This window comes from Phalacrocorax carbo, chromosome 2 (assembly GCF_963921805.1).
Source record: "Phalacrocorax carbo chromosome 2, bPhaCar2.1, whole genome shotgun sequence".
Taxonomy (NCBI): domain Eukaryota; kingdom Metazoa; phylum Chordata; class Aves; order Suliformes; family Phalacrocoracidae; genus Phalacrocorax; species Phalacrocorax carbo.
Genome location: NC_087514.1, coordinates 22194501 through 22730213, shown reverse-complemented (window position 1 = coordinate 22730213; position 535713 = coordinate 22194501). Strand labels below are relative to the sequence as shown.

Below are 535713 nucleotides of genomic sequence, written 5' to 3'. Positions count from 1 at the left end.
AGGTACAGGCCTGTTGATCCACAAATTCAATATTAGTTTCATTTCATATAGTAGAATCTATTTTTTAATAGATATTTTCATAATTTCTTCTCAAATTGTAGCTTGCCCTTAATGGTTGTTACACAGTCAAGGAAGATCGTTGCCTAATCCAAGGACTGGGGATGTATGGGGAGTGCTCAAGGGATGTGACACAGTTATATAATAATGGAAGCTGTTGTCCTCATGTAACTGCAGTGTTGCAAAGTGTATAGCGATGAGACACAGAACTGTGGGAGGAGAAAAGACTATTTCACAGGAGATATATTTTGAACTGTGGGGTCAAATTATATCCTGACTTAGAACACAGCATTCCTATAAAATGCTGGGAAAATAATCTTAAATGCAGGTTTTGAAAGTGTCCTCTAATGGGCAATGTTTTTTATTTAATGTTGCTAAACTAAAAATCTGATTGTAAGATTTTCAAAAATACCAACGGTTTGCAGCTGTGGCTGAAGTCACCAAACATATACTGTTATGTTAAGATACTAGGTCCTCTGAGAAAAAACATACCAAAGATTTCAAACAACACACTCAGAATGGGCTCTTAATGTTGGGGGATCAGAATTAAACGTCCTGAGCTGCCTAGTGTAAAAGGAATGGATATGCTTCGATTCCCTGCCCCTCCTACCCCTCCCCCTTGGAATTTCCTGTGTCTAAAAACTACTATGGCATTTCTTGGTTAAAGATCATATGATTGAGATGCATGGTAAAGTGGAATTGTGACTGCATGAGAAACTTTTATTTTTATATTTCTTAATTTTGGAGTATATCTGCTTTTTTTTTTTTTTTTTGGTACTGGAACATTTCTTTGTATACAAATTTCTAAAGTACTGAAGAGGCAAAACCGTGCTGCTTGTTCAGTTTCTTGTTCCTTTCTGCAGTCAATTTTGGAAAATTTTAGTGTGTCTTAGTATCCACTTATTTAGTTCTTGTGTAGTCACTGAGCCCTGTTTATAGAGGTATTCACTGTGATATCATATGGAGGAGGAGATGTGGATCTATTTTGGTGAGCTTTACTTTTCTGTCCAATGTTAAGCATGTGGTTAAATTGGGAGCCTGCACTCCCTGTTAAGTTAGTTAAGAGAGTATTCTCCATAGAGACATTCAGAACACCTATTTAGGAACCTTTTTGGGGTTTTTTTTTGAACGAATAGGGAAGCTAGATTCTAGCTTGATTTTTAAGGCACGTCTGCAATTAGAGGATGTAAATATTCCTCTAGTACATGTCTCCATTGTTGGGTTTGGTGGAGAGGAGTTGCACAGAATATCGCCTTGCTCACTCAAATTAAAGCATGTACTTCAGATAGAATATTTTCCTAAAGACAATGAGCAAATATTAATCAGTACTATACAGACATAGTGTATGTATGATCTAATAGTTTTTTTAGCAAGTCCTAGTAAATTTTACTCAGAGTAAAATTCCTTATCTTTCCTTCCTTAGTTTTTAGAGTTATGTTGTCTGCAGACCCTGACATCACTGTAGTGTAATAAATATAGTGCAGATTTTCCTTTAATCTGTTAGTTCAGGTTATTGAATTTTAAATGGCATGTTACATATAATAAATTCACCTTGAATTATGATAGGTAATTTGGTTGTAAATAAAAGTTAAAAAGTAGATTATAGTTAACATAATCAAAGTGTCTTCCTTTGCATTTATAGCTGTATGTATTGCTGGAAATGTTTTAATGTGATATTCTTTCCAAAGAATTGGAAGCCAGTTACAGAACATTACCTATTTCACTTTAAAAGTTTTAGATACCTGGCATTCCTCATTTTTAATCCTAAATGGAAATAAGCACAGAATACAACTTAATATAAATATACAACAAATATTAAATTACTTCCTTTTAATTTAAAGTAAGAACTTTCTCCTGCCCATGTGATACAGATTATAGAACTTCAGGGTAGTTGTTTTACAACATGTTGCACTCAGTTGTGCAAACTTATCTTTTTAGGGTCAAAGAGGAGCAAAAACCACAGCTGACACAGTAAGTAAAATATCTTAAAAATGCAGTAGGCTTAACTTTTCTACCTTTGCCATGTTCTGCTTTCTGCACCTTTGATGGTATTAGCTTTCACTAATACCTGATAGGCTGCAGGTAGTTTGCCATCTGCTTCCCAACTGGCTTGTAAGAGAGCTGCCTGCAGCTTCTTACTTCATCCACATGTTAGCTGGATGTAGGTTCTTGCTGCCTGCTTGTGAACTGGTGAACTGTAGAACTTTATTTCCCTTACATCCTTAGTGGCTGACTTAGTATTGCAGCTAACATTCCCATTGGCTCTAGCTTTTCTGCCTGTATATTTCTATTAACATTGGATAAGAAAACATTTAAACTAGTGTGGTTTTATTGGTTATTCAGTCACATTATTTGCTTATTTAAACAGGTGGTTTCCCTTTAGTGGGATCACTGAGCTGGTAAATAACGTTCTTCAACCACAGCAAAAACAGCAAAATGAAAAGGAGCCCCAGACGTAAGTAAGCTGCTCTCTGTAGACTAAGTAATGTCTGTATAGCATTAAAACGTACTGGAGAGTATGTTTAAAATAATTGCCTATTTAGAACATCCTGCTGAGGTCAGTTTATGGGCTGACATCGTTTGCTTTCTGAGCTCTCATTTGCAAAGGGAAAACTGAAAAGGAGGTTGTACTTTCCTTATCAGTAACTTAAGTGATTACGTTAGAATACACTTTGAGGAGTTACTGCTGCTCCATTTGCCTTTTCTGCAAATGCTCCTTATGTGAAACTCCCAGTGAAATGATGAGTTTTCTGTGCATGAGGAGCTGGAATGATAAGACATGTAGTATTGTATATAGCATGTCTATGCACATGCATGGTATTTGTGGTATTGGTCATGCATAGAATGCTATACAAATCTACATAATATATATGAAGAGCTTTTTAAGGACTAGGAAAATGTAATTTCATTTTTTTTAATGCTTCTAAAATATCTGCAAAGTTTCAAAACTTTAGCAGATATAGGTGGAATCTCGGTTCTGTCAAAGCTGAGGGAATTTTGCCTTTGATGGGGCCAGTATTTCATCCATGGACCTTTTACAGTGCTAAGCCAGTATGAGAGCCATATGAAAAATTTTACTTTTCTTGCTAACTAAAAATTTTAAGATTTAACAGAAACTGGCAAAGCTAGGACATTCAGTCTGTGTGGAATGTAAAGCATGGAGCTGACAAGATTATTTTCATAATGAGAAACTAAAATATATATTATTTCAAATTTCTAGATTGTGACTTCAGATATTATTTAAGCTTTAAACAGTTAAGATGCTGTCTTTTCTTTCATCTAAAAGGGAATGCCTTGTAAGTTCACGTGATAGAAGAAATGTTTGCTTTTGAATCCATGCATAACTGATTTAGAACATGCATATTATTTGTTGTTGACTATTTTCCAGGCAGAATCAGTTTTAATTTATTTTTAAATATGTATATTTGAGTGGAGTTTCATACTTGCATACTTGCAGGCTGTGAAAACTGTGAATTATTTTTTGAAAATACCCAGTGAGAAATTTTCACAAAATTAAATGGAGAAATAGGCCATAAAATTGATATTCTGTAAAGCAATGTATTATTCTGACCTCTGTTTCTTATATCCTCACTTAAGTTCTTATGAACCGTCCTGTAATATTAAAAGTGGAGTTTTTCTTCATTGGTTATTGTTAGATATTGGCAATATTACATTTTGGTCACAACACCGCAGTACCTCCTCTGTATTCCTGGTTTCCTTAGTGCAGCAAAGTTTGTTCTGCTTACCAGTGTTGTACACATGAAGCATATGGCTTTGGAGAAACTGAAAATACTATATACTTAGTGTAAACAGTTGAGTTATACTTGCCAAAAAGTATTTATAAATGGTTACTGTTATAATGGAAGGATTTTTTTGAACAACGATCTCTTTGGAAAGCAGCTTTGTTCAGTGTTTTTATTAAATAATTAAGAAATAAATTAAGTTGTATACTTATGGAATTTACAGATGCGAGAAGTGTAACAGCTAATAGTAGGATTATATTACAAAATTATCCTGAAAAATCCAAGCTACGCCATGATGCCATTCAACAGGATAAATGCAAGGTGGTGTAGTTAGGTAGGGAGTTTATGTGGTTGACATAGGATAGAGAAAAATGGTGTAGGTAGGAGTTCTTTGGCAGAGAATCTGGGAGCCATAATAGTCTGTAAGTTGAGCAGGAGCCAGTGTTATGAAAGAGGTAAATATCATACTGGAATATATACACATTAGCCTGGAAGTGCTGTGATGTTTTCAATCTGCTAAGCTTTGGTAAGCTCTCACCTGGAATAATGTGCCTTTTTTTGGACACCATCCTTCAAAAATGATGTGGAGCAGTTGGAATTCAGTGGAAAGTAATATGAATGAATAATCAGATATCTAAGAAATGTGGCACATGTAAGGTAAGGTTGAAACATATAAGATGATCTAGCCTCCTGGAGAGAAAATCCCCGGAGGTGTAGGAGATGGACAAATCTTCATTTATGCAGAAAGTTGCTGAAAAATGGAAGGAAATAATCTCTTCTCCATGCCTCTGGTGGTAATGCAGAAAGGAGTAAACTTAAGTTGCATCAGGGAGGATTCAGCATGGTACAGAAAACTTTTTAACAGACAGAAAACTTAAAATGCTTGCATAGTTTGCCTAGGGCTTGTGTGGAAGCTTTGCCACTGAAAATCCTAAGGACTAGGTTTGGCAAATATTTACTAGCAGAGACACAGTGTAGCTGGTCCTGCGCTGGGACAAGAGAATGGTCTAACTGACTTTTTCAGGTGTCTTCCAGTACTGTTTATTTGTGATAATTTCATTAATTTGTTAATGAACATGATTTATTTTTGTTTTTATGGTAAACTTTCAGGGAGAAACTAGAACAGAAATAATAACGGTGCAATTCTTTATTGAATTTCCTTTTCTGATTTTAATGGCTTGCAGAGGACTGTTGTACCTTGAAACTTTGTGGGATGCTGGGGAGTTGCATGGAACTCTGTATGTCTGAAGAAATTTTTACCACTGCCCATACACATCAGGGCTTTTTCCACTTGAAATGACTGTCAGTATCTGAGTCTGTAATGGATCAAGACACGTCTGGCTGTCCAATTTTGCTGATGAAAAAAATTGTTTACAGTTAATCTGGGGAGAATAAAATGAAAAAGGAGAAAGCAGAAAAGGAATCATAGTAGTGGCTGAAAACATAAGGTATCATGTTACACAATTTCAGTTTTGCTATGGTGAAAGTACTTTTGAAGAATGGTTAACCGTGTGTCCTTATGGGCAGAGGCAGGATTAATCTGACACCCTTGGACATGAACTCTGTACCACAGAATCACAGAATGGTTGAGGTTGGAAGGAACCTCTGGAGGACAACTTGTCCAGTCCTCCCTGCTCAAGCCAGGTCACCTAAAGCCAGTTGTCCAGGACCATGTCCAGAGGGCTTTTGAATATCTCCAGGGATGAAGACTCTAGAACCTCTCTGAGCTAAAGATACTTGTGCTAGTGCTCAGTCACCCCTACAGTGAAAAGCATTTCCTGATGTTCAGATGGAATCTCCTGTGTTTCAGTGTGTGTCCATTGCTTCTGGGCACCACTGAACAAAGCCTGTCTCTGTCCTCTTTGCACAGGACAAAGATAAGCTAAGAGTCCCCCCTGAACTTTTTCTTCTCTAGGCTAACTGTCCCAGCTCTCTCAGCCTGTCCTCATATGAGAGATGCTTCAGTCCCTTAATCATCTTTGTGGCTTTTTGATGGACTCTCTCCAGTATATCCATGTCTCTCTTGAACCGGGGAGACAAGAACTAGACACAGGACCCCAGGTGTGGCCTCACCAGTGCTGAACAGAGGAGAAGGATCAGCTCCTTTGACCTGCTGGCAACACTCCTCCTAATGCATCCCAGATACCATTCATGTTCTTTGTTGCAAGAGCACCTTTCTGGCTCACATTCAACTACCAGGACCTGCAGGCCCTTTCCTGCCAAACTGCTTTCCGGCTGGGCAGCCCCCAGCATATACTGGCACACGGGGGTTTTCCTCCCCAGGTGCAGGACTTTGCATTTCCCCTTGCTGAACTTTGTGAGATTCCTGTCAGCCCATTCCTCCAGCCTGTTGAGGTTCATCTGGATGGCAGCACAACCTTCTGGTATGTCAACCACTCCTCCCAGTTTGGTGTCATCTGCAAACTTGCTGACAGTACACACTGCCCCATCATCCAGATTGTTAATGAAGATATTTAACAGGACTGGACCTGGTATTGACCCCTGGGGTATGGTACACTGCTATTCACTGGCCTCCAACCAGACCTTGTGCTGCTGATCACCACCTTCTGGGCCCAGCTATTCAGCTGGTTTTCAATCTACTTCATTTTCTACTCATCCAGCCTGTACATCATCAGCTTCTCTGTGTGGATCATATGGGAGACAGTGTGGAAAGCCTTACTGGAGACAAGGTAGACAATATTCACTGCTTTCTCCTCATCTGGTCCTGTCACTGTAGAAGGCTATCAGGTTGGTCAAGCATGACTTCCCCTTGGTGAAAGCCTGCTGACTACTCCTGGTCACCTTTTTATCCATCATGTGCTTGGAAATCGTTCCCAGGATTAGTTGCCTTCCTAGGGATTGATGTGAGGCTTACCAGCCTGTGGTTCCCTGGTCCTCCTCTGGCCCTTCTTGAAGGTAGGAGGGACATCTGCTTTCCTCCAGTCATCAGGCACCCCTCCCAATCACCATGATCATGCAAAGATTATTGAGAGTGGTCTTGCATAACTGGTCTGAAGAATACTTTTATCTCTAGCTCAGGTGTCCTTCATCATGAGTTTTATCTGCAGTGCCTAAGATATTTCCATGTTGTCATCCTTACAGAGTAGAAATCCTTAGCTGCTCCCTGAGGCAGCTGCTTTTGATACTCAGCAATTAGCCTGTCAATTTTTTTTTCTTCAGATTCATATGGCATGTATTTTGTAACAGGTATATTCAGATTGTTCCTCACTGTGATTTGGTGGTGATCTTTGTGCCTAAGGGTTTGACCTGGAGTTTATATTTTAATTTCGTATGAATCTTGGAACATTATGTAATGGTATTAAGCTCCAATTAAAATAGAGGAATTCCCATGCTAGGAGGCACTAGAAATTCATCTAGTCTAATAGTGTATTGGCAGTACCCAGCAATGGATATTTAAGAATGCACGTAAGGAGGAGGACATGCATAGACTAATTCTGATACAGCCACTTGAGTTCAGGTGTTTCAGTGGCTTCCTGAGGCAAAGGCTGCATGCATATTGCTGTATTTATTTCATGGCCATTAGGAATCTATCTGCCAGAAGCATTTGCAGTCCCATTTTAAACCTATTTATATTTTTTCTTCTGAACTTGGCGAAAATGAATACTGCAATTTAATTATGTGCTGGGTAGAAGAGTTGTTACCCTTTGTTTTCCTTAAACCTGCTGCCTATTCATTTCATTGGGGAGTCCTAGTCTTGTGTTATGTAATTCTGTAAGTATTTTGTCTATACTATGCATAATATTTACACATATCTATTCTATTCCATGCAGTATTTTATATTCTGTACAGACATCCTTTTAAGCTGAAGAGTCTGAGTTTCTCCTACGAGAGGCACTCTGTGCTTCTGATCATCCCTGTTGCATTGTCTCCGTTTAAAGATTCTGTTAGATCTTGTTGAGTTAAGGGTAACCAGCATCACTCATGGTATTCAAGCTACGGCGAACTCTGATTTTATACAGTGGCTTAGGAAAGAAAGTGTCTGATGTTTGCTGCTTAAAGATATCCAAATATTGAAAAGATGGTGGGTTTTATTCCCTTTTCCCATGAACACTTTTTTTTATTCTCAGGCTGGAAGGGAGTCTCTGGTTGGTTTGGTTGCTTCCTAGGAGCTGTAAAAGGACTATCATTGACTTTGGCTGCAGGAATGGATTCTTTCTTCTTGCTTTGATAATTATGAGTACATTATTAATAAGCAGTAGACAAAATACAGTCAGCATCAAGAACCATTAATCATAATGCCTTTTGTATGTAAAATATTTCAAAGTAAATATATTAAAATATTTAATTGCCTTTTCCTACATTCACTAGACTAATTCTGGGGGAGATAAATAATGTACATTGTTTAGCACAACATGGGGGAGTTTTTTCTGCTAAAGATGTCTGATAATAAATAGATATTTTCATGTTTTTCTAGGAGTTATGTTGTCATTATAGGGAAATGAAGATTGAACATTACTGTAAGATGATACTTAGTAAAACCTTTTTCTACATATTTTTCTGTAAACTAAATTAATTTTTCTATCGGTGGAGCACTCCAGCAAATGTAAAATTTTCGGTAAAATACCTTCTCCTGGAGTCTTGAGGGTATAGATTTTTTTTTTAAATTGAGTTCCATGAACAACTGTATATGAGACAAATTATCCATTGAGAATTCTTGATTTTTACATTTTAATTCCTTTGCTAGTTGAAATGTCAAGTAATACTGAATTTTCATTGTATATACTCACTTTCTGTGATCATGCACATAGTTTTGTTAACATGCCCTGTCCTGTTTATATAAAATAGAATATTTTCAGTTGGAAGGGACTTAGAACAATCATCCAGTCCAACTGCCTGACCATTTCAGGGCTCACCAAGAGCCAAAGCATGTTATTAAGGGCATTGTCCAAATGCCTCTTAAACACTGACAGGCTTGGGGCACCAACCACCTCTCTGGGGAGCCTGTTCCAGTGTGTGACCACCCTCTTGGGAAAGAGATGCTTCCTCATGTCCAATCTAAACTTCCCCTGGCAGAGTTTTGAACCATTCACATGCATCCGATCACTGGACACCAGGGAGAAGAGATCAGCACCTCAGTGATTCCAGACGTAATGGAAAAGTTTTCATTATATGAATATGTGTACTGTAAAGAACAGATACTGTATTTATAAAGAAGACAGTAGCATTATTCCACATCTCCTTTAAGGCACTTTTGCATAAAGGTGTGCAAAAGAGCAGAATAAATTGTAAGATGCAATACATACCACATTTTTTTGGTTTATGATGCAAATTCAGTCTTACTAGTTCCCAAACTCAGCATTTGACAAGTAGACTTTCTTAGGTTAGATATATTATTTTCCTAATACAATTAGAAATGTCTGGTAAGGAAATATTACTGGATATTTTAGTGTCTGAATGGAAACAATCTTTGAAATAGATTGCTCTGTTTATAATAATCTTTAATGAATTATAGTTAAAATGCTTAACATAAATCAATGGATCATTATTTTTTAATTCTAAATTTACTGTGTAAGCAATATGTTTGCAAACCACTACGTAGCTTTGAATTTCTTCAGATTATCTACCCCAGGTGTGACAGCAAGCCCACATAAACAGCTATTTAATAAAATTTACACTATATCTAGTCAGTGGGTATTATTTGCAGTCTGTGTAGTTCTTGTTCAGTTTGGTTTTTAATAGAATCTGTTGAAAATAACATACTCCACTTGAAGGAATATTTTTCTTAAAGAGAAAAATATATCTCTGCAGCCAATACACTTGTGAAATCGGAGTCATGAGAAGTCTAGCACTCTGCTGTGTTTATTTTCTTAGGCAGTGAGATAGAAAGAAAATGGAGAGTAAAGCAGCTAAAAATAAAATTATAATTTTCAGTATAAAAAAAAAGGAACAGGGAGATTGCAGATATCTCAAAGGCAAATATAAATCCACAAAATACCTCACTACCTATAAAACTCGTTTTGTCTCCATAAGAAATATGAGGTACCTAAACAACTTTGGTTGTGTGATTCTTATCAATGATCATGACTTTTACTGTTATGAGACTGTTAAATTTACCATTTGCAGCATAAGATTATGGTTGCCTGACTTGTAAAGACGCCGTAGACTTTTTAGGATTTTTTCCTCATAGTATTTTATAGAAGAAAGACTTATTTGTGTTGGTTGGATTGTTCACAATGTTAGTGAGGCTAAGATAGTAGTCACGAATATGGTGGATGTCAGTTTTATCAGAAGGCAAAGGTAAACATGCTGGGGAAAGGTAGATATAGTGATCATAAGAAATATATTTCTATATTTAACTTGGAATCCAACTGATCTAATCCAATCCTAAAATATACACAGATTTGTAATTCTGCAGATGAACCCACAGAATGTGGTTGTTCAAAGATAATAGATTTCACATTAAAAAGTACTCAGGGACAATGTGAGTAACCCATTGTTTAAGGAAATTTCTATTTGTGAAAGAAAAAGTAATCTTTAATGAAAATTGGGTACTGTGGTATAATGAGTAATTCCTTGAGGATCTGGGGTTAAAAAATCGACTTGCAAGTAGAAAGATAAGAACACAACCAAAAATACTTAGCTGTCCAGCAGTTCATGTTATGGGCAAGGAAAAGGTGAAAAAATCTCCACAGACTGAGATAATCCAGGTGTATATACTTTACTCAAATAATAAATTGGTTAGAATAGTGATAAAGGAAAACAATTCCATGTATTTGTAAGGTAGGGCTGAAATTGAGCTATATATGAATTATTTAGTGTACTAAAAGCTCTAGATATTTTGTTGTGCAACATAATAAGAAGTAAAAAAAATTAGTGTGACTGAAGAACAGAATGTCTCTATATGTATATACTTCAGGTGTAAATAAACACATTGCTATCTAGACAATACAGACTTCAATATGTTGTAACATAATTAAAGCAGCTCCTAAAAGCTTTGTGTAAGAGTATTTTCTCTCTGTTATAGCTTTTTGAAATTTCTCAGAGTTTGTGGATGTCACAGGCTGTGGTGCTACTAATATGCTGACAACATCCTGCTTTGAACTGCTTTCCAAAAGAAACGGACAGTACCCCTAGAGAGATGACAGGTTGTCAGAATGAGATAAGCAAATAGATTTAGAAAATGCTGGCTTAAGCTTAACTTAAACAGGACAGAAGTGATACTCTTACTATAATAAGAGGAAAGCATGTTAAGCATGCAGCTGAATCAGTGACCTCAGTCTCCGACAGAACCTGCCTTCATGTCAGTGGCTAGGGGGGTTCTTGCAAGACATAGAGGGTGTCCACTCATTTTGGCATTGACCATGACCACAATGGGTATTTTCTGGTTTTTGGGGTTGTTTTTTCTTTTTTTTTTTCCAAAGAAGAGATGAGCATTTCATTCTGCAAAGAACTGATGATAAAGGTCATACAGCAAGTTCAATTGGCATGATGTTTATCAAATCTTGTCTTAGGAAGGTCAAAACTTCTAGAGAGGATCACAGCACAGCTGCTGCACTCTACTGGCTGTGCATTATTCTTAATCATTTAAAGTCTTTCTCCTTTAAATGACAGGACAAACTGTATTTTGTGAGTAACAGTGATGTGAACCTTATTTTATTTGCAACATTACTAGTTCCAAGACTTCTACTTTTATCAGAAATTATTCCAGAAAATGGAACAAGATGTTTTTGACTTGTGAAATAAAATTGGAACCTTGCTCTCCCTGTTGATCGTGATCATTTTAAACTGCAAATGTTCATTTAAATGTGTAACAACATGTGGCTATTCAGTATAGCTCCTGTCCCATCTCTGGTGCTAAGTGAGCAACTTCCCTCATGCTCCTGTGCCTGAAGGGTATGAATATGCATTAGTACATTTTTGTGTCCTTCCTCTAACATGCTTCTACTTTCCCATGCAATTTCAGTCCATTACCGATAGCTGCTCCTTTATTTCCTTTTTGTATCTGTCAGGGACTAAGCTGATAAAGGAATGGCTGTTTTTGCTAAGGCAATTTGACCAAACCTTGCTCAAAATATTTTAAAAAAGCTTCAATTTTTACAAAAGGCAGGCTCACTTTCAGGGTCGAACATATATGGAAATGTAGGTAATTAATAATTGTTGAAAATACAGATTTATGCTGTAGAGACATCTGGATTTTTATTTAGAGGTGACTCTTCAGTGCACCATAGCTGCTGCTATGTATAGAGTATTTTTCTATGGGTTATGTCTCAATTTTTAACCATTCATGATGTATATCTTGTTTTTATTAACGTCAGTTTTGAGAAGAACCCAAGATGTCAGAAGTAACTTTTAATAACTGGGTTTTTTTAATCAATGAAATATTGTCATAAGCAACGTATTCTTAGCTTTCTTATAGAGCTTCTATTTTGTTAAAATAATCTTGTAGTCAAATTCATGGAGATTACTTAGCAGAGCCTAAGCAAAAGAAAAGAAAAAGAGAATACTTTCTGGTTCTTATGTTTTGTTTGCAGGTTGATACAAACTATTGTCAGCTTTCTGCTACTTTTGTCTCTCTTTAAGTGGGGAGCATTTGTTATCTCATACTTGGGTAGCAAATAAAGAATACAGGAAGTGGTATCACATGGATCAATAGTGGCCAGGTTCGTGATTCTCATTGCGACCATAATGAATACCAAAGTCTGAATTTCCATGGGCTTTATATTATCTAGGTCACTTGCTTTAAAACATTCTTCCCCCTCTAGTAAAATTTTCCTCCTGATTCAATATTCCTGTTGGGAATATAGGCTTAGTACGAAAACTTTATCATATGGAAATACAGTTAATGTGCTTGAAACCGAAGGGAAGCTTGGGAGGTCAGCAGTCCTACAGCATTCCTGCATAGTCAGAATCCTAGTCTGAAACCGAAAGGAGAAAACCATATGATACAGCCAGACTGTGCTTGGTGTATGATCTGAAGGTGTAATGATGTAATTCAGTGTCATGGTTTAACCCCAGCTGGCAACTGAGCACCACACAGTTGCTCTCTCACTCTCCCCACAGTGGCATGGGGGAGAGAATTAGACAGGTGACTACATTATGTTAACAGCTTTTGATCCTGCTACAATTTGTAGACTAGCTAGTAACGGTGATACTACTTTCAATAACAACTTAAATCAGAACAAGATATGGCAATTAATGAGGTAACAAATATAACAAATCTCTATAAGGAAATGTGGGGTTTTTCTTCTTGCATGGTAGAACAAAATTAACAAAGCTTTCTAAGTTTTTGAGTGCATGAAAAAAGTGTCTTAAATGTCCTTGTAAATAAAAAATATAGCCATGTAAGAGGAAGGATCTGAAGTCAGCAACAGACTATCAAGTTATATGTTTGTTTTATTTGTGACTCTGAAAGCTGAAACAGCATATAAGGAAGCAAACAACTGACCTCTGACAGAAATATTCAGTGTGCACAGATTTATGTCCTGTAGAGTAAACATGCAGATAGGACCCATGAGTGTGTGGAGAATTGAGATCTGTAGCATGAAATTGTCATCACTAACTGGGCTTTGGTTAGAAAAAACATTTTTGTAGACCATCTTTTTCAAACTCAAGATTTTCCCTTTTTCTAGTTAAAAGATTTCTGTGTCCATCTCTCTCTGGCAAGATTTATCTCCCAGTGTATTTTCTTTTGGCTCTCTGAGCTTGTCCACTCTATTACAGTCTTCTTCCCCATGGAGATCAGTTATTGTTGTCAGTATTTTCTAGGATGCATATATGTGAACCTCATGCATCATGAGGTTGAACTGTCAAAAACACTAATTACACAACATTCAAGTCTCTCAAATATTCTAGTGGCTCTCACTTGTATCATCAGGGACATTAATGTTCATGAACTTTTGAAAGCAATTAACCCATAGAATTTCCAATAGTGGTTTTTTCAAATGTTTTCAGCCCATGATGTTTGCCTTAGTGAGGTATTCAGCACTTTTGTGATGTTCTAAACATTTTAAATTTCAGTTGATGCTAGTGGATTTGAAGAACAGCTCAATACATTATTGTGTTTTCTGTATTACCTAGTTTAAAAATGTGTCAAAACAGATTCTTATTGGTTGGTGTTCTTTTTGGTTGAGGTTTCCAGGAGAAAATAAGCTTAGCAGACAGAATTACAAAATCAAAGGATGTTAGAACTTGTTAGTGGCTTCAGTGGAACTGAGATAGATGCACACACACACATATGTATACATATAGTATGTTTAAAGTGTCTTCCCTAAAAAGATGCTTCTGAGAGTCATGTTGCTACCCTAGTAGCACTGTAAATGTAAAGAAAGCACTTACGAGATAGCAGAGATATGGGTGTCTATCCTCATCACTTGGGAAATATTTTTATGGCACGGTTAACTTGGACTCATTTTGGCATTACAGCTTCTGTTTTCACATGAAAACTGCTGACATGAGCTCCCTGTTGTGTTCAACTGTTGTAAATAGGCTGGTATTATAGGTTTTATAGGCTAAGAGCTACTTTCTTCTGGGATGGTTCTCTAGACATTTGCATGAGGCTATAGATTAAAATGGTCCTTTAGTACCTCTCCTTAATTTATTCCTCCTCACCTTCTTTCATCTTCTTTCATCCTCTTAATATTTCACCTGGAAAAACGCAGAATGGCTTTTACCAAAGTGGAATAAAACCCCAGAATATTGAGTATCACACATGAGTAAGGGTAGGACAAATGCAGAGGTAGTGACTTGTTTGGTTTTTGCAGAGCAGTAGCTTTCTCCCAGAGCAATCACTGGATTTTTTCCACAAACACTGATACTAAGAAAGCATGAACAAAAGATACCTTCATTTTAATCATGCGTGATTGAAAAAAGTTTGTGAGAATAACTGTGAGACATTTTTTAATTATTAGATGAATTGGGAAGAAAGTTGACCAAGAATTTGAAGTGGGAAATGTATAAAAGGTTATTTAGAAGTCAGAATAACATTTTCTGAAACAATCAGAATGCTTTACTGAAGACTTCTAATGATCTTTATCAAGTACATCAGACTTCTTAAATCAGTAGTGATTGGTGTAATAAAAAAGGCTTTCAAAAGGGTAGTTTTAATGAATGGTAATTTGAGATATAAAAGATTCTAAATATTTTTATTTTGCACCAAGAGTAGAGATTATTCTTAAAGCAAATAAATGCTAGCAGCCCTTTCTATCAAGTATGATTGATATTAAGACATGAAAAGAGCATAATGAACAATGCTGAATAAATATTCAGGAGAGAGGAGGGATTTAGTGATCATGGTTAAATCAATTATAACATTGTAACTGCATAACTACCCTCAAGAAGTCTGATCAAATTCTAAAAGGAAAAAATCAGGTTCATGAATTAATAACCAAGTTCAGAACCAAGAAGTAGGTTCTAAAACAGTTAGTGACAGTAACTCTAGAAATGCTGGCGGGTACGTTTTAACTCCATTCAGTTTCTTTGGTACTGAAAGAAGTTTGCCACTTCACAAAGGCCACCTGTGTGGCTTAAGCCCTACATCTTAATGTTTGCTATTGAATGCAAGTATTGAGAGTAGTTTGTACCTGTGCAAACGACTTCTGCAAATGACCCAGTTGAGGGTACTGCTGAATACTGCTATGAAGTATTGAGCACTTCCAGCTGCTAATGACAGCAGTGGAAACAGTGCTTCGTTTTCATGCTAAGTTTCACATAGCAGTGGGTATTTTTGCTTACTTGCAGATTGAAAGCAGAATCAGACCTGTCAGTCATCAGTATCTGGGGAATTTCCAGTCAGGAAACGTAATTAGGCTTGCTGGAAATACAATTAGGCTTCCCAGCTGCAGAGCTTTTTGAAAGGAAGTGCAAATGTTGGTTACATGCTTTTAAACACACAACTCCTTTCAATAGCATTCCCGTTTAATTGATAGCTATGGATCATGTTGTGTTTGTCTTTTGGAAGAGTTTATTCTCTCAGTTATGTGCTTTTATTTTTATGTCTTTGTGGTGCTTGATTGTATTACATGTTTCAGAGTGAGCGAGGTTGAGTGAAGTGTTCTTTTCACTGTTTTGCTTTATTCCTTTGATAAGGAATAGTTGGAGTATTTGGTCAATTCATTAGGTAAAAATAAAATGAAGTATTCATGTCTTAATTGAAGAGGTGTGGAGGGGCAGCAAGTGTCTATTTATCCTCCTGTATTTAAGACAGGAAAGGACTAGACTGATTCAGAAGGGCTGACTACAGGATGTGGAGCAATGTCGTGCTTACCTTGTTGTCCTTTATCACCGGGTGCAGATTTTGGTGATGTGGTTGTAGTCCTTGCTTTAGAGATTTGAGGGTGACTTAACAGATATCCAAAACATTTCAGGTATGTTCCAAAAGGAGCATGGTCCTCGAAATATTTATATCATGAAACCCTCTGTCAGGTCTTCTATTTTATAGATCAGTGTATCTTTTAAATTTTTCAGTGTAATCACTCCCATTTGCTTTTACATGTGTGATCATGGGTGGCTTTCAGTGATCATAGTAGAAGTAATATTGATTTTACAGAAGAAGGAAATTCACTTATCTCTTCCTAAAGATGTTTTTCTGATTCTGTCCTGTATAAAGAGAAAGTTGAAGTAAATTCATAGTGATGTGGCTTCTGGAGTATCTTGGACTCAGAACAAACATAGACAGATGGTACCAGGGTGAGTTGATCAGAAGCCTGGGGTGAGGATGAGTACTACTGGGTACAAAGTCTCATCTATGAATAACATTAACAGACGGTGAAGATTGTCACAGAGAGAAAAAAAAAAAAAAAAAAAGAAAAAAGCAGTCTCACAGAAACAAAAATCCAGTTTTTATTGTGGCCTACTGGAAAATTTGGTCTCACAAACATGATTCAATGATTCCAAAATCTGAAAGCTTGTCAGTAATTCCAGTTTTTCATTCACCTTTTTCTCATCCTTTAGGAAGCTTTACATCCATTTGTATATCCACTGCTTCCACACCTGATTACTAAGGATAGCTTTGTTTTAGGAAAGGGATGCTCTTTGTTCAGTGCAAGGATATTCAGCAGAGAGAATGTGGGTTCTGTCAACAGGAACACAGTGAGCCTTCTCATCTCAGGTGTTCTTTGTCCATGGATAGAGACTGTCTCAGAAAACACTTCTGGAACAGTTATGGACCCCCCCATCTCCCAGATACGTACCTAAGAGCAGAACATGCTTTACTGTTTCTAGTGCGGTGTTCACCAAGATGGTGAAAAACACTAACATTTGTATCACAAAAATCTGATTAACAGGTGACATCTGAAACAGGAGAATGATGTCTGTTTCAAGATTAAATATGTATTTAATGTAACAAGGGTATTCCAGCCATGTTTCGTCATATGCAGTAATGACCTGCATTCTCCTCTTTACAGTATCCATATTGAATCTCTTAAGAAAATGTTATGCTGTCTGTTCCATTGGAAACTATTCTCTAAAAGATTTAGTATTGAATTTGTGACTCCATTGCATATTTTTCTTAGCTATTACAATATTAATGACCTATGTACACTAAAAAAATATTCTTTCTTTTGTTAAACATTTAACAGTGATGAGTCATAATAATCCTAGGATCACAACTTTATCTCCTCTGGTGATCTGTTCAAGTATTGGCTATTATGTCCTAGCCAATGCCTTTGCCTGTCTTCTGAATCTAACTTCAGAGGCCAGGGAAAGATGAGAGAGAGGTATATATAATCAGCTTCTCTTTTGGGTGTCCCTTTTTAAAGAAAGATCCTACTTCCAGTGCTGAAAACCTGCTGTTACAAAGATTCTATTGTAATAGCTTCGTTAAGTTAGCAGAAATAAGAATTGGAAATTTATCAGTAACGATATTGTGTCTTCATTGAATAGTAATGTCTTGTCATTCCTGGATACAAAAGACTTACATAAAATAAGAATGGCAATTTAGTTTGGACATCTGGCTTTATTTTCTTTACATGGAATTGATCATATTCTGCAGTAGGAATGATAACAGATATTTTTTTCCATCAAATTATATTCCACAATGTCTTTAATTTAGGATAGTAGATTTGTTGAAAGGCCATGGCAGTTGAAGATTCCTCAGTGAGAAGGGGCAAAAGGAGAGCAACACTATGAAGTAAGGTTTTCCTTCTGCCATAGACTGCCAACTCTGATTTGCAGTGACCATCTGAGCTGGGCCGAACCCACTCAGGAGTTAGGTCTCTAGATCTTATTGAAACAAAAAGACTTCTCAGCAATTTATATGGTCACATAACAATATAGTAATCCATGACTGTCATGGTTTAACCCTAGCCAGCAACTAAGCACCACACAGCCACTTGCTCACTCCCCCCCTAAGGGGATGGGGGAGAGAATCAGAAGGAGAAAAATAAGAAAACTCATGGGTTGAGATAAAGACAATTTAATAGGTAAAGCAAAAGCCGTGAATGCAAGCAAAGCAAAACAAGGAATTCAGTCACTACTTCCCATGGGCAGGCAGGTGTTCAGCCATCTCCAGGAAAGCAGGGCTCCATCACACATAACAGTTGCTTGGGAAGACAAACGCCATCACTCCAAATGTTGCCCCCCTTCCTTCTTCCCCCAGCTTTATAGGCTGGGCATGACGTCTTATGGTATGGGATATCCCTTAAGTTAATTTTCTTCATGGTAGCTAGGATGGGGCTGTGTTTTGCATTTGTGCTGAGAACAGTGTTGATAATACAGGGATATTTTAGCTACTGCTGAGCAGGGCTTACACAGAGTCAAGGCCTTTTCTGCTTCTTACCCCACCTCACCAGCAAGTGGGCTCAGGGCGCACAAGGAGCTGGGAGGGGACACAGCTGGGACAGCTGACCCCAACTGACCAAAGGGATATTCCACACCATATGTCATGGCTTAGTCCCAGTCAGCAACTAAGCACCACGAAGCCGCTTGCTCACTCCCCCCACCCCTGTGGGGGATGGGGGAAACAATGGGAAGGGCCACAGTAAGAAAACTTGTGAGTTGAGATAGGAACAGTTTAATAATTAAAACAAAACTAATAGTAACACTAATAATAATAATATAATGAAAAGGAAAATAATGAGAACAAGAGAGAGGTAAAACCCAGGGTCAGGGGGAAACAAAGAAACAAGTGATGCAACCGCTCACCACCTGCTGACTGATGTTGCCAGTCCCCGCGCCGTGATCGCTGCTTCCCCTGGCCAACTACCCCCAGTTAATATACTAGGCATGATGTCATATGATATGGAATATCCCTTTGGCCAGTTTGGATCAGCTGCCTTGGCTGTGCCCCCTCCCCTGCCAGGTTCTTACGCGCCTGGCAGAGCATGGGGAGCTGGAAAAGTCCTTGACTAGTGTAAGAACTACCTAGCAACAACTATATAATAACATCAGTGTGTTATCAACTTTATTTTCATACTAAGTCCAAAACACAGCACTATACGAGTTACGGTGAAGAAAATTAACTCTATCCCAGCCCAAACCATGACACCATATGACATCATGTTCAGCATATAAAGCTGGGGAAAGAAGGAAAGGTGGGGACTTTTGGAGTGATGGCGTTTGTCTTCCCAAGCAACTGTTATGTGTGATGGAGCCCTGCTTTCCTGGAGATGGCTGAACACCTGCCTGCCCATGGGAAGTAGTGACTGAATTCCTTGCTTTGCTTTGCTTGCATTCACGGCTTTTGCTTTACCTATTAAATTGTCTTTATCTCAACCCATGAGTTTTCTTATTTTTCTCCTTCTGATTCTCTCCCCCATCCCCTTAGGGGGGGAGTGAGCAAGTGGCTGTGTGGTGCTTAGTTGCCGGCTGGGGTTAAACCATGACAATGAACCCTGCTCAACAATATGAAAAAATGGAATGCATGAACATAAGAACTATTATACCTGAAAAAAAATGGTTGATGAAAAGCAGGACTAAAACTTGTTCTACTTGTTTAAGTGCAGTGACGCTGAAATAAAAGGGAGTAGAATCTGTTTATATTTACTGTTTTCCCAAACAGAAGTGCTCCAAGAGAAGGCTTTAATAAACTGGTACAAAAATCTGGGCAGAGAGAACTGTTCAAGCTTCTAGGAAAGCAAATTTCACAGAGCTGTCTCCGGGATAGTTCCTGACCTTTGAAGGTCACCATGTCCTTACTCCCTCTGCTAGTCTGCAGGGCCTGCTGTTACCATGTACTTCCACTCTGTGGCGTTATGAACAGCAGAGCATGATCGGCAGACCTAGTGATGGCCCAATGTTGTTCTCATCCATCCCTCATTTATACCCAGTAGCTCTGAGCTCTTAATGCCTAAGAGCTAATTGGTTATTTAATAAGCTTTAATTGAGAGGTTAAAGGATTTAAATATATGATTGAATTCTGAGTTTCTCTCTGGCATTGATTTTTTGGGGTCATTTTGCACAACTCCAATTATTTGGAGAACCTGAGCATTATCTCTCAGAAACAGTATTAGATTAATGACTGTGCAGTTTTTGAGATGCAAATCTCTTATCTTTTCAATCATTATCAAATATTGTTTATCTAAAATGGAGAAATACTGCTGCAACCTAAACTGACATTATATTTTACTTCTAAGAAGTAAAGCTTGAGTTCAGTGTACTTTTTGTGGTAAGTTAAAGTATGGAGGTATGGGTTTAGGTATAATTTATATGGGGAAAATAATTACACACTTTGTTCATGCACTTATGAAAAGTCTCTCTTACAGGTGAGAGCATCTCTCTTGTGAGCTCGTTCTTCATAAAAATAATAACTCTTTTTAATATTTGAATTTTCATTTCAAGACCCATTTCTTTTTTTTTTTTTTTTTCCTAGAAGAGGTTACATTAGCATGATGAAAATAATTTGTGTTTTGGCCCTACTTCCTGTGACTTTAAAAATATGAACAGCATGGAAAATTACAGTCTTCTGAGAATTGGGAAACTGTTTCAAGACACTTTCCTCCTATAGTGCTGCTAGCAATATGGCTCCACTGGTGGTACTTTTGCAGTAAGGATGCTAATATAGTCAAAACCAAGGTGCACCACAACTAATTACTATCACCAGTTGTGGAGGTGATAATTCAGCATCAAGCAAGTTGATGTAGTTTGCTTAGATGAAGTTGAGACAACCATATAGTGAGCACAACTGAGACTTGCTTACACTAGCTTTCCTAGCATTGCTCAAATTTATTTCCTGTTCATTAAAAAGGGAAAATCATCAAGACGGGAACAGTCCTGTCATGGAAGTAAAAAGATAGGGGCTAATTAATAATTGAAAATGCTCATGAAAGTTGTAAACAATGTGGAATGAAGTCACTCTAATCATGATACTGTAATGTCAGGAGGTGTTACATTTCAGAGCCAAGACAGTCTGACCTATTATTTAGCATGTATTTATTTTGGGTGTGCGTGTAATTGTCTAATGAAAAAGTAATTTTGCCTTTCATAGTAAGGATAAAAAGGTTTAACACAGTAACTTAGTTATTTTGGGCATTTCTAAAACAACAGGTGTGAAGTTAATGGCTTCCTTTTGTAAGTTAACCGATGATGCAAATAAAGTAACCCGAGTGACTGTGAGAAATATTATCTCTGCTGGACATGCCCTTTATAAATGTAATAATGTTGCAATGTGCTTAATTGCCAGCAACTGAATTAGCCTCTTTTTTTAAGGTACGTTCAATAAATATTGCATGCCTTTAAAATGAAATTCAGTACAAAGTAAATAAAAGTTTGATTTATGAAAACAAGTCAAATACAAGATAGACTGTGAAACTTTTTTGTGTGTGAATTATTTGGATAGATTAGTAATTTGTGTACTTTTTAATAATTAGGCTGTTTAAAAAAAATAAAGGTCTGTTAATTAAAAAGTATATAGGTGTAGCCCAGCATTTTAAAAACTAATATTCCTAACACAAACAGTATCAGAAAAAAATGTAGAAATAGCCAAATGCAACCATATTTGTAATGTTTTTAGACTAATATAACATTTCTGTTACAAGATATTTCAATCAAGCAAGTGACTCAGAAGACACATGTAACACTAGCTATAAAAATCAGCATGGTTTTTAAATATAAAAAGTGGAATAATAGGATACAAATAGACTGTAAAAGGAAATTTTTGAGAGCCTCAGTCAAGTGTATTCCTCAGTGATTTAGATTTCAGGTGAGAATTTTTGCATAGGGGATGAAAGTCTGTGTGTCTGTGTCAACTGTGCATGAAAAATACCCAAACAGGAGTCTTAATTTTTGCATAAAGCTCAAAACTTAACAAAGGTGCTGCAGTAACTGCAAAAGAATCCTAATTCTAGCTTACAAAGTAATTTTCTGTTACAAAATAAATCATGAGATGTCATTTCCTTTCTGTTTAGCAAGGAGCTCTGACTCTTCTTTCTACCTTTTTACCTGGGGGTCTATTGTGGCTGATTGACTTAGAGGTCTAAGGAATGTTGGCCTCTGGTTGGAGTTTTCCAGTGCCTAGACTATTGCAAGTTGTGATAGTTGAGAGTGTTGTAATTCTAAATGTATATGATGCTGTATCACACCAAAACTCTGATGTGTGTATTTTACAGCAATATACACGCTATAGACTTTTCCCATCCTTTGTCCCTTCTCTCATAGAAATTAAGGACAGATGCTGGTCATCAGCAATAAGAGACTGAATGCTCCTATGCACAGTCTCTGAAAACTCCACTACCACTTGTCCAAGCTGCTTAGAAGCAGCAATACGTGATGGTATTATGGTATCAGTACAGCTGAAGATTCAAATAGTATCACCTATTGTAAGGTGGCTCTCTGTGTATTTTCTAATATTCACTAAAGGTTGAGCTCACGATGCATCTTTACCCTTAGATGAGACAGTTCCAAAATTTCCCTTTTGCCGCTATGGCTCTTTTTCCAAACTTGAAACGCAATTATCTTTGAGACAATTGTTCTCTCCCATCAGAACTGGCAGAAATTGTTCAGGTGAAGTAGGAACTATCTGGATATGTAAGGCACATAAACTGACTGCTTACATCTTGTTAACGCGTTAGTATAAAAGGGTAACCGTAATTATCTGTTATTTTTAATCTGTAATCGTATAATATCTTTTACTTAACTATAACAGGGATGAAATATAAATGAAAAGATAGTACAAATGCCCACCTTTAAAGATCCTATCCTTGTTCTCTGCCACATACATTTCCTGGCAGCTTACTTTTACTGGAAGTCCAACTGCTTGCTCCTGATCTTCATTGTCAGCTGAGGATTAGTACTTACAGCTTCAGCACTTTACGAAGCAGCTCCTTTGGGATAGTGTGGATTGCAAACACAGGGACAAGGCCCATGGAACTGGAGATAAAATATTTTTAATTGAGGGAATGCAGCTGTGGAATCAACTTGGAGAGTTTCCGTGGAGAGTCAGGCACTGGAAGTTTCCCTTTTTCAATTACAACTGGCATGGTTAATCTTACTTTGCAAGAGACCTAAAATTACCTGGGAAGTGTTGGCCTTGTCACAAGGATAAAGGCCAGAAGAAAAACCACCACTAGTGTGTATAACAGTATGGATTTAATTTACTGGCTTGATGCTTAAACATTAAAAAAGGAGTCCTACTGATATTTCCAGTATAGGTGGAGAAGGTAAAGAAGTAGGTGGCAAAATTTATTAGAAGAATAATAAAGGCTCTTTATGGAAAAAGAATGAAAAGATTAGCTAAGGATGTTTATTTTAGAAACAAATGAGAAAACCATGATGGGAATCTATAGACTCATGGTTTAAAGCAGCTCTTTTACAGCATTTTGTTTTCTTTTTTTTTCTTTTTCTAATGCAAAACCAGCTAGTGAGAATGAGGAAAAAATACTCTAGTATAATCATGGCAATATTTTTATGACAGTTGTGGAAATTTCTGTTGTAAGTTAGTATTTTAAATAAGATTCAGAAAAGGATAATTAGACCTTCTTAGTTACACAGAAATAAAACACAGAGGGGTATGAAGATATTCAAAGGTGTAAAGTAATTTCTATCTGGAGTTATGAAGGAACCTCCTTATACACGACTAGCCTCATAACCATCAGTTATGGAGAAATTAGATAGCTTTGTCTGAATGATTTGGCCATTGTTAAACTATTGGATGAATGTGGTATTCTCGTTATTTTTAAATGCACATCTTATTTATTATAGCTAAAAAAGGGTGTTGAAAAGTTCTAGATGGATTGGATGTGTTACTATATTCTGCCTGTTGAAACCTTAATTGGGACATTATATCTTTATGTATATTACAGAAATAATATAAAATACAATAACCAATTCAGTTAAAGATTAATTTTAACAAACAAGAAGAAACATTTAGTCACAAAGATACCACTTCTCAGTTTAATTTTGCAATTAGTTTGAACTGCTACAGAAACGGTAGAAGCAAGTACCTGTTGTTCTGAGGAAACCTGGAATTAGCAAGTACAGCCAGGAGTTACCTACTTCTTTTTTCCTTTAGATACATATTGTCTAGCTTTATCTTGGTATTATTAAAACCACACAGAAATATGGTAACATTAATTGGGCCAGCCTTTAATTGGCCATATGTTCATCTTCTCCATGTTCACTTTTTCTTGTAGCCTTGCACAGGACCATTGTACTTAGCTGTTGTTCACTGCTACCTTGCCACCAAGAAGCAGCCTCGCTGCTGCTAATAAACAAGGTTAATAAACAAAGGCTGCAGTTTCATTCAATACCAAGCATTAGAAACAGAAAAAAATAGACAGGTAAGGTAATCCCGCCAGTTTCAGCTAGACTTTTTGTCTAGCTGTAATCCGTTGATTCATTCACAGAGTCATATCCTACTTGGTTATTAAAATGGGGGGGATTTCCCCCCCATCCTTTCTTGTCTTTTTTTACTGAGTTTCTGGGTGTATTAAAATAAACTGGATTCAGTGACGTGACTTCATCTGTAGTTGCAAACTTATTTAGGGTCATACCAGATTAATTAGTTAATTCATTATGATATTGGAAATGTGCAATGAGAAGAATACTTGGTATTTTGTGAGGGAGGTCAAATAAGCTAAGAACAAAATGTGATAAAGTGTGAACAGGAAGGCTTTCCAGAAAGCCCTAGTAAATGGGGATAAAAGAGAATGGAGCCTGGGCAGCTTGAAGACCTCATCTTGGCCATGTCTTTTACTTCTGAGACTGGCTTATATGAAGTTCCCACCAGCAGAGAATTTTCGTTCCATTCCTCAGCATGAGGCAAATGCTGTTAGGGCATAATAGGATGTCTTTAGCCTGCTCCCTTGCATGACAAGGAGAGACTGAAACAGAGATCTTAGTTTTGGATGCTGATTAGCTTTGCTGTCGTTTGCTTTTCCCACTTGGGTTATAAATGAGCAGCAGCACTGGTATAAACCAAGGGCAAGATAATTTAGCAACCACACTATTTCCATTTCTTAGCTCTTTTTCTTCTCTTCAGTGTTTCACGCGGAGTAGTGTAGTTCACTTAGATTTCTGATATATATACTCACTTAGAATATATGTTTTCTACAATAGTTCTTTCAGTGAAATTATCAGAAAACAAAATGTCCCATATATGTGAACTGCAGTAACTTATTTTAACTGCATCTGTGTCTTTAACCTGGGAATCAGATTTTGCCCACCTTGTGTTTTTCATGTGAACTCAGTAAGAGTATTGTATTGATCAAGAAATACTGCTGTGATTTCAGAAAGAGGTTGTATTTTTCTTAGTGTGAACAAGGTTATTTCTTTTGTAAGTCAGTCAGTCTTACCGTATTTAGGGCCTCCATGAAGTCCTTATTCTGTGGCTACTCTGTTTCGTAGGCTCTTTGACCATGTTCTTGTATTTAGTTTCATCAGTGTTGATCTGTTCCTATTTCAGGTTAATGAATCTCACAGGATAATTGAAGTACATATTCCTTAATAAGTTAGAGGATGGGAAACTTGAAAACAATGTTTCTTCCAGTTAGCTCCATCTATAAAACAACTCAAACCATAGGTGAAAAAGCTAAAAATTTCAGAGATTTATTTCTACTGACAGTTTCAGGAGGATTCACTCTACGTTTAGGAAAAAACCTTACAGTGGAATATCTTACTGTTTGACACTGCTGAACATGGCTGTTATTGTAATTATATGACTTATATTTAACCTCCTTTATCTAAACAAAATAGTTTAAAAAAATCTCCGTATCTGTTAACTTTTGTTTTAGAAGTGAGAAAAAAAATGCATTTCCCACCTGAAAAAAATAGCATGGAGTTAATTTTTCCCTACGTTCTTCACCTGAACAGATTAAAAATTTTCACAGAATTTATACAAAGTGCAACAACTCCCATAGGAGAGGCTATGCTCAGTTTTGAGATAAGCTTGGGAGTTACTGTTCCTGCCTACACTGTGGAAGACTGGGATTCAGGGTAAGTAGAAACTAAACTCTAGGTCTCTTACATTTCAAGGAAATACCCAAACAAATTGGATTTTATGGTATCTTCTGTTTCTGGACATTATATCTGAGATTAAAAAAACCCAAAAATGTTAGTGAAAGTTTAGCTAAAACTGGTACTTTCAGCAGGAAATAAAAGTAAGTTCCTCAAATGAAGAACCATTTAATTAGGAAATTCTGACTAGCTCTTTTCAATATCTTGGATTTCTCCCAGTTATTGTAAATTCCAGGGCACAGATTAAATGGTAGCATTTTACTCTACAGTTGTTGTTTTTAGCCCTTTTCAGTATGCATTCTCTAAATATTTTGGGGTAGAATTTTTTTAACTAAAGATTAAGCTTAGACATTTCACTTAGGTAGGTGGCTCTGAAGTTAAACCTACTGACAGTAGAAAATAGTTAATTATTGTTTATTTGAGGAAACCAGACAGTTAAAATAGAAAGTCAAGTCTAACGAGACAGTAGAGGTTTCATTTTGCCAGCAAGAAAGTTGAAGTGCTGTGGATTAAGTGAAAGTTGTAGAGATCTCTGCTGACATCTAGTTTCTGTCAATATTTCATTTTCATGGATATGAAAGCTGAAAACTCTGAATTGTGAATGGCATCAAGACTAGAGATGTGATATGTGCCTGGGTACGATAATCCATTATTTTTAAACAGAATTGGATGTGAGGTTCTTATTCAAAGTTAGGCTTGAGTCTTTAATTGCTTAATAAATTTTCTTTGTCTGCTAGACTTAAAGTAGAATCATGGTCTTCTGAAGAGGAGTTTTATATGGTGCCCTTTCTCATTTCAGTCAAATACTGGCAAAACTGTCATTTGATGATTCAGAAAAGTTTGGTTTTGCATTGATGAACATAGTGAGTTTTTTAAAAAACGGCTTTTTTATAGCCTCCACACATCAGTATGAAAGCATAAACTCAAGGTTTTTTTGCCCGTTGCATTACATGGAGCTGAAAATACCTGTGAGGTCATTGATCAAACTTTGAGAAAGTTAACTGTTTTCACAGGTGTTTATAAAAAGCATGAAGAATTTTGGTTTGTGGTTTTTTTTTTCTTCCTATTGGTAAAAGTTAAGTCACTTCTCTTTTTTCAGCACTGTTGAGCCAAATTGTTGTTGTTGAATACTTTTTCTTGTATTTCTACTTGAGTTTAGACTTCATATTTCTTGTCTTATTCCACGAAGCCATTGTCAAGTACATAATCACAGAAATGCTCTTTGAAGGGGATCTCTGAACCAGCCTCCCATTCAAAGCATGGCTATTTCCAACACTAGATCAGGGCAGCTTGATCTTAGTCTAGGCGAGTTTTGAAAACCTCCAGGACTGGAGATCCCACAGCCTCTTGGGACAAGCTGTTCTAGTGCTGCACTGTCATCCTAGTGAAAAAACTTCTCCTAATGTCCAACCTGAACCTCCCAATGTGCCATTACAGTCCCTTTTGCCCCTTGTTTTGGATTTGCGACTACCAGGAAGAATTTGGCTCTGCAATTTTTTCAGGTAACTTTTGGATTGGCTAGTTTCAGGCAGGTGTTAGATTACTCCTTAGTCCATTCCTCTTCACTGGATTGAACAAATGCAGCTCTTGTATTCCCACCTTGCAAATTATGTGCTCTAGGACCCTGACCATTGGAGTTTTTTTTTTTGACAAACTGGACTTGTTGTCATGAGGCATCCCTCATGAACTGGCTGACCCCAGCCTGGACACAGTATTCCAGGTGCAGCCTTGCCAGTGCCAACTAAACGGGAAAAATAACTTCCCATTATCTGTTGCTCTTACGCTTGCTAATGTAGCCCAATACATAATTTGTCCAATTTGTAATGAGAACACACACACCATTGGCTCATAGCCTGGTTTCCACCCTATTTTCCAGAGCTTCTTATCAGCAGAACTGACATTCAGCCAGTTGTTTCCTAATCTCTACTAACACTTGGGGTCAGATGTGTAAGGATAGTATCTATTCAGAAGAGAAGTGGGTGTACTTGGTGACAGGTTGGCTAGCACTACTGTAAAAGTAGAAAGCATTAAGTGTTTAATACAGTACAGGGAATAATGTCATATGTTACCAGATAGTCATTGCCACCAGGCAGAAAAATCATTGAATGAATGGACTTGGCAGAACCGAAAGTGAACAACTCTTTTTGAAGCCTGGATTCCAGCCACATCCGTGCTCTGTGCTTGGGAATAGGAAATGAGGCATGGGTTACAATCAGTAATAAAACTTTGAGAGACGTGTAGCCAGGAAATCAGAAGTGGCTGCTACGCTTACATCTGGCTTCAACATCCTGGGTACTTGCTTAATAGTCGCCCTTCTAATGGTAGATTTCAAGCAGCTTTGGAAATTTCAGGAACATTTAAGTGAACTTCTGGAAGGCAGCACTGGCTTTGGAACTTCTCGTCAGTATTAGGGAGTTTTTTGGTAAAATGCTGAAAGTTTTGTGAGCATTTCTGGAGGACAGGAGAAAATACAAACTTCTGCATAATAATGAGACATCAGACTACTGAATTTGCCTCTCTTGTCTTTGGCAGTAGCTCATGGATCATGAGACACCCACGGATTGCTGCCTTTTGATTCTGAAATTCTCATTTCCAGAAGGGTGTGGGGAACAAAGAATAAGCAGAATTAAATTAACTCCGTTCCAGAACAAAACAACTATTCCAATAGAAACTGTTTCTTGACCTTGACAGAGCAATCCAAGCTCTTACAGTTGTTTTTGACACTGAAAAGTCCTCCACATAGCTGTCTTGGATATGATGTTTTACAGTACAGAAAGGTGTTGACTAGTCATACAAGCCTAATGAACTTCACCATTTTAATGCCCAGCAGACATGAGTGTGGCTCAGGGAACTAATTCTCCCAAGAGGTGAAAATGAACAGAACTTAGATATCAACCTTCTAGCCTAACTTTTCATTAGGTCTTTGCATAAACTAATACCAATTTCTCCTTTTCCTCCAAAATTTATGGCAGTTATTAAAGTGGATACTTGTATTTTCCGAAACAATGTGGAAAAGAAGAGAGATTTTGCATCAGTACAGATAGATGGCATGTGCTATTAAGGCCGTTGTCAAAATACACATATATAAGGGTTACCGATATGCATTGTTGAGTTTTCTACTTAAACATTCTGTTACTGTATGGTTTGATGTAGTTATCTGGGTTTACAACCAAAAGAACCCTATCATGCCTAAGTCTAAGATTTGTGTTATGGTGAAGCATTTTGGCCTAAAATGCAGCTCATCTGCAGAGCCTGTTTTTTCACTCTCCCAGCCTGGATGTTGGCCACTTGCATTGCAGCATAACTTGCTGGGGTATAGGGACTGGAAATTGTAGTCTTGGGATACCCGAGTTCAGCTCCAGGCTCTGACGTTTGCCTTGGTACTAGTTACTTTCAGTTCACTGGAAACTGAACTCCTGGGCCCTCTCAGGCAACAATGTTCTGAGTAGAGACATGAGTGCAGACAACTTGAACAAAATGGAATTTCATTTGCATTGCGTGTTCTGAAAAATATGTTATACAATTTTTACTAAATGTGTTTCAAATATTGTGCTATTCCATACACCTAATTACTGCTGCACATTATTAGTTTAATTTTTGGCTTAAACCTTTGCAGGCTAGATGATAAAAACCTAATTATTAATCTATAAAATAGTTTGGAAAGGTTTTTTTATGGACTTCCTAAAATGAATACTTAGTAATTTTTTTCAAGTATGCATTTTCATCTCATGTGGTTCTGCCCAGCAAATAGAACACATATTGTGTGTAACTGATTATTTAACAGATTTTTGTCTTCTGTGTTTAATTTTCTGTGACAGCTGTCAATACACCCAATATTTTTCTTGGAACAGAAAAAGATGTAATAATGAACTATTTTAGCAGATGATAAGGATTTTAGAAAACTACTCTGTGTAACCTTGGGAAGTTTATACTTTGAGGGAAAAGTCGTGACCTTTACATAGATTCTTGTGCCCAAGAGGAAACAAAAGTGAAATTATTTCAGTACATGAGGCTTAAGAATTGGCAAACAGCTTGTGCTTTTTATGCATCAGTGAGACTGGTAAGCAAATAATCATACAGACAAAGGCTGCAGATTATAAGGAAGCCACAAAACTGAATGTAACCTAAAATAAACTTGAAGTTCAGCATAGATAATATGCTTTAAATGAAGAATGCAACGTTTGGCAAAATTAAAAGGCAAGTATGGTCTCAGAGATTACATGTGTTATTGATGGAAACAGGCCAGACTACCAACTACCAATTATATACTGTTGTCAGTGTGAAATGTTGAAATGTGCCAGGTTTCCAGATTTCCAAATTTTCTACTCAACTTCATTCAGCTCTTTTTTTATTAGTAACTCGTGTCCTGCCCCGTTCAACAAAGAACAGTCAACAGTGGCAGTTGAGAGCTCCAGGCAGCATTTTGGTACACAGAAGAGGAGGCATGCCTTCGGCCTTCTGTCTTGCCTGATGGGGAGAGGGAGCTGCCTGTTTCTTCCTACAACTCCTCTATTCTGTAATGCAAAGTGCATTCTTTGGGGAGTTTTCCTGAGAAAGCAAAGCAAATCCCAACAATTCTTTGCCATATGTGTGAATATCCATGGTAAATAATTGTTTGAAAGAATTTCTAACTGGCTCAGTGTAATATTTGTTTTGCTAAGAGCCTCTGACACTCCTGATGAAATAATTTTGTATCATTAATTTATATCGGAACTATATAAAGTATATATTTCTGCATTCAGGAAGTTGGTCTCCCTGATTTAGTTTTTTTTTCCAGGAGGATATTCTTTCTTCTATCTTAGTCTTCATGTGTGTGGTTTTTTTTAATAACCTCATTTCAAGAACCTCTGGATGGGTAATTCTAAAGAAAAATAAATCTCTCTCACACTTTTAATTTTTTGGCTTAGTATACCATTTTAATGCTTCATAGAAAATGCTTCATTCTGGGGGTTTTGCTTGTCTGTTCAGTGAGCTAAAAAAGCTGTTTAAATTAGATTAATAATTATTAGATTGCTAAAATTTACAGTCTCTGTTAGCAAAATTAGGTGAGTTGAATTCCATGCTAGGAATTTAAAGATTGCTGTTCAAACCCTTTAAATCACAAGGTTAAAAACAAAAGAGAAGTCAAAGTTCTTTTTGTTTTCTCTTCATATTTGAATATCTTACGATATGCTATGTCACATTTTCCAGCTATTTTCAGCAACTACAGAAGCTAAAAGATTATAACTTTACAGTGAAAATTAAATTTCCCGTGACATCAGAAATAGGGGCTTTGAGAAAGAACTGCCTTTACAGAACGTGAAATGAGTCTGTCACTTCAGTCATAGTGAGACAGTTTTAACTATCATGTATGGAGATTTGATTATTGCGGGCTCAGAAATACGAATGAAATAGCATGCCTCAAAGAATCATTGCACTTCTCTATGCACATGGCAGCTGACTATGAATGTGCTCTTAGTCCACTGGAAATGGAAGGTAAAATGTGTGTGTGTATCTTAAACTACTGTCCCTGCGTTTTACACATAAGGTATTCTTCTACCTTAATATTCAGCAAGAGATATCAGTACCTATATGGTGGTATGAGTGGCTTAAATGATTTATAATAACTTGTTAAGCTGAGGCTACTTGTTACGGGCTTGCACCCAGGGCTTGAAAAGTCATTGAAAAAGCATTTTAGAATCATTATTCACAGAATCACAGAATGGCAGGGGTTGGAAGGGACCTCTGGAAATCATCTTATCCAACCCCCCTGCTGGAGCAGGCACACCCAGAGCAGGGGGCACAGGAACACGTCCAGCTGGGGTTTGAACGTCTCCATGGAAGGAGACTCCACAACCCCCCTGGGCAGCCTGTGCCACTGCTCTGGCACCCACACAGGAAAGGGTTTTTTTCTCATATTGAGGTGGAATTTCCTGTGTTCCAACTTGTGCCCGTTGCCCCTTGTCCTGTCGTTGGGCACCACTGAAAAGAGTCTAGTCTTATTGTCCTGACACCCCCCTTCAGATATTTATAAGTATTGACAATATCCCCCCTCAGTCTTCTCTTCTCCAGGCTGAACAGACCCAGGTCTCTCGGCCTTTCCTCACAAGGGAGGTGCTCTAGTCCCCTGATCATCTTCATAACACTCCTCTGGACTTGCTCCTTCTTAAACTGGGGGGTCCAAAACTGGACACAGGACTCCAAATGTGGTCTCACCAGGGCAGAACAGAGGGGGAGGATAACCTCCCTCGACCTGCTGGCCACACTCCTTTTAATGCAGCCCAGGATATGTTGGCCTTCTTGGCCACAAGGGCACACTGCTGGCTCAGGGTCACCTCGCTGCCCACCAGCACTCCCAGTTCCTTCTCAGCAGAGCTGCTTTCCAGCTTTTCAGCCCCAACCTGTACTGGTGCATGGGGTTGTTCCTCCCCTTGTGCAGTATTGTTGGATAAATGAAGATTAGCTATATCAGGAGAAGATACTTGCCTGTGTCTGGTGGAATTAGGTAAAAGTACACTTGGAAGAATAATTTTTTTTTCTGCTATTAAACCAGTTTATTGTCTAGTGCCATGGGCTCTTGGATCACTCAGCGCATGTTTCCTACTGTTGTATTTGCAGCTAACAGCTGATCACATCCAAAAGCAAAGTTATTTCTCTTTGTAACAGTTGAACTCTGTGCTGCATGCTATCAGTTTTGGTCCTCCTCCTAGAGTTTAGTTCTAACGAAAAAGAAGTAATTATTGAATGTTACACTTCTGGAGCATCATAAATTAAATGTATTTGCTATACTAGAGTATTTGTGTCTGATTTTTATTTTGAAATTGATTGCAATTTAGTGATTGCAAAGGATTTGTGGGCTTAAATAAAACAACTGTTAATGATCTCTTCTCTTCTGCAGAAAATTACATCAGCAGTTTGAAATGTATAAGGAGCAAGTGAAGAAGATGGGTGAAGAATCACAGCAGCAGCAGGAGCAGAAGGGTGATGCCCCAACATGTGGCATCTGCCACAAAACAAAATTTGCTGATGGCTGTGGCCATAACTGTTCATATTGCCAAACTAAATTCTGTGCGCGCTGTGGAGGAAGAGTGTCTTTACGGTCAAATAAGGTACGGAGTTATGAAAGTTCAGTAACAAGCTTGTCTTAAACTCAGTATCTCTTATTCATTGCTTATGTGTCCAAATCACAATGCTATTGAAACAGTTTTCCTTTAAGGAGGTAATGATATCTGCTTTAGGGGCTTTTAAGACATTGTCCTCATTTCAAATAATTTCCATTTGCATATGGATTTGTGACTATGGCTTTTAGTTTAATACGTGCCACATATCTACTGACAGACTCATGAAAGTACGATTCATTGATCAGAGGACTGAGTCTCTGTTGGAGACAGGGAGGAATATCTAGTGATCTAGTGATGCTAAAATTGAGACACTGATTAATACAAATTAGAGGAAGCATTTTTTTTATTTTCTGCTTGCCTGGGCTTTTCTGTAAAAGACTATTGTAAAATTAGTGTTAGAACAGTATATACAATATATTAGGGAGCTTTTAAATCTTTATTATCTATTATACATATGCATGTATATTATGTTTATGTGCATATAACTATGCATACAAATGTCAAAATATTTGAAGGAAAAATTAAATGCACTAACAATATAGAGTTGCAGCTAATATACTGGTGTTTATTGTATAACAACAGGTAAAACAGCAATCTGAATTTTTAAAAAGTTGGATCATAGAGTAAAAAATTCAGCAAAACATGTAATCACAGAAAACAGTTCCAAGATCAGATTATTCAGCATTTTAGATAAAATGTTCACATCTGGTACACTTGTCTTTGTCAGATTCTGACAGATATGTGTAGAATATTAATGGCAATACTCAAGATGTTTTATGCTGGTCTTTTGTGGAAACACAGCTTTTGTAAACCAATATAATAATTTAATAGTTTAATATTTATTAATATACTATTTTTCAGTATAATTTATTTCCCTAAATATATTTTTCTGTAACATGTTCATTGCAAATACTATGCAATCTGAAAATATTGTCTTAATCTTTTGGAAGGTAGGAGACAATGGTATAAATGTTATGTATTTCTTTGTCCAAGACTGAAAGGTAGGCTTAAATAATGGACTCAAGTTTTTGACTGACAAAGTATAAAATAATCTGCTATTTCCTATGATTAAAGTAACTAAGATTATATGTAAATATCTCAAATGGCCTTGGGTTTTGTTAAGGTAATTTTAAAACTTTGTCTTCAGTAAGCTCACATTTTTTTTTTTTTTTAATAACTAACTAAGCCATGTTGCCGGTAATAAGAGATATATTAATTTCTGTATTAATTTCACCTGATAATAAAAGGCAATCAGGACAGATATTTGAGTCATTATGCCTATATACTTAGGAACATAGAAAAAAATGCATTAGGAGGAAGGCTTCATCTCCTATTGAAATATTCTGAAACATCATTTAGACTGTCCTCGGGATGGATGATGTGAACCTGGCGGATATTTGTCTGACTTCTCTTGACAGATTTCCAATGAGATTTTTCCACACCCTCTTAGGTGGTGTGTTCCACTGCTTCACCGTCCTGAACACAGAAAGCTTTTCTTACTGTCTAACCTAAATCTGTCTTTCTGTAAGCTGACTTCTCTATTCACTATTATGAGTCTCTTCTGCAACTCTTTTTGGCTGGCTTTTTAGTGCGATAAATCAGCTTTTCTGTCTCTCATTCATTTTTACTCTAGATAATTTATGATTATGTTGGACAGGGCATCCTTAGACAGTTCCCCTGTGATGCTTCACTGGTGATACCTCTTCCTTAAAAGACCCTGACCATTAATTCCTGGTCTTCTTGTCTTTTCATCAGTTAAGTTTTCTCCTGGATGGAATTTATTCCTATTGCATGGCCGCTGAGATTCTTTAAAAGCCTGGAAGCCCAACTCAGCAGTATGAATAAATCCTATTTACTCACTTCTTCTGTGACACCTTGAAGGAATTCTAATATATGTAACAGACATGAATTCCCTTTACTAAAACCCCTCTGACTTTTCCACACTTAATAATAATGTATTCATATGCTTGCTAATTTTATTCTCTGTTTTGGTTTCTACAAATCTGTCCAATGTCGATGTCAGACTCACTTTTCTATTATTCAGTTGATCTAACATTGAAATTCCTTAAAAATGAATAAATTGGCATCATATTTGCCACCTTTTATTCTTCTTGTCAGTGGAAGACTGTATTACAGTTAATAGATATTTTAGACTTGAGATGTTTTACACTATCATCTGATTTAAAAAAATTGTTACTATTTTCTTTTGTTAACTCACTTTATAGCTTCTCTTTCTGAAATACCAGTTCCAAATATATCCTCTGGTTCATTCTGCATAAAATAATATTTTAGAGTAAGTATCTGTCTAATAACTATCAACGTGAATACAAAAGATTTAATTCAGACAGACTGTGGCAGTCTCCTGTTAAAGATCTCGTTTACGCCTATGCACATTATTCCATGAAAATTATTTTTGTTCTACCAGAATTTACCAGAATTTGTTCTTTTCTGTTTTCCTTAATGGATACTTAATGGATATTAGAAGGATGACTTCTAATAACTTCCTGGAAACTTTGCTAGATTTTCTTCGGTCTTTTTAGACATTATTTGATAAGCTATATATGTCTGCTTTGGACCTTATATAAGGTGATTCTTAAAATGTCTGAAATGTTCTTTGATGGAGCTGTTTGATCTGGTTGCGATCTGTTTCATAATATCAAGTTCCAAGACGAATTCATGCCATTTACATCAGATTCTGCTACTAAATAGTTCAGTACAGACCAGTGTTAGCCGCATGCATCTCAGAAGATGTAGAATTGCAAAGAACACTTCTTTTTCAAAGGTCACAGGGAGGACTGCTGCTTACAAGGTTCATGGTCGTGAGTAGGAGCACAGCACGGAAATGTTTGACTGTTGTTAGACCATTAGATTAGGATTCTCAGAGTGACTGGAGTTATTGCTTTTTCAGTTTAGTTAGAGTGCCTGAAATAGAGGCATTAACATTCAGTTCTGGTTGTACAAAAATTTTCATTATGTGGGAGTTCCTTCTAGATCAAACAAATAAACCTGGTAATGGAGGTACTGCAGCTTCTGTACTGCTTATTATTTTAGTGAATGGAGTATTCAGCCAGCATGGGGGCTTAAATTTCATGGGAGTAAGGGACCTTGAACTGTCTTTTTTTATGTTTATGAACAATTTCAGATTGATTAAAACTGAAATAATAAATCACATGACAGCAAGCAGTAATTATTCTTAGTAAAAAGGGTATCACTGATATACAAAATATACTACTGTTCTTTTTTAAATTATATACTCATTTATATAGGGAAATGCATACTGAATGAGGCAGTAGACAGCAGAATGAGGTTTATGCAGCTGAGAAATTTACATGCTAAAATATTGGACAAATACAGTTTCCAGATAGCTACAACTTCATGTGCAGTGAACATAAATTTCAACAGCTCAGAATGCCAGTTCAGTAAACCAACACTTCACTTGTAGAGGAAGAAAACAATATGTGTCGGAAAACTTAATTTGATGCATACTGAATACATTCTTTCAGTGAGTTTGGCAACCTGCTATTGCTTGCAGCCACTGAAAAATCCTTCCCTCTTTGCCTTTGAACATCAAAAGTAAGAGATTTTCAGTTGTTTTATAGGACCCAGCAACCGTGTGCAAAACACGTAAGGTATTAGTAGGGAACTTCTGTCAGGTCCCTCTGGTTCTGTGAAAGCTCTGTGTTCTGATTATTTCTCTGGGGCCACGTTTGATTTTCAGAAAACCATCAAGTTCTTTGTTGAATGATTTCAGCTGCAGGACTTGCAGTGCGAACATCTGTGTGGAGTCACAACCCAGAATTTTAGCATTCTTGTGCTAATACATACTCCTTTTCATTCTGTTGACAATTGACAAGCACCAAAGAATTAGTCTGTGACTGATTTCTCAGTCACTAGGATTTGGGATAAACTCAGTGATTTCCTAATGCATACAACCAAGTCTGGCAGACATAGTTTGATTCTGCATTTCTCTAGAAAAGACATGTGACATTGCAAACTTGAGGAAAAGGTTTCTCTAAACCAAGTGTGGAGGTTTCTTTTTGTCCTGGCTTCAGCTGGGTTTTTTCTTTTCAGTTTAGTCCATGTAACACCTGTAAAGTCTGATAGCCTACACCTGTGTTCATCTTTCTAGAGAATCTCAGTACAAGTACTTTTGAAAGAAAGTCAGCTGCTAAATTATTCTGAAGACAATCACTTATTTAGATGTCGTAAATTCACAGCCAGTATTTCACATCTCAGTCTCTCCACGAATAGAATAGAGTTTGTATTATCAAATATGTCAAAGACTTCCAATCTGAAATCGGGTCCTGATTTTATGAGAACAATGTTAATGCCATAGTGAACATGTATGATTGTTAAGACATCTCTAAACAATGATCAGCTCCATTCTGTTTGAGATGATCAGCCTCTCTATTCTTTTGAAACTTAAACTTATCAGGACTACAGTTCAGTTAGTACATATCATGGTCCTTAGTACCATTCCCCACTCCTTCCCCAGGTGGGGTTTGGCTACCTGTGCTCACAGGCAGCTCTGATGTGGTGCAGCTGTAACCTGGGATCAGCCTTGGGGAAAGAGCTGCATAATGGATGGCAATGAGTGCTTTTGGGTCCTGCACCCCCTCGCCTGGGAGCTGCTTTTCAGCTGAGGCACTCAGCCTTGGTCCCTTCCTGAGCCATGCCGCTGCCTGTCTGGGTCCCTCGCTGACCTGAACTTGTAGGCTCAGCTTCCTGGCTGGCCTTAGCTCTGCCTCATCACTGTGGACCTGCTGGTGACCTGGATTCTTTGCTGACCTTAATTAAATCCCTGGGCCCTGCCCCGCTCCCCTTGCATGCCTGCTGTGGGACACAACCCTGCAGGTAGGGGCATGGCCTGCCTCATGTCACCCTTTGTACCCTGCTCCTGGCCCTGGCCCTGCTTGTGCCTGGACAGTACAGAAGTAGCACACTGTCCCAGCAAAACACTTCTTCAAATTGCTGCATTTAATACTAAGAGTAACAACCTTACCACAACTATAATTTTGAACCAGGAGGTGTTGCTCGTTTCCAGCCTGTAAATGTTTCTTGCAAACTGATGCCTAGCAGAAACGATATTCAGAATCTGCATTTCTGTACTGACACCTCGAGTTCTTTTGATTCTTGAAAAGAACCCTGTGGTTTTAATACAAACTTGTGGATACCATCATTCCCTTCAAATCAAAACTGCACAAACTATTTGTTTTATGTATTTTATTCTGTTTTATTTATTTTACTTGTTAGTTTTATTTATTTGAATCTATTTTCATTTGGTAGCTCTTTTGAATCTCATCAAACAGCAGATGAAAGGCTAGGCATGTTTGAACTCTTTACTCTAGTTCTAAACTTTAAAAACCTTAAAGGTTATTATGATCCTGACACAATGAAGAACTGATAATTATAGGCAAACTGATAATTTTAGGCACCTGAGGTGAAAAAAAATACTGTTATGAAGAGTGGCTTTGGCTCATGCAGTCAGATGCCAGATTGACCCTCTGACAGTTTTTTTTTAAAGGATAAAGTGTAGATATTGACTCATTCTAGATTTATTTTGAGTACGGGATGGAATTCCAGTAATCTTGCTAACATTTCTGGTGTGTCTGAATATTCATGGAGTTAAGGCCTCTCCCCATAAAACTGATATTAAAATATACTTGCATTTTCACATGGAACAAAACAAATACCACAGAAGTCTGACCCATTTGTTGCTTTTTTAGCATTGGTTCTTAAAGAACTGAATTGAATAATTTCTTGAATGTCTTTGCTATTGAAATGACTGACTAGACTGTCTCTCATATGGTCAGTCACGCCACTACTTGCATTGTACTGCTATGAACACAAGAATGTCTGACAGCAATGTGGGGGAGGCAGCTGAGAGGCTGGAGGTGGTCTTAGGTGTTCAGTAAAGTGTGATGGCTTGTCTTAAACTACACATATCTTTATATTCAATAGTGTGTTTCTGAAAAAAGACTCTTCATCCTGGAGGTTATTCGACATAGGTAGATTTTGTGAACCAAGCCTTGATTACTGTTGTGATCACAGTGTGAATGACAGGATCTGGAGTCTTAATGGCCCTTTCAAAGGCACCAGTTTTTGGGATTGCTGCTTTGTGTTGGAAAGCTTACACCTATATGGTGAAGTGTTTGAGACTCTTCATTAAGCCATTAATTTCTGAGAAAAATCTTTCATCTTTTAATATATAGTTTATAAATATGTACACATATATATTATCTAATTGTTGCCGAAGTGGTGCTTGTACTTTGGGATATCATTTGAGCTAACAGAGAGTGAGACTTCTCTACTGATATCTTTGATACCTGAGAATTACTGATCAGCCATGATTTTCACTAATATAGTCTGAGGTATTAGGAAATGTGAGTTGGTATGTTCCCTTGCTTACAGTGTTAGGATGCATTTAGTATGGGTTTTAGCTTCTCTGTAATTAAAGCTAAGTTTGGTTTTTGGAAACTCTTTGAAGACAAATTAAGTTTTGGCAAAATGAGACAATGGTGGAATGGAAGAGTGTTACCAGATAAATATTTATGAGCCAATAGTTTCTAACATTTGTACCTCGTGGTACAAAAGGTGTTAGAAAAAGCATCTCAAAACTCTTAAACTCTCCTTTCTAAAATATATATCAGTGTTGTAGTGCGAGTTTGTTTCTGTCTTATAAATTTTTTATTTCTGAGTAATCTCTATTACTGGTTTCTGTGTATACTCCATGATGTTTTCATCTGAATTTACTTTTCTTGTATGAATTTACATTTCTTCTTGTGTATCATGGTTTTACTCCTCATAAGTGTTTTAAAAATCCTTGCAACTTAGGTAGAAACTACTGAGTGAAAAAATAGATTAAAACATATTTCATAGGATGAAGAGGTGCAGATCATCTGTGTGTTTGCAGAAGAGTATTAGAATAATGAATAGGTAAAATTTTATATATATAGTTATCACAATTTGGCTAGACTGGAATACAATGTTAGAACAGCATAAAAGTAGTCAGGACAATGGAAAAATTGTATTAGTCATTAGCTTTGGAATACAGATAAAATTGAGAAAGAAATCCATATGAATGACAAACAGAATGTTTAAATATATGTAGGTGTATTGTATGTAGGAGAAAGTTATTTAAAAAGGGTAATATAGTAACATTTTCTTCATGAGTGAGGAAAAAATATCATAGAATAATTGGGTTGGAAAGGACCTCTGGAGGTCATTTCATCCAACCTCTTGCTCAGTGAATGTTGAATTGCATGAGTTTTCAGAATCTTCAAGGATGGAGATTTCAGCAACCACTCTGAGCAACCTGTTTCAGTGCTTGACCACTCTCACGATTAGAAAATAGAAGACAAATTTCCTTATATCTCGTCTGAATTTCCCATGTTCCAGTTTGTATTTGTTGCCTTTTGTCGCATGCCTCAGTGTGTATCTTTGAGGAGAATGCTACACATAATGCTACTTGTCATCAAATAACCGAACTATGAGTCTCGTGCGGTGAAAGTTATAAGGAAATGACACAACTTCTAAGGATTTTCTTGAAATATTATAGACCTTGTTTATAGTCTGTTTTAACATTTCAGGGATAGTGGTGCAGTGCAGAATACGAAAAATAGAAGTTAAAACTGAAGACGTTAAAAGTTATTGAGACACTAAGGACTGTGCTAGAAACAGGCAATCCTGCTCTAAAGAGTTGACAGCATAGGCAACCAGAACAGTAAACTAAGCTATATAATTAAAAAATCAAGCAGTAAAGATACTTTTAATCTCAAAATTTGTTTTCTTAAGGATCCTGCCCCTTTTAAAACTTTGTGTAAGTTTAACCTCTTCTACTTGATATTTACATTTCTCATTCATTATTGATTGTTATAAAGATGTTCCTATTTTCCAGTTTGAAATATCACTCCCATTTATTTTTGTTAAACCTGCTACCTTTACTTTTTTTTCTTCAGTTTAATGTATTTAAAATCTTTATCTTTGTCATGTGCTATTTTATCTACTGTGTCTTATTGGAGTTTATTTAATTTTCTCAAGTTCTTTTGTTTTAAAATTTTATTTTTAATTGCTCTCTGCATCCTTAAAGTGGGCAGCTGGACTATTGTGACTTAATTGCTCTTCTGTGCTGTTACTTACCTCTTGCTGCAGCTGCAAGACATTCACTGAGGAAGCAACTTAATAGAGGCATTTACAATTTTAATAATTTCTTAGCCTCTGTGCTAAAAATACCTCCTTATGGATTATGCTCCTTTTGCATAGTAGAGTATATTTCTACAGAGGTGAGGATGAGAAATTGAGGCACTAGATGTTTGCATTCAAAATATGTATGAGCACTACTGCCACGCTTACTGCAGTGGGACAGGAAGCCCTGCTAGGAAAGGAGCTGAGCACCTGGTGCAGTGCAGATAAATATGTCTCTACACACAGAGTGATAATGCTTAGAAGCCCTGTGACTTAGATACCTTTCAATGATATTTGCTATTTGTATAACTGAGAATGGCACTAAAACCTGTAGCATCTTTGAAAACAGTTTAATTTAAAGCGCTATATATAGGATCATAGAATAAGTTGGGCCAGATGGGATCTGTGGAGGTTATCTAGACTAACCTCCTGTTCCAAGCGGGATCAACTTCAAAGTCAGACCAAGTTTTCAGGATCTTGTCCAACTGAGTTGTAAAAACCTCCAAGGATGGAGAATCTGTAACCTCTTTGAGCAATGTCTTTCAGTGCCTAACCACTCTTGTGATTTTATTTTTTTTTCTAATATCCAGTTCCTTGATTGTTGTATTTTGTCTATTTGCTGTGCATCTTCAAGAAAATTCTGTCTTTGTCTTCCCTGTAGCTCACCTTTAAGTAGTTGAGGAATGCAAGTACTTCCCCTCTTCCCGCACCCTTCCCTACCCCAGCCTTCTTTTGGCTAAACAAGCATATGTCCCTCAGCTTCTCCTTGTACTTTGTATGCTTTAGTGCCCTGATTGTCTTGGTTGGCGTCTGTTGTAGTCTTTCCTGTTTTTGTGTATCTCTAGTATTGGGGGGAACCTAAAACTTCTATAAGAGCACAGGAGCACCAAGTTACATGTCATATAGGTATCCGAACAATACAGTTATAAAGTGAGTTGTCACCCTTTCTTGGTGAGCAGTTGTATTGCCAGCATGGCTAAGTGCTTAATTGCATGCCTAGATTTAGCCTCTGTATTGGCATGTGAAATTAAGGTACAGAAAAAAGCATCATTCACCATCCACAAAAGGGGGCATAGTTTTGATTGAAAGCATTTCGATTTTTGTTTTTCCTAAAGTATTATTCCATGTACAATTTTAGACAGCAGAAGGACAATTCCTTCAAGGAAAATAATAATCAATGGGGATGTCTGTATTTAATATTTATGGGTATGAAAAAGAAAGTATAAGCGATATAGATCTGACATGACATGCAGTAAACACTTGTGACAGACTCTGTCTCCTTATGCTTTAAAACTCTAGTATTTTAAACATCTACTGAGTGACTAACATGCAGTTATGCCATTATGCATACCCTGTATCTGGCTGTAGTAAACAAACATTCCTCGTTTCACTGGACTCTTTGCAAGTGCAAAGGGTTGATGCATGCTAATCATTTGCAATACTGGGGTCCGAGGCATGTAGAGCTAAATTCTGCATCCTTTTTATGACATGCCCCATTTGTTTTATCAAGATAATTCAGACATGATCCCCAAATTATTTTTATGAAAATAATTTTATTTGCGCAATTTCATTGATATATAAAATAACTTCAATTTCACCCATGAAAGGATTAAGAAAATTATTAAAATGACATATTTTTCACTAGATCTTAATCACCACTAGGGGAAATAAGAAAGATAGATATTAATTCCTTTGATATTTGTTTGTTTATTTTACTAACAAATACTACTGCTTGCTTTCAAAATGAAAGTGACTCTTTCCTTCTTTGTCTTTTTCTGTCCTTTCTTTCTTGCTTTCGTGGATATGAACTCCAGGAGGACAAAGTGGTTAGAGCCTTTTTACTGTCTAAAGTCCTTTTCTTTTATAGGTAGACTTATTTCCTAGCCTACATTTGCTTTCATTTACACAGGTGTAATTCCTGCTGAAGGCAAGGGGACCTACTGTCATTAAAATGAAAGCAATGTTTGGCATGAAAGGCTTACCTGTTTTTCAGATAACTTACTAATAATCTGTGAGTTGTTGTGAACATTATGCATGATATTCCTCTCTGTTTGCAGCTTTTGTGAGCATGCCCCTACTTTTCCTTCAGTTTTGCAATATGATATGTGCACAGTTTAAAAAAATGAAATAGGTAATTGTCTTGTAGGTGTTTCTCTTACAAAAATACAAATTAATTTTATCAAAGTGGCATAAAGTTATCAAAATAATTCTTGCACCCTGTGGTAGTCATGTTTGTATCATTGATATGTATGCACTCAACATTTTAGCCTTATTTTTTTTTTTTAGCATGGTAGTTCAGTTCTGATTTTTAATTGCAATACAGTTAGGTACCAGTAAACATTAAGAAAACGTATTTATTCTAAACATATAGGAACATGCCAACAATGTAATAGAGTCATCCACTAATACAGAAATTATTTTCTAAATTAAATGGTATGTAGGCATTTCTAAAATGTAGTGCACATATTGTATTGAGCATAATGTTGAAATAATGTTGACGTTATGCATGTCACTGACACTGTGTTTGTCTTGCTAATATTACACCTACAGTAAATATTTTAATCTGATTTTATTTTAGCTATGTCTAGTAAAGGTAGTATAAATCTGAATTTGAGAATAAGCCTGGATATATTTCAATATTTTACCACAATAAATGTGATTTATTTTTTTAAATAACAGAGTTGAGAAAACTACCTGAACTAGTGTAAACCTGCTCTTCCATGAAAATCTCTAACGTATTCTAAAGAATTGCAATTGCAAAAGCAACTTGCCCTGTAGTACTTGGCAAGTAAGTTCCTATATTATACAGAGTAAAAAATTCTTTAGAGTTCATATGCGTTTAGTGAATGTATACACAGCAAAATCTTTTGCTACAATAAATGTATTTTTTCTTACGATAGCAGTGTCAAGGCTCATATTTAGCTTACACGTACAGATCGGAAATAGTTTGCTTCATGCAGAAGTTATAAGTCATCTGATGTTGTTACCATTTAGGATATGTTTTTACTACTGAACCAGCAATCTTTGTGGTGGGCCACATACTGGTCCCCCAGTCTGTTAGGGGGCTACGTAGTTTTCTTTTGGACTACATCGTTCGAGATTTTTGCAATTAAAAGGCTGTGAACTCATAGAAGCCATGAAGTAAACCAATTCCTAGAATACAGAGGTAGCTGTAGAGTACAAATGGTAAATGAATAAAATGAAAAATTTTCTCCTTGAAGAATTTACCCTTTCAGTATAATTCTCTAAGTAATTGATGCGTGCTAACAGCATTCCCACAGTCAATCCAACAATTAATGTCTGTGAGGTACTTATCTATATTGTAGCAGTATCAAATCCTAAATTCACTTGGAAAATAAAAAACAAGAGTGAAGGAGGGCACAATAGTAAGGTCATATGATTATCTAGTTTTACCATGTACATGTGTTAAGGAGGGAAGGGACAGGAATTTCTCCAGCTAATCGACTAGTTAGATTTTTCCATAAATAAATAATGATGGTGACAGTGCCTCAAGCTGCTTTAGGTAATATCTGTTTCTGCTGATGTTGAAATAGAAGTTTTATAATTATGAAGGCAGAAAGAAAAGTAAGTATTTTAGGTCAACTTTTTCTTGACTAGAAACATCATGAAGTAGGCACAGCAGTAGTATTCATCTTGTTATTTTAGTGCTAACAGTAAAGTTAAAACCCCTGCTGTATTGTATACAGATACCATCAAAACAGATACTTCAATATAAACAAGATTTTTTTGATTTTGTGTGATACAGCATTTACCAGTAGGTTAATCCACTTAGAGAATCCTTAATGTTACTGGTTATCCTTCATTTTCCACTGTTAGCATATCAGAGAAGGTGTGAATTCCAGTATTTCTTAAGCGGTCTATTCTGTATTTTGTAACCATAGAATGGCAAGTTCAATCTATGGTGCTCTTAGATAAAGCTACAGATACTTGGTGACTGTTGATGGTATGTTGACCCAATTAAACAACACAGATTTGGAAAATGAGGTGTATTGAAAGCATCAGGTCTGTGAGGAGTTAGTAGGAAGACACTTTAGTATGTCTCCTGTAGAAATCTTGTCACATCTTTCGATAAAGATTAAGATTTTAGGGGAAAGTTGGGACAGAACGTGGTGTTGAATGATTAGGACATTCATACACCAGTCTACTGGTGCTATTTATGGTGGTGGGAAATGGAGTTGGACATGAATTCTAACTGTGTTGTAATGTTGTAGTTATACTGTTAAACGTGCACAGAAGGGAACTTACATTAGATACTAATACCACTTCAGAGTATAAAGCTCATTGTGCCTTTTCCACACAGAATGCGGGAATGACTAATGAATGTCCCAGTCCTTCATTAGTCTGGTATCACAGTATATAAAGAAGTACCTTTGCAAAATTGAGACCCAAATGTGCCAGAAAGGAATAACTATGTTATGAAAGAGTAAGTTAATCTCTGAGATGGAAACATTTGATTTTTTAATTGAAAAATAGTGTGATAAGTGAATTTTTTTCCATATTTTTTTTAAGTAACAAAGGTACATTTTAAATTATTTTCTGCATTTGTGTCAAAATTATTCAATCAAAATCTGACCATGAGGTAGAGGAATGCTCTTTGAGAAACCAGAGTCAATTAAGGCTGATTGAAATGAAGTTTATTTGAAAAAATGAAGATTCACAGGAAGATCTTCCTTTTACATAGATTTTTGACAACTCTATTCCTAACCAAATAACTTAATTGAAACGAGCAACATCATTAGCTGAAGTAGTGAAATTTTATGGCTATATCACTGAAAATCATGGAAGGTGTGATTAAAAAGATGAGGAACCAAGAAGTGCAATACAGTTTGTGCAAAAACATATCTTCGTTGCAAATAGTAGGAAATTAAGAAGTAGTAGAATATTTTAATTTTGGCTGAATATTATCCTGAATTTAAATGAAATTATATGTTACACACTGTTGCTTGGAGGCAGTGGCTTTAAAGTAATCACTGGTATTTCTGGAGAAAACAAGTAAGCAACTTGATACAGGAAGTTTTTGGAAACAATTGGCAGGAGAAAACATGTTTCCTTCTGATCTAGGCTGCTTCACTTGCTGGTCATGATCTGGCTTTTTAAAACTTTGATAAAATCCCGATAGTATTTACTTATTGACATTTGAGGTTTAGATACATCAATTCATGTTTTGTTTTTTCAAATGTTCATTTTCTAATTCTTTGCTTAATTGTCTTGGGTACAGAGATAAAAAAACCAGTTTTATGGTTCAAGTTAGATGCAACTTAATTAAATTACATGGAAACATTATTTGCAACAAATGTTGTTCAGGTCAGTGCTGCCCTCTCTGAAAGAGGGAGAATCTCTTTCTGGATTAGACAATATGACAATTTCTGGATTAGCCAGTAGTGAAATATGTTTTGTTTTCTCCATCCCCGAAGTTAGGATGCAGTTGCTGATTGCCTGTCATAAAAACAGTGTCAGCTGAAGTAAAAAGGTGATACCTGTATGTTTGTGGTATAGAGAAAAACCGTTTTTTAAAAGCTGAAGGAGAAAGGGGACTTCAGAGAAACTGCAATTCCTTTATTTTCATGCTAGTCAGAGGAAGCCTTCTTAATTTTCTTGCATCCCTTTCATTCAGTGCCAGGAAATATAGTTTCCTGAAGGAGAACTGATGGCACTAGAACCTGATCTGGAGTCCATCAGAGAAAGTGGAAAGACTGAACTACTCATTATTAATCTCTCAGATTCTAACACAGAACTGTAACTCAAACTGGAAGAATAGATTTTCCTTTCATAGGTGTATTTCTGCATAATCAGTTAAACACTTCCCTTGCTGGTCAAGATCTGGCTTTTAAAATCTTTGATAAAATCCACGTACAGTGTTTAGTTACGGATATGTGAGGTTTAGATACACCAATTCATGTTTTTCAAGTGTCTATTTTCAAGTGGCTAGTTTTAAAGTGACATGAAATGGGCAATTCAGTGGCCTGGCCTTCAGAAGTTCTGATACTTTGTCTGTTCTTTCATCTCTTTTAGTGGGTTCAGGAAGCTGTTTTTAGGGAATGTGTTTTAAACTGCAAGAGGTAAATCAAAGCCTTCCGTAGAACTGTTTATAATTCTGTAGGGGATAAACCTAATAAGCAACACTATGGAAATTCCTCCTTGTTCTGTCTTTATTTCCTGTGCAAATGGATAAAACATTTGACACTTTCCTTGAATTAAGTCTTCTGCCTTTGTATTGTTATACATTTTGAAATATGTAAGACAGAGACAAATAGCTTGTCTTTAAAAATTGAGACTTCAACCTTCACCAGTCTTAGGAACCTGCAGAATCTCTTTTTGATAAAGTAATCTCAAAGACTGCTCTAAGCAAAATCAGAATTGAATGTATTTACTGAATAGTTTCCTAGGTTAATTCCCCTAATAACTTGGACTACTTTGGAATTTCATTTGAACTTTAATCATTAAATGAAAGTTTAATAATTTTTGAGATTCCTAGACAGAGTTCAGACAATGGCAGTTATTTTTAGCAAATTAGTGTCATAAAACAATTCTATATAGAATTACATTGGAAAAGATCAAAAGCAATTACCATAGGGCATTAATCTCCCTCCCTTTTTCTTACTGCAGTTAAAACTTCCTATTAACCGTGTTCCAGAGTAATGAATATTACTATTGCAGTCAGGAGAGACCAAGGTGGTGGCGAGAATGCTTCCTGTCATTTGGTGGAAATTTCACTGTTAAAGAAGAGACAAAGTTTTTCTCATTTTACTTCTGCTAGTCTGAACAGGTCCTGGGCCCTACCAAGAATCCTACTGTTTCTAAACCCTCTGTGTTGCAGGTCTGTACTTCCACAGTGCCCTACAGCTTTCTCACCTGGAATTGGACAAATGTGACAAGTATTTGTAGAAACCATAAGTTGCTCCTCCTACTGCTGCCTTCTTGCTTTTGAAAAATATCTGTTTGGATAAACTCTTACCCGGTTCTTGACACTTGGCTTAGACTGACTTTATGTTGTATAAAGAGACACAGTTTGAGTTTTATCAAGGTTTTCATGGGCTGTATAAGCTCTAAAGGATATGTTTTATTTGACAAAGAAATATGTTAATTTCCAGATTACTGAAATTTTGAAAAAAATTTTTTTACAAAAAGACTCACAGAAACACAGAATATTTCCTAGACTTAGAATACCTCTGACAAAAGCTTTCTGTACTAGCTGTTATTTAGGATTGTTTTCTGAGATATCTCTCTTACAGGAAGCTTAATGATTTTCCTCAGCTCTTGAGTATTGTCTTTCAGACTGGGATCTCTAAAAGTAATTCAGAGAGTTGGCAACTTAGACCTTCCTGTCTTGGGCCACTTGCCCTAGGCTGTTCTGTGATCCTATTTGTCATGTATCCATTTGTCTAAGCTGCTCTCCTTTATCTTACTGTGTTCAGAGCTCGTTCTTCCTTCATCACTACAGAATGTATCTCCAGTAGCAGAATGTGCTTTTAACGAACATGGCACTGAAAGCCCATGGTTATTCTGTCTTCTGTTTCTTGGAGTTGGATTGCAAAACGTAAATAAAATGGACTCTCTGTAGATATGTTTAAATACTAAGTTGCTTCTTTTCTTTCTGTCAAAATTACTCTGATTGCACCATCAAATCACGTTCCCTACTCAAAATTGTTAGCTAGCTTTTTGTTTCGCCATTTGCAAGGCTGTCACGATGTGATGTGTAATAAAATGTAGTCAGTATACATACATCTTAGTAAAGTTCCAGATTTAGATTTGCCTGAAATCCTGATGAAGACAACACACAGTAAGTGCATCATACTAATGGTTAAATTAACATACAAATGTTTTACCTACATTAGACCTCTTCTCATGTGTTGTTAACTTTGAATACCTTACTGTCATATTAAGTTGCACTCTGTGCTGTCCATCATCAAGGAACAGGGAGATTGCACTACATGGTAGTCCAACATCGTCCTAAGTTCTGTGAGCTGCTGGAGAAGTTGGAGGGAAGGAACAAGGGTTCTTTCTTTTCTTTCTTTTTCTTTACCTTTCCCCTTTCCCCTTTCCTTACTGCAAACCCCTTCCCCTTTCCCCTTTTCCTCTTCCTCACCACAATGCCCTTTGGCCCATTTCCTCATGCACAGATCAATAACATACCCTCCACAGTGCTCAAGGACAGGCTGATGCGGTCCTCGAAACTGCCAGTCTTCTTTTCTAGCTTCTCTTGTATTTGAAAGTTAATTAGAAAATAAAAATAAAATTACTTCTTGACATGATGTAGCTTCAGAATTGTCTTAACTAGTTCAATCTAATGACTACATGGGGTTTTATATATCTGTGTAGTGAGACTTTGCTTTTGTTAGCAAGCTCCATGCTTGAAAAACATGCTTTGATATGTTTCTTGCTTAAGAATGGACAGAAAACTAGCTAGAAGAATAAATCTGAAAACCTTTTTACAGTCATATATGTACTTTGATATTAAATGAGCAAGTGTTTATGTGCCCAAAAACTTGTATAATATTTTCACATACAACAGTCAGTGTAAAAAGGTACTAGTTCCTCCTATAAACCTTGTCCTGTACATGTACACTATGGTATTGTAATTTTGTAGTACAGAAATTAGAAGTAGTTGGTTTGCTTTTCAATGGTACTGAATTTCTGAAAAGCATCAGAGTTGATTTAGACAGAGCCTGGTGGAATTAGAGCACCTGGCTTTCATTTTCTGAACTATTTCTCCTACCCTGTTAGCACTAGCAATTTCTTTTTTAATTTTAAAATGTGCAAAGTAGATCCATTTCCCATTTAATTTCTTCTTCAAAAGATCCTAAAATAATCTTATCTTAAAATGTGTATGGAAACAGTGTAATAACAGTATATACTTTATCACATCAATAAATTGTCACATTCATTTTTGTTCAAATTAATAAAGCTATTTGTAATTCTGGAACCAGAAGACAAAGCAGTTCTTGAGCAGTAAGTTGTATTTGCCACCTGTTGCAATATTCAGAAACCATACCATGTGCTATTAAGTTCCCGGTGTAGACCTTTATCAAAGGTAGCTCAGCAATTTCCTTGTTTCAGTCGCAGGTGTGTAACAGCACACCTGGGACTCTTTGGACACAGTTAGACATTATGGCACAGCAGGGGATGGTATAAATGTTTAATTATCTAGATTCAGCTTCACTGGCTGGAAACCAGTGCCTATATATATAAATAATGAAGACATTGCTACTAATAGAGTAAAGCGGCAAACCTCCCAAGGTGGTGTGTTGTTTTTTTTTTTTTTAATGCAACTGTTTACTTAGAGCTTTATTTAGCTAGTGTCTTCAGGGACCAGTTTATTGAGAACTTGAGGAATTAAATGAAAAAGGCCTTGCACCTGGGTTAATATTGTCTGTCTGCTGTTTAGACCTGCTGTGTGAAAAAAATAATTTGTATGGCAAATATATCAAATATTGGATGCACAGGCAGGACAATTATTCAGCATAGTATGAGTGACTTTATGTAGACAACTTCAGCAGATATTGGACTTCAGTGCAGCCATGGAGAAATTTAAATAAATGTGAAAAATACTGTGTTTAAGCGAGACGTCATCTGTGAAGTAGAAGTAGGAGGGTATTTGAAAATTAAAAATTCCTTGGGTTGAATCATTGTAAAGATGTCTTCATTTAGCATCAAGGAGATCTACGGAAAAGCCTGGATTTCAGGTAGTTCAATTTCAGTCAACTGATGTGTGCTAACATTTGTAGTCTTTGAGAATTTGTTTTGTGTAGTTTACAAGTCTTACCATTTTAGATCTGCAAGAAATAAAATAACTATGCTTTGTAAACCAAATACATTAAAAATCGAACAGTTCTGTTTGATGTTGTGGATAATATATATATATTATAAAATTTCACAAAACAAATCCCTAGAATGTTTTTATACTGATAGAATTGTAGATGTATCTTTATTAACGGAAGTTAGAATCTTAGTCATTTAGTTTACTATGCATATGAGTACACTTCCCATTTATCTTTAAATGTGTAAACTTCTTGGGCAGTGTTAATCACTAGTGTTCGTTTAACCTGTTCATCTTTCAGTTTCAGTGTAACTGCTACATAACTTCAGAGTCATGACCTGGTTAATTAAGGTGTTCTTGCTCTCGGATACTTGGTCATGTGATTATGAAAGATGATATTTATTGTTGTTAACAATTTGGATTTCTTACAGTTCTAGGTGGGGAATGTGTGGTATCTTTCCAAGAGATTAGAACAGTTTTACCTCTACACCGAAGACAGGTAGAAATGCTGTTTCCTCCTGTTGTGTACTGTTATCTAGTTGTCTGTTTGCTTTCAGTATTAGTTCAATTTTAGACTATAACACCATGATGTTTATATATATTTTTTAACAAATTGGTTTTGCTTTGTATGTGGGAAGGTAATTCCTCTTAATCTGCCTTAAATTCTTGTTTAGTTTTATCTAATTCTGGTTTTGCTTCTTTTTGTCATGGACATCACTGGGAGAGGCCAAAGAAAACTTTCACTTTAACGGATGTCTGGCATCAATCATTTGGGAAGAGCAAAATTGTTTGCATTGTTATTAACATATTTGTTTGGTTAAAAAAAAAAAAAAAGTGAAAATTGGCTCACAATTTAGCCTATAGAACCAGACACCAATCTCAAGTGCTCATTAAAAATGTCGGAAAAAGTTATTTTTCATTCAAGAGAAAATGATTTATTACTATGGACAATGTGGCAAATGCTTTTTTTATTTGTGGTAATCTATGTTTCTGGACTCTTTCTAGATTAATATGATTATTTTTGTTTTATAGCTTCTTCATGTATTTATCTTAACTGGCTATTTGTAAGAGACTTTGAAATAAAATAGCTGTGATCCTGCAATATTAGACTTCTGTAATTTTGTTGTGCCAAAAGATTAATAAAATACCATAGATCCATTTTTTGTTGTGAGTAGGATTCTGATACTTCTATTGTAGTTGTGTCACAAATTTTAAATTCAGTTTTAAGTAATAACAAATTCAAGCCTATTAATCTTTTCCTTTTCATATAACTTTTAGTTTTTATTAACATTATATATTAATCTTTCCTTCTCATGTTTAGTAAAACACTACCAACACCGATTATCTGGGATTTATTTAAGGAAAACCTGGTGTAAATGAAACTCGTTAACCATTTTAGTAAAGATAAGAAGACGTGATCCTTGTTTTCAGAGATTTTTAAATAGATATACTTTTATTTACCTGTTACCATTTAGATCAGCATGGGTTCTGTTGATTGAAGCCTCCTCTAGAGCATAAGTAACATGCTGAGCAAAGAAGGCTGTGAACTAACTGTGACCTTTAGTGATAAAGATCCAGGCCCTAACATGAATGTATTGTTTTGGCTCTGTGGAGCACAGCTGGGAAGTGTATGTCCTTCATAAATTATCTACTGCAAGATATTCTAAATTAGAAGTTTCATAAAACTTCTGTGATCAGTCACTCTTTCAGATCTTTGTGATACCTTTGTCAAAAAATGTTCCTAAATAAATAGATAAAAAAGATAACTGGAGAAGTATGTATTTGGTTTGAAAGCATACAATGTTTAAGCCAACTGAGAATAATACTACCATAAATCTGGATGTACTCTGCAGTGATGAAATTAATAAGCATAGGAAACACAGCATTACTTCCTTCAAGGATGGTGAAGACACGACTGTTCCAAACCTGGTGCCCCTAATGTGCAACCTTGTTCCTGTCACTGTGATAATGCTCTCAGTAAATGAGATGTTGTAGTGACCTACTTTTCTCAAGCCTCTAATTAGGCTGGGAAAGTTTTCTTCACATCTGTTGATGTGGAAAGACAGAGCTAGATGACATGCACATATTGTAAATTTATAATTTACATTGTAAATATGCATGCATGCTCTCTCCTCTTTTTCCCTCAAGCCTGTAGTAGTTCTCACAGCTGATGCTGAACTGGAAAGAGTGTGTCTCTAGGCCAGAAGGAGGAGAGTTGTATATAAATCTGTGAGTTTCCTCTTATTAACCTCTCCAAAGCCAGTATGTCTCACTTCATTAGCAGCAGTCCTGGCACATGAGAAGGAATCCAACACTGAATTTTGGCCATTAATGGAAGTCAAACACATTTTGGTTTTAGATAGCCCTGATGTAATTTGGATAGTTTTTTAAAACTACTAGCCATGAAGCATTGTTTTTTACTCAAAGTTGAAGTAACAGCTCCTTCCATGTACACCGAAATTGTTTGGTCCATATCCAGTTATATGCATCTTTTTGTTACAATAAACATTAAAGCTGTCCTTTAGGAAGTTCATGATGTCGTATAAAATGTAAAAAGCCAAGTCAGGTTCTTCCCCTGTCATATGAAAAATCTGCAATGAGATCTTTGTTATGCCTCTGCAGTTGAGGTTGTGCAGTGAGGGAGCTGTGACTATAGTTTATCCTCAGGCTTTAAGAATAAAAGTTACTGAGATTTGCCCCATATATCCCAGCATTTACTAGATTCTGTACAGTTAATTAGAAAACAATTGCAATGGTGCTACTTAGACAAGGATCTTAGTTTTTACTATTGTTAGAGTTCATAAAAAGTAATTTTACTGTGGAATAGAAGCTTTGTTTTCCTGTGGCTTTAATCCTTGCAGTTGTGTGTGATCATGTTCAAACTCTGGTTGTAGTTAAATACATGGTGATGCTAATTTTGATGCGAGCAGTTCTTCCTGTCTTATCTGCCCTATGCTTATAGGAAAACAACTTGTCAAATAGGTGTGAAGCCATAACTGATCCCAAGAAATTCTGCAAATAAATCTTTAGTGGAGGAAATATATTTGTGTTTCCAATCACTTCAGTCCAGCTACCAAGCAAACCTTTAAATTACTGAAGTTCGATTTCATCTTTATCCAGTTTTTCTTTAACAATCAGTGAAATTGCATGAATGTGGATTTTCTGCCTGTATTTCATAATTTTAGTATTATGAACTTCTACGTTTTGGAAGAAATCATCCCTTAGAACTATGAACTTAATGCTATGTCTATGTGAGGACTCTGATCTGAAGGGATGAAAATGATCACAGAATCACAGGTTGGAAGGGACCTCAGGGATCATCTAATCCAACCTTTCTAGGAAGAGCGCAATCTAGACAAGATGGCCCAGCACCCTGTCCAGACGACTCTTGAAGGTGTCCAAAGTGGCTGAGTCAACCACTTCCCTGGGGAGACTATTCCAATGGTTGACTGTCCTCACTGTGAAAATTTTCCCTCTTGTGTCCAATCAGAATCTCCCCAAGTGCAACTTATCTTCTTTCCCCCTTGTCCTCTCCATGTGACTCCTTGTAAAAAGGGAGTATCCGTCTTTTTTGTAACTACCCCTTAAGTACTGGTACATGGTGATGAGATCCCCTCTAAGCCTCCTTTTCTCAAGGCTGAACAAACCCAGTTCTCCCAGCCTATCCTTGTACGGCAGACTTCCCCATCCTGTGATCATCTTGGTGGCCCTTCTCTGGACACCTCCCAGCCTGTCCACATCCTTCTTGTATAGCGGGGACCAGAACTGTACACAGTATTCCAGGTGTGGCTTGACAAGTGCTGAGTAGAGTGGGATAATGACTTCTTTCTCTCTGCTGGTGATGCCCTTTTTGATGCAACCCAGCATCCTGTTGGCCTTCTTGGCTGCAGCAGCACACTGATCGCTCATGTTGAGCTTCCTGTCCACCAGGACCCCCAGGTCCCTTTCCACAGAGCTGCTCTCCAGCCAAGTGCACCCCAGTCTGTGCTGCACTCCCGGGTTATGTTTTCCCAGGTGCAAGACCTTACACTTGTCCTTGTTGAACTCCATAAGGTTCTTGTTGGCCCACTCTTCCAGCCTATCCAGATCTTCCTGCAGAGCGGCTCTCCCTTCTGGAGCATCTACTTCCCCGCTCAATTTGGTGTCATCCTCAAACTTCATCAGGCTACACTTGATGCTGTTATCCAGATCACTTATGAAGTTGTTGAATAACATTGGGCCCAATATCAGTCCCTGGGGGACCTCACTTGTGACAGGTTGCCAGTTTGAAAAAGAGCTATTTACCACCACCTTTTGGATGCAGCCTGTCAGCCAATTGCCCACCCACTGCACAGACCACTTGTCTAGGCCATAGCACATTAATTTCTCCAGGAGGAGGCTGTGGGGGACCGTATCAAAAGCCTTGGAGAAGTCCAGGCAGATAATGTCCACCACCCGCTCCATGTCAACCAGGCAAGTCACTTTGTCGTATAAGGCCACCAGATTTGTCAAGCACGATCTGCCCTTAGTGAAGCCATGTTGGCTTTTCCCAATCAAGTGCATCATTTGTCTAGTGATGGCCCCCAGGAGGATTCGTTCTGTAACTTTCCCAGGGGTTGAAGTAAGAATGATGAAAGTAGCTAGTTTTATTGGCTTGGTTTTTTGAGTAGGATGACTTGAGTGAACTTAGAAAAAGTCATAGAAAGCATAGAAAAATGCATATTCTTACTCTATAGGCTTTATTGAATGCACACTCCTCTAGTCATCAATTTGAATATCTTACCACTTTCTGACCTGTAAAGAAAGACGGCAGTTTCTGATTTTGGGCAGAAGTATACATACTGTTTGCTTTCAGAAGTTGGGGCAGGTGTGCATTTACTACAGTGAGGTTAGCTATCTGTGGGTTACTCTCATTTTTCAGGCAACATGTAATTCTGAACCAGATACAAGAAGAATTCAGTACTATCATATTGCTTCCAAAACTGAGGCCAGAGTTTCCATTGTTCAATAGTATTAGCTGAATTAGAGTCATAGTGGGATACGGTAGGCTATAAATTGTATATTACCTGCGTCATGGGAATATGGTTTTCAGATTAAATACATCAAAGACCAGAATAACATGTCCCTTTCTTTTATTATATCAAGTGTTCTGTGTTGTGTATTGGTAGATTTATTGACTGATATAAAATTAATCTTCTTTTTCCTGAAAGAGTGCTTCCTTTCCTTCATTTGAAAATCTTGACTCACATAGAATCAGTCTTTGAGAGTTTTTTCTCTGTGGCAGTTTAATTGAATCTGGAACAATTTTGCCTGTGCAAACACTAGTTGTAGTGGGGGGAACCCTCAATCTTCCAGAATTTCTTTTTTACAATTTATAATTTTAAAAATTCTTTTGAAATACGATCAATGTAATATAAGTGTATTTCGAAGAATGGGCTGGAATTTCAGTCTGAGAAGCTGTGATGGTAAGCTGATCTTCATAAGTTCAGCTGTGGCCATCCATTACATAAATGAGGAGGCAGTTTATTGTCATATTCATCATCTGTCATCCACTTTGATTTAAACATATTGCTGCAACTAGTGTCCTAATAGTAAAAAACAAAGAACAAAACCAACCAAAAGACTATACGAAACTTTGTCAGTGCTTCTATGACATTTAAATTAGGATTTCAAGCCTTTGATTTCTTTACACTGGCAGATACAGGAAAAAGAGACAGAGCTTTCAAATTTGGGAATAAAATTAAATTCCCTAAGCCTATTTTTAGTCAATTGCAAAAAAAACCCCACTTCATTGGTTCTAATTTAGAGCTTGAAAGTTCCTGTGACTGAATGCTCTGATAATATGAGCTGTGCAACAAAAATGAAAGGAAATCTTTAATTTTTTTTGTCACTGTAATATATTTAAATGAGTCTCTTATTTGGAACCAGCTGTTTTAAGGAGAGCCTGCATCCTACTGAGGTGCAAAAATATTTTAAAAAAAACCCTTACAAACCAGTGGTGAAATAAAACCAAAACTGTTCTAAGAATAAAAGTAGTTAAAGCATCTTGATCTGTGGCTGATGTTCCCTGTTGACACAGGGGATTTTGGAAATTCAGAAAGATTCAAGGATTTTCCCTGTGAAAATGTATACTTCACAGGTTTGAAGAAATCCTAAAGTACCTAAGCTTAGTTTTTATAGAAAAGCTGACACTATAGCATGAGCAGTTTCATCAGAGAATACTGTAACAGGGGGAGACTATTCAAATACTTACATAGGTATTATATCAATACAGGGCCTTTAAGCCTTTCAAGTATCTAGATTTGAACTCTAAAAGAAAAGAAAAACAAAATGAAACAGCAGCCTCTAAAGAAATCTGGCTAACTTTAGGAGTTCTTTACAGAAATGCCAGAAGTATTGAGGGAAAACTTGAAAGTTTTTGTTGCAACTTTCCTGTTGGTAGGTTGCTGTGACATTGCTAACATGACACACGACTAAAGCCCACTAGAGGGAGCCAGAAATATTTTATTATGATATTGCCAAGTCAGTGTTTCAGCTGATTTCCATTTCTACTTTTTATCTACCTCTGGGAAAGTGTAGCATAATTCTGTGTCCTTTACAGCACATTATAATCTACATGTCATGTAGCTGTTGTAGGTAAGGATTTGTTCATCCCCCAGATCCACAAATTAGGAGCTGTCTGCTGTGTAAGGCCATTATTTGAGGTGGAGCATGCCACCAGTTCCAAACTTACACATAACAACTAGGAAAAAAGGGATGGCTTTATCAGAGGGAAATAGACTGCTGTCTTCACCTTCAATGGAGTTAAATGTGGGTTAGGTCTAGTCCAGAATTGGGAATGAAAACACATGCAACCACATCCTGAGAAGATAAAAAATTCTTTCATAAAGAAACCATTTTGTCAGGATTTAATGTCAATGAAAGTGCCTTTTTAACCACTTTTCTTTCTGAAGCCTTGAACATTTAACACAGCCCATTTATATAGGCTGCATGCAGTGTCTCCACAGACCTTGTTTCACTCAACATTGTCTGTAGTGTATGCTGAAAAAATGAAGGGAGAAGCAGAAGCCACATGGAGGTGACACTATTAAGATATGCTGGTTTATCAAGGTAAATTGGTAGAAGCTTCTAGCTGTGGGCTGAAATGTAATAACTGCACAGCCTATTTAAAAAGATTTTCTGACAAACTACCTGCTCTTTGTTAGGCAAACTGCATGTCATTTTTAAGGCACAGACATGGTTTCCAGGACATACTTCTAAAAAGCCTTTTATTCCGATGAGAGCTTCAAATCATGATGCAAAGTTTTTCAGGCCTAAATTATCTTTATAATTAGGTAATATTCTTTGAAAATTCCATTAGTTGTTAGCTGCTAACTGAAATCGTAGTGTGGAGTCTTTTTTGAAGGGAGATTACTAGCCTATTCACCTATTAGTATTCGTCAAGACACTTAGTCCATGACATTTTTCCTGTTCTTACTTACTTCATCTGTATTCTCATATCTTGAGTTTTGAAGGACACAAAGGACTTAAAGCATGAGACTTTGCATTGTTCTGCTTTATGCTGTCCATTCACATTATGTGTGGGTGGAGAGTTTTACCACCTTCTATCTCTTTTTCCCCACAAGAGGGAAGGATGCAAAAGAGCAATAAAGCAGAAAGTGGTTGTTAAACTGTAGACAGAATTATCTGAGTGAAATACTGAGTAGTATTTATTTTAGGGAAGGCAATAAGTCTCACTAATAACTTTCAAAGCCTGCTGTTTTATGCTAGCAGTGAAGGAGAAGCATTCACCTAGCTACCTCAACAGGCTGCTGAAGTAAATGTGGAATTTGTAGATATTTTAAAGGAAGAAAAAATTATGGAAGTACAGAGAGTTGTCAATATATATAAAGCAGAAAGGTAGGTAATTAACCAGATGTGTTTCTTAACAAAAGGGATTATTTGAAACTGGAATAAAAAAAACCCTAAAAGCTTTATTTCATTGTACATAACTTCCTTTTCCTTTCATAAAATATGGTTGTTCTCTTCAGGATATTGATAAATAATATGTACCTGATGGTGTTAGCTGCCAATAAGTCTGTTGCTTTTCTACTCTTATTATTTTTTGTTTTGAAATTAATTACACTGACATTCATATAAAGTATTTTTTTAATCTTAGATTTTCTCACTGTTCTGTCAGGGTTAACTGTGGCTTCATCTCATGTATGCATAAAAGGTGTAGCTGTTGTACATGCAACTCAGTGTAGGTTTCCAGCCTGGATAGCACAGCATAGCTAGCCGGTCAAGGGAGGTGTGTCCCCCACTCTGCACTCACTGGTGCAGCCCCACCTCAAGTACTGTCTGCAGTTTTGGGTGCCTCAGTGTTTGAAGGACATCAGACTGTTAGAGTGTGTCCAGAGGAGGGCAACCAAGACAGTGAGAGGTCCCAAGGGCAAGACTTATAAGGAGTAGCTGAGGTTGCTTGGCTTGTTCCGCTTGGAGAAGACTGAGAGGTGACCCCATTGCAGTCTACAATGTCCTCACTGGAGGCAGCAGAGGGGGAGGTGCTGATCTCCTCTCTCTGGTGACCAGTGATAGGACATGAGGAAATGGAATGAAGCTGCGTCAGGGGAAGTTCAGGTTGGACATTAGGAAAAGGTTCTTCACTGAGAGGGTCATCGGTCACTGGAACAGGCTGTCCGGGGAAGTGATCATGGCATCAAGCCTGTCAGAGTACAAGGGACTTCTGAACAATGCTCTTAGTCATATGATTTAGTTTTGGGTAGTCCTGTGAGGAGCAGGGAGCTGGACTCGATGATCCCCATGGGTCCCCTCCAACTTGAGATATTCTATGATTCTGTGATTCTATGTGTTTTATTTTTTGGCTGAGCTTTGCAGCCTGCACTGAGAGCTGTGCTGCTCTGACTACATTGTTAGAGTCTAGACAGCAAGTTTATGTTAAGGTGAAGAATGTTTATGTGGGATTCAATGCAGCAGTAACTGCATGATAAGCATCTAAATTTTTCTATTACTGTTCTGTTATATTTCATTACAGTTAGATCTTTTATTTTTCTCAGAGAACTTCAGTAATGAGTGATGACACAGATGATGTAAGTGGTCTAGTTCTGTTGACTTCGATTTAATGCCATCTGCATACAAAGCCCAGGCTTATTGTGGTCCTGTCACATTTTCTCCCTTTTTGGCCTCTTGTCGATGTTGATATCGTGTCTTGCAGTGGTAAATAACCTGTGAACACTTAGTGCCATTCATCTTCAGACAGTTTACAAGTGTTAACTAATGAATATGTTCAGCACCTCTGTGCTGTATATCATTTGTTATTTTTATTAGCTGGTTCCTTAATGAAGCTGTGACATTAGTACAGAGCTTTGAACACACAGCAGCATAAATAACATCTCATTGAGACTTTCAGGCTACATAAGTCTCAAAATCAAATCTCTGTAAGATATTTGAATATTTTTGCCGTGCCTTTGAGAGTAGAATCCTTTGTGGAATAAAACAACTTGGAACTGTCATTGGGATGATTTCTATTGTCTATCAGATCTGGTAGAACACAGTACTTATTTTGCCTGAATTAACTATTATAAAAATGTTTAAGAATATAAGAAAGTGTTGTAATAATATTTTCTTAAATAAAACTATGTTTTCAGACATCCTGGATTTGTGTTATAAACTGTTAGCAACAATCACTTTGCTATAAAATTGTGGAAAATTAGTAATTTTAATGTCTATTTATGTTACCTTACTCCAGCTGTAACTACCTGTTTGTATTTTTCTACCAAAAATTTAACTGTCATTCCTCCATCACAAATTTTTAATCCGTCAGCAAGGTTGCTCTAACAACAGCCTCTGCAGAGAGAATTATTTTTTGAGGAATTAAGGGAACAAATAAGCAAAGACAGTTGGACTAAGGAGTTCAAGGAACTCATTTGTGTGCAGAGATGGCTAGGGATTAGAGTGTAACAATTAACTGTAACTTCTTTGCAGAAGATTAAATGATATAAAACCACCTAGGAATTACTGGTTAAACTGAAACAATGAGGATTAACTGAATAATGACATGGGGGGTGGAAGCTATAAGCAATGTCCTAGCTGAGTTCCTCAGGCGTTAGTACTGGGAAGGATCTTTATATTTTCACCAGTGGCCTTGGTGTACAGAACAAGAATGCCATAATTAAATACATTGGTGACACAAAGTTGGGTGCTTATGAGTACAGGGGGAAATGGGATACCATATAATAAAGAACCAGATGACCTTGTGAACTCCAGTAGTAAAAATGAGTGAGGTTAAGTAGCACTAACTGTAAAATCAGTGTGCTGGTTTTGGCTGGGATAGAGTTAATTCTCTTCACTGTAGCTGGTGCAGTGCCGATGGCACATTGATGCTTTAGTTGCTGTTAAGTAGCGGCTCAGTGTCGCTAAGTAGCGCCTGTAGTAGCCAGGGACCTTCCCAGCTTCCCGAGCTCTGCCGCGTGGGCGGGAGGCCGGGAGGGGCGGGGCCACAGCCGAGGCAGCTGACCCCGGCTGGCCAATGGGGTGTTCCTTCCGTACCATGTGACGCCACGGCCAGCACATTAACGGGGGCAGTTGGCGCATGGGTGGTTGCAGCTCAGCAGGGACTGGCAGCATTGGGTCAGCAGGCAGTTAGCGGCTGCATCGCGTACGGGTTAATTTGGTTGTTCATTCCCCCTTCCCCTCCCACCCTGGGTTTCGCCTCTTTTGTTATTCTCCTTTTCATTGCATTAGTATTGTTGTTGTTATTGTTTTATTTTAATTATTAAACTGTTCTTATCTCAAACCATGAGCTTTCTCACTTTCACCCTTCTGATTCTCTCCCCCATCCCACTGGTGGGGGAGTGAGCGAGCGGCTGTGCAGGGCTGAGTTGCCAGCTGAGGCTAAACCACAACAGTCAGGAATTTAAGGACTAATAGGAAAAATTTCTTTACAAAAAGAGTGATGAGGCATTGGAACAGGCTGCCCAGAGAGGTGGTGGAGTCACCATCCCTGGAGGTGTTCAAAAACCTGTAGACGTGGCACTTCAGGATGTGGTTTAAGAGGCATGGTGGTATGGGGTTAACAGTTGGACTTGATGGTCTTAGAGGTCTTGTTGAATCTTAATGAGTCTATGATTTTATTATCATAAGAAGAATTTCTGCTCTGAACTATAGCCCAAGGGCTCCTGCATGGCTCAGTCCTGCTCAACAACCCTGAATTCTGCTTTCCCTAGCAGGGTAGCTGTGTCCAAGCTGCTTGTTAGGAGCAGTTCTTGCTCCATGCTGTTCTCCTACACTTTATGCTGGCATTGTCTGGGAGATGCTAGTTAGCAAAGGCCTAATTGTGCCAGGCAGCATAAGAATTAACAGGCAGTCATGGGCCAACACCTGGCCCTATGACAAGGTTATGTCTTACTAGTATAGGCATAGACTGAAAGAGAAAAATCTTTCTGGTCTTGAAAAATGAAAGCAGAGAGTATGTAGTTGTTCTCTCTGAAAACATCAGGCAGCAAACACTGAGGAGAGAAAAGAGCTATTTAAACTAAATGACAACACTGCTACAAGAATAAATAGCAATAAACTAGCTTGCAGTAAGTGAGCACTGGAAATTAAAAGGCATTCTTTCCATTGTAGCTGTAGGACTCGGAAAAGCATTTTGACAGATTTTGGCTTCATTATTTCTAGCTAATTTTAAGATGGAACTTTATTAAATTATGAAGTTGTTAAAAAATGCTGTTGCCTGAAGCAGCAGGCAACTGGGATCAATACATGAGGTCTCTTTCTATCCAGTATTCTCATTAAGTGAGTGAGCTTAAACTTTCTGAGAGAAGTGACCACAATTGTATGCTCTGTTCTCTTGCTTTCTTAAGATTGTTACAAATCTGAAAGATGTATCTTGGTCAAGTGTACATATTCCATATATTACATAATTATGCAAGTTTCCAAGGTTAAAGAAAGACTTTGTGGAGTTGTGTTGAAGATTCTGTTCACTTAGAGCAGGTTTATTTCATACCAAAACCCACCACACTTATTTAATGAGCCTTCATGGCCCTGTGGAGTACTGTGTGGGCTTATAAACTCCATTTTGGAAGCAGTGCAGCTGTATTTGCCAAGACGTAACACTCACTGGTGTGTACTATGTTCACATCACACCAGTATTAGCTATTTCCTCACTGGAAGTCTTTACACCCTCTAGTTCTTCATGAAATCATGAAAGCTCATGCAAGAGCTGTGCATAGTCAATATGGCACCATGGAGGAATTATGCACTAGTTCCATTGGCATTGATTAGAAACACTTTGGACTGGAAAGTGTTGAGTTGTGTCTGTGCCATAATGAAAAAAGTGAATCAGTGCCTTTACAGATCTGGAAGAATGCCAGTTCGTCATGTGTGAACTACTTCTTTTTATACAGTATACTTCAGGAATGATGTGCTCTGGCTTATATTAACCCTCCTAGATTAGTGTACCAACTAACAGTTGGTTGTTTATGACCATCACAACTTTTCCTATATAGGATACCTGTTCAGCACAAACTCAGGAGCAAATGTGTGGTATGGTCACCCTCTTAGTGTTCAGAATTTTTGTGTGCAAATACAGGTATCCTTTAAAATACATGTAATGATGTTAGCCTCATACCTGTATTGTAAGCTTCCCCACTTTTATTAAGTGATATTGGAATCCATGTGGTATTTAACACAATCTGGGAGGATGGGTGTCCATGTGTCATTACAGATGTAGGGCCAATAAACATTATAGCAGTTCTGGCAGTTGGTCAAACTGATTCTAACTTTATTACTTGCATGAAAGTGAAAGTCAGTACCATAGCAGACTAGTAGCACAGCAAAATATTGAAAAAATAGGTAAGCTTTACCTATCCTTACAACAGTCACAAACTCAGAGATTTTCTTTGCTCCTGTAATATACTTCATTGACTAAATGCATTAATTTCACAGAAAGAAATGGTGTGACACAAAGGGTGAAGGTATCCCATGGATATAGTTGAAAGAATAAGGCAGAGTTGAATGGATAAATACCAGGATATGACCTCTGTTTGCTGTAGTGAATTATCAGAAGCTACCCAATGATGTTATTAGTTTCTTTTTAGAGGGTATGAAAACTTGCAGATTCATTTTGCTTTGAAAGAGAAGTAGTAAAATTGACTGATATAAAATAAAAACTAAGCGGTCTTTAAGGAATATTTCACAGTGTACTGTAACCACTGCAAGGAGCTTTTGTTCTCAGTTACAGTCAAATAAATCCAGAGTAATTCTGTTGACCTTAAAACAGTTACTTGGATTTATTTTTATGTAGAAAAACAGTTACCGAAATGCAGTTGCAAATGGTTATAGAATCATTCAGTGTGGATGGGACCTGGGATTTATCTAGTCCAACCTCCTGCTCAAAGTAGGATAGACACTGGAAAAGAAAAGAGAAAAACTATTACGTTTCAAAAAATAATAGATGCTTGGAAAGAAAACAGCAGGAAATGAAAAACAAGATTTCTTTGGAAAAAAGCAGAAATCAATGATGGGCAGGCCCTCATGTTTACATGATAATGACTTGTCTGTACAGTCAGAATAGTAAAATGAATTGGAAAAGTTTGTTTCATTAAAGATATACCCAGACTCTGCTGTTTAGAATGTATGGGCATAAAGTAGGCATGATTTATTCTATTCACTTCAAAATAATGAATCTGTGTCTTTACAATACATCTTTGTAACTACAAAAGATGCATCAGTAATCTGGACCTGAACCTCTAGACTGATGTCCCTGTAGATGAGCCCTAAATCCTCCAGCTGTTGTAAAAGCCTCTGAGTTTTCCAGAAATACAGATGTTGGCTATTGATAGCACATGCTATGTTTAAGTCTTACACAGTCGTAGGCAGTTGCTTCCATTAAAAGGGAATATGAAAATTAAAAATTTTAAATTAAGCACCTCATAGAAATGAACATAAAGTTTCCCTCACCAATAATGGAAAGCAGTACTCTTAGCTGTAAGAGACAATACAGATTTCAGAATGGGAGGGAGGCGTGGGAAGCAAATTTCTGTTTTTTAGAGCAAACATTAGCTTTTATGTTTTGCAGTGTATAGAACCAAATAGATTTTATATTTTAGCTAACTTCCAGAAGTCTTGTATTCTAATTAAAAAAGCTTTGAATTCTAACTAGTATGCAGAGTACTAAAAAGTTTTACGTCTGTCAGGGACAATTAAGAGTGCTGTTGCTATTTATCTCAAAAACTTTGGGGGATTTTAATGTATTCAGTACCTGTTACCAATAACCAGAAAAGCAGATCAATCTAATTTTCTGGGGAGACAATGTTCAAAGTGACCCTTAGAGTCCCAGCACCAGGAGACCCACTGATTAAACTTCTAGTTATCTGGAAACACTGTCAATATTCAAATAGGCAAAATGGGGAAAGATCACCAGAAACTGGGACTAGAGGTAAGGAAGCTACCATTGGGCCCTACTTATACTAGGGCCACATTAGCCCAAGACACATAGATTTGCTCTATAATTGTGATTTCTGTGACTGCACCGAGGAAGCTGACTCAAGTTACTGGGTGCCAATGCTGATTTAGCAGTGTCTATTCCAAGTCAACGCAGTGACTAATGGAAACCTGAAGTAGTCCTTCCTCGAAAAAACGTCCTTGGTACAGGGTGGCTTCAAACACTGCACTGCTCCATGATATAACAGAGTTGTTTTGCATCTGTGGCAGACTGAAGAAAAAAAATAGAAAAAGGAAGGGATTAACTTTATATGTTAGTAAACATGGTTAGTTACCTTGACTCTGGACCTAAGAAAAGAGTTTTCCTACTCTTCCATTTTTCATAGAATCACAAAATCATAGACTCATAGAATCACGGAATGGTTTAGGTTGGAAGGGACCTTTAGAGGTCATGTAGTCCAACCCCCCTGCAGTGAGCAGGGACATCTTCAGCTAGATCAGGTTGCTCAGAGCCCCGTCCAACCTGACCTTGTATGTTTCTAGGGATGGGGCCACCTTCCTTTCAATGCTGTATCCTTGTACGTTGTTGTTTGAGGAATTGCATCTTACATAAAATACAGAAACCCCCCCCCCCAATATATATTTAAACCAAGTGAAATTTTCTGAAGAACACTAGAAGCCATCACAACACTTAATATAATGTTTCTGCCAAGCAGATGAACTCTAAGAGATTTTTGTAAAACCACAGTAATAAACCCTACTGTCCTATGGAAGCCTTCTAGTCTGATTTTGCACCTCTGCACACCTGTGATTCAAAAGACTGTTCGAAGGCTGATGAGCTTTTCTTGTAATTATTTCTGAGATTATAATGTCTAAACTATCAAAATCAAGCTGATATGTAATCAAATATACTGTGCTTTTAAATCTAATCTTAAATAAAGTAAGATTCCCATTTTGTTCTTAGAAGTTAGTTTTAGGACATCTATAATTATACTCAGGAACAATTAATCGTATTTTGTAAGGTAGCTGTCTTTTCACATAATTTATCTGAAAATGTTAAAATGATTGTCATACTATATCCTTTTTACTGAATTACATTATTTTTGATTTAAAATGTCTGCAGATGTAATTTCTTTATGAATATCTTTTCCATTTTATTGACTTTAAAGTGGTGTGTGAAAAGTGTTTTGAAGAATTTAATCTAACAGAGAAGTTTGTAATTCTTATTTAGGATGAAACAAAGGAGTGATTTTTTTTTTGTGCATTGATTATGCCTGATGTGTAGGTGTGAAATGGCTGATTATTGAGATATTTTAGGTTTTGCAGAATTTGTTTTCATGGGTTTATATAATAAAAAGTGCTAATATTATGTGATGAAAGCTTTTGGGCAGTGCTAGCCGAAGGGAGAGCATATTATGAATAATCTTGTAAAAAATGGTGAAGAAATCTGAAACGAGTTAGAACTTGTTGGTTCTGTGTATGGTATTAATCTTTGCAAATGGAAAACACATGAAAGGTCTGAGGTAAATCCATCTAATCCAAATTTGGAATACTTCTTTTCAGTGTTGCCTAAAAAAATGTGTTTTAAAAAACCAAATCAAATTATCAGTTAATGTGAAAGTGTCAGGTGTGGTTATTTTCACATGTTAGAGGAGAAATTTATTTGAAAAGAACTTCGGCAATTCTTCACCTAGGCACTAGGTGGTGTTTCAGCCTTTTGTACTGAAATGCACATCTCGATGCAGTACCACTAGCACTTTAGATTCTAGTTTAACAAGTAAATAATAATTAGAGATGTAGGAAAGCAGGTTTTTGTCCATTCTTTCTTTTTCAAATTCTCAGTGTTCCCATGTTGAGAAGAACTGACACCCACAAATTGCAACACTGATGTTTGTGTACAAAGTGTATTGAACTCTTCAGAGTGGTGTTTATGAAATGAAAATGGGTGTGGTAGGTCGTGTGCCTACTTTAGAGTGCAGATTTCTGATGTAAGGGATTACCCCTTTTTAAATTACTGTTTTAGAAGGAGAAGGGAAACTTCTGTTGTTGTTCTTTGCAGATATGTCAAAATGCATGTATTAAGGGTGTGATCCACTCGCGCGTCTCCCCTTCCCTTCTCTGCTGTGCTGCTGTCACAGTCACATCAAATGCTCTGTCCTGGTGGGGACTTGGCGGGGACAGAGCTGCTCTACGGGTCTGTGAGCTGCTGAGCCCTCTGTCGTGGGCCCCTGGGGGCAGAAGGAGAAATCCTGCCCAGGAATATGCCACCTTCCTGTCTGTGCCCTTATGACGCTATTTTACATGTGTGTCTGTCATTTAATTGACAGTAAATTACCAGTATTTTTTAAATTACAAGAATGCTTCTACATGCTATGATAAGATAGAGAAGTCAGTTTAGCCCTGTACTAATTGAGGGTTTGAATTTCTTGCTGCTCACTGAAAGCACATAAATTTCTGTGTCTGTGTGACAGTTGCTGTTCTGCTCATTGTGTGTGATTATCTGAAGCTAAAATTATAACTGCTTGGGTCACCATTATGGAAGTCTGCATGTTGAAAATATATTGCAAATAAGGCTTTATCAGAAGTGTTAGCTATAAATATTACAAAACGCTCTTAAAAGGCAGAAAAAAATCTGCAAAATACATAAATATGTGCATTTTTCATGCAGTGTGTTTGAATTTTTTTCAACATAAAATACTTCAAGTAAATTTTTCTTTTTTTAAAATTTTCTTTGTTTCATGAGGTGCTTTCAGTTTAAGTGCTGATATTGTTTCCTGCAGGTCTGACCCAATTACTTTGGTAGTCTGTAAGAAACATTGCACAATGGCGACAGCTGGAACCAACTTGACTTCAGTAGGGCCTGGGAGATAATATGTCGTCTTCCTTAAAATGTCACTGACAGTGAAAAACAGCTTCCAAGATGTAAAGGTGGAAATAAAATACCAGGTGATACAGTAGGTAGCAAAAACAAAGATAGGCATAGCATCTTTAATCAGGGGCTAGGTTTGATCAAACTTTTGCCATAAAATATTTGCTTGTTTCAAATGGGTCTCACAGCACTGACAATTGCATTGCTCTGTTCTGCTACACATCGTTGTCTACCTAGTTTGGCAGGAGCCAAGATTTATGTTGAAACAGATCACTACATTTGGTGTGTCATGGGGAAGAGGCTAGGTCAGAAGTACTCTTCCTGATTCTACTTTTAGAGGAGATATTATATCATATTCATTCAGAAGGACCTCTCATTCTGTTGTGTACAAGAGAATAATACTGGTCATCCTGCAGTGTATTGTCCTGGGACAAAATGTGACGGTCAGCCAAGGGCGTAGTTGCTCAAGTATTTAGACTGTGATATCTAGTTTTTGTGCATTTCAATATCTACTAATAGAAGGAGAAATAGCACACAAAAACTTTGGGGGATTATGTCTTGTAGTAATTCAACTTGTTATATATTTGTATACTTAAAGAGCTGTTTCAGATCTGGTTCTTTCATTGTGCTGGCACACATATGGAAAGTTTAGAACTTCTCTCAGCTGTGTACAAATGAAGCAGAAGTATTAAAGGCTTTTAAATTGCTATTGATTAAAGAGGGCAAAATTACTTCTGTCTTTGGTGCTGAAATTTCAGTTTGGAGCTTTTGTGTACTTTCTACCTTAATTAGCAAAGGTAAAACAGACCTGTTCTTACATTTGTATTTGAATGATGGCCAGGCCTGAAGCATACACAGTATTCACCTTTGTTCTCAGGACATCTAACTTACTTCAGACAGCCAGCTGGTACTCAGGGAGTCTCTCTTTTTTACCCTCAGTGCTTTGGCATCTTGTTCTATCTTGTTGAAATAAGCAGACATGAGTTCTCAAAAGATGGAGTATCAGCACTATAAAAAGAAGGAAATTCACCAGGATGGAGCATGTTGCCGCCATTAAATGGGCAAGTGATGCCTCCTTTTCCTGCCCCAGCCTGGCACTTTGTGAATGAGGCAGTCAGTGAGTTTTATCTGAGTATGAACCTTGCATCCAAATAGCTTTCTCTATGAAGCTTTCATCAAAACATTTTTGGTGAGAGTTGAATAGACAGCATGGCCCAAATTTTCTGTTAGATAACTGCCTGGGGAATAAAAATAAGATACAGATTGCAGCTTCTGAAACCTTTTCTGGTGGACTGAGCTAGATGTATTGTGGAGGTAGAAAGTACATTTTCCATGTGATTCAACCGTTGAGCTAGCTGCATTTAAAAGAATAATGAAGAGCATTAATGCAAGCCTTTGAATTTTCTGTACTGTAAACACTTGAAAAAGAAACAGTTCGGTGCAGGATTAGAACTGGAGGCATGATAACTGGATTGAAGGCTGAGTGTAGACATTCAAGGAACATGTAGTAAAAATGATACAATTTTGTCTGTGAACTAAGACAAAAATATATAAAGAATGGGAGAGCTGAGTTAAAGCTAAGGAATAATGAAGATTAAGGAGTGAAGGACTAAATTTGTGGTGAATGATTGCTATCTACAATCCAAATTTCAAGGTAACGCAACAACCAGTTTGAATGTGCCGTTGTATTAATAACTGGCCTGTTGTATTTGATTCATTACATCATGATTTATTGTCGTATAATGTAAGAACTGAATGTGAAATTAACTTACAGATAATTGGCACTGGCAATTTCCTGCACTGCCATGTGACTAAGGTGATAGGATACAAAAGGTTTGCAAGCAACTACATTTTAGAATGTCATTACTACACACAGGATCTCACAACTGTGAAGCTGTAATTTAATTTGTAAGCATACAATGAAAGCTAAATCTTGGCTATGAAGTGGAAAGACTCACCACCTTATATATTGTCTTACTTTATTCATAAAATGGCTTTAATTTACAATAGCTATCAAAATCAAGTCACTTCTTGAAGTCAGCTTCTTCATGTAGATATAAGATAGAGACCACTGCTGAAGTAAATCAGCAGAGCATCTTGGAGAATTATAAAATTACTTGTTTGCAACAGCAGAGGATCTATTCCAAAATTCCTTACTCTGAATTAGTACAAGAATGGATAAAATATTTAATAAGTTTTTATTTCTTTTTTTTTTTTTCTGTCATCCTCAACCTGTAGTCTTCAAATCTTACATTTAGAGCCATTGTAATGTCAATAGGTAGACCCTTTTCATTTATATCGCTACTATCTGTGGTTTTCACTTGATTATAAAAGATGAAGCACAAGTAGAATAAAAGTATTTTTGTGCTTATATTGTTTTGAAAACCATTTCCTCTAAGGTTGTACAGACATATTTTATTGTGCTGTGGCTAAACTATTGTAATTTTAATAAAAAGAATGAAAATAGTATTCTTTCTACCTTTGGAAATGGCAACAATCAAAGTTGATGTATGCTTGATGAAAGCTTTGTATACAGAGTTTACAAGCTGACAGATTTTCCATTTAAATATGTCTGAACAGGTAATGTGGGTATGTAACTTGTGCCGAAAACAACAAGAAATCCTCACAAAATCAGGAGCCTGGTTCTATAACAGTGGATCAAATGCACCACAGCAGCCTGACCAAGAAGGTATTAGAGGTCTGCGGAACGAGGAAGCCCCTCAAGAGAAAAAAGCAAAGCTGCAGGAGCATTCGCAGTTCCAAGGACCACCAGGGGACATATCCACACAAGTTTTGGACAAAAACAGATCTCAAGGGCTCACAAGACAAGACTCAATTAAGAATGGTTCAGGAGTAAAGCATCAAGTAACAAGTGACACAACATCAGACAGGTAAGAAAGTATTTAGTTTTTATACTGATAAGATCTGCTGAATTTATGCTATGAATTAAAATTTTCTCTTTAAGTTTTATATTATTTTTATTCCATAGCCTATAAAATACATACTGGGCTTTTTGAAACAATAATAAGAAGCAGCAGCTGAGGAGTTTCTTATTGTTTTCAGGTGGTCATGGACAGCGTATGTTCTTCATTCTTCCTCATTAAAAAAAACCACATGGAAAATGACGGTTGCAGTGTGACAGAGCTTGTCAGTATGCTTGCAACTTTGTTGAATCATAGTCATTGTGCTGTACAGAATGTTACCGTGTTTCTTTTGTGGCCACTAACTTTATAGCAGAATTTTAGTAATCCAAAACAGGTCTCAAAAAGCACGTTAATGGCAGGTGGTGGCTGTTCAGACTACCGAATTAAAACATTTGGTGGTACTTGCAGTATATAGTACTGGAGATGGTGAAGTCTTTGTGTGATGACCTGAGTCTTTTCATGGTTTCTTAGTTTCTTGGTGTTATTGTCATTAATATGAAAATTTTTTCTTCACTGGTTTATCTCAGTGTACTTGGCATTGGTTGAAACTGGCGTTTCAGCTCTGATGTAGTAGGACCCAGTTTAGCCACAGGCTGGAGCTGGAACTTCCCTCCCTTTTTCTTGATGTGATTGTACCGAAAGGCACCAGAAGGCCCTCAACCTCTGCAGCTATGCTTTAGTGGAACACAAAAGTAAAACCTGCATAATTGAATGAATTTAATTTCTTTCTGAGCAAGAACAAAATAGAATGTTAAATATGGTGGGAATGGAAAGAACAGAGTGAGCTTTCTCACGTGTTTCCCTGGAAGTGATACCCTCTCTCTCCAGAGACCTCCACCTGCCTTGGAATTAGTCAGCCAGATCAGTATAATCTGGCAGCCTTCTTCTGTTGGCCATCTATGACCTCATTATAATATTATTCCGCAAGCTTGAAACAAGTTAGACAACTATAATATCTTTTACAGCTAATATAATTAAAATTGTTTTCCTTTTCCCCCACCTCTTGTATTCTACCGTATTTTATTTCCTATTTTTGGTCTTATTTGGGAACAAATTGAATATAATTAATCTAACCTTTTTTGTATCACTTATTCTGCCAGCTGCCCATTGCTCTGATTTCAGCTGATGGGTTCAGTACTTAGTTGCTCTGAATGCTCCTCAGTTATGTGCATGGTCTCTGAGAAATACAGCTGGCAGCTTAACTGGATGCTAAGGAGAGAGAGAGACTGATTTGTTTGTGGTTCTTTTGTTTCCTTCCTTAATTTTGCCAGGAAAGTGGAATGATACATAATGTGATGACAAAAAAACCCCTTCTTGTTTGCAGCAATAATTTAACTCTGAAAGTGTTTTTATATTATATGCATACAGAAAAGAAAGGGAAAGGGGATATACAAATGAATATATAATGCAGGTATGTAATATGCATTTACCCTAAGCAGAGTTATATTATAAACATGGACAGTAAAAAGTAATATTTACCAACAGGAAGAATGTAGACTATGCCTGAAATCAGAGCCATTCTGCTGATTGTGATCACTTCTACTCAACATATTGCTTAAATCCAGGTTGTCTTTTCAGTGATTATCCCCTTTGTGTTTTATCTGGATACTAATACTAGTGTTCCCTAATTAACATATACAGGAATATATTTATGATATATATTACATGCTACTGAAGGTTAGAGTGTCTTCTGAATAATTTTCTTCCATAATGTTCCTCACATTAATTGTCTTTCCTTTGCTGGAAATAATGAAAAAAGTCTCCTCCTTGATGTCCAATCAATGTCTGACTGGTCAAATGGGCTTTTAGAGGAGAATATCAGCATTTCTGAGAGTGACTATCTCAGAATTCAAGGAGGGGGATAGGCCTCAAATTCAGACCTGTATATGCTGCACTGCCATTGCTCTTCTCGACAATAATACTGGGAAGGCTTACAATTTTATTACATTCAACCACTATTAAAAGGGGAAGGTCATATATTTTATCTTTATACTGAAGTCATGCATATGTATCATAGTTTAATATATTTTTAATATTAAAATTTATAAATCCATATATGTTCTGCTTATTATTATTGATCAAGTTAGGAAAACTCATCCATCCTAAACTTGAAGCTGTGGTCAAGCAATTGTATATAACTTTTCCTAAAGGCTTCTGGTCTTCTGTCTTCTTTTCTGAATGCTTCGTGTTATGGTTTTGTTTTCCTTTTAACATTAACTGAAACAAGCAGCCAGTAGAGAAACATGTTATATGGGGGATCATCGTGACAGGTTTTTTTTCCTATTCTTAAATTAATTCTATGCAGAAATTGAGCTACTCTAGTATGGCAGACCATTTGTCTAGATAAGCTAATTCTAGGATAAAAACATGGCAGTTTAAAATGTCCAAAATAATAGGAAAATAGCCCAAAAAGTCTGAAATGTTTAGAAGTGGTTGTTTATCTTGCACAACGTCAATAATAGAAGTAAGCAGGAAGTGAGAACTGTATTGTCTATTTTATTTTTCACCCCAATGCATTAGTTATAACACAAAAAACAATTTAAAAAGTTAAAGACCGTAAAACACTTGTGAAAAAAAGTATTGCTAAGACTCTGTACTTGGGTTCTTATGATTCAAATAGAAAGGTAAAATGTCATTTCTTATAAAAGTTTTTTAAAAGCTTGCAGCAGTCATTACATAGTAGTTCTTTGTATCAAGTATCATGTATGTTGTCTTGGTCATCTGGAGTGAAGTTGTTCACAGAATAAAGGGCAACATTCACTCCTTGAAACTCAAGGCCATTTTTGTCTCATTCCTTACTAGGTCTTTTTTGTCTGTGCTTTTTCTTTTTTCCATTCCTGAGTAGTACTTGCCAGATTTTTTTCCTGTTTCCTTTACTAGTATTATTCTTCATTAAAATAATATTGTTTCAACGATAAGACTAGTATTCTGTTCCTTTGATGTCTGCAACTGTCCCATTTGCAATCAATTGATCCTAAACTGTTCAGACAGACAGAGGGATACCTGACTGTAGATCTTCTTTGACTGATCTGAAATTTGTTGCCTTAAAGAAGTCTGGGATGATTTTGAATTGCACATTCTCCAAGGACGTTTTTCTTATATTGGATCCACTACAAAAGAGAAGTCAAATACTATTCAGGAGCAAGTTGTACTTAACACCAGCAGAACAGTTCTCCATTATTAAATTTTTCCTAGTAATAGCCAATATTTATTATCTGCCTTACAGTGCTTTTACTGCTTTCTATGTAGTAAACCCATGGAGAAGGCAGAGGCAGCAGGCACACTATAGGATCCAGTGTTAGATTACTTTCAGTAATTGACCATCCTATATTTGACATTGTTTGAGGTGAGACTAGCATAATTTGTATCGCATGGAGATTTTATGCTAAGGGCAGTTGAGAATTAACCATATGTAGTGGTTTTCACAGACTTAACCCTGTGAGCAGAGTATGGATGCTGATGTAGTATAATGCTAGACTCCCTGAAAACTGCCAAATGATGTGAATCAAAGAAGTGCAAAATATTACTCTATGTAATCCATAGACTCAGAAGGTCCATTCTGAGGTCTGCTGTGCACAGATGGTAGATTTCTGGCTGCATGCACTGCAGTTCTTTGATTTGTACTCTCCAATTTCATATTAGTTCTGGGTTATACAAAAGGGTCCTTTTTATTTTATTTTGATCAAAAACATTCATGTACTCTATTGTTCCCAAGACCTATGCTACTCATCATTCAATATATTGTGTTTTCTTTCTAGCAGCAAAATTATTTGAATAGACGTAATCTTTTTTTAGTCATTTTGTAGCAGGCAATCAGCTTGTGAAATGGCTGATTTCTTCATTCCAAAGCCTAAGTCAAAGCAAATGTTTATAATGTCCTATTAAAATGTGCACAATATCCTAATAATAAAAGCTGGGGAACAGGGAACCTTAATGCTGATACAAAGCTTTTTAATGTGTCATTCTGCCTGAATTTTTCAATCTTTAGGTGGTGTTGCTATGCTTGAATTGTAAAATAATTCTGCTTCTTGCTCTTGGTAGGATCCATTGTAAAGCCATTTCAGTCATTTTCCACATATGAATTCAGCGTTTTAAATTATAAATCTTTTGTGACATTCCAACGGTGTTGCTTCACAAGCCTCTTTTCTATATATGTGGCATTTCGCAATCCTTTTTAACTAATAGCTCTCTTGAAGTAGGAAGCAACCTGTATGTCTTCCCAGTGCAAAGGTGTGATGATGTAGCTATTTTTAATCTAATGCCTGTCTGAAATTATGTTATGTAGTTCAGGTAGATGTAAATGATTAAGCGTTTTGGGTTGTTTTATTTTTTCTTTTTTTTTTTTCCCCCTAATCCATCCTGTATGAATCCAAAATGCTTTCCAAAATTTGAAAAATCTAACTTTGAATTTACAATCTATATTTGTCATGCTTTCTATTAGTGTAAGAAAAGCTCTCCTCAAGGATATTTTTCATGAGATTCAATGCAAAAAAAAAAAAGTGAAAATATTGTGAGAAAGTTTGTTTTCATGTTTCATGAGTCAATTTATTATTGCTGCATTTATCAGAGGGTAAGCCATGTCAAAAAAAGAGAGCTGGTTCTTGGTGTCTGTAAAGATCATGATCTGCAAGATAATGATTTGAAGCAAGGCTAGTTAATAAAGCTGCCTGAACCCTTTCCAGATTAACTCTAAGGATATGAGGTTAAATCATAAAAACCAGAATGAAAACAATAAATTGAGAGAGTGAGCAGCTGCAGAGTTGCACAGCAGCAGTATTTATTTCCAGGCCAGCAGACACAGATAAAATACATCCTCCTTCCCCCTTCCTTCCCTTCTCCTTTCAAACATACGTATGTATTTTGGGGGTTCATCTTCTATCATCCCTTTTATCTCAGGAAAAAAGAGGATTTTATGGTGGTTTCCCTACACTATAGTGGGTTTTGAGGATTTATTTTACTCTGAGTAAGAACTGCAAACAAGACCGAGGCTACTTGGGTCTGAAGATGCAGGGTTTGTGCATATATTCTTTATGGAATGTATACATGTGTTTCCTACATATAAAGTTTTTATTCTATTGCGTTACCAATGGCAGTGGAATGAAAGCAGTCCCCTGTGTCCCTTCTCTTCCGTTCTTGGAAGGAGTGCCAGTATGAGTTGGCAGCGTAGGCTCTGTCTTTTGGGACTGCAGTTGGGGATGTCAGGGTGTGAACAGAGAGAAAAAAGAAACCAAAATAAGAGAGAAGAGGAGGAGAGAGGAAAAAGCAGGCATAAGCTAGCTGAGAAACATCAAAGAGCAGCATGAATTAAATAAATGAAAATGTGTGTCCATCTGTTTCATGTTATATCTTTTTCAAATGGCTCTTCTTTAATTGCTGGATTAGAAACAACTGATATTGAGAAAATCACTGACGGTAGTTTACTGCAATTTAAAATATGAGAATGTAACGTTAAAGAATCAGTCAGTTACATTTCTTTCTGAAAGGCTAAAAACTGGCCATTTCGCAAGATTATAACTATTTTTCTTCTGCAATACTTATGACACAGCACTGTAGTGCAGCAGCCTCTGGTTTTGATTGTTTCTGAGTACCTGAGCTGATAGATCTTTAGCCCAGGTGTCTTAAAAAAGCATACAATCTTTACTTGGACTTGTGGAAACTAAGCTTATTTGAAAGCAATCTCAAGTAAAATAGAGGCATTTAACTTTTTTTAACCTATATTTTTCTACCTATCTTTTAAACACAGTGAGAAATATTAAAGGAGTTGTATAGAGCCAGTGTTTAAAATAAGGGAGTTGGTAACCAAGAGTCAGACTGACAATGCTATGTGCAGGTTGGTTTGTGTTCAGGAGTATCCATTAAGGACAACAGTGTCTCCAAACTTTTTAGAACTCTTTATGTAAGAATTAAATGACATGAATTTTTTGTTTTTAACACTCTTGACCACTGCAGTAGAAAAAGCCCACCACTGTTGAGAAAGCATAATGATATTCTTTCACTTCATGAATAAATCTAATACTTTGTACAAGTATTTTGCAGGTTTAAAATTGAATCAATATTCTTTCCATGCATGACTGCAAAGAGCTGTCACTGACTTTCCCTGGTGCTAGAACAGGATGCAAAATTTGGGCATTAGAGGTACCCTACTGTATTTTTAACATATTAAATTTTTAAGTTTTATGGGATTTGAACTGCATCCAAATAAGGTTTTATCTTTATCTTCCTGCTCCTGTTCCAGCATTTTTCACCACTTTGATAGTCAGTCCTTGGAGCTGTAAAGTGAAACCAATGTCAATCTGAAAACTGTCATCTCAGTAGTTTTGCTTTTGGTTTTTGTCCTATCTTCCATTTCAGCGTATGCTTTGTATGATTCTTGAGGTAATAACTTAGAACAAACAAGTTAGTTTCTTCTTCACAGAACTCTTCTTAATTATTTCATTCCTGTACATACAGGTTTAGGGGTATGGATCAATATTTCATGTCTATTCCAGTTTTCAGGTAGAAACTAGAGCTACGTTTATCTGCTGTCTCAATCTGGAATGGCATAGAAAGGAAATTAATAATAACTATGGCCAGAGGAAGCAATAGGAATTTATGGGAAGGGAGCAGTATTTAATTATTGAAAAGAAGTACCTTGGGTCCAAGAAAGTCAGAAATCCTTCAGTGCAGAAGTTTTAATGAAATAATTAGACACTTATGACAAGGATTAAGCTACACCTACTTATATGGATGAGTAAGGAGCTTGGTACCATCTGTAATGCCTACATGCAGAACATGCAGTCTCTGTGAGAAGATCCTGAATGGTACTGACATTGTCTATTAACAGCCTAGACTACCTATAATGGGTATACTCTGTTTCTCCCTGTTATCAATAGGCTGTGATGGGTTGCAGCATCTCCATTCTATTCTAACTTCTGGAAAAGAGGGGGAGCCTTGTACAATTCTGTTTCTCTCCTAATGTTGGTTTTGTGGGTCTCCTGCTCACGTGAATACTGATGATGCTAACACAACATTCAGGACACGTGCAGCCACACTGTGACTTCAGCGTAGTTTTTCCTGAGATGTGCATTGCTTCCCTCCCTCCACTTCTATTTCCCCCAAGTAGCAGAAGAACCAATGACGTCGCTGTCCATATTTTTTTTTTCTGATGGTGCTTTATTAAAAGAAATACTTTTTTTTTTCTTTTAAAGCCAGCCTTTTTCTAGCTGTAGAATCTGTACTTAGTGTTGAGCCTCTGACTGATTCTAGATATAATTTGGGATACTTTTTTTAGAGAAAGCTAGTCTGTTTGGAGAGAAAGAGAAAGAAAGGAGGAAACTTCCCCAACTGTAGCAGAACTAACCTACCTTAATAAACAGTCTAAAACTGCTGTGTTTCTTTTCAAACATTTAAAGAGTGTTTTAATTAAAAACATAACACAGAGATTGAATTCCAGCTTTAAGTGATAATCTGAACGCAGCTACAATCATTCTCTGCAGTGCGCAAATCTCATGTTGGTTTTAGAGAATTTCATTTTCACAATTTACTGTAGAGGCTCTTTTCAAAAACAATTCCATTGCAACATGATTTTGCTTACTGTTACTTATTACTTTTTTTTTTCCTTAATTATAAATATTTGTTGCATGCTGCTTACGGAATACTAGGACTTATGATTTGACTTTTCTTACTTTTATGCAGAATGAGCTCAGCAAAATCTTGAGATTCAGTGTTGATATTTGGTATCTTTGAAGGGGAATTTGGCCTTCCATTGCAGTGTTATGCTTCTGTGTATCACAGCTATGTCTTTAACTATCCTAAAAGAGCATTAATAATTTAAATCTGTAAACACAGATCCCAGGTTTATCAGAATATTGAATCTTTTTTATTACTAACTGCAGCTAACATGTATGGAGTTAAATCTAGTTTTTCTTTTAGCTAAATTGTCCCTGAAAGAAAGCAATACTAGAAAAATATTGAGTGTAGTAGCATTTTTAATTTTAATTTTTAAATTAATGAGGCCAGTACCTTTCTGGGTTGAGCATGTCTTCGTAAAGTGCTGTTTTGTTGACTTTGCACAAACATGACGGTTACAGTGCACTGTGTGTTCATCATCCTTAGTTGTACTGTGCTCTGTTCTTTGGAGGCTAATTTTTCTTCAGCAGTATAAATAACAGATTTTATTTGAATTTCATATTTACAAAATTGGTGTGTAAAGGTGAATAAGTTACAACTGTGGAGTGCAGCCAAGGGAAATGGCTAACATTTAATAAAGGACTCTGCTAACTCAAGTTTGTAGTTTCTGGCAGCAAAGTGGTTCTGGAATCTGCAGGAGGCAATTCAATGAATGGCCTTTTATTTTCATACCTTTTACCATAGCTATATAGACTGAATTAAAATAATAAATGAGGATGAATAATGGTTACTGGTACAAATTCTTTCTTTGGTTCTTTCTTTGTGCCTCTAAAAGTCACAAATGATAAAGCAATCACTTCTGTAGTGCAATTTAGTTATCATTTATCTTTTACATAGCAAGTTTAATAATTTTAGTAAATGTCAATCTATTTTATTAAGTCAGATTTAAGGAAAAATATAACTAAAAAATGAATGTAAGAGGACGAGGATGATCATATTTGCGTAATTAAAAATTGCATTATTAAGCAATACCATTTTGTTTTCTACCTTGTCTTTAGCATGATTATTCTATTTCTTTTTTTCTGCTCCTTTTTCAAGCCAAATACTTGTTTGTCCCTTTGTCTACTCTGCAATGTCTTTACCTGTTTATTTATTTTATTAGCTCATTTTCTTTTGTGTATCATCATCTCTTTCTCACTGGTGCGAGTTCTTACCAAACTCTGGCTAGACATTGGAAGTATTTTCAAAGATATGGTATTCCTTCACTTAAAGACAGGCATTCTTTTTTTCCTCTAACCCAGTTCTTTTTCTTTCCTGCAGCTCTAGCTCACCTCTATTCCTCAATTTCCAACAATTCTGCAACCATTCATAAGTGTCCTTTCAGATTTGTGGTAAAGTAAGTGGATATTTATCTCCCAGGCTGTGAGAAATCTTAATTTTCTGCCTTTCAGTGAAAATGAGCCTAACTGCATTCTTTACCAACCAAACGGAAGATAGTCACAGACATTTTAAGGGAATAGTTACCTGTCCCAGCAAAGTAGTGCAGTACAATTTCATTTCAAGTTAAGCAGAAAATGTAGGTGACCTGAAGTCAGTGACTCTTAACTTAAAGTGGAGTTTTTAAATCCAGGGTAATACCTATGTATGATATGCAGTGAGTTGTGTATATGCAACTTGTTCTGACATCTCTGCACTGTGCACCACTGTGCCCTGTAATCATGCCCTGGTGTTTCAGAAAATGACATCAGAAAGTGCCCATTTCTGCAACACTGGGATTTCTGGAAATGCTGTTCGGTTAGGGACCTCAGTAAGTATATCATCTTCAGGAGGTTAAGTTGCTCCAAATATAGTTTTCCTGATTTCTGGTCCAGTGTTTTCTCAGCTGATATTTTGGCTTGAATAGGTCCCTAGATGTAGTTTACCTGCCAAAGTAAGTTTTTTATTACACAGCTTGTAATAGGATGACCCATGAACTTTGCTGCAGAAAACCTGTTTTCTTTGGCAAAAAGGAAACAGCAAGGGCAACAGTTCTTATGGTGATATCTTGATAGAAAGCAGTGCATTTTAGCTGCAAGAGGTTTTATTCTGTGATGACTTTGTGAAAATCCTAGACTTTGAATTATAGACTTCCTTGATGCTTATTTAAAAAAAAAAATAGCCATCAAGGCAGATAAGATTAAAGCAGAAAGCATCTGATTTTTTTGTAATTCCAAATAACCTGGGAAACTTCAGAGGGACATTGCATTCTAAATTTCCAAATCAGTGCACAAACCCAATTTTTTTTCCAAGAGGTAGATTAATTTTAATTAAATCTTGTTGACTCTGGCACGAGGTGCTGGGCTGACAAAAATGGACCTGCCTCAGTTGTATCTTTATGCTCCAGTTAGAACTGTGAAAAATATTGAAGCTAGAAGAGGAATCACAATTAGTTCAACAATCTCATCTCTTGTATATAAAAAATTCAACAACTCAACAGTTAGTTCAGCAATTTCACCTCCTCATGATGCTGAGATAACTGCATTTTATTTCTAAAATGGACATGTAATGATTCATCTTCCTATACCATTCATTAACAGGAATTGGAACAAAAAGGAATTCTGAAAGAAACCAAATTTACCTTGGGTTTGCATTTCTTAAAAAACAATGTATATTTTGGGTGCTTCCCGTGTCTCATAGCTGAAGTAAATACAATGATTGGAGAATCTATTTTCATTTTGAAGATATGTATCAGTATTTGAAGGAAGAAATTGGATCTTTGAATAAAGTTGAAAGCAAAAATAATTTAATTGCTACTTAGCAGATTTTTTTTTGAGGCAAAAATTCTTCCCTAAATGAGAACATCAATTATAAAGACCCTGAGAATCAGAGTGAGGAGGAAAAGATGAAGTTATGTCACTTAAACAATGGAAAAGGGAGGAATATTTTGTAGATGTGACTCACTTAAACTCTGGAGCATTGGATATGAAGGCCAATAGCAGTAGTGTCTCAGCTTCTCCCCCTCAACAAACTTGTTTTGGATGATGATGAACTACACTGTGGTAATGACTGATACACTGGTGTAAATCAGGACTATGAATTCTCACCTATGTTACTTCTTCACTTCTCCTTCAGGTAATCAAAAGCATTTATAAGAATGGTTGTGTCCCATTTGTAGGGATTCACAAAAGCTGTCAGTTGTTTTCAGAGTTAAACCCAGTGAAGCTAACTAAAAGAGATTTCCCTCAAGACAAGCATGTTATATTTCACGGTCTGCGTGGCATATGGGTACTTCTTTCAGGAGCATTTTTTTCTCTCTGAAAATGAGATTTATTTGGAAGTTTATACTGTGGTGTATCACCAAGTATCATGAAGCCTTATAGTTATGATAACAGTTAAATATGAAATTAACCCTACCCTCCTCCCCAAACTTTTAACATAATGGCCAGCATTGCCTTTACTCTGCTAACATAAAACTCCAATATTAAACAGAAATCTTTTCAAAGTAAAATATTTACATTGCCTTAATGCTTATAAAACCCAGGCTCCATGACACTGTCAACAGAAATTAATTCCAGAGGTGTACAATCATCAGGAAAATATTCTTCTGGTATTCCAATCAGCTGAAGATAGGAGCAACCCAGGAGATCGTAAATCTTATAATGACATGAAAGGAAGATAAATTAGTCTCTTTGAACTCATTCCCAAGATATGGAAGGCTCCAACTTTTATCCAGTGTACTGAACAACAGAGGTTAATAAACAGTCCAGTGCACAGAAGTGTTCTCTTAGCTCCTGTTTCACAAAATGGAAAGTTTAATCTTAATCTTACTGCCATTTGGAGAATGATGTATCTTCTAGTTTACACATATATTAGGCTTTGTTTCCATCACAAATCATCTGGACACACTGACACCCAACACAAGTTTGGTAGGCCTTTTAAGGTCCAAATCAGTCATCTGAAAGTAGAAATACTGCAATAAAACTCTTAAGATATTTTCCAGGTGACTAAAAGGAATTTCTAAAATGAATTAAACTCCCAAGTTCACAGGGAATGAGAACCAATTTGTGCAATGTATAATCACCGTGGTCTTCAAGATCAATGTAGCTGTTACTTTACATCGTAAGGAGCTTTATGATCAGCCTGCTCACCCAAAGAAGTCTTTGCATAAAGGATCTCGTGCAAAGAGGATGGTAACTGTGTATTTCACAAAAAGAACATTATATCTGTACCTGAGTGTGCATATTGAAATCAATACTGTGCTGGGTGCATTCAAGTTGTTGATAATCATCAGTGGACTGTTGTAGAGTTCAATTTTTGCTGTCTGCTTTGTGCTAATCGTTTCCTCCCTTAAACTCGTATAATTTGGAGAATAAGGGATATAAGTATGAACTGCCTGTGAGCACTGAGGAAATCAACTTTCAACTTGAATGCATCACCCCGAGGAGGACAGGAAAGGCAGATGTCTGAAAACTGTTAGTGTGTGCATTTTCAGCTTCTGTTTTTAGTATTTTACATTATTAATCATGCATAATACTTGGTTAGTAATATCTTAAATCACTTTTTGCTTTTTTGAAAGGTGACAAATGATAACTTTTGATGAAAGTGAAGAACAGAAATCTCTTTTGTAGCAGATAAAATTTTCAAGGCATTGTTTCAAAAATCAATCAAATCTCTTTCTAGGCCAGCACTTCTTGACTAGTGAGACACATCTCATTGGTGAACCATCCAGAACTGCAAATGAGGCATAAAGTAGGATTCATGTACTGTAATGAGGTGCAAAGAAATATCAATTGATTGTGAGTCAGCTTAAGGTAAAATTGGTTGAAATATACTACTTTAAACCATGCATTCTGCAAGGTGCAGCATCTACTGCATACTGAGCCTGCTGTATTGACGTGTGTTACATGTACTCTGCTTATTCAACCAGAGTATAACAGCTTTCTGTTCCTGTCAGGTAATGCAACTATTCCTTTAGTCAGGGAAATGAAGTCTCAGTTAGACTTTTTCTAACTCTGATTGCCTGATTCTTCCATCTTAATAGCATTACTTTCATACTTTTAAAAATATTATTTATATATTTTATACCACATGTATGAACATGCACAAATGTATATATTCATGCTAAAAGCTTGAATGTATAGCCTTTTCAGTAAACCGTCAGACACTCTGAGGAAAGTAGAGAACTGATTATAAGGTCATTCTATGACCCAGAATTTGCAGACATTATTTTGTGGAAAAAAGAGAGGCATTTCTCCTGTAGGAAGCCCAGCAGTCCTGCAGGCATGAAACAAAATTAGCAATATGTATGAATTATTTTAGTGCAAACTAGAATCATGGTCTTGCAGGGTGAAGGAGTAATTCCTACGTTTGTTAGACAAATAGGTTGGTTTTTGTTTGCTAAATGCAATTTCTGCCCCACCAGCTTTTGAGATAAATTATGTCTTAGGTCAGGGGAGTGAGTTAAAAAACCCGTGTCTCTAGATTTTAGGGCTTCCTTTTTAATATGGGAGATCTACCATCAATAAGAATTTTGCTAGAAAACATGCAGATCCATAAAATGCCTGGATTATATGCTGGGACAATGCATGGGTAGGAAAAAAGGAGAGAATGTGCACACCCAGGTGTTTTTCTGACATGGTGTTAGAACACAGCCGAGGCAGGAGTTGGAAAGTGTTCTCAGATCCAGCAATAAAATGCAACCACAGAGTGATACTCATACCTCCTAAATAAGGTACTTAGGGAAGCGTAAGAGCACTTCATTAAACCTATTTTTGGGCTGTCATGCAATTTTTGGTCACATGAATTTTTTTTTACATGCTCCTCTTTCTCTCTATTGATTACACAGGAAGAAAAATATGGCTAGGCTGCTAAACTGTGCACCTTAGCCATCTATATTTAAGTGGATCAAACCTGTGTGTCTGTGTTAATAACTTCAGACAATGATCCAGACTATCTAAATTCAACCTCTGAATTTGCCTAAAATCAATAACTTCTTCATTTTTAAGCAAAGGTATACTTAGAATTGCCCTGATCTGGCAAGTGGGGCAGAAACTAGTCACTGCAGCTTTGTTGCAGACCAGAGGTAGTCAAAATGTACTTAAAACTTTGTTCAGAGTTGTTTTTCTGAACATGTCACGTAGCATATAATATAATTATCAAAACAGCAAAATCCAAAGTGCCTTGTTCCACTTGTGCTGGGAAAAAACCTCAAACTCAACACTACATCATTTCATGTTTTTAAGTCACAATATGCAACTTAGGCTTTTTCTCTGTTTTCTGGTCTGCCCTAGCAATAGAAGCTTTTTGTTTTACCATGCAAGTTGTATATATTGTGTATTATTCAGAAGGGTGAGAAGGACAGAGGTCAGAGAAATAATTAACATTAAACATATGTAATTATTTTTAACTATTCTATTCCTTGTCATATTTTAATAAAATTTACCATATTGCCTTTCAACTAATGTATTAAAGAGAATTCCACAGGGAGGTTTGAGAAGCCATAATTTATATTGAACTAAGTAAATTAACCAATAAGTCAAGGTGATTCATATCTGTGTTGGTTTTGGCTGGGATAGAGTTAATTTTCTTCCTGGTAGCTAGGATGGGGCTGTGTTTTGGATTTGTGCTGGAAACAGTGTTGATAACACAGGGATGTTTTAGCTACTGCTGAGCAGGGCTTACACGGAGTCAAGGGCTTCTCATCTCACACCGCCCCACCAGCAAGTGGGCTGGGGGTGCACAAGGAGCTGGGAGGGGACACAGCTGGGACAGCTGACCCCAGCTGACCAAAGGGATATCCCATACTGTATGATGTCCTGCTCAGAATATAAAGGTGGGAATGCCTGGTTCTGAGGCATTCCTACTGATTAATTTCAAGAAGTAGTACTCTTGTGGTATATTTTATCATCATTAATAACAAAAGGATTTTAAATAATACTTTTCATATTTCCCTTGTCCAATTTGTTCATTTTTTGTTCCCTCTATCTTACTCATCCTGGAATGTGCAATTTGTATGGTCAATGCCAGTTTTTGTATGTGTCCATACCAGGCCTAACAGCAGGATTTCCCAAGTGAACATATGGCACATTTCCTAGTATCGGCATAAAAAGCAAAATCAGACCTATCATTGTGTTATGAGTTTTAAAAATGTAGATTTTCTTAAACACTGAAACTATTTACACTAAACAAGTCATCTAGCATTTGTTTCACAAGTCTTCATTTTGTCCTTTTGTAGAATTAGAATTCAATTAAGACATAACTGTTCAAAATAAGAAGAAATCTCAGCTTCCAAATACTTTATTTGTAAGATGTATTCTTTCCAAACTAGTAAGGATGCAAGTAAAATCTCATGTTTAATTTGCTTGCCACCTTTTAGAAAGTCTTAAAGCCATACTGACCAGTGGATCATGATTATTTCTGTCATTTATTTAAAGCGTGATGAGACACAGGGGAATTAATTTTTTGGTGTCATCACAAAACTTCAGCACACCCAGTTAGGGACAGGTGGCATTATCCTGCTTAGGAAGGCCAAAGCTGATCTGGAATCTCCCATCAAGTCTGTGCCTTTTGGGCTGATATAGTCTATGCTCCTTGACTTTCCTGGGGATCTATACATGTCAAAGTTAATTATGTCTTTCATTAAAAAATAGACAATTTCTTGCCATTTCCCCCACTGTGTTGATGACATAAGTTCTGAGGATTTTCAGAGAGGGAATATCCAGATTCCACTAAAGGTGCAGAATGTAAACTGACAGCTTATCTTTGTGTTTTGTCTTCAATGTAAGTAGATTCATCAGGCCATCCTCTTAACCATTCAGAGTGATGTGCTACTTGCTGGGTGAGTTCATGACTGAGGAACAGTGCACAGACTGTTTCCACTGGCACTAGAGCAGTCCCAGTATTTGGAAACGTGCTAGAGGCATAGTGCTGAACTGTGCTTTTGGGCCTTGATCCAAAGACTACTGGCATGCAGTTTTATCTCGGATTTCACTGGAATTAGGCTACTAAACAGTTGCTGCTACAGGGAACAGTAGCTCAACAGACTTTGGAACAACAAAGTTTTAGTACCCTAAACACAGCAAGTAAGAGAATGGATTGGGGTTCACACATTTCCTAGTGTTTGATAGATAATATACTTACAAGGTTTGTGATGATTAACTATTTTTGTAAAGCTCATTCTATGGATAAATTATTGTTTCATTATTTGGTATTACTGCTGGTGAAATGGGAGATAAAATTTGGTGAGTCCTTTGTGCATTAGCAGCAAGTCCAATGGAAACAGAGGAATGAGGGTGTTAAACACAACAGAGACAGGTGGTTCCATGAGCACCAGAATCAATGCAGCCTGTAATAGTGTCTCATGTTTTTCTATCCAATTTCCTCTGTGAGGTGGTGGAGGATCACAATAACTTAAGCACCTTTTGCTATCACGATAACTTTGTCAAAATTAAGATGGCAATGATGTGGCTATTTACTGACCATATTCTGACTGTCTTTCTCCTGCCGAAGTCAATGGGTAATGGTTCTTCCCACCCCTCCTCTACATGCACTGACTTGGGTCTTTCTCCTGCTGTGATGATGCTGATTTTCACACAGCTTGTTGGAAATTTGTGCCCCTATGAAGTTGACCAGTCTCCTCAAGCATATTAATTACGGTGATAGATGGTGATAAGGATAGAGAAATGGATAAACAGACTGTCCAGGTTTCTAAGTCTCATATCCTTGATTTAAAATCTGTTACTTTGGTTAAAAAGAGAGTATAGATTACTACTAAAAGGATAAATGGGAGGAAGATGGAGAACTATTTTTCAAAAGAAGGACATTAAAAAGAATTATATGAATATGGATGCAATGCCTCAAAAATGAAAGTAAGGAAACAGGGAAATGTGGAAGATATTGAGATAAACATGCAAGTGAGAAAAACCCACAATATTTGATGGTTGAATGTTAGGATGAATTTACTTTCTTTTACATTACTATGCTTTGTTAGTGGATATTTTTGGTAGCAAGGTTTGGTCTCTTAGCTGGAATTTCAGTATCTTTCATTGTAGATCTCTGACCTGACTACGAGGGAATAAAATCAGTATCACTTTTCCATTCTCAATGAATGTTTAACTCAGTGAATTAAATAGTTCTTTCAATATTTAATTATTTTACGGGAAGGAGAACAGCCTCAACAGCAAAGACAAATTCCCTTTGGGATAACCAAAAGGGTCCTGATGAGGACTCTGTGAGCATATCTGAGGAAGCCAGAAGGGAAAACTGGGACTCAGTTTTCCATGTTCCCAGACACTGTTCTAACCACCAGACTTCCTGTAATAAAAAGAAGGGTGCGTTTTGAATGATTGTTCAGGTACCAGCTCAAGGAGAGCATTCATTATTACACTTCTTGAGCAGAGACTGACGCTTCCCTGCAGCGTGGACTTAGGTATTTTTATTCTTTTGGGGTTGGGGCTTTATCTGCATCTTTTTATTATTTGCTATTCTAGATACTCATGATACTGGCTTGTATGACTCCTGTTCTTATGTGATTAAGTTTACAGTTGTAGATTTTGCCTTAGTTCTTGCTAAACTTCTCTTGTGAAGCTGAACCTTTGAACATCAATGTGATGAAATACAAATTAATGTGTGCTTTACCCCAAAAGAAAGTCTGGTTGCATTCTACTTGCAGTAGCAAAGTGAAATGTCCATCCTTGAATTTAATTTAAGTAAGTTAGTCTTTTAAAATCATGTCCCACTTGGAGCATGAGTTTGCTAATCTGACCCAAAATGAGTAGTCTTACAAACTGTAATAATATAAGAGCAGCCAATGTGCAAGGCTACTCTTGTTAACTCACCTGTCTGAAAAGCATTTTTTCAGACATTTTTGCTTTTCATAATTTTTTAGTCAACATTTTTTAGTCTTAAATATTTAGCCAAATGTTTTGGTAAGGGCATATTGGAGAGCAATGGTAGCTGCATTACAGACATTTATGTGCTATTAAATACTCAATTTTATTTAATGTCTAGATGAAAAAAATAGAGCTTTGTCTTTCTGTACATTTAAAAAATCCCACTCTTACCCCGAAATTCTAAGTGACTTATCTCTACCATTTTCTTTTGTGATTCCATCAAACTACACTTAATGTAATATCCAGTAAGTTAGAATGGAAAAGAACCAAAAATTGTAGTTGATAGTTTCTTTTATCACAGAACAATCTTTGCCTTATGAGCTGTAATGTATAGCTTTAATGAGGTTGCATGACTTTACCTTGTTTGAGCTGCAACTTTCTGTGAAATGTATTTTCTGTGTGGCTATAACAAAGAAGTGATGCCTAGAAGTATTGTTTGAGATAACGCATTTGTACATATTGTCAACTTTCTTTGTATAATAGGTTTATCTTAAAAGCTTTCTGAATTCTAGAATCAAAGTCAAAGAAATGTGATCTTACATTTGAAATAGAAATGCTTTATATAAGTTGAAAAATATCCATACATACTCAGAAGCTTCCTAGAAAAACTTTTCTTCCAAACTATTTGTAGCTGTAGGGTGTTTATTGAGATTCAGCTTGGCTAGAGAAATAAGTATCTGTATGGATCTCAGTGTAGCCTGGCTTAATGGATCCAGTGATGCTTTCCCAGGCTTGTCTTTTCATTTTGAAATAGGCTGTCAGCCATGTCAGGTAGTTGCTTAGACTATCTAGTACTTGTTTTTCTCATTCTGTGCAATCTTTAGAGCCCTTTGTGTTCATGTCTATGAAATCCATTGTATAACTGGTGTAGAAATGAAGTTTATTATTATTAAAACATAATTAGCAAGAGTGTGTATGTATACGTACAGGTATAAATACACAAAATGCTATAGTAAGCGTTGCTATAAAAATTAGCTGAATCAGGCCCTCAGATGTTAGGAAATGCCCGAATCACAAGTACTTGAGTAGTACTTGACTTACCTGCTGTGTGTTAAAGTACACAAGTAGGGGTGTTCTTAAAAAAGAAGCTTGTGCATATAGGGCCTCTTTTTCTTTTAATATGGGTATTTGAGGGTGTAGAGTGAGTGAACTGAAAAAGAGAAAAGGAGATCTCAAGTTTAAAGAAGTTAAATATCAAATAGGGAAAAAAAATTAATTCCTGTCTTTTCCAGAATTCTTATGTAAGGCTTTTAATCTGGGAATGCTGAGTATATAACTGTGTATTTGCACAACCCCTCTGTCATTATAGTTGAATTTTCTGTTAGTAACAACTATGGAGTATTTGCCTTTAAAAGTATCCCTTTATTTTTATCTTTTCTGTGTTAAAGGTTTTACTTGCATGAATATCTGCAGAGTACTTTTCATTCCTTACTCCAGAATTAAACGAAAAAATGAGACGTTTTAAATATGTATCCCATTTTGTCAGTAGTTTTAGAACAATTTTACAAAAAAAAGGAATGCATGTCATAACTTCCATTTTAAATATCTGAAAATGAAGACATAGAAAGGTGAATGCCAAATGTCCAGACCTTGGTTGCAACTACAGGAGCATTTAGCTTTGATGACTATTCATAAGGCACACAACAAAATGGTCATATAATTGAAACATATGATAAAATGTTGGTCTTGTACCTACTCCATAGTCTACGTTGTCTCTGAACTTTTAAGTGCTATATATAACTAATAATTTTTTTAATAACTGGAATAATTTGTAACAGGATGATTCAGTTTCTTGCAACAGATACAAAAAATCTCGTCTTTTTGGTGGAATGAATGTAAAGGCAAATTTTCTTGTATTACAAACATGAATCCCCTATAAGGTAGGCAAACTGGTTACCAAGTATTAAGTTTTCTTTTTATTATAGCAAGATCGCCATAAATACTCATTAGCTCCTTCTCAAGGATCTCAACATTTACCAGCTTTGCCATACATACAGCCTAGTACTTTTTACAACACATTGTTATACATTTCTCCAATACAGATCTTTCCATAATGCACAGTATGTTATAGGCATAAATACAGATATTAATAACTATTTTGTATAGTACTTTGAAGGCTTTCACATGAGTTTTGGGAACAGTTTTATTAGCGAGTATTTTTTCAATTCTTTTTTAAAATTATCTAACATGGGTGCTAGTAGGGAGTCTTCTATATCCCTCTTAGAGGGGCCTGGAGATGAATTGGTTCCTATTTTTTCCTTTGAAAATCTGAGTTGTAGCTGCCATCCTTCTGGCGAAAGAAGCCTGGATGGGTACTCCCTTCTGAGCACATCAATACAACACTTTAATTAGCTGGAAGGTTGCTTATTCCCACATCTTCTGGGATTAAAATAGCTTTCAGGGGAAAAGCTTTAATAATGGCCCTCATTTTATGTTGGTTTATTTGGAGATTTTGTAATTAGTACTAAGATGTTAAAAGCTGTGGATAGAAAATGAGATATTCTAAGGAAAATCTTTTTAATAGTTATTTTTCAATTTGACAACGATAGAATATATTCTGTAATATTATGTAATGTCATCCCCTGGCACAAGCATTGAAGGAAAAGAGGAGAAATACGTTTTGTAGTCAGGGATACTTATTTTCTGTACATTTAATGCTATTCACCGTGCATATTGTGCTGCAGAATCTCACTGTGTTCTGTCAGATGACCGATTCTGCTTCTTATTTTTTCATTTCCTATACTGTATGGGTACCGGAGATGTAGGCTCCTAAGACATTGGGTTTTCCTGGAAGTAGGCAGGTATGGAGCACCCAAAGAAGTGATCGATTTTGCTTTGTTCCGTTCTGGCTGATTCTGTGCAATAAACTTTTAAAAGAGGCTGAAGACTTATTTTGAGATTAGTATTTATACAATGCAGTCATTCCTTTTAGTGATTTTTCAAGTTTGTGTGATAAATCATTGCCTTGATGCTGCATGTACAGTACCTAACGGAACAGTTATGTATAGAACGTATACTGTTTGCTTCAGCCATGAATTGATATTACATTTAAATATTTGCAATTAAAAACCTGTTATCTCATGTAAGGTACGGTATAGCTTTTCAGATATAAGACAAAAGGTCTGTTGTTACAGTCTCAGTGCTACATGGTGTTTATTAGATGAAGAATATTTGTAGAGTGGTCTTTCTGTCCTGTAGAGCTGCCTTTACATTAAAAAAAAGAAAAAGCCCTACATACACGGTCACCGATGTTAGTCATTTTTACAGGGGAGGGAAGGAGGAGGGGAAGATGCAGAAATCCTCCTCCTCTTAGACAGTAGTAACAGTGTGAGGATGCCTTGTCCTCATTTTTTTTACTTCTGAGATTTTATTGCTGGCAGCCAGATGTGCTGAAACTCCTGACGACAGCATCTATTCACTGCGTGTTTTTAATAGGCTTAGAGAAATATGAGTAGAGTACATGAAAGCAGCTCAGCTTCACACTTCAGCTGGGAATGCCCAAAAAGCTTACTGCTGTTTAGAATTCTTGCTACAGTCAGGAGAAAGCCGCACGGGTGCTAAATCTTCTACGACTGAATTAGAAGAATAATGACTGTACAATTAACTATCAGCCCCTGCTCATTTAGGCACAGTTTTTACAGAGATCAGGAGAAATATGGAACTTGATTGGCATGTTTGCATTTGATGGTGTGTACAAAATAGATGACTTTTAAGACAGGTGGTGAAGAAAAATAGAAGGGAAGGAAAGAGAGAAAATGCAATTTGAGACACTGCGCCAGGTCTGCAATTCTGTTTTATCTCATTTCCATGGGGTTTTCTCATCCCCTCCAAATATTTTACAAAATGATCTTTTTGGACAAACGCTGAACAACACTAGGTGAGTAGAAAAGAAACATTTTGGCTTACCATTTCTATGCTTATGCTGATAGTAATCTATTTGCATGTTTTTCAGTGGGGTACTCTTATAATTGCACTCTTAGATATTAATGTTTTTATGGTAGCAGTGAGTCCCTTCTGTTGGTGATTTTATGTTTTATGTTTTATGTAAGGATTTAAATGAGAACTCGGTCTGCAAACATAAAGCCAGCAAAGGCAGAATAAAATATTTAAGATGGTTATGTGTCTTTCAAATACATTAGCTGCCATTAGAAGCTGGCATTATTAACTGTAGTCCTTAAAGCTTATTAAATATTCATAAACAAATTTGTCTGAGAAAATGATTTCTGTGTGGATGTGGCAGTGAAAGGATTAAATGCTCAAGAAATGTGTCTGTTTAACCATGCATAATTTGTTGGGAGATGTAAATTAGTAGTCCTGCATACCATTTGCAAAATAGGCAGAAAGCAGTTTCTTATTTTTAGAAGACTTAGATTCTCTGTGCGATGTTTTTCAATAATCTTTTAACTGGCCAAATGATAGCTGATCAGTGGATGCTTTGCACGTCAGTGAGCTCTGTAGGCTATCCTTTTATGAATAGGTGGTTTTTTGTGGGAAATAGAAATGACAGGGAGAAGTTGTTGTTTATTGTTGTAAGGTGGTTATTAAATTGGTTTCTTAGGATTTTTTTTTGGGGGTAGACTGAATAATGACTCATTTTTGTGACATTATTCAGTAAACATGCTATAACACTGATGTTTAGAACTTTTTCATACTTCTATTAATAATTAACAGTGAAAATTATTAAGAATTTCATCTAGAAGGGCATAAGTGCAGATCAGGGAGAAAAAGAATCCTGTAGTTCTTTATAAAGATAGTGCACCGATGGAAACATTCTGGAAAAAGGGTGGAAGTAATATTGCAGAGACTATATCCAGCACTTTAATTTTCTTCTCTGTATCTGTGGGAGAAATCCCCTTTAAATAGGATATTATTTCTTAAATACAGTGATATTTGCACTTAATGCTTCAGAAAACTGTTTTAGTTTTATTTCCCAGAATATTGTTGTAAGGATTCCCTCCCTTACTGCTGGTGTTTCCTTTATAAATATTTTAATATTTATTTAATGTTGTTACTGTTTTCAAGTTTTGATATCTTAGTTGTGAATTTCTAATTAGGCATGTAAAATTATGGAGGTAGCTTTAGTAATCCTAATCACTTTAGTGAATTAAGATTTTTTTAAGATATATAAGAAATCTGTAGTCAATGAGATTTTTCTTACATCTTTGGTGTACTGTGAAATCTTTGAAGCTCTGCAAAATGGAGCAATAATTTATGTCTTATGTGATAGTAAAACAGTGCATATTTTCAAGTGCATAGTTTCAGGCCTGCAGCAAGCAACAAAGCCCTTAGCAACTGTTCTAATCAGCTACAAACCGAGTCCTGTATCCCTGGATCTGTTTTTGCAGATCAAAGTGCATGCTTCTTGCAGATCAACGTGCATGGTGTTTGTTCATTTTTCTCGCAGATACATGTGCATGGTGCTTTTAGGTGTGTATTTGGCTTGTAAGTCTCTGGCAAAAGCCGCATATTTTATCAGTTTCAAATCAAAAGATATCAGAGAATTATTTTATTGCATTTGCTGTGCCCGAGGTTTTGAATTACATTTATTCTAGAAGACTGGCAAACAAGAAAGGATTGTTAGGAAATGCAGCCTCATACCTAGTATGGGCTGTCTTTTTTAGGATGAGAATATTTCTATATTTATAAGAAGCGATGTCATGTTTTTCTAGGTACCAATCCTTTTGGCCTCAAGAAAACTGTGTGATTTTTCAACAGTATGCAGCAGTAATCATGAAAGACCAAGTCATGGTTTCTGTGTCTTCTGAAGTTAAAGTTAGTTGAAAGTTATTTAAGGTTATTGAGTAAAAATATTCTGTCTTCTGAACAATTATCAGTATTTTAAATTTGATCCTGATAAAAGGGCTTTGAAGAAGCCATCTATTGAATAGATGCTAAAAAATCTTGCTGACATTTACTTTGAAGGCCAGTCCTTTTTCTTTTCTCACTGATTAAAAAAATTCTATTTTATCTTTTCCAAGTAAATCAATGTAGTGTATATTTTAGGTGTATTTTTCACTTAAAGGTTTGCACAATTGATGTAATGCGCTTGCTAAAACTGATTGTTCGTGCATTAAGAGTTAATGTTTCAGAACTGTGGTAAGGAAAACAAAAATACATCTAGCATATAAAAGATTCTGCTTTGATGGGTATAATGTGGTCTGTCTCTTTGGACTTTGAACTTAAGTGTTTTGTCAGACTAAAAGGAGATGATCCTTTTTAAGTTTTTTCTTTCTGCTTTTACATCTAAAAACTAAAAGTCAGAGTCCAGAAAGGTAACAGCTGACACTAAGCACAGAATGATTAACTGCTGGTTACACAAAGTAATAATATGAAGAAAAACAGGTTAATGCATACTAATAGTATAGTAGGTAATGGAGTATAAACCAAAAAATCATAGGGAACTAAATATTATGCATGTACTGAAAATACTTTCCTATTAATTTTTACAGGATCTGTTCTTGGAGTTCTTCCATTCTTCTGAAAGTTTAGATACGCTGTGATTTTGTTGCAAGAAAGCCAGTTATATCAGCCTTTGCTTTCTAATGTTATACCAAACATTGGCAGAAACATATATTAAACTGGTTTTTATCATTTCACATAGAAACCCTACATGAGTTGGGTTTTTATTTGCATATTTTTTGTGTTTCAGTAGCTGATGTGAGAGGACCCAAATGGTGTTAAACTCCTCGTGAGTCAGATTTATTTCACCATTTAAATAGGTTTAGTTATCCTCTGCTAACAGCTTCTGTTGGAGGAATACTGCAGTTTAGTTCTCTAGTGCCAGCTACACGGCAACACTTTTCCGTAAGCTGTTATTGTGAGTGTAAAAGAGAGAGCTGGTTTGCCGGGCCTTCCTCCTGGTCCTGCATGTCTCTATCTGACATTACCAACTCCAGCCAGTTGAAGCAGTAAGAGCTATGACTTTACTTCAAAATTGTTTCACCTACATTGGGGACTGTAGTGCTATTTCCTGTGTAATATGTTACTTTTTATTGAAAAATGATTAGAATTACCTCCTGTCAGGGAGTCACAAGAATTGTTTTGCATTCTTAGCATTTGGCAAATAGCTAATTTGTGGAATAAAGTCTTCCTGTGTCTGGGAAAAGAAAGAATGGGAAAAGAAATCGGGAGACCTTTTCTGAAAACGTACTAAGTGCTTACCTTAGATCCAAATTCTAAAGCAACATCTAAAAGAGCTTCAGGTTTTTTAAGTCTAAAAATTTTGATGACTTTCAGTGACGTACTTTTAGTTCAAATGATTGAAGACAATGAAATAAAGTTTTAAAATGTCTTTTAAAATGTTTAGTTATCAGGTAAGCTGGATTTTCTGATTGCCATTCTTCATTTTGAGTTTAGTAGACAAATACTGTGCTGTCAGATGCTCTATTTGTAGCAGCATGCTTTGTGAAGTCACAGTTGCTCTGGGCAATATTCAGATTAACACATCACTGCATAATGGCGAGTATCCTTTGTGGCTAAAATTGATACAAACTCTACAGAACAGTATCAGTCCAATTTCACCATTGCAGTATATATTAACAGCTTTTCTCTGAGACTGGAAAGCCAAGGATTTCCCTAAACCTGGTTTCTCCCACGATACGTTGTTATTTCTTTGTTATAGCTATATGAAAGTGAATTTGTTGTCTAGGTTGGCCACAGAGGGGCATAAGATAACTAATATATTCATCCCAAAAATAGTACAGAGGTTGTTCACAAATTCTATGTACAGCAGGGATTTAGGAATGGTCCGTGTTTTGAAATTAGACACAGTTTAAAAAAGTAAACTGTATTTTCTTTCATTAAATTAAACCCCAATATTTTTAAAGAATCTTAAGAGTTCGCACTTTTTCAATCCCTTGGTAAGCATCTTTTACATAATTACGGTGATTTTAAAAAGGTTATTAAAATACCTAATATATTAGCCTGTTCATGAAACTAGATACTTACACAGAAAATATAATTTTAGCAGAAAAATATTATTTATTTTCATTATTTAATTTTTTGTTTTGTTTCCTAATTATACCTATGAGCTATTTACCAATGCTCCTTTTTATGATGAACCCATCACATGATGTCAAGAATTACTGGCATAGACAATTGTTATTTGTCATGGTGCAATTAATGCTTGCTTTGACATTGAAGGAAAAAGATTATTTTCTTTTCCTTGTTGGGAAACGATTGTGTAGAGATGTTTCTGTAGAATAGAGCTGAGGTTTTTTTCAGACTCTGTATCAGTTCAACAAAGCAAGGGGTTTGCTATAGTAAGTATGTTGCATTTTCAAATATTATTAGTCCAAGAGCCAAGGACATAAACACACTGATGGCGTTAGAACTGAGAGTATATTGTCCATAGTCTGATATGCAATGGTGAATAATAACTAAAACTGCATCCGCTCACTGTCAAAAACTAGCTTGTCTATAACTACCTGTAAAAATTTAGTTTGGGATTTTCACATCTGCACCTTTTTTACCACCGTACTAGATTCATATAATCCTGTCTTAAATAATTTCCTGAAATTTGCAGCCGATGTGCTTTCTCAATTAAAAAACCATGCAATGTTGGGAAAAAAATCCAGAGCTTCTATTTGTATTCCTTCTACATATTTTTTCCTTAATGACTTAAAGGCATAGCAAAGCTGTTTCTCCCCTGCTTCTTAACTGTTTGTGTCTTGCATCAGACACAATCAGAATTCCAAAACTAAGCTAACACCAACCCTAGATGTCTATATTACTTCAGAAAGGTTATCCATGTGAAATGATCCTCTATCTTTTTTTCTTCCTAAAATTAGAGGCATAAGCTGTATCCAGGTGAATCCCTATGCATATATACACACACATAAACTTTTGTAAACACAAGAAGACGACTGCCTGGGACAGCAAGTTGTATATGAAAGGCACAGAGAGAGTCTGACGGCTGTCCTTCCTAATATTCCATGAAAGACAGCTCTTGAAACAAGGAGAGGAAAGAAACCTTTTTACTTCCTCTTCTTTCTGTAATTCCAAAAATTCCAGATTTTTTGGCTACAAAAATAACCCCAAACCAATACAGAAGCACTGGCAGACAGTGAGCATGAGGGAGATCAGTGATGAATTTAGTGACCGCATTTGATCTTTTTTGCACCTTTGCCACTCATCCCTCTCACAGAGCAATGTATGTTCTCTTTGAGCTGTGAATAAGTGTATCTAGCACCATCCATCCTTTGCCCCTTAATTTGCTACAGTGGGAGAAAGTGGGACAAGTAGCATGAGTTTTTTAATCACCTTCTCCTCTTTCCACTTCCCTTGGAGGAAGTAACTGAATGTACTAACTTGCCCCAGAGCTATTTCTTTCTGGAAAGAAATTCTGTAATCCATCCTGTCTTGGCAGCTCTTGAGTTTTGGTTTTGTTTCTAAAATCCCTATTTCTAGGAAGAACCATCCCTGTAACATCCTGTTACAGATATTTTCAGAGAGAGAAATGTAAGAGATTTCCTTACAGAACTGTTTCTCTTCCCATCTCTTCCAGCTCTGGAGAGAGATACCTTCTGTTACTTCCACCTCAGTTGCTACAGATTTAATAAGGTGACATATGCTTCCTCCATGAGTCTCACAGAGCTGTGGATATTTGCAGCCATAACAGGTTTCTCTCTATTCTTATTGTGCATCAGCTGCTGTTATCTGATGATGGTAATAAAATCCTAGCTGGCATATGATCTTAACCTCCCACCAGGAAGAAAGATGAGGATGGGTTAGAGGTGGATAATTTATCTCAGTTCAGATAGTATGTTAAAGTAACAAATTTAAATAATCCTAAATTTGGAAATTATTAAACATGCCTTAAATGTTGATTTTTTTGTTCCTCACCTGGGAGGAATCACCTGGGTGAGAGTAACAGAAATCTAAGCTACATTTGAGTTACCAAGTACAACATTTTTGATCAGAACATATAAAAATAATCTCTTTTCATTCTTGAATAACTCACATAATTCCTGTCATTCTTCAGAGCATCCACATAAGATGTGGGTATTATCTTCTTTTTTTGGAATAAGAAAAGGCAGAGGCCACAATATTAAAAAATGACTAGTGATTTTGTGTACTCAACTTGAAACATTTTAGAGAGACCTGTTCAATGACAAGAGCCCCCTAGTTTATGAAAACTTCATGTTCCAACACGGACATCCAGTTGCCAGTCATGACCCTTGATTAGGTAATAGATACATTTGGGGATAGATGAAGCTGTGGTGGCTGAAACAATAACTAGCCCCAGCTGTCCATTTTATTCTTCTTCAGGGTGTTGCCACTCTGGTAAAACCAGCATGAATGCTGTGCGAATCTGCTCCATACTGCCCCAGTTTACAGATTAGTATATTGGTATGAGGCGAAGACAATAAGCCAGACTGTTTGCTGTAGCTGGTCAGCTGCATATTTATAAATATTTAAGTTTTCCCACCTGTATGGTAAAAAACTCCTGGTGCGAGTCTTCAGCAGTCCTGCTTTGTTCAGTACCAAGTATGTAAAAAAATGGTAAGCAGCACTCAAGTCCCTCACCTTGTTTTCACCCCTTTCTTTACACTTTTTAATTCTTTTTATTTTGGGCCAGTAAGTTCAACCACATGCATGTTTATGGCACAATGTGCCTACTAATGGCACTATTCATTTACCAGGTCAGTAACAGTAATTATAATGCATTGCAGAAACATGGGGCTTTGAACTCCTTATCAGAACTAAAAGAGATCTTTGCGTTCCTTGATAAAGAAGTTTTGCCAGCTATTCCTGCCACCATTACTGACTCACTGAAGCAGTGGAACAGAGGAAGACCACTTCTGTTGGTGTGGTCCCTGCCATTTCTTGATGTATTTTTTTCTCTTTTTCATCTTTTTGGCATAGTGTGATTCTGGATAGGAAGAGAATTAGAAAGGAAACCAAAACTACTCAGCGCTTGTCAGGCCACAACTGGAGTACTGTGTACAGTTCTGGTCCCCGCTATACAAAAAGGATGTGGACAGGCTGGAAGGGGTCCAGAGAAGGGCCACCAAGATGACCCAAGGACTGGGAAGCTGCCATATGAGGATAGGCTGGGAGAGCTGAGTTTGTTCAGCCTTGAGAAAAGGAGGCTCAGAGGGGATCTCATCACCATGTACCAGTACTTCAGGGGTAGCTACAAAGAAGATGGAGACTCCTTTTTTACAAGGAGTCCCATGGAGAGGACAAGGGGGAATGGACACAAGTTGCTCTTGGGGAGTTTCCGATTGGACATGAGAGGGAAATTTTTCACAGTGAGGACAGTCAACCATTGGAATAATCTCCCCAGGGAAGTGGTTGACTCGGCCACGTTAGACACTTTTAAGATTTGGCTGTACAGGGTGCTGGGTCATCCTGTCTAGATTGTGCCCTTCCTAGAAAGGTTGGACTAGATGATCCCTGAGGACCCTTCCAACGTGTGATTTTGTGATTCTGTGTGTGACTCTAATATCACAACTTGCAGGTGGACAGAATAGCACAAAAAAAATTGGGAAGTTTGACTGTGTTGGTCTGGTTAAACTGCGGAGGAAGGAAGATAACAGTCTTGCAGCTGCACTGCTGCTGTCCTTTCACATGAGGCAGGGCTGTCCTACCAGTTGCTAACTATGGACCTAGTGTTCCTTTAGATTTCTCAGGAATATACTCTTGATTTTGCACTATAAAGGTAGAATGAAGGTTTACTCCTAGAAAACACTGTGTTTCAAAACAGTTCAAGATAGATTGGTATCTGGGCCTCAGGTCATTTACAAGGTTCTGAGAAAGGAATAAAAATATACAATATCGGCCCCTGAAAAACTGTGAAATCCAAGAGGAGTACTGGAGGTAACAGTATCATTTTAGCTTTACCCTGAGATAAAAGGTTTGAAGCAGAAGTTGGAAGTATTTCAAGTCCTTGGCTTCCCTTCAGCATGTGCTTTGCAATAAGGAGGCAAGGGAAACTTTCTGGTAGCTGCTTTTTAGTTTCTGGTTTTGGTGTGGGTTTGGTGTTTTTTTTTCTTTTATATTTCTTAACCTAACACAAGATAATTTTAAGAATGAGAAATGAAATACAAATGTGGTGTATTGGAGAATTTTGTCCCAAAATTGTATGACAGGGATTACAGACTGAATTAATGAAAAATAACTTCTATTGGTTTTAGAATAAGAATTGGGTTGGATTTATCTTACAGAAGGCAGAGTGAATTTGTGTTATGTCTTTATTTCAAAGATTGAAATTTATTTTGATTAATACACTTTATCCTTCCTGCAACTTTTGACATATCTTTCTTATTAAGATACAGTTCATTCCTATCTTCTGGTACTCAAGATATTTTTTTATCATGAAATTTCATCAACATTGTCAATAAATTAGTTTTAAATACATATCTCTTAGTAATATCCATATATATTATAATAAGAACAATAGCCTTTACTTGTGCAGAAAATTAAGCTGACAAGCAAGGAAATGCAATAATCATAATTGCTTACATTATTTATTTTTAACCTATAAAGTAATATATAAAGTCACAGAGAAATACTCGAAACAAAGAAGTTTAGTATGTGGTTAAACCATTGTGCACCAAAGATGGAGCCTTTTGGCATGTATTATGTATGTATTTTTGTAAGTAGAAAATAACTCACTTCAGTATTAAATAAGTAGTAGAATAATGAAATATTTGTTGCAAATGTTAGTATTTTTTCCTCTGTATAACACGTTCAAAATGTTATTTTTAAAGTGACTTAAGACAATGAATAAAATGTTACTACAAGATGGAACCTCAGAATTTCAAGACTTTACACTTCAATTATTGATTTATTATCTCTAGTCCTACAAAATTTATTTGCAAGCCTATATATACCAATATAATTAAAAAAAATCTAACATAACATTAAAAACTTTGGCTGAAACAGCAAGCATAAAATCTCTCCTCCCCTCCTACCTGCTCCTCTTCTTTATCCCAATGTGTCTCTTTAGATTTTTTGATTTCCCTAGTATCATTTTTTATGTTGCTGCTTTGTTTTCAGACCGCACTCACAGCAAGTGCATTTTGCGGGGATGTTAGGACCCCAGGGGGAGTCAGTGTTTCATTCACTTGAGAACTTCTGTTTTTCACTACTAATGGTGACATTGTTCTGCTGTAAAATTACAAGAACTATGTGGTTTTAAGAGAAGACCCAAATTTTATAGCTCTTCTGTATCACAGTGACTCTAACACTGTTTGATCATTATTCAAATAACCTACAGTAAAAGCTTCTAAGTGCCCTGTTTTCAAGAACTTTTCCAGTTGAACCTGCTTCATCTAACTGTCATACTTTTGGAAGTTGTGGTAAAGTGTCAGGGAGGACAGAAAAGATTTTAAAATGCAACAAGAATTTCAATTTTTAAAAGTCCAGCAATTCAAATAATTTCTGTGCACAAAAGCTTGCTTGCGCTTAGTGTGGATCTTTAATCTTAAAGTATGCTTATTTGTAGGACACAGAATAATCATGGTGTACAAGGAGTGCCTGTAAGATTAATTCAAATCACTTATTTATAGTAAAGCATGAGAGGAAGGTATTATGTCGTTCAGTCAAAGAACTGGGGGGTGCAGGAGTCTGAATTCTGCACCTGCCATTGTCAACATCTCCTTTGTAGTGCCATGAAAATCATGTAAACTTTACTGCTGGAGTTTTCTGGGATATATTTAATATTTAATACTTCATGGGAGTCTCTGATGTTTAATTTATAAATATTTGCAAAGGTCTTACTGACCCTGGGTTTGTAATAATATGCAAGTGAAAGATCAAATTAAGTTTTCATTCTATTTTCTGGGAATTTAGGTTCATCTTTACATTTTAGGCCATGTGGCAGAGATGCACAAGGATTCTGTGCTATACCCTTCACTTGACCAAGGATGCCCTCCACCATACCAGCTGCAAATTGCATCATTTAACTAACTACATTATTTCCTTACATACTGTTAGCTATACAGCTGATCAGTCCTCACTACAGTGATTTTTTTTTTGTCTTGGGATAGGTCTTTCAGAAATGTTTTCATTAATTTAAGAATTGAACATAATTTCTCAATTCTGTATTCAAATACAAATAAGGAAAATTCATTGGTATTTGCAAAGAAATTCTTAACAAGTGTGAGGATGTTGTGCAGTAAGCATGTTTGATAATATTTGCCAAGTGAAATACAGACACTAAAAAATTGGGTAAGTGTACAAGATACTCAGATTCTACACTCACAAGATTAGCCCTAGTGTACAGAAGTACCTTATTGTCCTGTTAAGCACAGAAGAAAAAAATCATTAATTCTGCAGGGGGTCTTGTGTGGCCTCCTGATGGTAAACTGGGGAAAAAAATGCAGATCTGCATTTTTTTGCATTTTATTTTTGCAGTACTTCCATGCAACTAAAGCAAAAGTATCTTTCCTGGATTCTGGTCTGTTGGTGTATCCACTATGAATAAGTCTGCATTTTAGAGTTTACAGCTAAATATAGAAATAAACACAGCTGGGAAATCTGAACATTTCCTTCTTACCTTTAGTTGGGAAACATTTTGAATAATCACTGGTATCTAAATGCTATCTCAATAATCACTTTTCTACTGAAGTTATGCAAAGTACATTAATCAGTATTTCATTTTGATCACATGTGGGTGATATCTGAACTGTTCTTGTGTCATATAGAAAAAAGTCTGTTGCATTTATTCAACTTTATTGGAGCAAGTGGATATTGAAACAGGAGTTTATGTCAGATTGAGAACTAATCTCAAATCTACTGCTGCTGCAGCTGAAGTGGGATGAGCTAAATAAAAAGAAGGAAAAAAAATTTTAATAGATCTTTGGCAATACATCAGCTTTACTTGAATTCTGGGAGTTCCGCTGTAACAACTTCAAATTTGGAGTGATGTGTAAGTGATGTGAAATGGCTTTTTCTCCATAAAATAATGTTAGCTCATTGTAATTGCTACAAAAATGTGTGGGAAAAGTACACTGAAACCTAGGGAGTGCAACAGTGTGGAGATAAGATAGGAAACAGTGTATCTTATAGACCTACTCATTGAGTTGCAGTGTGTTATTTCTGTCTAACTGTATTTTTTTCCTTCTCCTGCTTCAGTTCTTTCCCCTGACAAAAAAAAATGCTTCAAAATAATAGAATATCCTCATTAAATCATGTGTCATGCATCCCTCATGTAATGCAAAATTTGAAGTACGGCAATAGGGTGGAATATTTCATTATCTCCATGTACTTAAATAACACATTTCAGAAACTTTCTTTCCTAGTTACTTTATATGGGGATGAATCTCATTCTACTGCATAACAAAGACACTTCATTCAAACTTCAACATCTTTCCCTGCTCATATCACTAGCTAAAAACAAATCACTTATCTTTGTTGCAGTTGTTTCAGTTTTAGTTTTGCACTGACGGCCATTGGCGGCTTTTTTTATTTTCCAGAAAAGAATGCACTACTTTAAGTTACATAATCAAAACCACGAGACGGTAACATGTTCTCAGGCCAATATATTAATTTCAGGTTTTTATCAGCACTGGACTGGATTAGTCTATGTACTAAGCAGATCTAGGAAGAAAATTTTGTTTTCTATTATTTTGACAGATTTTTACTTAATCGCTTCTGTGCAGTGTATTTTTAGATTGTGCTTTAGCAAAGGCTGAACTGGGTATGCTGAAAAAATATAAGAAAATGCTACAATGATAATTTTTAATGTACTTTATATTGTTTGCAAAATGACTAATGCCAGTGTGAAACTGATCAGTCGTAGTAGGGACCTTTGGTTATAGACCATATACCTGGACTTTGCCTGTACTCAAAACGAGTCAGACGGTCCAATTTAGAAGCATTACCGAACTGGAAGAAGAGGTTTATGAGAGCAGCTGTGAGGAAGGATACTGCCACTATCACAGCAGAAGTCTGTATTAACTCTGCAGTGAAAGCATAGCCTCCATTTCGCCCGATTATATTTTCTGTCTATGATATACTTTGTGCTGATTAGCTGCACTTTTTGCTGCAGGGATGCTGCGTTTTATTTGTGGTATATAATAATGTATAATAAATAAGGCAGTTTGAATATTTAACCAGGAATGATGCTACATTTATACAGGTATCCATGTATTATCATAAATTAATTCTGGTTCCATAGTTAATGTTATATCTCGGGGGATTTTTTCCTTTGAAGCAGAAAATTTAACTTTGTTGCTTGTATGAAGGAAAACGAAAATCTCAGGTATTCCTGGATTTCTCTCAGGAAAGCTAGATTTGTCCGAGTATCTAGAAGCATCTCTAATAATGTAAAATAATATTTTAAATATGTACCTACTTTGTCTTATTTTTTTCCAACTCTGTACAAACAGTACAAGGAATAAAGTACCAGTATAGTCTGCATCAGTTTCTTTGCAGGTATATGATCTGCTAACTAAAAAGACTAAAACTGGTTAACTAAAGATTGCTTTCCATGAATCTTTATTGATCTTGATTAGTCAATAGAGATTGTTTTTACTGTGGTGGTTTAGTTATTTTCAGTTGTATATACAGAAATAATTTATTTGTTAAAAGAGGATTACATCATCTACTGTTGTCCTCAGTGAATCTAATACAATAAAATAGGTATACGTTTTGCCATGAAAAGCTCTTACAGTATTCTTCTCAAGCATCCTTATACTCCTTCTCTAAACTATCTTTCTATATGGTGATGAGAATTTTGGCTTCTAGTGAACTAGTTGGAAAAAGGAGCTTTATGTTTGAACTCTTAGTGATGAACATATGTTTATTGTATATCACTCAGGAACTGAGACTGAGATAATACAGAGTTTTAGAAAATAGCAGTCAACTTTAGATAAATATCAGTTGTAGAATGGAAATTTAAAGCCCACAGACGCCTTTTGGGGCTGACCATGACTGCCAGGTTATCACCTAAATTAAAAGTTTTGAACACCATCTTAGGTTTTGAGTAGTATTTCAAACTGTTAAATATTAGGCGGAACATGCCACCCTAAACAACTCTGAGACACTGGCACAGGGACCACTGTGCATAATTCTGGACATACATTTTTAGCCAGTCTAGATTTCAGGAAAGTAATGGAAGGAAGTAAAAAATTCCAGAAGAGAATAGTGAAGAGAAATGGAAATATGTCGAGGCTGGCTTAGTTAAGAGTTGAAAGGAGACAGATTAGCAGCATATATATGCATCAATTACTTAAACAACAAGAATGAAAGAGATTTATTTAGGAGACACTTAAAAAATCCTGAAGTGTGAAGCAATCAATAGAAGGTTTTGACTGAATGCTCATGCAAATTTCTTAATCTACCACATTATAGAATGAATCGCACAGGAAGTGGTATAAGCCTTAAACAAACAAACAAACAAAAACAAACCCCAAAACCACAAAACCCCCCCTCAAAGTTCTGAAATTATATTGAGAAAACTCTAGAAAATGTACTGTGGGGAAAGATCCTTCATTGTCATGGAAACAAACTAGATGATCTAATAAGCATTTTCCATCTCTAGCTATATTTGTTTCTGCCATTTATTTCCAGGTGAAGTTAGAAAAGGGAGGCACTTTTGAGTATTTTTACTGCCTGGCAGTACAGTATAGTATACTAATAGCTGAGATTTCAGTAGTATCTCTGAAGTTTATCTTTCATTAGGATTAAGTAGGATTTATTGTTTACAGTATACGAATGCCTAATTAAAATGCATGGACTAAATAGCATTATTAACAGAGTAAATATTGCTACTATTTTTGTTGTTTTCTGCATCGTGCCAACATCACTGCTAATTCTGCTGTCTTTGAGTCCAGTGCAAGGCAAGTCAAAGAACTGCAACTAAAATGAATTAATTTTACTTATCCTTTATCTAAATCATCCCTTTGACAAGAAAGGCCTGCTTTCAGAAAAATGTTTGGACCGTGTTTGTATGTTACCTTTTACAAAAGTTTTTATACAGTGAATTATTTGCTTGGAAGATTCTCTGAAGAGTAATATCACAGATAAAACATGTGCTTCTTCCCATAATGTTAAAACTGAATTTGACCTAGCACCAAGCTAGCAGCCTTTTTTTCCAGAGAAGTAACTCTCACCTGATGACATGAGAAGTTTGTAGTTAAAGCATCATCAGAAGTTGTGTTTCCTTGAATTCCAATTCTATATTTAGTCTTTCTTTACAAGGCTTAATTCAGGAGTCAATTATCTATATAAAGAAACAGCAAAAAACCCCAGGGCCAGAATATATAGATTCTGAAGGTATTTTTAATGCTTGCTGCACTTATCTGCAGTTTCTAAGTTTTCGGCAGAAATGTTTTACCCTTTGCATTGCTAAAATAGTTTTCAGTTATATAAAATTTTGAGTCAGACAGTATATTTACAAACACATGAAATTGAGCTTGTATAAAAAAATCAAAATCTAGAAAGGCTATTTCAAAAGCTAACATAACTTAAGAGGCTGGTATAAGGCGCCAGAAACATTTTAGGCTGCAGAAGGAAATGAGACCTTTGCCCAGCTCTGTCTCGCCTAACTTCAGATATTGATTAAAGCACCATAGACTTCCTGTGAAATCAGTGGAGAGTCATAGATATTTTAGGGTAGAAACCAGCTGACATGTTTGAGACAGCTGCATTAATTTGAGTGAATAGCTGACCAGAAAAGGCGAGGTAGGAGTGGCTTCATCTTTTTGGGGAGCTAGCATTTACAGAGAGATGCTACTGTAAAGGCTATAATTATGATTATACCCTGAAAATTTCCTTGCTGTCTAGATTTCACCTTAATGTCCCTGGCTCACACTGCATGCTTAGCATTTTACATGCTGAAGATAATTAACCAGTTAATGGTAATGATAATGAAACTCAGAGTATTCTGAGAAAAGGAGTGTGAGGCAAATATTAATTACCTCATATGAATATGACTATTAGATGCACCCAGATTTTGAATCAGTTGTCTAAATGAGGTTGGTGTGTCCTTGTTACAGTGACTTGTGTGGTTATTTTGGCAGTATAATGTGTGGAAATATTTAATGATGATATAATTTCTAAAGAAAAGAGAAGTTGCTAAAGAATAAATATTTGTTCATAGCATTAATTGTTTCTTTATTTTTCCTTAGATAAAGGCAGTTCCTTCTATCTAGATTGTAAGAAGACTCATATATATAAAAGAAATAGTTTCTTAAATAGTGTGATAGAGAAATGCTATCCTTTTCTTTCCCTTAGTAGTTGAGATGTAGTGTCTATACACTTCATATAGTGTTCTTTCATCTAGCTACTATGGTTGTTGATAGGAGGAACAGTGCTGCTCAGAGAATAAACACAGTTTTTCAGTGTAAAAATTAAATAAGTAATATAAGATTAATGGAATTCAACTTACCACAGCCTGAGTCTGTGAAAACTAACACTTTGAGGCTAATCAAATAAATTTATTGAAATACAAAAATTCTTTGAACCCTTTTTTTAAGTGGGGGTCCAAGCCCATAGCAATATTTGCTTATCCTTGTGTGCTTTGGCAGCAGTGGAACTTTTCAGAGGATAAATTTGTCACTGGGACGATTCACTGCAGCACAATTTAATGTGGTTTGCCAAAAAAGAGCTCTGTATCATTTTCCATACAAGCAGCTTATTTCCAGCTATACTAATTACCAATATACTGCTCTCAGACTTATTTTTTCAAACGCCTTCACTGTTTAATTTAACACCATTCAAGTCCCCACACTTTACAAAGGTAATATGATTTCTGGAGTAAAAAGAAAATATAAAATCCCATCTTACACAAAAAATTATCAGAAAATATTACAGACTCATTAAAAAATCATCGTACTTCCAAAGAGGGTACATTTTAACATAACGTGTTTCAACATATACAAATTTCACTTAAATCTGTTCTACATTCATGTTAGTCTAATGATAGCTACACTGCTGCCTACCTTTTCTTCGCTTGTGACTGTCAACAGCAGCTGTTGCAGCCAAATCACTGAAATGAAAAAGAACCAGTACAAAATATAGCCACATTTTCAAGAATATTAATTTAAGCTTTGTGCACAAAAGATAAATAAGAATACTAATTCATTAAAAGTCATAAGCAATGCTTGTCAGATATTTACTCGACTAAGATGGTTACATTGATTCTGACTGTGTTTAAAGAATAGCCACAGAATAAAAATTTAATACAAAAGTTTAAAATTAAAATTAGATTTATCATTAGCTCTTTATTCCTCTTCTTTGTCTCTTGTGCTACAGTCTCCAGAACTTGCTTGTTTTGTAACTTGTTTTTGTAAAGTAGAAGCCACATAAAATTTAATTGAATAGCTCTGAAATACAGTACAGAGACAATAACAATTAATTCATTGAAGTAAAGAACATACTTTGCCAAATGCTTCACGACACATATCCAACTGCACTGGCAGTCTGACTGGTTCCAGATAAGTTTCCTGTTCAGTCATCCACAGATGCAATGTTAGACTATAAATTATTGTAACGATCCATCAATGATATTTTCCAGTGTGTGTATATATATATGTGAGTGTATATATACACACACACTTGAAAATACATTTAATCACAACTTTATGACTGTCCTGAAGAAGTACTTTTTTTGTTTATTTGGCTTACATTGTCAAAAATAAATCTGTGTGCATCTTTTAAATGTAACCATTCATAGAAATCTGTGGGTAAGTACTTAGATCATGGACACCCACATTTTTGTCACTAAATTTACATACTGCTTGCAGTTCTGAGAAGGCCCTACCAGTTTTGCGGAGCTGATCGTCTTGTCATGTAACAAACATATAGTACTGTCTGGGATTCCCAAGTGAGGTGCTCTTTGATGCAGTAGGCATGCTCAGAGGCACACAGCACAAGAGAGCCCTGAGGCCAGAACACAACACAGTGACTCTGGACGTGCTCACTCAGAAACACAGCTTAGTTATGAGAATACACAGCTGTGGCCTGGGATCTTTTGTCCTCTTGTTAGTAGAAGCATAAGGACCTCCTAGAAGGTGACCTGAGTGAAAGATGCATAGGAAAAAAGGGAAGTATTGTGAGGGTCAAAGGCTCAAAATTGGATCACAGAGACCCCAAGCAGAGCACTCCAGGTAGTGGTCCCTACTCCCTGGAGGCACCCAGGAGGTGAGGGATGTGCCAGTCAGAGATGCAGTTGAGTGAGTGGAAGCAGGAGATGAGGGACCAAGAGTAGATCCCCAAAATGCCAAAATCTACAACGGATTTTCTTTGCTGGTGACATGGATGGCCTGCTTCACCAGGGCCGGAACCTTGGTGGAATATTGGAGGAGGGCCACCTATTTGTTGAATTAGGTATCCCATACACTACTTAGAAAAGCAGTGAGTCAAACTCTCAGATTCCTAAACCTTCTCATCTGCAGGGTAAGAACTGTTAATGATTAACTTAGTGTTTTCTTTCCTACTTCATGAACTACATACTTACGAGGCAACTGTCATTGTTCCCATACCTAAGGTCTTGTAAGGGAGCAAGATTATCTTGCCTTCTCACCTTCAGCTCTGCACCACTAGCATAGCCAGCTCCTATTTTCTGATTTTAAGATTGATTAGAAGGTGAGGCAAAGAGTTACACCTTTTTTTATCTTATATGTGTTATGGATATTTATTTATGCACATATGTGATAAAATCTGGCAGCAGGACTTTTAAAAATATATATTCATTATATTTTTAAGATATATTTAACATATTCATTACCTCTTAGAGTAAGAAACAAAGAAACATTTCAGTTTCTGTCCATTTCCTGTAAATGTGTAACGCTTCCAAAATTTCAAGTATTAAAAGCTGATCCTGTAGAAATATACTATAAAATTGGAGAAATAAAGGGATCTTTATAGATTAATTGAAAGTGTATATAATTAATAATTTATCCACTATTTTGCTTTACTTGATACCTTGGTTATATTCCCTGGCTTTTACATGAAAGCTGAGATTTGATAACTGTAGTTAAATACCTTCTTAGCTGTTGAAAAGTACTGCTTAAAATTTACTTGCTAGGCACATTACGCAACATGGTGTAAATATTTTTTTGTGGAAAGATACAGTAATACAAAACTGATGGAGACATCAAAGAAATGGAAAACAAAATTATTATATAGCAGAGATAAGTATCGTACAGATTTTTTAGCAAATGGGCTGAGTGTTCTATCTTAAAAATGTCAACAGATCACAGTCATAACTTGAGGGAAATTTTTTCTACTCTTGCTCCATCTCTGCTATTCAAAGGAGCTCAAAGGAATCCTAAACTACCAGTGGAGTCTCCTTCTAGGGATTCTCACAGTTAGTGATGTTACCAGGGCAGATTAAAGATACATGTTAGACTTAATTCTACAATACTAATACTTTCTGTGTTGTCAGCATCTTTCTTCCTGGTTTTCAGCTCTAGATGGTAGCGTAAGTTAAGGCTCTGGCAAGAGATACTGAGAAATATGGAGTTATCTTGCTTCTGTTTTCCTCTGTTTAGTGGGTTAGCAGCCAAGGCTGAGAGGGATGGTAGGATGGAGGAAGGAATATTGATCAGAGTGCTTTGACATCCCATAGCATGAGATTGGTCTTAAAAATATGAAAAGCAGGGTTTGTTGTCAGAGGCAGTATGAGAGATGCATTTAAAGGAACCTGTGTATCTGAAATGCATTCTCAGACTGTAATAAAACATATTTTTGTTTTTTGATGCAGTAATCTCTGAGATTTTTTCTGTACACCAGAAAGTAGAGCAAGAGTACATGCTGTTATTATCAGTTATGTATTAATTAGCCATTTGTCCACAGATTACAGGTGACAAGGTAAGCATCGGCAACAACAAAGACATATCATGCAACTTTTCCTTTTATTTAAAAAAAAATCTATGTGTTCTACTTTCACTATTAGGGGCTTAATTTCTAAATTAGAAAAAAACTATGTCTTGACATTTTGTCTAAACCTTTCTGTGAAGATTTAATTGTAAACATAAGTGAAAAATTTCCATGCAGCTTTCTATTTTAAATTATTTATGACCCAAAGTAAAAACTTATTTTACTACTACTTTGTAATCCATACATAGATTATTAATTATGAATTACTTAATGCATAAGTAGATTATTACTATATAAGCTTGCAAAGCACTACTGTTTTTACTGTAGTCTTGTGTAGTACTGTAGCTTGAGGTGATCAAACCCTGACAGAAATAATTGCTTACAGTCATGGAGGAGAATAATAAAGTAGATCTTCTTCTGACACTGTAGGAAGTGGTTAAATGGTGTCCAGCTGGCCTCAGAACAGTACAGTCAGTATAGTCAGCCTGGTGGATGGGAAAGGATGGCTTAATGAAACGGGGTAGAAGAGACAGGGAAGAATCAGGAGGCTCTTCCCTGTGGCTTTGGCTTGGAATGAACCCTATCTCGGATACCATGAGTGAAGGGCAAAAATTCTGTTGCCTTCTCAGCAGTGTGTGACTTATTATCGTTATTATGGTTGTTATGTTATCTTGTTATGGTTATTGTGATTAAATCTTATATGTGAGAAAAGAGAAAGAACTGAGAATGCTCAAGCAGGACTGGAGGTGAAATATACTTTGGAGCAAGAACACAAGTATCTGAAAAATTGAACGGACTGCTAACATTTCATGACCTGCTCATGTGAGTGTTACAGTCTCAGAGTTGACTCATGATGAGCAAAAATTGTAGCACAATGAGTTGGGTAGAAAAGTAATAAAGGAACACTGAGGGTTTCAAATAGATGAGTTCCTTATGGTTTGACAAGTCAGTACCGTTTTTTTTGTTGACTGTAGGACTGTGTTTCATTACTGTAGTTTTTAACTCAGACAAAATTTTGTCTTTCAGAGAGGTGTGAACATAAATCAAGTATGACCAGATTTGCCCATGTGGGAGTTAAGTGTGAAAAACATTAGTAAGATCATTAACTGTATCCAATTTTAGGTTCGCGTCTTCCAAAGGGAGTTACACTCCTGGGAAGGGCTTAAGAAGCTCTACAGGGGGGCTTCAAAGTCTGGAAAACCTGCCTTAAACTTTAAGAGGCTAAAGATGCAGTGTTTTTAAAGGTGAAATGTTTTCTTGATAATGGCTGATAGGTGCCTGCTCCCTGAAAAGTTTTCGTAGATGCAGTATCCATTAGCTGAAAGGAAAGCAACATTGCAGACTAGAAGAGGGTAGAAATTTTGTTTTAGGATTGGGGGACTTTACATTGAAAGATTCTAAATCACAACTGAATGTTTCTCAGAAGCTTATTTTTCAACTCAAATGCAATTTATGGTCTTGATGTAAGAAATCTGGTCTTCGTAATCTGTGAGATGATATGGGTTGATAAGCATAATTCCTTTAGAATTTAATTTATGAACTAACTAAAGGCCACGTGGAGGATAAAATCTATAAAGAAAGCCATACCCTCCAAGATTTGAGACAAAGGGAGGTAAGGAAGGCTGTAGTATAAGCAAGGGGGTGATACCTTTCCAGGTAAAGATAAAATTACCTTACGTAGGAAGAGAGTAAGTAAAGTGGTCTGCCTATGGACACACAGCAGGTCAAAGCCATGAATATATCAGGCATCAGGGTTATTTGATAGATCTTTTTTTTTCCTCAGATATTCCCATGTGAAACAACCTTTTTGCTTAGTTCTTGCGAACATAATATTATTCCAATTTTATTATTTTATCTATATAGAATTGATACGTATTTATCAAAATGAAAAAGCAGCAATATTAATTGTGCACAAGCGAGTGAACATTATTTCACCTTTGAAGCAGGCTTTTTGAACAAATTTTAACCATTCATCTTGCTAATAAAATATTATACAGAATTATGTGATTTAATTTTTTTCCTTAGATGTTTGTTTTGTATTATGGTCTTCTTTCCCAATGAACCAGATTACTGAGTTTCAGAGAATTTGGCTTTTTTTTTTTGACATCCATTAATAATGCATTTTGCAGCTTCGGTCAATCAAGAAGAGATATTTCAATTCAAGCAAATTTTCCATAGCAGGCATTTCAAGTAATATTGATGTTAGCATTAATTTTGTTTCAAAGCAAGCCTTAAAGGCTTAGCTGTCTTACCTGAGAATGTAAATCTAGTTTATTATTTAAATCTGTACTGCTGTATGTTTTGTATGCATTTCATGCCCTATGTTCAATTTTAGCAGTCCAAATAAGTGGAGAGTGGATATGATTTCTGTGCATTTTAAGAAGCTTGCCCAGATGGTTGGTATTGCTGATTCACCACTCCAGCCACAGGTAGCTGTTTTCTATGGTCCTCATAAAAATATTTACGATGATTCTCAACAATTTATCTGTATGCTTATCAATTACTTTGATAAATACTGAGACTAAATGGACTCATGGCTTAAATAGTATATGTTGTTGAGAAAATATTAATATTTCAATCAACAGTTTTCACTACAGTCCATTGTAATCTTTCAAAATCATTCCAGTTCTACGAGCTTTGTTGTTAATGAACAATGAGCACACCCCATCGTTTAGTTTCCATTTCCAGGTATTAGACTTGTTACACTTTTTCCTAAATCAAGAAGGTGCCTATTAGGAAATTTATTTACCATTTGATAAGTTAAATAAACCACATTAATTGAGTCTTTGTTAAGTGACATGATCCCAGTGGTTGAACCACACCTATCTGTACTTTCTGGAGTTCAATCACTAGACCTGGACATGAGCTTCAGAGGCAATTGCAATATAACTTTATAGCAATAATGGAGGTATTACAACTTCTGTTAGGAATTCAGTTTCCTCAGTTCCTTATTTATACATTCAAGGATTATATTAGCCTTTCTGTTCAGATTCTTTCTTGAAAATTGAAGCGAACACTTTTCAAGTGTGGGGTCTTTCATCCTAATGATATGGCTTATCTGGTTTTACATAGCCTTTAAGATTTACATTTAGCCGTGCTCTGACATGATTTTTGAAGTTATCCCTTTCCTTCAGTCATTCAGTCAGTCTCATCGTGACAAGTTCATGCTTACCTAGAGATATGTAAATATCAATATGTAAATTTGAATCATGGGACAGTTTGGGCCAGTAGGGACCTTTAAAGATCATCTAGTCCAACCCCCCTGCAATGAGCAGGGACATCTTCAACTAGATCAGGTTGCTCAGAGCCCCGTCCAACCTGACCTAGAGTGTTTCCAGGGATGGGGCATCTACCATCTCTGTGGGCAACCTCTTCCTGTGTTTCACCACCCTTGTTGTAAAAAATTTCTTCCTTATACCTAGTCTAAATCTACCTCTTTTACTTTAAAACCATTGCCCCTTTCCTATCACAGCAGGCCTTGCTAAAGTGTTTGTCCCCATCTTTCTTATAAGCCCCTTGTAAATACTGAAAGGCTGCATTAAGGTCTTCCCCGGAGCCTTCTCTTCTCTGGATTGAAGAACCTGAACTGTCTCAACCTTTCCTCATAGGAGAGGTGTTCCATCCCTCTGATCATTTTTGTGACCCTCCTCTGGACCAGCTCCAGCAGGTCCGTGCCTATCCTGTGCTGAGGACTCCAGAGCTGGATGCAGCACCCCAGGTAGGGTCCCACCAGAGCAGAGCAGAGGGGCAGAATCACCTCCCTCGACCTGCTGGCCACGCTTCTTTTGATGCAGCCCAGGATATGGTTGGCTTTCTGGGCTGCAAGTGCACATTGTCGGCTCATGTCCAGCTTTTAATCCACATAAATAACTGTTGGACAATAACTCCGGTGTTTCAGGATCTTGAAAATCACTGTTAATGCATCACCTTGCTCTTTGTGTAGCCCTTTTGAAGCTACTGGGTACAAACTCATAAACTCTATCATTTAAAAATGTAAACCGGTTGTTACTAAAATTAGAGATTCACTTAGCTACTGATGGAATGGGAAATATTTATGACCGTTACCACCTCATATCAATATATCATCTGGCTTCCTTCCAACCACAGGAGAGCAATATTTACTGACCATTTCTGGCTGTCAGCTGAAAATTTTCCATTTCATACCAGGCTCATGTAATTGTTAGAATTCCTGTGGTCTTAATATACTTGCAGAAATACTTCATGCATTTTTTGTTCTCATCTCATCTGACAAGGGATTTTCCATATACATTTTTGCTTCCATTACTAGATTTCTGTTAACTTCTAGCTTCATGTTAGTTATTCTCAGCTTCCTCTCTTTTCCAATTGTTATATTTGTGTTAACTGCTTTCACTTACTGTTGAGGTAAAGGATAGCTGCAAAAATGTTCTGAAGAATACTCAGGATTTCCACTTTTCAGTTCACATTTCATTCCCTCATTTGATTTGGATCCTGTTTTGGATTAGTTTTCAGCTTTGGGGCGCAGATTACTTTAAAGCCCGGAATATGGATTACTTTAAAGCCCAGTGTATGTATATTATAGGCTTGGACTTGACTCTGAATCATATAACATATGCAAAGTAATTGTGAATATTTGTACCTAGGATATTATTAAGTTTTAGTTATGTGACAGGTTCCACATTCTCTCACGATGCTGTCTGTAAAGATTGTCTTGTGTTGACGAAGTATTTTTTTTTTTTTCGCTATTGACAGCAATCTTACTAAAAAATTCTGGGGACACTTTGGTGTTGGTAGTCTGAGACTTCCAGTGTGTGTGGCATATATGCTTATACTAATGTCTTTCCATTCTGAGAAAGCTTTTCTTTTGTTACCCTATAGATGAGTCTTAACGCATTCGTCATTTACTTAGCTAGTGTGACTAAATGCTTCGTAGCTAGTCTGAAGTTCAACAATGATAACCTCAAAGTGGTACAGCTGATTGATCCCCTGTCACTAGGTGCATACTAGGTGATGCTCATGGGTGGTGGGAAATTATAGCAAACTTGTAGTCTGTCTTTTGTATTTATATGTTAAAACATTGATTTAAAAATATTTGAGGCAATTTCACTGAAAGTTGTTCAGTGAACAGAAGGTAGGTAAGGGAACTGAGGAGAACTCATTTAGTAAAGTGAATTACCTGACTTCCATTTAGTGACATGAATTGTATGAAGAAATGAGTCTTTTTAGAGATGGTGCATTTATGTTCTATAAATCTACACCTAGACAAAAGTTCACTTCCAGAGTGTTATCAATACACCTTCAAGAATAGTCATTACTTCTTAGTGTTCTGAAATCATGCATAACCTGCAAAGGTGTTGTGTGGCAGTGTCATTACTCCATTAGTTAGAAGGCAGTCTGGCATCCAGTAGTATATCTATTTCTTGCAGATTTTTTTTTAAGTTTTCATTATATTCTATCAACAGAGATCATCAAAGACAATATCTATCCCTGGATATTTATAGTTCTCTCTATGGACATGTTTGTCTTGCTGTTCGGGCTGGGTAGATATTAAAACAAATATGTCCTGTAGTTTACTCCGTTCCAGCAAGAAAGATATGATTACATTGTTGGGCAGTTTTCTTCACTGACATCTTGGATAACCTTGTCTGACAGTTTTAAAAGACTTTTAAAAGGCCTTACCTTACTTTTCTACTAGTGAGAAAACCGAAGCCTTCTTTGAAATTAAACTTGGTGGATTAAAATGCAACTGCAAGCAGCATCTGAGTCTCCAAAACTTTGTTCCTTTGCACAATTATTACTTAAAGCTGCCTTCTTATAGCCATAATAATATCTGGCAGATATTTTGCAAGATTGAAGTTCCTAGTGGTTTACTATTTACTGCAGGACATATAGATGAAGTGTCCCTTAGGTCACTTTTTTACTTACTTCCCTAGTATTTGCACACTTTGAAGTCAAACAGGCTTTTTTCCTTCAGGCTCCTACCTACTCAGAAAAAAAAACAACAACAAAGCAACGACCCACCAACCTTTGCGTGACCTTAATGTGAAAAAGAATCCTTTTTTTGAGAGAGAGAGATAACAAAGACCTTTAAAAACTAAAATGTAATGTTTGTACTCTATGGGGAAAAGTGCAAAGGTGATTCCATTTAAAGGTTTTCCAAATGAATGAGGTCATGTAACAAAACTTACAAGAACACATAAATTATTAGTGTATAAAGAGCTCAGCCAAGCAGGTCACATTTATTTAACGCAAATTCAGCGTTGCAGTCTATAGAGCAGTTCTTTGAGGCTGAATTCATCCATTTACTAAATATGCTTACTCTGACTTAACGTCTTATTTCTGATTTGGGGAAAGCTACATTACAGTCTTTGTTTGGATGAGAATCCTTTGGCTCTTCTTGGCTGGGTTGTGCTGCTAATTAACATCTTACTTTCAGAAATGTATAAAGGTTCTCAAAGGAGATATATCCTCAAATAGAGTACAGGGTGAAAGGTACTAGAATTGAGTCCAATCCCTTACATTGCAGTTAAGGATGCAGGTAGATACTTTTGAGAGGTCTACAAAATACTGCCTACTACAGAGCACTGGGTTTGTTTTTTTTTTTATTTGTTTTTCTATGGTGTGAGATTTCAGGAAAAGGGAAGGAATGACAAAGAGTTTTGCTAGTATTTTTTAATATTGCAAAAGGAGTAAATTCCATAGGTAAGAATGCCAAATGACCTTAGAAAGTAGATCATGCTTTATACTCTAGAGAAAGAAAAAAAAAGTCCCTACAAATCTGACATAGCTAAAATTCATTCTTGACCTCAATTCCATCAATTAGTCTATCCATGAAAGGGTAAGGAAGATGCAACAATAAGATAGCTGAGATTTTTTTCATACCATCTGGAGCGTGCTTGTCCTCCTCTCAGAAATCTGTTGCTAGATAGAGCCAAATTCTCACACATCAGTGAAAACTAAAGTCTAGCAAACCTAAAATCAAATCATGCTTCTGGAGGAACAAGAATGTACATGTGAGTACTGAAAGTCACAAAGCACAGGACTTGTTAAATAAGATGGTGAAACAAGTAGGATCCAAGCCTTGTTTTTCAACATTTCCTTATGTGTGGTGGTTAAACAGACTTCTATGTTCTCATATCACAAGCTTATATTTCTATACCTTAGTCAGATCACACCTTGTTTAAAATTACTGTTTCTGTTATAAAACAGAAACTAGGTTTTGTGCCTGTGCTATTGTTTGGAAAGCAGTCTCAGAAAGGTACTTCACAGATGATTAGATACCTTTTCAGTTTTCAGTCTTAGTTCATTCATGACTGATTTGTATCTATCTCATCTTGTTACAGCATTATCCTTTGCTTGAATTGCTTTTCTCCCTGTGTTGGTCCCTAATTGCATACATAAAGTGATAATATTCCTCTTGACTTTCGTTTTGGGTAGCTAGATAAGCAAAACTATTTTAGTATTACTTTTTAGGGAAATTCTCCATTTTCCTAGTCATTGTAGTAGGTCTTCTATGTGATTTACTATTTTTTGAAGATAAGTGACAAAAGGGTTCAAGGCAGTCTAAACAGAGTCTTACAGTGACTCCTACAATGCTACCAGTACTTCTTTGTGTTGATGAAAGTAAGCTTTTGATTAGTCCTAGAATCATGATTGCCTTTTCCACTAAATCTCACCTTTGTATTATACTACAGTCATCTGTGGTTGGCCACTGCTTGTATCCTGCATTTTGATTTAGAAACACCTCCCCTGCCTCCTTTAACAGCTTCAGTCAAAGACCACATCATTTGCAGTAGAAGTTTTTGCCTTTAAGCAAGATTCCATTTGTAATATTAAATTTTCCTATTTCTGTTATTGTGTTTGATTCTGTGTGTCTGGAAACTCTCAAATTCAGCTGACGAATACGGATGGTTCTGGGCTGCACATTTCTGTGTTTAATTTCTGCTATACACTATATAACTTTATAAAACAACACTTGTGCAGCCAACTTTTAGGATTCAGACAAACCAAAACTGTACTTCAAAGATTCAGTTCAGGTTGGTTGTAAAATCATAGGGGTTTCTTCTTTTTCTATTCCCAGGAATGGATGTTGTAAATTTCCATTTCAGAATCTTTAGGATTCCGTTTTCTACTTCTTCTATGTAACTGAAAGGACTAGAAACTTATCTAGAAAAATTATGTGTTTGCTTTTTAAATGAGAGAGCTGAGATTCCTTTTTTCTGCTTAATGTGTACATCATCTAAATAATATTCAGCTTGCATGAATTTTCAGAAGAAGCAGTGAAACCATCAGCTAATGGAGGGTAAAACATGGTCAACTGCACAGAAGTCACCATCTGCTACTTCCGTGGCAAAAGGATTTCCTAGATATCCCACTGGAAAGCAAACACAATATTTAGAGAAAATAAAACAACTATTTTGGCTATATAGTTGCCACTTATAACTGTGCAACTAGTCTAATGGTATAGACTATGATGTATAATGGTAACGTAAAAGTCTGGTTCCTTGTGCCTGTTGAAGCACCTTGTTTGTATTTTCTTTTCCCACCCTATTGACTTTTACATGATTTAAGCGAGGCCATACAAGTGAGAGATTTGAGTACCTCAGTGTCCTCTCTCTGACAGTGATGAGCAGCAGAGGTTTAGGGAGGAACATGAACAGCAGAGACAATGTGGAACAATTTAGCTGCCAAGAAATAGTAGTTCAGGGACTTCTTGAGGCATTGTTATGGCTGGATTGCCTCTGGTAGCGCTGTCCTCCCATTTTAAAAATAATTTTCTTAATCCAGTTAGTGTTCTGGCATCCATAGGCTACTATCGCAACACATGAATTATGTCCATTGTGGAAAAAAAAAGTGTTTCCTTTTTGTTTGTTTTAAAATCTGTAATCTGACAGTTTTATGCCGAACATGCAGTTTTTAGAGACACAGCTATTGTTTCCTGTTTATCTTTTTGTTTTCATACATGACTGTATGAACTGACATCTTCTTTGCCAGCTATCCCTGTTTCTTTTCAACATTTCAAAGCATTATTTCTATACTTTTGACCACCATTGACCCCTAAACTGATATTTCAGAAAACTGTCCACTATGCCTCTGTTTTTTGAGTAGATAATAGCTAATTTATGGTCTTTTACAAGTTAAGTCTGGTTAGGTTTATTTTTGCCCTTTCCTTTTTTTTTTAACATTTAATATTATCTGCCAGCTTATTATCCAATTGTTATGGTAAGATCTATATTGTATTTCTTAGCAGTTTTTATTGTATTCTAAATAACTCTGAAAACTGTCATGCCAGTATTTGAGTCTGTTTAGAAGTCATCTATAACTGTTCTGAATATTATTAGCATACCTCTTTTGTGCCCACGAAGGAGCAATAGGAAAGTTGGAACTCAGGTATCTATTTTTGCAATTCTACAGCCATTATTACCGATCCAAACTTCCCGAGTTCACATGGTGGACTAGTTTGTCATGAGTTATCTAATATACATTTTGCTCAAAGAAAAGCAATCTTTCTCTGTTTCCGCTTTCTTGAATGCTTGCCTTTTCTGCTGCCTTTAAAGACCTTTTTTCTTGAGTTACTGAGTCTGTCCGGTAACCTTCCCCCCACCCTACAACCACTGGCTCTAAGGACTGTATAAACCCCAGGGTTTTCTTAATGTGCAATGTGATGGAAGGAGACAAGAAGGTAAAGAAGCACAGTTTGCCTTTTCTAAGTGCTTCCTTCTTCCTTCAAACATGGTCCCCAGATACCCAATCCCTGGTGGTATAAGTGCTTCTTTGAGGTCCATTACGTTTAGTACCCCATGTACTCAACAGCCTTTGTCTACTTTAATAGTCTAATTCAGCTTCTACTGAGACCAATAGAAAGTGTCCCACTGATTTCACTAGGAGATGGATGAGACCCTGTTAATTCTCTCAGAGCCTATTACCTTTCTCCAACTTTATTCTCTACTTTGGCGATTTCAAATATCCAAAAGGAATTCCAGCTTAACTTGTGTAGTTGCTATATCGTGGATTTGCACAGCTTTTAAAATCAATAAAAATGTGTAGGGGGGGTGAAATAAGATATGTAGTATGAATCTTCAAAACTATGGCATGTAAACTTGCCAAATTCCATCTCCTAAATCCATTTTCAATTCCTAGTAAAATAACAAGAAAATTTAAAGGAAGAGATTTGTAAATCTGTTCAGGCCCTAAAACCAATCTTAATTTTGAAAGAAAGAAGAAAGAATATTGCTTAACAAACTATTCAAAAAAATTGTGTAAGAGGACAGGATGCATAGTTTCCTGTGCTCTGCAGAAGAGTTCAATGTAAGCTCTTAAATTGTCTTACTTCAATTCAAATTGTCTGGGCATAAGCATAATTGCATGTATTGAAAGGAGATAGAATAACCCCATACAGTAGGTTAGGGTAAATGGTAATGTTCAGGATGGGAGACAAGTGACTAACACATGGATTTCTGTCATCTGATCACATGCTACATTTTTATTAAAGTATCTAGAGATTAGTATTACATTCATTAAATACTTTGATGATGCTAAATGAGAGTTGTTGCTAACACTGGAGTTGAAAATAAAGGGTAAAAAGGGATAAGCCCTAGAAAAATACCATCTATAATGAAATGAATGTAATGAAATATGGCTTTAAAAATGCAAGTGACTGTCTCTGTGCAGGAAGATAATGAAATGTCTGCCTAACTTTTAATATGTGACTCATCAATTAGCCTGCTCAGAATGCAGTTTAGATGACATGTTGTCTTTGACAGCTTAAGAATTTTTTTGTCCATTCTCATCTGTCCCATATCCTGGCTCCCACTTTTACATTACTTGACTTCTATTTATTTTAGTGAAATTACACTATAAAAGAAACAGAATTGGTTTTATATTGCTCTTCCTCATACATCTTAACTGTATCTTAATGACTAAAAATCTATGCCCTAAATTTTGGTTTTCTCATTGCTTAGGGATAATTTGTAAGTTATGCTTCTGTACAGCCTATATAGAGTTTTTTTAACCTTAAAAAAAAAAAAAGTTTGGATTAGAGATACTGCCTGATTACAAACTGAATTTTTACTAGTTGTTCAGAGTTCTATTTTTACACTCAATGCCCTTAAACACCTATACCAACTGTCTTTGAAGCCTATGTAATTAGCTCCCATAGGCAGCTTCAGCTTTTGTTTGAAGCTTCATTTAGGAGAAAATCCCTTGTGTACCATTGTATTTTTATTTACTTCATTTGCCAAGCTGAATTACAAACTGCTACGCATATATAATGCTTACACAGCTAAAGCAGGTATCTCTTACCTTCTCCTGTTACTTGTCTTTTTTTTCCTTTGACTAATGACAGACTCCTAATACTTATACCTCTTAAGTAAATGTGGCAAAATGGTCATTCCTTGTTGAACTATTATTTCTGGGAAGTAAATTTTTAAATGAAAGCATGCTTTAAATTAATTAGCTTATAATGCTTTCTGCTTGGTACAGTATTCATGTAGCCTCTGGCTTGAATGTGGATATTCCTACACATGAAAACACTGCTTAAAAAGGAAAATATATCTTTTGTCTCTCGGTTTTTGGTTGCAGAGTGATTTTTTCACTTGACAAGTCCCAATATGAAGGACAAAAGACATTAAGTGTAATTTGTGAAAATATTTTACTTTGCTCACATTATTTTTGAATAGCTGTATAGTTGAATTGGCTTTTTATCTGAGGCACAAGTATGTTAAACTACAATATCCTACAATAGCATAGACTGTAGTAAAGCATAATATAGCACATGGTATAATATTCCATTACCAAAAAGGTAGGGCTTTTTTCCCTCAACAGTAGAAGAGGAATTTGATTTTACTGTTTTGTTTGGATTTTCCCCCCTCTAAATTACTTTACAGTGAATTAACACTCTTAGTAACTTGCAAGAACAAAATGTAGATGCTAAGATTTTAGCTGAAGCTGATGTTATTTTGAGATGAATGGCTGACTAATGTTGCAAGTGAGCTATGAAGGCACAGCTGAGAATGTTAAGAATGATCAGAATGCAAAATATGGCAGATTTTGTTGTACTGTAAATACAAATTCTTCCTAATTTGGAGTGACTGGATTATTGGAACAGTTGATTGGGATATACTGTATATAAATTGGACTGTACTTTCTTTACTGAAACATCTTTTTCTCTCTGAATGAAGTTGAATTCCACTACTGGAATATTCATGTAACATATTTGAAGTTCAACATTGAATAATGCACCCATTCCCAGTAAATGACTTATGGACCACTGTACCTGCTGCAAGTGTTACTAGAAATTGAGTCTTCATTTGTCTTTAAAGAAAAATTTGTTCTTAAAATATTTCTTATTTTTTTTTAGTGTTCTTATAAAAGCCTTTACATTCCAACAGTTTTATTTAATTTTGACATAAGGGTTTGGTTTTTTTTTAAATGGGCTTTAGATATATATCATTCTGGCTTCCATGGCTTTTTATGACAAAGGTTAAAACTTCTATTTCTCTATTCTTATTTTAACATTAAAAGTGGACTATTATGGCATTTTAGTTTTCATCGTGGCTTTACATTCCCATAAAAATGTGAATTGCCTTCGAAGCATAATATTGTGAAAGTCCACAGGCGAATAATATTGGGCTATATAGTGACTGAGGATGAAGAAAGGAAGGTTTACCTAAGATGTTTCCCAGTTTCTGAGTATTTGCTCTTCTGATCCTTCCTTACCTGGTGGGTGTAAGAGTAGCTGCTTACATAACTTCCCATTTTCTCCTTCAAAAGCCAAATAAATATTGAAATTTGGGTTCTGAGGCCTATATAAGAATGCAGATATCAAGCTTCAATAAGTCCTTTTGGAACTAGTGTGGTACTGTAATTTCCTAGCATGAGAGTATGTGTTAAAATTGGGGAGGAATGTGCTGCAGTCTGACTGAAGGGTAAAAAGTAAGTGGAAGCTTAGAAATTTAAAACCTTTGTTCTAAGTTATTTGGCTTGGTGTACAGTAGATGATAACATGATATTTCTTCTTAGCAGCATCACACATAGGAAGTGTGCAAAATATTTTCATTTGTTTTCGTTAGCAAGCTTGCTAAGGAAATGACTAAACTTGAATAAAGAGAAAAAAGGTGACTGAAGATGCTTATTTAGCAGGAGATATAACAAATCAGATAAGGAGCAATAGCTAATCTTTGATACAGCTGTGAATGTTATCAGATGTAATCTCAGTAAATAAAAATTTCAGGTGGTAATAAAAAATTATTCCTTAATGACCATGGCTTCTAAGCGTCTGCTTAAGCATTGCTTCTTTAGGGGATGTGATTTTCTTGGCTCACCAGCTGAGAACCTCTTAGAAAGTGCAGAAGTTCAGATGTTGTAATAAAGCAACACAGATTCTATTGAAATAGAATTAACTCACACAAGAACCCCTTCTTCTCTCCTGCAGTGTTTAACCATATGTCTTTAACACAGCCCTGCATTTTGACCTTGCGAACATGAGCCAGTCATTCTGTCAGCTCACATTAATGCTTAAACTAGGTAAATTTCTTAATGAAGGCATTCAAGTTCTGGAACAGACCCTGTTAGGGAATGGAGCTTTCAAGACTGACTGCAAAAGATACCTACTCAAATCAGTTGGTAATGAGTAGTGCTTGAATGTCTGTCAGAAAAAATAATTTGTTTGTATTTCACTAGCAGTTACTTAGTGAAGAAAATTGTTATACTCGATAACATGTAATAGAGCTTTTGTATATTGGCTGGAAGTGTTCTGTTGGAGTGCCTATTGTATTTGGGATAATAAAATAGTACTTCAGCATACTATTTAAAAACACATATTGGGAGGAAAATCTCACATTTTCTAAAACCAGACTTTTAAAGTTTATTCCTGTTTTGCTTTGGTGGATCAGTTTAATAGAACAGACAGCAAAAGTGTCTTCTATGATTAACAAAAATTTAGACTTTCCCATAAAACTTTGATGAAATGGGCTTCGCTTATTTTTGTCTAAACTGGTATGACTAAATTGTCACAGTAGTTGTTTCATGAGGCACAGATATACCTTACAAATAAGGATTTTTCTCAGTGTTCACGGCAATATGCCCTCACAGCCCAGAAAGCCAACCGTATCCTGGGCTGCATCAAAAGAAATGTAGGCAAGGGAGGTGATTCTCCCCCTCTACGCCACTCTCATGAGACCCCACCTGGAGTACTGTGCCAGCTCTGGGGTCCCCAGCATAAGGAAAACATGCACATGCTCAAGCAGGTCCAGAGAAGGGCCAGGAAGATGATCAGGGGGCTGGAGCACCTCCCCTGTGAGGACCAGCTGAGAGAGCTGGGGTTGTTCAGCCTGGAGAAGGGAAGGGTCCAGGGAGACCTTATTGCGGCCTTCCAGTCCTCAAAGGGGGCCTACAGGAAAGAGGGGGAGGGACTCTGTATCAGGGAGTGTAGTGATAAGATGAGGGGTAACAGTTTTAAAGTGAAAGAGGGTCTATTTAGATTAGATATTAGGAAGAAATTGTTTATGGTGAGGGTGGTGACGCACTGGACCAGGCTGCCCGGAGAAGCGGTGGATGCCCCCTCCCTTGGACATGTTGGAGGCCAGGTTGGATGGGGTTTTGATCAACCTGATCTAGTGGAAGGTGTCCCTGCCTGAGGCGGGGGGTGGGGATTTAGAACTGGATGATCTTTAAGGTCCCTTCCAACCCAAACCATTCTATGATTCTATGATTTACTTGTCATTTAATGCTCTGTTACATATCCAGAATACTAATTTTGACTAAATTAAATGGAATCATTCTCATATTTGTAGGCAGTGTTGAGGTGTTTGTAATTCAAGGTTAGAAACTGAAAAATTGAGCAAATACTGCAAAATAATTTTATTAAGTATCAACTCAAAAATCAGAACCCTCCAGGAGCACTTAATAATCAGTTTCTTTTCAGTTTATGAAATATCTTTAGGTGTAGGGCCATTTCCCAGTAAAATTTTATGAAAGTTTGATAAAAAAAAAACAAACCCAGAATATTTGCCTGTTCAGAAGTCATGTGGTTTTGTTAATACGAACTAAAAAGATATATTTTAAGTTTAAAAACATTTACTCAAGATACATCTATTCTATAACAACTTTTTTATTAGTCCTTCAGTGTTGCCTGACATTTAAATTATTCTATGAAGCCACTTATTAAAATAAAGTCAAAGCTGTATGAGTGCTTTTGAAAATATTATTTGAAACTGTTTTGGAGAATAATCCAAAGCCAGCTGAGGCATTATCAAGGAAAAAGGCATTGCTTTCAGACCTTGCTTTAAACCTGGCAAGGCCTGAGTCAATCCTCTTTTTGTCTGAAAGTTCACATTGGACATTTGGAGGGCAATGTCGTCATCCTGGCTGTCAGTTATTGAGAGAAAAGAACATTCATGCCAGATGGTCTCATCCTTTTTATCAGATATGTAGCAGTGAGAGACAGCATGTGAGTTAGGCAGCAAGAGGAGAAATGAGATGGAGGAAAGAAACATAGATGTCAAACAGATACTTTAAGTCTTCTTTCTTGCAGAATAATGGAATAGATATCAATGTGGGGTAGGGATCCTTTGTGACTGAGGAAGCAATGTACATGTTAATTCTAGGCTTCACAGTTTACAAAAATGCAACACTAGGATAATAGTGATGCAAAAATACACTATATTTTCTCAACTCTAGTTCTTGTTCTTGTTCTCCAAGATATTTTTTGTTTTTCTGAGACTTCAATTTATCTGGAAAGCTTTAAGAGAAATGTTAAAGTTACATGTAAAGATGAACCACGTAGCATTTTTATACTGTCATTATGCTCAGACTAGTTTTTATTTGTTAGCCTGAAGACTGTTGATGTTTTGAAATGTCAAATTTCCTGAGTTATTACATATCCAATAGTGAAAGTGTAATTCAGAAAATGAAATAAACTGATTTTGAAAGGTTTTATGATTATTTTTTTTAAATAATCCTATATCCTGATTCTTTGCTCTGATGTTGCACCAAGTCTTTCAGCTATCAGAACTAGTGCCCCAACCTTTTAGTGGAACTTTGTTAAAATAAGAAAATCTGCAAGACTGTTTAGCATGCCACATTTTCCTCATCATGTAAGATGGGAATTGATTATTCAGTTCCTCCACAGTACTGCAAGGATGCAAATCATGTCCTGGGCTGCATCAAAAGTAGCATGGCCAGCAGGTCGAGGGAGGTGATTCTGCCGCTCTACTCCACTTTGGTAAGACCCCACCTGGAGTGCTGCGTCCAGCTCTAGGGTCCCCAGTACAAGAAAGACATGGATCTGCTGGAGCGGGTCCAGAGGAGGGTCACAAAAATGATCAGAGGGATGGAACACCTCTCTTATGAAGAACTTAATGCAGCCTTTCAGTATTTACAAGGGGCTTATAAAAAAGATGTGGACAAACTTTTTAGCAAGGCCTGTTGTGACAGGACAAGGGGCAATGGTTTTAAAGAAAAAGAGGTAGATTTAGACTAGGTATAAGGAAGAAATTTTTTACAACAAGGGTGGTGAAACACAGGAAGAGGTTGCCCACAGAGATGGTAGATGCCCCATCCCTGGAAACACTCTAGGTCAGGTTGGACGGGGCTCTGAGCAACCTGATCTAGTTGAAGATGTCCCTGCTCATTGCAGAGGGGTTGGACTAGCTGATCTTTAAAGGTCCCTACTGACCCAAACCATCCTATTGTTCCACGCAATGCTGTCCATCCTGGTAGTAAATAAGCAGCCTGTGGATTTCTTACTCAGTGAAAACACCATCAAGAGGAGACCAAGATGCAGAGGGATCCTATTAATCATATTACTTTGATTTTGTTTCAATGTATTTAAACTTGTCTTGTTATGACAAGTTATATGAACATTGGTAGAGTATGAGCAATAGACAGACTCTTAAACATTGTCCAGATGGGGTAAGATGATATCTAGTATTACTTGTTTAGTTTCAGGTCAATATGCTGCTGGTCTCAATTCTTGATGCAGCAGCTGCATACATGTACCTCGCCTACACCATAATGGTCCTAATGGTAGTGACAGGTTTTTTTCTCATATTCAAATTGTAATAAAACTTGGTTTTCTGTCACGTACTTCACAGCTTAGAGCAGTGCTTTCCTATTTTCCTACTCATATTTCCTATTCCTCTACAAGATTGGTCTGCCTTTGTGGTTTTTGGTTGTGACAGTGCTTTTGGTACTCTTGGTATTGGATTAATTTTATCTGGCTTTAAAAGTCTACAGAGTAGAAGTCTGTATCTTAGTTGTCTAGTCTTCCTTTACAGTAAATGAAGAGAAATATCACTTCTAGGGAACAATTAATCTCTTCCCATGATAGACATGTAAAATTTCTTAGACTCTACAAGTGCAATTTCTTTCTAGTGATTCTAAGGGAGTGACTGGTGACTTAGGGAGCTTGCTCTAGAATGCCTAAACTGCTGTTTTCTCAAATTAGGTGAGATCACCCAGTCACTTGGGTCTGATGTTTGTTGTTCCATTTGTTTTAAAGAAAACTTAAAATAAAAAAAAAATATTTTGTTTTAAATAGAAGTGTAAATATGGCAGATGTTCCATTGAAAACCATGCTGATAATGTCTTTAGGCTGCTTTTTTCCAGATTTACAATTGATTCTTACTGACGACAATGATGATTGCTAGTTTGAACATATTAACATTAATGTTCAGTATTAGAAAGGCAAAAGTTTCAATTTTATTTAGTATTTTTGGAAAATTCCATATATAAATGAATGATTCTGATTTTTCACAAAGCATTGTCCATGAGGTACTTAATGCCTTCTTTTGCCTCAGTCTTTAATAGTAAGACCAGTTGTTTACCAGGTACCCAGCCCCCTGAGCCTGAAGACACAGACAGGGAGCAGAATAAAGCCCCCATAATCCAAGGGGAAATGGTTAGCAGCCTGCTGCACCACTTAGACACACACAAGTCTTAACGGCTGGGTGGGATCCACCTAAGGTTACTGATGGAGCTGGCAGGACTGCTCAACAAGCCACTTTCTGTCATTTATCAACAGTCATAGCTAACTGGGGAGGTCTCTGTTGACTGAAAGTTAGCAAATGTGAGGCTGTGCTGGTTTTGGCTGAGAAGGGGTTAATTTACTGTAGTGCCTGTGGTGGTCGGGGACCTTTCCAGCTTCCCGTGCTCTGCCATGTGGGCAGGAGGTCGGGAGGGGCGGGGCCGCAGCCGAGGCAGCTGACCCCGACTGGCCAATGGGGTGTTCATTCTGTACCATGTGACGCCATGACCAGTATATTAACAGGGGGAGTTGGCGCGTGGGCAGCAGTTGTGGCTCGGGGACTGGTGGTGGCAGGTGGTGAGCGGCTGTGTTGTGTGCTGTTTGTTTTGGTGGTTCATTCCCATTCCTGCCCTCCCCCTCCCCGCCCTGGGTTTTCGCGCCTCTCATTGCTTTCCCTTCCATTGCATTTTTGTAGTTGTTGTTTTATTTTAATTATTAAACTGTTCTTATCTCAACCTATAAGCGTTACCCTTCTGATTCTCTTCCCTGTCCCACCGGTGGGGGAGTGAGCGAGCGGCTCTGTGGGGCTGAGTTGCCAGCTAAACCACAACAGATGCCCATCTACAAGAAGGACCAGAAGGAGGATCCAGGGAACTACAGGCCTGTCAGTGTGACCCCAGTGCTGGGAAATGTTATGGAGCAGGTCATCTTGAGTGCCATCACACAGCAAGTAGTGGACTACCGGGTGGTCAGGCCCAGTCAGCATGGGCGTAAGAAAGGCAGGTCCTGCTCAACTAACCTGGTCTCCTATGACAAGATGACTTGCTTAGTGGTTGAGGGAAAGGCTGTAGGTGTTGTCTACTTGGACTTTAGTAAAGCCTTTGACACCGTTTCCCACAGCATTCTCCTGGATGAACTGGCTGCTTGTAGCTTGGACACATGTACTCTTTGCTGGGTGAAGAACTGGCTGGATGGCTGAGCCCAGAGAGTTGTGGTGAATAGATCTAAATCCAGTCAGTGGCTGGTCACACATGGTGTTCCCCAGGGCTCAGTGTTGGGGCTGGTCCTGTTTAATATCTTTATCAATGATCTGGATGAGGGGATCGAGTGCACCCTCAGTAAGTTTGCAGATGACACCAAGTTGGGCAGGACTGTTGATCTGCTTGAGGATAGAAAGGCTCTACAGAAGGATTTGGACAGGCTGGATCAGTTGTATGAGATTCAACAAGGCTCATTGCTGGGTCCTGCACTTGGGCCAGAACAACCCCATACAATGCTACAGGCTGGAGAGCTGCCTGGCAGTATTCATCAGCAGCGAGCTGAACACGAGCCAGAAGTGTGCCCAGGTGGCCAAGAAGGCCAACAGCATCCTGGCTTGTGTCAGGAATAGTGTGGCCAGCAGGAGCAGGACAGTGATCCCTGTACTCAGCACTGGTGAGGCCGCACCTTGAATACCGTGTTCAGTTTTGGGCTCCTCACTACAAGAAGGACATTGAGTTGCTGGAGAATGTCCAGAGAAGGGCAACGAAGCTGGTGAAGGGTCTGGAGAACAAATCTTATGAGGAGCAGCTGAGAGAGCTGGGGTTTAGCCTGGAGAAAGGAGGCTCATCACTCTCTACTACTACCTGAAAGGAGGTTGTAGTGAGGTGGGTGTCGGTCTCTTTTCCCAGGTAGCAAGTGATAAGATGAGAGGAAATGGCCTCAAGTTTCACCACGGGAGGCTTAGATTGGATATTAAGAAAAAAATTCTTCACCAAATCGTCCAGCATTGGAAGAGGCTGCCCAGGGAAGTGGTTGAATCACTGTCTGTGGAGGTATTGAAAAGATGTGTAGATGTGGCGCTTAGGGACATGGTTTATTGGTGGCCTTGGCAGTGTTAGGTTTATGGTTGGACTCAATGATCTTAAGGGTCTTTTCCAACATAAATGATTCTGTGTTTATATGAAAGAGATGTAGATGCCAATTCTTAGCCATGAGGACTGTGATAGTTTATTCACACTTTACACAATGTGATACCATGTAACAGATTCGTAAAAGCTATCTTTAGCTTTAGCTCATCTGCCTTGGTTCCCTTCATCGTCGATGGAGAGAGAGAGGTTCTCTAGGGGATGATTCAGAGAACCTAAACTTAGTTTTCTGCTCTGAATTGCCCGTTAGAGTCGTCTGCCTCTCTCCTATGACTGTAGAGGGAGCCTGGGGAGAGCAGGTTCTCTGAGCTAACTTAGTGTTTGAATATGCCCATGTAAGTACAGAGACAAAATCTAATGCTCTGTGAGTACTTGTAAGTCAGTGTGCAACCATTAAAGCATATGTTGAAAATTGAAGTTCTTGTTCTGTACTGTATAGAGATAGTTAACCTCAATCTATTTTTTGTTGCATCTTTAAGAGCAGTTTCACAATGTAGCATGTCAGATTGAGTAAAATCTGTTAGTTCTAGAGTAAAGTATGCTATATTTGATTTTTGTTTTATGGTATGGAATGATACGGTTCCTCGTACATGTGTTATTTAGTTTTCTAGTTCTGATTATTTTCTAGATATGCTGAGTTTCAGATAGGAGATTTCACACATGCATACACACTTATTACATTACAGATCAGATTTTATTGCTACTGAACAGAGCAAAAATGCATGTACTCATGATTTTTATCTTGATATGAATCTTTTCTTTATGTATTCTTGATAATGTTAGGCATAGTATTTATTCACTTTTAGTTAGGTAAATGTGATTTACTAAAATACAATTATATAGGTACCGCATCTATGTATTAAAGTTAAACAAAAATGTAATCCCTGTGTATGCATTCTTAACATATTTTGAATTAGGCATTTAAATTTTCCAATGTCACTTAGCAGTAAAGTATAAATTATTTTAAACAGATAGGGATAACTGGATTAAGGCAATATAAGGCACAAGGAGCAAAATGGTATAGAAAACAATTATTTTCTTTGTTAGAAAGACTGAAATTTAAGGTCCCTTTGATAGAATTAGTTTTATGGTCAAGTCTAGTGAATTTGAGAAGAAAATAGGTTTTATTTGTGATTATGCTTTTCATCACATTTATTAAACCCTGAATTAAAGGATGTTCTATGATGTTTCCTCGTAATTAATTTTAAACAAGCTTGTAGAAGCAGAATTAACATTTTTCCCCTTTCTTCTTTATTTTTTCTTTCTGGGAAGGCACTCTGCCCAGAAAAAAATACCGTGAAATGTTGGGTGTTTTGATATTTTGGGGCAGGGGGGATTGTTTTTTAATATTTCAGTTAATTATTTTAAATGAAGAGTAACATGCTGGAAATTGATTCCTCACTTTCAGGACTGGATTGTAGGTTTTCTTAAAAAGCTGCTCTCTGGGGGTTAATATGAACATTTATGGGATACTCTTACTTCATAAAGGCTTATAGGTATGCTGCTCATTTTGGCAGAACTGTATGAGTCATTTTCAGATAGACTTGGAGCATCTATATTCTGCATATCAGGTTACTGTTTGTGAGTCAGCAAAAATGAGTTGCTGATGACCAGTCGTTTGAAAAGGAAAGGGGATGTCAATACCTGTGGTTCCCTGAGGTCTCCTGTGCATATGGAGGCATGGTACTTCCTCTGTCCTCACCACTGAGGAATGTCCCACCTAGATTCTGCAGTAGCAAGGGAGCTGCAGGTCCTCACATAGCCTTTTTCATGCCTTGTAGGGAGTAGGGTGGGAGCAGTCAGGTGCAGTCCCAACAGATAATGATGGCCTTAAGATTAGATATTGAGTGCCTGAGGTGTCTGTGAATCAGAGATACGTCTCAAAGAACTCCAATTACTTTAAGGTAAGTAATTATTCTCTCCTCTTTTTCCTTCTCATGATTATTCTTACAAACAGGCAAACTAGTTAAGTCTCCGTATATGAGAGAGTAAAAGGGATTATGTGCAAAAGTGATGACTGCAAATCTAGCTGTAAAAACAAATTTTGAATGTTTTTTTGTTGCCCTTTACTCTTAAAAATAAACTGCCAAAAAGTCTGTCTTCCTCTTCCTTCAAAATTTTTATGTATCTCCCTGAACTGCAGTGGCTAAACAATAAATAGATAAATGAAATATTTGTTATTACAGACACGGGTGGAAGAACTAATATATTCTTCTATATGAGTGGAATGTTCTCTATATGAATGGAAGAACTCATATTTTGACACATCCAGAGCTATTGCATAATATCTGGTGATTTGTAGAAGTGTAAAGATAATAGTTTTCAAAAGAACTCGGTCTCCTTTTGCGGTTTTAAAATCTGTGGTCATCAGAAATATAATTGGAATATAATGCTCCTGAATAACTGATCCAGTACCTTAATTACTGTAGATATTTCGTCTCTTTTGGTGTCTGCACCTTGGAATATAACTAAAAAGCAGACTGACTGCTTATGTATTACTACATATTTTCCTCTGATGATTTTATTTTCACTGGCTTTTTCTGAGAATTCTGCTGAAAACCTGTGTGTTTGTACAAGGCACTGAATTCTCTGAAAAATCCAGCTTGATTAGATTCTTCTGTTGTTTCTTGGTCAGTTAATTACATTTCTTAAGCACAGTCACAAATACAGACTGAGGCATATCGCTTTTATGGTTTATTCAGTAGACTGCATTGCATATTTTGAATTGGTTAGCTGTGTCCTATTATTAAAAGAGTCTGTAAAGGAGCATGTCTTTGTGATACTAAGTGTGTAGTTACATTTTGTATATTCAGTGACCCAGTATTTTGTAGCATTTTCATATGAGCCATGAGAGAAAATGAACAAAGGCTAAATGCATGAGTCATTATTTGCTGAAAGGATCTTGTATTTGTATTTTTATTGTGTCCCTCAGAGTGAACACGTATGTTTTTTGTTTTGCAGGGATTGAAGTTTTTTTCTAGTGAATACCAAAGTAGATGTGCAGTTGTCTCCTTTTGCTGTTCTTTCAACCGGAAAGTACAATGCAGCCCCAGCATGTACTCTCTAGTTCTGATAATGGCATGAAAAGTATGGAGCTTTAGAGAACATCAACTAAATATTACAGTTATTTTTAAAAACTGTCCTTTTCACTGCAAAAAAATCCCCCTTTAACTTTTCAAAAAATATACGCATTAGTAGAATATGAAACCACTTTGACATTAGAACAGCTACTATATATTATTATTTCATTATATAATTGATTTTGCTGAAAGATAGGTAACCTGAGTTAAATAGTCTATGCCAGAAATCTGTACATTTTAATAAAATAATTATAATAATTATTTTTAAAATAATGTTTCTGAATACTAGAAAAATATCATTTATTTGCATTTTGGTATATCTTCTATTTTCAGCTGATAACAAAAGTTTGTCCACCCTCATTGGCATGGAAGTAAGGGATGGTATGGATTTAAAAATCCATGATGTGTAGAGACGTCAAATTAATGAATTCACTGAAGGATGATTTTCAAGGGAGAAAACATAAGTAAAAATTTCCACGGCTTTCTAAGCCTGAGGATCATACTTCAGGGGTATACTGAATCTTGATAACTGCGAGATTTCCATATAAATGTCTTTGGAAATGTGAACAAATGTAGATGCAATATTCCACAGGAGATAAGGAAGCATCTTTTCTTCTCTCCCTCTTGGGTTTTTGATCCAGCAGTCATGTTATGCCCTGCATAATGCCCCCATCTGATCTTGAAAAGAAAAGCAGTTGCACTTTTTAACAACCAGAGCATAACTTGTTTAAGCTTACCTTCAGTTTTTACAAGTACTTGTAAATTGTTTCCTATTTTAGAAGTAATATAATCCTGGATTTAGGAAAAGATATTTGAATTCTAGAGACATTTACTTGCCATGTTTGCTTTTATGTTCATTATTGAAAATGTAACAGAAATATCTGTTTTAATGAGTAGAATGTGGTAAAATAACAATATTTTGATTTATATAAAGGTATAAATCTTGACTTATATAGAGTGGGCCAGAGAGTTAATAAACATGTACTTCATTGAAGGTTTTGATGTTAGCTGTTTAAACACTTGAAATTGGCTTACAGTGAAACTGTCTCACGGCGTTGTCAACACTCTACTTGTTAAAACATTTGAAACTTTATTAAACTTACGGCATGGTTGCCTGTTGTCTCAGCCAGTTTTCATCTCACCGACAGGTCTCTGGACATATTTTAAAAATTGACAATATCTGTTTGCGCTGCCTGGAATTACAGTTGATGTTATATCTGTTTTGTCTGTTTGGACATCTTTGTCCTTCTGAAAATCAGGCTTCCCAACAATACTTAGCTTTAGTTGCATAAAATAAAGGCTCAAGTTATCCGTAAAAAGATATTTTTTCTGACATTTTGGTTTCCATCAGAAAGTATAGTTTAGTGTGAGATTTAGCAATGAGATATATAATTTTTATGGCCTCCTTTTTTTTGGAGGTGGGTGTGGGGGTGGGTGGGTTAGGCGTCTGGATTTCATTAGAGGATGCCACATTATTGCTAATAGTGAGCTTGGTAGGAGATAGTCACAGATAAAAAATGTCAGATTATGCTTTGTTATAAATGCATTATTTTGCATTTGATGCAATACTTCCAATTTTTTGTCTTCTTTTTATTATAGGAACAGCAAGGAACAAATAAAAAGTCTTAGTAAAGACAACTACATCCAAAAAAATTCCAGTGATACATGGAATAATTATTTCCTGTTTTCAATTCTCCTTTTGAAAAATCCCAGCTTTAAATCTTGAGATTTCTTGAATTCTCTGGATATGACTGAGTAGACTGAGTATGTGGACTTGATTTCATTATTTGCTTTTTCAGCAGGCTTTGAAACTTACTGGCTCCTGATTATTATCCTGACTCGATAACTTTTGTGTTATTAACCACCACTACAAAATGTGTGACAAGAATGTCACCTGTCAAGGAATGGGCAACAAGCTCTTCAAAGATGAGGCAATACGTGTTCTGTAGTCACACTGCAGAAAACTACATAAAATTGCTAGTGATACTAGAATAGTTTTTATTTTTTAGCATACTAAAGTTTTTTTTTTAAATAAACATTTCGTTAAAACAGTAGTCAGAATATAAGAACAATTTTTTTTCTATACTGAATATTTTAAAATAATGTTCAGACTTACTAGTGCTTTTCCATTTACTCTGAAAAAAATTAACCATTCTATAGCCAGGGCTTATTATTTTTAAAAAACATTTTTTAAAAACAATTTTTCACATACAGTTTTGAAGCTCAGCCTACTATTTGTCTGTTTCTTATGGAAAATTTATAAATAGGTTTTAAATCCTCAGCAGCATTTCTACTGAGATTAAAGTAAGAACAAGAAAATAGCTTTTCTGGTGAAGATGACCTGTCTTAAAGTAATGGTTTTGGGAAAAGCCATGAAATATGGCTTCAGTCATTAGGCACTTTTGAGAATCTCAGACTCCTAGCTGCAGTAAATATGGTGATATCAGAACCACTAAATAGGCCTCCTGATGCAATGAAGGGAGCCTCATTTACAGTAGGTACAGGTTATTCTGCAGATGCTTTCTTGGTTCTCTATTTCTTTCCCCCAAGCCTTTTCTTTGAAGTCTGCAGATGTATGCTTCCTTCCTTCTTAGAATCATAGAATAACCTGAGTTGGAAGGGACCCACAAGGGTCATCAAGTCCAACTCCTGTCCCCACACGGGACAACCCCAAATTTACACCATGTCTCTGAGGGCGTTTTCCAAGTGCTTCTTGAATAGCATCAGGCTTGGTCCCATGACTGCCTCCCTGGGGAGCCTGTTCCAGTGCTCCACCACCCTCTGGGACCTTCTTCTGTCTCTCCGTTCCTTATTATGCTGAGGGCATAGAGTAATTATCTGAAGGTGGTCACATTCTGGATGTGCAGTAGCCCATCCATTGCATAACTACTTGTCTGAAATTTTGGGGAAGTTTGAGTCATATATCCCCCTCCTCCTTTCCGTTATCCATCTGAATTCCAAATAAAGATTTAATCTTTGCCATGGACCTATTTCTTTTTTATCCATTTGTTACTAAAGTGACTAATTCAGAAGACTTAAATGTTATTTCTAATCAGAATAACTGTGCATTGCTGTTACACACGTCGTAGCTTCCATACAAAAGAACACAGACAACCAGCGTTCAAACTTCCTTGTGTGGCTGCAACATTAGAGGCTTTACATACCAAACTGTTGCTTGAGTGTTCTCATACATGTGATTTCTCCCTGGACTTGTGTTCAAGGCTACGTATCTTCCACTCTGCAATCTGCAACACAGTATTGCGTAAGAATGATGAAGATACCATACTAAATCATTTCATCTGTAAAAGTAATTGTTAATAATTGTAGAGTAATTGTACCACTATTCCTTAGTGTACTACTTACTGTAAGAAAAATATGCGGGTCACCTCACACCAAGAATTCTGGGAATCTTCTAATTTAAATTGCCTTTTTAAATCTTGCTATTTGCTTTGTATCCATTTGTGATATCCGTGTGTTTCAATTTTGTCTCCTGTGCTGATCTCAGATCAATATTTCAGAAAAGCCTCCTTAACTCCCGTTCATATGAAGTGATACAATTCAGCCCGAAGTCTGCTGTTTTATTGCCTGCTCTCAGAATAGGGTGTCATAAGAGATGACCTGAAAAGATAGTATGATCTCAGGAAAAGGTTCTGAAGATAAATGCTTTAAAAATATGTTTTATTGGAAGGCCTGATGCAAACATATTCTCTAATGGAAAAGATCTGATTTGCAGTTGGACAGAATTACAGCACTGTGCCTGAAAGCTAAATAGCTCTTGTTAAAAGGTGGTATAGGAAAATATAAGTCCTGGATCCCTGGTGTTGATAAGGTGGTGATTTTGCCACGGTCACAAGATACTTTTGATGGCAAAGAACAGGAATATGTGTGGATTCAGGAAAAGCAACTAAAAAAGTGAAATGTGTATCTATATAAGGTGTATTGCTTTTTATTTGCTCTTTTGCCTTCTTGTATTATTGGCCTCAATATGCCAGTCAACTATGGAACATGTAGAGAGCTGGAAAGTTTAAAAATATGCATAAGCAGAAAACAGTTTTTGCAATAAAACTGGTGTGCAGGTTGTGTTACAGGAACAAACCAATGTTTGGTTTTTGGTCACCAGAACAAATGAACCCATGTACTAGAATCACAGAATGGGAGGGGTTAGAAGGGACCTCTGGAGATCATCTCGTCCAACCCCCCTGCTGGAGCAGGCCGACCCAGAGCAGGGGGCACAGGAACACCTCCAGGTGGGTTTGGAATGTCTCCAGGGAAGGAGACTCCACAGCCTCTCTGGGCAGAATATTTGGAGTATTTATGTTTTGCTGTACTACATGAAACACTAGCATAATTATTGTTAGACAGTAGTTAGCTTGACAACTGATGGAATCAGAAAAGGAGGAGATCATACCTGTGTTGAAGCTCTCTTTAATAGTCAGGTAGCTTAAGAAAGAAGTCCAGAGGACTAATTTTCTCCTGATCTTTGGAAGTAATATATATTTTTAAAAAATCTCTTGTTATGCTGGTGCTTGAGCTTGGTCATTGAATCAGGTGATAAAACTGCTTTTCACATGTCCCCATCAAAACCATTTCTGATTCCTCACTTCTAAAGGCTGTCATATGAGCATTTTTATAGGGACACCTAGCACTGATGTACTGGCTCTAACCTTTGTCATGCATTCTTTTTTTTTTTTTTTTTAATGAGGTAATCATCCCAGAGACATTTTCAGGCACCTTCAAGCTTGCCATAAAGAGTCAAACATGGGGATTGAGCTTGTGTATTCCTACTTGTTAAACTCTATCAAAGAGACTTACTGAAAATTAAAGAGTTTGTGAGTATACATGATAAGGCCCTTATGATCTTGAATTTTTAATCTTGGCCATCCACAGATCTTTGGCATGTAAAATTGCATGGGTTTTTTTTTTTTTTAAGGTGAGGAATAAATTATTATTGTCATGGTGCTAGTCTAAGGCTGACTAGGGCAAAGACTCTCCTTTTCTTTGAGTTCATAGACAAGGAGGTATCAAATGCTGTAAGCAAGAAATGCTCTCCTATTCCAGACTAGAAGACTCTTTGTGGTGATATCTATTCTAAGAAGGAAGAATAAAGGGCAAATCTTTTCTAACCATAGGAAGCCAGTAGATAAACTAACAAGACAATATTTTGAAAATTTGTGAGTGGGAATGATAAGAAATATCTTGAAAGCAGGAATGTTTCTGGTCATGTGTGCAGGCAGCTAAATAAATTAGAGTATCACAGTTTGCTCCTGCACGGGTGCTCAGCCCTTACTTATACCCAGCAAGTTCCAGCTCCTGTAAAGTGTACAGGAGCAATGTACAACACTCCCTTCTTGTTTTCCACAAACATTGCTATTACAGAGAATATAAAGTAATGACAGAAACTCAGATTAGAAATATCCTGGATTGCATTTTATTTTGCATCTGTCTTTCCTAACACAGATATTTTTTAATCTATTTGTAAAGCTGTAATGTTGATTTATAGTTTTATCTTTTTGTCAAATTGTTATTGATTCTCTTTTTAAGTACAACTTCATTATATTTATAATTTTTCACATTCTTCAATGCTTCATGAGGTTCTTTGCCCATTGTATCCAGTGCTAAACACTGATTGCAAAAAATACAACTTCCAAATAATGAAAGCATTTTAGTCCACTTTATTGAAATGCATATCTCTGTGTTTGCTTGCAGCTGCCCTGTATTTTTAAGATAATAGTCCTGATCAAGTCCCCAGTCCAGGTTCCTGCAGTATTTACAGGCTCCTGTGTCTCTCTGATTATACATAATTTGCATAAAATGCCAATCATCTCACTGTTTCTTTTGCAATCTTTACTGACTTTATTTTATGTGATGAATAAATCCATTGTCCCTCATACTTTGGAACTGAACCATTAAGTCCAGGTTCCTGTATAAGTGAAAGACTTTTTAAAAATCCAGTATTTTTGAACTAAAAAAGTACTTTTTGTAGGTAGTGAGGCAGCATGGTCCTATCAGTGTTAGGCTGACCTGACCTGATTCTGTAAGTGTTCTCTAAAGGCAACTTGTTGAGAAACAGAGAAAACAGAATTTCTTATTCAGTTGAATTAAGATGAATTACATAATTGCCAGTGTTTGCCAGCCTTGAAAGGCATCAAGTATTTTGCTGGACCAGCCTTTGCCTCTGAGCCTGTATCTTTGATGCTTCTTGACAAAGAGTTTTCAGAATTTCTGGCAAAATGTTGGATCTCTTGGCTATGAACATGCTTTCCATGTTAAGTTTGCTGTCCTGCAGAAATGTGTGTTATTCCTAATTACGTTTGACTTCTTTTTCTCATATTTCTTCCAGTAGTGTAAAAAAATTTCACCCCACATTCTCTTCAGTCAGTGCTTTAAGGAAGAGCTATGGCAAAAGTGTATATAGTATAGGGCAGCTACGGTCCCTGTCAAAGCAGGTGAACCTAGGCTGGCATGTGCCTCTGGAAGTCTCTAGGGGTATTGCACTCAGAGGAACTAGTGTGCTGCTGTTAATGCTGGTGCAGTCTGATTTTGTTGCATGTGGTTAAACTGTCTAGTGGAACAGAGTTGTCACAAGGCACAAGAGCAGTCCTAGTGCAGAATAATCAATCGGCAAGATACATCAGTACTAGAGCATACAACATAGAAAAAATGCTTCGCTGATAGTTTAAATGACTGAGAAAAAGAAAACAAGTTCCTCTGTTTTCCAAAAGAAATTTGTGCTTTACATTTGTATTGTTATAACATGGAATATCCTTTTGAAGTTTATACTTTCAGTTAAAGTGATCTAATACCTTTTCTTGTCAAGTTTTTGCTAAACTGGAATTTTTCTTCATATGCCCAATATTTTGTTAATACTGGGCAAATTCTAGCTAGAAAATGCTTCCATATCATTAATGTCAGTTTTTAGCCTTTATACATTCAGAGAGTCTCTAGTGCAGTATTGAAGGTATTTCTAAAATAGTCTAAAAAAGCAAAAAGGAGCTGAAGGAAAGTCTATACCCTTGAGCAGTGTAGTATCTTTCTGTCTACTTTTCATAAAACTAGCTTTTAGAAACCCATTTTTTTCTATTATGTATTGATGATGGTAATTCTCTCAAGATTTTTGCCATATTTTAAGTGTTTATATCTATGGCAATAATTTTCTATGGATTTATGAATCAAACACAACATTCCAACTGAGTACCACTGGTTCTTCTCGCCTTGCAGCAAGAGAAGGTCTTGGGGATATTGGTGCATGAAAAACTGAATATGAGCTGGCAAAATTAACTTGCAGCCCAGAAAGCCAACCATATCCTGGGCTGTATCAAAAGAAATGTAGGCAAGGGAGGTGATTCTCCCCCTCTACGCCACTCTCATGAGACCCCACCTGGAGTACTGTGCCAGCTCTGGGGTCCCCAGCATAAGGAAAACATGCACATGCTCAAGCAGGTCCAGAGAAGGGCCAGGAAGATGATCAGGGGGCTGGAGCACCTCCCCTGTGAGGACCAGCTGAGAGAGCTGGGGTTGTTCAGCCTGGAGAAGGGAAGGGTCCAGGGAGACCTTATTGTGGCCTTCCAGTCCTCAAAGGGGGCCTACAGGAAAGAGGGGGAGGGACTCTGCATCAGGGAGTGTAGTGATAAGATGAGGGGTAACAGTTTTAAAGTGAAAGAGGGTCTATTTAGATTAGATATTAGGAAGAAATTGTTTATGGTGAGGGTGGTGACGCACTGGACCAGGCTGCCCGGAGAAGCGGTGGATGCCCCCTCCCTTGGACATGTTGGAGGCCAGGTTGGATGGGGTTTTGATCAACCTGATCTAGTGGAAGGTGTCCCTGCCTGAGGAGGGGGGTGGAGATTTGGAACTGGATGATCTTTAAGGTCCCTTCCAACCCAAACCATTCTATGATTCTATGGTTCTATGACTTACAGCTGTAGGGAAATGGCCAGATAGTGGAAAGGTAAATGTTGTTTAGGCTGTGTTATTAATAATTTATCATCCATATAAACCTAAATAATCTAATCCATTGCTTTGGCAGATATCACTTAATGATTAGGATAAATGAACTTGGTGCCACAGTAAGGCCACATATAAGGAATTAAATTTGATTTTTTTCCCTTTTCAGCAAAGTTTCAGTTATATCCGGCATTAATCTCATTTCTAGAAGAAAGCATCCTGTGGAGAAAGGACATGAAACTATGTGTTCATGGTTATCCTTCTTTCATTATTAAATATTAATCTATTAATCTTGTAACTGTTTTGTGTTAGTTTACCTGGTTATGCATTTCAAAATTGCTATATACCATGAAATATTCTTTGGCAATTTTAAAAGTTGAATCTGTTCAACTATCCATTTTTACTATTTTTCTCCTGTAAAATTACAGAAACTTGATCCTCACTTTCTGCTCTGTCAACTCAAGCATCCTGAATGTCTTTTATAGTCTCTTGCAAAGTTAACATGGCTCCCCAGCCTGACATCCAGTTGCTGTCATGCTTGAAAAGTGCTTCAGTGAGCATACATTTAACCTTTCTTGTTGCTGAGCTCAACAACAAAAGTCAAGGTTAACTTAAAAATTACTACAGATCCCAACAATCTGACAATAACTGTACAGAGAGTGCTGATGTCATCACTCTCTTTAAAAGTTTTCATAAGTGTCTTCACAAAATGTTTTAAATCAACACTTTCCTTAATTATGTTTTTCCTGTTCCTTTACTATGTTCTCTTAGCTGATTGCTCACGTTCTGCTTAAGACTGAGTTATTGAGAATATTCTGCAGTTTTTGTAATAGACTTGTGTTATTGAAGGTGCTGAGAACTATACAGCTTGAACAACTCCCTCTCATTGTTTCTCAGCTATTTGCCAGTTGGGTCTAGTCAGTCTTGGTTAGCCTTCTTTTTATTAGTTCTCCTACCTTTTATAGAAATGCTGTTACTGATGGACCAACATTAGGTCCAGAATCTTCTAATACATAGCCCTGAGCTTTAGTTAGAATTTCATCATTTGTGTCTTGACTGTGGAGATCCTTACTGAAAACTGGCTTCTTGTGTGTTGGTGACAGGAACTGTAAAACATTAATTAGCTCGGATGTTTATATACACATGGAGCTACAAAATGAGCATTCATTTCTCCTGTGGAATATAAAAACTGGCATCTTATTTTCTTTTTTAAGTAAGTCTAGCGTAATTAAGTCTCTCTTCATTGCAGTAGAATTCAGAGTACATCTAAGAGCTTGTTTATGTTACAAGACTAGATTTATTTTAGTTGTTTCATTTTAAAATGCTCTTGATACCCACACAACTTTCTTGGAAGAGACATAGTTATATATTTCAGTAAATTTTTTTCATGGCTGTTGTGTTTCTAGTACTTCTGCAATGACTATTCAACAGTGGTTTGCTTCTTGCTAGAAGAGGTCGGTGTTTTCCTCTGTGTGCTTTATAGTTGTCATCTTGACTGGATGATACCTTTCTGTATAAATGCTGCTAGGCAGCCAGGGTTATCCTTTTCAGTTCCAAGTGTTCACTTCCATATACTTCCTAGAGTAGCTAGTGATATTCCATGTGGATTTTTATGAAGATCCAGGAATAAATTTTCTTCTTTGGAAAGCTCTTCGTTGAGCCTCTTTTATGGAAGACTTGCTCTAGTGCAGACAACTCTAAGAGACAATCAGAAACTAAAAAGGGGACACATCCAGAGCTGGTCTCAGCTCTGCAGAAAAGCAAAGTACTTCTGGTAGAAATACCTAATTTAGGCATCTGAACTGGATATCTGAGGATGACCCTGGTCCCCCTGGTTTCAAGAAGCCAGGTTGTTGTTATGCGCATACGTTGTTACTACATGGTAGTGTGGTGGGAAGTTTTTCACAAAGCGTCTGTGAAAACCTAGGCAGCACAGGCATGGTGGACATCTCCCTTCCTCCTGTCTGAGCCCTGGGATCTAAAGTGAAGGAGGTCTGTCTAGGCAGCCGTAACTGTTTGATCCTGCACATTAGGGTGCACATTTGGGCTCACATAAGAACTGTGGATTGAGAGCACAGTGCTTAAACTACTGTGGAGCAAGTTATTTTAGCTTGAAGGTCATTGTAAAGTCATGCCCTACCAATATATAATATAGGTGCTACAGCTTTTTACTGAAATACAATTTGTTTTTTTTCTCTAAACTTGTGGTCTGCTCCTATGTTGGATAGAGTTAGGTGCTGCTTTAAAAATACACACATTTAATCCTGGCTCACCAGCATGTTGAGAATGGAGTTGAATTGCAAATTTAAAGTTTTATGTACCGGGGTAATTTCCAAGAGTTATTGAATGCACCTGCCTCATTTCATAGAGGCCCAGCTGATGTTCCCTAGGCTGAACATGTTCAGCCTGCCAGCTCTGTCTTGGAGCGCCTGCTGTACACAGCCTACCATTCATTGATGAGCCACCACTGATTTAATTCACTGGATTTAATATTGGGCCTTTACCTCACATTACTGAAGAAAATGGACATTTTCACAGCATTTTTTTCTGATTGCTCTTTTGTGGAGGCATCAGAACAGCTCAGTATGACCTATTTCATCTATGCCAGACTGAAATATGAACCACAGAGATATTTTAAAACTGAAGTTCATTGTATGGTATCACATAGATATTGTGATTGTGGATACAATGAAGAGGGGGAAAAAAAAAGATGCACTGACTCACATTCATTAGTCAAGTTACACTTTTAGGAGTTCAACAATCCAAAACAGCCTGCAAAGATGTTATTAGGCAAAACAGTTCTCACATGACTGTCCACGTTGCTGATATTTCCTTACTGTTTGATCATTATTGAAATAGCTGTCTTTTTTATTTAATGGTGATAATACCCTAGTAATAACGGAGTGTTTCTTTGAAAGAAAATTTTCCTCTTCATCAGATTTAAAAGTTTCCTTTGAAATACCAAGATACTTTCAAGTGCTGGGAAAAACACCTGCTGAATGACCCCTGTGGTAAGAAACTGAAACACTTTAAAAAGATTAGACTCAAAATTAGATGCAATGATGTTCAGGTGAAGTGTATTATGATATATTCTCTGTGATGGCTGAGGGAAAAATCTTTGGTGTCAGAATACCTTTTCTAAGGGTACGAACTCACTATTATTGAGGTGGAGAAAATCTAGGTTGCTGCTAAGTCTGTATTTTTCCCACGTCATGCCACTTTACCATGGCTTAAATTTATTACAGTCAGATTTGTCTGGGGTATGGTGCTTTTATGATACAATGGGTACAATGGGTACAATGGTACAATGGGTATGGTACAATTTATTTGTAGGCTATCTTGCATAGATGGAAGATACCTTGCTCATGAAATTATGGAAAAATAAGGTTGTAATTATTTAATGCAAATGAGACTGTCTACACATTTGCTATTATTTTCACATTCTTGACATATTTTGAAAGTGAGTTCTGATGACTGTTGCTAGAAATAATTAGTCCATTGATTTTCACTGTTTTTTTAAAACTGGTATGTAAAAAACATAGTTTCAGTTCTACAGTATGTTCAGCACATCAAACTGAAGTGGATGCTACAGCTGTTTTAGCCTAATGGTTGAAAATGGTATCAAAATTTGACTTGTTAAAAACTAAAAATAATAGATATTACATAATTTCATTTAAGACCTAGAACACAAAGAAGATGCTGGACCTAGTAACACAAAACATGAAATACTGGAACTGCACAATTTTAAAAATAGTTTAAATTAAATGCCTTGACCAGCATGTACATTTGTAGGCAATAGTACTGTAGCAAGGCAGTAATCAGCTAAATACCATAATCCTCCTTATAGGGTAAATTCTTACTTGACCTCCAGCTATATACAGCACATGGTAACAGCATTAAACTATAACACTCCTCTCATGCTCTCAATAGCTTCCCATTGGGTCAGCTCTCTGACTTGAATTGCTGTTTCATATACTGGACTTTTTTTCCTAGATGCCTTATATTTTGTAATTGCATTTTGAGGAAGGGAAAGGATGGTAAAATATATTTTAAAAATTGTGTCTCAAAATTAAGAGGCTGTTCATATGATTTCACTGAACCTAGAGGATTAAATGAAAGACACAGCCAGAACAGAAATTGATGTATTCTCATGAACCCGAGGCTTCCTACTTCCCTGATGTGCAGTGGCTGATCAAAAGGTAAAGCAGGGAAGAAAGATGCTGAATGTGTTATGTGAAAACAATGTGTAACACTCAGCATTTTTTGCTCTTTTTGGGGATGATTAGGAAGATGTTTTTTACTTTTAGCAAAAAAGGCTCAATGGAAGTACTGAAAAACTTTGTATTGTGCTTCAGATATATGAGAATAGTATCTTTAACAAGTCTACTTTTCTTTAAATTAGTATTTGAAATTGTCTTATATTTTCTCTGACAAATATTTCTTTGTTGAATTTCTTTTCGTAAAATTAGTATATGCAGAATTTTGGAATTTTCTTGTATTTTATATCTTCAAAGTCCTTTCTGGTAGCAATTCAGTGTTGTGTTAACTCAGTCTTATGTTTTAATGTTTCTGTAACCTACTATTCTTTTAACACCCCAGGTTTTAAACTCATTTGAATCCTGTTGTATGGCAGCTGTTAATTGATTCCACCCTTCTGCAAATGATTTCCGTGGTGTCAGTACTGAGACAGATAACTGGAATGCACATTCTGACTGATTGAAAGCAATTTAAACCATTTTGCATTGTTTTTATGATTAGCTTTTTCAACAAGAGATTTTGCTAAAAAAGTAGGTGCTATTATTTCTTGTTTATATATTAAATGGAAATAATTTGCAAAATATTCAATTTGAAAATGTTCAAAGTAGAAATAAAGAAAAATCTCAGGTTAATTAACCTATTCGTAAAAGATGATAAGCATTCATCAATGTAGCTGAATGAACAGTAAGATTAAAATACAGTTATTTTATTCCTCTCTTTGCAGTTCTCTAAAATCAAATTATATGATATACAGGCTACTGAAAATTCAGACAATATAAAGGAGGACAAAGGGATTTCTACTGGTAGCCCCATTTTCCTTTCTGTGATGTTTCTGTTGTAATAAAACCACAAGAAATTAACTTATTACCTAAATATTTGTAGGTAAGCAGAACCAGCAGTTCATTGTTTTTTCCATGTTATAACTCTTTTCCCACACAAATTGAAATTAGCCCTTGAAAGCTGCAATGCTGATTTTTTTTCTGAATTGCTTATATAGAAAATATGTAATTCTGAAGTAATTGTATTTTCTTATATGTCTGTGCAATCATGTCAAGTTCAAGGCAAAGTTATCAGTGGTGAATTTAATTATGTTAATGTTTTCTACTAACATTTCCTTTCGTTCCATTGATACCTGCTTGCAGTCAGTAAATTTATATTTTCAGATAAAATCTAACGGAGATCAACATCTGCAGTATCACTCTCGTGCTTCAGTAAATTTTATAATCGTAATTGTAAACTTAATTCATTATTGTTTGGAGATATTTAGCTGGAAGGTATTTTAATGGTTCAAAATATGGTTGCTATAAAATAAAATTTGTAAAGCATGGCTGAAATGAGAAATGAAATAACAGCTCAGATGAACTTAGAGAATTGCTTAGATATTTGAGTGTTAGATGTACTTCAGGGCAGCCTGTTTAAAACTATATTGGTCAAGAAATGTTATAAATACCTTTTCTTTTTATCAGTGTAGGCTGTTTAAATGAATTAGCTTGCAAATCATGCATTGATTTCTTACATTCCTTTTTTTTTGGCGGGGGGAGGGCCGTGAGAAACCAAGGAGCAGGGAACAGACAGATCAGATGAATCTAGTATAAAACTAGACAGCATAGAAGAACTGAAAAAAGAGATCTTGGTAGAAACTGAAACTGCCTAGAAGTCAGAAAAAGCTTTTTTTTTTTCCCCCTTTTTCCTTTTTTCAAAAAAATCAGAGCCATAGCTGCTTTGGAGAGTGTGCAAAATGATTTCTTGTGCACTATGTGACTCAGCAAAAGCCAAAGTTATAAGCAGAGAATGAGAAAAGGAGTTAAATCAATACCAGCTAGTCTCTTAGAAACACTTCCAAAAATAGGTAAACATTTTGCAGGTTCTTCAGTATGGCAAAGGAGGTCTGTGGAAATGCTTTCATAAGTACCTAACAGCGAGGGAGTAGAGCCCCCCTGAGAAGGGCAGCCAGGTCTTAATTTTGCACAGCAAGTTTTCTGGGTTCATTGCACACATGGGAGTTTTGGTTGCAATGTCCGGAGTGCGTTCAGCTCACCTTCTTGCAGCCTAGGAACTTTTTTGCAAGGTGTCATGAGGGTGTTTTAGCTGCTGCCTGTCACGGTTGTTTTAAAACAAGTGACTGTGGAATACAACACATAGAAGTATAAAAGTTCAGAGTAGTAGAACTGTTCTTAAATGATCGCTCAGGAACCAACAAATGCTGTTTTCCTGACAGAAGCCATACAGTAAAGCAGAGACAAAGCTATGATCAGTGTATTTGATGAGGTCTTTAACGAGAAGCCCTGTGTCTCACATGGCATTTGTCACAGGGTAATGTGAATTTTTACCTACTCTGAATTATTCTTTCATGTAATCACATTTTGAAAACAGTTAAGCAGAACTACAATATGTGCAGGAGAAATATTTTCAGTTTTCATTTTGCAGTAACTTTATTCCTTGCTAATTTATAGGAAACAGAGGACAAAATATTAAAGTATTGTCTAGTAGTTTATGATTAGGTCTTACAAGTAGGTGGCCAATATTCAGTTTTCAAGTAGCTGGTGATGGCTCAAGCCCACTGAGTCCCTACTATTTTTTAAATTACCCAAACCTTTTAATTTATAAAATTTCCAAGTAAATATCGGTAAATTCAGATACCCATATGTTTGAATATATCTTTAGAATTATATTTTCTTGAAAGCTTTCTCTAATCTGAGTGTGTCTTCTATTGTTCTGAAAACAAGATTAGTAGCCAGGAAGATCTGAGATCTAGTTTTGACTGTGATATAAATACTTTACATATTACAGTGTTTTTGAATATCTGTAGCTTCTGAAGTGTGATGGAACTTACCTTTTAAAATTTCCTTTTCCTCAGTACGCCTGGGTTATTTTTTTTAAAATGTAAATCAAAGCAGAATAGTGTTTCCTCTTCAAGGGAGAATACAAATTAATGACAAAGACTTTAGTTCCATCACTGAAATCAGAGCCATCAAAGCAGAATAGCTGTCTTATATTCTTCTATGCCATATTTTAAGTACTTGCATCCTATTGTAGTGTGTGGGAGTTGAACAATTTAACTTTATGAGCAGGTGGTCAGGTTACAGTCAAACTATTTGCTTTTTCATAGTACTAGTGGTACCTGTAGCATGCTGGAAATAAGTTTCCATCAGTGTAAGGTTGAGAGATGTGTGTTAAAAGATCAAATGTCATGTATTGATAAATTACAATAAAAATATACGGTGATAATTAGTAGAAAAATAAGTTACAGTTTCTATATCTGAAAAAATAATATTTATAGAATGTGCCTGATGAAGAGGTGCAGGCTCTAGAGTTTTCTAACCATAATAGAGATTTTATTTTATTATTGTTTCAAAGATGCAGTAATTACAATGGCCTGGAGGATTTTTCAGTGCTGTGGTAACCTTTTTGGAAAATGTGGTAATCCTTCTGACAAGAGATCTGTAGTGCTTAGTTGAGCTGGCAGCTGGAGGGTGCGTATGACAACTTTTGACACACATATAAAGTTCTCTTAACTTTTAATGTTCCAGGAAAGTCCTGGAAAGGCAGGCGTAGTGATTTTCCATGGTGGATCTAGCTGGAGATAGATGAGGAAAGGCTTTCATTAAGGTATCTTTAAGGTAGTTAACGGTGAGAAATGGATTAGACAAAGGCTCATGAAGGTGAGTGAGAATTAGCTTGGGATCTAAAAATAACAGCAGATTTTTAATAGTGGTGACTGGCCATAAATTTTCATGAGTACTGTTCTTCCCACCATGGTTTAATAACACTGGTTTAAGATGTATGGCATACATTGTACAACTGTGTTTGTAGCAGGTATTTTAAAAATGAAAATAAGTGACTAATAGTAGAGAGGGACTAACTGTGTTGTGATGACCAGTAAAGAGAATGACAGGCTTGAATTCTAAGCGGTATGGTGACTGCTGGGCAGGATGAGCCCTCTCCTGCAGGCGAGGTTTCTGGCTGATCAGGTGTACAGGTACAGTTAATTTATTTCTGATGGATAGGATTTCAACTTCTGGCATTTGATCCTGGTAGTAAAGTAGATCCCTTCAGCAGGGATGAAATTAATTAGAAAAAGAGTTTGATAGTGCCAATCAACATAGGCCCGAAATGAAATTAGTTGCTTTTATCTATCAGGCTGCTTTCTCTGAAGGAAAAGGTTGAATTTTCAGGAAGGTCTTTATTCTTGCATGTGGCCTAGTAGTTGCCACATACAGGTTGGAATAGATTGAGGACCCAGCTGATCTTTACATTACTGTCAACCATAGATGGTGTTCCTATATTAATGTCTTAGCAACAAAATGGAGGAAAGGCAATGAGTGCTTGTGGTAAATGTATAGGACAAGATTAGAAAATGTAGAAAATGTTTGTGTAAGAGGTATAAAAGTATACTGCTAAATTGACATATCCTCCTCTCATTAACATAGTTCATGCTGGAAAAAAGGGTGGATTTTTTAGAAAATCTTATGCCAGTTCCTCAGATAATGTGCTTTCCTGATAGAAGTACATTTGCCTCAGCAAAAAGTCTACAATAAGTGGTTTTACTCATTCAGAAATTCCATCTTTTTTTATCCCCTCAGCCTCTCCCCCCATTACTTTGTAGCAGAAATGTTTCCAGGAGAGATTTGTCCACTATTCTTTGCATCTATATGAGGACACTCTGACATGGAATTGTATACATATACACACGCACACACGCGTATATATGTGTGTGTATATATATATAAAAACTCCTATATGTAGCTAAACCAGTTCTCACTATTCTGTTGTTTATATTACTATACATATATGTATGCAGATGTTTAATACTGAAGAATGTACACTCAGTCTGCTCCAAGGCATGTCTGAGATTTGTCAAAGTAGGTTCTGTATGTTTTTTTGTGTTACACAGTTCATGATGGAGTTGATCCTATAAACCATGCTCACTAGAGTGTTTTGATGTCTGGGGGAATGAAATCTATGCAAAAATCTGTGGCTATGAATACAACTTGATCCATATGTAATATAGGCTGAGTATTCACAATGTGAGTTTTAACAGTAGAGTATGTGTATATTCCATGTGCACACAGATTTGTCTCAATCTTGCAATGAGATCCACATGGATGAATGCCTTATCTGTTGAGTGCCATTTATTCCAATTGGATTTGCCTAAAAAATTTTTGCCTATATGGGGGACAGAACTGGGGAGTGGAAAATAGACACATTTTTATTGTAGGCATGGCAGAAATTTTCAACGATGTAGGTAAATTGCATTTGGAAAAATTTATTTTGGGGTGTGGCATATTTTTCATCAGCTGAAGTATTTAAACGAAAAATATTTGTCTTCCTTAGAGTAAGTTTCCTCATCTAATCTCTGTTGTTGTAATGAAAACATCTCTGTCTTTGCAAACTCTCTGGGTTCTGGTAGTTTTGTTGTCCTAATTGTCTGTTCTCATTGGCCATTCTGGTTTTAGACTTATGAAACTCTGTTCGTGTCACATTAGAATGATTCAGCTTGAGTCCTCAGTAGCAGAACCCATAGCGTTTTTGTTAAACTTACAGAGGTTATGATTTGTGCTGGTACTAAGATGACACTTTAATAAGACAGATAGGACATCTTAGCTTCACCATAAACAAACAGGCATCCAAATGATGCTTATATTACTTGTCACGCTTCACAGGGAGAGTTGCATTTTTGCAAGATTGAATTAGTTTCCTCATTTGCAGATGCCATTGTAAGGCTAAAGTACTTGAATATTTACAAGGCAGGACCAGGTCCAAATCTTTCAAGCACAGTTTAATGACCCTGTATGGTAGCTGAGACAGGGTACCAATTTGCCAGTCACCCCTCTGCATACACTCTGCTCAGACAGTTGTGGGTGTCCCTCGCTGACCAGAGACTGCACTTCCTTTCTAGCTGTGAGAAGAGCATTTTGTCTCCTACTAGCTAGACAGAGCCCTTTCTACTTTCCTGGGCTCCATGGATAGCCTGTTTTTCCTTCTCCCCTTCATTAAATTGAAGCCTTTCCTTTCCTTATCCCTTCTAGGGCTACTGTGGCAACAACAGGGCTGTGTCTTTGCTCTCTTTTTCCCGTCCTTCCTGACACTAGGCAGGGTCTCCCAGCTGCTGCCTGCAAGGCTACCCTTCAGGAACAGTGGCCATTTGTGAGGGTAGAAAACATTTTCAAAGGGATCTTAATTATAAAGATAGAACTAAGCGTAAGAAGAAAGGGCTGGTAACACAAAAATAGGTTCACATACATATTTTAATTACTTGGAGCTTGAGCTGATCTGTCTTATCCCAGAGAAGGCCCACCTCTCAGTCTCTTTTATCCACATCTGGGATCTTTCCTCCAGTTTCCTGCAGGTAATTCCTTCAGATCCAGCTGGGGTGAAAAAGTAAGAATCTGGACATGTCTGGAAGTATAATTTTAAATGCTTGTTACCCTGTTGGGATTGATAAAGGCAGGATTTAGAGCTCCAGTTTGTTTTTTTCCTATGAATCACTACTCCCTATTTAATTGATCCTTTCTAATCAAGTAGCAAACAATGTTTTATCAAACAAATTCCAGACACATCCTCTATTAAAATATTGCATGTAACAAAATCACACGGTTCAGTCAATCGTTTGTCAGTGTCAGGAAGGAATATTTGTTGATAATTCATTTTTCACCTTCCTGTCAGGCCTCAGAAGTTGTCTATGGCTAGATATTGTCTATGACAAAGAGTCAGTGCTTAATGTTGTACAGGACCTCCATTCTGCTCTCTGGCTGATGTGGCTTGCTCAAATGACATCCCTACAGGGATGGGAAGGATTTTTTTTGTCAAGTCAGACAGGCAGGACTTTGAAGCTTTTTCCCTTCTTATGCAACACAAAAAATGTTGTGTGTGGTTTTTTTTTTTTCTGAGTTCAGGTGTTCTAAGTCCATCTGATTTAGACATGTGCTGCCGCTGGATCTTTGTCCTCTTTTCTGCCCTTGGTGCACATTATAGTTTTGTGGGAACCGAAATGTATGTTTTTAAGCAATAATGGTTGCTGAAAGATCAAACTAACTGGATGATCCATCTAGTCTTAATTTCTATGGTGCTTATAATACCCTGTAATAAGGAAGTGTATGGTGAAGTTACATAGATGTAAAATTATTACAAAGGATTACAAAGTTTTGGTACTTGTAAAGCAGTTCTGACTACAATGTACTGTAAGTATTTGTATTCTGTATTTTATAATGTTGTATTAGCATTTTTCCTTTAAAGATGTTTTTGATTTAAATTGTGCCCCATGAGCAGATGCGTAGCATGATGTGCTTTCTTTAATTTAGTACAGAAAATGTGCAAGAACACTCACAAAGAAATGCAATGAGCAATTTTTTTTCATCAGCTGATCATTCTATCATTTAGTTAACATTCACTGTATATTTGTGCTACAGGAAATATTGACAGAATTCTCTTCCTTCTTTCTTGGCATGATTATTTAGGAAAAGAAGTCCATCAATATCAAGAGAACAGAACAGAAGATACGACCAAAGGGACGAGAGAGACGAATATTCACAGTATGCTACATCAGACAGTGCGATGCCCAGGTCACCATCAGATTATTCAGATAGGCGGTCACAGCGTGGACCTCAGTTATATGAAGAACCTGAACTGGGTGATTATAGAGATTCCAACAGAAGGAGTCGCAGGCGTTCCAAGGAGTATCCGGTAGAAGAGGAAGATGCACAAAACAGGGAAGAATATGAAAGGCAGCGGAGGGAGGAGGAATACCAGGCACGATACCGAAGTGATCCTAATTTGGCTCGTTACCCAGTCAAGCCACAACCGTATGAGGAGCAAATGCGTATCCATGCTGAAGTGTCCCGAGCACGTCACGAACGGAGACATAGTGATGTCTCACTGGCAAATACTGAGTTGGAGGATTCTCGGATGTCTATGCTGAGGATGGAACGACCATCAAGACAGAGGTCAGTGTCTGAGCGCAGGGCTGCCATGGAAAACCAACGTTCATACTCTATGGAAAGAACTCGAGAGGCTCAGGGACCAAGTCCCAATCGTCAGAGGACCACAAACCATAGCCCTCCTACACCTAGGAGGAGTCCAATTCCTCTGGAAAGACCAGACATGAGGCGCTCTGATTCATTAAGGAAACAACACCATTTGGATCCCAATTCTGCCGTACGGAAAACAAAACGTGAAAAGATGGAAACCATGTTACGGAATGATTCACTCAGCTCAGACCAGTCTGAATCTGTCAGACCTCCACCACCAAAGCCCCATAAAACAAAAAAGGGAGGTAAAATGCGCCAGATTTCATTAAGTAGCTCAGAAGAAGAATTGGCATCCACTCCCGAGTATACGAGTTGTGATGATGTAGAGATTGAAAGTGAAAGTGTTAGTGAAAAAGGTAAGATTTCTAATTTTTTTACCGTTTCAGTATGTAGATGTGGTTTAGTTTCCATTCCAGCGTATGGTTATTTTACCTATTAGAATTGATTGCGACCACATATCTGCAGCCATTCACAGATGACTCAATTTTGTTGTGATGGGAGTTGTTTTTTCTGATTTTGTGTTTCATTTACCTAAATCTAAATTTAATGATTTACATGGAAAAGAACATCACAGCTACTAGGAGTATTTGGCTATGTTAAAGCAACAAACATGTCTGTTGAAAAACCTGTTAATTAAATCTGCAAAGTACCTAAAGCTGGGCTGTCATATAAGGCCATGGTTTCACATCCATTAATACAAGATTTGCATACTCCTGGATCATAATGGATGCATATTTGATCTGGATCAAGTGTGGGCACATGAGCACATTTCTGTTGAATTAACTAGAGCACATGATACAGAGCTTATGCCAGTCTCATGCTGGCTGCTGCAGGTTAAAGAGCATCTTATCTGCAAAAAACCTTGTGTGGATGCAGTTAACCCATTCAAGTTTTTAAACAAATTTAAAATGACTGATGTGGTTTATACCAATGAAGGTTTCTTTTTGCTAGGGGGTGTAGTGCTTTTTGGTTTTAGTGCTCTTTAGGATTCACGATGTTGGAGTTACTCCATTGTCAGAAAGAAAAGCTAAGATTAATTGAAATGATTCCCAACCTATCCAAAGGTAATGTATGACTTAAATGTGAAAGCTTTGTGGACCATCAGTTTAAACTGAATCAAATAAATAATATTAGTTTGCTTACCTTCATGTATGTTGTTGGTCTGTAGTACAATAGTTATAACCTATTGTCAGTTATTATTCTTATGCTAGTGCACCTTTACTAATGTCATAAACAGTCAACTGCTGTTGTGGATTTGGATTAGAAAATTTGCTACTATTTGTTATTAATATTGCTATCAAATTGATTCTGAAGCAAATAACTAATTAGAGTTAGTGAAATAACTCTGAATTATCATATGTCAATAGCAGCAACCATGGTCTGATAAATAAGGAGCAAGACAGTGTAGAATTGAAGGAAATTTCATCCAGGTCAAAGTAGACAGTTACATGCACTTACATGAAACTGCTGTGATGAAACCTTGACCCCCTTTAGTCTTCCTGATGAGCAGAAAAACGATCAACTTCAGGGTGTTCATGATTTTGATCTCGGTAACAACCTTGAGGAAAATAGACCCAATCAATATATGGGAAGTAGTAACAAAGTGTTTACTTAATGCAGTTCAGCATAGGAAAAATAGTGTACAGAATAATATACAAACAATATATATTTTACATACAGCATACAAAACATACATTTAAAACATACTATACAAAGAATGTTTGATTCTCTGCCATCATAATAATCTAACATAAATTATAGCTTTCACTTAAATAATTTTGTATTTTAACTGTCAAAGTTAAACTGTTGATAACAATAGTTAATGATAATGTCATGTCTGTGCTGATTTCCGACGTAGCGAATGAAGTTAAATTGAGCATGTATTTCATAAATTAATGAAAAAAGCTTCAAAATTTTACAGGAAAAAAATGCTCTGTTTTGTTTTGTTCATCTTGACTGAATTACTGTAAGCAGTTTTCATGACATATAGAGTGTAGCTATGTGAGCATGGCCTAGCGGTGGCCTGTGGCTGGAACCAGTGTGGAGAATAGCCTTGGTTTTTCATAAAGGAAGAAAGCAACTGCTTGAACTGAGGAAGAGGTCTGACTGCTTCTGACTGTGCCTGCTTCCAGCCTGAGCTGGAGGGTCTTGTTTCTGCCCTTGCTGATGGGCTGGGAGGCAGTGACTGTGCATGGAACAGGCAGCGAACCCAGCAGTAACGCCTGTACCTGGAGCCAGAGCCAGCAGGTGCCAGCCTCAGCAGCCCTGGTCGTGATACCAGACAATATCCTCAGTCCCATTCATATTGCTCCCTCAAACATTAACCCCTGGAGTGAAAACTCCAGAAAAGCATTTGCTTGAGTGGATTTGGGAAGATTTGGCTTCTGCATGGCATGGGGGAGGAGAGATCTGCTAGGATGAAGAGGAAGAGGGGGTCTCACCACCTGGATCCAGCCTTGACAGCTTCTATAGGTAGATCTACAAAGTCCTACCTCATTCTTTTAATTTTCATTAATCTCTCTTACCATATAAACCAGCCTACACTCAGAGTCCCTATAAGCAAGTGATTTCTTCATGAATACCACCAAAAGTAATCCAGCACATAAACCCCCATCAGTCTTCCTTGTATTGCAATACATTATTTCCTTAATTGATAAAATACAATTATTTTAAATAGCTCCTGTAAAAATGGGTTTCTCCCTCCCCAAATTACTTGCTTTCTGCCCTTCAAAAACTCCCTAGGCCTGAGGATTTCTCAGCTGTACTTTTAAGCCACAAAGTCTGTTTGGCCAAAGATATAATACTAAATATAAAACAATTGGCCTTGGAGTGATGAAGGGTGGCAATGTTAGAGTGAGAATTTGGATGCAGTAATAATGAGTTTTCCAAAAGAGGGCAATAACTTGTTCTCCACTTCTTTCTCTATAGCGTACCCATTCTCTTCACAGATTTTGCAAATAAATATTAACTGCTCAGCTGTGAGGAGCAGCCTGGCCCTGAGCTTCAGGAGCAGCTGTTTGCGAAATTACATCTGAGATTTTACAAGGCCCTGACATTATTTTTTAAGAAACTAGTATGAAAATTGTTAATTATCTGAAACTGTAGGAAAAATTATAGCCATATGCTCTTAAAGGGGTGAAAGTTTGCCTTTTTAAGCTTATCTCCAAACTGAAGAGGATTGATATATGTATGGATGGAACATATATATGCATACGAAATGAAGACAGACATTTCATTTTACAAGTCCAACAGAGACATGGCCCAGCTGCTGGATTAAGAGCTCTGGGAAGAACATCCATTATTACTGAATGCCTGTGACTTTAAGTGTTTGGGTCTGATCTCATTTCAGTAGCTGTCTGCTTTAAGGTAATTTCTTCCTTGAGTTTTAAAAATGTAATTGGATTGTTTTCAGGGAAGAGACAAGGCAAAATTTTTTATTTTTGCATGTTTCTGGTAATGGCCAGAGAAACCATTGCCTTGGAATGCTCCTGCTTCCTCTCTATGGGGAACACAGGAAACTGTGAGCAGAAGAAGCTGTTGTACACCCAGACAACACTGAGGCACCAAGTAGACAACCATGTGAAACACAGGCATGGTTAAAAGCATTGCAGAAGGGAAGAGCTAGATTCTTAGGATACTGCATAATTTTTGTAATGCAACTATATTTGGACCAGGAAATTTGGGTCATAAACTAGGCTGAGGACTGGCATATTGGAATGGGAATCAGGAGGCTTCAGGAAGATGACCAGACAAGGGGAGGAATTTTAGGAACTGCAAAACAAAATGTCACTGGGTGGCTGGAAATCGGTGGATTGAGATGGAAACCGAGGTTGAAGGAGAGGAGAGAGGGGAGAGGGGAGAGGGGAGAGGGGAGAGGGGAGAGGGGAGAGGGGAGAGGGGAGAGGGGAGGAGAGCTGGTAGGTCAAATAGGCTAAACCTGTGACCTGTAGTTTTGGAAGAACAGATAAAGTGAAGGAAACACATCTGATAAAGATAACTGGGAAGGTGATAACTGGAGCTTCCCGAGTGGCAGGTTAGAGGATCTTGAGATTGGCTGAGAAGCAGAAGCAGGGCTTTGGGAGGGAGGAGGGGCTGGGAAAAGGGCATTTAGAGAGAAGGATGGGGGGATGAGCTGGGCTTGGGAGCTTTGTCAAAGAGGGACTGGGGCTCCCTGAGCAAGGACTGTGGTCCTGGCAGCATTGATCTGAAGTGCTGAGGTGGTGTTTGGCGAGGTGAGAAGTGCAGGACTATGGTGAGGAGCCAAGGTTGTGAGAGACCAGTTCATTCTTTAAAAGTCAAGAAACAATGCATGACAGCACTGTTAAATGGACATAACTGAGGTTATAAACATGTTTACTTGAAACTTAGGTTGTGCCAGAATTAGATGTATTTTGCAGATTGAATTTTGTGCAGGTCTTCATACATGTTAAAAATGTTGTTAGTGACATAACTGCATACTAATTTACCAGATGGTCTCTGCCTTCTTCTGTGCATAGGATGAACAATTCTTACTTATTGTGCTATTCAAAATTTTCTGCAGCTCCCAAGATTTTTTCCAAGTTATCTAAGGGACCTTTCTTTACTCTTGCAGTGAATACCAGGCTTCTGAAACTGCAAAGACAGTGTCTTCATTTGCAACACTTGTTGCCAGTCCTGGAGATCAGGGTAGCACACATCCGAGGCTGTATCTCCACAGCAGGATTCCTTGTTTGTGTTAGGAAATACACTTTGCAGAGGAAGAAAAAATAGGGTGACCATATGTTTTAGATAAAATGTTAGATATACTTCTGTTTTCCCTAATACTGAAAGAACAATATAGGTTAAAATGCTAGAGAAAAACAATTCTTGAAATGCCAGTGGCTTTATGAAATCATACATTTTAAATGGCAGTAAAATGGGTCCTCAATCAGTAACCATAAAATCATAATGACTTATTTTTAGATGTTCTGGATTGTTCAAGTCACCAATTCTTTCTCAAAACCATCTCAGTATACTTGGTTCAGCTTCAAGGCTCTGAGAAACATAGTTTATAAATAAGAACAGTTGTGGTGTTAACTGCAGTAAAGTGAACATTGAACCATGTCAGCTACAAAGCTCCAAATGAAGCTATGTTTTTTGTGGTTTGTAAGTTAGGCCAAGCTGTCTCCATTGCTTGTCCAATTTAAGTGTCTTCTTTTGTGAGAGAATATTAAATTATTTTTTATTTGCATTGTCAGTTGTTCATCAGTGCAATTGTAATGAATAGGTCTTAGGGCAAATTTGAAAGGGTCCCCATAATTTGTCAGCCAGCATGAAGCGGATGTGAAACAGAGTGCTACAGGCTTGTTCTTTGTGGCTACAGGCTTTCCAGGTAGAGTTAGAAAATCAAACAGTACCACTGCCCATATATTCCTTGTGTCAATGCTGTCACACCTGCAGTCTGTCAAAGTGCCAGTCTGAGGAGACTTGCCACAGCCATGCTCAGGAAAGCCAGTGGTCCCTGGTGCTGTTTTACCCCCACTCAGAGCATAGCCAATGGAGAAGTGTCCTGTGCTGGAGCTGGGGTTCCTTCTGTTCCTTCCCCAAACATTTTAGGGACCTGGATTCCCTACAATTCTTTACAAATATCTCAGACTCAGGGTTCCAGCAAGAGACAATCTCTACATGCAAAAAGATAATTCATTCAAGGAATCTAAGCATATGATAGCTCTAAATACTGCTCTAATTTGCTCTAAATATAAAGTAGGACATAGTAGATATTTCAATTGTGGTAAACAGTTCAGGCATACGTGCATACCGTGCTCCCAGACACCTTCAAGAGCACCCTGTGAGAGGTATCTGTTTGCACAGACGGTGGCTGACATTCGATGTGGGTGGGATCTGTGGTGGGAAAGGCAAATATGTTTGTGTTTTGTCAAAGGTGCAGTTCTTAAGTTTGGTGTTTGCTTTCACTCTTCTTTTATTAAAACAAAATAGCTGGACGTATACCCATTTTTATTATCAAAGAAACTTGTATGAGTAGAATCATAGAATCATAGACTCATTTCAGTTGGAAAAGACCCTTAAGATCATTGAGTCCAACCATAAACCTAATACTGCCACGGCCACCAATAAACCATGTCCCTAAGTGCCACATCTACACATCTTTTAAATAACTCCACGGACAGTGATTCAACCACTTCCCTGGGCAGCCTCTTCCAATGCTGGACAACCCTTTTGGTGAAGAATTTTTTTCTTAATATCCAATCTAAACCTCCCGTGGTGAAACTTGAGGCCTGGGAGAAGAGACCAACACCCACCTCACTACAACCTCCTTTTAGGTAGTTGTAGAGAGCAATAAGGTCTCCCCTCAATCTTTTTTTCCTCCAGGCTAAACAACCCCAGCTCCCTCAGCTGTTCGTCATAGGATTTGTGCTCTACACCCTTCACCAGTTTCGTTGCCCTTCTTTGGACACGCTCCAGCACCTCTTGTAGTGAGGAGCCCAAAACTGAACACAGTATTAGAGGTGTGGCCTCACTAGTGCCAGGTACAGGGGCCTTGATCACTTCCCTGCTCCTGCTGGCCACACTATTCCTGACACAAGCCAGGATGCTGTTGGCCTTCTTGGCCACCTGGGCACACTGATGACTCACATTCAACCGGCTGTCAACCAACACCCACAATAACATTTGGATGGATAGGCTCCAGTGATCTTACCTACTTCAGCATCCCTGTGATTGAAAGCTGAAGAGTGCAGGCTATGTGAGCAGAGACGTGTGTATGCAGGACAAGGGGCTAATACACTGTTCTTTGTCACTAAGTGCATTGAAAACATAGATATATAACCTTGCCTTGGCTGTGTTATGGTAATTTACGAACATATGAATAACTGCACTTTTTCATTATAGAAGTTAAAAAGGTCCTTATGTCTGGAATAGCTTGCAGGACTGACTTGTTTACTGCAATATTGAAACCAATCTGGTAGAGATAGAGTTTAGTTTTTGACAGAGAAAAAAGTCTATTTGGAAACAATATAAATATAATACATTTGAAAATGTATGTTAGCTCATGGTGTGAGGAGCAGAAAGCACACTTTCGGAGTGCTACTGCAAGAACAGTGCATGTTTTACATGAGCAGAGATGCCAAGCAAGTGGGATACGGTCACAGTGCTCTCAGTTTCAAATTCTGAGAGATAAGGGACCTGATTTCAATCCTACTTGTGCCAGTTTCAACATCTTCAACAACTTTGGCTTCAAATTTACACTGAGCTAAATTAGATCAGAATGAGGTCATTGTTTCTAAAATTCACTTCATTCAGGTTAGAGAGTTCCTGAAAGTCTAACTTCTCTGGAACAAATTATACTAGAAGGCAGAATTTCAGGACTGAGCTGTAGCACTTGACTTAAACACAAGAAGCTTTGAAATTCCACACAGTTTCAGTAAGGAGATATCTTAGAATTCAAAGTACAAAAATTTGAATGGTTATAAGGAGAATAACTGATTATTTAAAATACTGAAAGTTTGACATGTTTTATTAAAACACGTTATTTGAGGGAGTTGCAAAATTTCTTATTATTTCACTTAATATTGCAGTGTAAGCAATTGGGTTTTGCATTTATAAAGAAATATTTTTTTTTCCTGTAGAGACCTCTACATCTTATGTAAGGTAAATGTGGTTTTATTGTATAAAGAGTTTGACTGGAAATTCAGAATTCTATTTTTCTATTTTTTTCCCTTTTCAGCTTTCTCCTATGAGCTGCCTGTACTTTAAGTGCAAAAATAAGAAATATTGTGAGATAAGAAATATTACACTTTTCTTCTTATATGTTTTAGCAATAAAAGAATCACTGCTTTTAGCTTTTAAAGTACTTTTTACAACATTGAATGAGAAGTATCTTCCTACTTTAAAATATTAGTATTGGCTATAATAGAGTTTTCCTACAAAAATATTTTTCATAGATGCATAGATGATAACAGAACTAGAATGTTTAAAGTTGCAGAGATTTATAACAGTAAAGAATGCTTTTTTATATTTTTGCCAAACCTTCTCCTACTTAGACACTTCCATGCTCCTTAGAACATAAGAGGAAGGGATGTCGTCTTCTGCAGCATTTAGAGGAATCTACTGTATAATATTTAAAATTCACAGTCACTTACACTTGGCATAAGCCAATAATATCCCTCACAGAAAAAGCCCTGCCTTTTCCCAATTCTTGGCTGCATATTCACATCCTTATATCACTCCTTTCGCTCTGCTGGCAGAAGATTTCAGGCAGGTACACACTGCATCAAGCCAGGAAGCTTTTGTGGGGTAACATTAATTAGGCAAAAAAGATGGTAAATATTAACATTTGAAGTTTCTCGATAAAACTGTATTGAATGTCTTCTTAGATATTATAATGCATGCTGAAAAGGTGATGTGTGACTGATAATACCTTATCAGAATCTGAGGATAGATAAGGATTTGCTGAAGTAAGGAAGAAGAAATATTTTCATATAGTAGTCAGAGAAGACAGAATATTTTCTCATAAGTAAATTAACAGGAATAATTTAATAGTGCTTTGATTCCAACAACAACAAAAAAGTCTAATACTGAGCTTTATTGATTAAAACCTTGACTAAATTACAAGCTAAACCTTCTATATGCAAATGTACCCAAACATTAGAAATGTAATTCTTTAATCGTGTTTCTTTTTATTCTGGGACTTTGCTGGAACTACAGCTACAGCAGAAGTGTTGTATGGGCACTACATCAATTCTCTCCTGATATGATGCGATGGAACAATTATGAGTTACTCTTAAAGTATTTTAGTGCATTTGTTGTAGTTATTTATGGTGTCAGATGAGATTAAGTTGATTCATAAAAAGGTTTTATTGCTTGTGTTAACTTGTGTTATAGCTTCAGAATAATTTCCCATTATCCTTTCACATCTTGGCAGCTGGAATATTTGCTGAATAAACTCAGTAAATATTCATTAACCTGTTACTGTAAACAGCAGTAAAAGAAATTACTGTCCAAACATGCCTGGAAAGGGGTTCATCCTAAGAAATGCAAGGCTTCCTATGGAGGTAGTTCTTATCCAACCTCGTCTGCTTATTTCTAATCAAAATTTCAGTTTAACTCAGTTAGATACTTGGGACTTGTGATCCGAGTCTTGCGTCAGAAATAAGTGCTATTAATTCATACACATTTGGCAGACATAAGCCAAAACGAAGATGTGCTGTGTAAAACGTTTCAGTACTTTACAATGCCATGATAGAATGAAAACCCATCATGGAATTTTTCTCTGAAGTTTTCAGAACATTTAGCTACATACTGTGATGCTTGTTGTCTTTTCACAGAGGAATCCCAGCAAACAGAAATAATGAGAGCAAAAAAATGACATGGAATGTCTCCAGAATACACGGAGTGTGTGTTTTTCAAATTATAATTTTCTTCATACTTCAATGAAATCATTTTTCTTCTAGTAAAACAAAACACTCAAACCAATCTGTTACAAACCTAATGACTGGATTAGACTCAGTGTCACTTTAAATTATGTTAGTGCTTTCCTATGACATATTTAAACTGATTTGCAGGTAATTTTGCTACTTCTCCAATTAACTGTCATAAACTAAAAGGGTCATTGTAAAATAATTTTACTTAATTTAAAAATAATTATTTAGTTGGGAGCATTCTATCAATACAATGGTATGCTTTTTTTACATTTTCTTTAAAATTTCTTTAAATATATAAGCATCTTTCTTGTTCTGCTGTTATTTGTATGGGTATTTCATTAAGGACAGGATAATCAGAAGGGAAGAAGTAGAAGAACAGAAGTGGAGGGGGAATAAGCAGAATGGGCTGTATATATTTCATTCATCTGAAAACTGGGTTCCTAGGATGCTCTGTCCTGTAGCCCTGCTGCCCTAGGCTTTCCCAAATGTGTCAGTGAAGACCCGGAGTTACTCACCGAAGCTGCCTGAGATTAACTTGAATATTGTCAAAAGTGAGAGCTGGAAGCATGTGTTTGCCAGAGGAAAGCATATCCTTTCCATCTTTTCCTGGTTCTCTCCCCACCCAAGACTCATCCATTGCAATTCACAATCTAGATACCAGAAATATTTTGCATTAATAATCATAGAATCATAGAATTATTAAGGTTGGAAAAGACCTCTAGGATCATCAGGTCCAACATCTAGGTAAAATGGCACCAATTTCTGTGTTCTTTAATGGGTCTGGTTGTAATTTCAACTACCACTGTTCAGGGGCTACTATATAGCGTTGGAGCTGGTTCTGTGGTGAAGGCAATAGCACAACTGTGAGTGGTGAGCCAGGCAGCTTAGGGCAGGAACTGTCACAGCTACAGTCCTACAGAAATCTGTCCCCACTTCTCAGTCAGAGCCCTGAGGAGGTGGCCAAGTTCTTCAAAAGGATGAAAAACTGCATCTCCCCACTGACCCACCAGTGAAAATAGACCAGCTGAATGACAAGTGCCTTTGAAAATCAGTGCCTAGGCCACCTGTCTAGGAATCTTCTTATTGATTTAGGAACCAAATTTCACCCTATTTGTGAAAATTCTAGTGAACTTTTTCCAACAGTAATGTTTTCTTGAAAATATATTTAAAATGCTGTAAATGTGTTTTGAAGTTTTTGGTGTCTTTCATTAATTTTAAAGGATCATTGATGTATTTCTCCTGTGATGATCCACTGTTTTAGGGGCAAGATAGGGAAAAATGTGATGTAGTGATAATGTATTTTCTGATATTTGACAAAATATTAAATAAAACTGGTTGAAGATAATTGGGTCATTGCAGTCTATTAAATTGGTGCTTAGTGGTCCTGTTGTAAAATTGCATTGAGAAATTTATTTTGCCTTGGGATACAAAGTACCTATGTCTGTCCTAAGAGTGAAGTTTTATAGAATCATAGAACTGTTAAGGTTGGAAAAGACCCTTAAGATCATCGAGTCCAACCACTAACCTATCACTGCCAAGTCCACCACTAAACCATATCCTCAAGCACCACATCTACCCTTCTTTTAAATACCTCCAGGGATGGAGACTCCACCACCTCCCTGGGCAGCCCGTTCCAATGCCTGACAACCCTTTCAGTGAAGAAGTTTTTTCTAATGTCCAACCTAAACTTCCCCTGGCACAGCCTAGGGCATTTCCTCTCGTCCTATATGTTACGATAACATATATGCTAACATTTTTACCTTTTCTACTGAACTAATCCTATTTGTCATGGAAAGGTTAAAGGCTATTGCACAGACAAAACAAGAATAATGTTTAGGCTAGCATTTTTTTCTTGGCTATAAATCGTCACTTTTTTGCTATAAAGTTCCCTACATGGCTTTGAAATATGAAAGCATTTGAAAAAATATAATTTCTTTCTGAAAATATTTCCTGAAAAATGTATCATCTTCTACTGTTAAAATATTTATATCTTAGAACATCCAGATATGTTGAGGACAAAGCAAGTCTGCAGTCTCTTGGCCCTAACTACTAGACAATTACGGCTGGGCATTGTTACATGTTAAAAGAACCATTACAAGATAAAAGAGAGAGGGAAAACTGGAGTGATCACACAAAAATTTGGCCAAGTTCCTCATGGCAATATTGCTATTACTTACACAGCAGCCTGCTCCTGCTTTGGATAACCCATGAAAATCTTTACATTATTCAGTGGTCTTTTTCACTTTACTGATTTTTTAATTTTTCTTGTACATTGTGTTTTTTCCTTCCCTCTTTTTTGAAGGCATGTAGTTCAGGCAATGATTTGATTGATTATGCTGCAGCACTTACAGGCTTTCAGACTTGAAGAAACTTTTTAAACAGTTTATTTCAGTTAAGAATTAGTGTGCTAAATTGTCACATGTACTGTGGGAAGACACACATACCTGATTTCTCCATTTCACCTCATTGATTAAGTAACTTCTTGTAAAGGAACTTTTGAGTAGTGTTTATGAGCATGGAGATGTAGATTGTGAAAGAAGGGTGTGTAATAATGCAGGTTCCAGGTAATGTCTTTTCTGTTTCAATAGAAAAGTGAACTTAGTAGCCTGTATTAATGCAGCAGTATTCTCTATATTCTCTATGTTAAGGCATTCCTTTGAGATGCGTAAAGACAGATGAACTGAATGAATACGTACATAAAAAATTACCTGTGTTACACACTGGAGTTTAGACCAGATTGAAGATAGCAGTTCTTATGGAAATGTACTCAGATCTCTGGTATTCTAGAGAAACATTCTTTAAGAAATAGTTCCAATGTATCCTTTCAGCCTTTCTGAACATTTAGATTATGAATATCTTTTAGGGCCATAGTTATATAACCTGTTTACTTGGAAAATGGAAATATATGGACATTAGTTACATAATCCAAATAAAAATCAAATAAAACTTTTCATCACAAATCTCTGTGACTATTTGCTGTTATGCATATTTATAGTCCATTTTTGTATACATCTATAATAACAAGGAAAGGCTTGGCTTGCGACGGACTATGCAGGATGTCTAGATACATGATACCTTATCTAAAAAGTGCCTGCGCATAGTTTTTTTCATTGGATTTTGTAATTTTTAGGAATTTTAACATTTATTCTGCATATTATAATTTGGATTTAAAAATTTTTCTAAGCTAAATTCGAAAAATCTGTTGATACTAAGAGTTTCCAAAAGCTGGGTTCCTCTGAAAATCTTCCTGTTCTGTTTTCATCCTGCAATTTTAATACACTTTTAAAAAGCAAATTACAACAAAAAACATTTTTTAAAACTAGCATATTGATGAGTTGAAGGAATTGAATTTGTTCTTGAAAGGTTTTGACTGATGAAGGCCACCAGAATTAGGTTTGAACTTCAGACTAATCATCTGAGAACAATTTAAAAGGCTGCTGTTGTCTCTTCAGTGTAGAAAATACATGTATGAGGCTGAAAGTTCTTTGTTTTCAGACGTACATAATCCATTGCCTCATATCAATCACTATGATCCTTTACAGAAGCCGAGGCTGGTCAGTAGTTGAAATCTTCACAGCATGAAGATAGCATGAGCAGCATGCAGAAGAGGAATCAGAAAACTGCATCCAGTGACCATGAGCTGTTTGATAACTCAGCCATCTAATAGATCACATTTGCACTAAGCAGTAAAGAATAGTATGACTTTCAAGCAACACTTGCAACATCATAGGTAAAAATGCAGATTTTAAAGGGTGATGCATGTGACAGCTGGAGAGGTGATAGAGTAGGTGAGAGCCTCTTGGAATTCCCATTTTCCTAAAACTGAAACCACATATCTTACCTAAAGATAAGGCTGCACTGCAGTCCGAAGTGTGTCTGCAGCTCATCTTGACAGATGAGAACTGGTTTTGAGGGAGGTAGATAAAGTACTGATAGTGCTGGAGCTGCAGAGAATGCTAACTGCTGAGACCCTGTGTAAATATTCACGTGATGCATCTGTGCTGAGCTGCTATCCCTATGTCCTCATTACTGCAGAGGCTGACTACTGGTGTACAGATACCCTGTGAGATAAGCGGCTTTTCAGCCTTGGCCTCTGGAAGAAGATGACTCCTCTAAGCAGTAAGCTTCAGCAAATAAGAATCTGTTAGAGCACCTTTGTAAGATGAGAAAAAGCATCTATGAAAATGACAATACTTTGTGTTACTGGTATAGGTTAAGTTCACAAAAAAACATGGTTATGGCAAGCTTTGTACCAGAAAGATTTATCATATGCTCAGTGATGTTGCCTTTTTCACTAGTAGTTTTCTGTAAGAAAGGAAAAATGCAGTAAAAGTAGATATACAAGAAGGCATCTTGACATGATTCCCATTCAGCATTGCCTGAGCCTGGTTTTCTGTTGCTCCACTCCCTTTTTATCTGTACAAAGTGACTGAAAAGCTGGTGTAAAACATTACCATTCTGATTTGCTAGCATTAACACTAACACCTTCCTCGTATTCACTTCACAGTAGATCAGATGACTAGACAACATGCATTGCAGTGGAAGATAAAAGGTTTATTTTTCAGAAGCGCTAAAGTCTCAGTGTGCCTATGAAATTCAATGAGAGCCCAGAGTGCTTAGTCAACAGCTTTGTTCTTTTTAAATATCTGGAAAGAGACTTGTACACAGTGCCCTACCTCTTTGACCCATTTATGCTTGTGTAGCGTGAGTGTGAAATCCCATCACCCTGTGAAGGCAATGACCTTCGGTGACTGCACAGATACACATCACTGAGCATTTTACAGAGCTGGATGAAGCTGAAGTTGGCTTTTTATTGACAACGGTAATATGTGCTGTAAGAAGTGCTATGAAGTACATTGTAATTGTATGATTTAGTTGCTAATTGTAGATAACAGTTGCAGATCACCTGGACTGTTTGTAAAAAACAGATCGTTGCACTGCCTTACCTGAAGACTTCCTCAGACTGCCTACTTGGAGATATTTTTTACCTGTTGTTTCTGTCTCAGTGAGACTTGGCTGTTTGTGCTGCAGCTTTTCTTGCCAGATTTGTGCTGCAGGCTGATTAAAAAAAAAAAAATTCAGAAAAAGTAGTTTGACCATTTTGAAGGGTGAGTCCAAAAGAAAATGTCTTGTTTTGTCGATGTTAAAACACTTCAGACACTCATTTGAAGTGGTGCATCACCATAATTCTGGGGGTGTGTATTTCATGACACTATGAAAACTGGCACAGCGTTGGCTGCATTATAAGCCTCTGAACAAAAATCACAGTTCACACAAGCTTAGGAGAGAATTGTTGGTATTCAGTTGCTAATATCTGTGGCTCTGCTGAACTTGTTGAGGTTGTCCTGTGCAGGGAAAGGAGTTGGACTTGATGATCCTTGTGGGTCCCTTCCAACTCAGGACATTCTATGATTCTCTGTATAACCACAATATATAGGGACCTTTCCTGAAGAATTATTAGCTATTTTTCTCCTGGGTGCTCATAGACACAAGAAGATTTTCCCTGTAACTGCTCTGGACCAAGGCAGTGCAGGAGTACCAAAGAAAGACTATATATTTTGTATTCTTCATGTATCTTCAATACCCTGCTGATCCAGGAAGGAAAAATAGATAACTTACAAAGTGGACTAAAGGTAATTTCAGAAGGAAAACCACTAAACTGGGTCAAGAATTCTGTGGCAGAGACAGGAGTTGGTGAGGGGAGTAGATGGGTGAGACAGAAGCCCGTGCAAGTGAGAGGGGGCTGCTGACTCTGGCAAGGGCAGACCAGGGCTGAGGAGCTGAGAGAGGAGGAAGAGGGGAGGACTAGTGCTAGCCAGTGGGAATCTGGAGCTGGTAATGAGGCTGGGATTGGTAGTAATTACTGTGCCATTTCACAGTTTTTTGATCATTTGGTCTTACAGCTGTATCTGTGTTGTTCTTTTTCCTGTGTGGTTTTTCATTATTATTGTTTGTATTGTTTGAATACAAACATGAAAAAGATTCAACATCCAGAGAATATAGCTGAACTGAGGTGATACAATTTTTGCTAAAATTAGCTTATTGCAATATTCTGCAAGTACATAAATCCTTTTTTTATTTAGTTCTCTCTTTTATCCTACTTGCTCTGCTTTTCTCAAATACTTTGTTTTTTAAACTAGAACAGAACTTTAGCCTAGTGGCTTTCTGTTTCTCCTGTTTTGTTCTTAAGAAGAGCAAAATAAATGTTTTGTTTGCCTAGATATTTAACTCCATTAATGTCACTATAGGTATGCAGATCTGAACTGAACAGCTGGTCCAGGGTTTCTACAATAAGTATTCTCTTGCAAGGCCCCATTTCCTTAGCGGTCTTGAACAAGTGTTTCATTTACCTAATTCCAGACCCTGCTATATGTTTTCTTTTATATTAGGAATTGTTACCATATTCAAAATGCCTCTTGCTCAAGAGGAAGCCACAGCTGAGGAACGAAGAAAAGTGCAGGGAAAAATGATATTCATTCATGCATATTACTTGAAGAGAAGTTAAACACTTTTCCCTCTGTCTGCACAGTTGATGATAGAGCCTTTCTGACAAGTTGGAATATTCTCCAAACACTAAGTTTTTTGCAGTTATACCAAATAATTAAAGAGATTTGAGTGACAGCTCTATGTTATTGTTGCATTAAAGGAAAATAATATAATACCCTTTCAAACAGCACCTTTTTCAGCCAAAGCTGTATGTTAATATTTGGTGTCTTATGGAACAGATCATCACGGACCCATGCTTTAACCAAGCTACTCCTTGTATTGGTTGGGGAGAATTATAATATGTTAAATATTGTTCAGATAGTACTTTCTGCAATTTTCTTAAGCTCATTATCGTAATTTATTTTGACTTGTAAAAATATTGTTCCTGAGTAAATTTCTGCAGTCACAGTCTCTGGTACAGATGCACTAAACAGCGTTATTAAGTGATTTCTATGGCAATAACAAGCCACAGAAACTGTCTCTCCTGTTCACTATGACATGGTGCTTGTCAGATTATAGCAATGGTATCAGTAAGCTCACAAGGCAGAACTTCAGATACTGCATTCTGTGAAATAATTTCAATGTCATTTTAGTTAGTTGAGATATTTCATCATTCTTCTTTTTGCTGCTGTATACAGTTTTCTGAGTATTTGTTGTTCTTTAGATCCTTGTAGCTAGATTATTTTTCTCCAAGTTCCTTTTGAAAACCCTAATGCTGCAAGAGAGGAAGTTATTAAAGTTTTATCCATGTATGAGAACAGCTAGTACAGTTGGGAAATCTTTTCTAATGATATTTGTCAAGAAGGGTTGTAAATAACTTTGAAATTGATTGTCTAATATAGAATGACGCAAGAGAATTAAACTCAATTGTAGAAGATAAATTGATGGATTTGCATTTTCCCCTCTGTTTGAGGATTTGGATCTGTATTAATTTGTAGATCTTTACTCATCGTATTTGTTTATTTAATATGTAACTGAAGTTATCTATACAACAGCTCCCTAAAGCTCTACTGTACTTGGGGAACACGGCAGATAGGATCTCACTGTGACTCATGGTGGGTACAGCTGCAGTCTAGCAGTTGCACAGCTGTGATTATACTGTATCAAATCCGCTTGTGATATCCTACTGCTCATCGGAAGGGTAAATATGCTTTTGCCTCTCCGATTCATACTTTATTGGGTAAGGCTTGCTGTGGTGTAGAAATATTTTGGTTCCACAAGTATATGCCAAGTACCTGGCTTTTTAATTTCTGTGTTACCCCTAAACTTTCTCACACTGCCCAATTCATCAGATGGCTAGCTGAGCCCGATTTGATGGCTTAGGAGTGCACTGTAGGTCTTTTTCAAGGCCAGGGATCTGGCCTGCCTGTGAGAGGTTTAAATTTTGTATTATGTAGCATAATCCACCAAATGCTTTGGCTATTATATTCCCTGTAAGAATAAAGCAGATTTTGCTGAACTAGACAGCCCCATCAGATCATGTACTTGCAAACTATTTATGGTAAAAACATAAGCACAAAGTAGTAGGTGCATTTACATATTACAGTCTGAGGCATATTCAAGAGGGCCCTAATCCTTGACTGCTGCTTTTAGGTACCTTTGCACCAGAACTAATATATTGCTGTCTAGGGTCTAACTTGGTCAACTGACAATGCTTTATTGAGCAGGAAAGCTCTGCTTTAGTACTTGTGTAGTATTTCTGCCATTTTTTTTAAACCATTTTTATAGCTTCACAGAATTTAAAATGAATAATTACCATTACAACATCTAGTACAGCCTGCTATTTATCCCAGTCCTTTCAGTGTCATGCTGTTAATTTGTTATTGGGCTCAGTAACTTGTATGACTGAAGAACATCTTGTGTTTGATCAAAGGACATTTCTTGAAAGGCATCCAGCGTTTGTGTGAAGGAGAGATGAGAATCTATAATGTTTCTTAATAGTTCATTTAAATAGATTATTTCTGTTGTCATTTAAGATGAGGATTTAGATTCTAGACAGTCATCTAGCCTTGCATGTGTTTTAAACCTTCATTTTGAAGGATAGACAGGCTTAATTTTATGCATTTTAAATCATCCTGCTAAAGTCAGCGGCACTAATCCTAAAGTGTAAGTTTCTGCATTTGCCTAAGGCTGCATGGGAACAGAAACAGCGAGCAACACTCGTACCTGTATGTAATCTGGGCTCCTAAGGTTGCTGCAGATAGCAAAATTTCATCTTACTAAGTTTGTATGCAGCTTCATTAATAATTATGGGGACTCAGCCTAACTAAAAAGATAAAATATTCTTAGATCAATCTCTAAACAGATATCTCAACTACTCTGCTCTGGAGTTTAGCTAGATGTCTTCTCCACCTTTTACTATGAGGGGTTTTGAATTTAAAAGATATGAAGACATGAACAGAGAAAATAATATTGTGTTTTAATTAAAGAATGACATTTCTGTTTGAGAATATGATTTGTTGTGTGCTATGTATGTATGAACTGGATGATTTGCTTTAAGTTTTCAATATAGTGATTTAGATGTTGTGAGCTAGCAAACCTGGAAATGGATTAATATTATTTAAGGAAAAACATCAAAATTAAATAAAAATTAATACAGGAACAGATCTACGTAAAAGAGAATGATGAGTTTTATTGAAAGAAAATTTCAAAACCAATTGCCTTTAGATTAAGTACTGTTCTGCCATTTGAAATGAGGATCTAAGAAATCAGAGGATAATGGTTATGTCTATCATTATCATTCCATCAATAAGAGAATATATTATATGATGCTATGGTTTAGCTATTAATTTTATTAGAAAAATATGCTTAGTGAATTTAAAATCAGTGAGGGGAGGAATTCCTAAAATTATATGAGGAGAAAATATGGATTCTAAATTTAGAGTCAATAAATTATTCATTAAACATTTATTATATACTTGAAAATTAGAAATCTGAAATCTGAATATGTTCAAATGATATTTAAAAGGAAAAATATGAAGTTTATAATAACTGAAAGCCAAGTACCAAAGAAAGAAAATAAAAGAGCTAGATGTCATCATCTATTTCTCGATGGATGCGTTTGTCAAATAGTGAGAACAGAATGAAGTACTTTTCCTCAGTACTGCAGAAGAATATGTGTTCTTTCAGATCTTTTTTTCTTCACCCACAGCTTTTATTGCTGTGGACAGCATTGTATGGTGTGGGGTATCCCTTTGGTCAGTTGGGGTCACCTCTCCCAGCTGTGTCCCCTCCTAACTCCTTGTACCCCCGCAGCCTGCTTGCTGGGGAGGTGGCGTAAGAAACAGAAGAGTCTCTTGCCAGCTCTTGTGGAGTGAGCGCTAATGTTTTGGTGGCAGAGGGGATCCTGTTACAGGCTGATGCCAGGGAGGGCTTGTGCTGAACTGACATACCCTCCTAAAAGTGTGAGCAGCTGTAGTAATTTTTATGATGCACCAGGTAACACCAGCCTGAAGGAGCAGAGGGGGAAATTCTTTGTGAAAGTATTCTCTATCCTAAAGCTCTTGCAGTGAACCAAAGCAAAAAATAGAGCAAACTATAGATACTCAGTAAACTTGGCATCACATACCCTGCAAGGCCTTTTCATGTAGAAGTTACGCACTGAGACTATTAAAACAAAAGTGGCACCAAGTATTTCAGAATTGCTAAAAAGAACAGAATATTCTGCGTCTCTAGGATTGATGTATTCTGTTACCTGGATTGGCTTGAATTGTTAACAAGATGCAAATGGATACAATTAGCACTTGAATTTATCCACAGAGCTAAGTGCTAGCCCCTTCTGTATTCTGAACTAAAGGGATGTTTGCCAACTCCGGTTCAATGTTTCTGCGTGTTAGTATGTGACTGGTAATAAGCTCAGTAGAGTGGCTGGCTTTGCTAGCATGATCACACTGCATAAATACAATTATGCCCTTTCCAGTTGAGGGCTTGTTCATGCATCTTTGGCAGAGGTGGTAGAAGTAAGCATGTAGGACTTTGCAGCTGACTGTGTAGATAATGTCCTGGATGGGTGTCAGGACTAATCTAAGTAGGCAGCAACCCAGGATAATCAGGGTTGCTGATATTGCCCAGTTGATTATTTTGCATGCAGAGCTTACTGTTGCTGCTGCAAGAGAGATTAGTGTTTGGTGCAGTAGTTGCTGCTGGAGAGAGGGAGAGGATGAGCTGTGTTATCTCCTCAAGCTGCAGTGACAGCCATGGCCTGGAGGAAGCAGGAACAACAAACCTGGCTCTGAATGTACTCTCACCTTGATCTCCAGCTCCATCCCCTCTGCCTCCCTGACCCTTACTATGGGACAATGCTAGCCCTCAGTGCAGAAAAATTCAGTTCTGTCTACAAAGTTGAGAAACTTTGCCTTGGCTCTGTGCATTTCTGCTAATAGTGCTAGCCTCCTCCAGGCCAGAGTGGATTAAAGTGCGAGTAGATATCTCTCTAATGAAGTTTATCAGATCATAATCTAAACCAGCATATCGACTTTGCTCTCTTTGACTCTATAGATGATACCTATGATTAGGATGGGAATAATATGTGTAAAGGTACTACTTTACTTTCACTGTTGCAGCAGCAGAACAGTTCATTGTGGTTTGTGGGGCTTTCATAAAGGGTTTCCTTTCACAGAAAAATAATTCTTTCAGTTATTGCTGTTGACATCTGTAACAGCTGCAAACAAACAGAAAAGAATTAAATAACTGGAATATGAAAGTTAAGTAATTATAAACTCTGTTTTTCTTCCATATTTTGTAACATCCTCACAAGGAAAAACAAACCCACCTGTTAAAGTGACTCTCACAGGTGCTAGTTGTTATCCCTGGAGAGAAGGAGAGGCAATGAAATACGGTGGTTTGTCTCATTTATATTTGCTAATGCTGTTTCTTCAATTTACGATCATGGTACTGATAAAAAAAGGAAGAGAGGCGATAAGGAAATAGGGAAAGTGATTGCTCTGTTCAGTGCAATAGGTGCAGGACTGTGTAAACATATTGTTTCAGAATGGGTAGGCTTTAATCTCCAGACTTTAGTTTGGGGCTATATTAATTTCCTTTTGTTATCAGTTTGGACAATATTGCTTACAATATCTGAGCTTCTCATACTGGTTATAATAGTGATGATAGCATGAAGTCAGTTCAAAAGTAGGACAGTTTTGGAACTGGTTATACAGAAGTCAAGAAAAAGGGAAAACTGAATGTGGTGAAGGGAGAGAATGTAATAGTGATTGTGACCGTATTCCCAAAGGCTGTTTCAGATTCACACAGTCAACCATCTCACAGGTTTTGGGTCTGTCCTATATAGCTAATCAGCAAGAAGAGCTGTTGCACGAGTAACTGTGAGTAAAAGAGTCTAAAAGGTTTTGTTTCCAGGATGAGAAGATGAGAATTGCAGGTCCCTGATGGCCAGTAGTATCTCTGAGTTGCTCTGAAATAGTGAAACCTAGGCTCTACTGAAGTCAGTGGGAGTTTTCCTATGGTCTTAAGTGTAGCTAGGTTTCAGTCTAAATGTTGAGAGGGGCATTATCACTGATTATAAAGTCATCAAAGTGTTCAATTAGAGTGTGAGAAAGCATGTTTCCTATATTTTATTTTTAAATAAATTTATACTTTAATTTGAAAAGTTTATGCAAAGATTTAGATGTTGAGATTATTTTTGGTTCCCCTGAGTTTCATAGGAAATATCTCATATGCATCAGTTGGAAAGAGGATTTATGTTTTAATTACAAAAATGAATTCAGTTAATATAAGTGCGTTCAGGTTAATCTGTTTCAACAAATGCAAATGCTCAGCCACTTTTTTGAAAAGATTGGAGCTCACAGCCTACATATTTTCTGGTAGAAGCCAATAGAAGCTGGCCATGACAGAAATATGGTTTGTGGAAGCATTAAGTGGTCATTTGGCTCAGATTTCTTAAGAAACCTTCTTCTTAAGTAAAACAACATAAAACTGAAGCTGGCTGAAACTTATAACTTCAGGCACAAGCAGGAGTGGAAAAAGACTGTTAAGCAACAGAGAAATATTTAAATATCTGACTGGCAAGTGCATATTTATGTGGAGTAACACAGAATGGCAGGGGTTGGAAGGGACCTCTGGAGATCATCTCATCCAACCCCCTGCTGGAGCAGGCACACCCAGAGCAGGGGGCACAGGAACGCGTGCAGGTGGGGTTTGAATGTCCCCAGGGAAGGAGACTCCAGAGCCTCCCTGGGCAGCCTGTTCCACTGCTCTGGCACCCGCACAGGAAAGGAGTTTTTCCTCATATTCAGGTGGAATTTCCTGTGTTCCAACTTGTGCCCATTGGCCCCTTGTCCTGTCATTGGGCACCACTGAAAAGAGTCCAGTCCAATCACCCAGACACCACCCTTCAGATATAAGTATTGACAAGATCCCCTCTCAGCCTTTCCTCATAAGGGAAATGCTCCAGTCCCCTGATCATCTTTGTAGCTCTCCGCTGGACTTGCTCGAGCAGTTCCCTGTCTTTCTTGAATGGGCAAGCCCAAAACTGGACACAGGACTCCAAATGTGGTCTCACAAGGGCAGAGTAGAAGGGGAGGATAATCTCTCTCTACCTGCTGGCAACACTCCTTTTAATGCAGCCCAGGATACTGTTGGCCTTCTTGACCACAAGGGCACACTGCTGGCTCAGGGTCAGCCTGTTGTCCATCAGCACTCCCAGGTTCTTCTCAGCAGAGCTGCTTTCCAGCTTTTCAGCCCCCAGCCTGTACTGGTGCATGGGGTTGTTCCCCCCCAGGTGCAGGACCTTGCACTTGCTCTTGTTGAATTTCATGAGGTTCCCCTTGGCCCAGCTCTCCAGCCTGTTCAGGTCTTGTTGGATGGCAGCACAGCCTTCTGGTGTGTCAGCCACTCCTCCCAGCTTGGTATCATCTGCAAACTTGCTGAGGTTACACTCTATCCCATCGTCCAGGTCATTGATGAATGTGTTGAACAGGGCTGGTCCCAGCACAGACCCCTGGGGAACACTGCTAGTTGTGGGCCTCCAAGCAGAATCTGTATAATACCTGGAGTTTATTGTGCTTAATATTTTTAACCCTACAAAACTTTAAAAGATAAATAAAGAAGAAAGTATTCTGCTTGCTTGCGCACTTTCAATATCAGTGTAAATTTTCCTGTGTTTTATTTTGAAAAAGTCTAGAAAATCAAAACAATTTTTTCAGGGAGCCACAATTTTGAATTAAATATTTGTTGCCTTTAAGAGAAATCTAATTATTTCCTTTAAGAGGAAAAATAAATCAGATTAATTAATAGTATTATAAACCTTTGTCAGGAGTCATGTTGGTGAATTGGCACACCAGATTAAGTATTTTCTCAAATGCCTGAGCAGATGTGGCTAAGTAAAGCATTTGTACCTCTGCCGTGAAAATCTGCACATAATTATTAATTACATCTGTGCCCAAACTGCAATGTTTTTGTAAAGCTATGCCTCATCTTTGACTGAAATTTTTAGTCTTCTTTTCAAGTACATTGGTATTATTTGTAAGACAAAGTGTTTGTAATACATTTATATTCCTGTAAGAGGGCCCTGGTGAGTTATCTTAACAATTTTGTGACAGTTTCTTTTTTTTGAGAATATTTAGAAAAAATATCACAAATGTAGTTTCGGCAGTGTAAGAGAGAAGCATATTGGTGGAAGAGTAATATTCAGGCCAGGGAAATTCAAACTGATGGTAGATAGCACATGCATTTTTGAAGTCCAGGGTTAAAATACATCTCTGGTAGGAAGGTTGTACGGATTACATCTTTTTATAGCATCACACATATGACTAAGCAGTAAAAAACATGTAATCTATATATTGTTTTTTCTAAAGTAGGTTGTCTGTTGTGTCGTAACACTTGTTTTATGGCATGATACAATGTAGGATTGTAATACAATTGAAAAGTGTGCATATGACGTGTCCTGTGTCCTTGATATGCATTCCTCATGGAACAAAATACTCAGCTGAGTAAATTATAGGAGAAGAAAAGGTAAGTAATGTTTTGCTTTTAGCCAGAGACTTCAAATAGAAAATAGTAAAACAATTTTTTTGGGACAACAAATTCTTATAGTATGATAAAGCTGAGATAATATGATTGTAGGCTTTAAATTTTGAATATTATGTTCTGTCAAAGTGACAAGGAAATATTGTGTTTAATCTAAATTAATCTCCCAGTTTTCTGTCCCAGAATTTATTTTGCAGTTGTAGACAATTATATCTACACGGACTTTTATTTTTTGTAACAAGTCTATTGATTCAGCTTATTAATAAACAACCTATGCATTCTTAGCTTTTGTTTGACATTACTCACATTCACAGAGAGAGTTCATTTGGGAGGGGGTGCTCTCCTAAGGCAGTGAGGAGAACAGCACAACACATTCTTTGTTAAGAATGGAAAGGACGAGAATACAATCATTTTAATGTAGTGCTCATTCACTGAGGTGAACTTAAAAGGGCAGACTTGTTAGTTTTGACCCCTCGATCCTGTAATTTACCTGAGTATTAATGATTTTCTTTATGAATGCAAATCATAAAGATTTGCCAGACATTACAGTTGCAGTATAGCTGTTATAAACCATGGAAAAGAGTTGGGGAATATAACTGAAAACTGAGAAAACAAAACTCTTCAGTACCTTTACAAAGTCTGTAAGCACACCAGAGTTTGTTTAGCAGCTTTGAAGACTGCCTTTATTACTAGGTGTATCTAGGATGTGGAAAATCTGTAGTCAGTGAAAAAATATGCATTTTCCCTCTCTGTTTGCTTTTTATGTTCTGTGACATCAATGAACAAACATCTGCCCCATAATCCTCTATAAGTATTTGGGATTAACCACCTTTTATCTGAACATATCTCTGTGTCTAATGTAGCCTTTTCTGTGTTCTAGGCTTTTTTTTCTCCCTGCTAGTCTTGGTTCAAACATTGTTCTTAAGAAAACATTTTAATGTAATAGCTGTATTGTAAGATGTATATAACTCTATTAAGAAGATTTTAGTTTTTCTTCTAAAAATATATATGTTTCCTAGGAAATGGAGAGATTGGAACTTTTGGGGAGGGGGAAAGAAAAAGGCTGTTTGTAACATAACTAAGTTTCAAAAAATCATTGTGCCACAGGATAAGATTTGATGAAGCAACATATTCATATTCACAAAAGAAACTGCATTCTGGAATAGAAAAACTTGGATCCTTTATATCATGGGCAAAAATTTATGTTGGTTTGCTCACAATGTGTTGACAGTGGATTAATTCCCACGGTATATTGGTGGTAAAACATTTGGCAAGCTATTTCCTAACAGTGATGGTCCAATGGTCCAAATTTTTTCATAGCATTGGACCATGGTCCATTCTTCTGGCACCCTAGTAAAGAAAAGAGGATAAAACAGTTGGAATGGAGAGCAGAGAGAGAAAAAAAATAATAGCGGTAGCAAGGAAAAGGAAGAAAAATGAGAACTGTGTGGACCTGGCAAGAGGCATTTGCACAAAGAGAATTGGGACACAGGGCTAATCTAGGTCTGTGTAGTAGGATAGGAGGGCAGTAAGTCCGGGCTAACACCCTAGATTCGCACGTAAGACTACAGAATATCAATGCAGCAAACAGCAATCATGAAGTTAATGCCTATCGTTGACATGAGTAGGACTGTTAAAATGGCTAAAAGCATTGCTAATGCAAGTCTTCCAAGTTCTCTCATGGATTCTCACTTGCACGGCCACTGTAAAAGAAATAATTCAAATAGTCTGGTTTTGGAACTTTGAATATTTTATTACAATTAGAGCTTCTGGAATACTGTTCTGTTTTCCTGAAGTCCAGTGGTGGTTTGGTCAACAAATAGCATAGGTTGATACATGTTTTTGAAGAGAAAATTAATTGTAGTGGGGGTGGGGCATATTTTCTACTCTGAACATTTATCCTGCTGCTTGTGTGTGTCAGATCAAACTAATCCCACCTCCGGCTCAATGACTAAAACAGAGATACGAATAAGCAGTTTTACATACAGAGAAAGTAAATGCATACTTTATTTCTTCCCTTCTCCTTTCTAACATTTCTTTAATATGAATGATAAAGTTTTGAGAGAATTTATGAACGAAAATTTGAAGTTTATTTCCCCTCAAGATTGTTAGATGCTATACTCTTAAAAAAAGAAACTCCCACTTTTATGTTCTTCCTTACCTAATCTTCAAATCTGAAATGTATTGTGAATAGTACAATTTTCTTTTTACAGTGTTCTGAGATCTAAGGGTGAAATTTTCTACGTTAGTGTTAGACAAAGTAAATAGGCAAGTATATAACAGCAGTCCTGATGAATCTGTAAATACATGTTAAATAATACCAATATTTTATAAAATAAAAAATACCTTTTTTTTTTTACATTAAATGAGTCCATTATACCAGAGAAATCTGTCAGTGAAGGCCTTCATTGCAAACTTTGAAACTGCAATACAAATAATGTTATTATATCTAAAGGAAAAATGTAGAAACATTAGTAAATTCAAGAGCAAGGAGAAAAATCCAATGTTTTGCAAATATGATAAAGCTACTTTTCCCATTTGCTCAGCAATCAAGTCATTAGAAAAGATGCAGAATATGTACTATGCAATAATCTAAGCTTGCTATAGAATTTACATACGTGTGTTTCCTTGTACCTGGTGTCTCTGCAGTGTTACACAGACCTCTCAGCTGAAGAAATAGAAAGTAGAGTCAAAATGGACAACTTGACACCAACAAGCATTTCCCATTTCTTAATACTTTCTTTTGAGGTCTTCATGATTTATAACAATGATATTTTATATCTTTGGCTACAGCTGAAGGGCTTTTTTTCTTCTAAAAGATGGCTGTAAAATTGGCATCTTAATGAAAAGGCCTTCTAGCCTTGTGAAATCTCTTCATTCTGCTAGCTTGGTTTTTTGCTGTACTTCTTGTAAGCACCCCAGAGAGCTGGGGGAACGAGCTGGTTTGCTTCTCATTGCCAAACATCAGCAAAGTTCTACTTGCAGAGCAATTTACAGTTGGAGGTGTACAATCCTAAAGAGGCTCTTAAGGAGCAGGTTGATTTTCCTATTAAATTGGTGACAAGAACTGCCACTGAAAATTGTAATATGGGCGGAATTCAATCAGAAATCACTGAGAGTTCAGTGTGGAGCTCCACAATTTTGTAGCACCTTTCACTTGATCAGTGACTGAAAATCCCAGTTCTAGCTGTGATGTTCGTTGACAACATTTGCTTTTTGTCTGTGACACCTTGCCTTTTTCAGGTGTTTTGGTAGATGAAGTTCTTGTTTTAAAAGCAAGAGCTGTATATAAGAGTTTCCACTTATGCCAGTTCCTAAGAAATTAGATGCTTGATTTCTTTTTACCCAGCATCCTGTCCAGGCATTTACAACACTGCAAAGAAAATGGCTGAAAAATACTAGCAGATGAGAGTGGAAATCTAGTGCAGGAAGTGTATATGGTATCTAATGTTGGCTTATGGGAAGCTTTTTATTAAAATACGGAACTTGCTTTAGAGAAGTGTTTTAGCATATGCACAAAAATACTTTTTGCCTGTAGCTGAAAAATATTTCCACTGGTAGGAAAAAGTACAAAAATCGAATTCACTTTTCAATTTGAAATGTTAATGTGTACTGGTATCCGTTATCCTGAGTCATGAATAATGAACGCGGCAGAGCAAAGGGCAGAATGTGCAAGTCATGAATTTGGAAGTCAGCTGAGAATTTCTCTATTTCCTTGGGAGGCATTTATATGGATTATGCTTATTTTTTTCAGTAAGTATAATGTTAATGTATAATCAAATCTAGGAATTTAATGAACTGGCTTATACCTATAACTTACTCCATATTCTCCTGGTAGCTAACAGTATGAAATATATGGTAATATGAAACATATGAAATGTGTTTCCAGGAATAAGTATTGAAACACTGTGGTAATATTTTTAAATGTTGACTGTTGATAGTAATGATGAAACAGACTGATAATACTATCATTTTTCTTTATCAGTTGCATTATGTTCCCTGTAGGCTGCACAATATAGTGTAGACTTTTCAGAAAGTTCTAGTGAGAAACAGGCTGGGGACTTCTGTGAATTGCGTGTGGAAGAGCTAAAAAATAAAAATATATTTGATGGTAAACTCAGTAACAAAGCTGTACTCATTATCTGAGAAATGTGTAGTGTTTTACTGTAAGCGGTAATGATGAAGTTCTGGAACAATTCTATTAAATGCAGCATTATGTGCTTACAGAAAGACCAAAAGGTTTGGGAATATTAACATAACGCTTTTGCAACAGTGCTACTTTACACATTACATCTTAGTATAACCCATGTGACATTAGTCACCCAAGGCGAATTTTTTCAAACTACAAAAATAATTACTCTTGACAGACAAAGTGAGGTATTCTAATTTTTATAGTATTTTATAAATTCCAAATTGAGAATTTTATATATGAAGAAACACATTTTTCCTCTCTATTCTACAAAAAGTGTGTGTCCATGAATGTTTAGTGAATTTAATGTAATTTAGTTAATGAGGAATCTTCTGTTTGTATGATCCTCATTTTTGTGGTGTTAGCAGAAAGCAAAAAAATCCCCATCAATGCTTATAATGTATGAATTTTAAAGGACTATATTAATATAAAAGAAAACTGAGTATTTTCCTAAGCCAAAAGAAAAAAACATTCTATAAATACAATTTGAGAAATGCTGACCAGATTCTCACTTACATTTGTATTTGCAATGCCAGCTGACAACATTCTGGCTGATGTCAAATACAGATTGAGAACAGTGTTTTGTTGTTTTTAAATAGAACATGGTACCTGCTAAGGTATAATAAAGACTTTTAATATTGAAATAAATAATACTCAAATTGTGTAAAATATAATGTATGTAAAATCACAAACGTCACAGCTGCAAGTACTTTTTTAAAAAAATTTATTAATATATAGGCTAAGTAATTGAATTTAAATCCATTTGATGTGAAATAGCTGAACCAGGCAAACTTCTGATGTAATTTCTTCCTCTTTTCCTAATTATCCTGCTAGAATGTGATTTAATTCAAAAGCAAACAAGAACCATAAATAGAAGCTTTGTAAAAAAATATTGGTGTAAAAAATTAAGATTGCTCTTGAAAACTAAATTCACAGTGTGACGGAACAAGCCTCTGTGGACCAGCCTGAGGAGTCTTAACCCTAAGCATTCACCTCTGAGAAGATATTCACACCTTTGTGCGTCATAGTCCATCTCTGATTACTTCTTCCCTTGAACTGCAATCTGCATACAACACTCTTATGTTTCAGAATCAAGTATGAATTAAAAAAAATTGGTAACCAGATCGCATGATCAGCTGTACTTTCCATCCTTAAATATTTGCTTTGTACTAGTATCTTTAATTTTATTAGCCTATGGTTCTTTTTTCAGCAGGCGTCTGCCATTTTCATTGTAGGAAATGGATGGTATCTGGAGAAATGAGACAGATATTTATTCTTTTAATTCTTTTTGAAAGAAGCTAGATTATTGTAGCTTTCTTTTTTTTTTTTCATAGTCCTTTGCAGAATGCTTATCACAGTAGTATTTGAGTAGCCCACATCCATTCCTTTATCTCTGTAGGCAGAAGAAGCTTTTTTATTTCAGTTTTATGGACTGGAAATCAATGATCACTGTGAGAGCAAAGCCTAGTATTCAGCCTCCTTGTATTTTGAACTCATTGCTCATTACACTTATGGGAAGAACTGAGGATTCGCATTTCCGTTAACCTTCATTAAAATTGTTAGATTTCAGTTGGGGGTCACTTGCCAAAATTTTGGCTGAAGTGATGTTCTATTCAGGCACAAAGCATTTAAACATTTTTTTCCTGCATTCAGTTCACCTCCCTCTAACCCCCAGGCTTGCTTCTTTGACTTTTTGTGTGATGGTCTTCTTCTTTTGGCCCACTCTGCGTCTTGTAAGATTTTGCAAAAATCAAAATCTTCTAAATTCTCAAAGTGTGATACCCATTTGACTTTCTTCTGTTAGAGCTACTAGCATTTGTTCATTCCTGTACATTGACTTCATACCCTTCTTGCTGTGTTCAAAGCTCTCCTAAATCTACTGTTTTTAGGATTTGTCTCTTCTAGCAGGTTAAGTAACCAAGACATTGTACAAGACCTCAAGTCTCTGGTGTCGAACATCTGCCTTTGTTACACAGTGTTTGAGAAAGAGCAACCCACGCCGGTACTTGCTTGTGCTGTCTCTGCCCACTAGTTCTCCTGATGGGTGCCTTTAAGGCAGGGAAACAACTGCAGAGTCTTGACATCCACCATACACGGTTTGCTGATTACACAACAGTTCTGAAACTGTTTATTCCCAGAATAGACAGTTTCCACCGAAGCGAAAAAGTGCATGAATCTTGAGGAGTCAACTATTCTATTATGCCTGTCATACATGAGATAGCTCCCATTCCTCAATGTACCCAAGCTGTCAAGATGAGGTCAATGGTCACCTTGGTCTTCTGCTACACTGTGGATTGATAACTCATAACCTATGGCTTGCAGTAAGGTGTTGCCTGGAATGCTTCCCTGCCTTCCTCAGGGCAACACAGAGTTAAGCATGAAAGCTGCAGCTGTCAGCGAGAGGACTATGGCATTGCCTGCAGCGTAATACTGGGTCAGGAACTTTTCTCATGGTTTGATAAAGGTTGGGGCAAATGCTGTAGCTGAGTAAGTTTGTATCCAAAGTTATCTTTCACTTGCATTGCATTTACCTATTTATTTAGCTTCCATGTCTGATTACATGATGTTGATTGCATGTGACAGTTTTTGGAGAAAACAGAAGATCTTGGAGATAAGAGGAAAAGATTTTATGGGTGTAAAGGGCACTTTAGTAAAAGACTGTGAAGGGGCCTATGGAACTCCTTCTATTCTCTCTAAGAATAGACAAACTCCTACTTAGTTCTTTGTGTGTGCAGTACCTGGAATTAAAGAAAAAGTGCAGTGAATTTTTTGCCTTTCCCCCACCGGGACACTCTTACACTTGGAAATATATGAAGGCTGGGGAGTAGGGGAATTTTTGTATTACCTACCTTTGTTGCATTTGACTTTACTAAAATAAATAACAAACCGCTTAATATACTTTGCTTATAAAAGACAAGATGTTGTAAAAACAAACAAATAAGGAAATTATGAGACTGATCTTAAGAACACAGTCATATATGAAATGTGGAAGCCTTTTTTTGCATAAGATATCATTTGAAAACAACAAGCAGAAAGAAAAGATGGTGAATTGTGGCAGAGAAGCAGTTAAATTTTATAACTGTTTTTGTTGAGACATGTGGTTTGCCGAAGTTGTTATTCCCAAAGCATATCATACTTGCCAGTTCTTTATCAGATTTGACAGAGGATGATCTAAAAAAAAAGAAGGCAGGAACAGCAATGTCACCGTAAAAAGTCATTAACTGCTTGTGTTGTTTACAGTGTATAGCTATGAGCATAGCCAATCCTGCATTTGCAAAAACCTGTGGTATCTCTTTATTTCAACAAATCAGTTCTAGAAATGGGAATTACAAATCACTGTCCATTATGGAATATATAGTCATGAATGTTAATAGTGTCATTGTTTGTATTCGCAGTATTACTAATCAATGTTACACTTTAAGCTAATTTTATTTTCTTTTGATAGATACAAATTGTCCAAATTTGCTTGCATAATAGTAAACAGCAAGAGAAGAATAATGAGGTTAAAATTATTTCTGATCACATTAGAACAAATAAAATATTATTACAGACTTTTTTAATATGACAGATTCATGTAATAAAATAGTCTAATCATAGGAAATTTATTATCTTATGGCTTATTCAAGGCTTTTCTTTTTTATAAAACCTTGACTTGGTCAAAGACTGCAGTTCTTACAGCACAGCAAAGATGCTCTATGGTATTTTGTCTGTGGTGAGCAGATACAGGCAGAAAAGAAAATTGTTTCAGGGAGTTCTAAGAAAAATTTGCTAAGCAGACTTTCAAGGGACTAACGGGTGCATTTCCAAGTGTTCACTGCCAGATTTAAATCAGGAAAATGATCCTGTTGTTTACAAGTCAGCTGACCATAACTGTTAAGGTCATTATGATGACACCGGTGGCAGGTGGATCCCACAACTATTTTTTTTGCATGAGTCCTGTACAGAGATATCAAGAATGCATGATGAGGAAAAAAGGCAGCCTCTGCCTGACTTCCCTTCCTTTACAGTAAAAGGCAACAAAAATTTCTTCCTTAACAGTAATGTTTGAATAACAAGAATCTCCTGGGATTTAATTTCAATAGTTTTCTGATACTTTTAAATTAAAATAAAAAGGAAGAAAATGGTTCATGTAATTTTCATATTTCTTGTTATGTTTTCACATCAAAGGCTTTCAGTGGGTTAGTACAATAGCAGTTTATCTGAAGATAAAACTGATGTGGAGAGCCACAAGGAGAATGTGAAAAGCTTTTTATTTGAAGTGTTGTGTTAATCTGGATTAATTATATTGTCGAGTAAGGTGCACACCTAAGGAAATGAACAACTGAAGCAAGGGAGAAGAGGATGTTCTGAAAATGGCTGCACCACAGTGTCATACACAACTTTGTCTGATGTCACTTGGTGGCTTTTGAAGCATTTTGCTTTGTGATCCTTGATATATTTGTAATGAGAATGTGTTATTAACTTCATTTGGAGCAGTATAGTTTCTTTGTTTACATCAGAAATGTGCAAATTCTGTTCTGTGAATATAGTTCTTCTACTTGGAGAAGAGAATGGTGATCAAGGCTTATCTACGCTATAAGGTCCCTTCCAACCCAACCATTCTAGGATTGTAGGAAAGACTCTTCTGGTGTGAGCTATACAAGTTACACAGCCTGAAGGACTGCTTTGTGCAACAAAAGTCTCCATAGTGTACGACCTGGTCCAAGATATGAGGTGAAAACTTTTGCTGTTTTTGCTGGCCTTAAGTATTATGACTTTTTTACTCCTCTCACCTCAACTTTCCAGAATTTAAAGATGAATAAGTAGGGGATGTGAAGGAATTTTCCTTAAAAAGTAGTGAAAAATTTTGACCTTTTTCTTAAAATCATTCTGGAAACATTAAGCCTCAGGAGATATATTTTTGGATAATTGTGATCATATAAAAACAGGAGACTCAGATTAAATCCCTTATGTAACTTTTATTACAGCTTCACTTACTATGAAGGCTATAATTATGGGAGTAGTTCTTGACTGTGGAAAGCAACATGCTTATTTATGTATTCAGCTAAATGAAATAATTACAGAGCTAACATCAACCAACGATTCCTTCATGGAGCCTTCCTCCATTGTTCTGTATTATTTTAAAATCATGAAGACACTGAAAATTACAGTTAAGAAATCCACTTCTTATCATTAGGTTTCAAAATTAATTTTGGAATGTGAATATTTCTATATTTCTCTCTATATGTGACTTTAACAATCTTAGCCTTGTATCTCCACAACATTTTACCAACCATATCTGTTCTCTCTGAAAAACATCCTTAGACAACTTCTATTCAAAGGAGGTTTCCATCCAGTTTGTATACATACACATGAGCAGTCCTGGGTGGATGTTGGGACAAGGAATTTTGATGTTTCAATCATATAATAGAATTTAAAGCTTGTTTGGTAAGTAGATTTTTATAAATTCTTGTCATTTACTAAGTATGGATATAATAGAACTAGGAAAAGGCAGAACTGCAACCCAGAAATTATGAAGAAAAATCAAGCCCTGTATTTCTCAAGTTTGGCACTGAAAACTAGAACATTTCACAGTTTTTGCTTCTACTTCTGTATGCCAGCAGCTCATTTTAAAAGAGGGTAATTGTAGCATCCACTTCATTTCATTATGCAAGCAGACTACAAAGAAAAAATTCCTTGAATTTAACCCCAACTCCTGCAGAACTAACATACTCTGAGAGCACCACAGAAATACTCTCAGGAGACAAATAACATTGTATTTAGATCTGCATTTAGATTATGTTCAGTAAGTAATGAAAGGGGTAATTAACTGAAGAAACAAAGATATTGATTAGTTACTTATTTAATCTACACCCTTTGTTCTCTGCACAGAAGATGACTGTAGTCATGGGGGTGGGGGGAGTTTGCCATCATATTATGAAACATTATACATTTAGATATTTGTATAGGAACTAAATTAATACTTCATGGCAAACTAAGTCTCATCATTCTTACCTTCTGAATATTTCATTTTGCAACCTAACCTTCCTCTCAATATAACAAGTATGTGAATTTTCCTGCATGCACATATGTACATATAAATATACATGGGTAGAAAATAAGGTTGATGGTGCTAAAGCATCTTAAAAAACAACCCTGGTCATTGCTATTTTATTTTTGCACATCTGTTCTTTAAACTGTAAACCAGGTGGAACAGGTAATTGCTCTAAACTAACGATTACATAGTATAATGATCACAGAATCACAGAATCACAGGTTGGAAGGGACCTCAGGGATCACCTAGTCCAACCTTTCTAGGAAGAGCACAGTCTAGACAAGATGGCCCAGCACCCTGTCCAGCCAGATCTTAAAAGTCAACCACTTCCCTGGGGAGATTATTCCAATGGTTGACTGTCCTCAACATGAAAAATTTCCCTCTTGTGTCCAATCAGAATCTCCCCAAGAGCAACTTATCTTCTTTCCCCCTTGTCCTCTCCATGTGACTCCTTGTAAAAAGGGAGTCTCCGTCTTTTTTGTAACTACCCCTTAAGTACTGGTACATGGTGATGAGATCCCCTCTAAGCCTCCCTTTCTCAAGGCTGAACAAACCCAGTTCTCCCAGCCTATCCTTGTACGGCAGACTTCCCCATCCTGTGATCATCTTGGTGGCCCTTCTCTGGACGCCTCCCAGCCTGTCCACATCCTTCTTGTATAGCGGGGACCAGAACTGTACACAGTATTCCAGGTGTGGCTTGACAAGTGCTGAGTAGAGTGGGATAATGACTTCTTTCTCTCTGCTGGTGATGCCCTTTTTGATGCAACCCAGCATCCTGTTGGCCTTCTTGGCTGCAGCAGCACACTGATCGCTCATGTTGAGCTTCCTGTCCACCAGGACCCCCAGGTCCCTTTCCACAGAGCTGCTCTCCAGCCAAGTGCACCCCAGTCTGTGCTGCACTCCCGGGTTATGTTTTCCCAGGTGCTTGACCTTACACTTGTCCTTGTTGAACTCCATAAGGTTCTTGTTGGCCCACTCTTCCAGGCTATCCAGATCTTCCTGCAGAGCGGCTCTCCCTTCTGGAGTGTCTGCTTCCCCGCTCAATTTGGTGTCATCAGCAAACTGCATCAAGCTACACTTGATCCCGTTGTCCAGATCACTTATGAAGATGTTGAATAACATTGGGCTTATATCAATCCCTGGGGGACACCACTAGTGACAGGTTGCCAGTTTGAAAAAGAGCTATTTATCACCACCCTCTGGGTGCGGCCTGTCAGCCAATTGCCCACCCACTGCACAGACCACTTGTCTAGGCCATAACGCATTAATTTCTCCAGGAGGAGGCTGTGAGGGACCGTATCAAAAGCCTTGGAGAAGTCCAGGTAGACAGTGTCCACCGCCCACCCCATGTCAACCAGGCAAGTCACTTTGTCGTATAAGGCCACCAGATTTGTCAAGCACGATCTGCCCTTAGTGAAGCCATGTTGGCTTTTCCCAATCATGTGCTTCATTTGACCTGTGAGGGCCCCCAGGAGGATTCGTTCCATAACTCTCCCAGGGGTTGAAGTAAGGCTGATGAGCCTATAGTTACCCGGATACTCCTTCGAGCCCTTCTTGTAGATAGGGGTAACATTTGCCTTCCTCCAGTCCTCTGGGACATCCCCTGTTCTCCATGACTTCTTGAAGATTATGGAGTGGCCTCGCAATGACGACAGCCAGCTCCCTCAACACCCTTGGGTAAATGGCATCAGGGCCCATCGATTTGTAGGGGTCAAGCTTCTGTAATAATTCACATACTAACCTGTGCATAGAAGGTACAAAACTAAATTAGACAGCTCATTATGATTGTTACTTCTGGAATCCACTGGAGTTTCATTTTCAGGTTTTCTGTTCATCTTTAAGGAAGTAATTAATTTTCCTTCAAAGAAGGTGGTTTGACAAAAATAACATGTAACCAAACTCAAAACAATAGGTGTTTTTGCATATACCAAATTACTTTCTTCATTGCGACTGTTAAAGGAGAGATCAATAATTAATGATCCAATTACATGTTTACAGAAGCTTTTATTGCAGTGTCAAGGTGATGAAAAACCCTCTTGCACTGACTTTTTTGCTGCCATTCCAGCTTACTGAATCAGCAGATGCTCTGTGTGTTTCTAGACTGTTTGTGGCCTGTATGGTGCCAGGGATGGATGATATTTTGGATTTACTGCTGTGATTAAGCTCTTGTTTCTTCAATCATTTTAACAGTCAAGTGAGCCTATGTTATGTCTGCTGCAGTTTAGAAATCAGTTTTGAGAATCTAGCAGGTTGAATTAGTTAAAAATTATGCTTGCTTAGACAATTAGAGAATGTAAGTCTTACCCCTTCCCTCCAGCTGTCCTTACAGGATAACAGCTATGTCCAAGGGTAGAAGTGGAGGATACTTTTTCCTCCCAAACAAAACCTAGTAACTGAACAGAAAAAGGTAATGGTAAACTGGAACTTAGATATTGGTTTGATTATTTTATAAGATTGTTTCACTTCAAAATTTTAGATATTTATATTTTAAAATGATTTTTAATTTTTATTTTTATTGTATTATTCTATTAGACACATTATTTGTTCATTGGTTATTTCATACTGAAAATTGCAAGATGAGTATTTCTTAATATCGCTTTTTGGTAGCAAGATGTCAGTGATGCTGACTGGAAGTAGTGGAGAGAAAAGAAAAAGATGTGATCAATGAAACAGCTGGCTGATCCTCAATCATAATATATGCCTGGCTGTTAGGCTGCTGATGGAAATTGATTCTAGATAATGATGTGCCTATAATAGAGGGCATCTCTATGTTAGTAGTGTCTCCTTTCGTTACAATATCTCTATATGACTTTGGGAATAAAACTATAGAAAGCTCATGAAGGAATATATTTTTGCTTCTTTAAAACTAAACTAAGAAGATTTTCCTTTCCTTCCTGACATGTTCATTATTTCAGATTTACTTATGGTTGATCGTTCTCTTGACTAAATTAATACAGGTCTGTCATGAGTACAACTGACATGCTAAGTTTATTTTCTTGTCTGTGAATTTGACATCACATCTTGTAAAGAATCCACTCCATTCCTGTCTTTCATGGTCTCCTGTTGTCTTAACTTTGTAAATGTGAAGCTTACTTAGTAATTGAGATACACCGATTCAAAGTAGCTTAGGGTTATTTTCTGTAATAATTAGTACTGACATCAAGCACTAAAGCTTGAAAATAAATAAGTATACATGTTTTGTATACACGTTGTGAAAATAAATATATACTTTAATTTGCATTGGCTTCAGCTGTTCTAGTAGCCTTAAATGTAATATTTGAAGAAAACATTGGTATAGACTCTCTGTCAGCAGATGCCTGTTTCTAAAAGAAGCTATAATGTGGACCTAGTTAAACAATGCCTCTCAAAGGTAGAGAGCTCATCTGTATGTCCAAAATGTCCAAATATAAATAGGTTCACATTTAGTATTCAGTGCATGTGCAGTAAATCCTGTGCCCCTGAGACTTCTAGATGCCAAGTAGCCTTGTCGGAGCTACTCTGATAGTCATTTTGCGAAACTCACAACTTCAGGATGTAAAAAGAGTGTATATCTATGGAAAGCTGAATATAGGGTAAGCCAGCACAAACTGAAATGCATAAGTAAATGTGTCTACTAATGCTAAATAGAGTTTTCCTGAAGCTACTTATTTCTTCAGTTCAACCAAGCCTCCTTCAGTGCATGTAAATAAAATGGTAATGAAAAGAAGAAATCTAGGTATCACGAGCACACAAGACCCAAACCTGTTTCTTAAACATTGCAGCTGTTTCTCACAAATTTTCATACTGCTCCAATTATGAACAGAGTTTTCTTCCAGGTTGCTATAAGGCTTGTTTCCAACTGGCTTGGCAGGTTTTACTGTTGCCTTGCTGTTGGCAGCAAGACAGTTGAGTTTGCCTGGACTGTTTTCAGAGTCAGAGGATGAGTTTGTTGTGCATGTGCACATCAATTCCCAGTTGTGCAGCAGCTCCAACATGTCACAGAACCATTGGATCCTGTGCTTGTATGACAGGACTGTGCTTCCTTAGCAATCGTTTTCCAAGGTGCCTAATTTTTCTAAGCCAGCGCTTTGGGAGACACAGGGTTTTTTCTCAGCTTCCAGACACCCGTTAGTTTCTATGTGCATTATGTCCAAGAGCTTGTTAACTTTCAGTACAATAGTCTGTGAAGAGAGGTAGGCTTATTCAGGACACCTAACTAGGCTGTCTACTTCTAGTTGATGGGAATATCATCACAGTGTTACAAAAGTGCTGAAACAAGGGCCAGATACATGATTCTTCAATGGTATTAGTACGTTTTATTCTCCCCTGCATTACTAACAGTGCTTTTTTCCTCTTTAAATGAGTCCCTCATTCAGGTATAGGTGAGCTGGTATTTCTGATATTGGTTCTGAGCCCGAAACGGTGAACAACTTGCAATGAAGCTGTCAGTTGGAACCCTGAGGTGGAGGGATGCATGGTAATGACAGATAAGCTAGAAAGATGTGTGAGGTCAGCCCATGAACATATGTATGGTCTTTGTGCATGGGAATAGGGAGGAAGAAGGAAAAAGGCATATCCTGTAAGAAGGTAAAGAAAATTTAGACTAGAATAAAAATAAAAGTAGTAAATTTCTTTTGATTATTTACTACTGGGCATGATCCAGAAATACTGTCTTTTCTAAGCTTTCCAAAGCATGTTTTCCTTTGTATTCTGCTGAAGGAATTTTCTTTTCCAGGCATAGGCTCAAAACTTCCTACAGAGAGAAGAGAAGGAAGAATTGGAAAAGTGAAAATACCAGAAGTAGGGTCAAAGGTGTCATTTGGAGTAAACATCATTCTAAGACAAAGTCCTAAAGACACAAGAGAGGTGTCTATAGGATATCATGCTTCGTTGGTTCCAGTTTTCCCTGATATTATTAGAAATAGAGTAGCAGGGCACATATGACAAAGGTGTGTAAACCTGAGAAACTTGAATGTTAATATTAATCAACTGTCAGTGGTTGACTGGGTCCCCAGTATGAAATGTCTGGCTGTTTCCCACGACTTCTTAACAGTACAGGTCCATTTTCTTAGTCACCCAGGGTGTGAGTCTGTGTGCTGGATCATATGATGGAAGTTGTGGTGTGACATATAGGGTCACACTCCAGGTGTCATGTGAGAGACATGGCTATAGGTATATGAGGTCATCTAGTATGTGCCACTGTGCTGTGACTGGAAGCATCTCTTCCAGTGGGGGTTTGGTGAGTGTAGACTTCCATTAATAAATTCTGGTATTTCTTTTTCTCTTCTTTTTAATTTCTTTAGCTCCAGCCCACTGGTTATAATATGTAGTAGCTTTCTATAGGAAGTGAGAAATTTATCATGCAAATGTGTTTGCCATGTTGATATGCTTTCTTTCAATTTATTCCAAGAAAAGACATTTATCAAAATATGTTTGACTAATAGACTAAGCCAAATTTTATTTTAGAAAATGTAATTTTGAAGAGTCTTTCCTGTAATTTAAATCGTTCCAGCAAGACATACTTAAGAAAATACTTCCGGTAAATATTCTTCTATCAACAGTGATGCTAAGTTTCAGCTTCAGAAAGAAGCCAGAACAAAATAGTCATGCTGAAATCGTTTCACCTTTTACATTAGATAATACTTTCTGTTAAGAGTAATATCTTTTCTGTTGAGCAGTATTAGCAGTAGTTGAAAACAAGGCTACATATTGTTTGAGGGTACACCAGGATCTTAATTTTTAATAACATCTTTCCTTAAACAGTATCACTTAAAAAAAAAAAAAGGAAATAGATTATTTTTAAATTCTTAATCTCTGATTAATGTAGACCAGAGAAGTTTCTTTGGTGGCAGTATCTCTAGTCAATGCCCCAATGCCCTCACGCTCTCGATGTCATCATTCTTGCCACATGAGTATGCACTGTTATGTGCTCCCCCTTCCCCAAATATATTCTCTCACCTGCCTTATGGTCTGGAGCATTCTGCTGTTTAGGATCTTCCTCCATCTGTGTAGCTTCTCTCTTCTGTTTTTCTTTCCTGGTCATAAGAAATGTTAATCAGTGTTCACCATTAACAAGGGCAGTTATTCAGGGTCACACAAAATCACTCTTAGACCCTTTATCACATGTAGGGTTACTATAAACCTGCAGATTCTTATGTCAGAGCTGGGATTCCATCTGACTAAATGTAGACATCCACAAACTAGACATCTACACCCATGCTAATCACCCTGACTTCTTTTACAGTCAGTGAAGAAAAATAGACACTTCTTGAGTACAGTTCATGTCAGCCTTACAGTGGATGTATAAAATAAGTCAGATGAATGGAACCAAGAATAACTAGTTTAGATATAGAAATCTAAAACTACCTGAGATGAATTCTGGATGTATCTGCTTTTCAGGTGAGGGACACTTTCCTACTTATTACAACACCTGGTAGTATTCTAAGCTCCAAATCAGAAATCTCTGCTGAATTGTACGTAGTGATTTTCTTCTTAGTACTTATGACTGCCAAGTCCCTGTGCAGAAGTGTGACAGCACTACTTAATCTTTGACTTCTCCTAAGAACTGCAGCACCGAATCTCACAAGTGGGTCAAGGTCTGCTTCCTAGGAAATGTAGCAAAAAGATCTCCTAGATCTTTTGCATTTGTTTATCTGGTTGCCCTGAGAATTTCCAGCCCCTAGCAGTAAGGCTCTTGAGGCCTTTCAGTACACCTCTTAGCATAGGTGTCACTGATTTGCATAGTCAGGGCTAAGTGCAAACACCGGAGTGTGGTCCACAGCTTCCTTACCACTAATGAAGATTGACAGATTTTTCTCCTGACTACTGCATTTCTCTGTATTTCACATATTAAAAGTCAAGACTGTACTTCATATCCTTTACATAAAGAACAGCATCTCTTTTTGTTTTGGTAGGACCAGAACCTTCAGACATTTTCCTTGGCTGTTCCAAGCCAAAAGCTGACAAATCCAGAGGAATAGTCCTTTCCAAACAGAAATATTCAAATGCATGATAGGAAGTTTCAAAGCCTGCTATGAGACCTGCAAGAAGACGCTTCCTTTTGTCATCAGTGTTCAAACTGCATTAGTGACTGCTGAAAGATATTTCTGTGCTTCACATGTGCCAGGCAACTTTGCATTTGTTTCTGCACCAAATGCTAACATGTCACTGAAGTGTCCAGAGCAATTGTTGAAGCACTCATATAAACACTTCCAGGCAATTATGGCTGTGTAGATCCTCTTTGGAGTCACCCACTGTGTGGCAGTCTAGATGGATAGTATTGCAAACACAGAAAGGGACCTGCTTAAATGAGAGTTCTTCAATACCTGTAGTCCACTTTCCACTTCTCTCCAGAGTTGTTCTGGTATAAGGCTTCACTGGGAGCCTTGCAGTTAAGAGGAGGATCAAGTGGCATGGGATTTGCTATGTTCAATATAGCTTTATGCTGATAATCAGCTTGGAGGGGGAATATACTCACCCAATTGCAAGGTTAAATAATTTATAGTTTTAAGTAATGACATATTTGCACAATCGTTGGCTCATGTAGTCAGTGTGCAGTATGTAGTCAGGTAGACTCTGCAGCTTGAAGAATTTAAAGTTATATGACCTGTCCTTTTTGGCAGTGAGATTTGAATTTAAGGAAAAACATTTTTGTTTTACTTGGTTCAAAGCAAGATGATGTTTTTAATTTACCAGGGGAAAAAGTTTCCAGTTTAGATAGGTCCTGGTTTAGATAGGAAGGATGTGGATCATCTATATATCCTGTGTGAAGATTTTAGGCACCTCAGAGCATCCCAAATAACTCTGCATGTATAGAATGGCCAATTAAGTTGTGCGCCTTATGTCTAAACGGGTTGGAAGATAAATGGTTTGGGACTTGATGATGAACTTGGACAACACTCAAGAAAGAGTGGATGCATACTGTGTAGGTTAGATTCAAAATATTTAATGCCTTTTCAAGATACTGAGTACTGTATTTCTGGGTGGAAAAGCTGTTCTAAGAAGCAAAAAATACATAATCAAACATTAAAATAGAAGGGGAATGGAAACTGACTTGAATGATTTCAAATATACAGTGTCATTCAGGTTCCCATCACTATGGGAAGTTCCCATTGCTTCAGGTTCCTGGGTGGAGAAGAAAAGCTTTTCCTCTGCCTATTTCGTTTGGCTAAAGAAAATGAGCAAAACATACTAAACATCAGTAAGCTTACAAAGGCTTCAGCTTAACACCATTTATACAGAAGGGCTAAGTCACTGATGTGATTTTCTCCCAACTTGATTTGTCCATGCAAGCTTTCCATATACACATAGTGCTCACTGACATTAATACGAGCAGACCTCACATATGTCCTTTCCTGTATCCAGCTGCACTCCTGAACATATGAGGCATCTGAATGCTGTTCTAATGACATTAGCTAAGATTGTATCTTGCTTAGTAATACATTAGTTCCTTTTTCCATGAAAGATGGCTTTGATATTACAGCTTATATAATTTGTCAATAAGGTGACATTTTTTCCTGAGTAATTTCTGCCGCACACCCTAAATGCACATATGCTCAATAATAAAGCATCTGCTGTTGTGGAAGAGAAATATCTAAGAGGCCAGCAAGTGTATTCTCTGGTAGTCAGAATTAAAACGACAATGTCTTTGTTATGGAAAGGTTATGGTTTAACAATTTTTTTTGTAGGGAAACAAAGAACTATGTGTCTTACAGGTCTCAGTTTTAATTTTACAAGATTTCACAAATCATTTACCCAGTGAAGATTTTAATATTTATAGAACTTGCACTGAAAAATTTATGTCCAGTGATTTTATGAGGTCATTCATTGTACCTCAAAAAAGTGAGGGTGTACTAAACAATACATGTCTCTCATAGAAATGTAATATGCTACAGGGATTCCTGCATATATAAGTTTAAATATTTTATTAATAATAGTTTGATTGCATTTAATTAACTTTTGTAGTATTTGGCCTGTCATTTAGATGACTTAATGCCGTGTTAAGGGCAAACTCTAGATGACCTACAAGGGCTTTATAATTTCTAATTTCTATGACAATTTTTTTGAAACACATAGCTACATATTTTAATGGAAAACAGTCTTGGATAGAGTTGTTGCCTATTTTCTTACAATTTTAGAATAATTCATATTTACTGTGAGACAAATTAAAAAGAAAGTCAGCTTTCTACATCTTGACTGAAAAGTCAAGATGTAAATAGTAGAGCAAGAAGTGGGAGTGCTTTAATCTAGCAACAGGCTCAACTTTGCATGTGTTCCACCATGCCGGTTTAGGGTCAGGGCTTACCTTTTGATAAAGAGTAACTGTTGCTGCAAAATAACTGGATCTTTTAAGATATAAGTCATTTTTTTGTGCTAATGCATTGGGTGTGATGGTCTAAATCTGTCTAATCTTCAACTCATATAGTATGTGGATGCACCACATAGTAATACGTGGGCGAGAGGACTCTTGGAAACCTTTTTAGTAAGCAGAAATCAGTTACAGCAGCAGGTGAGCCTAGGACCTACGTTTAAACACTTGGATGCAGAAATTGGTCCAGAGGTCCATTACCACTGCTAGGGTGAAGAGTGAAAAAAAGTATAGGATTCCCTGTTCAAATGACATATTAAAAGGAATATTTGGTATTTCTAATTCTATAAAATCAGTCCAGTAGACTTGCCATCCATGACAGCTTGAAGAGTCCTGAGTCTTTTCTTTGATAATTTTTGTATTTTCTTGGATATGTAAACAAACAGTTGAGGTTGTGTCAAAATAGTAGTTTAGAGTAGTAGGGTTCTCCTGGTGAAAAGATGATGAACATCTGAATGAGTCAGAGACCTACTTTATAAGCAGTGGTTGAGAACTAAGACGTTTTGGGTATGATTAAGGTATGTTTTATCCCACTTGGAAATACACATCTAAAACAGGTCAAAAAACCCACACCTTAAAAAGTTCTATTTCCCTTCACTGACTGTATAAGGAACATAGCCTGATTAATTCATAAGTATAGATCTGTACAATAAAGATCCAAAGTTTGGGTAGAAGAATTAGAAGTCTCTAGATTCACTCGAGAGTTATCTGTAAAATTTCTCTAACAGGATGTAAAAGGACTGAAGAGATTTTTTTTCCCTGAAAGTAGTCAGAAATTGGAAGCTCTATAGTAGGAAAATAAACAGTGTATTTTATTTTTACTGTACAATGGGAAGTTTTAAAACTTTTAAGTTATCACTCAAAAGTTTATCACTCTCAATAACTTAAACAATATATCAATAATATTACATATTATTTTATATGTTAATGTATGTAGGTTACTGTTTTGGAGAGCTCTATTAAAAAAATGAAGGATGTAGAATTTCTTTCTCTAGCTGAAAGTCAGTGTGTATGTTTCAAATGTGGGTGTGCATATGCCAGACTGTTAGAGCCCAACACTGATCAACATTTGCTCATATACACCTCATATACCTATAGGATGAACTTATGTATGTACAGCACATCTGTACCATACAGTTACTGTAAAGCCAATTTAATTTCTGTCTTTGAGTGTATGCATACATGCACATATTGTGAACATGCAAGTAGCAAGCGAAGACTAGACCAGTTTTTGGTGACCAGGTGTATGCACATTTGCAGTGGGAACATGTATATGGTCAGTACATCTCAGGGGCCTCAACTTTTCAATAACTTATTTTCCTACTTTTAAGAAGGTGTTTTCTATGTAGAAATACAAGTGAAAGTTCAGTTTGATAGGAATCTTTGCTCTTGGCAAGCTCATACAAAACCGTACAACTGATATGCGAAAAGGCATGCGGGAAATCTGGCAAAGCCATGATGGGTTTCAGAAAGTACTGGTAAAGTGTTATGTTCACTGTAGAACAGCAAGGACATAATAGCTATACTCCTGGATTCCCTTCTGGTGGCTTCTTTTGGATTATAAGTGATAGTTGAGATTGTTGCTGAGAATTTGAAAACCTTAAAAATGGCCAGTAATTTGAAATGTTGGATTCTTAATGCCTAATGGTAGAGATCTACGCTTAAATTTAGTAATTTCAATGAAAATACACAATTTCTCAGAAAAGTCAGGAATTAGAATCAGTAAGAATGATCAGTTTTAACTGTTTGGCTTAGAAAGCCCATTTTATTTCAGTGCTTTCCTCCTATAATTGGGTAGCAAATTATAGGGAAACAAATTACAACTTCTTTAGTCAGACTTTGGGTTTGATTACGGCAGTTGTACTGATGACACAGAAAATAACTGCTGGGAAAACAGTATGGGCTCATGTACCGTCAGTTCATGCAATTAATGCTGAGAAGTCATCATTACTGTAAGTGAGTTTTACTCACTTAAGAGCCATTTTAAAATATATTTTAAAATGAGGATTTGTAAAACAGGCAATATGTAGACTGGAACTCTTGTCATCTTCTGGATATCTCGAAAGTGTATTTATGCAGTAAAGGCTAGATCTTCATGAGCTTGCTAATGATTTCACTTAGTTCCTCTGAAGCAATGTCTTTGGAGACAGAGGTAAGACAGCAGTGGAAATTTCATGCCAGAAGTACCTTCTGCAAAATGTTATTAGCTTTCAGAAGAATATTTCTTTTCCATTTAGGATAGCCACACTTTTATCTAAAATGCAGTCAGGATGTTAACTGTCATGAGAAAGCAGTTTTGGTGAGAATTTACCATTTTAAAATGTTATCTTCCTTTCAAGAATCAAGAAACACAGTTAACACATTTACAGCAGGCCCATTTATTACTTAGAAAATATGAATGAATTAAAGCTTCAAAATAATTTCATGAGGTCCCTTACCACTGCTTTTGTCAAATCAAAGGATATTTCATATTCTACGATGTTTCTGCAAAATATAAGGGACTAAGTTCAAAATGTCTTTTTGAAAATAAAACCTTTGTATTCCGTACATTTCCTTCTTTAAAATTAAAATGAATCTTGGTTTTTTTTCCATATAGCATATGCGAGTATATATATTAGGAGAAAACAAGTGAAAAAAGGTCATATTTCTCATTGTACATAATATGCCTCTGAGAAGACTGTATTTTACCTTTCTAAACTATTGATTAGCTTTTTGTGACTTAGTTTTTATGGGGCTGTCTTCAGATCATCTTTGTAAACTTTTCTAGACAAATGTTAAGACTTTGATTAGACTTATTAGTTATATTTCACCAACTTATTGAGGTAGTTTCAGAGGAATAAGTTGAGCAATGCCAAAACAGGATCTGAAGTAATGGAAACACAAAAATGTTGTTTGTGGTCTCTGCTAAAAGGAGCAGAACTACTTTGGCTTGGTGTTTTTTTGGTCATGAAATTCAATAGAGAAGTCAACATCTTTTCCTGCATACAGTAGTATCAAAATATTATGTAGCATTAGTAACAAAACATTTTTAATGTAACATGTAGTAACAATCGCGGGGAAAAAAAAGAGAGAGAAATATAATAATGCAAAATGTGTGGGCATAATTTACAATTTAAAGTATCTACGTAAAAGAAAATGTTTTATTAAAATGCATGAGTCATTCTCCAGTTCTAGGGACAGGAGCATTAATTTAGATCTTTTCTTTAAAACTATATTTTAAGACTTTCTTCCTACCATGTGTCTGCCATACAGGTTAAATTCTGATTCTATAAAAAAAGTACACATATATATTTTTTTCATCAAAACCCTACACATTTTTCCCAGTTATGAGGTACTTGTACTTACTAGAATTCTTCCTGATATTTAACCAGTAGACATTTTTCTGGGAATTTCAAGCAAGGTTAAAATGCTTTTTATTCTAAAAATATTTTCTATGTTTGTTTTTCTAATTAATCTATTATATTTAACAGATCACCTGTTGTACAGCTGAATATAGAGTACAATTCTTTCAAGTATTTTATTGAAGTGATTAGAATAAATACTAGGTTGTGTTAGAAAAGCGAAGAACTACATTCCTTAAGACAAAACTCTTTCTTTAGATTATGATGAAAACGCAGTTCATATTCAAACGCTTTCCCTCCTGAAAATTCTGTTAGGAATTCAATACGATTTGTCTTTTAATTTAATTTACTGTAAGTAGTTTTGTAAGAACAGTTAAAAACTCTGAAGCGATGATGCTTTACACTATACATAAATTTATGCACATGTAGACACACACAAACTTACCTCCTTCCTCACTGTATTTCATATTCCACATACTCTGTTGTTGCAGCCGTAACTTTTTCTTGGAAGCACTTTGCAAGTCCTGCCAGCAGAGGTTTTGAATCACAATAGGATAATCAGAAGTCTTTACAATTTTGCTGTATCTTTGTCTGTCCTTTCTTTCACCTTTCCTTTACTGCACTATCTTGTCTGTCTGATTCTCACAGGAGACATGGATTACAACTGGTTGGACCATACGTCTTGGCATAGCAGTGAGGCATCCCCAATGTCTTTGGTGAGACATGTGGAGCCTTACCTTTGTCATTAGTTTCCTTTACCATTTCACATTTTCTTTGTTTTATTTACACCTTTGCATGTTTTCTTTTTTGTATCTTTTTTTTTTATCCCACACCTATAGGGGACAGTCAAAGGGGAAAAAGAAAAACTAGTGAGCAGGCAGTTTTGTTGGATTCTAACACCTTATCCGAGAGGCAAAAGAAAATGGTGTGCTTTGGTGGCCACTCTTTGGAAGAGGACTTGGAATGGTCTGAGCCTCAGATAAAAGACTCTGGGGTAGATACGTGTAGTAGCACAACTCTAAACGAGGAACATAGCCATAGCGAGAAGGTACTGAGATTATGGAGCCTGCATTTTAACCTGCTCATTTGGTCTTTGTTTGCTCTCTGTCACTCATTGAAATAGTGCATAAAATAAAAGATAGGGTGTTTCTAGAGACAATGTAGCATTTCTAAAGGTGCAGAAAAGAAAAACAAATGAAAAGTCTCTGCATGCTTGCAGCTTTTACTCTTTGGCAGCCTAAGAAAAAAACCGAGAGGCATAAAGGAATGTTGTTCTTATGGTTGCATAATAACATATCATGGTATTACCTTCAAGTATAAAGTAATTAACAATAAGGATTCTACTGATTGGCTTATTTGATTTACTGTGTTCAAACTCCTGGGGCTGAAATTAAATTAATAGTTTAAACCCCAGGTGAAAAAGGGAGAAAATTGGGTCTCTCTGCACAGAAAAGTTGTTTTTCTTTTTTCCCTTTCACTGTCATGCTTGTTCTTTTGTTTTGTTGCCATGCCATTTTTGTGCATTATTGTGCAGAATTAAAGGCTTTGCCATCTGCTTTGGTATTTTTTATTTTTGCTTTCTGTTTGGTGGAGATTATGATAAATCTTTTTAGAGTTATTAGTTGTAATGGGAGCAGATTTGTCTATGCCTGCTAATTTTGCACGAAATAGAGCATGAAATAGTATTTATCTGTGAAAAAATGCTATGATTACACAAAATAAAATGTTAAAATTTTATTAATTATGCCAATGTACAAGTATAACTGTGCCCGTATATAGTAAGGGAATAATAACATTCACTGTAACTGTGCTTCATATGTGAAGTGATTATTCCAAGAAAGACACAATACATTTGAGTAATGAGTATACCTTTTAATCTATTCTATAATTTTTAACGTTCTACCAATGAGAGATAGTAAAACACTAAAAAAGTTTGTCAGTCTTAGAGAAAACTGACATGTTTGGAATAGCGGAAAAAGAAAAAATGTCTTACATCAAATTTCTGTTTTGAGTTAAACTTCTTTTTCAGTCTGACTTTTATACTAGACCTCTACAGTTGGGTTTGTCAGTACTCAGCTGTGATTGTCATTGTGTGTAGACAGCTATGCACAGTTGTCTGTGTCTACCCAATCATCAAGATGCAAAGATTGTTCTAGTTATTTACAGATTGGATTCAGTAAAATAGATAATGTTATTACATATTAGAAATACACTGTGATGGGCTATATGTCCAAATAAATGTTTTCCACCACAGTTTTCTGTCATTCTATTACATAAGATGTTAGTGTAATCATAATACTTTCACAGCATTTTAAAAGTATATCAGGAAATTAAAAGTATTGCGGAAATATTTTTCTTTAAAATTCTATTCACTATATTTTCTATTAATGCTATATAATAGCATCCAGTAACTTGGCAACCATCCAAAGATGGAGACCGTCTCATTGGCCGGATTTTGTTAAATAAACGACTAAAAGATGGAAGTGTGCCAAGAGACTCAGGAGCAATGCTTGGATTGAAGGTTGGTAATGAATAATTTTGGAACTAAAAACTCTTTCAGTTAAACTAGCTACCTTTATAATGAAAGTATTCTTCTATTGTATAGTTTATGTATACTGATATCTATGTCTTATCACTCTCAAAATTACAATATAGAGACACTTTACATTCAGTTATCAAGAGTAATATTACATGGTCCCTGACGGGTTCAAAAAATTGTGTTTTTCAGAAAGACTAGACATGTTTTCACAAGTTTGCTGAGAATGTCTGCTCTGCAAGGTACTAATTGCATCCTTGCTGGGCAAGCCAAGCCCTGTCCACTTTCTTCAGTATTGAGCATTGCACCATGGTATAATTTCTGTTCCCCAGAAGAGGGGAGAAATGTGAAAAATAAATTATCTCTTTTGAAGATCTGGGGGACATGAGGAAGTAAATGACATTTCAATCCAGAGCAGAGTCTGTCAATGGAAGAGCCTGTTTCTAGATTTTTTCCCCTCTGATTCTTTGAGTTGCTGCATTTTATATACACAACACAGAAAATTATCTGTTATTTATTGTGTATTATCACCAAGTAATGTGCTTGCATCTTTTTGTAATGCAGTACTCTTGACACATTAAGAAGCTATTGCTAGCCTGTATCTTGATCTCATTTAGTGTGATATTATTTGAAGTTCCAGAAAGACTAGTACAAGAATGAGAATGAATTATACACAGTAAAAAAACCAAGCATGTATTTATTTTGTTGTGAGAAATCATTAATAAGTCTGATTAATTCTTCATTCTCTGTGTAGCATGACACATCGCTTTTGAGTCCACAGATTAGGCTATAGTCATACACACTAAATGGGGATTAAATCAGTGTAGTTACTTATAAAATATACTAACATGCTTTGGAAATTTTTGGATTTTTTATTTTATTGACAAATGGTTGTATTTTGAAGTCAGCGGAGAAGGCAGTTGAGCATCACTTTAAGTATATGTGTTATTGTCTTAATGTCAGAAAGTGCAAGAGAAGAAACTAACAGTGCCACACTGAAGTATGTTTTGCTTAAACTTCTGTGTTTCAAATTCTGAAATATTCTATTATAAAGATGAACTCTTCACTGAGATTCATGAACCATTTTGATTCACTTTTTAACCTCAATAGATATCTGAAAAGAGTAATTTTCAACAGTTGTTCCTGACCTGAATTTTCAAATATTTACATTATTGAAAGTAACCTAAACTGGATTTAGTCCTACAAATTTTAAATCCCAGTATGAAGACTGCTAAGAAACTGTAAGAATTTGAAGATTATGCAGTTATAACCAATCTAGTATTTGAATCTCCTGATTCTGAGATAAATTGTTAGGTCAAAGCTGTTAAGGGTACTGTAGAGAAATCTTCAGTATGACACGCATTTTCATCTGACTTGCCCAGCCAGAGTGGATCTGAATAATTGATAGAGATGTTTGATGCTGTGACCATCAGGAGTTCTGTTACATTAATATATCTGTTTTCAGTTAAAAAGTATTGAAGTAAGCAGTCTAATGACCAATACCTTACTTCTTTTGGGTGGTAGTTTATAATACAGTGAAATACCATACATATATTTGCTAAAGTTGAAAAGCTTTAGCATTCTGTGTTTGCATTGTGTTTAAATTACACAAATAGCCAGAATAGGTACAAACATAACCTGTCGCAGCCAATATTCTGTGGTGTCTTTTTCAAGTGTATATCTTACCTGGGCTACCTGAAAACCAAGGAAATAACTGAATTCTTCTTTCTGCTGCCAGAATATTTAAGTAATGTAAAGTAATTTTCATTCTATGAAAATACTTCCTCTTTGAAACAGGTAGTAGGAGGAAAGATGACTGAATCAGGTCGACTCTGCGCATTTATCACCAAAGTTAAAAAAGGAAGCTTAGCTGATACTGTGGGGCATCTTAGACCAGGTAAGCTTCTACTATAGATCTATACTGCTGAGTTGCTTTTCTAAAGGTGATAACAAGCGAACCAGTTTAATTAGATGTTAAATTACATTAAATGTGATGAACTACTACAGAATTCAATCCGACGTTCAGTTACTAGATTACTGACATTACTATTTTTGTGAAATATATACATTCCCATGTTGTTTAAAATCATATTTTAACATTTTTATTCACATTGTATACTCAAAATAATATTGCACTGATGTCCTGCCCAGTCGTTTTGTGGTGCACATTTTATTTAGATCAAACAAAGCTATTACCAATGTGCGAACAGACCACCTCAACTAAGAAACTGCTTCTATCCCCACATGCAAACCATGGATTGCTAGACTGTAGAATGTAGAAGCAGTATAAACATAAGAACTATCTGAACTGTAGATACTGAACTTGTAGAGGTAAATGGATCTTCAAAATAGTAAATTGATCTTCTAAATATCTGCGTTTTTTAAAGAGCATGGTGGGGGGTTTTTTAAGACACAGCTGACAGAGTGAGAGATCTAATTCAACAGGGGTCCTACTGATAGTATTATTGTTTCACTGAACTTTACATATTTGAAGCTGAGCTGCAGAAAACCTTTAATACTCAGGATTTTCCTGCATGAAGGACTCCGAACTACAGATTTCACAATTCAGTAAACTGAGAGTAGAAAGGCTTAAATTGTCATTGTAAGTACAGTTCACAGCAGATGTCCTAAGCAGAGTGTTATTACTGAAATTATAGGTGATGAAGTATTAGAATGGAATGGAAGGCTACTACAAGGAGCCACCTTTGAGGAGGTGTATAACATCATTTTAGAATCCAAACCTGAGCCACAAGTGGAGCTTGTTGTTTCAAGACCAATAGGGTAAGTAATTTTGTAAATTTTGTATTAAAGATGATAAAAATGTTGCTAACTTTCACTTTTAGGACAGAGCATATTGAACAGATTCATAAACATTGTAATCAGTAAAACTGTGCAAAATTCTGTAAACCAAAAGCATAGCTACAATGATAGATCACACCAGTAAGTAGAAAGAGTTGGTGTGAAATCCTGTATTCTCTTGGAAATTCCCAGGCATTATCTGCCAATATTGTAAAAAATAGGTTTCCGTCTGTGGTTGATTAGTTGGTGATCCAGCCTATATTGGTCCTGAAACTGTATTTATACTCTTTATTGTTGCAATCCTTTATTAAAAACTTGAGTCTTGATTTTTATTTCTTCATTCCCATATTTATATGATATATAAAATTATATATTTATATTTGGTCTATGAATATGATGTCTATTTACTGAAAATCTGCAATGTAGAATTTTGCCTAAAATACAGTATGCTAATAACATAATCAATATGCTTTGGAAAGTCTCTAATCCACATTCTCATCATCTTCACCTATAAAATCTATTAGATTATTGTTATCTAATACAGATCATATCTGAATGAATAGCTAGCCCTAGTACTTTTCTAAAATGTGTGGCACTTATTCTTTGGTGCTTTACATTGCCCAGTTTTCTTAACTTTCAGACCTACCTTCAATGTCTAAACTTAAATTTTTCTTGCATAGCAATGGGGCATTTCTAGTTGCTTTGTTATATTAGACCATGAATACTTCCCCTTCTTCATCTGTTCTTTTTCTTCCAAGTACCTACAGCCTACAGTCACATCCATCCTTTTTTCACTTCTCCATTGGAAGTTCCATAGCTGATCACACCATGGCTGTGAAAAGAGGGGGTGCTTATCACTGAATTTGCAGAGAATTTAATATGATGTGTATGACAGAGCTGGACAGGGTGCTAGGTAATCTCATCTAAGCTCCCTTTTCCACATGAGGTTGGACCAGTTAGTCTTTCAAGATCCCTTCCAACCTGGGATGTTCTATGATTCTATAATTATAATTAATTATAATTAAGAAATACATTTATGCCTTTATTTTGTATAAGATGCAGACAAGTACCTTCATATGAGAAAGCATGGGTAACACAACAGCTAAAAATTAAGAAGTACTGGAAGAAATCTAGAACCATATAATCTGGGGATGGAATTTCAGTGAAGATAACTTCTTATGGGTTCAGCTATAATAGGAACTTAATGTATTTGACACATCAGGAACTTAATGTGTAGGAACTTAATTTGGTTTGACAATTTTAAACGAACTTGATAATAACTAAACCTGCTTTATCTTGTCAGTGACATGATAGGTTATCTCCTACATACATACTGAATTGCAACCCCTTTAGGGTAAAGGCTATATCATCTGTCTTATCCATAAAAACCTGTGCATAACTTGGTAGTTGTAGGTATAATAGCAATATTAAGGGACATACTACATTGCTAGAAGAATATTGTGTCAGAAAAGGAGGTTTCAAATTCATTTCATACAGGCATAAGGTCTTTCATAGTTTGTCTCAAACAGAAGCTTATAGCAAAATTTCAAGGAACTGCTCATATCTTGAAAATATTCAGTTTTTTTCCTCTTTCTGCACTCTCTTCATTGTGTGAAACCTGCTGTGTTCCTTCATGTGCTTTTATATTTATTATCTGTTGTTTACCTTCCTTATCACCATGTCTTCTGTTACGTTACCATGTGCTCCACTTGTTGTCACTAGAGCAGCTCATCTATAATTCCTTAAAGAAAGTGATGTGGGCTCTCAAGATGCCTTCTTCAGCATTAACTGCCTGCCCCATAGTCTAAAGAACTGAGCCAGATGAGGGTGAAAAATGTTGTTCTGTGTACTTGATTCCCAGTGTCTTGTTGCAGTAGATGTAAAAGAGGGTTTTCACCTCCAAAACTCCTGTTACTAATCTAAAAGGTTTTATAACTGAAGTCTCAGTGATACTTTCTGCAAGTTGGTAGGGTTTTAGATTCTGGTTAGATGTATGTGACTCTTTGTATTTTCATACTAACAATATAACTTCAGAACTATGTTTCATGAGATTTGAGCTGATGAACTGGAAATGCCATATTATCTTCTCAGTTTAGGATATTTTTGGTCATAATGAAATGGAATATAGAAATTAATCCCTTACGCTTGCCTGAGGAAACATAACACCATAGGTCTGTGTTCTGCCACAGGGAATTGAGTTTTAATGTATTTAACATCATAAAAAGTTCAGATTTACCAGATGTCTGAGGTGATAAATATTTTGATTGGAATAATTGATGCCCACTTGAAGGATTTCACTTTTGCATTGAGGTATATCCTCTTACTTATAAAGACAGTCTCTTGATGGTCTCATGGCAATGCACTAACTCATGACAGAAATCTTCAGTTACTAACAATTAACTTAGCTGAGAAAGAGAACATGTTGTCGTATCCTGATATTCTGAAAGCAAAACCAAATTCCAGTCAACATGATTGTTAGTTATTCTTCATTTTATTATGGGTGGATTGTTATAAAAACTGAAGATGGCAAGGTAAGATGATAAAGGAAGATAAAATGGAAAGCTCCTTTAAAAAAAAAAAAAAGATCATACCATTTTGGCATATAATTTAGCCATTTTCTATCTTAAAATAAAAACTGATGGCAAGTTGCTATTCTATGTGAGCTGGCTGCCTCTTACATGAAAGAACTTACCTATCTTCTGTTTTCTAATTCTCAGAAGTAGTTATTTTAAAATGCTTGTTATTTTCATAGTCACTATTGTTTTGAATTTGGAAGGAATGATGCATTGTGTTTTATTAATTACTCTATACAATCTGCTTGAAATGCAACGTATCTTAAAATGTAAAGAGATGCCTAAAAGTACTTCTGCTTTTCCTTCATCTATTTATCTTGGTGAGAGTTCCATGTAAGAAATACCATTCACACTACTATCAGATGCCAGGATCTGTATGCTGTAGGAACAGAAAGTATAGTGTTCAAAGCTTTCAAGTTTATTCTTTTAGCAATCTATAGACAACTCATAATGCAATCTGTTCACAATGATACAAGTTTTCAAAGTTTTGTTCTCAAACTCATACGATAGAAATACTTTTTTAAAATTACATGTTAGGTTCAGGAGTGTATTTTTAAGTAAAGTCATAGGCAAGTATTGGGTGCCTTTATAAATTGTAAAGATATCAAATATGAAAACTTAACTATTTACTTATTCAATAGCTTCTGTAAGCTTCTGGCAAGTTTTTCTTACTAACAACAGAGACAGCGATTTTCTTTTGTCTACAGTGGGTGGTTACCCCAGTTGCATGCCTTCTGATTAATTTGTATTATTGGGTACTGTGCATCAATTCACTTGGAAAGATTCCTCAGTCTGCTTAGTGAAGCTATCTTTCTAGTGAGTCTTGAAAAATATTTGGAAACAGTATACCAAAAAGGAACTAGATAAGTTTGGGGTTTTGGTTTTTTTTTTAATTGTATGAGACAGTAGATATCACTGAAAGCATTTTTAACTTTCCCTTTCTTTTCACATACCTTTGTGGTGGGTTGGCCTTGGCTGGCTGCCAGATGCCCACCCAGCCTCTCTCAGCCTTTCTCCCCTCCTCAGCAGGACAGTTGGAGAAAATAAGATGGAACAGCTCGTGGGTCAAGATAAGCATGGGGAGACCAGTCAGCAATTGCCATCTTGGGCAAAACAGACTTGACTTGGGGAAGATTAATTTATTAGGAATTTCCTCACTCTTCTCTCTCACAGCTGCTCACAGCTTTTTTAATCCTTTCTTAAATACGTTATCACAGAGGCACCACCACCTTGGCTGCTGGGCTCAGCTCTGCCCTGCGGTGGGTCCACTGGAGCCAAACTGCCTGTGTCCAGCACGGGGCTGCACCGGCCTCTCCTCACAGAGGCCACCCTGTAGCCCCCACTGCAGCACCTGGGCACCGACACCTTGAAGAAACCAACTGCACTGAAACACACATAATGATTTTAAATATTGTTCTTGCTGTGACTCAGGGTTGAGGTTCTTCATCTTGCTTGGTTTTGCTCCAATACTTCCAAAATGATTTATTAGCATATTGATAGTTTTTATTAGCATACAGTAATGTTTACCCCTCATAGGAAGACTATGTTCCTTTGGGGGGTGGGTGGGCATAATGAGGTACTTAGTCATTGCGACTGAGCACTTTAAAATTACATAGCTGTACGCACAATTTAATACAGGTGATGGAACATCTCATGTATATGCAAGTATGCAACTTTGCTAAATGAAATAGCTCATCTTACTTAGTCATGGAAAAGGTAAGACTGTCCAAATTTGGGGTTCAAGGACAGTAAAGGCCATATTGGGATAGCCATTATTGGCAGTGTAGTATGTTTGAGTGAGGGTCAATAATTTTAATTAATGTATAATGTCAAAATAAAGTCTACTACTCACAGTTTTAGTCTACCATTAACTCTGAGAATTTTTTTATCTGCAGAATTATTTTATTTGTGACTGTGCAGCCTCTCTCCTGCATTCACCAAACCACTTGTTCTGTAGGCTTTATTTTGCCACAGAAATTATATGTACTGGATAACAGATAAATCTTCCCCATGGCTGAAGAGAGCCAGGAGATCATACACCTCTCCTGAGGCATTCCATGGGGGCTTGAGAAGTGTTATAGCATAACTGAAATTTGAATATGCTTGTTAGATAAAGGATCAGCCTGTCTTACTTTTCCTGATTTCAGGGACATTCCCAGAATACCTGACAGCACACATGCACAGCTGGAGTCCAGTAAGTTTCACTTTTGGGGTAGGAAAATCTTCTCTCTCTTTTATGTAAGCACAAATAGATTGAAAAGTGTCATCTACAGTCAGTATAGGTCTTGTCTCTTTGTTTGTATCTGTCTCAATTTGTCATCTTACTGTATTATCTCTCTACCTTTGTTTAATAATAAACTGTCAAAGTCAGGATATTTTTATTTAGGCTTGTCATTTGGTTAAAAGCTTGGGATATTTTTGATTTAAAAGTAAAGCATAATTCTAACTTATATCCAAGAACCCTAATAATAATTTTTAATTTCCTGTTTTGTTGTTTTGTATTTTAACTGAGCCTTATAAACTAAAAATGGGACTGAAATATTCTTTATTTACAACCTGATAGCTACTTTGAAATCAGTGTACTTCTACTTTATTAGAACTATTCACCACCCTTTTAAATTGGCAAAACCAGTCTTTCATGTGGTGAAAAATAACTTGTTCTTTGGCTTGGATCTGATGAGATGGATTTCTGCCTGGAGTTATTTTTTATCATTGTTTTAGAAACAATGACATGTAACAGAAGCCATGAATAAATGCAGTGTCATAAATTTGATTATAATAATATGAAAACTCCTTCAATAACTTTTCACAGATCAGCCAAGTCTTAAAATAAAATCCATTTTATGTTTTGTGATGTGGAATGTCTTTTGTATTTATAAAAATACTTTACTTTTACTCTATGTTTTATATGTCAAAACTTTTCCTCTGACAGTTTACAGACCTTGCAGATTTGAAATAAAAAGCACAAAAAACATTACATGCATCTTTATGTTTTTGTAAATGTCTAATTAAAAATTAGTCTGATTGTACAAGATAATATGTGCCTTTCAGAAGACTGAATCCCTTTGACCACAGTAAAGTGACTGAAGTTAAAAATAATAACTTTACTGTTTAGGAATTTGGGGCCTTCAACTTTACTGACATAATTACAGTCAGAATTATCTGAATAAACTATTTTTAATTCTATATGCTTCAGTTGACATTTTGTAGCTATAATAAACTTGGAAAGCTTTTGATTGCATCTGAGCACCAAAAGATTGAGTATCATCATTTGGTAATTTTAAATAGATAAAAAGTGCTATTTATCACAACTTTATTGTATGTTTGGTTATATTTGTACAATATTGCTTTAAAGAACACTGTGAAAAATGCATAAGTGCTACTATCTGTAAAATATTTTTATTTTTAATTACAGGTTCTAGTTCATTTGAATCTCAAAAAATGGACCGACCTTCTATTTCAGTGACTTCTCCTATGAGTCCTGGCATGTTAAGGGATGTTCCACAGTTCTTGTCTGGACAACTTTCAGTATGTAAACATTTCATTAATATTAATATTGTACTTATTACAGCACATGAAACTCTCACTGCAGAGTGCAAGCTACCTCTGACATACATTTCTTGTTAAACTAGCTACATTTTTTTGTCAAAACTATATATCTCAATTTAATCAGGGCCATAGTTTAATAAAGATATTCCTTTATATTACTTTTTGCAAAATTTTTATATGTTGAACTTCTAAGCTAGACTGGTAGAGTCAAATTTTCAGAAAGGTCTGATCCTGGCCTCCAGTTATGTTTGTGCTGTTGAGTGTATACACTTTTTCAACTGTAATACATGTACAGTTGGTAGGTTTTATTACCTGTGTGCTTAGACATTAATATTGCTTATTTCTTATGCACTAGCTTTCATATATACCTTTCCCCAGATATTCCTTTTGATTGTTTGCTAATGTTGTATTCTTTGTATCAGCGTTATTCACTTTTGTTCTTCACCCTCATTCAGAACGAAGTTAATTACATGAAATTTTTTTTTTAAAAGGGTAAAGTTTTGTACTAAACTGAAGAACCTGGGTTTTGTATGCCTTTCTGTGTCTTCTACAACTCCAAAGTGTGATTTTTCAAAAGTGCTCAATTGTGGCCTGGTACACACTGAAAAGGAGAGGAAAATGGAATGGAAGCAGTGCAAAACTGGTGTTAAACAAGTTTGAAAATGTCACATTCATATTTCTTCCAAGTTGTTTATGTTAAGATAATGAGTGCGCCATAAAAATATACATAAAATCTAAGCAGACTGTTTATAGGTCTTGCAAAGGTGGTTTATGGTATTGATAGGGGAGAGGAAGGATTATTTTTCTGTCTGTTCAGCAGCCATGTTGGCTCCATTTTGCAGTGCACGAGACATTATTTGTTTTGCTCATCAGACCAGCCATATACAATATATAATAATTAATTTTCTGGAACTGTTGTACTTAACTACTTTGAAAGACTTAATCCTTTGGATAAATGGAAAACTAGAAATCTTGACTGTAGAGTGCAGAACACGTTGCACAAAATACAATGACAAGGGAACACGAACACGAACTGTCAAAATACACAGAGGTTTCTAAAGAGCAATTTAATTTTACAAGACAGCAAAAATGGTTGATAGTGGAAATGGGGGGAAAGAAATCTCTTTTAGCTAAATCTCATAAAAGATTAGGCCATCAAAACGTTTTGTTTCCTAGCTCCCAGGAAGAAATTAAAGATCCAGTTAGCTGCTCAGACATCCAATGCACAGACACTGTGGAATGATGATCCAAATAGGCACCATGCAGAACTGACTTCCTCATTTTCTGTTTCACAAATAAAATCTTCAGGAGTTTAAGATTAGGATTTGTTAGTAAAGTCAATAAGTCCGTTGATTTTGTGGTTTGATAGGATATTGTAGTTTTAGGTGCATAAGAATAATATCAGGAGATTTGGAGGTATATTCTAATTTACTGAGAATAATAGAATTCACAAGGTTTTATATCTCAGAATGGCATATAAATTCAGTGTTTAACTCAAGAAAGCATAATTCTTATTTTTAATTTCGTTTTGCTTGTTCAAGATGTAAATGTCTCTATTAATAAGTTTATAGCATCTCTTTTCATCTAAGGAAACCAAATAATATTAGGAGACATTTAAAAATCTTTCCTACGCTTGTCCTCTTTTTACTCTTTTATGTGCTGTTTGCAGTTATATACAACACTCCCTGCTACACAATATCCTTGTTCCCCTCAGAAAGCAGCTGATAGCTGAGAACACACGGCTCCAGCTGACTGACCCTGAAGTCAGAAATGCTCAGGAACTCTCTAAATTAAAGTCCCACTGTCTCAATGTGGACACCTAACGTTAGTAGAGAGTTTGAAAATTTGGCCACTTATCTTACCTCACCAGCTAAAGATAAGTTGGAAACAGCTGTATTTCATGTTAATCATGCTAATGGCACAACTCAGCTCCTGCTGCTGTTGGCTCAAGGCTTTGGGAGGCTACTACTAAACCTTTTGCTTTGTGAGGAGGGGTGGCTGTCACCGTGTCTGAAGATGTGGATAGATAACAACATAGCACCTGACCGGGCAAATTGAAATGTGTAGATTCAAATATATTTTTAGAAAAAGATGACTTTAAAAGAATTGAAGTATTCTATAGGAACAGGTTTTTTTCAAATCAGTAAATATCTGTAGTTTCTTTTGATCTGATATTTAAAGTTAGTTTTGAAAAATCCCAATTTTTTTAACTTTTCAGATTTGGAGGTTTATGTGTCTTGAAGGTAGTGCAATGAACAGTTTTCCCTTCACTTTTTAAAATTTTGTTTTCTCATTTTACAACTTATAAAGTTGTGAAAGTTGGAAGAGTTAGTGAAAAAAACAACTCTGTAGGTTTGGAGATGTGTTGAAAAATTAGAATGAACTATGAGATTTTCTAGTTTTGGACCTTTAGCAAAGGTTAAAGTATATGGAAAAACTGAATTTTAAAAATCTCCTCAAGTTCCATACAATATTTTAGTTTGAACACTACAAAATAGACAAGCTTCAGTATTTTGGTTTTCCATGTTTTTAAATAGCTCTTTTCTGACAGAACTGTTGATGGAACACTCATTCCCGATAGCAGAATACGACAGAAATAGAAGGAAATACTAAATTCTGAATGTAATTGGGAATGCGTTCTTTATGGTGGGTGCCTAAGCAGGAGAATAACTGCAGAGCCCCAGCAGTAGATGGGGACAAGATGCTGTTCTTTGTGGAATTGGAGGGTCAGTTGACATTCTGGGTGATGGTAGATGAATTCAGATAGGTGTGCTGAATCTGAGGGAATGGATGATAGGCAAGATTTTGGAAGTATTTTCGGTACTTTCAGACAATACCATGTAGTCCTGATGGGCTGTTGTTAGGGCAGCTGCAGTTAATAGGCTGTGAGATACAAGAGTTGTGGGCAGAAGTGGAGATACCTACAGTTCAAGTGAAGGTGTGAAGTATTTTATTAAATACTTGGATATATGCATCCTTATTCAGACAGTGCTACAGATCCCACAAGGGTTTTTATATTAATTTATAATTATAGTGTTTTGGAATGTAGTTCTTTATGTTCAGTGTGGTTTAAGCCAGTTTAGCTGCAGTGATGCCTCTCTGTTTTTCAGGGATGTCTGTCTGTTCAGTCTTCCGTGCTTTCCTCTGTATTGGCATTGTTCTGTTACTTGTTTTCTCCTGCTGAGGTTACAGGGACACTCCAGAGCTGGCTAGTAGAATTTCCCATGAAGCTAACCAACTCACATAGCTAGGAAATCTTTCCATTAATAATTATTCTGCCCAAATTCATATTTTATTGAACAAATTATGTGCAGCTACAATAAACTGTAGTGTTATTATTTGCTAAGGTCTAGAAACAATTTATCCAACAATTTATCTGTGCAGTTTATTTTATGGCATTTTTGATCCACATTGTTCTTTATGGGGGTATCTGACTGTTATTGCAATTATTGTTTTATTATTATTTGCTTTGCCTGGTTTCTGTGGCTTTTCACTGATGTGTTTTTCCTTTAATATAGTTTTGAAAAAGTCAGTATTATTTGTATGTTGGTGTTCTTCACTTCATTACTGCTTTTTGGCTACTTTTTCAATACTGCATGAAAAGTATAACTTTAAATGCTTTGCAATAGTTAGGTTTAGAGACTGATAACATGACTAGAAGACCATGTAAGAGGATACAGGTATAAAATTAAAATATTTTTATTTTTTGTACTGGTGGGATTTCTAAGAGAAAAGGGATTTCACTTATGAAATTAATCTACTTCCTTGTACAGCTGAACCACAGAACCACTCCAATAGATTTTCCATCCATATTCAGTTTATAATCAATAAAAATACATGTTGTAATATCTGTAGCATATCAGAAAGCAGATATTGTACATTGTGAAGGACATAATAAGTCAGCATACTGGGGTGATGAGGTCACCTTTGAGACATGCTTCCCTTCCCACTTTCACCTTTTCCTTTTTCCCTTTCTTTTTTCCCTTTCTACCTCTTCGCAAGCAAATTGCTGTTTATCTAACTTCAAAACCTGTAAAGTTCTAGGTAGTGCACACAATGTGCTTATTGCCCTCCATTTTCCAAGGCAGAATATGGCAGGTGAGGGTCCTTGGTGCATGGTGGGAGATATTTTATGCCTTTTAGGATTGGGATATTCTGGAATATCTGTATTTCTCTTGTAATACGGAGCAGAAGCAAGCTGAAGATCTACTTTTTTTGTACATGAGTAGGTCACATTCTGGCACCCATACATTGGGCTATGCAGTACTGCCTGTGCAGAGTCGGGGGCAGTGTGCAGCTGCTGCACCTCGCAGAGTACAGGAGCACATCAGACAAAACCCGGCATCCAGACTGTCAAATTTCCTTATATATCCTCTTGCTTTGGTGTGAGAACAGATTACTTCACACATTTTATGGAACAGATTTCTCCAGCATCTGTGCATGCCAAGTAAGCAAGGAGGGTGGCAGAACCATCATCACACTGCCTATCTCCATACTTTAGGTACATTTCTTATGGAAGTGAATATTGAGCAGCAGCTTCTTTCCATCACTTTGAAATAGATCAATAATGTCAGGAAGAGTGAGCAGGGAGGTAAAGTAGAGTCAAGTCTGTCAGATTGCTGTGTTTGTTGTGACCTGCTCCCATGCTCCTGTTCCCACTCTCACTGGTCCTCTGACGTATCAACATGTGCTCCTGTTCCTGTCCATTCCCCACCCGTGGTACCCTTTCTGTGCTGCTCCATTAGCTGTTGCTCTAAGCTGAAGATGGAGTTTGTGGCTAGTCCAGGAGCTTAGGAGTGTTGCCTGTAGTGATGTAGTCTTATGTAGCCACTGGAAGCCACAAGACTGTATGTCGTCTCTGAAGTGTTACATCACAAAAATAAGAATTATATATGCAATTATATATGCGTGCAATGCAACTACTAAGTTTGCTAAATACTCTAGATCCCATTTCATGCAAAGGTTTTCTGTATATACTATATGTCATTTCTGTCATGATTGCTAGAGAATTGAAATACATCGATTGTACCCCCCTCCCCGTGTAATGCTAATACCAGATAGCACTAACTTTCTTTTAATTGCTCTTAAGGTATTTAGGAGGGATTTTTATAAAAATGCCTCTTAATGTTGCAGAAAAGAGAAAACCTTTCACTTCACTTGCTTTACTCTAGAAAGCAAAGCTGTCAGTGTGTGAACTGTACTTGTTTCTGTCTCTGAATATGAATCTACAATCTTCCTGAAAGAGACGATCAAGCTGAACTTATGTTTCCTACTCACTTTTAAATCACACTTTGCTGACCTGTTCCTTTTGTTAATGTTATTTCTAAATCTACTGTAAATGTTATCTGTGGACCTGTAAAGTGAAATCCTTGCTCCAGGGGAATCAGCGGCAAAACTCCTGCTGACTTCCCTAAGGCCAGAATTTCCATCACAGGGTTTTGATGTGATTTGGTAACAGATTTGCAGATTTAATTTACGCATTGCGTTAAAATACTTTGTGTTAGATAAATATGTCATTGGTGTAAAGCTGTGTTTAAAGTAATAGTTGTGTGTCTTTGTTTTTACTTTTGGTCTTTTAGTTTCCAGCGTGTTGTCCGTTTTGGTTTTGTTTTATTGCTTTTTCTTTAATTTTGCTTACCAGAGCCAAAGCCTTAGTAGAAGAACAACGCCTTTTGTTCCTAGGGTTCAGGTAAAGACTCCGTCTGCCTGACAGAAACTAAAGTTGTGTTTTTTTCTTTTGTTTGTTATGGAAAATGCATAGTAGGAAAACGTTACATTATAGTCCGTTTTCCCATATTTTTGGTGTGTTGCTTTAAACCATATTAACAAGTTTCATGTCATCTTGTGAGCAGCTTGTAAAATTCTGCATGGGGGTTAAAATATTAAATTAAAATTTAAAGAGACAACTAGTTAGTTTGCTGTTTACCCAATATTAAACTCATACAGGTTTCAGTAGTTATGATGGCTATGCATCCCACATACAAAATGTGTGTACTGTTTAAGCAATAATTTTGTACTTGAGGTGATTATATGAAGATGAATGTCTCTTTAAATCATTCATTACCATTACTTAACACATCCTTTTTTGCATTTTCCGAGTAATAGTAGCACCTTGAGTGGAAGACAGGCAAAAAATTTGTACCTTTTTTAAAGAAACAAATTTCTTGTGTATGAAACTTGGTTCTTGCATTTTAAAAGTACATTGAAATAACCAAACCCTTATTTAAATAAAAAAAATAATTCTCTCATTGTGTCACTGAATTTATTTAGCTTTGGTATTCTGTTTAGGTACAAGTTGTTTGCCTTTTTTCATTAGGAAACTCCTAAGGTATTGTAGATTAACATGAAAGTAGGTTTTACTAATACGTTACAGTGCTTATCTCGCTTTGCTGCATGTTTTTCAGTTTTTTGTAAATAGATTATTATCTGCTTTTCTTACAAAATATCTTCATGGAGATGTTAATCTTTCGTGTGGGAGCTGTATAAATGTTTCTCTGGTTTGATCAATTGCTCAAGAAAAGATGTAAAGGATGATCTAAATGATCAAAATGAGATGACTAATTTCATATTGAAAAAGAAAAAGATCTTTTATATATATTTGTAAAGGAATTCTAAATAAGTCTGCAGGAAATGGTTTGGTTATGACTCATATTTGATAAAGGGCAATTTTTTTCACAATATATTATTTCCTGAAAGTAGTCCTTACAACTGCTTAAATGCAAATTCAAAATAAAATAAGAAAAAACCCGAGATTAAAAAATAATGTCTTGATAGTCTTGTCTTAGGTTAACATACTATAATGTGCTACTGACATAAACTGGCTTTGTATTAAAAATTTAAAATGTCCATTAGCATGACTAAGAAAGTTGGCTTCTGCTCATGGTAATGAAATCAAAGAGGGGTACAAACTCAATCACAAGTTGTTAAGTAGTTCATAAAGGTAAACATTATATATGACATAAGTAGCTTTTAATATTTATTTTCTTTTTAGATATGCATAAAATGAATTAAGAAATTATATGACAATTGATTATTCAATTTAAAAAGGAAATGGCTGCCTGAAACATGCATGTTTCATGAAATATTGTAATGTATAAGTAACATGTAGTAGTTCCTTATTTTAATCACCTTATATAAAATGTAGACATAAAAATTGCCAGTTCTACTTAGACTCATATCCTCTAATGAAAAAAAGATTAGTTTAATGAAATAATTAGGGTTGTCATTTAAGAAAATAATACAAGTTTAATGCTTGATAGAGGATATCCAGTAAGAGGTGAAAGTGTATGAGGCTTATGCTCTCACCTCTGGTTGGATTATTTTTGATGTTGTCGGTAAGAGTTGTCTTCAGGCCCAATTTTGTTTCTGCACAATGTGCAGTCATTGTGGACCTCTAACAGTTTTTTTGCTGAGCTCAATACCAGTCAAAGCTAAACACAATGTTTGTGACAAGAGTTCCTGAGGAACTCAAACTTACGACCTTGGCAACATCTTTACAACTAGACTGAAAGAAAAAGTCCCCCATCTGCTCACTTTTGGTAGGGATGGTAGATAGTTTAAAATGGATTAATTTAAGATACGTTTACAATGCAGGCTGCAGAGAAGAACAGAAATTCCCCAGTGATCTTTAAACAAGGGTATTAGAAGCAATCCAGCAGCAGCACAGAACTCTGGTTACTTTTTGGCATGAGAAATTAGCTAACTCAGAGCCCTGAGCTGTGGTTTATGGTTGCCAGGAAGTATACATTACATTGTGGGCTGTTGTGTAGCTGTGTCTGTAGAATTCCCTGCAAGCATGAGGATCTCCAAACATTTCTGTTTATACCTGTTTGTCTCATTGCTCTCAACAGGAAACTCACATCTTTGTTCTTGCTTGCATCTTCTTTTCTTGTTAGTCTCAAACTGATCCTGGTGATAAATGTCCCAGGTCTGGCACAGTTCCTCTTCCACACTTCTGTCCATGTCATTCCATTCATTTTCTAGCTCTTGTATCACTGGATGGTTTAAAACTTATCATTATTATTTTACTGGGGCAAAACCCACTCAATTTCCTTTTTTCCCTACTATGCACCCTTCTCCTGAACTTTTACTAGTTCCACAGTACTTGGAAAAGTGCATATTTATTTCCTGAACGTTTAGATTCATGCTTTGCAATATCTTTGTAGGGAATGATCTGTTCTTAAATTTGTGTTTTCCATGCAGTATCTCCTGTTTACTTTGTGGAGCCTCCTTTTGAGCCAGAGTTGCCATGAAACCACTGGGGGTTTTCTAACTTCAGAGGCTTCTGACATCCTTTTTGCTTTAATACAGAACTTCAGTGTATTTGATCATATATAAAAATATATGTGTGCACCTATTTGGTATTTTTGAAATCAAGATGAAGCCACTAAAAAAATAAAATTTTAAAAGAAATCTAGATTAGGGCAGCCAAAATACCTCCATAATTTTCTTGTCTTCATATCATAGAAGCTCTACAATTTGACAGCCTTTTCTTGTATTTTTTCCAGCATATCAGACAGCAACTGAAGCAGACAGCCATAATAGTTTGGTTCACCAACCCTCAGTAGTCAGGATTTGTTAGAAGTATGTTTACCAACATCCAAAGCGCACCTCAGCTATGCTGAAGACTTTACCACTTCAGGGCAGTTTCTGCATCTACATAAGCTTAAGTCCAAATAAAATGGTTGCTGTAAGCATTTTTTAAAATAAACTGTGGGTTTTATGGGTTTTTTTTTTGTTGTTTTATTTTTGGCAACAACAGATCCTGCTGGTGTACCTCTTGTTTCAGAATAATGGAAGAAAGAAAAGTGTTATCTCAGTTTCAAAATATTACACTAATAAACAGCTATGTAGGTTACATGAAAAATTATAATGAACAACAAAAGAACAAAAATGCCTGGCCAGCTGTCTCTCAAACCCAGTGATGTCTGCGTAGGCTGTGGTGGTAGAAATCAAGCTGCAGGGCAGGCGGTCTCTCCCAGTAGCACAGGTTTTATCTCTTTTCCATGAGATTTGTGAAGCAACCCTTATATAACAAATAAAGAAATAAAGTGTAGCATAGAATTAAAAACTTCAAATAGTCTCTGTTTTTAAATCTAGAGTTATAACTTAAGATATTGTGTGCCTGTATGTGCTGTACACAAAACCACATTAGAATTAAGCAAACAGTCAAGCATTCATGAGATAGGAATATAAGAAGTGGCAATAATAATATTATCTACATTTTCTTAACTGATTTTCCTTATGCATATGTATTAGAGCATGAGTCCTAATTACATGATTACTTCTTTTCTAGAACTGTGACCTCAGTCAGTGCTCTGAATAAAATTTCTAGTTAAGATGAAATCTAAAAGAAAATGGATGAAATCTAGTAAACTGAATGTACGTGCTTAATTTACATAACTTATGCTAGCTTCAGGTAAGTCTGAGGTGCCTTGGAGAAGAGCGTAGACTTGTACATTTGAAGGAAAAACTAAGTACCTCAGTATCTGCTGTGGGTGATCCAGGCCAAATAAAGGACACCTATCTCCACTGACTCTTTTTGAAACTTAGACTACTCCAGAGGGTGAGTTGATTCTCCAGAGGGAGGTGTTGTCTTCTGAGGCTACAGAGGACCAAACAGGAGTATTAGGTACCTGCATCCTCACTTCTTAGAATGCAACACCAGCTGTCAGCTTTTCTATACTGTTCTATGTGTAGGAAACTCATTCAAGAAACAGATATCTATGGTTTAAGCCCTGTTTAGACTCAAGAGATTGAGCATGTCTCTCAGAAAAGTGCCTTTACCATCGAACTACTGCACACCCTTTTCTTCTCTGGAGTGTGAAGTTTCATCTGAAACTTAGATACTGTGTGGCTGGGAATATAAGTGTATGGTGATAGCAAAGAAAGCTTAATTTTAGTGTAGCAGATCCCAGACCTGTTACCCAGAATATATATTGATCTTGTATTAGACCAGTATCAGTTAAAAACCAGAAAGGATCCTACAAAGCTGAGACCAGCCCCTCGTCTCTGCTTCCCCCGATGACAGCCTTCATCCCCTGACTGCAGAAGAGTTCTTGTTTCTTGCACTCTGCATGGCAGGTATTCTTGCCTGGAAGCCTGTCTCAAGGAGTGCAGCAGATGCACCACTCTATGGATGATAGACCATCTCACAGTTTCAGCATGCACCGAGTTTAGATGCCTGTTTGCCTGAATGTAGGTTACAATGGAAGTTTAGTCAAGAATTAGATGCATATCTGCCTAGGGAAGGAACCTGGGGAGGGAAAGTAGTGTAACCATTTGTGTGGCAAATAAGTTTCCAGGACTTCAACAGTAAGTGGAAAGATCTTTAGAATGTTTTCAGGTTGGATCTTTCTAAGTGAATTTTTGGTGCTTACATCCTAAATTATCTAGGTCAACAAAGTCTTATTCAAGAGGGTTCTTTCAGGCGTTAACATCCACATTATCATCAGCCAGGGTGGTTTTCCTGTGATGTATTTTATGCGTTGTAATTTTAGCCTTCCCTTTCCATCATTTAGACCAGTATTGCATTGTCACAGTTTCTTAGGTGTTCTAAGCTTTTAAAAGTGCCATTCCTGCATGTGTTAAAAACTGCTGAAGGAGGGGTTTGTAGATTCCGCTCTGTTAGCTGCTTAAGTCTTTCAGTGCTGAGCATCACGCCTCTACCTTCTTGTGGGACTTTCACCCTGTGGATTGAACAATTAAATGTTCTGCACTTTTTGGTGTTAGGAATCTTTTCTGCATAGTACTCAACAAAGCTATAAAAGAAAAAAATCATTTCATCATCAGCTTTTCTGTTATACATGTGCTATCCATGTTTATTTCACAACACAAAATGCATATAATATTCTATCAGGTGTGGTAGGCTCGCCCTGCATTTATTGGTTGAGAATTGAGAAATTATGGTTAGAGCCTGAGAAAACCAGCTTCTATCCGGGCATAATACACTCCTGAGACTTCAACTCCAACTCTTAGCACTACAAATCAGGCTCCAGGGTCTCATGCCAGGCTCTCAGACAATGAAGAACATGCAATTTGTAAATACCTTTTGAAATGTTTTAAGGGATCCACCCCTCAATACACAAGAGCTCTGGGAAAGAGGAAGGGGTGGAATCTAGTCCTGTTGGACTGCACCTGGCTGTCTTTAATGGCTGTTCTTTCTCTCCTTGTGAATAGAAGAGACAAGGTTCTTGTAGGAAAACACCACGACATCCGAATATTATCTGAATATACTTATGCACAGAAGAGCCAGAATTAGATCAAACTATTCCCAGACTCATGTTCAGTATCCCAGCCTAACTCCTTGTTTCTCATTTTCTTTTCCAGTTTCCTGCCTGACTTCTTGTGAGATTTTCTTTCATTCCAGTCTCTCTGTGCAATATATTTTGTGCCAGTTACATAATGGCTGGCTCTTTTTTCACCTCATTTCATTTCTCTCATTTAGTCAGGTTTTGCTGCCCTGTACTTATATGGTCCCTGACATTAGTGGCTCCATTCTTCCTGTGTTTCACCAAGAAACATCCTGTATCCTTTACTTTCCCAGTAATTCTAAAGCAGTTTCTGATTCACCCCTTCTTCCTTCTTCTAACCCCACGAGAATGCAGTCCTATTCTCCTCCCCTCCATGGGGTTCTTTGTCTATTCTCTCACTCCCAGTTTCTTCCTTTCTTCTCTTTGCATCCAAGTCAAATGAATTCTTGGGTTACAAGTGCCTGTGCTGCATACTAGAGTGCTAGCAGTGTGAAGACAGGAAGCAGAGGACTTTCTGGTCATAAGTCTGCCTCCTGACCTTTCCTGTAACAAGGCAAATTACAGGGAATTACAGGGGAAAATATGCCCATTATGTACAAGTTTTTCAAAATCACAGAGCATCAAGAGAAAAGTAGGAGATATAAGTCAATGCAAATTTCAAGTTCCTGTTCCAAAACTCAGGTGTTAGAGCATGTCAAAGAAATGGCGTCTGGTGATTTAACTTTCTGCTCAGAGCCATTCTCCAAACATTTTGGCTAAAGTTTTCCTGAAAAAGTCCAGTCTGAAACAAATATAATAAAGAAAAATTTAGTTAGAATATGAATGCATAATTCTGGTTATATTTTTGGCACCCATGTCTGGATTATTTCACCTTCACTCAATCACAGTTTGTGATAATGTCTGGATCACAAATACATTGCATTCTGCTTAAGCAAGGATAATTTTTCCACAAAAGCAGATGAAGATTGTCTTCAGTGCTACTGCCCCTGGGGTGTGGGACTAGCCAAGTCTGTCCTTTGCTCAAGGACTCCCAAGGAAGCCTGTGGGTGGATACATTTAGTGTCAGAGAACGTATAAGGTAACTTGTACTTCAGAGGTCATTAAAGCTTTGGTTTGGGCTCATACAGTTGGTGAAAAGCTTTCTACTTTTGATCTGTAGCTGGGTAAAGATACCTATACTCCAGATAATTCTCAGTTTAGAAAAAATACTGACAAAGACCCTTGCTCTGCAGGAATGTAGGAACAACATCTAGAACTCTCTTGAATCTAATGTAATAAGGATAATTTCTCTCACACAATTTTCTGATTTAGTAGCCACAGAACCCTTTAACTGTTAGTACCAGAAACCTGTAAAGTACGAAGTAGGGCTAACGGCATGACAATAGGCGACAGGTATCCTCCCCTTTTTAATATCCATTCAAACACTGCTGGTTGGTGGCCACAGGAGTTGTAGGATCTAAAGTAATGGAGAAGGAAGAAGTACGCTGCCACCATTGATTGAGTTGGTGTATCTTAGTGTAGTCTCACTGAAGTATTAGGAATGGCAGAAAGCTAGATCAGCCTCTTGTTAGTGGGTGAAAAGTCTGGAAAACTGGATCAAGAGCTTTCTTTAAGTGACTGAAATGCTGAAGATGAGGAGCTGTGACAGCAGTTGGAGACCCTGTCTCTGAAATTATGTGAGATAGGCTCCACAGAAAGTGCACCTTGCCCTGGTTATGTTTACCTTACCTAGGGTATATTCATGTCTAAAGGTGCACTGTTTGATTAGGTGTGGAGCTGAGCATTATCCTCTTTGATTCCCTTAAGTTCAGGCAGGGTCAATGTTTCCTTTAAATGTCCTAGTTTGTCCTCTGTCTCGGGCAAACTCCCCATGAAGAGAGCCTGCTCTGTCAGCTGTAGTTAATGATACTGCAGTGGTACCACCATGACTCCCTGGCTATTTGGAAAGCTTTGTTTTGTCGTAACTGCACCATTTCCCCACTTCCACAGTGAGTGCTCTTAAGTAGATCTATCCTCTCCTTGAATAAGTTACTTGCAGCTATAGCATTCAAACTAAAATAGCTAAATAGCAGCTTCTAATGACTGTAGTAAAAAAGGACTAAGTCTAAGACTGATCAATAATAATTTCTACAGATGAGTAATAGCAGGTTTTGCCTTGTTGTTGCTGAGTTGGACTGTGAAGAGAGTTGGACTACTGAGCCTTCCTCTCTTACAATTTCTGGAGGGCTTAGATGTTTTCAGTATGAGTCTCTGCATCTTGAAAAACATTTAGAGATTTGAAATATTTATGGTCTTATCCCATAGTCTTTCCAGCACAACAGGACATGAAAAATTCATTCATTCATTGTGCATAAACTCCTTAGAAATGTATATATATATGGATACCATATATCAGTAATGCAAGTAATACAATATCAATGCCAAGAGAAAATAATCCTAACCAGAGCACCATATGAAAAACAATTAGTATGAAATAATGTACTTATTGTACAAGGTTTTTAAAAAAGAGTAACTCCTGGTACATGCTGAAGCTATTATAGTACTAATTTATCTCTATGCCTTGTTATAAATACAAAGTAGAATATGACATGTTCTGTTTAAGTAACCAATATAAATAGAAGCTTATGAGCAAAATTAATTTTAAGGATTAATATGCTACTTTGTTGTAGAAATGAGTTCACTAATTAATGTTTTCTCATTACAGATAAAACTGTGGTATGACAAGGTTGGCCATCAGTTAATAGTGACAATTTTGGGAGCAAAGGATCTTCCTTCAAGGGAAGATGGGAGGCCAAGGAATCCTTATGTTAAAATTTACTTTCTTCCAGACAGAAGGTAGGGTGAATACAAAGACAAGGAACATTTGAGTAAGAATTATTCTGATACTCAGATAGCATGCACAGCTGAGTTTAGTGGTTATAAATACATACATACAGAAAAATCTTACGGTTTGGAATTTCTTTATTGAAAAAGTTATGTAACAGCAATGTGTCCGAATGCTTAACACAAACTCACTTGCACTGTTTATTTTATTAAATACCAAATCGAAAAGGAAGGGTAAGCATACACCATTGCACAGGGGTCTGTTATTTGCAGAGCATGTTGTTAGTGTTTTATAATGACCTTATTTCCTATGACAGTTATTCCTGTCTAGTCCAAAGAAAATGCTACAAAGTTAGGTTCACAGATTTCTGGTCTGATAGTCCAGCAGTTTGGTTTGCTGCACATTCACACAGCAAAGAAGGAACAGGTTTGGCATCTGAAACCCATAGATTTCATATCACTGTATAAAAGAGTTAAGGCTGAAGGGGACTCAGTTGAGATTTCCCAGACGTACTTTGAAAACTTCCCCTAAAGCACAGGACTGCTATTAAACTGGACTGGCATTATATATCCATTTAGGGAAAATTAAATGGTGGTTGTGACCCTTATTCTTCAATAGGTCTTTCATTTTTTAGTCTATGATTTTCTGCCATTTCAACTTAGGTAGTGGGAAGAACAGCAAAGGAGATAATATGTTCCCCAGTTTATCTTTTTTATTGGTATTTCATTAGATTGCGTTAGTAGGCGGACATGTTTAGCTTTATTTTGTAGTCTATCAGCCAAACAATTCAAAGATTTAACCTGACTCACTATATAAAAGATTGACCAGTGGATTGCTAAATCTGTAGAATAAGATGTTACTTTACAGTTTATATTTCTACATCTTTTGCTTTTTCTAGTAGCTAAAGTGGGAAGTTCTTAACTATCTCCAGTACCATTTGACTTCAGCAGGAATTCTAGCTATTCACAAATTTGGAAGACTCTGCTTTTTCAGTTTCATTATATACCATATATTGACAAGAAAATTTTCTGTGACCACATAATTTGCTGTATCATTGATGAAAAATAGTTTTTGGATGGATTGTCTTGAGCTCTCCAATATTTGAACTGCTAGACTAGATTCTTAGTTTATTCAAATTGCTGTAGTGTGTTTGGAGATACTGAAGCTGTGATAAATTGGGAATCAGGTCTGCTTAAAATATCTGCTTTTTCAAGATAAATAAAGCTACCAAAAATTCCTGTGTTCAGAATGCTTCACAATGTAAGTTGTAATAACTAAAAATAGATAGAAGAAAAATATTTAATTTAGTATTTTCAAGTATACAGGTACAAAAATTTACATAACATTAGATTTTATTACACTACACTGTTGTTTCCTGTTTATGTGAAGTATTTAGAACTTTTTCTTTAATTATTGTATGTGTTTTCTATCACATATAAGGATCAGCAATTTGTCTTACTGAATTGCATTTTTTTTTTTCTGACATGCAGATTCATTTTCCTTTCCTTAGAGGTAAAAGCTAAGTAAGCAACAATATATTTATTGCGTAGTAGAAGAAAACATGCTAGAGGTAAAATACATTTAAATAAGTCAAGCGTTTAATTAGATGAAGATGAACTCTTTTTGATTAAACAAATTTCAGTGGAAAAGCTTGTCCAATGTAACTTATTTCAGTTCTCAAGGGTAAACAAATCTTTATTATAATATAAATAATTACATTATTTGTTTTAACAATGTGTCTAAAAATATTATTTCTTAGTTAATATTTTGATCCAGCTTCTAAGTAACAGTTCAGAAATACGATAACTATATTACAGTTGGAAGTATTAGCAAATGGATATTATCTGCATTGCCATATTAAAAAATCCAGATAAATTAGTACCACAGCTGCATTATGCAGCAATCAGCAGGTTTAAAATTAAGCATTGTTATGAGAACTCTTGGCAGTATTCTCAGTAGAAGCAGCGTGGGTGCTCTCCAGCAAAACTTGTTTCCATCAGAAAATATTAATTCTTTCAAGCAGAAATATTCTGCAAAACGCACTGCTTTCAACAACACCCTGGAGCCAGAGCCATGAGTTCCATAGTAGCTTTGCACGGAGACCCCACTAGGCTCTGAAACATGAGGCCAACCTTCAACCTGGGTGGTTCCTTGGGGTGACCCAAAAGATTTTGGGAGCTATTCTCAAAACAGCTTTTTTTGAGAACACTGTTCCTTCAGGTGTTGATAGAAAAAGACATGTAACTCATTGTCAGGGCTTCTGGTTTCCCAGCTGTGGAGCCCTTAGGAAAACCCTGCAAAGGAGGCCCCACACCACCTGCACCTCCCTGACCTTCATGTGGGCCAGCCGCTCTCTCCTGCTCTGCAGTTTAAGAGCAGCCACTGGAGGACTGGAAGCTTGAGTGAACCAGCTGGCTTGTTCATCTGAAATGCAGAGTTTTCCATGCCCAATGTTGTCTGCATACATGTTCTACTGTCAGACTTTGCCTCTTGGAAATCCTATTCACAGAAGCATATTTTGCTTTAAAAAAATGCTATTTCCAAAACAATATGAAAATATTTCTGTTTTTCAGGGAATTTCTTAAAATGGGAATTGGCACATGAACTGGAAATCACCTAACTTTATTTTTTATATGAAGTTATGAATTATCTTCAATATATGCACTGAGTTTTATTTTATCATAAAGGACTAATCCTGATGTAGATTATAGTGCCCACAATACTACAAAATGTACTGCTGATTTAAGAGTTCCTACTTACCATGATATACTTCTTACAGTATAATGGTCTTTTGAACATTTTTAATATTTAATTGTTTTTTGCAGTGATAAAAATAAAAGAAGAACAAAAACAGTAAAGAAAACATTGGAGCCTAAGTGGAATCAGACATTCATTTATTCTCCAGTTCATCGGAGAGAGTTTAGAGAACGAATGTTAGAAATTACTCTTTGGGACCAAGCACGAGTTCGAGAGGAAGAAAGTGAATTTTTAGGAGAGGTATACAATTATTGGTAGTTATAATAGAAATACAGTTGCTTACATATTTATGTCTAGATACAGTATATTTGAAAAAAATTATTAAATGTAGCAAAGCAAAACTTTTTAAAATTGTTGTATTTGTCCTTATTTCACTTAGTAATAAACAAATAGTGATCTTGCACGTAGTACTTATATGAGATTCTTTCTGTGTTCTGATTTAGTAACATTGTGGACATGGTTTCTCAATTTCTTTTAGAATTGTTCATTAAAATCCGTACTATCCATAGTTGTATTTTACAAAAGTGTTGGAATGTTGCTGACTAACTTGCTACAAGATATTTGAATGCTGTAAAGGTTGTCATAAGGTAATAAAGGTTCTGTGAAAAGTTTTTGTATATTTAGTGTTGTAAAAGACACAGGAACTCCTTTCCTATTAAATGCAAGATTTTTATAAAACTTCAAAGACCTTAACAATAAGAGAATAATAGAATAACATTTATGAACATACCTATTTTGAAATATTCTGTTATGTAATGCTTTCCTACTTTTAACCATTTTTTCTTTTTTAGATTCTTATTGAGTTAGAGACAGCATTACTAGACGATGAACCTCACTGGTACAAACTTCAAACACATGATGTCTCGTCATTGCCACTTCCCCATCCCTCACCATATTTGCCACGCAGACAGCTCCATGGCGAGAGTCCCACACGGAGGTTACAAAGTAGGTTGTTACTTTACACACCGCGTATAGTTCATTGCAATGAATGTGTAAAGTATATTAAATTCTTGTAGATGGGAAGCTGACAGAATTTATGTCTTCATTTGTAGCTGTTATGAATTAGGTCATTTTTGATTACTGATGACAGTCTGATGTGCTATAAGTGGTAATACTGAACACTGTGCAATACACCATTTTTTTCTTATGAGACTACCTAGTCGAGATCCTGAGCTTGAGGAAATTATCTTGGTCTTTTGCAATGTGCTGTTTTTATCTTGAAATCCTATCTTCTATAGTATGTTTATCATTTCATTGTTTAACCAAAAGCGAATGTGCAGTACCTTTCTCTTTAGCTCATACTTCTTAAAAAGAAAGTGAACTGTATATAACATCATATGTAGCTAAATTAATACAGTGGTCTGTTGCCTTGATTTGATGGTACTTTATGCAGTTACATTCACAAATGGAATTTCTCTTAAAAGTATGTTTTGTAGAGTTTCATATACTTGATCCACAGCAGTCTGATGGTATCAGCAGATATTTTGAAAATAGAATATATACAATATGCTAATAAAAATAGATACATAAGAATAGGACAGTAAAGGGTGAAAATCTGTTCCCTTAATACTTCATTGTTTCTCTAATTTAACTGCTCAGTACTGTCAGTGATTTAAAGCTATCCTTCACTGAATTAATTTTATAAAATACCAGTTCACATTGATGTAAAAAACTCAAAAAACCCCCCTAACAAACCAAAAAGTATTTCTAAGAATTCTTTGGGGGTTTTTTGAGTCATTTTATGTGAGTATGTGTGCATTTATTACACAAAAACTCACAGAAACATGTGTGTCTAGCCACGAAACTAGCTTGGATATTTCATATGATCTATGTGGATTCTCTATTAAATAATTAATCCCCTGTATAAAAGTATTTCAAGTAGTTGACAGTATATGTGTCTGTGCACTGGATGGTGAGAAGGATTAAAATGCTCCATATCATAATATTCTGACATAGATACATTAACAGAGAGTTATAGTGCATAGCCTTCAAGCTGTAAGATTGTACTTAACCCCAAAAGGAGAAAAGAAATGATAGTTAACAGGTAGGGAGTTCTGTTTCAATTCAGTCCTCTTCAGTCTTCTCAAGTACCATGACTGTTGTTTAAGTAAAGTTTTAAAATTATTTTTCTTTTATATTTTCTGCCATCTTGTAACACATTTTAGAAAGCTAAATCTTCCATGTAAAATTGCTTTCACAGACCAGCTGGATATTTCAGTATCTGTTTTTGTGTAAAGTTAGTGAAATTCTGGTTTTCAGGAAATATTCAGTCCTGCAAATAAGCCCTGTTTGTTTATAGTAATTCCTCTTTGTGCAATAAATAATTGCCATGAAGAATGAATAAAACAGTAACTGCTTTATTTTGGAAAAGATTGTTGTAATACTTGACTAAAGATCTGCTCAATGATACTGACTCAAATTTGAAAGTCAATAATTTTTTTTTTCAATACTAATACCAATGCTAGTGCTAATACTAATACTAGTACTAATACAATTAGTATTTCAATAATAGCCTAATTTAAATTCAATTGGAAGTTCAGTGACCTCAGTGGCATGGGTCCCCGCTGTTTTATACACTCCCACCCCCTCCAAACGCTGGCATAGCAGCTATGCTTATCTGGGACACACCAGCTGGCATACAGGGAAAGCATGTGCTGCAGGACTTGCTTTCATTAGAGTTCAAGCTGAGCCCAAGGCTTGCACATACCACAGAAAGGTTTGAGCCATCCACTGCTGTGGATATGCCTTGGGCAGGAAAGAACACATCAGGTGACATGGTACCACAGTGAGGATTCCTCAGAAACACAACAGCACCAGCTGTACCGGCTGCTACCACACACTCCATGGCTGGGGAAGCATGTGGCAGGAGTGCCAATCGTACCGTCAGCTGGAATGGTTACTGTGGCTATGGGCTAGAGAGGCAGGAAGCTGTTGCATTCCCCAGAATTTCTAGATCCTGGATTTCTCAGTACTGGGACAAGTCATTATCCCACTCTAAGCAGCAACTGTCAGGCCACACCTGGAGTACTGTGTACAGTTCTGGTCCCCGCTATACAAAAAGGATGTGGACAGGCTGGGAGGGGTCCAGAGAAGGGCCACCAAGATGATCACAGGACTGGGAAGCTGCCATATGAGGATAGGCTGGGAGAGCTGAGTTTGTTCAGCCTTGAGAAAAGGAGGCTCAGAGGGGATCTCATCACCATGTACCAGTACTTCAGGGGTAGCTACAAAGAAGATGGAGACTCCTTTTTTACACGGAGTCCCATGGAGAGGACAAGGGGGAAAGGACACAAGTTGCTCTTGGGGAGTTTCCTATTGGACATGAGAGGGAAATTTTTCACAGTGAGGACAGTCAACCATTGGAATAATCTCCCCAGGGAAGTGGCTGACTCAGCCATGTTGGATACTTTTAAGATTTGGCTGTACAGGGTGCTGGGCCATCTTGTCTAGACTGCGCTCTTCCTAGAAAGGTTGGACTAGATGATCCCTGAGGTCCCTTCCAACCTGGGATTCTGTGATTCTATAATAGTATATCTACTATTCCCTCAAATACTAATACTGATACTAATGTACTCAACTGAACCATCGTATATGCCTGTCTGGAAATGCAGAGGGCAAGACTTATCAAAATTTCTGGTTTGGTGAAACACTAAGATTTGGTGTTGAAGACCTGCTTTTCAATTAAGATGTTCCCAGAGCAGTACTTTGACAACATGAGGTTCTAAAAACTTCAGCCAAATAAGCAGTGTCAGACGTTCACTGTGATTGCTAGAGATTCACATGCTTCTACAATAAATTATGCTATTTGCATTCGTACTGAGCTTGAGAATCTGTAAAGAAGGATTTTCTCTTTTGTCCTGGGAATATACACACTTCTTGAATCCTTGTATGTCATAAATAATTTTCAGTTTAAACAGATAGTTTTACATGTGCAGAACAAGGTCTCTTGGAATTAAAATCTCTCCTTTCTGGGGACCGGAAAGGCATCCAAATGGAATTTTAGCATCTGGCCAGAGTTCTGCAATGGTAGCAGAATCCATTTAGCAATTAAAAAAACCAATTTTCTTTTAATTGGTGTCACACCTCTGAAATGGAAATAAAAGTATGTAAATAAAAGTATTCCTTGGTGTCCAAAGAGGAGGTGGAATATCCTATTGGACATATCCAGAACTCAACTGGACAAGACTGTAAGCAATGCAATGTAAGCTGGCCAAGACTGAAACAGGTGTTGTACCAGATGACCTCCAAAAATCCCTTCCCAACCTAAACATCATCACCAGGGGACTGGTGAAGGGCAGACAGCACATCTTATGACTGTTTGCTTCAGTAAGTAAAATATTTATAATATAAACAGCATAATATAACAATATTATTAAATATTAAAGTTCACTTTAATAATATTAATAATATAAATAAGAATAAATAATAGACCTATAAATAAATTTATAACTTATAATATTGAAATTTATTTTAATTATGTTATCAATAATATTAAAATATTATTAATATTTATAATAACATAGGAAAGTCTGGTTGTTTTACTTATTTTTTGAGGTTTCAAAAGAATATTAAGTAAAACTTAGTGTCTTAGTTTCTTGTGCCTGAAGCTCTTTCTGTATCCCTCAATAACAACTGTTGTATATGATGAAAGAGATGGTGTTATCCAGTGGCACATTATGACAACATGAAAAAATTCTCCAGAGTGAAGACAAGGCATGTCTAGCAAGTTTGTCTGTCTTTTTCAAAGCACATATTAGAAGACTTACTGTGCTGTTACACAATAGGCTGATTTTGACTTCTGGGGCTGCAAATTCTGAGCAGTTCAGTCCTCCCACCTTTTGTTCATTTCTGTTATGCCTCTATGTATAGAATTAGTGAGTACAATATGAAGTACTTTACTGCATGCCCCCAAAAATTGTTAGTGTGGGAAATAACATGAGAGAGCTTTTGAATTGCAAGGTTGGTTGTTTGTATAAATGCGTATCTACATATCTAAGCTTTACCTTCATGATTGCCAAGTTGCTATAAATACATACATCTGAAGACAATACAGTGGTATTCTCTGAAGGTAGTTTAAAAGAACCACCTACACTTACCACTTACTTCTATTCTCTTTTTAATATCATTGAATTATAGCATTCCTAACGAAAAGCAGACTGTCAACCCTGAAGACTGAACTCCTGTATTTATAGATAGCCAGTCACAAAGTGCAAGCTTCCCACAGAGCCTCATATGCTGGTTTTTTAGGAACAAGGTTTCAGAGGCAATAGCTTAGTTTCTACATACATTTATCTCAATATTTGAGTGGGCATTATGCTGTGGTCCAGACTGATCTAAGCCAGCTGTCCACCTTCTCTTGCCCAGCTGTGTGATCCATACAATCCATTAACTTCCTAGTGATGAAGGATCATTACCATGCTTTTTCCTTAGTATTTTCTGAAAGACTTCTACTTAGAAACTGGAACTAATATAGAATTATGACCTAGTAGGTCTTTCAGCTAATTATATTCTGTATTTTCATAAACTGGTTTTCATCCAACGAGTATATTTTAAGCTTTTTCTTATGTTGAATGTGAGGTAATGAGTAGGTCTATTTTACTTGATATGCTGAACTTTTGAAGTGAATTTTATAAATGGCTTCATTTTCACTAACATTTGACATAAAATCAGCCTTACATTAAGAATTCCAGGCTGCATTAACTAGAATTAAAGGCAAACTGGAGTTCTTCTTATATTGCCTCTGAAAAGAGATTGTAAACAGAAAATTAAAGATTATTTCAAAAAAGATTTGAGAATTCCTTTTGCTGGCTAGGCCACAGTATTATTGTTCCATCTCATATTAGGTAAGAGGTTTACTACAGATTGGATTGAAAACTGAACGTGGTTTGAATGTTGTGTCCATAGTTGTTAGGACCAATGGGATGGAAGTTATTGTTAGTATTACTATTCATTTAGGACTGATACAGAAATCAAGCTGGGTTTATACCATGGAACTGCAAACCAAAATTACTTTCCTTCCATGGAGCCCAGAATATAGAGATAACAGACCAGGTCAAATTTGACCTGAGACATTCTTATTCAATCTTTTACAGTTATGTCCATGTAACGTCTACATTTGTGCAGTGCGAGCTGGTACTGTTTAGTTGATAAAGAGTACTGGGTTATTGTGTATTTTGAAGAACAGCAATTGTTTTTAGTTCTGTATTGACTCCAAATTTGTTTTAGAAGCAGGTTTTGGTTTACTCCAAGTATTTTAAGAATTTTCTCATTACTTAGGATTAAAAGGTAACCAACACTATTTTTCTAAGTCAGATTTTGCAGCTTTAAAACCAAGCTGTCGAATTATTGATCAGCAGACTACAGAGAGTGGGTGTACAGTGTAGATAACAGCTAAATGCCAACACAAGGGAAGAAATGTGAAAATAATGGTAAACCCAGATATTTTCAGGTGTCTAATTACAGCATGCGTATGTACAGCAGTAGAAGGACAGCTTTTAATTGCCATGAGAATGAGCAATATGGTTTGAAAAAAGAAAAGTGAAATTTTATATTTTGGGCATCCTCACTAAGGGAAAAGTAGTAAATCTATGTGAGATAAACTCAGCTGAAAACAAGGTCTAAGAGACTTTAGAAATGACAATGTTTGGAAATCAACATATAGAAGTCCAAAGTCGTGGATCAAATTGTATTTTTTCAATAACTGAACACCACAAAAATCAGTCAGGATCAGAATAATTGTAAATAAATAGTCTGTGAAGTAGCTTTCTTTTAAAGAGAATTTGACTTTCATTACCTTTAGAATTAAAGTCATTGATGACTCCATTCACTGGAGTTTCATGATTCTTAGGGCATATAAAAAATATCTTAAGGGAGAGAAATTATAATAATGAATATTTAAACTATGGGAACAAAAATTGAGTATAGTTATGTTCTACAAAAAAATCCACATATAGTGTGCAAAAAAACCTATATATAACATTCCTGTCTGCATTTTATTTATTATTTCATAAAAAATTCTATAATGCATAAACAAAATGTTTTGAATCACATGGAAAGTTTTTGTCATCTTATGTGAGCTTTGTACATTTTCCCAAGTCAGACTATATTTTCTGGGGCAATGCTGAGACTTCAACGTGCTAAATATTACATCTGACTAGAAAAACCAAACTGGTGGACTGAATTTTCAAATAAAGGGCCCCATTGCTTATTAATTTTTGAAAAACATTTTAGATGGACTTGTCATTTCTGGGTGCTGCGGGGCTTGTTTTAGAGTTCTGTGGCTATACCATCAAATCAAAGATGAGTTGAATGTTATAACTGTTAATTCAAGCCCTCTCTTCCATTACTTAAGTGTTAAAATTTTCAAGTCTATATTGTAGAACATTAAGCAATACACTTGATGTTACCAAAATAATTAATGTTTAATAATAATTATAATAATTATAATGTATCTGAAACCCTATGAAATCTGAGCACTGCATTTCAAACCTCAGTCTCCCAGTAAAAGCCATTGACTTCCTTGGAACTCTGTAGAGACTCATTTTACTGCAGAAAGAGGATCTTGCCATCTCAGCAATTTTCTTTTAGTTTGTAGTGAATATGGTAAGTCAGTATGATAATTTTAAATCAATGTCACTGAATCTTACTTGAGGGAATTAGAGTAATGGTGTTCACTACTAGGATAAGTGAGTTGTACTTAATGGAAACATGCATCAGTGACCTTTTTTCAAATTATAATATGGAGCATTTTATGGTCAGTGGCACAGACTGTGAATGATGAATATATTCTAAGAATGTTACCCTAGAGAGCAAGAATAACTCTTATTTTTCTCTTTCATGCTTCTTCCTTGATTTTTCTCTTTCTTTTATCGAGCATAGGCCTTGGGCATGTTATCTTTGTTTGCATGCATTGATGTTTTGTTCATAGAATATGGATATATATACCAATATTGTATTTATTATACACCTATGATTTATTTATTATATTTATTGTACATCTATGGTTTATTAAATACTTTAATTAAAAGGTATTTAACATGATACAGGGGTGTCTGAAAAGGCCTTAAACTATAACAATATTTTTCTTTTCCCTAATAAAAGAAAGTTCTTTAAAATGTTAATTCTGTGCTGGTTGAAAATTTTAGAATAAACTTTATTACATTTTAATTAAACTACAAAAATACTTAAAATCCTGTTTTGAATCAGTTTAAAGGAATTTGATTATTTCTAATGCTCTTGCCCTAGTTACTTGATAGAATCATGTTATCAAACTACTCTTATGTCATGTAAAGATGACAGAAAAGCGATGTTCTTTGTTGAAATAACTCAGTGGATAGGGTAAAGTAACCTTGATAGGGAGTCGATAAATAGCAAGTCAGGTGACCTTTAACAAGATTCTAAAACTTAAAGGTCCATACAGTAGCTTCCTTTCCTGGCTAAAGATAGTGTGAATTTTTTTTTTCAATTGTTGAAGCATAATAAACTATCATATAGCAGTGTGATGGTTCTGATGAAGTTTTCAGATGGGTTTAATACTATTCTGAATTTTTACTTTCAGTGTTATAACCGTACAGAAACAAACATGGCTTCCTTAGTCGTCACTTCCATCATCGTCTCAGTATTTTTATATTCTTGTGCTCTTCAAGAAGCTCTACCCTTTTACAGTTCTTTCCAGAAGTTAAATTCAGAAAACCCATAACTTTTTAATCATATAAATTATTTCTAGACTGTGTTAATTGATTTTTAAAAAAAGAATTTTTTTTTATGGTACTCTGGAACCTCTGGTGACTTTCTGATGTTGCTGGAGTAAACTAGAAAACTTCCCCATACTCTGTTTTTCATAATTTTATAGACAAAGTAGAGTCAGTCTTTCATGAAATTAATAACTAGAAGAGATTAGTACCAAGGAATACAAATATTAGAGAGGTTATCCACTAAAGCTCACATCTAAAAGTTTGTAAATGATGCTGAAAACCCCCCCTATTATTCCTTTGAAATTATGTATCCTAATGGAATTCTGGAGCTGTGCCATAAAAATTAATTATGTTTATTAAGAAAACCAATTTGAAAACAGAGAGGTTTAGAAATTATAAGCAGTAGATGATTTAGTGATATGGTCTACGCATTAAAATAGTCAGAAAAAGTGTGACTTGCCAGAAGGGACCTAGTCATCAAGTGAATTCTTAACAGGCAAGAAACTGAAATTTTCATTTTTCCTCTAACACTGTCATATTTTGTCATCTGAGGTGCATAATTTACTCACAGACTGTCACATTTTAATATATAAGGTGATGTCTGTGACCTGTTCAACTGTAAAGAATGAAAACATTCATGATGTCTTGCTAATGGCAAGACACTATTCATGCTACTCTGACTTCTTCATATTACCTTATTGAAGTCACACCTACAAAACCTGCAAACGCAAAGTAGTGTTTCACTTTTCCATAATTGTCTAGATGTTTGCATACTATTATATTGTCAAGTTTAGAAAAACTGATATGGTTGTATGGAAAGTTAAAATACATAAACCTAAGGAATGCAAACAATAAATCAGATATTGGAAGTATTTAATCATTGTGCTCACATAAGGACTCTTAAATTCACTGGTAACAATGATATGTAGATAAGGTATTAATGCATGTCCTTATTTACCAAATCAAGATCTAGCTGGGGACAGAAGATTGGCTGAAACACCACTTCTGAGTCTGTTAAATTTAAAGTAGGATTCATAGCTACATCTCAGGGAAGTTCTGGTAGTAACTTCCTGCTGAGGTGCCAACAGCAGTGTGCAGTAACTTTAAGGGTAGCAGCTTGTATCATATGCCTAGCTGAATATATGTTTTGCCCTTAAAAATTTAAACACTTGCTTATAGTAAATGTGCAGTTGTATTTCAGAATTGGAAATGACTGTAATAGCTCTACTAGTCCTCTGTGACTACTGAGTATAAATGTTGATCCACAAGTGATTGGCATTTTTGTGGTTTAATTTCTCCTAGCTGCTTGAGTTTTATTGTTTTGAATGAATGTGTCCTACAATATCAAATTCTTCAGTCTCCAGAAGCAATTAGAATGAAGTTTAAGGTTCTAACCATCCCTGTTACATGTATTGATTCATGTATTTTTCCTGACACTACTTCATTTCAATATTTGTTTTCCAGATAAAGGCTTATATTCATATAATTCAGGTAAATTTTCAGCATGCCAGAAATGCTTGTTGCTTCCATATACACGCAAAATTTAATTTGATACTTTATTGGTGCGCTTTTGCTACCTATTGTGCAGATGCTAAACTGCTTAAATGTTCCTTGGCTTTTCTTGTCTGCTGTTCAGTCATAGGTCTCTTGTTGGCTTTCTTTCTCTATTCTTAACATCTCAGAATTGATATTGGAGCGGTATTGTACCACTATACTTGCTTTGCCTGCCTTTATTTTAGGTAGAGCTTTGGTAGGTAAACTGTAGTGAGCTTTATTAATGACACTAGGAAAATGCTATTTTGCTTAAGCTGTATTAAAAGGAACACTGTTGCATTACAGCTGTTTGAGAACTGGTGTAAGTATTTTTAGAATACAGACATGGGGTAAGCAAAGCACTGGCAAAATCAGTATTTATACTGATAACATATTTTTACAGCTTCATACGGATTTAACTCCCCAGTTACAAATCCAGTTGCTATATCTGAGGAGTTTGCCTTAATTAAATATAAATAAATTTATAATGTACAGTTTTTACAAGCTTAAATTTTGTAGTGCATTTCATGAGGACTTTTTGCAGTTCCTGCAGTTTTAATTATGGGAATCTCTTTGAGAATTGGCCATCTAATTATCTTTAAGTTATGTTTAAAAAATAAAACACATGTTGTAAAGAAAGTAGATCCAATACCATGTTGGAGAGAAACAAAAGCCCTACAGGATGTTTCCTAAGAGCAGTACTAATAAAGCCCAGTTTTCACTACGTCTGCCTTTAGTCTGAATATTTCTTCTGTTCTATTCTCTCCTGAAATAACCCCACATTTTTCTCACGTTTTACGATATTTTCACATGGGAAGAGACCATGTTCGCTGTGGTGACTGTGGACTTGTGCATATGTGGATTAGGCACAAATTTTAGCTTGACTGTTTCTTTTTCATTAAGGTGTTCTGATTTGTATCTCTCTCTTCTATTCAGCAATCATTTTCAAAGATCTGTAGGAACTTAATTAAATTTGTTATTTATACCCCTCTATCAATGTAGATGAAATGGGTAAAAATCTTTTAAAAAAACCTACTATGTGCAGGAGGATAAAGTGACAGATTGACATGGAGACAGCGGGACTGCATGAGAAATTGGATCACACTAAGAACCCTCAGGCACAGACTGAATGAATATGAGAGAGCAACTTCTTAAGACAGTTGTGAGACTGATTTTAGGGTTGCTTTGATGTCAGCTTTGAACACAGAACAATTACAGGCAATACTAAGTTGCTTTAAGTGATTGTGAAGGCCTTCTGTGAGCTTCAGGGAAGGAGCTTATAGGCATGCTTCACTACCCTTTGTTCCCCCAAGGAGTCCACAAAACCTAAAAGTTTTCTGCATTGTAAGGGGCAGGATCCCCAGCTCAAGAGCTCAGCCTGCTTTCTCTTTCCTTTTTTTTTCTCACAGGAAAAATGGAGAATTTCTGAGCCATAAATCTGGCACTTCCTTCTGTATTTAAGCTGACTCACCTTAATCTTGTTTCTCATTCTATCCCGTGGCCTAGTCCATACTGATAACTATATTGGTTGGTCGTATAGACTTTAGTAGAGTTTTGAACTTCACGTGTTGGTCTTCTCTTGAGGCCTATATCAGAAATATCAATTGCCAATATATGAAGCTCAGAAAGTATTATATCTCCCATTGTTTCCCCTGTGATTTAATAACAGAGTGGAGCACAGCTCTGTGCCAACTTCTGTTGTCATGTAGAAGTCAGAAGATCTTCCAAAACTCTCCACAGATTTAGGTTGCCTTGCGAAAAAATATTTATGACTACATATTGGTTCATTCATTTGGAAGAATTCCAGTTATTTAGAATGTTGTTATGAAGAGAAGTGTGATTCTGTTGAAATAGAATAGAATAGAATAGAATAGAATAGAATAGAATAGAATAGAATAGAATAGAATAGAATAGAATAGAATAGAATAGAATAGAATAGAATAGAATAGAATAGAAAAGAGTTCAGTTGGAAGGGGCCTACGATGATCATCCAGTCTAACTGCCTGACCGCTTCAGGGCTGAATAAAAGTTAAAGCATGTTTTTAAGGACATTGTCCAAATGCCTCTTAAGCACTCACTGGACTAGGACATCCAAAGACGATTCTCTAAAAATTTCTTCAGTGATTTCCATATTCTTTTTATTCAGAAGTTGTTAAAGCTTTCCATGGCTGCCGACACTGCAGCCCTTGAACATTTAACAAAAAAATGAGTATTTGATTGTTCTAGTGTGTACGTGCTCTTGCAGAGTTGTCATGCTGGGTGGGATAGTAGCTTGCGCAGCAGCGGTAGGGAAGGAATAGGTAGGTGCAGGAGAGAAGGAGGATGCTGAGGGTTATTAAATTCTGATGGGGAGCTTCTCCACTGTCCCTTAGGTAAGCTGTGCCTGGAAAACTGTTTTATTGCTAGTTTAAGGCTATTAAACCAAAACCTGCTGAAGTGAATGAGAATATATCTTTTGATTCACTGGGGTTGGGGTTATGCTGAATTAAGGCTTTTTTTATGTGGCTTACACTAGGTAATTATACAGCATGGGGTCTATTTTGCCTTCAGTCTGCAACTGTAATATGCATTAATCCTGGTGGAAAGCATTCAGAAGTCAATATTTACCATCTGTTACCACACAGTTATCAGACAAAATGGTAATAATATGCCTAAGAATGTTTCATTAATAAGCTGTATTCCAGTGAAATGGCAGTGCGACTTAATTAATGCCATTCCCTATGTTTAAAATCCATCAAAGAAAAAGTTAATTATATGCAAACCATTGGCACCAATGCATTTATTTGATGCACCCGGTGTCCTGAGTGTTACATGCTTAAACTTTTTACTGAACTTTGAGTTTAAGTTAGAATGGATTTAATCTTCTTGCTCCTGAAATAAGTACCATGGTTTATAAAGTATTTATCAAACACTTCATGATATTCATTAAAATATTAAATAATAGTTTAATTAGCAATATTCCTTTGGAATAATTTGTGAGAGGCTTCATTGTCACTTCTCCCAGATAAACTATGAATTGTTCTTTGTCTGTTTTATGATCAGTAGTTCAAATTACTTAGATAATGACGTGGTATTTTGAAAAAATGTGGCTATGGTGGGATTGAAGCCTAAGTCTCCAAATTTACATTGTCAATAGGTTAAATAGAAAATTACCATCTAAAATTAATATATAGCAGATGAAATTACTCTTGCAAAAATTATAAGAAATATTAAACTACTCTACCAGCAATTATACTGGTATTTCAAATACTCAGTTCAATAAAGGATTTTGACCTGTGCACTTTCTAGTCTTCCATTTTTGAAAGTTAATGGAATACATTTTGAATAAATATAATCTGATGTCTTTGCAGAAGTTACATATTTCAGGCAGGACTTCTTGACATTACATATTTAATTGACATGCTTTCCTTCCTCTGTCCTTCCTGAACACATTGATTGCCAAAGATAAATCCAAGTAATTAATTCTGGTTTACATTTCTTCTGCCTTCTTAACCAGCATTTAAATTTATGTTTATAAGCAAATGTGAAATATTACTTAAACATGAGTATTTTTCAGTTGGTTTAAGTCTGTTAGCAGTTAGAGTTGGCTTAATGTAGCCTCACCTTGAGGAGATAGAACAGATGATCTGATCCAAACAAGCTTCATATCATTGTACAGAAAAAGTTTTCAAATTTAAGGGATGTCAGCTATTACAAGAGACTCATTTCTTTGCAGTAACAAAGGTAATTGGAGAAAGCCCTGAAATCTGATTCTTCCCTTGACTACTGTTTCTTTACTCCCATCCTTAGGGCAGGTCACAATTCTGGCCCGTTCACTTTCCTCATGCCCCAGCTCTTCTCTGCGGCTTGGATGGGAGTGAATCGTAGAATCATAGAATATTTTGGTCAGAAGGGGCTTTTAAAGATCATCTAGTCCAACCCCCCTGTAAAAGAAGGGACATCTTCAACTAGATCAGGTTGCTCAGAGCCCCATCCAACCTGACTTTGGATGTTTCCAGGGATGGGGCATCTACCACCTCTCTGGGCAACCTGTGCCAGTGTTTCACCACCCTCATCATGGAAAATTTCTTCCTTATATCTAGTCTGAATCTACCCTCTTTTAGTTTAAAACCATTACCCCTTGTCCTGTCGCAACAGGCCCTGCTAAAAGGTTTGTCCCCATCTTTCTTATAAGCCCCCTTTAAGTACTGAAATACCGCAATAAGGTCTCCCTGGAGCCTTTTCTTCTCCAGACTGAAGCACCCAAACTGTCTCAGACTTTCCTCATAGGAGAGGTGCTCCAGCCCTCTGATCATTTTTGTGACCCTCCTCTGGACCCTCTCCAACAGGTCCATGTCTCTCCTGTGCTGAGGGCTCCAGAGCTGGATGCACCACCCCAGGTCAGGAGTGAAGACAGAGGTCTGTATATTTAAAAAGTGTCTCTAGATCTTGGAAGGTGCTTTAGATTTGAAGTGATCCAGGAGATTCTGGAAAAGGTGGATGTGGTTTGGGGGGACAGAGAGAGACACCCCTGTCTTTTATACTTGTGGTTCATTGAAGCTTCTTAGTCTCTTTTCTGCCAGATGTATCCTGTGACTACTACAACATATAATTTTAGCTATGCAACTGGGAAGTCTAGAGCCCACTGTGACAACAGCTGGCTATTTTAATCCTCAAAGATGCAAATCTTTTCTCTAGAATACAGAATATAGTCTTCTAAAAATATGTTAAAGCAGATGTACTTAGCTGTAAATATAAATAAAAAGCAACCTCAGTTGTAATTAATTAGATTCATTCACAAGGATGAATTAGATGATGAGTAAATGACAGTCATTCAAATCGTAGTTAATTCAGCCCTCTTACATCTTTCATGATACAAACCTTTCCAAGCATCCATGTGATGAGCATGTGCGAACTGTTCATTGCCCTCATCTTCCCATTCCACAGACCTCTCTCCCTGAAAGAGCCTGACTGATGTTATTGGCTTCTCTGCACAGCAGCCACAGTCCCACTGCCAGATCAGCACCAGAGTTACCAGAGGCCAGAATCGCACTGCTCTGCACTCTCTTTGGGGGCTTCTGCCTTTTAGATCCCAGCCAAATCCCAGCCAGACTAGTAGAGCTCTTTTGCTTAGTGTTTGGTCACAAATATTGTCCATCTTATTTAATGACCTGATTTTGAATTAGTGGCTAAGAAGAATTGAGACTAATCCTTCTTGCTCACTGGCATGTGTATCACCACAAGAGTAGAAAGCTCTCCTGAAAATGGCATCAGGAACAGCATCACAGATGGAATGGATGCTCTTTCTTTGGGAAGCAAAAGAGATTTTCATTGGGCCTCTGTGATACTATAATTAAGAAAATAATCAGATTATATATTGTCCTTGTCAGAATTAATTGCTTTTACGGACCCTGATTCTCAGAAAATCCATTAGGAGGCTGAAAACTTTTCCTTCACTCCTGCTCTCATCTTCTAGGTTTTCTTGAATGGTAATTGTGATCACTTGCTCGCCATTTCTTGTTTTAGAGAAACACTTCTTACTTCTTGAATTCGAAGACACCTTTCCCCACTCTCCATTGTAGCATGGCTATTTCTAAACGTTTATAATAAATTGAACTAATAATTCTACCATGTAAGAAATGCAGGGTGTAGCAAACCAAAGCATGGCTTTCCTTGCACTAATATTAATTTCCCATTTGTGAGGAACCCCCCAATCTTTTCTGCAATTAAATAACAATAATTAACATTGCTCTACTGGAAGTGCATAATGTAATGGCAAGCTAGACTGTGTTTTCGAAGAATTAACACATATCACACTTATAATTTTCTGGTTGAATAATTTTGAACAGAGCAATTTTTATCCCAAAAGAAATAGTCTAGTTTATAAATTTGTACACCCACATCTTGCAATGCACTCACTTCTGACTTCTCATAAAAGGCACAGAACTAGAAAACATACAAACAAATACAGCAGGAACAATCAGAAATACTTAACGTTTTGCACATGCACAGGAATTAAACAATGATATTTCAGCTCAGAAAAAGAGATGGCTGCAGGAGAGTACAGAATGCTGATTCATGTTTCTCAGAATACAAAAGCCTGGAGTCTGATATAATATAATAGAAATAAAACAGAGGGATGTCTGTTTCACACAATGCAAAATTAAACTGCAGAATTTACTGACATAGTATATCCTAGAGGCCAAGAGAATACTGTGACTCAAAAAGGAATTATATGGATTTGTGGAGAATGGGTTGATTAATGACTTATGGTAAACAGAGTGGCTTAGAAGTCTCCGTTCCTAGCCTGGACCTCCGCCTGCTAGAAGGGTGCAACACAGAAAACATTTTCCACACAGTCCTTGTAAGCACACTCCTTCTGCTAAAGAAAGACCTTCCACTACCCCCTGGTGGGTAGACAGATGTTAGACAGTGTGACAAATGACAGCAGTTCTTATGATTCAAATAATTTCTAAAATTTCTTTAAACTTAAATCTTTTTTTTTTTTTTTTGGTCAAAAATCCTCTTAGCACTTGTTCTCCCAGTTTTCTATTGGGAAGGAGGGTAGAGATCCTTCTGTGCCAGTCATCCAGAAAGAACATTGATCCTGCTTTGTCCTGAGATCCTTTAGGTTTACTCCCAGTTTTTACTGGTATTTTCATGTGTGTGTTTTGTAAAATAAATATCCTGTGGTAGGAAAAAAAAATCTTGCACATGATTGAAGGTTTGGTGACAATTAGATTAAAGCTCCTACCTTCTAGTTACCTATTTTTAGATGGCCAGAGAATTAGAACAGACATACCATCTTGCTGAAGAACAGGGATTTTAATATTTTAAAGAAGTAAATGAATAATGATCATTCACATGCCTGTGCTAATCCTGATGTCAACAATCAAATGCTGTTTAAAAGATGCCACTGAAACAGAAGCAAAATTAAGCCAAACACAAACTGACATATATATTTGTCCTACGTGACCTACATTTTGGCTCTAATTGTGGACGTGGAATCTGCTTTTGCCAACTAAGCTCTAGCTACTTGTACAGGTGTACTCTTATAGAGCATTTACTAGTTCGCTTCCTCTAAAGTATCACAGAGAAATTTTGTTTTTCAGGACATGCTATATGTGTGAAGCTGCCTGTTCTCCTGATAATGCTTACTAATACCCTAAAGAAAATATTGCATCCATTTAATATTATTGCTATTATTAATTTTTCAATATTCAAAGACTTTGGGGAGGGATGGTGCCTTGTATATAAAAACTTGCAAGATGAACAGTGTGATGCCAGTTTCTATATGGAATGAATAGATACAACGTATATGAAAATATTTCATAAAAGCAATGTTGTGGAGCTGTATTTCAGCATTTCACTGTACATTACTTTAAACATTTAGCTGAAAATAGTTGGTACACTAATACATTTGCAATAATATAATATTAATAATTTCCCTTATATGCGTATATTAATGCTTCATTGTCTAGTATGAAATCCTTACATTTATTTGTCTATTATTGGCTGAGGATAGTTTTAACTTACAGGAAGATAAATGATACATTTCTGATTTTATTCTTTCGGCAGGGTCCAAAAGAATCAGTGACAGTGAAGTCTCTGATTATGACTGTGATGATGGAATTGGTGTTGTTTCAGGTACTACTGTCTAAATTTACTTTTCTATGTTCAGTTGGAATCTTTCTTATTTATAATTTATTAATAATAATTTTATAATGTTTTTCTGGTGAAAAAAAAGTGGAACCTAAGTGTGTATTTTTCCAAAACAGAAAGTAAGTATTATGGATAATGCATATTCAATCACAAAAATTACCAACAGAAGGAAAAAAATCAATGTGTGAATGTCCTTGTTGCTTTTATAAAATTATAGAAGTAGCATAGAAGTGGTTTTGTGTTTTGTTTTTTTTTTAATATGAATAAGTGTTTATTTGATTTTTTGGACAAATATTTGGGGTTGATATATCCTTTAAAACTCCATGATGGAATAATAACACTGCCAAAGGTCTGAAACCTGAACATTTAAGGCACAAAAGGAGTTATCATAATAGATAAAAAAGGAGTCAAGCATATCATTGCTTAGAGAAAAGAAAATTGTAAGATCTTTTGATGATGTCTGCCATAGACCAGAGTTGGATTTGGATAAGGATATTGTTTACGGGGAGATACTACCAGGAATTATTTCACAGGTGGATTCTATGATAATCTGTTTTACTAAAAAGTATTGGAATTGGGAGTTTAATGAGTATTTGAGATAAAAGTTCTCATGTGAAAAAGTATTTCTCCTCCTCTTCTAAGAGAAAAGTTAATAATGTAATCATAGCCGAAAACAATAAAATCAGAGAATCATATGCTTTTGCTGACTACAACAGAGACTATATTTAGGATGCAGCCATGCCATCTTTAAACCACTACTGGTGGCCACTGGTGCTAGCACAGAGCAGGCTGCACAGCTCAGTGTGCACTCTGTTATCCTACTGCTCTACTGAGGTTTTTAACCCACTCAGAGGAGTCTGTGTTAGACAGTTTCTGGTTCCCTTGGGTCAAGTCTAGCTAAAGTGTACATATTCAGTGATTTGTGTACCTTACTTAGCAAAGGTGGAGCAGGATGTGCTGCCTGGCCTGTACAACAGCTGTGAGACAGTGATCAGCTGGTTGGTGAAATCGTGTTCTTGACAGGCAGCCACCCGTCAGCATATGTGCAGCTTTTACACTAGGTACAGTGCATGCTGCTGGCAGGATAAGGAAGGGTATACAGGAAAAAGGAGTCAGAGGAATACAGCTGGGCCTGGGGATACAGGAAGAAAAGGAAGGTAAAATAGGCAGTCCTGGATATTGCAAGATGGGGTGCAGCCAAGTATTGATAAATCCAAACATTTAGTGAGCTACCTAATTACTTGAGTTTGCACAGTCCTGTCTTAAAAACTGTTACCAGTCTAAGCTCAGATGCATTTCTGTGTTGTCTATGTAGTCATCCCTGTACTTCCAGATATTTCATGGTTAATTTGTGACCCTGCTATGTTGCTATTCACTTGCCATAGGTCCTGTGCTTGCTGGGAATGGAATAAGGGATATTTTTTATTATTATTAAACAGCATGTAAGTTTCATCAAGATGCCATTTTTAAAATAACATAATATTATACACACTTTGTGGTACAAACAGGGCAGTTCATACTGTTAGCACGTTTATTGGCTGTGGTTCATTGTAGGTCTCTTACTAGAATATCTAGAAAGTAGACATTTTTAAGTACAAGTTGTCCTTGTTCATGTTGGAACAATCTAACCTTGCAGATATTCCACAGTAAAACTTATTCTATCCCAAAGCAGGTTTTTTTTAATCTTTTCTGCATAAACATTCATATTTTTGTTAACCTCTGCTCAAAGGTTTTGCTCTACTCTAAGGTTCCAACAGTTTTACCAGAGACTGAATGAATGCTGTGGATGCAAGACCACTAAATCTTCTATCTATGAAAGGGAAGGACTTTCATATTCCTGTTGGTCAGTTAAATTAGAGATGTTACCAATCTAACTTTGGAGTTTAATAACAAAGGGAGGAAAAAAGGCTGCCTGATGGATATATGTCTAAAGAGCCCAGTATGGCAGCATTTTGAAAGTGAAATCTTTGTATTGTCCTGGAAAAAGGTACCAAGATTTGCTGAAGTTTACTAGGTGCTTGAACATCAGTGGGATTCTTGTGAAACACCTGGATTTACAATTTTATGATTCCATAAACTCCTCTTTTGACAACTTGTAAAATTACGGTCTTTACATTTCACTGAATGAGTCTGCTTCCCTTACATGAGTTTTTGATGTACCTTTAGTTCCTTTAGGATCGTTTAATTATTGGATTTCTGCTGACAATTCTACACCTTAGTTGCATTTTAAGTCAGACTGGCTGTGTGGGTGGGAACGTTTGATGTTCTTTTTGTTTTGAAATATTTATTTATTACCTTCATTTTGTGCTGCTGTCACTATGTTTGCAACTCTCTTGATTTATACTTGTCTTGTCTTATCATCCACACCCTTTTCTTGTTTAAAGTTCTATTCATTTGCAGAGTCATCAAAATCTTGGTTTAAATATATGCCTTCTTTGCATGAAGCCATTTATCTCCCTTTCTTTTCTTTTGTTCTTACTTACCCCGGTTCTTTCATTTTAAATTTTCAGGTTTTATTTAACACGACACTTCCCGTTGCTTTTCTTCTTCTGCCATATAAATAGTGTCTCACATCACGTATGTTTGATAAGATCTGTCGGGTACTCTCAGTGATCATAAAATTTACGCTTATTCGAAGTATTGGATCTGTGAACTAAACCTCAGAAACCTTTAAGAACAGCAAGAATTCTTTTTTCATTCCTTTTTAGTTTACTTTTATTCAAAACAGTGGACTAGATGACCTTTAAAGGTCCCTTCCAACCCAAACCATTCTATAATTCTACAATTCTGTGATTCAATGGTTCTATGAAACCCATGGACCTTCCTCGATCTCATTATGCATTTATTTATAGTTCTTTGAAAGATATATGCTTTCTGGCTTCACCACGTTTCTGATCGAAACTGAGATCATCTCTTTGTCCACAACACATTTTATATAGCTTCTCTGTTATTGGTCCTATAAGGTCAACTGACTTTGTCTTTGGATAAGCTGGTGATTGATAGGTAGAAATCCAATAGTGCAAGGTCTTCCTTAATGTACGTCTGTAGGCAAGATTGTGTTAGACCGTATTTGCTGAAACAGAGGCAACTTTGTAAGCTACAGTTCTTTGTATCATCATCTATTTTTAATATATATGCAGCTGATGTTTGTTACTGCTGTGGTACTTTTGATCCATTAATTTAATCTCCTGATGATAAAATGCTTCAATTATGTCTATTTGCCATACTATTATTTTCTTTAATTTTTACAAAATGTTCAAACATCTCTCGGAAAAATTCATAAAAGCTATCACTTCTGGTGGCTTGGATCTTATCCTGGTTAAACAAACATAATAAACTTCAGTCTTATAAAAGAGAATGTAGTTTCCATCAACAGGAAAGGCTTTTAAGAAAATAATGATAAACCAATTGAAAAAATCCAAAGTCTTTTTTTTCTGCCTATATGTGCCAGCTTCTGTCAGAAAGGTTTATAACATATGCATTTAAACAAGTACAGAAAAGTGATTTTTACAAGATTTTCAAATAGTTCTCTTCATATACAATATATATTCATTTCATCTGGGGATCAAAAACACTAGAACAGAATGTCTGCTACATCTCATCTTTTGTGAATTTAATCTTAGCACAGGACAGCAGAAGGAGAGGCACTAGCAGTTCTGTTTTTGTCTTTTAGATTACTTGTACAAAGCCTTCAAACCATTTAAAGCTTTCATTTTGCTGTCCTCAACAATAAACTTTGGCCCTCGTAAAGTTGTCTGTCATCAGTAGTTCTATGTGGGAGCACACCAGCATCTTCATGTGCCCTTAGAATGCTCTTATGTGCTTCTGATAAAAGCAATACATTTATATTTATATTGATTTTAGAAAAATTCCAGAGCACTTTACAAAACACCTTTTAAATTATCATACTAAATACAATTCAATGAAAAGCAGGGTGTTTGGGTTTTTTCTCTTTCTATTGTCCAAAGCTGAATGGGTGTTACAGTTAACAAAGTTCAATGAATATGGACTATACTTTCTAAACAGTTTTCTTCCCAGGTACTTCCTCATAGTGTTTGTTGAACCTGTTGTAACCTACTAAGGACAGGTAACCTGCTGAGTCTGACTTTATGAACAGAAAGAGATGTATTGTCAAGACCATTTAATCATAAAAAGTCTCACCTATCATTGTAAAACTTAAATATTAAGTCATCTGAGATAAGTTTCAACAGATGAATCCTGGAAGAATATAAGGCAGTGAATTCTGCTTAAACTGGATTACAAGTCTCTTTAGAGAAGAGTTTTTCTAAGTAAAAGAATGAAGTCTCCAGTCTTGAGAATAAAAACATTTATAGTGATGTTTTTCTCATTATGCAAAAGACAGCAAGATGTTTCAGGAGCAAATAAGAATAAAAATAAAATATTTATTCAGACGACAGTTAGGTCTAAGTAGATTAGAATAAATAGTAATAATCAGTAAAGAAATTCTTATTGAACTTACAAAAATGATTCTGTTTTTGAAGAAGAATGAAAAGCAATTATTCTTTTTTGCTTCATATCTCAAAACACCTGTGGAGTCCTTTGTTCAAAAGAATTCTTTCACTGTCATGTTGCAGCCTTCCCTGCAGAGGAAACAATAGTCCTTCTCTCCATTTTCTGCTAATATGAACTGAATTTTTATATGTGAATCCTGCTGATGATTGCTGCTCAAAGCTGATACAGAACACACAAAGAGTTTGGTTACAGCTTGAAATCATCTGCCTATTGAAAGACATCTTACAGCATTACTACACAGAGTGGATGACTTCTACCCCTACTAAAATAAAGGATTTTATTGCAGATCACCAGCTACCACTAACTGGGAGTCTGTAGTGCCCCAAAAGCCCAGTAACTACAGACATAAATATTGACAAGCTTTTTCTTCTATTATGTGTTGATTCCTTTCCCCTGCTTTAAAATCTGTCTTTTGTGGGTTCTTCCTTGAGTAAAAAATAGCATAGTGTCTATGTGTCTCAAAAATTCCCCCAAATTTGGAAGTTAAATTCAAGAAATGTTAACATAGTCTTTATGTTGACCCCTTAGGTAAAAGGATCTTTAGACATTTTCCTTGCTTTTAAACAAATGAGGTGTATTTTATTTACAACTTTATGTCTATAGTTCTTAACCCAGGAATTTTTATTATCATTCTTCAAGCTTTTCCTTGTATTTTTAGTTTAATTTTTAACATATCAAAGGCAATGTTTAGTAATACTCCTACTATTTTCAAAAAAATGTCTTTAGTATCATTTCCTCAGCTGACAAAACATCCTTCTCTTCAAACATCCAAATTCTCTCAATTAATGATTTTTTTAAAACTAGTTTTATATTTTTAATTATAAGCTGTTTCACTTACATTGAAAATAAAGATATAATTAAATTCAAGTTTTATTTTCAAATTATCAATAATTATCAGTAGCATTCTCTTCTTTGAGTAAAGTTAAGCAAATATGAACTCATGTTCTACTACAGTCCTAATATCTACAGAGTGACAAAGGCATCTAACAGGTAATGGAAAGCTGCAAGGAAGTTGCATTCCTAGCAGAGACTGTCTTGATGGATGCTTCTTGCATAAGGGAAAGTGTAGTCGGGATGAGTTACAAATGTGGTGTTGAGCACTTCTAAGAAGGAAATGCTCCATAAAAGGATGGATAACTTCCAGTTGACAGTGTCAAGAGGAGGCTAATTTGGGGGACTTGCTGGACAGCAGAAAATATACATGGTTGAGTACTTAAATAAGAAGAAACATCTGTAAAGTAACTGTTTTTTTCAAGCTTTTCAACTGTGTCATACTGGGTGTAGGGACAGCACTGAAAACTCAGCAAGCTCTGGTTTATTGCTGTGTAGGAACATTCTTCATACGCATTAATGATCAGAAGAATTGTCTCAAGTGTAACGGGCCCATATCTACCATTAGTGCAGTCGAGCTAAAAACAACTCTTGAAGAACTGAGTTACTATGCAGCAAGTAATCAATTGTTCCTACTGTAATGTTTTTCGTTTCCTTCACTATATATTCATTCTTCCCTTATTTGTAGAATTATATTTTGATGCAAAAAAAAAATAAATCCCCAAACCCATGCATAATGTATCTTCAATTTATGGAGTATTCAGATATTAATAATTCAATTTATTTGGTCAGTTACTGTCAGCACTTTTTCAGAGGACATCCACATTCTGCATTAAGATGTTCAAATCACTGTAGAAGCTGAGCATATTTGTATAAAAGACCTGAACTGTTTCCAAAGTGCCCATGTGTGAAATCTTGGGATGCTAAGCACTTCTGGCAATTTGATTATATAATTGTTTTTAATTAGTGCTTGTTCTAAGCCCAACCACATCGAGTGGTAAAAATTAAATATCTGATAAAGAGAAAGCTTGACACCTCAATCAAGTACAGATGTTAAAGTGGAGAAAACACCACTTAGCATCAGTGTCTGAACCAAGTCAATTATTTTGCCTGTGATGAATGACAATTCTAACACTGCTTTTCTAGAACAATTTTCATACAAAGAGTTTTTCTCAAGTCAATCAAGCAGCAAGATGTCTAAATTAAAAACTTTATTAGTACTTTTCAGTTGGGTTTTTTAGGGTTATTTTAGTGCTGTTGATGTGAACCTCATTTTTGGAGGTTTTTGCTTTTCTTTAATTTTGTGCCTGAAAGCTGCAGAATTTGATAACAATTCGTTAACATTCGTATTTACTGAACATGTACCCTGCATAGCATAATATTAGCATAGTATAGCCATACTGTGTGCATGAACACTTTAAGTCAAATGTATTAACATTCTCTCTTAAAACAGATAAAATTGAAACTTCAGCTCAGAGGAAGCTGTATTTATAGTGCCTTGTAAACTTTCTCATTTGATGTGTATCATAGTTTTTAATGAAACCCTCCCATGAAAAGAAGAAAGTGGTGGCGTTGCAGATATCTTTGTCAAGCTCACAGTTGTTTATCGCTGATTACCTCTCTGCTGATTATCAGGTTCTGTGTGCTCTGGACATTGATTTAAGAGGCTTGCCGTAGTTACAGAGCCTTTGATTCTATGGTAATGACTTAATATTTATAGCTGCAAGCAGATTCCAATGTTTATCCTATTTTTACTACTGCTATAAATAATCTGCTTGGCTCAATAGCAGCTCCATGGTCAAGTTACACTTAGAACCTGTTTTTACTGTCTATAATCTCTTTCTGCAAGAAAATATTTTTCCTTTCTTTCTCTAACCTTATTTCCAGGACATGGAATATTTTTGAAATTGGAAGTTAAATCATACCTCTTTCAATTGAGAATGTCACCTTCATTTTTGGAATGTCACCTGTCTTGAGAGAGACATGAACGTTTCAACTCCTGGACAAGCAAAGCCAGTCATGTTCTAGAGGGAATTAAGGTCTCAAGTTAGGAGTACCAAAATTACCACTTCATATTGATAGAATTAGTCAATCAATCATCAATATCAGCTTTAAAGTTTGTCTGAGGTTCAGAAGAACTCCAGCATTGATTGCTAAACATATTGATTACAGTGTTGGCCACTTCTGGAGTGTACAGATTGGTGCTAGGTGTGTTGTTAAGCCTCCCATGTAAGCTTTGTGTTGCGGTCATCTTCCTGAAGCTTTGTAACTGAGGAGGTGGCCTGTTGCTCCCTCTGCATCTCTTGTGGCTGCAGAGTAATCACAGATTGCTTGCCTTTCCTCTGAAGCTCATGTGTCAGTGAAAGGCACAAATTTCCTATAAACAGAAGTATTTTATTTGATAAATAGTAATTGCAATAGAAACCATTGAAATTCGAAGAAAGAATAAACAAGTGAAAGATAATAGAATCAGTTATTTTGGTATCAGCAGAGTTTCAATATACTTCATCTTGTGAAGTTAATTCTTAATTTCTTAGGTACTTTATATTCCTGCCATATCCCACTGCATCCAAGATGGTTTCTTATATTTTCTAAATTTTGGGCTGAAATCTCATACCAGCTGAAGTCCCAAGGTAGAGTCTAGTATGTGCCATCTTTTTCATCTCGTTTCAACTGGAAGAAAAAAAATCAATGCATAGGTGACAAAAAGACATGGTGGATGTTGCTGGTTGGGCACACGTGCTGTCTCTATGATTCAAGCACCGACAACTGTTTCATTCTGGAACAGTAGCGGTGATGCTAAAAAATAAAAGATCTAATTAATTCTACTTCTAACTATACTATTCTGACATCTAGATTCAGAAAGTAAAATAAATATTGCCCTGGCCCTGAGGCTAGGAAATCTACATTTAATGTAAAAATAAATCAGTAAATAAAACAATAAACCAAAGACATTTTTAATAAAAAACTAATACTTCAAAAAGTTTCTACGCTATTATAAATAAGGAAAGCTTGGTTTTAAATACATATAAAGACTCAAAGACCAATGAATCATTAAACTGTGATATACTGGGACCAAGAGCTTTGAAAACAGATGTTTTAACTTTGAACTATTTGATCTGCCAAAGCTGGCTTTAGGCAGACTTGCTTAAGTCCAAAACTGATTTAGAAACTTGCTAAACTCTTACCTTTCAGATCTAAAAATTTTGTACATGATTATACTTCTTTCTCTGAATGTGTTTCTCAGAACTGGCATAGTCTGAGTGACTAGTCAGCGAGCTCCTATATAAGCGTAGCAGTTTTCTTAGATTCCCAGGAAATTAAAAAACAGTTTTCAACTTATTCCTAATCAATTTTCTTAAAAAATACTGTAAGATACCTTACGTCAGGAGAAAATGCAGGGCTTTGGATCCTGAGAGGATGGAAGCACCCTACTTGCATCCTTGATTTTGCCAACTAAGTGCAAAACATAGCATCTTCTGTGAGCTATATCAACATGGCTGTGTTAACAACATGTAGTTTTATTTTTCTGAAATACCTGATTTTCTTCATGCATTCATTTCAATATTTTCCTTTACAGCTAAGATTTTTTTGTGGCTGTGAAGTGCTGGAATGATAATGCCTATATTCAAGAAACCCAAGAACTTTACTGAATCTATCCCTAAACCCCTTTCTCTCCACATGAACACGTTAATATTTTCTAGTATTGCAACTTTATAGAATGGACACTTTCATTGAATAAAAGTATTAAATTCTACAGATGTTCACAGAAGTTTGTGTTCTGTGAAAATCTGATATGGTTATTTTCAGTATGAGATAGCATTCAATATTGCTTTGACTCCTAGCTAGTGAAAATACATAGTGTGAAATAAGGCAGAGAGCTACATTAACTTTACAAAACTGAAGGATGACTTTGGAATTAACTCATGTTAGTGTGTTGAAGCTGCTACTTTTCAGTGTGTGACCTGTTGGAAAAAGGGAAGTCTATAAACATAGTAGGTTTTATTTTAAGTGAATTAGTTATAAATTTCAAAGTTTATTTTCTGGCAATGAAGCATAGAGAATATTAATCTGTTTCTTCCAACACAGCTTAATGTGTCTGGTTTTGTTGATGCAAATTTATTGGGAGTGTTGATAGTTTCTGCCTTTTGAAATTGTTATAAGGAAGCACTACCAGTGTTCGTTACCAAAAAGCATTGCACGTCTGCTTCCAATTTATTGTAAAACATTTTTGATCAGGATTATGCTTGACAGTTTAATTAGATAGCCATATATTTTGATTTGTTGCAAATGTGCAAGTGGTCAACTACAGTAACAAGTTAGAGTTGGAGGAGGCTTTTTGTTTCAAAACAATTATTTTGTTTATATATACAGATTTAATAAATTTAATTATCTTGATTTACTAGTTCTCACTTCTAGGAATTGTTTAGACAGAGTAGGTTTTTGTTTATGTTTTTTTTTTTAAATTTAATTCCTTGCCCTTCACTATGTTCATTCAGGTAGAATAGTCCTTGTACTTTGGTGTCTGTGCATACCAAATATTGTATAAAACTGCTAATTTAAATGTTAGATCTTTTTATAAAGGATTTTCCCATTTCTTCATATTACTGCTCTTCATTATGTTTTTCATCTCTAAATGCTACATAGGTGCCCTGTGTATGCAGAACACTAAGAACCATCTCTGGGTTTTTTTATGTCTATAGATATAGATTATTAGGATAGTAATAGACAGTATTCTGTCATGTGAACTTGTACAGTAAGTAATGTTTTTTATTTCGTTATATATAAGTTCTTGATAACTTGCTATTCACTTATGTGTGTGTGGGGTTGACCTGGCTGAGCACCAGCTGCCCACCAAAGCTGCTCTATCACTCCCATCCCCAGCTGGACAGGGGAGAGAAAATACAGCGAAAGGCTGGGTTGAGACAGGGGCACGGGGTGATTGTTCACCAGGTAGCTTCATGGGCAAAACAGGCTCAACTTGGGGAAACTGATTTAGTTTATTGCTAGTCAAATCAGAGTAGGGTAATGAGAAATAAAAACTACATCTTAAAACACCCTCTCCCCACCCTTCTTTCTGTGCTCAACTTCACTCCTGATTATCTCCAGCGGCGCAGGGGAATGGGGAGTGGGGGTTGGGGTCAGTTCATCACACGTTGTCTCTGCCACTTCTTCCTCCTCAGGGTGAGGACTCCTCACACTCTTCCCCTGCTCCAGCGTGGGGTCCCTCCCATGGGAGACAGTCCTCCACGAACTTCTCCAACGTGGGTCCTTCCCATGGGCTGCTGTTCTTCATGAACTGCTCCAATGGGGGCCCCCCACAGTTCCACAAGTCCTGCCAGGAGCCTGCTCCAGCGCAGGCTTCCCACAGGGTCACAGACTCCTTCAGGCACATCCACCTGCTCAAGCATGGGGTTGTCCATGGCCTGCAGTGGATATCTGCTCCACTGTTAACCACCATGGGCTGCCTCACCATGATCTTCACCACAGGCTGCAGGGGAATCTCTTCTCCAATGCCTGGAGCACCTCCTCCCCCTCCTTCTTCCCTGACCTTGGTGTCTGCAGAGTTGTTCCTCTCACATATTCTCACTCCTTGCTTCAGCTGCACTTTCTGTTGCACAGGGGTCTTTTTGTTCCCCCTTCTTAAATACATTATCCCAAAGGTGCTACCACCACTGCTGATGGGCTTGGCCTTGGCCGGTGGCGGGTCTGTCTTGGAGCCATCTGGCATCAGCTCTGTCTGACATGGGGGAAGCTTCTAGCAGCTTCTCACAGAAGTCACCTGTGTACCGCCCCCGCTACCAAGCCCTTGCCACACAGACACAATGCACTGTGTTTTCAGATTATGCCTTCCTGGATATAACTATATTTTCCCCAAATGTATCAAATTTTCTTTTAAAGATTAAAACCTTTCTGCCACTTTAAGACTATCTTTAGAAATTTGATTATTTCTTGTTGCTATTTACAATACTTTTCAATTAATGTAACCAGCAAAAATAACTGATAAACCATTTTCCAGATTTTTCAGGTTTTTAATGAAAATATCAAACATTGTTGGATTAAGTTGTTCACTGTGAAATTAGAAGAGATGTGTTTTGCATTGTAAGGATACTGTTTTCAATTAATCACCTATTGTCATAGTAAAAAAATCAAGCCTTTTTGAATTATCCTAGTTTCATTTGGGCTTCTCTGCAGAAAATATGGATTTGGGGTATTGTTTTATTTCAGTATATAGTATGATATCATACCATAATAACTGCTGGTTGTTTTCATATATTTCTTACTCTGTACACAATGCCTTTTAATCAGTTCAGTGAAGCACATAGCTTGTCTTAATGACGTATACCATAAATTAAAAATAGTAAAATATAAAAAATAACACTTAAGAATAGAGAAAATCTAGTCTATCCAAAAAGAGTCTGCAGGGCTCTCATTTGTGGTCTTAACTCTCTCTGGGGTAGCAGATAGTGGTCTACAAAGCTCCTCACAGGTCTTTTGTATTCCCTTGGTTGCCTGTTTCTCATCTGTAGAATTTCTCTTGATCAGTCTTCAAATAACCTGCAAAATGATCCTCTTTATTTTTCTGCCTCTCTGTACTCTGCTGTGGATTTCATGTTCTTCCAGCTTCCGGGCAAATTAAAATAAATCTCTCGTATATCCTCTCCCTTCTTTCTCCATAAATGCTGATTTTATCAATAAGAAGTTCTCTGTGCATTATTTTTGTATTAAGGACAATATTTGTTTAGTGTATAAAACTGGCAAATATCTCATGGATTTGCTTAATTAAGAACTTTGTTATTGCTTTGTTACTTTTTTTTATTTTAACATTATTGAGCTTTCAGCTGTTATTTTAGCTCTTTCTCTTTGGATTAAAGAATTTCCAGATTGCCTTGCAAAAACTTTATTCAGACATCTTCCATACTTTTCTCATTAGTGAACAACACCCTGTTTCAAACACAGATAAAATTTCCCTGTCTCTCCTTTGGTGATTTCATCCAGCACTGTGTTGCACTGGTCCTTATATGTTTTATCAGTGTGCACGCTAGTAGGTGTACTTCATACATGGGATAAAAGCCTGTAGTTACTCACTCTCAACTGAGACTACATGTAACATGACTTGATTGCTCTGAAGTGAGAGAGTAGCTGATCCTCAACATTGTTATTAATGTACTGTAATGATGATGTGCTATTTTTCCCGTGTGCCTCCACATATGCACACACACAGAAAGCAGCTTACACCTAAATGTAGGAGGTGGAAGTTATTTATGAATTATAGTGGTTCATATATATCCTTGGTCCTAAGGCCATACAATGAATGTGAATACTTAGAAGTATCGAACGTTCTTGGAACCATAAAATGACTGAATTAATGAGGCTTTGCTTAGATGCTTGCTGAACATTTTCCAGGAAGAAAACTATGAAAAATCTGGAGTAGAACACCAAATACTCTTGGGCTTTCAGAAGATTCTTATGGGAAACGAATTACAGTCTTATGAGACAGAATGTTTCCAGTGCCAGGTGGATCTCCCTAAATGTCTTTACTTGGTTACTGTCTTCAGAACAAAAAGTCATGTATATCAGTTGTCATGCCACTAGGAGCTGTCTGAAGACCTATTTCTGCAGAACATTATCATCAGATGAAGATTTGCAATTCTTCCATTTCTTATCATTGTATATTAATTTGATCTTCACAAAATTTGTGGAAACTTCTCTGAAATTTCTGTATATGTGACATCTTTTTTTCACAGCGAGTATTGTACCCTGGGACAGTGAATTCAACTTTTTCAATTAGATGGAGACCGTCACTTTAACACAACTATCTTTTTAAAAAGAGTTTTCTTAAAAGCTTATGTAAAATGTCCATGTGGTAGCCTTTTAAGTGATGGCAACTGGGAAGGCTTTTGCTTAGACCATTTACTCCTTCTATTATCCTAGTTCAAGATTAGGTCCAGGATGTAAGCAGGTGTCTGCATGGCCTTAGCTCATATGTTTGTGAAAGAATCATGTTGTTTAAGTTCAGAACTGTGAGTGAAATCTGATTACACTGTGTCATTGTTACTTTAATTGTTTCTGAAATACGAATCTTTCTTGAACCCACACTCTATATTTAACCCTGTAGTAGTTTCCTATCCCAAAGTCTTAAACTGAACTTTGGATTAGGATTTAACTATGGACATTTCTGTTTGAAGTACATTATAGATAATCGTCACAACACAATTTTAAGTCAACATGCAATAATCAATTTTGTATGTTATTCTAAGGAAAAACATAAGTTTTATTAGTTTGATTATTAATGCATCATATTGACCACAAATAAATGGTAAATTTGGATATTTTGGTTATTATAAATCCCCAGTTTGGTGCACGGCAATTTATTTCTATACTTTTAAGGTATAACTATAGGAACTATAGCTGTACTTAAATTAAGCATAAGAACAGGAATCAACTTTACGTATGTATTTTTTATTACAAAAACCAAGAAGAAGACATGATAACGTTCTTGATCAAGTTCCATTTTTTACCGTGCTTCTAACTACTACAGATACGGTAGGAAATTAATGAGTGCAATTTCAGATTCATTGAATATTTGCATTTCTTTTTAGATTATCGACACAATGGGAGAGATCTTCAAAGTTCAACGCTATCAGTGCCAGAACAAGTTATGTCATCTAATCATTGCTCTCGATCAGGGTCCCCTCACCGTGGAGATAGTATAGGACGGACCAGATCGTGGTCTCCCAGTGTCCCTCCCCCACAAAGGTAAAATGTTATTTAACTATGCAGGTATATAAATTTAAGTGGTATTGATCCTGTTAACAATACTGGAAAGACTCTTCAGACACTCAAAATGACAATGAATTAGTTAGATCTCATGAAATTATGTAAAGCCAATAATGTTTTTTCTTACATTACACTGATGTGCAAAAATTGACACGATTTTGTCTTATTTTTCATCAAATATCAGTGCATTCCAATCTAAGGAAAGAAAAATATTTATCCAGATTTTCATTTTCAAGAGCTATTTAGAAAGTGCCACGTGATGGTTTGACATTTTCTTAGAATTCATTTGTTGGTGGCTGTTTTCAACCCTTTTGTCTGTGTAGAATTAAGGATCTGGAAAAGCCATACTTCCTGCCCATAGTAGCTTGCTTTCTACTATTTTTTTTTCAAACTTTTAAAGCATCAAGAATAAATTAACACATATACAATTTTGTACTGAAAAATGTCAAATCCTGATCTTAGAAGGCCTCTGATAACTATTTACATTGTGAAACAAAGATCAGGACTTTTCTTCCAACAGCTAACCATTTTGGATAATGAGTACTACTTGATTGAATATACTGTTTAAGCCAGAATTAAGAGTTTTCCTGCATCGATAAGCTTTCTTAAGAGGAAGCAGAAGGATAGATGTAAAGGGGAATTAAGCCTGTTTTCCAGCATTTTTGTCACTGTGTATGGGTAGGTTTCCAGCTGGTGTCATTCAGCTGGAATAAAAGGGGAAGTTATTTTCTTTGCCCATGTTGTTCACAATTCCCATTTAATACTGAAGATCTGGTATCCAATACTTCCTGTCAGGTACATGTGTCTATCCCTTTCTCTACAGCCATTCTGATTCTCTTGTGTTCTGCTTTCCTTTCTTTTATCTTTGTTCTTTTTGTTAGCTTAAAATTCTCTTTACTTCATATTCTCTTACTTATGTGTTTACTTACCATTTTCTCTAAGAAAAACAGACTAAATGACAAACTTTTGCATTAGTGAGGTATTAGGATCCAAAATTCTCCCATATAATCACAGACAGCTAACAGGCAGAAATGCTAAGCTGCTACTTGAAATCTAAAACCATGCATAAATGCAGCCTGCCTTTAAATGCAACATAAACAGTAGACACAGAGTGGCCTATTCTGATTTCTACTATACTGATCTCAGTCTAAGTAACTGCCTATGCTCAGTCTCCTGGGGTTATTTGTCTTGGATAGAGACATAAATGTGAGCAAAATCTGTTTGTGTGTGTTTGTGGTTTTGTGTGTGCGTTTGTGGTTTTGTGTGTGCGTGCATATTGTGTGCGTTTTGGGCAGAACTTTTACCCAAGCTAGTAATTAACACTTGTCTAACAACATTCAAAAACCTTCTTTTCATTTTCTTCTAGTTTTGAATTTCTTTACATGTATGAAATATTTCTTGCTTCCTGACTTTCCTAAAGCTAAATTTTTAAATATGATTTTAAACTTGCAGAGAAAAAATGTTTCAGCTGTTTCCTACAATGTCATAATCAAATGCATTATTTATGTAATATTTCCCTGCCCACACACCAAATAATTTCTCTGAGGACTTGTCGAGCCCAGAGGATTGGGTTGCCAGAATCTGAGAGTTTGTAGAACAAAAGCATAATCCTTAGGTTACAGAAATGTCTTTTTTAATTCTAATGAAAATCCAGGTGTACTCAGCAAAGCTATAACCGTTATTAATCACAGCTGCACCGTGTTGAGTTTGTTACGCGTGTGCTGCTATAGATATGTTCTAAGTGCAGTAAGCATACTGCACACCCGAGACCTCCCAATTACTGATTGATGCCTCTGCAGGCAGGAGCTCTTGGGCCATGGAAGTGCAAGTTGCTGTTGTATCTTAGAAAGCATTTTGCAGTCTCAGTCCTTCTACTGAATTTTGTTAATAAATTCCACCAAATCCACGTTGCATAGTAGTTGACAAGAAATTGTTTCTACTTTTGTAATGTTTTTAGCTAACATATTTAATGGGCTGTTATTCTCTCTGTGGATGAGAATGGAGTTTAGACTGCAGCAGGCACTGAACAACATCATGTTTAGCTTTTTCTAAAACTGTGCATTTGGAAAAGCAAGATGAAGGTGACTATAGAAAGTGGCTAAGCTGAAACGGTGTGGGAAATCTAGTAGGGTGCTCATTATTCTCTATCATCACCACCTATAATCATACCTTTTCACCATTTTACCTGTTATTTGGTTGCTCCATACATGTTCTGTCAGCTGCAAGAAAGTTCCAAAGGAGTGAAGATATATGTTGTGAAAGCAACTTTTCTTATAAAACAAATTTCATTGGAGAAAGTACGTCATTCTCTGTTAAATAGTAAATCTGGCTGACAAAGGCATCCTTAGCAGAGTGAAACAGAACTGAAATAGTAGTAACACTTTGAAGTAGAAGAAATACAGTTGTGTAGGTTGTTAAAAATCAGCATGAAGTCAGAAACTGATATAATTCAGAAATTTAAAGAAGAAATTATTCATTTAGAGCAATAACTATGTGCCAATAACACCATCTTATTGAAAATTATTTGAACAGACAGGATGATACCAAGTTTTCAGGAGTAAGGCTTATAGTCAGAGTTTAGGCAGGCGTTTTGATTGTGTGGGCAGGCAGCAAAGGTCAGAGCTTTGGGAAGTTTTGGAAAGAAATGACAGCTTGAGAAAGCTGAAACATTTAAGTCAAAAGAAGAGATGAGTAAAATAAGATGATAATACTATAGACAGAAAAAAACAAGTTTGTTTTTTTTTTTAAACCTGAACAAAAAGAGAGACCCTTAGGAAAAGGGTCAGGCAGAAATTAGAATTCAGAAAGAAGGAACGAGAATTGGTGTTGGGAAAAGCAAAAAGTTAACAAACAGCAGAGGAGCCCTGTCAATGCCTGGTTTAGAGTACAAATATATATAGGAAATAGTCCAATAGCAGGGTAAAGGCTATACTGGATTTTCTATCGTTTTGGTATAAATAAGGGGGTTAAAACTTGTACAGAGAAGATATTGCAGGAAAGACTTGTAGAGAATAAGGTAGAAAGAATTACGTTCACTTTTAATATGGCAAATATAAAGTTTACTCTCCAGAATAAACTTTATATTTGGCTTCATGAAAGCCAGAGTGGAGAAATGCTTTATGAGAAATGAAGTAGAGCTGAAGGCAAAAGTTTATGTGTAGTGCAACATGTTAATAAGACTTATATGCAGAAATAAACAATAGCATGGAAGCAGCAGTGAAGGATACACATACAAGTTAACACTAATCAGGGACTGTCAAATGATGAAGGATAAGGATGACAGGTATCAAAAGGGTAGACAAAGTGACAAGGAAGGACACAGGAACTGAAGGTATAAAAGTAAAACAAAAATAGTAGAGGCCCATGTTAGGGAAGACTGCAGGAAAGGACAGGAGGCAGAAGAATTTATTGGTCTAAAATTTGAATTTGTGTGGAGGGAAGCATTCAAACTGTTATTTCAAATATATACAAAACAATTTTGCTTTAATTATCTAATAATTATTACAGTTAACTGTTGTATTTCTATCTTCCTGTTCTTGTGGATTTGTTTTACAGAGCAGAAAAAGTGAAGTTAGTGTGTATCAGTAGGTATTAATGGTTAAAGCAAGTAAAGCAATCGTTGGTCTCAAATAGTACCAGACTGTAAAGGTGATTAGAATCATAGAATCATTTAGGTTCAAAAAGCCTTTTAAGACCATCAAGTCCAACCATTAGCCTGGCATTGCCAAGTGCACCACTAAACCGTGTCCCTAGGCACCACAGCTACATGTCTTTTAAATACCTCCAGGGATGGTGACTCAACCACTTCCCTGGGCAGCCTCTTCCAATGCTTGACAAACCTTTTGGTGAAGGAAGTTTTCTTAATATCCGATCTAAACCTCCCCCAGCACAACTTGAGGCCATTTCCTCTCATTCTATCACTAGTGACTTGGGAGAAGAGACCAACACCCACCTCACTACGACCTCCTTTCAGGTAGTTCTAGGGAGCGATAAGGTCTCCCCCTCAGCCTTCTTTTCTCCAGGCTAAATAACCCCAGCTCCCTCAGCCGCTCCGCATAGGACTTGTGCTCTAGACCCGTCACCAGCTTCGTTGCCCTTCTCTGGACACGCTCCAGCAACTTAATGTCTTTCTTGTAGTGAGGGGCCCAAAACAGCACACAGTACTTGAGGTGCGGCCTCACCAGTGCCGAGTACAGGGACATGAACACCTCCCTGCTCCTGCTGGCCACACTATTCCTGATACAAGCCAGGATGCTGCTGGCCTTCTTGGCCACCTGGGCACACTGCTGGCTTTAACGAAGCCTGCACTATATGTACCACTTACACCTAATTAAACAATGCTGTCTTTTTCAGACTCTCATTCTAGTGAGATTACAGAATAAACTTTCCAGTGCAAAATAACCAGCTGTTTAATTCAGATGACAGTGTTTTTAACAGGCTGCACTCTACCCTAACAGCCAGAAGTCCTCACTGTGTTTTACTAGAGTTTACATCTTTACAGTATGGCCAAACTCAAGATCTCATGGGAAGTACTTTACAGTGTTTGTTTCAGCTAGAAGGAAAATTTTTGTTGAAGGTACTATTCTGAAAAAACTAATGAAATATTGGCTAAAATTAACCTTTTTTATTAAAAAACAAAATTATCCTTTCATTTCCAGAACAAACATTGAAACAAAAAAAAAAAAAACAACAAACTATCCCTAGCATGGACTTAGCACCCTTTTCTGTAGGAGAAAATTTTTTACCATGAGATTTAAAATTATGTGAGAGTAAAAGCACACAAAAGACAGGTCAGCTAACACATCTTGTTACTACCATGTTTTTTAATAATTGTCGGTACAAACCAGTGAGGGGATGTGGTCCAGGCGCACCCAGAACTCAGAATCTGATGTCTTTTATCTTTAGTCGGAATGTGGATCAGGGACCACGAGGGACTCGATCTACTCCTGCGCATTACAATACCTTGAACCGAATGGATAGACACCGTGTTATAGATGACCACTACTCCCCGGACAGAGAGAGGTAAATATGTGACTGGAATTAGAAACAGCTGTAGCCTACACTCATCAACATGAATTACTTCAGCATGGTAGATCACTAAAGTAAATAGCAAAATTACTTACCTAATCCCACAGATGAGTATTTCCCTACTCATTTATTTACTGATTGGGTGACATACATTAAAAATATACAGTGCACACAAGGCTGACAAAACTGTCACATTAGTGTATCTTTGCCAAGAGGGAATCTGAAACATCTATAAGAAACTGTACAATACAAAAGAGTTAGTAGTCCTTTTCTATAAAAATATTTTAATATAGTATATTAATCTATTCTTTAAATGTTGAATATTTTTTTTAAAAATATTTTAAAAAATATTTAAAAAAAACAGTAGTTTTGGTCATTTTCACTGCTGAATAAAGAGGCATAACACTGGGTACTTTCAGCCCAGTATTAATGTAATGCTCCCATTGGATACAGTGCAATGCAATCCATAGACATAACAAAAGTATATGCTAGCACTGTGTTTGTCTTTTCTCGACTTTATGAGCCATTTTTCTATAGAAAGACAAAAAAAGGGTTACAGCAATGTGTGTTAGAATGAAATTGAGGTCTTTGTGTTGGCGCAAAGCAATGAGACGTCTTACCATGACTTATGTTTTGCCTAATGGAACTTCCCAAAGAGTGAGCAGAGCTGTAGCAACCTCTATGAATTCTAATGATGTAAAAAAGAATTGCAGGCAATAGTTCGCTAATGTAGTTAATTTGGCTGAATTAATTGTAATAGTGCTTTTGTGACTGTAAAAAAAATAAAATTGATAAGACCTTACCTACCCCATTGTATTTAGGTCAGAAAATCAAAAGAAAAAACATTTTTTACCCTTAATTTTGAAAATCTTCCAGCTTCTTATTACACGAAGTTGAAAACCTGCACATTATAATCAGAGAGGAATGATTGCCAGATATTATCCCATTTCATAATTGCATATAGCAAGGAGTAATATAGATATATTTTGTAATCTTATTGAGTGCTATGTGACTAGTATTTGAAGTTAATACTTTCACAGATGATTATTACAGGTTATTCCTTAAGCTACATCAAAGCACATAAATGGTGCTGTTAACTATAATTCAAAGAATTTAAGAAATCAGTGGCATTTGTTAGCAATATTGAACAGAAAAGGTGGATATGTCTTAAAAGAACATTAATGTGATGATCAAGGATTTTAAGGAATGCAAGACAAAATTCTTCAGAAAAAAAAAATATTAATTGTTCCTACTTAGGTAAGTTAGAAAAAAGAGTACCAAAAGGAAAAAAAGAGAAAAGCATCTCTACTCAAGTGATTTGTAATTGAGTTTGGCCAAAAAAGTCAAATGGGCAAAAAAATTAAGATATTGAAAAACAATCAAGTATTTATCATCCAGAATATTAACTGTATTCCCTATAAGTGTAATAGATCATAGGTGAACCTCTTTTTTGCATTAAACTCTTTAATATTTCTATTTAAGTTATAGAAAGGAGAATGCTACTTAGTTGGCTCACGAAGCTATCTGATTGTCATACAGAAAGCAATACCTTAAGGATTCTGAGCTGTTTCCTTACAAGAAGCATTTGGGGTAGTATTATGTTGCTATTTAGACCAGTTATCCTGAAATAGGATCTAAACTTGTCCTTAGAGCCTGCATATCCCCTATGGCATGCTCCTGGGTTTGTTCACTGTGCGAGTTTGCTTGCTGCCTCCCAGGCAAATGCATAGCAGCGAAAGGTGGCTTGAAGTACAGCACTGCAATCTTCCCCTATCACTTCAGTCAAATAACACCTACTGGGCTGGCTTGATTTAGAGAAAGAGAATTGGTTTTTTAGAATATGTCAAAAAAACTATGTCAGAAAGTTGTTGGTGATTGAATTTTCACATGACCATTCTAGATGAATAGGTGTTTAATGCTCAGGTGTGCTCTGAATCTTTGAACGCAGGTTTATATGTGGTCTGTATTTCCCAAAACACACACAAGTTCCGCTCCTACATGGTGAGTGGTTGCCTGTGTAATCAGATTGTTGACTAATTGTGCCTCTATTGCAACTTACAGTCTCCAAAGTGCATTGGGTTTAGGCAACACTTAAGAGAATTAAAAAAGATGATTCCCAACCTTTTATCATGTTTTATATTCATTGTTAGTTTGACAGTGGTTTTATGAATGGAAAGATTATTTGACTTCAAATTTTGTTAGTGAATATTTTTGATATTGTCTGTGTTACATAATGTAAAACAAGGGCACAAGTCCCTAAAGTACCTCTTTAATGGTATTGATTCTGAAAACTGCTGGAACTGCAGGCAGTTTGGAGAAATGGGAAAACTGAACCTTTGTACAGGTTTATAATCTCTCTACTTTTTATCCTTGTTTTGTTCCACACTTACCTCTGAAAAAAAAATCACACTTCGCTTTCCCACAGTTCTGATGGTTTGTTGTTTCCATGGTCCATTTTGCCCTTGGAGCTGTTTGCAAAAAACGGACTTTGAAAAAGTACCTTCATGTAGACATGCTCAGTTGCTAAGTTAAAATATGACTGAAAATATGAGTAAGAAAATCCATTCCTTCCTTTTCTAGATAATTAAAGTTCTCTAAGGTATACAGCACTATTGAGTTAGTTGAAACCAAATACAAAAATGGCTAATGACCTCAAGTCTAATGGCAATGTAACCATTCCTTCAAAATAGGATGCATAGTTAGAAGTGAAAATAGAAGTATTTTTAAAAATAAAAAAAACATAGATTTTTTAAAATTTAATTTGAGATAATTTTGATTCAAACACCAAGCCTTTTGATATGTCGAACTTTGCTACCAAATCATATACTGATTTTCATGGGCAGGGTAAAGTTACAGTTAAAATTTGTATCTGTTGCTTTATTATCAAAAATGTCAGAATTGTACTGTGTATGCTGGTAACTTGAAGTGGGAAATCAAGTTAATTTGTAAACCATATATTTAATATAGATATACTAGTTCATTGTTGTCAAAATGTGAGGAGTTCTTTTGCAAACACCCACACGCTTTTATGAAATAGCCTAAATTTGTAATGGAAAGAAATATGAATGCTTGTGACCTAATGCAGCCCCAAGTTCCATAAGATCTTTTATCTGTACCAGGATAACCTTGTAAACTTCAGTTTGACATGTTTTAATAAACCCTCTAAAGCAGATTTTTACCTCACTTCAGAAACTGAAACTAATCAAACTATAGAGAAAATGCTGGAAACAGCCAGCTTTGATCTGGTTTTGTATTTTTATATTTAAGCTATCAATATAATTAGGTAAATTAGAGGAACAATGTGAGCATCTTAGCATAGTTGCAAAAACAAGACATCAGCCAAAACTATACCTGCGTATTGCTTTTTGAAAGATGTATCAGCAGTTAACAACAAACACCAAGCGGCGTAAGGAAATTGTACTCGGGCCCACAGCTCTAACCAGTTTGGATTCTATTTAGCAACTCTTCATCTGACTATATTCTTTATCTTAGATGTGCTCTCCCTGACACATGAAATTTTTAATGGTGATTTTCACATAGATATAGTAGGCCAGAGCATTCAGAGAACGCCTAACTCAAACCGTCTTGCAGTGGAAACATATAAGAAAACTGAAGTATAAATGTTTTTCTACTAGGCAAGAACAAGAAAATAAGAGAGAAAAAGCAAGTTAAACTTTGAGTCCACTGTGCCTTCATCAGGACTATTGCATAGTTTCCATTTCAAAGAACAAAAGTTATTATCTGCTATGTTGAAGTAATGGGGTAGTCATAGCTATGATTATTTAAAGAAATATTATCCATTATCTTTAAATCACTTCAAATATGATATCTTGATATCCTGGGACTAGCACGACTGTCACACCATTATTACTGAGGGAGGATTTCATTAGCACATTTGAATACAGACTTTCTGTTGAACACTTCATTTGTTTCATGCAGTTGAAATAAAGGGGTTTTTTTAAACATGTCTTAAAGTGAATGCCAAAATACATGCCAAAAATTCTGGTTACTCTAATCAAACGAGTGAAGACCAAAATAATTCACTACCATGAGTCTGCTGCATGTTAGATAAGATGCCATTTAATTATCTGCTTCCATTATTTAATACAAAATTAAATGTGGCCAAGAGCAATATAAATTCTACATTTCTAAAAGTCATTTTACACTGGCAGTTGCTTTATCAATAAGTAGCAGGCTCCTAATCCAACATTTTTAATAGCCAAGTGCCAGATTAGGTCAAATTAGGAAAACAGTTTTTTGAGACATTGCACCACTGTAAAAAGCAGAAAAAATAACAGATAAATTTTTTCTACATTCTTTATTAAATACACAGCTGAATAATATGCAATTAAGTAGTCATTTATTATTTAGTTAATAATTTACAGTATGATCATATAAGTGCATATTACAGATACAAAGGTATTATAAAGGGTACCTGATGCTTTATGTGGAAATTCTGCTATAATATTTTCAATTTTTGGTTATGTATGTCATATGGGTACATACTCATATGTGGGTATGCAACACCATTGTTTCTTTGCCTCTTCAAATACCTAGTAAAGTAAAAGAAATGCATTTCTGAGAATTTGCTTACAGGTATGTTATGAAATATTTGCATTAACTTAAATCTCAAAAATTGCAGCATTTCTTTAAATTCTTTTTCTCCTTTCAAAATCTTACCATGTGCATTAATAGTGTATTACACTTCCTAATTATTTTGCATATCTATGCCTACAATCGCAAGTCAAAAACATACTAGAGATTGTACCAGCAGCATTTCCTATAAATAAGACTGTCCGACGCTCCCTGTTTTCAGAATCCTGCAGATTCGGTTTTCAGTTACTTATAATGTTGCCAAATACAATTTCCTCTCCCTGGGCTCTCACTCATGAGCCCTAATGGATTTAGCTGTAGAAGGGATTGCAGTCTGAGCACACTGCCATGTTTTAGCCTTGCAGTAAGGATGGCAGAAAGGAGAGTGTTTACCCTTTAGCCACTGTTATTTACAGTGGGCACTTTACTTCATGGTGAAACCACCATTAAATTGCACAGTTATCTACAACACCCACCTGGTGCCTCCATGCATTTGCTGAAGGATGGTAACCTCCAACAAAGGGATGGAGTAAGAAGGTGGAAAAAGAAGTGCAGTCTTGCAAATGTAGCTACATCTGTAAGGTCTCATGATTTAGAGCCTTTGAGCCAGATTAAAAAATAAACAAACAACGAAATCTCATAAGATACATTCCTCAAAATAAAATGCACTTCAGTGTTATCATTTTGGAACAAGAACTTAAAATATATTATGCAGAGCACTGTGATAATGTGATACTGATTTTCTTGTTGAGAGTCATCTTGATTAATTACGTGTCGGTTCACAAATCCTGTGCTGATCATTGCTATTGTTTCACTGCTAAAGTCTTCAAACTGTCAATTGCAATCAGTTGGAATATGTCTAGGATTTCATCTATCCCAGGAAATAAGCAGGGATTTCTATACAATTGATGTGACAAAAAGCATCCATACCATTATCTATCAGTGGAAAAACCGTTGATGTTTATATGTGAAGAAAATTTGTTGTCCTTTGGAAAACCTAAACTATTAAATAAATCTATTCCATTAATCTTTTCTATGAAATATAGCAGGGGAAATTACATAAGCAATGTTTTATTCTTGAATGGCATTTGCCATTTTCTAAAGGTTGAAATCCTGACTTCACATTTTATTTATGTAGCTTTTAGGTGTGATTTCCCAGGTGTTTATGAAGCAACACGGAAAACATTCTACCACAGGGCACATTAACTTCTGCTTTATTCAGATGAGAATCTAAACTTTTAGAACCATATCACTGTCCTCACTTGTTTGGAAACAGTAACTAGTTGGAGTAGTTTGTTACTATTGTTGGAACGAGTAAGCTGCTAATAGGAAGTATAGCACATCTTTTCCCTGAAGCCACATCATTTTATTAGTTCCAGCCTCCTCTTCCCTTGAGCAATTCTGCACTCAGTCTTGCAGTCCTAACTTGATCTCAGGCCCAGTTTTTAACTTAATTCCTTCCCACAGTATTTACCCTAAATTTCATATGCCAGCCCTCTTTCTTTTCCCTTCTACCACTTTCAAAGTCTCTTTTCCCCCTAAATTTCTGACTAATCGACCCAAAGAATCACCTATTTCTTACTCTGCAGTCTCATTAGGCTAATACACATTTTTTCATGTTGCTAGATTTTCAGAAAATTGTAACTTGAAAAGTTTGGGAGTATTTGGCTAGATAAAGGCAAATTCTTACCAGTAAAAAATTATATTTACTTTTTAGCAATCTTAATAATTTCATATTTGTCATACATTTAATTTGCTGTTTCCATTGAAAAAGTATAAAAGATTATTAATAAAAATGGAGGACAGTAGTGTTGCCAATGATACAATGTATTACTAAACTTACAATCAGATAATACATTGGAAAAAGCTGACTATCAGAATAGATAAAATAGTAATAGGATGATAAAAGTTTGTTGCGTCAACTGAGTTTGATTCTTGCAGTCTCTAACAGTGGAACAGAAAGTCTTGATTTGCATTCAGAATTATTTATGGATATTCCAATAAGCACAAGATTGTCAGGATGTAATAGTACTGCAGTACTTCATCCTTTCCACACAAATACTTGGCAGACAACTTCCCACTCTAATAGGGAAGCTGGAATGATAATCAAATTGTGGGACCTGGTCACAGAGAATGAAAATTAAAAGGAATACATTATCTTCTAATGCCTCATCTTTACTATTGAATGAAATATCCCAAGCAGCAAAGACCAAGTTAAGCTCCTCTTGCAGAGTAGGAAGAACAGAAAGGTATGCCATGGATGGTTCAAGTGAGGCACTCTGTGCATGTGTGTGTGTTTTCAAGAGTGCTTCTGAGTCTGTTCTGGTATGCCAAGCCTCTTCCTGGACACTAAGTACTTCCAATTAGGCAATCTAGTTGGTGACTAAATCACTGATCTGTTTTGTTACCCTCATAGTTCATTGAATTTTTATGAAGGTGTAAGGAAATGGACAAATAGATGTGTGATATCAGAAAATTTTAAGGCATCGTTTTCTCTTCACTTTAGAAAAGGAAGGTTATCATGTTTGCCTATACATCCAGAATATTCTTGTCAGAATAGCAGAAATCTGTTTTCACCTGATGCAGGGGTGTGTGTGGGGGGATGTGCGGGTGTGTGTGTGTACACATTAATGATAATATTGCAAAAACTATAGTGCTGCCTTATCAGACTAATTTAATTATTTTAATATAAATGAAATGAGTTGCTGCTGCAAATTTTCTGTCTATGCTATCTGTAACAAAATATGTAACGTTTCAGAAATCTGTGAGGATGCAGATTAATATTTTCATTTTGCCATACCCTCATTTGATATACTTCTGTCATTGACTGCTATAATGTAGCAAGTAAGGGATGTGTGGTAAAAGGCTAGAAATCTAAGGGAAGGTTGCCAAAAAAAGGTATCTTGGAGTTCTTTTGTCTTTTTAAAAATCTGCTGTATCTAAACCTTGCCTATGTCTCCATGGTCTTCTGAGCATTCCCGTCTACATGTGCATATAAGGTCATACTTTTCATGAACAGCTCAAAAGATGTTTTTATTTTAGATGCAGATCTGGAACATTTCTGGAGTTCTTTTGCACATAGGCGATGCAAAGCTTAATGACTTTACTACATTATGATTTATTTACATTATGATTTTAAGTGTTTTAGACTGGCTATTAGCCAACTGAAAGTTGGGTATGTTTCAGTTTTGGACAGTAAGAATTATGTCATAGGCATTTTTGGTGCTATGTTGTTAACATATTCATAAAAACATAAAGAATGGGTTTGAAGCTCAATATGTAAAGTATTAATAATAAAGATACAAATAGTGGAGTATTGACTGGATGCTCAGAAGATAGATGGTGTTTAAGCCTTTTGCTCTGCATGTTGAAATACATAAAGCACAGAAAAATATGCTGCCTCCTAATGTGCATACTGTCATATTTTGACCTATGTGATGTCAGTCATTCTCTCTTCCATACAGATATGGCACGCAGCTTTCCTTTCTTTTTTGCGAACATTGCATATTTTATGGAAAATATTACTGTACTTAAACAGAAACCATTTCCAGACAGAGAGACATGCTTACATGAATAATATCTCTATAATTTTTATTGTTATATAGTTAGAGATGTACAAACAGCGTTAGGATATATATTCTTGAAGTATGATGAATGCCTTGTACTTTAGTAAGTTACTGCATTAACTAATGTATCGAACTGATCTTTCAGACATAATCTTCACATTTTTTAAATGTTGCACTTGTAAAAACATTTTATAGCGAGTAATTAGCTGAGTTAGATAACGTGGATAAAATGGACTCTAAAAAATAAGGAAAAGTATGAATAGCCCATAATGCCAGAGGATCAAGTCAAGTACAAGCTAAAGCTTACCTCACTTCTCTATATAGACAAGCAGAGTTCTGGGTGATGAGCAAGTATATTTCAAACTTGTTAAATGTTATTACATATCAAACTGTATAAGTGGTTGTATCTAAATGCCAGCTAATGCTGATTCTGAATTCCTGAATTAAAAAAAAAAAAGAAAAAGGTTGACCTGCCCACCATACATTCACAAGCAAAAGTCTCAGCACTTGATAAGAACACTAAAGCTCTGAGTTTCTGGAAGTATTAGGACAAAACTTGGTACCAGAGGTTGGGTACTTAAAATAGTTTAGTTGGGATTTGAAGAGGAGTTAGGACTCAAATCCTAAGCAGAAAAATGAACTGATGGTGTTTCATTCACATACAAGTAAGTGAAGGGAACAGTCTGGGATGTTCCTTGTTACAGACAGTAAACTAAGCTTCTTGCAAATAGCAATTGCATTCCCATGAAATCATGTTCTGCAACACATGTTCTGCTTGAAGTCCTAGTTTTTAAAGCTTTGCTTTTTAAAAAACTGGTTGAATATATTTATTGATGTCTTATATTTTTGAAAGACTATAAAGAAAACTTGTCAACAATTCACTGGAGAGATCAAAGGGGAAGCAAAAGTGAACTGTCAACATTAAAATGTCATATACCAGCTGGAAACACTTAACTGCTATTAATACTAATGCAATATTTGCAAGAGTTTTGTGTTGTTAGTTCCAGGGTTCCATCTTAATCATTTAAGGGCATATTCATGTGGATATAGCCTGAGAATGTCACCATGTAATGGTGGGAATAAGCTGGTATGCCATTGTTTGCCATCATCACATATATCATAGCTGCTGTGCGGTAGACTCCTACATTTTGAATTGATTGTTCTTCCTGTGGGTGTGCATATATTCTAAAGCAAATTTTAAGGACGTGATGGAATTATTTTTTAATGCTTCTTGGCAGCATGCTGACTGCCAGGCTGCTATGGGTAGACCAGTTTTGGTACTCAGGTCTATGCATTAGTTTAAGAACCCTAATACTTTTTTGCAGTCTACGATGTAGCTCTATGATTATTTTCTTAGTTGTTAGTCCTTTTTAGCATCTCATCTTCAAAATTTCAGCGTACTGTATCAATTTGTGCCCTGCTGAATTGTGTACAGCTCCTTATTCTTGTAACAAGCTGCAAAGTTTAAGTTGTATAATCAGGGACTTAAGTTAGAAGCTTTTTGTAGTGGTGACTGTGCTTTTGCATTTAGTTGACAAGAAGTGGCCACAAAGATCTCTTGTACTACATATAATTAATCTAATATACTTATAAGGAATATTTACATGTGGCTGATGATACATTTTATCCACATGGCAAAAAGGCAAAGATCATAAGTGTAGGTAAAATATCTACCTGTAACAATATGTTCAATCATTAATTATAAGCAAATTAAGGTATGAGAAATAAAAGTGGAGGATAATCATGAGATTTTCCATGTTTCTTGTGAAATCAGTTTACACGCCCAATGTGGCCTTTTGTCCTTTAAAATACCCCAACTTCAGAGGAGCTGTAGACCAAGGCCTTATTTACATTCTAATAATTCCTTGTAAATTGGAAGAAAAAAACTATTTTCAAAAGCATTTTTCCTGTACTGTGTGCATAAATTTATACTAAAAGAGAAATAACATTCTTCTATTTTTGATAACTGGAAAATACCTAGTCCTGTAACAAATGTATTTAAAATAATACAAAAAAGTATAAATATCTTGTTTTTATTATTCTGAAATGCATGCATTTGATTTTTGGCATGTTCTGTTACCGATGATATATCTCTTCATTAATTTTTTAAATAAAAACAAGGCTTTCATCTAAATTAATCTTTTTTTCACAATAGGATAAATATTAGGAAAACCTACACTCAGAAACAGGAAAGCTCTGGAGCTAGCTATGTGAGGACAGATTTCCCAATGCTGGTAGCCTTTCAGACAGATTAGGTAAACTTCTGCCAAAAATATTATCGTTATTGAAGTTATCACTGCCTTCAGGCAAGGGAGCAGGCAATCTGACTTCTTGAGATTGCTTTCAGACAGAGATTTATACATTTTTTCCTCCTAACTGAAGTAATGTAGAAAATCCCAAGTTTTAGCTACCTGCTTGATTCATAGTCTCCTACTGGCCTCTCAGAATAGATGTGTGAATCATCTAGATAATTGTACCTTTAGAACTGTAGATCAGATTTCTGATTTCGTTAATAATATCAGTGTTCTATTCAATGCTTTTGTAGCTCCAGTATTCTCAGATTTTTGTCTTCTGTTGCGTGATATGTACCATTCTTTCTCCATCTTATTGTCTCATATTTATCTTTTTCTTTCTGCCATCTGCTCAGTCATTATGTTACTTTACCTCGTTCCCGGTACACCCAGTCCACAGATCACCATTACAGAGATGCCAGGTATATGTTTTCCGCTGAGTGATGTGTGGATAATGCATGTACTTCTACGTACCTACACGTCCACTGTTTTTATTAGTCTGTGTATAGTGGTAGAAAACTTAGAAGTGTTGAGTTAATATCAGAATTAGTTTTCTTAATACAGTGTGTAGACAAACACTGGGTAACTCTTCATATATTTCACTTTTTAAACATTTTTTCACTGCTAAAAGTCTATAATTGGTTGTCCATGAAGATGATGCTATCTTTACATCATTCTAATGCCTTTTAAAAAGCCAATAGAGAAAATTATTTAAGGCAACAAACACAAATACCTGCTAATAATGTAATGTGTGTGTACAGAATGTCATACATGTATGTCTGTGTTAAAGGTTACAATAGTTAAAACTGGAGTGTGATACCTTTCTCATAGTCTCAGCTGCAGGCCAGTATACCTTAATTTTTAAAAGTACTGCAAAATTCACCAAAGTTCCAGCTGAGTTTGTTCCAATGTGGTTTTTTTTTCTGTTGCTGACATTGTTTGTTTTTCATGTTGTTTTGTCCTCATTTCATCTTTGTGTTGCTTTTCATTGTGTTCACCCTTTATGTTTTGGCAGCCAGGATCACACAATGTATCCTCTATTTTGTGAAGATGCAATCAGATTACTTCGCTCCCATAAGATGTGCCGTACCTATTCTGAGGGTGCTTACTATGATCTTGAGAGGTATAACTGATGTGGAGCATATTGTTAGCTCTGCCACTTAGAGTTAGATAGTACTGTGTTTGGTTTCCAAACTGAGAATGTGATCTGGGTTTTAAGTAACAAACACATACAGTGAAGATGTTTTATAATACTCTGTGAGTATGTACGTACCTAAAACTGACTACTCAGCACTATGGGTAAGTCCCAAGAGAAGTTAAATAGCTTTATAGAGGTCAGTTTCTTAAATTAGGTTGCATGGGTATTATATGTAAGTGTCTTTGTATAACCTTTATTTCTGCTGGAATTTTCCAAAGTGCTTATAGTACTTATTATTCCCTTTGAAATAATGAGGAAAAGCCTATCTACTTCAAAGTACACAGAAATAGAGTCTTTCTGAAATCTCATATATTGCTTAACCCCCAAACAGAGTGAAAAGTAAAAGTAGAAGCTTATGTTGTAGATATTTGTATAGTGCCTGTAATTTATGAGTACTTGCATACGTTCACAATTCCTGTGTGTGATTACAGAACATCTGCGTTCATATTTATGTATGAAATAAATATATGGCAGAGAGAAGTTGAGCCCATAATAGTTTCTATGAAATAATTTTACTGGAAATACAGTGGCTTTTAAGAGATGTAATAAGACATGCTGGTGTAGTACTGTGACTATGATATTTTCAGAAGTATTGCAAAACAGGAAAAAGTCTACACGGTTGTATGTGAATAGAAATAAGGATATAAATCTGATAAACTGCAAGCCAGTGAAAAGGAAGTGGTGGCTTCAGATCTCCAATAGCAGATATAATGGTTGATATGGCTATTGCTTTACAAGAGGGGCCATGTAAATTTTTCCATAGCAAGAACTAAGGAACTCTTGATATGTTAACTTCATGGTTGCCCTCTGAATATGAGTTCTTCTGAGAAGTTCATTAAGCTTTGCTCTGGATTCAGATCATATATAACCATATTTTTAGTAAGTGTAAAGCTGTTTTTGGATGTGGAAGCAAAATAGAATCTGAAACTTTTATAGTATCATAAAAGTATTCCTTCCAAAGAAATCTTGTTTTTTAGGAATTCTCCAAAGCTACAGTATAATAGACATTATAAACTTCTGAACTCAGTTCAACATTTGTTTTGAAGTGGTGCTGTTTTACATGAAACCTAATATTAAGTGTGTAAATAGCCCAGTCCACATGTAGAAACTTTAATAATGAAAGGGATTTTTTGTTTGCTTTCTGAAAATATGTGAGGAAATGTGCTCATACATATGCTATTTCAGTAGTTAATTTTTATATACTGTTTTCTGCCTTAATTATATGCTCACATTTGCATTAGATTATCTGAACCTGTTTGAGATTGTCAGTTGTAACTTCAACTGTCCAGATATTGCTGAAAGTTGGAGCTACTATCAAATTGTCTTAGTTTGAGGATCTTGATTTGCAAATCTTAATCTTTGTTTCTATGGAAATTAATTTCTCAAAAATAAAGTAAAATTAATGAAAACAAGGAGCAAAAGTGTCAGTACTGCAAAAAAAGATGAAAAAGCTAGGGTTTAAGCAGGGAGATGGAGTAAATCTTTTCCAGGGCTTTATGGAAGAGAAGGCTATTAAAGCTAATTCCTCCTGGGGTCAGACGAGAAAATCTGACATGAAGTGGAATGTCTCTAGCTCACTGTTAGAATTCTATCTTGAGATTCCTTGAGCCTAGGAACTGATCCTGGATTCTCTGGTCCTCTTGAATCCAGGCTGAGGAAAAGCCTATCTTATTTCAAAGTACACAGAAATAGAGTCGTTCTGAAATCTCATACTTTGCTTAACCGAAAAATAGAATGAAAAGTAAAAGTACCAGATATGAACTACTCTGAGTACCTCTTAGCCACTACCACTTTTCCTAGTTTTTCATCCTTTTTGTCTTTCCATAATCCGACAGCAGTTCTCTAGGTATTTAAGGACCATTTATAGCATACTCTTTATCCAGTTCCTCCTTATCCACTGAAAAACACTAAGTAATTTCCTCTTAATTTATTTATTGGAAATATATGAAAAATTACTTTTTAAACAATATTTCCTCAATTATCTTTACACTTTTCCCCAGGTTAACATTGACTTTCAATTACATTATTTTTGTAGGTCAAGGTCTTAGTCCTGTCTTCTTGGTTCCATTTGCCTAATCAATGTCATACTGATATCAAGCAACCACCTCTCTTCTTGTATTTAACTTTCACTTTATTAAGCATGTGAAAAAACTTTCCAGTTTCCACTATTCATCAAAATAGCAAACATTGTTCTGCACAGTCCAGCATTCAGGAAAGAGTCTCTCATTTGGGACAGAGAGTTTTGTATCTTATGTCATTGTGAATCCACCAGTGTGGGTGTCCTGCAGGAAAATATGTCATACAGATACATCAGTCAAAATTACTTGCTTTCTTTGTTATTCATGGCTCCTTTCATTGCTCATTAATTCTTGTGGTCTCTTCTAGCAGTTTTTTCTTTTTTTTCCCCACAGAGTGGCTACTTGCTTCTCTTTCATCTTTTCTCTGCTGAAGTGTGTTTCAATTTCTGTTTATCAGATTTGATAGACTTTAGTTTGTTAGTTCTAGGATATGTTCATGTTGTCAAAAACCTTATTTTCTGAATTCATTCTTAGGTTACCACAGTTGTCATTTTGTCTTCATGATAGTTCCCCCTTTTGAAGAAGTCCAACCAAAGTCCCTCCCGAAAGAAACAGAAGTGGTATCGACAATATACTTGCTCCAGCATATGCCTAAGAAAGAGAATAGACACATGTGCAACTTCAGAGTCTTCAGTGCTTCTTAGAGCAGGGGCTTTCTCAAGAACACCCTGCTGCTCAGAACCCCACTCCAATTTTCCTTGACTCTTTAATGTGATAGTGAGCATGGCAGCACTAGCTGGTGTCAGTTCACACTGCTGCAGCTACTCAGATTGAGCATACATAAGACATCATGACTGGACATGTAGAGCTTTACTTATGTTTTTATTTATATCCACCAATCCACAATCCTATAGAGTTATAGAGGCTAGTTCATAAATTGACAGTCACCCATTTTAAATGGGCTGACATACGCATGATCTGAATGACAGCGTAATGTTCTCAGGATTTTTACCCCAATTGTTTTTAAAATTAAAATATTAGCAGTTCTTCTGAAATAAAAATTTGCTGAAAACCTCACTGTATGAAATTCTTTCTCACCTTACCTGTCTCAGAGTTCAGCTCAGTCACTGAGAACACCACACTACGTGCTATTTTCATTTTTTTTGCTTAGCCTTTGAGGTTAGTGTTTGGAAGTCAATAAAAGCTGGTTTGTGCACAGTTTGTGCAGGATGTGAGGTTTTCTTCAGGCAGAATTTCTGTTGCTTCACTTAAGAAAACAAAATTTTGCTTCCATTTTTTTTTCTGACTTCCATTTACCAGTTAGAAATTTCCTAACATCCATATCCTATTTTTGGTGAAATTTCTCAGTTGCTCAATAACTGTTTTCCTATTGATGTAACTTTTTACTCCTATGAAATATGTGTGCATTGATCAAGTGTTCTTTATATGTTGTTAATTATTTCTGAATATAATTTGAAAGATGTTTAAAATTACATATATATGAAAATATATGTTCAGAATATACTGCTAAACCGTAGATAAATGTGCTCTCTGTTCATCACTCTCTTAATAATACTGTGAGGGAAAACATCATGAAAGAAGCACCATTTAAAATATCTGAAATATCATTGCTGTTTATTCTGTATTCAGGAGGACTAGGCAGGAGAGAAGAGTGCCTAATTCATATTACGACGACACAACCTATATTCCTGAAAGGTATTTTAATTTATATAGTAAAAATAAAGTTGAGTAATACATTTTTTCTGTGTACAATTTTTAATTGGCCTAGAATAATGATAGTTATATTTACAGTGCATTTAATGCAGTATTTCTCTAAATACAGAACAACTAATTTCCATAGTTTTAATACCTCGTTTTCTTTTAGCCCTCCATTAACTTGACTTTGGGGGTTTTTTTAAGTATAATTCTTAACTTGAAAAATTTTTTTATTCATTAGATGTGGGAGGAAAACTGAATAGTACAGAGGAGCTAGGTAAAACTGAAGGTTTTTTTCCCCACATATCTGCAGCATATGTCCAATAGCTAACCTTTTCAGTCACTAGGAGTGATTATAGGACAATTTAGAATCCTTAACTTCATTCTTTTAATTACCCGAGTCATTTAAGAAGGTCCTCAGCTGTTGATGTGTTACTGCCCATATTGATTTAAAAAAATGACAAACTGAATGCCTTCAGATTGATTTTGGATGCTTGCTGTGCTAGGACCAAAACCACTATTCTTCTTCCTAAATTTTGATATGCATCTAGTGTGTCACAGTGAACACAATATAACTAAAGGCTGACGTGTAATCTGAAAACTTTTGGAGTATCTCTGGAAATAGTTATTTGATAACAGCATTTCTTCTTTAAAGAGCTAGGCAAAATGCAAAAAGAAGGAAATCTGAAGAAAGAAGCAGGCTGATGTTCCTCTCCCCTTGCACAATTCGATCTTTTATATTTCTCTGTCCATTTTTAACTCAGTGTCTGATTTTTGTCTACAGTAATGGAGCAGGGATTATTTTTGAACTAGTTGCAAGGAATTTTGGTTTTATTTGATTGCTACGAATAAATACAGACATCTTTAACAAAAAATAAAGTGCACTGCAATTTTAAAACCATGCTTACATATTTATGATGTCTGTAATAAAGTAATTTTTACAGAATAATCTTAAAATACTGGCTAACTGAAGAGACTGACTTCAGTTTTAAGGATATGGATGATTAGGGAGAGTGTAAAGATACACCTGTCATTCTTCAGCTGTCTTCTAATTTAGATTAAACTAAATCTAAATCTAATCTAAACCCAAATTAGATTAAACTAAAGTAACTTTCATCCAGTCATTGATCTGACTACCAACCACGCAAAAAAATGCCATTCCCCATACCATCCAATTTGATATAGAAGAAACAAGAGCAGCTGAGTGACATTCACATGTACCACAATCCATACTGTCTTTCCTCAATATAATAACCAGGAGGTGTGGGGTTATTTAGTTTATAAGCATATTACAAAACCTCAGATTCTGAAATCTGCGAAGTTTGGAAAAAAAATGGAGTCATGCAAAAAATATTGCTATGATTCCCAGGAACAGATTAATGAAAACCATTGGTTAAGTGTGTTCAAGCCATTAAAAATTCATTCTGCAGACTTTGGCTAGGGTTTTCAGTATAGACAAAGGAAGATTTATATCCAAGTTGATAATATGGTGGTTCCTTCATCTTTTTGGAAAATTCCTGCCTTGCTTCTCACTCACTGTCATGTGGCGATCATTGAATAGCGGGACTATTGCAGTTCCAAGGCTTTACCCAAACAAGATTCTGAAAATATGGAAAACTCCAGAGATCCAGCTGAAACTCATTCACCAAATGTTGGATATTTTGTATCTACTCTGGAGTGATGGAGTAATGGCGCATAAACGGTTTATCCCCTGCTTTCTGAAATGAAAGGAGCTTTTTTGTCCCATTATTTCTTCTCTCAATGGTTCTACTTAAGATAAAATATTTCTACATGTGTTTTTTGTTACCTTCAACTGATTTGCTGACAAGATGCTGCAAATGTTTAGGTAGCCCATGTTCATACCTGAAGAATAATACAGGCATAAAATTTAATTAGTTTTCATTGTTTGATCTGAGTGAAGTGAGTTTTCTTCTGCTTCTTAAATAACTGTAAAAACCAATCATCCTGTCAAATAGAAAAAATAATAAAATTGAAAAAGTTAAAAGCAGTATTTTAAACTATTGCTACATGGAATTTTATTTTTAATGTTATATCTCCACAATTACTTTTTAATTATTCCACAAACTCAATAGCCATTGAAAACATGAAGACTTTTGTGTAATAAAAGATAAAGGATCAGTTAGCCTTCATGGAACTGAAATTTGTGGCTAAGCTGCTGAAAAAAATAAAGGTGAAAAATATTAAGAATTATATCAGGAAAAGTTAAACATAATTTGCTTGGGTTTTAATTAAAGAAGGTATGGTTTTCTTCAAATCTCAGGGAAAACAGAAAATGTACAAAATTATTTGGAAACATTTGGAAAGCTTCTCATTTTACTGAGAAGTGGTCATGTCATATGAATTAGAGTGTTATTAATAATAAGTATGTTTCTTTATAACATTTCTTTATTTTAACTGCATTGTAAAGGTGGTACAATGGTGCAAGTTCATGGGCAGATCATGTAGTCAATGGTTCACCTGAAAATTATGGGTAAGTAAAGAGTGTAGTGTTACAGATATACCTAAAATGTATTTCTAATCTTTATAATAATAGCTCATTTATAATTGTACCAAAATTATTCCTAATAAGTATAGTCTTCTTGATGTCTTTGTTTCTTGACTCAGGACTAAGGCACATTTATGTGCTAGTCTTTTTTCCAAGATTAAGCTGGTTTATGCAGTTAAAAATAGAAAAAGAACACTAATTATATTTGAACTATTTTTAAAACATGTTCTCGCTGTTCAGGGCCACTTTAATGAAAAAGGGCTTTTTGTCTGATAATACCTGCCTACATTCACAGCGTTGGGGAATGTGTCTTTGAGACCTAATACTTTTTAGTTTTAGAAATAATCCTAGTTCTGTCCAACCTATCTTCCTGTGTGATTGATGCGTAACCCATGCAAAGTGCTGTGTACCATACAATCTTCAGTTCTTCCCAGCTGCAGTTGGCTTCTGATCAAGGGAGTGCACAGATTTTCCTTGCTGTTAGTTCTTTGACCTTATTGCTTCTCCCTCATTTTATTCTTGCTCTTGCAGTATTTTTCTTCTTTACTTACTTTCTTTGTGAATGTACACAGAGCTTGCTTCTTTCTGCCCTTCCGTATCTTGTAAGTAGGAGCTGACTATGCTAGAGGCATGCTTTGGCTGACTAAAACAAACAAACATATGGTGTGGGCCCAAAATCCTGGTAAATCTTGAAGGTCTTAAGTGAAACTCCCACAGGGAACTTTTCCTTGATGAAGACTGAGAGTTACAAAACTGTATCTCAGAAATATTTGTTGTGAAATTATACAAAATAACACTATACATTAACATATATATGTCTCAAATGCTATAATTTTGTGCATACAAATACCTAATAACATGTAAATTGTGCATGAATATTGAATTAATTACTTATAAGTAAATTAGTTACTGACCATACTTTGAATTTTGTGTTCCTGTTTATTCTTTTGTGGCGATACAAGTCATATCTCCCTGGAGTAATAGTTATGTACCTAAAACAGATCACTGGAAGGCTATTAGGCTATACTCAGTTGAATATAACAAACCATATAAAATGATACCATCTATTGAGAACAGAAGATATATATATAAAATGGATTAGTCACAGTTCACCTGCAGTCCTAAGGCTATTTAAATAAAATTGTGATTCATATTTGTCCTGTATATGTTGACTCAAACGGGAATTCTGTTTAAGGAGCATAAGGGACTTAGTTGACTTCAAACTAAAAAAGCACTGGTAAAAACCAGGATTAATCCTTCAATATTTTAATGCAAGTTTCTCTCTTTAGGGAGGAGAGGTTTGTAATGGTCTTTTGGCTCAACATTAGCACAGCCATAGAGACTTACCTGAGACCATGTTTCTTCCCCAGCCTTTTGAACCAGAGTGCCACTGTTTGCTGGCTTTTCACTTTTAAGTGTTTGAAGTAGACACTTAATTTGTGCTTACAGCAAGGGCTATGCTTATTAGTTCTTCCTGGGCGGTGCACAAGCATACTGAAAATGGACAGCATTTGAAGAAGGCTGGAAAGTGCTTAGTGTAAACAAAGCTTTTGTGTTTGCGTTTGATAGTCACATTAAATAGTTCTGGTTTACTTCAGATGTCTTAGATTTAGTACTGTATAGATGTTAATGTAGGTAAATATCAGGGGGAAAAACAGATTTGTAACTTAAAAAAGAAACTGATGTGTTAGTACTCTCTGTCCCCATTTAAATTTAGCTCCAAAAAGATGTGCAAATAGAAACAAAATATAAGAGCATTTGTTGTGAACCAATATGACTTTTAGGTAGACTGTAAGGCATAGAACATACTTTAATAAAATGAAGACTACTGAAATGGATCAGATTCTGTTAAGATCAATGGGTTTACAGAATACCTTTAACAGAAACAGATGCTATTTTGCTCATTTGTAAATTAAGATCTTAAAAGATAATGAAGTCTTATGTATCTCCTTATCTTGGAAAGATATGACTGAAATCCTGGCCTCATCAAGTGAAAGAACTATTGTTGACTTCAGTGAGGTCAGAATTATAGATCTTTGCCAAAAATTAAAAGACAGATAAGCACATATCTGCAGTATTAAGCCCTGCTTGTGATAATTTACTAATTAAATGTCTGCCATATTATTGGTCCATTAAAATGTCACTGGGGGAAAAAAAAAGGGGCCAATTAAATACAGCGTGCCATGTACAAATAAAGTTATATATAAGATCTAAGGAAAAAATACAACAAAACCCACCAAGAACCAAGTACTTTTCAAATTTTGCATTTAGTACTGCACTCTACAAAGGCATATTTAGTTACATGCTTAATTTTAAGGCTACAACTAATTCACTTGATTAGTCTATAGTCTAAGTCCTCTGCTGAGCTGCATTTGAACATTCAAACTCTATTAGGAAATGCTTCTCTTTCATTGCTTCTCTCTCAAGCTTCTCTATGCATTGCCCTGTATATCACTTACTCTTCTGTCATGAAACATATGTTCATTAAAACCCTTGAATGTTCCTGTCATTGCTCTTACATTGTGATACAACATTCAAGTTGCGTGGGTATTGTGTTCTGAAATGGGAAAATATGTGTAATAAGTTTATAATATAGAGCTGAAATACTTTGGAATATTTCTAATATTTTTATTAAAGTTTACATTATTATCTTGGAGAGAATTGCAGCAGTATATTCTGTTATAAAATTGAGCTGGGGTGGGGTGGGGAGAGGATTTCAGCCTGCTCTGAGAATTTTGAATTCCCAGCTTCTGAACGCTAATTAGTTTTATCATGATCTTCAGTGAGTCATCTCATGAAGAGAGAGATATGTGTTCCTGCAGTGTGATTCTTTAATATATGTCAGCTGAGGGGCTATGTTAAAGATGCTGAAAGTTGGAAGCAGTTGGCAAAGTACAAGGTACTATAAAAAGCTATATAAACGAAAATGTGTTACAAGTACCAGAAACAACAATGTAAAAACAAACACTCAGCATGTTACGTTAGAACAAATATCTGCCTAAGTCTTTCAGACTTTTAAATTAGTAGTGAAGGAATACCTCCAAACATCTCATATTGTAGGCACAGAATAAAAATATGAATATATGTTAATATGATAAAGTTAGTGCAAGCTAAATAAATTGGTAAGACATAAGCCAACATATATGTTGCTTGCATTCATTGGTTTACCCCTGTGTAAGGAAATGGTAGCCTGCAAGGTTCATTTTTTGAGAAATTACCTTTGAGTAAAATACTGGAAACTGATTCTTAAACTAAAGTTAACTTATTAACGGAAATTATTATTATTAGCTCATTTGCTGTGTTTGCTTTCATTTGAAGGCAGTTGCAAATAGTGTTAACTGGAAGTTAAGAAGCCTCTTTCTCAAAAGCATTCACCACTTCTTTTTGTTTAATGTTGAGATTTTCTGTAAAGAAGAAATTGCTTACATATTTTTACTATCTTCCCTTCAAATGTAGAACTTGCTTTTCTATTCCTCCAAGATACACAAAATTAATTTGGTCTGATTTTACAAATAAAGAGGATATGAAATATTTCAGCACATTATTCAGTCTTAATTCTTCCAAGATTGTCAGTACTTATTGGTTTTATTGATATTTGATTGTAATAACTAGCATAAACCTCTGACAGCTTCCATAGAATCATTAACTAATTTGGGTTGGAAAGACCCTGAAAAAAAAATCTGGTCTAACTCCCTACAAAGCAGGGCTTTGCTATTCCTCAGTGAATCTGTTGATGAAACATATTTTGGAGAGTAAATCTCTATAGTTATAGCTATATGTGCTTTAAGCATTTTTATAATTGTACCATGCCATCATGTGTTAGCATGATTAGGTATGTCTACAACAGAATCACCAAAATGACTTCAATGCCATGCACAGATACCTAAGCAAGCTGTAAGCAACTGAGTTTCTGTAGCTGTAGCAGTGTGCGCACAGCAGTGTGGAGCACAATGTGCCTGGGATCGCAACTGAGTTCTCTGCTTTGCTTTCCTGAGTTAGCTAGTAGAAAAGTAGTTCAGATACTGGCATGTTACGGTTTAGTCATGCCTATGACTGTCATGTAGATACTTGTCGTTATCACATCCACCACAGTGTAAAGTGCATGTGAATAGATCATATGAGTGTGTGTATATATGTGTATAGATATATATACCTCATATATAAAAAACATGATAGAAGATTCCTGCAGCAAAAATATCTTGCCTTGCTTCCTGGTTTTGTTAATTTTGCAAGAATACCTAAAAGCATTGTGTTCCTGGCTTTTAAAAACTATAGCAGTGCATAATTTTATATTAAGTTTCTTTATAGGTATACATGAGTGATTTGGTAAGATATCCAGTCACCAGTTTATCTAGATATTTGGCGATATACTGCTCCTTCCCATTTTCCATTAAAATAATTATGACTCAGATTTAAGTTTGCTTGGTACTAGAAATCTCAGTTGTTTGTAGACATGCTTCTATATGTTATGCTAACAGAGGATCTTGTGTCTGTGACTAAACAGCAAAGTTCCTATAGCTAGTAGAAGAATAACATGTCCAAGGATTGAAATCCAGCAGCCATCCACAGACACTGACAGGTATTACCATTGTATGTTAGCTGGAGTTTGAAATTATCATAATTAGACAATGTATTGCTGTACTTCTGTTCTGTGCTCAGTGTTTCTAGATGAAAAAAGATGCACTAGGAGCTGAATTGTGGTGTACTGTAATCCTACAGCAATTCTATTTTTATTTCTTCAGTTTTTTGTTACAAGAACAATCTAGTACTAAAATTGTGATTGGCATGATCTCATAGCTTGGATTTTTAGTCTTGCACACAGTAAAAGAATTTAACTGGGCTTTCAAATAAACTGCTTTCAGTTATTTTCAGGAAAAATAACTTATTTGTGTTGTAAGCTGTTATGATTGCTTACTGTTGAAAAATGGTCATCTTTTATAAGGCTTTCTCTATACATAAGTTTAGATCAATTAATATATTAATTTGTTGAAAATTCTTTTTGTTAACCAGAGTAACAAATCTGAAAAATTAAAAATTAGAAATGGTTATTTTCTGCATTGGGAAAGGAGTTAGCTTTTGAAATTTCCGGAGTATGAATATAGAACAATGCAGATAAATCAGCAGTTAAAACACAATGTTGTAGCACCTTTGGTTAGATACTGTAGTTACTAGAATTTACAGTGGCACCTAAATACTAATTTTCTAATTCTAATTTTTGATGAGTTTGGAATGTAAAATTAGATTTTGAATACTCACAGAGCTTTCTGCATGGTGGCTTAGGGAGAGCTCAAACAGTTTCAGAGTGATAGGTGTGCTTGGTTAGGAAGCAAACACTTACTGCTGTACTCTTTCCTCAGTGAAGGGGAGAGTTATGCTCACAAGTCTTGTAGACTTTGACAGGGGATAGGCCAGCTGCCATGCACGTTTTCCTTAGCAAGGGTAGGAGGATGCTAAATGGAGGAGGTCACTATTTGACATTTCATTAACTGTATTTTATATAATAAAAGTCTTTTAGCAAAGATAAACAGCTCTAGCATACATTAAAATATTACATGGATGTTGAATACATTAACTTAGACTACTATATTTCCCTCTTTAAAAATCACTAATCATATGATATGAATTATAAATGAGAAAAGAGAAGACTTGCGTCTGGATAACTTGGGAGCATAAGCCCTCAAAAATGTTATCTGAAAAGTTATGAACTTCTGTTTTTAATTCACTGAGGTGTTTTACAAACTCCCGCTCCATGCTTATGGCTGGAACATAGTTGTATACTGTGGTAGGTGAGCAGCTTCACTGCCCAAGCAGGTTACTGGAGTGATATTTTTTCTATAAAAGGGGCAGTTCATTTCTAAAGACCTGGATCATATAGCACATGTGTTTTCTGTTAAAAGGACGAAAAGATATGTGAGGACAAAGAACAGTCAGTAAAACTGTCTGTTGAATTGTTCTTTATATGTGTATGATCTAAAACCACACAGTGAAGCTTTCAAGTGGAAGACTGTCAGTATGCTTATATAGCCCTCTGTTTGCTCCTGTGGGTACTGAGAGGTTCGCAGCATGTAGACAGTAACTTGAGGGTAACAACTCAGTTTCACCTCGTCTTCAACTTCGTCTTCAAATCCTTCAGTCTACAAAACAACAGGGGTGCCAAAGCTTCATCTAAAAGCAAAAAGTTCACTGCCAAACCCACGTCCTCCTTCACTTCTGGGAACTGCTGGTTGTGTTTTTACTTGAAGTAAATGCCAGCTGCAGATTGTGGCAAATGGAATATTTATATTAACTATTGAATATGAAATTTCTGAGGCCTTTATCTGTTGGCACAGTGGTTAGCTATAGTGACTCAATGACATTCTGTAGAATACAAAACCTGCCTGCCCACTAAGCCCTTATTATTGGTCTTAACGGTAAAAATGCCTCCCTGCCTTCTAATACAGGCAATGGGTCAGATCCCTAACATCCTAAGAAACATTTTTTGTACTGCAGCTAAAGAGAATGAGTCCTTAGCAGTAACAAGAGGCTTAACTTCTCATGAAGTATTTATGAGGGTCATGTGGTTACTGCTCACCCGTTCCCCTGTATGTCCTACTGACTGTTGGAAGGAGAGAGAAATAGAAAATTGAATTACACCTCTTATGATATTGCCCAGTCCCTGCTGCTATGTGCTCCCCCAGACCCACACTCGCTGGCAGGAGAAGGGTTGTTCTAGCTCTCTGCGTGTGACAGACCCAAAGAAGAAAATCTCTTTGGGCTCACTAATTTTCTTAAATATGTGGGTAAACAAAGTAGGGGTGGGTTCTCTGAACCTTGGCCATATTATCTTTAGTAATTTTGTTGAATTTAGGAATATTTCTTCTTGGAATTTATTCCCATAGTCTAAGAATTTATTCCCATGAGCATTTTATTAACCACCATGCAGATGGCTGACACCTTTCTCACCTTCCATAGCACTAAAACCTCTCTTAAACAGTTACCTAAACTAAGCAACATTCATATTAAAGCTAAGGTTTTGTTTCTTTGTCTATCCACAATATAAAAGAAGCGAGACAGTGGATGTTTTTGCTGATGAAGCTTCCCATTCAGAAACAGAACTGATAGAAGAAGAAGTGAGGTAATTTTGTTGTGGTTTTGTGCCAGGCTTATTGCACTTTTCCTCCAATCTTTGGTGCCTCAGCTTATAATTACCATTGCGTGTCTTACTGTGGTGTGTTTGCTTGTTAGGAGCTTATAGACATAGATTCATGGTGAATGGTATTATTCTGAACCTGTCTGTGGCAATTCCTTCATATGCTCCAGGAGTCCAATTATCACCTCATGGAAGGCCTGAAGAGACATTCATTTTAATGAATCTTTTATCAACCATTCAGCAAAGTTAGCCACCCTAGAGACAACTATACGCTGTCTCAATATGGTTTTTAGAAATGAAATGCTGTTAATAAGACTCTTCATAATGAGGCTGTGGTATGTCTCTCTCTTTTTTGATACTAATTAAAATTCGGCTTCTTGTTACACTTAATCACCATCCAGTCACTCTTTGTATTAACTGACTTCATTGTAAAATGCATGACTTCGCTCAAGGAAAAGTCCTGAAGGGTACATGTTCCCCATTTGTATTCTATAGCTGTTCAGTTACTCAAGGAGAGCTGGGAGGAGTGTAAATTTAATAAGTAGCTCCATCAGAGTACGGATTTTGCTTTTAAAATTACCTTGATTTTATGTATTTTAGGATATTGCTAGCAAATACTTCTCCTTGCAAACAGACCAATTACATTGGACAAAAAGGTGGGGCTTGATTAATTTCTGGAAGCAATGCCATGATTAATTACCTAAGATAGTAGAAGACCAGACTGCTTGATTAAGAAATGCTCTTTTACTCAGTCTAATTTCTTCCCATTGCAGCCCTGATAGTAACTTTTTCCATTGCTGTTTTGGTACAGTTCTTTAGGCTCTGGGTTAGAAGGTGGATTTTTTTGTTACAAACTAAACTTTGTCTTGTTGTTGGAATCTCTGTAAGTACTAATGTTGTTGTAGATTTTCATCTGACTACAGTGTGAGCACTGCGTATGAATCCATCACTATAGCCTAGCTTGTATTTTCACTGATATCCTGAGTCTAATAATAGTTAACAGCACTATGTGGTAATTTTAACATCTGGAATGTGGACTTTCCTACAAACGAGCACTACCTCTAAAGATAATGCAGTCTGTAAAAATCTAGTTGTGTGTGTAAAAATGTTCAATTAAACCGCTCAATTAAATAAGTTCTTAGCTTTAGTGAGACTTAATATTATGTCAGCTATTCTTTTCCTCCAAGTTTGATGTATTAATTAACAAAATAACAACAATTTTACCCAGAAATTGTCAGGAAACAGACTATTGCATGGATAGTCATTACTGAGACATTGGAAACATTTCAGCCCATTTATCAAGAGTACGGTGTATGCCAAATCATACATGTATGAAAAAACTGTATGATATCAAGAAGCGAACTCAGAAAATTTACCCCCCCAAAAAAATGTACATAACAAAATTATTTGCTCCAAACCAGTATCATGCAGCATATTTTATAATTAATAGAAAAGTCAAAGTCAACTGAGCTGCTTTTTGACTAACATTACAGGAATTGTGAAGCAGCAGATAGACAGCCATATCAAAGATCCAGATCAACAGAGCAACGTCCTATGCTAGAGCGGACCAACTCCCGCTCCCGATCCACAGAGCGTCCTGACTCAAACCTCATCAGGTCGATGCCTTCATTAATGACTGGAAGATCTGCCCCTCCTTCACCTGCCTTACCGAGGTGAAACAGACAAATCAATCAGACTAATCCCCTTCTGCCCCACCAGCTCACCATTTTATTTTCCCAGTAGCTAATTGGTATCGCCTCATCCTTAGCTGATCACTAGTAGCAATAGATACTAACCCTTTCAGTGCCAACACACTATTTATATTCTACTCTGGATATAATGGTGTGGCTGCCATTGCAAATTGTTTGCTAACAGTATTTACACTACATTTGTTTGTGATTTCTCATTTGTCAGGAACCCTGGATGGTTTCCCACGTAAACACCTCATAACCGTCATATTCTTCTCTTACAGAATGAGAAATTGTTTGTGTTCATCAGACATCGCTTATGGAACAACCATCATAACAACATCAAATGAAACTATTTTTTTAAAAAAAAGTTTCTTTAAATGGACTGTACAATCTTTGTCTATTAATTACCATTTTAACCACCATTTTCTCTGACTACATTTTACTGTGCCATAGTCTGTATTGTTCCTGTTTGAGTGCTATACTTTCCGATTGACATTTTGAAGATTTCTATACGTTACTCTTAGCTTAAATAAACATAATACAATAAAAAGATTAGTACATTTTGGTCTAGTTGATGTTCAGTAAAGCCTCTCCTTATTTTATAACTACAGAATACATTCTTTTGTGTTTTGAAAGTTAGAGTTAGTAGCATCAAATCCCCAGTGAGACTTAGAGTCAAATACCAGTGTCTTTTCTCAGTTTATTACTTTGTTTAGACAAATCGCTGTAATCTCATTGCCATTCACTGGTAATTTAACCAAATGCAAGCTGAGTAAAGATTGTTGAATTGACTTGTGTATAATTTTATGTGTATGTGGGTATTATATCCATATGCACATGAATACAGACACAATAAATTTTCTGGCTTGACTGGGCAAACAAGCATCTTATGGGTGTTCAGCCTTAGTTTGGCTTTCTTTTCTTCCTTTTCATGGAGAGATTTCTCTTTTTAATCGGGTCTTTTTCTGAAAAGAGATAAGACTTTTGCTATGGGACTGCAAGGGTCCCAAGTGATCTAAAGCCTACTTAGTCATGTTATCATTCTTGATGTTATTTAAGGATGAATTTGTCATTTAATGGCTGTGGTTTTTTGATATGTGTCTCATAGGTCACATCCTCGAACTGGGTCTGTTCAGACAAGTCCATCAAGTACTCCAGTAGTAGGGCGAAGAGGCAGGCAGTTACCGCAGCTCCCACCAAAGGGGACGTTGGAGAGAAGTAAGTGTATGGTTTTCTCCTAAATGGCATTGCAAAATTGCTCATGAAGGTCGATTATATTTATTATTTTTCTTTTGGCATTACAGTTGAAATCTCTTGAGGTTTTGTGTTCAGAATTAGGATTTGATAGTAGTGTTGTAGTTAGTACTGTATTTTCTTCTACTATGTTTTAATACCTACAATGCTCTTGACTGAGAAGAATCATCATCAGTACAATAATCAACAGTGCAATACACACAAACCAAGATGGACTAACTAGTAAGCATGATCCTGTTCCTTTTGAACTCAATAGGTGTTTTGCCATTGACTTCAACAGGCACAGAAAATGATCTTTTGTATGTTGTTTAGTAATAAAACTCTGGCTCTTTTGGGACTTAGGGGCATAGCTGATCACTTGTGGGTTTATATGGAGTGTGTTACAGATTGATAATATAAAACCTCTGCATCTTGAAGCAGGAAGAGCAAGAAGGAGGTAATAATCTTTAAAATAGGAAAGGTCAGCAAGGTATTTCATAATTCATGTTTTACTGGTACTGTAATTGTGCTTATCTTTAATGTCTTATAAAAGCACTGGTCAATGGATGCATTTTCCAAAATGGTTAGAAACAGAGGTATATAAACACATTTTTGATAGCAAATACATCTTCACCCTTCCACTCCTGGTAACTAGATGTGCTGAGCAAAACCAGTCTAAATGGCCATATACACTCCTTTTTTAAAATCCTTCTTAATGTTTATATTGTATCTTTTATAAAAATTCTGTTGTTTTTAACCCCTGTGCTTTGGTTCCCTTTTTTATTTTTTTTTGTTTTGTTTTTGTTACTTTCCCTAGACAATGGAGACAAGGAGATAGAATCTTATGAAGGTCTGTACATAAAGGAGAGTTTGTTTTTCACCTGAAAGCCTTTTTGAGAGGCTATATAGGGAAAAATAAACCCAACTGCAATTGATGTTACTTGATTGCACAGATATAGTCAGAATTATTGTAATAATTCATAGAATCACAGAATGTCCTGAGTTGGAAGGGACCTCCAAAGATCATTGAGTCCAACTCCTCTCCCTGCACAGGACAACCCCAAAAATGTAGTATTTTTTATATTCAGACCTGTGGCTTATAAATTGTACAGGGTTCTACATGAAAAAAAGACAGTATAAAATATTAATATATAAATGCAATTATCATGAGAAAAGTACCTAGACATGTACGGAATTTTAAATACCAAGAGTTTACACTGCAAGAAATAAGAGTATTTCAGTTAACCTACATATGTACTTACCTTTTCAGGATTAGCACTTCAGGCACATATTTAAATCAAAGCATTTGAGGATGTTTGACATGTTTCATATTAGCCATACATTTAATCAGAAAGATGTTTTTATTGCAAATATGTTACAATGTTATACAGTTGCTGGACTACTAGGTAATTTTCAATTATGTAGGAGCAAAAATTAATTGAATCAAGATAGTCTTTCAAAAAGTTATAATACTTTTACTTAAAATTATATCCCGTTATTTTTTTTACCATTAAAACCGTTTAATTTGCTTAATACCAAGCCACAAGATATCAATTGCAGTCTTTGGTTATACCACTGAGGGTCTATACATAGTATTACTGTATCTGTCTCATCAGACTTTTTAATTTAGTATTTACAATGTTTACAGTGTTTATTTCCATTTTGGAAGCAAAACGTCATGAAAAAAACCTTCTGTTTTCTCAGATCACCCTAGTATGTTCATTTTTTGTGGTCTTCGGTGTTGTGAAATGCTTATATGAAATACAGTCTAGATATGACAGGAAATAATCACATCTAATCACATGATGTTTGCTGTCATTCCTGTATATGCTTTCATGTTTTACCACTCTTCCCTGCTCTTTGCTTAGTATATCTAGTTAGACTGTGAGCTTTTTAGGGCAGCAATTGTGAAGTACTGCATATATTTACTGTGTTTGATTAGAGAGGTAGCAGTCTTATTTACATCATAGGTTCTATAAAGAGAAATATAATAAATAATATACAATAATTGTTTTTTATAGGAATGCTAGAATTGTTTGCTCTGGCAAGTACTGCTGGGACTTGAGGAACTCTATTTGATTTTACTTGAAAACTGAGTAATATGTCCCTGTACCTCTGTCTAAAGTAGTCTTTTGGAAAACCTGGGTTACAGAAAATTTCCAAATCCACAAATATTGGAGTTTTACTATACAATTAAAGCATCATCAGTGACTCGAGATACAGTAACTAGACACGTTATGTTGAATTTTAGATATATAAAGGTGGTAAACACTGTAATTAAAAATGTAATCCATAGATACAGCTCTCACACAGTATTCTATATAATTTCTGTAATGAATTAAGAGCTTATATTCCAATAACAATATAGTTCTACTTTGAGGCCTCTTCTATCCTTCTTTAGGATTTTCTAATACTTTTATTCAAGGGGAATAATGATTTTCTTTAAAAGGAATAACGCTCTACAAGAACAGCAGATTACCTAAGTTCTGTCAGTGACAGAATGTAATTGTGATTAACAGCAGTTTTTTACTGTGGAGAATTGAATTTTACAAAAAGTTATTTTAAGCAAATGAAGTACCAGTGATAAAAGCTGAAATTCAGTAGAATCGAAAATGCTGACTATAGTAGAAGGGTTTTATGTTATTTAATGAAGAAAGCAGCAAGTAAACCTGAAAACTTTATAGACATCTGAGTAGATTTTTATGTGTTATTACATGCCCTGGTGATAATCAAAACAGTTGTCTGTTGTTGGGAAGGCTATATGACCATACCAGAAAATGTCATTGTCGGAGAGTAGTTCTTTCTGTTCTTATAGAAGGATATACTTGACTTAAATGGGAGGGGGAATTTTATATTGCATGGAAACATACTGTGAAGGTAAACCTTTCTGATTTTGAAATGAAGGATTTTGTTCTTGACCAGATTAAGTTAAAATCATACTGAAGAAAAGAGTTAGTAAAAGATACATTATAGGAAAAAAGGAATTGGAAGTCATCTCAGTTTTGTAAAAGAGAAAAAAACTTCTATGTTTGTAACTTCTACAGTAGTCTCATTTAGTCTGTATACATTCAAACAATCTATATTTGTTACAGGGTTGAAACTGCATACCATTTCGTAAAATGTAGTAGAAATGCAGGGTCTCAAGTAGAAATAGGGGAGTAACTTGCAGATGGGGAGATTTTTTGTTATAGTGCAGCACTCAGTATAATGTGAAATATGGTGTCCTTATGCCTATGTGAGTAGAACTGGAAAGGATGTAATGCACAGGAAAAAACAAACCTCTGGGTAACTCCTTTCCACATTAGGATCAGAATTAAAAGACATTGATTCGGGGTAAATTTAGTTCAGTGAACTGTGTTATGTGGTTGCACATGTTTGTTTCAGGACACCTAGGTTTCCCCAGAATAATTTATTTCAAAATTCTGAAATAGCCAGAGAAGTTTGGTTTTAAGAAATCTAGCTGTGAGTAGCTATGAAGGACCATTCCTAATGATAATGTATTGGCCTATATATCTTTTTCTCAGTCCCACATGCTCAGTAGGAGAGCATTTCACCACTGAAATGCCAGAAGATATTTTATTTTTTTAGCTGAAAATTTGCTTGTGTATTTTTAAATTATGCTAGAGATAGAGATATCTTTTTTCTCATTAATATTTGTAGGAAAACAATAATATTAAAATGAACTTGTTTTTAGCAGTGAAATGGTTATGTACTCTTAAATGTTCTGTAATATTAGTGCTATAGACAATAAACAAATACTGGAGTAGTTATAGTCCTTAAGGGTTAAAAATATTTTTTTCATTTATATGTGGATATATTTCTTTGTTCTTACTCACCTTGGTAGAAGGATGAACTCAATGACTGCTTGGTGCTAATTAAAATGGAATACCATAAAGTGCTCTTGAGAATATTCCGTATTAGCCCTTTCAGTTTGTTTTTAATTACTAATCAGAGAGAGAGAGCGTTTTTTCCTAATATAGATTTTTCCTTTTCCTCTTAAAAATAAGCATAACCCTTTCTGTCTTCATCCCTATTAAAAAAAAACCCAGACATCCACCCCACCATAAAAACTAGAAAATTATGTCAGGCCAAACAAATGTAATAAAACCTTTAAATAAAAAATGAAGTGCTCAGAAATTTAGCAAATAGTAGAGCTCAGTGAGGATGTGCCCTTCTATTTATGCTCTATGGTACAGACTTTAATTACATGATCTCATCATAATCTTATGTCTTGGGAAAGTTATTTCAGAGGCTCTTAAAGCTGACATCAATGTTGATTAACTGTCCCTTCTTAACTTCAGGTATGGGTGATCTTAATCCAGGATAAAATTATCTATGAATGGAATTAACAGGGGTAGTTGATTAGGTTTAATCAGGGGCATCTATCAGCCATAACTCTAGGTTTTATATCTCTCAGATACAATTTCAATTCTTTAAAAAGAAAATACATATACTGTCAATTGTATTGTTGTTGCAATTCTTGCAGTATGGAGTGCAAGTTAACTGAAACACTCTGATGGTTAGGAAAACACAGATACTACTGACAGACAAAAAGTCATGCTGTTTACTTTAAGGTGTTTTGTGTCATTCAGAACATAATTTGTATGTTAAATAAGACATAATTTTGCAAAATAAGAAGGAATTTTATTATGTGTTTTCCAGTGCCCTGTCATAGTTTGACGGGAGACAGAGAAAGATCTTTATAATCTAATTGCAGAGAACCTGTATTCACATTGGTCATAATTCTAGCTTACTCTATCAGCTGTTATTTCACAGGTTTTTAAAAATATATGGCATAGAGGTAGTTTGTTTTGTAAAAGGTGATTGATCGTATATATATAATATAGGAGAGGAACTTGGACAACCTTCATCTTGGCTAGGAACTTGATGACTTAGTCAAACATAGCAGTCTAAAAAATGAAGGTAATGAGGGTACCTATCTTTGCACCCACCCCCTTTTTGTGTGGACATTTCTGTGGTACTGACTGCATGATATTAGACACTTTCATGCTTGCGTGAGGTAACTCGCATTATATGTGCTTGACAGGAGAGTAAAGAGAATAGATTAGTTAACATTAATAAGGCTTCCTTAGGGAAATCACAGAATCACAGAATGGCAGGGGTTGGAAGGGACCTCTGGAGATCATCTTGTCCAACCCCCCTGCTGGAACAGGCACACCCAGAGCAGGGGGCACAGGAACACGTGCAGGTGGGGTTTGAATGTCTCCAGGGAAGGAGACTCTCCACAACCTCCCTGGGCAGCCTGTTCCACTGCTCTGGCACCCGCACAGGAAAGGAGTTTTTTCTCGTATTGAGGTGGAACTTCCTGTGTTCCAACTTGTGCCCGTTGCCCCTTGTCCTGTTGTTGGGCACCACTGAAAAGAGTCTGGCCCCATCCTCTGGACGCCCACCCTCCAGATATTTATAAGTATTAATGAGATCCCCCCTCAGCCTTCTCTTCTGCAGGCTGAACAAACCCAGGTCTCTCAGCCTTTCCTCATATGGGAGATGCTCCAGTCCCCTGCTCATCTTGGTAGCTATCCGCTGGGCTTGCTCGAGCAGTTCCACATACTTCTGAAACTGGGAGGCCCAGAACTGGACACAGTTCTCCAAATGTGGCCTCACTAGGGGAAAGTAGAGGGGAAGGATAACCTCCCTCGACCTGCTGGCCACACTCCTTTTAATGCAGCCCAGGATACCGTTAGCCTTCTTGGCCACAAGGGTACATTGTTGTCTCAGGGTCAGCTTGTTGTCCACCAGCACTCCCAGGTCCTTCTCAGCAGAGCTGCTTTCCAGTAGTTCAGCCCCAGCCTGTACTGGTGCATGGGGTTGTTCCTCCCCAGGTGCAGGACCTTGCACTTGCTCTTGTTGAAGGTCATGAGGTTCGCCTTGGCCCAGCTCTCCAGCCTGTCCAGGTCTCGTTGGATGGCAGCACAGCCTGCTGGTGTATTGGCCACTCCTCCCAGCTTGGTATCATCTGCAAACTTGCTGAGGTTACACTCTATGCCATCGTCCAGGTCCTTGTTGAATACGTTGAGCAGGACTGCATCCAGTCCGGACCCCTGGGGAACACGGCTAGTTGCGGGCCTCCAACCAATGTGTGAATCTACCTTGGGTTTTTGATTTCAGCTAGGAATTTGCAAAAATATACCTTTGATTGTTACTTGTGGATTCTTAGTTCACTGTCCTGAGATGTAGCAGACCCCTTAGACCCTGAAGAATATGGAAGTATTTTATTTGCATTAGTACAGTTTCCATAGAAAATTTGAACAAATGTTGCCTATAACACAGAGCTTACGGTACTTACTTGAAAGGTTCTGACCCTTCAAGGGAAGTAATGGTTCATAATTTCCTCTTGGATTAGCAAAAGGAAAAATTAAGCACCTCTTTCTTTATGTCAGTTAAGGGCCTTAATATCTAGGTCTGAGACTACAAAGGGCATGAAGAAAAATTAGTAGAGAGTCATATTTATTTATATTTCAGGGTACCAACACGCCAAAAACATTTTAGTTCATTTCTACTGGAATTGAATTTTTAAAGTCTTTAGCACACCTTCCATGCATTATTTTCTATGAGAGAAGGTTCCCTGTATAGATGGTGTCCCTGCTGAATATTTTAATTGGAATTTTCAATGTAATGATTTCAATTGGAATTTAAATGTCATGATTTTATCACAGAACTATAGAGCAGAAATCTATGTAGAGATTAGTTTCCATTGCATTGGCTTTGACTGTAGCTTAAGTTTCTCTCCCTATTACCAATAACCTGTTTGAACAAGTAGTTTTAAAATTATTATTACATGCTAGCTAAACCTGAAGTCAAATAATTCAATGAGCTTTTTAGTTGCATGTAAACCTATACAAGTAATGAGAGATCTGGAAAAAATTCTGGGAACAGAGAACACAAAAAATCAATAAATAATCAAAATCTGAACCTTTTAATGCTACATTTAATTGTATCACATCAAGTGTGTTTAATGAATAACTAACATTTAAATTAAAGCAGGCATATGGTACACCAGTTATTAATCTCAACACTCTTCTATATCATTACTGTTGTTACCCTGGTATTAGAGGAGCTTTGTCACAAAAGAAAGTTATGGTTCTTTATTAATGATATAAAAGAAACATATTTGTATTGCTTATCATTAACCATATTGTCACCATTTTCTCCAGCTATTTCAGTGTTCTCTAATATTTAGACGTGATTTAGGCAACTGTAGTTACTGATGGAAAAGTGTCTTACTTTCTGAATTCTATCTACTGTGAAAAACAGGTAAAAAGCATATTATCTGGCAAATTGAGGATCTTTTTTTTCCAAGCTAGAAAACCATTTGGATTATTTCTTCTGCTCTTATTAAGATACTGAGTATGCCCACTTATGATTTAAACACTATTTTAAAGATGCTCTTTGAGAACAGAGGCATGGACCTTTATTTCTAGAAAAAACTAAAGAAAAACCAAACAGGAGATGCTTTTAAACCAATTGTCTACCAATATACGTCTGCTTTCTCTGCTTTGGTACTTACTGTCTGCTTTCCAGTGCTTCAATAATTTAACAAGAAATTGGCAATAAAGTATATTAAGGGCTGCATGTGACCATCATTACTTGCAGAAGGATCTCACTGGAGTAAACCAGACACATTAATGAAAAATAACGCAAGGATTTATTTAATCTTTGATTCACTCAAAAAATAATTTATGCCACAGACGGAGGGTTTGTATGTTATTGTGAATGTCTTTTGTTTGATGTTTATCTTTTATTTGAACAACTTGTAACAAAGCATGCATGTTTTTGTCTTGCTTTTTTTCCCCCTGCCATACCTTGCTTATACAAATGCAGCAGGAGACGAAGAAAACAAGCGTACTGGAGTTCAGGAATCAGAGGTCAAGGCAGGTCTGTCTGACCACAAGTGCCTTTCTCCTTTAGAAATATTTTCCCCTGAGCATGTAGGGAAGCTTTACCAGTCAGCTTGTAAATATATTAAACGTCAAAATCCAGACAATAATTGTATCATTTTATGTAAGAACAAGACAAAGAAATTCAATATAGCATAGTTTATTTATCAGTTTGTGAATGCTTAAAATAGTTCAACCTGCAAAAAATCCCTAACTTTTTTACTTTTTTATCCCTCTATTTAAGTACTCTGTTACTATTATCAACTTACAGCCTTAGCAGATCTGGGTGGACATCCCTTAGTGTGTACCCTCTACTTTTCATTGATACTTTTTACAAGCAGGGAAGTAAACATTATTGTATCATGACACTTTTTTTCCCCTAGTTTGTGTAGGCGGACTGATGACACTGAATAAAAATAGTAGGAAACTGCATTACATTGAAATACTTCGAATATTTTGTATAATGTCCCTCATCCTACTTGGAAGACAGTTCAGTTGGTAGAAAAAGGAAGTGAGTGTGATGAGAACTGATAGATAATCAAATCAAACAGATGCAAATATTTTTCAACTCAAATACTATGTGATTAAAATATACAACTTTGCTGTCTAATTTCACGCACACCGTACAGATTCAAAAACACACGGAGATCTAAAGATTTTTTAACCATCAGTTTCTGCTTTTAAGTTTCTTTCCCAAAGGAAGAATCATAGAAGCATAAATGTGCATTTACATGCACTGTTAATAGGTTACATTCTGTTATCCCTGTTAATAATTGTCTGTGACAATACATCAACTGTGGTGGATGTGGAAGAGCAGCACAGAAAAGCATAAGCTTTTATGATTATAAATATTCGGGGATAGACCAATGCTATACTTAGCTGCCTAAGAGTAGGCAGTGCGGTACATACCTCAAGGTCCACGGAAAGAAGATCGGGGAAGGATGAGGGTATTGCTGCAGTTATGTGGAGAGAATTAGGTGCTCCAGAAGGGTGGCCCAAAAAAATGACAAGCTGAGCAAGATTTAGTACTAGCTGGTAGGAAAAATTCCTAGCTAAACATATGAATGCCTAAAATGTTATCACTGCTTGAAAGTGTAAGTGCCTGAATCACTGTATATTTGGAATCCCATGCCCTGGACCCTACTCCCGTTGTTATTTAAGAGAAGAAATTACAGATCACTATTTTCTTCTCAAAAGAAAGTCAGGAATAATTACTGTGGTAGGGCTCATTACTTATTCAGAAATCTAGATGCCAGAGTAATTTCAAAATTTGGGAGTGGAAAGCAGGATTTTTTTTTTAATTGTAGTTTTCACTTTGGCATCCAAGGTGTCCTTTAAGATCTTTGCCTTCCCATTTTTCATTATAGTACAGTTTACGTTTTTCTTGCTTTTGTTATGGTTCTGTCTCTAAGTGTGCATTGTTCACTGGTGTGTGTACTGTGTTCTGTTCACAGTGTGTGCTGTGATTCTGTGAAGTGTAGTTCGTGGAATTGTGCTAACATAGTTTGCAAAATACTTGTGTGTGCTATAGTTACATTATTCATCATAGTAGGTGTTCCAATTGTAAATCATCATTGTCTGTTTTTAATGTTATAAAGATTATGAGGAAAAACAGCAAAACCCACCTGTTAATGGGCGAAAAGGCAAGTTGATGATAATATTGCTAGTGAATTGTGGGTGTTTGATAAATTTTGCTTAGTTTTTGCTGCATGTGTGTGTTGCTTAGTTCTAGTTCAAAATTAGTAACTTCATGTATGTTCAATTTTAATATGCTGTTTTACTTCTTGCACTTTAATTATTTTTTCAGCTGTGGTTTTAAAATCTTTCTAGGAATCAAAAGCTCCAGATTTTTAATTTTTTTTTTACAGCTAACTGCATTACTGAAGATGTAAATTACACCACCTAGATATGTGATCAAGTTGCCTATTTAGAACTAGTGGGATAGTTTCTGTACTTTTCTCATTTAGGAATTCCCAGTCTGCCTTGCCCTAAGAGAGCAAGTACACTTTGCAGACGTCTACAAAATTGTCTGCATTGTCTTCCACTTTTTACCAGGTCCAAGTACATCCATGTCCAAGTCTCTTGGCTATATATTTTACAAGTTTGGCACATTTTTGCTAGTCACAGGAGAGCTGGACCATTTTAATTAGCATATACTGGTAGAGAAAGGCTTATGTTATTAGCAATCACCTCTATTGTCTAGTTCTTATTATGTTTGATATTCTTTTCTGTTTCAAATGCTGTAGAAATAAGCTTAATTCAAAGCACTGAAATGTTAACATGGAGATTTAGATTTGTTATCTAAAAATAGAACAGGAAAGTTGCACTGAAAAACTACCACTTTCTTTGAAGTTTTATATGAGTTCATGCTTCTGAATTGCTTTGATAATTTTGTAGAAATCTGTTATTATTTTTCCATGTACTTCTTAAGCCATATTACATTTAGACTTTGTCTCATCAATATCTTCTGCCAGTGAATGAAATATCATCTAGATTGTGCCTTGGCTTTATTAAAATGTGGATATTCACTCATACAGTTCCATCTCTACCAGGAGCCCATGAGGGGAATAGCCCAGTTACACTATTACGGGCTATTCCTAGCCTTCTCTTCCCTAGAATAACTTAGCAGAGGGCATAGAGGTGTCAGGAGAACAGGGATTCAGTTTTGCCTGTGCTAGTTCATTGTGTTGCAGGGAAAACCACATTTTTAATATGCTGCTTATTATCCAGTGTAGACAGACTGAAGGAGGTGCCTTTGCAGAGAAGGCACTGTGTCAGCAGCCCGGCAGAGCAATGCACAGGGTCACCTCCCTTACTCAGGTGGCTGTGCCAGCATAGTCCTGAGTGTATTGAAATAATGGAAGTCTGCTGCTGTAACTGTAATGCATGCTAATCACCAGATAGTTCAGTGTCTTATACTTTTAGGATCCAAATTCCAGTCCTGGTAAAGTCAGAGGCTTTTGCCACTGACTTGACAAGGTTGACAAACCAATAATCAGTGCTTAAGTCAGGCTAAAGCTGGTTTTGCTCTTAGTTTATCTTCCACTCCTTCAACAAAAAAAAATATTTTATCTACTTAATTATAGAGCCTAAAAGATGTACTTTGCACAGTAAACTAAATATTACTAACCTGTATTTGAGATAGTTTGTTTTCGTAGGTTTATTAATTTCTCTAAGGTGTCCATTTTATGTTCTAGAAGTATCTTCTGCAGAGCTCTTTGACTCCAAAAGAATGGTCTGTGCCTAATATTCAATTTCAAATATTTATTACAAAAACCACTATCCCTTTCAGTTTTACCTCAGGTCTTTTGCATTTCTCTTTCATGTATTTTATATGACACCTTTTGATCATTTGAGCTGTGAGAAAAGGCTCCAGGTAATTCGGTAGTTTATGGTCTTAATTTGGGGTGCATAAAAGATGATTTAGTTACCAAAGCAGAATTTTAAGCCTTTCAGGTTATCAGTTCCCTCACTCATTAGAATATTTTACATAATTACAAAACAGCTTTGTCTATATTATGGGAATGAGGAATCTCCCAGGTTGAGAAGTGTATATTGAGTCTGTACCAAGACAAGACCTGTCACTGAGTCCTCCCCTTTCTGTGCACTCTGGTTTCTGCATGCACGGGAGCCCACTGCTCTGTGAGCAGTCTGGATGGCTGGAGGACTAGAATTGAAAGTCTGCTGTATTCCAGACTTGCGGCACAGTTTAGATACAATCTAAAGAATTTAGGTGACTGAAGTGCAAACTAGGCAGAATGAAGGGACCTCAGTCAAAGAAGTGATGACAGATGGACCTGCTTAACTGACTTGCAGAAACAGTATATAGATATGCTTTTTTGAACAACAAGCATGTGGCTGTCATGCCAGAGGGAACTCTCATCCCGCTGGCTGACCTGAGAATCTCCTTCCATCTAAAACCTTTTGGGATTCCCTGAAATGGGGCCTATACTTTGCCTGAACTACTAAACATGACTGCTCTGGCCTACTGACTCTAGACTTCATTAAGAGACTATGATAGCTTCTGAATTTTGCACGAAAAGTTATACTGAATATGTGTTTCATGTGTGCTGTGAGAATGCTTAATATGTTCATACATGTTATGAGTACCAAGAGTAATACATTTCAATTAAATTCTAGTTCAAGCAAAGTAAGGTATCTGTTGAGTCTGTGACAGCTGCAGGCAGGGACATAACTGCAATCTGCACACTGGGAAAATGGTGAAATATATAAATAAATAAACCAAACAGCACAACACCACAAAACATTGGAAGTAAAGTACCCATAAGATGCAAATTCTCCAGACTGAAGAACCTACATTCTGCTGAAATTTATTATGATATTGCTGAGTATTTTATGAATTTAGCTCTAAAACTACCAGGGAAATATGATAGATGAGAAAAAGTCTAACTATTAACTTCTCCATAAATAGCTTCAAATTTGACTTAGTTAAACAAAATGTGAGATGACATCTTTCAAAACTACATCACAATATAAAATAGCATTTCTAAGACTTGTATGTGGCAATATGATGTCATTTTGTCTGCTACATACATGGTCTGGTTACTAATCTAACATTTTATAAGTAATGCGGAAAAATAGCACAGGTGTTGTACTGTGGACAACATTTGCATGTAAAGATGCATGTAAAATTTGCATGTAAATTTCCATGTAAGGTTGAGCAATAAGAAAACTTATTAATGTTTTCATTGTTATTATGTCTTATGTCATATTTAGATAATATTATATAATATATATTATTGTATGTTGTATATTATATATAAAACATCTTTAATAATAGAATGCTATTAATTAGTATTAATTGATATTCTGAAGAACCTAGAGCTTTCTGAAGAAACAAATCTATCTTTTTCATCTTTCTGTAAGGCATTAAATTGTATTTTTTTTATTGGTTGGTATTAGCACTTAAAACTGCTGGCTTATTTTCAGAACCATTTTTTTGAACTGAATAATTCTTTGGCCTTTTAGAATTGTGCCATAAATTTCAATCTTAACTGCACTTAAAAAGGGTAGAACACCTGTGATTGCTTGCAGAGCTGTCTTTGTGTGTGTGTGTAAGAGAGAGGGAGAGATGTATGGTCATATAAAAATAAATTACCTTTCTGCATAGAAAACACTTGAAGACTTGTTATAAGATTGCACTTTTTTCCATAAAGAATAAAAATAACCTGGAAAAAAAAACCCAACCTACCATACCAAGCTAAACCTTACATTCTGCAGCATGGATTTGTAGGCTGGTCACACCTCCTTGTGTTCACACAGCCCTTGCTGACACTCAGGGAATGGGAATGCAAACTGAGCAGACACTATGGCAGAGAGGTGGAGAGCAGAAGCTTGCATTTTGCTCCATGTTTATGTTGGCCATTACTTGTAATTTGCCTTATTTAAATTCATCAATCATTGGACTCTGGAGATATTTTGACTTTCTTTGTGTTTACCTTTCATAGCAGTATGAGGATAGCCATACCAGGTCCGACTAAAAAAATGTCTAGCCCAGTGTCTGTCCCTCAGCAGACCAGGCATGTTGCTGGGGGAAGGGAATAGGAGCAGAACAAGCATGTAGTAGTGCTTATCCAGGTCACTGGAACCCCAGTCTCCTACAGCTTGTGCCTCAGGAATCTGCAGCAACACCAGTGGTATCTTTATATGGTGTCTTTGTCTCTCTCATAGGCTCTCTGCTCCCTTTCTCCTGCCTTAAATGAGGCTCGCCAACATAAACCTGCAGTGCTTATCCAAACAGGTGACTCGGTAAAGCTGAGATATTCAAAATACACCTGTTGATGATAGGGCAGTGGGCCAGCTGCATCGCCTTCATTTCTAACATGTTTCAGGCATATAACCAGAAGAGGGAGCAAAACTGCCATATTTTAAAAAGCCATAAGAAAGAATCAAACAAACAAATCCTCCCCCTGCCTCAAACAGTCCTGGAAAAAAAAAATCCTTCAGAGTGGCTTAAAAATAATATATTTACTTTGTGATATTTTAATATAATTTGCTAAATGCCCATATTTAATGTACCATTAACTGACTGTATTTTTTTTCTGACTAATCTGGTACATTTAAGTTTTTCTGGTGTTTCTTCATGTTTTACAACTCTATTGTATTTATAAAAGTGTGTGGTAAGCTGTGACTTTTCTAAGCGATATTGCAACAAGTACTGTCTGTGACCTTGCTTGAGTACATCTGCAATCTTTCTTTAAAATAAACAATAGAAGATTCATATCAATTTATTCCCCATACAGAGGGATCCACTAGTAAAACATTTTAAAAATAAGCTTAGAACCCAATTGATGGGATTTGCAGCTAGGGAATATGATGAGAAGAGACTGCTACTGGATTAGGCTTGTTAAGTGATTTACAGCTACAAATAATTAATGTAGCCTTGAAGTCAATTTGAAGAAAACATTTCTGGAGCAAAGGAATAACCTACAGTGCCCTATCGTTTTTGTTACACAAGTAATGATAATATTAAATGTAGATACGTGGCAATATTTTTTATTGCCTACCTAATGACTTCCATAACAGTTCTTTTAATGTATTCCCACTGCAGCCCCAGGGAATGAAGCCCAGGGGTTTTTTTTTGCAGAATACGTAGTTCAGTAAGGAAGATGAAATCAAAACAATAAATAATTAAGATATGTCAGAATTTTTACTGGAATGCTATATTAGTTAAAACCATGATTTAAGTGATGATTACATAGCCATTTATGAACAGTTATTTATTTTAAAATGTTATTAATCTATCTGAGCACTCATTTGTTTATTTGGCACAAATCTGCAAACTGTTTTCATGTGAAAGTGTGTGTGTGCATGTGTGCTGTTTGTCTGTCTCATAAAACGCACGAGGGAGAGGTGTTGTTCTGCCTTTATACAGTCCACAACTTACCAGCATTTAGAACAATGCTCTAAGATGCAAGACCCCAATTCATTTAACTCTTTGGAGGAAACACAGGTCATCACATCTCAGATGAATGCCTTGAGTTCTAATGTATAGAATCATTCTTTAATATATTCTTCCAGTGTATGAAGGAAAAAACGTAGATCAGCTGTTACCCTGTCGAAAGAGGAAGCTAAAACTGCTGTCCTCTGAACTGCTGTAGAATGTTACCTGGGAAGGCAGGAGGTCTTGCTTTAAATTTGTCAGAAAAAGACTATGTGTGCTGTTACTTGTCTTCAGATATTGGACGCACCTAATTCCTGTTGCAGCAGGGTAGGGGAAAATCAGCGCTGTTTACTGAGGCATCTGAAGGCTTCTCTGATGCCGGAGCAGCAGCAGTCTGGCCTTCATTGCCAACTTTGTGTTACTTGCAGCTGGCCTTGATGCCATTAGCAGCATGCTGGCGGCACAAGGTGGGACTGGACTCGGTGTGGATATAGTGTAGTACATCTGGGACAGTTCATGTATGATGACTTGAAGCAATTTACTTTCCCCTAATAGAGGTTTGACACAGCTGAGAATATTTCTTTCTGTGTGAACTCTTGAAACTGATGGCTTGTTTTTATTTTCTTAGGGACTTTGTTTTGTAAAGTAAAACTCGTATAACATGCATTTAGCCTTTTCTATGTCTTTAATTAATTATTCTTCTTGTATGCTTAATGCATGAGTTAAAGATCTTGAGTATCTGGTTCAAAACACAGCTCTTCTGCTTTTGACAGTTTTCCCACAGTTCTAATGGCTTGTTATTGTGCTGCTTTGTGTTTAAGAAGCACTGGCCACATCGACTTTTGACTCATTTTTACAGTGGTTGTCACCATACATTATTAAGAACATAATTCCTTTCTGAGCTTTCATCTTACAAAATTAAAAATAGAAGGAAGTTCTGAAGATTTTTCATTTGCAGGAAAAGATGACTAAATTAAGTGTGTCCTAATGAAAAAGTGAAGACTTTATGATAACCTAATTAAAAGTCTAAAACTAGAAATGCACTGATAAAAATTGGTTCACAGAAATTTTAAGTGCTGAAAAGAATATAAAAGCTGAGTGGATGTGATAAAAAAATACAAATGCAAGTAGAAGAGAAAGTATATAAAAGTGTTTTAAGCAAAGGGTAATTGTGAAGGGGGCTGTTCCTGTCTGTAGTGTGGAGAAAAGAAAGGATAGGGGTAGTATTTGCATAAGAAAGCTCCTCATCATTAGCATCTGGTATTTTGCTGCATCATCTTGTACTTCTGCAGTTTGCTGCATCATTTCAGCCCAACTGCAACATTCCTGGTGTTAAGTTGGCATGTTCAGAAACACAGAAAAGCTGGAGATATGCAACTATTCTTTACGTATATTATTTCCAGAATTTTAATATTTTTCGTATTGAATATTCAAAACAGAAATGTAAGAAATACTGAGGTTGTACTTAACACTAGATGTACTGGAGCGCACCACGCCCCTCTCCCTGACTTCACAAGTGAGTATCATTCTCAAGGGAATGGCACACATCAAGTGTCGTCCTGAAGCAGCGGGGAGAGCCCGGCTACCTAATTCCCTGTGGTGGGCAGCACCCAGGGGTAGGTGCAACAACTGCATCTAATGAAACAAATACATCTAAAAATTGTACCTTTCACACTGATGGGAAAAATCTGGATCAGTGCACCCGTCAAACCGTTCTCGCCCCAGAGGTGCATCAGATAACTAAAATATTACGACTCAATAATCTCATATTTTATATAATCTATATGAGGTCTTTTTGTATAAATATTCAATAAGGCTAAACCTTTCTTTAGAAATAAAACTGATTATCACAACAGAAGGCAGATTGAAATTCATTTGTATCGGAAGTGAGAGTGGTAAGAGGCAAATGAGGAATTAGAAAACTTTATGGTTTCTTTCTAGATATTTACAATTTGACCAAAGTTGGCTTTCGTTAAAACAACAAGAGGATAGATGGTGGTCCTTTGCCATAGAGGAAAAAAAGAGATTTTAGAGACTGTAATGCATATTTATCTAGCCAGAGAGGTTATGGGCAGCACTGACATTTAGCATTTTGCCTGTTCATCAGCATCTCTTGCTAGTTACCAAACAGAAAGCTCCCATTTAACAATGTATTTTCTTAGCTTTGTAAAGCATGGAGGTGGAAATGGAATTAGAAAATGATGAAAAAAAAAAGTTTAAATGTTGGAGTATATCTAATGGCTATATTTATTTCTATTTCCCAGTTGAAATAATAACCATTACTAGCCAAATTCTTGCAGTGTTCTATAAGTCAATGAAACTTTTCAACTGATCTGGAGTACGTCCAATCTGCATATCCTCAGCCTAAGAGTTGTACTTAATGGCTGATTAAATTAAGCAGCCATTTGAATTTAATGTTGACATGCCATAAGAATAACTAAAGCTATGGAAGGACAGTCATTGGAACATTTTCTGAAATGGTTTAGATGCTCATACTATCACTTTTAGTATAAACATTAAAAAGTAGCCTGTCATGCTTTTTATAATAGGTTTTTGGTTTGGTTTGGTTTGTTTGTTGGGTTTTTTTTAATGGTTAATACATGGCAAAAATACTTATTCAAGGACTTATATTTTTCTTTGGTATTTATTTCATCACGCATGTCAATTCAAGTGTTTCTATTAGAATCACTTCTAGAGCACTCCCAACTGGGTTAACTGTTTTCTAGATATTTAGCTCTCAAAAAGTCAGCAAGGCTTAGTAAACCTTTTTTGTTTTGGTAGGGAACTTTGCTCAGTGACCAAAATCACTTATTGTACCCAACTGCAGTTTTTAGGTTCAGAACTGAATCAGGAGTTCTGAGAAAGAACTCTGACTGAGAATGTCCAGTCTTCTAAAACTGCCATAAAGCTAGCGTGGAAATCACTCTGGGCTTCCTGATAATCTAAAGTATTTAGTCTATTCGTTATATATCCTGACAAGATCCTGTGTTTGAAATGACTGTCTGCCTACTTTTTATCTTATTCTAAGCATCTCCAGTATTTGACCTCAATGATTGTCTAATGTTGTTTTTTCCTAGCAGTGACTATTCCTTAAATGCAAAGGTAGTTTCACTAAGGTCATTGAAGGTTTTTTGTGTGTTAGTTGACACTTCTGGAGTCATCCAAGAAAAAGGAAGCTTAGATGGTATCAGTAAATATTTTATTGCTAAATGTGTACTTTTCATAGAGAAAAAAGAGAATCACATTTTTGTTAGGAAGGAACACAATGAGATTTTATTTCCACAGTTTAGAAACAGAATGTTCCTTTTGAAATTTCTTATTTAGTATTTACTACTCATGATACTTCAAAGATGACAGTTTCTGTTTCAGCATGCTTATCTGTGGTGTCATGAAATCATTATATTGACAACTTTATTGATGTATTACTTGAAGCCTACAACTCCAACATTTTCAAAAATCAAAGCCAACTTTTATTGGACAGCAGCCTGTCATAGAACAGCCACAGATAAGAAGGCTGCAGGATGCCTACAGATAACATTTTTACATATTGACATTTTGAATGCCAGATATCCATCAGTATCATTTTGAAAGAAAAAAAAATTCATAGGCTAATATCACTTTATGACAATTTATTTTGAATTTATAGGAATGAAAATGTATTCCATATCTATCGTATAATTCTCCATCACTGGCTATTTTTGTGACCGTAAAAGAGGTTATACCCGTGTGCAGTGGCTGTGAGGAACCTTGTGCTTTGCAGGATCAGCAAAATAAGTAGATCATTAACAGCCCAAAACAAAAATGGCGTTTAGGGTATTGAATCTGTCTAGTTAATTGGTCTAGATTTGGTTTTGGCATGAGACACTGAAAGGTTTAAAACCTATAGTATTATGCTAACCACCCAGTTTAAATGTCAGAAGATGGAGAATTAAAGTGTAGACCAAAAATATCTGACAACCTCAGAAAGGCTAATGTCTTGCAAATCTAGAGAATGGAGTCTCTGTCTGGAAGAGCGTGTACATGTTCTATTCATAGCTCTTTTTCTGAACAGTTAGGTCAGAAGTACCATTTGAGGGTACAGAATCCAAAATTATCAAGAGAGTTTTTATTGAGTAACTGAATCTGCCGCAAATAAAAACTGAATTTAAATCAAATCCCAGATTTTAAAAGTAAATCCAACCTAGTTTTGGCTTAAATGTTCATTGCTAAAAGTATTTTGTCAACTTACAGTATACATACATGATGGCTCTTCAGTTTTGTTTTGTTTGTTTTCTTGAATGATACCTTTGCAAAGACTTTTTTAGCAAAATATTTTAAACTCCCTTTTTAATTTACAGAAACACAAAGATATTGTAAGAAGCTATAGAATATAGAATACTAACTTTCAAAAATGGAAGAAATTATTGTGTAAATAACCTCCTGGGTTTTTTTTCCAATTGTTAAATATTAAAGAGAGCAGAATATTTGGCAAATTACATAGATTCTAACTTTCTTATTGTATGTTCTGTTCCATGTTTAAGATGTTTTCTAATTCTTTCCACCACAGGCCTCTAGATTAAAGAACTAATCTAAATTTTTGCCATGTTAATGATAGTACATTTGTTTAGATCAAGTTGTCCCAAATGATATTAGGTGTCTTATAATGTAAGTTACGTAATATTTCTGATTTTTTTTTTTTGGTTTATGCTAGAAGTTACATGGGAGGACCAGCAGAAAAAGGTGAATGGTACAATAACTGATGACAAACCATTGCCGAAAAAGAAACACCATTCTGAGCCAGGTTTGTCAGGGTTTTGGAAAACCACATGAAAGCATGAGACTATAAAAACACATTTCATGCTTTTGTAATGCGTGTGTGCTTGATGTACCTTATTTTTTTTCACTTTGGTGTGAAATTTTTAGTATGTAGAGACCATTTAGATTACATAGTTCTGTTTTAGAATAGCCAAAATAGCTCTGCTTTTGTAAACAATTGTGTTAGAATGCACATGCATTAGAAAAGAAGTGTTCTGGCACAATATTAGACTTAGCTTGCTTTTTAGTTTTGGATTTTGTTATGGTTTATCTATGTGTGCAAGCCTCAGGAATCCAAGTGTGAGTTATGCTGATTCTTATTTAGTTGACCTAACCAAGGTATCTACTGCATGTATGGTGGGAAAGTCATCTTCTAAAGACTTGAATCTGAAACCTTCTTGCACCATCACGCATGGCAGAAATTATGTCCCAGTGTAATTTTTTATATAAGCTGTGTTTTACGTCTTCATACAGCTGGAGTTCTCAAATCTAAGAGAACTCTTCTTACCTCCATCCTGTACATGAAGAGACATCTTCTGAAACTAATAACTATCACAAACTTTCTTCCAACCCAAAGTTGGCAGAAACATCTGAGGTGGTTCTGAACACTCTACAATGGGCACCAAATAGTGCACACCTATATTCCTGGGATGCTTTTCCAGACTGATTCTCTTTTCTGTCAAAAAGCCCTATGGACTAAAGTGGTAGAAGTGTAGCAATACTAGTGTAACAAATCAGTGCAGCTTCCAGGAGTTGCATTATCTGGTATGCATGGCACACTACTGTCCCCTGTAGACACCCCTATATCATTACAAACACTTAGTTAATTTTCAAGGCATAGCAGTCAGGACATCTGGAAGGAGGTGCCATAACGCTATACTCACCCCTGCACATTGAGATATATTGTGTCTGCGACCATGACCTACCAGTGATGTAGCCTGATGGAATCGACATAAAGAAGCTTTAAATTCCTTGAATCTTTTCAATATCGGATTTACCCTCTGCGCAACACTCTGCTTTCTTTCATTCGAGAATGCTTTAAATGATCTGTTTGCTCAGAAAACAGCAAGGTGATACCAATACAACTTAGTTGCCAGCTGCAGTTGGCAGTCTGCAGAGAGAAGCAATAAGTAATACGGGCACTTCATGTTGCTTTTGCCGTGTTTTGATTCCCTTTTCATGCAAAGATTTTTCTGCTATAGCCTGTTATGGAAGCTTGTCCCATTTTTAAGTTCAGTTTTTCTGTTAAGAATTTAACATAACCTGTTACATGGAAATAGCCATGGTGGTGTTATAGCTAAGAAAATCTGTGAGAAAAAATAGATATTGATTTCATAGATACCTGAGCAAAGAAACGAGACTCTGAGTAAATTGTAGATAAAAACATAAATATATAATAAAAATAATTCCAAAGAATGGAAAAAATAACAGTACTACTGTATCATGTGAAGCGTTAATATTCAAGAAATATGCATGACTAGAAATGAGATTAGCAAATTTATTGGAGTGCAATTTAAGGTCATTAAATAATGTAGCAAAATGGTTCTTAAGTTTCAGGCTTTTCAGTAGAGGATGCTGATAAAATTCCTGTTCCTGAATATCAGAAATCAACATATTTCCTTAACTGTGCCTGTAATCAATAAGTTTTGAGGCAATTTGCAAAACTGTTGTTTTGTATATTACAAAGAGTCGATTGTGTTTATGCAAAGATTTTGAAGGATTGGAAGGGTAAAACTGCAGCATCAGAGGTAAGCATAGCATCAAAATTCAAGCCATATTTTGAATGTGTGTGTCTTTCCTTTAGCTGATGTCAGCACTCTGTCAGAGAATACTGCATTCTCAGGACACGGCCGAATCAAAGAGCATGTGGAATAGTTGTTTGCTTCTATCTAATATTATTGAGCATTTCTACTTTCAGCACCCCTGCCTCTGAGCTGTAATAGGTGGCATATGAAAGAATGTGAATAAAGCTCTAGTCCACTAATCACATTTCCTTGGTCAGTGAAGAAAAAAAAAAAAAAAAGCAAAGCACAGCATGCAAATATTTTCTCATGGTTTTACATTTTTATATGTGAGGCCTAAGAGTAGAAGTTGGAAAATGGTTATGGATAGGGAATGTGTCCTGTACTGATAGAGATAAGATTAGGCAAGATACTGTGTTTCTCAAAAAGCAATTATTTTCATCTAGTATAATCACTAGTCTCTCTTGAGCACATCAGGGTTATTTAAAGGGAGAAAGCACATAGTTTAGGGTACCAAGACAGTGATATTCATTTCTATTCCCTGTCAATTGTTTTTGAAGTGTTCAGTCAGTCTCACTATCCAATGTTTTGGAAGCTGAATGCAGTCTAGCAAACTGTGTCTCCATCCAGACATGATACAGGTAGTGCAGACACTGCCTTCATGAGACAGCAAAGGAAACACTATTGTTTTCCCCCTGGTTTTCCTACTTGGAGGCAGTGGATTTGATGATTGTTATCTGGAAACATCCTGTAAAGGTTTCATTATCATTGCATGTTGAGAAGATTGCAGTGCCGTCAAATATGCAACCTTTGCCACAGACACTTTTAATTTCTAAACAACAGTTGAAGAACAGAATCATTGGAAAGTATTGACATATTCTAATATGATTGACCAAAAGGAGACAAAATAGTTGAAATGGATTTATACACTCGGAAAGGAATTAAGTAAAAATGGAGCGTCCTTATAATTATTTGGCGGAAAACCATTTTGCCTTAATAGGGTACTAAAGTTTTAGAGGAATCATAACAATGGTAGGTTAAATGCACCTGAAAATACAAAGGTAATGCATGCTTACAAACGGTAAGTCTCTCTCTCTACAGATTGGCTTTCAATTTGAAGTGAATTACGTCTTGTTTTATCCATAGAACACTTATGTCTCTCTCCTGGGTGGAAGTATTCCTTGACTGTACATAGCCAAAGCCTTTCAGAAATAATTTTGTTGTGACTATAATTTTGTAGTTTATCTGTTGCCACAGAATCAGTTGAGGTAGTAAAACAGTAGTCAAAAATAATTCAAAACAAAGTGGTGGTTATTTAAAAAGATGTTTATAGTCAGAATTGAAAGTATGATAGATTGAAAATTATAAAAAGGGAGATATGGTTAGAAATGGGGAATGAATGAGGCTGGAAAAGACAAAGTAATGACAGGACACAGAGAGAGAGGAGATCACACTAGTACTTAATTTAAATTACAACATGGGCATTGGATAAAGAAAAAATTATGGTTAAAGAAGAAGGCTGGTATAAAATTACCAGCTTGTGAAAAGGAGAAGAGCAGAGTGGAGTCATGGACTGGTTTATGATTGCTGAAGAGGAAAAGTGACTGGGCAGAAGAACAGATTTCAAATGGAATTGGGGTTGGCATTGGGAAAGGGAAGAAGAAAAAGCCCATGGTCCTGATGCAAGTTTCACTGTGCTGTGGAAAGGCTGGGGAAGAAGGTACAGAAAAGGATCTTATGAGGATGCTGTGGAATCTGAAAAGCAGTGAAGTGGGTAAAATTTACAGAAAGAGCTACATGTTGAATCTATGAGGATCTTTTCAAGTGTGACAAGTGAGAAGTAATGTAGATTGAATAGATGGCATGACTAAGTGTTTTCTTGAAAAAAAAAAATCAGTGTTCGCACACTTTCCAGGGACTCTTCTTGCAATTAAGAAATGGTGTAGTTAAAACAGATAGTCCTCTCACGTGTTTGCTTATTTTAAAATTTGCTTTCATTATACCACTTTGAAAGACAATATGCCTAGTCTGTACCAAAGTAACAAAGAATTGGATTAAAGAGAGAAAAGGGGACTCTGTGGATGGGAATCACAGTCCCAATGTGAGTAGGGCACAGATGTAGTCAAATATTGCACTTCAGTGCCCTAGCCCAATTGCATTAATTCAGGGTAAAATTGTAATTTACTATGGATCACAAATAGCAAGGTGGCCTAAAAATGTCTAACAGACCACACTCCTTTTTGTATATATCCTTTTACTGGGTTTTTTTTGTGTTTTGGAAACCATTCCTGTAGTCTTAACTATGTGATCTCCTGGACAATCTGATTCTGTAGATGGCGAAACTTCTTGACATCACTAGGATGAGGAATAGATTTAGAATAGGGAGATATCTGATTTAGGATAGCTCATCTATCCTTTATTGACTATTAATAGAAGGTGTATTTGTATCTATGCTGTTAGGTATCTTTTCCTGAAGTGGTATTGATGTTTGACTACCTAAATCACCTAACTTAATGTGATTTATTATCTTTTCAGGATTCATGATATTTCAAATCCAATGTATAACTACAGTGCATTAATATTTTGAAGTGCTACCATTTTGTCCTTTTCCCCTTATAAAATTATAATGCGAACTTTATTCATACAAACAAAATCATAAAAGCTGTCTCTCTGAAATCCTCATTTAGTTTATCTCCTGAAACTTACGAAAAAGTAATACAGTCTACATAGTTTCTTTTGATTTATAGATTTCATGCTACTGAGAGTATTTAAGATTTCTTCTTGTATGCTGTTTTCTATCCTCTTCTCTATTATTCTTGTCTTTGGGTAGGAATGACCCACATTTTCCATATTCTTACTTTCATTACCTAGCATATATTATATATAGCATATATTATACATAGTATATATTATTTAATTGCAAAATTAAATGCATTGCTTCTGTCTTCCCTGTATTTTCTTTATCCTAGTTACTCCTCTGCTTATATCTTTGAGGAAAAATGTCAGCATCTGTCCAGTATACAGCTGTGATTTTGGGAGTATGGATTTACATTTTAAGATACTCACCTTTTAACTAGCAGGGAATTACCTTATTAAAAAATATCAGAAGTGTGGAACAGGCTCTGTATCTACAGGAATGATAACTGGAAGATGTGACTTCACTCTAAATCTGCTTTTAACAAATATTTCTACTCTTAACTATTCTGCTATCTACCCTTCCTCTTTACCTGTATCTTTAACATTGCACAGTTTGAATGGTGTAGGGGAATGTCATTCCTGAGAGCTAGATGCATTGTGTCATTCTTCAGGTCTAATCACATCCAGACTAATGACATATATTTATGGAACATACAGACTCCATGGAACATGTCTATCTTAAAGTCTCCTCCATGTTTTAAGATTATGCTTATTTGATTGTGCTATTGCACATCTTATTTTGTGAAGTGTCCAGAAATGAGGCTTTCTGCCTCTGAAAGTAACGGAAATTTCTGACACCATGTATGCAGTGAAAGATCTTTTTTTTTTTTTAAGAAGAGGAAACTGAAATTAAGAAAAGCCTTGAGGAAAAAAAGTAATTAACTTACATCTCTTTGTCCTATGCCGCTTTTAGAATTTCAGATGGGCATGTTTGCTGTGTAAAGTTTCAAGCATGAACACTAAGTTCCTAAATACTTCTCTTCAATAAGTGAAATTAATTACAATGAAAAGTTCTGTATCAAAGCATGATAAAATAGATGGTACTTACTTGCAGTACAATACCTGGCTTTCATTTACTTTAGAAGTTTATACATTGAGAATCTCATTTCTTTCTAAATCTGTGTATAATACCCTTGTACATGCCACTCTCATATGTCAAGATGAACAATTGATCCAAATAAATGCTAGTTCCACAATAAAGCAATAAATATGCAAATGAAGACTGCCTAGTAACACGATGTAAATTTAATAGAATTTTATTCCATTTTTTTTTCTCAGATTTTAAAGTATTTCTATCAACAAAGATCTATTTTAGTGGATTACAAGCTACAGAGCCAGAGAATTTTCAAACTATTATTTGGGATTTATGGCACAGCTTCCTAATCAAGACGAGATTGATCCACATATATGCTATTGTGTCTAAAAGAATCAGTCTATTAGTACTTCTTTCTTATCATCATTAATTGAAAGAAGTTGGTGCATTACCGTGCCACAACTTCTACTAATTCATTAATATCTGTGACAATTAATACAAAAGTACTGTAAGCCATTTTTTAAAAGAGATTAAATATCAGCTGAACAGGTATCCATAGTGAGAAGATACCTATTATATTTTATTTTCTCTCTGGCTTCTATTAGAATTATTCTTCTAATATATTTGATCAGTAAAAACTTAAAACTCAAAAATACTTGTAACTAAAATTATTTTTGTTTGCCACTTTGATGTCCAAATAATTTTTTTCGTAACAAATACTTTGCATGAGGGCTTTTAAAATGCCATTTTAAGAAAGTATTGGTACATGTGACTGATATGCAGCCAAATACTGGTCATTTGGTTCTAAAATCTTCAAAGGGTGTGTCCCTGGTATTCAGTTGTGTCTGTGCTGAGCCCCACTGATACCACTAGAATGCTTTGCGTTACCATACCAGGCATATTCCTGTTTTGGGAAGAATGTGATTCCAAACATCCTTTGAAAATTTCTTGGGAAGGATTTATCTTAATGCAGTATATGTCTCAGAGCTATGCATTCTTATGGATATTGAAAATAATAAATGAAGTATAAGGGGGTCATGATAGAGACTTTCTAATGACTGTTTTTGACATAGTAAGAGTGCTCACTCCAGGGCTATAAATATGTAATAGAAAACATTTTCAGAAAATGTTATGGGTTTTAGCTGGGTTTTGGTGGTGGAAATGATTTATTTATTTAACAGTTACACAAATTATAGCTACACTATATTACTACAAGCTATAATATACCAGGGAGAAGTAGATCTTGGTATTCACTTATTTGTATTTAATCCTATGGATTCATTGTATTTGCCCAGATATTTATATACCATTACTTTTTTTTAACGTGAATACATAGCGTCCTTTGTCAAAACTGTCAGCTGCTATGCTTTCATATTACATATATCTCATAAATAGTACTTATGTGTGTTGATTCTGTAAGCAAACTTAATTGCCTAAAAATGCATTCTAAATATATATGTTACAAGCTGCTTGTGTTTACAATGAAGTTTTGGTACAGTCTTGGCATTTGATAGTAGATGAAAATTAAAATCTGCCAGCTAGAGAAGAAAATTGTTTAACTGTAGAACACAGTGGTTATCAGATGAAATTTAATATTGCCTTTAATTGCATTTTATTGATTTATATTGCTTATTCTAATTTTGTATTTTTCAATGGTAATTTGACTGTAAAATGTGGATAAAATTATAGCATATTTTTGTGGTGTATGAACTTTTCTGGAATTTTTAATCTAACATCCGCAGTGTTAATGAACTATGAGCAATGTTTTGCGAATCATTAACAAACTGCAAGTTGAAATTAGATCAGGGCTTCTGGATTTATTTTTTTTTTAATTTCTGGTGATTTTTGGAAGAATGTATTTGTTCTGCTAGTGATGGTAGCTTCACAGTCCTTTGTAACTATTATTACTTTTCAGGATGAATTCCTCCCATTCTTTCACTATAAATAGATTTTCAGTACAGAGAATGACACTGTCCCTCAGATGTTCTCCATGTCTGAAATGGCAGTGTGTTTTTGAATGTGAAATAATAAAGCAATGAGATAGTTGCTTTGGCATTTAACTTGCATGCATTTGCAGTAACTTAGACTTCTGTGAGATGAGAGTAACATTTGGTTCTGAAAAAGTATCTGCTGAATTGACCATGAGAGTTAATAGCTAAACATTCTCTTTTCCCATGTTTTGTATTTTGGTTTTGATAATATTGCCTTTGGCAGAGTGTTACAATAATGCAGTCCTTTCCAGAGTGTGTTATGTGGATTCTGAAATTCCTGAGCTTGTATATCCTTTTGAAAAAAATCTGTTTTCCATTTTGGATATGAGAAGTTTGGTTCAGCATAAATTGCACCGATTTAATAATTGAAAAATCTAATAATAGACTTCCCATTGGTGACGTTAAACTGAATGTTCAATACTTGAAAGAGAAAAATAACACTTGCATTCAAGTAGATAACGTTCCAAGAAGTTGAACAGTCATGAACAAAAGTGTTTATGCTAGTTAACATACCTTTTACTATCCAGCTTTTTCTTCAGCTTCATTGCAAGGATTGGCTTTGCTGTCAGTTATAACTTTTGTTATTTCCTCAGCTCCTATACTAACCCTGTCTTTACTATTCTTTTTCAACAACAGTAGTTTAACCACTTCTTCCTCAGCTTTCTTTTTCCTTCTGGTGTCTGTGTTATTTTTTTTCCCATTTACTAACTCTGCTATGCAGACTTCTCTCTAAAACAATTTTTGGCCCTTTCCCTCAGTGTCAGTTTTAACCTTCTGAATACATCCTCTCACGCCCATCTCCTTTGTCTATGTCTGTACATTACACGGTGTGATCACAGAAGAAGCGGAATCATCAAGGAGAAGAAACTCAGGTCTGTCTCTTCTACTGCTTTTCTCTGTGTGATTTTTTTCATTTTACCTTTCCTATAGATTTTATCACAGCTCACCTCACATACTTTTCACTCTCTTCCTCCTCAGTATATTTAAATATTGACAAACCATAAGATTTTAAGTTTAAGATACGTATCTAATTTTTATTACCTCTAAACTATCTACTCTACAAAAAGTGCTAAAAGTGGACTGATTACACATGTGCTGTCCCTCAAGATTTTAAACTGATTTGATTTCTACCATATAAGTTCTTATTTCCCATCTCCATTATCTGTAAATCAGCCTTTAAACTTCCAGCTAGCACAGGAAAACAATCTATAATATGTTTTACTTTTGCATTTGAAAACTGCTACAAAAATCATGGAAACTCTGATATAACTAGTTATTTTTCACCCTGGGGAGGACATAATTTGAGAATTGAATAATTTTAGTAAGTTAAATTTCATGCACTGGAATTTCCAACTTAGCTTCATTGAATAAAAACTATTTTAATTAGAAGTAGATTGTTAGTGATCAAAAGCTATTCTCTCATGCCAAAAAGTGTAAAACATAAGGTTATGATAACAAGAGAGAGAGAGAAGTCAAAACATTGAAGGAGCTCTAACTTAGCTGTGTTCATGGGTTTTCTTTCACATTGTGCATTGGTTCTGGTTTCAACTCTCATATTGAATTTTAATATGCCTTTTTATTGAATTTTTCATGTACTCCATACTACTGGCAGAAAACTTATGTCTAGCAAGACATCCTAGCTCTGAAAATGCAGTAGTTGTTCACATTTCCCTACTTGTTCAGTTGTGGTATGTCAGAACAGCAAAATTCCCCATATTTAAGTTAATTAAATTCACCTATAAAATTTAAATTTTACAATTATTGTGTCAAAGCCCTAATTGATTTCCTGTGCCTCTACTACTATCCCAACAAATCGGAGAAGCCACTTGGATGTCATTTAGCTTCTAAAATCTGAAGCAGCTTTTGGGTACATTAACTTGTCCATTAAATTTAGATGGTATTTAGTCAAACATTTTTGTCTTTTCTCTACTATGGCTGGCTCCTTCAGAAGTCAGTTTTACCTTTGGTACTACTCTTGTCCTAATCAAAGTCAGAGATTACCTTTACAGAATCTTGCAGATGTTACTTGCTATGGTTTTCACATTAAACAAATCTCAATATAGAAATCACTTAAATTACAGGAGAAAAAAAGTTACATATGGATAAAGACAACTGGTAGTGTGATCTGAATTCCATCTTCTGTAAATCACCAATATTAGAAATTAATAAATTATGCTGTAGAAATATGAGTTTGCTTACTCTGTGTTTATGATCCATTCCTGGTTCCTGTGCAGTGATTCTGAATCTCTTTCATTACAAAAAATGAAATTAGAGGGTTAGGTGACCTGTTTCCTATCTGTTCACAATAAAAGAAAAGGAAAGTTGTAGGCCTTTTTTGTTCAAGATGCTTCCTCTGAGTTATTGACTGAATCAATATATTGAATCAAAATAATGAATCAGCCCATTTGATTCTTGAGGTTGGAAGAAATCAGACCTTAAAATATCTAGCGTCTCAGAAAAACACATATTTTCATCACCTATGTTTCCTGAACATATGTGGGAAGGCAGCACCTCTGTATTATTAACCTTTTTGGACTTTCCAATTCAGATGCACTTTTGCAAAACACTGTTTAGCTCACCAACAGTGTTAGGCACTGATAAATCTAACTGTCTAGCACAGAAATGCAAAAGCATGGTCAGGGTGCAGTTGCAAAAGTTGTTATTACTGCACTTAAATTCAGGAGCAATTAGTTTATTTTGTGCATAGTTACATATTTTCAGATGCATGTTTGAAACGGGTACTCTTCCATGTTTTACTTCAATGACAAAATAGCTTACACATTTCAGTACACTTTGAACAGCTGTGCACACAGCTAAAAGCAGAGGTGACATCTCAAAGGCATACCTTTAAAAGGAGATGTTTTCCCATTGTTTTAGAATTTGCTTTAGAAGTGTGGAACTAGGATTATCCATTTACATGTTTCACTAGGAAATGGTTTTCACAGTATTTACCATACTACCAAATATTCATGTGAATTAAAGGATTAGCTGTTGATTTTTAGGTGTCATTAGGCCAAGAGGTGTGAAAGCTAAATATCTGAATATGTGAATATTGTATTGAAAGAAAAATATTGCCATTTCCTCTCTTTGGATATTATAATCTTTAATTAGAAAAATGAGAAAATTTTATTCCCTGAAAAATATCTAGATTTTTTTAAAACTCTAAAAGTCCTATGAGAGTGCATGCAAAACGTATGCTGTATATTTCAAGCAGAAAAGCAAGTTCAGAAAGTTAACAAGCAATAGTATTTTTTTAATATACATTTTGTTCTCTGACAGCACTACAGCTTGATAGCATCCTTAATGACCAAACACTGTTTTCTTGGATGAACGAGGAGCTTTGTGATGCAGAGTTTTCACAATTTGTTTCTAAAATCATATTTGGCAAATAACTTAATTTTTCATAGGATTTAAGTATTGTGAAAACTGTCAGGGAGACATATGCCTCTTCATCTCCCTGTGTATTCAGTATGAGCAATGGAAGTAAGCCCCTGCCTGCCGAAGAACCTTAGTGATGAAGTGGACATCTTTCTTTTCACCAGTAAGATGGTTCAGACCAACCAGTTACCATTGCAGTTGCAAGTTATACTTAATACTTACTGTGGTCTTCAAACATATGAGATGCAGAAAACATTCTTCAGCCTTGCAAAATTAGTTTAGGCCTAGATGTGACCTGACTTAAGTAACTATACCCAAGAATTGATCACCAAAACTACGGAAAGGATGATCCATGAGGCAGTCAGTTCACATGTAGCAGAAATAGGGCTAGCTAATTAATTATAGGTTTATTCCAAGGTGTGATGGGATGGAGTAGCGATGCCCAGTCATTGCTGCTTTCTAAGGAGGTGGCTGGAACTTAGAAGATGGAGTACTGGGGACAGCTCCATTTCTAAAGGGCCATGAAAGGCAGGGAAATAGAGATTCCAGTTCTTTTCTGCAACAAAACTGGAGCAAAACTTTCATGTTAAGAGCATATGAAGGATTGATTAGCGTTTTTGCTGACTTTGAGAATGAAATTGAAATAGACAGGGACTTTGAAATATTTTTTTCTGTGTTTTATCATTTTTATGGAAAATTATGTTTCTTGGTAATAACGTTATTGCTGGGGGTGTAGCCTACAAAAACTAAAAAACCCTATTAAATATGGCTGACTGAACTGGAAGAGCCCTGGACAGTGGAGGGCCAAACAGCAGAAGTGTTTGGCAAATAATCTGTTGGAGAAAGCAAGGGCAAAAAGACTGTACGATCAAGAGAGTTTAAGAGATCAACTGCAGTAGAAGACAAGGAGCACAGTTATTTGGATTTTTGTTATTTTACAGTATCATGAGAGGTTTTTCAAGCCTTCCAAGAGTGAATTTACTGTGAAACACTTACCCTTCATAAACAGAACATGACACCCCTCTATTTTTGACGTATTGCTATAGTCAGTATTCAGTGACACACTTTCCTTTAAAGACCAGGATGGTTCTTTATTCTATTTCCATCTTTCTTATGTTAAAAAGAAATTTCTGGATGGAATTGTAACATTTTAGCACAAATATGATTAAATGACTTCTGCACCTCTGAAGGCTTCTGTGATATTTAGTTTGACAGGCATGGTTAAAATCTGATGCCTTAGGCTGTAACTGAGACATTTAAAGATTCTAAATCTGTATTTGTTCAACAAAACCCAAAGGGATAGGTAAACTCCAAATTCAGTTTAAAGGTATTTAGCACGCTAATAGATGTATCATATTGGATGGCTGGGAGGTTCTTTGTCTTTATTTTTAATTTTGATTAGGATTAAAACCAGAAACCAAAGGCCTCAAAATCTAACCCCCAAAACAGCCATTTGTATTGAACTACGTAAATAAAGGCTAATCTTCAGTCTGCTGAAGGAAAAATAGTAAAAATATCAGTCTATATAATTAAAAATGAAAACATAACTGTGCAAAAGACAGAATAGCATTATGTATATATATTTTTTATCACTGAAGGTTTGCTAGCTGAATTTGTAATTCTCCTGAGTCTTACATGCAGGTGCATACACCACTGTTGGTTTTGTGTTCTTTGGTTAAATCTTTGAATGTATTTCTGGTTATTGAGATGCTAAAGAAGTTGTCTTGCATTCTTAGGATGGCTGAAGAATCTCTATTAATAGCTGTTTGCTTTTCTGGAAGCAGAGGCATAGTTATCATCAAGTGTTTGTGTCTGTTTTGAAGTGGTTATGTCAGAATGTGAAATATTGTGTGGTTATACTGTGGAGTATACCAGTGGTGGGAACTCTGAGGAGCTTGCATGCTTGGCAAGCAGGGTGTTGGAGAGCTTAACAATAAGACAGTGCCCAGGCTTTCATGAAGACAATACAGAGTCTAGAGCATGGCTGATCTGAATGGATTTTTATGAGTATGGAATGTAAGGGCCCACTGACCCCTCAGATATTTTCTTTTACATTTTAAAAATCCTATTGCATATCATTTCATATAGGGAGGATGTGCCAGAATTCTTTGAAGAAAAGAAATAGGGTGTTTTAGCTAATATTCATCTTACTGCTTCTTTCTTTCTTTCTTCCTTCCTTCCTCCATGTGGGCACTCAGTATTTTTCAAAGGCTGCCAAAAAGTATGCACACCTTTGTATGAGGCAGCAAGGACAAATATCAGAGAGTACCCAGCAAACATCACTTTGGAAAAGGATCCACACACCATAAAAAAAAAAACCTGGTCATAACCCTAATCATTACTTTAATAAACATGCAAAATAGAACTTCCCAGCTTGCTTCAAGAGACCTTTGTCTTTACCAGCTGCACTGATCTATCCCCTAGTGATGAAGACCTGAGCTGACCCTGTCTGTCAATTTATGAAGCCCTGATTCTAGAGATTCTTCAGTTTTCTAGCTTAGATCACCACACCATCTTTACTAAGCTTTACTAAGCAGTGGCATGCATTCTGCAAATAATCCAAAGTAACATTGTTAACATGGTTTAAGCTTTGTGATAAAAATTTAATTTGTGCAAAATGTCCCTGGGTTTCAGTCTTTGTTTAGTATGTCAAGTTGGATGCCAAGAAGAAAAAAAAAACCAACAAAACCACCAAGCAATTCTCAAATAGAAAACAGGAATGCAAAGGCATGCTGCCCCACTAGGAAGCTGGTTAACTGAAATGGTCTTCATTCTAGTATACCCTTGTAAGGACAGTAATTGACATTTCAATCTCATTTAAGCAGTAATAAAAAACCATGTAAACCTTTTTAGTTGTTGTTGTTGCACATTTCTGTAGGTGTCAGCCTTATTCTTTTCATTCAGAATGTGATGTGGATCACAGAGTTCTTGGAAATGCCTTGCTCGCTGCAAAAATAACTTTTTTATATTTGCCGCACATTGCACAGATTCAGCCCTGGAGTGAAGTTCAGCAACCTGATATAACACATAACCTGATACTTTGCTAGACCTGTAGCAGTTAGGCAGTTATATTTTTCACACTGTAGACAGCCAGAAAGACAAAATTTAGAACTAATTTCTTAGAGGTAGAATTGGAATTGAAATAGGAAATAGGAGGAAATTTAGTCCTTTGAGAGAAAGAACTTTAACTGACAGGTTTTGATGTTCAAAGCAAATAACTTTTATATTTTGCTTTTAGGAGACAATCTTGTTTCCTTTGCCCTTTTTGATAAGAATATTGTTTCAGGATTTTTTTTTAGTATAAAGTTGATTTTCCCATATTCTCATAAATAGCATTTCAAGAGAAATCTCTAGTAAGAAGTTTGGCTAGCATTTTTAGAAGTACTTACCAAAAGTTAGGGTCCTATGTATACATTTGATTTTTAAAATAAAATGGTTTCTAATAATTTGCACTACTTTGAAAAATTAGGCTCAATTTTCAATAAAGCACTTAAGAAGCTAATTTATCGCCTCTATAAATGCAACTGCTAGTCATATTGCTGATTTTAAGTGTTGGCAAATATGAAAAATAGAAGCATAAAACATTTTATGTCATTGTCCTATCTTATGCCTAAACTCAGAGATGAAAAGTTCCATGTCTGTCTGTTGTAATAAGATACACATCCTCCAGTGTTGGAGGCTACAATTTCTTTCATTCAAAGCAAGGAAGTCTAGGCTTATTTTAGGCCCCAGCCTGAGCTGATGCAAACCTCTTTCTTGTGGATCCCAGGTGAAAGTACTATCTTGAACCAACCTGTTGAACTGATCCCTGTACAGCTAAAAATAATTGCAGGAAAGGCAGTTCAAGAGAGAACCAGGCTCTATCCTCAAGTTTGAGGCAGTCAGCTGTGAGAGAAGGAAGAAGCCCTGGGATGAATACTATTAAGCCTGGCATCTCCCACTTGTAAGATTATGTCTGCAGAGTCAAGCTCCCCATTAACCTCCCAAGGAAGTTAGCAATTTTTGAGTAAATGTTCAGTGCTGCCATCAGTATCCAAGGCTAGGGGGAAGTCTGATATCCTGCTTCTTCTGTGGAACTGTTATTCTGTTTGGACATGGGCGGAGATGGTCATGTTCTGCTCCAAGGGACTTGGGGTCCCTGCTCCATGGGACTTCTTGGGGTGAGGTGGGTGAAGCTGCCAGGGTACTTTGGCCATGGCATTCCCAGGTTGCCGTCAGAACAGCAGAGCTCATTGAATTAAGGCATTTCCAAGAAAATATAGCCGATCAAGGCCATTTTAGATCAGTTTTAGTTATTGTTAAGTCTGCGCTTGTGTGAGTCTCTTGATTAGAATTCTTTTCCATTCATTTTATCTTCCAGATATGTGTTAGATTGTTAGATATCTATTAGCTATATAAGTACCTGTTAGAAAGAATAGACCATTACAAGACCAGGGAGAGACGGCTGTGTCTACTATTTAATGAAATGTCAGTGGTCATTATAATAGCAGCGTCAGCTGTGATGGTGGAAGAAGGTTTTGAGAGAGGATCTTTCAGCATTTCAATCTCTCTATCCCTGTAGTTCATCTCTATATTTCATCAATATACTTCAATATATCTGCATTCTGATTAAGCTGAAAACATATAGGGTTTTTGTGTAACGTACAGAAATGTCTCCATCATGAAAGCATTGATTTTTTTCTCCAAATTGTTACATTCTGAAAAACTTAAGTTCTGAAACTGAGATAAGTTTATATACAAAGATACAGTATATGCTTTTTGCTTTGTAAACCAAAGTTAATTTAAGCAATGTAGAAAAACATGGACTAATGTGATGATATTGAATAAATCATGTAAGTAGAAATAGACAAAGATTTTTAGGAATGACTGGTGACTTTGTCACTTTATATTATTCAGTTTGAGACATTTAAAAATCATCTCATAGCGATTTATTGGTTTTCAGTATTTTCAAGACATTAAGGCTCTTTATAGCTTTTTTGATTTGAGCACCTAATAACTGGGGGAACCAAAAGCATTAAATACTTTAGTATCAAGATTCTGAACCTGCTCTGAATTCTTTTAAGAGGTGATGATTAGGCCCATAGCTGCTGTGAAGATCTTTGCTGTTGAGAAGTTAGCATTGTTTTATTTGTCAATGGACAATACCGATATTGTTCAGTTCTGCTTCTTCCCGCCCTAGTGAGATCTTTCTCAGTTCAATCTTATGTTTCTAGTACTTCTTCAGAGAGCTCTTCACAATACAACTGAAACCTCAGCTTGGAGAGTAGGATCCACTGTGCTCACCTTTCTTGTAGAAGTCTAAAGGATTTATGTATTATAGATATTTATAATAAATGTCATAGCATTTCAATTGCACTTTTAAAATTCAAAAATCTATATACCTTTTAAATATGGAGCAAGAACAAGTGAAAGTAGGATAGGTTTCAGGTTTCCCTTATTTTGACAATGTCTTTAAAGACTCATGGGTGAAAGACATCTAGACATATGCATGGATGGACTTTTAGGCATTTTAAAAAAGTAATTGTCCTATACAGTATTAGATTTCCGTATTAAGATGATATTTCAGGCAAAGTAAAGATTTCTTTTCACCATATGTGTGAAATAACTTAGAGATATCATTCTGTATGAGCTCAAACTCAAAGGTATTTTAATGACTTACTTCACTTTCATCTATTTTGCTTTATGTTGAATCGGTGGCATTGCTTCAGATTGTTTTCTGCTTTAGAAAGTAATGAAGCAGTAGAAGACAGTGTTATATTCATAGCCTTTATATTGGTGACAGCAATTTAAAAAAAATAAATTGAAAGCTTGAAAAGCAAACACAACTATCTCTGCTATTTCCCTAGCAATATCCACAACCCACATAGATAATATAGGCCATGCTACCCAAAGGCCACAGCAGAAGAATGCAAAAGGCCTTATTTTTCAACTGTGTACAATATGGGGCAGGAAAGGTTGAGGAATAGGAGAGGGTTCAAGAACCCATTTGGTATCCACTGATTTCCAAAAGTGTAGGCTTGTGACTTGCCATATCTCTTTTGCATTAATTTGCCTCACAGTTCCACTACGAATTGCCAGCAGAAGAACAACCTTGATCCCACACAGGATGGGATGCCAGATCCTATCAAAGTGTGCTGCATTATTTTTGCTCTCTGCAGGAGCATATTTTTCTTTCTTACACTTCTATCTTTCCCCAGTATGATTTCTTTTTAAGTATGACTTCATCCCCTGCTTTGATACCCATCTACAAAATAGTATTTCCTTAAAATGTAACAGCTCTTTTTCCCTCTTCAGTCTGCATACTATAAAGTATATCATAATTTTGTGCGCAACCCTCAATAACCAATAATTCTGGAAAAATATTTAATTCTGATAATACATGCTATTTTTGGTTTGTAGCTTGGGGGTTGTTGCTCCATATTCATGGGATTGTTTTAATTGAATATAACACCATTTTGGCTTACAGTAAGAAAAAGAAACAGAATCTGTTTAAAAGTTAATATATTTCTAATTAAAGTAAATTTCATTTGACTTAAAATTCTTTCACATTAATTACCAAACATGGATTTCAGAGTGCAGTGTTTATGGGCTGCCAAAATATTTGATAGGGATCCAGTGTATTTTCATTTCTTTGTGACAAAGGAATGCCCTGAGCCATTTACAACCTTTGATATGCATTCAGCATATTTGTTGGCATCAGTTAGCTGGATTTATGTGGATGAACTGGGTTCTGAGTATTGCTGTTAGTGTCTTTTGTTCTTCGTCTTTTTTTAACTCCAAGACAAGCTACAGTAATATCATTATTAAACCTTGTAACCTGTAGAAGCTATGAGAATTGATTAAACCAATGAAGATTTAAAGTAATTACTGAAAACCATTCTGACACATTGAATTTTTATGCTTGAACCATTAGACTAACATTGTGCGTGCACTGCATAAAACATACAGCACAAGCAAATTTTTTACTTTTATTTTTGTGTCATCCTATTCAATGAAACTGTAAAGGAACTATGTCTGACACCTGCCTTGCTCTGTTTTGTGTTGAGTGTGTTAATGATTCTGGAAGTGCACGAAATACCCATTGGTTCCCTCCAGTAAGTCTTCAATAAGAGTGCACAAATGGTTACACTAGCATGCAGTGAATATGCCGCTGGATGTAGAGCACCATACTTGGTTGGTTGACTAAACTCATCAAATTAAATTAATTTGGTGGGTTTTTTCAGTTTTCCTTTTTAATGCATGATTTATATTGCTTTTATTATTATTTCCGCATTTTCTCTCCCCCCCTTTTTGTTTTACATATTGCTTTCATTTGTTTATAGAAGAAAAGAAAGCAGATCCAGAAAATGGGGATACAGGTAGGGTAACTTATTCAAAGTATTTTCATGGTTTTGTCCTTAAGTTCTTTGATCTGTTATGTTTAAACAAATGTGTACCATAAAGTTGGATCACAATTTTAATTTCAAGATAGACACTAGGAAATTGAAACTAAGAAAGGGCTTTCCCAAATGTATTTCCTTTGCTTTAAGGGAGTCAAGTTAGGTTGACAAATGGGAAGAAAGAGACTGGAATCAGCTAAAGAAGGCTCTCATACACCTTAAGACTTCCATTCTGTCTTCCCCAATCCAGGCAGAGTGTGCTTGCCTGCACATTGCCTTTTTCCTCTCTATTACAGGTTTCTGAATTCCAAAATCTCAGTGTTTCTGTAGTCCCCTCGTCAGTAGCTTTCCCCCATGCCTGAGCTGCCATGCCTCCCAAATTTTGTATCCCTCTTGTCCCTGCTTACACAAAACTAAATCTGTCCTAATATTTTAAGAGAAGCTCCACTCTGCCTCTATAGGCTAGATTTCCCTTTTACTCTCGGTGCCCCAGAAGCCTCACTGTACAGCAAACTCTTGCTCCAAACACATCACCATTGCCAGCATCTCTAGTAGCTGGAATAGTGTAATAATTCCCACTGGAGATGGCAATGAAATAAAGAATGAAAGAACACAGCTCCCACCTGTTTTTACTTTTATTTTTAAATAGGTAGGTTTGCCTTAGGCTAAGCTGGGTGATAAGGCCATTTTGTTGTCCCTTTTGTCTGTGGTGTGGACCAGTCTCTCAAGTGAAGAGTCTTACCCTAGAGAGTAACCATTATTTGACCTGAAGAGCAAAGCTCCAGGCTGAATTGAATTATTACTTATCTCCTTGTAAAAATGTGACTCTATGGGCAGTTGAGGTCAGAAAAAGTTACGTATTAACCACACCACTGATTACAGCCCCTTAAACTTTTTATCATGAAACAAACACTGAGCTTTCAGTTACGAGGAAAGCTTTAATGGTGAACTAGATTAGTCTTATTTCAAGTTAGAACATGAAAATAATAGTTTGCATTCAAAGCTGGAGCAGTGATTCTACTGCCTGCCCTGAGTCCTGTTGTAGGAATTATACAGACGCCACCTAGACCATGTTAGGAATTATGTGGATGCCACCTCAGAAGGGCTCATCCCTATGTTCTGCTTTAATAAAAAAATCAGAGTTCCTTCTACTATGTTTAATATGCAATAATAGTTACAGCTCAAGCTGGGCATCTCTGAAGAGGTCAATTATTACAGGTTTTTATAGTCTCTGTAGGTCGTTTGATATCCTGATGGCACTTCTGCTCATCAAATTCTGTTAATAGCATCTGGGGCCTTCTCTTCTGATTTCCTCCCTCAGCCTCCAGGCACCCTTTTTTTCTGTGTCTTGAGACAATTCCTTATCTCTTGTTACAGAATATCCTGTAGTTAAAGTTTTACTTCCTTATCTACTGGTTACATTTCCATAGATAAAAACAAAGGTTAAAGTACAATTCATGTGGCCTAAGGCTTAATTTACTTTAGTCGCTGGTGCTAAGCTCTGGCACAAATCAGTCTCTCACTACACTCCTTGTGTGTCTAAGGGCAGGTTACAGGGTAGCTGTGCACAGTACTTGGGTGCCTTACTCTGGCATTTCAGGACCGTGCTTGCATTGTGGTTGTGCTGCTTTCCCTCAGCACACTCTCTTCTAAAAATACGGAGAATGGCTGGTATTGAATTTCCCCGTGCTGCTGAAAACCCCACTGAGCTAACCTTCAGGCCACGAGTTTTTTAACATTAGAGAGGTTTTCAAAATAAGCAAGACTCCAAGATGTTGCCTACAGTGTAATGAACCGGTTGTGTTTGGTGAGCAACATCAGGCTTTCTTCTTCCACCATTCTTCCTTAATTTTTTGTGCTCCTATGGTTGAAGTTTGACCGTGCCATTGACTGTTTCTGTTGGAGGCACAGCTACTGTCTAGAAGTAAAATTCTGTAAGGAAGTTAAGGAAGAAGTGTACAAATGAACTCACTTTTGCCTGGCCAAACTTTGTTTGCACATACTTTGTTACATCGTGATAGTACCTGAAAGTATATCAGAAGTAGCTTTAGCTGTTCTAGGGTCAGTCTCTATAGTCCTGAAAATGTGTTGTGCTGGGCAGTAGCTAAGGACCTCCATAACGTAAGGGCTCAGTCAACCTTGTGCTACCAGAGTGAAAGCTTATGGTCCTACATTTTCTTCATTAATGATAACTAGTAGTTAGATTCAGGTTAGTTCTGATTTGTCTGCACACACTCCAGGTACACCTTCTGATTACAGTGAAGTCCTTAGTATAGGACTGATGTTCAGCCTTGGTTACCGAAATCATATTAGGAGTTGAGCTTCCTAATGAACCCAGACAGTTACTGAACTACCTGGAAGTCCTTTCTGCTGCTGCTGAACCCCACACATAGGTTTCAGCTAAGTATAAATTTGCCAGCAGAAGTGGAGATGATGATAGCCCTGCATTTCTACCACTTAGTGTGTCATGAGTTCACGCTGGACCACGTGAATGAGAAGTGCCATGACATTCTCTCAACCTTTCCTACTCCCATCCAGACCACGCTGCTGCAGCTGGCTGTAGTTACATCGAGGTCAGCCTGCGGCAGCCAGTACCCCTGCGCACCCTTCCTGCACGTCAGCTCCATGTATAGTACAACCAAAGCTGATCTGCATTATGAACGTTCCATTGCCCTCTTTTTGTGTGTAACCGAATTCACTTACTTGTTAAAGGCAAAATAAATAGCAAGTTTCAAAAATAAAGAGCAAGTTAGATTTTCTTTTAGTAAGCTTTTATGGAAATTTATTTTTTTCCCCTAAATTATGCTGTCTTGTTTTTCTCTTGAGAATAAAATATGCCACAAATTTTCCTTATTTTGCTACAGAGGACTCACACGGAGGGCTTATGTGTTATACTTCATTTTCAACTGCATATTTCAGAGTGCTTAGTTTTGCAGACCATAAGCAATTGGAAATCTAACTTTCGCTTTGCCAAATGACCACAGATAAGAATGAATAATTTCACAGGTAATTGTGAAATTTCTAATTTATGCTCAAGAGGTGTTATTTCATCGCTTCGTATAATATCCTGAAATGTGGCAGAATATCTGGGGAAAAAGAACACATGTGATGATTTAATAAGAAAATTTCATAAGAAAATTTGAGATAATTTCCCTTTTGGTGAAAAACATCTCCTTTGTTAAATTACTTCTGTCTTGAAAAAAGAAAAATATAATTTTCCAGTTTTTGTTTTCAAGAGAGAAAATATATCTTTAGAGCTTTTAAAACTAGATCCTTAAAAATATCACTGCATCTTAATGATAAATTGGCAGGTATTGCTTTGGGGCCTATAATGGTTGTGGAAAATCGTGATAGGAAAAACTAGCTATATTTTATTTTAGGAATTTTCATCTGTTGCTGTCTTTTAAATTCTTTTCATTTTCTTTTTCCCTATAAAACACCATTTTTTCTTTTTCGTTCATTTTTGTTGATTTTCACTTCTCTTAAAAGTTTTGATGCAGGCTTTTCAATTCGTGTTGCCTGTAGAGAGAAAAGATCAGAAAGCCAAAAATAATCAGAAGCCAGAGCATTTATAGATAACAATACAGTTTAGTGTTATTCCCTTCCCTCTTCCTCTCACCCTTTTCCTTCCAGCAAAGTGCTGCAAGATTTAGGTAGCACACGTCATCTCTCTCACAGTATGTGCTGCTACCATTACTGTTGTGAAGAAAGAAAATACAAACCTCAGGGGCCCTGCAGAGGCTCTGTGCAAAGCCTCCATTTACTATTAGTTTACAACTTAAAACAGAGATTTAGAGTTTAAACTAGATTTATATAGTACACTGGAATCTAATATTCCCATCTCAGTTCCATAAATAAAAGTTCAGATTGTTCAATATATATAACGTACAGAAACTTCTATTTATGACATGTGGGATTCTGTAATTTTAATCCTAGACAACTTCTGAGTTAAAATTATGGAATGTTTAAGACAAATGTTAGTCTAAATGAATGCTTTTTAGCATTCAGTGAATAATGAATTACTCTTAATTTATACCATGTTAAAGTAGAAGAGAATCAAACTTGTCTGTATATAATAAATATTTTGTTTGAAAAACTTTTTTAAATTCTGGGCTGTTGTCTTCCTCTCATTTTTCTATTTCTCAGTCTTTCACATCAGCTTTGCCACTTACCTCCTTGTTATTTTACATAGTAAACTGTGGTGTTACAGTACCAGTTGGCTGAAACCAGCTCCCGCCCAGGTCATATCAAATCATGCCCAACCCATCCCTAACTGAGACTAATCATGTGTTTGGTCCAAGAAGAGTGAATCCTTAAATCATTCTTGAATTTGTGTGGCATTAGAATGTAATACAGTGATGCCAGTGGGTGGCTCTTTGACATTCCTTTATACATCTTTAAATTGTTTTTAGTGTAAGAATATGCTTAAATGGTAAACAGAAGCTCTGCCAGCCTGTGTTTCTTACCTGGTTATTAATTTGGTATAAAAATGCTGGTATCACACTATAACAAATGCAGAACAAGGATCTTCACCCAAAATAAGCAGGTTATCTTTGCATTCCTTTTTATTAAACTAAAGACACAGTTTCTCTTGAATATTTTTGAAATAGTAAAATACTATTCTGTGGAAACTTTCTGTTCCATTTACATTCGTTTGTTGCACAAAGTTGGTTTCATTTGAACTGTGTAGATAATACAACACTTATTAAGATTCTGCTGAAATACTTACTTATCATCTACTCTTTTCCTCCTCTTACAATTCTTTGTTTTTCTGCAAAACTGTAATTCAGAGACTAAAATTATACACACTGTAATTTAAGTAAATCAGATTTTATCTCTTTCTGTTAAAAATTCCATAAGCATAACTTTAAACTTGGAATTAAGGACTGCTTGTGTATTTATTTTCTTTTTTTCTTTTTTGTTTTAAATTAACAGGTGCAATGGATGTAGAAGAGAGGAATCGCCAAATGAAAATGAGCAAGTACAAACAGGTAGCAGGATCAGATTCCAGGCTGGAACAAGATTATCATTCTAAGGCAAGGGAGTTTTGTTTTGAAAAGCAACACAATATGCTAAACTAAAATATCCAATATCCTTTTAGAAGGTAATAGATTAGTGGGAGGTTGTTTCTTCAGCAAGAGTTTCTTGTGTGTCTATAATAAAATTACTGGAAACATGCAGCAAAACCCTTAACACAGAGTGTTCTTGATTACTACAATTTAAGAGGGATAACTTTTTTCAAATAAAAGTGGCATTGGAATGAACAATAGGGCCATGATTTAAAAGCTCAAAGAGAAGGAAAAAAGAGGTTTACTGAGTGACAGATGGAATGAGAGCTCTTAAAACCTGTTTATGGCTTTTATATAGTTGAACATAGGATTATCTTGTTCTACTGAAAAGTGGAAAACATAATGTTACTTAGTTTAATAGTGGCAGTTTAGCTTTTGGGAAAGTATTTTATACATCAGCATAAGCTTCCGCTCTAGCTGTGGCACTTTGCCAAAAATCTGAATCATTTCATAGTAGTATAACCCCAAACTTACTATCCAAAATTTCCTGCTATCTGGAACAGGGTCATGTCAAATACAGTGTGTTAATTAAAATACTCAAGGTATTTTCAATTTAAACTTCTATTATACAAAAATAATTTGGTGTCCTTTAAAAAACTTCATTAATTGAGGTCAGATCGTAAGTGGGAAACATAAGACTTCTGACCTATAAAAGCTGGCTGAGGAAGAGAAGTCTGTTTTAGACTTTTATTTCCAGGATGTGGTTCCTTGCTCCAAGGATTGGTGAAGTTGCTGTAAACTTAATTATTTAATATTTGAGGACAAGGAAATAATCAAATTTATTAAGTATCATTAGTTTTGCAGATAATGTAAACTAATATACTTGATATGATTACTTTACAGAATGTACATTTCAGTGTGGGAAAATAGAGAAAGAGCTTTAGCGAAGCCAATGACAAAATGGAAAACACTATTTATGAAAACAGAACTGACAAAATAAAAAGAAAACTGTGAAAATGGCTCAAAATAATTAAAAACTCCGTAGATGTGCTGCATAACTATTTGGGTATTTTACAAATATAGTTTTTACTACAGAAGGCATAGGAACTTTTATCAACATGTAGGAAGGGCATGGTGTACTGTCACGTTTAGATGCTTGTCTTATGTTGACACTTATGGCAAAATTATTTTCACGTGTGTCTATATTGTCAGCTTTGAAAGGTGTTACCTCTTAGAGATGAGCACAATGCTGTGAGCAGACCTTCTCGCAAGTGTTACGATTGTATGTACCACAGAAATATCACTTTATGTACTGCATGTATAACTAGTCTTATTCTGCTAATTTTCCTGCTCCCTCAATGCTTGACTGAAATTTGAGTCAGAAGTAGGACTGGTGTGGAGTAAAAAGAATAAATGGCCTCTCATGTGAAGGAGCTGGATAGAACATAACTACCTAAGGAAACATTTCCTAGCCTTGTTTTTCCATTTCACCCACACCATATTATTGGGCCTCACTACAGATCTTTTATCTTTTTTATTAAAACTTTACCTTCAGTATTATTGGAATGTATTCAAGAGGAAAAGTATAAATGGAATTATTTTATGAAAATGGTGATTTATTTATTGCACACATCAAACAAATTGTCTCCAGAAATAAACAGTTAATTTATTCTTCTGCCAAAGTGTAGTTTCAGTATTTGAAAAGTGAGTTATTTATTCTATCAATGAACTTGTGGAACTAGACACTGAATATTCACATATATGTATTAATTCAAAATGTATTCTTAAAATTGTGTAGTTTTAAAGCCATATGAGAAGCATAACTCTCATAAGCCATATGAGAGTTCCATCTTCACTTTTTTGCTACCACTGCTTCAGTTCCCCTTAATTAAGCGCATATATTACCTAGAGATGGAAGATGAGTAAGTACAATTTATCTACCTGGTTTCTACAAAAATTCTTCTGGAAGCATGAACTGAAACACAAATGTCAAATGCTGACTGAAATCTCATGTTCTGTGTACAATCCAGTGACTTTGATTTTTTAAATCTGTCACCTGGCACAAGCAGGCAGTCAGGCGTGCCATGCCTGCAAAAAATGTCAGTAACTAGGCATTAAGCAACATTCAGGAAAGCTAGTACATGGAATTTTCTTTTACATTTCTGTTCTATTTCTTTTTTTAAATTGAAGTCAACAGCAACTCATGATGTGTCCCTCATGATTACTTTGAGTTGAGAAAAATATCCTTCCTTGCTGAGAAAACTGTAACAGCAGAAGTTGTATTAAATATTAAAATATTAAAATAGGCATCCTGTATTATACCTTTCTAATTTTTTTCTATGTCTGGAAGTCAATACTAGAGGCTTTATAGGAAGGTACGTACACGTCTATGGTGCATAGTCATACATTAAGAAGCTTGTGGGAAAAGTTTACTTCCAGGCGTCTGTGTTCTTAGAAGCTGCTGAAATATGAAATTTATTTTCCCTTAGATTTTTTCCTAATGATTGATAAAATTGCAGATTGCATTTTTAATATTGATATACATGCCTCATTATTTTTGGAAAACTAAGTATTCTGCTTCCATAATATTTTGTATACCTCAGTTTGTCAGGTAATATATGAAAGAGTTATTTTCTTAAATGCAAAAGTTGCTTAAGTTTGGTTTCAGCACAGACATAAGGAAAGCAAGCCATATATTTGATTTTCATATAAGCATGTCAGAAATAAGGAGACATGAGAGGAAAAACAGTGTGGGCATTAAGGATTACTTAAAGTATTTCTGGTATTAGAACAGCTATTTATTACTGAATATTGAGTACTAGCAGAATTGTACTAAATAGGATACATATTGAAGTCTGAATTGCAGTGCTGGTAGAAGCTGACGTGCAGTTCTGGTGCTACAGAAAAAAAGCACATTAGCACAACAGTGTTCCACCAGAGGAAAAAAATAGCCATTTACCATGCTGTGGCTCTGCAACACTAGCCTGATTTATGTAATTTTCCTCAAGAATCTTTCTAGGACTAGTTTATTGTCTTGCATAAAAACTAAGCTTCCCAGTTCTGAAGTGTTTAAGCAAAATGCCCTATGAAGAGGGGAGGGCCAAGATGGAAGCCCAGAGAAGCTGAGTGAGCAGTATCCTAGATTTGCTTTGAACCCATTTGGTTGATCTGACTTCTGAAGTCAATACCCAAACTACCTCTTAAAACCTCTCTGAAACTCTCTGCCTTGCTTCTTGCTTGGCGCTGCTGCCATTAGCTCTTCTGGCAAACAAATCGATAGCACCGTGCTTAGTGAGTAAGTCCTTGCCCTGGCCATTCACACCACTGTTCAGATTCCCTGCTGACAAACCAAGGATAAAAAGTGCGACGAATTGTGCCATTCCTCTCTCCTTGCCCCCATGGCTGGAGCCTGCCCAGCAGACTGACTGTGGAGGGTTGAAAAGCTTTGTTGTTACTGAGAAAAAAGGGAGAAGATACATCCTGTACGTAGAGCAGTCAATGTGAAATCAATGCAGAATCAGAGAATTCCATCAACTCAGGCCATACTAGCCTGAGTATGTACTACTCAAAAGGCTCTAAGTAACTAAAAGTGTTGAATGCCAAACTAAAGGGGGCTGGATTTATGTAGGATTTAGAACAGTGGAAAAAGACTGTTTTCTTTAGGAACAAAGGTAAAACAGAGACTGGCAACTAGCTGACACATTTAAACCTCAAAGTATCATGAAGTTCTTTTTATTTGTTTTATTAGGAGAAAATAATGACCTACAAAAAGGCGGAGAAATCCAGTCATAGAATATAGCAATGAGTAATAGTCAGTAATGTAGTAGTTAGGCATATAGTATATTAGAGCAAAAAGGAACAAAGCTGGGGTAAAAGATCAGATAAAAACTGAAATTTTTGTGGAACTCGTGACTAGATTATTTAACCAAATGTAGAAAAGAGCGTACCAAATAGAGAATAATACAGAACACCAAAGAGGACTTTCCAATTCCACCTTTAATGATTCATATTAATCGTAAGATTGAAATCTTATATTTGTAAGACACTACGCATCATAAATATATGAGCATAATTCTCTGTGTTTGGTGTAGGAGACTAGTAATATTAGGCCTACTAGCACGCTACTTTGCAATCTTCTAACCTGTTAGCAAGACCAAGACAAATTAAGCTGTGGAAAAAAAAGAGTTAAGCATGCACTCAGTTTATTTAAATAATACAGATGCAGCTGAAATGCCCTTGGAGCATGCAGACACTGAAAAGCTGCAGTTCTTCAGACTGAGGCACTTTGATTCAGCAACGAATCAAGTACCACCTTATGGGTTACCTGTGTGACAGAATGTGCAAAAGGCAAGAACTGTAACACTGGAGGTGGAAGAGGTTGAGTTTGAATACATCAGAAGCAGATCTCCTTAACTCTCAGTCTTGTCACAATGTGCAAAAGTGTCCAAGAACTGCCTTTTTCCTCTGAAACCTGCAGTGAGTAGGTGTGTCATTGGTACAGGTACATGTGTATCTTTTGACCCATGTTGTTGATTCAAACGTTTGATCTAATGCCCTTGTCTCCTCCTTAAAAATCAAAACAGCAGTACACAGAGCAGCAAAGATAGCTAGCAGGAACACATCACTTTTCTTCTTGAAACCCATGTGGAGGAGGAGGTGAACAAACATCCAAGCAAACAGGTTGATGAGACCTTTGATATTCTTACTGTATATAAGCTGTAGTTCATTTATATTGGGTTTGAATTGGCAATTGCTTTTGAAAATTTAAGCTTAGAGTTCGGGAGTTCTGGGAAGATCATGATATTCCCAGTCCTGATTTGATAATTTATAACAATTATGAATATGCCTCTTTGACTCTATAATTGTTTCTTTCTCTTCTGTTATTAAGGATGTAATTAGAAATAGTCAAAACATCGAATAAAAAATGGAGGCTAAGTTAGATGTCCATATTCCCTCAAAACAGTGCAGAAACTGGAAATCTGTTTTGTATACATTTCTTTATAACATATCAGTTTAAATTTTAAAATTTTAGATATCTGGATAAAACTTGGAAAGATGAAATAATTAGAATGGAGCTATGCTAAAGAATAACTAAGGCGGCAAAAATTAACAGAGATAATACCACATGGAAATATTCCATGCAATTAATTTCTATAAAATTCATGTAAAACTAAGGGCGTAACCAGCAGAATTTGATGGGCTTATAAATGAGAATAGCTGTGCACAGTTTTATAGGCTCCCTTCATCTTCCCCTTCCCCACCTCCACACCAATAAGTTTTTTACTTCAGGAAATAACCCAAACACCAACCAGGCTGAGAAAGAATTTTCTGTATGAAGGAGCTCTTTAGTTATTGCCTGTTCCATGTCTTGTGGGCTTTCCTACAGACAAGTCAGCAATTTTATTTCTGGACAAGCAACTCAATAGCTAAACCAGCTGTCTGGTCTGGAAGGACAGGTCCTGTGACTCTCAAAAGGCTGACAGCACTTAGGTTACCTAATCAGTCATGCTCATTTTTGATATGTAAGGAATTTGACTACTCAATGGCGGAGAGAATCACTCTGGCCCATCGTGGTGATAGCATTTATATTTTCAATTAAGTATTTTATTGTATTTCTAATATAAAAATTTTGTGGAATAAATTGCTGATGTTGCAGTTCTGGTTCCTATAAATACAGGATTTAAAGTTAAATTATAAGACAAAATGTAGCTAGATTAAGTAAATTCAGAATTCTAGATTTGAGCACTATATGCACGGTAATATAGAAAACATCTCTCACTTCTGTTTTTATCAAGCTGTATTTTGCTGATGGGTTAAAAATAATTTAGTGACTTTGAATGCAGATGAGGATTGGTGTGATTTCTAGTATTTTATTCTTTAGTCAATGATATGCAAACTCAGAAAAGATTTCTGTTGCTGTCATTTTTCTTTTTCATATAATTCAAGCTCTCTTTTAATTTACTTTGGGTTTGAAGCTTTTCTAATTTATTTGTTAAACTTGAGTATCCGTGTCTCTATTAGAGACTTAGGGTATTCTTAAATGCAGTACTATGGTTAACACAACTACTGCATTCACATATCGTGATTATGGCTGAAATATAAAATCTGAAAGTAGACTGATACTGTCTGTCTTTATCTGTCAGCAGGTACAGTCCGTTGTCAGCTGTTTTCTTAGTTTTTGTGTAATCTTCTATTGCTAATCATATAACTAGAAAGCAGAGGTTAAATACATTATATAATGTTGTTAAAGTACCTTATAATTTTGCAATGGATCTCAAAGAGAAAAAATGACTCCCCAAAATAAAAAATAAAATCATCAGGCTATTTTGGCTCTGAATATTCATTAGTTATTGGAGTTTATTGAAAACAAAATTAATTCAATAGCAGAAAACTATGTTTTTCTGTTTAAAAAAAAAAAAAACAACCCACAAAAAATACTAAGTGTAACAGAAAGTCTGGAGTTTTACTCTCCTGGCAATGAGTTAAAGTCTTTTGCAAATATCAAATGTCTTCCAGAAAAACAAATATCGAAAACATATATATCAAATATACATAAAAATGTATATAAAAAGATTTCTATCAGAGCCAGATTCAATTAAGAAATTGTAGCCATTGCGTTAATAATCATATTTTAAAACCACCTGGGTGCTCTTTGGACCAATCTCCAGCCAATTTATCTCAAATCCTTTTATCCTTTCTGTAATAGAAGAACTTTTCCTTTCAGCACTGCTTTGTATAGACATGCGAATTGCTAAACCATTAGACTATTTTGGTTCAGAGTGGCGTGGCCGCCTTCTCATAGTAAACTCAATTATTTCGGTTTACAGTTCCTACATGAATTTAAGCTGTAAAGTTCCAAGATGCTGTTGAACAATTAATGTATAAAATAGCATGACTGTGCTTGAATTATTTATCTAAGATGTACTAAAACTGATGTTATGATGATAATAAGTGAGAAAATCTATGGGAAACAAAAAAGAAAATTAACTGGGAAATATGTACGAAATATCTGGATGCCAAAGTGTGACATTCAAAAATAGACAATATATGAAGTTAATTGAATTGCTGCAACAGTCAGGGAGCTCCAAAAAAATGAGAATAATAATGTATGATAGCACGTATCACACCAGACTGCAGCTTGTACTGCTTAATCCTGTGCTGGGCAGAATAGGCGCAAAAAGGACATTATTCACATTTGAAAGATAAGGGTAGAGCAGTGGCTTCAGCTAGATGGAAACATTTTTGCTAGATCAATTTGCTAGGCTATTGACCTTGAAAAAACAAGGAAAGCATGGCACACAAGTAGAAAGGATAGACCTGAAGTTCCCGTGCAGTGCTTGCATGAAGCTTGCTTAAACATGTAGGATTTGAGATGAAGAAGCAGGACCTTTGTCCATCTGCTTCACAGGAGGTGGTTCAGAGGCCACCGAGCACTGTCAGAGGCAGGAGAGCTGGCTGGCCCCTCACCTCGCACACCTCCTGCCCTGCGCGGCCCTCCCGTACCGCAGCAGCCTGAGAAGGTACTGCTGGGACGGCCACCGGAGAGCTGCTCCCGGTGGTTCAGCTGGGCATACGAGCGAGTATTCACCCAGAATTCATTGTTATCATTTGTAATTCTGACCGTAACAATGAGGCCTGTGGTTTTAGCAGCGTGGATGTTTTCTTCGGTTTGGTCACTGGGAGGGTTTCTCTTTATTAAATGGGTTGATTTTCTTTGACAGCAGCCCCAAAGTTATCAGTGGAAATTTTGCCAGTTTATCAACCTTTTTCCAAACAACAGATTTGTGGTTTTGAGGAATTTTTGCCATTTGTCATGAAAGGAAAAAGCTACGTGTCTCTATCAGATTTCCCCAAGGCAATACATTTCTTTGATTCTTTTCTTTTTGAAGTATCTTACCTACATAATCTCTTGCAGTTAATTTTAGGGAATATAACTGGGACTTCAAGCATCCATATGGCAAGTAGTATATATGAAAGATTTGGATGGATATGTGACACACCACCATTATTCTGTAAAAACTGGTTCTGCTCAATGGAGCTAATCGAAGTAGGGTCAGGGCCTTGGAATCTCAGCATATGGAGGTCTTTCCTTTGTAAAGCCTGAATGCCTTCAGCAACACTTCTAGTGAGAAAACTCTACTAAAACATGAAATTAACTCTGTGGCCCTTCTAGCCTATGGTATTTCTGACTCATTTGTTGGAAGTAAAGTCTTTGCTTACAAGAATTAATATTGATTTATTGCTAGGCGATAGAATATTTTCTTTAGTAACACATTAGAAGGAATATTATCCTCCTCCTGCAGATGGCAATAACTGTTCTTCCAGACATTTCACTGACAGTCTGGAGTCAGTGAATAAAAACAGGAAATAACGAGGAAAAGAAAAAGTTAAAAAGTTCTGAAAGTTTCATCCTTACTTCTGAACCCAAAAGTATTCATTTTTGTAATACAAAAAGTAGAATAGTTAAATTATTGCAGCAAACTTATTCAACTAGTAGTATTTCAAGATAGTAGAGAAATTTTAGACAAAGTTATAAAATAAATTTAGTCTGCATAAACAAAACTTCCCCCCCCCAAAAAAAAAAAAAGTATCTTGTCCTAAATCTTTGCCTTGAATATATATATATTTTTTCATCTAATAACCTTAAGTATTATGCTGAAAAGAAGTTTGGAAATTGTATTTCTTCCAGAGCCACTTTATGTTAGGGAAAACAATTCATCTGTCATACAGCCAAACATGCACAATTTTATAATAAAGTTCAACTTGTGCTATCACAGTAAAATTTATCTGATACATCTTTTTTCTTCAAACTATGTAAAATCTTTAAAAGGTATTATATTCGTTTCCCCATATAGAGTATCTTAGAATCATTACATTTCAGAGAACCAGGATGCATCATCCTGCTTCTGTTCTTTCCAGTGTCACATGCCATCAGGTAAAAAATGTTTCCAGTGATTTGCATACTTCAGTTTAATCTGAAGCAACTAGCTAATTAATAATATCTGCACGTTACTTAGTTTGAATATGATTTTCTAAAAACAAAATTCAAAACACTGTGACATGGTTTTCTGTATCTAAGAGACAGTAACGTAAATTCACTTCTCATAAACAGGTTGACTTGCAGTTTCAAGAATCGTTAAGAAGTAACATTGGTGTTTTTTAGGGTGCAGTCAGAAATGTTTCCTTTCCCACTTCTAAGCTAGTTTCTAGTAACATAAATTTAGGAAATGCAATGCTAATCCTATGCTAAGGAAACATCTGTAAAATGAAAATAACTTCAAGGGTTCTAATAATTCATAGACATTAAAGATCTTCAAAAATGTTCACAGAAGTTTTTGACTCCAGAATAGTTCCAATATAGATAGCTGTTTTGTGAAATGATCTAATTTCTCATACAGTTTCAACTGAGTTATTTTTTGTTTCTTTTCTGAAAATGTTACATATCCTACTGTTAAAGTGTTTTATGTGGTGACATTGAAGCTGTACGTAATGTTAATAGGTGTTGCACATTTTCTGTAAAAGTGAATTCAAATTAACCTTACAAGCAAGCAGAGGTAAATTATTATGGTATTTACAATTCAATATGACAGACATAAGTAATATATGTTTTCTAACTACTCCCTTTTTGCAAACCGAAGCATAATGACTACAGAGAAACAGAGAGGGTTCAGTTTTTCTATTCCCAGGAGCAGTTTGCATGCTCAGGATCTCCCGGCAGCCTTTTTTCCCCTAGTTCCAATATAACAAGGGTAAAGCTGCTGAGAAAATACATTTTAGGGAAAAGTAATGTTTTCTAAGCAGTTTAACTTGCCTATGGAGGGATAAGGAGATGGTGTTATCTACATCTTGCAGATTTGTTTCTCCTTTAGCTAGACATGAATCAGCAGAAAATTTGTAGACAAATTATCAGCTGAGCTCATATATTTCTTATTGTACAGGGATTTTCCAAGATGTATCCTAATAATCAGTGAACACAAGAGATTAAAAAAAAAAGCCTCAAATTATGCTTGATTTTGGAGGCTACGCTCTGATGTCTATGGATTTAAGGACATATGAAGTAGAATCATACAAAGATATATTTATATTCTGTTCTTGGGCAATTGTGTTACTCATGGTCCTTAGGCACTTCCGCTTACAGGAATAAGCACTCACCAGATGGCCCATGTGTCAAGCCAGCTGTTCTCTTCAGCATGAATTCCTTTGAAGGTGCTGTGTCCCAGGACAATTTTGGTGAAAGACATATTTAAATGTTACATAGAATAAGTAGGATTAAGGGGGAAGATCATATCTATCTCTGTTCTCAAACCATCAGGTATGCTGAAATATCTTACAGGCTTTTGGAGTGAAATAAAGTGCAATGAAACAGAAATTCTGTGATATGAAAAGATGGTTGCCTTTCCATATTTTTTATTTTGTTTTGTTTTTATGAGAGACCCAAGGACTAAAAACAAATGGTGGAAATGTAGTTTAAAATCCAGGTCAAATGAGAACCCTTTAAAATGTGTATTGTTTGACTTCCTAGCTTGCATTTGCAAAGTAACATCTCAAAGAAGCCCAAAGTAGGTAGAACAATCAGAGACAAAACAGGGTTTCTTAAAACAGAAATCCTGCTTTGTTACTCTTTTTAAAAAATAAGCTCTTGCCTGGATGGCAGGACTGTATGAAGTGAAACAGATTTTGAGTGCAGTGGTGGCAGAAATGGCATGTGAACCACTTGAGGAACAGAAACAAATGCAGGAAGCACACTTTGATTTTGTTTATCCAAACTAAGTAGGTTTCACTAAAGTTAGAAGACCAGAAAGAACCAGAAACAAAATTAAAAGTTATCACTGAAACTGAAACAATTGAACAAGTGAGTTAACTGTAGGCAGGCTCACCAGTTTGTCCTAACAAACATGCTGGAGTTCACCAGGAGATAAAGCACCGGAGATACCATTAAATGCAATTGCACAGTAGATTGTAAAGCCCTGGACACCTGCATTTTTGTAATCACCCTGATTTGAACAGCTCAGATTTTCTACAGTGAACGGTGTCCATGATGATGCATCTTCAGGAGACTTCACGCAGTGTTATGGGATGCTAAAGGATTGTGATCTCTAGTTTAAATAGATTTTCTTCCTTCTGTATAAGACGGACAAAAAATTAATGCATGGCAGTTAAAAAGATGCTGGGAAGTTTGAGATCTACGTCAAGGGTTTATTAACCACCATCACAAAGCCAGACTGTGGATCTGTTTCTCTAAAGTGAAACTTGGTGACTGACTCTGCCCTGTTTTAAATAGCTGTTAAAAACCAGGAGAAGGTCAGCAGTATGAAAGGGAATTTGGATAGCAAATATTTCAATAAATCTTAGAAAGAACTTTGTTTTACTTTCCATTTTTCTTGCTTTTCTGAATTATTTTCATGCCAGAAAAGGGGGACTGGTTGTTGGACATCCTTCCATCCTTAATTCTTATTAAAGGGTTCTTCTTTTGAAGCTCTTATTTATTTACTTTCATATTATGTAGACTCATATTTCTTCAAGATCTTTGCTTTTGTTCAAAAATTGTTGGGAATATTCTGGCTACATGAGAGCATTCTATGCTTCGCCTATAACTTGTTAAGGCATGTTGGAATCATCAGGTCTTGTAACAAGGTGAAGTCCATCCACAGGACACATGAGATGTTCTATTCATTCCAACTAATATAGTAAATTATAGCTGTTTCACCCTAGCTGTATGCTACACCAGATCTCTCTTCTACCTCATTTATTGTCAGAATCAGCTAGAACCATGGAAAAGATCATATTCAGACTATGAAAACTCTTCTTAAAAATCTCAGTTACTTTCCTTGATAGATAATAGAACTTAGTTATCTTCATTTTTTAAGTAGATGTCTAGTTATATAATATATGAGGCATACTATGGTAGGACACAGGCCAGTGGTGGTATCCTCTTGTTATAATGAAATGTCGTGTTGCAGAGTCCTCTTCCAATGGCTTGAAGATTTGGAGTAGAAGCTCTCTCTATGAGTAGTGGCTTTGAGGTGGCTTTTGATGAAGTATTCTGAGATATGTGCTTGACCATTATAAACCTTATATTTTCACTCTGGTGTGTAACACATCTTAGATTGCCTTTTAAGAATTTTTTGAGGTGATGCTTAGAATTGTTCCTCTGTTGTTTTACTTGTCTTTTACTTTACCTTAAACAACAGGTTTTTACCCACTGTGTTTTTCACAGGAGAGATGGGATTTTAAATAGTGTCTTTGTGATTTTAAATAGTCTTTGGAATAATGTGGTACCTTTATATACTCCGGCAGAAAACTTGCGGTGCTCTCTCCTTTCAAAATTTGTAAAATACGGTACTTACTTAAAGTAAGGTTAAATAAAAACACTTAGTTACCTAGACTGGATGAAGCTGTCTTTGTGAACTAATTCTGCCTCAGTAATGCAGAATGCCTCAGTAATTTCAGAATGGATATCAGTGCAGCTGAAATTAGAGGTTTTCTTGATCTTCCAAAAGCCATATTATATGAAAAAGAACATCAGAACAAAAGACTACTTGGTGTTTTGAAACTGACTGCAGAAACATATTTTTTGTAGGAAAAGAAACTTGTTGACAAGCTAATTCTCAAGCTTACTAGAAGAGCCAAATAATTCATAAAAGCTGCCTTACTGGTTTCTACCTCACCAAATATTTTCAGGTCCTGTTAAATTCTCCCTGATGTAATCCCAGAATATTTTCTAGTGCTCTCATATATTTATTTCATATTGTACACTTAGGGAGTGCTTAAAAAATTGTACCATATGCCAACATATGTGAAGCAGATGATTTTTTTGTCTTTTGATTTGGCTTGCCTCCAGACTACCTCCCTCTAGATTTCCGTCACTTCTCCATGCAGGACAAGCCCAGCTTCCCCAGCCTTTCCTCACAGGCCAAACAGCCATCTCGGTGGCTCTCCAATAAACTCATCCTAGTTTATGAATGTCATTGTTGTACTTTGGGTCTCAAAACTGGATACAATATTCTAGATGTGGTCTACTGAGTGCTGAGTAAAGGGTAATAGTCACTCCCCGTGATGTACTGGTTATGTTCCAGTCAACAAAACCAAGGTTGTCTTTCTTTGCTGTCAGGGCCCACTGCTGACTTGCTTGATCTTTTTAATTGTTCAGTTTTCATTTACTAACTTAGCAGTAGGATGCTGTTTGCAACATGGCTTAGTACCGTAGTGAAATCAGGTTTTAGAAACTCCTTTGTAAGACTGTATATGTGAGCACTGGTTAGTGAAATCAATAAATAGATGGCACCAAAAAACTAGGGGAAAGATGTGAGAACTTTTGAAGTAGGTTTTTTCATATCTTCAAAAGAAATACGGATGTTCCTTTTCACCAACATGTTTCAATTGGTGGCCTAACTTCATTGAATTAGGATGTTTAGAAGGTGGGTTTTGCAAATCAGGTTCCAGTCAGTAATTTTTATTCAAGGTAGAAGTAGATTGGGATGTTCTGAATAATGGGAAAAAATTATGTTGGATAAGGAATGGGAAAGCAATACATCTTCAAGGAACCACTGTACATCCAGCTAGATTTACTTGTTCAGGCACCATACTGCTCAGACATAGCAACACCATGTGTAGCTCTCTCTTTTGTGCTAATGCAAGACAAGAATGCCAGGAGAGGCACAGTAGGGCCAGGGTCAGGAGATCAAGGGGTGCTTAATGCAGAGCAAGGACTGGCTGAAGGGAGAACAGAGTTGGAACAGTACCAGTGGGACTCATCAGAAGCAAAATACAAGAAAGCAGGATCCAAGAATTAGGAATAAAAAGGAGGAAGATAGGATAGGATCCAGGACTACAAAGCAGAATTCAGGATCAGCAGCCAAGAATGAGTGAGCTAGAACTGGTAGCAGCTCCATATTGAGAAGTCCAAGGAGCTTATTATATACCTAATAGCAGAGCAGTGCAAGAATTAATCTCCCTGATCAGTCCTTAAATCTCCTAAGGCACTGATGGATGCCAAGTACAGCTGATAGCTAACACAGGGCTGACAGAGGCTGACCTGGCTAGCTGTACCTCATTTGCCTTCATGGAGCCTGGCAGGAGTGACACATGTAAGCACAGATTACTGAATTGGCTGAGTATGAATTACATGCAAGGGCAGATTCATCATAGCCTTCATCTTGGGTTTGTGTGTATGCAAGCTATGGACAAACATATTCTCTCTACGTATTCATTTGTGTATGGTATTTTGTAAAAAATACTTAGAATCTTTTGCTTTATATAAATATAATGCTATTGTTGCGAATAATAGTAAGTACTCAGTTTTACTTTTAATGGCAGACTTCATTAGGCAGTCATTAACAAAGGTTTTAGAAAGAATCAACAAATCCAATAGCATTCATTCAAATGATGTGTGGTAACTAAAATTTGCAATGCCTTTAGAGGCTGTGAACTTGCACCAAAAGCTACAGTTGAAATTACAGAACATTTCACACAATTGCTGTGCTCTGGCTGCTTGAGAGCTTTTGTCAGTGAGGCAAAGAACTATTGAAACAGTCCAGAATGGTTCGCTAATCTTCTTGTAGTGGCACAATGGACAATTGTCTGAAACATCTTCCCAACCTTTTGATCAGTAAAAACATTGACCAGATTTGCATGTTCCTGTGTAAATGCTAGCAAATAAAATCTGTTGAGTAGACTATAAGAAAGAAAAAATCAAAGATAATAAAAGAGAAAGGCAGTTGGAAATCACTGACAATTTCAGTTGCCTAGACAACTGCATGACTGTATAGTCCAAGATGGAAGACTGGTAACAATAGATTAAAGCAATATGAAACACTTTAAAACTCCCTTTAGAGTCAAAGTTTCTGCCGAGAAATAAGTGTCAGAGCAGTTGTAGCTCTATGTGGCCTGTCAGTCATATAGTAGTAGTTCACTAAGAGGTCAAAACGTTTGCAAAGGTTGTGGTGTTAGGAAGCAGAGCAGGTATTTGTTTTTCAGCTTTAATAATCTTGAATTTGTCACTACAGGAAAGTGACCTATTGCAGTTACAAGGTATTGGCACGCACACCTGTCACTTCTTTAGGCTCTCCAGCTGATTAGTAGTTGCTTAGTTTTAGAAGCTTTAAAACTTGTTTGATAGAATCTTTATTAATGAAATTTATCCCATTCTTCAACACAGCGAAATAGGACAAAATCATCTTACTATTAAAAATACAAAAGCGACTTTTAATCAACCCCTCTGATTGCAGCAGACTTCCTATTTTTAAACAGCTTGAAGAGGCTGGGTACTCTTACTGCTTTTTGGGTCATGAAGTCCAGAATGCTGCCTATATAATATGGGTCTTGATTGGGTTAGGAATGAAAATTTAACCTTATTCCAATAAAAAAGACAGATATTTCCAGCATGGGCAAAGTCAGGAGACAATTCTCCTACTGTGCAGCTGTTATTTAAAAAATAAGAAAGAAAAAATTTTACAAAGGAACAGTATTTAACTAACCTGCGTAGTATGCAGGTATGCTTCACCAAAGCCTGGACCTTCTGATTGTCCAAGCCAGGGGATCTACAACTGCTCTGATACTTATTTCTCAAAAGAGAACCTTTGAGGCAGAGAGCAAAGGAGCATTTCAGAAAATGCCTTATATAGAATTGCAATTTAAGAAAAAATGTAAACCTGAAATGCCAGCGTGGCTTCTGTCAGACAAGCAGTATATTTTCTGTTGTCTTCTGTGCTGCAGTTACTGAAACACTAACATGCAATACACTTACTATGATAATCCATTTCCTAAAGAAATTGCCAGATATAAGGTCAAAAGTGGACTTTAGCAGCAGAATAAGGAGCAATTCGGAGCTGAGTTAATGGATGAGTATGAGGTATCTGAGCTTTGTCCAGCAAGAAAGACAGTTTAGCTTCAGTTTCTAGATGTTATTGGGTGAACAGCTAGCAGATGTTGAGACTGTAACTCAGACAATGTGTAAATAAAATTTTTAAAAACAAAGACTGTATATCAAGACATTCATATCTAATGAAAGGATCAATTAACTTTCCCAATTTCAAATCTAAAGCATCCTGAAATAGCAAGGGTCAAATAATATTTCTGTGACAGCTGGCCCAATTGAAAACACTTGATGGGATGTACCTTTACATGCAACTGAGAAAAAAGAGACAAGGTAATGATCTGATGATCTTTTTTTCATTATATTTCTGAAATGATTTACCTTTAGGTTGCTTTACTTGCCATAGTAATTCTCAATCTTCACCATACATCACTAGATTATTACTATTGCACTAGCTTAAAATAATACAATAAGGTTGTTTTATTTATGAAAAAGTTTCACTGTTATATACAACACATTGCTATGAAAAATGTATTTTAAAAACTGATGTTCTCCAGGTATGGAAATGAAACAGACAAAATCAAAACCATACGTTTTTGAAGCTTTCAGTGTGCTACAGAATGACTCCTTAGAATAATATTGTGCAACGCTGATACCATTTGCCACTTCATGCTGCTTGTATGTATCTAATTTAGAAAGGCTCATTTCCACGGACTGCTTGGCAAGCTCAGTGTGGGATCTGCAGGTTGAGGCCTGTCATTCTACGAATCAGCACAAGTAATTATCTGTCCCCTAACTGGAATGTAATTAACAGTTCCGTCAATGATTTAGAACTGACACTATGGTCTACCTTATCTCCCCAAAGGATAGCCACATTAGGTCTGTACTGCTAGTGGTGTGTCTACCCTGAGGTCACGAGCCACTGTCCATAACGACGGCTATTCATATACAACTTCATATACACAACTTGGCTGTGCACTAGCCCAGTGTAGCCTGGGCAGCACAGGCTTCGGCATGGCCAGTACATCTGCCTGGGAGCCGTGGCAAACACTGAAGGCCTGAGGGCAGCTCTGTGTTGCCTTTTATATAGTGTGCGGTGATAGTCCAGTACACCAGGCTATACTTCCCAGCCTTGGTAGTTTTAGGCTAAATCAACACAAACTACACTCGCAACTTTGTCGTCAATGCAGAATTATACTAGGGAGGGTTATGTGGGTGGAACTGAATAGACACGACTCAATATACACTAGGCATAGTAATTTTTTTCTTCTCCAAAGTGCTAAGTAGTTGCTCTTTTAAAAGGAGTTGCTGAAAAAGAACAATCCTTTTATTCTGGTATAATGTTCTATTATCTGTGATGATCAGGACAGCTGTTTAATCATTGCTTTTATGTTCCCAAATTAATATATCAATAATAATATTAACTGTCTTCTTTATCAAGCAAAAATATTAATAGCATCAATAAAAGCAGTCAGTAAATACTACAATATTTAAACGTAGTCACAGAGATGCTCTGTGAGTTTATGGCTGGCTAAGAGCACTCGTGCTTAAAGGCTGGGGAGGGCTTGAGTGCTTTGTCAGAGAACACAACTACCGTAAATTTGTACAGATCAGGAAGCCAGCTGCAGCACGTGCAACCATTTTACATAAGGGTGCAGTTCAGGCTGTGTTTGGTCACTGTCTGCAACAGGTGTACAGTGTAACCTGCACAACCATCTTTGCTTGTCTTTATTTCATTTCGCTTTCTTAAAATGGGCAAAATAACGTACAATTTCTAAGTGTAAAATTCATTTATGGTAAATGGGCACTCAAAAGCTATTCTGAAATGCTATTTAGACACTGCACAGTCTTTCAAAATATTTCCCAGTGTAATATTCCTTGCAAGAAAACAGAAGCAAATGATCTGTGTACTTCATGAAAGATAGCTATTATAAAATTATAAAAAAAGGACAAATTTGATAGCCAAACCTAGACACCCATCTCTTCTGCAGGACTAAACGGGTCTGCCACTTTACGTTATGAATTATTTTCTCCAGGTGGCTGAGTCCAGTGTTGCTGCCCCCAAGAGTGCAATAAGCCACCAATGTATTATGCAAATTATTTTCTCCGTTGTTTTTGTTCAGTCCTGTCTGTGCTGCTCTTCACATCTTTCCATACTGCCTTCTTTCCATGTCAGCCAAACAACTACCAGGTGACCATCAACAATGCATCTTGCAGTACTATTTTTTGAAAAGATTACCAGTAGTAACCCACCATATTTCTGTATGCACAGAAATGCCTGCATATGAAGAGATGGAAAAATACCTTTCTGCTATTTATATCTGCACATAGGGCAATGCAGAGTGGCACAGACTTAGCGTTAATTCAGAGCTACTTGTGTAACAGGAACAAATAGCCGTAATATTTTGTTCAGATCTAACTTGAATACCTCTGCACAATGCTGCTTTATGTTGTATGGGCTTACTGCTGATCACCCGTCACCTTCCAGTTCTGTGTTTGGAATATACTGTTTACAAGCTCAAATACTACTGTAATTTTTTAGTTTCTGAGGTATTTGTATGTTGTCAGTACAAATTATCTCTAGTGCTGTCCCATCCTTTCAGACTTCCCAGCCCAGCACTTCAGCAAGATGTGGGGTTTGTTTGCAAAGCTACAAACTTTGCTTTGTCTTTTGGTTTGATAATCTCATCTATCTATTTACTTAAAAAAATTGTTAACATTTGGCAGCTAGAAGTTCTTGTAAATAGGCCAGGCCCCAAAAGAGATGTTTTAAAGACAGTATGAAGCACATTCTGTCTTCTTTTCGATGTTTCATCAGCTCAGTAATCATGGGCAAGTCACTAAGTGTCTCTGCTTTGCTTTGTGCACTGGTGAAACAGTTGTGGTAAGAATATTGTATGATGGTTTAGATGTCTTTGCTAAAGTTTCTGAAACCTTTGGAAGAGCTGGAAGTTTTGTACAAGTCACTCTATGGATGAAGCTGAGGAGCTAATAACTTAAATGGGATAGCAAAACAGAGTAAAATTAATAGAAACCAAGACATAACTTGTATTCTGTATCAGTTAAAAACTTCATTATACAATTTCAGGCAGTCTGGCAACAAAGGCGGTTTAGGTAGCATCAGGGACCAGCTCCATAGTGATTTGTGGTAATATGTCACTGACAATATCTGTATCTCTGTCCCTTTCCTCTTACAGTATCGGTCAGGACGGGATCCTCAGCGAGGCTCAGACAATGTTTCCAACAAGTCTTCAGACAGTGATGTCAGTGACGTCTCCGCTGTGTCACGGACAAGCAGCGCCTCACGTTTCAGCAGCACAAGCTACATGTCTGTCCAGTCAGAGCGTCCAAGGGGAAACAAGAAAATAAGGTGAGCACGAGAGGCTGTAGTGCCAGCCATAGCCATGTAATCTAAGTAACCATGAACATTTGTCAATATTTGTATTTGAAATTAAAATTTTGCCTAGGTAGAAATTTTCAGGTAATTTGCAAAATAGTGGTTTAAACATCTTCTTCATCTAATGCTTTCTGAAGTCTTCGTGGTATTAGGTTTTAGCCAAGTTTTGTCATCTTGGGTTATACTAACATATACTAAAATAATAAACATATGATGTCAGCAAGCTTTAGACACACTTAGATTTCACTTTCTGCAAACCATTTTGTAAAATGATTAATGTGGCAGAAAAGGCAGTTTAACTTGAAAATTTGTGCCTGCAATGTCAGAGGCATCCTAATTTCCTTTTAAACTAGAGCTGCTGAACTTTTATAGAAGTCTTATTTAATACTTGCATGGACCAATTCAATTTATTTAATACTTTTTCTAGTCCAATTTATCTGGGCGTGTACAACCATTGAACAAGATGTACGTGGTGTATCTGTGAGCAAAACAGCACCTCCTTTGCCTGTGCCCTGTGCACACTCAGAGGAGCTTTGGCTGCAGAAGGAATGAAAAATCATTTTTCTTGGAAGGTGTATCCCACCTGTATCTCAGGAAAATTCAATGTCAGCCTATATTAATTCTCAGAAAATTATCCTTTTCAGATAAATGGTGTATTTGAAAAGACTGTTTAAACATCTACTTATATGAGCATTATTAGGACCACATTGGTTCTGTCATACAGTTATGTATACATTTTCAAGTGTGATGTATTGCCATGCAACTTTTATTTGAAGAAGGACTTAGATACTGTCCTAAGAAAATGCCCCAGAGTTCTCTAGTGTAGGCTGGAGTCTTAGCCAGCACGGTTTAACTTATGGCTGCTTCCACCTTTTACTTTTAATTTAATTTCTTTTACATTTCCTTTCTTGTGAGTTCATGCATGCTTTTCTCCACGACCTTAACGTTAATTTATTCTTTTCTTTTTTCTTTTTGCATGCCTTTTTCAATTTTTGTTGACTTCAAAAGGACAAGGGATATAGAGGGAAAAAAAGAGGGAGGGCTGGAAGGGGATGAACAAGATGGAATATTTCCTGAGGAGGAAGAAAAAGAGGAGGAGGAGGAAAAAGCAAAGGAGCAAGAAATTAATGAAAAGGGGGAAGGGGAAGAGGTGACAGAGAACTGTGATAAGGAGGAAATCAAAGGATCAGGGAATGATGAAAAAGCTCAAGACGACCAAGCTGAGGAAGGGAAAGAGGATGACAGGTAAAATATACTTCTGTTTCTTTAGACCTATTCTTCCTCTTCCTGTACCAGGACCCTACTTGTCTTTTTTTTTTCCCTTTGCTTAGTTTATTGTCTATGTTCTCTGCAGCTTTTTTTTTTTGCTTTCAATCATGACGCTTTCATATTTAAGCAAGATTCACTCAGCTTCAGTGACGTTCTGCACACCAAATGATGCAGCACACTAACTTGACTCATTGTTATGCATGCGACTACAGCATATTATTTTTTAAACTGGTTTAGACTAGAGTTTGGGTTTGACTATAATAAACAATAGAAATTGTAAGATTCTTCATTATATTCCCTGCTTGAATTATTATTTCAGGTAAAAATCTTTTGTTGAATGATATCTCATGAATATCAAAACCATCTTTACTTTCATGTGTGGCAGCACTAAAGAAGAGAATTCGGATTTTATTTTTTTTTTTATCTTCTTTGTGTAGGCGGATAAATGTGCATATTGATCGACATTGACATGGACAAGGAGTCTTCCCCTTTTTTTTGTTCCATGTGAATAACTGACGTAGGTTGCTGTATTGTGGAGGGGTCATATACCTCTGCTGCTGTATTTTGCCAAGAAACATTTCAGCACAATTGGCTCTGGTTTTATCAGATAATATTCTAGATTTATGCATTTTACCACAATTCCTTTGAAACACTATTTTCAATGTAAATGAGTGCCATTTTGTATTGCAAAATCCATGTAATTTGCATTAGGAGAAGTACAATATTTCTTCTTTCTTCATTAGCAAATACTTTCTCTTAACCTGATAATTCTGTACTACCTATAGGTAACTTATGCCTGTAAAACTGTGCTCATTAGGGTAAGCACAGAGCACTCTATGGCAATCCACTTTCTTCCTTTGCTACAAAATTACATGCCTGTATATACACACACACACAACCATGCACAAAGCAGAGGTGATACATGAAGAGAATCAAAATGCGTAGTGTTCAGTCTGGGGTGGTATGGGCCAATATAGCCATACTGCTGCTTTTATACATTAAGTGCCATCATTCCTTCACTCATGTGAATGCGTTTTAGAATTCAGCAAAAGCAGTTGTTTAGAAACAGCTGTTTTTAAGATTGCCTTGGCATTCATGTTCTGGTGACTGCTAAATGGTAGTGTGGGGAAGGATGTTTTAAAGACCAGCTCTCTCTCAGATTAGTCTTCAGCCAAAATGGTGTCCCTCACAGAAAGTAAAGTCCTCTTTGAAAAACAACTTCTTGTTCCCTGTGCCAGCTTGCTCCTCTGCTTCTTAGCTGCTCTCTGCCTTCAGGAAGAAGCAGCACAAGTCTGAAGTCCCTACTTGGCAGAGAAACAAGTTATTATTAAATGACTAAGGGTGCCAGAGCAGTGGAACAGGCTGCCCAGGGAGGCTGTGGAGTCTCCTTCCATGGAGACATTCAACCCCCACCTGGATGCATTCCTGTGCCCCCTGCTCTGGGTGTGCCTGCTCCAGCAGGGGGGTTGGATGAGGTGGTCTCCAGAGGTCCCTTCCAGCCCCTGCCATTCTGTGAGTGCTGTGCAGTGATTTTTTTTTTGTGTTAGATTTTGACTCCCAACATGGAAATCAGCTTCCAGTATTATTTGCCCACTTTGTATGTTTTGACCAGTTTTAGTACGTAAGTTGTGAAGAAAAAGTAAAGTTTCTCTATATCCATCTTCCTTTTCCATGGTACAATAAGTGCTTATCTTTTTAGTATTGTCTGAACATTCTTTTAGGGTAAGAAGCAAACTGAAAAGCACAGATTGATTCCTATATACATACAGGTATATGTATATGTATATATTTATATGCACTTTTTTATGTATGTGTATACTTTTATATATACACATATATGTATGTACATATATACATTTATATGTATATGTATATATTTATATGCACAGTTTATATTTTATATATTTATGTGTTTGTATTTATATACCCTTTTTTTTTGCCATTAACATACTGACATATTGTGACTTCTATATTCAGAGGACAAACCCAAAGGCAGGATCAATCCAAAGCATTGTTGTAAATTCAATGCCTTCTGCTTGCTTGTTTGGCAATTTATAGGATACCTTATACTTGAGAATTTATAAGATACTTATAACAACTTCAGCTTTCCAAAAAATGTCTTCAGACCTGCCACCAATATTAAACCATCACCAAAGTATCACTTAATAATTAAACATATCAATAGATATTTGAGAGACCCAACAGAACCAAAGCAGTCAGTTAATCCATCAGAGGACAAGTAGTAAATCATCATCTAGTTCCTGAAATGCTGGGCATCAAGAAAAGCTATACTGCAGATGGGAATTTTCAACATATATTTTTACTTCAGAGGTGCACCTTTAGTTGAACATCAGTCACCTTTCCTCTGGGCAATCTGGAACATGGGGGCTGCTCTTAATCACTCCACCATCAAAACCTAGTTCTTTAGGGATACATCATAGCTCTTGATGTCAGTGTGCTTATATACTTTATGGGTATTGGTCATAGTCACACTAAGGACTTCAGTCTGCTGAGATCATAGGTGGGGTCAGGGTAACTTAAATGACTGTGAAGACAGATAGCTGTCATGGATTCATCCCTTGCCTATTTTAAAGAGTACCGCAGCACATTAGCTTTTGGAGCACTGGAGCACAATAAATCAATAAATCTTTTTTGGCAGAAATAGCTGCAGCGTCAGATTTTGTCTTCATTAAACCTTGTAAAATTAAACCTTGGCATATGGTTGACCTATAAGGAAAACATAATTATGTTCTTTCTTAGCAACATGTATTAGTAAACAGAAAGCATGGCTCAAGCTTCCCTGCTGTAATTTTTAAAGATTCCTTATGTACAGTTCTCTGACATTATTTCTTATTCCAGCTCCCTGATTATATCAGGGACAAAAAACCTCTCTTATTTCCAATGTGTGAGCATTCATAATTTTTACTGTAGGAAATTTGTTTAAGACTGCTCTAAATCTTAGCCTTCCTTAACATTTTTCTAAATGTCAATCCTAAGCATTAATTCTGATTGTAATGACAGCTCTGTTTTATCATATGAATACAGAGCAATTGTAATCACAGAGCACTGTGCTACACGCTGTTGAAATACAGAAGAAAAATACAACCTCTATTCCGAGCACGCAGAGCCTAAACCATAAGATGACATACGAATCCAGAGAGGGAAACACATGAGAATTAAGAAATATTCCACATGCCAGGTGATTGTTACAATACTGGGTTGGGGACATCTTGACAAGAGAGAAAACTAGCAGTAGATTTGAAGAAAGAAAATAAGATAACTTTGTGAATGTTTCTGGAAAGCTTTTTTTAAGTATTAGAGGCAATGAGACAAAAACATGAGGTGCTTACTAAAAATATATAAAGTGGATGATGGGGCAATTCTGATAAGCAGAGGGAACTGATCTTTTAGACTTGAATGTGAGAAGATAAATGTGATAAGGAACAACTTCTAAAATACTAGAAAATAAAGATGGATTATCCACAACTGGATAAAAGAGAGTATAGCATTTTACTGATGTATGGAGAAAGATGACGCAGCCAAATTGAATGGCTATGAGACTTATCTTTCCTACAGTATTCTGGAAAGGGGTTAGGATAGATAATTTGACAGGGCTGCAGAAAAGCACTGCAGTAGCTGGCGTCTGAAATGGTGAGTGAGTGGACAAAGCATTTAGCTGTGTGGGTGGGCAGAGAGGGTAGAAAATTGAAAGAAAAAGTATGTTCAAGTCACAAAAACCTTGACCTAATATGAAGCCTGAATTAAAAGGCCTGCCCAAATAGTGGGCCTGAATGACATGCATGATCCACATGGCTGGGAGAAGGAGCAGAAGAGAGGTCTTGGTGGGAAATACGGAGTTTAATGTTACTGAGTTGAGATCAGTGATTCACAAGAAGGTGCCAAAGAGGGTTTAGTGTAAGCCGGAGGATAAATGGGAAATGAGAGGGAGTTTTTATTGCAAAGGGGATAATACTTTGATGTACTTTTGGTGAAGCAATGTTGTTTGACGGACAGCAATAGGGGAGACAGTGCTACAGCCATATGGGGCCATCACAGTTAACTGGGTGGGCAGAAAAGGAGAATCTACTAGAGCACATTTTGAATGTGAAGTTTGGAGAGAGAAAAAAAATTGACAAGGGGTGAACTGTGGAAACTAAGGGAAGCAACATGTTAGAGCATGGCTAACTGTAGCAAAGCAAAGAAGAAAAGAGTGTACTTTTGAAATCTTAAGAAATCATTAAAGACTTTGGCAGAAGTAGTTTCAACCAAGTGCAAAAAGGGAAAGAAAGTTGTTTGGAAAGGGTTTGGAATGTAATTGGAAAACAAGGACTCAAGAGATTTACTTAAAACAATCTGTTCAGTTAACTCAGAGATGAAAAGGAGAAAGGAGATGTGGCTATAGTTGCAGGACCGATGAGAGCAAGACTAGAGGTTCTGCATTACTTTCTGAAGAGATATTCTAAAGCATGTTTCTATGATTTGGAGAAAGAGCCAGTGATGACCAGGTGGCTAGAGGTAAGAATAAGGAAAGAGGCACGGGGGGAAGGGAATCAGAAGATAGCATGTGATCACTTAGGCAAATCAAACAGTTGAGGAAGAGGTCCAGTGAGAAATTTCTGTATCAATGACAGGGGCAAGGGGAGAGAAATGTATAAAGTGGAGAATGCAGAGACAGAACAGAAGAATCATTCCTGTGTTTTTCTATGTACTGGAAGAAATCGATGGCATCCCATGTGAAGAAAAGAAGTGAAGGACAGTAGAAGAAATAGAGCTGATAAAGTAGAAAGATGACACAACCGAGGAAGAATTTGTAGTAGAAAAAGTCAGCTGGGATGTAATTTTGCAAAGGTACTTGAAGATACAAGAAACAGAGTGCAGGATGTAGTTTTAAGTAATGGATTTGTTCAGGTAGTAAACTTTTTCTAATACTTATTCATGCTCTCTGCGTCCTTTGCCTTGTTGGGTATAAAGATTAATTTCAAATTAACTTTCTAGTTCTTTTTTTGTGTCATTCAGTCAAAAAAAAATCTTTAAAGAATTTAATTTGTAGGTTTTAAAACTGATTCCTGATGAGTATTTGTTCCTTAGGTTTTCATGATATTGTAATCTTAGTATTTCAGTTTTTATGAGCCTTCCACTGTGATAGCAGCTATTATCAGTTAAATGCAGTGTTTTACAAAGCTGGATGAAAAAGCATGTCAATGCAGTCTGTGCAAGCTCCTTCACAGGGGTGGAAGCCAGTAACGTTTTCTGAAAATCTATATTATGGTAAAAATACCAAAAACTGTGCAAAGGATAACAAACATGAAAAATCCATTTTCAATGTGCATGTGCTTTTTGGTTTCTTAAAGCTATTTCAGAATGATTACAGTGATTGTTCCAACTGCACTACTGGATGAAAGAAGTTGGTTGTGCCTAACTTTTGTAGCCAAACAGGCCATATGTTTGTAAGGGAAAACTGTAGCCTGAGACTCCTTCCCTACTGCATGATCAGTCATTTAGCAAAATCATAGTACAGGCAGCCTATGCTCCCAATAGCTCTAGCCATATATATAGATATCGAACGAACGAACGAATGAACGAACAAACGAACGAACGAACGAACGAACGAACAATAGATAGATAGATAGATAGATAGATAGATAGATAGATAGATAGATAGATAGATAGATAGATAGATAGGTAGGTAGGTAGGTAGGTAGGTAGGTAGGTAGGTTATAAGGTTCACCGAGAATAATTTCTGCCATGTGGGGAGAGAGAACTTGGGTACAGCTATGTCAGTGTTCATATAATTTTTCAGGGAAAACATGTCAGCATGCACTTTGCTGCAGCTCTCAACCCAAGATGTTGTTGTAACAAACTTAACATCACAGCCAAGTGACCTTGCCATTCCTGGTCTGAGAACAGCAGGTTGCAATACAATGTTCACCAGCTCTTTTCAGCTGCAAAGTGTTTCGTTATTCAGGCAGCTGGGGCAAGTATGGTGGACTGAGTCCATGAACAAAAAGCAGCAACTTCAGTTTGTGTCCCCTAACATAACTCTTCTGCATACTTCTGACTAGATAAGCAGAAAGCTGCTCACCTACTGCCGGTCTTTACTGAGAAATCAAAGGACCTAAATCAAACTTCTTTTTCAGTAAGATTTCATTAGTATTATTAGGCCGCAGAGAGTCTGTGAGGAATTCATGGCTAATTCTTGCCCCATTTGAAGCATAGATTCAAACCCACTACTTTTGATGTAAGTTTTTTAACTTTAGTATTCCACAGCAAGGCAAACCTTGAAAAGCTGTAATTCATATAGCTACTGGGTCTGTAGCAACACACAGAGTCAATAATTTTTCCACTTGGTTTTTTACACTTCTGTAGATGACAAGCAGAAGAAAATTATCTGTGACTTCTGGAAAAATATTATGGAAAAGGATATAAAATATCAATCGTTCAGAAAGGAATTATATGAATTCAGATATTTGTTGTGAAATCTGTACTGCGAGTAGAATACAAATAATTTAAGAGATCTAGCGGGTCACCTGTTTCTAAATTATTCATCATCTATCAAATCCTTGGGGACCCATTTTTTTCCTGTTATTTTGGAATAGGTACAAAAGATATATAGGCTCTGTTCCAGCTAGTAAACTTATTTTGATCTACTGAGAAATAATGAAGTAATGAATTTGGAAGTACACATTATTAACAGGTGAACAGTGAAAATACCTCATTTGAAACAGTCTGCAACTTTGATATGTGATGCCCAGCAGGAAACTCAGACATTTCTTCTTTGACAGCAACACAGTATCATTGAGACTGTTTCCCTCTCCGTGAAATGCAGCCTGCACACCAACCTCTGTTGAGCAACCTCTGACCTGTGATCTAGAAAGCACCGATGTACTCCTGTTACAAAAGGTTATTTAAAAACACTGTATCAGTAGTTTAAAAAAAAAAAATAGAGGTGTAGTTGGAAAGCCCTGGAGACGTGCAGGGAAGTCGGGATAAAGGGAAAAATTAAGATGAGGTTTTAAAGCAAATCTAAGTGTTGAAATTAGTTTTTGCACTGTTATGTGCATTAGAAAAACCCTAATTTCCTGAAGATATTTAAAACTAGATTGAGTCTAAGTTCCTCAGTAGACAGACTTTTTATCTTCGTTTGTACAGGATTGAGCACGACAGGTCCGTGGACAAGAATAGTAACAGCAACAACTGAGTGTGGGAAGAAGCTTATAAAAACAAGGAATTGGATGTTGAAGGCATCAGGCTTTTCTTTCTTTGTTATTATGATTCTCTGGTTCTGTCTAAGTTCTGTGTGTTTTCACTAATTCTACCTGGGTATATTTTTATAGAAAATTTAAAAGATTCTGTAAAAATCATATAGTGCCTTTTCTGAGTCCTCTAAATGTACTTCATTAAAAATAATTAATAAGCTTATCACTTAGCCTTCTAAGAAACAAATATAAACTCCTTGTTACTTCACAAAAGTATTTTTAAAACAGTTGCTGGTTTTGTGGCAGAGCCTTTGAAACACATTGCCAGGTCCGTCTGGCCATTATGATATTTTAATGAAGGGTCAGGGGCTCAGTGCTGGTCTTACTATTGCTTACTGAATACCTATGGTAAGATGATACTCCAGCAGTTTGTCATTGCCCATCTATCTGATTTTAACATTACATGAGCAAGCATCTGAACATTTTGGTTCAGTACTATCACTGTACCTGCATGGTGTTTGTACTCATCTTAGTCTCTGAAGTCCATAAGGTGCTACCTGAACAAGCTGGGACGTGCATCATCACATGGGCCCTAGTAGGAAATAAGCCTATATATTTCCCCACAAATGCCACTGGGAGCCCAACACTTCCCAGATTTTAGCCATAACATGAGCAGGATTCCTATGGAGGCCCAAGGTAAACAAGAAGAGCCTTTGCTCCAAACGTGCATGGTGTGCAATGTGCACGTTGCCTCAGCAGGGAGTTCTGGGCATAGACCAGGTCATAAAAACAAAGTTTGCAGACTTGTGTTCAGAAAGATGTAAGCCAAGTTTCCTCACATTTTCTTTTTATGATGGTCTTAAGTTTTCACCATGCTTTTCTAATTTCCCCCCATAGGCCCAAAGTAACTCAAAGTCATTTTGTCAGTGTGACAGAAGTCAGACAGGCGAGATCATGATTCCCAGATAATGTCTCTTTGGTTGACGTCATTATGGCTTCAGATCTCTTGCTTGTGTCCGTTTAGCTCTCAGCTGCAGAAGATTGATTCAGAGAGATGCTATGGGTTTGTGAGATGTTAGCAGTGCCTCTTCTGACCCTGATTTTTTTGAGTCCTCAAGAACCCAAATTTACAAGGAATGAAGGAAACGTCAGAGTTGCTTTATTCTTCAGATGCCCACTGCCATACACATACACATAAGCAGTACAGGGAGCATGAGCATATCCACATCATACAGTACTAATTAATGAAATCCAATCTTTCATGACGGCAGTACAGAAGCAGCTATAGTGAAAACCATATTGACTACAAAAATAAAGCCCTTTCGGGACATCTGGCTCTTCCCTGTGTATTATGTGATTTTTCCCTTAATGCAATCTCAGTAGTGCATCCTACCCAGTTCCTGCATGACTATCTTTCAAAGTTTTATAGCTGTCAATATATTTTCTAAATAAGAAAATCTTCCTTAGAGCTAATTTCAGTTTAGCAAGTAAAGACGATAAATCGTGGTTTCTCTTTCCCTGAGGTAATAAATGATGTCTCTTATCTCTATATATTTTTGAGAATTTCTGACCTCAAGTCTGAAATCTTTCTCATTTTCTAGATGATTTTATATTATTTCTCTGGTGGTTTAGCTCTTGGATACATAGTAGATTTAAAGTCTGGTTTATCAATTCACTGCTTTCTTTTCAGCCCTTCAAGTAACAAATCTGGGCAGCAGTAAGCAAGCTTGCAGTATAGCTTATGACTTAGTCAGCAGTGTTAATATAGAAGACAGAATGACCCCTCCTCTGTTGGAAGACTGTAATTCAACAGTATGTTTGAATAACCACATAACATTTAACTTTCAGATTAAGTGCATGCAAGGTGCATTTCTGTAAGAGACAATCTCAATTAAATCGGGTTGCCCACTGTCATTTTTAATTTGGCAAGCTTGTTGTTAACCTGCATTTACAAACGCAAGGGCTTCTTTGCCAGGTGGTGTTAAAGAAGATGCTTTCTAAACTCAAAGATTTTGGTTGTTATTCAAAACTGACTCTGTCTTTGCTTGGATTTTACTTACTTGATTGTCAAGCATTCAGAGCTCATATGGACTGCTTGCATTTAGAAATTAATATCAAATTAATGTGGCAGCGGACTAATGCAAGACTTTTGGACCTCAGCTAGCTTTCTCGCTAGCTTTCTTTTGAATTCACACAGAGTAAATGGCTTGTAGTTCACTGTATGAAAGGAAGGGCTTTCTGCATAGATTCACTACTCGTAACAGGGTAATAAGTTTTTATTTATTTATTTTTATTTAATATAACAAGTTTTTATAAATTAAAAATTGTTACAAATATTATTTTTATATTAAAAATGGCCAATTATTCTCTCACAGATGGTGAGCACTTTTATCAAAAATCTCTGAAGCTCTGTGCTGAATTCAACTGCTAGTGTTTGGAAATAGTTACCAGTTACAGTGGTTTTCCTGTGTCACTTATTTGTTGTGACAATGTTTGATAAGTAACCCGATGCCCTGACCTCAAACAATTTAAAAATTTCTTCCTATTTAAAAAAACACATGCTAGTCATGATATGGAAAAAGCTATACATCTGTTATTTTACAATAAAGCAGTGTGCAGAGCTTAATATCTAGCAGAGTGGGGAAGATCCAGTTCAAGTCAACCTCTGTATTGTAACAGGTGAGACATTTCTGATTTGTAATGGAAAAGACCTTTGAAACAGATACTTTTGTTATTTTTAGTTTGAGATGTGCACACAAGTTTTCTTTGAATAGTAATAAAAGTAACAAAATACATTATAATCACCCCTTTATTGTTTCCCACCAACTTTCTTGTTATAATTTCAATAAAATAAGCCTAATAATTAAGTCACTCCAGTAGTTATTAGAGATTTATAACACAAATGAGTTAATAGGACAATTTTTGACCAAGTGAATCTCAGAGACTATGTAATTAGAATTTTGACCCTGCAGTGTCTCTTTTTGATGTGAATTGGCAGATGAGTACGTCCATTGGCCAGAAGCATTGTTCCCAGTGAAATGTTATTTCCTACATCACAGCTGTCCCCATAATGCGGTTTCTGTTAAATTTCTTCATCAAATTAATGAAATGAGAGCCTCTCCAAATGAGTTAAAAGGTCCATTAAGAATGGCATTAAAATTCCTCTCCTGCTTGTAAAAAGCTGGAAATTAAATCTTCAGTGGGTCTTCCAGTCCCATAGGAGACATGTCTTAGAAAATATCTATTACAACAATTGAAAATTTGTTAAAATCCTTTCCCTAGAACATCACAGCACGCAGCTGTACTCCACACCTGGCAAAGTCAATTTTTACTATTGCAGGTGCTTTATTTTCATTAGGGATCATTACCAGAGAACTAAGCTAAATGACAGGGAAGTAGTAATATTGACTTTGCATTGGGAAAAAAGAAACCTGCAATATCCGCCAAATTACTTAAGTGTAAATCTGATTCTCCAATAAATACACTTTTGACAGAGCATCAAGATTTTAAGTTTTCATTTCCAATTCTGCTGTAAAAAAAGACTGCAAAAATAAAAGCAAAATCCTCAAAAATCCCACTTGACAATATATAGTAAGGTAGATGGTACTGATATCCTCTTCACATTTAAAAATATTAATAATATTGTAGATTGGAAAAATATCTGTGCTTCATAATACTGGTTTTAGTAAAGTGTATTTGTTGTGGAACAGAATAGCACTTTTATTTATCCTTTGTAGAATAAGTGATATTCTTTGTAATTTGTTAGTGATCACAGATTCACTGAGTGTAAGGATACTGTACTGCTCAGTGTGCTACTTCCTGCCACAGACTGTTACGGTGCAGGGCCAGGGCCTGATTTAAACATCAGTTTTACATAACTTCAGCAGTACTTTACTCCTGCAGAACGCTGCTGATGTGGTGTCAACTTACCAGGGTACTGAGGAAGGAAGAGGAAGCTTTTCTACATGCACTAACAAAAAATATCTGTCTTGCTGGTATGTTAGTGAGGAAGGTGACAGAAGGAAGAGCAGGGAGAGGAAGAGATGGGAGAAAATGCTGGGAAACAGTTACGGGTAATGAGAAATGACCGTTCAGTTCAGCAATTCATTAGCTGAGCTACAGGGCTGGGGTTCCTGGTGCTGGGACTTATTTTGAGCTGGCAGACGGATTATGATACTATTTAACAAATGAAATACAGGGAAAGAGAGGTGTTCACCTTACCAGAGTCTAATCATTTTGATAAGTCCAGGAGAGAAAAATGAGAAGGTGGCAGAGGATGTCTGGAAGGCTATTATCTCTGGTTTTTGAATGACTGTGGTGTCCGAAGATTTGGGTTTGGGCCTGTTCTTTATATTTTTGTCTATGGAGAAAGACTGAGTCAGTGTATTTTCCTAGTTTAGCCTTTTTTGTTGCTGCCTGTTGGACTGCTTAATGTACAGAAACAATGGGCAGTACTGCCCTGTGCAACAACATACGATGCCTGCAAAAATCTTAATGAGGTTCTTTAACCTGTGAGACTTCATAATCGCTTTTTATAGCAGTAACAGCTTTCAAGGGAGCCATTGTCTTTAGTTCCTCCATCCCCATTCTGGCTGGTTTGCCACATATTGTAAATCTCAACAGGCATGATAAAGCATAAGGGGTCCCACGTGTCAGTATTTCTTTTTCAGTTTATGTTTTCTTTTCTTTTCTTTTTCTGGCCTAAAAAAAAGGTTCCTGAGGAAATTTGGCACTTACTGTACTACAGTTTCTATTAAAAGTTTGTTTTTGTAGGCAAGAATCTGACCAAATAGTGAGATGCTGTCCAACTCTGCAACTGGTTCAAAAGTTGCAGCCAAAGACTGCAGGTTTTTAACTATGGAGACAGGACGAGACTTTCCATTTGGTACATATGAAATGATGAGGATTCAGTGTGTCTGCCACTGCTTCGTTGAAAATATAACAGTGGCCAAAAATATTATAAATTAGTTCTAAAATTAGTATTTTCTAGTAAGATTATTAAACACCTTTAAAGCACTAAGAAGTCAGTCAGAAATTGGGAGAGGCTGGATGAAGTTTCTGATTTGTTCTTCTTAACATCCAAGAATGTTGATTAAACTAAGTTTTTTTCTGGAACCTGTTTATCTAGGATCTGGAGCATTTGCCCACACCAGAGTCCATCTTACCTGGTGCAAGAGTTACCAGCTATACAGCTGTATATAAAGTGGCTTCAAATCAGGCCTTTAAGGCAGGATCCTTTTGCACTCTGAAATATTCCATCTCCTTAACCCAAACCTCAAAAACAGTTGCTTCCCTACTTGGTCAGTTATCAAGGAAATGATCTGTCTAAAGCAGGAGATACCAAGACTAAAGCAAATATCTTCTGAGACCTACTTCTCTGCCTCCCTTCTATGAGGATTCCTTAAGCACTTTACAGTATTCCTCTCTGGCTATGCATTAACTCCAGAGGGATCATTTTCCAAGTAGCTAGTCCTAGTCATTGTATTTTGGGAAAGTTTCTCTGCCAATGTTTTATAATCTTTCTGTAATTCAGCACAGATATTGACAAACTGGGGAGAAAAACAAGGTAATTTCTGATTATCTGCTGTAGTAGGAGTCTGGAAAATCTTGACAGCAAATATGATTCTAAAGAATAATTGCACTCCCTGTTTTGAAAACAAGGGGGACTCTGCAAAGAGATCTTAAAGATTAATGTGTTCAAGAAATCCACAAATGTAGCATCACATTTTCCAGAAGGCTAACTATGAATAGCAGTTTTGTACTTGCTTACTGTTTTTCTTTAAAAGCATTCAGAAGAAGCTTATGGGCTAGAATTGGCCTGTTGAATACCAGAATTTGAAAACAAACTCAGATTTGTGGTATCATGAAGGAATTGAAGGCTATGCCTATACAAGTAAGCTAGACAGCGTCAGGACATAGCTTTGATCATCCATATTGTTTAAACAGTTTGTGCCCTCCTTGGTATAGCTTTGTGCTGGACACACCAATAAGGTGCCTCTGATTCAGCCGAGGCCCAGTTCAGGAGACAGCACGGGTCAGGGTATGTTCCCTCTAGGCAACATGCCTGAGAAAAACCTGTATTGGGAAGGATGTAAGCTAGCTGTGTGTAGTCTGTCAAGGTCAGAGAACAGGCCTGAGCCGCTTTATTAACTACAGTAGCTCTGGCACAGGGGTATTCAAGGACAATAAGGACCATATTAAATTTCCTGTCATAAGTATCTGTCAGTCTGACTCCCCTCAGTTGGCTAGTATGGTACACTTTTAAGCATAACATCTGGTGCTTAAAGGCTGTCATATTCCACCATTGGTTTTAAAGTACAAATATTTATAGATGCCTTGCTCTAACTTCTTTTCTAATTTTCTCTTGTTTGTTTTGAAGAACTTCCTTCTTTATCTTTGAGAAAGTATTCGTCTAAAATTTATCCATAGTGTAGGTGGTCACAAACAGTTAAAGTTAAGAAAATGTACTGTAACATACATAGGAAGCTGACATGCCCAGCTTGTTCCTGACTGCCTGGAATCATTATCACTTGGGAAAACATAAATATTTTTTCTGCTTTAAGTAGACTCTTTTAGTTGACTGTCAGATTTCAAGGTTTGTTTTACACTTTGCTGTTATTCTGTTATTAGTCACTTAACTTCCTTGAGTATTCCCTCTGCTTGCTTGTGAAGAGATTACAGAGGACTGCTGTATTTTAGGAAGGGTGTATGAATATACTTCTCACAACTGACAAAAACTAGAAGAGACAGTGGTTGGAGTTGAAGACAGAGTAGAGAAATCTTTCCTTTTTCTCTGTTCACTGGAAAATTGAAGCATCTGACTAGTTTCTAGCCTGCTGAAACAGACAGAGACCTGCTGCAGTTCTCATTCTCCTCAGGTAGTTTCCTGAATTTAGGGGTAAAGCAGGAAAGAACGTTCCTGTGTGAGCTTTGCCCATCACCCTGCTCTTGTTGACTAGTTGGTCCCCATAAAAAAAAAAGTGAGTGGCCTGGCTGACACCTTCACTCTGCTGTTGCTGTGGGCTGCCATTCAGCTGGGGTTGTGTGAAGATTTTGTTCTTGTCTTGATTCTAAGAAGGGTGATTATTACACCATTATGCACATCTGATTGGGTCTAGCATAGTTAATTATTTTATTTAATTTTGGTTTTTTTCCCCTATCTGTCTAAATATTCTCTTTGCAGAGGATATTTTTAAGATTAGTATCTTGTAAGGCACCTTGAGAACCCTGTTTTTAGTACGTATCTATTCCTTGACTCATATAATCTCCTAAATCACTTTTATTTAATGCCAGTTTTAAAATATTGTTGTACATACTTAACTGGATGTCTTTATGTGTATGATTAGGTTTGTGTATATGTACATGTAAATAAAACTTCCTGTAAAAGTAATTTCTCCTTTTCAGAGAAAAGCTTGTAGGATTTACTGACTTTTCATTTACTCTCTCTATCCTATATTTCTGTTACCTCAGAAAGGAACTAAATCTGACATGCAACACCCTATTTTTCTAGGAATAATCTATTTCTGGCACTATCAGAAGACAGTCTGGGTAGAAAGATAGCTTCACTGGTGAGGATGCCAAGCATCTACTAAGAATAATTAGTGAGTTAGGGTTTGGATGACCAGAAAGGGTTCATAGTGCTGATGAAGGACTTGGTTTGCTCATGACCACTGCAGATTTACTATGAGGTACTATAAGCCACTCAGAACTCTCATAATACTTATTTCTTAAAGTTTTTTTGGTGAAAGAGGAATTGAAAAAAAAAAAAAAGCCAAAGTTGTGATGGCTTTCTCCAGGAGCTGTTTGCTAGTTGGGAGCATAACAAAGATGTCTTCTCTGCTGCTTTTACAGCAAACCTTTAAATAAAACAAATATTTTTAGAACTCTACTGGAAAAAAAATAATAGTTTTATGAATGAACTTTCAATATTAGCCATTTGTGATAGTATGTGGTATAGCCACACAAATCTAAATCTAAATCCCTTTACTTGAATTCTCTTTCCTACTTTTCTCAGTTGGTCAAAGGAACATGGTTGAAAGAATTCTGCCTCACTGTTGGCAGGTGTACACAGCAAAGCTTCATTTTGTGATACAGAAGCCCTTCAACAGCAGCCAAGAAGCAAATTTTTATAATGCATAGTGTGCTTTCACAGTTAACTGCCTAGTGAAATTATAACAACTTTGTTTGCGTGCCAACCTTTTTAAGCACGTTGATTTCTTTAATAAGGGTAATTATTGTAATCCATTACACTTAAATAGAATTATGCATCTTGGAAAATGACACATGAAACACCTCAAAGGCACATTAGGCTGAGGAAATGGGAACTTTTTCCTCAGAGTAAGTTTTGTAAGAAAACAGAATATTTCTGTTTTCCTGATATGACATAAGGCCTTTCCTAAAAGTTAATATCACTTATGAAACAATGCCATAACTAATATTTCCAATTAATAAATATTACAGGAACCCACTGATTTTCTGGATATCATTCATGAAAAATGGATCACCAGAATAGGTCTTTCTGCAAGCAATAAAAATGTTACTTCCCTTATCAGTCTGTGCTGTGCGAATGAGCTCCCACGTGAAATAACAGAGATTCAGTAATGACTTATACTACAGTCTTTCCCTGAAGGGGGCATTCATAAGGTCTCTCTCCAGGGATCGGTTTTCAAAACAGTTTTAGAAACTAAATAGCTCTAGTTTCTATTCCTGTGCCAAATTTGAATTGATTTTAAAAAATACTGAGAAGAGAGAGACTGGACAGACAACACAGCCACATTAATCATATTTTCTTAGAAAATTTGGGTTAAAATGACATTACTGGATATGGTGCTCAAATTTTCTGATTTCTAGATTAATTTTGCATACGATAGAGTTGAAGATACTAGCTCTTCCCAACACTGTTCTTCCTATATCTCTCTAGTATTTCATATATTCAAGAGACTCTTGAAACTGAGAAGTAGTTTCTGTGGCATCTTTCTGTAAAACAATCCCTAAAGGTGTTTAAAAGAAAATACACTACGTGATGTTGTCAGCTTACAAGTTATCATCATGCTAAAAAGATCCAGAAATACAGATCCTCTTTTTTTTTTCTTCCCTGCCTTCCTCTGTACCCGCATCTTATCCCACTCTTTGCTTAGTTTTAAATGTATCAGTGTGTACTAACATATAACAACAAACAGTTAAAAAAGGATAAGACAAAATTTTCAGGTTATCACTGTCTTCCAGTCTTTTGTTATTGTCTGTCTAGACAAGGCCACTCACTACAGCGCTCTTTCAGCTTTGTTTTGTGCTCTCCATCTCTTGATCCAAATTCTCATTCAAAGTTTTGCTCATAACTTCTTCAGAAGCATACCCAATATTTTTTTGACTTAATGGCAGAGGTTCACTTTTATAAAGTAGCTCATATATTTCCTCTGTTTTGTGGCTTAACTCCAAGCATTTTGTGCCTTCATGCACGTGCAGCTGACTACTAAAGAGCAAAGCACTTTATGCATACCACTCAAATATCTTAAATAGTTGCAGTGTTGTTCCAAATCTGATGCCTCATCCCATTTCCCCTTGAGTGAGTGGGAAGAGATTCAGTGATCCCTTTGCTTTTGAGGGCTCTGCATTAACTCCATAGTTAAGTTTTGTGTGACAGAACATGTATTACAAAAAATTCATAAAGAAGTAATACAACCCTCCTTTTTTGAAATAGATTCAGGCCATCATAGCTAAGGGGAAAAAAGTGTGGCTATACCCACTAAAATTTACTCTAGAACCATTTGCTGAGCGGTAAAGCCCTAGGAACAGCCTTTGCATGTTTTTGAAAATCTGTTAAAAAGCAAAAATATTCTTTGTTAGTCTTTATATACTGGCAATTTAACACAAAAATAATTTCCCCTGGTTTTCAGAAATATTGCACTGTTTTGTGGATTGTCTAAGACTGTACCTAGTGGGGACTTTTTAGTGAGATGTACTGTACTGAACAGAATAATTAAGGTCTAAGTTCTGTGCAACAACTTCACTGAAATAGAAATAGTCTCTATACATTCTCAGGCCCACATGAGCTCCAGAGTTTCCAGGTCTGGCTGTTTGTCCAAATGCCTACCAGTTAGATGTCAGGGCAAAATTTGGATAGGTACTGCTGTCATCACTGTAGATCGTCATTTCCATACAAAGGAAAGGCCCCTTAGCCTGGGACACTGGGACGTCAGGTCCTCCTGGAGCATGGTGTGAAACGCTGCAGGAGATTTAGATGTAGGCATGTAGAACGCGTAGAAACAGTCTATAAATTAGTATAAAAGGGATATTAGAATTAAATTCCATTTATCAGTAATGATGATCTAAGTCACATAGCAGGCCAGTGTTGTATGAAATACATATGTAATACATGTATTTGTTCTTGAAGAGAGGGAACAAAAAAACTACGGCTGTTCATTACTGTGTAATTTCATCAAAATCGTAGGATGACTGAACTAAACCAGACTAGTGAAAACATCCTTGAAATGTCTGGATGTTTAGAAACCAAAACTAGGCTTCAGACTCATAGCCTTTCATTCCACTCAGTAGTGAATCAAGTATCTCTTTCCCGGAGGAATACAGATTATTTTTGTCTGTGTATGTGAGAAGAAGAGGGGCAGAGCACTGATTACAGAACTTAAATTTCCCTAGTGAAAAATGTATATATGGCATACTGATGTATTAATTCTTTTATGTGCTTTTGCTGGTAATGTATTTTAAGGCAAACAGTAAATAAGAGCTTATTATTTAAAACAAAATTTTGATGAGTCAAGTATGTTTAAAGGAGATCAAACAGGAACCTAGAATTAGAATTGCTCCTTTGTACCTCTCAAAACCTAAACCCTACCTGTGTGAATTAGCTGCTTTTACCCTCCAGTCTCCCAAAACCTTCCATCTGAAACCTTTCCTTTTCTGTCTTCCCTTTTTTACTCTTCTTTGTCTGCGCTGTTTATCCACCCACTGGCTGACAGTGTCTTTACATCCAAAATGCAAAGCAGACAGATGGGCGTCTCAGGAAAGAACATGACTAAGAGCACCAGCATCGGCGGGGACATGTACACACTGGAGAAGAATGATGGCAGCCAGTCGGACACGGCAGTGGGCACTGTCGGTGGTGGCGGCAAAAAGAGACGCTCCAGCATCGGTGCAAAGATGGTCGCCATCGTGGGTCTCTCGCGAAAAAGCCGTAGCACATCACAACTCAGCCAAACTGGTAGGAACTGGATTTTTTTCCCCTCTCAAATTATCATTTAGATATACATAATATGTATGTATTATGGTTTAATCATTTGGATATCCTGTTGAAGTTGCCTAATCAACAACATTCTACGGAATGAAGAAAATGGTCAAACAACTTTTTAAGCTGGACATTTACTAAACTGTTGGCTTTTTTTCTTTTAGCAAATATCCTTTTCAGGTTGGACTGAGGCTTTTATTTTCTGCTTACTGGAACTTGCTTAATGCACTAATTCCTTGCTTCTCAGGAGCCAACATGAGCTGCTGTACTTCTGTTTGGGGGGAATCCTTACTACGAGTTTGTGAAGGGTCGCTGAAATATTGCAAAATTCCTTTGCTTTTGTGACAGATAGTGTATATGGATTTCAATATACAGGATTTTTTTTTCACATTTGAACATGTAACCTTATTTCAAAAGAACACAATTTTCCTGAAAAAAATTAGATGTTATATTTTATTACTTTAGTACAACTGTTTCATTGCTTTTAATTAATTTCTTTTCAGCCTACAAGTGTATTCACCATCAGTATAAATTTTCCTCATTTCTGTTTATCTCACTTAAAATCTGGTACTGAAATATTCTACCTAGGAATTACGGAGAGTTTTTCTGCCTTGATGCCTAAAGCATTTAAAATCTTACGCAATTTTTTCTATTCCTCCTATTTCAAGGAAAAATCCATATAATGCACTCTGAAAAGCTCTCATTGTCAATTAAGGAAACTGTATAGGACAAGTGTATTTTACATGGAAAAAGTTTATTTGTATTTAAATGACATATATGTAAAAAAAAGAGTTTAAATGATTTATACAGTCATGCACATATATATTTCTACATTTCAAGGCATAAACATAAGATATATTGTATGTTCAGTATTTATGCAAATCTGTTTAATGTTGCATTATGGTTCAACACAAGTTTATAATTGTCAGCCATGTGTGGTTCCGTCTGAAGGTTTCCATTGTGCTAACCACCACTCAAACATTGATGAGAGATTTTACAGTCCTCTGGAAATTTTGCAGTTTATATCGTGAAAGTTTTAATGTACAAGTAAATGGAGCAAAACAATGATTTGCAATGCCAGAAACTGTAGTAAATTTTGTGAGTAAACAATTGTAGGAAGAGGATTTAAAGTATCTGGAAAGAGTGCAAGTAAAAAGACAGGAAAGGAAGGGTAAGAAAGAGGGGTAAGAGAGCAGAAGAAGGAGCACAGAAGGAAAGCAGAGAGCTTGAGTGTGTGCCTGCCTTAATGCAGTATAAGACGAGAGAAAATGAAGAAGAGGAGGAAGAATGTATATAGTGAAAGCTCTGAATATCATGCAGGCACTGACGACTCCATCAGTAGACAAGTTTTTGCAGCAGTCTCATGTTTTACCAACTCACTTGCAGGTTATGGGAATGGCAGTTTCATATACATTTCTGTTTTCTTTGAGTTCAAATGAATGTGAGGCAAAAGACGAAGACATTTTTACACAGATCTGGGAAGTGTCTGGTTGGGTGAGAATACTACTTGCTCACCTAGAAATCTAAATTTTACTCATGTGATAGTACACAGGTATGTAACTGTATTGATGTATTTGGATATCAAGTCAAATACAATGTCCTGCATTACTAGATCTGATCTAATCTGGCCTCTCTTACTGTAAGAGATATTAAATGAAGGATGTCAGCTCTCTGTATGCTGTTCAAGTATGTCCCTGCACTAGTGAGAATCTGTATTATGTGGCTTGCCTAGATTTGATTTAAATACCCTGCTGTCTTAGTTATTTGGGACTTATGATCAGAAGTTTTTCTCTCTATTAGATCCAATCGGTTTCCCAACAGCTGATTAGATGCTCAAGTCAGGGACAAATGTGAAATATAACTCTTTCAAAAGTACTCAAGATGTCTTGACCCACTGATGGTGAATGGGTTGTTCTGAAATACTCTTGAGTAGTGAGCTGTATTTCAGTGCTATTAGAGGTGCAGCAGAAACCAGGGAGGCTGGCATGGCTCTGGCTGGCAGCCCTTCTCCCTCAGCTGCTCCCTGGGAGAGGTCTGTACTCAGCAGCCACTGCACCTCCTGCTGCCACCTTCTGAAAATGCCCCTAATGTATGGGTTGGATAGGGCTTGTTTTGTGCAGCTGTTACCACGCACCAGCTCCTGCTGCCCTATTTGACAGCACTTCTGAGGGGGCTTGCCTGGTGACCACTTGTGGCTGCACCTAACAGGACAGGCACATGCATCATTTAAATAGTTGGGTCACGCGAGCATGTGGTGAGCAAGCCTGTGGCCCCGTGTCAGCCGCTGGATAATGTGTGTGTATGGTGCTGTGTCTCCAGCGGTACAAGGTGATGGCCTGTTGGGTGGCTCAGGGTGAGGTCACATCGCGAAGAAGTGTCTTGCATGTCATAAGCATCCATCGGCACATCTTAAAAAAAATACTGGACACCAGTGTCATACATTAATGCCAGAGGTTTAAAACTTGCAGTTAATGTATTTAATGAATTTATAAATTTCCCTGATTTATCTCACCATGTTCCTGTATTCAGATGGTAAATGCCTGCACAAGGAATCATGTATTGGTGCAAGCACAGATACAAGGGCTGGGATCAAAACACTAATGTGCTGTAGATGTTCTGTAAGTACAGTTTTCTGGAACCAAGAGGCAGGGGATACTCAGGTGGTGAGGCACTGCTACCACGTAGAAGGCGATCGACGTATAAAGGGTTCTTAGGTAGTTTATGAAGAAATTATGTCATTCAATTGATCAGCTAAGTACCTCCTCACATATCAGTCTTGAAAAAGCATGCTGAGATCATGAGATAACAATACCACTTCTATAGGAAGTTGTGATCATATTTATAGCAACTAGGCTTTTCTAAACTGTGTGCTTATATTGAAGTCAGTGAAGAAATGCCTATTAGTAACTCTGGAACTTTTTTCAAGTGTTTTGTAAAGCATAATTGTATTTCAGTGGTTTTCTTCATTCCTATTTTATAACTAAATCCATGCCAGAAGTGTTTTTGAAAGTAGGTCATCATAACTGCTTTCAGGACTGTGAATCAGGCTTACAATAAATGCCTTAAAAGTTCCTTTTCTACTGTCTTTTCAAATTAATTTTATGTTACTTCTTGTTATTTGGCATAGCATTAAGAAATTGATACTCAAAATACAACAAAGTATTTTTTATCCTGGTCTGTAATTCTTTTAGTGTATTCAGGTAGGAAGAGTTGTTTGTGTTTTTGTGAGTAAAGGGTATGCTGATTTGTTGTTATAGGTGGGAGTAAAAGGAAGAATAATAATAAGTATTACCTAACAATGGTACTTTGATTTCATTCAGCTATGGATAGTGTATGTTTTGTGTTGCAATGCCTCCAGAGAGAGAACTGAATACATGTGAAATATGACAAAAACCTGAATAAGAAATGCTCTTTTCTCCTCAGACATATACAGTCTTAAATGCCTAGGAAATTGCTAATTTGGTAACTTTGCTGACCAAGCCTATCAAGGGTAACTTATGAGAGCAAAATAATAATTTAAAAAGTTGAAAAGATCTGACCTCATTAACATAGGCACTAGGAACTGATCTTTTCAGATTATCATAGCAAGATAATCCAAGTCTGTTCTCGTATCTATTAAATGAAAAAATCTTAAGTGGTGCTTTGTGGATCACTATCAATATGGGAAAAGAAAGAGCAGAAATAATGCCAGTGTTAAGACCATGGGAATACAGAAAACATGAACAAAAATAGATGAGAATCATTCTCTGGTTTCCATCTGGGCTTAAAGGAGAGTTGTAATTTATTTTTTAAAAGTTCGTACTCCTTGTGTATCACTGCTGTGATATTTCTTTCCTATTGTTTGTTTTAATGAAAATTTTAAGTGTGGGAATATACAGGATCAGTATTTTGTGAACTGATTTGATTTATTTAGAAGCAATTAAAAAAAAAAAGAGCCTAGAAATTTCTGCAATTTCTTTAACCTTGGAATCAAGGTAATGGTTGGATGACACAAAAGTAATTTTACTTAAGGTAACCTTTAATTAAGACAAGACTTTAGTAAAAGACAAGATACTATAGAGTAGAGCAGCAAGGTAAGTCAGAATTGATTTTTGTTCTGGTTCTTGTACCTTTTCAGTGCTACAAAAAATAGCAAACAGGATACCCCCTACCCTTGAGTCAAGCAATCATTCCTCAAAGATAACATGCGGTGGGTTAGAAAGAGTTTATGTTGTAACTCTCAGGTCCTGATCCCACAGGAAAAGCTGGCTGTCTTTACAAAGGAAAATGAAATATAAAATGCAAATCCGAAGCAGCATCTTAACAGTGTTTGCTTAGCTATTCATATCTGGAAGCAATCCTTTTCCTGCTAGACAGCCCTGAGGGAACTGATGATCAGGATTCCATACAGGTGCAGACCTGTACCTCTCAGTTATATTTCATTAATGAGTGAAGTCTTTGCCCTCTTCTGATTATATGACCTTAGATCTCCCTTTCAACGTACATGCACTGTCTCTGGCAGGTGGATACCTGGGTGTCTTGACTTCCCTTACTTAGATGACATTTCTCCTTGAGCTGGGAAAATATTTTGTCTTTTCTTTAGGTAGCCAAGACCTATTGTGCTTGTAGGCTGATTATATCCAAAAGTCTAAGCAGTTTAATTTATGTTTTCAAGACTGTTTTTGGAATCTGGACCACACCATGGACCATACATATTAAAACATTTCCCGTGTGTACATACAGTCCCATGTACAGAGTCCAGCGCACTCTCAGAGACTGAGTCCCATGGCATCTTTGGGCATATGATCACAATAGATAGCATCCATTAAAATAGATGACAAAAAGCATGTAGCAGCGTGGCTTGAGAGTGACCAGTGCAGTAATGCCTGCAGAGAGGTGTAACCATGTGTTTGAATAGAAATAAACTTTTCTTGTGTGTCTCTGTAGAGCATTACTCCAAGGTACAGTGCTCTGGAAGGCCCTGCATGCGTGAACCTAGCAGATGACACTGGGGGTCACCTGACACTGCCTGAACTGCAGTTTCTCTGTGGCAACATGTTGCTCCATGTAAGATAATTTTTTTTTTCAAATAGGTGAATTCTCCCAGGATAGAAGTTGTAGGAAAGCATTGGAAAACTATTGGAAAACTACGGAAGGTCAACCAAGACATAGACAAGTATTAAAACCTATGAAAATCTCATTAGAACCAAAGCCTTTTTTTTAAATGACCAAGATAAAGGCTGTCCTTCCTTTAGCAGGAAGACAAACTGGTAATATGTGTCATGAAGTTGTAGAGCTATAAAGTAGAGTTTTGGGACAGTGTGTCATGGTGTTCTGACCTCTCTTAATATCCTTTATTATTTTGGTGTGGTTAAACTATGGCATTATATTCTTGAAGTTATATTTCTCTGTAGAAAAATAAAGCAAAAATCAGTTGATTCAGTGAAATAAAATGATGATTACCCTTGAGAGAATTAAATAGCATTCATCAAAAAGAGGCAGAAATCTGTAGAGGTCCAAAGGGTAACTCTAGTGAAACAAGGTCAAAGTATTTTGAAATTTTGATATTTTATGGCTACGTCTTTTCTTAGAAGGAATGTAAGAGAAGTACATCTCTAAGAGCAAATAGCTTGAGTGGGGTTTTATTTTCTCTGTGTGTGTGTTTTTGTGTCTTAAAAGCCAAATTTCAGATTCTATATGGTTTGTAGGGTGTTGAAACTATGGTCTAAAGTGCTGTATTTGTAAGTAGAATAGTCTCAGTTATGTCTGTCATGAACCAACCATGTAGCCTGTAGAGCAATTTCCTCAATTACTGGAATAATTGAAGGGGGTCTGTTGGGAACATTGGTCTTGGCCTTGTATGGAATTCCACATTTCTCAGTTCAAAGTTTGGAGTTATATAAAAAACAGTCTTTTACCACACATACAGTACATATGTTTCCTATTAAATAGAAGATGATTAATCATTTCCAACAGTGGTAACTAAAGGAGAAACTACATTGATTGCTTTTCATTGTCTGAAATGAGATAGAATAGGGTAAGTAAACAACTTACTGAACTAAAAGTGTATTTCTTTTCATAATAAACATTGTTATTTTCTACCCCTAGAATTAATTTGTGTGGCCAAAACAGCAACTGAAATGATCCTTTACTACTTTTAATCAGGCTGTGTATTTTATTTTTTTTTTTTTTTAAATTACATATATATTTCAGGTGGCTTGAAACAAGCCATTTGTTTGGGGTTTTATTTCCTCTCCTGTTCCAGAGGCAGATTTCTAGTGTTAATAAATTGCTTTAATATGTAGTATTACACTTGTATCAGTATCCTTGATGTGTAATCTGATTTAGTTTCAAAATAAACCCATATTACTTTGATAGAAATATAGGATTAGCAGTTGACAAGAGATTAAGGCCAATTTGTCCTACTGATTAGTTAAGAATTGTGACCTGAATCCTTTACCGAAGAGAAAGTACCATTACAATAAATACATTACCAAAAGCATTAATCAGCTTTTACTAAATAAACTCTGGAGAGTACGCTAATAAATAAATAGACTCTAATTGCAAAGTGAAAAGGCTGACTACACAGACTTTTAAATATATTTTACTAGGGTGATATATTTTTATTTTTAAATTGCTTTCTTCCACATGTAGGAAAAGACTAGGAAATAAGATAAGTCAATACAAAATTTATGCAGCTCTCCTCAGAGGATTTTCTGTAGACGAGGCAGGTATATATTTGAGTCCTCGTATTTTCATGAAGCTTCCGTGAGAGATGGATGCAGTAAAAAGAAATATATAGCTGAGGTGTCAGAACTGAACTCCAGGCAGTGGCAGCTATGATCTTACACAAGTCCTCTGGAAGACACCTCTCACACACGAAATGTGGGAGACGCCTTATGCCATATATAAACAGAAATTCCAGGCAGATGAGAAGGAAAACCTGTAATGAGACTAGGAAGTAAGAGTAAAAGGTTTAATTTGGGACAAAATGTGCAGATCGTGGACACCAACTGAGCAATACTGCCGGAGTCACAACCTACTCATTGAACTTCATCTCTGTAATATGTAGCTACCAACTCAGTGAGATACACACCTGTGAGACTTCCAGCTGACTGTGGTAGAAGTAAAACTAAATCCCCTGGTTGTAGGCATTTATATGATTAAAACCTCTACTTATCTTTCAAAAAAATATTCTCTGTGTTGCCAACCCTTTCCTTAAAAAGCAACTTACTTATATTACCACTTCATCTCACTAATAAGGAAAAAAAAAGAAGAAAGCTATAAGTGAGATCAGAACATTTAGCTTGACCTTCCACAAGATTTTTTTCTTTCAATAATTAGAGGTAAAAATAGAGGGAGAAATGTAGGGTGATCCTTCTTGGTAAGAATAATGATAAGCTATCTTTTCTTATTCAGAGCAGAAGAATTCTCGTAAGATCCCTGCTAAAAAAGTATACATCTCATCAAAAAAACTTGAAAGCTGTCTTATTTCTGTTTTCACAGTAAACAAGATTTGGTCTTTGTGTTGTTACATAAGGAAAACCCATCACAGTCTTTCCTGAATTAATTCAATCTGGAAAGCATTTCTTTTTTAGGCTATGTGAGAGCTATTCAATAGAATAATTTAGACTTTCCTTAAGAAAGTTTCAGTTTGGAAACTCCTTTTGGGATTTTATAATCCCTTAGCATCTGATATAATAGATATGAATTTCTTGTTGGATATTCTGTGAAAAAGGGCTCTGATTTCATCCCACTGAAACTTGAGCATGAAAAGAACAACTTTATAGGGAAATTTCACACTTCTACTCTGTCAGTTATTCACTTTTCAGTTTGCCTGAAATATCTAGGATACATACCTGTAGTTACAGTTCTGTGTACCTATGTAGTTTATACTTTAGAGAAGAAAATTCAGTTTCATTTGTTTCCAGCTGAAATAATTTTTCTAGAATTGTCAATTTTTACATAGTGACCTCAATGACTACTTCTTGTATTGTTCCAGAAGGGTAATACTTATCTACACATCGCTCTGTGAACCACCTTCACTAAAGATCAATGTGCCATGAGGGGAGATTTACTTCAGGTCTCCAAAGGCCAGCAGGAAGAGGGCTGGTGTACTTTGCTCTTGGACAGTTATCAGAAGCGTGGTTTTAGCACCAAAACCAAATAAATATGACATTTATATTTACAGATTCGTTAGGGCTGCATCTTTAATTTAACATTTCATAATAATACAGGATTTCCTTCCTTGTTCTTAAATGGAATGAAGTATTAAAGGTCCTTTAGAAAATCATATCTCAATACTGAATTTATGTCATTAACACTACCCATGCCATCAACAATACTATTAATACCTTTTTGATAAATGAGGTTTTTTCCTAAGGATAGAAACTAATTTATAAAATAGTTACCTGAAAGTAAAAAAAACATTAAAACAGCCCCAAAAGTAAAGGTGGTATTAGAGGTATGCTTTGTAGAGTAATGCAGAACAGCTCTCTGGCCTCGACTAGTATGCAACTTAAGTGGATGTTGCAGTAATGTTGCAGGATGTTGAGTAATCTGTGCTCCTCATAGGATAAAATAGGGAGGTAAACGTTACAGTACTTCTACTTGTAAACCCCACACAAGATACACAGCTCAGGGGAAATTACGCAGATACTGAGAATACAGTTGTGTGGGCTCTTCATACTACTGGTCTCTTCGTGCTGATGTCCCTCATAATGAACTGGGATATGCCTCCTGAGGATCTCCAGAACATTTAGACAGGCTTTGTCTCCCATGGAAGAAGTATGATGATGCTCTCACTCAAAACTTGTATGTGCCACTAACAGAAAACTAACAGGAAAAATGGTATTAACAACAGAGTAATTTAAAACTAAACAAGTGTACCAGTGATGACCCACAGAAAATACACAAGCAACCATTGGATCAGGAAACTGAACCCTCTGCTGACAAACAAATTACCCTAACCATTAGCCTACAGTCACGGCTCTCTTATCAGTACTTTATTTGACCTATTGGGTCTTCCTTTTTTCTTTTTTTGGGTGCTAGCAAAAAATTCAGTTTGCAAAATAGTGCATATCAGGCATGTGTCGGATGCTGTGTGCCAGGTACTCTCCAGTAAAGTGGGAAATGTTCTAGTCTTCTCCAGCACGGAGGGGCTCTGAACCCAGATGTCCCTCCATCACGGATACATCCTCTTGACTGCAGCATAAAACTGAGATTTGGTTTCTGCTTCTCTAGAGATGTAATAAAAGAAAGCAGCGGCCAAACCTACATTTCTTGAGCAGAAGCCTATAGATGCAGTTTGTAAAGCTTACAGACTTGTCCCTGAGGCAGAATGTGCAGGACCTGTGTTTTCTGAATGCTGATATGTAGGATAGGTCCCTGCTGTCTCCATGTTGGCAAGAGTCAGTGGCTTCTCAACATACACAGAATCAAAATTAGAGGTAAAATTGGGATAAAAAGGCTATTTTGGGAGAACTTTGGCACCACAGTGGTTATGAGCAGGATATTTCACGTTTCTTTCTTTGGAATGAGATGGCAAATTCCTGTGCATTTTAGGCACCTATATCCATTTTTAAACCATTTTTTGCTCATATCTGACCTTTGCAGTCTGCATAGCGAAGTGAGATAAACACAGGGAAAGATAAGAGAGGAACAGAAAAGAAGTTACCTGAGACCAACAGAAGTCAATGGAGAGTTAGAATATAAGCCCAAAACTTGCCAAGTCCCTATTCCATGCTTTTGCATCACAACATAAAAGAATTTGTGAAATATTTTTTTCTGCCCTTCTGGGTATATGTTATGCTTCTTAACTACGCTATTGGACAACTCCAGGTTAATTTTTTTTTTCAATTTTAATGTAGTTAAAAACATCCTTATACTTAGCAATTACCAAATGCTTTGGCAATGGATATTGAGGGTTTTGAAGAAATCACAACTGCATCTACATTCAGTGGAAACTTGAGAATCTAGTTCAAGCAGTGCAGTGGTGAACTGCGTATTTTTGCTACAGTCTCTTTTTTTATATTTTAGTAGTTTACAACTGAGGAATTGCTCCAAGATTTTTTTCTTTAATGTCAGCACAGGTTTAGTTACTGCATTTTGATTATTGCTTGAACAAAGTGATAGGATTTTTTCTAATACTGTTAGGCATATGTGAGTTCTGTTAAACTCTCTCTTCCTGCTCCAGGAATACAGTAAGAAGCAAAAAATTGTTGTTGAGAACATGTCACAGAAGGAAGAAAACATGCAAGTTGTTCTCAAACTATTCCTAATGAAGCATGTTTAGGAAAAGGTGAATGATTCCTTAACAATAACGAAATTTTATTTTTTTGCTCATCAGCAAAATAATTTGTGTTTGGCTCTTTGTGTATTTGCATAAGATGAACAGAACCTTTGGGAGATATTTTCTTAGCAGTCCTACTTTTTGTTGTAAATTAATCAAAACATAGTCTCTTTAACATTGGGAGGGGGATTGTCTTATACCTATTTTTAGGAGTTTTTCTGATGCTTGAAAGTGCTTGTAGGAATGACACTGAATATTTTTATTGCCATGATCTTTTCATTACAATATGAAATGTTAAACTATATCCACTATCTTACATGGATTAAAACTCTGCTCCAAAAGTTACATTCAGATTTTATCCAATTTTGTAACTACAGTACTCTAATATTTAGGTTTTGCCATTGTCTAGGTAGAATTTGGTGCCAGCAAAAATTAGTTCAGTCTACGAAATCACATTGAGACTTAATTGAAAATATTCCCAGTAATATGTACTCTTCTTGTTACTATTTGCTGCAGTAAGACCTGTCAAGAATAGATTTGTACTGTGGAGGAAAACATTACTTCCCTGTGATTAACTAAATTAATTAATTGTTACCAACATTACCGAGTTTTTTATAACGTGGAAATCTTAAGTATTTTTCAAAATGTAAATTTAACACAATATGTTGTGTGAAACCTGCTGTGATTAAGGCAGTGCCTTATTTAACTAATATATTAAGTGGAAAAGATAACATAGTAACACCTTACAAAATAGAACTGATTTTTATAGAAACTCTGCATTGTAGATGTTCTAAATTCTATAAACTACATGTTCTATCAAGGCAATGTTCTACTTTTGATTTAATACAGCATAAAATATGCTATGATATATGAACGTCAGAAATATTATTTATAGATCTTTTTTAATTTAATAACTGAAGTAATTAACTCATCGATTTCTGAATGTTATCAGTAACAAGTACTTTTTTTGCAATAATCATTCATATAAAAATTATGACTTGATTAAATGTCAACATTTTATAATTTTGACGTCACTTTTTAATATTTGTTTTAATATTTTCAGTCATTTCAAGAGTATGCAAGATTGGGTAGTATTTTTGAAACGTCTTTGTTTCACAAGTTGTACTGAGCTCCCTGCTCTTCTTGGGCATATCTGCAGAGCAGGCATACCAGTTGTTTCCTTGGTGGAGTTTGTAGGCAGCTGAAAAGTTGTTTCAGTTTGTGATGTCTGCATAGCATGAGTTGCATTACTTGACTGAAAATTGAGCTCCCATCCAGAAGATGCAAATGAAATTGTTTCATATGAATATTATTTGCCTGTTGTAAAGACATTCCGATTTTATTTTTGAGGTGGAATACTATTTCTGAATGTTGGAAACTAGCTGAGTACTTGTGTTTGCTATTAAGCAAATGAGTAGTTCTACTGAGGTTAGTGGTATATATGAGAGATACTGACCCTCACAAAGACAGGGAAGATATGTCAATCCACTTTTCACACAAAAGTAATCCTGTTTCTGCTTCAGCTCTCTTTCTTTGTTAGGACCACTACAGGATAAGAACCAGAGAAACCCTTCAGCTGTCTCACTGTTGCCATTACTTCACTTTGTGGTTTAACTGCACCATCTTATCAATAGCCAAAGTAATTACTTCATCAGTAAATGAACAGAAATGCCAGGAAGGGTAGAAAATCACTCCCAGTTAAATAGGTAAAATACATGAATTGAGAGACCTGTTTGTTCACTGTGCTGTTCCACCAGCTCCCCAGTGGCTGAAGACCATACTGCCATAGGAGTTACCTTTAAAAGCACCACTTCTCAGCTAGCCAGCAAGCTGAGACCCCTCATATTCTGTTAAGATGCCAACAGAAGCCAGGTGCCAGTAAGAGCTACTCATTAGAGGTCAGGCTGCATGAAAATGAACAGATCAGTCAGTTCAGCTGCTTCCTTACAGAGAGGTCTGTAAGTGCTCAGTGCATAGTAGAAGTCATTAACTTGCATGTCTTTTCCTATTCCGTTTAAGCAATTGCTTTCATGCAGCGTGTTGGCAGATTATAGGAATTGTTGAACAGAACCCCACTGGGAAAAGGATTCTTTGCAATTTTGAAATGAATTTTCTCAGATGGTCCAAGCTGGATCTTGGCTTTTGCCACCCTGCTTGTCTCTTCTCAGTGGGGAGATGAATCTAAACATGTGCCAGCTGTGTCCGTGTTGCATATTCTCAGCTTTCCTGGATTGAGGAAGAAACTTTCTGTCATTTGATTTGACCTTGGTGCCATCCTGTACTCATCTGGCATTTGAAAATAGTCAGTATATATGGAAAGGAATCTGAAGGTCCCCTTCTGGAAAGACCTCTAAAGCTCTCAATATTATGATCAGTTACAGTTACATCTGTATAGATAAATAAAAAGACCAGGGTCTGTCTCTGGTTCTGAGAACAAGATCTGGCTAATGTCCACATGGCTAACCTATCTTAAGCTTTTCTCAGAACAGGCTTGCCTCATCCCTAACATCTATTGGAACCCTACTATGCCCATGCTGTCCCCTGAACTGCTTTTCTGGGAAAGCTCTGCTGACAGGAGTCAAAATAGTGGCAGGGAGTGGGCTAAGAAATCATGAGGATGGTTATAAGTCAGTGATCTGCCCTTGTAGACTTTGGTACTAGAAATATAGCCAGAGAAAATTTCCAGTCACCGCTCCATGATGGAGGATTTATTGGCCTGTGTGCACCCTCCATAATACCTTGTAGTTTTAGAATGCCTCGGCTGATTTCATCTACATTTGAATGAGTAGACCACAAAGATAATTAAATTCAGGAGGATGAGGTGGATGGCAGAGCAATGTACTCGTAATACTTACCTGCATGTAAATCCTACTGCAGCCTCTATCTCCACATTAATTATTCTGAGTTTTATAGCTTTGTGTTTCATAATTCTTTTTTATTTTTACATATACATAAAGGTACAGACAGGATAGAAGTGGCTGAAATCACCATCAGTGATCACACAGGTAAAACTCATTAAAATCCTTGAATTTATATTCCATTTAATTTTTTGGCATATCACCAAGAATTCTGTTCTCATCTGAAAATACTTTGTAGGTAGCTAATTAGCCATTTTTAGCTAATTGGCATTCCTTCCCTTTAGCAGACTTAACTGTGTTTTCCAGTTTCACCTTCAGCCCATCAATTCCTGCTATTTCTCCTCCTCTCATCCTGAGTTATGGCATGTCTGTGTCTAAATACCAGAGAAGTGAACACACTGTTGCTTTTTTTTGTTTTTAGCAAAGAGAGAGTTTGGATCTCACTGGAAATAAGTAGCCTTAACATGGAAGCAGACATGAAAGCACTGACCTTGAAGTTTTCTAGATTCCAGAAAAAAGGCTTGAGAATTAAAAGTATTAAGAAGAAACTGCTCTATCAATTCTTATGAAAACAGATGCCCATAAGACATTGGTCTTAAATCAGTATGAAAGGAAGGTACTAATATCATAGGATAATACTGATATCAAAGGAAGGTAGCAAGGTATATCTGACTAGTAAAAATCTACAGATTCAGGATGAAGGGCTCAGCGTCTGTGGCTGGTAGCAGTCAGCCTGTTGAGAAGATTTTCATCAAAGATGAACTGCAGCCTGAAAGCAGAAGAGATTGGTGAGGATGAACAACAGCAGGAGGCAGACTTTATTGTGAGAGAAAGAGTCAAGAGGTGAGGGAAGTGGAGTATAGAGAAATTCAACAATAATTTGAAAGTGCAAGGAGAAGTAGGTGCACACGGGAGAGGTCTAAATGACAGCATGGGTCTGACTGTGGGTTAGACTCTGGGAATCAGGAACAAGAGAGTTAGAGGAAGAATAGCAGCTGGGGAGGACTATAGCAAGAGAGAAAACCTTTTGTGAAGGAGAACTGTGTAGCACTGCTTGAAGTGACTAGGAAAATCCTTCTGAGAAAGCAGAGTACACAAGTAACTCAGATAGAAATTCCTTTTTTTTCTGAGATATCATTCTTTGTTCTCCCCCATTCCTCGTAATCCTTAAATAATTTTCTGTTACTCTTTGGCCTCAGTAATTATTTATTGTTAGTGTATCACCTGTTTGTTTTTAATATTGAAGAGTTATAAAAGTGTTATAGTTTCTAATAGGCAAGAATAGTAATTGAAAATCACTGCTTTGTTGGGGACAGGAAATCAGATTATAGTTTCATAGGCCCATCCTCAGTGCAATAAAGAAAAATAAGACAGCTTACTATATTACTACTCATATATCATTTTATTACAAATATTCTATTTATTTTGAATTAAAGTTTATCTGTATTTTTATCTGTTACCTTAAGATGCCTTTTAAGGTGCCTTTTTGAAGCATCCCATTTGGTAATGAAAAGTAGTGGGAAAATGTCCAATTCTTTGAATAAAAATTTTGATTCAGCAGTCTCAAGGAAAGAAAGCTCGATTTAAATGTGTTTGAAATGTGCACCCAAGTTTGAGATGTACACAATTCTCAAGTACATCAAAAGTACATGTCAAAGATATATGAATATACACATATCTACACATATATATACTATCTATATACATAATGAGTTTTTTCCTTTCTTCCTAACTTCAGTTGTTCTGCAGCTTTTAGAAGGATTGGAGCCTGCTCATCTCCTCTCGACAGGGCAATAACGTCAGCTCTCTTACTCAGCATACTGCACTTCTTGACCAAACTTCCTAAATCCCTGGAGCTCTCTTATCTCTCCCACACCCCCTGCTAGTGGGAGACAAGCTGTGCAAATGGGACTGGCACAGTCCAACATGAGCTCAGGCTCCTTCATGGGAGCACTGATTTGCAGCTCTTAGCAGACATTTGTTTTCATTAAACCTGTAGGACACTAATACCTTTAATATCTCTATCTACTGTGGAACTTGAATGCAATTGTTCCGTAAGTTCAAAAGTTAGTAAGGAAAAAAAAAATACCCACACGGGCAGACAGCACAACCATATAAGAACCTTTTCCTTAGGAAATGTCTAGAAATGGCACACTTAGCTTTCATACATGGCAGCTGCAGTTACCCTGTCAGGCTGCAGCACTGGGTGTTGGTGGGCTCTCAGTGCATCAGGACAGGATAGTTAGTATTGATAGTGTATTTCTCATTTTCTCCTTTTCACTTCTCAGCCTGGGCTGAGCACGGAATTGCCAGCCAGATCCTTGAAGTGGGTTGGGTGCTTGGTCATGAAGTTTGTTACGTCTTTCTGAGACGTTATGTTGTGAATTGGGCTTTCAGTCAAATTCAAAGCCAAATCTATGCAAGTGAAGCTAGTAAATTAATTTCTTCCTAACAATTAATAGTATATTGTAGATAGTATACCTGTGTTATTTTAAAAAATGTAAATCACGCAACATACAGCAACTAATAACTTCATGCCAGTAAGGTTTTGGTCCTTTCTTGAATGGGCTGTCTGAGAATGAATACCCTTGCTCTGGCATTGGCAATGGCTAGCTGGATTAAGAGTTCTCTGTTTCTATTTTCTGTAATTCTCCCAGTGAAAACTGATATTTTCCTTATATGTGATAGATATTATTCTGATTTAACTGGTTCATTCCTGTGTTCCAAACTGAGACATGGTGAGAGGGTCACCATGTAACGGTGTCTGCACTGACACTTTCTCTGGCAGCCATGCAACAGCTTGATTTCTGTGACTTTTCTGTGCAAGTTCTTCTGTACTCTGTTAGTTCTTCAGTTAATTTTGTAATAAATTTGCAGTAAAAAGGGTATGGGACTTTTTTCTTCTGACCTATTAAGAGACAGCTTAAGAGAGAATCTACGGATCCTTCTCCATATGCAGATCATGTAGAAAATTTAATATATTTCAGGCATGAGTGAAGAGAGCCATAGAAGTGATCCAGAAGAGAAGAGATTCACATGCAGGTGTGGAAATTATTTCTTAGTGATGACTATTACTCCCACCCACTCCTTACCAGATTGGAAATGCACTAAAGCTTTGTTATGCAAAAGACTAAGTCCTAAGCAGGAAGAAGATCAATTGAAAGAATGAAATGAAATGAAATGAAATGAAAGACTTCACCATTGATTATTCCTGGAGCTGTTTTTTCCTGTTACTTTCTTCAGCAGTTTATGACTGATGCTTGCTTAGCTTAATAAGCATGGAGTACTTATTTTTACTAGTCGGGAGTATGACACAGGGATGATGAGACTTCATATTGCTGCTTTCAGGGCAATAAGAGATTAGCCTTGGCCTATCTGTAGAAAAAAAATTGTAAACAATGTGGTTTTTAAGGCAAACACTATTCTATAGTAACATCCTTCCCCTAAATTAGGCAAGTCCTTTTTTTTATGCTATACAGTTCTGTGCTGTATACACATTTCTTTTCTGCAGCCCAGGATATCTTGGTTTCTCCTGTACGTTGGCATGTCCTCATGTAGACTGTAGTTAAAATAATCTACCTTACCTACTGCTCTGACAGACTTTCTCTCTCCCTTTTTATCCCCATAACTTCAACATCCTTCAGGATTGTTCCTCTTATGTTTACTCAGTTTTGTTTCTCATCAAGTTATTTCTGTTCCTGTCACTCTGACAGAAAATCTAGATCCACAGACAGCATTTAGACTGAATAAAAATTAGCCAAAGATATCTGTTCGCAAGTGTGGGTAGACCGTGGCAAGGAGTGTATTATCAATACCTGTTTAGGTATCATTTATGAGTAAATTCACAGAATCAGAGACTGGTAGTGGTTGGAAGGGACCTCTGGAGATCATCTTGTCCAACCCCCCTGCTGGAGCAGGGACACCCAGAGCAGGGGGCACAGGAACGCATCCCACCGGGGTTTGAATGTCTCCAGGGAAGGAGACTCCAGAGCCTCCCTGGGCAGCCTGTTCCACTGCTCTGGCACCCGCACAGGGAAGGAGTTTTTCCTCATATTCAGGTGGTATTTCCTGTGTTCCAGCTTGTGCCCATTGCCCCTTGTCCTGTCATTGGGCACCACTGACAAGAGCCCAGTCCCATCATCCTGACACCCACCCTTTAGATATTTATAGGTATTTATGAAATCCCCCCTCAGTCTTCTCTTCTCCAGGCAAAATTCCTTTGCTTCATTACAAAATACAGGCTTGCACACTTATAAAAGGTAAATGGTCCTTGTTTTACAATTCTAGGCCCTCAGGCTTAGGTTACGTGGTTGTTCAGTGGCTAGGAAACAAAATGGGGCATGTGAACAGTGTTTCCACCCCATGAAAGAAGGGAGGGGAAATGAAGAATGTTTATTATCAGACAAGAAAAGGATTGCTCTCTCACTTTGTTTACATATACATATACAGCGCTATACTTCGTGGACAAAAATATTTTTATTATAATAATTCAACAAGGGAGGTAAGATGAACATTCAGAAAAGAAATTTTTGGGGGGATACTGTTCAGTGTTCAATGGAAGTAATTTTTATCCAGTTACTCCTGTGCATGGTTGATGTGTAAAGTGCCTAAAATGATTCTGACCAACCGGCACTTCTGTTACGTCATCAGCTCTCTGACTGCTTTGACAGGAATATGGTTTTCTGCACACTTGGCGCTCTTCCCACTTCCCGAATATATGTTGAACCTTCACTCATATCATCTGATGGGCATTAACAATAAGCCAATATACTTCCTACTCATACATCTGTGCACCTTACTTTGTCTTATAACACACACGCAAAAAAATTTAGTTTTATCCTAGCCATTAACAGGTGATGTTTCGATACCTTTCTGAACATTATTGTATTTTACTTCATCTGGTCGTAATAAATCCTCAGAATTAGTAAGTTATGTTGCAAGTAATTGCATAATACAGTCTTAATAATTTAGAGAACTACTGTGTTTCCTTCTATTTTGTGAAAGCAAACAATACTGTATTTGTTCATAAAAGTGGTAACTTGCAGTAACAGAAATACAATATAGACACACTGCTGGGGAATTATATCGGCAAAGGAACAGGCATAAGCAGAGTGGAGCCATTTCACAATACAAAAGTTTATGCCAGTGAATGCCATGTGTTTCTTCTGAAAAATTTTTAATACAATAACAAAACTCTTAGCATAGAATGATAATTACAATGTTACTTCTATTTGTACTGAAAATAAATCACCAGTACAGACAGACATTTGAGAACCATAAAAGGAACAGGAATGCGACTTCATTCCACTCTCAAATTCATCATTTAGAAGTTCTGAGCACATACATTATCTTTTGATTTTGCAGAAGTATTTAATACAATGTTAAATAATAAATGTGTGGTCTTGAGAGTGCAGCTTTTTAAAGAAAAGGTCACTAAAAGCATCTCAGTCACAAGGAAGAACAGATGTGTTCCTTGCTATTGAACTCCAAAGCTCTTTTAGAAATCTCTTAACCTGATTTTCATATGACCACTAACCCAGATTCATCATATTCAGTACTTATGATGATAATATTATTTTGTATAAGCATCATTATTTTTTACCCCAATTAATCTGCATTTGACTGTTTCCTCCCACCACCTTGCTGACTGAAAAGATTGTTTTGCAGTCGTATCCACATATTCACATTAGTTAATCTTCCTAAACAGGATTGTTGCAAAGAATCAGATCCTGAGGGTTACTGCACCTTTATCACTCTTGTAAGAGTACAACAAAGCAGGGTAGTTGACACGAAGCATCTAATACCTCTTGATGAGTGACAGAAAACTAAAGATGTTAGTATGGCCAGCTGCAAATGCTAAGTCTCTTCAAACTTGACGGATTCAGAAGTCCTGCAGCAAGGGACCCGCAGCCTCAGTGACCCAAGAAGTGCCTTCCAGCCATGTGTTCTGGACTGCCCCTGTCCCCAAAGTACTAGGTCAGATTTTTTTATTCAAACTGAACCTGACATAAACTGAGGCTAAAGAATCCTCTCTAATGAAACAATTGCTTTCTAAATATAGTCAATTATTATATAGCTCACAGAGCAAACTTTATTTAGTACTATGATTCTCAGCAAATTTCTTTCCTTCTCTTGGGAAGTAAAGGATTTTTTTTCATATAGTGCTGTTTTTAATAATTAAAAATTGTTTTATTTTGTAAATCTCAATAATCCTATATTTGAGGTAAAGAGAGTTCTTTACAAAGTCTAAATTAAATTATTACTTTTACTTGGAGTCCTCCGGGATTAAAAACTACAATTTCTTCCCTCCTATCTTCCCTTTCTCTTCAAAATCCTAAGACAAAACATTCACAGGCTCCCCTAAAAGTCAGTGATTTCTGTTCTCCAAGTGGAACTACATTTGAAAGTGAAGGATCCTTTTCTAAAAATACCCTGCTCTGACATCTTTCCTGTTTGATAGATTAGGTATCACTGATACTCCCTAGTGGTATAATTACAAAAGGAAGAGGTAGTTCTTGAGGTAGACATGATGCAAAATACATAAGTCTTAACAGTTTAAAAGTACCTGTTTAGGTAGCTTTTGGGTGCTAATTTGTGTGTTTGAGTGAAACTGTGAATCAGAGATACAATGTCCTCTCAGAATATATAAAACAGCCTTCATGTTAAGGTTCACACACAGTTTCTAGAAGCAACCTTGGATGTCATATCAAGATGTAGGACAGTAGTGAGAAAGCACAAACAATCAAAAGAAAATATTAGTCTGATCAACAGAAAATGCAAAAGCACTTCTGGTGACTGTCGATATCAGACCTGCTAAATCTTAGGTGCTAAGCAGACTCCCTCTTTTGTGCACTTTTATTTCCTCACAGCATCTGGAGGTCATGCCTTGCAGTGGCAGACAGAGCTGGCTGGAGAGTACCAGCTGGAAGGGCCTGCTTCCCCGCACCTCGGGGAGCACATTCAAGGTAGTGGAAAAGGCAATGACCAGAAAAGGCAACGACCACATTACTTGATGCTTTAGTCAGCTGAAAACCAAGTCAAATTTTCTATAATGTGAGTCATGTGTGTTATCTGGGCATTTGGTAGGAGCCCAGAATATAACCAAAGCCTCTGTGGTCTCTATAATGGAATCACAATAATAAAAATAGATACATTTCTCTGCTAGTTTCACCCTATCCAAAGGAATAAATTCAGTCTGTTCTGAGCTCAGTGGTAGCTCCACAAATCCCAGGAGATAACGCTCCCAGCACAGTCTCCTGAAGCTGCCCCAGTCTGTGTCCTCTGTCTACTTTTCCCTGCCTGGAAGAATGGGCAATTTCCCCATGTGCACACTTTTGATATGCTTACTGCAGTTCCCTTTCACAACTAACTTCTGTTTCAAATCTTTTATCCTCTATAAGAAAGCCCAGCCTTGGTGATACTGAATTCAAAAGAAGAACTACTGCACCCATTACTTGTCTTCCAACTGACCTGTTTGTTTAGCTGCCTGTGGCAAAAATCCTTTTTTCCTAGGGTGCTGATCCTGCACGTGGCAGTCCAGAAGCATTTATGTCCCTGCAGAATTTCATTAGTATCACCAGATCTCTGCAGGCATTAGGGTTTGTGTCTATGGTTCCTTTATGTGACTTGAGCCAAAGATTTTACTTGTAACGGTCATCCACCTAGCTCAGTCTCTTCTGGCTAGCCCAAACTGCATGGAAGGGAGGTTTTTTCCTTCCGGTTGAAATTTGGCAGTGATGATCAGTGGTTTCTCTAAGTCCCATATAAAAATTAATTGCACAATTTGCATCAAATCACAGATCAAGGTGTTTTCTAGTTAAACGTATATATCTTTGATCTGTCATTTGATGATGTGTACCTAAGAAGCAATTGCTTTTATTTTGTCATTCATTTATATATCATCTTCATCTAATGTTTCAGTGGTGCCCAACGACAGGACAAGGGGCAACGGGCACAAGTTGGAACACAGGAAGTTCCACCTCAATATGAGAAAAACTCCTTCCCTGTGCGGGTGCCAGAGCAGTGGCACAGGCTGCCCAGGGAGGCTCTGGAGTCTCCTTCCCTGGAGACATTCAAACCCCACCTGGACGCGTTCCTGTGCCCCCTGCTCTGGGTGTGCCTGCTCCAGCAGGGGGGTTGGACAAGATGATCTCCAGAGGCCCCTTCCAACCGCTACCATTCTGTGATTCTGTGACTCTTTCTCCAGGTCTGTTTGTTGGCTTCCTCTGATGGATCTCATTACCTGTTTGCCAACATCTTAGCTACTAATTTTTCTTAATTCTGTCATGAAATTTTACCTGTCCTCAAAGACTCTCCTAGCTAGTTAGTCTAAAAAGTTTTCCCATTTTTCTCTATAGTTTCATTTTGTCATATGGCAGTAAAATGGTCCAGGTTTATAATTTTCTATCTGTGTTGATCATACATGAGTTTGAAATGGGATTATCTGATACACCACAGTCCTGCTGGTTATAACACAAAGCAAGCAGAGATCCTGAGTCAAAGTTTGTATACTGAAAGAGTCATAGGTCCCAGAGTCCAAGTACCCAGAGCTGGTCACTGCTTTCTCAGACCACTGTCTGAAGACAGATTTTTATGTGTTGAGGCTTTCCAAAATAGAAGGGAAATATTTTCATTACTCTTTACAGCTTAGAAGTTATTCAAAAACTAGGTTCATTTCTTATTAAGTCACCTTAAATTGAAACTGTGATTTAATGTTTTCCTGCCTCTGTTTTGACTCCACGGTCAAACTCCTATGGGTTGGGTTTTTCCCCAAATATGAAGTTAAAATTATTAGGAAAATAATACAACAAAGCAGAGCAGAAAAATATAATGATTCTGTTCTATGCATCTCTGATGGTCCAACAGCCTCAGAAAGTGCACAGAGCTAGAGCAAGTAGGGAGAGATGCAGCAAGGGTTATGAAAAATTTGGAATAAGATTTTTCAGTTCAGAAAAAATTGACTGAAGGAGATGACTGAGGGCTGTAAGGTCAGGAATACTCTGAAAAAGTCGACTACAGAATTAATTATTCACTGTTCTCACAATGCAAGAACTGGGGCATCGCAGGCAATTACTAGGCAAATAAGCAAGAGGAAGTACTTCTCCATAGTACAAATTTAAACTGTAAGATGTGTTCTATAGGATACTGTATGGACCTGATGTATATACTGGCTCAAAAAGACATTAGACAAAATGAGGTGGGTTGGACCTCACAATGGCAATTAAACACAAAAACCTCTAACTCAGAAAGCCTCTAAACCAGCAGTCAGTGAAACAGAGGCCTGCCTTCCTGTACTTTTTTCTTCCTTACACACATTTCTTAGGCATTGGTAGTAGCCATGCTGACAGAGACAGTACTAAATAATTGGACCTTTGGTTTTTTCTGATACCGTCATTTTTATTTTCTTATGTTTTGTCCATATTTGTCTCTGGTCCGGGACATGAAAACAGCGGTCTGATTATTAGACTATAGGGGTGCTGGAAATGAGAAGTTTGTGTGATTTATCCAGCATGGCAGATTCGGGTCTATAGAAACATCTCTTTTTTCATCTCTTTGAAGATTTCACCTGTTATAAGTTTTATTTGGCTTTTTGCAAAGTCTGAGTAGTTCATATCAAAGCTGGTTTTCATTATCCCAGATAAACAGCTTACTATTGTATTAAGCTATTTGTCTTTAATCCTGTTTACAAATACTTATCTCTCCCCGAAGAACAATATTCTAACCATGATCTTAGCTTAATTATAAAAGATTTTAAAAAAAATAGGTGCATAATTCAGCTGATTTCTATGCTTACCTTTTATGAAATCTCAAATTTAATGTTAACCTAGAGAGGTTTATGGAGTAACTCCATATTTGCACAGATGTAAGCAAAGCCAGGGGGTGGCCCCATGTCTTTAGTAGACACTGGCACCAACAGTTTAACTGCAGTCTGTACCTTTCTGTTATATATCACATTGCACAGAGTAAAATAAGGTTTAAATTCAAATTCAAAACATGGTCTAAATATTTACAGGAAAAGCTCTTCTCATATAGTTATTTTTCACATCTGTGCTTAAAGAACATTTTTCCTCTTTTTTATGCATACAGGCCTGAACTTATCTATGTATTAAATTACCCCAAATCTGAAGATATTCCTCAAACTAAACACAAAGATATTAAGATTACTAAACATGGTGGAACTGAATGAGGGTAGCATATAGAGAATATTAGGAGAAGTTTATTAACTAAACTATGTTAAAACATTAACTAAAGGTCCACATTGTAAAAATTAAGAAAAGAGTCAGCTATCTTTGACGCACTACATAATAGGCAGATGTAGAAAAACTGTATTCAAATAACTCATTTGCATTAGTGGGTTGCATCTATTCTAACTGAATTTCGCAGAGCTCTCTAAACAAGAATGCTGGTGCAGAATTCTGATGAAAGTCTGACATTTGTTAAATCCACAAAAGATTATTTTAGAAAGTAACAATAGCCAGTATTCATACAGAAAAAAAAAAAAGGAATTTTAATTAACAAAATGTGTATCTATTTTATTTTCTTTCTGAAACAAAGGGAAGCGGGGTAGGGGGGAAGAAATAAGCAAAGAATTATTAGCTTGACTTTTAGGGTTCTGAGAATCCAGAGTTCCTGACAGATCCCTCCAAAAGAAGTGGGAGGGAGAGTTTCTCAGCTGCTCTGCAAAATAGCTTATGTACTATTCAGCTGAAATTTATGGAGAAAGGCTTAACAATAATATATGTTTAATAAAAACTTAGTTATATTGATTATCTGGGGGTTATTTTTAGCATATTGTTTATATATAAGGAAATTTCAAATCAATTATACATTGTCTGTGAGATATGGCAAACAGATAGGCTCTCGTCCTGATTGTTTTCTCAGTCCATCATGAACTCCTATGCTTTCTGCAGTATAAAACCATTAAAAAATGATATAGATGCAAGTGTGTGTGAATAAACACAAAATGTGTTTCTGTGTATTTTTATATATGTATAGAAGTATACATGTGCATATAGATGGACACACATGTATATGCTACAAAGGAGCAGTCGTTGTGCTACCTTGCCCTCTGTTGAGTTCAAAGCTTGATGTGCCTTAACTATACTAGTCCAATAGCCTGAAAAGGTTTGAGAGCCTCTTTTATGTAGCTGACAGTCACCAGCAGTATTGGTCATTTGGGTTTCTGCCATCTTCTAGGTTTGGTTCTATTATTTTTATGGCTGTATGTAGTTCCTAACTAAGTCTGTATGTTTTCTATTTTCAGTTAACATTGGCTGTTAACTTCTCCAGGACTGAAAATTCAGTCATTTGCCATAGTTGGTATTCTGGCATTACAATCTGCTACAATCAGATTGTTTCAAATTTTTCTCCATTGACCACAGAGGGAGCTTAGGTAGCTGGCTTAAACTGGACTCCTACTTCTAATATGCAGAAGTGAAACAAGATGAATCTTGGTGCATGTCAGTGCCACACAGCATAGCACTGTAATAAGTACCTGAGATGACTCCAGACAAACAAGTGACATATTCTGCAGAACTATTTAGCCTGGCCAAACCCAGCACTGATGCAGTTTCCAGTATCCAAGCTGGGGCTAAAGTACCAGCTCCATTGTGCTGCATAAGTAAACACATTATGTCACACAGCATGATCTGTTTAGAACTTTTTTTGTCTTTCTTTTTAGTTAGAGACTCTCCTTTATTTTCTAACCCAGAGAAACGCCTTTGCACTTAGATGCATCACCACCAGCAATGGGCACTGCTGTGACCCTTGAAAAAGAAGAGAGTTACTGGATTTTGTACTGTTAAATGGACTGCTCTTTATTAGAATGATATTGGTGCTGTTTTTTAATTTAAAATAGCTAATACAAGCGGATAAAGAAAAGGCATGCATTTCACTTTTCTTCTGCTGAGAACATCATAGTCATAGTATCATAGAATGGTTTGGGTTGGAAGGGACCCTTAGAGGTCATCTAATCCAACTCCCTTGCAGTGAGCAGGGACATCTGCTAGTCCTCACTCAGTAAGCCAGTCTGAATTTATATGACTGAAATGGAAATTGATACAGTGTCTCATAATATATACATAGGTAGGCAACGATTAGTAGGATGTTATTTCCTAATATATTTGAAATATTATATGCTGATGGAGGTTATCCATATGAAGGAAGTTTTTGCTGCTGATTTACTGAGGATGATGTAAATTTGGTGCCACTTCTTTCTGTTCTGCGGCCTGTGATTTTTATCTACTGTGCCTTTTGGACTCTAAGATCTTCTGAGCAAAAACTCAAACTGTGAGTTCACACAGTGTCTTCCATATTCAGGTCCATCTAGATTTATCATTATGCAAACATTGACTAAATATGACAACAAAAAGTGGCCAGCTGAAGCTAAAGGACCAACACTTTGAAATACAGTAAAACAGCAAATATAGCATAATCCTAGGAAAAATGACCGAAATGGTGAACATTATTCACAGACCCATGCTCATGTGTGTTTTTGCAGATGAACAGAAGTGGCTTGGGGTTGAAATCAATGAAATCTCTCTCACCTCTTATTTTCAGTCATTTACACTTTAGGTGACAGCCTAAATTATACCTGAAAGATACTGAACCACATATCTGAGGAAGCTTTGGAAAGTCAGTCAGTCTATGAATTTACTGTTTTGATAGTTTATGTGAGCCATAAGTATTCCTTATGTGCATGAGCTGTGTGTATTTTCAACACACCAGAACTCCTCAGGTAGCTGAAGCAAAGTGATTTCTAGACATTCTCTTCCACACACCGACTTCCGTTTAGAAGCAGCCCAAGGCTGGAGACTTTATGGCTTCATTAATTTCCTTCGGTGTTACTAGCAAATGGCAGTTTGAAAAATATTTTGAAGGTATTTGCCTCTTTGTATATTAGTACATTTCTATACCCATTTAAAAAATATTTCCTCTAAAGAGATTTTCCTAAAAATTTAAGAGGAGCTGTATAGTGTTGAAAGGGTGGCAAGACTTTGAACACCGAGGAATGAGTCTTCTCAACAGACTTGATTCAGTTCATTATCTGTGGAAGACTTTAAAGGAGATGTTTAAAGCCCTGTATGCGATGTGGAACACTAGGAATCGCAAAGCACTTTTCTTAGGACTTTCACTTTGCATCTTTTTCCATGACTCTGATGTGCAGTGTGCAATCTGATGCACTATTTGTTTGCTGTTTGTAACCAAGTTACAGGAGAGGTAATCCATGCAGCCCAACATACCCTGTAACCTGGTGTAACAGTTTCTGGATCTACTAGTTCCTCGATCATGGCAATGTACTGTGCGCTATTGTTATTCTCCATTTAAAATTCAGATTGCTGCATTTGTTTCAGTCAAAATTGCCTGAATTATGTGATGAACGATATCCATCGATGATTGGTGTGATTTGGTTCTATGTATATTACCTTAGAAAAAGAAACTATAGCCATTCTGTCTAATATTTTCTCATTACTGTGCTAAGAATTTAGACCTGGAATTGGACATGTCTGAAAAACACACTTACTTAAAATGAATGTGTATACAAAAAGATACGGAGAACAGGAGGAGGGCCATGAAAATATTTGTTTTCGTGGAGGAGTGCCACAAAAATTATCAGAGGGCCGAAACACCTCTTCTCTGAAGAAAGGCTAGGAGACTTGGGGCTGTTGCGGAAGAGAAGGCTCTGGGGAGACCTTATTGTGGCCTTTCAGTATTTAAAGGGGGCTTATGAGAAAGACGGAGGAAGGCTTTTTACCAGGATCTGTATTGACAGTACAAGAGACAATGGTTTTAAACTGAAAGAGGGTAGATTTAGACTGGATATATGGAAGACATTTTTTACAAGGGGAGTGGTGAGAAAATGGGCTGGGTTGCCCAGAGAAGTTGTGGATGCCCCGTCCCTGGAAGTGTTCAAGGTCAGGTTGGATGAGGCTTTGAGCAATCTGATCTAGTGAAAGATGTCACTGCCTATGGCAGGGGGGATGGAACTAGATGATCTTTAAAGGTCCCTTCTGACCAGAACTGTTCTGTGATTCTATGGTTCCATGATTATGATGTAAAAATGTTGTAAATTATTTCATTGTAGCTTATTGCAAATTGTAGCCTATTACACCTTTATAACATTCTTGTTGTGGTTTAGCTCCAGTCAGCAACTGTTTCCTAACTCTACTAGTAAACTAACACAATTTTAGGCATTCTGTGTGTTTTACGTTATTTTTAGATCATCTTGGATGATCTTAGTACCTGGAGAAGCAAATTTTATTTCTTAAAGGCCAATGTAGGTAAAGAAGATAAAGTTGCTCAGCATTTTGCAGGATCCAGCACAGGTCATGCCTGGGGTCAAATCTATATCAGCACATCTGGTCTGCAATCAGTATTAGCTAGTACTACTAGTAATTATAATAACAGTAATAGTAGTAATAGCATACTAGTCTATGGAATTTTACAGCTATACATTGATAGTCTGGCTAACTGGCTTTCAGACAACTAACTTGTTTCGTAAGTTATTTGTAGCATAGTAATTCTGAAGCCAAATAAGCTGTTTGGCAAGCTAACTTCATATTTTGTACCTGCAATCCAATTCCTGCCTGGCAGTTTTAAATCTGTAGTAGTGTTGTATCTGAGAGAAACGGGTTTCCACTGCATACAGCATTAAAACACAGAGTTGTTCTCTGGCACTGAGTCCAGCTGGCACAGAGTTATGCAAATCTATACTGTGATACTCTTCTACTCTCCAAAGCAGCCTTTTGGAAGTGATTTCTGGCACATTTTACCTCCTGAACCAGGACTTTATTGGAGGTGCTCTAGAATTTCAAGCCAACACTGTGCTAGAGACTCTCCTAAAAATGTAGCAGTAAAATGATATAGTTCCCATGCATCAGCATGTGTCTTGGTATTGTATTTACTCACGTAGACATAGCTGTAGGTTACCAGAATAAAAACAAATGAAAGAGAAAAATAAAATTGTTTTTCATCAGCAATGGGATTTTGGGATTCATGTGACTGTGTGATCATGGGTGAAGAGACACTGCTATGATTCAAACACCATGGAAATGAGAGCAGGGTAATGACAACAGAATGTATTCCTCTGCCAGAAATACAGAGTGAAAACTTATGAAATGAAATGAAAATTTGTGGATTTGTCAGTTAAACATGACATCAGTAGATAAAAAGATATGTCTTTCCCCTTGGTCATTTAGACTTTGCTTGGACAGTATTTTTTATCGTTATTTGTGGCTGGGTCCCAGTGCACAGCAACCGATGCAGACTCTAGTCAGTGAGTTTAGAGCTGACCATTAAAGTGTTTCGTTAGTGAATTGAATTCTCTAAATATGGTCCACTTGTAAAATCCTCATTAAGACTTAAAGTATTCACACCACATATATTTGCACCCATAAGAAGTGAAATTCATGACCTCATTAAAGTGGTGTGCCTTCCACTGAAGTTCTGTCACTTTGGGTCATTCAGAGACACCCACCTACCAGGTAGCACTAACCATAAGGATGTAAGTGGAAGCTGGGCCACCTGGCTGGAGTGGATCCTTTACCTGTGCACTACACAGTGCAGGCAATCTGAAAGAGCATGCTTTACAAGAGAGATGTGATAAGTCTCTGCAGGGCTTTGCATGACAGAAGCTGACTCAGAAAACTTCTGTTTGGTTGTTCTGCACCGAAATAATGCACAGGGCTGTGGCATATAGTGATTCCAATAAAGGCAGTCTGTGTTCTCAAGAAAAACAGATTACTTAATAGGCACAGAACTTTGCAAAATCATCCCCCCTTAATATACATTAACCTTCTACAGGTTATGTCAAAATTATATTACAGACTTGTAAGACAAATGTCTCTCTGCAATGCTGACGTTTGGACTCACCAAAGCTTTCACCACTCGATGATAATTTAATACTTTTATAGAGCAAAAATATCTGACAAGACCTGCACTGTAGTGGCAATGTCCTCAGCAAACTATGTACTCTCTAGGCATTGCAGCCCTTCGGTGCAGAGAACAGTGCGTGACAGCTACACACCTTGCTTTCCATCCTGCTGTTTTCGTTTGTCGTTTTTCTCATGTTGTTTGCAAAACACGTTTCATCTCAGTACTTTTTTTCTTTTTGTACATTTTTCTGGAAAAATACAAGCATAAAGATCGTAGGGTGCTTTTCCACAGTATCTCTTCTTAAGTGACATGAGCAGAGTGCTGCATCAACACAGGTGCATTGACTGGGTGCGTTCATTGTGCAGTACAGTGTGCTCCACAGGCTGCGCGAGTGCCGATAGTTCCGTACTGGTTTTGTTCCTTGTGTACTAAAGACTAAATTATAGAGGGGAACAAATCATGTTTCATGAATTTACAGTTTCAGAAACTAATTACTCTGCCCTCATCTGTGTTTTGAAAACCTTCAGTGGAGTACACAGGCAGCTGAAATAATAAGAGTTGAGACTATATGTGAATAACTGCAGCGTGTTTCTAGGCTGATGGGTCTGATGAATTATAAAGAAGGTTACCCTCAGAGACAAAAAGGTGGATTAGAATCTCAATAGTGAGAGAAGACAGCCTCCATGTAGGCATTTAAAAAAAAAAAAAAACCAAACCCACTGGTTTGGGGTTTTTTGCAGCTTGATATTGTTTCCTGTGAGCTTCTTTCTCAAAAACAGGTTTTCCTTAGAAAAGCATGTACATTTTTATTCCTGTGCTCTTTGTTTCTCAGTCTGATGAAGCATTATGAAGTAATATGTTTTGCTGAGCTCTAAGACACCTTGTGGCTTGCAGATTGCCTTGTGATCAGGAAGGTGTGAAATTATTTTAATCAAAATAGAAATACTCAGCTGTGTAAAGGTTTTCTGCTCCAATTCTGACCTCTTAGTTGCTTGTGAGCTAGCTACACTGCATTGCCGCATGCTAGCCCATTAACGACTCCCTTTGTTGTTTAGAAAAATTATGACTTTTGGTTTTGTGGTTTTATCGTAAACAGTGGAGCGGAAAGTTAAATATATTTTATTTAAATAAGAACAGACAACTTTCACATGTGACTAATATTAGCATTAAAGCAACAGAGAGACTTATTTTTACAGATTTCCTTCATGTTCATTAAGGAAGTCATAATACAGAAAAGAATGCCAACTGCTGGTCAAGCAATTCTACTATGTTGTTTAAGAAACTAAAACTGGTATTTCCATGGGTTTGAAAGCATCCTATGTTTCCAGGAAGAAAAATCTTAATATTTCCCCATCTCTGCCTTTTAAAACAGCTTTATGTTAAAATATCCAAATTTTATTTTAGAAGATTGAACTCTGTTTTTGGAAGAGACATAACAAAGCAATTTTGTTTCAGCTCCTCAAATCTGTATCATTTGAAAATGTGCAAGACTTTAAATGATCCTTATAAGGCCTAAATTACTTACAGGTAGAGTCCCACCGGCACAGACTTTTAGGGTGATGGGAACAGTGGGAGCACTCTTCCAGTGTAGGAACACTGGAATTGGGTACCAGCAAATGAGTCCTAGTGTGGGTATGCAAAACAAGCGGTTCTAGGAGAATCCTCTTTTGCTGATATAACCGCACTTGCACTAACAACTAGGGAATTCTCCCAGAACAGCTGTGTCAGTCAGCAAAGCTATTTTGGTAGAAATCTGTACTCTGTACTTAGCTTGATATTTGAGGTGGAGTTGACCTTACAATAGAAAATGCCAAAACAACCAGGAGAATGGAAAGATTTACTGTTACCACGTAAGCACAAGGAAAAGCGTGGCTGCATTCTCCGTGACTGCTTAATAGTGAACGCACAGAAAAATACAAAATGTACTGACTTTAAAAAAATAGAATTTAGAAAACTTATATCCAATTGCTAGGCATAGAAATGACGTAGGAGTGGTCATTATGTCATGAAACTTCAAGGAGTGTAGCAGACCACTGAAGGTTAGTGCTACATGGATGGGGAGCCATTGCCCTGGGACAGAGTTCATGATCATATTAGTTATGATCAAAAAAATGCTAAGGTAACAATAGTGAATTGTTATATGATGGGAAACAGATAAAATAGCCATGGCTTTGTGAAGGACCTTGTAGCTGTCTGAATCTGCCCCTTCCAAGTGCTTGGCTGGAGTTGCCACATGCCCCTCTCTGTAGGCATGCAGACAGCCAGCACAGTCCTAATATTTAGCAAATTACAATAAGTAACAACTTATTACTACATGTTATAGGTTTTTATATATAAATCCTGTTTTACACTGGCTGGGCAGTACTTTTCGTGATCTTTTCAGTGTATCGTTTTAGCTTTTTTTAAAAAAAGGGAAAACAAAAAAAGAAATTCAGTAATAATTGCAGTCTTATACCCCAGTGATACTTAACCTGGACAAATTAATGGAAATTACTTGAATAATAACTTCTTTGGTGAATAACGTTTCCTCTGATTAATACTGGTACTTATTTTCCCTTTTCTGTCTTCCTAGAATTAGTTAGGTGCTGGGTTTTCGAACTGGGTTATTTTTTTGGAGGGGAAGATAATTCAGTTAAGTCTTTTTCTGAGGCCCTTGATGTTTATCAAGTGTTTCTTCTCTGTTGAAGTGCATTGGCTGTCTCTCCCTAGTGACGGCTGAGGGTGTGAGAGGATGCCAAAACTCAGCTACATAAAACATGTTCTGGATTGCACCTCAGTGGGAGGTGTGGGGGACTGCCCCTCAGGTTGTAAGAGGAAGCTATTCGCCCTTCTTGTAGCCAGCACATTGCACAAAGGTTTTTCCTAAGTGATGAAGTGATGAAGGTGGAAAGTCATTACAGAGTTTGAATTACACTTGTAGTATCTTATGCCTAGTAGTTGATAGGTGTAATGCAAGTCAAAGATAATTAACATGTATAAGAAAAATAGGCGGCTGCACTGTCTTTTCTGAAGACCACCGTGATCAAAACAAATCCCCTCTGTAGCAAACAAAAGAAATCTTTGAGGACTGATTGACAGAAGAGCAAAAAAGGTGACAAAGAAAGGGGCAATCACTCCTTTCCAGTCCCGTTCCCAGACCACCCTCCTTAATCATAGGATTAAACGGGGATGTTCAGAAAATTTAGATCACCTTTCCATAGTGTCTGCACTGCAGAATCCTCTCCGAAATGTGCACTGCCTTAAGAACCCCCTTATGGCAGTGGATGCTTTTATTTTGCATTCAGGAGTCAGGGTAGGCTTTAGGAATTAACCCATACTATAGGCAGTAATAAAAAAAATCATCTGCACAAACAATTTTGCATTCCTCAAATCCAGGAAATTATGACCTCCAGGTTCAGTACATAGAAGAGCAATAGGGAGTAAAGAAACTTTCTTCCCCCCCCCCCCCCCCGACATGTTTCATGAGGGCATCATCAAATCATTGTTTTTCCTATGCATCCCCATTCAAAATCTAATAATTAGTCTTTAGTTGGAGCACGCTTGCTGAAATTCACCCAGTCACATCTAAAGATGGAAAAAGATGGAGAATACATTAACTTCCCTATTAATTTTTCCTGTGTTACCATATGTACTATATCTATACCTATATAAAAAGAGAAAGATACATATATTAAATCCAGAATCCCATGACTGGTTGCCTGTATTTAGAGTAGGTTGGCACTGAAGATCCAGTACCATAAATTCATGTTACATGACATTTTTTAGTATTTTTCAGACAGTACAAGTAGTAAGCAATGGCTTCCCTAGTTCAGAAGATGAGCCACCAAAACATTTGAAAATATATGCAACTCTACAAATAGAATTGCCTCAGGACAGTACATACATTTATAGCAGGTGTTTGACCTTGTTCTGTTTGACCTGGATTCTTACAATGTACTGTTCTTTCAGCAAACTATCAGAAATTGTTAAAGAAATATGATACCGGGGAGTCTCATGCTTTGACTTGATACCTAGCATTGAGGCATGAGTTTGGATGCAGTTACTTTAACAGGCATTTGATTCACTTGCAACTGGTGACACAAACCAATGAGTAGAAGTTAAAAAAATAAATCAGCAAAACAGCAGGGGGATGTTATCAATGTCAGGGTGGTAATCTTGTTCTCTGCAGTCAAGGCATGTGTCTGGATTGCTGCCAATTAGATTATTTGTATAATGCAATCATGAGCAACTGTTGGAGGAGAGCCTCCCCAAATCCCAGTATCCTGAGAATTTATGGCTTTCTTATCTCAGTTCTTTGTCTCTGTTTACACTCTTCCCTTTAAACCTTTATTTTAAAGAAGCAAATCAGGAGAGAAGTATATTGAGGAAGGTTAGACGGGATTGTGATCCAGTGCTTTGTCACAGATTTGCTGAACAGATGTCTCCTATAGCAACCTCTGTTTGGGGTAATTTGGAATTGACTATGGATTGTGGAACATTTAAAGTGATTCTCTTGGTAGAGGCTGATTTTACCAACAGTAAGAGTCCTTTTTATATACTGTGCAATATTGGCAAAAACATCAACTGTGGCTGTTAGATCTTGTTCAGTGCTGAGGGGCTGAGGGATGTGGGGGCTCCAGCATTCTGGCACAGCCTTCAGGGTGCAGCCAAATTCCCACCAAGGCCACACATCACCAATGAAGCACCCCATGAGCGTCTTGCTTGGCACGGCGTGCCGACCACCCCTGCGACGGCTGTGTCATGGCAGGACGTCAGGCCTGTATCAGAGGGGAGCTCCCATTTTCTGCTGAGGTCAGAGCCTAGGGGGAGTGGAGATGATGATTATCCTGTTTTCTGGGAAGGAAAAAAAGTGGCCTGCTTGACAGCTTGCTGGCTCCTAAGCAGGTGTTATTTCTTCTATAAGGGATACTTCTAAAGGGTGTACTTACAAAAGAAGTATTTATAAATGGGAATGAAAGTAGATTAAACAGATGTTACAAATCAGTTGCTCTTCACTGAGTATGTGTTCTACAGTTTGGCTGTATTTTTGTAAATATCTCCGAGTCATCCAACTGTTGTTTTGCCTTTCTCCGCATCCTCTTCATCTTTTTCAGTTTTATTCAGCTGTTTTTATGAAAGTCATCAGCAGTTCAGCTGAAATGTAATGAACAATAGTTTTTTTTTGCATCCAACTTCTCAAAAGCAGTCGTGAGTTATTATTTAATCAAGCCACAGACATTTACTTTTCTGCCATATCTTACATTGATGAAAATGTTGAAGGAAGTTATTTTGCCTGCTTTAGTGTTTATAGATAAAAAATTCTATAGTCACTAAGTCTTTTTAAAACGTCTTTAACAATTACTTCAACACATTTTATTTTTGCCAGTTACATAACTGTGTACTAGAGATTTATTATTATTACTATTATTATTATAATTTATTTTAGAGCTTTTTGCTTTATAGTCTTTTAGTAACATCTTTTTAGAGTAATCTGTAAACAGAAAAAGTTCACTCTGCAACTCAAATATGCTTCAATGTGATGTAGCACTGGTGCACATGCAAAGGGTGATTTCAGATGAAGTGCTGGAGGTATTGCAGGCTAACCGGGTGTCCACCTCAAACCTGCATGGCTCAGCAGGTTTCTGTGATTGTGGCCGGCCCACAGGTCTCAGTGGCATACAAGGGAGGTGTCTGTCTCCTGGATGACCAGCAAAGAGTCACAGATAGCTAGGAAGGTGCGAGCCTTTGGCATGTGGCCAGAGAAACATGAACTTATGTAGAATGACCAACTAAATACATATTTTGGAGTATGACCTGCATGAGACGTCTAAAAGCTGCCAATGCCCAGATGAGTTGCCCTGGACATTATTTATAGCTAGTGCAGAGGACAAGAGGATTTATATTGTTCTAAAGTAAGTGCCTATGGTGTCACATGAAACATGATTTATAAGGAATACTAGATTATAGTTATCTAGAAAATAAAATATTGTGCACATTGTAAAAATAGCTGCCAAAACTCAGTGCTTCCCTGTAGATCGTGTGATGATGGGTTCCATCCCTGAGCGCTGAAGTTCTGTTTAGTTTTCATTCCTTAGGAAAGCATGAGAGTAATAGTGCTAGCTGTTTATAAACTCTTATTATTACCCAGGCACAAATATTCCTTTCCAAACATCAACTCAGTGAAATACGCTTCAGGTGTGTGACTCTATACATGTTCTTCACAAAGAGTTTCAGTTGGCTTCAAACTGGCATTCTGTCTGCAATTTGTTAGATCAAACCCTAAGTATAATTTACCATTGTTTTAAGGGAGTTAAAGACCTTTGAAAGAAAACTGAAAAAAAATCACATGTACTATCATTACTCTTTAAAGGGCCAGTCAGAAAACAACAGCCACGGGCAAGGTTTGATACCGCTTTTGCACTGTCATGAACTATAGTGGGATAAGTTATTGATGCTGCAAAACACTGCTACCGTAGCTCGTGGCATTTTTAATGATGCCCAGTGCTTTAGTTTCTTATCATTTGGGGGGGAAGGTTGCCAAATGCTATTCACTGCATTAAGATAACACACTGGATGAACAGAAAAGAAAGGTGATGTTAAAGAGTGGTGAGGAATATATGGAAGTAAAATTGAAACAAACATAAAAATGGGTTGTAGTTACGAGCAAATTCTGTGAATTGAGGAAAGATAAACCCGTTTGCTAAGGAGGCAGGTGTGCTTTAGAGAAAAACAGCTTCCTTGGCGTAGGGGAGAGGCGAGGGATTTGCCTACGGCTTGTGGGGCCGATTCCTTGCCAGATGCTGGGCCTCGGACAGGACCGGAGGCAAGGGGCACCACTGAAACACAGGAGGGTCGCTCTGAACATCAGGAGGCACTTTTTCACCGTGAGGGCGACCGAGCCCTGGCACAGGTCGCCCAGAGAGGCTGCAGTCTCCATCCTTGGCGATACTCACAAGCTTGTCGGGACGTGGTCCTGGGCAGCTGGAGCAGGGGCGTGGGTCCCTCCCCACCTCAACCCTCCCGTGATTCAGGGGTCCATTCCTCCTCCGCGCCAGCACCCCCCGAGCGCGGACGCTTTCCCAGCTGGCGGCAGGTGCGTCCCGCCGGGCAGGTGCGCCCCGGGGTGCCGGCGGGCACCGGCCCGAGCCACGCCGCGGCCCCCACGGCGCTCCACGCCCCGCCGAGGCGCGGGGGCCGCCCCTCCCCTGCGCAGCGCCCCCCCTCGGGCCCCAGCGCCCGCCTCCCCCCGCCCCGGGGCCACCCCCGGCCCCGGCCCAGCGGGGACCGAGCAGGGAGGAACAAAGTTTGCGGGCGCCGTGTGTGTCCCTGTCCCACCCTGCACGCCCCCCCCCCCCCCCCCGGTGAGTTACGCCGGCGGCTGACGGCTCACCCCGCTGGTAGGCGGCCCCGTGCTGGCTGCGGCAGCCCGCCCCGCCGTGAGCGGCGCCGGCGGGGAGGCAGCGGGGCAGAGCGGGGCAGAGGCGGGCGGCGCCGGAGCGCGGCAGCGGGGCAGAGCGGGGCAGAGGCGGGCAGGGCAGAGCGGAGCTCCGCGGCGCGCAGCCCGCCCAGCGCTCCCCGCCGCCCTCAGCGCCCCCCTCCCCGCCTCCCCGCAGAGGGCTCCGCTCCCTCCCGCGCCGCTCCGCCGCCGACCCCGCGCCGCTCCGCCGCCAAGACGCCGCGCTTCTTGTACCGCGCCAAAGGCGGGTGCCGCTCGGCCAAGATGGGCCGGCAGACGGCGGCCGGCGGGCGCAGCATGCAGCGGTCGCAGAGCCGGAGCAGCCTCTCCGCCTCCTTCGAGGCGCTGGCGGTCTACTTCCCCTGCATGAACTCCCTGGAGGAGGAGGACGGAGGTGAGGGGCCGGGGCCGGGGCCGGGGCCGGGGCCGGCGTGGGCGGGGGGGGCCCCGCGGCCGCGGTCCCGCGGGGGTTGCGGGGTCGGGCGGCCGCGGTGCCGAGCGCGGGGCTCGGTGCGGGGAGGCGGCTCCCGGAGAGCTGCTTGTGCCGAGGGGCGCTTGTGGCCGTGACCGTGTGATTCGAAAGGTGATGCTTATCATCACGTTTGGAATGAAGCTACTGGCTGAGCTGTAGTTAGGCTGGAAAAAACGGAGTAGAGGATCTTTCCATTTTCTGCTCATTCATAAGGAGTTTAACTTTTTCTTAGGAACAGCCCTGCAGGCAGAAGCTACGCGTGCCCGGGCACCTTGCAGGTCTCACTCACAGCTCACCCCTACTCGTAGACGTTAAGTCCGACCAGTGAAGCGCATGTGTAATTGCCATATATTTGTTGCAGGACCAGAACTTTACGTAACAAAGAAGAGAAATGCAATGGATTTTCTGTATAAATGGGGGGGGGGAGAAGAACAAAACCTAAGCTAGCTATCAAACAACGCCAAAAATAAAAAGTTGCAGTTACTATTCAGAATGCGTGTAACAAATGTACATGTATAGTCAAGCATGGCATCAAACCCTACGCAGGACAGAACCTATGTTTCATGAGTTTGTTTTGAGAATACTGGTTTCATAAAGAAAATAATCTGGTGTGTTTAGATACATATAGAATTAACTGACAGTCTTCCCGGTGCTTATCAGAAATAAGTCAAGATTTTTAATTTCGTTAAGATTGATGGAACATATTGCATCTTCAATAGATTTGAGCAATATCAAATTAAGATATCAGTATTTGTACAATGCTGCTAGACAAACGTGTATCAACTATGTATGTGCACCACTCATAATCTGTGTTTAAAATATCTGCATATGTACATATCACCTTCCACAGCTGAGGCCGAGAGTTCTTCACATGGCTTGATTTATCTTTTAATGTGTAACAGTCCTGAAGTCTCTTCTCTAAAGCATCTTTGCTTTTCTGACGCGAATGCCCAAGTGTGTCCCTCCATTTCCCCCGGACCCCGCTCTGGGGCTGGCCGTGTTGCCCCTTTCCATAGAAAAGGGGGAGCTGCTCCCTGGGGCAAAGTGTGCTGTCCTTCAGTACCCTCATCTGCTCCCTGCCTTGAACAATGAAGTGAACTGCAAAATATTGCCAGTAGACTGCAGGGTAGGCTTCAGAGGACATTTTCAATCTTTTGGCGTGCTACTAAACACTATGGCTGAAAACACACATTTTTAAAAGACTGAAAATATCATAAATTATGCTTCCATACTCTTTAAAGATTTTTTTTTCCTCTATCATTCCAGGATAGTTGTCTTTTCAGTCCTGATTATTAGTTACAACAATTGCATTAATCATGTTCAAAATCAGGGTATTGATTTGTTTTGCCCTGGTCTGTTTTCTTTACTTCTCTCGGAAGCACTTATTCCTCAGTTGAGATCTGTGTATGTTTGAAACTGCTCATTGGTTCAAATAAATATAAATTATATGGAAGTCAGTAGAGGAATATGTGTTAATTTAAGGGTAGTTGTAATTATTTATTTAGTTTCTGCTGGCAGGTTATTTAAACAGAATTGTTAAAAGAATGTATACTGATTTTTTTTACATGTGTTGATTTGCATTATCTGGTTTTATTTAGATGTAGGCTACACTTGAAAATGCATTTTGTGTAATTTCAATTAAGAAACAGAGCTATAATTGCTATGCAGTTTTTATGGCACTGGGTTTCTACTACCTGAGAATTCAGACATACCAGGTTACAGAGGGAGTGACAGGCACAACAGCTGAACTCTTTTCCCAAGTGCACTCATTGAGATTATAAAGAAAAAAATGCGATGGGTTTTTTTGATGGCAAGTCACCTCTGCACTCAGATTTGTTGTCTTCTCAGTGCTCCTATGCAATTATATTTATGCACCACCAGCGTCCTTAAGTGGGTGTGGTACATGCACTCCCATGTTCATGTATTTAATGCCCTTTTACAGTTTAATCTGAAAAAGATAGATGTTAAATGCACTTCATAAGTTATCCATCCTCAAGATGTAGTTATTTCTGCATATGATGGATAGGTTAAAAAAAGGTAAGCTGCTACAGGGATGCTTCTATGTTTCCCACTCAATCACATTTTTAATACAAATAGAAGATCTGACCTGTTGAGACATTTATTTGTGATACTCCCTTGAAGACTTTTGGTCATTTACTGCTGAAATAAGTACGCTGGCCCATAGGTGTATTTTGGGGTATGAAAGAACATGAGTGATGTCCAGTTCAGAAGTAACTGAAGAGTAACTCAATGCAACGTATTGATAATAATAATTTTAGAAACCATTATTGAAGACAATGTTTGAGAAGATCCATTTGAGTGTCAGTTGATTAAAGAAGGAGACTTCTTAAGCCCTGACATCCAGGCTGTAATGTACTGAAGAAGTGGGCTGTGGAAAGGCTGCAGTTTTCCAGTTGGTAGCCATGAACTGACCATGGGTAGGCGTGAACTTGCCATGGTCGGCCAGGTTTACAGCCCAGGACACTGATACTCACTCTTGCCTTTCCTACTTGCTGATCAGTTTCATGAATCCTTCAAGTTTGTTCACATTTGTAATTTTAAAGTTATTCTTAGCTGTTTCTAGTAAAAGGTATTGAAAAATCAGTTTTTTCATTATCAGTTTACTTCTGACATGTGGGCGTTTGCACATACAGAACTAACGCTTCATTCGGTACCAGAGCAAATTACATATGTTATCAAAGTATCAAGGTTATCAAAGGGTGTCTTTTGCATTTTTTGTTAGATTCATTGATGATAAAGTGCACAGCCTGTGTTGTAAAGTGAGAATTGGCATCAACCGATGCTTGGAACAGACCTAAATTACATGGAAGTTGTTGAAGAGGGGTGTGGGGTGCAGAGGGCAGATCAGTACCTGTCTGAATTCCAGCCGCTCCCGAAGCATCCCAAGCTTCACATTTTGTCTGAAATTCTGGCTTTGTTGAAATTGAAGGAAATTCTGTCACTGAATTCAACGGACCAATGTAAATGTGTGTAACATCCACTTACATGTCTGTGTGGTCATAGTGCAAAATTTTATGCTCATAACATAAAGTAGTAGTTTTGAGTTTACTAAACTTTCCTGTGGACAACTGGAATATGTGCTAGAGCAAGTGAATTCTTATGTACAAGAAGGTTACCGGAGGAGAATTACAGTTACTCATCATGCACAGAGAAAAGGAGAGAGGCTCAGATCACATGTGAGCATTAGAAAGCCTACAACTGTTTTTATGAGTGGGACTGTTAACTTGGTGCTTCCTCAGATTACGCTGTGTGTATTGTTTGCTGTACTAAATTTGCGCTACAGTTTCCTTTTTATACTCTATTTAAATTCACTTCTGATTTGCATTTACACTGGGGTGTTGATATAAACTGATAAATAGCAGGTTGCCAGGAGTGCAGCTATGGAACTGCTAGTCATGGCAAGATCTGTGTGCAGAGCTATGCCTTCCAAAACGGAGTATATTTCAATCTAATGTCTTCTTTTGCCAGAATTTTTGGGTGGTAGCAAAGCTATGAGATTCAATGAAAGTCAAATGCTTTGCAGGTGCTGAAGACAATTCAAGAGATAATTTATGATAATTTAAGACATAAATTATTTCAGAAAGAACTGGAAAGCATCTCGGTCTCCCAAGATTGTTAGAAAAACAAAAGGCAATTGGAAAGAAAAAAAAGCCTCAGAATGTTCTTCAGCCCAAGACAATCATGCCAAAAATAGCAAGAATTAGTTGTTTTAGCTGAGGAGAAGATACATATTGGTGTCCACCAAAAGTAGTGTATGAGTGTTGCTGCAGGAGTTCAGTAGGAATAGAAGCACGTTATATGCTCCTGTCGCCTGGCTGATAGCTATGTGGGAAACTTGCTCAAGGGGCTTTTCGATGCCACATAGGTATCAGAAGGAGTATTGCCATTGATTCTAGTGAGTGGAGGATCAGGACTTATTTAAATGCATGCTGAACTGCTCAGCTGAGCACTGTTAATGGCTTTAGTGGCATTTCTCACTGATTAATCATTTGCTCGTTGGTAGAGCTAGAATAAAGCTCGGCAGTTCCTGGATTCAGTTCCTGTGGTTAGGCCACCAGATCACACTGTCCCTCTGGAGGTCCCAGTAGACAATAACAAGCAGACAATAATTTAACCAGAAATAGAAAATAGGGGAAGTAGTAACAATAAATTCATTAGCGCAGTAATTATTAAAGTGAAGAGAATCCTGCATATGAGGTAGTTACGCTTTAAAATTATCCTCTTAAAAAGAATAATAGGAGGAGTATCAGGCAATGAAGAAAATGAGAATAACTACATCTTCTTGTGGGAATTGGCCTACTTTTTGGCCTTGGTGGTAAAGATGACCTTGTTTACAAGGAATGTTCATAGGCAAAGCCAAGGTGGAATTTGAAAGAAGGGTATACTGCCCTGTGGCAGGGTATCCGCTATACAAGATGAAGCTTTAAAGACCTTGGCTTGACTGATGCTAACAAGCCAGAGATTGCTGCATGTCTCCTGCAACAGCGGGTGGCTCATCTTAGAGGATAAAAATCACTCCTAACATGGAATAATAATCATTCCATACAGAATCTGTATGACATTCAAGTTTATTGTTGATAATTTTTTATGTTGGCTGCTAGGGCACTGCCCAGGGTCTGAGCTGAGTCAGCCTTTCTGTCCGTGTGGCGGGGCTGGGTCGCTCCCACTTCTGCAGCTCCTCAGGCTGACTCCAGGCTGGAGGCACTGTGGAGGCATTTCCAGCAGTACGCATCTCTCTTTCCACTCCCAAGGGTTTTTACCAACCACGCTCACTGATGAACAACAACGCACTGATAAAGTAGATGTAGAATGCCAAGATGGGTAAGACCTTTTAAAAAAGAAGCATAGAAAAAGCTATACTGTTGCTGGCAAAGTGAAGAGTGTGACAAACAAAACACACGTATTCTGGGAAACATCTGGAAAATAACAGAAAAGTAGAAGAGACTGCAGAAGGATTGACATTCAAAGTACAACATAATTCAACCTGACTGATGGAAATGCCCAACAGAATTTTAAAGCTGTATTTCTCTTGTATCTCTCTCCTGAGCTGCTAGTTACTCTACAGCATGTACCTGAATAGTCAACAGATAACTCAGGTATGGCTGTATCATCTGGCAGTGAAGCTACAGTGTATGACAGGTGTCATCTCTGGTGGTACCTACATAAACCTGAAAAAACCCTGTCTAACTTATATCTGCATGCTCTAATTGTCATTTTTCAATGGCAAGATCAATAGTGTAGTCAGAGCTACGGCACACTGTGTTGCCATTGTTTCAATTGGAGAGGCAAATGTTTAACAGCAGTAGTTTGAAAATGGGTCATTACAGAGTGAAATTTGCTCAGAGTTTTGGGAAGTGTGATTATTTAAATAATGATATTTGCATAGTATCATTACTCATCTTAGACAAAACTAGGAGGAAGAACTGTTTCTAATTCATGTAATCTCAGTAGCCATCCAACTATTTGGCACCATCTATCTCATTAGGCCCTAATAGAGGGTGTTGAATTGTTTCAGCAAGCTACATCATTCAAAACTGCTGCACAGATCCATCTGATAGCGTATGTAATGACCCTAGCTATACTAAAAATAATCAAGTTTGGATTAAAGAATGGCGTTACTGTCATTATTACATATTTAGTAAGTATCTCTCAATTTGTATAATAGAAAAATTAAAAAGCAATTCCAAGCTACACACTCTTAGCTTTTCAAGAAGTTTTAATCTGCTCTTGGCACTGCATGGAGTAATTGTTATTAATAAGTGCACAAGAATGGTCTACATCCAGAAAATTGAATGTACATATAAACATAAAACCATTATCACTCAGAACTGCAGTGAAGGTTTCTTTTTACTTAAGATGGTCAGCCTTTGTCATTGGCAAAATAAAAGACTGGGTTTAAAGATTTATTGTGGTGAAGATGTGCACCTATTTAGTGATTCCCTAGGTAAATGGTATATAAAATTAGAATGTAATTCCACAAAATTGCTTGCTCTGTTTTTTCAGGATTTTAATAGCTTGGGGATGAGACTGATTTCACACTGCTTTGCACTTTGTGTAGTCATGTGGATCGCTGTACGTGATGTACAAAGTGGATATAAAATGCTACCATTCTGTTTTGACACATGCACAAAATACGCACAAAGTCAGACCTATTATATTTGAATGATAAGAACACCTATCTGTGTGGAGATCACAACTAGTCTAAACAAGGGTTCGGGGAAACCTGTTCATTCAGATCACTTGGCACATGGGAAATACAGCTGTGGGCTGCAAAGCCACGTGCTTCTTCATTTTCGTAACTTTGTGTTCAGTTCTACAGCAATCATATGAGGCTTTTAGCAGGTGCATCTTCTGGCCACACTCAGAAAACTGATGGGCTTATCAGTAACAGAAATGGACTTCTGCAGAAGTGCTGAAAAGGCGCGAGTGGCTGTGTGCAGTTGTGTTCTAGATTCGCATCTCACTGCCAGCAGTTGTACATTTCTAAACAAAAGTGATTGGGTAACATTAATTCTGCATTTGTTATCTGCTGGTTTTATATTGCGTAAGAACCTAACAGTTTTTTTAATCCCTTATTTGAGCCACTTAATATACGATAGTATTTTTTCCAAGTTAGATTCAAACTTTTATGGATCTCTGGTTAGACTGGCTAGCCAAGGGGTTGTTTACTAGTGCAGTAAATATCAGTATAGCAGCTGACTTGGAAATATATCTTACACAAATTTGAAGAAAACGTTTCTTCCTGGCACTGCAGTCATACATTTGAAAAAAACAGCCTAAATCTAACAGAGGTGTCTTGATCACTCTTGGGCCAAATAGGTGATTAAAAAAAATAAAAAAATCTCATTTATTTTCTTACTGTATATTACAACAAAAATCTGTAGTCAACATCCATAAAACGAAGGATCCAACCAGAAGCCTGCATAGTCGGTTTGTAGTTACGTAGTCAGAGGCAAGTAACCGAAAGAGAAGTGCAAATCACATCGGTACTAACACCTCTCATCCTCACAGGTATGGTTATTTAGTTTTGATTCCCTGGAATGGCTCCCAGAGCATTGGCTGTCTGTTATCAGGGGTAAATTCTTTGCCAAGGCAATGGCCAAACAACAAACCTTCATGCTGTGGTTCCATATATACTTAATTTCCAAGGAATGTTACATAGCACAGGTATTGAAAACAAGCGATAAGCTGTCAGCTGTGGCTATTTGTCCTTTTTATATGTAACATGTTCAACAGTGGATAATACAGGGGATACAGGAATTTTAGGAACATTAAGTAATTATCATGGGTGTGGAAAAAGAGTTCTTGTTAACAACTCAGGCTTGTAAAAATGCTTCAAAAACTTTTGGGATCACAAGTGTTGAAGAGCTTAAACTGATGGATGACCCATGCAGACAAAAGCAGTTTCTATTGTCTGATGCTCTTAAGAATTTGCTGAAGGGTCAGTTAGGACTGAAGAATGGACATCAGCACAGCAGTGAAATGGAAGTGGCAGAATACAACTTTAACCACATTAAAAAGTGGGAGACAATAAGGAGCAGGTGCCTGCCTTAAACCACAGCATTGCTTGGGAGCAACGTGTGGTAAACTGACTCTGCATCATGTGGTTACAGCAAGCTGGGGGAGGATCTTTTCCAGACTGAACATACAACCATCCATGACGTGAAAGGGAAATGAAATACAGACGAAGGATACTGCAGTCTGCCCAAAGCCTTATATCCCAGGAACAACCAAGATTTGTGATGACTGTCTCAGTCCCTGTATATGGAAATTCATTGAGAATAGGACCTGAAAGCTTCATCCCAGTCTTTGACCAGAAGCTCAAGAAACAGTTTTGCAGTTGCTTATTTCATTCAGTTCTCTCTTTCTTCCACTTTTTCTTAGGTGCTGTCTTAATTAAGCTTAATCTTAACCATGCTTCCAGTATGGCTAGAGGAAATTGAAGGGAGGAAACACAAAGACAAAGGACAGGAAGAAGTATTTCTTGACTGAAAATTAACTAGTGAGGCCTCCCAAGACATTTAAAAAAATTCATAGTGCAAACTGAGGCTCTCAGTCCAGGCCGCCTCAGACTTCCCAAATCTGGCTGTTCCCATACTGAAGAGCTTCCCTACTGAAGGCAGCTCTGCTTTGGGGCTATCAGGGCAGGCCATCCCCATCCCAGTTGGGATTTATCAGTGTTATACATTCAGGTATTCGTGGGAGCAGGAACTGGAACATGTCTTCCCTTCTTCCTTATAAGTACAAAGTAAGGGAGAGCCACTGGCTACAATTTTTTCCTGGACCTGCAAACACTCTTTGGGCTTCATAAATGCTTATGGCATACGCTGTGAAAAAAACTTCATCAGAAGGGCTGTAACAGGATGTTTCATAAGCACTGGCCTGTGAGAATTGGTGAGATGGGCTCAAAGCTTCTCAAACTGAGGTGACAGTGGAATCTGGGTTTCCCAAAACCTGCTTAAATTAGTAGATCCTAGTCCATGGCTGCTGCTAGGGGTCTGTGGGTGACACAAGGAAAGAAACAACTCAGCAGTGGTTCCCAGTAGTGCTTCAACAAGAGTAAATGCCTCATTCAGTGCAGCCAAAACCTAGGCCAGACACAGAATTGTGTGGCTGCAAGGGGATTTGAGACCTACCCCATCCCCCTTTTCTTAGGTAGGATCAAATGTTCTTGGCCTGTCTCTTGATGGCTCTATCTAACCTGTTCTTAACATGCCCAGAGCAGATCTCTAGATACTTAGAGTTTTACTCTTGAAAAACGGTTGCTTACAGGCAGCTAACGCCTGGGTTTAAATGAAAATACTGAAGCAGTTTTTATGCAGCCTTTTTGGTGAGGTAAGGAGAGCAGAGCAGAGGCACCTCAAGCACTTGAGTGTGTTCCTGAAGCCACAGCTGCTCTGTACTCAGTACAAGTCCTACCAAGAGATCATATACCACCTCGGGACTGGCATAGCCAGCCTGCCTCTGCCTGCGCCAGCTGTGCCCCATCTCGGGGCTCTGTGCCTGGTGGTGAGCAGTTGTTGGAAGCGCTTGCTGAGAGGAGCTGGGAGCTCTCGCTTCTCCCCACCAGAGGCAGATTTCATCTGCCTAGATCCCAGATCACAGAAGGTAATCTGTTGCATCCACTGCAGTTTTCGACTTGTCCTCCTCTGATATTGAAGATCATATCAGTAGTTCTGCACCTCTAATTTGTAAGTGATTTGCACTCCAAGTTGTGGAAACAAATAATTCCATGGGTAATTTAGAAAATATGGCCTGTGGAGTCTATTTGCAGTAACCATATTAGTTAAATTACCAGTGTGATTAACTGTAAGAATGAATGTGCTTTCATAAATACCAAAACAATTATTTCCTGTAATTTATTCCACTCCTTACAATATGGCTGCAAGAATGTGAACTAGTGTTTTTCAGATAATATATTCCATATTTTGTGATGGGGACTTGAGAGAAATTTCTTCTTTTTAGGGCAATTATATTATACTAATTTGGAGAACATTTTAAATGTTCTTTATTAGAGTTTAGTAAATTGTGAATAAAATGCTTTTCAGTGTATGTGGTCAGCATCATGCTTAGCAACGAAGTACGCTACTAAACTCTTTCTGCATCCTTTCATTTGGTAGGATTAAAAACAGTGTGCTTGAGGTGAGTGTATATGTATATATACTTCATGATTATAAAACCAACCTCCACTTTTACAGTGGCACCAGTTGCGTGTTTGCTTCTGTGTTAGTGTCAGATGCGTTCCCAAGGTATTCATCTCGCCAGACACTAGCATCAGCTCAACCAGGTTCATTCAATTGTGCGTTTGTTTTCACAAATGTTTTTAGGAAATTATCTGTCTTAAAAGAAAAAGAACAACTTCAAAACATATTGTTGGTTTGTTCCTCTTGAGCTGGGTCCAGTACAGAATAAAGCCACACAAGTAGTTGAATTAGCACAACAGAGGATGTTTCAATTTCCAGGCAGAAATGAGGGAAAACACTTTGGGTTTACTAGAGTGGTAAGACCTTCAACCATATCTTCTATCAGCTGCAACTTGGAAGTGTGGCACCACAAGCTATTTTTCCTACTTTGCATTGTCATTGCTACTTGCAACCTTTTAAGTATTTTAATGCTGAATTTATGAAACACAAGTTATGGATCATGTAAATAATGCCTTTGCTTCTAAATTGTTTGAGGAATTGTGGGCTTATTTTTTATTTATTGCATTTTTTCTGGGGACCAATGTATTGCTAGTATCGTGGGCAATCGTAGGTATTTCTCATGTGTATTATTGCATGTTAGTTTTAGCCAAGCTTAATCTAAAAGATTAGTAATCTCTAAAACAGTGGCTCAGGAGTCATGCCTGAGATCTGGGTGTCCTTCTGTAATTCTATTCCAAATTGCCATTTTGCTGTTAAAATCTTCAATTCCAAATTTTCAACTACCTGAAAGGAGGTTGTAGTGAGGTGGGTGTAGGTCTCTTCTCCCAAGTTACTCGTGATAGGACAAGAGGAAATGGCCTCAAGCTGCATTGGGGGAGGTTTATATTGGATATTAGGAAAAATTTCTCTACTGAAAGAGTGGTCAGGCATTGGAAGAGGCTGCCCAGGGAGGTGGTGGAGTCACCATCCCTGGGGGTGTTCAAAAAACATGTAGATGTGGTACTTCAGGGCATGGTTTAGGAGACATGGTGGTGTTGGGTTGACAGTTGGACTTGATGATCCTAGAGGTCTTTTCCAACCTTAATGATTCTATGATTTCTTATTTCAAGAAGCATCATCATCATGATTAGGAGCTGTATTGCTGAAAGGTCAGATGTTTCTCTTTTGAGATTATCAGAGCGCTCTGTCTGTTCTGTGGAAAACAAAAATAGTTATTCGCATAGCCTCCTTTCAACCCTCCTTAACTTCCTAACCTACACAAAAGTTGGATATACTATGCATGCCTAACTTTCATGGTGCATCAAAGTTGTATCTTTTTAGCCGTTTGCCTGTCTTAAAGTGAACCAGAGAACTTATTTCAGTTAAAATGAATGCAGGAAAGTAAAACTGCTTAAAAATAAGATTCAGAGGGGTGCTAAGAACAGCTAAACCTGTGCCTCAATGAAGGCTTGAATGGCAATTGCACCAGTTCTTCCTTGATTCCTCAGTAAATTGATGTGCAACAGATGTATTGATTCTTTCTGTGAATTTTCTGCTAGAGTGAAGGCATACAAATTTATAATTCTAATTCAGAAAAAAATCTGCCTTACTAATTAATAAAAGTTCCTATGTACTCCTTCACATACCACATATTCAAACATTTAGCCCAAAACCCAAAATCTTTGAAAGATATTATATGAAGAGATTGAAGAATCATGCAAGATGGAGATGTTCTGTTAAATTTGCATGAGGGAGTTCATGTTTGCAACAATGAGCCGAGAATGACCACCATTGAACAAGGCTGAATGAAAATGACTTCTTAGTAATCAAAAGAGCTCATACAATGGAAAAGTAATATCCTGTAATAATACTTGAATGAAAAGAGGATAGGGCTTCAGGAGTTGTGTGCCTTTCACATGTAACTATGACGCAGTGTACCTTTTCTACAAAACTATAGCACAATTTTTTCCTGGCAGTTTTGTGGGTATATTTCTTTGATATGAGTGATTCGATTTTACAACAAGTCAGCTGCCAGGTTTCATTAGTTCAGTATAAATAATAAAACCAGCAGGCAACTTGGAACAGTACAACCCAATAGAAATGAAATTGCTGACTTCTGCTCTTCATTTTCATATGTCATGTTAGCCTTTTATGTTTTTTATTTTTACTTATTGCACCAGATATCGATGGGCATTTTCAGTAGTTTTGACGTAGTAAAAAATTTATTTCACTCTGTTGGGTACTAAATTCATGTGGGTAGCTGAAGTCCTAGAGTAAAATATTTCTTCTGTTATTTTTATATATTGATTAAAAGTCATGGTCTTAAGGAACGCGCAGAAGGCTTGTAATATACAATATGATTTGAACCACTCATGATACTGCTATAGAAATCTCTCACTACTGCTAAATATTGCAAAGTTATTCATCTTTATTGACAAGGGGCCAGTAGGTTTCAAGGTGTTTTGGGTGTCTATTTCCCACTTCACTAAAATTCCTGTATTCTTTATCTGACCTAATATCCCTCCTGACTGCAGAGCCTGGGAGACTTCAACTCACACTGCAGCCTGTAGGACAGAGTGATACCGAATGTGGACTTGCAATTGATGCCCCTCTCCTATTCCCTGTCCGAGGGTACAGGTCCTCTTTCTCTAAGCCAGCCCATGTTCACGCATTCTCCTTGGGGTGTGAGAGTCCTTATCCCAGGACAATCTCGTCCCTTGCTTATTTGCTTTCTCAAATCCCTGGAACTTCACCGACCCCACAGGTTCAGCAGTTCTTCTGACTCCGGTACCTGATGAGCCAGAGAAGGTGTAAAGGGTAGCAGAGGCTACAAATAACTGCAGAAGAGGACGAGTCTCTAGATATCCTAGGATACTGGATATTAGTCTACCGTCATGGTATCAATGTTTAAGAATTCCAATATTATTTGGTGTCATGTACGTTTAGAGTCATGACTCTCTTATATTCTCAGTTTATCACACACCACTGTGCTGAAGTCAGGGGGGTATTGAACAGATAAAAGAAATTGGAATACAGAATTCCCTGCCCCATTGCAGGGAACAGAATTTAAAATCAGAAAATGACATGGAGCAACTGTCTTATTCCTGAAAGAAAAACTGAAGCTTCATTGCTACTCATTTCTTTCTTTCTTTTTTTTTTTTTTTAAGTGTATCTTCCAGCTGAGGTCTCGATCAAAATTCCTACACTAAAATGCTACTATATTAAATTTTGAGTATTTTTTCCCTTGTCTGATACCCAGATATTTGTCACTTTGCTGCTTTTACAACTAAAATCAAACTGTGCAAGCAGATACAAAAATTATTACTCTTGGAGGTGGTAATAAAGTTTCACATTGCGCATAAAAGTCAATACTGTATTTTTTATATATAAAGTTAAAGCAGCTAGTGAAATGAGAAGAGCATGAATAGAGAAAAAGGAATGGGAAGGATTCTTGATTTGTTGTTTACTATCCTCACTAATGGATATCTGTAATTTGATTTAGCAGGTAATGACCAAATGTTTTTAAATGAAATAATTAATCTGAATTAGAACATTCCTGCGACACTACAGGTTTTGACGTAATAGTAACATTTTAATTTAATTCCTAAGAGAGATATATTAATCCAAAGAAAACATGTTTTAAACACAGTAGGCTATGGGTAGCGTAAATCTGGTTACCTCCGTGGGCAGGCTTGTGTTGTGCGTGTGCTGTCTACCCTTGGAGAGCAGGCGGTGACAGAACTAAGGTCTTGAAAAAGAGATTTACGATGCTGCTTGCCTATTATTAAAAACATGGTAATTTTTAAATGGAAGGTTTGGTACAGTTCATTAATTTCTGGCTTTGAGTATTTCTGGCACGTGGAGCGGGGGTGTGCTGCCCGCAGTGGTGCCCCGCAGGGCCACCCAGCTGGGGCAGCGCAGTGCAATGGGGGCTTCTCTTTTGTCTCTGCAGAAGCAGGGGGCAAGAAGCTGCGGAGCACTGTCCAGAGGAGCACTGAGACAGGACTGGCTGTGGAGATGAGGAACTGGATGACCCGTCAGGCCAGCCGGGAGTCAACGGATGGGAGCATGAACAGCTACAGCTCTGAGGGGAAGTAAGCAGCCATTATAACTGTGGTTACCTGACCTTTTGCCATGAAACTGGTGGTTAGACAAAAGTGCAGTGAGCACTGTAGGTCCTGTTCAGTCACAACTCCCATCACAAGCTAGTGTCATTTATGGACCAAGCCTAAGTCTTCCCCGGTGACTGAAAGAGTCTCCCATTCTTGGTGCAGGAAGGGTGAGGATCACTTCTGCCATGCCATGAGAAAGGCATCTGGTGGGTCAGAGCATCAGCATGTGGTATTGCAGGAGAAGTGGGTGCGGTGCACCAGGTAAAACACCAAAAAGGACAGCTTCTATTCTGAAAACTCCTCACATACATCTGTGCTTTGCAGAGCTAAGCATTTCCAGGGGATTTTCAGTTGTCAAGAGTTTTTCAAATATTCTGCTAATTAATCCTAAAGAAATTATCTGAGCAGCAGGATGAGACTGTCATATATTATGCTTTTCATAAAAGCCTGTGTTAAAGACGTCCGAGTGGTATGTCCAAGATATTGCTCAGAAAAACCCTACTGTGGATAGATTTATTAGTGGTGTTCACAGCACTGGACGATATACCTATACTGGACAATATATCTTACATGTCTAAGTTGATGCACTATATGCACTTGAGATGGACATTTATTTATGGTTGGTCATTACACATCTCATTAGTTCTTGTTGCCTCGTAATGGATCACAGATAATTTATGGCAAGAATTTGAATTTTAAGTTACTTTGGTCATTTGCCACAATGGATTTCAGTTCCATTATTGAATAGATGTCATTCTCAAAGACATTTTTAACAAAATGTTTATAATGAATGCTGATTTTAAAAGGTGGTTTTAAAAATAGTGACCAGTATTCAGTATAATGCAACAATTTCACTGGATACATTTGACATTCAGCCACTGAGTTCCTGTTGACTGAGAAGCATGAGCACTTTTACCTTCATGTAAATAAATTACTGGTAAGGGCTTGTATTAGATTCTTATTGAACTGGACTGATATGAATACTACAGTGGTTAACAGTGGTCTTTAATATATTGGGAAAAGAGAGAATGATGAAAAATATTACTGTGGAATTTAGACTCAGTGAGGATTAGTGCTTCCTTCACCTGTTTGTTTATACGCTGGAGGCTGAACTGCTGCTTGTTGAACACTGTATGAAGTTTTGAAAATTACAGTAGTTGTTTTGTAATCTTGTCAGTTTAAGTTCTTTGTGAACAGTAGTACCAAAAACATAAACACTAAATGCAAAACATCTAGAAAACAAAAAAGGGCAAATTCAAGTGCATTAATTTGGTTTGGGGTTTTTTTTCAATTTATTTTTTAGTTTGATTTTCCCTGGTGTGAGGTTGGCTGCAGACAGCCAGTTCAGTGATTTTCTGGATGGACTTGGTCCTGCCCAGCTTGTAGGACGACAGACTTTGGCAACACCGTCTATGGGTAAGCATTTATGTCTTATAGAAATGATATGATCTACTGGGTCTGGTAATTAGAACACAGAAGTTATCTAGATTCTAAGTCTTTAAATACACACATTTCCCCTGTGGTTTTGAACAACTCACTTAAGACCAAAACTCTAACCTCAGCTGAAGTTGAACATAATTGTGGATGCTCATTAAGACACTCAAAAGTAGAAAGGTGCTTTGAAAAATTCAGTCTTTTATCACTTCTTCAGTTTTCCATCTTTAAAATGTGGCTAATGAGACCAGTCCTTTCTCTGTATCACTTGGATAGTATTGACTCAAAATGGGAATTTAGGTGCAAAGTAGTTGTTATTATTGTGCTTACAGACTTTTTTAGATTCACTAGTTATCTTTTCATACCTTGTCTTAAACTAGAGGCACAGTGAAGATATTTCAAGCAGTTTTAGAGAGCTGCTTTGTACTAATTCCCTTGCTGCCTTTTTTTATAATTGGAAATTCTTAAGATGAAAAGGAAAATTTAATTTGAAGAGATAGGGTCATGGGAAACAGGAGACAAGATGTTATTGCAGTGTTTTTTAATTGTTTACTAATGTAAATAGCAGTAAAGAGGGTATTAAATTATCTAGTAGTGTTAAAATCCAGATTACACTTGTTGGTGGAATGCAGATGATACAAGTTGTCATGTATTTCACCCTAGAAATTTCCATAGCTTTTTACATATTTAGGTATTTCTGAGTCACAATGCCAGGATTTGTTTTTGTTGCCTAGGAGATATCCAGGTGGGAATGATGGACAAGAAAGGACAACTGGAAGTAGAAATAATCCGAGCCCGTGGCCTTGTTGTAAAACCAGGTTCAAAGACACTGCCAGGTAAGGAAGAAAAATCTTAGCAACAAGAATAGAGTTCTACCAAAAAAATCCAACAAATCCCCAGCTTCTGGGGCTTTACTGTTCGACTTAGGTAAACTCTTAGCAAATTCACACGTCGGTAGGTTACAGTATTGTACACTGAAATGCATAACGTAGTGAAATGATATACAAAAAACCAACCCTACTTCAGGAGGAAAAAAAAATCAGACTGGTGTCTGGGCACAGGCACAAAAGACATAAAAGTATTTTAGTAATAGCAAATGCATCCTTGGTTATGGGGTAGACAAGAAGGTATGTACTGAAGATGTGATATAGGAATCTTATGGATGAAGAGGGAATCAACAAGAGGTGCGGAATAGGTACCTACTCGAAAAGTAGACCAGTATTTGATACATACTCCTTATTTTTTAACCTGATGTCCTATAACACTCTGTGAAAAGGACAATATAATGATATTTTTAGCAAGGTCTTCTGCCAAAATAGAAATGGTGTCAGAGTCTTTTCTTCACTGATTTTCACCTTGTAGATAATTTTAAATTATTAACGATTTGGAGCATTGATCCAAATCTCACCAAAGTCGGTGCAAGTCATTCTTTTACTTAACAGGCCTATTTTGCATAAGGGATACTATATATAGGAATATCTGTTTTTCCCAGGTCAAAGTCTGAATTGTTTCATGGCAAAAGAGACATATAAAAAAAAGTAAAGAAAAAATTATACCAGGGGAAAAAAGTAAAGAAAACACACGGAGGCTTTGCATGTGAATAAATGTTAATATTGCTTGTGGAGATTTGTTCATATAAGTTATATATCCAATAAAAGGCAGATTTCATCATATGGTGATAGAAAAGTGCATCTGTGCAAAAAAATCTTGACTACTTCTTTGCTTACTGTTTTTTATTTTCTGTCTTCTAAGCACCATATGTAAAGGTGTATCTATTAGAAAATGGAGTCTGCATAGCCAAAAAGAAAACAAAGGTAGCAAGAAAAACGCTGGAACCACTTTATCAGCAACTTCTATCATTTGAAGAAAGTCCCCAAGGAAAAGTTTTACAGGTAATTTGCATCAATAGTCTTCTGAGTCTGAAAACGTCAGCTGTATAGTTTTCACCGAATGAGTTTCAAGCTTCCTTTCATGCTTCATTTGGCAAGTTCTGCTATTTCAAATACTTGTTGAGCAGATAAATAATACGGTAATAACTATTGATGCGAGTAGAAAGTGCTGAGCAAAAGTTAGTTGTAGATTATTTTGCTTCTTCTATATGTATGGGCTCCTTCTCTCACTGGGCTTTCTTTAGTGTCATGGGTAACTGCTCTGTTGCTGCCCAGGTAATTTCTGTCACTGCATCATCTCTTGTATACACAGAACTAAACTATGTCAGTAGTCAAATATTTCATTCCTTACTACAACTAAATAAGCAGAGACATCAGATTGAAGCTCTTATAATTTTTGCTGAAATATTTCTATTTTCTTCTTTTTCCTTTGCTAACAGATAATTGTTTGGGGAGACTATGGACGTATGGATCACAAATCCTTTATGGGAGTGGCACAGATACTTTTAGATGAACTGGACCTGTCCAACATGGTGATTGGGTGGTTCAAACTCTTCCCTCCTTCTTCCCTAGTAGACCCAACATTAGCTCCTCTCACTAGAAGAGCTTCCCAATCATCTCTTGAAAGTTCAACAGGACCTTCGTATGCTCGCTCATAGCAGCTGTGAAACTGTTGTCATAGCAACCAGCGTTACAAAAAAATAAAATTACAGGTCGCAAACCCTGGTAACACTGCATGCTTAATGTTGTGTCTTCTGAGCCTGTTTCTAGGGCTGCAACGCGATCCTGTGTTCTCAAGGAAGTTGCACACATTGTGCCCTACGGAAGGCCCTCAGGTGAAGGACTGAAGTCATGAAGAACTGATAGGTTTGGAGTTCAGGGACACTCAGTTTTGGTCCAATCTGAAGCCATGGACTAAACTAAAAGAATCAATCTGTTTCATGCAACAAAAGTCCTTTTTAATGGCATATCTGTTTTGTTGCTCCCGTTTCTTTATTTATCTGCCCTCCCCTCCTAAAGCTTGGTTATGCCACAGAAATGGAGTTACCCTCCCATGAAGCCATGTTACAAGTCAGTGGATTAGCAGACACTGGAAGAAAAGAAGAATGTAAGGATGCTGGAAAAGTCAGCTGTCGTTTGAAACAGTTGCTTGAGATCCGAAAACTCTTCATACAGAAAAGGTTCAAGACTTAAAGTGGCGGGCTTCATACCTCCAGCTATAGATACAGTGAAACCCCAGATGTGATGGACTCTCTGAAAAATAAAATTCTGTGGATATACCGTACTGTATGAAATTAAAGAAACTTTTTTGCATGGACACAGATTTAGCTGAACACTTAAATTATTTTCTTGGGGCTGCAACTTGCAAAAAAAAAAAAAATAATAAATCAGCCATTTTCAACAATTTATATTATTTTTAAAAATAAATTTCACTAGTGCATGGTTTTAAAGGGAAGAGAATGCAACAGGGTGATACAAAGACACACCACGTTTATCATTCTTTAAACCAGTCATGGTCTGTATTTTTGCAGACGTATATTAAAAATAAAAAATAATTTCTAGCAAATATTTAAAATTCTGTTTATGTGACAAGAAATAAGTGTAATATATTAAATTTATTTAAATGTAAAAGGTACAAGCCTTGTAAAGTTCAACATAATGTGCAAATTGTACACTACTTTTACCTCCTCCTTTCTCTATCTCTCCTCCCAGTCTCCCTTCTTCCTTTTGCTCTTTTTCCCCTCTACCTCCCAGGATGATCATCATATTCTAAAATGGCTACCTTTTGACTTATTACTCTCTTACGCCCCATATTTGGTTCAGGGCTGCAGATTGTTCTGCATTTCTGAATTATTTGAGAAAAATATTGTTTAAGAACTTACTTTTTTCAAGCATGTTGAAAAGGATTTTGCAACATGGCTTGGGAGTACATTAATGTAATTCAGCATGTATTTGATAAAGAAGATATTTGAACTTTTTGCAACTTATTGTACAGTGCATGGTAACTTATTTTCATTTTTTTCTCACCTTCAAATTGAATTCTACAGCAAAATACTGGAATCATGTGGCCATTGTAAGATGTCTTCAATAAATTTGTTTTCAGCGCCAGCATCTTTCATTCAAAGGTTGAACTATCATTTCCTGAAGGTTTTTGGAAAGAGGTAAAATTAAGTACCTGGTTGATTTTTAGGAAATCAATTTATAACACTTTTATTTGCACTAAACCAAATTAATTGCTACATTTTTGAGATTACAAAAGCAGCAAAGGTTACTAATTCGTACAGTTCTGCTGTAAAGTTCAATTTTCATAAACTACATTTGTACTGCAAAAGACATAATTAGGGAATATCAGTCTGGAAAATATCAGTCTTTGCTTCATAAAACAGCCTTAAAGAAAGCTTATCAGTACCACTCTGACAGCTATTTGACCCGTTACCAGAACCCTCACTGCAGTCAACAGATCTTCGAAAACCTGTTTTTTGTAGCAGGCAGTAGCCACCGTTGGGTGGTGCTGCAAGTTCAAGCTTGTCATTAAATTGCATTATTTAAAGGAATGTAACTGGCTAACATTTAGTAACAAACTGTCCTTTTTTTCTGGGTCTTTGTATGCCTTTAACACCTATTTAAGGTTTAATATTGAAACCTTGCAATAATTTTTGAAAAACAATTATATTTACCTTTAAGGCCACAAAGAATTATTCTGATTTTATTTGAAAATCTATTAAAGTTTCCCATTAAGAAATTGTACATGCCTCATAGGTGGGCAAAAGTAATAACAGTATCACTTAAAATGCCTTTTACTTTGTGCAATATCATATTAATCAAGATTGTGTCTTGTCTTCAGAGTTTATATAATGGATTATTGTTAAGTTAATGGACAGACTGGTAAAATTATATTTATTGAAATAATTTAGACACCTGTCTACCAGCAGCAAATAAATACTACTAACATGCAGTCTACAATATCCCCTAGGATATTAAAGAATACATAACCATTTTACTGATACTGTGAGATGTGCTCACACATTCTCGTACGCATAGTCCTATAGAAATTATTTCAAATTTTAAAATCAAGGACATGACGCATGGAAGGTTTGTACATACTTGTCATTATGCAGTATTTATTTTAAAAAAATTAATGTATTTTTTTTAATTTTCACACGTCTGCGATTCTACTTATGGTTTAGTCATGTAAATAGCACTATTCCAGTGATCACTGCTGTCTTGTACATAGTACGTTTTAAAAGTTAAAAGGAATTACAGTGGGGGGGGAAAAAAAGGCAGATTACGCCTGTAATGAACACCAACTAATGTAAATCAAACTCATTCTGGTGATGGTATTTAACACTTTAAATAAAACATTTTCTTTACAGAACTTGCGTGCAACGCTTTGTTGCTTTTCTCTGAGCTGGTCAGCAGCATCCTGTAGCGGAGTTTTTGGCAAATAGCACACGCAGCTGATCAACAAGCAAGCCTTTCTTCTCTTCATTCTCTTCATTTTACAAATGAAATACCATTTGTAAAATAGGATGTTCACTGCCAGAGGCTTTCGGGCTGCGTGTGCATCACAGGTGGGGGGCGCGGGGGGAGGCTGGGGCTGCGCTCCGGCCACACTCCGGCTCTCGCACGCTGGAACAGGCGCACAGCTCCAGGGCTGGAGCTGGCTCTAAGCTGCCGACCCTGGCTGTGAGGGAGTGCTCGCGCTTTGGTGTAGCCAACACACTGAATGTGGGGGGACATGCCATCCGGTTAGACTTCAGCGTTTGAAACGGGTGGCCACACTTGAAGTGGCTCTTGGGGATGGGTGTGGATCAAACCCGCTCCTGCGCCCGGGTGCGTCGGGAGGGCGCAGCCCAGCCTCCCCAGAGCAGGGCCAGTCGTGTTCCCTGCCCGGGCATGGTTCCTGCCACCGCGCAATTCACTAGGAAAGCTGAGCCTTGGATTATCAGCTGCTGAACTATAGTATTAAACAGGTTGGACTGTAAAAAGAGTAAGTTTGTGAGCTTCCACCCTACCCCTAGATACCACCTAATATTAGCTGCCTTTATTTTTTATGAGCAGGGCACAAATGAGGACAGAGTACCCAGCCAGCAGTGGTAGCTGCTGGGGCTTGTGCAGCCTCGAGCAGGCAGTGGTCCAACACCTCTGCGGCTGTGTGACGGGGATGGAGATGGTGGGAGTGGAGGCTTTTCTCCCTGCCTGACTCCTCAGACGCAGCATCAGCACAGGCAGTGGTGACTGGGCAAAACTCAAGCACTGGCACTAAGTCAGGTACCTATACCTTGGAAATTTACTGAAGACTGAGAGGCCAGCTGGTGGTTTGCACAGGAAAATCTGTGCATTTGATCCCAAATATAAGGTAAAAAACCCACGGTGGTATTGTCAGGAGGTAAAAACTCCAAGAAAGCAAGCATGTTTTGCCAGAGCACTGGTGGGAACTGTGAGGCAGGAAACTCCAGCTGTTTGTTGTACTGTGTCTGACAGTGGAACGCTGGGGAAACACTCCAAAACTTTTGGTGTGTTAAACTGCTAATGTCCCAGCAGGTTGCTCTTCTCCTTTGCTAACGTTGACATTGCTGTTGCAAGGTGACAGGGCAGGCAGGTACCTGGGTCGGAGCTGGGCTGTGACGGCGGGTGAGGCTCTCCCGTGCCCCGGAGTACATCACCTCCAGCCCTGCCCCCAGGGCTCGCCTGCCTCTGGCATGCTTTAGAAATAAATGCAATTACACTCAGCAAATACCTGAGAAGGCGCGCTGGTACACCTGTACAGGCCAAAAAAAGGCCACACTATACTACTTCTCTAAAGGGTCCTTTTCTTCTTTGAGGCAGTTTCTCAAGATTGTTTACTGTTTCCCCTCACGAACACCTTCTTGCCCACCTCCACTTAATTTCAAACAGAACAAAATTGTAGCTCATTTTAGTCTTAACAGTCCCACTTTGCTCATGACTACTAAACATTGGCTCAGGCAGTTGATTCATGCTGTTATTCTGGGGTGTTTGTTCCCATTAAAAGTGCAGTAAAACACTATGTCACCCAAATCGTGGGGCTTTTCTGCTTCCATGCCTTTTTTGTAGGTCTTAAGCCTTAAATAGTTAAATGCTTTCGCTATGATGAGGTTGAGTGTGGGGCCAGCACGGCTAACCAGGACACCATTGCATTCTCGTAGCCTCCCACTACTATCAAATAGCTGTTTACAACTGTGTAACTAATTAAAATAGAACTGTATTCATATAGAAAGTTAAATACCAATGCTTTAACATGACATGAAAGTTAACAAAGCATTAGATTTCACAGCTTCCTTACAAAGTTGGGTAATGCTGTAGGGGAGTCTAGAGCAGTCCATATTTGTTTCCTTAGCTCATACATCTGTGTAATTCTCACCTCCCTGTCACTCAGGCAGCAAAGAGCAAGCACCAGACCTATAGGTCTCACAACAATCTTTCAACTGTGACTACCCTATCTGTACCTTCATTGGTTAATATTTACAGTGAGCCTTTACCAGGAGCAAGCAGCAAGAAAGCAAGCAGCAAGAAAGATGCACATTTTCCCAGGCAAGAACGGCCAACATTTAGGACAGGTTAATGGGAGCTAGCTTTAGCTGGCAAAAAATAAACCTATATGCTACTAAGACGAAAGATAAATTAGCTCTGGAATTATTGGCTTAACACCTGCCTATTTTAGATGTCTTGTTTAGAATGGGATGAGTAACTCTGGGGAGATCAGATCCGCTCCCTATTTCCCCATTGACCGCAGAGGCAGAAAGCGATGGCTGCAGCTAAGCTTAGGAGAAGCAGACCCAGCCTCAGCAGCCAGGAATAAGAACAAAGACTCCATGGTCCTTCATTAGCAAATGCTATCTGAACTGCCTGTATAATTATCAGGTCTGAGGGCAGCAGGCAGCTGATGACTGATGAGGGAGGAAATGGCTGGAAATTAATTTCCCAGATCTGACACACTGCCCTGTCAGGTCACTCCTCAGCCCAGCCCCAGGGAGAAAGACAAGCAGCCATACTAATTAAACCATAGGGCATTAATGCCCCAAAATATATTTGACATGAGGTCACATAGAAAGGAAAAAAGCATCTTAGAACTGCAGGAAGTACATGACACAGGACTGAGGAAAAGTTTGTCATAAATGTCTGTCCTCTGTGACCATTCCTGCAACCAAGAACAGTTGTGTTAAATGTCATCCAAATGTACATATTGTTGAACTGGTGTTGGCATGAAGATGGGATGGGTGAGTGGCACTAGATCTCATTAGCTTTATGGATGTGGAGGCTTAGAATAGCTCAACAAGGTGGGAGTGGGTTTGGCCTTGGTAGACTATTTTGAGGGCAAGACTCACAAGGAACAGCTGAGGTCGCTTGGCTTGTTCAGCTTGGAGAAGGCTGAGAGGCAACCTCATTGCAGCCTATGCCTTCCTCACGGGGGCAGTGGAGGGGGGAGGTGCTGATCTCTCTCCAGTGATAGGACACAAGGAAATAGAATGAAGCTGCATCGGGGCAAGTTCAGGTTGGACATTAGGAAAAGGTTCTTCACTGAGAGGGTGGTCGGTCACTGGAACAGGTTCTCCAGGGAATTGGTCTCAGCACCAAGCCTGTCAGGGTTCAAGAAACATCTGGACAATGCTCTTGGTCATACGATTTAGTTTTGGGTAGTCCTGTGAGGAGCAGGGAATTGGACTTGGTGATCCTTATGGGTTCCTTCCAACCTGAGATATTCTACGATTCTATGATTTCTCTGGACAGCTGTTAGCAGGTCTAGTGTAAGAGTTGTTAGACAAAGTCCTTCTGCCTAGCTGCAGTTTTGGTAAGGGAATGATCAGTGTTTTAACGATTATAGTTATTTTAAGGAGACAGCACCCACTAAAATAAAAACAAAACTAAATACCAACACTTACCAGGCCAAACTCGAACAGTGGGTCCTGCTATGTGAATAGTGCATCTGACACATGAAGAAAAGGCCAGTACTACACTTGCCAGTGTATGTCAACCTAGTTTGAATGCCAATAGCAGCCAAAATTATTATCCCCTTGATGAGAATAAAAAGCAGATTTAGGGAAGACTAAGGGATGAAGTAGCAATATAAAATTATCAAAGTAACAATGGGTGGATATTTTATTGATCTCCCATTTTGTTTCTGGTTAATTAGCACTTCAGCTGCAGCATTTAGCTGCAGCATTCCTGAATAGTGCCAGACAGCTGCCTTGAAGACAAGGAATATAAGTCACCATCTCCCAGGGACCATCAAATTGAGACTGCTGCTGCATGGGAATCAACTCGGTTAGGAAGTCTGGGGACTTTTCAAGTGCCTTCTTATGGTCTACCACACACTGGAAGTGACAGAAAGACAAAGGTTTTCCTTATTTACAAGTTTCTCAGCCCATATTCTGATTCCATACGAACTTCCAAGCTGTCATTTTCTGTTTTGGAGTCTGAACTCAAGACCTGCTTACTCTCAGATCTGCTAACTTGGACTTTCAGAAGCCTTAGCTACCACCTGCCATGTACCTGAGGTATCAGTGCATGTATTTACAGAGCCACATACATGAACAAGTGAGTTGTGTCCTTCACTGTGTTTCAGCTGTACAAGCCCAGCTACCTGGGAGCCAGCAGCTCTGGTTCTCTAGGAATGACCCTGGGGTAATACGGCACTTCTCCAACAGATAACTTTGTTCCTCACTGGCAAAGATACAAGCTGGAGGAAAGACATTTTGGTATATATCCTGATGCACTTTGGCCGTTGAAACAAAGCTGCAACTTTGAAAAGTAGATCTCAGAACAAACCAAGAAGTGTTTCGGCCACATGAAGGGAACCAGGCCACCAAATCAACTAAAAACCACATCTCAGATCTGTTCCCTAAAGACACCAGCCAGGTGCTGGACAAGGAAATATTGAGTGTAGACACAGAGGTGACATATTCCTGCCAGCACCTTAAAAAACCTTAAACTAAAAACCCCTCATTGGCACAGCTCTCAACTCTGAAAGTTTCAGTAAGCTGAAAAAAACAAAAACAAACCACCAACCAAAAACCCAAAAAGAGCATGAGAATGTCCATTTAAGATTTCTGTAAACTACTTTCATTTCTAAACCAGAATTTCTTGTTTTCAATTAGCATGCTGAGCTATCAGTAAACATCACAGTATCTGTAGGGCTGGTTTTCTTTAGTTACACACTTGAGTAACTAAGAACTCATTTTTGTATAGTAATTGTTTTCTTCACCTGCTTAGGCAGAGTTTTTCCTTCCTTGTTTTCTTAAAGAATGATCCATAAACTGAAAGCAGGACTGAGCTGCTTCCCCATGACCTTTCCACATCTAATATGTGTCTGGTTTATACTTAAAATGTGAGCAGATGCCTTAGGCAGTAGATTCAGAATAATCTGGCATATAGTCTTCTCCCTCCCTCAGCAGCTTTGCTTTCCTAACCAGTGTTGATTAACAAACTTAATTGTGACAGCTGGGTGTCAATGCAGTTCTGGAAGCCGTACTTACAGCCTGAGATGGATACTCAGGCTGTCTTTGGACATCTGATTTAGGTGAAACTCAGAGGGTCAGAATTAAGAGTCTATTTAATTGTACTCAGTGGAAAAAGACAGGAGACCTCCAGGGTAATTCTAATTTAGGATCCTCTGGAAAGCCATTCTGAGCATATCAGCTGCATAGGAGGCCTACAGCTTCCAAGGTAGGCCATGCAAATAGCTCCAGAAATGGCAATGCCACCATCTGGATAAGACCTAAAAGAAGAATCTTTGCTTATTCCCTTCAGTACTTTTTTTGTCCCAGAAAACATCTGGGAAAGTCTCTCTCCTGAGACCTGAATGACAATGAATTTGAATGTTGTGAAGTCAAAAATGCGGGGAAGGGAGAAATTTACCCGCTGAAGCTTCTCTACACTCTCATACAAACCTCAGGGCTTCGGACTAACTCCATGTTGACTGTCACACTTGGTGGCAGACCGTGACATGAGGGTTGGCCATATTTCTACTCTCAGGCAACAACTTGAGTTTCACTTGCAGAAAAGCAAGATACCACCTGGCTGCTGGACCCCTGCAATGGCATCATCCTGGTGTCCCTGACTCCCTTCAGCCCCTGGACCTCATTCAGTTAGGTCCCATCTGCACTGCTAAATAAAACTCACCAGTTCCAGTTTGCAGGCACAGAGACCCAGTAGCATGGCTTACTTTGCATCAGCAAGCCTGAACTCTCTTTCTTCCTCACTTCCCTTCCCATCCAGAAATAAGACTGCCTCTGCTAAACTGCTGGGAATGACAGCAGGCCTATGCTATCCCCAAAGCATTTCCTGGGAGAGCACTGCCTATCATTGGTTAAAACCATAGCAGGAGCTATGCTGGTGATGGCACAGTATGCAAGTACAAGCCAGGGCTTTAGCCCTGTTCTGTAAGTCCGTCCTTGCTTATAGCGGCAGCCTGGCCACCTTTACACATGGAGGTGCAGAGCCAGATGGGAATTCAAGTAGATGAGAAAAGGACAGATCAGTCCCTTCCAAACTGGGAACATGACATCTTTCTTGCCAGATTTAAAGCCTGTTCCTTTACTCCACGTGGTCTTAAATAAATGTTTAAATAAATGCAGATCTGTTAAGGGAGAAAGGCTGAAGTCAACAAGAATTCCAGGAATAAAAAGCTGTTGAACACAGCCAGGTTCCTAGGCACTGTGAGCAAAATTGGAGATTTGGGCCTCAAATGTACAAGGGCCAGGGAGAATCTCCCTTGCCCCAGGAGGCCCAAGCTATGTGAAGTTAAAAGAAACATCTGGGTGGTGTTAAAGAGCCACAATGTGCTCCTGCCCCCACAGGAGAAATGGGAGGTGTGGGAGCTGGAGGGGGCACTAGGAAGGGCTACAGCACATACCCTGTCCCCATCAGCAGAAGGGGCCAGAGCCACCCAGCATGCTGAGGACTTGCCTCAGGAAAAGTAAGAAACAGGATCCATTTTCCCAGAAGTCTGCTGTTCTGGCCAAATATTTACCTTGCTCAAGCTGGTCCTACTTGTACAAGTTTGCAAAAAGAGAACAGACTCATGGCCGCTTAATCATAATTAACAAGGGTAACATGATGAACCAAGCAAAGTTATTAAAGCCTGAGGTAGGGGGGTGGGGAGGGAAGCTACTGAGCAATTTAATGCATTCCTCTCCATCTCCTGGCTGCACCCAGGATGTTGTCTTGTCTAACTCAGCACCTGTGATACTGTCCCATAATCGTTTCAATAGGTAAAAGAAATAAACCAGCGTGCGGGTGGTCTTTCCAATAGCGAGCCATCATTAAACCTCAATAGCACAACAGTTCCTAACATTTTTGGAAGGAAGGAAGTTATTTGTGTTCCAGGGCTGAAGCTGATCTCCAGGCACCAGTGTGCTGGTTTTGGCTGGGATAGAGTTAATTCTCTTCACTGTAGCTGGTGCAGTGCCGATGGTACATTGATGATTTAGTTGCTGTTAAGTAGCGGCTCAGTGTCACTAAGTAGCGCCTGTAGTAGCCAGGGACCTTCCCAGCTTCCCGAGCTCTGCCGCGTGGACGGGAGGCCGGGAGGGGCGGGGCCACAGCCGAGGCAGCTGACCCCGGCTGGCCAATGGGGTGTTCCTTCCGTACCATGTGACGCCACGGCCAGCACATTAACGGGGGCAGTTGGCATGTGGGCGGCAGTTGTGGCTCGGGGACTGGCGGTGTCGGGTCGGCGGGCGGTGAGCGGCTGTGTCACGTGCTGTTGGTTTTGGTTGTTCATTCCCCCCTGCCCCGGGTTTGGCCTCTCTCATTATTTTCTTTTTCATTGCATTAGTATTGTCGTTGTTGTTTCTATTGTTTTATTTTAATTATTAAATTGTTCTTATCTCAACCCACGAGCTTTACCCTTCTTGTTCTCTCCCCCTCCCGCCGGTGGGGGAGTGAGCGAGTGGCTGTGTGAGGCTGAGTTGCCAGCTAAACCACAACAACCAGAGACAATAAGCTCTTTTGATGTGGCAGGTTATTCTGCTTCTTCCTACCAAGGAATGTCATGTACTTTCTTTTGAAGCATTTAGCAGGGGTAGTTTTCAAACCAAGGTGAAACAAGAGGCTAAGATCCAGGATGGTGACTCGCATGGTCTTTGAGGCTAGCCTTAATCTTGCTGCTGATCTGCAGTGTTTACGGATGCTAAATAACAGTGAAATGAGATGACATAAAGATCATGTTTATGAGTCTCCAACTGACACCCTCTTTCTTTCTCAAGTTCCCTTATACCCAAATGTGGGTTTGGTTTTTATTTTAGTACGCTATTATTTACTGAGCACATGTATCCAGGTCATAACTATTAATATAGCTTGAGTTGTTCAAGACAAAATCTTCTCTGGAAAAAAAAGAAGTGTTGTGTTGGGTAGAGGACACGAAGAAAATGGCAAATTGAAAGGAAGCAGCTCGCAATTCATGCAGAAAAGGAAAGTTAAGGAATAAGTGCCTGCCTTGCAAGGCTCCACAATGGGCCATTATCAAATAATGCCAAATCCCATACATCATCTCCTCTGGAAGTGAACAAAATTGAATTTGTTTTAAGAACTATTACCCAAAGCTCTGCAGGGGGACAAGAAGCTGGAAGAAGCTGTGATCCAGTTGTCTCCCACTGAGCCTTCGCTAGAACTTTCTTTTGTTGGGAGAGGAGCTGAAGTCAGCCTCAGGGGAACTGCTTACTGGGAATCTGAAACCACAGAGATTCCTCAAAATCTTCAGGGATAATGGGCACAGCTGTGTTAGATGGTGATCGGCATGTAGCCAGTACCGTGTTTTTTAGAAGTATTTAGATGTCTCACTAAAAATGAAAACACAGGTACAAATAATGACTAGTGAAATGGTGTGGAGGAGGAGCTGGAAGGAATCCTAGGCCCTCGAGTGATATGGAGGCACCATGAGCTTTGGGACAAGACCTGCCCTTTAATTATCACTCCAGTCAGCACTGAGTTATGTTATACGCCACAAAACCTTTCAGTGCAATGTCAGGTAGTGCCCTTTGCCAAATACTGCACTCCTCTGGCAGACTGGGACTCCCCAGGTTAGGTAAATAAAACTACCCATTGATATCTGCATAAAAGAGGCACATTATCTTCCTCTGATGGGTTTTCCTGCAAGAAGGGACTATTCAAGCTTTTGCATCTAATAACACTGGACAGATTTTGAGGATGTTGTTCCCCATTAGAAATTGGGCTGTCCTTCTGCCCTGGCACCAGGCTCTATTCCCTGCTGCATGGGTTGGATAAATGCCTAATCTGGGGTTATGCATGCCCCATGTGTTACAACATCACCACTGGCCCTAGCTCCCTGCACTGTGTTTCACAGTTCCTTCATCTAGGATTTTCCCTCTCCCTTGGTATTAAACTTGAGGGTGCTCTGCTGTCTGGCAAGTGTCTAGGGACATTCTGGTCTCCCTGTATAGACAGTGGATATGGCACTTTTAAAACCCAATTTATCTGACATTTTAGATGTCTCCTTTAAGATGGAAGTGGATCATAGCTCAGCTGTGCCTATTCTCATCACTGACTGTAAAGGGGATAGCTCAGATGTACATCCAGTAAACTGAATTCCATTAACTGCGTCTTGCTGTTGACTCAAACAGGCTTTTGACTGAAGCCTCTTACATGACTCCAGCACAGAAGAGGCATTGCAGCAGCATCCAGTCTGAGGTTGCTGGAGACAAGTATTGAGTGCTGCGGGACAGCAGCTGAAATAGCCTCAGTAGTTGCAGGGCAACAGGTGCCTTGAGCTAACCCAGCAGAGACAGCAAAGACATCTCTGGATATATTTGAAACTAGGGATTCAGGAGTTGTTTCTGGGATGCAGAGTGAGAACCCTCTCCCAAAGACAGATGGCTGCAGCATTTCTTCTCTCAGGTAGCTAATTCTGCCTCAGGCTATTTTTTAAAAGCTTGCTGAGGCAGCTGTACTGCTCGGTCTTTCACCTATAGCATGAACACCAGATGCTGGAGAGTGAGACTGAGTTTCTCCTTACTCCTGAAAGACTTTGCACCCAAATCTGTTGCTGAGCCGGAAAGGGCCCCAGGAGCCAGCTCTGAGGCATGTGATGGAAAAGAGACTTTCCCAGCCTCTGTGAAACTGAGCGGCTGGGTAGCCACGGCAGTGATGGACAGACTTGTGGGAGTGCTGGCTGAGCTGAGGGGCTAGGCGTGCCGGGATTCTGGTCCTGGACCTGAGGAACATCTCTCTATTTTATTTAAACAGCTGCTGAATAAAACACACATCAACATCCCTGGGTAGCGACTGTCTACCTCTCACAGACCACTCAGCTCACAACACAGAATCAGGCTCCAACTTCTTTATTTTCCTCTGATGTAGACTAAACCCCATGTCTCCACCATGCTTTCTACGACTGATACAGCCTTCACACAAAAGCAGCCTATATCAGTTGTCTGAAAGAATACATCTTCTTTTAATCTCCAATTCAATCTCCAATCTTCCAATTTCTTCTTTCTTTTACTATCAACTATTACTTTAATTCTAAAATAGTTTTATCCCTCTCACACATGTTCACTTCAGTTAGAGAGACATTACCAGTTAATGATGAAGCTAACTGGGAGTCTTTCAAGGCTGCATGTTGTACTAAAAGATATCCTCCAGCATGAGAGGAGACCGGTGGCTTCATAAAGAAATTTCAGAAAGGGGTTTTGTGTCCTAAATAGCCCCATCCCTTCTCATATTCAGCTGTTTTCCTTTGTACTCAGACGAAGAGGAAATGATCATGGCATCCAAACCAGATTTGTGCAGGTATGTTGGTAAACAACAAAGATAATTGCTGCCATGGAGAGCGGATTTCTGCAGGTTTATTTTTTAATTTCTATATTATCGCTAAAGCGGCTGAAATTAAGATATATGCCATTATTTTGACCTGTGCTTCTCTTCCTGGCCATCTTCTGGCTCTGCCAGTTCAACCTTCAGTTGAATGGGGTGTTATTTAACTTGCACCTTTTTTTGAACCCTAGCTTGTAGGAAAGGTATTGCCTAAGGAAGGAACTGGAACTTGCAAGTTATCCTCTGTGATTTTGGCACAAGCTGAAAACACAGAAAAGCAACCCAGGACCTGTGCTATCTTTTTTAAAAATTTATTATTTAAACCTGAGGAGCCCATCCTGGAGATGTCTGTCTCAGATCTTTATTTCATCAAAGTCAACAGCAAAATTGCTGTTGACTGATACAGTTAAAACCATAACCAGTGGACTTCTGTCCATTGACTTTTAAGGATTTGTCACTTGGGAAAGGAAAAAAATATGCAAAGTTAGGGTTTTTTTATATGGTGACTATTAAGATGAGCAGCACAAAATGACACTTTCTTGAATATTTTCCCTCTAGTAAAATTCTCATTTCTGTTAAAACTTATCTTTAATGTTTAGCAGAGAAAGAAGAGCAGGACTTGGTACCTGTCAGGGTGAGTAGTGGAGGGGCCAGATTCAGCAAACATCAGTTTGCTGGCTCTGCTCCTGAGTTTGAAGAGCAGCCCTTAAACATGCTTTTAGTTTAGGGCAGGGCACTGTAGGGCACTTCCGTAGAAGTTTTATTACCTGCTGTTAAACCAGCATTGACAACAGCTGTTGAGTGTGATATATTATCTGTACTAAAATGCTGGATTTCTCCAGAATTTAACAAAGGTAAACAAGCGTTACACTGAGAGGGGCAGATGACTTCCAGGCTGGCTGAGGATGAGGCTGCTGAAAGAAGCAGTCAGCTGAGGGTGACTGATGGGGAGGAAGATCTGCAGCCTGTGCTCTGAGTCACTGGGGGCTCTGCAGAGCCCCAGGAAACTGGCGGGAGATAACAGGCTTGCCTTGTGCACTGAAGAGTGGCAGGAAACCAAAACATAAAAGGTTTTATCTCCACTAAAGCCTCCCACTTCCTATGTTAAAAGGTTCGCTCCCTACAATATATTTCAATTTTAATGGTGCTCTGAATCTTTTTGGTTTTTCTGGCCCAGGGAAGGGAAAGCGGAGAGTTATCAGTACAGTTTGTTCCCTGCTAATCAGTTCTGAGAGCTCTGCCTTGCCTATGGAGAAAGGGTTTAGTTTCTCCTTCTTATCCTTAAAGAAAATAGTGGTTTTGTACTGGAGGATTAATGTATTCCACTGCAGATCACAGCATACTCGAAATAAAAGAGCTCTATATTAGATGCTTGTGCTAAGTGTTATTGGCACACAACAGCAGACCCACAGGCTGGCAGCAGCCTCTCCTGCCAGCACGCGTGAGGTCCTTGCCTGCTTGGCTGCCTGTCCATGGCAGCCTCAGCAGTCACACTCCCAGGCACGTGATGCGCAGGATGGAGTCAAACTTCAGGTTGGATTATTTCACTCTTCAACTACAGGGCTCCGTGGCTGCAACCGGACACCCAGCCATTACAGTGCTACTCCGAAAAACCTTGTGCTGAACTGAGCTACATCCACTGCTTTTTTCCACCGAGAATGGAGCATTATTAAGTGATGGCCTATAAAAGCCCTCTCTGAGTTTTTTTATATTCTACCTTTCCCTGATGTTCAGAATTATATTTATGCATATACTGTATTTGACAGAAGTCAGACATATGCATGCACAGGCACAGTGAAGACACCAGTCTGTTCAATGAGGTCCTGACACCCTCTCTTCCATCCTCCGGCTCTGATGGCACTTTTCCTTTCAGTAGATATAAGATACATCACTGTCCCATGTACCCTTGTTATGTGATGACTAGACTACATGGGTTCATAATTTGACCATTTTCTTGAAAGAGAATCTCATATTAATATTTTTAAAAGAATCAATACTTATAAATGAGACCTATGAAATCGTGAAAGTAAAAGAAAGAGAGCAAAGACAAACAAGAATCTTTTGCAGTCCATTCAGGCTGCATTACTTTCTGCTCGGTTATTCATCTCATGCATAGAGAAAGCGAAATCCTAAGATCTACAAACCACTGATGTTAAGATAGCGCAGTTGTTTCACAAGCACTGACCTCTGCTAATTGCGGCAATCAATTTCACTTCTCGGCAGTGTCTCCCTGGCCTATGAGGCAGGAGCGACTGTGTACAACACGTACACAGTACTGGACTGGATTTCAACTCTAGTTTTAACTTCCAAGGGTTTGGGGATCAAAAACCTCAGAAATGCAGTCATAGTATGGACATTCAATGTTTAATATGTTTCAGACTGATAAATATCTGGCCTATAACATCAGTGGTTGCTTGGCTGAAATTGCCTCAAAGCTTTGCTCAGAAGGCAAGTGCCAAATCACTACTTTCATCACTGAAAATTACATGGGTATTTCTACTGAGTATGCAAGGGGTTTTTGTCTTGTTTAGATAACTAAAATTGATTTCACAAACTTCTGTCTCAGCAAACACTGAACTGAAGTTCCTGGAGATAAACTTAGGGCTGGCTTGATAGCCCTGGGCAGTAAACTCTTCCTTTTACCCACTAAACCAGTAGTAATGCAAGCATCCCCACAATGCCCCTGGATGCTGGTAGACTTTAAACCATTTATGCTAGTTCCAGAAAACATCTCAGGAGCAGTCTTGCACTGAAACCTTGGCTCCAGACCTCCTGAATACAATAAAAATCAATAGGACTCTTTGTGGCTATTGGAACTTTTTAAAGAACTGGATGCATTCATGAATTGTTAAGGCTGAGACATGAAACATGAGATTTCCGAATGCTATACAGTAGCCATATAAAATGTTGTCCACATATGTCCTTAGTGCCAAGAATATCTTTTGTATGTTAATAAAATCAATAGCAAGTCAGAAAGTATAAACATTCACTGAAGGAACTGAAGCTCCCTGTCAAGAGGGAGAGATAAATGGTTCAGTTTTCTGTAAATGGAGAAGTAATTCTGTGTGGACAGACCATGAGAGGTTTCAGAGGTTTCTAATATGACTAATGTGGTGCCTGTGACTGGAAGGACTGTACTCTGTGACCCTTCTGCTTTTCACAGACTCCTTGTGAAATCATGGAATAGTCATTAAGCTATATCTAAGTATACTAAACACATTCCTGTGCACCTCAGTTCACAATTTAGAAAAAAAAAAAAAAAATGCTGTTACACCTCAGACCACAGAACATTTCTGCGTACCGTGCTTTTGTGTTTAGAGGGTGCCTCCCAAAAACAGAATTCAAGTAAAAATTGTTATACACATTATTTTCTATTCCTTTTCCCACTCACCCTTCTGCTTCTCCAGTGATTCCTAAAGCTAGTGTTTGCATTCTGGTGTTTCCAGCACCTCATGTGCCTCTCTGGAGGAATACGATGTTCATGTTGATAGTTTCCTCTTCCCCTCTTCAAGATCCACCATTCAAGACCACCCTTTCCTAACACGCTTTTGCACTTTTGTTCTTTCTTCACTTGTCTGCAGCTCCATGTTGTATCTGAAGTCACTGGTGCCTTTTACATGTGTTACATACTATTTCTTAGTCTCTTTGTTACCTCTAAACCCAGTTTTCTCCACCTCTGGCTCAAAATTTATTTAACTGACCATTAGGGAACTGTTTATAGCTAGAGGGCCTACGGTGACAGCCTGCACCTCATCTCTTATCACCCCTTGCCTGTGCTCTCTACACTGCATCCTGTGTCCCTACTTCTCAAGACCTCTGGTGTTGTACCAGGTCTGTATTTCTCTGCACTACATCCTAGTGTTGGAGTAGTTGATATTCAGTGCAGAATAACTGCTTGTTACTGCCTGGTATCCACCTAAAGCTAGGGCTGTGTCACACAAAGTAAAAGATATTAGCCATAGATACTTGAACAATTAGAGAACTTGCTATCACAGCTAAACCAAGTAAATCAGAGCTGCAGGCAGGTCAGGGAGAGTTCAGACAGGGCAGGCCTGACCAGCCTCATTCCTGAGGCCTTGCAGACTCATATCAAAGCTTATGTCCTGTTACTAGTGATAGCAATACTGTAGTACAAGGCTATACTGTTACACGGTCCTCTGATGTCCCAGTGCTGTGGCCTGGGGATGTGCTGCCTGTGTCAGTGAAAGCGGAGCAAAAGAAAAAGCAAGAGCAGAAGCAGATGTTAATTTTTTTTTCCTGTTAAGACAACGTTTGACCAGCATTATGCTCAGAAACTGCCTCTGCTGCAAATATTGAAGGCCAAAATGATGCTGGGAAAAAGAATCATGTGAAGGCTCTGGAATGACTCCACAAAACCTGTAGCCAAATGCCTCAATAACCTAAAGGGAGCAGATAACTTGGAAAAACACCTGAAGTACCACAGCATACAAAGTCTTGAGGCACCAGACCTTCAGTTTTCAGGAGTTTGCTCTGCAACCTCTCCTCCTGTGTTTATGAATCATGATTTCCAGCTTTGCTAAGTCAACTGTGAAAACAAAAATGCTATAAAACAAACTGGAGGAAGATCAGGAGAATGGTTCCTCCAAAACACAGCTGTGAGGAGCCTAAGGCCATAGTTTATCTCCCGCACCCACACTTTATGTAAAATGTGTCTGCTTTACGGAATTGGGAATTACTTTTACCAGCCTCCCCCAGGGCTGTGGGAGCACCCTGTGCTTGGCACAGTAGTGGTGGCAGACAGGCGCTGGCACACAGGAAGGTTTGCATGGCAGCAGGAGGTGACTGGCAGGGCTGGAAGCTCTCCTTCACGCTGGTGGGAAGGTTTCAGAGTAACACGGAGTTTTGTGGTGTAAGCTGGGGGCAGCCGCTTGTAATACTGGGTATTATACTTTTACATAACAAAAATAAAAGAATGTAATAGCTGAATACATGATATCCTGGTTTTAATAGGAAGGAAAACCACAGCTATGTTGTGCAGCCAAACATGTTCTGCAGCCAGACCAAAAATGTGAAGATTGACTCTCTGAGCCAGCTATTGTGTTTTAAAGCAAGGGGACGGAGATTTACAATCCACACCCTGATCTGTGAAAGCTTGTCTTCCTACAGTGTCAGGGTCAGATGAAATGCAACACTTCCATAACTGGTGTTTCTCCAAAGACCATGAGAAACATTTGAAACCAAGTACTTGTCACTGTAATATTTGCCATACCCTACCTTTGACTCATCCAAGACAGATCTGTATCTCCCACCACAGTAGTCACAGCTATCAGCAGAGACATTTTTTAAGTTCCTCTCATTGTGTTATTTGTCAGCCACAACCATTAAGGAATCATTAGCAGATAAATGCTACTCAAAATCATGTTCTGAGGCCACTAGAAGGGCTTACTTCAACTTTTACCTATAACCTTGTATTTTTATGTTTAGCTGTGCTATACAGACCTTACTCGGTTCTCTTTAAATTAAAGCTAAGTTTTTCTTATAAGTTAAAGGGAGGAAAATCAGCCCAGAAGAGGCCTTATAAAAACCTGAGCAGAGAGCTGAGAAAAGGACTGGCAGAGAGAGCTCATATGAGCAATCTGCAAATTGCCTTCTCTAATTATTTTGATATCAGGAAAAGATGAGTCCACTTCTTGTTCACACAGTCAGCACGTGACACTTTGGAATGATAACGAGTCTTTTTTACCCACTCTGTATTGAGCTTGGACAACCACTTGTTCCTCCAAGTGAAGCATATAAATCTGTGTGGCATTACAGGTCAAGTTAGGCTTAGCTGTGTCATACTACCAATAAAAGTAAGCTGTAGTACACCCATGACTAGCTCTCATTAATAACCATGTAGCTGTGTGGATCTGGGGCTGGCAGTAGGTGGAGCTGGGAATACCTAGGCGCAGCGTAAAGGCTGACAAGAGCCACTTCCTCTAGCAGCAGCTTGGACCCAGGCTGCAGAGCTGCACCCTAAGGGCAGGTCTGCCGTGGGATTTCAGTGCTGTGCCAGGGATCTCTGCTGGATTCAAGCATCATGCTTCGGAGCTTCACAGCTGGAGCAGCTCACGTGTATCTCCTTAGAAACAGAGGAGAGCCTTGGTGCATGTGTACCCTTAGTCTCCGTTAACTGCCTCTACAAACATCAAATCCCCCATCATGCAACTGCTAACAGTTATCCTCACTGATCACAGATGTCAGTCAAGTTTTAAGCAGTAAAGCTGCATTGGCATCTGAAGATTTAGTTAAGCCTGCCCACTACTGCCTAAATCCTACCTGGATCCACAGACGAGGTGAGGTGATCCTCTGCTTACATTAGCAGAGGGGCACAAGCTAAGAAGCATTTTCAGAATATGCTACCCATACTGTTAAGTGTCCTCTGTTCTGTATAACAGTCAGCTATTCACCGGCCAGAGAGAAGCACCAGGTCAGGGCACTGCTATGCAGTTGTGGAGACCCATTCCCTAGGCACTGCTTCCACAAATCCTGGAGTTACTTCTGCTTCTGCCGCTACAGTTATTTAATTGTTCCCATGCAGAGCTTCAACCTCACAACACACACAATTGCTTGTTCTGTGCTTTGTAGCCACATGGGCTTACACATCTGTAGGTCCTATTGTTTTGAGCTAAGTCCAGAGAGCAGATGGTCTCCAGCTGTATCATTGTGTGCTCTGGTTTCATCCATCTTCCCTGAGCTGAACCATGCCTGTTCGAGTGGGATGTCTCAGGGTAGGCAGGAGGCTGTCAGGGAAACTCTGAGCAACAGAACAAAAAAGCAGCACTGTCAATGTAGGATGCAGCCTTTTCCCACCAAGAACCACTGCACCAGTCCAAAGCATAGTGTTAGACATAGCATTCCCCTAAAGGGGTGGGTTTGGTTATGGTTTTGAAGGTGAGCCATTCTGGCCACTGGACGATGTAAGACATGTGGTGGGAACTCTGCTGTCCTGGGCAATTTTATCTTCCTGGGATCGCTGCAGCCTCAGCTGGGAAGGGAGCTTTGCATTGCTTGTCTCCATGTGAAGAGGCTGGTGTGATTCAGGAGTCACTTACTGTTCCTACTGAGCAACCTCACTGGTGCATGACTGATTTATGCCACTATCTCTGCTGTAGCTCACACATAAAAAACACGAGTTTAAGCACCTTAGTAAGTTCTGTTAAAAATTAGGCCATAGTGTCTGACCTGACATTTCTATCATTATTTTCTATACTTAGTCCTTATGTGAAATTAATTGATTATAATAGACTTTGGATCAGGTGCTGTGAATGTGGAATCCACACTGAATTTAGAAACCCATTGGCATGATCCATTGATTTTGGTGCTTTTTGCTCTGATAGAGTGCAGTGTTCTCTACTCATAGTCAAAGAAAGGAGAAACTGCCATTACAATGCTCAGGCAGCATGTCAAGTGTACACTAGGAATTTTGCCCACTCTCAGACAAGACCTGAAACAGAAAAACGCCACATTATCTCTGGCTTTGACAAACATACCTTGGGCCCCTCAGTAGTTCAGAAGATATTTTTGGATCGCCCCTGACTGGCTGCTGTTGTAACCTGCAACATTGTGCATCCTGCAGCAAGAGACTTTCCAGCTTCTTCTGTGTGCAAGGAACTTCCACTTTATAAGGGGATATGCCAGTGTCAGAGCCTTAGCCTGACCCTGAGGTTTTGCAATGCTCAGTGGCTCATACATATTCCAGGCAAAAGACCTCCAACCCTTTGTCCTTGATTCAGTAGGCTTAGTCATTCGTGTATGTCCATCTTCAGTAACACAAATGCTTTATTACTAGAAGAGTCAGAATTTCAGGTATTTTTTCTTAGCAATAGTACAGAACATGTATTTGTAGAAGAATTCAGTCAGCAATAACCATGCTTGCAAATTATTAGTTTAAAATGCATTGGAAAACTGGAATTGGTTTGCTTGTTGATGTTCCCAGGTGTGTTAAGGAAGGAAGGAAGGAAGGCTGAGAAGGAAGTACAGAGCATCATATAGTTATAACTTTACTAGAACTGTGCATTACAAACCTGGAAAATTGTATTTGGATTGTAACTTGATGAACTAACTTGAAATATCCCTAGAACATCCAGACATCCTTACCTCTGCCCTGAAGAGGTGAAATCCCAGGGCGATCCCATTTGTCTTGAGAGGGTGCTGGCATCAGCACATTAAGCGTAGAGAGGAAGGCAAAAGGAGGGAGAAAGAAATTATGACTCTGAAGAAGTAACTGATTTTTCTTTTCCTCTTTCTGTCTTCCTTGGGTACAAGTGCCTACCTGCAGCCCTGAGGCACTTCTGTGGGACTGAATTTTGCACAGCCAGGTTCTTTAGATGGGAAAGACTGGCTTACATATCTTTCCCTAAAAAGTGAGCCAGAAAGAAGCCATTGTGTGTGGAGGGAGGCTTTGTTTCCGTTCCTTGTACTATCTAAGGTGATTTAAAGTAATTTTTATTTTTCTTCCTCAGAAAATGCCTTCAGCACAGGGAAACTCAGGGAAGGGCTGAGGAGTTGAAGCATATGCCTCTGAGGCCGGACCATTACAGCCATGGCAGTAAGAAGCAGCATCACACCTGCGGGATTTCGACACTGTTGTCTGTGTGTGTCAGATGCTCAGCACACCCTTAAAAGAAAAACAGGCCTCCACGACAACTTTGCTGGGGTGTACTTAAACTGTACTTAGCTGCAGCTCCTCATAGATCTGTTCCTGCTTATGCAGCTGCTGGTTTCCACCCTCCCTGGTTTGAATACAACTATTTGGGCAGAAGCATAGCTCAGCTGAAAAAATAACCACTTTGTTATGTGTTATTTTCAGCCCAGATCAGTCCCTTCTTCATCACCTGGACTCCCAAGTGTGATGTCTGCACTTGGCAGTGAAGGGTGGGAATCACAGGAAAAGGAAGGAACAAGTAGTAACGTCTGATGTCCTGCATTCTCCTGCAAAAGCATGGAGATCAAGGGATCGAGTCATTTGACTGAAAGGCTCACCTAGATTCCCTTTACAGTAGATGGAAGGACACAAGCAGCTGCACCATATGACCCATTTCATCCTAAAGCAGCCAGGACAAATTGTGCCCCACATGTGCACATTGTCCATGAAGAGAACTGGGAGTGGCAAGTGCACATGCAGAGATACAACAGCAGATGAGGCTAGTCACAATCCTACAGCCTCTCAGGACCTGAAGGCAGTACTGGAGGGCTCTTGGTATCACAGGTGTATAAGGTCCACCATATGCCAAAGTAATTTTGAATGTTGCCCTTATTTTTTTCTTGACAGAGTAAATTAAAAGGATTTTCATGCACCACCGCAGGCTGGGGGCCAACTGGCTGGGAAGCAACTTTGCAGAGAAAGTCCTGGGAGTGTGGACAAAAGGTTGACCATGAGCCAGCAGTGTGCCCTTGCAGCAAGGAAGCCAAAGTATCTTGAACTGTATTAGGTATAGTGTTGTCAGCAGGTGAGGGAGGTGATCCTTCCCATCTGCTCAGCACTGGTGAGGTCCATCTGGAGCACTGTGCCCAGTGCTGGGCTTCCCAGTACAAGAGAGGCAAGGATATACTGGAAAAAGCCCAGTGCATGGTCACAAAAATGATTAAGAGAATGGAGCACCTGTCATATGAGGAGAGGCTGAGATGTTCAGCTGGAGAAGAGATTGCTCAGGGGGATATCATCAGTGTGTGTAAATACCTGATGGGGGGTGGGTGTAAAGAAGAGCCAGACTCTTCTCAGTGGTGCCCAGTGCAGGTACAAGAGGCAATGGGGCACACTGAAATAAAGCAAATTCCATTTCAACATAAGAAAAAAGTATTTTTACTATTCAGTTGGTCTAACAGTGGAATAGGTTGTCCAGAGAGGTTGTGGAGACTCCATACATGGAGATATTTGAAACTTGACTGGACATGGCCCTGAGGAGCCTGCTGTAGCTGACCCTGCTCTGACCTGGAGGCTGGACTAGATGGTATCCAGCGGTGTCTGCCAGCCACAAGTACTCTTTGATTCTGTGATTTTTTTAGAGACCTGGTTTTAAAATATTTTTTCCTTCACATTGCCATTGCTGGGAAGTATTAAGCTTTTGTGGATGTCTCAGTGATACATCAGTAACAGTCAACATGGTTCACTTCAGTTAGCTCAACTTTGAATTTTCTGGGCTCAAAATAGATGTTTTAGGGTATATGTTTCATTCTTACCCTTATCTTGGTGATGAGCAGCTTTATCTCCATTTTAATACATGTGTTTGTCTAGAAATATCTCTGGGCTTTAAAAGTTAGCAAAGACTTCATAAATAAATACTGAAAAACATCCCTTGCTATTTTTAATGTTTTGCTATTATGGAGTCTGGTGGTAAAACCACTCAAATTTTTTCAACTTTTAAGGAGAGATTCAGAACCGACCAAAGCAGTCAAAGCACACTGGCCAGCAAAACCATGTTTGCATTGCCAAAGCAGCACAAAACCAGCCAAGCCTTACTTGTCTTTAGTTCCCAAAAGCCTCATTTCCTTAGCACACTCTGTTATAAAGACCAGCATTTTGTGAGGGGCAGAATACTTCTAGTTCCTCTTGTTCACATATCCCTGATTCGTTACAGAAAATACATGCATTACAGGTCAATGGTACCAGTTAGACAGGAGAAAATTCCCAGATGTCAACTACAATGTCATATAAGATAATCAGTTAAATAGTTATTGTTTAGGGTGTTTACAATGTAAAGTTTTTTCAAACCTAGTTGATGCATAAAATTACTCTGACTTTAATATCCAGCTAAAATTTGGATGATCTGTGTTTTTGAACTACCAGACTAATTTAAGACATATTCAGGATAAGGAAAGGACATGTGATGAAGCTCTTAAAGGCTCTAGAGTTGACATGAAAAATGGATGAACTAACCCACATGGCAGTTCTTAGCAAGCTCAAGAATAAGAGCTGGCAGATTATGTGATCTATTGTCCAAACATTGAGTCCTTCAAGTATCAAAGTTAGGATGTTATGGTCTGAATGGATGGACAGCTAGATAGGTAAAAAACTGGTTGGGGTGGTCAGGCTCAGAAGGCAGTGGTTAGTGGGCCATAATCCACCTGGATGCTGCAGAAGTAGAGTGCAGGGATCTCTTAAACATCTTTACTGATGACCTAGAAGAGGGGGTGGAGTCTGCTCTCATCAAGTTTGCATACAACACCAACCTGGGGGCAGGAGTCAGTCAATATGCTCGAGGGCTCTGCTGCCATTCAGAGGCAGCTAGCAATGCTGGAGGAGTGGGCCACAAGGACAAATTCAGCAAAGGCAAATGCAAAGTCCTGTACCTGGGGAGGAATAGTAGAATCATGAGTTAACAGGATAATTCAGGTTGAATGGGACCTCAGTGGGGCTCTAGTCCAGCCTCTGGCTGGAGAGGGGACTTAAGAGGGTACAGACATCAGTGTCCAGGTAATGTGGCCTGGTGGGGCAGGCTGGGATGGGAGGGTCTTCAGTTTGACACTATGCATATTTGAGAAACCACTCACTTTTTATGAGATGCAAGTTCTGAAGTGCAATCTGTGGTGAAATTTTAACCTACAGGATTACTGCAAAAGACTGCTTGACAGGATTTATTGCATTTAGTAGTTTGCTATAGGACTAGCTCCTGGCTTTGGTGTAAAAGAGGAGTATTTGAAACACTGTAGAACAGTAGGGGTTTAGTGGTAGTGTTTTTAAGAGAGAGTGCATACCAGCCATTCTAAATAATCTGTGAGCATTATTCCATGCCAACTCCTGATATTAAGTTGGGAAGCGCCTCAGAAAGGCATTTCCAAGTGGCAGAAGCAGCTTCTGCCTGGCACGAGGCATGGGCTCTGCCAGGCATAAGCTGGCACAGCATGGGGTTGGGAGCTCAGGGAGCTCAGGGCAGTGGCAGGCTGCCTGCAGGGATGTGGATACTGCCAGCCCAAACCCAGAATGGCTTTTCATCAGGGATCAGCCAAGCTTGCAGGCTGACAGTGGAGGTGGCAGAAGTGGCAGCCCTGGGGTCCCCAAGGGAGTAGTGGGGAGATGGAAAGGACTTTGGGAGGGAGCAGGGGCTTGGAGATTGCAGAGCTGGAGGATGGCAAAGAGGAGAGCATGGCGGGCATCTGCACTTCCAGAGCCCCATGGGAGTTTGTCAGCACACCATGAGCACAGGGGCTATGTCCCCATCTGTGTCCCAGTGAGCTGGTGGGGACCAAGGAGCACCACAGGGCTCTTCAGCAACCACAGGCAGCTCTGCAGGTGGCTCCCCACCAGGCAGGTATTGCTGCCCTGAGTTCCACAGTACCACTAGGATCCAGGTCTGTCCCACATTCTCCATGGACCCAAAGGGTACAGATTGTACTGTAACTTTTACCTCCACAGGGTCTCACTGTAAGATGGTGGACTTGGACTGACTTCAGAGTTTCTGTCTCAGATGAATGTGCCTTTATCCACACCCCTTTTTCTCCAAAATTGTTGATTTGGTAGCTCATGAATGCCTATGTCGTGCTGAAGGGAAGGATGACTCGGTTATTTCCCCTCTTATGGCTGGTAGGTGGCACTCAGCATTGCTGCTCACATGCTGCAGCCTCACTGGCTCAGGGCAGAGCCTCAACCACCTTTCTGGGATGAGTTTGTAGTGGATCCATCAAATCCAAAGCAGGTAGCACAAATGTATGTTTGGATAAAACCTAAATCCCCCTGTTCATTACAGTGTAAGTCAAGAGTAACATCCATGTCGACTCCAAGGACAACAAGACAGATTGAAAAGTCCTCAAAATATAAAAGTTTCCAGTGAAAACTGTCAATGATTTATAAACCATTCTCCATCCAGACTGACAACTAGCACATGGATAATAAAGAATATACTTAAGACAAAACATTTTGTACAATTACTGTTTCCTCAGATGGTCATATTGTGTTACTCAGAAATGTAGTCTATTCTGTTGCTTAACTGCTCTGCTTGTGTTAACACAAATGACTACTTTTGTCACCAGTTGGCTAAACTAATGCAGAGCTTGGAAAACACATTTCCTGAGCTAATGGCAGGAACAAATAGCCACAAAAGAGTGAACTATTTACACGTTTCTCCTTTGGGATACAAAGTTCAGAATAATTACCACAAACACAAAAGATGCTGTACTAGAGTTTCAATTAAAAACATAAACAAAATAAAACACACAATAATTTTAAGTTTGGGAAACAGAAACAAGCCCCATTCTTTTTTGTCACACAGGCTAATAACTGGTTTTAATGTGATGCATTTGTATCACTAAAGCCATTTATCTCAATCTTTTTCAAGTAAAGAACTTAAACTTTGAGGGGAAAAAAATCTGCAGGCCATTTTTTATGGTCTTCCAAGCATTGGTTAGCAGTTTAAGGGGAGGGAAATAAACAAACGAAGTACTTCACATTTAGATGATAATAAAATGATAACATAACAAAATGATACTATTCTGCAAAAAAATTATAATTTTACAGTTACTTTAAAAATATTATTTAAGCATGGGGTATGGGCAGAACACATCCTGGCCACCTGCATGGTATTATGGCTGCAAAGAGTTTTTAAATCACTTCAGTGTAGTTTGAGAGTGTGTTTTGCAATCATGTTAGGGTGAAGGATGACTGGCAAGCCCTGGGGTACATGCTGAGTAACCCTGATTTTGGATAGGATGTGCAGTGGACTCTTTTGTTATTGGATACCCCAGGAGGACTGGTTCTGCCCAACCAGATGCACCTTAGGGACCTGTCTGCATCAAGCACTGTCGATTATGTGTATCACATTGGCATCCACCATGTACAATCAACTGAAGAGATGCTATGCTTTTCTTATTGCTTAAAACACCCTGACAAGTGGAAAGAAGACATTTCAGCCAGGCATTAAAGGGTCTTATGTTTCTTCTGACACACACCCACACAGACACATCCTGCCACTCAGAAACTGAAAAAATTTAAAGACCTGTGATAAAGAGCCATCAAAGAGCCCTAAAGGGTAGGTAGGTATTTTACTGACAAAAAGCCAAGTAAATTTCAAATGGGCATGGAGTTTTCACACAGCTTTTTGCATGGATGAGGCAAAATCCTCCAAATGATCCCTTGGAAAGCCAGCTCCTCTCTCCCAGCAGAAGCCCAGCTGTTGAGAGCCAAGGCAGTATGTGGGTTTTCTTTATGTTATATGAAAAAGGAGAAGTGTAGCCAGGACAGCAAAAAAAAAAAAACCCAAAGCAAAACAAAACCCCAAACCACCAAAACCCAAGGAAGAGAGGGAGTGAACATAGTCCCGAACATGCAAGGTAAAGCAGGGGCAAGGGGCATGACCCCTTCCTGCCTTCCTTTCTTTCTGCCCATTCTGTCATGCTGTCTTGCCCAGGACTATCTGGTTTGCCCTTCACAGCATGAGAGCTGATGATTTTTTTTTCTTCATAATACACAGACAAATTTAGTCTGGGAAGCCTGACAGCACAGCTGACACTAACTGTGGGGTTGGACATGGGGGAAAGACCCCAGCCCTGTCTCAAGAGGGAACTATGTATGTGAATGACCATGGCATGAGAGTGGACTGGGGCTAGTGGCCAGGGCTAAAGGTGTCCTTACTCCCCAGCTCCTTGGAAAGTTCTTAAAAATACCTAGTTTAGTTTTTTCCTCAGTTCTGCTACCTTCTCTACAAGTATCTCCTCTCCCACTGTGCAGGGGGAACACAGGAGAGCACTGCGTGCAGTGGGTTGGTAATAGGCAGCTGCAGGGATCTGCAGCTCTTCATATTCAGGTGAAACTTCCTGTATTCCAACTTGTGCCCATTGCCCCTTGTCCTGTCATTGGGCACCACTGAAAAGAGTCTGTCCCCATCCTCTTGACACCCACCCTTTAGATACTTATAAGCTTTTATAAGATCCCCCCTCAGTCTTCTCTTCTCCAGGCTGAACAAACCCAGGTCTCTCAGCCTTTCCTCGTAAGAGAGATCCTCCAGTCCCCTGATCATCTTGGTAGCGCTCCTCTGGACTTGCTCAATCAGTTCCACATCCTTCTTAAACTGGGAGGTCCAAAACTGGACACAGTATTCCAGATGTGGCCTCACTAGGGCAGAGCAGAGGGGGAGGATAACCTCCCTCGACCTGCTGGCCACACTCCTTTTAATGCAGCCCAGGATATTGTTGGCCTTCTTGACCACAAGGGCACACTGCTGGCTCAGGGTCAGCCTGTTGCCCACCAGCACTCCCAGGTCCTTCTCAGCAGAGCTGCTTTCCAGCAGGTCAGCCCCCAGCCTGTACTGGTGCATGGGGTTATTCCCCCCCAGGTGCAGGACCTTGCACTTGCTCTTGTTGAAGGTCATGAGGTTCCCCTTGGCCCAGCTCTCCAGCCTGTCCAGGTCTCGCTGGATGGCAGCACAGCCTGCTGGTGTATCAGCCACTCCTCCCAGCTTGGTATCATCTGCAAACTTGCTGAGGTTACACTCTATCCCATCGTCCAGGTCATTGATGAATATGTTGAACAGGACTGGAACCAACACAGACCCCTGGGGAACACCGCTAGTGACAGGCCTCCAAGCAGATTCTGTGCTGTTGATCATGACCCTCTCAGCTCTGCAGTTCAACCAGTTCTCAATCCACCCAACTGTCCACTCATCCAACCCACACTTCCTAAGCTTACCTATGAGGATGTTATGAGAGACAGTGTCAAAAGCCTTGCTGAAGTCAAGGTAAACAACATACACTGCTCTCCCTTCATCTACCCAGCCAGTCACGCCATCGTAGAAGGCTATCAGGTTGGTCAAGCATGATCTTCCCTTAGTGAATCCATGTTGACTACTTCTGATAACCAACTTTTCTTCTACATGCCTGGAGATGACCTCCAGGATGAACTGGTCCATCACCTTTCCAGGGATGGAGGTGAGGCTGACTGGCCTATAGTTTCCTGGATCTTCCTTCTTGCCCTTTTTGAAGACTGGAGTGACACTGGCTACCCTCCAGCCCTCAGGCACCTCTCCTCTCCTCTCCTCCATGACCTTTCAAAGATGATGGAGAGTAGCTTAGCAATAGCATCCACCAGCTCCCTTGCACTCATGGGTGGATCCCATTGGGGCCTATGGATTTAAGAGGACCCAGTTTGCCTAAATGATCTCTAACCCAATCCTCAACCAAGGGGAAGTCCTCCTTTCTCCAGATTTTCTCACCTCTGGGAGCTGGGATGCCTGAGGGCCAGCCTTAGCAATAAAGACTGAAGCAAAGGTGGCATTCAGTGGCTCTGCCTTCTCTGCACCCTGCGTACCACAGCACCCACCTTGTTCAGCAGTGGGCCCACAGTTTCCCCAGTCTTTCTTTTACTACTGATGTATTTGAAGAAGCCCTACTTGTCATCCTTGACGTCCCTCGCCAGATTTAGTTCCAAGTGGGCCTTGGCCTTCTTTTTTTGCATCTCTGCATACTCTGACAATGTTCCTATATTCCTCCCAAATGGCCACTCCTTTTTCCTTGTACTGTAAAACTTCTTTCATTTGAGTTTTTCTAGAAACTCTTTGCTCATCCATGCAGGTCTCCTGGCTCCTTTACTTGACTTCTTCCTCCTAGGGATGCACTAATCTTGAGCTTGGAAGAAGTAGTATCTGAATATTGAATAGGGCCCCCCTGCCTTCTAGAGGTGGAAACCCAGGGGATTCCTCCAAGCAGGTCTTTGAAGAAGCCAAAGTTACCTCTCCTGAAGCCCAGGGCTGGAATCCTACTTGTTGCCTTGCTTCTACCATGCAGGATCCTGAACTCCACAATCTCATGGTCACTGCAGCCAAGGCTACCCCAAACCCTCACGTCCTCAACCAGACCTTCTTTGTTTGTTAGTATAAGGTCCAGCAGCACATCTTGCCTCATTGGCTCCTCCACCACCTTTGTCAAAAACTTATCCTTGATGCTCTGCAGGAACCTCCTGGATCTTGCATGCCTCACCACGTTGCTTTTCCAGCAAATATCAGGGTGGTTGAAGTCCCCCACGAGAACCAGAGCCTGAGATTGTGAGGCTACTTCCAGCTGTCTGTAGAAGGCCTCATTGACTTCCTCTTCCTGATCAGGTAGCCTGAAGCAAATGCCCACAACAGTGTCACCCATATTTGCCTGCCCCTTAATTTTTGCCCATAAGCTCTTGACTCCTTCTTCCTCCACCCCTAAGCAGAGCTTGACACATTCCAGTTGCTCCCTCACATAAAAAGCAACTCCCCCACCTCGCCTTGCTGGCCTGTCTTTCCTAAAAAGTAGGTAGCTGTCCATGACCACATTCCCGTCGTGTGAACTATCCCACCATGTCTCTGTGATTGCAATGAGATTGTGGCCCTGTGACCACACACAGATCTCTAGTTCCTCCTGTTTATTCCCCATGCTGCGTGCATTGGTGTAGAGGCATTTCAGAGAGGTAATTGAGCACATAGATTTCCCTGGAGGGGTGCATGGGGATCCACTATAGCCATACATACCCTTGAGGTGGTTGGTCTTGTGACTGTCGTCTCATGAGGCAGTTAAGGCACGTTTGCCACTGCTCTGGTTGGTCTGGTGATGCATGGTGATGCATGTAGCAGCTCTGACCCTGTAGCAGGGTTCAAAGAAATCTGTCCACTCCATTATTTCACATGGACACTGAGACAAGCCCATTTTCAGCCAGTTTCTAATGTATCCAGGCTGAGGAATACAACCACCATCTCTGCATGGCAATTTTGTGATACTTATCCTATTTATGGTGATATTTCCAGATGAGGTCATGAACTGCAAATGCTGTTTTGACTACTGGTCTAGCCAAATCTGCAAATTTTTCACATTCATCTTGGATTGAAATTCCTGGAGGTGGTGACACAAGACTAATAACAGATGTTTGTGAAGCTCTAAAACACTTATGCTTAAATCTCTGGGCAAGGGAATGGCCAGACGAAGAAAGCACCTGGGTTGGCTGGTAGCTAAGAGTCAGGTCTGGTCGGGACAGTAACAACAACTTGACAAGGGGTTCGTTCATGGCTTCATCTTGATACGGAGGATGGAGTATACAGAAAGGAGGTTTGGATGTTTTAGAAAGGGAGAAGGATCTGAGAAACCCCATGATTTGAAGGAAATGCTTTTTGTGTGACAAGGGGTCTCTGGGAGAAAGGTAAAACCCTGAAGCACAGTTAGGAGACTAAAGAGAATGTATCTTAAGAGAATGAACATTTAGCAAGTTACACAAAATTAAGAGATAATACATAACATACTTCAGCTGATACCAGGCTCATTATATTGGAGCAAGATTAAACTGCCCACAGCATTGGTATTCTGAATAGATGGTAGCAAATCAATTTGACTGCAAGTATGACAAGGCTTTTTTCTTTCCTAATCTAAGCTGTACTGTCTACCTAAGAGTTAAGTAACTAAGATATAAATCTTCTTATGAAACTTCAGTGAAACAAGCAGGATATTCCTGACTTATACTGAGAAGTCACTTGGTTACATTTCCTTTTACAGACATTTCTCCTCATTAACATTTAAACAAACTCCATAGAAAGGCTAAAAAAAAAAAAAAGAGAATGAAAGCTTTCAGTATAATTGTGGTGAGGGGGCAAGATCCACCAAGAACTGGAAAATCAGGAAAAAGGAAAAGTAATTACAGTGTGCTGAGCATCTTTATTCCTATCCAATTGACTCAAACATTCACAGCATGCCAGAAGCAAAGAAAATGCAGTAATTCTCTCATAGAACTGATATTTTCTTTGGGAACGTTGAGATGTACATAATAGGGCTTTTGTCAGCTAGGAGCAAGATTTTCAGCAAGAATTATTGATTTTAATTATCATATGGTAGAGCTTTTAACATATAACATAGTCTATGATTCAGATTTTGAGCATATCCCAGGCTAACTCTCTTTGCGAAGTACTTCTCTACTGCCGCAGGTCCTCACAAGGGAGGAACCAGCCTCAGGTTCTCTCCCTCTTCTGCTTCCAGGAGGTTTGGCTAGTGTCTCCTAACAATCCTTATTAGCATCATGGCTATAATCAGGGTCTTTCGGCAGTGTAATTAATCCCGTTAGTAATTACAATTCAACACAAATGTGTCCTCAAGACAGCTACTTACCCTATAAATTTCTGCTAAAATCAGGTTTTAGCCATATTTTCTCAGTGCTGGCATGTGATCTGTATTGTTTGAGTACTTGGAGAAAAACTCAGACTCTGGTTGGCTCACTTCAGCTGGAAAGTTGTCTTCCTCAAAGCCTCCTCACACCCTCGTTTTCTGTCAGATGTCCTATTGCCTATGAAATCTTTCATGCTGCAACCTGTTAGCTGATCGTAAAAAATATGTTTCCCTCAATTGTCCCAAATTTACAGAATGCTTTGTAGTTCTAAAGTGGCTTATCTCATCTTGAACACAATCTTTGCTTGATTGCAGGAAAGGAAATGGCTGATTAGCTGTTTTCTTCCTAACAAAATATAAATGTTGATAAATGGTAATTGAAGTTGTGATTACTGAAGAAAAGATAATATACTGGAAGCCTGAATGTTGCTTTCAATAGAAATGGAATAGAACTCCTTTCCTTATAAATCACATACTTCAACATTTGGTGTTGGTTTTTATATTTCTCTTCATTAGATGTATGCCAAGAGTGCTTATCTGTAACAACTTAAATAATTAATTGCTGCAATCATTGTAACAGACTTATTTCAAAACTTATAATGAATTGGTTTAAGATACTGCAAAATTATATAAACACAGAAAATTTCTTCCATTCTCCCTCTTTGCAGCCACCTAGCAGTATTGTCCTGTGATTACTATCATCAGTAAGAAAAGGGGTTTCTATTACTTTTGCACTACACCAAATTTCTCTGAAAACATCACACAGCTAATCCTCTGATTTTATTAGTGAATTTGGGGGTCAAAAAACCTCTGGGTAGGTCAGAAGGAAAGTGACATCCTACCTTTCAAGTTTTATCACTGGGAGCTCATTTTTTACTGCTGTTGTAACCTTATTTATAAATAAACATTTAACTTCTCCGTATTTGAGTTATGAGCTGCAACTGTCATAACTGCCATCAGCTGCAACTTCCAGTTGGTAGAATGTATGCTCTCTCGTTTTGCTTGTTTCCATAAAGAAAAATTTAATTGACTCCAGTCAGACAAACCAAATAAACTAAAAAAAAAAAAAAAAAAATCCATTACAGAAGCTATAATGGCCTGAATACGAATCTTCCCCATCTCACTTTGTCATCATTCTTATTGCGGGTCCTTCCCAGGATAGCTGTACTCATATTTGTCTTTCCTCTGTGCCCTTGTATGTCTTGCAGCTCAGGGCCCTGCCGAGTCAGACACAGGAGCACCACTGTAATGGTGCTGCTGTTTGAGAGTCCCCCTCCTTGCAGGGGCTCCCGAGAGCCTGCCTGCAGAGGAGGATTGTCACGGGGAGGATCAAGGTTAAGTTTTAGGACCGTATATGTTGTGATCACTCCCTTTCCTGTCCTTTCTATGTCTTTCTCTTTTCTTCTTGCTAAAATAAAAACACGGCTACTTCTTTCTGTATCCATGCAAGAGCATTAAACTACAGGTTTTTTCCCTAATTAGCTGGGGGAGCTGCTGGATAATGCATATTGTCAGCTCCTAAGTAGTTCAGGCTCAAACCTTCATTGGTTTTATAACTCTGAGGAGATGAATTATGCTGTTAATTGTTTAATGGCTAGAGAACAGTTAATATTTTTGTAGCTGATACAGGCTGTGGCTGTCTGGGAAGGTGGCATGTCCTGTAAAGCTACAGGACAGATGGGAACCCATAACACTACATATTAATGTCTAATGAAATTCTAACTATTCCCATAACTCTACAAACTTGTACGTGTTGAGGTTTGGTTTATAATTATTTGTGGGTTTCATTCTGTGCCTTCCCCTTTGTCTTACCAATTCCTCATAATACTCTATTTCTATACTGGTTTTAGTATCATATACTCATTGTGCACAAGAACTAACTTTATTGCATCAACCACTTCCTCTCCCCTTTCTTTTAATTTAAAGAAGCCATTTTTTAGCTAAACCATGTGGGAGTCAGGAAACAGAAGACTGAGAATTCAGTCTTTGGCTGAAGTAGACAACACAAGGAAAGGCTTTGGAAAGAAGACTGTCAAGTATTGTCTTGTAAGCCTTAGTTGTCTTGTAAGCCTTCGGCTGCCTTACTTTTCAATTATTTTTCTTTTTTTTATTATCTTTTTCTTCTTTTTTGTCAGAAGGAACTTTCTTATTAATCACTAACAAAAAGCATACATCCAAGACTGGAAAATAATACTTTATTGCAAGTTTCAATCAAGTTAGCAAAGTTATAAACTCCTTCAAAGTAACTGAGGGGTAAAGATAGAAATGCCAGACCTATTTTATAGCAACGTTGCCAGATGCTTTGATAGATCCATTATAAATTCTACTTACATTATTCTAAGTAAAGATTGCTATCCAGTTGCTGTTCCTTGGCTACATTATTTCTTCTCTTATCTTACTGATTCTTTTCATAGCATACAGTAAGGAATTTATTAGTAATGTATCAGATTTCCTGGTAAGATATGGTCCAACAAATGCTGTTATTACATTTTTCTCTTTTTTCCATATAACCTTTTTCCTTTATCACTTTGGCAGCCTTTGCTGTATGGCTGACTTCACTGGAGCAATGCTGACTTCACTATCTGGAATAGCATATATAATGGAAAAATTAGATTGGAATAGTGTGGTATTTTATTACAGTATAACTCTGTGGGGCAAAACCTTTTTGTGGTGCATCCTATTTGTTTTTAATTTCCTTAGAGTCATTTAAAAGAGTCAGTTCTTATGTCTGGCATATCTCTTGATTTGGTAAAAAAGATAATAGTGTGTTAAGTGAGCAATGGGATGAAAACACAAAGAATAAAAGGGAATGAAGTATCAGTTATCAATGTATGAATAGCTTGGGGTTTACTTTAAGCTGATGAAAATGATCTGGAACCCACTTCTGGAAAATATGCATTGTGAGTATCCCCAGGTGTTCCCCAACTAAGCAGGAGCTTACATGCCATCTTCATCTGGAGAACTTGCCTTGCTCTCCCCAGCCCATACCCATCAGTATGGCTCAGCAGAGATTACTTCCCCTCTCAGATTTTCTGGAATAACCTCTTGTGCAATCTCTAGTTAGCCTAACAGTGTCAAAGGGATACCACTTATTTTAAAGTTTTTTAATATTATACCTTTTCTAAGCAATGTGATTTTGAAATGAGTTAAAGCAGGAATACATGAGCAGTTGGGCATGTGACTCTAAGGATGCTGGGAATGCTCAGGCCAAGGACTCACATGAGACCAAAACAAGGTGAGTGACTGCACCAGGGGAAGCTCCAGCCCAAAAGCATGTGTCCATGAAACTGCCCAACAGTTCAGGCTGCAGAGTGAAGGGCAGGAATCCACCAGGCAGCAATGGCCCAGCAAGCATTTATTTCCAAAAAAAGGTTTTATTACAAACCCCTTAACCCAGGATCTCACACAGGCTGCATCCTCCTTTTCACTAGCGCTAGTTAGGCAGGTGCAGCTTCTCATTATAACTGTGAAACTGCTACCAGTGCTTTTTTAAACATTGATTTTATATTTCATTTGAAATGTCTATTCTCTCTGCAGTTGGAGGTAGCAGCTGTATGCATAATTTGTAGCTGGCTGCATAATTTGTTGGGAGTGACATCTCCAATACAGAAGTGGTTATGAAACATAAACAAAGTAAAGGAACTTACAACAGTGAAGAGAGGCATTTCCAGCTTTCATTAAAAGAAGGATGTGACAAATCTGTGCCTTGGGCAGTCACTTCATCATATCTGTTGGGCACTCAAGACTCCATTGAGGGGTATCAAAATCACATTTTCCTGGGACCAAGTCAGGACCATTTATGTAGCCATCAGTGGTGACTATTCAGCTGAAAACTCCCTGCCTAGCTGCTCTCCTGGACACTGTTAGGAACCTTCCCCAGCAAAACTTACAGGAATTGTTCTTTATAGCAACCATCAAGTTAGTGTTTTCACAGTCACTCAAGATTAGCTTTGGTGACCAGCATCAGATACAAGCTTTACCCAAGCTCAGCAGTATTTGGATCAGGTTTTTCACTGGAGCCCATCAGAAGTGAGTTTCTGCAATCCTGATTCACGCCGAGAAACATTTACTCATAGATGTTGTGTCACTGGCTCCAGACATACTGCTCATCCAGTGGAGCTCTGCTTACTGTGAGTAATGATCCACTGTCATTATTTCATTTCCTCAGATATTTAGAAAAGAAAATGTAATTGTCTTAATCTAAATTTCTGCTGTAGCAGTAAAACAGAAACAGTAATTAAAACCATGACTCAAAAACAAGAGCAGAAATATTTACAACTGCTGATCTTTGTTTCTTTCCCAGCTTTCTGGAAGCCAGCCACAAGGAAGGACTATTAGTTGCTAGCTGGTCTTCCTTAGGCAGAAGCAGGCAGAGCAGAATATTGAGTGATTTCAATGCGACACAGTGCTCACAGCTCTGAACTTGCTTTGTTCTTGCAGCACACAGATCTGCCACAAAAGGAAGGCACCTTCAGCATCCTAAAGACAAACCCAAAGAAATGTGCATCCAGCTTGCATGTTACAGTACTTGAAGCACGGTGTTATCAAAACTGTGTTAATCACAGCATCGCTATCTGTTGAAATGCATTAAAGAACTGCCAGAACAGTAGGATCTTGAGCAGTGACATTTTTAGTACTTTTTTATGTGCAAGTAAATCTTGCTAGTCATTCTGCAGGGATTAAGAATAAAAATGGGAAAAGAGGTCAGAAATGCACTAATTCTGAAACCATCCTCACTTTTTTAGTGTGGACAGAGGGATCTGTACTGCACTGGCAGACAGAGCAGAAGAAAAAAACAATTAGTAAACTGTCAGTTCCTCCCATTTTACAGTGGCCAGTACTGGACAACATCAGCAGGGAAGTGCAGGAACCAGGCAGCCCCAGCAGCTGGTGTTAGATAAATTAAATATTCCCCCAGCAGAGGCTCATGTTGTAGTTTGTGACCCGGTGGCCTCAGCCACCTCCAGCCAGGAGGCATCCACCTTGGTCCCCAAAAATGTGTTTGATAGTAGTATTGACAGTTTGTGAGGGTGGGCTGTGACTGGGCGCTAAAATATTCTGCTTTAAAGGAACTGCCAAAAGAACCCAGTGACACTAGCACACCTGAGAGGTGTCCCTGGTTGCAGCATATGACTAGAAAAGACCAGCTGAGGTTCTTTATTGGCATGCTGTATCACTGAAGAGAACTATGGCCTTGAGTAACTGAAATGTTAGGACACTTTCCAGGTTGCAGGATTGATTTCTGCACCATCTGGCTGTACTCTACAGGTTTATTTGGTTCTCTAGAAGAGGCTAGGAGCACTAATGCCGTCACTGCCACAAATCAATTCAAACTGGTATGTGTAATGTCCACCCACAACTCCTTGTACTTGAAAACGCAAAGGGTGGAAAAAGTTATTCCACCCAGACGACCATAAACCATTTACTTTCACATATAGAGCTCAAGTGGATGTAAAAATTCCTTCCTCCCCACCCTTCTCTTTGGGCCCAGTTCTTTGGTTGAAAGCTGCTGACCTGGCCAGAATTTGGGTTATTATGAATGAACTTTGAGTGCCATAACTGGCTGGTCATGGAAGAAAAGTCCAGTTGCACATTCCCACTGCTTGTAATGGTGCTGTGGGAGCCTTTGTTCTTCCTGGAGCCCCAAAGGGGTTATGAAGTGCTGCAAAATTTCCATGGCCAAGAGAGAAAACCTGTGCCTATGAACGGTTCTATTTCACTGTATAAAAATTGACTATTAGACTGACAGCATCCCAGGTGAGGAAAATAGTGACTTCTCTAGACTGCATGCAGAGATGAAGAAAGTGATTAGCAGTGAACACTTGGTATATGTTGAAAAAAACTTAGGTCTCTTCAGAGATCTTCTTGGAAGAACCTGATGTGATATGGTCATTCAGAGAAGGGTTCAGGAGAGCTGGTTGATATCCAGAACTCACCTCTTCAAAGCTCAAGAACGGTTCATCCCAACAAAATCAAGCAAAGGCAGCAAGAGGCCAGCATGGATGAGCAAGGAGCTCCTGACAAAAATCAAATGTAAAAAAGAACCATAAAGGAGGTGGAAGCAGGGACAGGGGACCCAGGAGGAATATAGAGGCACTGTCTGACTGCATAAGGATGTGGTCAGAAAAGCCAAAGCCCACCTGAAGCTGAATCAGATGAGGCAGGCAAAGGGCAGCACAAAGGGCTTCTACAGGTCTATGAGCAGCAAAAGACAGACATGGGGAAAAGTGGGTCCCCTGCTAAGTGCAGTGGGGGTCCTGGTGGCAAAGGACACGGAAAAGCCTAAAGTACTCAATGTCACCTTCAGCTCTGCCTTTACTAGGAAAACCACCCTTCAGAAACCCCAGTCCTCTGAGACCAGAGGGCAAGTCTGGAGCAAGGAATACATGAGGGGGATCAGGTCAGGGAATATTTAGAAAAAGTAAGTTCATGAGACCTGACAGGAGGCACCTATAGGAGCTGAGAGTGCTGGCTGATGTCATTGCAATGCTACTCTTGATTATCTTTGAAAGGTCATGGTATGTGGGAGAGGTTCCTGAGGACTGGAAAAAAGCAAATGTTACTCCCGTCTTCAAGAAGGACAAGGAGGAGGATCCAGGGAACTACAGCCTACTCAGTGTCACATTGAACCCTGGGAACATGATGGAGCAAGTAATCCTGGAAATTATTTGTAGGGAGTATTTAACAAAGTGGAAGACATGCTTACCCAACCTTACAGCCTACAGTGAGGTGACTGGCTTGGTGGATGAGGGGAGAGCAGTGGATGCTCTTTACCTCTACTTCAGAAAGGCTTTCAGCAGTGTCTCCCATAACATTTCCATAGACAAGCTGATAAAGTGTGAGTTAGGTAAAAGGACAGTGAAGTGGATTAAAAACTTGCTGAATTGCTGGGCTCGGGGGGTTTGGATCAGTACCACAAAGTCCAGCTGGGCAAAGTTCGCTAGTGGTGTATCATAGGGGTTGGTACTGGGGCCAATACTGTATAACATAGAATCATAGAATAGTTTGGGCTGGAAGGGACCTTCAAAGGTCATCTAGTCCAACCCCCTGCAATGAACAGGAACATCTTCAACTAAATCAGGTTGCTCAGAGCCCTGTCCAACCTGACCTTGAACGTTTCCAGGGATGGGGCATCTACCACCTCTGTGGTCAACCTGCTGCAGTGTTTCACCACCCCCACTGTAAAAAATTTCTTCCTTATGCCTAGTCTAAATCTACCCTCTTTTAATTTAAAACCATTGCCCCTTGTCCTGTTGCAACAGGCCGTGCTGAAAAGTTTGTCCTCATCTTTCTTGTAAGCCCACTTTAAGTACTGAAAGGCTGCAATAAGGTCTCCCCAGAGCCTTCTCTTCTCCAGTCTGAACAACCCCAACTCTCTCAGCGTTTCTTCATAAGAGAAATTTTCCACACACACACCCTGATAATTTTCTTCATTAATGACCTCAAAGAGTGCACCCTCAGCAAGCTTGCAGATGATACAAAACTAGAAGTGGCTGATACACCAGATGGTTGTGCTGCCATACAGAGTGGCCTCAGAGGCCAGAGAACTGGACCAACAGGGATCTCAGTTGTTACAGAATCACAGAACTGTTGAGGTTGGAAGGGTCATCTGGAGGTAATCTGGTCCAAACCCCGCTCCACTCAAGTGGGGTTGGCTAGACCATGTCTGGATGGTCCAGAATACCATTCTGTGATTCTGTAAATGTCTGCTACATGATTCTATCAAGGCTAAGATGTTGAGCTCAACAGAGACTTGGTCTGTCTTAATATGCACTTACCTCGATCACTTTACAGAATTTTCCCCTATATCATACTATGAAGGATATGTTCTGCTAAAAGATCATTTAATTCGTTTGTCCTATAATGAACAGAATCTTTCTCCAGTTATAGATGGTCCACTGTATCTAATTATACCCTTACATTATGCATAATTTAGATGCTATGTTCATCTTGCTGCCTGCCAGCTTTCTGAACTTGTTCAGTAGCTGCTTTTGAAACAGCAGGGGTATGGCTGCTCAGTGGAGGGGAAACCTGGTCTTAGGGTGAGCCAGTGAGACCTGCTACTTCAGTGCTATCAGTACCTGCTGGAAATCCAGCTGTCTGGAAAATTACATGCAGGAACATTTCAAGCAAGGGCAAATAAATCATGTTCATGCCAGTACTTCAGTAGTTGCTGATTGGACTGGACTCTATGAAGAAACCAAAGACGGAACTGAGCCTGATAGACAGCCCTGGATCTTTGAAATCAGAGTCTACATCAGAGTTAATCTCCAATGTAGAATTCCTCAGGTGTAGTAGGTACCATCACTGCAATGAACCTAACCACCTATGACATTTCTGAGAAAAGCAATGGATACACTTTATTCCAAAAATGGACATGGAAGTTTAAACATAAACAGTAAGACCATAACTGCAAGTTAGTTCTGAAAGTGGCTGTAAGAGACAGCATATGGAGGATGTTATTGGAAATGTAGTAGATTGTGGATAAGGCTCTTACTCTTTCTGTAACTGTTGTCCTTGTAAAGCAGTGTATCGGCCTATGATTTCCTTTAAAGTATATCTGTAGTTCTCTTTATCAGGTGGCCCTGATGACAGCTGAATGAAAGTTCAATAGATCAATCCAGTAACTGGTAGGATCCATGTGACCCACTTCAAGTGCCGAGGATGGGTGTTCAGAATTATCTTTTTTCTCTCCCATACACACAAATATGCATACAAACTGTGGTGTCTGCAGAAACCAATAGTTCATTAAAAGTAAAATTTTAAGTGCCAAAGTTAAAGCAAAATAAGATTTTAATGTATTTTCCAGAGAGTTGTAAGAAATATGATCTTACTTGGCTACTGAATGAATCAGAAGTTCTTAGAAGTCTTTGCTGTGTGTTGTGTTCCCATATAAATGTGGTAATGAAATCTTTCCCAGATTTTCAACTCTTGTCATGTTTGAACACAAATTAGCACTTCTCACCGTTTTTTCTGAGTACCATGAGCAAGAAGAAAATCCATTTGCCACATCCAACAAATGAACTTTTCTCTGTAGGAAAACTACTGTCTTGCAAAAATAAGAGATCATATGTCCGCTTATGCAAATTACAAAAGCTGTAGGGTATTTAAGATGCCAACAGTAATCCCTAAGTTACTCTGCAGCCCTTTATGCAGATAAATTCCTGGAAGACGGACTGATTTCACCCTTTCTTTAGGACCTTAAAGCTACTAAAGTAACAATATTTTGTTTTGGATTTTGTTTATTACTGAGGTAGAATGTTTTACTTTTGATAGGTGTGTAAAATTCATTAAACTTCTCTAGAGCAAATGTAGAATATGAACACAGCACATATACATGGTACTGTGCCAATAGAGATCAGAAGCAAATTTAAATGGGTTCGATACCTCAGTCTTGATTGGTAAGGCATCTGGTGAAGAATAAAATAATTTAAGTTGGAATGGACTCCTGGAAGCCATCTAGTTCAATTCCCTGCTCAAAGCAGGTCCAGCTAGATCACATTGCTCTGTTGTACTGGGATTTCTGCTGGACACAGCACTCCACATGTGGTCTCACCAGTGCTGAGTCGAGGGGAAGAATCACTTCCCCTGACTTGAGGGCAAGTAAGCTCAGGATGCCAATGGCCTTCTTTGCCACAAGGGCGCATTGCTGGCTTATGTTCAACTTGTTTTCCACAAAGAGATCCAGATCTTTTTCAGTAAAGCTGCTTCCCAGCCAGGCAGCTCCAGCCTGTACTGGTGCCTAGGGTTATTCCTCCCCAAGGGCAGTTCTTTACATTTTCCTCTGGTGAACTTCATAAGATTCTTGTCAATCCATTTCTCCAGCTTGTCAAAATTCCTTCGAATAGCAGCTCTACCCTCCTGTATATCAATTATCTTTACTAACAAAGGACTTGTACATAAGTTGAGTACTGTTGGATACTTAAGGTGGGTACCATTCTTACAGCCATATTCTGACAGATTGTCTACAGAAATATTTACACAAATCTCAGTAGGAACATTTGTAAGGTAAGAATGATTAGAGCCTCAAATTTATTTGGGCACTGAGTTGCTGCTAGTTTTATTGAGAAGCACCAAAATAACTTAGAAGTTCTCTACCTAAGGCGTTATTCAACATAAAATTAAGTCTTTGAAATCTGGGCCCAGAACTCATTTGCTGATATCTATTAGTCTGCCAGAAAAAAAGGTGGAAAATGGCACTTGCAAATTATATACTATTTTGGTCTTGTGCATAAGTTACTTCCTCATGAATCTTTGTCAAAAACAGAATAATTTCAGAATTGTAGTGTGCCTGACTCATTGAGGGAGGGTATGGGAAACAAATTACTCATATGAAATTTTTTACTAGTGCCCATCTCAGTTCCTCTTGAAAATCAAGAAGCACAATACAGCACTGTGGACATCCTTCATGTACTTTACAGGAGGGCCTGTAAGTAATGCTTTAAGGTTAATATCAAGGAACTGTGGATAGTAATCACAGACTGAGTTAGCTGGTCTAAGGTAAAAGGACTTACTTTAAGTTAATTGTTGTCACCTTACTGATTGGAGGGTCTATTATTAAAGTTCATGAAACTGTTTAGTCCTAAGCTCTCTGAAAACTATGTATAGTGATATTATGTGTAGCAGAAGGGACTACGTAACCCCCCCCGTTCCATTCCACCCTCATAGTGGAATTTTTTGTGTTTTATAGAGTTGTTTTTGTCAATAGGCAAACTACCATTTGGGGTTCTAAACTGTGCCTCCATTCCTGCCTGCGCTTTAAAGGAAGAATATGTCTGTCAGTCTGCTGCATCAGAGCTTCCAAGCATAACATGGTCCTTAGCGGTATAAGTGAGAAAATTTGGTTTCTTTTTCCATTTTCCTTCCATAGCTGTCCATTTTCTATGGCTGCCCATGACACATTTTCTGTGTCCTGCTTTTAGTGTCCAGCTCAGTCAAATATAACCTGTGCTTGCCGTGTAGAAATATAGCGAGAGATTTGTCTCACCTGACTTTGGATAGCTCTGTCTGAGTAGTCCAGACTCTTTTCATAGTCAAGACAGAGAAAAAGCTCTCATACAATGCAATCCAGCTCAGGCAAGGGTGGACTTCTAAAACGGGTCTGAAGTATGGCTTAGATCTGGACGTTACGTTATAGACATCAGATATTAGATGACATTTAACCAAGCTGTGGCATCCTAAAGACTTGCTAATATCTTGCAGTGTTCAGATTTTTCCTGAGCCATGTATTTTAAATACATGAAGAAAAAGAGAGCTTGGTCAGTTGTTATTTTTGTTTGGTTTTTTCATGTGTGTAAATTGTTTTGTTTGCATTGCTGTGTTGTTTAGTATTTCAAGTTCTTATGTGCACATATTTGAGTAGATATTTTAGTCCTTGCCTGTGTTTGTTGTGTTTAGTACCATTTACTCTCCTTCCCCCTGCAGTTAAAAGCAAACAATGTGAACATGAGAAATGACAGGGGTCTCAGAGAAGCCCTGGGAATAGTTACAGTATCGTTGCTGGATTATTGATTGGGCTTTTATTTCTTTGCTGAATGCCCTGCATTAATCAAAGGAAATAAAACTAAGCAAGTTACGAAACCATAGTTCAGCATTGTATTTTCTGATGGTATCCAAAAAAGGGAAGTAATTCTCTCACATTTCAATGTAACTGATCCAGGCTAGGAGAGAAAGCTGCTGAAACTGCCAAAAAAGGAAATATTTGTCTTTGTATTCTTATTGTTTGCTTTCTCTTCCTTGATTCCTGTATAAAATCCAGACAGGATTTATGAGGCAAAGATCACTGTGTAGCTGAAGCTTTAGCATCAGTGGGATATAAGTTTCCCATTTAACCTAACATGTCTCTTAATAATAGTTTATTTTATGTATGAGGATCCTGTGCACTACACGGGACAAAGGGCCTGCCAAACTACTATGGTCCTCCTGAGATCAGCTCAAACAACAGAGAAAAGTTGTGTCAGACTTTGTGTGAGGGTGCAACAACTGGGTGGTACTAACCAGTTCCAACTCAATGGGACTTGTAGTCCCCAGGCTTTGTCTGAGTTAGGTCTGTGACAAAATAGAAAGTAGACTTAGATTCTGACTCTGTCATGCTTTGCAAAATCAGCTGTGTCTCTACTAAAAAAGCTAATTATGTAGTAAATCCCATTCTTTTTCTCACTGTATGTTATTAGGACACATCTGCTTCTTCCACTGTATTAAAAATTGGCAAAGAGTTTGCATGGGTGGATAATCCATATACTAGAAATGGAGGCCTGGTGATCACTTCTAAGCAAGCAGTAGTTCGGGTAGAGAAGGTTTCATAAATACTCCCTGCAAATACAAACGTTTCCAATCTATTGCAGTTGGACTAGATGATTGTTGTAGGTCCCTTCCGGCTGAACTAATTCTATTCTATTCTATTCAACTGTAGCAAGCCATCATCAGATAAGGGGTGAGCCAGGAACTAGGACAGGACCAAATCGGTCATGAAGATGGCCACAACTTCTTGGACAATGAATATGGAGGAGCCTCCATAGTAAGCAGGGAAGAAATCATACATGGTGTGAATATATACTGTAAAAAGACGACATAGCTCTAGCACAAGGCTCGTTGCTAAGCTGGAAAGACATCTTCTAGGGACTCTTGATGCTATGTATGTATCCTCTGCTTACTTAAAAACTGTAGCCAATATCTGAAATATCACAAGCAGGATCTTAAACACTCTTTAAAATTAAATTTTTCCTATTTTATTTTTAAATGAAACTAGAAAAATACCTTTTAATTTTATTGCATTAATTTCAGTACATTACAAGCCTTAGAAGTATGGTCCAAACTCCTTGCTGGAGAGGCTCCTTTTGAGAATTTGTTCTTATAACTACTCCTGCCAGCATGCCATATGGTAGATGAATATCATGCTTCCAGATCAGAGTATGTATTTCCTAGAGAGGGAAACTCAGGCGTAGAGAGGTTCCTCTTGGACTCTACAGAAAAATCAGGTTCAAAGGCAGAGCTAAAACACAAGAGTTTCTAGCTCCCCTCTGTGGCATACATCATGAGAAACTATGGTGGAAAGAAACTGGCACATAAGAGCAAGAAACTGCTTTCCAAGGATAATTCTTTCCTTATGCTACATAAATAATGGTAGCAGCCCCTGCATTAGTTCATGTTACAGGACAGAAGAAAAAATGTTTTGCTTCAGACTGCAATTGAAATGAAGGCTTTGCTCTCGTCAGCCTCCTGTTAGAACTTGTATCTTCACCTAACAGCTTCAGGAGAGGTTTTGTGATTTATGATTTCAAGAGGAATCATTCCAGAAAGCTCTCAAGGTTTACTATTTCTTTAAGCACTGAATTAGCCTCTAGTCCAGCCAAAGATTTAGTTCTACCACTGAGCCAGTGTTATTTTCCCTTCCCAAGCATTTGCAGCTTTTTAAGTGCCTACTGATACAAGAGTTTTCAGCCTCCACATTTTTTTAGCTGTAGAATTTTCATCCTTTGTGTGATTCTCCTGTGCTACATATCTACTTCTGTTGCTGATGTCATATGGAGGAAAATGGAGGTGCCAGACAAGCCAGAGAGAGACATGCTGTGAGCCTGACTCTGACCCCGGTGGTGGCTAAGCTCAGACAGGCTCTGCAGGGGACAGGGGTGGTCCCTTCCCAACCTTCAGCAATCACAGAGACACCTGAGCATCCATGCCACAGGCTCCAAAAATCAGTGGCTCCTTACAATGCCTTTCCCACCTTAAAATTCTGGGTTCATGCAGGCGAGGGATAGACTTGCCATGTATGTGCTGAGTAGTGCAGTGATCTCATGTAACAGCATTGAATCTGCCCAGTAAAGGAGACTTTTTTATTATTTTCAAATTCTGTCCATACTTTGCAAGTTTCCAGCCTCCTGCTCCAGAAGTACAGCTTTTGTTAATTCCAAGGCTTCCGTCTTGACATTCTCTTGCATTCTTAGATGCAGTCATGCCAAGCTCCTAGTCACATATTGCAGCCATTTACCAAATGCGTATAAACATCAACATGAATAGTCTATATCCATACATATAAACACAGAAAACCATGCAGAAACTATGCTTGAGAACAGCTGTGAAATCAGCACTGCAAAAGAAAACTCAAAATGTGTTATTATCTTACACGGATGTTTTTGCAGAATATTACATAAATGCTAGGTTTTAAGCATTTTATTTTTATGGCTTCTTACATCAGAACAGAATTCCCGATCTATTCACTGTAACAGGGCAATTTTTCTTAGATCTACCAAGAAGATGTGGCAGCATATACTGTTTAAGGAACCGACCTAGGAAGTTCAGGTTTCACTGGCCAGGTTTGCTGGCTATTAGGTCTGGTTCTGCTTGGCTCCAGGATGAACATCTCCTTTTTAGTTATGTTTCCTAAAAAGTGCATTATTAATTTATAGTTCAGTAGGGAGAGGGCAAAGCAGACCATCCATGTAACCAAAGAATAGCTCTGCTCCCACAAAGCCGGAGTCCAGTGGCTTCTGTGCTACCTCTCCTCCCAGTTTTGCTTGGGCCACTTCCCCAAACACATGGTGATTTCTACCTACAGCTCCCTGAATACTTCAGGGATGTTAATTAACCAATTTCACGCCTGTGAAGGAGCTGCTAATTGCCTTTATACTCCCTTTACAGATGAGCTCACTGAGGCCCTGGTGGGAAGCAATTTCCTCAGCCTTCACACTCCAAGCACAGTGAGAGTGCCAGGGACTGAGTCCACCCTGAGAGCTATTGTCCACAGTTAATCCCTGCTGAAGCTGTTAAGCACTGAAGACACTCAGCATCTTTCAGGATAGCCGTCAGCACTAGAAAGAATCAGGCCCAGGTGAGGCCAAGGAAAAGCAGCGCAGCAGTCCAAGAAGGTCCCAGCTGGGGTCAGATACCCGCTCCAGTCACCCTCAACTCAGCCAATAATGATGTAACTAATAACTCATTACAACAAGAGGAAGAGGAAAATAGTGCAGTGAATGCTAGCAGAATTCGTAAAGTTGAATGCTAGTAAAATAGAGTATATGTACAAAACAATAGTTTAGTTCCTGGCTACCTGCTGTGTTCAAGCTAAACAAAAGACAAAGTAATATCTTCAGGATGTATTTGTGAAGACAACTGTTCCCTATTACAGGATAAAATTGCAGCAGTTTATTTTATTTAATTAGTATCTCATTTGTTCTAGTATGTTAAAAGGCTAATATGCATATAAATTGATCTTGCGTCTTTAGACAAATTGCACTATAAATATTATATTGTAAAAGAAGGAGGAAATATGTGAGCACTGGACTGTCTCCCATCAAACTGAATCAAATCTCACAGGACTACTCCGTAATTTACAGTATGGGCATGCTTGTAGGCAGGAGAGATGGTGACAAGTGCAAGCAATTAGGGTTAAATGTGTATTTGGGCCAATTTGTAGCTGTGCTGTCCTTGGAGACAGCCAAAGAAGGAATGATGCCTCTGAGACACAGAATGATGCCTCTGACCTACCTCCAGCTGAAAAAGGAGAGCTTCATTCCCCATCCCTGGGCAGTGTGCACATGCTCTACCCTTTCCTCCCTCCCTTGCAGCTGCTCTGGCTGCTCCCCGTGGGTCGGGTCGGGTCGAGCCACGCTCCCCTGCACCGGGCTACCGATGGAAAGTTTCCATGCTCCCCTCTTTCCCTTCCCGGTGTCACCGAAATTGGGAATAAACCTTGTAACACCAATGTAGTGTTAAAAGGCAGGCATTCTTTAATCACAGCACCAGATGCACGGGTGATTGCTCCACCTAACGTACATACCTTAAGCACCCTTCCCATGTGATTTATATAGACCAAAAATATACATATTCATTTTGTCCATACATATTTAATATTATTCTCTTTGGTGATTGGCACAAACTTGCTCGCTTCACATGTAAATTATTGCGCAGACTCAGTTGTCCTTTCCCATTGTTCTTTTTTGAGTAGGTGGTATTACTTGGGTAGGTAGTCCGTGAGTCGGTGGTCGTGATCTCCCCCTGCCGGAATTACCTTTTACCTACTTGGTTCTTAATCCTGGCAGTCCTGGCCAGTTTTCTCAGTCCACTGCACACAACCACATTTTGTCATCCTCTTCTGACAGAGGTACATTGTCTATTATTTCATTCGCATTAATGATTACCTAGAGACTAAAATACAGATCAATGACTACACTGATTTGTATACTCCATGTCCCCAGACTTAATGTCCATTGGATAGGGCTGTACAAGGAGTATAGCAACATCCATGGCTGGTTAATTCCATCACCCTGCTTACACTGGTGCTCCTGTAAGGCAAGGCTAGCATCTGCAGGGAAGCACTGGGTGCTGCAGGAGGCTTGCTCCCCTCTCATTCTCTCCTCATACATACACAAACACATATATGTACATATTAACTGCTGTGTCTATATAGCAAATGAGAAATCAAGTGTGCAAAAAGTAAAAAGACAGAAATACTTTGGAAAGAAGATAGAATACCTTTTAGAGTAATCTCTTCCATGTTTATATATGTGATATTAAGGGTGAAAGTTTGGGTCTCACATGGGGCGGTTCAGCCCCCATGTGAGTCAGACCTGTGTTTTTTGCTACGTGAAGCACTATTGATCAGCCAGTTAAAAGCACATCATTGTCAATAGTGTAACCCTCTAACTAACAGTATTTTTGTTTTCCTTTCCTTTTAGTTTGAGCTATCACCGTGTCAGCAACAATCAGAAGAAAATGCAAACATTTGTCTCAATAGCCCAGAGTGCCTGGGGAATCTTTATATCCGAAAGGAAACCTGGCTGGAAGAATCTGATGCAGCTTTTTGCAGTTTGCTCTGCAGTTGGCTTCCTCTCAAGCATTCTCCTATTCTTTGGCATGCATTTCTCCCTGGCACACCACCCTTTGGGTCCCTTACTGATTTCTGGATTCACCTGGATCTCACTTTCTATCGCACTCTCCTATTTCAAGCACCTGCGCTGTTTTAGTGTCCTGTTCCTTCTTTCTTGTGGACTGCAAAATGGCAGGAATGCTCTTATTACTGCTGGCACGGGCGTTGTGGTGGCCGGCAACATCCAAAATATTTTTCACAACCTAAAGGTTCTGGCAGACAGTATAACCTGTCATTTGGAGTATGAGCAATTTGCCTTGATAAAATATTATGTTGAGGCAGTAAAATGGATTTACGAGGCGGCCAAGCTTCCCACTGAACTATCTGAATATATAGTGTTCCTAAGGCATAATTTCACACCATCTTATTCAATTTCAAATGATGCATTTAAGCAAGAGCTAAATGACACAAAGCAAGAAATCCAGAGAGTTGCAAACCAGATATCTTTTATGCTCACTATACTGCCCTATATAGGCCAGAAAGTATTGCCTATAGTGGCGATTTTTCTAGCTTCTTTTGGAACTGGTACCTTTATAAAAAAATTTGTGGGCTCTCACAGTGCCAAATTTAAGAATACTTATATCACAAAAAAGTTCATCAGGTTTGATGAGCACCAAAAGCAACAGCAAAGACCCTGCCTTCTGCCACTTAACAGAAAAGAAAGAAAAGTTTATGTAGCAATTCCATCTTTTAGCCTCACAAGGAAGGACAGAAAAAACATGCAGTATTTTTTTCTCCCTGTAATTATTCATCTTTGCATCTGGCTTCTGTTTGCTGCAGTAGATTATTTGTTTTATTGGTTAATTATTTCTGTGAATAAATATCTCCAAGAAGTACCGGATCTAGAGATTCAGCTCAGCCTCTTTCAGCAAGTAAGTACTTATCAGTACTTTATATTTCCTAGCTTAGTGTTGAAAAATTTCCCTTCATCTTCAGCAGCTGCAGGAGTAGTCGTACAGCCAATGAGCCATCAGTTCTTTCACGGCATTATCACTCATTTTCTTTCAAAAAGGACCATTGCCTTTACAGATATGTGTGTTGGATGGAACCAGGCAGTTCTCTGTACTTTCCGAAGTGTCATCATATTTCTAGAGAACAGTAAATATAGAAGGAAGGACCTGCATTATTCCTTTTATATATGTGGATGTTCTGAAGTAAACCCAGCCGGCAACTCAGCCCCACACAGCTGCTGACTCACTTGCCCCCAGTGGGATGGCACAGAGAATTGGAAGAGTAAAAATGAGAAAACTCGTGGGTTGAGAAAAAGACAGTTTAATAGGTAAAGCAAAAGCTGCACACACAAGCAAAGCAAAACAAAGAATTCCTCCACCACTTCGTTCCCATGGGCAGGCAGGTGCTCAGCCATCCCCAGGAAAGCAGGGCTCCATCACGTGTAACGGTTACTTGGGAAGACAAAGGCCATTGCTCCAAACATCCCCCCCTTCCTTCTTCTTCCCCAGCTTTATATGCTGAGCATGACATCATATGGTGTGGGATATGCCTTTGGTCAGTTGGGGTCAGCTGTCCCAGCTGTGTCTCCTCCCAGCTTCTTGTGCACCCCCAGCCCACTCGCTGGTGGGGTGGTGTGAGAAGCAGAAAAGGCCTTGACTCTGTGTAAGCCCTGCTTAGCGATAACAAAAACTTCCCTGTATTATCAACGCTGTTTCCAGCACAAATCCAAAACATAACCCCATAGTAGCCACTGTGAAGAAAATTAACTCTATCCCAGCCAAAACCAGTATAGAGAAGACTGGAAGCTTAGAACTGGAAACTCACAGTGCTGACATTTGTGAAGCACCACTTTTATAGCCAAAATGCCACTGTGACACTGATGTAAGAGGTGCCTACCTTTCTTTAGATAAGTATGTAAGGAGCTCATAATTTCAAAAAACATAGATGCATACACAAAAAATAATAACATGTTGCTGAAATCTCAAGGTTCTTCTGGCAGAAGCAGCAGCATTGTACAGAAACATAAGGTAATTAGGTTGGAAGGGATGTCTGGACGCCATCTAGACTAACTTCATGCTCAAAACAGGGCCAACTTTAGAGTCAGATCACACGGCTCAGAGTCTTGTCTGTGAATACTGGCTGGAGATTCCACTGCTGGAGTGTGTGACCTGTGTGATGCTCTACGGGCACAGGAAAGCTGACCAATCCGACAGCCTGCAAGATCAGGCTTAAAACATTTCCCAAAAGCATATAACCCTTCAATACTTTCAAGACAAAAAGATTTCAAATGGATGCTCGACTGTTAGTACAATATGATATATGCTTTTTCTTCTGTCAATTTTTTCTTAGTCAGCATTTTCTATTTCTTCCTCTTAGAGCTTATAATAACAGTAATTCATTCTTATTTCTCCCCATCCTCCCAAAATTCATCTAGCCAAAAGCAATTCCAGAGAGCAAGGTTATTAAGGTCAGCAATGCAATAAGTGTGTTGCTTAAAATTACAAGCAAATAGAACAGGACACACAATCTTTGGCAGATTCTTATTCTCACTTTTGCATATGTGACGTATTAAACCTCTGAGCTAGCTTCTTCAGCCAGACCACATATTCTATGGTACAAACCATTGCAGGTTCAGCTTAGACAGTGTTGTTGTGACAGACTGGTGGTCCCATTGTGTCATGGGATGTTCCTCTGCTTGGCGCTGAACCATGAAGGAGAAGGGAGACGTAGTCAACAGCATGCTTGAGGCATGGGTTTACTTCAGTGAAATGTAAACTACCAATGAAATTAGCTGAAATGAAGTCAAACTGCTGGTCAGATTCTGTCATACTTCAGATGATAGTATTTTGTATTGTATGTCAAAATATTGAACTCTTCCATGCAATAAAAATTAAATTATTGTTCAGTTTCATATTAGGAAAAAGTAGAGAAATTCAGAACCTGTATGACAGACATAAGCCAAATGTTTCCAGATTGTGTCAGTGGAAAACCACTTTTCCGAAAGGATGGAGGCTGCCAGCTTCAAACAGTTACCTTTCTAATTGTTACTTTTCTAATCATTATCTGAACTTTCCTTTAGGAGTGTAGGTGCAAAAGCCATTGGATTCACTGTAACTGTGCCATCAGCACATGTATAACAAGTCACACCCATCCTGGAGAGGTCAGATTCCTGTGCAAAACCAGACAGGCTTTCATCATCTGGTCAGTCAGTCAAATGTGAGATTTGTTGAGGAGGCAGATTGCTACGTATGCTAAGGGGGTTTTACACCTCATATAAACCCTGCTGTGGCACATCTAGCATCACCAAACCAGGATGCAAATTGGGCCTTGTCCCCTGGGGTATGGTCATTCAGAGAAGGGTTCAGGAGAGCTGGTTGATATCCAGAACTCACCTCTTCAAAGCTCAAGAACGGTTCATCCCAACAAAATCAAGCAAAGGCAGCAAGAGGCCAGCATGGATGAGCAAGGAGCTCCTGACAAAAATCAAACGTAAAAAAGAACCATAAAGGAGGTGGAAGCAGGGACAGGGGACCCAGGAGGAATATAGAGGCACTGTCTGACTGCATAAGGATGTGGTCAGAAAAGCCAAAGCCCACCTGAAGCTGAATCAGATGAGGCAGGCAAAGGGCAGCACAAAGGGCTTCTACAGGTCTATGAGCAGCAAAAGACAGACATGGGGAAAAGTGGGTCCCCTGCTAAGTGCAGTGGGGGTCCTGGTGGCAAAGGACACGGAAAAGCCTAAAGTACTCAATGTCACCTTCAGCTCCGCCCTGGACCCAGAAGGTTCTGATTAGTGGCACAAAGTCACTTTTGATGTCCCTCAGGAGTAGATACTGGAACCTGTACTGTTTAACCTCTTCATTAATGTCCTGAACAGAGAAACGGGTTGTAGCCACACAAGCCTGCAGATAATATAAAACTGTCAAGAGTGGCTGAAACACCAGGGGACTGTGATGCCATTCAAAGGGAGTTGAAAAGGCTAGAAAACTTGGCTGACAGGAACCTCACAACGTTCAGCAAAGGAAAATGTTATGTCTTGTAGTCCTTGGGGAGCAGTAACCCCACGGACTATACATGTTGGGGGCCAATTGGCTGGGAGGCAGCTTTGCAGAAAAAGACCCCGGGAGCTCTGATGGGGGCCAAGTTGACCACAAGCCTGCAAACGTGCCCCTATGGCAAAGAAAGGCCTATCCTGGGCTGCATTAGGCAAAGCATTGCCAGCAGCTGACGTAGGCGATCCTTCCCCTCTGCTCGGCACTGGTGAGACCCATCTGGAGTGCTGTGCCCAGTGCTGGGCTCCCCAGTACAACAGAGATATGCATATACTGGAGTGAGTTGAGTAAAGGGTCAAGAAGATGGTTAAAGGACTGAAGCATCTGTCATATGAGGAGAGGCTGAAAGAGCTGGGGCTGTTCAGGCTGGAGAAGAGAGAGATCAGGAGGATCTCATCAGCGTGTATAAATATTTGATTGGAGAGGGTGGTTGCGTGGTTAAGAAAGAGAAGCCAGACTCTTCTCAGCGGTGCCCAGTGCAGGGAGAAACTAAAGGAAATTCCATTTCAACATAAGATTTCATTTTTTTTACCGTTCAGGTGATCAAACACTAGAACATGTTTCTGAGACAGGTTGTGGAGTGTCCATCCTTGGAGATATTAAAGGCCCAACTGAACACAGCCCTAAGCAACTTGCTGTAGCCTCAGCTATTCTCTGCATACTGCTGTGTGTGGTTTTGCCTGTGTTTCTGCCCTTCGTACCTTGAGGACAACCCCTTATCATGACCTGCCATGGGTATAACCCAAGTCAGGGCAAAGAAGGAGCTTAGTCCCACCATTCATGAACTGAGGGCCTGAGCCTGACCCTGCCTAGCTGATTCATGAGTCCTGTACTAGGAATTTGCTCTCTTTTTGTGGAGTGTTTACTCCTGTGGAGAGATGGTTGAGCCTCCCAAAACAGAAAATTATGCTGTCATTAAATTTTTTCTAGTTCCCCAGGAAGGCTAGTTGCATTAAAATGTAAAATCTAACCTCAATAGATTTGTCTTAACAAGCCTCAGGGCTGCTGACCTCAGGGAGCCTAGAGAGCTGGTTGGGTGACCAGAACAGCCTCAATGACTTCTTGAGATGTTTATTCTTGGTATGAACAGTAAAGTTCTTTATGACTTGTGCCACTGTTTCATACTGAGTTCCTAATGCAGTTTTTCCTTGCTTATACATTGGCTCAGTTTAGGGATAAAATGTACTGAGATAGATTGGAACAGGATAATGTCAAGGAAAGGCTAATGTGCTGAAAATGGGTGGCATACTCTGGACACTTGATTTTTCCAAAGAGCATCTAACAGAAGTGCCTCTGTAAGGTGGTTGGAAGAGCTACAGGGAAGAGCTACATATCCCCCTGACATGGTCAGAAAGAAGGGCTGGGTGATTCAGTCTTCCTACAGTGTTGCTACATGCAGAACAGAAAGTTGCCTGCTAGTATGAAATACTGGTCCCAGCAGTGTGTCTAATTTAGTCCCTCATTCAGCATTTCAATCCACAAGCAGTGCAAGACATCAGCTTTTGTAAGCAAAGGCACCTACTAGAGGAGGAGAGGTGACTTTAATTGTGTGGCAACCTTGTGGTCAGAGCACCAGTGTAGGTGGGTGTGGAAGCACTGCTGATCATGTACTAAGCCACAACCAAAGGGACAGACACATTCTGTTCTGCTGTTTTACTCTGAAGGAAGGACCTTCTAACAGAGGTTCTGAGCAAATTCATGGGAGTGGGAATATATTAAACCATTCTAGCCAGATTAGCTATATATTTGTCTATCAGAGCCACTGAGAAGGTAAGTTCTTAACAGTCCAAATTTTGGGACAGTCTCCCAAGAGAAATACCACCTGAAACATTTATAAATAACCACTGAATATATTGTTATGAGCATAGCATACATAGACACTGGATGGACTACATGATTTATGGTCCTTTGTAAATCTGAATGTCCAATAGGAGAAATATTAAGAAAGGAGGGAATCAGTACTATAATCAACCCTTTCCCCCCCCCCCCCCCCCCCCCTTTTCTTCTGCAGAGGAATGAGAACAGCTTTATCATTGGTATGAGAGAGCATACTGGAAAGACTGATTCTTTCAAGATCTCTCTGTTTAAGCATGACTGCATCCCTCAGCCAGAGCTCACTCTCTCCACGACATGGATCCAGCTTGGAGTCATAATCTTCTTCTTAATAATTTTTGGGTTATTCTCTGGCCTCCTGACCCAACTTAAAGTACTCGTGTCAACTTCATTTTATCCTGACACTGAGATGAAACGGATACATTATTTGCATACAAAATTACTCAAGAAAAGAGCAAAGCTACAAGAGAAAACTAGGAAGAAGATATTTGCTAGAACGGTAAGCCATTAGCTCTAGGGAAAAAAAAAATCTTTCTCTCAGCTTAGTAGCCAGATCCAGGAAATACTTAAACACTTGTTAATGTCAGTTATGTGCTAATAGACTTTCCCCAGTGCTCTCCTACACAGGGGCCAAAGATAAGTTGCCTATTGGTAAGATCAGATCATATAATTATTTTGTTCTGTCCTTCATCACACGGGCATCAGACTTGACACGGGTACACCCAAATGACTATGTGCTGGCAAGAAAATACTCCTCAGACTTAGAGCTCTCCAGAGAAGAAACTTGGTTTTCATGAATGTATGAAAAGTACCTCCAGCACAATCGGTGTTCCTGAAACCTGATCAGCAAATGTTAGGCACTTCTGAGCAGCCTCTTAATGTTGAGAAAGATGTTCCATTGTTGCTTAGCAAGAGTGCAACTGCAAATACCATTAGGAAACAGAACTTTTTGCTTGCAAAAACATTTGCCCTGTATATGAATGTATATATGCACTAATGGAAGTGGAAACACACATACATATATTTATGGTAAATCCAGATAGATAGCTGCAGGCACCTAGGTTGTTTTGGTTTGGGCTTTTTTTTTTTTTTTTAAATAGCCTTCCATACTGACTATACAGGATGTTAGTATCTAGATGATCTCTAACTCTGTAATACCATGATCACAGCATCATATTTCTGTCTTTTCAGGTCAACTTTTGGTTTCCAATACTCAAGGCAAGAGAGGCAGTGAGGGAGAAAGAAAGGAGCGTTGCAAATGACAACATGGTGTGAAAAAGACCAAGTGAATCTTTGGATAAGGCTGAGACACTCTAGCTCCACAGGGACCTGTGTTTTGCACCCATCTTTCCTATGGAATTTCAATTTTAAAATTTAAAAATAGGATCAATGGTTAATCAACAGTATTTTTGAAATGTGTGGAAAAGAAGCCATGGGAAATAGTGTTCTCTCCACCACAGAGAGCTCTGGGTTGCATTATACTTGTTTTTCAACTTGGGTTCTTCATTGTTTGGCACTTTAGAATGCCATGGAGGGTATGTTCTTCTGTGTAAAAGCAATCAAACCGCTTGGAGGTTTTAGGACTACAGCACAAACCTCTTTGGGTTGATCTAAAGAGGACATACTGGCAGCAGCACGTTTGTCTTCTTCACATTTGCCAGAGATAGAAGACATAGCAGAGGTTGTTCATTGGTTTCTAGGCTGGCCAAGAACCTGACTAGTGGGCTTTGATGTTTCTAGACATTTCTATCAGGCTCGACCCTCAACTGCCCCAAACCACTCAGCCTGTTTTTTTCCCTTCCCTAGCTTCATACACCTGCTCCTGCCTTTTTAGCCATCTCTTCTGCAGGGCCAGTGCTCTATATGCCCTGTCAGTCTTCTAGTCCAGCTGAACTTTCCCTCCCTCTCTCCCACCTTCGGTCTCCCACTTACTTTTTTTTATTTGTCTCTCAGACATTTCTAATCCTAGTCTCCCACCTGGAATTCCTCACTTGGTCTTAGTCTTCCACTTTTGCATATCCATAGACTGTATCACTGGTGTAGACCGTCCTGTATCTTTGATAATCACGAGAGAGGCAATGTGGTATGCACAGAAGTGAGAATGCTCATGAGAGCTGGGATACAGAGGAATCAGGTGCTGTGGGTGCAAACAAGCTGGTTTTGAGGTGTAGGGACATATGAACAGAGGTGAACACTGCTTCAAACCTTGCAGTCTGAGGGAGTTTTCAGGAGTGGCAAAAATGGGCTTAATTATGTTGCTAAAGCCACCATTGACTTCAATGAAAGAAAACTGAGCCAATACTGAGGCTTCATCTGTTCAGCTAACATTGGTGATGTGACCTTCAAATGATGCAAGAAAAAAATGCTAATAGCATAAAGACATAGGAGAATGGCTTGACTGGCATGGCACTAGAGATTTAATGTAGAGCTAAAAATCCACCCAACATGCAGCGTACTCTTGATTTTCAGCCACAGCCAACTTCCTTCCTTAGGTTTCATGAGAATAGGAAACTCTACTCTGTTCCTCAATAATACACCCGTTGTCCTAGGACAGCTATTGATCAATGTCTCTGTTAAGTGAATGAATAAAGGCTCATTTAAAACTTTCCAGTAGCAAGTGTCAGAAGTTATCTTCCACCTGAAACACTGGAAAACACCAAGCCTTTTTTGGGGGGGGGTTTCCAAATCAAGTATCACTCCTTCATGGACACAGGTGGTTTAGGTTGCTGGTGTGCCAACACTTTGTGTCTAGAAAATGGGGTGCTAGATTGCATTATTGAGGGTTGTGCTGAATGTCTGAGTGGCCTGGCTATGTTCTCTTTTGTTGAAGTGGGACAGCCTTGGAGAGTAACAGAACATCATCTATATCCCAGGCACTACTGTCAAGGACGAGTAGCCAAAAGCATCCTGGTGAAAAAGGAGCAAAATGACGGATAGTCTAAGTTTGTTTTCACAAAACAGACTAGCTGTCCAGGTACTATTGACAAAAGGGTATATTCCTTCACTGTTGTTATCATTGCAGATGAAAGAGAAAAGGAGTTAAATGTCAGCAAGAGCTGGGCATTTTTGGCTGAGTCCTGACAAGTTCTTTGCTGGTAGGAGTTGGCTGAGCTCCTTTCAGTCCCAAAGAACAAGGTGGTGACAAGCCCTGATCTCCTACTCATTACAATGGCCAAAGGCAGGGGCAGGTCTGATTAACAACACTACCACAAAACACTACCTGTTTCACTTGGCATCAGGAGGCAAAATTTGTCTTGGGGTTTCTTGCCTTTCCTCTTTGATGGTATGTAGCCACTCAGCACAACTTTTCTCTCTGTTCTGCAAGAAGCAAGTGAAAGCTTTGCAGCACACGGGAATAGTGCATCAAAGTGACTCAGATGGGGGTCAGTGGTTGGGATAGGTACTTAAATGTGTTAGGGCTTTGAGTTTGGGAGTACACCTTCAGCACAATACCACGTCTATACTTTGCATTTACTTAAGGAAATTAAGCCTAGTGGGAATGACTGACTATGAAAAAGAGCAATTAGTCCTTGGTAGGGTAGGTGAGACCTTGCAGGGTTTACAGAACAATGTTGCACCTGAATGCTGGGACTCCGACCACTAACTGGCAGGGCAACTTACTGAGCATTGCTTAGCTTGCTTCCTCAAATTGGCAAGAGTCATGGCAGTGATAAAAGGCAATTCTTCTTAGGAAGCTAGCTGCAATTCAGTATAAAATGTTCAGCTCTGGTAAGCATTTTACCTAGATGCTTGACCCCACATCCAGAGACAAAGGATATGGAAAAGCCCAAGGTATTTCTTTGCCTTGGTCTTTACAGGTAAGACTGGCCTTTAGCCATACCAGGCCCCTCAGACCAGAGGGAAAGTCTGGAGCAAGGAAGGCTTACCCCTGTGAAGGATGACCTGGTTAGGGGGCACTTAAACATACTTAAGGCTGGGCATACTTAAGCCTCTAGGACATGATGGGAGGCACCTATGGGTGCTAAGGGTGCTGGCTGGTGTCATTGTGAGGTCACTCTTGATTATCTTTGAAAAGTTATTGTGACGAGAGGGGTTCCTGAGCAATGGAAGAAAGCAAATGTCACTCCCATCTTGAAAAAGGGCAAAGAGGAAGATCTGCGAAACTACAAGTTTGTCAGCCTCACCTCTATCTGCAGGAAGGTGATGGAGCAATTTCCCCTGGAAGCCATTTCCAAACATAAAAGCCAGGAACCCGACTAGGATATCAGCTAAACATGAGAAAATCTGTCTTACTGTAAGGGTAATTAAACACTGGAACAGGATGCCCAAAGAGGTTATGGAGTCTCCATCCTTGGAGATACTCAAAACCCAACTAGTCATGTCTCTGAGCAACTCAGAGCAGCGGGGTTGGAGTAGATATCTCTAGAGATGCCTGCCAGCCTCAGCAACTCTGTGGTGTGACTTTTACAGAAAGCATTGCAGAAAACATTTTAGACATGCATAGCAAAATCTTGTGTTGATTTGTGAATGTGCTGTGCCAGAACCAGGGTGCTACCTCACAAATACTGTTGCCATTATACCCATGCTGGAGTCATGCACTTGAGTGGATGTGGCTACGTACATGCATACTCATGTCCTAAAGGCAAGCTGGATGGCAGGCAAAGGAGAGAAGTTTGCGCTTCCACATCTCACTAAAGCTGGTGTACCAGGGAAAAATGGCACATGCTGCACATTCTTTTTAAATTCTAAACCAAATTCATCTTCAGTGCCTCAAAGACATTGAGGTTTATCTCAGTGGTAGAACAGTTCGTACCATGATCTACAGTTTTAGTTTATTCCTTCAGCTGCCCAGTGGTTGCGAAGAGAGTGGAAGAAATAGCCAGTCACTCAGGTCCTCTTTAGTTGTACAGATGAAAAGGCAAGTCTGTCTCTCCCCTGGGATTACACGGAGACATGCCTGTCATTCCCTGCGGGCCTTGCTTGGTTTCTGTTTTGTCCCATTTGTTTCTGTCCTGTGAGCTGGGAAAGTCTGGGGGTTTGTTTATCTTCAGCTGTCTCCTTTGCAAGTTGTTCAGTCATTCCGTTTGGTCCCGCTGTTTACCATAACCCTCAAACACGATTACATTGTTCTTTTTTCTTTTTTCTTTTTTTTTTTAAAAAAGTCTACAAGTTACAATAAAAACCCAGTATTCCATCCACAATTATTTCTATTCCTCTTCTTGTCTACCCTCTCGTCACATTTCCTACATTTTATTTTGGCTCTTTTCCCCTGTCTTTGTCATTCAAAGTCTTCTTTCCTCTTTTGGTATGTTTTCTTCTGCTCCAATAGATCCTTCTGCCCTATACATAAAATAATGTATTTTTTCTTTCTGCTGAGCACAAGTGAACTACAGGTATAGTTGAAATTAAGGGGTTTATTTATTCATTTATTGGATTAGTGGAAAGTTTTAATATCTTTCATGTTACTGGGCATTGTCTAACTCTCTATGGCTTGTCAGAAATGTATTAATATATGCCCAGCACTCAGAACAAGAGTCTGAGAAGAAGTCTTGATTTGGCTTTTGACTCATTCATCCCTTTACTTCCCCCATCTCACAGCAGAACTCAACTTCCTCTTTAAACGTCCTTCATTAGTGAAGAAGCTGTTTGATTTACTGTGAAAAATCCCCCAATTGGATCAAAACTGGTTTGTAAAATTAATGAAAGAGTGACCTGATTGTCTTGTGAAGATAATTCAGAGAGACATGCTAGTGCTCCTGACTCTCCTGAAGCACAATACAAATGAGGCTTTTTCCTTTCAACAGGCGTGTTTATGGAACTCTCCTCATCACCACCCCATACCCCCAAACTTGCCTTTCTCTGTGTTAATTTTGTTGCAGCATTTCGTGTGAGCAGCTGGGTGTGCAAAGTCAGAGGATGTTGGGTTTGCAACCTTTTTCACCCTGATCCTTGCTCTGTCAATATTGTCACACTGACTCACTTTGTCATCATAACAGTATAAATACCCCAGAGATGCTTGTAGTTAAAGAAGGAATGAACAGCCAAAGCCTTTTCTCTAGTTCTGTTTTACATTGTAAAAGTGGAAAGCAAGGATCAAAGCATCTCTCTTTGTTGGTGATGAAATAAAGCCTGAAAATAGAGATGTTATTGTTGATTTTATGGGCACAAACATCAAAATATGTGAACATGCTTCATGGGTGCTAAGACTAACTTCCTCCTCATCTCATTCCTGATATATAATACCAGCCCTGCCCTCCAGTGGCCCAGTAAAGCTACATACCCCAGTATTGCTACTCACTGCAGAGATCTCCTGGCACTTCAGGCTGAATTGAGAAGCACAATGGGCCTGTCCACAGTATCTAAAGGATACTTTACTCCTGGGTTTCACTTCTGTCACAACTGAGTCATTTTGGCCTTGAGCAACTCACTTAAGCCAACACTGGATGTTAAACATCAGGCAACTACATATATTCAATCACATGAGTGATTTCAGAGGTTTGAGCATCCATAGTTCTCACAACTGTAAACTTATTCTATTTACTTGTCTCACAGATATATCATGCAATTGCAAGGCTCTAATAATTGTTAAAACCTGAAGCCTCAGGTCAAAGACTCCACACAAATATAAATTACTGTTAAAAGTAGAAATGGGTCCTTTCTCCCCCCTGCTTTTTCCCCTCTCTTTCTAAATTTCTGCTCTTCTTCCAAGGTAGCAAAAGATTAATTAAAGAGAGTGGGTTCATGGTTGACATGTACTCTTGATGAGACAAAACTTTACAAAAGACAGGCATCCTTCATACCAGAAAGTTCCAGTTCTGAGAGGTAAAGGCGGGCTAGGTGTAAGGCAGCTGCGGAACAGACATCTGCACCATAGCTAGTCACATTGTATTCTTTTTATAGTCAATGGAGACAAACTGGCATTGCAAGAAAACTACTCATCTCATCCCAAAGGAGAACAACTCTGGACAGGTTCATCTAGCCTGCTTTAGATCTTGATGCAGAGCTGAGTAGTGTTCCAGAAGCACCTTTCTCTCTGTTGATTACAGAGGGAGTCTAGACAAAAAGCTCAGACGCAGACCATTGCAGTATAGAAGCCTACATTGAACAGGGAACTCTATTTCCTTGTAACAGCCATTGTAATAGTGCTGGATGCCTCTTTCTGCTGTTCTGCCACTCCAAAGACAACCTGAGAAATGGGGACCTGTGCTAGCTCTTCCTGAACATCCCCATGATTATTCTCCATCATCTTACATAGAAAAATTCTCCTTTGCTATTTAGAGACATAAGAACTACAGACCTAGTAGGAGTTTGTTTCTCATACAGCTCATACATCACTGTATGCCTATGAATCTAGCAGGAACTACAAGTCTGCCTTCCACTGTCAAATTAGAAATAACAGTAATTATCATATACTTTCTGTGTCTGTCTTAAAATATGAATTCTTTTCTGTGCCTGTTTGGCCCATGGGTTGTGCAGAAGTACAGGTTATAATATTTCTACATATAGGACAATAAACTCACTGTACATGTGGTTTTGTGTTGGCCTCATTTCTCTCAAATATTCCCCAGTCACAGTTGCTTAAAAAGAAGGGCTATCACATGTGAAAATGCAACATTAAATAGCATTCTAGGTTTCCAAGGCAACGCCTGTCTAGACATGGTAACAGAGTCATGCTTCTAAGAATACAATTACCTCTCAAATAGGAAATCAGATAATTTGAGCAAATGATTTTTTTTTAAATTAGGAATCTTATCCTAAAAAAAAGAACCCAAAGTATTAGTTACGTCAGGAAAACCCTTACATTTTCAGTAAAAAAATTTTTTTGAAATTAATGCATTATGCTTTCTCTGGTGATCTCACTTCACAAGCCTTCACGTTATGGGTGTGTGTCTCGCCATAAAGCCTGAACACAAAACAGTATTGTAGGTAAGTTCATAGGTATGGTTAGCTTAGGTTTGCCATGGCGTAACAATGGAAACACTTGAACGCACCAATAAATGCTTGGCTGTGCAGCTGGCAGGGACAAAATGTATAAACTCATTTGAAGACAGGGAGAGAGAGATGCTGTAGCAGCTCTAAGAGAGTGACAGTTCCTCTGAATCATCATTTTTCTGTACCTGACCCATTCCAGGAAGGGAAAAACAAAAAAATCATATTCAGCATCTGCTATCAGAATTCTCTGCATTGCTAAACATAACAGAAATCTTCCTAACATATGAAATTAGAGAATTAGGATTCATGTGCTGTGACCTAACAGAGCAAGAATGTAGAAAATATGCTTAGAGGGCATTGCTCATTGGTTTGACTGTTTAGGTTAGCTGATACCTACTTTCAAGAACCTACAGAGCTGCTGCCACTTACAATTGTAGTTATTACTTTATTATTATTCCATTTTCTAAAAATAATTTTCCAGTTCTAATAACAAAATTCCTTTTGAAGAGAAATTGCAATGACAACTTTCATGCAGAAGCCGCATATAATGTTTATTGGTTACTGTTGTTTCATGTTGGCTCTTGAGAAGTTGATTGTGGATTGATTGTGGGACCCAGAATGCACTGCTTTGGTGGGGACAGCAGGGTCATTTTCATTTGCTTTTATCTACACAGAACAAAAAGACAATATGATATAATCTTTCAAAAGAGAATCTTTGCTTTGCAATTTGTCACTCAGAGAGGTAATAATGGAGAAGGAGTGGTAGGAGCTAGAAAGAATGATTATTGCTCCCTCACTCTATTGCAGCTTTAGCCTTTAGTCCTCTCTATTACAAATGCTTTCTCCCTTATGACAGAGGAAACAAATAGCATGCTGCACTCTGTTGTTGTTACTGATACCCTGGATGAGGTTCACAGTGAGGAAGCTTTGAAGGAATGATACAGTGAAATGTGGAAAAGCTAACTTCACCCTCCCACCATTGCAGGTTTGTTCCTGTCCTCATATTAATTAGCACTAAGAACAGGCCCATTTTACTGAGGTGCGATCTGGGGCTTAACAGCCATTTATTGGGAAATCATTTCTCGAACTAGCTGATTTCATTGTTGGTACATATATGCACCCAAAAACTCAGTCTGGATTTTGTCATGTTTATTGCCACTCACTGTCCCCCTGACCCATATTAATGAGGTCCCCTGCTGTAGCAGACATTTCAGCTGCAGCTGGCATACGGCAGCATCATGTCTCAATTGTGCTCACTGAAGGTCTTAGCTAGTTATTTTACTTTTTCCTGAAGCATTTCTTCTGCTCGTTAAACAGTTAAAGAATGAGGTGGTGTTGCCTATTCCTTCTCCCCAGCTCCTTATGCCACCCATATGTTGCACTGCACTGATCCTTGCTAGATTCTTCTGAGAGACAGTTCAACTCACTAAGCCAACAGAAAACTAACCCAGAAAAAGGAAGCTAATTGTTTTCTGCTGGCTTAGCAAGTAATCATCTCACAGAAAGATCTACTGAGCACCACAGCATATACAGGTGAGGGAGTGTCAATAACCAAGCTACACACTGTGGATGCTGGAAAGGAGGGAAGGGAAGATGCTGAGTGTTATTCCCTTGTTAGCAGCACTGAGCCTTACAGCAGCTCAACCATCCCTTAGACCACTGCTGGCATTGACTGCAGCATCCCTACTGCATGAAGACAGCTTTTGTCCTTCAAAACAGATCTATCATCTTAACCCAAACAGCTCATTTGGTGGAGAGTTATTGTCTGTAATGCAGAGACACCAGAGAATTTAATTTTTCACGTCAAGCTGGTTTTGGTGTTGGTTTCTGTAAATTTGCAAGCCAAACATTCATGCTTTGTACTCCTGGTGCTAAGTGAACTCAGGTTTTCTAAGGGCCTTCATACCCATGTCTCAGTCTAGCAGCTAAGCTCTATTTGCTTCTCTCAGCTGAACTTTTTAAATGAGGCTCCAATCTGAAAGAGGTCATCCATACCTGGACTGCCACACATTTTCATCAAATTTAAAGATACCAAGACAACTCAGCTTCTGAGAGGGCTTATTTTGGACAAGCCAGCCACAAGCTAGATGGCCTGCTGCATTTCTGTTTTTTTGAAATTTCAGAGGAGGATTAAATAAAGTAGCTTTCACTAATGAAGAGAGACAGTTACCTGCAAGAGCCAAAACTGGGGAATGACCTTATTATTTTGGTGGGATGGGTGTTCCTGAGACCACGTCTGTATATGGTGCTCTCTTAACAGGAACAGGCTGACAGACCTGCAATAAAGTATTAAAAACCTTTATTATTTGTCTTCCCCTTACAATTGCTAATTGTACAAAATGAAAATAGCAGTCCTATGATAAGTCATCTTTGTTATGAATCCCAACACTTTCATGAAACCTCTCTTGAAAATATTCCTTACACTGGGATTAAACTATTCAGTTCTCTGCTTTCATCAGGAGCATTTAATAACTGCAGCACGTTCTCTTACATGAAAATGAATTCCCCAAGATTTTGCTGGTGTAATGCCAGTACAGATCTAGTTTCAATAGTTTCTATTACCATTACCTGGCATTTATTTTGCATTAAAAGTCAAAGGGATCAACATATAATTTAATAATATGTATGTTGATTATTGTCATGGTTTTAGCTGGGATAGAGTTAATTTTCTTCACTCTAGCTGGTATAGTACTGTGCTTTGAAATTAGCATGGAAAAAAAACCTGTTGAGATAACACGCAGATGTTTAGGCTGTTGCTGGGTAGCGCTTATACTAGTCAAGGACTTTTCCAGCCTCCCATGCTCTGCTGGGTGCACAAGGAGCCGGGAGGGGAGGGGGCACAGCTAAGAGAGCGGATTCAAACTGGCCAAAGGGATATTCCATATCATGTAACGTCATGCCCAGTATGTTAACTGGGAGGGGCTGGCCAGGGGAGGGAGGGGGCAATCGCGGCTCGGGGACGGGCAGCGTCGGTCGGTGGGTGGTGAGCGGTTGAATCATTTGTGTTTCCATGTTTTTTTTTCCTGTTTTCCCTTTCCCTTCCTTTTCCCTTTTATTATATTAACATTGTTGTCATTATTATCATAATCATTTATCATTATAATTTTATTGTAATCATTAAACTGTGCTTATCTCAAGCCACAAGTTCTTTTGCTCGTCCGATTCTCTTCCCCATCCCACAGGGGTGGGGGGGGGTGAGCGAGCGGCTGCGTGGTGTTCAGTTGCCAGCTGAGGCTGAACCACGACAATTATATATAATAATAATAAAAAAATGTGCATGTAATATAATATGCAACATATAATGTATATGCATAATATGCAATATAATAATAAGCATCCCTCATTAACAAAGTACCAAATATCTTCACTGTCCAGTGGATTAAATAGACTCACAGGCACATACAACTCTGTACATGATACATATCCCACTGAAGATAGATCCAAAGGACTATGATTTCTAAGAGGAACACTTCAAAGAGAATCTATCTAGCTTAAAAATGCACAATGAGTCTACTGTAGGCGAGCAGTTCTCACTATTTTGCCTGTGAGACAATCTTATCTGCAGCTGGCCACGGAATTGCATGATCTTTGGAGCAATTGTTTAAATTCAGTTAAATATTCAGTGGAAAGGGGTATTTTCTCCAGACAAATTCACAGTTAGGACTACTCGTTCACTTTTCTACTAGGTCTGGGAAGTCCAGGTACAGATTATTTTCTTTGCCCTTCCTTTCCCCTAGAAGCATTAACCTTCATTCACATTGAAAACGTGAAGAGAATATAAAAAATTCGTGGACTGATTTAAGTGAGGAATCTGGTTTCAAAATAAAAAGCAAAGTAGAAACAGCATAGTTACATGTTAACATAATGCAAGTGAAAATATCTGTAGTTTATCTAATTTACACTGACTCATAGTGGTACAAAAAATTTAAAAGTGTTCCTTTATGTTTGGAAAACCCAAAAATGCATCATCTGTTTTCTGTTCTTAGTTCCCAGGGAAAAACTGTGTGCTCACGGGGGGGACTTCCCTGCCTATCCACTGTATTATGTGTATCAACTTGCAGACAGCTCCTGTGAAAGTGTGGTCTTTGGAGGAAAGCCTCACTCAGCCACTTTTACATGCCTTTCTTAGTCCATCAGGACAAAAGCAGGAAGAAATATACAGAGTTATCTTGGAGGCATTTCAATGGGCCATATCTCACATGGATGCTAGTCTGGTTCAACTTTTAGATCCTACAGTGAATCCCACCGATTCAAGTTGTGATTTTCAAATGTTCTTAGTCTGGGTACTTTTGAAAATCCTATCCACAATAAGTAACACTAAGGACTCAAAAGCATTCTGCATAAATGCTTGGATGGTAATTAGGCACTGAAAATTCAATCTTCATGTATTTTGCAAAATTTCTTTTTTTAAAAAAATATGAAACAGAGCTTGAACACATATATCTTGCTTGGTCCAGCAGTGCACTTTGCACACATTCAGCTTTTAACACATTCTTGCTGGAACAGAGCCAAGTGTTCAGTATTCTACAGGGTTTAGCTCCAAATATCTGATCCATGAAAGAGTTAGAAAATTATTGATCTCTTCCTCGGTATAAGATTTCTTCCTGCATATACTGTCAAGCCTCTCTGATTTTCAGTTAAATCAGTGATGAAATCTAACAGTTAGTCAGATTACCCATGAGCAAGACTTTGTCCACTTTTATTGCAGGTAGGACGTGTTTACTTTAAAAAGTACCCAGGCTTAGTTTACGAGCCGTACAGACTACCCTAAGAGCAGGAACTAGTCTATGATATTTTTCTCTAAGGTAAAGAGCAATAAAAATTGAGTCCTTAGTTTCATTTTCCTCCCACCTTGGCAGATTTTGATTAGTAAGGGAAATTACCATTAAATCCCCAAACCTCTCTTCCCAAGAGCTAGTTATCCTCATGTTGTACAAAGCATTACAGAGATTTATTAGTTTAATTAACCTGCTCCCGCTGTCTGACTCGTTTGTAGACATATGGAGGGAATGGTGGACGGGAGACGTATTTGCCTTCTCCCACTGTGACATTGAAAGCTCCGCCTTTATAAACCACTTTGCCTCTTGAAATTGTAGCAACTGGTACTCCATGGCAGATCATTCCTTCAAATATATTGAAGTTGTTGGCCTGGTGATGTGTCTTTGCAGATATTGTCCTGTGATTACAAAACAAAACAACACCCAAAATTACTGTGATCCTTTCATTTTACTTCATTATAAAATGTTGAGAAATTGATAAAGGAAGAAAATTTAGCAGCATTATTAAACTATGACATTGTACAGTACATCATGGAACAGCTGTAAAAATAGGGTAGAGCATTAACATTTCATTGAACAGTAATTGCATTTCAAAAGAATGAAGAGGGAGTCAAAAGGACAGAACTTTGCAGCCTTGAAATGCAAAATTTTCCACTAGAAAGAGATTAGTGGGGGAAAAAATCAGGTTGTAATATTTTATTTGGATAACATGATTTCATTCTGCCTTGTCAAGCAAATATCTATGCACGATAAGGTCAGAAAAAGTTCTGACCTTTTAGCTAGAATGACTTGCAATTTCAAATTTGAAAAGTGTGGCTGCAGTGTTTCAAAGATCACAAATAACCCAATGACTATTTCACTGGAAAGTCAGTAGATGGTAATGAATTTTGGTAACTCTTAATGTGACCTGGATTGATCCAGTGACCGACAGCCCAAATATCTTGATGCTGCTAAATAATGACAACATCAACAGCACTAATTTGAGCTACAGTATTATTGCGTTCTTTATGCATGGATCTCATTCTTTATGATCACCCTTTTTTCTAGCCAATTTTTCCAGTCCTAACTGGCTACATTAAAGGCTGAGCCAATGCTAGAGCTGACATTAGCATCATGAAGTGTAGGCTGTGTGTACTTCCTTTACTATCTGTTTTCCCTGCTGAGCTACTTACTATCTACTGTATCTAAAATGGGTCACAAGATTTTGAATTTTATTATTTTATTAACTTCCTTTTTCCAATCTACAGATTTCTTTTTAAATATATGCAGTTTGGAGAGTTCATAAGTTTATTGCCATCTGTAATTTCTTAAAGGAAGGAAGCTTCATGCTTTTGGCTAGCAGTCAGAATTTTCCAGAAAGGGTGCTCACACAGTCAGAAACCTATCATGCATATATAGTATTGACATTATTCCAGAGCCTACATCTTTTGCAAAAGAGTTATTGAACTCAAAATTAATATGAAATATCAATAGATTAAAATATTGATCTATTTGGAGAATAATTTTTTAAAACTTTAGTTAACATCCTTATCAAAATGAGAAAATCACAACAAAATCTGTATCTTTTTTGAAGTATAACCATTTTCAAAAGTAATCATTTATCAAACATTTCAAATGATTCCTTATACAGAAGAAAAAAGAATTTGTGGAAGGATACTTAGTTTTCCTTTCATATTGTTCTGCTGAACTAAGAGAAATTGGTTCTACTAAGCGCTACATTTAAATCTTGGTGGCAACTGACTTGTCAAAGGCTGTGTATATAGAAATACACTTTATGGCAAATCGGCCCATAGGGATATAAACTTTTCCTTATTCAGCACACCTTGGACAGAAAACTTGTACATGCCTGCTCACCAGTATCAGCATCATCTTGTAGATTCACAGTGGAAAGAAAGAGTGATCAGTATAAGTCAGACCTCTCTTGTATTCACTCATCCTATGAATACTGTCGAACAAGTTTATCCATGGGTGTTATAATAGTCCTACGGTTTGTGAACATATTCCTCTAGCTTATTTCATTACCCTTATGGGTAATTGCTAGAACATTAAGTAAGAACAACTGTAATACAATTATCTTTAGCATTCTCTGGGTATACATCATATCTATTTGCACAGAAGCACTGGGACACAAAGAGAAAAATGGAAAAGGTAGTTTGAGCAAATGAACAGAAAAATAAGCATGATCCTTCAGTTCAACATGCGAGCTGTTTAAATGTGCTAGCGCAGGATCACTAGAAGTAAACATGCCTCAGAGGTAAGTACATCCTTTATAAAAAGATGCAAAATGAATGGAAGTTAGCACATTTAAAAGAAATATCAATTTGTACAGATAAACCTTACAATACAAAACACTTTTCCCAGAGCTTGTATCAAAAACAAACTTGTATAGAACTCATTTATAACTCTTCTGTTTAAACAAGCCTTAGCTCACACTGCCCTTTCTGAAGGTGAAGCATGTTCTCCCTGATGGAGATCACCAAAATTCATCTGTGTTTAGATTTAATCCTTTGACATAATCAATGACAATGAAAGTTTCAGTTAGCAAGTTAGCACCAACTAAGACAGAACTAGATGGCATGCTTGGGTCTGAAGCTCGCAACCCAGCAGCCTTAGGCAACAGAATGTTTGCTGCTGTATCAGCCATTTCAGTAGCAGGCAGCTTGCTGGGGACCTTAGTGAAATTCCAGTGTTTGCTCCAAGTGTCTGAACACTGTTGGCCACTCGGCTGATGGCAAGAATGGCTGTAACCCACTTATAATCTAAGAAATTAAGATTGCTGTGGTAGTGAAATATAATGTAACAGCTGTCTACAGCATCCTAAGTGATGTTTGACATAAGGGATTGCTCAACATGAGAAAGCAGATTCTGACTCCAGGCTTCAAAAAACTAAATTGGAATTTTTTTTATAAAGTTTATAAAATTCTCTAATTCTGCTTATAAATTACAGTGGCTCTTGTTTCAGATAACCCTTTGTCAAATGGAGACTGAGATCAGAATGATTACTTCAACATTTAAAAGAACATTCTCCTCTACAAAGAGGATACTGCAAAGATATCAGGCCCTGTTTTCAAAGAATCACAGAATGGCAGGGGTTGGAAGGGACCTCTGGAGATCATCTTGTCCAACCCCCCTGCTTGAGCAGGGACACCTAGAGCAGGGGGCACAGGAATACATCTGTTTTGTTCCTACTTACATCAGTGTTTCCACGCAGTTCACTTCAGCTCCTTCTGATAAACCTGTCTTGCAAAGAGGTTTTAGGCTATCGCTATAAAAATTGATATTCCTCTAGTATCAAAGAGGAAGACTGCTTCTGGAATTGTCTGTTTTCAATCCAGTGCTTCTGTCCAACTAATTTACAGTGAAACAACAATTATTTTAGTCTAAGAGCAATTACCAGATTTTCTCTGACTGTGTGAGAATTCAGTGACCAGTAATCCTGCATTTATTTATGCTCTATGTGAGAAAAGGCTTTTCTGCCACTCCTAGAATACTATATCTATGTAAACTACAAACTGAACTTTGAAATTTAGAAAACAGCATCAGATTAGGTAAATGCAGCAAGTTATACAGTGAAATTCAGGACTATACAGGTGGTCAGCTTAAAAGTTATGACCTGAAGTTTTGTTAGGGAGTTAAAGGTACCAGTTTTCATTTCAAGTCAAACACAACTCAGGAGCTTCATAAACACATCTACATCTCAGTTGGAGCCTGAAATACTGATTTACAGGCAGGCAGGAGAGGGAACTGGATGAAGGGAAGCCATTAGGTATTAATCATCTACCCCTCAGACATGAAGTTACATCAGCCCAGTGAAGGTGGACGTCGGAATAGAGCAATCTCTGGAACCTAAACTTTGACTGCTGTGAAGAGTATCACTGCAATTTTCAAGAGGAGCATAAGAAATGAAGAATTTAATTACTTTCAATGGAAATTGGATGCATACCTCATATAGTTTTCTTAAAAAATTCCAGGCACAGAAAGATGAATGGATTCTGTAGTCAACAGCCCTTAGGCAAGAATAGCTGTTCAACATCTCAGTAGAGGACACCTATTTTATAAATACTTAATTAATTTAAAACATAGTAATAAAGGCAGCTAAAATAACCTGAGTCCATTGTTGAGAACAACTTTTCTGTTGACAGCTGCCATAGAAAACCAACTTATATAAAAGTGATTATTTGAGCTGTAAGCAAATTCTCTCAGTGCTTACAGTTCAGTATCTCTAAGCTTTTCGGAGCTGGGGGTAGGTGAGAAATGCCAGTTTGCTGAGGATAGTATCAGTCTTTGCAAGGTGCCTCTTCACATCACATTCAGATGCCTTTGAACTCTCCATATTGTTAACCTGCTTTTCTAAAATCTAGAAAAAAATAAATCGGTGGTTCACCTTTCTGTGCCATCCTGAGCCACCACTCATTTATAATGATCATTAAATTGAACTTCATTAATGTTAAAGAGTCAATTTTATCACAAAGGAAAGCAAAGGAGGGGGAAAAAAGAGAAGAAAAAGAAGAAAGAGAAAGTCTTAAAATCCATGTGCAAAAAATGGTAGCTATAAGCCTGTAATGTGGATTAAAATCCCCAGGGCCTATTTTATATTAAGGTATTACAATAACTGCACATGCAAATACATACAGGCAAGTATTCATAAAATTGTATTCCCAGCCTCCTAATCTTTAAATAAGCATTGCCTTTGAGTAGCCGTATGAAGTTAGGAGATTTGTGCATAGAACAACAGATGCAAGATGAGGTAGGAATTTAATGTTTGCGAGCTCCAAGTCAAAGTGACTTATCTGAGGGATGGGATCTTTATTTCATGCAATCTTACCTCCTAGAATTCATCATTTTAAGATGAGTAGAGAATGACAACAAAATTATTTTTCTGATTATGGTAAGAAACTCATTTGTCAACAATACCACCAGTCTGGTCCTATCAATCACTCTGAGCTGATACTGGATGGAAGTGAAAATTGTCAAACTGTATAATGGGCAGGAGAAAAACAGTAATGAGAAATAAAGCTTGCAGAAAAGCATAAAAAGAGGAAAATACAAATGAGTCTATTCAATGACTTAAGAAGATCTGGAAGTGATTGCCAGGGAGGAAAAGGCACGGTTATATAAGGAGAAAATAAGAAAGAGGGTTTTTTTGTAACATTTCTAAGATTCAGTTATCTAAAGAGAGCAGCTGACATTTTGCGAGACAGCAAGTTACTAGGGAAACGTACATCATGCTTTCTCAGAAAGGCTTATTTTGTTACAGTTCACAGAACCACAGAGTCACTGGGGTTGGAAAGCATCTCTGGAGATCATCTATTCCAAGCCCTCCGCTCTGATCGAGGTCAGCTAAAGTAGATTTCTCAGGGCTGTGTCCAGTCAGGTTTTAAGTACCTCCAAAGATGGAGACTCCACAATCTCTTTGGGCAACCTATGCCAGTGTTTGATCACCCACACAGCAAAAAACAAAGTTCTATCTTATGTTAAAATGGGATTTCCTGTATTTTAATTTGTGCCTATTGTTTCTTTCTCCATGTCCCCTTAATTTGAGATAACAGGCCTTTGATAGGAACTCTCATTCTAGTGAATTAGTATACTTTCATGCATGCATAGGCTTGCACTTGTGAAAAAGAATATGGGGCTATTGAAAATGCCAGAACATATTTGTCCTATGCACACATATTTGTATGCCACATTATTTCATTTTGCCTTATTGTGTCTAGAATCTTTTCAGTATTCAAAATTATGCTCATTCATCAAAGGAGTAAGACAGTTGCAGCATTATTTATTCTAATCATTTGCTAAAATCTCAGTTTCTTCCTCTTTCATGTTATAAAAGATTACAGGCAGTTGCTTGGCAAAGAGTGCTGAAACGTTGTAACCTGTCCCCACTTAAGCCTCTGGGGCTGAAGACTTGACTACAAATGAGACAGACATAGGCTGCAGATTTCCATTCTAACAAATGCAAAAGATTTATCTGTGAACATATCTACACACAAACAAAGACATTGAGGGAACATATGCCAGCAGATTGGGGCACTCTGACTTCTCACTTATTTGCATCCAGTCACTGTCTCTTCTAACACGCATAAACAACGCAGGAAATGGGCTAGAAACCACATCTTCCCTAGTCATGTCATAGCAGGTAGATTACAGAGTAACACATCCTTTTCCTCCCTCTCCTCCTCACGTCAGGACTCCTGCCTGGCCTGCTAATCAGGGACCCTGCTCCAGCAGCTGTGCGCTTGGGTCTGCAGCCATCACCGCTGTGCTCAGGATTGAGCCCAGCTCCACTGGCACACGTGGGTCGTATGCTGGGCCTGCCAAATAGGGCCACCCCAGCAGAACCCAAGGAGGATGGGGTGAGAGACTGCTCCCTGCACAACCAGCTCTGCCTCTGCATTCAAAAGTAGCTTTTAGGCTATATTTGTGAGAGGAAAAAAAATGGTGGCTCAAGCTTCACAGACTGTGTATTATTATAATGAAGTGGCTGGATTTAGAAAGTTAAAACTCCATTCAAGGTGGGCTTTTTATCCCTACAGGTGTTTGATCTTGCCTTTGGGGCCTAATCCAGGGCTTATTTGCAAGGCTCTGACAGGCTACAGTGAGTTTATTAAGCCCTAATATCTGCCAGGAGCTATATGTCTCTTATGAGATCTTTAGCACCTTCAGCCCCTACTTTCAAGGGATGTGCCACTCTTGCCATGGTCTGAATGGGGTACTGCGGCATTTAGATTCCTTGCTGAGCACTTCTGAAACAAGTCCTAGAGATTTTGTCTTCTTGCTTGCTTTCAACCAGCTAAAGGCATCAACTATAGAGGACACTGACTTGCTGACAGGTGACCTTCCCATTTTCTTGCTTACTCTGCCCTCTTCTTCTGGAACAGTCTTTGCAGTTGCTTTTGTTTCACAGACTTGGGGCTGTTATATTATTCGTGTGCAGCTGAAAGAAGTCAGTGAACATTCTTGATTAAAGAACGGATTAAAATAAGACAGTACAGTGAGTACATATTTGCTGCCTACATACATTTTTCCAAGAAGTCCTCACAAAACAATCGTGTGTGCACAGGCTGTACTTGGGATGCTGAGGGTGTTGAGGTCTGTAAGATGATGTTTTGTAGCACATGGCTGCAATAAAGCAACAGGTCTCTTTGCTATTTGTGTGCTCCTTAATGAATATTCAGTTAGTATAAGGAAGCTAAGAAATAGACCTAACCTGGCAGAACTCACACCCCATCTTCTCTAATGCAGTTTCTAATGAATTTATACATTTATTGTGTTTCTTCCCAATACTGCTTGCTTTCATGAAGAACCACTAAAGCCCATATTTAGAAGCCTTTAAATACAGTAGCAAATCTGGTAACTGTTCATATAATATTTTCTGCAGAAATTACCAGAAAATGCTACAGAAATAGGCCAGTCAATGAAGCTGACCTACAGAAGGAAAGCCTCAGCTAAAGCAGCAGAGTGCTGGAAATAGAACTTTGAATTGCAATTCCTCCCAGCTTGCACAGCACTCAGGTTAAATTCACTAGGTTTTTGCAGCTGAGAAGAAGAAAATCCTGAATGCCCAGATAGCACCCAACATGTTTCTATTGTGCAATGATGTGTGAGGGAAAATGCAGCTGATTTTGTAGGGATGTAAGTTTTTGTATTTTGAAGAGCTTCACTACCTTTCAGCATTACTTCAGAATCTTTCTTATAAAATTCCTCTGACAGATTGTGATAATACCAGTTCCTCACAGCAATACTTCAGCAATTGTCTAACTCTTTAGCCTAGTATCAGCCAGTATTTTAAGATCAGATCAGATCAGACCTGGAAAATTGTATTTTCCTCTTTGAAGATTTAGATTTACAAACAAGAAAAAAAGTCATGCTCAAAAGAGGAAGGACTTTGCAAGAAAAAGGAACAAGCCTATTGTGAAATTGAAAATCACTCCTCAGTGTCAACAAAAGTACATGAGGCTGCACCTTGTGTAATATCTTAAATGGCTGAAGTCCAATAGCTAGATCCTTTTTTTCTGCTGGGCTCTTTGTGCCCTCTTCAGGATTTGTAGTGAAATGAACAGACAAGCACTAGTGAAATTTATTTATACTTATGAGTTCACAAAATTGTACCTGCAGAGAGGCTTGTTCCCAGCAAAGCCAAAGGGATAAACAATGGGAACAATACCAGATCAGAAAAAAAGGTATTGGCTGAACTTAAAATCTCCTTGCTCAGTATGAAAATACAGTTTAGTGTTTGAAAAATATATTTGAAGGAAAACTGCACCTTCATAGCTGCAGTGGTCAAAAAGGCAATTAGGGCACTCAGGAGAGACTGATGGGAGGGAGAAGGAATGTTGGGGGGGCAAAAGGATAAATAATTTCAGGAGCTGACAAAGCACCTTGAGGAAAATGTCAGACCTCTGCTATCCTTCTAGATTAATTTGTCCCCAGGCAGAGCAGAAGTGAACTCAGAAAAGAATCTTTCAGGTTTTTTCTTTTTTTAATCAGGGTTCATAGCTCCACTGTCCCGAAATAGGTCATTGCTAGTATCTCAAAATATGCTTGCTCAACATGCCAGAAGGCATAACGCACATGAAAATCTCTCTGACCCAGTGCTGGGCAGGCCTCTATGTTTATTGGGGTTGACACTCCTCAAACTTCTTTTGCTGGTGCTGCCAGTTTTTTGTGGGACTTCTGAATAGCAACCTCCATGTCCTCAGGCTTTGCAGCTTAAAACACAATGTTTTTCCTGTCACTCTCACCTGTTCTTTGTGCTTATGAATATACTGAATTGAGTGAGAATTGCATTATCAAAAATTCAAAAACCAGGAGATTGGTCAAGAACATTTTGTTTGTGTAAGGTAAATCTAGGATTAGAGCTTTCTTTTCCTCCATTTGGCCTCGAAAATCAGACTTGCCCAGTTATGTTTCAAAACTTTCCTCTACTATGAGGGGAGTCTTCAACTCTTTATGTAAAAAACAAAGGCTGAAATTCTAATGCCATTTGAGTTACAACAGCTCAGGCTTTAACAACACCAAACACTGTGACACCTTGATGAAAGCTGGCCATATGGTCATCATGCCCAACACCCCACAAAGCTCACCTAGCTCACCTGGGGTTAATGATTGCTGTCTTCTATGGATTTACTATTTGGCTGCCACTGATAAAGAGATTTCAGGAAGGGTCAGTGTGTGCCTTCAGGGCAGTTGTATGTTCACACTGTTCACTAGAGCTGAGCCCAAGACAAAAGCACCATCCCAGCACACCTCCTGACCTGCTGCTGCTGCTATGTGTAGGGCTGGATGTGGTCAGATGCAAGACTCGGCTGTTAAAGTGCCTGCAGGTTTAAGCTAACCTGCTCAGCACTTGAACAGTGGAGGTGCAGTCGCACAGCCCATAGGCACCTCAGCTGAGAAAGACAACTCCCCAGGTGAGCTGGCTTTATGACAGCCAGCTGCCAGACCATTTCCAGGCAGTTTAAACAAGACCAGGGTGGGCACAAGAGCCAGAGCAAGACTGAAGACATATAATTCTTGAGATGTTTATAGTGGCCTGAGGATGGAGCTGGCTGATGATGTGAATATACATGAAGACAGGAATCAGCTGTAACGCACAGTATGCTGTGTGAGTTGAGGTTCCCAGAAAGACACTCCATGCCCTTTGTAGCAACAATGTGGCATGACATCAAGTCATGCAGGGTGAGACATCAGCACACCTTTTGTGCGTCTGTTGTTGGTGTGAGCAGCTTTATTCTAGCAGACCTACTGTCCACAAAATCAGAAAACTCCTTAAATAAAAGCATAAGCATGCACAGCTTGAACTTCAGAACTAAGTTCTCTCCTGGCTTTACCACTAGATTTGATTTATCCACTGGGGAGAAGACATTAGGAGGGCAAGACCCCCCTCTTTCACCACCCATCCTGACCACCTTTGAATATGTTTGAAGTAGCTGTAAGTTCAAAACACAAGCTTGCAATGGGTCATCCCGCAGGAACACAGGCTTCCTTCCCTTCTCCTTGCTGTGGGAGGAAGCTAAACACATGCTAGCACTTAACAGAGTTACTCTAAGATGCCAAAGTAGTTATTTTTACTCTTAGGATACCAAGCCCTGGTAGCATAATGTACAGACCTTGTTATTTTTGCACTTGGTCAGCAATCTAGGAGAATTTTTTAAAGTCCATCTAGCAATCAAATATCTCTGCTTACATACAGTATTGTAGGAGACAAATAACTTGTAAATAATTCACATGAAGTGCTGTTGAAAACCACCAAAACTTCACCCCAAAGGCTTATTGCTGTACAGAGGCTTTGAGATATTTTTTCCTGCAGAGAGGCTGCATAGGAGAAAATAACTACACATACATACCTTGTAGCTTTGGGATCCCAAATTACAATGTCAGCATCAGAACCCACAGCAATTCTCCCCTTCTTCGGGTAAAGGTTAAAGATTTTTGCTGCATTTGTGCTGGTAACAGCTACAAATCTGTTTTCATCCATTTTTCCACTGTACTGCAGAAGAGTACACAAAAGCAAACTCATTACTTTTTTAAACATGGAATTAAAAAATGTTCCCATTGTTCAAAAAGCTAGGATGAGTGACAGCTCCGCCAACATCACATCAATTTGTTTTTAAATGTCTTACTGAAGAGTTTAAAAGAAATAAAAGTAACTATTTTTCTCAGATGCACAGACTGCAATGTACATTCACTGAATAGGGTAACTATCTTACTTTGCCCCACAGCAAAGGGAAAAAAGAACAACTTTAAAGACAAACACTCTGTGAATCCCGTCCCAAGTCAACTGAAATAAAAATTTTTAGCTAGGAGTCAGAATGTTGGCTGCTCACGGCTTGGACAAGTGCACTCTATGCTGGGTTAAAAACTGGCTAGACATCCGAGCCCAGAGAGTGGTGGTGAATGGAGTCAAATCCAGTTGGCAGCCGGTCACGAGTGGTGTTCCCCAGGGCCCTTCATTGATGATGTGGATGAGGGGATTGAGTGCACCCTCAGTAAGTTTGCAGATGACACCAAGCTGGGTGGAAGTGTTGATCTGCTGGAGGGCAGGAAGGCCCTACAGAGGGACCTGGACAGGCTGGATCGTTGGGTCAGAGCCAACGGTATAAGATTCAACAAGGCCAAGTGCTGGGTCCTGCACTTGGGTCACAACAACCCCATGCAATGCTACAGGCCTGGGGAGGAGTGGCTGGAGAGATGCCTGGAGGAAAAGGACCTGGGGGTGTTGGTTGACAGCCAGCTGAACATGAGCCAGCAGTGTGCCCAGGCGGCCAAGAAGGCCAATGGCATCCGGGCTTGTATCAGGAATAATGTGGCCAGCAGGAGCAGGGAGGTGATCGTGCCCCTGTACTCAGCACTGGTGAGGCCACACCTCGAGTACTGTGTTCAGTTTTGGGCCCCTCACTACAAGAAGGACATCAAGGTGCTGGACCGTGTCCAGAGAAGGGCAACAAAGCTGATGAAGGGTCTGGAGAGCAGGTCTTATGAGGAGCGGCTGAGGGAACTGGGGTTGTTTAGCCTGGAGAAGAGGAGGCTGAGGGGAGACCTTATCGCTCTCTACAACTACCTGAAAGGAGGTTGTAGCGAGGCAGGGGTCGGTCTCTTCTCCTTAGTAACAAGCAATAGGACGAGAGGAAATGGCCAAAAGCTGCTCCAGGGGAAGCTGAGGTTGGGCATTAGGAAAAACTTCTTCACTGAAAGGGTTGTCAAACATTGGAAGAGGCTGCCCAGGGAAGTGGTTGAGTCTCCATCCCTGGAGGTATTTAAAAGAAGGGTAGACGTGGTGCTTGAGGATATGGTTTAGTGGTGGACTTGGCAGCAATAGGTTAGCGGTTGGACTCGATGATCTTAAGGGTTTTTTCCAACCTTAACGGTTCTATAAAAATGTGTTTGCATAGTGGCCTGTGAGCAGTCATCTGAGAAGAAAAGCATAATGAAAGTGGTTGTCCTGGTTTTGGCTGGGATAGAGATAATTTTCTTCACTGTAGCTGGTACAGTGCTGTGTTTTGGATTTAGTATGAGAATAATGTTGATAACACACTGATGTTTTAGTTATTGCTAAATAGTGCTCATAATAGTCAAGGACTTTTTCAGCTTCCTGCGCTCTGCTGGGTGCACAAGAACCTGGGAGGAGACACAGCTGGGACAGCTGACCCCAGCTGACCAAAGTGATATTCCATACCATATGATGTCATGCTCAGCATATAGAGCTGGGGAAGAAGAAGGAAGGGGGGGATGTTTGGAGTAATGGCATTTGTCTTCCCAAGTAAACATTATGTGTGATGGAGCCCTGCTTTCCTGGAGGTGGCTGAATGCCTGCCTGCCCATGGGAACGAAGTGCTGGAGGAATTCCTTGTTTTGCTGTGCTTGTGTGTGCAGCTTTTGCTTTACCTACTAAACTGTCTTTTTCTCAACCCACGAGTTTTCTCACTTTTACTCTTCGTATTCTCTCCTCCATGCCATGGGGGTGGAGTGAGCGAGCAGTTATGTGGGGCTTCGCTGCTGACTGGGGCTAAACCATGAGAGTGGTGAACACTGCTTTTCTAAATAATGGTGTGTGGGAAGGGAAGAAAGCTTTCCAGACAAACTTGCACAGTTGCGTTCTATTTTATGAGTAAGAAAAGGGCAGATATTACTGATTGAAGAACCTTTTGAAAAATTATCTTGCCCAACAGAATACACTGATCAAAAGCAGCACTGATGTACATATACATGTCTCCATTTCATACTAACCACAAGCTAGATTAAATTCCAGTTTATAGCCACTAGAGCTTTGCCACAGGTGAATATAAGCAGAAGTCTGCTTTGTACATACTAACTGGAGATGAATCCCAAATACAGATAAACAAGAGAGATTCTGAACCACATCCCTACCAAATGTGTGAGGTAGATAATTCTACTGGGAAAATATGCTTCACAGTGCATTATCAACAAGACTTCACTGCTGCAGGAGAACTTAATATTAATTACAAAGTTGAACTAGAACCTCCAGAACTTAACAATATTGTATTAGCCAGAGCAACCTAACACCCAGTAAGCCGAAGTAATCCCTCACCAGATTGCCTCACCTCCACCCTCATCAGACCACCCCATATCCAAAAAGCCTGGCCACTGGCTTTCATACTTATATTTGTTTAAAGCCTGAAGGGCGTTGTCCTGAGAAGTGCTAAGCATTCTTGTGATGGCACTGAGAAGCTGAAGTCAATGGGACTTGAAGGTGCTCATCTCTTCATATCACAGGACTAAGCTATGCATTAGAGAAGAACTTATCTCTAGCTTGTTTCCTCTGACTGAAAACACAAATTAGAAGTTGACAGGCACACACTCAGTGTAGAAGCTCCTCCAACAGCTACCTTTGAAAGACATCAAAGAGGAAAAAAATACAGAACTGACCAAGTTGAAACTGTGGGCACCTCTTTCCTTTTATTTTCCTTTCATCTGATGAAAAATATGCTGCAAGTAAATGTGCTGTGTACTACCACTGAAACAATAGCAGTCCTTTGCCATTACATGATGGAAATGATTCTTTAGTACTATTTTTTAAGCACTAAGAAACTTCTTCTATCTCCCAGGACCATAAAGTGAGAGTAGGGATTCTTACGATGTTTGATCAAAGGAGTTATCCTATGATAAATACACTTGCTAAAACTGGAGAGTTGATGATGCTGAGATTATATTTTGTTGGAGAAATCAATTACCTCCATGTTCAGACATCTTGATTACTTACAACCCCTTTTTCCCATATGACTGACATCCTGTCTTCCACACCATTCACTCCATTAGGGATTTTTGTGAAGTCATCCTTCCCCAGAGCTTTCTGGCATATGTCAAAGGTGCAGTTGTCAGTCCCTGTCACAGATAGGTCATCACTATGGAGAAACAAAGTTCATTTTGAACCAGAGTATGTATAAGACAGTGCCACATAGGAAAATCTGTTGCCAGGCTGGAATAGATCCACCCATCCCTTCTTCAAGAAAAAACTGATATGCCCTGCTAGCCTGTCTTCAGTCACACCCTCCAAGAGTAGCTCCACAGTAACAGCCAGTTCCCTGTGAAGCAGTTTTCTCTTCAGAACCCCCTCAGAAGAAGCCAGGCATCAAAAATAACACTTTTACTTTGGATATGTCAAATGTGTCCCACAAATGGAGGACTGTCCCACTTTGCCCAGAGCAAAGGAGTTGTTTCCATCCTCGCTTAGAGCAATTTTAGACTGTGTTACTCCACATACCCTGTGAAATTGCTGTGGATCTGCGCAACCATCAGTCAGTGCTAAGGCATACCTTCACAGACTCTGGTCAAATTCAACCCTTTTGTGGAGTTAAGCTATATTTGTAATGAAATACCAGTAAACTACACATTTTGTTAACTGCAAGTATCTGTAGGATATTTCTGTTCCTATTTTCTTCTGAAGGAGATGTTATAAAGCGGCCATTTTATATCTTCAGAAGTCAGCAAGCTTAGTTTTTATGCAGCATGCGAATTTCAAGTAAAAAAGACAGCTGACAACAAAACCCAGAACTTCCATCTGTGACCCCACTTCTTACACATTTCCAACCATCTTACAGCGTTACTGTCCCCCTCGTCATGTTTCAATTTTTGCTGCAGTATTAGCAAGGCAAGGCTTATTGATTAAAATCAAACAGGGACAGAAGGCCACAAGAGTTCAGAGAAACAAAATCTGAACACTTTATAATTTCCTTAACAAAAAAGATGTTTTTCATCTATGGTTTCACCTTCCATTTCTCCTTCCAGATAATGCAACATTCTGTACTTAGAAAAATCTCGAGGGCATCAACCTGTTATTATATAGTCCAGACAGAATTTGCTGTGTATTTAGGCATCAGCTGTCACTGTTTGCTCATCTGCTTACTTGGCCAGTAAGTTCATGAGGAAACCAGGAGTAGAGGGATCTGGTCTCAGTGGAGGTCCCATGACATACGCTGCAGCATGAGCCCAGTCTTTATTCCAATAGTTCGTGCCATCGGTGCCAAGACTAGCAGCAATAGGCTCCCCATAAACCACCTTTCCTGAAAAATGTAAAGTAATAGTATCATCATCAAACAACATAAAAATGCATGTCCTGTATTTTCTCTGTTCTGGATCTTTTTGGAGGCAATGGATTTAAATTTGAACGAGCATTTCAAATTAAACACCAACATATGGAAGGACATAATAAACTAAGCTATAACACAACGTCTCTGTTCTGAATATTCTGTTGGTGATCTCACAATATATTTCCTCATAAGAACATTTCTTGGGCAAATCTTTTAATTAAATTGTTGACAGCTATAATGGCATTTACATATTGTTTATGAGGCATGTGACTGAGATTTCAAAAGGAACACAGTCCTCAGTTGCAGTAATTGTATTCAAGATCCATATATTTCTTGGTAGTACCTGTTAGGAGCTCTGAAGTTATCGACTGTGTAACAATGTAAGTTAATATATACAGCATACAGACTTTGCAAGGTGGTACTTTTAATTGTCAGGCTATAATTGTTCTACAAAGAAGAATATGGCACCAGATATAAATGTAAAGAGTGCAAAAACATTTCCCAAATAAAAAGTATAAATAATTTAATTTAAAAAGTCTTTTCCCCAAATTTTAATCTTTAATTCTTTGCTGCACAGTATTCCAGATTCCTCAGAAGATTATGTCAACCCAGACTGGCTGTTAGCCTTGGTATAGAGCTAACATATTTTAACTATTTTTCCCTCCTAGGAAACACGGGTTTGAAACTCATCAGAACAAAAAGAGAGATGAAACAAGATGTTTCACTCCCTGAGGAGGTGGTCCAGCCACTTTGCAGTTCTGTAGGTGACAAGTGGTAATGCCCCTGACTGTGATGGTCACCAGAGAACCAGAGTGAGCTGGGACCTCACACACCCACTCATAGGCTGCTTGATGCTGGATCCCAGCAAGACCTTTCTCCCTCCTCTGCTCCCCACAGACAATGGGTATCTTGCTATGGATCCCAGATTTCACTCCAGGGACAATTCTTATTAGAACTATCACTACATTACTCCAGCAAGGCCTCAGCTGGTAATTGCTCCAGGATACAAGACAGTGACCTTTCTCTGGCTTTCTGCATGTAAGTCAGGCATTCGCTGCACTGTTGGAAAACAGCAAAGCAAACCTTTGCAGATTTCTTTCTGCACATTAGATTCTGGTACTTCTGTGACCTACTGAATTAAAACTGCTACGCTAGCATAGGTAGCTACTGAGGAGCTAAATTCTTTTCAAACTATGTTCCCACTGCAGTAGTGCCATTCCTTAAATTTTCTGTGCTAGACTTGCAAAAAAGCCTCGTACCATTTAAACTCCATAGTTCTACAGTTATTTCTACAAGACCTGCCCTGACATTACTATACTGTACATTTACTCCAAGTACTACATAGCATAATGTCTGCCACAACCTAAAGACTCCTTTTTAGCATTATTAATTTGCTATAACCATCTCAGCATGCTCCAACATGCTGTACGTGCTTGTCTCATACTGACGCTTTGGCTTGGAGCATTCTAAGTTTCCAGACCCACCTACCTACATATTTTACACTTGCGCTCAGAAGGAGACCACCAGCATTTTTTGGACTGGAAATCATGACTTAAGCAGTTATTTGCTGATTTTTGCATCTTATTTTCAAAACCCAAAGCACTGGAGATGAAGCTATCCATGTAAGTGATATGTCACCTCAGTGAATGAGGAGGTTTGAGTCAGATTAGTGTTTTCCTAATTCAAATCTGCTGCAGGAGTTAAGGGGATCTTGGCCTTCCTTGGGCAACTCCAAACACAGTGTTTGAGGGTAGGCTGCCACAAACCTAGATATATACAGAAAAAGTCCTACTTACATAACCAATCTCCTATATTTACCTGTTAGGCTTTTGACAGATTTTTCATGAGCAAAGTCAGTGGAAATTGGGAGAGAAGGAAGTGTGGTATGGTGTAGTGTGTGTCTTTCCTACTGCACCTAAACACGCTAAAGAAACTGCCATCCAAACCTAAACAATTAATCATTAGGACATAGCTATAAATGATGAAAGCTAAAATAATAAGGAGAAAATGTTTAGCTTCCGTAAATTGTTTTGTTATCTCTGTTTCACAACATAAAAATGAAAAGAATTTTCCAAGCTCACAGTTGTATATGCTGATTTGATTCTAACTCACATACCACAGCTGATAGTATTTCTGCAGTCAGAATTTGACCTGAGCAGCTCCCCTCATTCCCATGAGTGGGAAGGGGTACAAGTTATTTCCTCAAGTGATTTTGCAACTGAACACTACAGCTTCAACAGAGTACATCTGGACACTTCTGCTGACTGTGCAATTTCTTGTGTTTCATTTGGACCATGACTAGGCAGACTGAAAGGTGCAATAATATCAAGATTCTGCTTTAATCCAAATAACAAGGAAATTCTGCATTAAGGTTCTTTTAACTCAATTGGCTTCTGCCTATAGACATAAAACTGGAGTAATGCAGTAATAAATCAGGTTTTTCCATTTGTTAAGTTTTCCTGCATTCAATAAGAATAGTAAGCAAAAAGTGTTTGGTCTTCCTGACATCTCTGAGCTGCTGCAAAATAGCTGTGGATTTTGTGACTTCTTCATCAGATGCCCAAACTGGTTGGCAAGAGCTATTTTCACATAGATTACTTTATAACAAAGGAGAACATGCAATTACAATTTATTTTACCACCTATCAGAACTTAAAGAAAGTTATAATCTTGAGAATCACCAATTAACATTTACAGGCTTGAAAAACTGGTCCTTGTGTGCTTATTCTACTAAAAGTTTCAGAAGCACTTAAGATAAGGTTATGCAGGGCAAAGATACTCACTGACCAGCTATGATCTGAAAGAAGCAGAACTACAAGGCAGAGTTTATTGAATCAGCCATAGCATTGCATCAATTAGGCTATCTACAGTCTGGACCTGAGCTGTCCTGCATAAGCCAGCTAAAAAATTGGCATTTTCAGTTGCACTTTTGTGGTCAGAATCAATTTGAGGGTCTGTATACCCACAGCTACGGACATGTCCTTCCTCTCACTAAGAGCAGATCTAACCCATGACTGATGGTAGGAGGTACCAACTTTATAAGTCTCAGCAAACTTCTTGTAATCTTACCAAGTCCATATTTTTGTATGCATTTTTGTGGAAGGGAGAAACTTTTTAAAAACTCTCTTTTTAGTAAGATGCAGCTTGCCAGCTCTAATCTGTGCTAGAATGCCTTAGGGGGGCATGATCTCCGGTGGGAGGCAGTATAAGACACATATCCCGACATCACAACTTATTAGCCTTGCTTCCCTGTAGGCGTTACTGTCCAAGGGAATGGGTGACAGGGCCACATTAGTTTTCCCCAGTAAGTTCACATCAGGTAGTCTGAACAAGGACTGGACAGCTGGACACCAGTGCTGTGAAGCCTTGTCTTCTCATTGAAGGAAGACACACAATAGCAAAAAGAGGATCCTCTTTGACTTCCCATTCAAGGGAATGAAGCTGAGCACACATTGATATCAGACTGGCCTTCTGTGGAAGCAGGGAGTTCCTCTACCTATTCTAGCAAGATTCAAGATCATGTTCTGCCCAGAGGTGAAGAAGCAGCCCACTGAGATGAGCAAGAACAGTTCTTGCAAAGATACTGTCTTTGACCCTCTCAAATGGAGCAATGGTGAACCATTGCTTTTGGCACAGATTCTGACTGCATGAACCCAGGAAGCTATAAAATCCATTTTGCACCACAATAAGCATAAGTTGTACTAATTTCTTCTTTCTACACATCGAAGAAACATACTGTTATCAAGTCACTTATCATTCTGGCACTGCAGACTATTCTTACAACACACGCCTAACCATATTTTACAGTATTTACTATCAGCATAGAATTTTGTACTTGAATATTGTTTTATAAAACACCACATCCTCTCTTAGCTCTTTTATGCTCACAGTGTTTCATCTTTAATCTGGGTATTTTAACTGTTGTTACAGCTTCTTGTAGTTATTGTTGACACCATGCCTGTGAATGTACAAACAACCATACACTGATGGATAAAATCCACATTACCAGCAGCACTGTCATCTAGTGGAGGAATCTAATATAGCACAGTACCAAAAGATGTGCTCGTAAAAAATATTGTGATAGATTCTTTTATAAACTTGAATTACTGCTAAGTCTTACTAGAAGTCATAATCAATATATATTCCACATAAACTTATCTATCTTTATTAGCATAACGATATCATGTTGGTTTTGATGGTACTTTCCTCAAGCTGTTATACTCTGCATTTTGGTATTAATAATTACTCCCCCAGTGTAAGCACTATCTAAAGTCAAGGAATAAGGAAACCGAGGTATGCAATCATATCAGATTAGATCAGATGAACACAAGCTGCAATGTAAAAAGATAACAAGGACAGATACTCCATAAAGTTTTGTCCTCCAAATCACAGGCCTCTGCCCAGCTCCTTTCACCGATATAATGTCTCCTCACAGTGCTGTGGTTCCACAGGCTGCTCTGGATGAACTTACAGACGAGGAGGTGAAACATCCTGAATCCCTACATGATTCAGGCTGCTTCTAGCCTGCCAAACAGATGGTCAGGAGGGTCAGTCTCCCTTGGCTGACCAGAACTGTTTATGAACCCTGCAGTGCATGACCTGAGAAACCCATCCCTGGAGGGAATTGAGGCTTTCAGACACTGTTATCACCACCATGATTTCTAAGTGCCCAGTGAGTGAACAGGAGCCCTGGTCATGCCGTGGCACTGTCTGTAAGAACATGTTGTGGTATCTGTTGTAGAATTTCTCTGGTGGTAGTACCTTGCAGACTATAACACAAGGGAGGGGAACAGCTGAGCATATATTGTCTTGGACTAGCAACATCATTTGTAATGCAATAGTACTGTCCTGGCTGTCACTTTGACCTTGGAGGTACAGTACGAAGGAGAAAAAAGTTTGCTTTGGGCAGAAGGGAAAGTCTCAATCCCAGTTGCTGTTCTTCCACACTGCTTAGTTCCCTTCGGACCCCACAACACACAGAGTTTAGGCATCCCACTCCCAAGAAATTCACCCGTGTTCTGAGGGTTATGGCATGCTTGACAAGTAGGACAATGTTTGGCTTTCCATGACCCTTCCTCCAATGCCATTGCCCAAGCATAAAAGAATTAGGACTTTTACCTTCTCTTCGTGCATTACTTATCACTCTTGCCGCAGATTTACTCATTACATGGACGACGAAAAGGGGACAGTTTACAGCATTTGCTATGGTAATTGCTCTCTGCGTAGCTTCAGCTTCCACTTCTTCAGGACGACAGAGCTCGTGCCCCTCAGGGCCAGTTATTCCCATTGCCAGCATCTTCTTTGCACCCTGAACACCGTACAAAAACACATAAGAGTCAGTTAAAGTGCAACCATGGTGTTGTGAACATGCTGTCAGCCAAATGGATCCTAAACCAGCCACTGCAGATATTTTGAGAAGAAAAAAAAAATCAGTTGTCATTTTTTTCAAGTGAAGTTATTATCGTGTTATCTGAAATCCAATATATCTCTCCATAAACAGAGGTCTCAGAATACCTAAGTGAATTCAGGGAACATGCTCCACTGGCTTGCAGGGACAAATCACCGCTTTTGAAAATCTTACTTCTCTCTCAATATGTACTCTTAAATGGTCACAACCAGTAACTGAGACGACAGTACTAACCCCTCATTGGAAAAAATCTGAAATACCCTTACTAAGCACAAAGACACACATCTAGAGCCTCTGAATGAGGCTCCAAGGTTTTAAGAGGCATAAGGTTTTGTCCCCACTCTATTCCTGGGGTTTGTCCTTTGCTGATTTGAGATTACATAGCAATAAATTAATTTCCATTATGGGACCTGGGGCAGAGTCAAAGCACTACTGACTAGAATAGTTGAAGAAAATAAAAAATATCAGTGTACTTCCAATATATGAGACCTCCCCACATACTCCCAATGCCTCCACACAGCACTAAGATGGCAGTACTCAGTGTGAATTGAGGCTAACTATGCATAGAGAGACATTGAGACTTTTGTGCCCAGTCAGTGAAGCTTTCTCTGTACTCCTGGATTTGTGCTGTTAGATGAGGTGACTATGTCTGAAGACACCTACGGTGAGGCATCACACATCTGACATCTAAATACTTGGCCAAGTGCTCCCCATTTGACCTGGTCAACGGTAAGGCTCTGACTGATGCTTTCTTTGTCAGTCAAGTATACATATTATATTGCAAGTATATATATTATACTGCAACTATAACTCTCATTACAACAGGATTATTTGCCTCCTGTCTACCCTGAACCCAGGACTCCAGATTACAATTTCTTAGCCCACCACAAGCATTCTTTAGGATCTTGGACAAGATGTTTGTCTTCAGTTCCACTGAGGTAAAATAGGGTAGAAAAGCCTTTCTCTATGATACAATGATGGTACCAATATATCTATTGAAGTCCTTAGGTAACAGGACCATTTATATTCCTGACTTTGATGGAAAAAATGTCAAATGCCTACCTGGGCAATTAGCTCCCCATTCTCTGCATGGACTTGAGCAATGGCTCCAAGTTCCTTACAGCAGGAAAAAGCTGCATATAACTCCTCATCATTGACCATATACAGATCTTTATAGGCCATAAACATCTTGAAGGAGTTGACACCTTTGGTTTGAACAAGGCTTTTCATTTCTTCCTTCACCTGAAATACAATATGCCATTTTCAAAACAACCAGCAATATTATATTTTACCTGTCAATGGTTTTGTATAAAGGAATTGTAAGTATGAAGGGTGAGCCGTTACTCACCCATCAAGCATATGTTCAGTCCAGAAAGCCTAAGTCACATATTTAAAGATTTAAAGACTAATTGATACTGTTCTTCTTGTATCAATTGATTCTCAAAGTACATTAATCAGTACCACTGCAGTGCAGATTCTGGAGGCACAAGCTAATTACAGGAAGGGAATCCTTTTTACAAAAGATAGTGAAGCAGAATTTTTTTCCAAATAAACACCCAGTCCAATATTACAATCAATGTATCCAATTTCTAGAGTATGAAGATTTGTGCAAAATTTATTTTCAAAATTGGATTGTAATAGGCTTCAGCTTCTGACAAATAACAGTGACAGAAAAGGTCTTATCTCCTAGAGCTTTGTCCTAACTCTAAACAACACACAGCCTTTTGAAATATTTTGTTGTCAAACAAAATGGCTGTAAAAGTCTAGATGCAAGTCTGTTTTTTTCTTATATGTACTCCTTGATAGGATTCCCTGTTTCTGCTAGAGTCTGCGAAGCCCAGCAAACCTTACGTCCCAATGAAAGAACAAAAGAAAGGTGCAGATTTTAGCCCAAAGGTTTCTTGTGCAGCTGCTTAGCTAGAACTATCCATTACCTAACTTTGTCTCTCCCATCCCATTAGAATGATAGTGACAGTAATTGGCATGTATCTGTGATGTTATTACAATTTTCATGGGATTAATTCCTTTCAAAAAGTAAAGTATTATTTTTCATCTTCTCTCTAATAATTTAGTTGGATCTGCCCAAGAAAGGTGAGAGACTGAAAAACTCAGGGAAATTTTCTGGGCTTATCCAGAGGAGGGATGGGAGCATATCTTGAGTGGAAATGATCAAACAGATAAATACCTGACACAAGGCCCTGGTATGGCACAAGTATAGAGGCACATAATTTATTTTCTTCTTCACTAATTACTATGACTATGGGAAGGCATTGTAATGAATCTATGTCTTTAATCAATACTTTAAATCCTGAGAAGATCTGCTAAGGCTGTTTCAAATCCCCATTCCTCAAACTTCACTGGAGAATTTATTTCATGTCTTTGCTTTGAGCTACAACTTGGGGCCAGCCTATTTAATGCTCAGTACACAGAATACCAAAATGAAGTGTTTGCAGAATGAAGGCTTTGTTTTATATATTTTAAAAGTTAAAAATTAGAGGGAGTACTCATATTTAAAAATGGAATTTATTTAATATATCTGTGTACTGATGCATGCTCTCTGAGGATCCAAAGTGGTCTTGTAAAACCTGGGTCAGGTTCAGACAGATGTCAAGCACCTGAGAAGTTAATTTATTCAGTAAAGCTTTCAGGCTATCAGCAAACATTCACACAACAAGGACGATTCTCATATACGTAAATTCCAAAAAGGTTTTTTTAGCTAATCTCACATTCAGGTAATTATGGCTCCAGTTCCACTTTACTTTAGGGGGTTATTACTGCAGTCACTCAGGAGCAGAGCTTTCCCTTCACAAATAAAGTTAAGCACTGTATTTTTCATGTATACCCTTAATAAAAAGAAACACCAAACCAAACCAAAACAAAACAAAACCACCAAAACTCAACAGGAGCATAGATTATCAAGTGTTCAAGTAACAAAAGCCAAAATTTATGCAAACGCCTCTTGAACCCTCTGTCCTGCCCTGTCCTGGTCTTGCACAGCTGCTTAGTTTTCCTTTAACTTTGTGCAGGACTATCCAAAGAGATAGGCTATCTGCAATCTTTTTTTTTTCAAATACATGTAATTTTTAGAAGGATGTAGACTATTTCTAATGCAGTTTTTACACACAAAAATACACTATTACACTGCCAGCAACATATTTTTAGCACATGACAGCTAATTCAGAGGGGGTGCAATACCAGTTCATGGAATTAAAAATCAGCTACTGCGTCTACCTTGTTGCTCCACCACGTAACTGCCACGTGCAGTGAGTAATCACAGCAGACTTTAGGGTCTGCCCAGCTTTTCCATGTATCAAAGGCTTCAATAAGAGAATGGCCTTTCTGAGGGATGGCAAAGTCGATAATCATTGTGGTTCCGCCTGCTATAGCAGCCTGAAAGCAAGAAAGTTAATATTTAGCCATCAGAAAGAACGCAAATTTCCTCCCACCCTCTCGGATTCCCTGTGCAACAATTAATCTTGGTACACTGAAAAGCCAAAAGTCACTGAAGAGTTTCCCTGAGTAAAGTCTGAATTTGCAAAATGATTGTGGAGATTAATTTAACCTCCTTTGTGAAGGATATTGTCAAACAGGTATTCAGGAGGATCTATGGGGATATTCTCAGACTGAAGGAGAAGATTTTGCACATGTACAAAATCTTATCAAAGATTTGGCGATGAGTCTTCAGCATTCATGCCTCAGTGAGTTTCCTTAAGCGGGTGGAATCACTGAGAAAGAAGAGCACCAGAAGACCATAGTCAACTTCAGAAATGCTTCCTCAGGGTCTACACAGTTGAAAAAACAAGCCTGTGTGACAGGAAAGTACAAAGGGGCAGATATACAATGAAAAACCCCTGATTCAGTTTGAAAATCCAGTGTGAAAGTCCCCAAACTCTTGCCTAACATCAAAAGGCTTTCTAAAGGGCTTTAAAATTATTTTTGTTACTGACAGGATATCATTTAGTAAAGCTGCATAGCAGATTTTGAAACAGAACGAGGTATTTACATCCTTCATATAAATATTTACAAGTAAATAAATAAACAAAAATTTTACTTTATGTATGAGGACCAAAAAATGCTTTTTAACCAATAATTTTCACTGTCCTTTATGGACAATTGATTTATTACTTTTTTTTTCCTATGAAGGATCTTTGTTAGTCACTCCCAGAAATCAGATCCCTGACTAACAGAAACTGGTCCCGTATAGAAATTCCTCTGCTGTTATTGTTGCAACCTTCCAAATTAGCCAGAGAAATCCTCTCTATTGCTCTGAACAAAATCTCTTTGCACAATAGGTAAAACCAATTCAGATCAAAATATACACAGTTCAAATCCATGCTAAATAACTCTTCCTATTTCTAGATCCATCAGTCCTTCCTTCTCTCCACTTAGCAATCAGTAGCAAAATTGTAAGTATGTCAGTATATTCTGCAAAAAAGAAGTTTGGAGAGTGGCATAAACATTTGTGAATCAGCAGAACATTTTCTCCAAGAGAAGTTGTTCATAGTTTCAAAATTTTTTTTTCAACAAGAAATGTTGACTTATTTGTTAAATAGGATTTAGAATTAAAGAATATTTTAAACTTCAAGAAAAAAAAAGTCATTGGTTGCACAACTCCACTCAAAGGATCTTTTTTCCCCTAACATCTTTTTTCCCCTGTCTTTGTAAAGAGAGGTATTCTGCACCTTTATTTATTCAGCTGAATAGGTAAATCTTAACTAATCGTCGTAGCATGTTTTGCAACAGTTGGAACACAACTTTATCTCTGATTCTCTTGCGAAAATATTTGTCAGATGTCGACCTTCAGTAAATAGCTCTGAACATTTTCCACACTTTAACCCGGGTTAAAAAGATCTACATTGAATGGCTAACTTCTTGACATCTGATCACTAGGTTGGATCTAAAGCCTTCTTTTAGGCACCAAAGTGATTATCTGGCCATCCTGTTTTGTGTATGAAGTCTATGATTTGCAGCTTCCCTGTCCAGTGCCTCAAAAAGTTATTCAAAAAACCTATACGCTAACTGAAACTAGTACTTTTTTGCAAGTTAGCTCACAATTTATCTCAGATGTAGGCACCTACATCTGAGTTAGTTTCCATCTTCGCATCCCTTTAAAGTCAATGGAGACACTTGAAGAATAAGATCACTTACACGTCAAGCAGACATCTTAAGAGAAAGCCACAGCCCTTGGCCATTTCTTTTACGTGTTTTCTCCTATCAACCAAAATCTTCTGGTTTCAAGCCACAATTCTCAGATGTCTCTTGCAATGTCAGTTTTCTAAATACATTGTTGATAATTAGTTTCAAAAATGGTCTTCACAGGGAAATAAAGGATTGTTGCCGAAAATGACAAAACGTTAATATATAATTTTGTGTACTTTAAGTCACGTAAACTAAATATTCCAGAAATCAGATTCTGCACTTCACTCAGCCAGGAAACATACTTTGTGATGTGTGTAGAGAAACAGAACAGACGTTGTGGAGTTTATTTTTTTCTCTCCATTTATCAAAAGCAGTGTGAAGTCCAAAAAATGCTTGTGGAAGCCATTTTGGTAACTACAATTTTTTTTTTCAAAAAATATTTCTTCTTTATAGACATCTGAAAAAGACAGCATGGTGAGATCCATATAATAGTGGATTCCCTCATTTCTACCAGATAGCTATGGAGGGGACTTAGTTTGGTGAAAAAAAAATTACCATGATCAAATTTGTAATCCCTTTCCAGCCTATCAGTTCTGGAGTTGGAAATTCAATGCTGTAGTTTTCCTTTTATATCTTACGCCTGACTTGGAGAGACATGTTATTCTTGACATAGTAGCCATTTTGATATGGCAGGAAAGGTCTGCTGTGATGCACAAAATAATCTTTTGTCAGTTTTGCAGAATAATTACAGTCTATTATAATGAGCCACTGTAGAATCATAGAATATCTCAAGTTGGAAGTGACGCATAAGGATCATCGAGTCCAACTCCCTGCTCTTTGCAGACTACCTAAAACTAAACCATATGACTAAGGGCATCGTCCTTGAACTCTGTCAGGCAGTAACTGCTGTGCTCATTGAGAAGAACGATTCTAGTGCTTAAAACTATCCAGTGTAAAATATTTCCATTCCAAATAACATCAGAAACACCAGCAAATCTATCTTGAGTTGGAATAAATATCGTTATTGAAATAAATATGCTGGTAATTTAAGGATAGCATACAGGTCATTTGTAGTCCTCCCTTCAGTACTCTGGGCTCAACATTAAAAAAAGCCAAATCCTTGTTAGAGTGTGGAAATGCACAATTACATCACTCAAACTATTTAACTCTCACTCTCATGACGTGATGGGGCAAGTTAAAAATTAAATTTCCTATTAAAGAATAGGGTCAATCTAAGCAGGACTGCAAGCTTTAAAGGTTCTTAAGAGTTGTGTGGTTACTGCACCACATCATTTTTAAAGAGGAGTTGAATTTAACTTATTTCAACTATTTCAAAGAGGCAAATTAGTATTTTGCACATCAGAAAAAATGTATATCAGTGAAATCCATTTCTTTAGAAGGGATACACTATCGCTTTCTGCTTTTTAGCAAACCCCTGTTCTGCTGTGAGAGGGACAGTACATAACAGGCTCTCTGAGGATGCTGGCTAACAGACAATTCAAGTAGGGCAATGTGATCCCTTCTGTGGGTGAAGGATTTCAGCCTGCACAGCGAAGCTCTTAGAAAAGCACTTTACAAATTTTAGGGAGCTCTGTATGAGTATTTTTACTGTATGGAGATGTTGCATAATACTGTTAACACTAGTAATTCAAACACAGCTAATGCAGGGAATGTAATGAGATCAGCTAAAAAGCTGGAAAAAACCACCCCAAGTGTAAAACCATGAGAAATTAGATACTTTTAGAAAGTGTATTTGAACTGGACTTTCACTGAGAGACACAGTAAGGACAGGAGTAAATGAAGAAAAGCTTGCGTTCCTCCATGCTAACAGAGGAGAAATATCAGATTACCACAGAAGTGCTCCGAATGCACTGGGGAATTAAACCATTGCTTTAGTTAACTTGGAAAAGTATGAAGCCTGTTGCGTGTACCAATGCAAATTGTAGCCTGCATGGTGACAGCCAGGGTGAATGTCTGTGCTTAACACTTGCCACCCACAGCCAGAAAAGTCTCTGAAGGAACGCAAGCAACATGCTGGTTGAAGGTGGCCTTCGGAGTACCGCAATTGCTTGTTAAAATGTCCCAGCCAAGGGATAGTAACAATTGCCTTTCCTTGATTCAGACTCTCTTCTCTCTTTTAGAAGTAATATTGAATAACCAGCAGACATCCCATTCTAAGAAAGCTCAGATGAACACAGAGACACATGTATGTGTACCCACCTTTGTTCCTGTATAGAAGTCATCTTTTGACCTGCTACCCATAAAAGGGAACTGCATGTGTGTGTGAGTATCGATGCCCCCAGGGATCACCAGCATGTTGGTTGCATCCAGCACGACAAGTCCAGTGGGTGGCTCAGGGTTGAGGTTCGGTCCCACCTGCTGCACCACTCCATCTTCCACGTACACATCAGCCACCACAGAGCAGTCATCATTCACAACTTTTCCCCCTTTAATCAAAAGTCTCTGCTGAGCCAGGTTTTGGGGTGGCATGGGAGCCTAGAAAGTGGAAGTGAGGCCTCAGCTCGGAAAGTTGCTCTTGCCTGAAAGTATTTGACTGCTCACCCTTCTCCCAGAGCAGCAGGTTATCTCCAAATGGCCCTAAACACACACCACGCAGTGCTATTTATACAGACTGCCCATGGCAGCTCCACCTACGTCCCGCAGCGGAGCACCAATGCCCAGCGAGTGCAGTGAGCCAGCGTGCAGGCTGCCGGCGGCGAGATGGCTCCAGGCCCTTTCTGCTCCAGTTCTCTTTGCCTGGAGAAAGCAGGGCCAGGCTTTCAGGAGGGTTTGGCTGGGTTCTCCGGGCACTTGCTCCAGCCCACCCTGTATACCCCGGGCTTTGAAACACTCTGGGCTGTTTTGAAAATGTGGCCATTCATCAGCCTGTGATGCCCAAAGGTCACCCAAGCCCTTTGCAATGGGGTTTGAGGAAACCAAGGGTGACAGGAGCTCTCCACAGGGGTGGCTGGGGAGCCCAAGGGTGACCTGAGGTCCCTGCAGCCATGTCCAGGGAGCCTATGGGTCCTGCCCATGCAGAGGGGCTGGGAGAGCTCAGGGCAGCAGTGACGCCCATCTCAGCTGAACCCCCGCAGGCTGATATGGCAGGGACCCTTCCTGCTGCCATGGGACTGAGCCAATGCTGGAGGACATCAGGAACTGCTCCCGAACTGTACACACAACCCTCAGGATCTAAACACGGCTCTCACCCCACTGCCAGTGCCACCATTTGGACACCACCCCGGGCAGAGGGGGCAAGCCCCTGGGGATCTCTGGAGGCTGCCGAGGCCTCTCCTCACCCTGTCTGCAGGAGGTTCAAGCGCCACAGCCGTGTGGCTGCTCTCGAAGGACCACATGAAAATCATCTTCCGGTAGCTGTTGCCTTGCGCCATCTGCCCTGCTGCCCCGGCCCGCCGTGCTGGGGCTGGCTGTGCCCGCCGACCCCGCATTGTTGCCCGCACAACCGCTGGCAGCCCCGCCCGGCGCCGGGCCGTGCCGGCGTGTCCCGAGGGCCGAGGCGGTGGATGCCCAGTGGTGAGGTCCAGGGAGAAAGGCAGGTTGGACTTCTGTGGTGGGTTTCATACAGGGCTGGCCTGACCATGCTGGGAGAGGCAGTGTGTGCATTTCAGAGTATAGACCTGGAAAAAGAGGAGGGGAAGTAAAATTAGGACAGCTAGAAAATGAGTAGAAGAAGAGCAAAGATCTGCTCTACACCATCCTAGAGGCCCCTGCTTCTACGGACTTTGCTTCTCCAGTAACCCGGGCTTTGAGTACTCAGCAGTGACACTGCTCAAGCATGTCCCTGAATCTGCTGAGCACCAGCATCTTCATCCCCTCAACCTCTTCCAGTCCAGTGACGATGGCTTCAGAAGACAGAATATTTGTCTCTGAGGGCTGTGAGAGGGTGCACACATATGCTACTGAAAAGACACTTAGACGAATGACACTAGACTTGGAAAACACTTTCCCATCAGTGTGTCGCCTTTGTTCCTTCTCTCCCAGTGGGTAGGAGAACAGTACCAGAAGTTTTTCTTTGTATCTGCTCATCCCGAATTGTTTTTCTTATGCCTCACTTTTGTGTAGCGGGACTGAGACCCACTGGGATTCATCACACCACACAGCAACAGAAAAGGTCAAAACCCATTTGGAAAAGCAGAGCAGAGAATGAGAACAACAAATGTCCCAGGGCAGCTGTGTGGCACTGAACAGGCAGGAAAGAGCAACCTGCATCTGCCATGTTGGCTGCATGTAAAGCTGGTAAAAAGACAAGGGTCAAGGTATTGTGATGGGGATTCAGGCAGGAACTCTGGCTCACTAATTACAATGGTATTGATGAGCCAGGAACAGCTGAGTTTCAGTAATATGATTATTCAGATGAAGAGCTAGGGAATAAAGACACAGGAGGGAAGTCAAACTATAGTGCTTTAAGACAGGAATTGTGAACGTTAGAGTGAGGACAGAAGAGGTCCAGGTAGGTACTGAAATGGGATAAGGGGCTATACTTTGAATCTCTGTGGCTGCTGAGGCAATGAACCCATTTCTCCCACCATGCAGATGGGCACCTGAATAGCTGGACTGCCAGGGATCTGAGATCGGTGTGTCTCAGGTGCAAAAGTTTCACTTTGTATAAATGAAGTGACCTTTATAAGTGAGGAGATCAGGTGACAAAGACAGAGGTTCATTTGATCATGTGCGGTCACGTGGGGTGCAACAGTCAAGTTCTTATGCCTGCTCCAATGGGTATTTAATGATTTCACAAGGAACAGCATTGACAAATTTTTCAGCATTTATTGGCAAAGAGGCTTCACCCTGAATCTCCCAGCTCAGTACCGAAATTTCCAACCTAAAATAGTCACTTTCTTACTATTTCTCCCTGGCCAATGAATATTTAGTTATTTCTACAAAATGCATTTCTACATGACAGACCTAGATAATCACGTGCAAGTATGCTCTTGGGCTAGTGGCAGTGGTAAACTGCTCCTGCTCAAATCCTTCCCCCCACATTGGGCAGAGGGAGATTTGAAGGCAGGCCTGCCACATCACAGCAGACTATGGTAAGCAACAGAGTATTCAGTTCTCTTTTTTTGTGTGTTGCACAGGGAAGAGCTGAGATGACTTTGACACCTAAATGCATGAAGAGTAGCATGGCTCCAAATCCCACTTACCTCTGTTTCTGAACAGCATCAGGCTTGAGCTCCATTTCCCCTCCTCTGATTTCCTCCTGGCTAATTTAGACTTTGCGGATCTTACTCTAAGTGCCTAAACTTTCCTACCTGTAATTTCATGCCAAACTCAGAGTTGCTTTGGTCCCACAGACCAGCAAAGTAATTGAGTGTCAGGGCTTATAATGCTGTGCCTAGGAAAACTGAATTTAACCCACAGGTGGTTTTGAACACATTAAATAGGTTATTGGTAGATGACATTCAGTCTAAGCAGTCCTTTTACTTAGTCCGTCTGGACCAACAAGATAATATCACATCAAATGCATTTACATATATTTGGTAAATATTTTATATTCACAGCTCAGCTGCCCCTCAAAAGAATGGCCTGAAATACCACCTGTGGGACAGAAATAATCCTTATAATACTGTGAGAAGACAACTGGCCCTGTGGTCATAGTGATCACTGAATACGTGTTGCTGCTGCAATAAGGCTTCTGGCTCCTAGTCGGCTTTGTAACCCTCACTGACCTACAGAACGTTTTACTCTTTTTATCCTTCGATTTGCACAGTTTAAAGCAAATCTTTGCTCTGTAATAAAAGTGGCTGACTGTGCACTGTTGTACTGGTTTGGGCTGGCAGAGAGCTAAATTTCATAGTAGCTAGTATGGGGCTACGGTTTGGATTTGTGCTGGAAACAGTGTTGATAATATAGGGATATTTTTGTTATAGCTAAGCAGGGCTTACACAGAGTCAAGGCCTTTTCTGCTTCTCACACCACCCCACCAGCGAGTGGGCTGGGGGTGCACAAGAAGCTGGGAGGGGACACAGCTTGGGACAGCTGACCCCAACTGACCAAAGTGATATCCCACACCATATGATGTCATGATTAGCATATAAAGCTGGGGAAGAAGAGGAAGGGGGGGATGTTCAGAGCAATGGCCTTTGTCCTCCCAAGTAACCGTTACATGCGATGGAGCCCTGCTTTCCTGGGGATGGCTGAACGCCTGCCTGCCCATGGGAACGAAGTGGTGGAGGAATTCCTTGTTTTGCTCTGCTTGTGTGTACAGCATGTGCTTTACTTATTAAACTGTCTTTATCTCAAAGCCACAAGTTTTCACACATTTACCCTCCCAGTTGTCTCCCCCCATCCTGCTGGGGTGGAGTCAGTGAGTGGCTGTGCAGTGTTTAGCTGCCAGCTGGGCTTAAATCACAAGAACTTCCCTGTTCAGAGAAGTTTTCTGTTAAGAAACATTTATTCATCCTAAATTATTACATAGTAGCTCAATGATTTGAGAGACATTGCAGAAAGTCATGAATTGCAACCCTGAAGTTGAATCTTATGCTAATGTTTTTGTGGTCTGCAGCAAAGCAAATAATCCTGGAAATCTAAACATTGGAATGACTTCTTTAGTGTAGCTATCACAGAAGTATGAGCAAAGAGATTTCTCAGTAACCTAATGATTAAGTTAACTGATGTAATTTTAAGATGAAGAACCCTGAAGAAAAACCAACCAACATCGATTATTTACCAAAAGAAAATAATTCAGCAAATTAAGGAAGAGGTTTGCAAGAAATGGACAACTGAAGTTTGGAACATTCAGAAGACCTTGGGATATCTTCTAAAAGTCATTATAATGAAGACACAATCAGTTTAAAGTCTCTTGAGACATATACACACACACTCATCCACCTCCCCCTGGAACCCTTAACTCCTCCCATCATAAAATTTGTTAATTTCTATCTTCTGCTGTAATTATCCCATCTTACTGTTACCCTCCCTTTCCTTCCATTTTCACATCCTTCCTATGATATCCTATTTCTGAAAAGTCCTTCTATCATCACTCAGCCTTCAGCTTTTTCTTAACCCAAAGATTCTTACTGGCATTAAACTTCAAATAAAAGCTGGTGAAGCAGAGATGTATCTCAAAGTGCAGGAGATGCAAATAGTCTTTTGGACAAAGATGTTATGTTTAATATCTTTATCAGTGATCTGGACAAGGAGATCAAGTGTGACAGTGTGCCCTCAGTAAGTTGGGTGGGACTGTTGATCTGCTGGAGGGCAGGAAGGCCCTACAGAGGGACCTGGACAGGCTGGATCGTTGGGTCAGAGCCAACAGTATGAGATTCAACAAGGCCAAGCGCTGGGTCCTGTACTTTGGTCACAACAACCCCATGCAACGCTACAGGCCTGGGGAAGAGTGGCTGGAGAACTGCCTGGAGGAAAAGGACCTGCGAGTTTTAGTTAATCAACAGCTGTCTGAATGTAAGCGAGCAGTGTGCCCAGGTGGCCAAGAAGGCCAATGGCATCCGGGCTTGTATCAGGAATAGTGTGGCCAGCAGGAGCAGGGAGGTGATCGTGCCCCTGTACTCGGCACTGGTGAGGCCACACCTTGAATACTGTGTGCAGTTTTGGGCCCCTCACGACAAGAAGGACATTGAGGTGCTGCAGCATGTCCAGAGAAGGGCAACAAAGCTGGTGAAGGGTCTGGAGAGCAGGTCTTATGAGGAGTGGCTGAGGGAACTGGGGTTGTTTAGCCTGGAGAAGAGGAGGCTGAGGGGAGACCTTATTGCTCTCTACAACTACCTGAAAGGAGGTCGTAGTGAGGTGGGTGTTGGTCTCTTCTCCCAAGTAAGAAGTGATAGGATGAGAGGAAATGGCTTCAGGTTGTGCCAGGGGAATTTTAGGCTGGATATTAGGAAATCTTACTTCACTGAAAGGGTTATCAGACATTGGAACAGGCTGCCCAGGGAAGTGGTTGAGCCACCGTCCCTGGAGGTATTTAAAAGACATTTGGATGTGGTGCTTAGAGACATGGTTTAGTGGTGAGCTGGCAGTGTTAGGTTAGCGGTTGGACTTGATCTTAGAGGTCTTTTGCAACCTATACGACTCTATGTATGTGTTTTGTGAAGGAAACCATAGACTCATGATGAGCAGTGGGGAGAAAGCTCAGCTAATGAAGATGCGCTATTAATCTTATTTTACTTTTTTGACAACTTTCCTCCAAGGAAGAAAGACTGGGTCATGAACCAGATTTTCAGTGCAAGAAAATTAACAGAAAGGATACCACTGACTTTCAGTAATGCTGAGTAAAGCACTTGGTTTTGGAGAATTGGTGTAAAGATACACCAGTTTGAGGTGAACTCTGGATTTGCAAAAGGGAATGAATGGTTACCTTTTCCCATGTTCAGAAAGTCAGAAGACACTGAATACTCAGTAGGCATTTCTCTGTAATTCCTATTAAAAACCCCGTAATGCCTGTTAACCTGGGGTTTACTCTCACACTCCTTTTTTCTGCAGCGGGAATTTAATATTCAATAAAATCTGATGGTCTACATGTAATTGCACCTGGAAAGTCTTCATAATTGTGAGAACAGTCAGGTGTTAAAAATTCACGACTAGTTTTCTGAACAATCTGGTGCTGACTACTTTCATGAGACAGATTTGCAGGCACAAACAAGTAGTGATGTTTTAAAATCTCATCTCTAAAGGCTTCTTCAGTTGTAAATGCTTTCCAAAACTAGCAAGTACACCCTATTGGTTTCCTATAACAAATCAAGGCTAAAAGAATATTATGAAAGGAGTTGAATCCTGTAGTTCCACATCATCTGTACAATTATAAATACGTTCCCCTTAGTGTAAATACTGGGCCACATCCAAGCTCCTAGTGTCAGTCTTTCCCCAAATACATTGGAGGTGGTGATGCAGCCCGTTAGCACCCCGCCTTGGGCCTCACCCCTGTGACACAAAGGCAGGCAGCCAAAGCTGTCGCATGGGCTGAAGACCACCTACTTTTTAAAGCAACAATAGGTAGTCACTGTTCTCCCTCATTTTCATAAGGTTAAGTGCCTCTTGCTCCTTGAACTTGCTCAACACAAATGATGCATCACAGACAGCACAACCAAGGAAGAGAAAAGGAAGACAAGGAACCCAGCAGAAAAGCATCTAAGAAACCCTAATACTATGCTTTTTTTCACTATTCATTTCCCTTAGCGGCTTAACAAGTGTCCAGTAAAATGGCCACCTTCTAGAAATCTGTGAAACCACAAAAGCAGTTCAACTCAGGCATTGAAGTTCTAGGTCTCAGGATGTTCTGGGAAAAAAAAGACTAATCAGATCTGTCAGTTGCTTCCTGGTGGATAATCTCAGCCAAAGAAAGCCAGTTCATAGGAGGGATTTTTCCAAACTCCAAGAAACATAACCACAAAAGAACAGAGATTAGCTTTCTTTGGAAACTGTTATTTTTACTAATACATTATCTAGAACACTGCAAAATATTATTTATATTGTTTTGGCCAATTCTCAAACTCAACATCTCTCTTTTGAAGGAGCGTGAGGTCAGAATTATAACTGCTGCCGAACATACCAGGTAAGAGAAAGCAAAACCGAACACCTCTCTTCCATGCCATACCACTGCAGAAATAAGATCCGTGTTTAGAGCCTTCCTCGCTATCCTGTGTATTGCTCCTGCCTTTATTTGTCCTCTGGTGCACCAGAATCACTTCCTCTAACTGTAGTTGTCGAAGATCCTTCTTAACTGACCATAGGAAAGATGACAGATTTAAAACAATACATTTTACCAGTTGTTCTTGCTCAATTTTCTACACCTGAAGAAGCAGCTAAAAGTTATGTCTGTGTTTCTGTCGGCATACCTTTAGATGCAGGACTATTTGGTTGCAAAGATACAAATGCTATGCTACCTTACCTCTGTAACATCACAAGTCAACAACGCTGTGACAAAACCTGAGATTGCTGCTCTGGATTCAGACACCTGGCCGTTAGCGTCTACAATGCATCCTCATGTCAGGGGTCTTTTCCTTATTAGTTAAAACAAGTGTATTCCTTTGTCCTTTACATGTTGCATAAGAAATCATTATTGTTAGGAAGTGCACCCTGAACTATAATCCCTCTTTTCCTTCTCTTACGCATTCCTGATTTGACATGCCCTACCCATTCTGACCTTTTTTTTGGGGGTGGGTGGGGGGTGTCTCCTACAATTGCTTATCTTAAAAGAAAAAAAATCCTTTGTGCAATGTAACAGATTATAATTATATTCCTTTAGAGTTTCTAGTCCATTTTATTACAACTCTCCCGTCATTCAAGTTCAAAATACAGCGACTCATCTTTTAATCTTAATTTTTTTGCCTCCTGTGTTCCATCCTTTTCCTTCCTGCACAAGCGGCATACAGGGTGACTGTAACATGGACTAATCTTTCAAGCTGAACGCAAGTGAAGTATTTCAGATGGTATCTTTTCTTTGGTATTTTGGTAATATGATGCAACTTGGTCACAAGGAGGAACTAATTCTGAAAGCTACAGGCTTCTGCTAGATTTGTGTGTCTGTGGGAAAATATTACAAACATTAATTTGTGCCTGGATATTCACAAAGATTAACTACATTTTGTTAATGCTGGCTTTCCCCAAACACCCTTTCCCAAAGCACGGCTAAGAATCACTAACCTACATTGCTTATAAAGCTACTTCTCTCATTTCCTCCACCAGTGATGGCGGAAGTTTTGCCTAACAGAATTGTTAGATAATACTTCAATTTAGTGGATACTACATTGTCTTCCCCTAGGTTACTATCCACCAGATAGTCCATAGCGTGGCACTGGATGTGAATAGAACCCTCAACTGGACTATATGACATGAAAGGAATGTTGTGCCATAAAACCTCTTGATATCAAGTCCAATAATTATGGACTTTAATTTACTTTGATTAGGGAAAGCTAACTACAGTAGTCAAATCCCAAAAGAGCATAGAAGGAAAGAGTTCTAATTATTGATCTGCTTACCCCTCCACACTTCCAGTGACTTGACAAAGGGACAAGACAGTCTTCTCCCTTGTCCTTTCAGAACATGCCCCATTTTGGGCAACTGAACTGATGTCCTGCAGGAGTTCAGTTACCAACTACTTGTTTTCAGAAACCCACAGGTGAGGAAGAAGATACAGCCAAAAAAAGCCCCTGCAAACCAACAGAACACACCCTGCAAAAAGCCTCATCACAACTACAGGAAGATTAAAGCTGTTGACTTAAGATATATGGGAAATGTGCAGTACTTTCTCAGGACAACTGCAGCAGTCGAATAGCTGCTGGAGAATGAAACAGGCCAGTAAATATTCACTTTCCAGAAAGGAAGCAAAAA

General features: G+C 37.7%; 3 protein-coding genes across 6 annotated transcripts; 2 read left to right on the top strand and 1 right to left on the bottom strand.

Moving 5' to 3' along the window:
* Nucleotides 1-92271: 92271 nt before the first annotated feature.
* Nucleotides 92272-431998, top strand: RIMS2 (regulating synaptic membrane exocytosis 2). Of its 2 annotated transcripts, XM_064442256.1 has the most exons (24): nucleotides 92272-92774; nucleotides 154263-155188; nucleotides 202261-202328; nucleotides 204014-204133; nucleotides 205946-206045; nucleotides 206806-206929; nucleotides 211668-211714; nucleotides 212936-213048; nucleotides 227026-227156; nucleotides 229971-230142; nucleotides 230694-230847; nucleotides 247686-247754; nucleotides 261737-261893; nucleotides 266820-266936; nucleotides 293453-293632; nucleotides 294759-294868; nucleotides 337635-337735; nucleotides 356720-356892; nucleotides 376358-376599; nucleotides 427128-427269; nucleotides 428591-428703; nucleotides 429456-429557; nucleotides 430474-430613; nucleotides 431051-431998. In XM_064442256.1, the coding sequence occupies exons 1-24, from the start codon at nucleotides 92653-92655 to the stop codon at nucleotides 431267-431269; spliced, it is 3942 nt and encodes a 1313-aa protein (XP_064298326.1). In that variant the 5' UTR covers nucleotides 92272-92652; the 3' UTR covers nucleotides 431270-431998. The 2 variants fall into 2 exon arrangements, with proteins under 2 accessions (XP_064298326.1, XP_064298325.1); XM_064442255.1 differs by lacking the exons at nucleotides 92272-92774; nucleotides 154263-155188; nucleotides 202261-202328; ... (14 more) ...; nucleotides 356720-356892; nucleotides 376358-376599 and adding an exon at nucleotides 412868-413453.
* Nucleotides 431999-480152: 48154 nt separating this feature from the next.
* DCSTAMP (dendrocyte expressed seven transmembrane protein) lies at nucleotides 480153-487418 on the top strand. The gene is made up of 3 exons (XM_064442257.1): nucleotides 480153-481178; nucleotides 486322-486642; nucleotides 487335-487418. Exons 1-3 carry the CDS (start codon nucleotides 480153-480155, stop codon nucleotides 487416-487418), a joined length of 1431 nt encoding a protein of 476 aa, XP_064298327.1.
* Nucleotides 482208-527016, bottom strand: DPYS (dihydropyrimidinase). Of its 3 annotated transcripts, none has more exons than XM_064442253.1 (10): nucleotides 526627-527016; nucleotides 522499-522657; nucleotides 520330-520509; nucleotides 518979-519168; nucleotides 513678-513834; nucleotides 512535-512676; nucleotides 509161-509303; nucleotides 499005-499212; nucleotides 496207-496312; nucleotides 482208-483731 (listed from the first exon to the last, which is right to left on the bottom strand). In XM_064442253.1, exons 1-9 carry the CDS (start codon nucleotides 526894-526896, stop codon nucleotides 496238-496240), a joined length of 1524 nt encoding a protein of 507 aa, XP_064298323.1. In that variant the 5' UTR covers nucleotides 526897-527016; the 3' UTR covers nucleotides 482208-483731; nucleotides 496207-496237. The 3 variants fall into 3 exon arrangements, with proteins under 3 accessions (XP_064298323.1, XP_064298322.1, XP_064298324.1); XM_064442252.1 differs by lacking the exon at nucleotides 482208-483731 and adding an exon at nucleotides 494462-494702; XM_064442254.1 differs by lacking the exons at nucleotides 482208-483731; nucleotides 522499-522657 and adding an exon at nucleotides 494462-494702.
* Nucleotides 527017-535713: the final 8697 nt, after the last annotated feature.

Bases quoted from the DNA above. Each gene is read 5' to 3' on its own strand.
- DCSTAMP (XM_064442257.1), top strand. From the start codon at position 480,153: ATGCAAACATTTGTCTCAATAGCCCAGAGTGCCTGGGGAATCTTTATA. The intron at 481,179-486,321 runs GTAAGTACTTAT...TTTCTTCTGCAG, and splicing joins AGCTCAGCCTCTTTCAGCAA to AGGAATGAGAACAGCTTTAT. The intron at 486,643-487,334 runs GTAAGCCATTAG...CTGTCTTTTCAG, and splicing joins AGAAGATATTTGCTAGAACG to GTCAACTTTTGGTTTCCAAT.
- DPYS (XM_064442253.1), bottom strand. From the start codon at position 526,896: ATGCCACCCCAAAACCTGGCTCAGCAGAGACTTTTGATTAAAGGGGGA. The intron at 509,304-512,534 runs GTAAGTAATCAA...ACTCTTCTGCAG, and splicing joins TCATATGGGAAAAAGGGGTT to TACAGTGGAAAAATGGATGA. The intron at 499,213-509,160 runs GTATGTATGTGT...TTGTAATCACAG, and splicing joins TGGGATCCCAAAGCTACAAG to GACAATATCTGCAAAGACAC.
- RIMS2 (XM_064442256.1), top strand. From the start codon at position 92,653: ATGCAATTTGAGACACTGCGCCAGGTCTGCAATTCTGTTTTATCTCAT. The intron at 202,329-204,013 runs GTGAGACATGTG...GCTATATAATAG, and splicing joins AGGCATCCCCAATGTCTTTG to CATCCAGTAACTTGGCAACC. The intron at 376,600-427,127 runs GTAGGAACTGGA...TTGTCTCTGCAG, and splicing joins ATCACAACTCAGCCAAACTG to AAGCAGGGGGCAAGAAGCTG.